We start from the raw sequence: 576716 nt of genomic DNA, 5'->3' as shown, positions 1-576716 counted from the left end.
AGACCTGCTCTTGGATAAACAGTAAATATTATTTTGTGCTGTAATGCTGTTCTCCTTCTGTAGCTTATACACATACTGTCTTCGAGTACCACAGAATCCCCCACCTTAAACTGTTATAGGCCTTTTGTAAAAATAAAAAATAAATCTAGTTGCCATCACTACTTTTGTCCTATGTCTAAACGCTGAGACAAAAAAAAAACACTGATTCACTTCAGGCGTTGGCGTGTCAGTAATCCGAAACAACAGGTTACAAACATTGATATACCTGCATACTCGAAGCAGGCTATTCTTTTAGTAGTAAACACCGGTGTTATTTGTTTCCTATTGTTCCAAAATATCTACTTTCAAAACGAATATCAATAAGAACACATTTTCTGTGTAAGGTTCAGCGTCACACAGAATATACCGAATTATACGGGGAAACATTAACAGAAGCATCCATTTAACCAACCAAATACTACTGAACCTACTTGCGCGCTCAATATAAGCTACTGCCACAATAATAAATGAGAAAGGCAGCCACCGTTCTCATTAGACATGGTGCTGCCTATCGGTTAGCTACAAATTTCGAATGACGGTCGACACAACTACCTATCAGGAAACTATACTTTAATCATATTTCCAAACCTGTTCGAGATGTAATTTACTTTGCGACCAGCTAATGATAATTATTGTTCCCCAACATAGTAATTCGTTGCTCTGGTTAATTTTTTGTACTGTAAATCATAGTTTCGTTTCATATCCCCCAAACTTGGAGAAACTAGGAAACTGAAAACGATATTAATTGGAACTCAACCACAGAAGGCAGGAGAAGATAGCAGATTTATCCCAAAGATAATTATTCCTGTTACCAAGTAGAATACAACCAGTAAATCATCGATTTTAATTCTGTAAGAAACGTAACCCACATACATAAAACGGCTTGAAACTTCTAATTACAATATGTCAACATGAAGCATGCAAGCGAGAAAAACTTTAGAAAAAGTTTGAAATTATGCTTTACGTTTGCTGGAATTTGCTAAGTGCTCTCATTATGAAACACCGGATATATTCTAGGTAATTTGGGTTCCATCTAAGCAAAAGCAAATATTTCACGCGTCTCAATGTTTATGACGTCATGTCTCCTCAAGTCTGCCTCATGGTAACACAATTTTGTTGGTACGTTCAGTGATACAAGTAGATACTGCGTGCAAGATATGTTGCAAATAGTATTAGTAATGAAGAATTAATATATTAAAAATCCCGCCTGGTTGGCCGTGCGGTCTAACGCACGGCTTTCCGGGCGGGAAGGAGCGCCTGGTGCCCTGCACGAATCCGCCCGGCGGATTTGTGTCGAGGTCCGGCGAACCGGCCAGTCTGTGGATGATTTTTAGGCGGTTTTCCATCTGCCTCGGCGAATGCGGGCTGGTTCCCCTTATTCCGCCTCAGTTACACTATGTCGGCGATTGCTGCGCAAACAAGTTCTCCACGTACGCGTACACCACCATTACTCTATCACGCCAACATTGGGGTTACACTCGTCTGGTGTGAGACGTTCCCTGGGGTGTCCACCGGGGGCCGAACCGCACAGTAGCCCTGGGCTCGGTGTGGGGCGGCGGAGGTGTGAAGTGGACTGCAGTAGTCGTCGTGGGGTTGTGGACCACTGTGGCTGCGGCGGGGACGGAGTCTCTCCGTCGTTACTAGGTCCCCGATTAACATACAATATAATACAATACAATATATTAAAACGTCGTATTTGATGCCGAAGTTTTAATCCTGAAAAGGGAAAATGTAGTAAGCAATAATTTTTTTCCTTTCGTCATTTTGTAGAGTTTGGCTGCGAGAAAATGTTTCGTGGAGGTTTGTTGGAAGTTGGTCATTGCTCACATTCTCAAATACTGGATTAATAAATTCCGGGCATTTGCGCGCCGTCAAATACATTGCCTCAAGATAAAGCCGCAGGTATTAATTGTAATACTTGTCATATGACAGTATTTTAAAGTTTTGAATTCGACCAATAATTAGGTGAAATATTGAAAAAAAAATTTGTTGCAAGTGGAAACCGTTAGACAGGTAATCTGAAACTCGTACCGGGTACTAGGGTAGTTGCTTAATGGCATAGGTACTCCATCGACCAAAACAGTCCTATTGAAACGTCCCCTTTTTGGAACATTTCTACACGACTGTTCAAAAAAATGGTTCAAATGGCTCTGAGCACTATGGGACTCAACTGCTGTGGTTATCAGTCCGCTAGAACTTAGAACTACTTAAACCTAACTAACCTAAGGACATCACACACATCCATGCCCGTGGCAGGATTCGAACCTGCGACCGTAGCAGTCCCACGGTTCCGGACTGCGCGCCTAGAACCGCGAGACCACCGCGGCCGGCCGACTGTCCTTAACCTGACACACAATATTTTTTTTTTTTAGCGCAACGCAATCTGACTTTCAATAATCCCTACAAAAGAATGGGCCCTGACTAACATTAAACTATACCTTTCACAAATCACTTACCTCACAAAAATCTTGGTTACTCCCACTACTGCAATATAGCAAGCGCCACTACTGCCAGCTAAATAAAAGATTCAAACTATGGAAGGCACTAACTACTGATAGAGATCGTTAGCAAATGAAAGATATTAATAGAGAACAAACATTTTATTTACCTTGATATCATCATTTATAAATATAGCAGTTCATGACAAATTTCAAAACTCCGCCATCTCTCTCCCCACATCCACCACTGCTGGCGGCTCACCTCCCACTGCGCAATGCTACGCGCTGTTCACAGCCAGCTGCCTAGCACTACAATGGCGAGTATTACAACAATGCAAAGCAGCCACAGACTGCACACAGCACAGCCAGTGATTTTCATACAGAGGTGGCGTTACCAATAAAAAAACCTAAACAGCCTACTTACATAGCCCCCATGCTCCCCACAAAAAAATTTTACAAATTGGTTTGGGCAGTGGCCAATACAGATTTGAAAAAATTTTTCATAATTACAATAACAAAGAAATCAAATGCACACACTTATTGATACAATGTTGGTCAAAAGCTAAAATTTTCTCACAGTCCATAAAGACAGTCCTGATCATTCATCACATTGCAGTGTTTTTCTCAAAGTCTGAGCAGTAAAAGAAAATGCACACGGAAGTAGTGGATTTCCATGCAATCTTGAAGAAGTAGCGTTGTCCTTCCAACGGAAAGACAGTACTGACTCTCGACATGCAGACAGGTCATGGGCCACAACAGAGCAAACCCACAGCGGAGTCAATCGAAGTTTTGAAAAATATCGTTTGGTAGGTCATCACAGAGCAGACCCACTGTAGTCCTGGTAGAGATTACGGTATTGGTGGGCCACCAGAGGCGCAGACCCACAGCAGTCCTTGCAGAAATAATGGTACTGGTGAGTCATCAAAGATGCAGACCCACTGTACTCCTTGTAGAGATAATGGTACTGGTGGGCCACCAGAGGTGCAGACTCACTGCAGTCCTTGTAGAGATGGCCAGCAGTCATCTGTTGTGACTGTGCAGGTGCACAATCACCATTGAAGAGTCTTGCGGATAATATAGCAAGTCCATAACCACAACTTGTGCACTCACAGAGTTTTTGGAATTGTCCTAAGAACCAGCAATGCTGTTATCCAGTCCCTTGCTGAATTATTAACACACGTGCAAACACTAACAGTCCCTACCTCTCACATATTGTCCATATACTATGACCAACAGAAACGTGTGCAGTGAAATGGAACTTACAAGTTAATAATATGATGAACTGGTGTCAATTACAATTTTATAACATAAGAATACAATTACAAAGGTACAAAATACATCATTAAAGAACATAACAATACAGATAACATTTGTAGTACAGGTTTTACAAAAGAATCGAACTAACATATACATCAGTGTTACAGGAATTATGACATAAGTAAATACATAAAAGATCAGAATAACTTTTGAAACATCAACTTTACACATGAGCATTAAAACAAAACAGAATAAATAATGTCTAAACATCTTTACAAAGAAAATAACATATTATCAGAAAAATTCTACAACATAACTCTTATTAGCTAAACACATTAAGACAGGAAAAACACAAATACACATAGTGTAATAACACAAAAATACAGGACAGGGTTTGTTTTCAGTGTGATATTTGGTGCTGCAGTCCAACCCAAAACTTCATTCCATAGATCTTTCGTCTTATTTCCACATTTGTTTCCACCAAAAAAATCCTATTCAAGCATGCTTTCTGTATATATATGTTCACATATTTCTTACCTCATTATTTATTTTCCATTATCTTACTTCATCATTTATTTCCAAGAAAATCCTACCTAAACCTGTTGTACCTAAACCCTACTTTTTTTTGTTCATATCCTCTTTCAAAATACTGTTTTGGCCAAACCATTTTCTTATAGATTTTCAATATATTTCTTCCAATTCATCACAACTTGTTCTCTTATATAGTCTACCCCCTCTTAAGCTAACTTAAATCTACTGAGCTCAGATGCTGAACTAAGGAACGAGGCAATGCAGCAGCAGAAAACAATTAACACAAACAGCAATGATAAAAAATACAAAAGGCAAAGCAAGCAGCATAAATTACAACTAATATAAGGCAATGAGCAGCAAACAAGAAAAATAAATCAGTAGTAAAACTAGCTTAACAGAATAATACAAAGTGAAATTTAGTAGCACTATGCATGGCAAACAGCAGCAGCAAATGCTATAATTAATACCTAAGCATGGCAAAGATCAAGCAGAAAAAAATAGTACACTAAAGACAACAATGCATATAAGGGAAATGTCTATTCACATCTTAATGACTATGTAATTAAAGTGGTGCACCACAACAACTTATTGTAAAAAAATATTACCATATACTTGAAAAGAAAATTATGTGTGCAGTTACTGTTACTAGTCCCTTCTTATTGTTCTTTCCTTTCCAAGTGCTCCTTTTTTTTAAGAATGTGGATTACAAAATTATTATTTAATAGATCTGTTGACAGAAAGTGTTCACATTAGCAAATGCATATTATTTTATAAAAGCAATGCTGCAACACAGCTCGAAACTAGATATCAAATGAAATAAGCAACTATGAAAAGCGAAGCATAAAAATATCATTCAATAGTCATGTGACATTTCATAAGTTAGTAGAAATTCTCTCAATTCTCGTAGAAAGATGCTTGTCATAATCAGGTGTGCAGATGTAAAATATTTCTCGTCATTTCATTAGGCATTTCAGTAAATATCGTAAATTAAGAGCTCCACAGTGTAATCATATGTTTTCAAGTTCGACCGTGTCGTTTTTGCGATGCTTTCTACAAAGGAATGTCAGAAGCGAGGTTAATGGCCTCCTTTTTTTTCTACCTGTGCCGCTGAAAAGGGCTCGCAGTAATGGCTTTTTCTCCAGGCGTCTGGCACACCTGGCCACTCAGCTGGGTGCCCACGATGCATTACGTGCAGGTGGTCACTGAACTTTCTTACCAAAATATTTACGACACCAGTTTCCGCTACAGTGACAGTCTCATATAAAAATATTTCACAGGTCAAGAATTTGGGTTGCAAATATGTAGAAATCCTATAAATATAACAGCGTCCAAAAAATTTTCGCCAGCATTGTGATACATTCACGCATATACACACATTTCATAACTCTTAAAGTACGATTCTTGATTTCCAACAACCTTCTTCACAAACCTTAGTCCCTAACTTCTATTCATTATTCATATACATATAAACACGTAATCACATTCCTTATATAGCATCAGCTTATTGATCATAAACATACCTCAATAGCATAATACACATCGTCGTCGTAATAATAACATCATAACACCTCAGTCAAATCTTGAAAACATCGTAGCTTTCTGCAATAATTAAGAAACCAAAAAAAATTCTCTGCTGATTTCAATAGTGTCATCTACCTCAAACGTACTTTAAAAATCATGATCCCATACCAAATACATCATTCAAAGCTCTCATAGTATCACAATGGTTCCGAAAAAATATGAACAGTTCACAAAGTACAGACAAAATACAATTTCATAAGTGTGAAATTACCCAACTGTGAAATTGCGTAAACATGTGTCACTGATGTAGTAAAAAAAATGTTTATCTCTCAGTTAAATGATCAGATAGCTGTGTAATTATGTGTTAGAGAAATATGGTACCGATGTGTAAAGTTGTGTAAGCAAATACCACTACTGCCAGCTAAATAAAAGATTCAAACTATGGAAGGCACTAACTACTGATAGAGATAGTTAGCAAATGAAAGATATTAATAGAGAACAAACATTTTATTTACCTTGATATCATCATTTATAAATATAGCAGTTCATGACAAATTTCAAAACTCCGCCATCTCTCTCCCCACATCCACCACTGCTGGCGGCTCACCTCCCACTGCGCAACGCTACGCGCTGTTCACAGCCAGCTGCCTAGCACTACAATGGCGAGTATTACAACAATGCAAAGCAGCCACAGACTGCACACAGCACAGCCAGTGATTTTCATACAGAGGTGGCGTTACCAATAAAAAAACCTAAAGAGCCTACTTACACTATCAACTCCGAAACTTAATTGTCCTAACCAAAAACAACAATAATAATAACAATTCTGATCCTCAGTTCGAACTACAGAAAAACTATGAAACAACGTTTTTGCACTTTTGAATAATGGTGTGATTAATCTATAGTATCTATGGGAAGTCCCACAGCATTTCTCAGATCACACAAGTTGGGTGCTCCTACCTCCTCCATAAATTTCTATACCGAGTAGTCGACATAGCTCCTTATTCCAAGTTTGCAGTAGTCCATCTCCTCAATCTCTCTGACCATCTCCTTCTCCCCCTCACTCTGTCAACCTCCTACACCATCCCCCAAATCGGTGTCCAACGCCTGCTGCCCTTTTGCTATCCATCTGCTCCTCGCCCTTCTCTCATTACATTTCCTCCTCTCCCTCCCTCGTTGGATCTGCTGCTCCCTCCATCTCTATCTGCTCCTTCTCATCTGTGTGTCTCGTGCTTCTCCCCTATACCTCCTCCTCCATCCTCCTCCCCCCTCTCTGTACATCTCTTCGAGCCTCATCTCGCTGTCGATCTCCTCCTCTCCCTCCCTCCATCCATCTCCTCCCCTCTTGGCCTTCCACCTCCTACAACCCACACTCTCCGCCTACCTCCTCCTACCACTGTCCCTTTCCATATCCTCCTCCCTATGTACGTCTGCTCCCCCCCCCCCCCCTCTCCAACACCAATGGGCTCCCTCTCTGTTCCTCTGCTCTCCCTACCTGTCTACTGAATTGCCCTCTCTGTTTATTGATTGGATAGCTACTGAATTGCTATTTATTTATTTAATGGGATAATAATAATTATTAAAAGATGGCAATTTTATTTAAGCACTGTTTTTACTCTTTCGATTGTTGTGAGTCAGCGATAGTGCAATGCTGCTCGCTTTGGAGAATACACATTTTATAAGAATTTGCGATCACGGTTGCGATTTAGACGGTATTCGCGTAATTGTACTGATTAAAAGTTATCGTTTCCGAAAGACACAGGTTCGATTAAAGCTGTGTGCACTTTTGCGCGTATAATGAAAATATTCATAACACGTCGCGTAACAAAAAGAAACATGCGAATCACAACCGTGATCAAACGAAGAAAATATATGATAACATAAATGTTCTTCGCTGTTATTCAGGACAGGCTCAGATTAGACATTGCAATTTTTAGTTATAGGAAATCACAAGACGTTACACTTTAGAGATATTTGTTTTGAATAACTTGTATTTACCTTCTCTCTCTCTCCTTTTTACAGCCTTTATACCTTCACATCGATTAAGGAACTTTTCCTTCTCTACCGACCAGTACGAGAACAAAATTCAGACTCAACAAAATGTCTTACATCGAATTATTACATGCTTAACCCTTAACAATCATATATAGTTTCGTAGTACAAACAATGCTAATTTATTCTGTGCACTAGAAAGTCTTTGATACACTGAGCAGAAAAATGAAAATAATAAAATTATGATTACATTTTTAATATCATGAATACTTCTTTAAATCATGAAAATAAGGTTTGACATCGTCGTAATATTAATTTTTATCGTTGTAGTACTACACTATCTGCTCCTCCTTGCCGCCGCTGTGGTTGAGCGGTTCTAGGCGCTTCAGTTCGGAACCGCGCTGCTGCTACGGTCGCAGGTTCGAATCCTGCCTCGGTCATGGTTGTGGGTGATGTCCTTAGGTTAGTAAGGTTTAAGTAGTTCTAAGTCTAGGGCACTGATGACGTCAGATGTTAAGTCTCATAGTGCTTAGAGCCATTTGAACCATTTTTTCCTTCTCCTTCTCATCCCCTCTACAACCTCCTTCCTTCTCATCGCCTTCTCACCCCTCAAAGTCTCTTTTCCTCCTGTCCCCTCTCTCTATCTCCTCCACTCGCTCCATGTTTCCTTTCTCTGTCTGTCTTTTCGTCCCCCTCTCTCTGTCTATTTACTCTGCTCACCTTTCTCTGTCCATTTCTCCCTCCCCCTCTCTGTGTACTTCTCCTCCTTCCCCCTCTCTGTCCATCTCCTGCTTCTGCTTCTGTCTCCACATTATCACACCCATCCAAGTTGAAGGTTTCTCGTTTTAACGCCCACAGTATTTCCATATAGTAATATGTGTACGCCGGCCGCGGTGGTCTAGCGGTTCTAGGCGCTCAGTCCGGAGCCGCGCGACTGCTACGGTCGCAGGTTCGAATCCTGCCTCGGGCATGGATGTGTGTGATGTCCTTAGGTTAGTTAGGTTTAAGTAGTTCTAAGTTCTAGGGGACTGATGACCATAGATGTTAAGTCCCATAGTGCTCAGAGCCATTTGAACCATTTTTTTTAATATGTGTACCAAGTTTGGTTGAAATCGATCCGGGGGTTTAAGGAGGAGCTTTTTGCCGTCGACTTTGAACATGTAAGCAGTTTTCACATATTTTGCACATACACTGAACATATTTCTATCACATTTGTACACATTCATGTACGTTGATGTTGCGATGGGTTCCGTAGTGGCGCCGTGGCCAATACAGTGTAGCTGCTTACCGATTAGTATTCTTCTGTGTAACTGAAGTGCTTAAATAAATGATGAATTCGATTTCCGTAATTTTCGTTGCAGCATTCGCGTAGTAAATTCGGTCATGTACAACGAAATCGGTACACTGTTAAATCCTATGCAGCATGCGCCTGGAAGTGGAAGTATTTATGAATTGTTTGACTGTGGTTACTCTTCCGTCGAATGTTGGAAGTATTGTATAGAATCCGTACGTTTTGCTATCTACAGCAAGATTTGTTTCTTGCAGGTACCAGCAAGCCGACATCACCGTGGTTTGCGGTGAATGTAGCGTTTGTTTGTTTCCCTACTCTGTCACGAATTACGTGTTCCGAAATGCATTGGCTCCACTGGGAGTTTCCTAGCAAACGTGGTTAGTGGTTAGCAGCGCGTGTTGTTCTTGCTTGTCATGCGAACCACGTCGTGGGTTTTGTGTCGGTCTTTTTTTCCGCACCAGTGAGCGTGCATGTGTGTTTTGCCGGCAAGTTTTGGCACCACGTCTTGTGAAATCGTTTTGATCGCTTGGCGAATTATTGAGCTTGACAGGCCTTCGTAATGTGATGTTTACATTTACCATGTGTGTGGAATCTTTGGAGGTGTAGTCCTTGGAAGTTAATTCCCTATGCTTGGTACTGCCAGCGTAAATAGAGATCTAAGTGGCGCAATCCGCTTGAAATCCTGATGTCGATTTCCATAACAGTGGTGTCTGCGTTCGGGCAATGAGTTCGGCAAAGAAATTGGCCCAGTGCTAAATTTTATGCAGTATGCGCCTGGAAGTGAAGTATTTTCGAACTGTTTTTCTCTCGGTAGCGTATTTTGAAATGTTAAAGTACTGGCCAGTCTGCGCTATGCATCTTGAGCACTAGGCTAGGATCAGATTCCTGCGTGAGATACCGACAAACGGTAGTCAGAGGGGGTTCGTAGTGAGTCCAGCTGGCGTATGTGTACGTCATCTATCACGCTTCACATATTGGTGAATCGGTTGTAGCGCCATTGTGAGTGGTTCCACTGTGTCGTGTGGTGGGTGACGAGGCAAACATGTGCAGTGTGTGGTTTGGTAGTCCAGCTACGTGAAAGGTTAATGTCTTAATGTTTGTTTGCCTGGTGTTTTACATTAGCTGATGTGTCTTGAGATCCTTGTGGCATCCGTTTGAAATGTAATTCCGTATCTCAGGGGTGTGATAAGAGAAAAAAGTTTATTGACAAGGAAATAAGTTGCATGTCATGCGAAAGGAACGACCAGAAAGTCTCACGAGTGTAATATGAGGCAACCTGAACAACAACATTAAGACTGGGGCAGTACTGTGCATTAGATGATCACTTTGTGGTGTTGTCTGATGACACGCGGTTCGCGACAGCCGTGTTCCACAGAGTATTAAATGTAAGTATTTGAAGTTTGTAATTTGTTATGGTCTTGTTGACTGTTTGGTTGTTGGACGAACATGGGCATGCTTGGTTGCGCCCTTGTCTTTTGTTGCTCTGTGTTACCTTTGAGTATTCTCGTAGCGATTTTTTATATTTCTTGTGTGATGAACACACGTCCGTGCATTTACGATATCTTTCTTATGCGACACACTATTCTCAGTTTAACCCATCACATGGTAATGAAGTAGGAATTATCATATCGAAAAAATAAAGTTACATAATTTTTGTTTCTTTGTAGATATATGACTGCAGTCCTGGTAAAATCTTGACATTTTTGCGCCATAGTAACGTAACAAATCACTAGAGGTGTCAAAGGAAAATGGTGTAGTTTGATGAGAAATTGGACATGGGTGGGGTATACCGTAGGAGAGTAGAGCGAAATTGTGGCGAGGAGAAATCCCCATGCAAATTGAAAGTTAAAAAAGACGGTATGTTGCAGAACTCGTGAAATCAGCACGCCCAAAACCCTTAAAAAATTACTCTTATCATGCAAAACATATAGAAAACCTTAAAAAATTCTGACTGGAAACTGAAATGTTACATCCACAACATAAAAACAGAGAAAGAAAGGATGTTCATAATTATAGAGGGATTGATTTTCTTCTTATCCCATACAAAACTGAATGCGGAACTGGTGAGTGTCAACTTGTTTCTCACCACATAAATCTCGCCCAGAACAAATGTTATATCGAAACCGATCCTTAAACATCGAAAAATTTACAGTACGAGAGTAGGTGGTGTCTTCATAGATTTTAAAAAGGCCTTTGGCTCAGAGGGCTGTAGGTCTCTCACCTAAATTCTGTAAGAAAATGGTAGGCACTCCAAAACCACTGCAGTTATTAGTGAAATCTAAATGGTGCAGAATCCAAACATATTAAAAAAATTAATGTTCTTATATATGTGTCTATGCATGTATCTTTCTTCCTCATCTGCTCCTGAACCACTGGAACAATTTCTACCAAACTTGGTACACATATCGCATGCTGCCTGGAAAGAATCGTTGTGGCGGTAAGAGGAGTGGGAATGGGGTGAAAAAGCAGTGTAGCCCATGGCACGCGGATAGCCATACTGTAATCATCCTATATAGGAGAATGAAGCACTATACGTTTTAGTTTAAGTAATAGGTTAAAAAGCCGGCCGGGGTGGCCAAGCGGTTCTAGGCGCTACAGTCTGGAACAGCACGACCGCTACGGTCGCAGGTTCGAATCCTGCCTCGGGCATTTATGTGTGTGATGTCCTTATGTTAGTTAGGTTTAAGTAGTTCTAAGTTCTAGGGAGCTGATGACCTCAGAAGTAAAGTCCCATAGTGCTCAGAGCCATTTGAACCATTTGAATAGGTTAAAAGAATTTTCTTGTGAAATTTTTATTTGGAAAGTTGGTGGAACCTTAGCTTATCTAATAACATGTGAAGGAAACATCGATGTTACGTGATGCGGTACGTTTGTTATTTTGGTAAGTATATAGTTTGTGTTGAAGTGGTCGTGCAGCCTTGCGACAAGAAGTACGTTACAGTAAAGGAAAGTGAGTATGCGTATGTTTGACACACTTTTGTTTAAGATTAAAGACTCTTTACAACAGATGCTTACTTGGTCTGTTCAGCCATTTAACATAATAGGGGGTTGAGTGAGTACTGCTTACCACTGCAGAATAGCTGCAGTGCCGAATAAGGAAAGTCACCGTTTGTCCCAAAAAGCGAATACACATAGTCCTTGAGTCATGCGAGTACACTCTGTTTCGCTCCAAGAAGTCTGTAATAAGTGCCCCACGGAGGTCGTTACAGAGATGCCGAATTCTTTTAAAAGATATGACCACATATCTACTTTCAGTACCAAAACGGATAGTCATCATTAATACCAGCTACGAGCAACGTCATTTTGATGGTGCACACTAAAGCAGCGACAATGGCTGTTGTTAAACGGTGCATGATGTGATATTTCAGGACCTTCTTTCTTGTAACATACCACCATCACCAGGACCACAGTCCTAATCACAAGTTACTCGTTAATCTGCCCGCCAGACTTAGTCTTCGAGATCCTGCCCAGGGAATCGTAACATACCTAAATGACACATTAGACCCAGCCCTTCTTACTTTCCTGGATCAGATGATAATCGCACAAAATAGTTGCATGCCGATGGAATCCCTGTTCTATGGCTCAGTCGAACCGAACATCGCCAGTGACTCATTACCATAGGAATTCCCCACCAGCTACCTGCACAATTCTTAAAATAAAGAGTATTGTGTAGTGTCAACTCGGACACGGAGTTACCCTAATCTCACCCTTGTTTTATTTTAACCTGATGGTCTATAGCAGTTTTGTTGACACCACTCAAGAATCGACTTATCCTCAGTAAATGAAGTAAATTTGTGAGAAAGAAAAAAAGGGCGCCCTAGTAATTAGGTGTGCGAGCAACACAAGGGTGACATATTGTAAATCCCAACCACAGTTCAGATATGTTACAAGGTCGCCGTCACCATCAGCAGCCATGGACGAAGATCTGTCAATGTAGCAACCCTTTGTTGGTGAGCTACTTTCTCAGCAGCTTCCTTAGGAGTGACGAAACCCACACAAAAACACTTGCCCGCTCAAGACATTTTTACGTGACACAGATACCCAGCTTCTTCCGCACTTGTTTGCGCCAGATAATGGTTTAAGCCCCGCAGATCCATCCTGTTATCACTTGGAATGGGTGGGTCACGTAATAATGCTCAGCCAGCGCCAGTCGATGTTGTACTTGTGATGTAGCCGCCTTTGCCAACTGCGGGATGCGAACCACCAACCGCTGATGCCTGGGCTCCTCACAGCCAGCCCTCCACTGCTGATCCATAATCTGAAGAAGTGATATGCAGCGAGCCTGGCGCTCCTGCCCCTGCCTGTGAGGTCCATATTCGACATGTGGGACACACCTGCTTGTGACCCTGCCTGTTCCTAGCCATCAGTCGCCACTGCGCAGTCACGCTGTTCTGACGTAGTTATTAAACATCCGTAAGATTGGAGAGGTAACAGAAGCAGTGTAAGGCATCCATACCAGCGCACTCGGGTATAAAAGTCACTATACGCTGCCTGATGTGTGGCTGCTGCAGACACACTGCTGTACATTTTTATAATGATTAATAAAGAGTTTTGGAGACTAGTTGGCTACCTGCACCTCCACCCACCTTTGGCAAGCAGCCACTCGCCCACATCTTCCTGTCGACGACCCATTACACAGAGTAAGCACACACATACAATGAAGTGCAAAAGAAACTGGTATAGGCAGGCGTATTCAAATAAAGACATATTTAAAGAGGCGGAATACAGAGCTGCGGTCGGCAACGCCTATATAAGACAACAAGTGTCTCGCGCAGTTGTTAGACTCGTTACTGCTGCTACAATGGCAGGTTATCAAGTTTTAAATAAGTTTGAACGTGGTGTTAGAGTCGACCCACGAGCCATTGGATACGGCATCTCGTATATGCCAATGAAATGGGATTCCAGTACGACAATTTCGCGAGTGTACCGTGAATATCAGAAATCCGGTAAAACATCGAATCTCCGACATCGCTACGGCCGAAAAAAAGAACCTGCAACAACGAGACCAACGACGGCTGAAGAGAATCTTTCAACGTGACAGAAGTGAAACCCTTCCACAAATTGTTGCAAATTGCAATGCTGGGCTGTCAACAAGTGTCAGTGTGCGAAACATTCAAAGAAACATAACCGATGACTGCACGACACAAAGCTTTTCGCCTCGCCTGGGCCCGTCGACACTGACATTGGACTGTTGATGACTCGAGACATGTTGCCTGGTCGGACGAGTCACGTTTCAAATTGTGTGGATGGACTTGTGTGGGTATGAAGACAAGCTCACGAATCTATGAATCCTGCATGTCAGCAGGGGACTGCTCAGCCTGGTGCAGGCTCTGTAATGGTGTAGGGCGTGTGCAGTTGGACTGATATGGGACTCCCGTCTGGATACGACTCTGACAGGTGACATGTACTTTAGCATCCTATCCATTTATGTCCATTGTACATTCCGACGGATTTGGGCAATTTCAGCAAGACAATGCGACACCTCACAGGTCCTTAATTGCTACAGGCTGGCTCCAGGAACACTCTTCTGAGTTTAACCACTTCAGCTGTGCACCAAACTTCCCAGACATGAACATTATTGAGCGTATCCAGAATGCCTTGAAATGTGCTAGATCTCCACCCCCTCCTACTCTTACTGATTTATGGACAGCCCTGCAGGATTCATGGTATCAGTTCCCTCCATCACTACTTCAGGCATTAGTCGACTCCATGTCACGTCCTGTTGCGGCACTTCTGAGCGTTCGCGGGGCCCTACACGACATTAGAAAGGTGTACCAGTTTCTTTGGCTCTTCAGTGTAAATAGACAGTCTGAATTCCTGTCAGCTAGCGGAATGTAATTAATTCCTTTTTAGGCCTACACATGGTGTAATGCGCAATGGAAACACTAACTAAATACGTCTGCATCCAAACTGTTCCATGATGCTATTAAGGGTTACAATAGTATCTCCAAATTTAAAATACAGCACGTAAAGGCTGTTGATATTTCAATCTGAGGCTGTCTTGCTGGCGTTTCGTAGAATGAAAGGTCATCAACTGACGTTTTTAGTGTTTCTCAGTAATATTTCACATAAGCAAGCACCATTTTAGGGGTGAAGAAGATATTGTAACAAGTTCTACACTACAAAAATGAAATTGATGCTATTAAGAGGCTAATATTGCTTTTTATTGTAATCTGAACTAAGCTCACTAGACAGTTTATAACAAACAGAACTTTCAACTAATGATGCAGTATTTACCGACCGGAACTGTAGTACCAAGGCTCTACATCTACATCTACATATACATCCATACTCCGCAAACCATCTGACGGTGTGTGGCGGAGGGTACCTTGAGTACCTCTATCGGTTTTCCCTTCTATTCTAGTCTTCCAGTCTCGTATTGATCGTGGAAAGAAGAATGTCGGTATGCCTCTGTGTGGGCTCTAATCTCTCTGATTTTATCCTCATGGTCTCTTCGCGAGATATACGTAGGAGGGAGCAATATACTGCTTGACTCCTCGGTGAAGGTATGTTCTCGAAACTTCAACAAAAGCCCGTACCGATCAACTGAGCGTCTCTCCTGCAGAGTCTGCCACTGGAGTTTATCATCTCCGTAACGCTTTCGCGATTATTAAATGATCCTGTAACGAAGCGCGCTGCTCTCCGTTGGATCTTCTCTATCTCTTCTATCGACCCTATCTGGTACGGATCCCACACTGCTGAGCAGTATTCAAGCAGTGGGCGAACAAGCGTACTGTAACCTACTTCCTTTGTTTTCGGATTGCATTTCCTTGGGATTCTTCCAATGAATCTCAGTCTGGCATCTGCTTTACCGATGATCAACTTTATATGATCATTCCATTTTAAATCACTCCTAATGCGTACTCCCAGATAATTTTTGGAATTAACTGCTTCCAGTTGCTGACCTGCTATATTGTAGCTAAATGATAAGGGATCTTTCTTTCTATGTATTCGCAGCACATTACACTAGTCTACATTGAGATCAATTGCCATTCACTGCACCATGCGTCAATTCGCCGTACAGTACAATTTTCCATTGTTACAACCTCTCGATATACCACAGCATCATCCGCAAAAAACCTCAGTGATCTTCCGATGTCACCCACAAGGTCATTTATGTATATTGTGAATAGCAACGGTCCTACGACACTCCCCTGCGGCACACTTGAAATCACTCTTACTTCGGAAGACTTCTCTCCATTGGGAATGACATGCTGCGTTCTGTTATCTAGGAACTCTTCAATCCAATCACACAATTGGTCTGATAGTCCATATGCTCTTACTTTGTTCATTAAACGACTGTGGGGAACTGTATCGAACGCCTTGCGGAAGTCAAGAAACACGGCATCTACCTGGGAACCCGTGTCTAAGGCCGTCTGAGTCTCGTGGACGAATAGCGCGAGCTGGGTTTCACACGATCATATTTTTCGAAACCCATGCTGCTTCCTACAGAGTAGATTTCTAGTCTCCAGAAAAGTCATTATACTCGAACATAATACGTGTTCCAAAATTCTACAACTGATAGACGTTAGAGATATAGGTCTATAGTTCTGCACATTTGTTCGACGTCCCTTCTTGAAAACGGGGATGACCTGTGCCCTTTTCCAATCCTTTGGAACGCTACGCTCTTCTAGAGACCTACGGTACACCGCTGCAAGAAGGAGGGCAAGTTCCTTCGCGTACTCTGTGTAAAATCGAACTGGTATCCCATCAGGTCCAGCGGCCTTTCCTTTTTTGAGCCATTTTAATTGTTTCCCTATCCCTCTGTCGTCTATTTCGATATCTACCATTTTGTCATCTGTGTGACAATCTAGAGATGGAACTACAGTGCAGTCTTCCTCTGTGAAACAGCTTTGGTAAAAGACATTTAGTATTTCGGCCTTTAGTCTGTCATCCTCTGTTTCAGTACCATTTTGGTCATAGAGTGTCTGGACATTTTGTTTTGATCCACCTACCGCTTTGACATAAGACCAAAATTTCTTAGGATTTTCTGCCAAGTCAGTACACAGAACTTTACTTTCGAATTCCCTGAACGCCTCTCGCATAGCCCTCCTCACACTACATTTCGCTTCGCGTAATTTTTGTTTGTCTGCAAGGCTTTGGCTATGTTTATGTTTGCTGTGAAGTTCCCTTTGCTTCCGCAGCAGTTTTCTAAATCGTTTTTTGTACCACGGTGGCTCTTTTCCATCTCTTACGATCTTGCTTGGCACATACTCATCTAATGCATATTGTACGATGGTTTTGAACTTTGTCCACTGATCCTCAACACTGTCTGTACTTGAGACAAAACTTTTGTGATGAGCCGTCAAGTACTCTGAAATCCGCTTTTTGTCACTTTTGCTAAACAGAAAAATCTTACTACCTTTTTTAATATTTCTATTTACGGCTGAAATCATCGATGCAGTAACCGCTTTATGATCGCTGATTCCCTGTTCTGCGTTAACTGTTTAAAATAGTTCGGGTCTGTTTCTCACCAGAAGGTCTAATATGTTATCGCCACGAGTCGTTTCTCTGTTTAACTGCTCAAGGTAGTTTTCAGGAAAAGCACTTAAAAAAATTTCACTGGATTCTTTGTCCTTGCCACCCGTTATGAACGTTTGAGTCTCCCAGTCTACATCCGGCAAATTAAAATCTCCACCCAGAACTATAGCATGGTGGGGAAATCTACTCGAAATATTTTCCAAATTATCAAAAAAATGGCTCTGAGCATTATGGGACTTAACATCTGAGGTCATCAGTCCCCTAGAATTAGAACTACTTAAACCTAACCAACCCAAGGACATCACACACATCCATGCCCGAGGCAGGATTCGAACCTGCGACCGTAGCGGTCGCGCGGTTCCAGACTGAAGCGCCACACCGGCCGGCTCCAAATTATCCTTCAGGTGCTCAGCCCCAACAGCTGCTGAGCCACGGGGCGTATAGAGACATCCAATTACCATGTCTGAGCCTGCTTTAACCGTGACCTTCACCCAAATTGTTTCACATTTCGGGTCTCCGTCAATTTCCTTCGATACTATTGCACTTCTTATCGCTATAAACACGCCTCCTCCTTCACTGTCCAGCCTGTCTGAAGCGTTTTAAACTGTATTTCTATTAATCATCTCCTAAGTACTCAATATATGAATTTTAGAGCCTAGGTTTACCAGACAATATTTTCTTGTTTTGGTCTGTGCTACCTCCTTCCAAAATATGAAAATCAGAAGACTTGCAGTAGAAGACTTGTGATTCACAGTATAGAAGATGAGGAAGTGCTCATAGTCGTGAGGTATGCATTCCAAAGTGCGTGATTACTAGACATTTTGCTTCGAATAACCGCTCCTGTCATATCCCCGAGTACTGAACAAGCCTCGTAGGACACCCTGTATGTACAACGGTACGAATTTATCGTCAGTTACGTCACAAACAGTGTATGTTTATTTGATCTGAGACCCACTGAGCCACCATGGACAAGGAGCGGTGGGGTTACGACAGCGAACATTGTTGACATTTCCGCCTGGCGGTCCGTTCTGGCGGTGACAAAACCTAAGGACAAACACAGCTGCGCCCGGCAGAGGGCCCTACAGGGTCCTCTAGCCTCACTCTGCTCTTCCTCCCACGGCGGCTGGATTGGCCGCCAGTCAGCAAAGTGAGTGTGATTGCCACAGAACAAAGCTTCACGTTCTCCCACACTTTTTTTGTCACTAGTTACACACTTTGAAACAGTTTTCCGTCCACGGCTATAAGAACACTTGAGAATTACTACAGTCACCAAGTTGCAACGGAAGTAGATGACAAAAAGCGCTGATGACCCTAAAGGTTTTTCACATTTGTTGCCACAGAGAAAAAGGATACTTCAAAAACGACTGGCAGAAAAGTATCGTAGATATTCTTATTTCGACGTCTTCTTCAGTTCTGCAGCGCAAGAGACCGCGCCAATAGACAATCGTCGAACATATGGAGAGATGAAGTGCTTTTAGAGTTAGACCCACTGTGTCAGCTATTTATTTTGAAAACATTTCTTCTTGACGTTTCGAGTGGAATGGGTTTTTGGTAGACCTTAGAGGACAAAATTGATGGAAAAATTCATTTGGACTGTTGTCTACTGAAAACTGACGAAAATAAAGTCCAATATATAATTTCAAGTAGAAAAATGATACAAAATTAGTATATATTTCAGTACAGCTCTAAAAGGCAGATATATGTTACGTCTGAAGTTTTTCTTTTTGTTTCAACTTTAATAAAAGAAACACTCCTTCTACAGGCCATAAGTGGCCCATCGGGTCCATCCGACCGCCGTGTCATCCTCACAGGGGGGAGGTGGATAGCAGGGACATGGGCTCAGCACACCGCTCTCCCGGTCGTCATGATGGTATTCTTGACCGAAGCCGCTACTATTCGGTCGAGTAGCTCCTCAATTGTCATCACGAGGCTGAGTGCACCCCCAAAAATGGCAACAGCGCATGTCGGCCAGGATGGTCACCCATCTAGGTGCCGACCACGCCCGACAGCGCTTAACTTCCGTGATCGCACGGGAACCGGTGTACCCACTTTTTTTTTTAACGACCGTAGCGGTCTTGCGGTTCCAGACTGCAGTGCCTTTTTTTTTTTTAGACGCTACCCCTTTTTTTTTTATTTGCTTACAGGCGTTGACATACGTCAACGGGGACAGATGAAAATGTGTGCCCCGACCGGGACTCGAACCCGGGATCTCCTGCTTACATGGCAGACGCTCTATCCATCTTTTTTTTTTTTTTTTTTTTTTTTTTTTTTTTTTTTTTTTTTTTAAATCGAATGTCAGGCTTACCACCTTTGCTGACATACATTTTGTGGTACTATCGCATAAATAGTGTCTACAAAGTCCCTATGTTGACAAATAGTGGCTAATGAGAAAATTAATTAATCAACGAAATGAATAAAACTGAAAATGTCCAAATGAAAGACATGAAGACATTGCGGATAGTACAAATACAAAAGAAACATGCTCCTGTAGCAATGAAATGAAATTCGTGTCGGGGGCGACATCTGCTCACGACCCGACGTTCGATAAAGCAAGAGAGCCATCTATCGACTCGTTCTCCAGACGTTGATGTAAGACTGGGTCGTCTTCTCGAAGTTAACTAAGGGTCCGTAAGTGTGATCGATGTCTATCTCGGCTTCTTCGTCTATCTCATCTCTCACCCGTCACACCCCATCTGGCCGGCGGGTCGGTAAATGTAAGTCGCAAGTAATTAGCGAAGTCCTGCCTATATTTCGTATGCTGTTGCAGCTTCGTGCGTCCATCCAGGAGAAAATGCCAAAAATCAATTTTGTCCTTCTCCGATTCGTTATATACGTAGCCCACCACCATTCCCCGCACCCATGTCACCGCATTGGTTTTTTGGACCGGGAAATAAGATTCTTGGGGGAAAAAAAGTGTGTCTGATGAAATTGTGTGAGGGGCGGAGCGTGACAGGAACGCCAATATCTGTTGTGCCAAGTGCCACACTGGAGCCGTCCCACTACATACTAAACGATGTTCATCAGTGTCCACTGTTGCGCAGCCTAAACATAGTGGAGTGTCTGCCAAATGAATCGCGTGCCGCCGTTGATTCGTTGCGTACTTCCTATTTATCACCACATACCATGTTGAGCGTACCGACGTTGGGAGGTAAACGTTCCGTATAACGCGCCATATTTGTCGCCAGTTCTTGTCTGGGTACTTCTTTTCCAGGGTATTCCTGGGGCACCGGCGCAGTAAGAGTTGGTATACGTCTCGCGTCGTCGGTAGTCGTGTTGTTGGGAAGGAATCTCTGACATAGCTAAGCTCCAAAAAAAAAAGACTTGAAATGTGACAGCTTCGGTGAAATATGGCCCACATTGACTGGGGGCAGCATTGAAGTGGGCGCTAGTACATCGGCCAACGCACCCGAGATATTGCGAAATTGACCGCGCCACTGTCGGAAAATCGTACTTACGAATAACGCCCGTGCCTTTTCATACACGTTCACTAGACCAAGTCCACCCTCTCCAGGTGGTAGCGTAAGCGTTGTGTATCGGATCTTAAACAGGTGTCCCACACTCACGTAGGTTCCGAAAGTTGCTTGTATCCGTGATGCCATTGTGCGCGTTAAAGGCAGGACATGCGCTACGTGAGTGAGTCTCGGTGCTAGGTATACGTTAACATAGGTCACCCTCTGAATCATATCCAACGCTCTTAATTTCTGTAACAGCACCATTGTCCGCATCAGCTTCAATATGCGTCGGTAGTTATCCGCTGCTGTCCGCTGCACATCCGTGTGGAACGTAATACCTAGGCATTTGATGGTCGGAACTAAGATGAGCGGGCCTTCCTCCCCCGGTTGTAATCCTCGACCGACGTTCATGCAGCGTGATTTTTGTAGATTAAGCACGCTTCCTGCCGCCATCCCATATCGCTGTATCCATGCCAACGCCGTACGTACTTCTTCGCCTGTCCGTGCCACCAGCATCACATCGTCAGCATAAGCGCGGCAATGAAAGGTCAGTTGTGGCAACGGCACTCCCTCCAACCGTCTTCGGAGACCATATAGACAGGGTTCCAATGCCATTGCATACAAAAATATCGAAAGGGGGCAACCTTGACGAACTGACCTTGAAATAACAATGTAGTCAGTGCCCCGCCCATTCACCGAGACCTTTGATCGTACGCCGTGTAACAGTCGCATGATCACTAGGATGAAGGCCTGCGGGATTCCCAATCTGCCCATCACCGCATGCAAAAAGGTATGATCCACTCTGTCGAACGCATGATCGAAGTCAATAGCGACGAGTGCCCCACGCACTCGGCATGCCGCTGCTAATGCGATGATATCTCGGTAGTCACCGAGCGCCGTATGTACGTTACTCTTGCCGCCGAGGCAAGTTTGATCTCTGAGGAGTCTATCAGAAAGTGTAGACCGCAGGCGAGCCCCAAGGATGCGCGCGAAAATCTTATAGTCGCAGTTCAAGAGAGTGAGTGGTCTATAATCTCCTGGATTTCTGCCACCGCGTGGTTTGGGTATTGGGATGATGATACCCTCCGTGAATTCGACAGGTATCTCAGTCTGCGGTAACAGGAGTTCGTTGTACATCTGAATCCAGGTCCGTCCCATGAGGTATGCAAAGGCGCGGTAAAATTCAATTGGGAAGCCGTCCTGTCCTGGGGACTTGTTCGGTGCCCCCCTGGCAATTGCGTCTGTCAGCTCGTCCTCTGTTATCGCTGTGATGAAAGTCTCTGCATCCAGTGGTGGTCCTCTATCTGGCATTTCCGAGATGATATCATGTAGTGTCTCGTGGTTCACATGTACAGGTCCATATAGCTGGCGGAAATAGTCGGTAAACACATGCGCAATATCACGCTGGTGCACAACTTGCTGGCCAGTTTCAGAGATTAGTTCCCTGATCAATGTCCTGCGTCGTCGTTGACGTTCACGTACCACGTGGTGCATGGAGGGGGTTTCGGCAGCAACTGTGTCCGCCAATCTCGCCCGGACCATTATACCTTCCATTCTTAGTCTCGTCAGCTGTAATAACTTGGCTTTTATCCTGCGCATGGCCGTGTGCCTTTCCGGCGATGGTTGTTGGGTCATCAGCTCCCTCAGGGCTGTAAAATAAAAATCAGCCGTCGTGCGGTTCCACTGCGATTTGTCCTGCCCGTATCGTATCAACGTTCTCCGTAACGTTGGTTTTGCGCATTTAATCCACCACTGGAGAACCGAGGTGTAGGCTCGTTGTCGGCGAACGCAGGTCTCCCAGGCCGCCTCTATCGACCGGTGACATTCAGTGTCACGTAGAAGTGCACAATTCATTTTCCAGTGACCTTTACTCCGCCGTATCTTCTGACGCGTTAGTGAAATCGTACAAACGTACGCCATATGATCCGTAAAAGCCGCTGGCCAGATTTCGGCATCCAGTATCGCCGTCCGTAGTGCTCGTGTCACATACACCCTATCAAGTCTACTCGCCGAGTGTCCCGTGACAAACGTATAACCCGGTCTGTCACCATGCTGCAGTTCCCAGGTATCCAGGAGCGCCATTTCGGTAATCAACGCACGCAGTTCCATACATGGCACATAATGAGGTACTTGGTCCTTTTTGTCGACGACACAATTAAAGTCGCCGCCCACTATATAGTTATCAAAGCGTCCAGCGAACAACGGTGCTATCTCTTCGGTGTAAAAAGTCGCCCTTTCTCTTCGTTTTGTGGAGCCAGATGGTGCGTATAAATTGATGAAACGAACGCCGTCGACAGTGATCGCTATGCCGCGTGCCGAAGGGAGAGACCTGACGTCCTCCACTCCTATTCCTTCCCTGGTGAGAATCGCCACACCGCATCCACTTTCATCGTGCACTGAATAATGTGCCTCGTAACCGTAGAACTCTGGCGGCGATGTGAAACGCACTTCTTGTAGGAGTACAATGTCCACGTCCGCAGCGCGTAACATATCTTTCAACATTTGAATTTTAAGCGGTGTCCGTATGCCATTAATGTTTATCGTGGCAATGCGGTACGCCTGGCTTTTGTTCATCAGTTGTAGGACGGTGTCATTAAGCGGCCATCTGCACCCCCGGCGCTCCTCAACACACTAAGTTGGTCAACATTTCCCGACCCCTCCCGGCCTTTGGCCAGGACTATCCTCAATCGTCGCGTTCGTATTTTCATCCTGTTCCTGTTGGTCCATTTCTTGCGCCCAGTCCCCCAGCATATTTCCGGAACAGGTCGAAGGATGGGAGGTAACGTTGCCATCGCTCTGATTTTGGACAGTTGTCATCTCCACTTCCGTCTTCCGGTCACCAGAAGGAGAGTTCAAGTTATCATCGCTGTGTAGTTCCTGCATCGTCATCTCGGTATCTGTTGAATCCACTGGTCTCAGGTCGATACTGTCGTTGTCGTCCACTGTCCCCTCGGGACTATGGCTATCGTCAGCAGAAGTCAGTCGACGCTTCTTTCTTCTCTTCGGCGAACGCTGTTTCCGTTGCCTTGCTTCCGCATCTGCTGTCTGGGTTGCGTATCCTCCGTCTTGGGCCTGGCCTATCACGCTCTCTGTGGAAGCACTGGCAGCCACCACGGATGAGCCTGGAGCGGCCGTCAGCTGCATCTCTTGTGTGGTGTCCTGTGTCTGTTGTGGTGGAACCGATGGTCGGAGTTCCAGTCCGTTGGTGTCCATGTTCTCTATAGGGGGCAGCTGCTGGTGCCCATCGGAAATCTCCCTCACGTCGCCTCTCAGGGCTTCCACAAAGGTCAACGGTAAGACAGTCGTCTGTTGTGGCGCCTGAACGTCATCCCGTGGAGTTTGCACTAAACGTCGCTGGAGGCATTCCGAGCGGACGTGACCTTCTTTCCCGCACCCCGAGCAAGTGCGAGGTTGCCCATCATAGATTATAATCGCTCGACAACCTCCTATGTACAAATAAGAGGGGACGTGCTTTCGCAGTTCTATCCGTATTTGTCTCACCCCATTTAAAACGGGATACGTGGTAAAACTCGTCCATTTTTCGGCCACATGGGATAGAACTGTACCGTACGGTCGAAAGGCGTCGGTAACAAGTTCAGACGGGACCTCAAACGGAAGTTCGAAGACTCGTATAGTGCGGATCCCCATTCCCGCGTGATCGACTGTAACCGCACCAACATTCCCGTCGGCATGACAGAAACGGTACCCGTTCGGTGATCGTTGTAGAAGTCTGTCGCAAGCAGCCTCGTCAACAAGCTTGACATAGACGACGCTTGAAACGAGCGATAAATTGATTCCCACGATTTCCTGTGGATCGATTTTTACCTCTTCTCTGAAGAAACGTTCAATCTCGTGTGCCTTTGGTCGTGTATAGTCGTTCGCAAAACTGAACTTCAAAGTCGTTTTTCTGTACGAGTGTGCCATCTCGTTCTAGACTCACAACACCGCACACGCGAAGCTGCTCCGGCGTAAACAAACAGGCGCGCGCACCACAGCGCGGCCGGCTGGCAACACGGTCCGCACTGTGTCACTGCCGAAGGCAGACGCTGGGCAAGGCCGTTGCCTTAAACTTCAATAACTCGAACAAAATTATAAAAATTAAGAATTTTGAAGAAAATTACTGATGTTCTAAATGTCGTCCAACGGCAGCAATATAGAACCTGCAACGCTGCGGAACATATCCACACACAGGAGTTAAGGTCGCAATCCGAATGGATTCACAGGCAGTCACAGTCGTCCCTCTTGTATCGATTAGCGTTCATGTCTCTGTGGCGTAGACGGCTTCCTTCAAAGTTACAAAGAAAAAAAAGTTTAACGGCGGTAGATCGGGAGATCCGAGTGACTTTAAACATTTAATCGTTGGCGTGTTGACCTCTCAACAAATGTTTCACCCAGGAATTGTCACACGTGACGATGGTAACGTGACAGTGCGCTGCCTTGTTGGAAAGAAAGGCTCGACATCAGTTAACTGTTCAGCATCGCAAATCTATTCACAAAATTCGAGGCGCCTATCCGGCATTCTGCATTCATCGGGTGAAGCAAGCTGGGAGTGTAGAGTTTCCACTTCGCTTATTAAAATGCGGTGAACAATTCATTCGCTTATATCTAATTCACGCGCTGCTTGCGTGTGGTCTTCTGAAGGGGTTTTGTGAAAGCCTGTACCACTGCTCCCACCCCTCTTCTGTCCCTGGCTAATTTCATCCCGTCACACCGTCTCTTCTTCGTATCATCCATTGTATTGTGTATTGAGCTGGAGACCTAGAAACAACAGAGAGGCTTCGTTCTCGCTGTAGTCCTCAGTGGGTCACAACCCCACAACAGGCTACAGGAGTCCACTCACCCCACCGCCATCCCGCACCGAACCCAGCGTTATTCTGTGGTTCGGCCCCCAGTGAACCCCCCCACCTTTCCGTCTCATACTAGACGAGTGTAACCCCAAATGTTTGCGTTGTAGAGTAATTATGGTGCACCGTACATGGAGACAGTGTTTTCGCAGCAATCGCCGTCATAGTGTAACTGAGGAGAAATAAGAGGAACCAGCCAGCATTCGCCGAGGCAGATGGAAAACTGCCTTAAAAACCATCCACAGGCTGGCTGGCCGACACACCGGACCTCGACACTAATCCAGCACTCCTTCCCGCTCGGGAAGTAGCGATAGACCGCGCGGCTAGCCAGGTGGGCTATGTCAGCCATACTTCATTCCCTCTCAAATTTGTCACGTATTTTTGTTACTGTCACGCGCGACGGTGGACCAGTATCAAACTCTACCGGCCATCGTCCCTGCACAACTTTCATGGTTTCATATTTCCCGTAACGATTTAAAATCAACTTTCTTTGTTCCAAGGATAAGTTTACGTGTAATTACTGGCAATTGAAAATAAACAAAATAAAACCAAATGACTGGCTACAGACACTAGTCGTGAGAGCACCATGCAATCACGAAGCTGTGGCGGCTTTCTCTTCATGTATCGATATCACTGTTCTTATGATCTTTGATTAACATGGTGCCGTTGGTGTGGCGTCTCGGGGAATGGTGGTCGGTTTGGCGTGCAGTATGAGCTCAGGGACGAAGCTGTAATAAGCTTTCCTTGAGGCCTCTTCCTTGTGATGTTAGCTGCTGGCAGGCGACCAATATTGGGGTCACGTTCCCCGTGCGAGTTACTGAGTACCGACGTGACTTGTGATTTATTAAAAGGGCGCTGAGCTGTCAGGGCAATATTCACTGTCACTTTGATCCGACTTTCTTCTGTTTGTCGGGTTCTGACACTAGTGTCTCCATAGTATTCGAAGGGAAATGTGATTGCAAGTTCTGGTAGACATTTTAGACTGATTCACTGGCGATATCTCATTATAATTTGTTTTATGTGTTAACCTTATGTGTCCATGGTGCTTGTGAATCTTTAGCCAGTGTAAAGCGCTGCGTTTCAGAAGAGATTAGTACATGCTTGCCTGTTCTTGTCAACCTCCACTTAATTCTTCTGATTTTTTAAGTAAATGACTGGTCATGTAGTTTTCAATTGGAGGTACAGTGAAATGTTCAGTATTAGCAGTTACCACTGCTGATTAATATTTCATGTCAGAATGTGTGTCTGTTTTGATAATTTACTGGCCTATTTATAATTTTCTTTTCTTTTTCTGGTTTCTTTGAAGCTTATGCTAAATATCTATGCTGTCTAAGTGTTTATATAGTGCATCTGTTCTATTTGCTTTGCTAACTGCACGTTATCGCCTGCAGGGCCCCTCCTGGGTTCATGACCACATCGCTTGGACCCTACACGACTGGAAAACCGTAGCGTGGTCATATGAGTCTAGATTTCAGTTGGTAGGAGCTGTTGGTGGGGTTAGAGTGTGGTGGCGGCCCCACGAAGCCATGGATCCACGTTATCAACAAGGAAGGCACTGTGAAAGCTGGTGTTGGCTTCAAAATGGCGTGGGTTGTGTTTACATTGGACTGGGTCCTCTGATCCAACGGAACCGATCATTGATTGGAAATGTTTATGTTCTGTTACTTGGAGTCCATATAAAGCCATTTATGGACTTAATGTTCCCAAAAGATGGTGAAATTTTTGTGGATGATAATGCGCCATGTCTCTTGGCCACAAATATTCGCAATTGGTTTGAAGAACATTCTGGACATTCTGATCGCTTGTGCATTGAGGTACCTCTGGTCTTTCCAAAATCCGTTACTGTTGCCATCTGGCGACTTTTTTTGCGACCAAAATTACTGGTGGCCACCGGCGACTATCATTATACTCAATGATATTGTCAGCTTGCTGCTGGTTGATAAATTCTTTATCGGTTGCATACACTTAGGAACACGATGTTGGTTCTTGTACTCTGGAGCATTATACCCTTCTGGTATTCTCTGTTTCGTGATTGGTGCTGCTGGTAACAGACCATTAATTGCAGTAACAAAGCTTCAATTGGTACTCTGTCATTTCCCTGTGAATGTTGCGCTTTCACACATAGTGCAGATGGGTTGATGGTCTGCTTGCAGCAGAGATCATCACTAGACCTACCCATGTCATCATGCTCCAAAACATTCAAATTAGCAACCCTTGGCAAACTCACCTCATCCTGCCAAAATTATCAATCCTGACGAAAACCATAAAATCTCTGTACATGTCACTCACACATACTATACTTCTGCACGAAAAAGTGTGACTTCTCCAATCCTTCGTTGCTTACCAATGGCTCTACAACACACATTAAATCCTTGGGTTGGTCCATATCTATGCTGCGCTACATCAACTTCCCTGTACCTTGTGCTATCGTATCACATGAACTAATCTTTAGTGCCTCTGTTTGCAGTTCACTGGATACGACCTTTATGATACCCGAAGCTGTTGCCACTTGCGGAAACAATGTCCCACTATGTTCAAATTCATACTGCAAAGGGTCAAGTGTTGCGTGGTGTTTAGCAAGAAAGTCGAGTGCTAGTGGTCCACAATACCGCTCATCAACACCTGGCATTACTTCTACATATTCTTGAAAACACTTATTTCCCACATCAAAACTGAACAGCGTTGTTCTTAATGACTTCACGTGATAATTACGTACTCCGCGTAAGGTATATCGTAATGACTGCAGTCTTTTACGGCCCAAGAGATCCAGACTGACTGCTGAGATGCGAGCCCCTATGACCACCACAAATTTACGTTCCATACCATTAACGTTGCCTAGCAAAGAACACTCCTTCCCTGCATACGTTTCTGCAGTCTCGTGTTCTGCTGGGGTTGCCTTCTGAAGGATGAGGCACCGCCGTTCCTTTTGAAACACCGATTATTAGTACATTGCTTGTCTCATGCTTTCTTCCGACAGCCACGCACTTTATGGCCCACCTCCCCACATTATAATAATCAGGCGGACGACTTCGGTAACTGGTGTGGTCCGTGCGCCCATATCTAAGACACGCCACTTCAGAAGAAGAAACACTGCCATCGGTGTGCGTGTAGCGATGTCGATCTCCTCCAACTGCGTAAATCCTAATGGCAGTAGATAAGTCAATTGGGTTGTCCATTCTGACTCTCCTTGACGTATCACAGAAATATCCCTTAGAAACACATCTAGACTCCCATTCTCTCCCTCACACGTAATCGTTCCATCAGCTTCCACATTCTGCATTAGTTCATACATTTAGGTGTTCGGTTTCCTAATCCTGTGACAGAAAGATTCAACTCTTTTCCCTTGTTTCTGTGATAGTCCATTGAGTTTTTCCTAAAGAATCTTGCGCTGCTCTGTTTTCGAAAGCGCTGAATTAGACCGTTAGCAAGTTCATCAAATGTTTGGACCTTTGTGAGGGTCTCGTGACACGTAACTTACGATTTCCCATCATCCGCTAACCTTAGTCGACCCATGTTAAGGACGCTCCTTCCGACCATTTTCCCAATTTTGGCGGTAGGGTTTACATCACTAATAAAAACAGATACATCCTCGGTTGATTTCGCCGGAAATGGCACGGGATCGATGCAATGGATGAGTACACCTAACACAACTCTATTTGCTCCTGAATCAAGGAGTCCTTGGCCTCCAACGGCATCCCATTGCTCTATTCTCTTAAGCAATGCTTCATTGTCTTACCCCTGCTGCGTTTTAGTTTGTAACAACGCAGCTATTTTCCCCTTCAAAGCTTCCACCGTTTCATTTAGAGTCACTGTTCATGTCTTTGGCATTTGCATAAACCCCATCTGCCATTATACTAGAAAAGGAGAAAACTGCACTCACGATAAGCAAAAAAAAAAGGACTTCAGTCTTTACGCCATACTCCGTGCACTGATGTGATATGTGGCCAACCCTACGTGTACTGTCGGTAGCTCACACGTCTTGAATACATGTCAAGCAATGTCCAGAAAAATTACCCTACAGACACCTCACTGGCTGCAAGTGAACTTCTCTAGTATTCCTACTAACTGAAACAAGTCTGTAAGTTCATGCAGTCCAACAAACGACACTTTTAACCTACTGTGAAGGTCCCTACAGCTCAAAATGGCCATAAGAGAGTACAGAAGAACAAATCGAATAAATATCAGTCACCACACAATATTCTTACGAACTTCGACTCAGGGCTGGTTGACCTCATGTTAGAGCTGTGTAGACGGTCGGCTGCTGTTTTCCTACATGTGTGGATGTGTCACCAGACGTAGACGTCCCTTCCTTTAGCAACCACTTGCTGACACCAGATGCAGGAGAATGGTCCCAGACTCCTACAATCATCAGGCGAGATCCGGACAAGATGAGTTGGTGAGGACCTATTTAGGCTTGAGAGAGTCAAGAAAACATCATTTAAAATAATAAATTTACTAGGTAGCAATAAATGATAGTCTTCAAAAGAGCCACTTCACAGTTGGGCTGGCGGAGCTGAGTCTCGTCATCAGCGCAGGACCAGCATATGCTCGTCTTGCAAGACCACCAGGCCAGCAAAGAATTGGGTGGCTGCTGCTATGTCTTGGGGTGGCCATCAGCCCATGGACTCTGGCAGTCTGCAGTTCTATGTATCGATCTGCAAAGTGCACTCACTGACATCTAAGATTTGCACTCAGGAGTGGGGCTCCAGGTCCACCTGAAGCATTCGTTGGCCACATGGGTTGGTACTCAGTCCCAGTTTAGCATACAGGAGCCGGCATCATCAGTGTCTGGCGTAGAAACGGGATGAGCAGGAGCAGTGACCCAAGTGACCAGTCTTGAGGGTGGATGACAAATAGCGCCCATGTCACGCACCTCAAGCCTCCAGCAGATCTGCAGGTGATTGGAAGGGGGGGGGGGGGTTGTGTCTCCACATCCCATCAGTGTTGCCTCGGAAGTTGGCAATGCAGCTTTCAGCAGCAGCGTCCTTGCTGGTGGACTCGTGGTTCCATATTTCCATAGAACTATCGATGACAGCTAGGAGTGCCGAGGGTCGATCTCCATCGAGTCCCCTTTCAGTGGATAGCTACACATGGGCTGAGACTACGCAGAGGGTAGTTGACAATCAGCACTCACCAATCAGACATTTGTTAAGAATGGAGGCATATTCGTGTTGGAGTTTTCAGTGCGCTCTGCGGTGATGGGATGGCTATGACATCGTGTGTCCTGGTTTTCCCTCGCTGTCAGCTCTCCTAGTGGTTTCAGACTTTCACGACTTTACTTTTCAGAGACTTCCTTACTAAACTCTTCTTTGTCAATAGTATGACGGTATCTCTCAGTTTTCATGATGTCATTAACGCTTCGCTTGCAGACTTTGTCGCTCGATAATTCCCCCATGCTGCGATAGCTACCGTGATTGTTGCAACTCGCTCAGAATTTCCCTCTACCTGGCAGTCTACTGGTCATTGACGAAGATGGTTTATCTTACGGGAGTTGCCAAGATAGAACTTGGACGAATTTTTAGTGTCCCCCGGGGATATTATCCTGTGGTGTAACAGTAGGAATTTCTAAGAATATTTGACAGTTATGTATATTACAGTCGACATCACTCCTGAATCGGTGTTAGACGTGGTAAAACTGCTATTTATATGTTCAACTGAACCAAGTGCCTGTAAAATCAAACTATTAACCACAAATTATTGTCGCCGAAAGACTGCGCCGAGCTGCAAGGGAAAGTAGAACTTGTAACGGGATCATATTTCTTGCTACTGGCTGGCTTTGGATGGTTGGGTACCAAAGCCTGGCGTGCACTCGCTACAGCAGCGCCCAGCGGAGCACTTGCGCTATAAATCTGACACCATTTCAATTTAATTCCTACTATCGCTTCTAGCTACAGACATTATTTTGAAAACTGCCTATTGGCTTCTGTCTCGGGTTCTTCGGCCGACGTTCATATAATGATTTTTCTGACGTTTCGCCAGCACGAGTGGCTGCGCCCGCTGCGCCCGCGAGCTCGGCTCCAGTTCACCACCGGCAGTGGAGGGTGAAGCTTTGACAATGCCAGCCACTCGTGCTGGCGAAACGTCAGAAAAATCATTATATGAACGTCGGCCGAAGAACCCGAGACAGAAGCCAATAGGCAGTTTGTCAACAAGTGGCCACGAAAGCCTTCACAATTTTGTATTATTTTGGAACATCAACAGTTCTCAATATTGTGCTATTTCCTCATTTAAGGAAAGCTACTCTTGTCTGCCTCAATCTCCAGTGATGAAATAACGTCCGCATAAAGTATGTGATCGGTGTCTAGAGGGACTAATGATATAAAGCTCTAAATCGTGAAAATCACATCATTACTCGATATATTACTTCAGTCTGGGAGGAGTGACTTAATAAATCATCTCCCACATCGCGCCCCATTCCAGAAGAACTGCTGTGTCACGACTTAGCACAGATAGCACCCTTGTTTTCTCTTGTAAGATTCTCTGATCTGTTTAAAACTGTTAAAGCATTTGAAACCAGTTATCCAAGATCACAGCTTATGTCCCAGAACACTGAATGTGGAATGACAACTGTACGTAAACCAGGACGAAAGTTCTCCATTTTCTCAGGATCTTGGTGATATGGAGAGTCGAAATGTAATCCTTTCAACCAACCGCGACATTCCCTTATAACGTGATGTGAATTCTTAACTAAAAATAATCAGAACTTTATTGCATGTGATCTATTTCGCATTTGTTACATACCAGCAGTATCCTGAGTCCTCTGATACGGCGGTCACGAATTCCTCTCCAGTACCAAATTCTTCAACCCAGGGTACCACTTGAAACCTACGTCTTCAATTATTTGCTGTAGGTATTCCAGTATCTGTCTTCCTCTACAGTTTTTTTATCGTCCCTGTAGTACGATGGAAGTGATTCCCTCGTGTCTTAACAGATTTCCTATCATCCTATTACTTTTCCTTGTCAGTGTTTCCATACATTCCTTTCCGAGACGATACTGCGGAGAACCTCCTCATTCATTACCTTATCAGTCCAAACAATTTTCATCATTCCTCTGCAGCACCACATATCAAATGCTTTGACTCTCTTCTGTTCCAGTTTTCCTATTCTACGTGTTTCACTACCACACAATGCTGTGCTCCAAACGTACATTCTCAGAACGTTCGTCCTCAATTTAAGGCCTATGTTTGACAGTAAAATAACTTCTGGCCAGATTAGCATAGGGTAATATCAACAGCCGGCCGAAGTGGCCGTGCGGTTAAAGGCGCTGCAGTCTGGAACCGCAAGACCGCTACGGTCGCAGGTTCGAATCCTGCCTCGGGCATGGATGTTTGTGATGTCCTTCGGTTAGTTAGGTTTAACTAGTTCTAAGTTCTAGGGGACTAATGACCTCAGCAGTTGAGTCCCATAGTGCTCAGAGCCATTTTTTTAATATCAACAGCTGCAGAATCGTGTGACTGGAATAGGATTCATTATGAACGGGAAGGTAGGGCAGAGGGTCAATTACTGCAAACAGTTACGGGATAGGCGTGTTCTCATCAAAATCGACAGCACACCAACTCCGACGACAATAGTTCAGTTATACATGCCGATGTCGCAAGCAGAAGATGAAGAGAGAGAGTAAGTTTATGAGGATACTGAAAGGGTATTACAGTACGTAAAGGAAGATGAACATCTAATAGTCACGGTAGATTGGAACGCGGCTCTGTGGGAAGGAATAGAAGAAACAGTTGTAGAAGGCTAAGAGCTTGGTAATAGAAATGAGAGAAGAGAAAGATTAATAGAGTTGTGCAATAAATTCCAGTTAGTAATAACGAATACTGTGTTCAAGAATCAGAAGAGGAGGGCGTATACTTGGAAGAGGATAGGAGGAACAGGCAGATTCCAGTTAGATTGCGTCATGATCAGGTAGAGATTCCGAACTTCGGTATTGGATTGTAAGGCGTATCCATGAGCAGACATAGACTCAGACCAAAATTTAGAAATGGTGAAAAGTCGGTTAACGTTTAAGAGATTGATCAGGAAGAATCAGTGCGCAAAGAAGTGATACGGAAGTTCTACGGAATGAAGTGATACGTTTGGAGTTCTCTGATGCTACAGATACTGCGATAATTAGTAGCTCAATAGGCATTTCAGTTGAAGAGAAACAGATATCCCTAAAAAGGGCAATCACAGAAGTTGGAGAGAAAAATGTAGGCATAAGGAAGGTAACTGCGTGGAAACCATAGGTAAGAGAAGAAATACTTCAGCTGATCGACGAAGGAAGGAAGTACCACAGCTCAGGGATGCAGAAATACGAGTTACTTTCGAACGAAATACACGAGAAGTGCAGGGAAGCTTGGGCGCAATGGCTGCATGAAAAATCTGAAGAAATCGAAAAAGAAATGATTGCTGGAAGTACAGATTCAGCATATAGAAAGGCAAAACAACCTTCACTGAAGTTAACAGCAAGGGAAGGTAACATTAGTAGTGCAATGGGAATTCCATTTAAAATGCGGAGGGGAGAGCAGATAGGTGGAAAGAATTCGTTGAAGGTCTCTGCGAAGGGTAGGTATTCTCTCAAGACGTGATAGGAGAAGTCACAGGAGTCGACAGGGAAAAGATAGTGAATCCAGTATTAGAGTCAGAATTTAGAAGATCTTTGGATGAGTTAAGATCAAATAAAGCAGGACAGATTGATAACAGTCCACCAGAATTGCTAAAATTATTGGGGGAAATGACAGAAAACGACTGTTCAGGTTGGTGTGTAGAATGTGTGAGACTGGTGACATACCTTAATCTATACCAGCTGACAAGTGCGAGAATTATCACAAGATCAGCTTAACAGCTCTTGCATCCAAGTTGCTGACAAGAATTGTGTACAGAAGAATGGAAAAGGAAACTGAGTAACTGTCGGATGACGATCAGTGTGGTTTTCGGAAAGGTAACGTCGCCAGAAACGCAGTTCTGACGTTGCGGTAGATAATGGAAACAATACTGAAGAAAACTCAATGAAAGTTCATTGTATTGGTCGACCTGGAAAAAGCATTCGACAATGTAAAATGGTGAAAGGTATTCGAAATTCTGAGATAGATAATGGTAATCTATAGGGAAAGACGGATAATATACTATACTCACAAGAACCAAAAAGGAACAATAACACGCCAAGACCAAAAACGTAGTACCCAGATTAAAAATGGTGTAGGTAGGTATGTAGTACTTCGACCCTACTGCTCAATCCATTCACCTAAGAAGTAATGATGGAAATAAAAAAAAAGTTTCAAGATTGGGATTAACATTAAAGGGGAAAGGATATCAGATATGCTGATGACATTGCTGTCGTCAGTGAAAGTGAAGAAGTATTATAGGCTCCGTAGGATGACAAGAACAAAGTAATACGTAAATAATACGGACTGAGAGAAACTCAAAGAAAGACGAACGGAATGAGAAGTAGCAGAAATGTGAGCGGTGAAAAACTTAACATCTGTAGCATTCTACCTTATCGATACTCCCGGAATCGGTGCCCCAAAGATACCAGCAGGGGCCACGAGTAGTGCTTTTTGAGCATCGCCAGGATGATGTCACAAGCTGCGTGCATCTGGGCACCAAGCTTCTAGTAAAAGATGATTTCCTTGTCGCTAGTTTGTGCCGATAGGTAAGTGGAGTGGAGGGTAGTGTACTGTTTTCCTAAATAAAGAGACCTGACAATTTGTACTGTCACGGTCACCACTTTATAATATAATAAAAAATAATGTTAAATGATTAGATACATGGAAATAATGAGATTAATTTTTCAGCATATCGGACAAGCGCAATAAGCTGAGGTATGCCTGTCAATGTGTAAAGAATCTTTTCGTGTTAATTCCACATAAACGAAATAGTCATTCTCTTGTTGTAGATTTATGCTTACCAATTAATAATACTACGTCCAATCGCTGTATCCACCTACAAAATCTTGACCATGTCAATCATTCCATTTGTAATCGGATCTTCGTAATAACTCTGAAGTACACAGGTGGGCTTCTTGGATTTTTATACATTACAGTACTATTAGGAATAATAACTCAATTTTTCACTGATGAAATACTACTACATTATTTCTTCTACACACATAAAAAATACAGACGTTATACTTATTCCCACAACCGAAATGGCTACCGGCGATTTCGCTCTAAAATAACGTGGGTCAACCTTCTTTCATTAAGAGAGAGCGAGTCCTTCCTCTTACCGAAGAACAGGGAATACATCTTATGATTTTTAACAGTTGAAAATCAAAAACATATGACGGTAGGCGCAGACTCTACTCTGGGCTACTGCTTCCCCTTTTCTCTTTGCCTTTGAAGAAAACGAAAAGATAAAAGCAAGAAATGGAAAAGGTACATCATAGTAGCCAACATAATGGGCAAAAACTTAGTGCAATTAGATGCACGCCTTTGACTGGGATCTGCTTACAGCTATCCACAGCTGCCACAGTTTGTCAACAGTGTAGCATTTACGGTAGTGATGTTGGATGAAGCAATGAATTAAAATTTCTACCAATGCGAGGTTTGGAAAGGAGCTCTGCTGCTTATTAGACATACCCGCTATCCACTGCGCCACCCTGGTACTGCGACGACCAGCGCTGCACGGACGACGCCGACACGGCTGAGGCGTGAACTGAAATTTGTATCGAGGAGGGAGACAGACTAGGGTAGTCCGCGCAGGTGACCTGGTTGGAGTGCCAGTGTGGCACAACGCAACAGCTTATTGCGGGTTCTCTTCCGCGTAGTCAGCTGACGCAGACAGCTTCGGACGCTGCGATGCCTGCTTCTTCTTTATCTGATGATGATGTTCATCACTCCCGGTTGTGTTTCTCGCATTCCACTGAGTGGAATGGGGACGCCTCCCACCCTGCAGCGGACCTTGATGAACCCCACACCATTCCACATCAAGAAGTTACACTACTGGCCATTAAAATTGATACACCACGAAGATGACGTGCTACAGACGCAAAATTTAACCGACAGGAAGAAGGTGCTGTGGTATGCAAATGATTAGCTTTTCAGACCATTCACACGAGGTTGACGCCGGTGGCGATACCTACAACGTGCTGACATGAGGAAAGTTTCCAACCGATTTCTCTTACACAAACAGCAACCATCCCAACGGCCTCGTATCACTAGCAGTCGAGATGACAGGCATCTTATCCGCATGGCTGTAACGGATCGTGCAGCCACGTCTCGATCCCTGAGTCAACAGATGGGGACGTTTGCAAGACAACAACCATCTGCACGAACAGTTCGACGACGTTTGCAGCAGCATGGACTATCAGCTCGGAGACCATGGCTGCGGTTACCCTTGACGCTGCATCACAGACAGGAGCGCCTGCGATGATGTACTCAACGACGAACCTGGGTGCACGAATGGCAAAACGTCATTTTTTCGGATGAATCCCGGTTCTGTCTACAGCATCATGATGGTCGCATCCGTGTTTGGCGACATCGCGGTGAACGCACATTGGAAGCGTGTATTCGTTATCGCCATACTGGCGTTCACCCGGCACGACGGTATGGGGTGCCATTGGTTACACGTCTCGGTCACCTCTTGTTCGCATTGACGGCACTTTGAACAATGGACGTTACATTTCAGATGTTTTACGACCCGTGGCTCTAACCTTCATTCGATCCCTGCGAAACCCAACATTTCAGCAGGATAATGCACGACCGCATGTTGCAGGTCCTGTACGGGCCTTTCTGGATACAGAAAATGTTCCAGATCTCTCACCAATTGAAAACGTCTGCTCAGTGGTGGCCGAGCAACTGGCTCGTCACAATACGCCAGTCACTACTCTTGATGAACTGTGGTATCGTGTTGAAGCTGCATGGGCAGCTGTACCTGTACACGCCATCCAAGCTCTGTTTGACTCAATGCCCATGCGTATCTAGGCCGTTATTACGGCCAGAGGTGTTTGTTCTGGGTACTGATTTCTCAGGGTCTATGCACCCAAACTGCGTGAAAATGTAATCACATGTCAGTGCTAGTATAATATATTTGTCCAATGAATACTCGTTTATAATCTGCATTTCTTCTTGGTGTAGCAATTTTAATGGCCAGTAGTGTATTTTGATCTGCTCGTGCAGCGTCATGAGCAAAAAAAAAAGAAGCACCGTAATTCGGAATAACATAGGCAATGATATATCGTATTTATTTATGATTCCCAAGCTGATGTCGTCGTTTGCCACAAGTGTTATTTGATATGTTTTGTGTGCCTGCGTATTCTTCGCTTTTTAATGTTGCACAAGAAATTTCTACTGTCATGGCAGCGATTTACATGGACGACATCCACTGACAGACTCTGAAACGGTGCACACTGGTCGTTTTTACGACCTAGCCTTAATTTTTCTTTATGGTCCATCTGTATCTCGTCGTACATATGGCCACTCAACTTTTTATAATGAAGATGCCTTTTACTTACTTCGTCAAAATCCGCGAAAAATTTTGATTTTGGGGGGTGGGAGGAGTGGGAGGAGATTTCAACTGTGTCTTACGTCTTGTTGACCAGATTCCCAATTATAGCTGTTGCCACGGACCTGATGGTATCGGCGTCGTTCCAGCTACAGGATGCTTAGATCTGCAGATATTCCACATTAGTGTGATTTACGTATTTTACAGTTACTTGTGGTAATTGACTGGACAGCTTTTACTGGTCTACTTCCCTACATAACCAGATTTCGTCAGTTGATATTATGCCTGTCAGCTTCACTGCACTCTTTCATTGACTCTTAATCACGTCCCGCAGCGGGTACACCTTTCTCGCCCTGTTTCGAAGCTAAATATTTTACGACTGGTGGACCCCTCTCTGGTTGATTCGTTGCTGAGATTTGGGAGCTGGTAAGTTGTTCCCAAGACCGTTATCCCACTGTTGTGTAATGGTGGCTTACCATTGCCAAACCTCGGATTCGCACTGCACTGCACTCATCTAATTCCGACTAAATCACAAAGGACGTTCAAAAATGGCTCTGAGCAGTATGGGACTTAACATCTTAGGTCATCAGTCCCCTAGAATTTAGAACTACTTAAACCTAACTAACATAAGGACATCACACACATCCATGCCCGAGGCAGGATTCGAACCTGCGACCGTAGCGGTCGCGCGGTTCCTGACTGTAGCGCCTAGAACCGCTTGGCCACTCCGGCCGTCTCAAAGGACGTTCGTCACTAGCGTAGATGGGCATGAGTGGTCACCTCAATGTGATACAACACGTGAACTTTCCCGGTATTTTTCCGATCTTTACACTGGAGTGGATTTAGGCAATGTACCGTCGATTGAATTTACTTCCTTCCTTGGTAGTGTTGTTAAACCAACTCTCCGTGAGGAGCTTTTGGCAGCTATTTACCGTGATGAGATATTTAACACTGTGGTTCGCTCTCCTCCCCGAAGATAACTCGGTTTAGATGGTCTTCCCAAAGAATTTTGTGTTAGGTTTTGGACTCTGAGAGGAGATATGAAAACATTTATTGTGATTGAAGTGATGCAAAGGTACACATCCCGTTTTCCTTTAAGGTCGAAGAAATTGTTTTAATTCACTAAAAGATGGGACGTCTGCCCATGGATCAAGTCAAACCTATGACGGCACTCAATTTTCATTGCAAAATCGTAGTGCAGGCGATAAACAGCAGTTTCTCGATTTTAAGTGCTGACTATCGCTCGTTATCGAAGTTGTTTCCCGGGTCCTATCCTCCTGGATCCCAATGCCGAATAATGTGATCCCACATCGATTGTTCCACAGTTACTGTGTCGAGAAGTTTACTTTTTACTGGTTTTCGTCATTCGTTTGACCGAGTTAGTAACGATTATCTCTTGCGAGTTTTGACGGCTGTTTGTATTAATTACGCAGCACGACAGATGTTTACCTCTCTAATCACTGGTACTGAGGCGTCCACTGACTTGAATAGTCGTCTTGACCCTCCCCAATAGAAGCGTGACCAGTGTCCTGCATGGCAGCGCTCTACCTATGTCGTTGTTTGTGCCACTTCTGGCACCGTTATTGCTTCCCATGGCTGCTCGATTGGTTGGTTAATAGGTCTAGTTATTGCGAGAAAGATTTGTTATCCGCGTACAAGGCTTTGACGTTCTGGACCTTCTTCGTTCTCGGCTCGGGACAGTCGGTGTTGGACTCGTTACGAGGCGCAAGGACGTGCTTGCGTGGACGAAAGAGGAAAACACGAGGATTCGGCCAGCAGCGGCACGGCGGGTCGACCTCGTAAGACGTCAACCCCGGACGCTGTTCGTCGCATTGCTTCGGTGCCTGTTTTCTCGGAGAGACCCATCCCTGGAGACCATCTCAAACAACGCTCTCCATCGAAGGTGTAAGTGATTTTGGTGCCTTCGTTTGCTTTGCAGCGAGTGTACTTGTTGCTTGGTTGCTTTAATGTACATGTTGTTGAAGTAAGAGCAGCCGGCAGAGTGTGTAACCGCATGGAGACCAGCAGTTACTATTTCTATTTAAAAATCCGCTGGTTGGATTACTATTAGGAAGCTCATTAGCTCGAAGGTGTGTGTGTTGTTTTTTGGGATGGCAGTATCCAGAAGTTTATATATTGTCTGTAGGAGATTTTCAGTGTATTTTGTTTGCCATCAGATCGAAGTCCCTTGTATATTGCTGTAAAATTTGGGTCACTTCTACTGAAAGCACTTATTCAGTTACTAGCAAAGACTCGTATCCTGTAAAGCGAGTCATTTGTACGTAGTTCCTTTAGATAGGTGGCTCTGTTGTATCGTATTTACCTTGTCCCATGACAGAACGTGCTATGAATCAAGGACAGATCCATTTATTACTCACTGCTATTAAGACACGTACGGTACAATAGGATGGAGTGGGACCGGTACAGCATTTCCTGGTCGCTGAATTGGAAGCGGAGGCCCTACTCCGTGGCCTGCGAGGTCACCTGACCTGAATCTCCTTGATAATTCCCTGTGGGGCTATCTAAAGTCACTTGTGTGTGAGACCACAGTGGATACTGAGATGGAGTTAGTTGTCAGAATTCTAGCTGCCTGTGGTGTGATTCGAAACACTCCAGGGATACTTGCCTGGATGCATCAGATTCTTGTTCGCCGATGTCATGTTTGGATTGAGGTTGATGGCCGTCAGTTTCAGCACATTTCGTAAAATACAGTACAAGTGGTATGTTCATTGTGTCAATGATGGTATTTGCAGTTAACTAAAGTAAATAAAAAAGTACACAATAATGTGATTTTATTCTTATTATCTCCCTAAATTGGCTTCTCCGACCTCAAGCTCCCAACCTCATATTGTTCAGTGACGCATTCTCTACGTCCCGTTAAATTTTTTTACGTTCTTAAGGAAACACCCTGTATGTAGGAAAGCGTCTTGTGGCACAGTTCAGGCGAAGTTACACTGCATGCGACCTAAGCTGGTTGCATTCAGCTGCGGCTCTGCTTCGCCTTGCCGCCTGTACGCTGGAGTTGCACGACGCCCGGAATTTCATCTCGCTGCAACACAATGACCTCGCTCTGGGCTTCCGCAGGAACCTCGCCCCGGCCTTAGCGAAATAGAGGGAGCCGCGAGCGACTTCCCACGCCAGTTGCCATTCGCCACTCACCCGGCGCCGGGCTGAGGAACCTCTTTGTGAGGACACGGGAGCTACCCGCGGCACGTCCTGCCCTGCTTGCGGCAACTGTTCGTATCTCGCTTCCGATCAAACTTTCTCGGGAGGAGGAAGCTAAGCTAACTACCTGTGTCTTTTCATTACGTGATTCTCAGCATTTAGTATTGGAGCTGGATAGGGGAGGGGGGGGGGAGGGGGGGACAATGCAGTTTAGTTGGCTATTCTGTTAGTATCGACGTCGTGATGTTCATAAAAATGGATGAGGAGTTACTTTTCCACAGTTGGCGACTCTGTCGGTTCCTCTTTCTGCCTTTGAAGAATTCCCAAGCTGCATCAGTGTTGGAGAGAGGTGGACTAAAAGGTTATTTTGGAGTAACAGTTATCGTAGTTACGGTTATTTTTTGTGCTAGTTACTTCTTACAATCATTTATAGTTGTCAGCTATTTTTACTGCCCAGTTTCCTAGACACCGATGCCGTTAACTCTGAGCGTCCAGTCTTTTAAGGCAGTCATCCGGTTGTGCATCGTCGCATGCCAGTAGTGTGACGTCACAGTCAGTTTTGAAATTTTTTGGAAATTAATATTTGTCAGTTTTTTGTATTTTGGCCAGTGTCATTGTGAACGCAGCCTTACGCTTACTTATTCTTGTTTGCGGCCACAGTTAACGAGACATGAAATGGAGGTGACTGTAGAAAGACGTATGCACTTCTGCCGTCGTCTTCGTTTCATTGAGTTGATTTTATTCTTCGTACTTACACGAGACGACTTGCTGACTATTTGCAACAGACTCCAGGGACAGTAGTCATATACTCCTACCACACTGCAAGCCACCTTGAGGCGTGTGGTGGAGGATACTTCTAGCAGTCCTCTATTTTTTGTTCCATTCACCAGTGACGTACGGGCAGAATGTCTGTCGTTAAAGCTCCATATAAGCTCTTCTTTCTCTATCGCCCTCGTCTTGGTCATTTCGGGAGACGTTTGTGGGAGAAAGTAATGCTACCGGACTCTTCCCGGGACGTATTCTCGGAATAAATATAGTAATCCTCTTACTGATGCACAACGCTTCTCCTGTAACGTCTGCTGCTGGAGTTTGTTGAAAATCTCCGTAATGCTCTCACGCAGATTAGACGATTCCGTGACGAAAAACGTCGCTCTTTCTCAGATGTTGTCCATCTCTTCTATAATCCTGCTCTGTAAAGGTCCCAGATCGAGAAGGACTAAAGAAGTGATCGAACAAGCGGCTTGTTAGCCCATTCTTTCGTGTATGACATGTTCGCACGATTCTTCCTTCTGATTTTCCTATTATTTGTTTTATTTGGTGATTCCACTTAAGGTCGCTCTGGATAGTTACTCCTAGATATTTTACGTCAGATATTGTTATAAAACTCATCGATAGTTGTACTTGTACAGTAACGGACTTCTTTTTCTATGTATGTGCGGTATGTTAACATATTTAGGTTAAGGGCCAACTTTCAGTCCCTGCACTATTCATCGATCTTCTGTGGGTCATTTTGCAAATCGATACTGTCTTGTGGTGTTGTTAGTCTGCGTCATCTACGAACAGTCTTAATGAGCTTTCCACGCTTTCTGCTAGATCGTTTATACTTGTTGTAAACAGTAACGGTTGTGTCACACTTCCTACGGGTACTTCGGAAATTACCTTTACATCTGTGTATTTAGTTCCGTCAAGAGCGGCATGTTGAGTTCTGTCTGGAAGGAAGTCCTGAACCCAGTCACAAATCTGGTCCAATACTTGGTAAGCTCGTATTTTTTTCACTAAACGGTAGCGCGGGAAATGCCTTCCCGAAGTCAAGGAACGCGGCTTCAACCTGAACGCCGTTGTCTACAGCGCTTTGTATCTCACGGAGAAACAAAGCAAGCTGAGTTTCTCAAGACCTTTGTTTGCGAATGGAGATTGTCGTTCTCCAAAACGTCATAATTATTGAGCTTATAGTCCGTGAGACGAGTGATTGGTACTGACAGTTCCGGCGGGCAGACGGCGCTGTTGCCGAGCGTGGCTCACAGCACGCGGCGCCCTGTCTGCTACACGCATTCTCTAGCAGCAGAAATAAAATTGAGACAAAATACAAGTCGTATTGGTACGCATGAATTTATTTAAAGTTGATGCTTGAAATATATTAACTCGAAAACTGATAAGAGCTATTTAGTACAAGTAACTAAGATGCTGAAACATAATAAAGTTATTTGTTAAACTTCACAACTGAAATGAAAACTGTTTTCGCAAGTTGTTGAACATTAGCAGTTTTGGTTTCCATTGTTAAGTATTAGCATTATTAATTTGTTCTACTACAAGCTACAGAATAATTGGTCAGTGTATTAAGAGTTATAATCTGAAGAAAGTACTCACAATATGATGATCTGGTTGTAGATCGATAGCAAACTCCCTCCTTACATTCCTGAATACGTTGTAGTTACTGTAATGGAAAAACACCACTCACATCACTGTCAGAATCTAATTTGACATTGTCTTCCTCAGCACTACTCGAACTATCACTGCTCTCTCCCAGATGTATAATTAAATTTTCGATGCATTCTTCCACAATCCCTTTGGTTTTGGCCGCCTCTCTGATGGCACTTGCAGTGCTGTTTACAATTTTAGCCCACGTCTCGCTTGTCACTTTATTGATAGCTGCTGGAAGGAGAGTTTTCACTTCACAGATCGTGAATTTTTTATTGTTTGCAGCAATGTAATTTTTTATCTGCGCCCACACTCCTTCAATTGCATTGAAGTGACAGTGGTATGGAGGAAGCCGAACGATTTCATGCCCGTGCCTTTTAGCAATCTCGTCAATTACATATGTTGGAAATTGGGGTTTCTTTTGTGCCACAATTTCGAGCAGTTCCGCCTTCCTTAAATCTTCTGTGAAATCTACTTTTCGCCGTTTCAACCACTGAATGATATCGTCGTTTTTTGTTGCCAAGGTTGGTGCCTTATCGTGAACAACGGAATGATACGGCGCGTTGTCCATAACAATCACTGATGGACTTGTCAGATTCGTCATAAGCGATGTCTCGAACCATTCTTGAAATACTACACTGTTCATTTCTTCATGGTAATCTCCCGTCTTTTTTGACCGAAACATTTTCAAGCAGTTTGGCACAAAACCTTTCGATGTTCCTGAATGTAAGATAATAATACGCCCTCCTTTGCCAACAGGCACTGCCATTGTCCCCTCGGGCGTTCCATCATTGCAGCCTCTACGTAAAGAATGGCTGGCATTGACCCAAGTTTCATCTAACCAAACTATACTTTCGAATTCTACACCCATGATCCTGCGCAGAAATCTGCACCGCCATGCAACTACATCTGTCCTTTCCATTAATATTTTGCGTCCGTTAAACAGTGAATAGCTGAAGCCTATGTCTTTCAACACCGTACGCAATGAAAATTTGCTCCCTTTCAAAAGATCGTCTTTCTGAAGCTACACCTGTAATTTAGACAGAGTGGGATGTTCTCTTCTCTTATAAAAGCTGTATATATAACGACGAATAGCGTCTTTCTGAAAATCATCCAATGCTGTCACCTGCTTATTTCTCGGTCGCTTCTTTCCTGGTGTGTGCAGCTTTGTTGTGCCACTCTCGTCACAATCTACACTATACTGTTCTTTCCCTATCTTTACAACAGTGTTCTTACTTATTTTCAATGCTGCTGCAGTTCTCTTCACAACCTGAACAACAGGAATTAAGGGCCCACCTTTGTCCTTTTCTTTCTCAAAGTAATCCCTCACAGAGCACACGAATTCACGGGCCTGGGTGTGTAGCACACTTTTCTTCCTCCGTTTCACTTCTTGTGTTGGGCTGGTACTACCCGCCGCACTGGACATTGTTTACAACGAAACATAAACAAAGAAACACTAAAAACAACAAAAACGAAATAAACTGCGAATTCAACTTACGACGAACGACCGCACCGCCTGCACGCGAGACACTGGTAAGTTTCATAAGCGCGCGCGACCGGGTTTCAGAGCGGCAACGTGGCCCTTGCTACCCGCTTAAAGTCAGGCCGTCATTGACTGCCTGCCTGCGGTCGCTAGGCAACGGAAAGACGCTACCGAGCTGTCAATACCAAAGACTCGTCTCCCAGACTATAAAATATGTTCCATAATTCTAAAACAGATTATCGTCAACGATATCGGTCTATTATTGTGTACTTCTGTCATATGACCTTCTTGAAACAGGAAGTGAACTAAGCTTTTTGTAGTCACTTGGTACCCTTCGTTTCTCCAGAGATCTACGATAAACTACCGCTAGAAGGTGAGAAAGTCCTCTCACATAACCTTTGTAGACCTGCTATTTCATCTGTTTCAGCTGCTTTTCCACTTTGGAGTAGTCTTAGCTTATTTTCTGTTCCGCGATCGCTTATTTCAATATTTACTATTTCGGTATTCGTGTGAGTGTTGAAAAGAGGAACCATGATGTGATCGTCCATGATGAAATAATTTTGGGAGGTTAAATTCAGTATTTTGCCCTTTTCTCTGATGTCTTCTGTTTCGTTGCAGTTATGGTCACTGAACGAATAATAGATGACTTTTGATCCCCCTACTTACTTTACGTAGGACCAAAATTTTCCTACATTTTCGGCAAGAGTTTATTTTCAAATTCGTTAAACAGTTCTATTGCTCCTCTCACGGTCATTTTCTCTTCGTTCGGCTTGCGTTTGTCTACTAGGTTTTCTCTCCGCTTAAATCTATCTCTACTTTCGCTGCAGCTTTCTGACACCTCTACTGAACCACGGTGGATCCTTTCTATCTCTCAGAACCTTGTTCGGCACATACTTGTCTAGGGTATATTGGTCAATACTTTCGAATATTACACATCTATGCTCTACATCTTCACGCACAGTGGTGAGTATTTGATATTGAATATTTAGTAATTTTTATCCTGTCACGCTTGCTAAGCAAAAAAGTTTGCTATCTTTTATAACATTCCTTGGAGTACTCGTAGTCATTGATACTATCACAGCCTAATGTTCATAGATACCCTTTTCAACGTTAACTAATTGGAAAAGTTCGTGTCTGTCTGTGCAAGGATAGTTTTTCATCCATCTGCTCGAATTAATTTTCAGAGAAGACGTATTGAACCATTTCACACAAATCTCTTTCTCCAGCACTAGTTTTAATTTCACAACTTTCCTATTCCATACGAGGGTGCCGTCTTCATCACTTCTTATTTATTTCTTGGGTGCGCATCAAGTGGTGTTATATATATATATATATATATATATATATATATATATATATATATATATATATATATATATATATAAAAGTGTGACTGTATTCGCGCTGCAGTCACCATCTCATATGCCTTTCTTTCTTAAGTTCAGTCCCAATAACCACAATGTCAGGAATAAAATAAGAGGCACAATTCAGCTTCAATAGCTTACTCATCTTTTTCTTTCCATTCAGAAGAGAGATGAGTTATTGTAAGGAGAGCAGTGTTGCACTTATTTTCAGTTTAACGGCTTTTGGGAAGTTCCCATACAGCCATCTCGACACTGGAAATGGTACATTACAATCTATTGTGAAAATTCAGAGAAGACGTAAGTCTAAGTTACATCGGCTTAACAAAGGCACGAGTCCGACGTAAAACAAGTCTTATAACGACAGTATACCGAAATGCGAAAACAAAGACGAAAATGTGACACAGGTTACACAGAGGCAGTATGCTACTAATAACTAAATGAGAAATGATAAATCTCCGTTGGCAGACATTAGGGCTATTCCTAAAACAATCCACGTTAATGACTATGTATCTAAATTAATAATAAAATGTTCTTTTTTATGTCCGTTAAGAACTGTTTCAAAAGCTGCGGATGGAGAATTGAATGTCTGTACTGGTCTATAAGTACCCTGTTACCGTGTAGAGAGAATATAAAACAGTGTACAAGAAACAGATTTGGTTAACTGAGATGTGGTCTTCCCCTGGCATTCCAGTCACCAAGAAGATTCGATTAGCGACGCATGGAGATATATCTTGATGCTGGCACTGTTGACGATCTCGTACAGAAGTTTACATGTTGCTATGTCGTTGGGTACCAACAAGGTTTGGAGGCTGCTTGAGAACTAATGATCAAGTGAACGCAGGTTACTTGCAAGGACCTTTACGTGATACTGTAGGAATATATGGCTTGGAAATTCCTCTCCGCAAGAAAATGGAGCGCTGGCGCTGAGGTTGAGCCAATAGTGGTGTTTGTTGAACTTCCAACGATGAGATTTCATCCGTGGGACAACTCTCGTGAAGCTCCTCGATATTGTGTCCTTACCATGACGCTCTTGGAATCGTGGGTATGAATTAGTGTGTAGTGATTGCCTTTAATTTTAGATGTCGTCGACTATTCCTCTTGCCAGTTCGACGACAACCGCTCCCTGATAATATCATATATGTGAGGGAATTTATCATATTTAAAAACTCCATAGTATTCCACTTTGCGATCTCTTTGCTGGTTTTAAGGACTTTTCTATTCTTACTTCTGAATGTAGAAAGGTAAACTTGCTCTAAAGTATTATCTTGTCTTTCAATTGCACCAACAGCTTGTACCCCTTATCAGCTTGAAACTATATGTACATCAACTAATGGCACAAATTGTACATCCATCTGCATATTTTAAAGCATTAACCAATGTATTACCCCAATGTAATACCCCAATCTTTAGGCAGCTAATATATGCAACAGATGTAATCTTAAGACCCCTTGCCATGTAAAGTTTGCTCTCATACAGTCACTCTTTCCACCCTCTCTCTCCCTCTCACTTTCTCTTTCTCTTCCTCTCCTTCTGCCTCCAACCTTTCATATCTATCTATTAATCCCAATCAAAATTGTTATTTACGGATAATTTTACCGCTGTAGCCAATATAATTATTGTACTTAAAGTCTGGAACATTTCACCTGATTGTTATAAACAAGTATGAAGTTTAAGCCATTATAACATTTCACCTGACTGTATAAACGAGTATGAAGTTTAAGCTGTTTTACGAGTAACTTGTCAAAATCGGATTTATATGCCACATGAAGTATTTATTGCAACACGTGTATTCGACACCTCAAAACAAACACCTCCAAATCCTTTAAAAAACTATTCTGTAATAATGTTGTTACGATGTATATTCTTTGTACTTTACGATAATGTCTTCCCTTGCACCCAGCAGTTTCCAGACGCCATATTTGTTTACAAATGGTTCAAATGGCTCTGAGCACTATGGGACTTAACTGCTGTGGTCATGAGTCACCTAGAACTTAGAACTACTTAAACATAACTAACCCAAGGACATCACACACATACATGCCCGAGGCAGGATTCGAACCTGCGACCGTAGCGGTCGCGCGGTTCCAGACTGTAGTGCCTAGAACCGCTCGGCCACTCCGGCCGGCTATTTGTTAACAAATATGATAGTACACATGTGATGTGTTAGACAGAGAAAGGAACCTGTGACCACTGAAGGTACTCTGTTTTACTTATTTTATGTTTACCGTTAGAATAAGTTTAATTTTTTGTCAGAAGAAACCCAAAACTATGTTCTGAAACAGTGTCTTGTTTCTCCACTAGACAGTGCCATAAGTTCCTCCAAAATATCGTTACACAACACACAAGCAGAGGTCACACTAACTAATGTAAATCCTCCTGATGATGGAGGCTTAAACCTTTGAAAAGCGTCGTGGAGATAAATAAAACAGTGACTGGTAATAGTAAACTTGTTGTTTCATTTAAAGGAATGGTTACATTCAATTGTGTCTGCCCTTATGACGTCTTCATCTTACAGCTCAGGCCTCAAGTCCAGTCACTTCTTTATGATTGTGAAATGGAATGATGTAATTCTCCTTGCAAGCGACATGGTTCTAAAGCAGTAATTAGATGACAAAGGCACCTTATTGTAAATGGTAATATATTGAAATACTTTCAACTCTCCGCATCAAACCATGCTTCCGAAGGTTACGTTGGGTTATCAGGCGGATGCCATAACTGGAAAGCCTCTCCAAAATATTTCCAATTGGCAAACACTCTGACCTACTTACAATCTAATGGGATATTCGGCTGAGGACAATGCTGTACAACAGCCTACCCATCCTTCATGAGAGGGATGTGAAAGTTGCAATAGAAATAAATGAAAAATGTTCCCTCCCATTTATTCCCAATTGGAAACCCCTCTGTGCTACTACCAGCAAGTCTATTTAGAAGAAGGAAAAAAAAGAAGATAAGACTTTCAGAACATTTTAATGCAAAAATCTGCAGCCATATAACAAGACTCAATTCTACTAATGATGATTTGTGGAAAATATAAATTAATTTGATACAGAATTACAGCCTTTCAGAAATATTGTTTTATTCTTGTGTCTCTTCATTCTAGACATCACTGGTCCATTCCTGCCAAATGAGCAACCACACAACCGAAACCCGACCCTCAACCTGACATCAGTATTGGAAAGTCACCCGCAGAGAAAGAATAAGAACTCCTCTTCGATTGACACGTAAATCTAGTGAGTAAGAAAATGTGTAAATAAAAAGAAGAGACCGCCAGTGAGGGTGAAGGTCTACAGTGTGTCGCCATGCTTCTTACAAGTATTCACTAGGAAATATGAACAAGTTATTCCACCGTTATGAGAACTTCTCTTTCTTTTTGCCCTGCATGAATACTCCATCGAGCCCATCAGTGTGCCTGAGGGATTTCCCAGGTTCATAAAATTCTCATTCCTCGACTGTTCTTCCGGTCACACAAAGGATGGGGCCCCTCCACGCCCACACCAAAGTGGTGACCAAACCAAAAGTTCTACTGTCACCTCACATGTTAGTTTTTGAATCAGGAGTCACAGGATGCGGGCTGTGATGTTATCCATGCGTCTGGGTAAGATTACTCACTAACATGGTCCATCAGGAGATAGAGAGTGGACGAAAGCGATCGAAGGGTAGCGGTTGTAAGGGCAGAGGAAAAAAGGTGCCAAGGCAAGAGCCAAGGGAAAAAAACCTCTGCGACAGTAGGACGGGTAGTAAGGGCAGTAGCGGCTTGCTATCTGCGACAGTGCATGCAAGGTGTGGTTGTGTTAGTTCGAGGTATCGTGCATCGTTACCTTTGTCGTTGTTGGAGCTCGTTGCGGCGCTTGCTGCAGTTGCTGCGTCCCTGCAACAGTTCAAGATCGTTGTAGATTAGTGGGCGATCGGTCATATATCGGCTCACAGGTGGTGTAGGGGGTGTGCGTGGCTGGTTTGCGTGCTGTGTACAGTACGGTTTCCCTGCGGTTGCCTGTTTTTCGGCTGGTCGAACATCTGGGGTTTCCAGTAATAACTGTGTTGCAGGGGCTCGCCAGTACTGTCGTGTTAGCGTTCCATGGACCATAGATGTTTAGTTCCTAGCCAGTAATGTCTTTGGTCTGTTATGCTTCCATCTATGGTTGTGGTCGTAGTTACCCAGAGAAAGGATAAACGGGTTGCGCGAGTGTCTCGTGTTATTGTACAGTCGTGTGGAGAGTTTTTGGAATACCTGCAAGATAGTATCTAGCCGGTATTCCCGGTGAAGGTCCGCGATGCGTGTGTAGCGCGGAGCGTTGCTTATGATTTTGAGTACTTTGTTCTGTATGAGCTGCAGACGGCGCAGGCGAGTTGGCGCAGGCGAGTTGGCGCAGCGTATCCCCAGATAGGGGCAGCGTACGTCATCAGGGGTCGAATAAGTGTCATGTACATGGACCTAGACACCCTCCTGTTCAGTGTGCTACGCCTGTTAAGCATAGGGTAGAGTTGTTTGAGCCTCGCGTTAGTTTTGTTGGTCACGTGTTGAATGTGGTCCCCCCAGAGTAGTTTGCTGTCCAGCCAGACACCGAGGTATTTGACCTCCTCGCGGAAACGTATTGGGCGTGTGTGTAGTGTTATTGGGTCGCCGTGCTGATGCTTGCGCAGTTGCTTCGGTCTTCTAGTGAACAGAACGGCCTAGCACTTGTCGACGTTTACTCTAACACGTCATTTCACCAGCCAAGGCTCCGCCGTTCTGAGTGCAGTCTGTAGTCGTGAGTTAATGTTAGACGGCTTCCAATCTTGCGCAAGGATGGCGGTGTCATCCGCGTAGATTGCTACCGTCGTGTTGTGTGTAGCTGGAGGGTCGTTAATGTAGAGGTTAAACAGTAAGGGCCCTAGGATACTTCCTTGGGGTACTCCTGCCTGTATACCATGTCGTGTCGATTGTTTGCCCTGCACGTCGGTGTTGAAACTCCTGTCCGAGAGATATGAGTGTATGAGACGTACGAGCCCGTCGGGGAACCCTGCGTCAATAAGTTTGCGTATTAGGCTGTTGTGCCATAGACGATTGAAAGCCTTTTCGATGTCCAGCAACACCGCCCCAGTTGCTTTGTTTGTGTTGTATCCGTGTGTTATGTATTCAACGACGCGGAGGAGTTGTTGTGTTGTTGAGTGGTGATTCCTGAAACCGAATCGCTCCGTGCTCAGGGTGTCGTTTGTGATACAGTGCCTGGTGAGTCGTTTCAATATTACCTTCTCAACGATCTTGCTGAGCGCGCTCAGCAGACTGATGGGTCGGTAATTTTGTGGGAGGGAGTGGTCTTTTCCCGGCTTCCTGAACATCAGGACCTTGGCCGTCTTCCAAAAGGCGAGGAAGTGTTGGTGCTTGAGCATGGCATTCGTGATGTGTGTTAGGTAGTCTACAACTTTGTCCGTGAACTCCTGGAGGACACGGGTTTGAATGCCATCGTGACCAGAGGCCTTCCTAGCGGTGGTATGCATGATGGCCCATTTGACTTCAGCTGTACTAGCTTGTCGGATGGTGTTGCGCGCTGGTTGGGCCAAGATGCGTGTGACCTCCTGGTCCGTAGCAAGTGTGAACGCTGGGTCTGAGGGACCCAGGTTCGGTGTGAATGACGCTGCGAGTGTGAGGGCCATCAGTTCCGCGTTTTCTTCCGCAGAATATGCTGGTCCGTCGGGCCCTTGTAACGTGGGGGTGTACAGTTTCTTCCTGGCGAAGTGTCGGGCTAGCTGCCACACGCCAGGTCGCGTGGTGTCCAGCCCTTCGAGTTTCTGGTCCCACTGTTGTGTCTTAAATGTTTGTATTTTTTCCCGGATTATACCCTGGAGCCTGTTAATGTGCTGTTTGAAGTGCTGGCGCCTGGTACGCTGCCAATGTCTCCTGAGGCGGTTCCTCATTGACATTAGGCACAGATCTCCTAGGGCAGAGCAGCACTGTGTTGTTGTGGCGTGCGGATTGGAATGGTGTCGGCTATTGCGTCCTGGACGGCGCCGGTGAGGGTTTCAACTGCCTCGTCAATTTGGGCTGTCTCGTTAATCGCGTGGGTGGGTGAGATGCGACTGTCAAGCGTTTCCTTGAACTGGTCCAATTCGCGCGGCTGTAGTCTAACATCCTGCGTTGTTCCATGTGCTGCAGTGTTTCTTCAATTACAGTATAACGGGTTGGTGATTTGAGGGCAGGTCGTTTTCAATGGCAACGTTGAGTGTCGTTGTTATGCCCTTGATGAGGGCCATGTCTAACACGTCTGGCCTGTGTCCCCTCCGGTAGGGAATGTGCGTCGGTTTGGTCGGCGCTAGTGTGATGTAGTTTAGTCCTAGTGCGTGTTCGTATAGTTTCTTGCCGTTGGAGTTTCGTAATCGTGAGTTCCAGTCCGGGTGTTTTGCGTTAAGATCTCCAGCGGCTATTACGCGCGGTGATATGTTGAGTAATGTGCTGATGTCGCGTGTTTTAATGTTTTTAGGGCTGTTGTATACTGACACCAGTGTAGTGTAGGCTCCGTTGAACATGACCCTGACGGCGGTTGCCTCTACTTTTTCAAGTTCAGGGAGCACTATGTTTGTGTGTTCTACGTCTTTGTGTATGATGATGGCTGTTCCGCCGTGACCGGAGCCGTCCGGTCGGTCGGTACGATAGACGCAGTAGCCGGTGAAGTTTAGTTGGTTGCGTGGTTTGAGCTTAGTTTCGCTCAGTAGTGCGATAAGGATACCCTTACGCTCCATGAGCGCTTTTGTTGTTGATCCCGTCTGCATTCCAGAACAGGATTTGTGTCAGTGTCTGGTTGTTTGCGATGGGGGCGGGGTGTGGCATGTTATCCATGTATGGGTGTAAACAGTGTGGTGAGCGCTGTTTGTATGGCGGCCCAGTACTGTCCAGGTTGAGCAGTCAAGAGCCGTGCGACGAGTGTGGTGACGGCCGCCGCGAACTTGTTAAAGATCTGAGTGGTCGTGTGATGGGGGAATATTGTTTCCAATAAACCCTCAAGCGTTCTGTTGGTGTTGTGTGTGTCGGCCTGTGGCTCGGTTGTGGTGTTGGCGGCCGCTGGTGCGGGTGTTGGCGTTATGTGTGGGCTGGCGCTTGTGTTGTTGTTATGTGGAACATTTTGAGGTGCCTGTGTGTCAGACGTGGTGAGGGATGGAGTAGTGTGTGTGCTGGTATCACTGGCTTGCTGACTGTGTGTCTGTGTGTCAGTGTTTCGTTGTTGTTGGGTACTTTGTTGTGGTGCACGTGTGTTCCCGCTCCTGTTTCCGCGTGGTCGCCTACGCCTTCTCTGGGTTTTTGGTTCTGGGGTTCCTTGTGTAAGTGTGTCTTCCTGTGTGTCGTGTGTAGGTTCGCAGGCAGTGGCTTCAGGGGGTGGGGTTGTGTTGTTTTTGGGGGCTGGCGTTGGTACTGGTGTGGTTGTAGCGTTGTGTGTTGGCTGAGACGACTGTGTTGTTGTCGCAGCGGTTGTGTTAGGTGCGTGTGCTGGGCGCAGAGGTTCCGCGGCCTGCTCCGCTCCTCCAGGGCGTGTAGCCATGGCGAAGGACACTCCGTTCCTGACAGGGTTTGGTGCGGGCCTTGGACGTGTTATGACGTTGGGTGGCTTCGACTTTTGATTTTTGCGCCTCTGCGCCTCTTTGTACACGTCGCAGCCCCTGTAGTTGGCCGCATTGCCTTGGCCACAGTTGGCGCAACGGCGTATGTTTTCGTGGATTAGTGTACATACGTTGGATGCGTGTTTGCCAGCGCATCCGCGGGGTGCCAGGCAGCAGCGGAGGGCCGAATGACCGAACCGCTGGCAGTTGTTACATTGTTGGGGGACCTGTGGCGGTTCGTATATCTCTACCCTTACGTCCATCCGCAGAAGGCTTTTTATGTGCAGAAGGCCGCGGGAGGCGACCGTGTCGGCCATCTCGACCAGGTAGTGTGGTAGACGGTGGTGGGAGCGGAAGCCCGTCATCCTGGAAGCACTAGGAAGTTGAGCGCTCTTGTACTGTAGTGTTTGGGGTACTGGGGTCCACTCCCTTTACCACGTGCTGCTGTGTCCGTTCTTCAGCAGTCCTGTACGTATAAGTTCGATCCCCTTTTCTTTGAGGAAGATAAGGAGACCTTTATATTCATTGTTAGTTGATACGTACAGTGAGGCCCTATCCCCAGAGTACGTAGTGTGTAGCGTGCAAGGTGTGTGCCTTTCCGCGAAGGTTGTGTTGAGGACACTAGGGTCCCCGTAGTTTTGTATTACGACTGGGGGAACACCAGTCTTCTGTTGTGCGGGCGTAGCTGCGGTTGGTGCTTGTGTGGTGTTGCTGACCGCAGGTCGCGTCGTGTTTGTTGTTGTGTTGGTGTTCCTAACCGGAAGTGCGGGTTTTGGTGTAGGCAGCAGCGCCTTTCGGCTACCTTGCGAGTGTGGTTGCTCGCTTGTTTGCGTGGTGTTTCTCTGTTTGCGTCGTGGGCCCTCCACCTGCCAGGGCCCAGTGTAGTGTTGTTCTGTGTCCGCATCTGCAGCTGCTGGTTCCGCCGTTGGAGTCAGCTGCCGCAGTGGGACGGTAGTGCATGAGTCACCAGTTGCAGGTGAATGTAGCGTGATGTGGAGGGTACTTGTCCGCGTGGGGGACTCACTTGGGCCGCAGAGGTCGGTTATCAATCGACGACGCTGGCTCAGCAGTTCCTGCGCTTGCGCAGCGATCTGCCGATCCTTGTCGGCCAACACCTCCTCAACGGCGGCAAGCGGGACGTTGACGTCGACGGGAACAGCCGACTCATGCGCCTCTTTAGCTGCAGCCTTGCTGCGGGTTAGGGCGGGGGAAACACCGGCGGAATCTGCCATCTTGGTGCTTTCAGGAGCTTTATTAGGTGTGGGTGGGCACGACAATTATGCTTTCTCTGAAAATCAACCAAATAGGTCCTACAGAAGAGGTGGAATGCCCTACGGCCTAGCGTGCGCCGTTGGTGCAGTGGCGCGGCACCTAAAGGCGGTGCGGAGGAAGAAAAGTGGCCTACAGGACGAGGGGTGGCCCGAAGTGAACGGGCCCCTGTCACTGGTCAACCCTAACACAGAACGAGATAGATTCGCTAAGGGAGTTTGTAACCGAAGTTACGGGTTACTGCGAGTCAGTAACTCTTCCGACAATTGAGCTTCTCCGCGAGCTACGCGGCTTTTCGACGAAAGGGAGCAAGCTCAACGTTCCGCCGATCCACCGAGCGCTACTGGCGCCTCGAAAGGGAACTCTCTGTAAAGCAGAGCGGTCAGCGAGGCCTAAACCCCAATAGCTACCGTTGCACCGGCCGTCACCAGCTGAGAGCTCCTTCCGCTGCGACGGCAGGAGCGCGTCTGTTCTCTCATAGTTCTACTGGCTACATCATGGATGCTTCACTTCTTCCCAACAACAGGGGATGACAGGATATGAACGAGCAAGAATACGAGTACAGAGAATATTTTATGGAGTGTCGTTACGAAAGATATCCTTCGCATATGACTCTCCCTCCCCCTCTCCCTCAGACCGATAGGGTAATTTGTCTTGAATCTCCGTGATTTAGTATAAACAAAAAGGTACTTAATTAAGAATATTTTTTATAACGGAGCGCTTGTCGAAAAGCTGTTCCATTCAGATGCCATGGGCGACCCATGTAGAGTAATTGTCAGTAGCCGCAGATAGTAATTAATAACAGGTCGAAAAATCAGGTATGTGTAGCAACAGAATTGCCTCCGAACTGAATAACAAAACATGTTGTTGTTGTGGTCTTCACGCCTGAGACTGGTTTGATGCAGCTCTCCATGCTACCCTATCCTGTGCAAGCCTCTTCATCTCCCAGTACTTACTGCAACCTACATCTTTCTGAATCCGCTTAGTGTATTCATCGCTTGGTCTCCTACAATTTTTACCCTCCACGCTGCCCTCCCATGCTAAATTTGTGATCCCTTGATGCCTCAGAACATGTCATTCCAACCGGTCCCTTCTTCTTGTCAAGTTGTCCCCAATTCTATTCAATACCTCCTCATTAGTTATGTGATCTACCAATCTAATCTTCAGCATTCTTCTGTGGCGCCACATTTCGAAAGCTTCTATTCTCTCCTTGTCCAAACTATTTATCGTCCATGTTTCACTTCCATACATGGCCACACTCCATATAAATACTTTCAGAAACGATTTCCTGACACTTAAATCTATACTCGATGTTAACAAATTTCTCTTCTCCAGAAACGCTTTCCTTTCCATTGCCAGTCTACATTTTATATCCTCTCTACTTCGAACATCATCAGTTATTTTGCTCCCCAACAAGCAAAACTCCTTTACTACTTTAAGTATCTCATTTCCTACACTAATCCCCTCAGTATCAGCCGTCTTAATTGGACTACATTCCATTACCCTCGTTTTGCTTTTGTTGATGTTCATCTTATATCCTCCTTCCAAAACACTGTCAATTCCGTTCAACTGCTCTTCCAAGTCCTTTGCTGTCTCTGACAGAATTACAATGTCATCGGTGAACCTCAAAGTTTTTATTTCTTCTCCATAGATTTTAATACCTACTCCGAATTTTTGTTTCCTTTACCGCTTGCTCAATATACAGATTGAATAACATCGGGGAGAGGCTACAACCCTGTCTCACTCCCTTCACAACCACTGCTTCCCTTTCATGCCCCTCGACTCTTATAACTGCCGTCTGGTTTATGTACAAATTGTAAATAGCCTTTCGCTCCCTGTATTTTACCCCTGCCACCTTTAGAATTTGAAAGGGAGTATTCCAGTCAACATTGTCAAAAGCTTTCTCTAAGTCTACAAATTCTAGAAACGTAGGTTTGCAAAAAAATGGTTCAAATGTCTCTGAGGACTATGGGACTTAACATCTCAGGTCATCAGTCCCCCAGAAATTAGAACTACCTAAACCTAACTATCCTAAGGACATCACACACATCCATGCACGAGGCAGAATTCGAACCTGCGACCGTATCGGTCGCGCGGTTCCAGTCTGAAGCGCCTAGAACCGCTCGGCCACCACGGCCGGCTAGGTTTGCCTTTCCTTGATCTTTCTTCTAAGATAAGTCGTAAGGTCAGTATTGCCTCACGCGTTCTAACATTTCTACCGAATCCAAACTGATCATCTGTTTAATAAAATTTAATAGAAACTAACACATTTCAGTTGACCAGGCGACACGTATAAAACAAAACACCCAAGAAATCATTCACTGAGTAACTTTCCAAGACACAGTCTCAAACACCTCGCCTACGGTACCAAATGGCTTCCGCTGGAGCCCTGATTGCCCAGGTGCGCCTCCAGCACCGCCGAAACGACTTGTAATAACCACTCTCCCACTCGGCCTGCTGTTAGGCTCGGTCGAGGAGCAAAGGAAATAAATCTGTTTTTCTGAAGTTTGTGAATATACTCGAAGGTTTCCAGCAGAAATGAAAGTCGCGACTACACAACATCCAGAACATACTTTCACGAAAGAAACTTACCTGCTAATTACTTAAACACAACTCATTACCTAAAACACAGGTACCAACATAGAGTGCCGCTGCATCAGAATAGACGTCGGTGAATATGAATGTTTGTATATACGGGGTGATACAGCGCTGATGTTTCTAGAATGGTGAAGATGGATAAATGTATCAATTTAAGGTGAGACTCCCTGTACCGGAAACGAACGATTTGAAAGTTACAAGTGAAAATCTTTCTGATACATTTGACAGTGGAATACAAGTACTGGTACTGTCATTGCTTAGGCTGTAGTGTAGGAAAATTTCAGAGATGATAGTATGGACAAAACAAGAAAAGATGTCTAGTAAACATGGGCTCTAAAACGCATACTTTAAGAGCTATGAGCACTTGTTCATTAGAGGTGATAGATTTCACACTAGGGAAGATGAACAACTGCTCCCAGCTCCTCGAGTACGCATTTTAAATCCCATGTTTACCAGACATTTTTTCTTGTCTTGATCCATAATACTACATCTGAAAGTTGCATATCCTATATTCTTAGCAACAACTGTACTGGTAAATGTATTCCTCTGTCAGAAGCGTCAGAATGATTTTTGCTTTTAACTTTCGACTCGTTCGTTCCCTCAACCAGGGACTCAGACCTCAGATTCAAACATTTATCCGTCTCCATCATCCTTGGAAGTCTGTAACATCATCACGGAATACATTTACAGGTGCTCGCGCCCATAATTTTAACGCTCTGTAACGTTGTTGGATCACGTTTCCGGACATGCTTTCCAATGTAAAACTTGATCTACTAAGTCCTCTCTACAACCTTCAGAGTGTGTAACATGAATTGTGACACTCCCTGTACATGTCAGGCAATACTCGATGGATTCTTACTTGCCTCAGCAGAGAGAGATCTTAAGATCTGACAGCCCTCCAATGGGGAATATTGCAAATACCATTTTTGTTTGAACGTCCAGTCGTCTGTACAGCTAATCAAAATGTATTCTCTGTGATTAAAACAGAAGACGGCACACAGGTGTAAGTGTACTTTCCTAAATCAGGGTAATTGTTAGCGGTAGTCAACTCAAAACGAGACACATGGAAGAAAATTAAATGAGCTCAGCTCCTTATTATTTCAAAAGTGATTGTCATATCTGTCATAGATCAATACCACTGTGAGACAAGTTGGTCAATGCCATCATGGGAAAATGTTGTGGTTGCCTACGGAAACATGATTGTGCGGAGGCAAACACGTCTTCATTTGAAGCAAATCGGCGGCTATGAATGTCTTCCCTCACTGCTCCAAAAATATTGTAATCGCATGGGGAGAGATCGGCACTGCACGCAGGATGTGTAAGGGCTTCCCAGCGACACTTCTGTAGCGTAGTCGAAACGACCTTGGCAACAAACCTTCCTCTATGAACTATGTGCGTGAGCTTGAACTACTCGGGCGGTAAGCAACATTCCAAGATTTATCACGAATAGAATATTTCTGGGATCTGCTCGAACGTGACCTTTGTCCCAGTGCCGGTAGCCAGGGTACCAAGTACCAGTTACAACAGTTTGTGGACCATCTTGCGTCACGAGAGGTTCCTAAGGCTTCATGACACCATTCCCAGTCGAATCAATGTATGCGTACAGGCCATAGAGGGTGCACGTCCTGCTGATACGAGGGCTCATACTGCTAAGTTCTTTGTAAATCTGACTCGATTTTGTAATTTTTTCGGGAAGCATGTTTTCTGTAACCAGTGGGTCACAACTTCAGTGTACTTGAAGAACAGCGTCACGAAACTACAAAAACCTGCTACAATGAGTATTCTTTTATCGACAACGTTTCGACAAAGCGATGATCTTCAGATCACGGATATCATTAAATCAGATGAAAGGACATTCCTTGACGTCAAGTACATAATTATTATCAATTGCAGCATGTGATTTGTACGTGCCCCCAGTTTCATATATACTTTAATACTTTTTTATTGACTAATACAAAAATATATCAGATAGTGGATGCATATATCAGTGATAGATTCTGCAGCTGATAATAATTACCTAATTGACGCCAAGGAATCTTCTTTTAATCTGCTGTGGTGGTCTTAGTGAGCTGATGATCGGTCGCATGAGCGAAACTGGTTCTCGAGAGAAAAAACTACCTATTATAGCAGATTCTGATTGTTTCATGATGCTGTTCTTCAACGAGTTAGTACCCTCTTGTTTTTGCCTGCTTCTTTATTACATAAGGACATAGGAGCATGTTGTCCGCTATGTAGAATGACTATAACTTCCTTTGCAGTTCTGTTTGCACAACTTTTGCAGTTCCAATTGGAGCTTCACTCTGACGATGAACTGAGATTCGCAGTAATTATGTAAAATTTGCTTTAATGTTTCATTTTTGTCTGTAAACTTCCTCTTTATGCATTTCTATCTTCTCTTGCGATTAGCTATGCGCTATCGTTCCACTTTTGCTATTTCATTTCATTTGGATATCGAGATGAAAGAGGTTGAAATAAAATAAAATGATTCAGACTGTGCCAGTCTTGAAATATATACGATGAACAACTACGACAATTACTCCCCCCGTCCTTCACGACATCTCGTGACACATTCACCGAGCCTCTCGGCGCCTTTGTGAACGAAAAGGTGTGTTACCCATCACTCGAAGCAACCTCTCGACGCCGACAATAGAGAGTATAACATGAGGTGATCACCTGGTGATGCTGCGCAGTCTTTAATCATGAAATGTGCTGTACCAGATGGATGTCTTAGAACACTTAGAACAAGATAACCATCTTACTTGGTTGTAGCAGTCGCACGACTTCGCCCGTAATGCCATTAACTGTTTCCTCCCTGCTTCAATGGTTACTAGGGTTGTGACGAAACAGGCGACATTCAACTTCCAAGCTAACTCGAACTGCCGCTATCGACAGTCACAAACCACATTTGATGTCTTACAAGCTGATCGCTACGCCATTTTGCATCAATTCTGTTTGAAAACTAAATACTGTTAACTAGATATGTTTGTCTTTTGTAGAAGCAGGGCAATACATTAGTTTTAGCGAGGCTGGCTGGATTTTCACAATTTAACCTTGTAAACGGAAATGACCCTGAAGCCTGAATGTGTGGCATAAAAATGAGTTATAAGACTGCCCAAAGAGCTGGAGAAATCTCGAAATATTTCTAGTACAAGTGCTTTGCAGTGGACCGCTGTAAACTATCCTACAGAAAAAAGTATCAAGCAAGTGACTGTGACTACAACACAAAACGGGCTGAATGGTATGTGTAAATAATAAGTTCTGCGTCTATTTCGAAACGTCAATGAGCAGCAGTGCAGATAATTCAGTTCATGTGCAGTAGTAACGATATTGTAAGCTGAGGCGATTTTGCAAGTAATAATCCGAATGATGGCCGCAGAAAGACGAGACATTTTGCCAAATGCCAGTTTTGTCGCATACTGACTCAGATACCTAATCAGCTTCCATACAGAAGCTGCCGCTGATCACAGAGGAACACTAAGCTAACAGATGCCAACAGAAAAGAATTAATACGTGCTAAGTATTCAAAAGTTATCTCTTTGAATTAATGATAATCGTCATTATACATATTCAATCAGTTCAACTGTTAATCTGTAATATTTCCGGAGCTACAGAAGACATCGACACAAAGTTTTTAGAGATTAATTAAACAAAAGGGGACAAGCACCTTATTGTACTGACAATGATCACAACATTTTCATCCAACGAGAAAAGCAACTATTACTTACTGGTACTTTAAGAATAGATCTGTGGACATTTTTAACGATATTAGAGAGAAACCACAGAGTGAGAAAAACTGTGCACACAAACGGTTCTGTATAGACTGAGTACCTGACTGTTTGTCCAACTGTTAAAACTTTAAAATACTAAAACTCCTTCACTACTCAATGAATTTTTACATTTATTGGTGATGATTCATTTCGGGATCATAATCAAAGATGCCCTACGTCTGCGAAACAGGTCATGACTATTAAACGTAATTTTTGAATGGGTGTTTTTGTTGTTAAGTTTTTGGAAAATTACTTCTGATTCTGTGCGTAACCAGAAGTATCTACAATAAATGTGAACATGGTTGTGTAACAGTACAATACCATCAGATAACATAATAACTACTGCTCTGCATAGTAACTGTTTCTTTTTTTCTACCACCTTAAGTACGGTAACTGACGATTCAAACACCTTGAAAAGTATAGAGGAATATTAAATTAGTTGCGACTAATTGTAAGAGGATGGTAGAAAGTTATTTGTTATAAATCTGACTCAACAAATATGTTGTGAGCATTTCCCCTGTAGTCAAAGTCTCGACATGAGCGTACTGTCAGTCTACAGACAACGAAAATATCTGACCACTTAGACAACGTACCACATATTTTCGCTAAACTGGAATCCATCGGACACCGGCGGCGCACGGCGACCTTTGAACATTGAAATTTGTAGAAGGAGAGCTGTCAGTCTGTGATTGATTGCATATCTGGATTTCGACTGTAACACAGTCTCATCGATGTATTACCAGGTTACTCATATAAGCCCAACCACGTCAGCACATAAAGACAGGACAACTGACGCTAGCATTGCCACACCATGTAGCGTCAATTCTCACATTTTCATGCTCTGAGACGGTGAAGTCTATACGACTCTTCTGGTAATTTACCGATGATGACCATGTAATTACTGATTCTGCGACTGACTGCTGTCCTTCTTTACATTTAAATGTGTTCTACCTAACTAACTGAATTACATGTAAAAAATGTGTAAGAAGATTAGTTAAGTGTGATTTATGTTGAGGATGTTAACATTGGCAATAGTTCATGTAATTTACATCATTTCACGATATACTGAGCTTCGCGCTAATTCAATGCTGCTGTATTTTTACAGCGACAGGCTCAGTTCTGATGAAGAAATGTATGCAGGGTGAATGTTAATAAACCCGACAAACTGCAGAGACCTATTCCTGACTGGAAATAGAGGAAAAAAGGTCCTATGAACATGTGTCCGGAAACGCTTCATTGTCACGGTAGATGGCGCTGACAAATTAAAGTACCCCTGACCACTCGCGGTGTGTTCCTTGTGTGTTGCAGGTTGTGTGTTCGACGCAGCGTACTGTAAGTAGCAGAATAGTCCAGTATTCATTCCGGGAAGAAGCCTAGATGTTGTTCGTGTACGGCCAAGCAGATGGAAACGGTCAAGAGACAGCACTGCTATACTAAAACAAGTACCCTCACAGACACCAACCACATCACACAACATTTCAAGACCTTTTCGGACGTCTGTTTGAAAGGAACCGTTATCACACAATTGCGCAAAAACGGCTTGAAATGTTGTACGAGGGTCAGTCAAAAAGTAATGCCTCCTATTTTTTTTCTACATTTAATTGTCAGGAAATTTAAATGCAATTACATAGGTTGAAAACCACAACATTGAGGATCATTTTGTCATTTTTCAATGTAATCTCCGCCCATCTCTACAGTTTTGGTCGATCTTTGAACAAGGGCATGTATCCCAGCACGGTAAAAATCACAGCTCTGCTTCCTAAGCCATTGACGCACGGATGTTTTGACGGCCTCCTCATCTTCAAAATGAATCCCACGATGAGCTTCTTTTAGTGGCCCGAACAGATGGAAGTCTGATGGTGCCAGGTCAGGGCTGTATGGGGGATCAGGCAAAACTTCCCATCCAATTTTGACAATCTCGTCAGAGGTGTGACGACTGGTGTGTGGTCTTGCATTGTCATGCAAAAGAAGAACATCTGCCATTGATTTTGTTGGGCGAACTCGCTGAAGACGTGCTTTAAGTTTTTTGAGGGTTGTGACGTATTGAACAGAATTTATTGTGCATCCCTGCTCCAAAAAATCAACCAGAATCACACCCTCTGTATCCCAGAAAACTGTTGCCATAACTTTCCCTGCCGATCGCACAGTTTTGAATTTTTTCTTCCTCGGCGAGCTTGTGTGACGCCACTCCATTGACTGCCTCTTTGATTCGGGTTCAAAAAAATGCACCCATGTTTCGTCCCCGGTCACAATTTTTTTCAGAAACTCATCTCCCTCCAAACGGAAGCGCTGCAAGTGTTGGGAGGCTATTGTTTTCCTTGCCTCTTTATTCTGATCGGTTAACATTCTTGGAACCCACCGTGCACAAACTTTTGAGTACCCCAATTGTTTAATAATCGTGATCACACTGCCTTTACTAAGAGAAATAATGCGACACACTTCATCTGCAGTCACCCGACGGTCACCACGAATGATGTCATCAACTTGCTGAATGTTGTGTGGAGTCACTGCACTCACCGGCCTGCCGCTCCGCTTTTCGTCAGTCAACGGTGTTTGCCCTTCAGCTTCCTTACAACGACGAACCCATCGTCTAACAGTGCTGACATCCACTGTCACAACACCATACACCTTCTTCAGTCTTTCATGAATGCGTATGGGCGTTTCACCTTCTGCATTCAAGAATTCAATCACACAACGCTGTCTCAAACGAACATCGATGTCGGCCATCTTACAAACTTCTGCTGTGCTGCCACCTGTTGACACAGAAAGTTACTACTGCAGTGGATTGCAGAAGAAGGTTTGAGGAATGGCGCCAAATTCAAATTTTTCACTTAACTTAATTTCTTTAAGTAGAAAAAAAATGGGAGGCATTACTTTTTGACCGACCCTCGTATGATGTAGTTGGTATCTGTAAGTTTACTTTTTCAGTATAACCATTTGCTTGTACATAAACACAATCTCGGTTTGCTCCCGATATGAATACCAGATGATTCTGTTGCTTTGCTGCGTCAGTTGCATATCCTACAACACACAAGAAGCACCTGGCACGTGGTCAGAGGAACTTTTAATCGTCAGCGCCATCTACCGTGACAACGGTGTATTTCCAGATACGTGTTCATAGGACTTTATTTCTTCATTTCTAGTCAGGAATCCGTCCCTGCAGTTTGCCCTGTACACGTAAGAGAAATTTAAGAATTTGACATGTGGAAGCAAAATCTTTTGCGGTAACACTTGATAATGACCTTAAGGCTGAAACAGCAATTACAACATAAACGATCTCTATAGTCAACGACGCATATAACGCACTTTAAAAATTCCACAAAGTATGAAGCATTACCATAATAAATTAAATGTTACTTCGTTTTACCTCTCCTTTTAATTTTTTGTAGAGTGATAAACTTAAATCTCTATAATAGCATATTGGGAGTTGACCAGACCCTTCGACCCTTTTAAATGAAAACGTCTTGGCAATTTCAGGTCATACGCTCTGTTTCCCTTGATACAACGGAGAATTGAAGCTTTGCGGTCGGCATCGACCTTCGCAGACAACTTGACATAGCACATGATGACAGATAAGAAGCACATACCAAATATTGAAGTATTGTATCGCACCACACATTCAGCAGGGTACTTACTACATAAATACAGTGGTCATACCATTTAAAGGTAGGAGATGTTACTTTTATTTGCTGAACTTCGTGCCCGGCGGTCAAATGACATAGTATTTGATTTCGGAGAGAAAGTCCTCGTTCAATTCCGACAGTGAGCTGGCGTTTCCGCTACATCCAGACACGACTTTCGCCTAACCTTGTATACGTGAGGCAGCAGCATCGCACTTTCTCTGTACTTCGAATCGCCCCCTAAACGGTCATAAACCCATAACATTTCAGCCTTCCGGAAGCAACTGCCAGATCAAACTACAGACTTTTATTGCAGCAGATACTATCCAGCGTTATTCTCATTCTGCACAGATATGCAGTGACTGACAATAGAAAGCTCTAAAACTAACAAGCAATTCGGAAATTGTAGGAGTAGGAGACAGTTAAGATTCATATTACTACGTAGACTTTTTACGGCAGTAACGGCTACATAGACTGAAGTGCCAAAGAAACTGGTATAGGCATGTGTATTCAAATATAGAGATATGAAAATAGGCAGAATACGGCGCTGCAGTCGGCAACGCCTATTTAAGAAAACTAGCGTGGGACGCAGTTATCAGACTGGTTACTGCTGCTGCAATGGCAGGTTATCAAGATTTAAATGAGTTTGAGTGTGGCGTTATAGTCGTCGCACGAGCAATGGGACACAGCATCTCCGAGGTAGCGAAGAAGCTGAGATTTTCCCGTACGACCATTTCACGAGTGTATCGTGAATATCAGGAATCCGGTAAAACTTGATATCTTCGACATCGCTGGGGCCGGAAAAAGCTGTAAGAATGGAACCAATGGCGACTGAAGAGAATCGTTAAACGGGGCAGAAGTGCAACCCTTCCGTATATTGCAGCAGATTTCAATGCTGGGCCATCAACAAGTGTGAGCGTGCGAACCATTCAACGAAACATCATCGATATGGGCTTTCGGAGCCGAGGGCTCACTTATGTAGCCTTGATAACTGCACGACACAAAGTCTTACGTCTCACCTGGACCCGTCAATACCGCATTTGACTGTTGATGACTGGAGACATGTTGCCTGGTCGGACTTGTCTCGTTTCAAATTGTATCGAGCAGATGGACGCGTACGGGTATGGAGACAACCTCATGAATCCATGGGTCCTGCATGTCAGCAGGCAGGAACTCTTCAGGCCGTGAGGGCTCTGTAGTGGTGGAGAGGGGGAGGGGGGGGGGGGGGGCGGCGTGCGCAGTTGGAATGGTATGGGACCCCTCATACCTCTAGTTACGACTTCAGCAGGTGACTCGTACGTAAGCACTCCGAAGGACTTGGGCAATTCCAGCAGGGCTATTCGACACCCCACACGTCCAGAATTGCAACAGCGAGGCTCCAGAAAATCTCTTCGAATTTAAACACTTCCGCTGACCACCAAACTCCCCAGACATGGACATTATTCAGCATAGCGGGGAGGCCTTTAACGTGCCGTTCAGAAGAGATCCCACCCTGTCGTATTCTTACGGATCTATGAACAGCCATGCAGGTTTCATGGTATCAGCTCCCTCCAACACTGCTTCAGACATTGGTCGAGACCATGCCACATCGTGTTGCGGTACTTCTGCGTGGTCGCGGGGGTCCTACACGATATTCGACAGGTGTACCAGTTTCTTTGGCTCTCCAGTGTAAATTGTTGTTGTTGTGGTCTTCAGTCCTGAGACTGGTTTGATGCAGCTCTCCATGCTACTCTATCCTGTGCAAGCTTCTTCATCTCCCAGTACTTACTGCAACCTACGTCCTTCTGAATCTGCTTAGTGTATTCATCTCTTGGTCTCCCTCTACGAGTTTTACCCTCCACACTGCCATCCAATGCTAAATTTGTGATCCCTTGATGCCCCAGAACATGTCCTGCCCATTCTTCTTCTACGGTATTTCTTTCCCCCATTCCTGTCAATTGCTCCCTTATGCTCTCCCTGAAACTCTGTACAACCTCTGTTTAAATCAGCTTGTCCAGATCCCACCTCCTTAAATTCCCACCTTTTTTTCAGTTTCTTCAGTTTTAATCTACAGCTCATAACCAATAGATTGTGGTCAGAGTCCACATCTGCCCCTGGAAATGTCTTACAATTTAATACCTGGTTCCTAAATCTCTGTCTTACCATTATATAATCTATCTGATACCTTCTAGTATTTCCAGGATTCTTCCATGTGTACAACCTTCTTTTATGATTCTTGAACCAAGTGTTAGCTATGATTAAGTTATGCTCTGTGCAAAATTCTACCAGACGGCTTCCTCTTTCATTTCTTTCCCCCAGTCCATATTCACCTACTATGTTTCCTTCTCTCCCTTTTCCTACTCTCGAATTCCAGTCTCCCATGACTATTAAATTTTCGTCTCCCTTTACTACCTGAATAATTTCTTTTATCTCATCATACATTTCATCAATTTCTTCATCATCTGCAGAGCTAGTTGGCATATAAACTTGTGCTATTGTAGTAGGTGTGGGCTTCGTGTCTATCTTGGCCACAATAATACGTTCACTATGCTGTTTGTAGTAGCTTACCCGCACTCCTATTTTTTTATTCATTATTAAACCTACTCCTGCATTACCCCTATTTGATTTTGTACTTATAACCCTGTATTCACCTGACCAAAAGTCTTGTTCCTCCTGTCACCGAACTTCACTAATTTCCACTATATCTAACTTTAACCTATCCATTTCCCTTTTTAAGTTTTCTAACCTACCTGCCCGATTAAGGGATCTGATATTCCACGCTCCGATCCGCAGAATGCCACTTTTCTTTCTCCTGATAACGACGTCCTCTAGAGTAGTCCCCGCCCGGAGATTCGAATGGGGGACTATTTTACCTCCGGAGTATTTTACCCAAGAGGACGCCATCATCGTTTAACCATACAGTAAAGCTGCATGCCCTCGGGGCAAATTACGGCTGTAGTTTCCCCTTGCTTTCAGCCGTTCGCAGTACCAGCACAGCAAGGCCGTTTTGGTTAGGGTTACAAGGCCAGATAAGTCAATCATCCAGACTGTTGCCCCTGCAACTACTGAAAAGGCTGCTGCCCCTCTTCAGGAACCACACGTTTGTCTGGCTTCTCAACAGATACCCGTCCGTTGTGGTTGCACTTACGGTACAGCCATCTGTATCGCTGAGGAACACAAGCCTCCCCACCAACGGCAAGGTCCAAGGTTCATGGGGGGGGGGGGGGGGGTCCAGTGTAAATAGTTAAGTAATAAAGTGAGTAATGGGGGTTGGGGTTTCTGTACTGTGTCATTCTTAATGCGATCATTGCGGAACGTCAGGAAGTAATCCATCACGAAATCGTGGAAAACAATATATTTTTATTTTTTTCATTTCTTATTCATTTACTTTTTTTCTACTTTGAGCCATCATTATTCTGGCGGGTTCATTCAGGACACCAAGATTTCCTGCTCTATGCCAGTCTCTTCGAGTAGCAGCTGAACCCAAAGTCCTCAATCATTTGTTCCGTGAATATTTCCTAAACTGTATTCTCCCACAACCTTTTCCCTCCAAGGTTCCCCCTAGTCAAAGGAAGTCTTTCCCTGATATCGCAACACATGTCCAATAATCATGTCCATTATTACAGTCCATGTTTTCAACACATTTCTTTCTTCAGTTATATTGTAAGAAGTTCCTCATTTCGTATCTTATCAGTCCTCATAATTTACAGCATCCTTCTGTATCTCTCTTCCGGCTTTCTCACAGTCCATACATTCTCAGAAATTTCTTTGTCAAATAAAGACCTATGTTTGATACTAATAGGCCGGTTTTTATTAATATGCTCTCTTTTACCCGTGTCAGTCTGCGTCTTATATCTGATTAGCAGCCACGCGTTATCTTGCTTCCAAGGTGGCAGTTGTGAGAGGACTCAGTACGCCTCTAAAAGGAACGATAAGGAATGCCTGGCCCAATGGGGACTGAACATCTTTCGTTAACGCACATTTTAACTACAGTTTATTAAAATTATAAAAACTCACATAATTCACCAAATCAGCAAACTTGAAAGACTGGCCCGCAAAACCAAAGGTTATAGTTAACAATTTCCAAATTGAGATAACTTGATGAGAAAGACTTAGATATGATGAAATTTACCAAATATTTTTTACATTACTGAGCATTTGAGTGTAGAATTACATGCACCCCTTTAAATAAAAGCAGACAACACTTAAAAGCTTTACATAGTCTCACACTAATACCCAACTGAACTTTAACTGGGCGCATCCACTAACATTTAAATCAATCTAAGAATTTTTTTTAAAAAGATATATACAACAACTGTGATAAGAAATTTGAAGGTGAAACTTTTACAAAATACTCTGAGCAACCTCCTGATTTTGCAAACGGTTGGCGGCGGCGACAGAACCTGTGACAGTCCGCAATAAAACGTCCAAGTTCGCCAAATAACTGGTTCTAGAACGTACACAAGACTATTATTACAAACACATTAAAATTAACACACGAATTATAGCCTGGCAACAAATAATACGTGAATCTCAAATTCCGGGGATTATATTTAGAGATTAACTGGGTCCCTTCCTTCAATACCACTCTGTTTTACAGTACAATAAAGGAAAAATAAAAATTCCTGGTACTAAATGACATAACAGAAATCTACAATAAGTTCAGGAAATTTATGGTCGCAAAACCCGCACTACCGGGCTTAATAACATAATCCCATTAATAGCTCAAAGAGGCCAGGCTGGGCCAATTCCATAAGGAGCGGCCGTAAAATAAGGCAGATGGAGCATTAAAACTCACACCAAATCTTTTCGCTGTTCACAAGAGCAAAATTTGCTAAATATAAGGTCATATGCCCTTATTCACTTCTGTCACCAAAGGATCTACGCAAAAAACAGCAAACATGTAATCAGAAGGAAGCTTTACCACAGGAGGAAGAGCTTTGTCAAGCAACTCAAGTTACTCAAATAGCGAGCAACACACTCGGCTGGTATAGTGTGTCGTAATCGCAGTTAGAAGAGCGCTGCTGCACTGCTAAATGTAAGCAACCACTTCAAAAGCTTCTCACGATATATTAGTGGAGAGACGTAAAGGTGCAACTTGCGGTCTCATGGTGGCACATAGAGTAGAACTCTAGGGAAAGACGGCGGTTTCCAGCACCAGCCCCTAGACGGCGCTGGAAAAGGCCACCCCTCCCACCAGCTACGGCACAGCACGGCCCGCACGCCCGTCGTCAAAAGCAGAGCCGCGAACCCGGGACTCCAGGTGCCCCGCACACACCACGAGCATTCCCACCAGGCCACGCCCGCCATCTCGGCGGACAGTCTGCGAGAGCTAGAGCTCGCCAGAGACCTCTTAGAAGCCGCTCGTGGATGTCCACGAAAGCCTGGTGCGCCGCGCGGGGTAGCCGTGCGGTCTCCGAGGTCACGGTTCACGCGGCTCCCGCAGTCGAAGGTTCGAGTCCTCTCTCGGACATGAATGTGTGTGTTGTCCTTAGCGTAAGTTAGTTTCAGTTAGATTAAGTAGTGCGTAAGCCTAGGGACCGATGACCACAGCAGTTTGGTCCCATAGTCTTTACCACAAATTTCCAATTTCCAAAGACTGCTGCGGTAGATCGATTCGCGGCATATTTCATGCTATTTATTAATCTCACTTTCACCGCTCATCATTACTTTGGTCTGTCGTAGGTTTAACCTATGCTGAAATGACAAAGATCGTGGGATAGCGATGTACATATATACAGATGGTGGTAGTATCGGATACACAAGTATAAAAGGGCAGTACATTTGCGCAGCTGTCATCTGCACTCTGATGTTTCATGTGGAAAGGTTTCCAATGGGACTTAACAGACTTTGAATGCAGAATGGTAGTTGCTTCTAGACGCATGGGACATTCTGTGTAGGAAATCAGTAGGGAATTCAGTACTCCCGGGTCCACAGTGTCAAGGGCATGCCGAGATTACCACTTTTCACGCAGTACCTCTCATCACGGACAACGCATTTGCTGACTGCCTTCACTTAACGACCAAGAGCAGCAGCGTTTGCTTAGAGCTGTCAGTGCTAACAGACAAGCATCCCCGCGCCAAATAATCGCAAAAATTAATATGGGACGTATGAAGAGCATATCTCAGGGATAGTGTAGTGAAATTTTGCTTTGGAGGCTGTGTAAGCAGACGACTGACTAACTAACAGCACGACATCGCCTGCAGCGCCGCTCCTGGGATCGTGGCCCTCGATGACTGGGAAATCGTGACCTGTTCAGATGAGCCTCGATTTCACTGGGTAATAATTGATGATAGGGTTCTACTGTGGTGCAGACGCCACGAAGCCGTGGACATTAGTTGTCAGTTGTCAACAAGGCACTGTGCGAGATGGTGATAGCTCCATAATCGTGTGGGCTGTGTATACATGGGTTAGGCTGGGTCCTCTGGTTCAATTGAACCGATCATTGACCGGAAATGGATGTTTTCGGCTACGTGGAAACCATTTCCCGTCAGCCATGGACTTCATGTTGCCAAACAACGATTGAATTCCTGCACGAAATCCTGTACTGGCAACACTTTCGCAATTATGGACGGCTATAGAAGCAGCATTGCTCAATATTTAATGGGGTCTTCCAACGACTTGGTGAGTCCATGCTGAACAAACCCGGGAAAAAGACGGTCCGACACAATATTATGAGTTATCTCATGACTTTTGTCACCTCAGTGTACGTGACTACTATGCAGTTCACACTTAAGAATTCGGCAGAGGGATCATACAAACAATTTATCCGTAACTATAATCGCTGGGTATCTAGTAGAAGCGACAACCTCTAAATTTTTGTGGTTAAACTATTAATTTTTTTCGAAGGAGTGGAACATTTTACATAAAAATGGTTCAAATGGCTCTGAGCACTATGGGACTTAACATCTGAGGTCATCAGTCCCTTAGAACTTAGAACTACTAACTAACCTAAGGACATCACACACATCCATGCCCGAGGCAGGATTCGAACCTGCGACAGTAGCAGTTGCACGGTTCCGGACTGAAGCGCCTGGAACCGCTCGACCACAGCGGCCGGCCGAACATTTTACATCGTTTTACATCATGGAATACTTTTTCTAGGTTGGAAAATCCTATGAAATTGCCTTCATATTTCGAAAAATCGCTTCCAACATCATGCGTGCCTCTGGTTCAATTGAACTGATCATTGACGGGCCAAACTGATTGTCACCTAGCACATTCTCAGTTCTTTCACATTCTTCCATATTTTGCTCTTGTTAACAATTTGAATTCATGAGCTGTCCAGCCAGTTGTGGGATTATCTGATTTATCTGCTCTTGCCCTCTACTGGATAGTGTGGATGGTATTTTCCCGAAAGCCCCATAAATTCCACACACTAAATTAAACAACCGTTTGTTTGTCTCCTCCAAATCTTTTATCATAATGTCAAAAAGTTCCTTCCCATAACAGAGAAGTTCAGTGCAGCTACTCTTGCCACCGATCCGCCCTCTCGTCTGCGTTTCACAGTGGAATTCCTTTTGCAAGTTTGATGTTGAAGACTTTTTTTTAAGTACTCGCTTAGATATTTTGACTTTTCTGAATTTTGATTCTGTCCTTCCTATGCTCACTTCTTTTTCGATTTCTTTTATCAGCCTTTTCTTGCATTTCTTATTGATTTTATTTTTAGGGCCTGTACAGCCGCAAATCCTTTTTTTTTTTTTTAATGAATGGTTTTGTACTTGCTTCTTCCATCCATAAACTGACATCTACTGTTACTCACAATCTCTTCGCAGTCTGTCAGTCTCACTTCTGTCATTGCACTTTTCAAAAATGTCCATTACTCCTCAGACTGACTAATTACTGCTCAATCCAGTGTTGCTGTATCTGCGTTCTCAGGTAAGTTTAAACAGAACTCGTTGTTTTGCAGTACACACTGCAGCCTTCTTTGCTCGTTGATCCTTTGTGGCGATTACCTTAATCTGCAGCATATTGTTCATGAGTGCTATTGATCTGAATCTATATTCTTTTCAGGGTTAGGCTCGAAGTCCATTATCTAATTTTATAATCTCTGCCTCACCATAAAGTAATGCGATTGGTATTTTCATGTGTCTCCACGTCTCTACAAATTATACCTTCTCCTCTTACTATTCTTGAAGAGTGCATTTCTGCTATAACTTTAAATTTACCCCAGAGCTCAAGGTGTTTTTCTCCTTTCATTGTTTCTATCGCCAAACAATATTTTCTCATATCTCTCGCTTCCAATCCTTCCCCTTCTATGATCTTCCATTCCCCATGATTTTTAGATTTTCAGCCGCAATTCACATTTTAAATTTCTGGTTCGAATCCTGCATATAATCTCCCTCTTTGGTACACTTCTGCTTGTGCTGAACCGTAGTTCTTGTCGGTTTGGACTCCAATGACATTGTCTCTGAATTATTTACGTACTATCTCTCCCCTATTTTCCTGCTCATTTTATTATTTTGTGATGTTGCCCTACGTTCGTCTGACCTGCTGTCTTTATCTTCTTCCAATTTCACGTCACTGACCCTCATTACAATTAGTTTAACCTTTTTTAATTCCCTTTTCCATACCGCATTTCAGGCTTCTGACATTCCAGGCTGCAACACTTTGAATGTTAGATTTTGGTTGGTTTTCCAATCTTTTGTCACGGTCATCACATCCATTGTAGTCCCCTCCCGGAAATCCCAGCGGTTGCCTAATCTGAGACCTTTCTCCAATGAGGTATAATAACACTTTTCCAAATTACATACCACTTTTCTTGCAGATATTTTCATGTGTCTCTAACGCACTATTTTTCATTGCCTTCTGTATCTCCCTGCCAGTCATCATTGTCGACTGTTCTGGCTAATTGGGAGTTTCCATTGTAGAGGCTAAGAGGGTAGCATGAACATTTGTCATGTAGTGCATATTCTTTTGACAAGACCATTGACAGAATGACAGGTGGACTTCTCTGACCGACGTAGCTAAAGATTTTGATTCAAAATCGAAGCAGTGTCTGGTAAAGAATGCGGAACGCTAGAATTTTTGATTTTTTTATCGAAGACTGTGCCGCTACAAATCACAGGATTGCACAAAATTAACCTCGCAACCGGAAGGTGTGATGATGTACACTGCCATTACATCACTACATGTCAAAATATGAGGTACCGTTAACGGTTTAAGCGAAGGCGGGAAGAAATCTCCAAAACTTACTGAACATTTTTGATACATTTTACACGATATTGTTCGGAAATTGCAATTACGGCTACAGAGTCTTCAAAGATAGTAATCACCATTATAACGCCATACTTCAGACAAAAATTTTGTTTGAGCAACGCATAACAAACGAACTACTTGGAAGTGCTATTGTAGAATGTCTCATCAGTTCTGAGCACATGATAAATTTATACACGATTCACCAATACTGTATTTACCTATGATATACAAGACGTTACGTCTCCTCCCTTTTCAAGGGACCATATCAGCATTCATACTCAAAATGTTCCTGACAGAAAGCACAGAAAAAAACCAAAACTGGATAGTCGGTTCGAGTTCTGTACTTATTTCTCTAGAATACGAGTACAGCCATGTCACGTAAGACGTGTTGTATAAATACGTATATAATCACGATTTGATTGTACTTTAAAAAATGTATTTCCGCAGCACAGAAACAGAATGTCTTATAGGAAGACTTCAGAGAACACGCTCTGTTTTGTAGAGATGATAATTTCTTTATCATAGTTTACTAAGAGGGAGAAGTTTTTCCTTGCAATATGCTAATATATCGGTATCCGTGTACAGGATATTTGTATTGTAAATTCGGATTGAAGATCCCTACGAATTTCAGAGGCACTATAAATAACATGTGTGGACAGGAACCGGTTCCCTGCTTCAGAACCAAAAATACAATACCAAGTTTTCCGCTCTCATGAGTTAATTACGTCGAACATTCATAGTATTTTACTGTATCTCAGTTAATTATTACATCTGTAACGAACAAACAAAATAATGATAATCTCTGTTGTGGCAGTTAAACAGCACGCATATCATCAGGAGGATAAAAAACCGCGACATTGTAGCGTGACACGGATTTACTTTACGTTTCTTATTTATCTAAGTATTGGGGACTGTCACCACACCAGTTATTACATCACATAATTTTTAATTAACAGAGACACAGTCAGTTATTGGGTTGTTGCATAAGTTCGTAGCGTTTTTCCCATAAGAGTAACAAACATAACATATACACATAACAGAAACTCTTATCGTCAGTAATATATTCTCCTTCACTATTTACGACAGTCTGACAGTGCTGAGTTTTTGATTCTGCTACTGTAAAAATCACGTGTTTTTAGACGAAGAACTCGTCGAGCCTTGCTCGGAGAACATTTTCATCTGGAAAGAAATTACCTTGAAAGTTGTTCGTTAGACAGCGGAAATATCGAAAATCTTAAGGTGCAAGATCAGGCGAATAAGGTGGTTGCGAAATGACTTCCCAGTCCAACTCTCCTCTCCTCCAGAACAGGCCATGAAGGCCCAACAGTACTGACCGGCCGCAGTGTCATGCTCAGCTCACAGGCGTCACTGGATGCGGATACGGAGGGGCGTGTGGACAGCACACCGCTCTTCCGGCCGTATGTCAGTTTCCGAGACCGGAGCCGCTACTTTTCAATCAAGTAGCTCCTCAGTTTTGCCTCACAAGGGCTGAGTGCACCCCGCATGCCAACAGCGCTCGGCACACCGAATGGTCACCCATCCAAGTGCTAGCCCAGCCCAACAGCGCTTAACTTCGGTGATCTGAAGGGAATCGCTGTTAACCACTGCGGCAAGGCCGTTGGCCAGTCCAACTCTGGTATAGCGTTTCTTGTCAGTCCAGAAGAATGCGGGACAGCACTACCGTGGAGTTGCATCACTTCACACAGTCTTGCTGATCGTTGTTATTGAATTGCGCCTGCACGATGTCTCAGTTGTTCACAATAAATGTCAGCAGTGAGGGTTAAACCTTGGGTAGCCCTTCGTAGTACACCACACGGTCGCTGTTCCACCTTCTTTTGCGCATGCGTGCAAGTTTTTGTGCGGGGAGTTACTGCTTTGTTTGGGCTCAAGCATTCCTTTCTTTTCTTTGTGTTAGCATAAAGACACCATTCCTTGCGACCAGTGACGATACAAAACAGGAATGGTCAGTGTTGTTCACGTGTCAATTTATGACGAGCAAGCAGAGATGAACATATGGCCACCCTATTATTTTTGTGATTTTGGCTTAGAGCATGTGATGTCCGTTTTTTTTTTTTTTTTTTTTTTGTACCCTCCCCAATGAATGCAAATGTCGCTCGATGGTGGAATGATCACAGTTCATCAAATTTGCCAGTTATAGAGTAGACTGACGTGGACCATTTTGGATTAATGCGTTTAAACGATCTTCATGAAACTCCGAAGGTGCTCCTGAACGTGGAAAGTCACTAATGTTAAAACGATCCTCCTTAAAGCGAGAAAAGACGCGCTCTGTCCAGTGGCCTTACACTTTAGACGGCGGAAATGTTTCTGGCTGCCTTCACTGTTCTCATCCCTGTATAGAACTCATACAGAAAACTATGTCGGTAGTGTACCGATTTCTCTACTTGGCACTCCATTTTCTAGCGTCCACAGCTTCACTCATTATTTCCACATGACAATATGTAAACTCAAATAGCAAGGGTGAAATACAAATAAAAAATGACAGTCGGCAATTAAATCCATAGCAACCGGAATACCAACATGTAAAACAAAAACTATATGAACTTTCACACCAATCTAGTACTTTCGCTCACTTAACAAGCAGGCATGTGCGAACGGAAGAAATTCTTTTACAAGTTTTTTATTCATTCCAAATATTTTTGTCTCCGGACATCCTGTTAAAACTATTACTAGCTCTCCTGGCCATTAACAATGCGATATCATGAGGACGATATACAACAAACGACAAACTGGCATCATGTGTCGTACCTGCTTGGATATGCAAATGACTAGCACTTCAGTACGATTGCACAAGGAGTAACGCCGTAAGAATACTGCATATACGGACAGATTACGAAGCTGGCTTTTTCTCTTGAAATCCCTGTTGACTGTTGAACAAAGTTTATGAGAAGACTGTGTTACGTATCGTGTAAGAAGGACGACATGCCAATATTCGAGAGTGACAGATGCATAACCTATCCAGATTATGGTTTCTCATTCTGTGTTGTATTGCTGCTCGGGTCGTCGAAATCACAAGACTATTATGCGAATAGGGTATCGATGCTTCCAGAAAGAACAAACATAACGCCTTACAGCATTTAAGCGGCCTCATGCAACTAGCGCCAGAGAGGACAGACACATTGTTCGCTTGGCCTTGCAGGACCGTACAGTCGCGTCACGTGCCTTTACTCAGTGAATGGGCCTGTTTGCTGTAAGGTGAGCGACGACGTCTGAAGTACCCCAGGCTGTCCTCACAGTGGGCAGTAGCGGAGAGAGAGGCGCCGTGACCGTTGTACACCCAACGACAGCTCTCGACACGGAAGTGGCGCCATGTCTTTTATTCATACGTGTTCCGCTCTGCACAGAGCCTCCCAATGGATGTATCCGTGTTTCGGGACTCCCGGGAGGACGCACGTTGGTAAAATGCATTCGTCATCATGTCCCCGCAACTGATGTGACTGTATGGAGTGTCACTGGATATACGACACGGTCATCTCTAGCATAACCCTAATTTGCTGCGTAGGAGTGTTTAGACCAGTAGCTGTTCCGCAAAGCTTCCGTGGCGCTTTCTTTCAACAAGATAACTCAAGACCAACTGTTGTCCATATTATCCTGCACACTATCGATATAAAGAGTGTTCGACAGTTGCTCTGGACAGTACGTTCTCCTGGCCTCAGTCATTGAAAACATCTGGCCATGAACTGCACGCCACTGCTCACCAGCCACTACAGCTGATGAACTGTGCTATAGAGCTGATGCAATGTGAGAAGACCGTGTTATACCCCTTGTAAGAAGGAGAACATACCATTATTCGACAGTGGAAAAATCGTAACCTATCTCGGTTGTGGAATAACTATATCCGTATGCATCATGCAAGTTCAAATCGACTTGATGTCCAGTCGAGTTGCATGCTTTGCTGCTGTCAGAGTTGGCACCTCTATATAATCAACTTCGCTCCTTGTACAGACTTAAACCATAAACAAATTTAATACTGTACTTTTCCTACAATACTGTAAGTGCACAATGCATAAAAGCTGCCTATTCTTCTCTACTCCATGGATTAGGCAATGTTGCCTGTTCCGGGTTCAAAACATATCTGACCGTCCTATGCTTGGTCTTCTCGGATTTCTTGTTCCCTCAGGCCTATGGCACAACACCCTACTTCAGCTTTCTATCAGCATGCTTTCTCCAATCATTTCTAGAATCTACAATTTTTTCTTACAAAGAATTTGTCCCTAGTTCTTGTCTTACTTTTTATATAGTATTTTATCTGAAAGAGTACTTCCTTTTACCTGTTTTTCTTTGAGTCATCAGTCTTCCGACTGATTTGACGCGGCCCGCCACGAATTCCTCTCTTGTGCCAACTGTTTCATCTCAGAGAAGCAACTGCAACCTATGACCTCAATTACTCCATAATCTCTTAACAAGTGTCGTATCGTCCTGTCCCTTCTTCTTGTCAGTCTTTCCCACATATTCCTTTCCTTGTCGATTCTGCAGAGAACTTCCTCATTCCTTACCTTATCAGTTCAACTAATTTTCAACCGTTCTTAAGAATCTCATTTCGGCAACGAGTATCTTGTTTTTATTACCTTTTGTCAACGTCCATGTTTCAGATCCATAGAGAAAAGCAGGCAGGCATTATTTAGTAGGACTTAACTTGTGTTTCTTTTCTGGCTTTAGATTTTAGGTTTCTATTTATTACACCACATATTTACTGGAAAATGAATAATTTGTTTTTAAAATCCTTTTCATTTGTTCCTGAGTAATTAAAACACATTCATTACTTGTTCTGATATATATGATTACAGTTTTGATACTAACAATACGTTCATCTTTGAAGGCCATTGATTATTTATGAAAATTTTAAAATTATAATTCTCACACAAATTCTGTAACATATATACTGTAACTCTTCAGGCTTTCCCGGCGATCTAATGACATCTTGGGTTGTCGGGTGTTCTGCCGGATATCAGCGTCGTACTTGCACGATATTTCGGTCACGTAGCTCGTAACCTTCATCAGGTGCGACCTGAGACTGCTCCTCGAGTGGACCTGGTCCAGTATTTATGCCTATGGCCTTCCCCCTCCACCAACGGCTGCAGGCGCTTCCTCTGTGGTCCGCGCCCATTCCCTGCGACCTGCTGGAGCGTTGCTGCTCCGTTTTCCGTCCGCTGCGGTTCTAGGTGTTCCCTCTGCGGTCCGCGCCCACCAACCCCGCTCCTGGGGGTTTCATCTACGGTCTGGGGTACCAAGCGTTCCCCCTGCGGTCCGTGCCCGCTCACCACGACCTGTTGGAGCGTTGCCGCTCCGTTTTTCGTCCACTGCGGCTCTGGATGTTCCCTCTGCGGTCCGCGCCCACCAGTCCCACTTCTGGGTGTTCCATCTTCGGTCTGGTGCTCCTGGCAGTCCGTCAGGGGCTCGTTTTCCATCTCCATGTCTCTGGTTCTTCTGTTTGTGCAGTGTTGCAGCTGGCCCCGTTGCTCCTTTAACAATTCCAGAGCCGGATCCCAGGCTCTGCTTAGCTGGTACCCTGTGTCACGGTTCATAAGATCGTCAGCCATTTTAATTTCTATCGATTCTCTTATAACACTGTCCCAAAATCTGGGTGTTTGTGCTAGAATCCTGGTATCCTCATACTTCATGGCATGATCTAGTTCTAGACAGTGTTCAGCAATGGCTGACTTAGTCACCTGTCTCAATCTAGTGTGCCTCTGATGTTCTTTGCACCTGATCTCCACAGTTTTTGTCGTCTGGCCAATGTAGGACCTGCCACATTGACAAGGTATATTGTAAATCCGTGGTTTTCGTAACCCCAGGTCGTCTTTGACACTCCCCAGCGGTCCCCCAATCTTGTTGGATGGACAGAAAACACACTTGATATTGTGTTTACGGAGGATCCTACTGATTCTGGCAGAAATAGAGCCAGCATAGGGCAGATATGCCACCTTCTTTGTGGGCGCGGACCGCAGAGGGAACATCCAGAGCCGCAGTGGACGAAAAACGGAGCGGCAACGCTCCAACAGGTCGTGGTGAGCGGGCGCGGACCGCAGGGGGAACGCTTGGTACCCCAGACCGTAGATGAAACCCCCAGGAGCGGGGTTGGTGGGCGCGGACCGCAGAGGGAACACCTAGAACCGCAGCGGACGGAAAACGGAGCAGCAACGCTCCAGCAGGTCGCAGGGAATGGGCGCGGACCACAGAGGAAGCGCCTGCAGCCGTTGGTGGAGGGGGAAGGCCATAGGCATAAATACTGGACCAGGTCCACTCGAGGAGCAGTCTCAGGTCGCACCTGATGAAGGTTACGAGCTACGTGACCGAAATATCGTGCAAGTACGACGCTGATATCCGGCAGAACACCCGACAACCCAAGATGTCAACATATATACTGCTATTTTCAGCTTGTCTTCAGTTTTATGTATAATAATCTGATCGTCAGCAAATATTAACGTCTTAAGCGTAAAATTTTGTACAAGACATATGTCTCCGTTAATTTTATATATTCATTCTCTAATCAACTCGCCTACATAATTTCTAAACAAAATAAGAGACAAGCTACAACCCAGACTCACACTTGGGTTTATATGTACCTCTTTACTGTACCTTCCGTTTCCGACATGTACGCCCATTAATGTATCTTTACATACACATATTAGTACATTAATTAGTAGATTTCGATAACATTTTTGAGTCATGCTTCCCCATAATTTTCCCTGCCTACTTAGTCGAATGCTTTTTCGTAACCGGTACTAGCTATATGCGTTTCAACATTACGTTTCCATCTAGATTGTCATCTTTGTACAATTTTCGCTTTCTAAAGCCTTATTAGTTCTTCTACTAATAAATCACCTGTGACGGTTCTTATTCTCTTATTTAATATCCTTACCTATATTCTACACTGAAGATCCAAAGAAACTGCTACACCTGCCTAATATCGTGTAGGAACCCAGCGAGCACGCAGAAGTGCCGCAATACGACCTAGCATGGGCTCGACTAATGTCTGAAGTAGTGCTAGAGGCAATTGACACCATTAATCCTGCAGGGCTGCTGATAAATCCGTAAGAGTACGAAGGGGTGGAGATGTCTTCTGAACAGCAAATTGCAAGGCATCCCAGATACGCTAAATAATGGTCATGTCTGGGGAGTTTGGTGTCCAGCACAACTGTTTAAACTCAGAAGAGTGCTCCTGGAGCCATTCTGTAGCAATTCCTGACATATGGGGTGTCACATTGTCCTGCTGGAATTGCACAACTCATTCGGAATGCACAATGGACATGAATGGATGCAGGTGATCAGACAAGATGCCTACGTACGTGTCGCCTGTCAGAGTCGTAGCAACGTATCAGGTGTCCCATACCACTCCAACTGCACACGCCCACACCATTACAGAATCTCCACCAGCTTGAACAGTCCCTTGCTGATACGCAGGGTCCATGGATTCTTGAAGGATGTCTCAGACCCCTACACGTGCATCCGCTCCATACAATTTGAAACGAGACTCGTCCGACCAAGCAACATGTTTCCAGTCATCAACAGTCCAATGTCGATGTTGATGATCCCAGGCAAGGCGTAAATCTTTGTGTCGTGCAGTCATCAAGGGTACAAGAGAGGACCTTCGGCACCGAAAGCCCATACCGATGATGGTTCGTTGAATGGTTCGCTCGCTGACACTTGTTGCTGGCCTAGCACTGAAATCTGCTGCAATTTACGGAAGGGTTGCACTTTTGCCACGTTGAACGATTCTCTTCGGTCAACATTGGTCCAGTTCTTGCAGTATTTTTTTCCGGATGTATCGATGTCAGAAGTTTGATGTTTTACCGGATTCCTGATATTCACGGTACACTCGTGTAATTGTCGTACGGGAAAATCCCCACTTCTTCGCTACCTCGGACATGCTGAGTCCTATTGCTCGTGCGCCGACTGTACGCCACGTTCAGACTCGCTTGAATCTTGATAACATGCCATTGTAGCAGCTGTAAAAGAACTAACAACTGTGCCAGACCCTTGTTGTCTTATATAGGCGTTGCCGACCCATCGCCGTATTCTGCTTGTTTCATATCTCTGTATTTGAATACACATGCCTGTACCAGTTTCTTTGGCGCTTCAGGTGTATCCTGTGTTCAAAATACTTATTCCCCTATAATTTTCACAGTAGTTTCTGTGTCCTTTTTTAAATACAGGCACAACTTGGGAATGCGACCAGGATTTTGGTATCTGACATTCATTAAAACATCTGTTGACTGGATTAAGATATCTCAGACTTCGTACTGTGCGCTCAAATCGCTATAATTCAGCATTTATTACATCCTCTCCTGTAGTCTTCCTATTATACGTTTCTCTTAATGCTGTTTCCTATTCCTCTAAAGTGGTGAGAGCTACATTTCTATAAAAGTGCCCATCGTTCTTTTTCGATGGAGTCGCTAGACCACAAATCTCTGTAATGCTGTACGTATTGTTCTTGTTCCATTACATTTATATCCTCTACGTCTCTTTCACCACTATCTAGATGCTAAAGCACTTTATAAGCCATCAGTTTCTCCCACGTATATAATTTTCAATGGTGCTTATAAATTTGTCCCAGGACTTTTGGTGAGTTTTCTTCACAATATTTTTCCGTTTCATTTCATTTTCCCCATATATCTCTTTAACTTCGTCCGTTTGTTGTTCCAAATCTTGCACATGACATACTTATTGTCTTTGCAGTTTCTTCATTCCACCGGCCGCTGTGGCCAAGAAATTCTAGGCTCTTCAGTCCAGAACCGCGCTGCTGCTATGGCCGCAGGTTCGAATCCTGCCTCGGACGTGGATATGTGTGATGTCGTTAGGTTTAAGAAGTTCTAAATCTAGGGGACTGATGATGGCTCAATGTTACAATGGCTCTGAGCACTATGGGACTCAACTGCTGAGGTCATAAGTCCCCTAGAACTTAGAACTACTTAAACCTAACTAACCTAAGGACAACACACACATCCATGCCCGAGGCAGGATTCGAACCTGTGACCGTAGTGGTCGCGCGGTTCCAGACTGTAGCGCCAGAACCGCTCGGCCACCAGCGGCCGGCAGGGGACTGATGACCTCAGATGTTACGTCCCATAGTGCTTAGAGCCATTTGAACCATTTTTTCATTCCATATCCTTAATTGTTTTTTCTTCTACTACTTTCTTTTTTTACCTGACAGTTCGTTAGCTGTAGTTCTTAGAGTCTATACAATGCTATCCCACTCCACTATCTTGGCTTATTTCCTTTTCTTGTAGGTAGGGGGTAACCGTCTTTGACGAAATATTTTTGTACTCTCTACTAGTAATAAATATATTTTAAACAGTTCCCCATACGTTCTTTTCATTTTTTTTCACCTTGTTAAGAAATACATCTTTGATACCTGAAAATAGTGATCCGTTGATATGTCACTTTCCCGATAAACTCTAGTCAATTAGCGATCTACGTTCCATTGAGCACCAAGTAAACTCGTGGGTGTCTTTTTTCTTCTAGGAAAGTGTTTGTTACTGTTGTGGCGTAACAAGCTCGCTACGCCACGCTGAGAAGGAAGCCGAAAGGCACGCGCTAAGCTACAGCAGGATGGCTTGAAGTCTGGAACAGGATACGTATTGAATACTATAAAGAAAATACGTAGCTTTGGAATATACTTAACTTTTAATGCTTCCTTTGGTACATCTCTCTTGACTATACAAATGAGACTCGTAAGATACATGCACTGATACAATTGGCGCCTTGCTAAGTCGTAGCCATTAACTTAGCTGAAAGGCTATTCTAACGGTCTCTCGGCAAATGAGAGAAAGGCTTCGTCAGTATAGTCGCTAGCAACGTCGTCGTACAACTGGGGCGAGTTCTCGTACGTCTCTCGAGACCTGCCGTGTGGAGGCGCTCGGTCTGCGATCACACAGTGGCGACACGCGGGTCCGACATGTACTAATGGACCGCGGCCGATTTAAGCTACCACCTAGCAAGTGTGGTGTCTGGCAGTGACACCACAGTTACCCTTAATGTTTAAATGCTATAAACTGTATCAGCAGTTACCTGTTACATCTTTAATTGCTATTTTAACACTCGGGCATTCATATCTCCTGATATTATAAGTTAATAACATTTTACATATTTACAAACTTTTTACTTACTTCTTCATAGACTATTTCCATATTTTCGTTTTTGCCTTCTTTAGGGGTATGCAATCCATTTACGACCAAGTGACCTCTAGATATTTTAAATCTAACGGTTATTATTTTGTCATTAACAAAAATGTAAGTTTCTCACCGATTACCCCACTTCTTATCAATAATCAGTGCAACTCCAACAGCTGTTCTTCGTTGCTTACTAACTCGACTGTAAGTCAAGCTGTATTATCCTATACATTGAACACCTTTTAGTTGCTTTTTCGTTTTTTTAAGAACTATATTACGTCTGATTTCCTTTAATCCTTTAATAAGTTCTATTTCCTTATTAGCCAAACTACATACAGCCTATGTTCCCAAGAGTGCTTTGTCCAATATTCCAATGTCTTTATCCTTTTTCTTGTCTTGTCGCCTTATTTGTTATCAATTGGCTTATTTTTATGAAGCTTTTTAGTAAGGAAATCTTGCTTGATAGAATAACGAGTCCTATTCAAGCACGAGGCTGCCACCTTACTGCCTCCAGACTTGAAGAATTTTTAATCGAAATTTCATTCCCTAGATAAGTTCCCTCCACTGAGCTAGCGAATCTTCTCAATCCGTTTAGAGTAAAAATAAAACAATGAAAGACAACGTCAGGCCTCGAAACCTAATACCGGCTGACAGAAGTGGAAGCGGTGTGAGAATATTAGGTAGTTAACGGTGTACGTGCTTCCCACTACATACTCCCAAGATAGGAGTTTCCTAGAGGGGTGTTGGCATGTGATCAGGATCATTTAAATGGAGATACAGGACGTTGCTACTCTTTGTCTGGCTGCTCTGCAAGACGTCTGCACAGTGTGGGAGCTACGCTACCGCCGGTATGTGCCTTTGCTACATCGAAACACGCAAATCCTCTCGCCCACACGGAGAGTGCTGCTTTAAGGCGCTATCTCCTCGAGAGAGACAATACATAAAATGTTATTATTAAATATCGTTCACGGTGTTGCAATTCTTAAGGACAGTAGTGTTCTTTATCTACATGCCCAAACAGTTACTAAGGGTAATAGCGAAACAACCTACATATATCATATTCTATTGGTACTACATCTTGTACGGTGTCTACAGTGAATTTTTTGATTGTATTTTAAATTGCACCAGTGGTTGTGATTAAGTCCAAAATAAAGGTTCCCCTTTCTGCAAAACTGAATAGACCGCCCCCCCCCACTAATACGACACAATCTGACTACTCTCATATGTGGTTCTTCAGAAATCGACATTCAGTTTTTCTCTAATTTACAAGATATAGACCCATACTTCATCATTCATACATAAAGTGACTATACTTAGCCTTCGCGATCTTGTAATTGCATTGAAAACATGTGATCATAATGTGAAGCAGTAGCCCTCTCAAAGCTCTCGAGGCGAACTTACATTCTGTGGCCCTAAAGTAACTTAATAGTGCAGTGAGTGACTTACTTCTGACTGTTCGTTAAGAGCAAAAGTAATATTGAGTGAAACATTAATTGAATTAGCCACGAAAATGTGTAGTTTAGTTACTTCCACATCAGGCATTCGTGCAAGGCGTTACAGTTGGTCACATATATTATCTCAGATAAACCGCATTACATTTAACACAATATGTGAATGGTATGAATTTGAAATAAAAGTGTATGATCTGCGTTAATTTTGGATTATTGTTGTCCCTCAAGCAATTAAAAGCTTACACAGCTCACATTGATTAAGATTACATGAAAGATGTGTCGTCTTTATCAAACCAATACAAAGTTCAGTGTTTCAACGTACACTCGAAAATCATGTAAGACACACAACCCATTTGGTGAGTGAAATACCGACAGACTAAATCCGATCGCGAGATAACTGCTGTTCGTAAGCAGAATGGAAACTCCCCACTGAGTTGGGTTCGAGAGAGCCACTCTTCCACACTATTAATTCTTTTTTACAAATAAATCTCGAAAACCAACGTGGGTCACCATGTGTTTAGTAGTGCAAAAATGTTACCTGTTTTGTGAAGAGTCATCATATAAGAGGAGCTTTGTTTCTGTAAAATATCGCACACATACAGATCATTGCTGCTTACACACACACACACGCACACACACACACACACACACACACACAGAGCATGTATAAATGCAGTCACTTTCAATGGCACACCATTTCCCAGCAGGAGACAGTAGAACGTACCTCCATCGCAGCTACAGACGGATAAGGTAGAAGAAACAGTTATTGATCTTCTTAGAAATTTACATATCATGGGCGACTACTGAGCGCCTAACTACCTCATTGGTCAGGCCACTTATGCGCCAAGGAACCTTATTACATACACTGCCGTGGCAGAAGCCAAAGCGGAACTCGAACAGTGGGTTCAGATATTAGCACAAAGGTTGCTCGCGGATAATCGATACTGTACAAACTGTGTCTATGGAAGTTAGCAAATGTGTAAATAAAACAGGCATCTTTCAGTCTGATGAGCTTCTGCAGTTTCCACACGGACAATTGGAGCACAATGAGTAAGTGTTGATGCCACGGCCAGCAGTGATTGCTACGATTATATCGCTGAGTACGTTACAGACTTTACACAGCCAGGGGAACCCCTTAGTGAAACAGAATGAAAGTGGTTACGTAAGCGGACGAGGCAGCGGAAGTGTGGAAGCCCTCTCAACAACCCAGCAAGCGGAGAGGAGCATCGACGGAGGCAGAACCGCCTGCCCGCCTTACGAAACCTCTGTCACGGAAGAGTCGCGGTCGTACGCGCTGAGCTGGCGCTAATGTCCGTAATCTGCGGCCGGAAAATTGCCGATTTGTACCGAGACAGCAGCTCACCCATCGGTTCCCTGGCTGACGACCGCTCAGCGTTTGGTAAGTAATGGATCCTAATAATCTGGTTGGGTTGACGAAAGAGCGGATTGCACTCAGTGAAGTGGATCCATGTCCTATAATCGACAACAAATCTGAAATCGCAGCAAACTGACATCTCCTACGTCACTCTCATATCTGCTCTTTTTAATGAATGAATTACTGGCAATATGTAGGATGAGACAGTATGCAGGATACATTGGAAAAAATGCTTTTACGTGCGAATGGCCGTCTTTTAAATTCGTTCTGGCAGCGTCAGTCCTAGATTTTCAACAATAAATCATATATCCCAACCTTTAAAGCGTTTTCCAATAGGTCTTGCACGCACGTAGCTCGAGTGATTTTTTGCACTGAAGCCAGCAAATTATATTCATTTCTCCGGAAATTTGAGTTGTTCTTTTTTTGTGGAAGCTGTTAGGAACCGAAATTAGGTAGCGTGTGAACTGTTAGCGACACACATACTCCATTCCAAAGGTCGGAGCTCTTAATCTCCCTGAAAGGAGTTAGATAGCTGTAGGACTTTTAATAATTGACTTTGCAATAGTGAGAAGTTTACTCCTGTCGTGTGGTTCAAAGCGAGGCTGGAAATCTTTATTTACATTAATTTTACAGTTGTATCAGAATAGTGTGTCCGCTAGTAATTAATCTTCGCACCGGTGTGTCCCGTATTTCCTCTCTCGTGCCGCGTATCGCCAAGAGTGCGTAGATTTCGGCCGTAGCCACCAGTGGAAGCTTAATACACTCCTGGAAATGGAAAAAAGAACACATTGACACCGGTGTGTCAGACCCACCATACTTGCTCCGGACACTGCGAGAGGGCTGTACAAGCAATGATCACACGCACGGCACAGCGGACACACCAGGAACCGCGGTGTTGGCCGTCGAATGGCGCTAGCTGCGCAGCATTTGTGCACCGCCGCCGTCAGTGTCAGCCAGTTTGCCGTGGCATACGGAGCTCCATCGCAGTCTTTAACACAGGTAGCATGCCGCGACAGCGTGGACGTGAACCGTATGTGCAGTTGACGGACTTTGAGCGAGGGCGTATAGTGGGCATGCGGGAGGCCGGGTGGACGTACCGCCGAATTGCTCAACACGTGGGGCGTGAGGTCTCCACAGTACATCGATGTTGTCGCCAGTGGTCGGCGGAAGGTGCACGTGCCCGTCGACCTGTGACCGGACCGCAGCGACGCACGGATGCACGCCAAGACCGTAGGATCCTACGCAGTGCCGTAGGGGACCGCACCGCCACTTCCCAGCAAATTAGGGACACTGTTGCTCCTTGGGTATCGGCGAGGACCATTCGCAACCGTCTCCATGAAGCTGGGCTACGGTCCCGCACACCGTTAGGCCGTCTTCCGCTCACGCCCCAACATCGTGCAGCCCGCCTCCAGTGGTGTCGCGACAGGCGTGAATGGAGGGACGAATGGAGACGTGTCGTCTTCAGCGATGAGAGTCGCTTCTGCCTTGGTGCCAATGATGGTCGTATGCGTGTTTGGCGCCGTGCAGGTGAGCGCCACAATCAGGACTGCATACGACCGAGGCACACAGGGCCAACACCCGGCATCATGGTGTGGGGAGCGATCTCCTACACTGGCCGTACACCACTGGTGATCGTCGAGGGGACACTGAATAGTGCACGGTACATCCAAACCGTCATCGAACCCATCGTTCTACCATTCCTAGACCGGCAAGGGAACTTGCTGTTCCAACAGGACAATGCACGTCCGCATGTATCCCGTGCCACCCAACGTGCTGTAGAAGGTGTAAGTCAACTACCCTGGCCAGCAAGATCTCCGGATCTGTCCCCCATTGAGCATGTTTGGGACTGGATGAAGCGTCGTCTCACGCGGTCTGCACGTCCAGCACGAACGGTGGTCCAACTGAGGCGCCAGGTGGAAATGGCATGGCAAGCCGTTCCACAGGACTACATCCAGCATCTCTACGATCGTCTCCATGGGAGAATAGCAGCCTGCATTGCTGCGAAAGGTGGATATACACTGTACTAGTGCCGACATTGTGCATGCTCTGTTGCCTGTGTCTATGTGCCTGTGGTTCTGTCAGTGTGATCATGTGATGTATCTGACCCCAGGAATGTGTCAATAAAGTTTCCCCTTCCTGGGACAATGAATTCATGGTGTTCTTATTTCAATTTCCAGGAGTGTATATAAATGCTGGCAGATTCAAGGAACTGGGCACAAATATATATTCCCGTTCCATCTCACTTTCACTACAGGAAACAATTTAATACACTAAAATACTGAGTGTTAGGGGCATAAGTGCAAATACTTTTACTGGTGACTGCAGACAATCTACTGGACAATATTATATCAGTATTCACTGCATTTTCACACTAATAACTATAGCGATCAGGAGTAATATGTTTATAGGTTGGGTAGTAACAGCCAAGTACATGTGGCCAGAGCAAGCCATTAATGCTCGTTATTCCCTCGACAGTGTGGTCGTGTGGTTCTAGGCGCTTCAGTCTGGAACCCCGCGACCGCTACGGTCGCAGGTTCGAATCCTGCCTCGGGCATGGATGTGTGTGATGTCCTTAGGTTAGTTAGGTTTAGGTAGTTCTAAGTTCTAGGGGACTGATGACCACAGACGTTAAGTCCCATAGTGCTCAGAGCCATTCCCTCGACAGCAGTGAGGTATTGAAGTGTGGGGGCATGGACGCAAAATGTTATAACATATAGGCTTTCACGGCAGGTGTCATCATCAATTAAAACTTCCGGGCTAATTCTTACTCCTGACGTTTCGTTCCCAACTGCGAGCAACATCTTCCGAGGTGAGCCAATGACCGGCTGCTGGGCCGTGGAGGTCCCATTAATATAAAGCGCACAGGGTGCTACACCACTTGTCTAAATGAATATATGAAGTGGTATCTGTTCTTTCGGACCCATCGGTGACCATGCAGCTCTCTTACAATGAAGTGATAATTAAATCAAAACCCTAAGCTGTCGACAGGCGTTGATATACATCAACGGGGACAGTTGAAAATGCAGGAAATCCCGGGTTCGAGTCCCGATCTGGGCAAACATTTTCAACTGTCCCCGTTGATGTATACCAACGCCTGTCGACAGCTTAGGGTCTTGATTTAATTATCATTGCATCTCTGACTAACGTCATTACTCTCTGTCTACCTTATCTAACTTTAAGCCTTCTTCTTTCCTTTTAAAGTTGTTGTGGTGTTTATAAATCTCTATGGCTTCTCTGTATATACTTGTATAATAATGAGATGTTGGAAAAACCGACTTTTGTCTAGGGAGTGCGTGATGGATTATTTTGTAAATTTTTTTGTTTATTTATGGACGCAATCACATGTTTATGACACAGTTATAACCGATTTCGGTCATACAATGACCATCTTCAGATTCTAAAGGCGGCATACACTGAACACAGGTTAATGCGTTCTCAAACTACATAATGAGATGTCTTAGCAGGCCCGTTTCACTAAATTTTATTCCATGATCACCGCTACAGCCGATTTTTTGGAGTGACCCAGACGGCAGTACCTTTAGTGTTCGATTAGACCGGTGTTAACACTTCTTTTCGTTGTTCCAATTTGAACCTTCCCACAACTACAACTACTTGTATACACCCCAGGTGTTGCAAAAGGGTATTGTTCATCTTTCGTCGATCTTACACATTCGCTAATCTTGTTGGTGGATCTAAAGATTGTTTTAGCTCGAAACTTGGCCAGACCATTTCCAATACGAGCCGTAATATTGTGGATAAATGCAAGAAAAACTTTCCCAACCGACGGCTGCTGTTGTTGCATGTTTTCGGATACTTTTCTTCCGGGATGGAGTGCTCAAGCTATCTCATTACCAGCATATCCGATTTTCTTAAAAGCTGTTCGCTAATGATTTAGTTCCTCTTGCAAACAAACTGGCTCACAGATTTAGTAGCCCCGTCTACCCATATTTTAATGACACCTCTCTTCTGCCTGCAATGATGGTTCGAATTCTTGCGGAGGCAACGATCGGTATGTGTATCTTTCCTATACGCCTATACCTTATCACCTAAAGTCCCATTTGTCAGTTTAGTTACTGAAACATCGAAAGAACTAAGCTGTCAATTACTCTCTGTCTCCACAGTGAATTGTACCTTTGGACTAATACTATTTAAATGAACCAAAAAACCATTCAACATGATTCCATATCACAAAAGCGTCATCTACATACCAGTACAACTTCAAAGGCCTTTTATTGGCTGACTGCAGCACCTGCTGGCCAAGTTTCGAGTTGAAACAATCTTTAGACCCGCTAAGAAGATTAGCGAATGTTTAATGTTGGCAGCATGCACGACATCCTTTTGCAACCCCTGGGTGTATAAAATTCCGTGCAGTTGTGGGAAGGTTTGTATTGGAACAACAAAAAGAAGCGTTAACAGAAAAGGAACTGCCGTCTGGGTCACACCGGCAAATCGACTGTAGCGGAACATGTTTTTGAAGACGGTGATCATGAAATAAAATTTAGTAAGGCTAGCGTGCTAACTAATACATCACTTTATTATGCACGTATATACAGGGAAGCCATAGAGATTTATGAGCAACACAATAATTTTAACATGAAAGAAGAAGGCTTAAAGTTAAATAAGATATAGCGGTTGGCAACAAAACGAAAGGAGGAAGAATTTCTACTGTTCGACTACGGCCTCAGAGCCCGGAATATTTAATTAATGAGGATGCAAGACGGTTAATTTATACTGTCAGGTGAGTCCACTTAGTGGTGCAGTTACAACAGTGCAAAAACATCTGACAGCAAATTATGTGACGTGTTGTGGGAAGACTGTTCGATGTAGACAAAAATTAATTAACACCCTGAAGTGCGTAAGTATTAAGGTGCCAGTGGTCAACTTACCTGAACTTATACCCCTAACACCCTACGCTGTTCACTGTCTCATAGCTGTACCTTGCAGCCTACTCACGCAAAGTACCCACGGAGAAAATCTATCACAGGAAATGTTTCTTAGTTCCAGCCTCGTCTTGAGAGATTATCTCTCGTAATATAGTTTAACGTTCAATTCAGTGCAGCCGATACGACACCCACAGAAAAAATAGTTCGGCATGAATCTACACGAACAGATAGGGATCCTACCCGGCCGATTGATGAGCTGCAACAGATCACGAGAGACCCGTTGCTCGCACTTACAGCCCCTGACAAAAGAAGTAAATCGTCCAGAAAAGGGCGAAGAAACTAAATGGAAACCCCACAGGTTAGCGGTCTATGTCATGGTCTTTCAGCAGTTGCAAATTTGAGCCAAATTTACAAGGAATTTGGCACAGTGAGTCCGCTTTTCAGTATGACGTTGCATCTCTCTGACGTGGATACATTCCCTGACTCGGATGGGAAGGGGGTCGTAAAGCCGTTCGAGCTGTGCGGCTCGCTTCGTCCTCACGATTGCACGGTCGTGCTTGCGTCTTTGCCGGAGTGCGGCTCGGCGGCGGGACGATAGCAGTCGGAGGAGAGCGCTCCGAACAGCAAGGGCTGACGGGAGTAGCAGTATGAGGAGGGAACTTTCCTGCAGTGCTTTTAATACTTTTGAGTGTTACATGAGAACTTACTGCCGTTAATTTGTGCACAATTATTGTGTTTCTGGCCGCAACGCGTCCTACCAGAATTTGTCAGAAGTACATAGAATGAAGGCTGTCACGACCGAATGACATAGCTGCCGGTAAACCTTTCGGGATGTGAAGTCGTGGTCCAAGAAACTGTTCTGTTCCTGACGTTTCGTCCAGTCTTGCCGACTCAGCGGAGGAGTGCCTCTGAAGAAGCCCAGCGCAGTTCTGGACGAAACGTCAGGAACAGGACAGTTTCTTGGACCACGACCTCACATCCCGAAAGGTTTCCCAGCGCCTTTGCCAGAAGTTGTTTGAACTGTTACTCATATTAAAAAAAAAAGGCGAACGTTAGATAAAGCTTAAGGCTAAAACCAACTAGTAATGAAATCGCCGAATGAGATCGTGAGCTTAAATTTCTATTGTCTTCTATTTGGGTCGGTACACCGATAATGGCCATGGTTAACGTATTATAGTAAACTGTCCTTAATACACTACTGGCCATTAAAACTGCTACACCAAGAAGAAATACAGATGATAAACGTGTATTCATGGGACAAATGTATTATATTAGAACTGACATGTGATTATATTTTCACGCAATTTAGGTGCATAGATCCTGAGAAATCAGTACCCAGAACAACCACCTCTGGCCGTAATAACAGCCTTGATACGGCTAGGCATTGGGTCAAACAGAGCTTAAATGGCTTGTACAGGTACAGCTGCCCATGCAGCTTCAACACGATACCACAGAAGAGTAGTGACTGGCGTATTGTCATGAGCCAGTTGCTCGGTCACCATTGACCAGACATTTTCAATTGGTGATAGATCTGGAGAATGTGCTGGCCAGGGCAGCAGTCGAACATTTTCTGTATCCAGAAAGGCCTGTACAGGACCTGCAACATGCGGTCGTGCATTATCCTGCTGAAATGTAGGGTTTCGCAGGGATCGAATGAAGGGTAGCGCTACGGGTTGTAACACATCTGAAATGTAACGTCCACTGTTCAAAGTGCCGTCAGTGCAAACAAGAGGTTACCGAGACGTGTAACCAATGGCACCCCATACCATCACGCCCGGTGATACGCCAGTATGGCGAAGACGAATACACGCTTCCAATGTGCGTTCACCGCGACGTCGCCAAACACGGGTGCGACCATCATGATGCTGTAAACAGAACCTGGATTCATCCGAAAAAATGACGTTTTGCCATTCGTGCACCCAGGTTCGTCGTTGAGTACACCATCGCAGGCGCTCCTGGCTGTGATGCAGCGTCAAGGGTAACTGCAGCCATGGTCTCCGAGCTGATAGTCCATGCTGCTGCAAACGTCGTCGAACTGTTCGTGCAGATGGTTGTTGTCTTGCAAACGTCCCCATCTGTTGACTCAGGGATCGAGACGTGGCTGCACGATCCGTTACAGCCATGAGGATAAGATGCCTGTTATCTCGACTGCTAATGATTCGAGGCCGTTAGGATCCAGCACGGCGTTCCGTATTACCCTCCTGAAACCACCGATTCCATATTCTACTAACAGTCATTGGATCTCGACCAACGCGAGCAGCAACGTCGCGATACGATAAACCGCAATCGCAATAGGCTACAATCTGACCTTTATCAAAGTCGGAAACGTGATGGTACGCATTTCTCCTCCTTACACGAGGCATCACAACAGCGTTTCACCAGGCAACGCCGGTGAACTGCTGTTTGTGTATGAGAAATCGGTTGGAAACTTTCCTCATGTCAGCACGTTGTAGGTGTCGCCATCGGCGCCAACCTTGTGTGAATGGTGTAAAAAGCTAATCATTTGCATATCACAGCATCTTCTTCCCGTCGGTTAAATTTCGCGTCTGTATCACGTCTTCTTCGTGGTGCAGCAATTTTAATGGCCCGTAGTGTAATTTCGAGTATCTTGAAATTGTATTTAGAGCTTCTTATATGGCTAATTTTGCAAGTTGCCTTAAGTAGTCATAGTGATTAAGCTCTATGTACGTTTGTTACATCGTGAGCTTATGGGTGTCAGGGCATTGGCACCTTAATTGTAAGCATGATCGGGAGTTGAAGTTCTTGCTCTCTGCTATTTCTATTGCCGTAACGACCATTACTTAGCAGGCCGGATTATTCTAAACTATTTCCCTTAGTAGTAGCGCATTCCTGAAATTTCACCTAAGCCTTAATTATAGTCTTGGCGCTATCTGTAAAGCGTTTAAAATGTCTATTTAAGCTTACGATAGCCTGGCCTGTTATAAAGTACTGCATGAGTTTTGCATAATGAATTAAATGTGAACTGAAGATTTTTTTTATTTTCAGTAATACTTAAGGAACTTGTGCGCATTTGGTATTGAGAAGTGCCAAGCAAATTCACTGTTAGAATTGGCCCTTGCTCAATCGAGCCTGATTTCTTTTACTACTTAGCAACTCTTGCTTGGCGTTTATTTCTGGTTGTTTTTTTTTTCGTTTGTGCGTTATTCGGCCAGTAATTGTGTAATCTAATTTTAGTTTTACTTTGTTACAGATTTCTGTAATGCCCTGTGTGACAAGAGAGGATGTCAGCTTGCTTTGCCGGGCGGCCTCGGCCATTGCACCTCGAGCCATTGTGTCGGCGTCGGGCCTGGCGGCAAAGTTACTGCTGAACTTAGTACAATTTAGCCTGCTGATTAAAACGTTGCATGAGTCTATTCATCTCCGATTTTGGAGTTTTGTGTTTGAGTAATTCCTTCACCAATTCATTTAATTCCAGTGTTTGAAGATGTTAAATTTTTAATTTGTCGATGCTTCTACCAAGTTATTTAATTCCGAGGTTTTTATATTAGTTTTTTAATTTTGTGTTATCAATTAACTTAACGGTTCTGGAATAACATGCTGATCTCGAAATTAAGACAAGCCCGTCTGCCTCAATTAGCGTGAAATGGTTGAAATGGCTTTTAAGCACTATGGGACTTAACATCGATGTGATCAGTCCGCTAGACATAGAACTACTTAAACCTAACGACATCACAAACATCGATGCCCGACGCAGGATTCGAACCTGCGACCGTAGCAGGCTCGCAGTTCCAGACTGAAGTGCTTAGAACCGCTCGTCCACAGCGGCCGGCGAATTAGTACAAGTATTGAACGTTATGGTGTAAAAGTATTGAACGTTTTGGTAATGATTTCTTCTGTTGTTTTAACTGTCTCGATAAGTTAATTGCTGTATTTCTTAATTCAAAAAGGAGTTTGTGTATTGTTGTATTAAATGAATTGTTATGATTGTTCTTGTACTGTGAGTGATGCTGTTGTCGTTTTCATCTTGGGTCGGACACCCTACTCCATAGCCGAGTGTGCTGAATCTTAGTATCAGCTGTGAAAAGAATACACTAACATCTCACTATTATGTCCTCACCAGAAGGAAACTGATTCACGAGTGTTGTAACTGGTCCTTAAAAGCGTGGTTACTGTCTCTGGCAAGCAGTTTACGACCCAGCTCGTCCCATACATGTTCCACCTCGGACAGATCTCCGGAGCTTGCTGGCCATAGGAGTACCTCAACATCGCACATAGAGTTCGTAGAGACACATGTGCAGACGAGCATTGTCCTTTAGAAAAACGACACAACAATACTGTCTCCTGATAGGTAGCACATGACAAACCAGGATGTCAATGTCGTGCCTTTGTGACTCCAGAGGTCCTTCAGTCAATACCTGACGTGACCTGAACTCACACAAAACTTCTCCCCACATCACGACGTCGGGAATACGACCACTATGTCTCTCCAAAACACTGATATTGAGTGAATGGGAGCTCTCCCAAATTCTCCGTCATACTAGCCGACTATTAGCATCCGAGGTACTGCAGAATCGCCATTCATTGCTTAACACAGTGCGACGCAATCCATGGTTCCCAGTCACATCATCACTCCAAACAGAGTCGTTTGTGTTGTGTTAACGGCAGTCTACGGGTGGGACGATAATTCCCTAGTACCTTTGCTGCTAGTCTCCGACCAATCGACACAGAATGTCGGTGGGAGTCCGCTACTAGAGACTGGATAGCATGTGCAGATGTGCAAAGGTTGCGATGTCCCTTGTGATCGTCAGCCGTGGCAGACCGGACACTGGGGACGAGCATGTCTGTTCTCACGCCCCAGTGGAGTCCAACATCGGGCGACTGCCACAAATGAATTGCCCACGTACCTCTATATTGCACGAGTCGACCAACCACCCAAATGCAAACTAACAAAGAGACCTCTTTCAAACTCTGTCAGTTGTTGATAAGGTTGTGTTACGCCAATATTTGGTATCTCCATGTCGTGCATAGTGATCACTGACTACTTGACGCTGTTCATGTTCCTCATTTGCAAGGTACTTATAAACAGTCTGAAAGGCTTTTAAAGGGTGAGTTGTGCTGAGAAATAATTGTTAAGAAAAAAAGGCCGTTGTGCACGCAAATTCGAGAGGTCGTCCAGATACAGTTAGTGTCAGTTGTTCTCAAAGCGTAGATGATAGCACACGAGACAGTTCCAATTTTGGCTCGGGTTCGATCTTTACTGCTGTTTCATGTCCAATTTTTGTATCACTCTTTTGTTCGGTTTTAGGAAACCAAACGAAGAACACGTTTGACAACACATTCTTTATCGGGCCACTTGAATTTGCGCGAGCAGCAGCCCGACTGACTATCTTCAGTGTTAATTAACTGGGAAAGTGCGCAACATGTCGGAGTTTTTCTTAAGAATTATTTCTCACCACAACCTAACCTGCATGCCTCTACAAGCTTTTGAGACTGTTTCTGGCTATCCTGTATACCTAGCAGAACTGGTAACAATACTCAACACTAGTGCACAGTGGTAGTCGTTCTACCTGTCACAAAGAATTGCAACTTTAATCATTTAAACGTTTTCTGATTATGTGTACATGTACGAAGCTACACTGCCGTCTGATCGTGTCATATGGGTGCTTCACATTTTGTGTCAGGCAATGTGTGTACCCTCACATCATACCACGCTCCAATGAAACCAGCCCAACATTAAGAAAATGCAACGCTATTAAAACGTGGTGAACGGTGGAGCACCTTCCCTCAATCCTCTCGTTACGCATCGTTCCATGTCGACCAGCTCATTAAGAAATTGTTTTAATCCACGTTTGAATGTGTCCATCAGCGACATCGCCATACTCCGGTTTGCAAGAGGTGTCCACACAGGTCCCATAACAGACAGACCGGATCTAAATCTCATCCCTGAACGAAAGCATCAGGTGGCGACAACCCTTTGACCTTGATACCCAAAACTTTCCTGTCAAAATATGTGATCTCCCTCTCTCTCTCTTTATCCTCCTGCAGTGTCCCACTGCCGGTCATGCATGCACCGTCAGTCATAGTTGAATCAAACCGCAAACAAACCAGTGTTTATCCAGTAAACCCCTGTATAATACTGATACACGCGAATACTCCTTACAATGCAAATGCCTTACTGAGAATAGATTCCGCTATGGGCTCCAACTGCCATCTGTGCTGGAGAGGAAGCATCTCAAGACAGGAATTTCAATTATATTTAGCATAGGATATAAAGGACATACGGTTCATTTATAAAACTCAATTCATAGGAGCTGGACCTCACTGTCATTTGCTGGGAACGGCTCATATCCAGCAACTGTGTGTCATAAATATGTAATTACACTGCTGCAGATTGGAGGTGCCATCTTGTAGGGAAAATTTTCATGTGTGCGCTCACCTTGACAGGAAGGGACCGACTGAGCTAGTGCACAGTGCCATTGCCAACGAAGGACAGGGTTCCCCCACTTGGGTAGATCTCATGAGTGCACCCCCCCCCTCCCACCCTTGCTCTCCACGATATAATAACTCTAATCTCCAGGGAACGTTGGGGTCTCCCGCATGTGCGTGTATAGTCATTGCGCCGCCAGGAACCTCAAAACAGCCCAATAGCCTAGTTACAGATTACGTTACTAAATAACACTGACTATGCATCGCATATCAGCCTCCTTTGATCTATTGGCCCCAAAACAAAGCATCGAGTAGCAGCATTCTGCTGATCGACAAATTCCAGACTCACTTCCTGTCCCTGTATCTCTCAAGAGGTCACTCCCTGCTTGTGTGTGTGAACCAACGTCTCCAAACACGAAGATGGAGGTTTTCACCTCTCCTCAGGTTACTGCATTCCTATTGGCTAATGATGGAGACAAATGGAAAACTGACGCAATTTCGATATCAAAAATGGAGTAAAACAAATCCATTTGCACTACCCTGTCAAATTAATTTTTAACAGTTTACTTCCACCTTACAATGATCCTTCTTCATAATAAACCATTCAGTATATTATGCAGACATTATGAAAATCAAGTAATGAAATTTCCATCACAAATAGATCATAATGTTAAATATATCAAAGGTCTCGTACACATTGACATTTCGGAGCATAAACAGCCTCCTCCACTACAACGTATCCGCTAAACGTATCTAGTGAAGAAAAAATCTGGCGATCACACAAACTCGTGTTCACGAAGCACACCATCCACCGACTGCAACGTAGCCCCGTCTGCCCTGGCTAGGAGAGATACAGGGACCCACACACATGCCAGCCATGCCCCCCACACTGACTGCATGCGCGCACACAATACGACTATCGGAGACAATAAATTCATCACTCGTGAATTTGACATCACGATTGTTTCTCTATGCTACATTCGGAAGAAGGAGGAGGAGTAAGGTTCTACTGCGCGATAGGATAGAGGAAATGGCAAATACCATTGCAAGACAGAGTCCACTGCGATATATTAAGAAGCGCTAAACATGACACACTTAACCCACGACCCAGTCTGTAAGAGTAGCTGATGCGGGTAGATGTCGGAGACCGATGGAACAATCGTATATCCTGCACACTCACCTCCCAGATGCCCACAAATGGTGTGCCCATCCACAAATACACTGCCAGCGCTGATGTTTAGGGGCCAGAGGGAACTATAGCCCTGGCTGCAGCCGCCATCGTGGATGCACATGTATGCAAGGGAGCATCACGTCCAGCCATGGAGGGCATCCAGGGACGATTGGAGTGGTAGAAATTCGAATGTTAATACCTCCAGTGCAAACATCTATCTTTTTGAATCTTCTCTCGTGCAGCACACACACAAACAACCACCTATGTTTCTCTCACCCAGTCCATTGGTCAGTTCGTCAGCACATGATGCCGTAGGCAAGATGAAACAGGTCGGCGTATTCTTTGTACCCGGTCCAGACTGAGCTACTCCATTACTTCCTGTCCTCTACTCCTCCTGACTGCTGCTGCAGCCTGCCATGGTGCATTGCAAAACAAGCAGCTACAGCTTGGATGTATACAGTAGTTCTAAAAAATTCCACTTAGACACAAACCCACCAGTTCACAAAATCTACTTTACCCAAACCGAGGCAGCGATATTGTTCACACACCTTGAGTTTTTCAAGTGAGATGTAGGCTTCTCCGTTTTATACGAGTTATTTTCGAAGATAGAGCAAATCGGACCAAACACGCGTATTCATATCGCTAAACTATTGTTACCTGTTGTGAAAATCCTGTACAGGTGTATGGCATAGGCTATATTTCCTCTAAGTACTCTCTCATCAGGCAGAAAAATATTTTTTTCTTATCTGCCACGTCCTGTATCACACGGCTAGAATATTAAACTCATTTTTGGCTCATAACTGAGTGCTAAGATCTACTACTGTCATGGAATGCCTCCTCACTTTCAGAATCTCTCTGAAGTTAGCAGCACAGAGTTGTCAATATAAGATTTATACTATGTATCAGTTTATAAATTCGTAATACATCTGGTTTTATTACGATGGTCGTCTCACCCTGTGTAGGTGAGAGATTCAAATATTGTTAAAGGATGTCGCCGCAATAAAAAAATCCAATTCAAGAATCATATCCATGGTGCTCTAGCCATCACCTCCACCTGCCAGGTGGGATGTCTTTGATATCAAGCTGATAGGCTAATTAATTAAATTTATCAAGAAAGTCGCTTTGTACGGCGAATAATTTTTTTTTCAGTAGTCGGATTACACTCAGCTGGTAGTTGAAATGGGAATCCCTGGAGTGAAGACGATGTTCTTTTCGAGGAACACTATTCAGAACTGACATTTGAAACTGACATTTGAAACTGACTGCAGAATGATACTATCGGCGACAACATACATTTCGCATGACTTCACCATTAAAAACACGATCACAAGGACTATGTTACTGTCACCCTGTATAAAATGTTGTCTTGGTTCTACAGGCGTACACAAGAGCCACTGATAACATTAAGCTTACTGGTAGGAAGTTGTCTACAATTTTGAATCAAGCCGGCCGAAGTGGCCGCGCGGTTCTGGCGCTGCAGTCTGGAACCGCGAGACCGCTACGGTCGCAGGTTCGAATCCTGCCTCGGGCATGGATGTGTGTGATGTCCTTAGGTTAGTTAGATTTAACTAGTTCTAAGTTCTAGGGGACTAATGACCTCAGCAGTTGAGTCCCATAGTGCTCAGAGCCATTTTTTTTTAATCAAGTTTTCTCCATTCAACCACAAACTTGCATTGTATCCTAAGGAGATGTCTTTTAATGATTACACCCGCTAGTGAATCATATTCATTAACTCTCATATCTCGAAACGAGTCACCTTATTGCAACCTATCTGCTAATGTAAAATTCCAACGTGGTTTTTTAGGCAGCCCCTATGCATCTCGTGATTGTTCTTCAGTCTCCTCCCAGCGCTCCTTGCAGCTTTGTGCATGTGATCGTTCCAGTTTATGCAGAACTCAGCAGAAGTCAGTGAGCGCTATATCTGTCACCTTCTTCAACTCGTGTAGAAACGGGTTGATCTGAGTTAATGCAACAGGACCATGTTTTGACTGTCTGGAAGAAATGGGAACATGTTGTTGTAGCTCTGCCAACAGTGTATGAAGTATAAGGCCAACGCCAACGAAGCTTTCTCCTGCAATATGACGTAGTAATAGAAAAATATATCCTCACAACACATTTATATCTATTGCACACCGATAAGGGATGCTAACCTGCTCGATATGCGCATATGGAGAGATCTTGTGCACTTGGTTGGGTTCCACGAGTAGGTTAGTGCGGAACACCAGTTACAGACTCGGCTCGCTCTGCTTCACAAGATGCAAAATGTAGCAGTCTACTTCAGGTCAGCTGCAAATTAAATTGGCGATTATCCTAAGAATTCTAGAATGCTCTGTGACTCCCATACACATAGGGAAAGATATGCAATCGTAACTGTAGATTGTGCACTATGATCGAAGTGCTAGAAAATATGTAGATTGTTGTCTGGTATGCTCTGATGTATATGTTCAAGAATTAACAATGAATGGACATTTTGCACAGTCATCTACCTACAAGCGCAATCTAGCATATGGTACTAGCAAAGTAGTAAAGGGCAGTTTAGAGATGACACTGAAAGTGGGAAGCATGCTCCAGTGTTATTGGTCGGTGTTGAAATTACAGAAAAACCGGTAAAATTGGACGTGCTATCAACTCTGATACTTATTACAGAACCTCAACAGTGCCTTTTCTTTCCCACCCATCTACTGGTACACTGTTGATTACCACATAGTGACTGACTGACATTGCTTGTTTCAGATGGAGGAAGAGTCTTGACAGAGGGGCAACACCACTTCTGGGGAATGCTAGGACTGAAACAGTGTTCGAGTAGATGACTGCTATATGAGGATTCAATTGAAATGGAACACCAAGCCATCTGGCAGCCCATCACTGTGAAAGATGAGTTTAATTTGAGAGGTCATCAGTGACCTTTGGACAGCTATTTGGAAATCTCCATAATGCTACAAAACTCTTCTGGTTTCCATATGTTATGACTATCTTTTACTTAAAATCATCTCTGTGTGTTGTGGGAGCATCAGCATAATTTACACTGTGCTATGTCCAGCTTTTACTCAGAGTCAGTGGATCGAAATGTGTTAGTGGCAGTTTAGAACCTGACATACACTTTGAAGCCGTGGTGGAGAAAACAAATTCTACAGCGATGTGCAAAGCTGTGTATTACACTGCTTGGATGTGTTACAGCAGAAATAAACAATGTATCAAACAACAAAGTAGGGACCCTCTATTATGACTGATAATCTGTGGGATATGGTCCTCCGACAGTACAGGCGATGACACTTTACAGTGATCTGTGCAGGTGACTTCGATCACTCAATGACCAATACCTGTATATTTAATGGGGCTCAGCGCATATGCTCAGTGTCAGCACAGAGACGATATTTGTTTTTGATAGATATATCCGAAGCGAGGGACATGGTTAAATCTTATCGAGTTCTCTACTGGATGACATTAGCAGAGTTTTTTGTATTTTGTAGCTTTTATTCTCTTTTGGATGGAACAAAATAATGATGATAGAGAGAATGTTTGGGTGACAGACGTGAATGCATACGGAGGGACACAGATTTTTTTGGACTGTAGTACCTGTATGATGTTTGGAGATGCATTGCAATACAGTAGCTAACTCCTCATCCTTCTTGCACTTCCCATACTGTCTTTTTCTACTACTCCTCGTGTTGCAAGAGATAGCTTCTTTGGCAATGATCCACAAAGCTGCAGCGAGTGTGAGACAAAGAATGAGGAAGAGTTAGAATGTGATTAACTAGTGGCTGTAATCATTAGAAACTATCTACATAATGATTCGTAGCTCTGTACCATCGTGGGGGTAACTGAACAGACCTCAGAGTCACGAAGAAGCCACATAGCAACAATTTCCATTAACGGGTTGCATAGGACCAGTGGTGTTCAAGTGAAACTTGAAACTTTAACTGGTGAGGAGCGTTTCAGTAGGGACAAGTAATGACCAGGATAATGGAATGAGGCAAGTGATTCTGCAATCGTTGTGACCCAAATTGTGTAAACTGAGTTAGCAGGTGGGCGGCCGTCACGGCTAATGATGTGTACTTGCGTTAATGATTCAGGAGAGTGGAATTCGGTGCGTGACGCCACCGCCGCACCGCGTCTCTCATTACTCTCCATTTCGCGTTAATGACTTCTGCTCCGCTTAACAAAGTGAGCGTCCCCACATGTGATACGAATTATGAGTTTTTCCTCATCCGGATCGAATTACAGTAGCGTTTGACGCACAGACGGGGGAAGACGATGTAAAATAGAAAAAAAAAAATAGGTTCGTGCACGTGCCTTTATTGTGCGTTGCCCTCTTGGCATCATTTGTCCCTACATCGAATAAATGAAAAGAATCTTTATAGCTCTGAACCACATTTCCAGGTAACTGCATGAGATACAATTTGGTGTAACGCTGATACCGTCCTTTAAAGTTTCGTTGAAAATTAAGTTAATGGGCTGTTATTCCTAGACATCCAGAAAGCGTTTGATTTACTGCTAAAATGCACCCATTCAACGATTGTCCGAGCATGGAGATAGCTTGAACATTGAGGAAGATCATAGGCTTCTTTGGGAAGTAAGAACATCAACAAACAAACAAAAAATAAATAAATAAAAAGTCGAGCCTTAAGACGAACCATTTTTAGCATCAGAAAACATTAATTCAGTTTATAAATTTATTAATATTTTCATAATATTCTGGTTATATAATGCAGTCTATACGAGTAGCACACTCATATACACGCACTGCTTGGCAGTGATGCTGCACTGCACATTCAGCCATGTCATGTGTTGGGTTGTTGATGGAAGGAGAGGGTTGTCTGAGGGGGGGGGGGGAGGGGGAGGGAGCATATCACGATATCATGAGCTGTGCTTACATGAACAGGCAGCCATGTGAAGGCAGCTGACGTTATTCCTTGAATGCACAATAACTTCTTTATGTGTCACCCCCCTCATAACAAAACGACTGATATGGGAGTGCACACATGTAGTCAACCACATCACTCATAACAAGGAATCCAGAAACGGATTGCTGCTTTCATTAACAGTGCAGTTAGTGTTACATGGAAACTTACTGGCTATGTGAAATTGCATGTCAGAGCGCAACCTCAGGACGGACGTATTCACTGTGAATGGCAGAATTTCGGGTGCGAATCTCAGCCCAACACACAGCACCCAACTGTCCGGAAGTGTCAAACTGTTTTCAAAAGTTATTTTCTGTGCATTATTCAGACAAGGATTTAGAAGTGTAATCTTCAGTAAATTTTTATTGTGCACAACAGAGTGAACTATTAACAGCTCCGTACTGTGTTTTTATTAACAGATTCAATATATTCCAATATATTCCATTACATTTCGGCATTCCTGTTGATCCTGCCACAAGCAATATATTCCATCAATTAAGACAACTGATGATGTAACTATCAAGGAGAATTGCACAGTTAGAAATACTTTCTGAACACCTTGTAGTGTACCCAATCCAAATGAAAAACACCAGCAATTCTCAATAAAATGGGGGCGAGTAAAAACAAAAAATTGCGTAACGTGAGTAAAAAAGCAGGTAGAGATTATCGAGTTAATGGTAGTCTTTCCTGTTCACATCAAAGACAGATTAGCAATATTTTCTTTCTGTATATGTTCTATAACTGCCGTCAAAGGAATTACTATTCCGTGCTAGGCAGGACATCGCATTATTATGCACGCATTTGCAGAGAAGCTATAGAGATTCAAAAACACCAGTATAATTTTAACAGAAAAGGGGAAGTCTTAAAGTTAGATAAGATATGGCAGTCGACTTTGCACTAACGATGAGACAATCGATTACTTTCAATCGACAATAATCTCGTTAGTCAGAGATAGACTTACAGTCGACCCGGCGTGTCGTATGCACCCTATATAAACGGGACCTCCACGGCCTGGCAGCCGACCTACTGCGAGAGTAATCTTCTCTTGCAGCCCGATGTAGAAACGAAGGGCGTCCCAATAAACGACGCCCAGTGAGGACAGCTCAACCCGTAAGGTCCCACTGCACCCCACAGAGGTCACCGCAGGAACAGCAGCTCCGCTGCTTAAACTGCCCCCACACCTGGCATATGTAGCCAGAGTTTTAGAGCGAGCGAGCCTGGCAGCCGGTCGTTGACCCACATCGGAAGATGTTAGCCGCAGTTGGTAAGGAAGCGACAGGAAGAAGTAGTTTTATAGTTCGACCACGGCCTCTCAGCCCGGAAGTTTTAACTAATGAAGACGCCCGCCGTGAAAGCCTTCGCGTTATGAACATATCTTCAGTAAATAAAAAGAAATGTAACCTAATATGCTATGTTAAATTAGCGCCTGACGATTTTTGACCATTATTTGGACTTTGGAATAAGCTTCTGTTGAGTATGTTTTATCGTGCAACTGATTTGTTACATGATTGAGGATTATGAAGGTGTGCGCACCTAGTGACGTGGAAACTGGGAGGAGACTTTTTCGTTCTCCAGGAAGACATGTCCGAGATCGACCTCACACCATGGATACCTTTCTTAATGGGACCAGCTACACAAATAGTATTTTTGTCACTTTGTTGGTCCCCAGCTTCGCTGCACTTTTACTTCAGTATTAGTAGTTCCGGGAGTTCATTGACATGAAATCTTTCTTTACTAATGAGCTACGCGTTATTCACAAATACTAAAATCCCGGATATTCCTGCTGTAGAAATGTGAATTAATTTTGCACTTTTCGTCACATATCTAGGTACTGTCCTTAATCCTATCACTGTTGACTGCGCCGTAACACCTACTGAAATTCCTAAAGTTAGATAACATTAGAAAGAAGCACTTTGTGAAAGCTTTTTGTATGATACAAAAAAAAAGGAATTACCAGAATAGGACGGAAATCGGTAGACGTGACGGACATGTACAGACAAACAAATGATTACAATTTCAGAAAAGTGGCTGATTTGCTCAACAGAACGAGCTTCACAAATTGAGCAAGTCAGTGAGGTGTGTGTGCGCGCGCCTTTGGCACATATGAAAGCAGTTATTCGGCCTGGCACTGATCGATAGAGTTGATGAATGTCCTCCTGAGCAATACCGTGACAAATTATCTCAGTTGGCCCGTCAGACTGTCAAAAATCCCGAAATTGTTGGAGGGCCCTGCCCGTAAGGCTCGAAACGCTCTCAGTTGAGGAAAGATCCAGCTACCTTGGTGCACAAAGTAGGGTTTGACAAGCAGGAAGGCGCAGTTTTGGCAAGCAGCAAGACAAGCAATAGAATCCCTCGCCGTGTGCGGGAAGGCATTATCTTGATGAAATGTAAACGCTGGATGACTTTCCATGAAGGCCAACAAAACGAGGCGTAGAATATCGTCGACGTACCGCTGCGCTGTAAGGCTGCCGCAGATCACAACCAAGGGGACCTGCTTTCAAATGAAATGGCACCTCAGAATATCAGTCCTGGTTGTCGGGCCCTACGGTGCGTCGCAATCACGTTGGCATGCCGCCGCTATCTTGGGCGTCTCCAGACACATATTTGCTGGTATTCGGCGTTCAGTTCGAAGCGGGACCCATTACTGAAGACAATTCTAGTTCAGTCAATGGGATTCCAGGCCGAAAATGCATCTGAGGACGTTTCGGACAACGGTGGGACGCCAACCTTACTGCCACCAGCACACAGCCAGGTGTGATAGTATGGAGTGCCATTTCATTTCATTTCATTGCAAGTCCTCTTAGGTTGTCATCTGCGACACCCACCCTTACAGCAGATCGGTACGTCGGTATTTTGCAACCTGTTTTGCTGCGCATCATCGGAAGTCATCCTCGGCTTACCTTTCAGCAAATAGGTCAAATACTCGCCTAAATTAACGTGGGTTAGATAGGCAGAGTGTGGTCCACCTAAAGGAACGTTACGATATATCCCCCTTGCAAGCACAGTTGTTTCGTTGTCAGAAGTTCAGATTGAAGTAATTGTTTATTTTATGCTGTTAAAATTAACAAAATTGCTGGGTAAAATCACACAAACGTCAATTTTACGCTTTTAAGTGCTCGGCTAAGCCAGTGGCGTAATGAGGCCAGTCACTGAAGACCAAGAAACATCTAATGTGCGAAATAATTAGTGCAGCAGCAAATTTTTGTACAGTAGTAGGAGGGAATTGCATGAACAACATACTAGAAATCCTGACTGGTGAGGGATGCATCTGCTGTTGGAGTTGTATATGAAGATCAATTTTGTACGGTTTCCTTGAATAACTCGATAACTACGGCCTCTAGCAGAACCGCATCCCAGTACAAAATCTTACGCATTAAATTTCCTGAACAGAGCCTTTTTCATTTTTCCTCTAGGGTAATAGTTTGCACGTAGATGACTGAGAGAATAAGAAAATTTCGTGCGTGGTTTTAGAAGATCTGATATTTCATTGAGAGTTGCATAAAACGACATTGGTAGGAGCAGCTGAACCACTCAATATACGTCGCAGTTAAAGGGTTAATTTTTCAAGGATGATGTCATTTTTAATATTTTACTTCATTTTTGCCTTTTTGTGTTTAACGTCCATCTACAATACTTCAATTCGTTCTTTTAATGTTGGCAAGAACGAACAAGCATGTGCCTCTTGCAAAAAGCACAACAGTTTTGCTCAAGAACGTGTTAGTACAAGTTGGAAATAATTTGATTGTTCTTCTAATTACTGTTATTAATACGTTGCTTCCTGTTGTTAACTTGCATTTCTACCAGGAAGCAAAAATAGCCATTTTTTGTATTGTTAATGCACAAGACGTAATCCATTTGCGAAATATGGATATTGGTTTGTTGATTTTTTTTGGACTTGTATTTGAAGCTCAAGGAAGATATCAAAGTGGCCCTCCAGCTGTTTTAATAAATGGCAAAAGATTTTGTAATTACAAGCACGTGTGGTACCACAACAGACGTTCCATCACTTTCGGTAACTACTGCATGTTGACTCACTGAAATTTGGTATTCTCGGCACGCTCTTGATTCTGTGGCTATCGGAATATTGAATTATCCAACGATTTCCGAATTGGAATTTCCCATCAGTCTAGTCCCAACTACCACTCCGAATTCCAAGTCTGATAATTCCCGTCGTGCGGTCCTAATCACGTCGGAAACCGTTTCACATGAATAACCTGAGTTCAAGTAACAGATCCGCCAATGCAGTAATCTTTTGTATCTGGCGTACGTGATACTGCCGTCATTTGTGTATGTGCATATCGCAATCCCATGACTTTGCATTACCTCAGTGTAATGAAAGAGCGTTGATACAATAAGTGAAAGATTAGTGTGACACTTGCTAAGCTAGACAGGTGTAATTAACTTGGCACTCGAACAAGTGGTAGAGGGAAAAATACAGTAGTGAAGAACAAGTCTAGAACGTACAGAAAAACACACCAATGAGAAGCGGAGTGTGGGATGGAGCGCTGTCGTGATGAAGTAGATGTTGGCTCACTTTTCTGATCTCTATCTTCGTACATCATTTCACAAACATACAGTGTGCCATTGTAAAATTCGGCGTTTGTAGCTGTTCCCCTTGAAGTTAACATTGACAGCACAGTGCCGTGAATATTACAACAACAAAAAAAAAAAAAAAAAAAAAAAAAAACAGGAGCATGGCTATGATATTTGATTTGGACTGATGTACCTTTTTAGGGCGAGGGGATTCACTGGTTTTCGGTTGGGAACGTCGAATTTTCGTCTCGGGGTCATCCCATGGAACAAAGTTTAATTTCCAGTGACAATTTTGTACATGAAGACTGGATCTGAATGAAGACGATCCTTCAACTCCTTGCAAACCGACACATGATTTTCCTCCTCTTCATCACTTAAAAGTCTGTGGACAGATTTCGCACTCACTCATCTCATTTACCGATTATCAGTTAAAACACTTTGCACGGACTCGCATGAGATACTAAGTGCTTCGGTAAGCTCTCGAATAGTTACTCGTATGTTTGAACGAACAGTATGTACCACTTTTTATGCGTTTTCTTCTGTTTTTGAGGTTAATGAACGTCCCGAACATTACTCATCTTCTGCCGAGTCTTTAAAATCGCTCACCACGTGTAACCACTCTTCAGAGTTACGGAATTGTCGACATACAACAATTTCAAAGTTTCATGACTTTCTTTGGCACTTTTTTCTCAACTTAAAACGTAACTTGATGAGCAACAGACATGGTAAACACATCACTCTAACGTTTCTGAATACTGACTGACAAGACAGAACGAGTTCCAACATGCCACTGCCTGTCTCACTGGATCAGACTATCGGAAAAATTACAACAAATGGTTGTAGCATTAGCAGTTGCTGCTTTAAAAACTCCTTGACCTCATTTTGTATCACAACTCATATATGTGCTTGAGGTCGACATAATTTTGTAGCGGCACCACCGTTTAGGATAGGGAAAGCTGGTTTTGTGCAATATTCTGAGCACAAGTTACAGCCAGGTGCAGGCTGTATTGCAGTCAGTTACACATACCAACAGTTGCAAAGTAGAACAGAGGCCACAGGGCCGTCAAATTGCTGAAAAGGTATACATTGCAGTTTTGCATGTCGCAAATCACAGGCAGAAGGGGCCCACTGGCCAACCTATGAGTAGGTGACACGAAGCAGTGCGTATGGCAAAACAGAGGCACACAGCACGTATAAATAGATGCATGTTTATAACGAGATTCATTCAAGTGTAGCAGCTTTCCTGGATGACGGGGCGTATCACACCACCAGCTATACGCAGCAACAGATGGGCTGCCAACGTTCCAGTCCGTGGAGAGTCACTAGTTCGACCCTCTGAGGCCAATGCAGGGTCTGTAACTAGCCAGCGGCGGGCCACTCCAGGGATCGCTACCACGTGCATGTGTCCTGGCTTCCAACACACACTGGAGGCATCCCGAGGTGAGGGCCGCAGATTCGGTCGCCGGATCACGTGCGTTTGTTGTCGCCGCGATCTCAGCCACACCGGCGAGAAGCACGCAGCTGGCTGCCTGCAGCTCACACTGAACAGCACTGAGTCGGAAGGGACGCAGACCGCCGAATCAACTGCTGGTATCCAGACGACGCCACAACTCCGCTGGGATCCAAGGCCAAGACACAGTGCGTGCATGGGTCGCTGAGGCAGCCATTCCGCGCCAAGCCGTTTTGCAGACAGTGAAGTAGTGACCTCAGCATTACGGGACCCAGTGACAGAGACCGAGATGAACGGGGGCACTGTATTTCTAAACAAAAAATCACTTGGAAAGCTCGGACGAGTTTTAATATGGTGCATTCTACTTCTTTCCGCTCCATTTGGTCATCCTGATACATTCAGCGACAGAACTTGGCACTACAATTTGTACTGATATTAAAACTTCCTGGCAGATTATAACTGTGTGCCAGACCGAGACTCGAACTTGGGACCTTTGCTTTCGTGGGCAAGTGCTCTATCATCTGAGCTACCCAAGCATGACTCACGCCCCGTCCTCACAGCTTCACTTCTGCCAGTACCTCGTCACCTACCTTCCAAACTTTACAGAAGCTCTTCTGCGAACCTTGCAGAACTAGCACTCCTCAAAGAAAGGATATTGGGGAGACATGGCTTAGCTACAGCCTAGGGGATGTTTCCAGAATGAGATTTTCACTCTGCAGTGAAGTGTGCGCTGATATGAAACTTCCTGGCAAATTAAAACTGTGTGCCAGATCGAGACTCGAACTCAGACCTTTGCCTTTCGCGGGCAAGTGCTGTACCATTTAAGCTACCCAAGCACGACTCACACCCCGTCCTCACAGCTGAACTTCTGCCAGTACCTCGTCTCCTACCTTCAAAACTTTACAGAAGCTTTGTAGAACTAGCACTCCTGAAAGAAAGGATATGAGGGAGACATGGCTTAGCCACAGCCGGGGGATGTTTCCAGCATGAGTATTTCACTCTGCAGCTAAGTTAAGCTGTGCGGACAGGGCGTGATTCGTGCTTGTGTAGCTCAGATGGTAGAGCACTTGCCCGTGAAATGCAAAGTTCGAGTCTGGGTCCGGAACACAGTTTTAATCTGCCAGGAAGTTTCGTAACAGCGAACACTCCGCTGCAGAGTGAATATCTCTTTCTGTACTGATATTACTTACCTCTCTTTCTCACGAAATAGCTTGTGTTCTGGAGGAAGATTGTAGATGTGATCCCTCCACCATCCGCAAGCCATACCTTAAGATCTCGCCAATATAAGGATCCTGTCTGTCACACGTATGAGTAGTGCTTCATGCTCGGGCATTAAGTGGAGTGGACAGAGTGAGAAACAACTGGTGTGCGCAAATGTTTAAAAGCTGTCACCACAAAGTCCGGTTATCCATTACGTGACCAGAAAACCCTAAACTTAAATAAATAAAATGAACTACCGCTCTTTAGATTGGTTTTCTTGACATAGGAATCATCACTTGTCTAAAGGATTAGTCTGTACACCGTCATTCATATGGCAAGAGATCACACGCCGCCAGGTTGTGTGCGACATGTGATATTAGCTATCGAGATTCGTGGAGGGTATCGTTTCAGTAAACTGCTTGTGACCTGAAAGATACTCTACGACAAGCTTTCATTCGATTCACACCATCAGTGCCCTGGTAGATGTCGCACACAACATGGCGGCGTTTTATCCTTTGCCATCTGAATGACGGTGCACAGACGATTCCTTTGGACAAGAAATGGTTCATAAGTTAATAAAACTCATCTACAGAAGAGTTTTTCATATTATTTATATACTTTCAGGGTATTATGTTGGTTATTATAGGAGTTATCGGTACTATGTGGTCCCCATTTAATTTCAGAAAATCATAAATGCTTACTATCAGAATTACGGACCAAATTTTTGCGCGGAAGCTATTGCTAGAATTGATATCGTGCAAGCGTTCTTTTTTCTCTTTAGTATATGAAGTGATGTTGGTGATGTTCCTTTGCCTGTCGGCCACCTCTACAGTCAACACAGTGACTATTTTATTTGCCAAAGCGAGAATAGCTGTACCCCTTCTACATTAAACCTGTCTATAATTGATATCTGAGCTCAATTCTGTTCTCTTCGTATCATGTTAAATATTAGGAACCAACTACCAAGAAATTATTTTTATATGCTACAGGATTACTAGCTGGATGCTATACCCAAAAACTGAACAGTAACTGTGGGATGTGTAATATACGTGGTAGAACATGGATTGGTTCCCAGTTCAGCTGTCCGTAGCACTTCCAACATCTCTGAACAATTCTCGGCTCTCGCCAAAGAGGAGGGCAAAGCATTGTTTTCAAAATTTCAAGAGGCTCTAAAATTCGATTGGAATAAAAGCAGGAGCAACCATTTCTCATGAATGTCACTTACACAAATCTTTTACTGAAAAACTGTGAAACGTCATTTATATTTCGCATGGAGACCCGACGTCTGGAACAATAATTTTTAAGACATCCGGTCTTACAACTCGTTAGATGATGCCCTCTGTCTGTTCCTAGCTGGTGCCAATCTTTTCATCTGCCCACATCCACTTTTCTCACCAGATATAGCACCATGCGACTTCTGGCTCTCCACAGAAATTTAAGTCGTGCTTATAGGAAAACGTTTTGACAACATTCTTACGCTGACAGGGCAACGACACTGGAAAAGCTGAACTTAAGTGTGTTCTTCATGTAACAGTTGGCCATGACGGTTTGTTCGACTTAGAAGCATAGTGACGTGGAAGTAAACAAAAACTTCACGCATGCAGCAGTGGGGACGGCTGAGTGCTGTCTCCACTGTCTACCTGTCAAGAGCTGACTAGCCTCTGCCATCCACAGAAGCTTTCCGTCAGATTCAAATTCCCAACTTCCCACTTGCTGCCCCACAATGATCCATGCTCATTAACCCTTATCTAACACACTCCTACTGAACACCGTGGTCTAGGGGTAGCGTCTTTGATTCATAATCAAAAACGTCTTCGGTCCCGGGTTCGATCTCCACCACTACCTAAATTTTGATAAATAATCAGCATTGGCGGCCGAAGACTTCCGGCATAAGAAGCCAGCCTCATTATGCTAACGGCCTTGTCAAAGAGGGCGGAGGAGCGGATAGAGGTTCAGGGCCCTCTCTTGTCCTAGGGGTGGGAAATTGCCCCTAAAGGAGGAAGAATCAGCAATGATCAACGACATGAGGACGCAGAAGGCAATGGAAACCACTGCATTAAAGACACGTAACGTGTATCCACAGGACATGTGGCCTGTAATTGAAGAAGTGTCATGATGATCTCTTCATTGGCAAAAGATTCCGGAATAGTCCCCCATTCTGATCTCCGGGAGGGGACTGCCAGCGGGGAGGTTACCATGAGAAAAAGATTGAATAATCAACGAAAGGATAACGTTCTACGAGTCGGGCGTGGAATGTCAGAAGCTTGAACGCGGTAGGGAAACTAGAAAATCTGAAAAGGGAAATGCAAAGGCTCAATCTAGATATAGTAGGGGTCAGTGAAGTGAAGTGGAAGGAAGACAAGGATTTCTGGTCAGATGAGTATCGGCTAATATCAACAGCAGCAGAAAATGGTATAACAGGTGTAAGATTCGTTATGAATAGGAAGGTAGGGCAGAGGGTGTGTTACTGTGAACAGTTCAGTGACCGGGTTGTTCTAATCAGAATCGACAGCAGACCAACACCGACAACGATAGTTCAGGTATACATGCCGACGTCGCAAGCTGAAGATGAACAGATAGAGAAAGTGTATTAGGATATTGAAAGGGTAATGCAGTATGTAAAGGGGGACGAAAATCTAATAGTCATGGGCGACTGGAATGCAGTTGTAGGGGAAGGAGTAGAAGAAAAGGTTACAGGAGAATATGGGCTTGGGACAGGAATGAAAAAGGAGAAAGACTAATTGAGTTCTGTAACAAGTTTCAGCTAGTAATAGCGAATACCCTGTTCAAGAATCACAAGAGGAGGAGGTATACTTGGAAAAGGCCGGGAGATACGGGAAGATTTCAATTAGATTACATCATGGTCAGACAGAGATTCCGAAATCAGATTGTAAGGCGTACCCAGGAGCAGATATAGACTCAGATCACAATATAGTAGTGATGAAGAGTAGGTTGAAGTTCGAGACATTAGTCAGGAAGAATCAATACGCAAAGAAGTGGGAAACGGAAGTACTAAGGAATGACGACATACGTTTGAAGTTCTCTAACGCTATTGATACAGCAATAAGGAATAGTGCAGTAGGCAGTACAGTTGAAGAGGAATGGACATCTCTAAAACGGGCCATCACAGAAGTTGGGAAGGAAAACATAGGTACAAAGAAGGTAGCTGCGAAGAAACCATGGGTAACGGAAGAAATACTTCAGTTGATTGATGAAAGGAGGAAGTACAAACATGTTCCGGGAAAATCAGGAATACAGAAATACAAATCGCTGAGGAATGAATTAATAGGCCGGCCGAAGTGGCCGTGCGGTTAAAGGCGCTGCAGTCTGGAATCGCAAGACCGCTACGGTCGCAGGTTCGAATCCTGCCTCGGGCATGGATGTTTGTGATGTCCTTAGGTTAGTTAGGTTTAACTAGTTCTAAGTTCTAGGGGACTAATGACCTCAGCAGTTGAGTCCCATAGTGCTCAGAGCCATTTGAACAATTTTTTGAAATAAATAGGAAGTGCAGGGAAGCTAAGACGAAATGGCTGCAGGAAAAATGTGAAGACATCGAAAAAGATATGATTATCGGAAGGACAGACTCAGCATCCAGGAAAGTCAAAACAACCTTTGGTGACATTAAAAGCAACGGTGGTAACATTAAGAGTGCCACGGGAATTCCACTGTTAAATGCAGAGGAGAGAGCAGATAGGTGGAAAGAATACATTGAAAGCCTCTATGAGGGTGAAGATTTGTCTGATGTGATAGAAGAAGAAACAGGAGTCGATTTAGAAGAGATAGGGGATCCAGTATTAGAATCGGAATTGGAATTTAAAAGAGCTTTGGAGGACTTACGGTCAAATAAGGCAGAAGGGATAGATAACATTCCATCAGAATTTCTAAAATCATTGGGGGAAGTGGCAACAAAACGACTATTCACGTTGGTGTGTAGAATATATGAGTCTGGCGATATAGCATCTGACTTTCGGAAAAGCATCATCCACACAATTCCGAAGACGGCAAGAGCTGACAAGTGCGAGAATTATCGCACAATCAGCTTAACAGCTCGTGCATCGAAGCTGCTTACAAGAATAATATACAGAATAATGGAAGAAAATTGAGAATGCGCTAGGTGACGATCAGTTTGGTTTTAGGAAAAGTAAAGGGACGAGAGAGGCAATTCTGACGTTACGGCTAATAATGGAAGCAAGGCTAAAGAAAAATCAAGACACTTTCATAGCATTTGTCGACCTGGAAAAAGCGTTCGACAATATAAAATGGTGCAAGCTGTTCGAGATTCTGATAAAAGTAGGGGTAAGCTATAGGGAGAGACGGGTCATATACAATATGTACAACAACCAAGAGGGAATAATAAGAGTGGACGATCAGGAACGAAGTGCTCGTATTAAGAAGGGTGTAAGTCAAGGCTGTAGCCTTTCGCCCCTACTCTTCAATCTGTACATCGAGGAAGCAATGATGGAAATAAAAGAAAGGTTCAGGAGTGGAATTAAAATACAAGGTGAAAGGATATCAATGATACTATTCGCTGATGACATTGCTATCCTGAGTGAATGTGAAGAAGAATTAAATGATCTGCTGAACGGAATGAACATTCTAATGAGTACACAGTATGGTTTGAGAGTAAATCGGAGAAAGAGGAAGGTAATGAGAAGTAGTAGAAATGAGAACAGCGAGAAACTTAACATCAGGTTTGATGGTCACGAAGTCAATGAAGTTAAGGAATTCTGCTACCTAGGCAGTAAAATAACCAATGACGGACGGAGCAAGGAGGACATCAAAAGCAGACTCGCTATGGCAAAAAAGGCATTTCTAGCCAAAAGAAGTCTACTAATAACAAATACCGGATCTTAATTTGAGGAAGAAATTTCTGAGGATGTACGTCTGGAGTACAGCATTGTACGGCATTGAAACATGGACCGTGGGAAAACCGGAACAGAAGAGAATCGAAGGATTTGAGATGTGGTGCTATAGACGAATGTTGATAATTAGGTGGACTGATAAGGTAAGGAATGAGGAGGTTCTACGCAGAATCGGAGAGGAAAGGAATCTGTGGAAAACGCTGATAAGGAGAAGGGACAGGATGATAGGACATCTGCTAAGACATGAGGGAATGACTTCCATGGTACTAGGGGGAGCTGTAGAGGACAAAAACTGTGGAGGAAGACAGAGATTGGAACACGTCAAGCAAATAATTGAGGACGTAGGTTGCAAGTGCTACTCTGAGATGAAGAGGTTAGCATAGGAGAAGAATTCGTATTTATTATTATATTTGCAACCGGTCTAGGTATGTAATATTATTTGCAGCCCTATGAACCATGGACTTTGCCATTGGTGGAGAGGATTGCATTCTTCAGTGGTAAAGATAGCAATACCGTAGGTGCAACCACAATGGAGGTGTATCTGTAGAGAGGCCAGACAATTGTCTGATTCCTGAAGAGGGGCAACAGGGGCAACAGCCTGGATGATGGACGACTGATCTGGCCTTGCAACATCAACCAAAATGGCCTTGATGTGTTGGTACTGTGAACAGCTGAAAGCATGGGGAAACTGCAGCCATAATTTTTGGCTGGTTCAAATGGCTCTGAGAACTATGGGACTTAACATCTATGGTCATCAGTCCCCTAGAACTTAGAACTACTTAAACCTAACTAACCTAAGGACAGCACACAACACCCAGCCATCACGAGGCAGAGAAAATCCCTGACCCCGCCGGGAATCGAACCCGGGAACCCGGGCGTGGGAAGCGAGAACGCTACCGCACGACCACGAGATGCGGGCATAATTTTTCCCAAGGACATGCAGCTCTATTATAGGGTTAAATGATGATGGCATCCCCTTGGGTAAAATATTCTGGAGGTAAAATAGTCCTCCATTCGGATAGTGTGGGAACTACTCAGGAAGATGTTGCCGTCAGGAGAAACAAAACTGGCTCTCTACGGATCGGAGCATGGAATTTCAGATCCCTTAATCGGGCAGGCAGGTTAGAAAATTTAAAAACGGTAATGGATAGATAAAAGTTAGATATAGTGGGAGTTAGAGGAGTTCAGTGGCACAAGGAACAGGCCTTCTGGTCAGGTGAATACAGGGTTATAAATACAAAATAAAATAGGGGTAAGGCAGGAGTAGGTTTAATAATGGGTAAAAAAAATAGGATCACGGATAAGATACTATGAACAGCATAGTGAACGCATTACTCTAGCCAAGATAGACACAACGCCCACACCCATCATGTACAAGTTTATATGCCAACTAGCTCTGCAGAAGAGGACGAGATTGAGGAAATTTGTGATGAGGTAAAAGAAATTACTCAGATAATTAACGGAGTCGATAATTTAATAGTCATGGAGGAACGGAATTCAATAGCACGAAAAGGAAGTGAACGAAAAGTAGTAGGTGTATATTCACTGGGAAAGGAATGAAATAGATGCCGCCTGGTAGAATTTTCAACAGAGCATAATTTAATCATAGCTAACACTTGGTTTATGAATCATGAGAGAAGGTTATATACATGGAAGAGGCCTGGGGACACTGGAAGTTTTCAGATTTATTACGTAATGACCAGACCGACATTTAGGAAACTGATTTTAAATTGAAACTTCCTGGCAGATTAAAACTGTGTGCCCGACCGAGACTCGAACTCGGGACCTTTGCCTTTCGCGGGCAAGTGCTCTACCAACTGAGCTACCGAAGCACGACTCACGCCCGGCCCTCACAGCTTTACTTCTGCCAGTATCTCGTCTCCTACCTTCCAAACTTTACAGAAGCTCTCCTGCGAACCATGCAGAAATAGCACTCCTGAAAGAAAGGATATTGCGGAGACATGGCTTAGCCACAGCCTGGGGGATGTTTCCAGAATGAGATTTTCACTCTGCAGCGGAGTGTGTGCTGATATGAAACTTCCTGGCAGATTAAAACAGTTTTAATCTGCCAGGAAGTTTCATATCAGCGCACACTCCGCTGCAGAGTGAAAATCTCATTCTGATTTTAAATTGTAAGACATTTCCAGGGCCAGATGTGGACTCTGACCACAATTTATTGGTTATGTACTGTAGATTAAAACTGAAGAAATTGCAAAAAGGCAGTAATTTCAGGAAATGGGACGTGGATAAACTGAAAGAACCAAAGGTTGTGGAGGGTTTCAAGCAGAGTATTAGGGAACGATTGGAAAGAGCAGGGAAAAGGAATACAGGAAGAATGGGTAGCTTTGAGAGATGAAATAGTGAAGGCAGCAGAGGATAAGTAGGTAAAAAGGCGAAGGCTAGTAGAAGTCCTTGGATAACACAAGGGATATTGAATTTAATCGGTGAAAGGAGAAAATATAAAATGCTATAAATGAAGCGAGCGAAAGGGAATTCAAACGTCTAAAAAATGAGATTGACAGTAATTGCAAATAGCTAAACAGGAGTGGGTAGAGGACATATGTAAGGATGTAGAAGCCTATATTACTAGGGATAGGATAGACACTGCCTACAGGAAAAATAAAGAGACCTTTTGAGCAAAGAGAATCACCTGTATTAATATCAAGAGCTCAGATAGAAAACAGTCCTAAGCAAAGAAGGGAAAGCAGAAAGGTGAAAGAAGTATATAGAGGGTCTATACAAGGGCGATACACTTGAGGGTAATATTATGAGAGCGGAAGAGAACGAAGAGGAAAAAGAGGAGGGAGACATGATGCTGCGTGAAGAATTTGATAACGCACTGAAACACCTAAGTCCAAACAAGGCCCTGGGAGTAGACAACATTCCGTTAGAGCTATTGATAGCCTTGGGAGAGCCAGCCATGACAAAATTCTTCCATCTAGTGATCAAGATGTATGAAATAGGCGAAATAACCTCAGACTTCAGAGGAATGTAATAATCCCAATTCCAAAGAAAGAAGGTGCTGACAGATGTGAAAATTACCGAACTATCAGTTTATAAAGTCACGGCAGCAAAATACTAATACGAATGCTTTACATAAGAATGGAAAGACTCATGGGTGCCGAAGTCGGGGAAGATCGGTTTAGATTCCGGATAAATGTAGGAACATGCGAGGCAATACTGACCCTATGACTTCTCATAGAAGACATGTTAAGGAAACGCAAAGCCTCGTTTACAGCATTTGTAGACTTAGAGAAAGCTGTTGACAATCTTGACTGTAATACTCTCTTTAAAATTCTAAAGGAGATAGGGGAAAAATACAGCGAGTGAAAGGGTATTTACAATTTGTACAGAAGCCAGATGGGAGCTATAAGAGTCGAGCGACATGAAAGGGAAGCAATAATTGAGAAGGGAATGAGGCAGGGCTGTAGCCTATCCCCGATGTTATTCAATCTGCAATATTGAGCAAGCAGTAAAGGAAACAAAAGAAAAATTTGGAATAGGAATTAAACTTGGGAGAGAAGGAATAAAACCTTTGTGGTTTGCTGATGACATTGCAATTTTGTCCGAGACAGCAAAGGACTTGGAAGAGCAGTTGAACGGAATGGCCAGTGTCGCAAAAGGAGGATGTAAGATGAACGTCAACAAAGGCAAAACGAGAATAAAGGAATGTAGTCGAATTAAATCAGGTGATACTGAGGGAATTAGATTAGGAAATGAGACACTTGAAGTAGTAAATGAGTTTTGTTATTTGGGAAGCAAAATAACTGATGATCGTCGAAATAGGGACGATATAAAATGTAGACACTGGCAAAAGCAAGAAAAGCGTTTCTCAAGAAGAGAAATTTGTTAACATCGAGTATAGATTTATGAGTCAGGGAGTACTTTCTGAAAGTATTTGTATGGAATCTATACATGTATGGAAGTGAAACATGGACGACAAATAGTTTAGACAAGAAGAGAATAGAAGCTGTTGAAATGTGGTGCTACAGAAGAATGCTGATGATTAGACGGGTAGATCACGTAAATAATGAGGAGGTACTGAACAGAATTGGGAAGAAGGCAAATTTGGTACAACGTGACTAGAAGGAGGGATCGGTTGGTAGAAAACTTTCTGAGGCATCAAGGAAGCACCAATTAAGTACTGGAAGGAAGCGTATGGGGTAAAAATCATAGAGGGAGACCAACAGATAAATACAGTAAGCAGATTCAGAGAAATGTAGGTTGCAGTAGTTACTCGGAGATGAAGACGCTTGCACATGATATAATGGCATGGACAGCTACATCAAACCAGTCTTTGGACTGAAGACCACAACAACAACAGTTTCCTTCATATATATACGTATGTCTGAAGAAATGGACTCTGCTACGTTCTGCAGCTGTGTGAAATAGAAAAAATATATTCGCAATTGCGAATTCGATTAGACTTCAGCTGCACAGTCTATCAGTGAGAAATCCTGTTTCAATTCCCGATTCAGAAAAATTTTCATTTGTAACTAATAGACTGTGCAGCTGAAGTCAAATCGTATTTTGCGAATACATTTTCCATCTTGCTAATGACTTTAACCATGTCAGCTTCTTTATTATCCGAAGAAAATAACGCACATCAGAGAAGTTAATAATTAAATAGCGCTGCGCTAATTCTTCAGTTACATATTAATTTCATGCGATTGCATTGCACTTGTGAATCGTAAGATAAAAATGTTCAAAGCAAACAGATCTGTAGTACTAACTGTAGGTTAAAAACGTACTCTTTGACATATGAACAACGTCAAAACAGTATCTCACTGGATGTTCAAAGTGATCTAGCGGGTCAGTGGTGCAGGAGTTTCGATACAAAGCATTCTGGAAGACCTTTCGTTTTACTGGTGCACGTAACTGCCTGTAAAGGAGAGACCGCACTTGAATGATGTTACACTGGCCTAAGATCACAGCGCGCACAGAAGACGTGCCGAGTTGGTAAAAACCCTTGAATACGCAGAAGCCAAACACACCCCGCGGCTGACAATAGTGTTCCACGTGATCGGATCCTGAATACAGAAACAGGAGCGTCTTTCCGAGTCCATGATTAAAAAGGTTCTGCTGTTTTCTTTTGTACCATTTCAGAAAATACCTGCTGTCGCCACAACCGTAGATGCTTCTTGCTGACTTTTCCCGATACTGAGTCGGCTGTTAATATATTGTCTGCATGAAACACACTTTGTTTGACTAGCGACCCAAACGTCACCGTCGGCCCTTTTAAATCTTCAGAGGTGACAGCAAGTGTAAAACGGTAGAAGCTATTGGCACTGTAGTGTGACTGTGAGTCGTGTTACTGATGGCCTGCCAGAAAGGGCCGACGTCTTTCGTTCCTTTTTGGCAGGAGATTGACAGGATGTGATTTCTAAATTAAAGCTGTCGTGATACATATTGCATACATTCTCTCTACGACCGTTTCCCTAATAGCTCTTGTGCCCATGAAAATCACTTAACATGCAATAAGTAATTCTGTGTGGGTAGTAACATGGTTTATCCTTAGGGACATAATACCATGTTTCTTCCTGAAAGCATACATCCACACATAAGACACTTTTTAAACTTTCTAGTGACGCCTCCATTGCAGCTTAAATGCCCCAATGTTGTACATTAACTTCGTGACTCGTCACCATTTCTCCTACACATTCGAAAAGTTTTGTTGCTGTGAAACCTGTTTTTGTTTTAATAATTTAAAGTTCCTCTTAACGGTGCTGAGAGACAAATTTCTCTTGTCTCCACATCTCCGAAAGGAGTCGGCGCGTTTCGTACGCTCCACGGTTACAAAATCAAAGTAGTATCCGATGATATTACGAGTACATTTTCAAAGTAGACATCACCATCACTTACTTCATCATTTTTACATCCCTGCCCTGATGTACCAATCAAACTGTTCGACGATTGTAACTGGTGAAACAGTGGATCATTATCGTCACTGTCACCCTCTCATAAAGAAGCATCGATCGTGAATTGACTATTTTGCGTTACACTGAGATGACAGAAGGTCGTGGGATAGCGATAACCACATGTATAGGTGACGGTAGCATCGTGCACACAACGTACAATAGGGCAGTGCATTGGCGGAGCTGACGTTTGTACTCAGGTGATTCATATGAAACGGTTTCCGGCGTGATTGAGGCGGCACGACAGGAATTAACTGACTTTGAATTCGGAGGGATAGTTGGAGCTATATGAATGGAACATTCCATTTCTTTAAGGATTTCAATACTCTGAGATCCATCGTGTCAAGAGTGTGCGGAGGAAAACAAATTTCAGGCATTACCTCTCATCAGAGGCAATACAGGGGCCAACGACCTTCACTCAACGACCGACAACAGCAGCGTTTTCGTCGAGTTGACAGTGATGGCAGGCAAACAACATTGCGTCAAATAAGCGCGGAAATAAATATGAGATATGAGACGAACGTATCCATGCAGTATGATGAAACACGGCGTTAATGGGTAATGGCAGCAGACGACCAACGCGAGCGCAAGACATCACCTGCAGCGCCTCTTCTGGGCTCGCAATCGCATAGATTGGACCCTAGACGACTGCAAACCCGTGACCTGGTCGGATGAGCCCCGATTTCACTTAGTAAGATTTGACGGTAGAGTTCGAGTGAGACGAACACGCCATGAAACCATGGGCCCAAGTTGTCGACAAAGCACTGTGCAAGCTGGTGGTGGCTCCACAATGGTGTGGACTGTGTTTACATGGAATTTTCTGGATTCTCTGGTTCAGCTGAATCGATCATTGACTGGAAGTGGTAATTTTCGGCTACCTCGAGACCATTTACAGCCGTTATGTTAATTAACATTACTTGAGGAGCGAGGGGATGGGCCTGCACGCCATTAGCTGATACTACAGTACCCAAGGATACTACAGCGATTGGTTGCAGACATCATGACGATGTCGTTGAATACACACGGCGCCATTGGCCACATGGGGTGAAGAAGGTGGAGAATGGGGGGGGGGGAGGGAATGTTATGGGGGGAGGGAATTCCAGGAAAAAATATCGCTGACGTTGCAATTCAAGGAAATCTGACGCCAATTACCTCTAAGAAGGGGTTAAGGTTGGCCAAAACTCTCCTTGATACCCTACTAAAGTTTCCTTGTGAGTGACAACTGCGCAAGGCTTGGGCATAACGAGAAATCGTAGTCAATTTTTTCGTGGGCAGATCACTGCAGCAACAGGGATGACACGCTCCAACTACGAATCCATGCAGCAACTGAGGATTCCAGCACCATTCAGATTCTATCTAGTGAATGTCGAGAGTCCGTCAATACTGTTGGATGGATTCCAGGTGGTGGAGGAAGAAAGGTGATTTTGGGAGTCATGAGCCATCTCTGCCCCCCCCCCCCCCCCTCTCTCTCTCTCCCCGAAAAAAAACCTTTTCCCTAAAAGCGCTTACATTTTCATGCACATTAATTCACAAATTGTTCAGCCAAGTTTTAGGAGAATACCGTATCTCGAAATGGTAAGACAATCTGCGAGGTGCCGGGGCTAGTAGTGTATTTATCACTAAATTCTACTAGAATCCACATGTGTAAATCATGCTCTAAGCCCCCCCTATTCTAACTCCGACTTTTGCTGTTGCACAAGGATAAAACAAACACGCGAACTGACTCTAATCAACCCTGCTAGTGGAGTAGAAGAGAGTTTGGCACCTGCAATAATTTAATTTGATAAATAAGTTAAATAAACAAAGGTTTCATTAGCATAGTGAGGAATGATAGGGTTGCTCTATTGATTAACAGAAAGAAAGTTCTGTCCAAAATAACAATATGATTTATTAAGATTAAACGCAGAATAGTAAAAGAGACACAGGAAATATAAAACATCAAATTGGCTAAAATTGGAGATTCATACAAACACAGTAAAGGTGAAGTTGTCCCTAACTTAGATCGTGAGGTTTAAGACGAAGTGGTATGTGGAGCCAATTCCTTTCCACTCAAATCTCAAGAGAGACACACAGCTAACCCAATAGTAATTGCTGCTACTCGAAACTGAACAAAGTTAGAAAAGGATGAACAGGCGCGCTCTGCTGAGCTCTGATTATCACCTAGGAAAATCCCTATCTGCCGGTGCTGCGGACGTACATTACCAACAGTCTTCTTATCTCCCAGAACACGATCTGGCGTACCGCAGGCGAGGGCTGGTTGCTCCGACGACCTCGACCGAAAGGCGACTGCCGACTACCCAGAGCACCCGTACAGGCCGAACACCGAACATTCCCGCCCCCACGACAGTGGCCGTGGTTACGTTCCAATCAGCAACTCGAAAACCGGCGGAAATTCCACTCCATTGCCGGAGCACTACCATTCCACCAATGGAGATTCTTGGCGCCAATTTCTGTGCTGATTTTGCAGAAAGTGCGGGAATTTTCCCGCCACAACTGCGTGGGTACACAAGTCATTCCCACGCCTCGCTGGTAGCCCGCCAGAAAGTGTTTTCGCAAAGTTTCTCTGAAGTAACGGAACCTCTAGCCCAGCCGCTACTTCACACCCCAGCGGGCGTGTCTCTTGACAATGTCGGCGTCTGAAAAGCATTCACTCGACTGCCTCACACACGTCGGCTTAACTCTCTCCAGTTCACAGAGCCCGCCTGTCACCGGCCCACCCGGGTGACGAGAGACGCTGCGTGGGAAGTACGCGTGTTAAGGAAAAGCAACCCTCCACCGCATGCAACTAGAGAGGAGAATCGTAAGATAGAAATATGAGAGGGGGCTCATGCCACCTCTCATTGCCCCTACGCCATTTTAGATTGTAATTGGTGAGCGGTTGGCTCACTTAGGAGCAAGGTAGTGAGTCAATCGCCCAAGAACAATCTTACAAAGTGACTCCACATACCGCACTCTATAAAAAGGATCATTGCAACTGAAAAATGCAACTCATAGAGGGAGGATTATTTATGATGTAGCCAACTTCACCTTCTTAATATGGAACACTAACACTCACATCACACATCCATACCCAGGGAGCCCCTTCCAAACACCGATTCACGCAGACATTCACGCTCTAAACATGGCCCGGGCATCTGAGCCAAATATGGAGCAGTTTATTCTTTACAATCAGAGTTGGAGTGCTCCGCAATTAAATGCCCAAGATGTTACAACAATTTTAATCATTAAACTAACCTGACCTCACTCACACATGATAATATTTAAGTTAACAATCTCTTTGTGAGTTTTCAGAATCTAGTTACAACCTCCGATTCATTCTGTCTCCCTGCAGCAAGAATAACCTTTACAAAATGTTCCCTGAACTGATGGTCCATTCACAATGACAGTGGTGGTATCTGCTTCAGTTTATGGGGACTTCAGGCACACTGTTAGCATACACACAACAATAAACACAAAATACAAAAAAAACATGATGTGGAGAACAATACAGTAATCTGTAATAAGAATTACAGTGTAAAACACAAACGCATACAAGGTATAACATACATTACAGAAACAACATAAGAGAAAGAAATTTAAGAAAAACAAAAAAAAGCCAGGTTCATGGGGCATCAAATTGTGCGTGCACATTGCACAAAGTTCACGACTGTGCTGAGAATGAGGCAATAAATCACATTGTTAGAAATATCCGTGGCACTTCACTGATTCCACTGTACTGACATCACATAAGGCTAAACGTCGGTTGTAGTTGCTACGTTGTGGCAACAGCAATAGGGAGTTCTGGAGTGTCTGCAGTACGCTGTTGAGATTGTAGTCAGACCCACGCATATGATCACGGCCGTATGGTAGGAAGACACAGTGATAGGCTCTCCTCACGTCGATTAATTGTCTCTGAGGTCTACTCGTTGGGATACATCACTAGTCTAGGTCTCTTCTCTCGCTGGACAGAACTTTATGTTTCCCAATATTGCAGTTCGACGAGGGATGATGGCACGTGGAGTGACTCCACAAGTGTGTGAGGTCATCCATACAGGATCGAACTAGGAGCGACTATTGTTAAAAACTGCTCTCTAATAGAGAGGAGAAGTAAGACATGAGACCATACATTTGTTAGTGTGGCACAATACTGCTTTGTGTATGCAGATCGGCCAATGCTAGTGAGTTGTAAAAACCCAAACAGGTGAGTATAGAGCGTCCCTTTCTGTCCTGGGGCACATGAGGCGCAGGTTCTGACACGATATGTGATGTTCTTCGTGTACTCACGACAACGTGGTCTGCCGCAGGGAATCCCTCCAAGCGGCTGCCGCGTCCGGAGAGCTAGCAGGCTGTCGCGTGTCAGGGTCAACGGCCAGCCCCACTTTCGCTTGTGGCGGGGCGAGGGTCCCGTGTAATCCCTCAGGTAGGCAGCCGGGTGACTGTCAGCGTGTAGGACGGGACGCTCGCCCTCTAGCAGGTAGCCGAAGACCTCTCGTTTTTGCGCTGGCTGGCCTCTGCATTGCCACGTTCCTCGTCATCTGTACAATTCTTACAAAAGTCTTATGCCTAACTTTTTCCCATGACCTTCTATGTTATAATAAATTTACATAATGAAACATTGATGGTCTGTCATTTCAGACACTCTTATTTTACTTTTATAGTTATTAATCTATGGCAATCATTATAACATCTAATCTAGACATGGAAATAATTTATTTTGATATATGTGTAGAGACCGATCTCAGTATGTACATGGTGTGTGATAACTGATGCTTTGTAATGGATGAACAACTAAATGTGCGGGCCCGCACTAATATTACTATTAATTATATAGATCGACAGTAGACATGCTCAAGAATTAACTACCATATGCCAACGATCTACATTCTAAATAAATTATATTATTATGCAGGCTGAAGTTTTACTGAGCTATAAAGAACATGCAACTTCGCTCGCCGGTCGTCCCTCCATCTCGGGTCTGTGGTTTGGTGACCTGAAAAATAGCATCTCAACAGGCGCGCGCCAAACACAACACTTGTGGTAGAGAACCCCCACAATATTAATCTAGTTATTGTTAAATCCTACAGTTTAAATTTATCCTAGTGTATCGTACCTTTTTTTTTTTTTTTTTTTACATAATTCCTGTTACGTTGAGATGTCTCGCCGCTCGCCGCTATTGCCGACAGTGATGTGCGCGCCGTACGACATGACCTCCGAGTTTTCATTACGCCTCACTGAAACTCCAGAGACTGGGTTAGCCATGGCTATACACGACAATAAATTTATAGTTGCAACTTCCTTCTCTATGTGATGCGGTTTTCACGATCAAAGCACACCTTTCCAGAAGCAATGTAATATGACCAAGCCAGGACTGGTTCCTGTTGAGGATTCAGACACCCAACACACGCCAGCTACACAGTATGTCACGAATATCCAAGTACAATTCCTTGGTGATTCATCTGTGACAAAAACGAGCAGCACGCTAAATCCCCAACCAGCACATTAGCATGGTAGGCTTTTATGCCCTCATTTCTCTCGTCTAGGGCACCATTAGAGTCAAATGCTCACAGGTTCACCCCGACTTGCAAGACAACGATACCGGCGCAGCTCTGCAAAAACTATACTGCCCATATTCACCCTCGAAATCACGCAATATACCACAATCGTGCAGTGCACTGACGCGTGCCTGCAAGCATTGGTATGAACGTCTCACGAACTGGTTGTGGCCGCTATGGAGCGTATCACGACCTCTCAGAACGCTTCTAAGAGCACGTTCTTGTATGCGCCCGTTTGTGCGACGTCTCGTCACTCATCCTTATCCCTTAACATGGACACCAGATAGGAAAGGACAAAAACATTGCTCATGAAAAGGTAGTGTCTCCTACTCCATCGACATTGGAGATCGCAAACATAAACAAAAAGAGGATAGCAGCAGTAAATTCTTATGCAAGACAACGCAGCGTGTTAATACTTTAGCAATCTTAATCTATTAATGTAACAATTATTGTTCCCCACAGAAAGGTTCATATATTTGCTTATTCTACTATGTACACCACTTAAACTACTATTATTCCACGAACTTCTTTGTGTGAGAGATGTGGTGGAATCCTATGGACTAGCGCCAATCCCTTGTTAGACTCCCCCTCCTCTGACGTGCATTAGGATTTGCAGGTCTAATTTCAATCTCCTGGTTCTCCTGTTGTCCTTGATTTCGCTCTCTCCAATTACGGTCGCTTTGCCGTACGTTATTTCTCCTGTCCCAGATTCCTTGTCTAGATTGACCCTGTTTCCTGACGTTCTGGTTTCCGTGTCTCTGGTTTCCATAACCTTGAGTAGCGTAACCTTGATTTCCGTAACCCTGGTTTCCTAACTGACGAGTGCGATTTTGCGATCTGTTGTCGTCTTCCCTTGCTGGCCCGTGGTATTTGTTATTTTGCGCCTTCTTCCTGTCCTTTGCGTCTTGTTTATCGAAGACTACTTCGAGTTCGCGCAATAGACTCTTGAATGCTTCTATGTCCGATCCACACTTCCCGACAAGTGTCTGTTGATACCTAATAGGCAATTTGGAAAAGCAAAATTTAATGATTTCTCCGTTGCTATATGGACTATCTAAAAACTGATTCTTCTTGAGTAAATCATCAAAAAATTTGGTTGCGTTCTTATGCCCGGACACTTCCAGTTCAGGACAAAATATTATTTCCTCTTTAATCCTGTCTTGCGTTTCCTTTGACCAGTAGGTCCGCAGGAATGCATCAACAAATTCCTGATAGGTCCGACACGTCGCTGCCACACCCCGCATCTTTTCCGCGGCTTGGCCCTCGATGTGTCCACACATGAATTCTAATTTTGCGTGGGTTGGCCATGATGACGGTAATGAATTAGTAAACTGCGTCACCCAGCTCTTCGGATGCATCGACCCTCCATTATCTCTGAACTTTTGGAATTTTAGTATCGACAGGAAGTGATTGTGATCAAAATCCTGTCCGATCCTCGCACTGGTGTTGTCACTCGTTTCCGATACTTGCACGTCTGCTGAGTGTCCTGATCTATCTTGCTGATAACTGTGATGTGCTACCTCTGTATCACAGTGGCGGTGACACTCAGAATTCACTCTCCTAAGTGGGCTACAATTATTGGAGCTATTACTAGGTGTTTCTGCGTGTGCATTGTTAGTTCCGCCCTCTGTCACTGGGCTAGAGCACGGCGGGCTTTTCCTCGGAGACACACTTCTGTGTACTCCATCATTGGTATCCGAACGCGCAGTGCTCGTGTGCCCGTTTCGCTCTAGTTTCGCTATCCGACTCTCTACTTCTTTCATTCGTTTCGTGATGTTGGTAACCGCAATACTACCTTGGGTTTTTAAGAACGCTAGGGATTTTGAGTGGGCTTGTGTCGCACGTCGCAAGCGACCTACAAGTTGAGAAGTTACTTTTGCGATTTTCATTGCCCCTGTTGCTGCCGTTTGGGCTAGGCCTGCTACTTTTTGTGCTACCATTGACAATTGTTTTGCTTCTCCACATTCTTTCTTTATTGTTAGTAATTCCCCACGAATTTCCCCTATATGCGAAATTATAGTCTGAGTGTCCTTCTTACGCTGTTTCTCATCTTCTTCTTTCATGGATCGTAGGAAGCTCAGTATTGGGTTTACGTCATCTTTTTGATCCTCTTCAAACGTGGGAGATGTAACTCTGGACACCTGGGCGCTAGAGCTCTGACGTGGCCGAGCTAGCCCCTGTCTGCTCTCGTTCGTTTGATTATAAATTTCTGCTACCGTCTCGACCTGTGTGCCTGTCTCTGTTTCATCCTCTACTTCACTATCATAATCACGGCCGCAACGCTGCTCTGAGATCGCGTCCAAATCACCTTTCTCATCAATGACCCTGGCGTCCTGCCCTGCTAAAAATGTGCCCATCTCATCTCCGAACCTATTCCCGTCAGTAAGCTGCCCCTTATCCATTATGCTATCCTCTTTTGTTTTAGCTGCGCTCGATAATAGTCGTGCCTTACTTCTCGTTATCATTCATGAAAAACAAATTTATCTAAAATGCACAATAAAATTAATCTACTCCATATATTTTTACACATAAACATAAAATTTCAACAACGCCGCTCCAACGCTGTAATTATACGCACGATTTGTTGTGGTACAGAAACCGCACACAAATTCGACAAAGTGTGAAGTGGTACGGACACCACATCAAAGAAACATATAAAACAATGAACAAACAAACAAATATATACGCTGAAAACAAAAACAGTAAACATGCGCCGCTACTTAAAACTAAACGCGGAACTACCAAAAAAAACTTGGGTATTAATCATTAAAAAAAATAGAGAGAAAAAAAATTGAATGTTCCTACTAAGAATCCTGTTTGTTTATCAGAGATTCACAGGAAAGATCCTGGCAGGGTCGCCATATTATGCGAGGTGCCGGGGCTAGTAGTGTATTTATCACTAAATTCTACTAGAATCCACATGTGTAAATCATGCTCTAAGCCCCCCCTATTCTAACTCCGACTTTTGCTGTTGCACAAGGATAAAACAAACACGCGAACTGACTCTAATCAACCCTGCTAGTGGAGTAGAAGAGAGTTTGGCACCTGCAATAATTTAATTTGATAAATAAGTTAAATAAACAAAGGTTTCATTAGCATAGTGAGGAATGATAGGGTTGCTCTATTGATTAACAGAAAGAAAGTTCTGTCCAAAATAACAATATGATTTATTAAGATTAAACGCAGAATAGTAAAAGAGACACAGGAAATATAAAACATCAAATTGGCTAAAATTGGAGATTCATACAAACACAGTAAAGGTGAAGTTGTCCCTAACTTAGATCGTGAGGTTTAAGACGAAGTGGTATGTGGAGCCAATTCCTTTCCACTCAAATCTCAAGAGAGACACACAGCTAACCCAATAGTAATTGCTGCTACTCGAAACTGAACAAAGTTAGAAAAGGATGAACAGGCGCGCTCTGCTGAGCTCTGATTATCACCTAGGAAAATCCCTATCTGCCGGTGCTGCGGACGTACATTACCAACAGTCTTCTTATCTCCCAGAACACGATCTGGCGTACCGCAGGCGAGGGCTGGTTGCTCCGACGACCTCGACCGAAAGGCGACTGCCGACTACCCAGAGCACCCGTACAGGCCGAACACCGAACATTCCCGCCCCCACGACAGTGGCCGTGGTTACGTTCCAATCAGCAACTCGAAAACCGGCGGAAATTCCACTCCATTGCCGGAGCACTACCATTCCACCAATGGAGATTCTTGGCGCCAATTTCTGTGCTGATTTTGCAGAAAGTGCGGGAATTTTCCCGCCACAACTGCGTGGGTACACAAGTCATTCCCACGCCTCGCTGGTAGCCCGCCAGAAAGTGTTTTCGCAAAGTTTCTCTGAAGTAACGGAACCTCTAGCCCAGCCGCTACTTCACACCCCAGCGGGCGTGTCTCTTGACAATGTCGGCGTCTGAAAAGCATTCACTCGACTGCCTCACACACGTCGGCTTAACTCTCTCCAGTTCACAGAGCCCGCCTGTCACCGGCCCACCCGGGTGACGAGAGACGCTGCGTGGGAAGTACGCGTGTTAAGGAAAAGCAACCCTCCACCGCATGCAACTAGAGAGGAGAATCGTAAGATAGAAATATGAGAGGGGGCTCATGCCACCTCTCAAATCTAAAAAGTTACGAGCCCTCTTTAACAAATGACACTTCTAGTTGTACTCTGAGGGTTAGAACACGTGTATTAGTTTGCGGCCTGGCTGTATAAAGCAATTCAGTAAGAAAAAGTGGCCATAAACAGTAACAAATGTGACACAGTTCATGAGTTCACAGATGGAACTAGCAAGCCACGGGAATTTGAGAGAAGGCAAGTCAGAAAGGGAAGATTCTCCACTAAGGAGACAAAATAAATACTGACGTTACGGAATGTAGGTGGAAACAACGGAAAGATACAGCACCTTGTCCCCATCCCTTCCTCCACCCAACAGTTTATTTCCTGTAAAGCCTTAGTCAACAGATCAGCATTAATTATCTTAGAGCTATGTGAAACAGTGAGCATGGCAATTTAACACTTCGATTTTGTCCGTACAAATTATGAAGCTGTCAAATTTATGAAAGTTTGTTGTCGTTATACGATAATTGCTTAGTTAATTGACCAATTTTTGGGCAAATGCTTTTCAGAAGGTATTTTGATCTAAATTACAATTTCTTGCGAACAGTATAGTCTACAGCATACTGATGTAAACTAATTACATAAAACGTTTAATTCAATGATGATAAAGTCTCGATCAGCATATCAGTTGCTGTACATGATTTAGTGCATCATCCAAAGATACGCCAAAAGTTTATCTAATCTAATTTTTTTCTTACATTTAAACAAATGTAGAGTTTAGGGCTATAGGAAAAACAATAGTCATCTATAGAGCTATGACAACACTGAGGCGTTACCATAGAGACGTTTACAAAATCGCTCTCCTACAATCTTCCGTTCTCGAAATTTTGTCATTCTAAGGAAGCTAGTTTGACAGTTAAGATCACAACAATGCAACTTTTTACTTGCCGAATGGGTAGGTTTCGAAGAAATGAACTTTTTTTTACACTTCGTTTACATAGGTATCAGTAACTGTAACCAAAGGAAATCCAAGTAAGACAGCAGCAGCTCAAACGGCGCGTGACAGCTGCAAACTAGTTATCGGCCGTCGATGCTGATAGTCTGTGATTTAATACGTTCTACACCGCTATTATCGATATCGTGTTCCAATGGAGTTACAATACATAAAATGTTAATTGCCCCTGATGCATTAAAGAGCCAGGTTGGTTGCTACTCCAGGCTCCATTACAGCGTATTGAATATTACTGAACTGCATAGCCACGGGAGACACTGGGGTGACATAAATTCGTTACAGGTTGGCAGGATAGAAACGTTTTGCTTCAAATTTAATTATTCACTGTATCTCTTAAGTCTAAGCAGATAACAAGTAGACACTACTAAGCGGATAAAACATTGTCAGAACCTGATCCTCTTGAGCTAAGAATAGGTATGACCAACAGTTGGAGTTTACTGACAAATTTATTAACACATTAGGCGATTGCTACCACGAAATTGAATATTAAACAGATATTGTGCATGATGGAGAAATTCTAGATGAAGAAATGACGGTAAGTGTCTGAATTCAAATGACATTGAAGGGTGAGTATGGAACTTCTAAACTCTACAAGCGTCTTGCATGCAGCTTCGCTCGCACGAACAGCCGCCACATGTCTTTCCTACACGTATTTTAAAGATCTTTCGCACACATTTCATCTGTGTCTACAGTAGATTTCGCCTTTCGCTTTCATCCAAATATAGCTCCGTCTTTAGGCCACAAGTGGCCCTTCCGGGACCGTCCGGCCGCCGTGTCATCTTCCGAGGAGGATGCGGATAAGGAGGGGCGTGTGGTCAGCACACCGCACTCCCGACCGTTAGGACGGTATTCTTTGACCGAAGCCGCTACTAATCGGTCGAGTAGCTCCTCAATTGGCATCACGAGGCTGAGTGCACCCCGAAAAATGGCAACAGCACATGGCGGCAGGATGGTGACCCATCCAAGCGCCGGCCACGCCCGACAGCGCTTCGGTGATCTCACGGGAACCGGTGTAGCCACTGCGGCAAGGCCGTTGCCTGCTTTCATCCAAACCCTGAGCAAATTTTTTTTTTCAATGCAAGTGTCTCGGTTTGATGGAAAGTTGAGGAGCTGAGAGAGAAACATTTATTTCAACTTACAAAACTGCAAAAATGAGCTCGTTCGGTTCATAACGTGCTTCATGTACTCCTAGAACATACCACATCTTTGTTCTACCTCCAATGGTTCATTTACCATTAAGTTCATTTCTAAATACTTTGCATTTCAGTTGTTAGGGGGAGAAGGGATTCCGCCCTGTGATACTTGTACAGTTGGCGCTAAACCCTGGACGTTGTTGTAAAGCCGCTTTGTTCTGCAACAGACAAAACTCCGAATGACGTCGTTGTAAAGCATGAATTATATCGCTTTTTGTTCCTGCCAAAATGCTTCGATTCTGAGATAGTCCCAGAATTAAGACAGTGGCGGTTCTGGAGGCGTTGAGGGTGTTTGTAGACCCAGTGAGGCAGTACATACCAAAAGCTTCAACTTTATATTTCTTATCAATAGAATACTTAAAGATCGTTTATATGAATACGTGGTGTATGTTCTTTCGGACATGTCCGAAAGAAGACACAACGCAGAATCCGCAGCTATGATGCATTATGTGTAAATTGAAGGTGGAGGGATGAGCAAGGAAGGGAAAGAGAAGGGATTACTGATGTCAGCTGCATCGGGACAATACGCGGAATCAGCGGCGACGACTGAAAAGTGTACGGGACCGGGATTCGAACGGGGGATCTCCTGTTAAGTAGGCAGTTGCGTTAACTATTGCATCATCCGGGACACAACCTTATCTCGGCACATCTCAGCCGATCCACATTCCTACCGAGTGCCACCTGTGTGCAGTCCCTATTCATTTCCTCCATGCTCGCTACTCTGCGATTCCCGCCTAGATGGGCAATGGATCCACCTTCTTCAGTGTGGATGCACACACAGGTCCGACCTCCTGTGGGAATCTCAGAGTAGCGAGCTAGGAGGAAATGAAAAGGGACTGCTCACAGGTGGCACTCGGTAGGAATGTGGATCGGCCGTGAAGCGTGCGAGATAGTCCGTGCAGATGCGGTAGCACCGTGTCCTGGATGCCGCAGCGGTTAACGCGCCTACTGAGGAAGCACGAGATCCCGCGTTTTAATACCAGTTCGGTACACATTTTAACTCGTCGCCGCTTATTCCGCGTAATGTCCTGACACAGCTGGGATCAATAATTCCTTTTCTTTCCTTTCCTTTCTCCCCCCTCCACCTTCAACTTACATACACTACTGGCCATTAAAATTGCTACACCAAGAAGAAATGCAGATGATAAACGGGTATTCATTGGACAAATATATTATACTAGAACTGACATGTGATTACATTTTCACGCAATTTGGGTGCGTAGATCCTGAGAAATCAGTACCCAGAACAACCACCTCTGGCCATAATAACGGCCTTGATACGCCTGGGCATTGAGTCAAACAGAGCTTGGAAGGCGTGTACAGGTACAGCTGCCCATGCAGCTTCAACACGATACCACAGTTCATCAAGAGTAGTGACTGGCGTATTGTGACGAGCCAGTTGCTCCGTCACCATTGACCAGACGTTTTCAGTTGGTGAGAGATCTGGAGAATGTGCTGGCCAGGGCAGCAGTCGAACATTTTCTGTATCCAGGAAGGCCCGTACAGGACCTGCAACATGCTGTCGTGCATTATCCTTTTGAAATGTAGGGTTTCGCAGGGATCGAATGAAGAGTAGAACCAAGGGTCGTAACACATCTGAATTGTAACGTCCACTGTTCAAAGTGCCGTCAATGAGAACAAGAGGTGACCGAGACGTGTAACCAATGGCACCCCATACCATCACGCCGGATGATACGCCAGTATGGCGATGACGAATACACGCTTCCAATGTGCGATCACCGCGATGTCGCCAAACACGGATGCGACCATCATGATCCTGTAAACAGAATCTGGATTCATCCGAATAAATGACGTTTTGCCATTCGTGCACCCAGGTTCGTCGTTGAGTACACCATCGCAGGCGCTCCTGTCTGTGATGCAGCGTCAATGGTAACCGCAACCAGTCCATGCTGCTGAAAAAGTCGTCGAACTGTTCGTGCAGATGGTTGTTCTCTTGCAAACGTCCCCATCTGTTGACTCAGGGATCGAGATGTGGCTGTACGATCCGTTACTGCCATGCGGAAAAGATGCCTTTCATCTCGACTGCTAGTGATACCAGGCCGTTGCGATCCAGCACGGCGTTTCGTATTACCCTCCTGAACCCACCGATTCCATATTCAGCTAACAGTCATTGGATCTCAACCAACACGAGCAGCAATGTCCCGATACGATAAACCGCAATCGCGATAGGCTACAGTCCGACCTTTATCAAAGTCGGAAACGTGATGGTACGCATTTCTCCTCCTTACACGAGGTATCACAACAACGTTTCACCAGGCAACGCCGGTCAACTGCAGTTTGTGCATGAGAAATCGGTTGGAAAGTTTCCTCATGTCAGCACGTTGTAGGTGTCGCCTCCGGCGCCAACCTTGTGTGAATGCTCTGAAAAGCTAATCATTTGCATATCACAGCATCCTCTTCCTGTCGGTTAAATGCCGCGTCTGTAGCACGTCATCTTCGTGGTATAGCAATTTTAATGGCCAGTAGTGTAAAACCTATACATCGTTTCCGAAAATTTTCACATGTCACCCTGTCTCAGCCCCACCTCCATCCCAAGGGGCAAGTGAGTATATCCTATTCACGCAGGATCTTTAAACAAATAATGAATCATGTTTACGCCAAATTCAGTTGAAATTGCTCCTGGCATTCCTGAATTATGGTTTTATGTTACCGCTATCCACCTCTATTTTCAGCTGTGGAACTCTTAAGGGTATATTAGTGCCACAGCAATTTTTTTTACAGATAGAAGTCTATAAGTGAGTCAAATTTCGTATACATTACTTCAGGCGATACAGAGATGTTCTAATATGCCACTATCTCTTCACCAACATTGCTATCCCTCCCACGTTTCCCTCATCGGGTCTGTCAGTAGTCACTAACGAGCCTATTGTCTGCAACTCGCGGTCTAGTGGATTCCGGCACGGTAGCTCAGCGTGTTCGGTCAGAGAGCTGGTTGGCCTCTGTAATAAAAAACTGAGTGGAAGGATCAACAAACGAAGTTGAACGGATGTCATGTGACGTCCGCAACGACCAAACACAACGATCAACAACGAACAAAATGCAAAAAAAGAAAAGTGGCTATCGTTGCTGCCTCTGGATCACGAGGTCCCGGGTTCTATTCCCAGCCGGGTTGGGGATTTTCTCTGCCCGGGAACTGGGTGCTTGTGCTGTCCTCACATACTTCAACACGGTACGTGATATATGTACCGACCTTCGTTGAGTCTGATCAAGAGGTTTACGAGGAGATGTTCAACGTATATGGTTCAAATGGCTCTGAGCACTATGGGACTTAACATCTGAGGTCATCAGTCCCCTAGAACTTAGAACTACTTAAATCTAACTAACCTAAGGACATCACATACATCCATGCCCGAGGCAGGATTAGAACCTGCAACGTATATACATAAAACAATTGTTATAAATATATATCTGAAAATAAGTGGATGGAAGGGATACTTAGCGAGTTCGTGACTTTTTACAGAGAAATGCCTCTTGGTGGCTGAGAGCCTCAATTCTTGACTGACTCTTGAGGAAACTACAGCACAGTTCTTGTTTCGGCGCCTCTGCGATGCGTGCTCATTATACTGAAAGAGTTACTACCATTTTCGTTAATTTTACGCTTTCATCCGAATTAACGTTCGCAGTGGCATTCTGATGAGTGCTGTAATAATCATGCTAATTATTATCACACGGCATTAGATCAGGGTCGTTTTCTTTTATAAAGAACTACTCCTAAAGGTGATTACGATATACAGGGCGTTTGGGGAGGAAAGGTCAATACTTTAAACAGTGATAGTATAAGTAATTCTGAACAGAAAAATGTTATATGAACCTAGGTCCACAAATGCTTCGTTTAGGGAGGTATGGGTATTGAAAGGAACTTTAATTCTGCAAAATTGATGTGCACAACGTGAACGTATATGCAATGCAACTGGACTGTAACATGATTTTCTTGCAAACAATGCACAGGTACATGCCATGTTTACGCTACCAAGTATTACGGTCATGTGACGTATGTAGTAGGTAATACAATCACCTGTTGTTTGCGCAGTTGTGCCATGTAAGCCGCATTGTGCAGTGTACCAACGACGAATCGGTTAACTGTGTAGTGTTTGGTTTTAACTGCGTTCGTACAAGCGCTGGTAACAATGCCACACGTCTACAGTAATCAGGAATACGCAGATATGGTGTATGTTTATGACTTCTGCTACGGTAGCGCTACCGCTGCAGAAGAAGAATACCACAGGCGCTATCCGACTCGGCGATTACCTGATCGCAGTGTATTTACCAAAGTGTTTATCACTTAGCTTGCAACAGGCTCTCTTCCAAGTATACATTTTTCTTCTGAGCGTGCACGTCTACAGACTTTGCTAGAACAGGAAGAAATTATCGCAAGTGTTGATCGAAATCCCAGTACGAGCATACGAAGAATGTCCCTGTGTATGAATGTCCCACAGACACGTGTATGGGAAACATTATATGCGGAAAACCTGTATCCATTTCACATACAGCATGTCCAAAATCTGCACGTATGCGACAATGCCCAACGACTTCAATTCTGTCACTGGGTAATTGAGAATAGTCATTTGCTTCCATGTATACTATTCACTGACGATGCCCAGTTTTCACGTCATGAAATAAACAACACACCCAATAATCATCGATGGTCACGGGAAAACACACACGCTTCAGTAGACAGCAATTTCCAAGCTCGTCTTGCCATAAATGTTTGGTGCGGCATGATCGGTAACCTTTTGATAGGTCCATTTGTTATCAACCATCGATTGACGGGAGAGAGGTACCCGCAATTTTTGGAAAATTTCTTTGTGGAACTATTGGAATCGTTCCTTAAGCCAAGCGAACTGGAATGTACTTTCAACATGACGGTGCCCCTCCACATGTCACCTTGCGCGTGAGGGACCATCTCAACCGCAGTTACCCTAATGGCTGGATTGGCCGTGGCTGTGTTATTAACTGGCCTCCAAGGTCACCTGACCTTACACCTTTAGATTTCTGTTTATGGGGTTGGATGAAATCAGAGGTGGACAAAGTGAAGGTAAATACACGAGATGAACTCCTTCGTCGCATCATGGACGCTGCTGAATTGATTAGGAACCAGTCACAGGCAACTGAACAAGCAGCACAACATGTTACCGCTAGAGCGCAAAAGTGCATTGATATTCATGGTGGGGTATTCGAATCTGTACTGTGAACTGTACGATAATTGTTAAAGCCGTCTGTAAAAGACGTGGTACGTCTTTTTCAACTGAATACATGTATCATGCCTGTTGTAATGCATTATGTACTAAATGCAAACCAAATAAACATTATGTTATGTGTAACATAACTGTATGTCTCTGTAACATTTTTTTTTTCAAGATAATCACGTTACGGTCCAGTTGTACTACGTATACGTTCGCGTTGTGAACATCAATTTTGCAGACTTAAAGTTCCTTTCAACACCCATACCACCCTTACGAAGCGTTGAGGACCTATGTTCATATAACATTTTTCGTTCAGAATTACTTATACTATCACTGTAAAATATTGATTTCTCCTCCCCGAACACCCTGCATATGATGATCGATGACTCGGTTTTCAGTGAATATACTGTCACTATCCGCCTCTTCAAGTTAATCCGTAATAATCAGTGTTCGCTATCAAGCGGAGATATTCCTTCCATGTCAGTGAGCAGATTACAAACACATATCAATAAACAAGTACGTCTGATAATTATCAGTCCCTCGGCTGGTTTGACGCTGTGCTGATATTTTCATAACTACGTCACTGCCACATAGAACATTGTCTATAATCTATTACAAGTAGACTATTTCGGCCTGTTCTGCTGCTCCTTCCAGCGACAGCTTAACTATTGCAAGGCAACTTGCAAGGTGACTTTACGAATTTCCCACTAACCTGCGTCTTCTTCAACTAGAAGACTTCCATAGATTTTTACCCTCACCTATTTGTTTTAGTGAGAGTGCCTTCTACAGACTTCTCTCCTCTCTTATCTTTTATAGTACTTTTTGATTTAGTAGTTCATCCTGTATTTGATATTTAATATTCTTAAGTGGCACCATATTTCAAATGCTTGCATTTTCTTCTTGCTCTTCGGATTTCAGAAGGTCGACGTTTTCCTTTCATTCAATTTTGTATTCAGACGTACACTACCTACAATTTGTTCTTCAGTTCAGTACAACATGCCATCGACTGCTGTTGCCAATTTGGAGCTCTGTTGAATCATTCAACGCTCTGTCAAACTCTAACCGCATTATATTGTCATCTATTTCTTCCATATGAACTTACACCTCTTCTTCCGACATACTTCGGGATAATTCCTCTCCATTGTACGTGTCTTACACAATCCTGACTTCTGGCTACCTTTTCTTCTTTATTTCATAAAGATTTTCCGATTAAATCTCATAGGTTAACACCTTTACAGTTTACTTTTACAAAGCAACATTTGCTCTTCCTGTACTCTGTGTCGACTCTTCCTAGTATCATATACAGCGTAGTTATACTTAATTTTAGACCCCTGACTGAGTGAAAAAGTTGCATTGCTAATTATCATCATTATCATACGATAATAGTTGGTGGTGACTTTCGTAAAACGTTTACGTTTCAGGTTACAAACGCTGCTCAATGTGACCACCGTTTGGCTGTTGATATACTTTCCGGGATGTGAGGTCGTGGTCCAAGATCTTTTCTGCTCCTTACGTTTCGTCCAGGACTGCGCTGGACTTCCTCAGAGGCGCTGCTCCGTTGAGTCTTGCCGACTGACTGTCGGCAAGACTCAACGGAGCAGCGCCTCTGAGGAAGTCCAGCGCAGTCCTGGACGAAACGTAAGGAGCAGAAAAGTTCTTGGACCACGACCTCACATCCCGGAAAGTATATGAACAGCCATGTCACCCGGTCGTGAAAGCCTTCATTCTATGACCACCGTTTGTATTCACGACCGCCTGGAACCGCACTAGACATTGTTCTAATGCTTCCAGAAACAACTGTTCGCAGCATTTTTCGACCGGTGGACCGTGGAATGTTTCAGCTGTCGTGACACAACCCGTGTACTGCTTGAAGATCGCACATTGTGTCCAGCATTTTCAAGCATGGCAACAACTTCTTCAGCAATATGTGTCGTAACTGTTCGTCGGTCTCTCCGAGGAGCCACTTCCCACTTTCGAATCGTGTTGACAGTACTCGCGAAGGGAGGCAGCGCAGTTGCTGTTGTTTGATAAAACAGCTTTATGAGTAAAGCTGTTTGATAAAACAGCTTTATGAGTAAAGCCCTGATCACCTTGTACAGACTCATGTTGATTATGTGCAACTGTAATGCACACTGATGCGTGTGTTTCCACCATGCGTCATCGTACAAGTAGCGGCACCTAACGGCAAGTCACGACACTAAAACTACCAGCAATGCAAATCCTGCAGCACACAGTCTGAGGACCATTGCTATAAAGTTAAGTATCCATACAGCACATAGTTGTCCGTCTACTCTGGCTAGAGTAGCGAAAAATTATATCCATGCTGTACACTCAGTACCTCCGTGTTTCTTTCATCCATTCCAATTTAACCTTTCTACACTTTGTGTTAATGTCATAACTATGCATATTGTACTGCTGTGTCCCTAACTCTGTCTTAAGGTTCTTACATTTTCTTCTTTCATTCGTAAGGTGAACTATGTCCTTAGTCACGCGTGGCTTCCTCGCCTCTACTTTTGCTATTGTGTCTTGTCCTGCCTTGATTATTTTAGTTATTTTTATATTCTGCACCTCTTCTACTAGGCTGCTCGCGAAGCTTTTACTTAGGCAATTGGTCGTCCTTAATTTCCAGTACTGCGTTTCACCATGTACTCTTTTTTTCATGATTTGTTCATTTCGTCCGACTCTTCAGCGCTACTGTGTTATCATGATAGTATATGCATGCACATAGTGATAGTTTGCTCACAGTTTTATGCATATCTGATTTCTGAGGGTTTGTCAAAGCATGTGGTCCACCTGATACACCTCAGGGTTGAAGAACAAAACAAAAGGCGACAGTACACCGAAAAACCAGCCAAAATTGCAAATGTCACTTTTTTATTCTCTACATGACTAGTTTCGGGACTGAATCCATTTTCAAATCGTAACACATATACAAAATATTATTTCCGAAAATGCAAAATCCATGTCAAAAATGTGCAAACGAACAGTTACAACGCATACTGTTATCTGTGTGCGTGATTAAAAAAAGTGAGATTTGCAACTTCGGTTGGTTTTTCGTTGTACTGAAGCTGCTGACCTGTAATTATTCCAGCATGCTGGAAGTTCGTAAAAGGCAGTGGTTCTGGCAACACATACTAACATTGGAATTGCTCCAGCAACGCTTCCTACAGTCGGATCCGATCTCGTTGTATTGCTTTAAGGTAATTATAATGATGGAAGTAAGTACCTTCAAAATGTATAAAATTAGTGTTTTTGCATTGTGAGTACTTCATTCTATTGTCTCTCTTGCTACTGTATAACGTAGCACAGAGTCAATATTATAAGAGCCGAGAAAGGAATGTGATAACCATCATAAAGCGTATAGACTGCTTTGGACTGTTTTACTTTCGCAGCCTCACCAGTGGTCCAGCGAAAGATGCTCAATACTCATCAGTATGGTCACTGATCGGGAAAAAGAATCATGTTCAGATATAATGAAAATGGAACATTATTTGCAATTCATTAGTACTTAGGGTTTTATAGATGGTAAAATACTACACAAGAAAAATAACCAATTAGTCGCAGTACTGCTGTATACGGACTCGGTGAAACTTCTCTCGCAGCTATAGTGCTGATCCGCTTCTGGAGAAAAACTGAATGAAACTGTAGACGGAGCGACAGGATACACATTGCTTTAGACCGGTTCCTGGAAGTCATGTTGCCTGAAAAATCCTACCGTGACGGGCGCGAAGTGTTAATCACAGAGCATCAGAATTCACGACTAGCCACTGTAAAGTTTGACACGCTTTCTCCCACCAAAAGTGGAGAAATTAACCGCGCATGTGATCACCGCCTCGTTCTTCATTAAGAGAAGGAAAAGCATAGCAAATATCGTCATTTATTGACATTCAACAGTATACACGCTAATTTTGTGAATCACACTGCAACTTTCGTCTTTCATACTGCCTCATAAATTGTCTGAGCCAGTCGTGTTGAATACTCCTTTAGCATTCTCCAGAAAGCTTTGCAAGTTTCCCATAACCGGAGAGATTATTTTCATTCGACTATGGTTTCTCAACTTCAGTAAGATCCAATTAATAATCTCTTAGTCTAAAATGTTAAGTAGGACTTAGTACGGGAAGAGCGGCGATTATTCGTGACTCACGCACCAACTCAGACTCTTAATTGGTTCGAAGGAGAAACGTGAACAACCTCTTCTGAGACCGAACACAAGTTAACAGCGTAGACGAATGAGTAATAAAAATAAAAATAAAATAAAAAAGGCCTGGATTTCATAACAAACCGGAGAACAATATAACAACTAGAGGACAACAAATGTAATACTAAGTTGGAGTTTAGAAGACGTTGTACTCGTATCTATAAAAGTAAAGTTATCGCCAGTACTTCGAACGACGTAGAAGAGAGAGAAACTTAAAGTCCTACATTTAGATTTTTTAGTTAGCAGCACTTCCGTAATGGGGACATATGCTTCAGGAGCTTCCAAAAGCCATCTTAGGCGAATATACACTCCTGGAAATTGAAATAAGAACACCGTGAATTCATTGTCCCAGGATGGGGAAACTTTATTGACACATTCCTGGGGTCAGATACATCACATGATCACACTGACAGAACCACAGGCACATAGACACAGGCAACAGAGCATGCACAATGTCGGCACTAGTACAGTGTATATCCACCTTTCGCAGCAATGCAGGCTGCTATTCTCCCATGGAGACGATCGTAGAGATGCTGGATGTAGTCCTGTGGAACGGCTTGCCATGCCATTTCCACCTGGCGCCTCAGTTGGACCACCGTTCGTGCTGGACGTGCAGACCGCGTGAGACGACGCTTCATCCAGTCCCAAACATGCTCAATGGGGGACAGATCCGGAGATCTTGCTGGCCAGGGTAGTTGACTTACACCTTCTACAGCACGTTGGGTGGCACGGGATACATGCGGACGTGCATTGTCCTGTTGGAACAGCAAGTTCCCTTGCCGGTCTAGGAATGGTAGAACGATGGGTTCGATGACGGTTTGGATGTACCGTGCACTATTCAGTGTCCCCTCGACGATCACCAGTGGTGTACGGCCAGTGTAGGAGATCGCTCCCCACACCATGATGCCAGGTGTTGGCCCTGTGTGCCTCGGTCATATGCAGTGCTGATTGTGGCGCTCACCTGCACGGCGCCAAACACGCATACGACCATCATTGGCACCAAGGCAGAAGCGACTCTCATCGCTGAAGACGACACGTCTCCATTCGTCCCTCCATTCACGCCTGTCGCGACACCACTGGAGGCGGGCTGCACGATGTTGGGGCGTGAGCGGAAGACGGCCTAACGGTGTGCGGGACCGTAGCCCAGCTTCATGGAGACGGTTGCGAATGGTCCTCGCCGATACCCCAGGAGCAACAGTGTCCCTAATTTGCTGGGAAGTGGCGGTGCGGTCCCCTACGGCACTGCGTAGGATCCTACGGTCTTGGCGTGCATCCGTGCGTCGCTGCGGTCCGGTCCCAGGTCGACGGGCACGTGCACCTTCCGCCGACCACTGGCGACAACATCGATGTACTGTGGAGACCTCACGCCCCACGTGTTGAGCAATTCGGCGGTACGTCCACCCGGCCTCCCGCATGCCCACTATACGCCCTCGCTCAAAGTCCGTCAACTGCACATACGGTTCACATCCACGCTGTCGCGGCATGCTACCAGTGTTAAAGACTGCGATGGAGCTCCGTATGCCACGGCAAACTGGCTGACACTGACGGCGGCGGTGCACAAATGCTGCGCAGCTAGCGCCATTCGACGGCCAACACCGCGGTTCCTGGTGTGTCCGCTGTGCCGTGCGTGTGATCATTGCTTGTACAGCCCTCTCGCAGTGTCCGGAGCAAGTATGGTGGGTCTGACACACCGGTGTCAATGTGTTCTTTTTTCCATTTCCAGGAGTGTATATAAAAGTAATCTCCGTTTGATAACTTTTTCTTCGCTATATTCTTCTCCGATGAAACCTTATTAAGTGAGTCTATTCTTTTAGGTGAACGAGCATCACACTATTTTTTTACCTATGTTTCTAAAATGTGATTTCCGGATTTCGTTATGCGGCCAGATTTAAACAACCGATGATTGGTTCAAATGGCTCTGAGCACTATGGGACTTAACATCTGAGGTCATCAGTCCCCTAGAACTTAGAACTACTTAAACCTAACTAACCTAAGGACATCACACAACCGACGATTGAATCCAATCTATTCCAATAATTATATTCTAAAGTATTTGGAGGGCACAGCATGTTATTTTCTAATCTAATGTCCAATGTCGATGTACTTAGCTCTTTACTGAACAAAGAAGGGAAGGTTGAAGGGTAGAGGTAATATCTGGAAGGACTACATAAAAGCAAGAATCTTGAGAATATTGCAATGTACGGGGAAGAGAAAGTATATGAAGGTGAAACTGAAGATATGATGAAGAGAGAAGAGTTTGATGGAGCCCTGAAAGACCTTATTCGAGACGCCTTTAGTAGATGGCAATTCCTCACGTTTATTAAGACCTTTGGGAGTACGACATACCACGAAACTATCACTCCTTGTTTTTGGATGGAACCGGCTTTGAACAAAACACAACTTTTCTTCTTTCATTCATGCGTTTCGCTGAAGTTACAGCATCATCAGTGGGTTTTGATTTTCTTTCCTGTTACCACATATTGTGGTTTTTACTGGTTATACGCTTTGCATTACAATGGTTTCCTTTTACAGTTTGTAATTTTTTTCATGTGTCCCCATTGTCTTTCTCGTGCAAAGTTACAATTTTTAAACTTCCAGTGTCACTGTTTAAACACTGTCCTCTTTCAAATTCTGAACCAAACAAAATACAGAGTGCGAAAGGTAACCCAGAAATTTTGCAGAACCAGACGGTAGTTATAGGAGACGAAAAACAAGATTGGGAAGCAGATGTTTAAAAGAGAGTGAGTCAAGGTTGTGGCCTATCCCCGAAGTTACTCAGCCCTTACGTTGTCCAAAACAGTAAATAAAACTACGGAGGCTCTGGTAAGGGAATTAAAGTTGAGGGAAAAGACACATAAAGTTAAAAATATGCCAGTGATATCGTAATTCAATTAGAAACAGCAAAAAACACTAGGGCGAAGATTGCTTCAAAATTATAAACATCTTGAAAATAGGTTATCGGATGAACATCGCCAAGAAGAAAGCTAAAGGAATGGGACGTACTCGATTTAAATCAGGCGATTCTGAGGGAACAGTGCTAAGAGCGAGTCAACTATGAGAAAAGAAGTTGTCACAGTTCAAAGATTCTTTGTGTTGAAACTATGCCTCAATGGGCACGGGGCTGCCGAAGTTATTATTAGTTAGACGACTGTCGATGTTATGACAGCCTATTTATACAGTTGACTCACAATGCGCGCTTTTCTCGTTTCAGCTACAACTGTTTAACCGTTTTTATAAAAATTGTACACTAACTTCCTCTCCGCCGCCGACTTCTACCTCACTATTTACAACCGTCCTATCGAGCTAACTAATACACTAAAATATCTTGGACTAACCCTGGACAGCGACTTATATGGAAATATCAACTACTTATCATCCATCAAAAAGCCCACTATAGAGTAAAACTAGTAACTAGCCGAAAAAATGGAAATTTGTGATAAGGTCTTAACGGACCAAACTGCTGAGGTCATCGGTCCCTAAGCTTACACACTACTTAATCTAACTTCAACCAACTTACGAGAAGGACAACACACAAACACTCGTGCCCGAGAGATGACTCGACCCTCCGACGGAGGGAGCCGCGCGGACCGTGACAAGGTGCCTCAGACCGCTCGGCTACCCTTCGCGGCTTACTAGCCGAACTTGCGGATTAAGCCCTCCAATATCGTCCACACAATCAGTACCTTGATTCGACATAGCCTGTCTTATGTAAATGTTGTGTGGATTTCTGCTACACCTCCCTTCAATGCCTTATTTTCTGTATCCATTTACCTTGCCCGACATGGATTCCTTACCACCTGTTCTCACTCACATTGGACACCTTCGTAAGACTACACCAGCTGAAAACTCTCCTCCAATAATCATACAGTCTCCCCTCTAATTTTCTATACTGCTACTCTAAACCGACACATTCCATCAGGTCTACACTTGCACACCCTCCACATTCTCTCCCAACGAAATTTCAACCATCTCCCTCTCCAGGACAATGAAATCCGTCCTGTCATTTACCCATCCTACCAAATACTGATTCACCCCACGTGTCCCATCTCATCAGAGCTCCCTTTTTCTTCCGCTCTCCATCTTTCACTACCATTTTCCCTTTCCTTCCCATTTTTATTACTATTTTTTCCCTTTCATTTTATGGCCTTACTACAACCGCAACTACTTCTCTCTTCATGTCTCACCAACAACCACGCTTACCCCATCGACACCACCCATCAGTCCTCCATCCTAGTATCAGCACCCTCCTTCCCGATTAAACGTCTTTTACCTCTCCAACAACAGTTCATCTTACCCAGGGCTGGTAGAGCCTTGAACTTCAAGTGACAGAGCAGAGTTTCATTTTAGAGTTCAAAGTTTTACATAGTGTTACCAATGTATTCCTGTTGCTCTTCGTTTTACCTTTTCCTCTTCCTCTTTCAGATTCAAAACGAAAAACCTTTTAAATGTCAGCCCTGACTAGTTGGGGCTTGACAGGAACCACAGCTGGTGGCGGAGTTAGATAACCACGGTATGGACCTTATCTGTCGAAATATACTGGGTGGCGCACGGAAAGCCGGTCCCGAGTGCTAGACTACGCATTATCGCCTGCCAGTTATCATATATTCTACATCTAAATTTACATCCATACTCCGCAAGCCACCTGACGGTGTGTGGCGGAGGGTACCCTGAGTACCTCTATCGGTTCTCCCTTCTATTCCAGTCTCGTATTGTTCGTGGAAAGAAGGATTGTCGGTATGCTTCTGTGTGGGCTCTAATCTCTGATTTTATCCTCATGGTCTCTTCGCGAGATATACGTAGGAGGGAGCAATATACTGCTTGACTTCTCGGTGAAGGTATTTTCTCGAAACTTTAACAAAAGCCCGTACCGGGCTACTGACCGTCTCTCCTGCAGAGTCTTCCACTGCAGTTTATCTATCATCTCCGTAACGCTTTCGCGATTACTAAGTGATCCTGTAACGAAGCGCGCTGCTCTCCGTTGGATCTTCTCTATCTCTTCTATCAACCCTATCTGGTACGGATCCCACACTGTTGAGCAGTATTCAAGCAGTGAGCGAACAAGCGTACTGTAACCTACTTCCTTTGTTTTCGGATTGCATTTCCTTAGGATTCTTCCAATGAATCTCAGTCTGGCATCTGCTTTACCGGCGATCAACTTTATATGATCATTCCATTTTAAATCACTCCTAATGCGTACACCCAGATAATTTATGGAATTAACTGCTTCCAGTTGCTGACCTGCTATTTTGTAGCTAAATGATAAGGGAACTATCTTTCTATGTATTCGCAGCACATTCCACTTGTCTACATTGAGATTCAATTGCCATTCCCTGCACCATGCGTCTATTCGTTGCAGATCCTCCTGCATTTCAGTACAATTTTCCATTGTTACAACATCTCGATACACCACAGCATTATCTGCCAAAAGCCTCAGTGAACTTCCGATCTCATCCACAAGGTCATTTATGTATATTGTGAATAGCAACGGTCCTATGACACTTCCCTGCGGCACACCTGAAATCACTCTTACTTCGGAAGACTTCTTTCCATTGAGAATGACATGCTGCGTTCTGTTATCTAGGAACTCTTCAATCCAATCACACAATTGGTCTGATAGTCCATATGCTCTTACTTTGTTCATTAAACGACTGTGGGGAACTGTATCGAACGCCTTGCGGAAGTCAAGAAACACGGCGCCTACCTGTGAACCCGTGTCTATGGCTCTCTGAGTCTCGTGGACGAATAGCGCGAGCTGGGTTTCACACGATCGTCTTTTTCGAAACCCATGCTGATTCCTACAGAGTAGATTTCTAGTCTCCAGAAAAGTTCATTATACTCGAACATAATACGTGTTCCAAAATTCTACAACTGATCGACGTTAGAGATATAGGTCTATAGTTCTGCACATCTGTTCGACGTCCCTTCTTGAAAACGGGGATGACCTGTGCCCTTTTCCAATCCTTTGGAACGCTACGCTCTTCTAGAGACCTACGGTACACCGCTGCAAGAAGAGGGGCAAGTTCCTTCACGTACTCTGTGTAAAACCGAACTGGTATCCCATCAGGTCCAGCGGCCTTTCCTCTTTTGAGCCATTTTAATTGTTTCTCTATCCCTCTGTTGTCTATTTCGATATCTACCATTTTGTCATCTGTGCGACAATCTAGAGAAGGAACTACAGTGCAGTCTTCCTCTGTGAAACAGCTTTGGAAAAAGACATTTAGTATTTCGGCCTTTAGTCTGTCATTCTCTGTTTCAGTACCATTTTGGTCACAGAGTGTCTGGACATTTTGTTTTGATCCACCTACTGTTTTGACATAAGACCAAAATTTCTTAGGATTTTCTGCCAAGTCAGTACATAGAACTTTACTTTCGAATTCATTGAACGCCCCTCTCATAGCCCTCCTCACACTACATTTCGCTTCGCGTATATTTTGTTTGTCTGCAAGGCTTTGGCTATGTTTATATTTGCTGTGAAGTTCCCTTTGCTTCCGCAGCAGTTTCCTAAATCGTTTTTTGTACCACGGTGGCTCTTTTCCATCTCTTACGATCTTGCTTGGCACATACTCATCTAATGCATATTGTACGATGGTTTTGAACTTTGTCCACTGATCCTCAACACTATCTGTACTTGAGACAAAACTTTTGTGTTGAGCCGTCAGGTACTCTGTAATCCGCTTTTTGTCACTTTTGCTAAACAGAAAAATCTTCCTACCTTTTTTAATATTTCTATTTATGGCTGAAATCATCGATGCAGTAACAGCTTTATGATCGCTGATTCCCTGTTCTGCGTTAACTGTTTCAAATAGTTCGGGTCTAATATGTTGTCGCCACGAGTCGGTTCTCTGTTTAACTGCTGAAGGTAGTTTTCAGGAAAAGCACTTAAAAAAATTTCACTGGATTCTTTGTCCCTTCCACCCGTTATGAACGTTTGAGTCTCCCAGTCTATACCCGGCAAATTAAAATCTCCACCCAGAACTATAACATGGTGGGGAAATCTACTCGAAATATTATCCAAATTATCCTTCAGGTGCTCAACCACAACAGCTGCTGAGACATGGGGCCTATAGAGACATTCAATTACCATGTCTGAGCCTGCTTTAACCGTGACCTTCACCCAAATTATTTCACATTTCGGATCTTCGTCAATTTCCTTCGATACTATTGCACTTCTTATCGCTATAAACACGCCTCCCCCTTCACTGTCCAGCCTGTCTCTGCGGTATACATTCCAATCTGAGTTTAGGAAACTGTTGCGATTACGTTTTGTATTGTCAGTACTGAAGCCGTTATGACATGGTTAAGACATGTGAAGTAAATATCTCAGCGAGATGTATCCTGTTCAAGAAATGATCGCTACAGTGGAGAAGTAAGTGTCTACCGGTGCATTTAAGAAAACGCGAGACACTTTCGCGAAGATGTTTCGTGGCGTTTCTATGCCAGTAAAGATCAGTTTACAGGATTTCGTGACAAAGTGACATGCTACATGGCCAGCTGCAAACTAAAAAGGAATCGAGCTCCGTCCGTTAGTACACCTGCTGTGATTGCGGATATTCGAGCACGAACGACACAGAGTCCAAAGAAGTCGGCACATAAATTGTCACAAGAAGTGAACTTTTCGTGGAGGATTTGTTAACGCACAGGCACCCGTGGTCTGGGGGCAGCGTCACTGAATGCTAATCAAAACGCCTTCGGTCCCGGGTTCGAAACCCCACCCCCTCTCGGCTTGAATTTCGATTAATAGCATTGGTGGCCGAAAATTTCCGGCATAAGCAGTAACGCTCATTCTGCCAACGGTCTTGTCAAAGAGGGAAGAGGAACCAGCAGAGGTTCAGGCCACTCTTTTGTCCTTGGGTGGAAAACTACCTATAAAGGCAGAAGTATCAGCAATGATTAACGGCATGAAGATGCAGAAGGCAATGGAAACCTCTGCAGTAAAGACACACAATGTGTATCCACAAGACATGTGGCCTGTAACTGAAAAAGTGCCATGATGACCTCTTCATTGGCAAAAGATTCCGAGAGGGGGCGCAAACGGAGGGTTGACCACGAGAAAAAGATGAATAACCAACGAAACGATAATGTTCTACGAGTCGGGGGGTGGAATGTCAGAAACTTAAACGTGGTAGCGAAGCTAGAAAATTTCAAAAGGGAAATGCAGAGTTCAATATAAATACAGTAGGGTTCAATGAAGTGAAATGGAAAGAAGACCAGAATTTATTATCAGATGAGTATAGCAGTAAAAATGGTGGCAGTAAAAATGGCACAACGGTAGTGGAATTCGTTATGAATAAGAACGTAGGGCAGAAAGTGTGTTACTGCCAACAGTCCAGTGATTGGGTTGCTCTTATCAGAATCGACAACAAACCAACACTGACAACGATAGGACAGGCATACATGTTGGCATCGCAAGCTGAAGATGAATAGATAGAGAAAGTACGTGTAAGAGGATATTGAAAGTATAATATAGTACCTAATTGGAGATGAAAATCTAATAGTCATGGGGCACTGGAATGCTGTTGTGGGGAAGGAGCAGAAGAAAAGGTTCCAGGAGAATATGGGCTTCGGACAAGGAATGAGAGGAGAAAGACTTATTGAGTCCGTAAAAATTTCAACTAGTAACAGCGAGTACTCTGTTCAAGAATCACAAGAGGAGGAGGTATATTTGGAAAAGACCGGGTGATATTGCAAAATTTCAGTTACATTCCATCATGGTCAGAAAGAGATTCCGCAATCAGATACTGGATTGTAAGGCGTACTCAGGAGTAGGTACAGGCTCAGATCACAATGTAGCGGTGATAAAGAGTAGGCTGAAGTTTAAAAGATTAGCCAGGAGTAATCAATATGCAAGGAAGTGGGATGCTGAAGCACTAAGGAATGACAAGATCCACTTGAAGTTCTCTAAGACATAGATACAACAATAAGGATTAGCTCAGTAGGCAGTACAGTTGAAGGGTAATGGACACCTCTAAAAAGGGCAGTCACTGAAGTTGGAAAGAAACACATAGGTACAGAGAAGGTAACTGCGAGGAGACCATGGATAACAGAAGAAGTACTTCAGCTGATTGATGGAAGAAGGAAGTACAAAAATGTTTAGGGAAATTCAGGAATACAGAAATACAAGTTGCTGAGGAATGAAATAAATACGAAATACAGGGAAACTAAGACCAAATGGCTGCAGAAGAGAGAGCGAATAGATGGAAAGAGTACTTTGAAGGCCTCTATGAGGGGAAGATATGTCCGATGTCATAGAAGAAGAAACAGGAGTCGGTTTATAAGAGATAGGGGATCCAGTATTAGAATCAGAATTTAAGAGAGCTTTGGAGGACTTACGATTAAATAACGTAGAAGGGATAGATAAGATTCCAACAGAATTTTTAAAATCATTGGGGAAAGAGGCAACAAAAAGGCTATTCATATTAGGGTGTAGAATGTATGAGTGTGGCGTCATATCATCTATTTCGGAAAAGTATCATCCACAGCAGCCGGCTGCTGTGGCCGAGCGGTTCTAGGCGCTTCAGTCCGGAACCGCGCTGCTGCTACGGTCGCAGGTTCGAATCCTGCCTCGGGCATGGATGTATGTGATGTTCTTAGGTTAGTTAGGTTTAAGTAGTTCTAAATCTAGGGGACTGATGACCTCAGATATTAAGTCCCATAGTGCTTAGAGCCATCCACAGCTTTCAGAAGACTGCAAGAGCTATCAAATGCAAGAACTACCACACAGTCAGCTTAATAGCTCATGTATCCAAGTTTCTGACAAGAATAATATACAGAAGAATGTAAAAGACAACTGAGGATGTGTTAGATGACGATCAGTTTAGCTTTGGGAAAGGTAAAGGCACCAAGAGGCAATTCTGACGTTGCGGTTGAGAATGGAAGCAATACTAAAGAAAAATCAAGACACGTTCATAGGAAAAAGCGTGCGACAATGGAAAATGGTGGAAGGGTTTCGAAATTCCGAGAAAAGTGGCTGAAAGCTATAGTTAGAGACGGGTAATATACAATATATACAAAAGCCAAGAGAGAATAATAATAGTAGACGACCATAATGTAGTGGTCGGATTACAAATGGTTTAAGATAGGGATGTAATCTTTTCCCATACTGTTTACTCTGTGCATCGAAGAAGCAACGTTGGAAACAAAAGAAAGGTGAAAGGTGAAAGGATATCAATGATATGATTCGCTGATGACATTGATATCCTAAGTAAAAGTGAAGAAGAATTACATGATCTATCGAATGGAATGTACAGTCTAATGAGTTCAGAATATGGACTGAGAGTAAATCGAAGAAAGTCTGAAAGAACTGAGAAGTAGCACAAATGAGACCAGCGAGAAATTTAACATCAGCATTGATGGTCACGAAGCAGCTGAAGTTAAGGAATTTTCCTACCTAAGTAGCAAAAGTTAAGGAATTCTCCTACCCAAGTAGCAAAATAAGGAATGATGGACGGAGCAAGGAGGAAATAAAAGCAGACTAGCACTGGCAAAAAGGACAAAAAAATGGTTCAAATGGCTCTGAGCACTATGGGACTTAACATCTGTGGTCATCAGTCCCCTAGAACTTAGAACTACTTAAACCTAACTAACCTAAGGACATCACACACATCCATGCCCGAGGCAGGATTCGAACCTGCGACCGTAGCGGTCATGCGGTTCCAGACTGAAGCGCCTAGAACCCACGGCCACACGGGCCGGCGCAAAAAGGACATTCCTGGCCAAGATAAGCCGGCTAGTGTCAAACATAGGCCTTAATTTGAGGAAGAAATTTCTGAGAATGTACGTTTGGAGAACAGCGTTGTTGGTAGTGAAACATGGACTGTGGGAAAACTGGAACAAAATAGATTCAAAGCATTTGAGATGGTGTGCTACAGACGTGTGAAAGAGTACGTGCCGGGAAGGGGGGATACAATTGTTACATCCCACTTCTGAAATCAATTGTAAAAGAGTACGTGGTTTGGGGATGGGTAGAGAAACTTCTGACACCAATGTTGATTTATAAAATGGCACGGAAGGGGGAAGAACGTTGGTAAATATGCCTCGTGGCGGCAGGGTGCAGGAGGTCGAGCGGTCAGAATTTGATAGTGGGCATCCAGGGCTGCCGTTAAATGACGAAACAGAGAATTAAGTACAATAAAGATGATATATTTCAATACACGGAGTAAAAAAGGCGCGCCTAGGATCGGAAGTTAGCAGGTTTAGGCCAGCCGAGGAAGTCGAACAATTAATTAAAATGGGCAACGGAAGAGGAAGCGGTTCATGTTAACTTAGGTTGGTGGCCGGTCGTGAAAAGCAGAGCCAGAGGCTCTGCCTTCCAAAAAGACGTCTGCTCTGCTGGAGGTCTGGATTACAAGAGAGAGAAGCAACTGTGTTCTGGCCCGCAGAACGCTCCGGCGTCCGCACACGATCGGTATCCCGCGCACGCTATTGGCTAAAATCAATGGCGTGAATTCGCTAGCAGTTTCAGCAGAGATCTCGGGGCGTCATCTGTCAGCAGCTTTAACTGGACAGAACTGCCTCGGTTTTGAAAGACAAGCGACTTGTGTCTGGGAGAAAACTTGTAAAGACTCCACTGGGTCTCTGAAAAACATTTTTTTAAACCAATTCCCTAAAATATTCCTTGACCGGCTGCCATCCTGTACAGACGAGAAGGTAAGGAATGAAGAGGTGCTGCGCAGAATCGGAGAGGAAAGGAATATGTGAAAAACACAGAATGATAGGACATCTGTTAAGACAACAGGGAATGATTTTCATGGTACTAGAGGGTCCTGTGGAGGGTAAAAACTATAGAGGAAGACAGAAATTCGAATACATCCAGCAAATAATTCTGGAAGTAGATTGCAAGAGATACTCTGAGATAAAGAGGTCGGGAGAGGAGAGGAAATCGTGGCGATCCGCATCATACCAGTCACAAGACAGATGACAAAAAAAAATTGTTAACGTGTTTTACACCATATAGGGATGAAGCCCTACAAAATGACATATCTCCAAGAACTGAAGAAGGAAGATAAGGTAAAACGTGTGAATTACTGTACGCGGCTATGTCAAGCAATATAAAGTGGAAAGTTGGATCCGCTGCTGTATTTCATGGGTGTTGAAGCCTGGTTCCATCCGACAGGACATGTGAACTCCCAGAACATCAGATACTGGTCAACAAACAAATCTATATTATTCAAAGTGAAAAAAATCGGCATGTGGAGCGCTGTGTCAGCACTTCAGACTGTGGGACCCATATTTTTTTAAACAACAGTAAACACAGCTGTTAGTACGCGAATCTTCGCGGAATTTTACGTAGTGTTAACCCCCTCCCGCCTTATGAATGTACGTATGCTCTCTTTCAACAAGTTGGGGTGACCTATATCACGCCACGCTAGTCAGTCTCACGAATTCATGAAAGATTCACAGAAGAAAGGACTGTCAGAATAGGACTGAGACTGCCGCCTTTGCCGGACCTAACCATTTGTGACTTTTGTCTGTGGCGCAGTCTAAGGTGAAAAGTGTACAGAAAAAAGCCAAACGCGTTATAAGACTTGAAGAACAATATTCGTAATCAAACTTTTGAGAACCGATGCGGCAGAGTTGCGCAAATTGTGTATAAACATGTTAGGGCGCACGCAAACGTTCATTGGACTTTGCATTAGCTTATTTGTTATTTATTTACTGTCTAATTATTACATTTTTATCTATTTCTTGTTGTATCTGCTCGTGGCACGCAACAACTCTTGCGTAATTAGCTAGCAATCTGTACTCTGTGCCGATTTTTCGTGGACGACCCTTTACAATCAAAGTTGTAACTCAGCATTCACAAGTGATGTGAGCCGCAAAATGTGGTACAGCTCCTCGTGCAACGGGAAGAATTCACATGGCATCGCGTTCGCCGCCGCCCTCGTCTTTTGCTGTCGGCCCGCCCAAGCGCCCCGGACACCATCTCCTGTGACTTAAAAAGTCTATACTTTCCCATTGCCTGCTCTAACTGTCTCAACAAGGAACAATCCCATTCGCGAACCACCTTACCTCAGTCCTCCTCTACCTATGATTTTCTTTCTCACCATATCTACCTTCAGAATCTCTCTATCAGTTCCCATTCAGCCAAAAATCGCCAGCAACCATATCTGCTATTGCCGCATGAATTACTATTCGCTGACCAAAAATAGCCATACTTAATGCCCTGAGCATCCCATCAACAAGACACAACTCCTCAAATAACGCTGTTGAAGTATCTACACAACCCACAGCTACATCATATATCTCCACCCTCATATCTTCGCGCCCTCAGCGGTCACTAAGAATCCACCAAAACAACACGCAGTCCCACACCCAGAAACTTAAACAGGCAAGACCGTGTACAGGGACACAACTCATCCTGCTGCAACATACTCCCTTGCCCTCGTATCTTCGTACTCTCTTACTCAAATTCAAATTCCTCAAATCCAAATCGCTAACACTACACCTTTAAAAATAGCCCCTAACTATCCAAACGTAACAGATAATGCAGAAGAATGACTCATTCCTAAAAAAGTCCCAAATCCCAACTTCCAAACTGACCTCCTCTGCAAAATTTCTCGCCTTATCTTACGTTCAAAAGCCTCCTTAGCACCTCTCACCTCCAACCACTATGCCAAGCAAACCCAATCTCCCCACCGTCTTCTCATCCTCACAGCTGCCAACACAAACGTCGACCTTGACTTGACTCTGAAGTACATTTCGATACAGATGTCCTTAAAACTCTCCACATCAACAATTATCTTGGCCCCCAATTACCTCGTCTATGTTTTTTTTTAGACTCTGCCTTCACAGTACGTCTACATCTACATGGATGCTCTGCAAATCACATTTAAGTACCTGGCAGAGGGTTCGTCGAACCACCTTCACAATCTACATTATTCCAATTTTCGTATAGAACGAACACCTACATCTTACCGTGCGATCCCTAATTTCCCTTATTTTATCAAGTGGATAGTTTCTCCACATGTAGGTCGGCGTCAAAAAAAATATATTCGCATTAAGAGAAGAAAGTTGGTGATTGGAATTTCATGAGAAGATTCCTCCACAACGAAAAACCACCGTTGTTTTTAATGATGTCCATCCCAAATCCTGTATCATTTCAGGGACACTCTCTCCTATTTCGCGATAATATGAAACGTGCTCCCCTTATCTGAACTTTTTGTATGCACTCCGTCAATCTGGTAAGGATCCCACACCGCGCAGCAGTATTCTAGGAGAGGACGGACAAGCGTAGTGTAGGCAGTCTCTTTAGTAGATCTTTTACATTTTCTAAGCGTCCCGCCAATAAAACGCAGTCTTTGGTTAGCCTCCCCCACAACATTTTCTATGCGTTCCTTTCAATATAAGTAATTGTAATTCCTAGGTACTTAAATGAATTTACGGCCTTTAGATTTGACTGATTTATTGTGTAACCGCAGTTTATCCGATTCCTTTTAGCACTCATGTGGATGACCTCAAGCTTTTCGTTATTTAGGGTCAACTGCCAATTTTCGCACCATACAGATATTTTTTCTAAATCGTTTTGCAGTTTGTTTTAATCTTCTTGTTGTATCCTGCCTACTCGTCAAATATGGGGTGCCTAGGAACCCTGCTTTCTCGGATCGCTACACAACAATTCAAGCAAATCTTATTAATAAGTTTTATTACAAAAATTAAATGACAGAACTAGTAAGATGGTTGTGGGATCGGTAAATTAAATGTGTAGATGCATTATGTTGGTGGATGTGACGTCGTTGGTATAGGTGGACGTTTTGGAGTACTGTCGTCATGAATTTTATAGTAACTAGTGGTCGCAAGCAAAGGCCGACAGGCAAATAAGAAATCTCTTCAGTATATACAGTTCGTAATACAAGTGAAGTAGTACAGTGAATGCCTCTATCCAGATCTCTGGACTTGACGCTTCTCTAGAACTGGGCCGCGACCAGTCGGGAGCGGTGCTTATGTTCTCTTCGCCAGAGGCCGCTGCTATCGCGTTGTCGTTCTAGAGAGTGGTCGGTCCGCGTGCTATTGGCTGACGTCTTCTTGTCACAGCCCTCTCTGCTCTAACGTTCCCGACTGGCGTGCCGCCGCTTGACTTCACGCCGGAACGCTTCTGATAACTTTACTAGTCGATAAACGACAGCGTCATCTGCAAACGGCAAACAACCTAAGACGACTGCTCAGATGTTCTCCCAGATCGTTTATATATGTAGATAAGAAAAAGAGCCTATAACACTACATCGGGGGACGCCAGAAATCACTTCTCTTGTACTCAATGACTTTCCGTCAATTACTATTAACTGTGACCTCTCTGACAGGAAAGCACGAATCCATTCACGTAACTGAGACAATACTCCGTAAGCCGCTTGTGTGGTACAGTGTCAAAAGTCTTCCGGAAATCCAGAAATACGTAATCAATTTTAAATCTCTTGTCAGTAGCACTCAATACTTCGTGCGAGTAAAGAGCTAGTTGTGTTTCACAAAAACGATGTTTTCTAAATTCGTGTTGACTGTGTGTCAATAGTCCGTACGTTATCTCCTTAATAAGAGAGCAATGATACACCAACACAGCATCAAAGCTGAACCTTTCGAGTCCCATCCTCAGTCCTAGAAAAGCATCTGTTAACAATGATCACCTCGTAGACAGTGAAACAACACCCTAAATTCGCTTGCGCTTCTATCTTCAACTTCTTTAGCGATGCCTACACCATTCTTTCCACGAAAAACGAAACCAAGCCCCAACCTACCAAACCTGAAATAACTGTCGCAATCTAGCCCATCGATAATACTATTCATTCTAAAAATTTCTTCTACTCACCTCCCATGAACAAAGTTACTATAAAATACACAACGACAGTACTCCAAAACGTCCACCTATACCAACGACGTCGCTTCCACCGACATATTGCATCTAAACATTTAAGCTACCGATCCCACAACCACCTTACTAGATCTCACGTGTACACATCACTCCCAAGCCCTTACCATGATGTGACAACACTGCAATATCCCGTCCCACAACATCATTCTGTTCCCGCCCAACAAATAAACCCCTATTTTAGTATACCATGTCCCAACGTAAAATCCATGACTTAATTTTAAATTAGATCTTCCTCCAAACATGTCACACTATCTAAATCGCTCCCTTTATCCAACATTGTACAGATGATCTCATCCCCTGCAGCAGAGTTGTAGTTGGTCACCAAATTAACATCCCTATTCGGTCACAATCTTTATACAAATATCCCACCGAGAACCTCATCCAGACCCACTGCATAAAAACCTTGCCTTTGCCCCCGTATACATCTGGCCTCATCGCCCAGTGCCCCATGACTTTCTCGCCTACGTAGACTGTACATTCCCCACTTATATTATTTCCGCTGACCTCAACATTCACAATAGATCCACAGTAGAACTTCAGCGATGGTATCAGTTTACTCACTCTCTCCACACCCGTCCTTAAAGTAATACATCCCCATATGTCATCCTAGCATCTCCTAAGCTCCTTGGATGTATCCTTGATCTATCTGAAAGTGGCAATCTACTCATCCTACTCACTAATCATTTCCTCCCTGTGTACCCCAGCACAATATCTACTCCATAATTAGCCCAGACTACTCTTGTACCAACTGGAATGCTTATCATGAATCCATACACATGCCAGAAGTCAGCCACAATTCGTTGCAAACCCTGTTGATATACTTTTTTTCCAATTCATTCACTTATAAGACCTCGTTAGGCCCTACATCTACCCACATCTCTACTAAAACTGTTTATCCTAATCTTTCTGCCCTCCCTCCATAGGCTGTACCCCTCCTAAGTGAGTCTCATCGCTTGTACCACTCATTCCTGAAGACTCGGGATCGGGATACAATCACACACCACCGCTACTTACAAAGTCATAATAGTTACTGAATGTGAGGAAACGTCGGTATTGACGCCAAACATGCAGCAGACTCAACCCTACATTCCCCGCTAACTCCTCAAAATATTGGAAAGCTATCCATCTCTTGTTTATTATCCACTACTTCACAATAATCAACCCCTAATGGACGCTCTGAGCAAAGCTAGACAGTTGGCATCCTATCTCTCCGAATCTTCACAATTCCTAATGACCCTCATTTTGATTACTCACTATTCCTTACAGTCCATGATCATACAGATACCCCAACTTCACCGATTACTCCCAGCTTAAATTATTTGGATAACAGAGTTGGACACACCCACCACAGCACATTACGAAGTATTACACGAAGAACGCAACTATGCCCTTGGGCACGATTACATTACCTGTAGCCATCTACGTAAATGGCTCTATTCCTTCCTAAGAACCGTTGTACTCCTTTACAATACGATTTTCTCCACAGGCTACTCTCCTGAGCTGTGTAAATCTCCGAACTCCTACATTATCTCAAACCGACCAAACCTCCTGCTATCAAAGGTCTTCGAATCCACCTATTCACAAACACATAATTCAATACTTACCCGTTCTTGTGAACCTGTGTGACTTCCGTCCCATCTTAACAAAAAAAAAAAACTGCAATTTCCGTATTCCTCGACCTCGAAAAAGCCAATGAACGTGTATGGCCTTCCGGTCTCCTCTTCAGACTCCAGACATTTGCACTTCTGAATAACTGTGGTTCCTTTCTACCTATCCGCCCAACCTCTCTTACTATTACTAATACCAGTTCCAGTATCTTCTGTTCCACTGCAGTTGTGCTCTGTCTTGTCCGTTATCTCCCTGTACTGCTGATAAACCAAAACCACCCTACCTCCTTCAGTAAGCCGATGACACCGCATTCCTAGCCCTCTAAGCTCCATAAATCCAAGACGATACGTCCATCTTAGCCAGTTTTGCTCCTGGTATAACCACTGGCTCCTGAAGATCAACCCCCCCAAAACACAGGGAATTATTGTAGGCCGCGTGGGGTAGCCGCGTGGTAGGGGCGCCTTGTCACGGTCCGTCCGGCTCCCTCCCGTCGGAAGTTCGAGTCCTCTCTCGGGCATAGCTGTGTGTGTTGGCCATAGCGTAAGTTAGTTTCAGTTAAATTCAGTAGTGTATAGGCTTAGGGACCGATGACGTCAGTAGTTTGGTCCCGTAAGACCTTACCACAAATTTGCAAAAAAATACTGTAGGACGAACCACCGTAGCACCATTTACAACCGTCCTAATCAAGTAATCAACACACTGAAATATCTTGGACTAATTCTCGACTGGCAACTAACATAGAAGCCTTACCTAATAACAATCCCAGGAAGTCCACAACAAACCAAAACTACTAACTGGGGATTGCGACCCATTATTATTCCCCACGTTTACGTCTTGATTCGTCTCATCCTCTCCTATGCAAATGTTGCATGAATAATCACCTTATGAAACGTCCCCTTAGAAAAATTATAAATGACTGTGCTTAAACTGACACACAATATTCTTAGCGCAACGCAATCTGACTTTCAAAAATCCCTACAAAAGAATGGCCCTGATTAACAATAACCTATACCTTTCATGAATCACTTATCTCACAAAAATCTTCTTTAGCCAAACTACTGCAAAACAGCGTGCGACAATACTGCCAGCTGAATAAAAGATTCTAACTACTGAAGGCACTAACTACTGATAGGCATAGTTAGCAAATGAAAGATTTTGATAGAGAACAAACAATGTATTTACCTTAATAGTGCTGAAAAGTCATAATATATATATATATATATCAGTTTATGACATCCAGTCTTACAAATTTACTGTCTCTGATGGACACACGTCCAGATCATCCGCTCTCAAAACTCCGCCATCTCACTCCCCACATCCACCACTGCTGGCGGCTCACCTCCAACTGCGCAACGCTACGCGCTGTTAACAACCAACTGCCCAACACTACAATAGCAAATTCCAACAATGCAAACCAGCCACAGACTGCACACAGCACAGTCAGTGATTTTCATATAGAGCGCTACATGGCGTTACCAACATAAAAAACTAAACAGCCTACTTACAACCTTTCCATCGTTCCCTCTAAATCCTTGAATGTCACGCATTCCATCTTACTTTCTGTATCCGGTACCCTCCTCCACACAGATTCTCTGTCGGCTCGTCCAATTCCTACCCTTCTTCACCCACGGTGAACGCCTCCACACATACTACAATTTCCCCTCTTGCCACAAATCCTGATACGCTGTCGCGTTGTTACGACACACATCCCCGTCCGTACACCTACACGCTCTCCATAACCTATCTTAATGCAACTTCAATAGAGTCCCTTTTGATGAAATCCGATCCGATATTTATCCATCGTATCGACTACAGGGTTTTCCTAGAAGGAACGGTCAGTATTCGTGGATATGACGGGACCGATCATTCGAAGCAAAAAATACTAGTTAACATGGGCTCTAACATGCATATCGAAAGAGCTATGGACACTTCCTCGCCTTCCATACTGTCAAAAAAATCTCTTCTGCTGCAAGCTATTTGCTTTCCATATTTTGAGAGGTGGACTGAAACAAGAAAAAAGCGTCCAGTAAATATGGGGCGAAATGGATCTCTGCTTCTGAATAAGTGTTAGTAGCTCTTAAGCTATGTACTTTACTGCTCATGTTCAATGCACTTTTTTTGTGGTCCATACTACGCCCTCCAAAAATATGAACATTAGAAGAGATTCGTTTCACATTATCGAAGATGAGGAAGCGATCTCGGTTCATAATGTATGCATTTTAGAGCCTATATTTAGTAGAATTTTTTTCTGTTTACTTCGAATGATCGTTCCCGTCATATCGCTGAATAATGACGATTCCTCCTGGGACGTCATGTATAACTCCTCCCTACCTGTTCCATGGCACATCAGGTCTCCCTCTTCCTTGTTTCCTCTCAATGTTTCTCTGTCCCTCCTTCTCCTTGTACTTGGCCCTGCCCATAAATAAACTCCTCTATGGATACCATCCAACGGCTCCTATAATTGTGCCCAGATCCTTCAACTCAACAGAACACCAAACGATGTTCGGCTTCCCGGAATCATGACTGCACAGTGCAGGTCCTTCATCTCTTTCGTTAAAATGCAGGGTGTTTTATGATGAACGTCACCGTCGTTTTGACATATTCTAAATATCATTTTTCTATCTTTACCGTTTAGACTTTTTTACTTTAAGGGAGGAGGAAACAAAGAAATGCAACAGTGTAAATTTTAGCGTTGAACATCCACCTTCTTACACATTTTAAAAACGGTTGTGAATTTCCATCCTTTAATCGTATTTGTAACGTCTTAAAATATTTTTTAAAGCTCTTGGCTGAAGAGCGGGATGATGTTGTAGCGCTGGCAGCTCAACTCGAACCCATATAAGAAAAACTACCCGTCATAAGATTTACCTTTAAGCGCCATGTGCTGCTGGTTGGACAGTTTGGTGGCCGGTCCTCATCTACATAAGGACCGCCTGAAAATGGCATCACATCCGAAATTGGCCAATAGTGGAAAATCTGTGTTAATTACCTTTAAGTTACGACATAAGGTCGGTCAGGAAACCTACAACCATGCTATAGGAATCAGAGCACTTCTACTAACGCTCTCAAATATGAATTTTAAAATTTTCCCAGCGAACTAAATGTTCAAACAAATTTCGTGTTTTTAGCCGGTTGCCGTTCAGTACATTCTGCGATATTTCCACTGGGCATCTGCCAGTCACCCTCAGGTGAGCCATCGAAGACTGATGAAGACGTCACCCGTTCCGCAATATATTGCGCGCTTTCAGTATTCCACGTCTGCGCCAAAATCAAGATGATAGACAGACCACACTATCCGGCGGCAGCGCCCTCACTAGTGGCGATGTGGAACTCAGCTGTCCTGAGTCCTGTCCGTAGGCCGTCGGCGCACTCTGTCGTCTGCGATTAGAGCAAAACGTGTCCGCCTGCTTAGCTGAGTGGTAACGTGTTTGCCTCCCATGCAGCGGGCACGGGTTCGATTCCCAGCCGCGTTCGACATTTTCTCCGCTCGTGGACTGGGTGTTCTGCTGTCCTCTTCATCTTTTCATCCTCGTCACCAGCACACAAGTCGTCCAACGCGCCATCGACTGAAATAAGGCTCGCACTTGCCGGCCGAACTTCCCAGAACAGGGCCTCCCAGCCCATGATGCCACACGACCGTTTCATTTTACAGCAAAACGTGGATATGGTATGGTCCCACGCACTCTCCATCTGCTAGCCGCTACCATGGTTTGTCAGATTATGCTTTATTCTCGTGTCGCCTGGAAGCAGAAATTTTAATACGAGCTGTGTAAGGTAAGAACCTCTCTTGTTACACAACTCGTATTAAAATGCTGCGCCATGTCTAGAAAAGTAACGAAGATGTCCAGAAGGATGACGGGCCAGGAGGAGATCAGCACGAAACAACCACTAGAACTTAAACAGCTGCACAAAACGCGTGTTTACCGAAACACGAAAGAAAATGGTTCAAATGACTCTGAGCACTATGGCGCTTAACATCTGACGTCATCAGTCCCCTAGAACTTAGAGCTACTTAAACCTAACTAACCTAAGGACATCACACACATCCATGCCCGAGGCAGGATTCTAACCTGCGACCGTAGCAGTCACGCGGTTCCGGACTGAAGCGCCTAGAAGCACTCTGCTACCGAGGCCGGCTCACGAAAGAGAGAGAGAGAACAAATCTGTAATAATACAAACACGAAAAATCAGCAGCGTGTAAGTACATTGCCACTCTTTGGCTGTCATTAACTATACTCCTGGAAATTGAAATAAGAACACCGTGAATTCATTGTCCCAGGAAGGGGAAACTTTATTGACACATTCCTGGGGTCAGATACATCACATGATCACACTGACAGAACCACAGGCACATAGACACAGGCAACAGAGCATGCACAATGTCGGCACTAGTACAGTGTATATCCACCTTTCGCAGCAATGCAGGCTGCTATTCTCCCATGGAGACGATCGTAGAGATGCTGGATGTAGTCCTGTGGAACGGCTTGCCATGCCATTTCCACCTGGCGCCTCAGTTGGACCACCGTTCGTGCTGGACGTGCAGACCGCGTGAGACGACGCTTCATCCAGTCCCAAACATGCTCAATGGGGGACAGATCCGGAGATCTTGCTGGCCAGGGTAGTTGACTTACACCTTCTAGAGCACGTTGGGTGGCACGGGATACATGCGGACGTGCATTGTCCTGTTGGAACAGCAAGTTCCCTTGCCGGTCTAGGAATGGTAGAACGATGGGTTCGATGACGGTTTGGATGTACCGTGCACTATTCAGTGTCCCCTCGACGATCACCAGTGGTGTACGGCCAGTGTAGGAGATCGCTCCCCACACCATGATGCCGGGTGTTGGCCCTGTGTGCCTCGGTCGTATGCAGTCCTGATTGTGGCGCTCACCTGCACGGCGCCAAACACGCATACGACCATCATTGGCACCAAGGCAGAAGCGACTCTCATCGCTGAAGACGACACGTCTCCATTCGTCCCTCCATTCACGCCTGTCGCGACACCACTGGAGGCGGGCTGCACGATGTTGGGGCGTGAGCGGAAGACGGCCTAACGGTGTGCGGGACCGTAGCCCAGCTTCATGGAGACGGTTGCGAATGGTCCTCGCCGATACCCCAGGAGCAACAGTGTCCCTAATTTGCTGGGAAGTGGCGGTGCGGTCCCCTACGGCACTGCGTAGGATCCTACGGTCTTGGCGTGCATCCGTGCGTCGCTGCGGTCCGGTCCCAGGTCGACGGGCACGTGCACCTTCCGCCGACCACTGGCGACAACTTCGATGTACTGTGGAGACCTCACGCCCCACGTGTTGAGCAATTCGGAGGTACGTCCACCCGGCCTCCCGCATGCCCACTATACGCCCTCGCTCAAAGTCCGTCAACTGCACATACGGTTCACGTCCACGCTGTCGCGGCATGCTACCAGTGTTAAAGACTGCGATGGAGCTCCGTATGCCACGGCAAACTGGCTGACACTGACGGCGGCGGTGCACAAATGCTGCGCAGCTAGCGCCATTCGACGGCCAACACCGCGGTTCCTGGTGTGTCCGCTGTGCCGTGCGTGTGATCATTGCTTGTACAGCCCTCTCGCAGTGTCCGGAGCAAGTATGGTGGGTCTGACACACCGGTGTCAATGTGTTCTTTTTTACATTTCCAGGAGTGTATAAAACATACATCTTATAACTCCCTCGTTGAGGTAATCTGATTAGTGCCATCACTATTAGCAATGATAATATTGAAAGTGTGCGTCGTCCTAGGTATTATTTTGGTATTGTTTGTTTTCGTTTTGTCAATTTTTGTTTTGATTTGTCTCCTTTGAAAGATTTTGGTAATTTTAGTTCCTTTCTCCGATCTTTGAAGTGATTTACCCAGTCATTACAGAGACCTAGAGTTCACTGTGGACTCCGAATCACGGTTCAGCTTGACACTGGCTACACACATAAATCAAATCAAGGACTGAAAGCAGCAAAAACGTTAGGGATAAACACTGAACCTTTGTATTTGTAGTCCGTCAGTACCCTCTTAGTCACATTTTTATGCAGTAATGGCAGATAATACACCAAAACAGTAATACTAACTGCTGCAGCCTTACTTTAGTGCCACAAGCCTAATAGTACGGTTAAGCCCAGATTCCGCAGTACTTCACCGGCGTCAGCGTCGACTACAAACAGCAGGCCGACATCCCGTCGGTTGGTTGGCAACATTCGTGTCGGACGACCGCTCGTGGCCTGGCTGCCCTCTTCTGCCTGGCTTTCATCGGCACCACTCAGTAACCGCCGGAACGCAACGTGGATCCATGGAACTGCTTGCTCATGAAGGGGAGTAACATTCTGTAATCCTCGTGGTGATTTGTGTCACTGTCTACCTGACTCCTAATTATTTTATGGTTTGTACCCGACCCTCAGAGTTTTACTCGGTCGGCTCTGTGGTCGTAAATATAGGCCGTAGTACTGTACTAGACACTAATTATCGTTTGGAAATTTGTTCCGATACTATATGGCCTCTCCTTTCTGGGCTATACCCGATCATTAATGTTCTAATTAATCAGCTCCTGATCGTAAATATAGTCGTAACAATTGTATTTAGGCACAGGATGCCTTTATTCAAATAGGGGTCTTGTGATTAGATTTACATGTTAACCGGTTCAGCCGGCCATAGTGGCCGAGCGGTTCTAGGCGCTACAGTCTGGCACCGTGCGACCGCTGCGGTCGCAGGTTCGAATCCTGCCTCGGGCATGGATGTGTGTGATGTCCTTAGGTTAGTTAGGTTTAAGTAGTTCTAAATTCTAGGGGACTGATGACCTCAGAAGTTAAGTCCCATAGTGCTCAGAGCCATTTGAACCATTTTTTAAACGGTTCAATTTTTTGATTGTAATTGCATTAACTATAATCTGAACAACCTGTTGTACTAAGCTGTGCGTTGCTGTCTTTGAAAAACTGGGTCATTATTGGTGTATTTTTAACTAGAACTTGTGGTTCCACCAGTGAATTCTCTTGTACCAAGTGCTCACAAGTAATGTTTTAAACCGTTCCTTGAGAGCGGTCTTCATAACTTACAATCAGTTTAACTTTTAAATCTGTCACCAGACCTTTAGTCACAATAAAATTGTCAAAAGGGACGTGTCGGGATCCAGTCGCACCTTGGTTGCCGATTGAAATTAAGAGGTTTCTTGCTTTGAAGTAAGCCTTATCATTGTCATAATTGTTTCCTAATCTGCTTAACCTCTCAGCTCAGGTGCGCATATTAATCCCAAACCTTGCGACATACAGTTTTTAAATTAAATGTTACGTCATCTCTTTGAATAATTGAAATACTCTTGTCATCAATCGTGCTTATATAGTTTTCATGTGTTGCAGAAGGGCATTTAATAAGAGAAAGTGTGTCCAGCGCGGTAGTAAACACCACTGTTTCACCCGGTAACGGAGGGGCTGCAGGTCCAATCGTCTTGTAATTATTGTCATGTTGTTCTTGTTTTGATTTTCCTTACAAAATCTTATTCATTTCACAAATTTGTTAATTTGTAAAACAAAAATTATTATTATATCTTGTTAAATAAACAGGTTGTGGAAAAAGAAAGTTGTATTGGTGGGTCCTTCCTTCGACGTTCTCCTTAATTCCAGTACATATCTTGTCTCACCAAATTTCAGGCATTAACTTTCACCACAATGCAGTGGCTGACGGCTTTCACTTAACGACCGAAAGCAGCGGCGTTTACGTAGAGTTGTCAGTGCTAACAGACAAGCAACACATTTTGAATTAACCACAGAAATCAGTATGGGATCTAAGACTAACGTATTCTTTAGGACAGTGCGACGAAATTTTTCGTTAATGTGCTTTGGCAGCGAATGAACGACTCAAGTGCTTTTGCTAACGGCACGTCGTCGCCTGCAGCGCCACTCCTGGTCTCTTGACCATACATGTTGAATCCTAGATGATCGAAAAACAGTTGCCTGGTCAGATGAGTCACGATTTCAGTTGGTAAGAGCTATTGTGGGATTCTGCTGTGGCGTAGAAGCAATGGACCCAAGTTGTCAAGAAGGCACTCTGCAACCTGGCGGTGGCTGTATGATGGTGTGAAACGTTTTTACACGGAATTGACTGGTTCCTCTGGTCCAACTGAAGTAATGAGACCATTTTCAGCCACTCATGGACTCCTTGTTCCAAAAATAGAATAGATTTTTTTATGTATGACAGTGTACCATGCCAACTGTCATATTTTTTTGCGACTGATTTGAAGAATTTTCTGGACCATTCGAGCCAATAATTTGGCCATCCAGGTCGCCAGAGATGAATACCATAGAATATTTGTGAGGTGTGATCCAGAGGTTATTTAGTGCACATACTGCACTGGAAATACTTTCGCAGTTATGGACGGCTATAGAGGCAGCATGGCTCGATATCTCTGCAGGGGTATCCAAAGACCTATTGAGTCCATGCCACGTCCAGTTGCTGCACTATGCCTGGCTAAAGGAGGTCCGACACGATATTAGCGTGTATTGCATGACTTCTGTTGCCTCAGTGTATATGCAGTGTGTATGCAGGCCATGAGAAAGAACTCGATGTTGATCACTACATCATTTTTCAGGTTTATTTCACTCGACTGGGAGTTCAGTTGCATCATCCTAATTTATATGAGAAAGCGAATGTTGGTTTTGCGTATGATATTGGGCTGTGCTCCGATTTTGTAAGATTGTGTTGTATGTGAACCTTCCTGGAAGTTTAAAACTGTGTGCCGGACCCAGACTCGAACTCGGGACCTTTACCTTTTGCGTGCAAGTGCTCTACCAACTGAGCTACCCAATCACGACTCATGACCCCTCCTCACATCTTTAAGCCCGCCAGTACCTCATCCCATCCCTTCCAAATTTCACACAAGCTCTCCTCCATACCTTGCAGAACTAGCATTCCCGGAAGAAACGATATTGTTGAGACATGGCTTAGCCACAGCCTGGGAGATGTTCCAGAATGAAATTTTCACTCTGTAGCGGTGTATGCGCTGATATGAAACTTCCTGGCAGATTAAAACCGTGTGGCGGACAGAGACTCGAACTCGGGACCTTTGCCTTTCGCAGTCAAGTGCTCTACCAATTTTTTTCTTTTTTTTTTTTTTTTTTTTTTTACGCAGAACGTAGCATAAAGGTATTCAACTGAAACATAGCCATGACCAAGATTGTAACTGGGGTCAACAGCATCGTCGTCTACCACCTTGACATTTTTTTTTTATTTTTAGTTGCCTTTCGCGGGCAAGTGCTCTACCAATTGAGCTACCCAAGCACGCCTCAACGACCTGTCCTCAATGAGTAGAGCACTTGGACGCGAAAGGCAAAGGTCCGGAGTTCGCGTCTCGGTCCGGCACACACTTTTAATCTCCCAGGAAGTTTCATAGCAGCGCACACTCTGCTGGAGAATGAAAATTTCATTGTATTGTATGTCATCAAGATTCTCACTGTGAAATTGTAAATCTGTTTCGTTGAAGATCAATGTATTCACTTTAGCCATATGTGGTGAACAATTCCAGTCAAAATGGTTCAAATGGCTCTGAGCACTATGGGACTCAACTTCTGAGGTCATTAGTCCCCTAGAACCTAGAACTAGTTAAACCTAACTAACCTAAAGACATCACAAACATTCATGCCCGAGGCAGGATTCGAACCTGCGACCGTAGCGGTCTTGCGGTTCCAGACTGCAGCGCCTTTAACCGCACGGCCACTTCGGCCGGCAATTCCAGTCAGTCACTTCCTTTATGTCATAAAGCTAAGAGTTGTTTGAGTCATGGCTAGGACCTTATTCAGCATTACTGACCTCTTCTCTCTCTTGAAAACAAAACGTCGAGGCTACGCCGCATTCTTCTACTTTGTTGTAGCGACTGCTTGTGTCAGCCAGCGAGTCCTTTGTCCACATACACAATGGAGGTATAATAATGGAGTTAGGTCGTATATCTTATGTCAACGTCTGCAGTGTTAGTTACCCCATACATTTGTTTCTAGTGGAAATGTTTGAAGCAAAAATACCAGGCGGCGTCATTCACAGGTTTACTAATTATTCTGATTATAGTGTAAAGTGTAAAGGAATCATTTCATTGATAAGCAGACTCATTTAATCGATATTTTCCTTTACGGACCCGACTTTTGGTTATGCTGTTTTTTTTATTTCTTTTTCTTATTTTACTATGTCACTTTATATTCTCTATTACTTCAACTCTAAAAGCTCTCTGGGTGAAAACAGTGAGAAGGAAAGACTGGAAACCGACCAAACATGGCGAAATATGTTCTCAGCATTTTCGGGAAGAGGATATAGACCGAACACCTGTGTCGTCAATCCGTATCAAGGAAAATGTTGGATTACGAATGCAGCCGTTTTATGTTACAAACTTCTTTTCTTCCTTATTCGGAAAGTGTAACAAATAGGTTATATTAACGTGATGAAATACCTCATATTAATGGATCAAATATGCATTTAAGGCCAGGAAAATTCTGAAAATGTCTTTCTTAACGGAAGCAGTATAACATTCTCTGTTTAAAACAACTGTTACGTTCATACGACAGAGATTAAAAGCAAGACGCAAACGTGCACAGTAGTGAGCTGTTTTGGGTCATGTAATATGGTAGCGCCGGCTTCAAAGCAACGTGCAGCCTAAGTCTTTGGCGCCATCTCCTTTTATTAGACCACCGTGGTTGTACAGACACTGATATTCAAAGTAGCTGACACGAGTAATGATCTTCGGTTACAAACACAGAGAGGGAAAAATTATGGAGTGAGCTTAGCACACTGTCACCATCTAAATGAAATAGTCACGTGAAGGTGGTATGACGCTGTCGTTCACAAGCCACTACAGCTGCAAATCGAAAACCGTCAGAGGAGGAAAGCTACTTTTCGTTGCGCAAAGGTCTAATTATAGTTCTTCTATCAGTATGTGACACTTCACGTGTTCATTAGTATCTAGTTTCGTGGAGGAACTTCTGATTATACCTGGCAGATTAAAATTGTGTGCTGGACCGAGACTCGAACTGAGGATCTTTGCCTTCCGCAGGCAAGTGCTCTAGCAACGCAGAACTTCTGCGAAGTTTGGACGGTAGGGCATGAGGTACTGGCAAAATTACAGCTGTGTGGAGAAGTCATGAGTCGTTCTTGGGTAGTTCGGTTGGTACAGCACTTGCATACAAAAGGCAAAGGTCTCGAGTTGGAGTCTCGATCCAGCACGTATGTCCTTGTCCAATAGACAGAACATGTTGAAGTAGTTCCACATATGCAGCATTGATTTTGAATGAAATGGCAGCACCAGTAGCACGTTACTTAATATTTCAAGAAACTACAACCAGTTTCCGTCTACAATGGTATACGCCAGGTGTTCTTAGAGAACACAAAATGACTAATAATTCTGTGACCTCTGAGGATAGCTGAAGTATACGTAGCAATGGATGATGGCATTTTTACATTAGAAAGAAAAGTGCCACTGTTGTTAGTATTTTACTCAAAATTAAAATTATGGGACTAATTTATGTGACTGTATAGCCATACATTTACGAGACAAGTGCTGGATAAATTCTGAATTGCGGAAGTGTACTGTCGGTCAATCCATGGAGTCTGTATACGTTCAGTTTGGAGAAATTAAAGGTGCTCAGAGAATAATAGAACATCTTTTTGAAACTATAATTGGTAACGATAATAACGAACCAATTAATTATGGACCGTGTGAACACAGAAAATAAGATAGCATTTGAGATAGTGAAAGGGTCCTGCTAATTGCCAGCTGGGTAATTGCATTGAGAGCAACCTCTACTTATGCTGTGTGTTTAATTTCCGTCTCCTGTTACCTGAAGCGAATGGGCAACAAAATGAAAACTATCAGAAGCAATTGCAGAAGATCATTGTGTGAGATTTCCCCCATCTATTCCTCTGTTTAAATCCCTATCTAGGCAGAGAATGAGCAGTATTTGTTACTTGACATAAGAGAATATGCTTTTAATTTAAAGTTGGCTTTCGGCTTCAGCCATGAATTAGGTCACAGCTTGGGAGAGTCCTTGTGAATGGAACTTACTGTTCGTGGGGACACCGCTCTGGGGGTGGCTGTGCTATGAAACGTCACTCCCTCACAATAGAAGACAGTTACGTGTCCCTGTGGTGGTCTGAGGGGACTTCAGAGGCGTCTTGCAGGCGCCGAAGTATATGTTAAATCTTAGATTTTCCTTTTTCACTTATCTTATAACATATCCTTGAGGACAGGCCGACCTGGCGACACCTGAAGACGCGGGGCTGGAAGAATGAGTCTTCGCGATAGATTTTCGGACACGTCTCGAGTTAGATAGTGCAAAGAGAAATACTCTTTATAGTTCCGACACAAGGGAATTACCGAAAAAGATCCAAATTCCGCAACAATCTGGTGGAAGGGGATTGGGTTGCAGAAGCATCATCGTCTCTCTCTTCTTACTTGTCTTTTTTCTCTCTCCAGTAATCGTTCCTAGATCTCAATGAGATGGGATGATAGAAAATCGGCTTTTCTCTGACCCGTTGGCTAGTCTGCAAAATTTAACATAGACGGATAAGAACTGAAAACAGCCACTCGCCTGATGGATTGTTGTTTCTACATAGTTGGCTAGCAAGCAAGCTTTCACAGTTTCTTCCGCAGACCCTAAGCGGAGCTCTGAAAGGAAGCAACTGGAAGGTTACAGAACTGGAAGTTGCTGAACTATGAAGGCATGAGACGCAGAACTCTTATGTTATCAACATCAACACCACTGCTAATGAACTTGGAGAAAATCAGCTCCTTACGGATGAAAGCACTAACATCCTCAAGAAGTTGCGTGTTATGTTCGATCAATTCTTGTTCATTTTGAGATGCAAGATTTTATTCAGGTCAATTTCAGTACCCTCATTAAATTCTAGTTTCTTAACTAACGAATGATTTACGAACTAACTACTCGTATCCGACTGTTTAATTTTCAAGAACTGCTCATACAAATGCCTCATTGGTGGCTTTGGTTCCCTGTGGATACATGACTAGCCCTCGTGAATGCGTAATGTGACAATCCGTGCACTAGTTCCAGGTTCTGGAGGGCAATACGAGCATTATGCCGGTTATCAGAGAGGATGTGCTTCACAGTCCTCTTGACTCCACAGCTTTCCCTGTAGCCTACGCATACGAGTGTTTTGTATGTGGTATTAGAGATCCCATACTTTTGTGGTCTACGTCACTAAAGATGGAGCTGTATCATAGCCGCGTAACTATGGGGTAGGGCCTGTTTAACATCTATTTTGTGATCAAGGGACTGGTAAATGGGGGTGCATCGTGAAGGGCCGCATCAAATCAGTCAGAGGACGACTGGTCGTAAAAACAGAACTTGGAATTACCATTAATTTAAATTTGAGCCTATTTTTTTCTTTTTATGACATGTTTTCGTCTTTTACAGCGTATTTAAATGCCATAAAAAATGGTAAGCTTTCAACGTGGGCGTGGAAGTCTGCGGCTTGTTACTAACAGCTTGCAAATCTTGTGGAAGTATACTGAAAACGTACGTTCTGGTGAATATTTTGTAGCAGTGGTTAAGAACGTGTGGATTCTTACATAAAATGACGGCAGCAACCAGTCACTGTCAATTTTCCTATGTGTTCTACGTGTTGGAAGGGAGTGCCGCTATCGGTTTCATGCAACAGGTTCAACTCTAGACGGTTATTGACATTGATTTCATGACATTTACGTAGTACTGGCCACAAGACATTGCCACTTTCCTGCACTGTTGAAAGTTCTTGGGGTGACAATGACCTAAATGTTCTTCGCACAGCCAAAAATAGCAGATTTCTTTCTCGCAGCTGTTTATTTTTGGAACACAACCTACGACCAGCTTACAGATAGAAGTGATGACACTTTCTGCAGGACCTGACCATCGTTTTGCAGGACAATGCTCAAGCACGTACAGTGCAAGCTGTTACTGATTTGATTGACTGATAAAAGGGGCTGCTAAGTGCTATACCACCTACTGCACTCCCCTGACTTAAGCCCTCGTGAGTTCAACTCTAATTCTAAACTGAAGGAAACAGTTCACGGCATTCGCTTCAGAACTACTACAAATCCGTCGGGCAACAGACTGCGCCGCTCTAACTGTCAACACAACTGGCACTGCTAAGAGTATTCTACGAATTCCACATCGCTGGCGACGGGTTATACACAATGCTGATGACTACATTGAAGGTCAGTAAAACTTTGAAACATGTATCTATTTTGTACGAGCTGTAAATAAATAGTTGCAACTATTAAGGTTCCAACCCTCGTAACACCGCGTTTACGAATCTCCTTGCTGTCTTTTATATGGTACCGTTTCTTCACTGAAAAATGAATAGTCAACTTTTAGGCATCGATAGTACACAGGTGCAGAGTTTTACAGCTAAATGATCTTGATGTGTTGTAGAGGAAACATATCTCCGTATTTTAAAGTCATTTTTGTTCGGTTGCTGCCGGGCTACTTCACTTGTGAGCCGTTGCAAATTTTAGTTGTAATAAATACTCACTCAATGAATATGCATTAACAAAAATATTTATGCCTAGAGAAATTTTTGTTGCGACATTTATGCAAATATTGTATCGTCCCTGACAAACACATTCCTTGGATTTGTTTTCTGTTTGTACATCACCATATTTGTGCACAAAGACCCGTATGGTCGATATACTTGGATATGTGAGCCTATGGTGTTCTCAGTTGCCTGTACTTCCAGATTACAGAAACGTGTTGAATCTTGCTTATTATTCCACGAAATATTAACTTCTCAAAAGCGATCAACAGTGTCATAAGACAAAATTCTTACTTTCAGGAAGCCTATTGCGTTATTTCTAGTTTGTTGTTACATCTGATTAGGGTGTAAAGGTCCTATAATGTAATGGCGGTCTTTGGTTTTAAGAAATGTAGTGCTTGCTGGTTTGTTGTAATATTTTGTGGGATTTAACCTTATAATGAATTCTTTGTTGACAGTGTCGGTTCATTAACAATCTGTCATATGATAGGTTTCCTGAAAGAAAAAGATTACAGACTAAATACAGTGATGGCCATTAAAACTGCATCATGAAGGTAACATGTAACGTACTTCCATCCCACCAAGCGGTTGACTATACAATCGATTAGCGTTTTAGAGCAACCAGCCAAAGCAGATAGGAGTGACGCCATCTGCATTCTGTATACAAAGAAAGCTTCTCTTCCAGAAATCACATTTGAATGTTAATGCTTTTTAACAAGACTGTGTTGTGCCTCTTGTACGAAGCAAAAATGTATCGCAATTCGACAGCAGAAAGCACTTACGTGTGCAATTGCAGTATATCGTTCTGCGGTACTGTTGCTCTTGTTGATCCGTGTCCCACGGATGTCAAGTGAATATGGAGTAGGTAGGATCAGGAGGCCCATACTGAATGTAATGAGGGATTTAACCGCTCTACACGACTATCGCCTGACAGACCAGACATTTTCTCCGCTCGACTGTGCACTATGGTAAAACCACTGCACGCACGTTGGGTTGTCAAGTATCTATACGGGTAGTGTGAGCATACGGAAAATAGCGAACTGTAACATGACGACGAGTACTGTGATCTGTCTACACTGCAGCGTAGAGAGACACGCCGCCAGTGGTACCTCCAACAATACCTCTTGGCACAAGAGTGGGACCACGTTGTCTCATTGGACGAGCCTAGATTCTATGTAAGCATCCCGACGAAAGTACCCTTGTGTAGAGGCACCGAGTAGAGCGAACGGCATAGACTGCATTCGCTATCGTCATACGAGCGCCGCACATGGCGTTATGGCACCGACTCCATTGGGTACACAACACGATCAACTCCCGTTTGCATGATCAGTAATTTGGTCAGCAAGTGTTACTTTGCCAGGGGTTTAAACCGCTAACTGTGGCCTGTCTTCGAGCTCTCTGGGATGCCTTCCAACAAGACTGCATAATCCAAGTGCTGTTCTGACTTAACTCAATACACAAGGTACTCAACCCTTGACCTAGACAGGAATTTCTCTAGATCTCTCACCAAATGGAAACATCTCCGCAGTCATAGATGAATTCCTGCATGGATCTGAAACAGCACGGAATGACGTACCTGTATATGTCATCCAAAGTGACTTCGACCATGAAAATAAAATTAGAGAGATTCTAGCCTAAACTTAGGCTTACCAGCAATCGTTATTCCCGAAAACCGTTGGCGACTGTATAAGGAAAGGGGGGAAAAGACACTGCTACAGAAGTACTCTCAGCCACGCATCATAAGGTGGCTTACGGAGTAGATGTATATTTCCATGTAGGTGTACGCTCCTCATCTATATACACCGGGTGGTTATAATTAAAGTGTAGCTACTCTCGGTCGTCTAGTGTAGGCTGTAATTATCATACGGTAGTGAAACTTGATAGATACACTGATGAGCCAAAACCTGCTTACAACTCGTTTGTCCGTCTTTGGAATGAAATACGTCACTAATTCTGTATATCAGTGATCCGCCAGTTTGTTTGTAGGTTTGTGGATATACGATGTCTACGCACAGCTCATGTACTTCGATTAAATAACGGGTCGCTGATTTGCGTACGCGATGATGGCTCCCGATAGCGACCCAGATGGGTTCCATACGATTTACTATAGGCGAATCTGGTAGCCAAGGCATCACGGTGTGGTAACTACAATGCTCCTCAGTCCACTGTGGAAGAATCCTTGAACATATTCTCCATTTGAATATTACTTTCTTGAGACTCAGAAGCTTGTGTCCATGAATCGGCATGGTTTTATAAAGCACCGCTCATGCGAAACTCAGCTAACCATCTTCTTACACGATATGCTGCGATCTATAGACAAAGGACAAGAGGCAGTGCCAGATTTCTAGGCGTTTGACCTTGTGCCCCACTGCAGGCTGTTAACGAAGGTTCAAGGACTCTACAGAAAACCGAATTAAGGATATTGGTCTGTAATTTTGTGGGTCCGTTCTTCTTCCCTTCGCACGTACTGTGCTCACCTGCGCTTTCTTTCAATCGCTTGTGACTTTGTGCTGGGCGACCTAGCGGTGGACAATGCTCATAATGTTCTGACTTATCAGTGTATACCAACGCGTTAGTGCGAAACCGATTGACGGTGCAAAAAAATTAGTCTCAATTTTGACCACCTGCTGCACAACTTGCGCTGTACACTATCGGTATGGCATCCACGCTGTTATTCGACAAATCATAACTTGAGTGAACAGTGTGGCTACCGGGAAGGGGGACCGAGCGCTGTTAGTGAAATATTTTTTTACATTGCTGCAGTAAGATAGTATCGCAAACTGAAGGGTCTGAGGAGAGCCCTGATGTCATTAAATAGTTTAAATAATACAACAATGAAATTCGAAAATACGGGTGAGCCTGTTGTGGCACCTGGAAGAGGAGGTCGTCCTATCCCCTATCCCGCTGGAAGTTATTGGCGAGGTTGCTACTGCTGTAACTGAACATATAGCCCGTGCCCCGGGTGAAGCTAGTGCTCCTGCAGTGTCACGAGAAATGTCCATCCTATGGTCAACAGTATGGAATGTTTTTCGGTCAATTTTACACTGGCAACTGTACAAGATCATGACGATGCAGTGACTGAAACCTCATGATCCGTAACAACGTACTGAATTTGATCTTCAGTTTCTGGCACAGCTGGTGACATGTGGCCGGGCAATATTCTGTGGGGTAACGAGACACATTTACACTGCAGGTTGCAGTGAATAAACAGAAGTACCGAATTTGGGGTACTGTCAAACTGCGAGTTGAACACCAAGAGCCACTGCACTCTTCGCATGTGACTACGTATGGAAATGCTGCGAGCAACTGTTGATCAAGTTGTTTTATGGATCCATCATCTCGTCATCATTTCTGGTGCTCATATTCAAAAGATTGCGTAAGCAGTGGTTAATAATAAAATCAACATTATGCCTCTTTCGCTTGTTTGACCTTTTCTGCATATTTACGGTTCCCAATCCATTACATATACAAACGTTTCTAAGCGTCTCTTTTGCATTCACAGCGCAGGATTTGCATCTGCTGCCAAAAATTGAAACTACATTTCTTTCTGCATATATCGAGTCCGCATTAACGCTCTAGGATATTTGCCAAATTTCGTTGCCATACGTTTATTACATCCCGCACCAGATCTCTCTCAGTAGCTGCACTTTAATTATAACCACTTGATACATCTGGATGGATACTACAGAGGCCACTGTGCATAGCTGGGAGAGGGGGGGGGGGGGGATAATGTACTTTATACTAATGTCAGTCAGTATCTTTCCTGTAACATTCGCAAATGGGGCTAGGGAAGAACGACTGTCTATGTACTTCCGTACAAACCCTTATTTCTCTTATGCGTTTTCGTGGATAGCCATGTGGTCAGCGAGTCAGACTCTTATGCAGGGAACCCGGGTGCGATTCCTGGCACTGTCAGGGATTTTCCTTGGTGGGAGGACTGGACCTGGGATGCACTCAGCCTCGTGATGCCAATTGAGGAGCTACCTGACAGAGAGGCAACGGCTCCAAGGTTGGAACGTCGCCAACGCCTTGAAGTGCAGTGTGCTGGTCCCATGCCGCTCCATACCGGATCCGATGATGAATGACCGGATGACACGGCGGTCTGTCGACTATCGCTTGGTCTTCAGTGCCTAATCGCTACGTTTTTGTTTCCGTGGTCCTTGAGAGAGGTGAAAGGTGATCCCAGTAAGATAAATCTGCAGTCTATACCAAATGCCGAAACTTCATCAACAGATGGAGAAAGCAGTAATAATTGATATAACTGATTTATCTATATATGAAAAGAACGTCTTCTTCCCTCCACACTACGGCGTCATCAGCGAACAGTCGTAGATTGCTACTCACCCTATCGGTCAGATTATGTACTTGGTGTAGGGGACAAGAGTGGTCTTGTCATAGTTCCCTGGATATTGCTTGTTCAATGCCCAGCCGAGCCGCCCTCTGCAACATATAATCTGGTAAGTCGCCAGATGCCGTATCAGTCCTGGAGCAGTTGGAGGGCAGCAGCGATGAGGCGCGTGGGTGCGTTACGCGGAGGGATCCCAGGCTTTGACCAAAGAGGTCAGCGCGGCGGTGGCCCCCGTGAGAGGCGTGTATCGCATCGCGGGCTGCCTGCTGGCGGGAGATGTGCGCCGCCCGACACTTTCTCCGGCCGCTATATAAGCGCGCGGAGCGGGGCTCTCGGCAGTCGGTGAGCAACCGCGCCACACCAGCAGCAGCTGCACCGCACCAGCCAGAGCAGAAACGCGTTCTCCTGCTCACAGACATGGCCGCGCCGCGCACGGTGAGTCCGACCTCTAAGTTCTGACCCCTAAACTCCACTCTGCTGCAGGGCTGAGGTCCACCTTCTGACATGGACACACTAGAAACCAGGAATCTACATGGGGGGCCGTGCGTATCGGCCAGAGCGCCACTCACTACTTACACCCAGTGATCCAATTACTTTCTTACTTACTTTGCGCAATGATGCCCAGAGGACTGCGCGTAACTTCACTGCTCTTCTTCCACTGGATTCTTTCTCCTGCGTTCTGTCGCCAATCACCCTCCTTGTCTCTCAGCAGCAACTCCTCGTGGATTCCATCTCTCCACCATTTCGTTGGCGTGCCTCGAGGTCTCCTGGCAGAAAGTAAAATCCCTGCGATTCTAAGGCCGTCCATTTTTGTCCGCACTAGCGACCTGCCCATTTTACAAGCCGTCTGTATTTCATCAGGGCTGCAATGTTCTTATAATTACTTTAGCATGCAACCATTGATGATAGGAATATAATACTCTTTCTACCACATGGGATATGGTTTACAAGCGACACGTTTTGGGAATAGATTCTTCCTACACATCCAGTGACACCTAGTCGCGAGTTATTTTGTAGTTTCAGTCACACAACTATAAACATACACATCCTGAGGCGTCAAGGAATCGTCAGTTTAGTAATGGAGAGAAATTTGGAGTGTAAACATTGGTGAGGGAGAGCAGGGCTTGAATACAGTAATGCAGGTTCAAATGGATAGGATAGGATATGACAGAGCCGGCCGCGGTGGTCTAGCGGTTCTAGGCGCTCAGTCCGGAACCGCGCGACCGCTACGGTCGCAGGTTCGAATCCTGCCTCGGGCATGGATGTGTGTGATGTCCTTAGGTTAGTTAGGTTTAAGTAGTTCTAAGTTCTAGGGGACTTATGACCACGGATGTTGAGTCCCATAGTGCTCAGAGCCATTTGAACCATTTGATAGGATATGACAGAACAGCGTGGAGAACTGCGACAGACCATCCTTCCATTGAAGACCACAATAACAAACAACACACTACAACGCATAGGCGCCCTGTAAACTCTCGATAAAACCTGGACCTGTTGTCTCATGTGGACATCCTTCAGAGTAGGAATCGACATGTGCTCAACCACGGAGCTGCTGGAGTCAGAACTGTGCCAGGATGGTCGTCAACTTGTAGTACTTACTTAATGCACAGTACATATTTCCACTCTTTTTTCCAGAATATATCATGTGGACTACATTTTTTCGGAACATGAAATATGACCTACCGGCTACGCTTCTCGAAATCGATTCTTCACATACATCCCGCGAGACTCAGTTACCAGCTTGACTTTTGTAGACGACAATTCAAAAGTTACGGTGTATATCCAGTCACACAACTGAAGTATGTACACTACTAAGTAGACAGAGAAGATGCAATGGAGAATGGTACGTTCCATCTTGAGATCGTTTAGCTTTACGGATCTGCTCCGGTGGCAGACGCTAGAAGAGAGGCTTTACAGCTGAAATTTCGAGAGTCGGGAAATGTATTGTTTTCTCTAACTGTGTCTTCCTAAATGACCACGACGAGATAATAATTGGAATTACATCTCATAAGTGTACCTACGCAGACACGTTCTCACGGTTGCGAATGGAATCTGATAATGGCACCTCAAATACCGTTTGCCATACATTATTAGGTGGATTGCGGTGTATAGTTGTAGATTTGGACTATACTGGAGCTATAATTGTCCACTGGCGTCGCTAACGATACGGTCGTAGGCATAACGCAGCTCTGAACGCAGATGGTAATCATGACCCATCTTTCTGACGGAGGCTGTCCATTGTTTCCCCAAATCAGCCTACAGGCGGTAGAGATAGACCTTTCAACAAGACCATCACGAGCTCATTCTCCAAACCTTAAACAAGTCGAACATATTCGTAGTCTGTTGGTTCAAATGGCTCTGAGCACTATGGGACTCAACTGCTGAGGTCATTAGTCCCCTAGAACTTAGAACTAGTTAAACCTAACTAACCTAAGCACATCACAAACATCCATGCCCGAGGCAGGATTCGAACCTGCGACCGTAGCGGTCTTGCGGTTCCAGACTGCAGCGCCTTTAACCGCACGGCCACTTCGGCCGGCGTAGTCTGTTGAATAAGAGGACCTCTCAGACAGCGATTTTTCAACATTAAAATTCTGTAGTGTATGCTTTACGCAGGACAGGAAGTGGCAGAGTAGTGTCTGTCTAGTACTTCGCAGTCTGCGATGGAAGCGCAAATAGAGCTTTAAGTCCTGTCGACGATGGGGTGGTTGGAAACGGAGAGCAAGTTCGGTTGGGGAAGAAAATGGGTTGTGTCATTTTTTTTTTTTTTTTTTGAGGCATCATTCCAACGTTTGTCTTACTTTCGAAAACACGGAAAATCTATGTCTGTACGAACGGTTGTAGATTTGAACCGCTGTCCTCGCCAGTACGAGCCCAGAGTCTTAATAGAGCATTATCTCTCTCGTTTCCACAAGTACTTTAGCAGAACGCGGAACACTTTGGTGAACGTTTCAGTATATTCCTACCTCGTTTTCATGTGTTAGCTGTTTTGCAAGGCTACGTTAAATACTGGTTGCCGAGATACCCCAAGTTACCGTCTGAGAACCTGTGTGCACCTCAGTGCCTAGAATCAGGCATACGTATCAGTCGAAGGTCCCGCCTGTAATACATGTCACTGATAAGTACCATTACCGTTACCAACCTCAACAGCTACTAATTGAAATTTAGGTCTCGAAATCAAACGATACTACTGGTTTATTATATGGTTTAGTACCATGTGTCTAAAAATTATCGTTAAATCAGGGAAAAATCATAAATTATTCCTATAAATAGTTATAAACTGCTGCTAGCTAGCTACTGCACAAGCTGAGGAACATACGATTGTTAGGATAAGACTTAGCAGGTAATCTATTGACACTTCCAGTTCGCAGCATTTTCGTTCATGTGCATGTTGTAAAAAACTTTCATTCGGATTATGGGGTACGCCATTAACATCGCTCGATAGCAACCCAAGCAACTAACGAGTCAGAAATACAAAGACTTCACTTTCTAATGATGTCTCAACTTAAGCATCTCACTGTTCAGCAACAATCTTAATACAAACCTTGATGTAGCCTACAAGAGGTCTCTCATAGGTAACTACGTGTAACAAGCTCGTGAAATGCTTTCCCGAATCTCAGTGTTAACCCATCATAAGAGAAGCTGGTGCTCCTACAGCTTCACTGTGTCGGGGTTAGCGACCGCAAGCAGGCGACTCCGGTCGTAAACAGAGGCTCGCGGTTTGCTGCGTTGCGGGTCTGCCTAGCCGCAGGTGCGAGCACTGTCACTCTTGTCGGTCAGTGGGTCACTGAGAGCGCGAGTTGCAGTGGCAGGAACGAGCCGGAAAGATTTACGTACCTGCGGTTAGTGCGAAATCTCCAAAGTCACGTTGCTATACGTGTGACAAATTTACTAGACCCACAATGTCGTTGCACGCATGAGCAGCATGTACAGCAAAGTTAAACTGTCAAAACTGGCGTAAAACTCCTTAGAGAGCAGGTGCTGTCCATCTTACCACATTTATAGCTGAGGCACTTCTGCCGAAATCGAATTGCGATGACAAATCAAATTCGACTCACTTCGTTATATTTTTGAAATGTCGCTAAAAACTTCTCCCCTAAAGAGAGGTGTGTGGCACACACGACAGTTTAACATGTGCGAAAGCCGACGTTGTTCTTCAGTTATACTTATCCTATAAATTAATAACTATATCGTTCGACTAGGCATTTACTTGTTACAGAAGCGTTTTGTTTGTTCCGAGCTATACCTAGGGATCGAGGGAAGTGGCACAGTTGCTGAAACTCCTAAGTGTTTGAAATACACTTACGGTCATTCAGTGTTAATTTTCCGCTGATTTTCTTAGATTTCTACAGAAGTATGTCACGATGATTCTTTCGAATTGCTTTCCTCATCCTCCCCCAGTATGAGCTCGTATTTTGTCTCTAATGACGTTACGAGCTGGCCAGACAAAACATTCGTCACCCCACCTAAGAGAGAACACCAGAGACCTGTAGAAGGTGTGTTACTGATAACAAGCGGTCCTGGGACGGTCCAACATTGAAGTAAAAGTGGTAGACCCCAAACGGTGTTTCGAATGCGTGGAACCAGTGCAATAAGATGTGTCTGCGTGAAGACATGGAAGAATAGAAGAAAGATGGTAGCATGTTTGATCGTGCCCATGAACCAAGGGTAAATGAAGTTCTCCGATTTATTTGGGTAGCAATGGAATCTGTGCGACTCGTCTACAAGGAGTGGAGTACTAGTCGAAGGCATGTAACATGGCGCAGAACTGTCCTAACCGACAGAGAACGGAAACGAGTGTTACCCCTCGTCAATGACGTTTCACAGCCGACAAAAATTTTGCTCTAAGTGAATGCAAGTCCATCTCAACCAGTTTGCCAAAGAACATTGCGACAGGAACTGTATACAACGGACATTTGGAGTCGAGTACCTCGCAAAAGGATACTGCTCGCAGTGGCATATAAGGTTACAATTTTCAGTAGTTCAAAAAAACACAGAAATTGTACTGCAGCTGACTGGACGCGTGAATTGTGGTGAGGCATCATAGTTTTTCCTCTCGTCAAATTATGTAAGGAGCTGAGTGCACCGCCGGCCCAAGAAGGCGTTTAAACCGCCGCGTGTGGGTGGTGGCTGGAGGTGATTTGTTCTATTCATTCAGGTTACAGTGAATATAAACCACCATATTTTTTCAATGTTCTCGGTGAGCACTGATCCTTTTCTTCTACACCTTCACGAAGACTCTTCCAAGATGGCAACAACAGTAAGACGATCACTCAGACACCATATCGCATCTCCACTAATTCACTATTTCAGCCGATTCCAACCATAGAGAAACTGTCTGAGCAACGTGTGAAAGGCATCAAGCCGGCTGCTGTGGCCGAGTGGTTCTAGGCGCTTCAGTCCGGAACCAGGCGGCTGCCACGGTCGCAATTTCGTATGCTGCTTCGGGCATGGATGTGGGTGACGTCCTTAGGATAGTTAGGTTTAAGTAGTTCTAAGACTGATGACCTCAGATGTTAAGTCCCTTAATGCTTAGAGCCATTTCTGAAAGGCATCAATCAATACCTCCCCAATTTAGTAGCTCTACGGGATCTAATCATCAATCAGTGGCTTCATCTGGATATGGCAAACCTGAAGAAATTTGTAAACCCCCGTGGTGGCCGAAATGTGGCCATTTTCAAGACCTGAGCTATTGTTTTATCAGTCTCCGGTCCATCAGTCTCTCGGTGGACCTACACTGACCAAAAAAACTGTAACACCAAAACATAATTAAAGTAGAGTGATGAAATTTCGGGAATTCATTTGTCTAGGTAACATATTTAAGTGATTAACATTGCAAGATCACAGGTTAATGCAAGCGTGAGATAAGCCGTTGCAAATGTGAAATGCTGGTGCATTAATAACCGGCGTGACCGCCAGAATTGATAAAAACGTACAAGCATTGTGTTTTAGAGGTGGCGGTTGTCAGTTTGTGGGATGGAGTTCGAAGCCTGTTAGACTTGATCTGTCAATACAGGTATGGTTAATGCTGTTTGCGGATGACACTGGAGTTGTCGTACGATGATGTCCTATATGTGCTCGATTGGAGAGACATCTCGTGACCGAGAAGTGCATGTCAACATGTTGACACTCTGTAGAGCATGTTGGGTTATAACAGCAGTATGGGGGCGAACGTTATCCTGTTGGAAAACACCCCTGGAACGCTGGTCGTGATTGGCAACACAACAGGTTGAATCACCAGACTGATGTTCAAATTTTCAGTCAGGGTGCGTGGAACAAACACGAGAGAGCTCCTGCTGTCATACGAAATCGTACCGCAGACCCTTACTCCAGGTGTCGGTCCAGTGTGTAGCACGCAGACAGGTTGGTTGTACGCCTTCAAGTAGCCTCCTTTTAACCAACACAGGGCCATCACTGGCATGGAAGATGAACGGACATTCATCAGAAAACATAACAGGCCTCCATTCTTCTCTCCAATGAGCTCTCGCTCGACACCACTGAAGTCGCAAACGACGGTGGTTTAGGACCAATAGAACTCACGCTATAAGCCGTCTGACCAGGAACTGTCTTTGAAGTAATCTATTTCTACTACTTCCTTGTGTCACTTTGGTTCCAACTGCTGCTGAAATGGCTGCTGCAGATGTAGTACGATATGCCAGAGCCATACGGTGAACACGATGGTCTGCCCTTTTGGTAGTGCCAAGTGGCCCTCCTGAGGGGGTGTCACGTTGAAACATACGTCTAGTTGCTGGTGATCCACGGTCCGAACAAAACAGACGAACCGTCCTCGAGTCGACAATACTTCAGTTTGTCAGGAAATTCACACTAGAAGCTGTGTTTTACTGGTGCGTTTCCTGACTCCCTTCGAGTCGCCACCTAGGAACATTAAGAGTTAAATCTACAGAACGTCTGCCGGCCGAAGTGGCCGTGCGGTTAAAGGCGCTGCAGTCTGGAACCGCAAGACCGCTACGGTCGCAGGTTCGAATCCTGCCTCGGGCATGGATGTTTGTGATGTCCTTAGGTTAGTTAGGTTTAACTAGTTCTAAGTTCTAGGGGACTAATGACCTCAGCAGTTGAGTCCCATAGTGCTCAGAACCATTTTTGTACAGTACGTCTCTGTGAGTGTACCCCTGTTCGGAACATGAGCCTAAGAAGATCGTCCAGCGAAACCACGACGGAAAATGCTGAACGCAATGTCGTTAGTTTTAAGTGAAAGTCGAGGGCTATGGTGGAAAGTTGTGACACATGCAGCGCCACTGTGTTTTAATAAAATGAGTAATGAACTGACAAGTGTCCAAGACTTGTCACTAGTTCGGAGTACTTTAGGAAAGTCTTATATAACATAAATTCTGAAACGAACTCAACAGCATTAGGGTTTTTCTTTTTAAGCTGAAGGTTCAGTAAACATGCTGCTCGTTTCGCTCTTTCAGTGTAAAATTTAACGCCTTTCGTTAAGAGCAGGTACAAACTTTTTCAAATATAACTTTCGTCAAAATATTCCACAAGGAATATCACTTGTTATGCGAATATATATTCTATGTTTCAGACTGGGATAGGTCTAAATATCTTTGGAACATTTTCATATTTTGAAACTTCGTGGCAGATTAAAACTGTGTGCCCGACCGAGACTCGAACTCGGGACCTTTGCCTTTCGCAGTCGAGTTCGAGTCTCGGTCGGGCACACAGTTTTAATCTGCCAGGAAGTTTCATATCAGCGCACACTCCGCTGCAGAGTGAAAATCTCATTCGGGATTTTCATATTTTAATTTTAACTCTGTCTGTATCAATGATTCAGCACTCTTATACACGGCACAATGTTGTGTATATGCTTTTGACCCAAAGTAGATGGCCTTTGTTGATGACTGCTTAATCGACTCCCTTATCCGTATATAAAACACGGATCTGACAATCTCACGGGTGTCAACTCACGCTAAATTCTACAGACTTCTTTCTGGTAAAGATCTAATCTTTAGTTAACAGAAAATAGTAACTAGTTGTCAAATACGTGTATTCCTAAACATCTGTACCCAACTACTTCTATACGGCCTACACCAAACACTTTCTTCACACATTAATCATTGGCAGCGTCTGAAAAAAAAAAGCTTTTAGAAACACTAACAGCTTGTTTTTCTGTTTTAACAAACGAAATTATGAAATAAATATTTTTGATTCTCGACTTTCTTAAATTTACACTTCGTAGCATTTACTTTCTTTAAGAACATCTAAATTTACGTGAACCCCTATTCGAAGTCTTCGTCGACTCGGAGGCAGTGCATTAGAACCCTGTTAACGGAAAATATTTATATGTCTCAGGTGGAAACGGACCGTATTCCGCTGCATAATTTCTTATGGGGTGAAGATATATGACACGTTACGGTCAGCTGTCCCTGTGGTGCCACACTAAAGAAATGATTGAAATGAGTGGGCTATCTTCCAGCACCGGGACTCCACGTTCACAAGCCTTTCATCTCACGAATCATACACACCACAATGAATTTCACAATCTCATACCACTATCATCCACATGACACTGGCATCCACTGACTTGCTGGGTAAAGCACACGGAGTCTCCGATGCGTTGAGTGCTTTCGGAAAAAGGAATTCATACTAGGAAGAGTGCTTAGGTAGACCAATAGGAAAACAAAAATGAAGCAGCAAAATGAAACCACACAGAACACCTACTGACGAAGGCACGTGATGACTGTTTCAGACGCTGCTGGCCTTGTGCTGCCTCCTGGCGTCGTCCGCTGAAGTCTTCGGGTACGGCAGCAGACGCCTAGTACGCAGAGATGGTGAGTACATACAGAATATAAGTCTGCAGGTTCCCGTCGCCGTTGTCATTTACGGTAAAACTTTGTGCGTTGTTAGACAACGTCACATTCTTCTTCAAATAGTTCTGGCCATTGACTGAACAATACTTGTTGCATGCATGAACAAACATGACGACTAAGCCTGCGAATAGAAATACGAAAAGTAAAGGTTCAAGCTATATTCATTAGATTATCAGATGGATTGTTCTTATGGTCCACAGAAGCACAAAAAAATGTCGATAGGTGTGTATGTTCTACAGTGCTGTTTTACTGATTCTTCTGCATAGCTAGAGATCAATCCGCGAACTGTTACAGAAACTCTGCCTGCCTAACGTTATCTGTCTAAACCGTCAAACTATGATGAGAACTGTAAGAGTTTGTCGTGAACTGTAGATCTTATAGATCATATTAGTGAAGTTCGCGTTGAAAACTGTGGCGTCGTTAGAGAGGAAACGACAACTGTAAAGAGTATTCATATGGGAAAAACTCTGATATAGGTACACTAAAAGCCACCATTGGTACCTACAGTTAAACGAAACGTGGGTGTTTCTAAATTGGAAGTGTCCATGTTGCAGAAAGGCATCAGGATTCTCAGTATCACGGTTCTGTAGGTAAAAAATGTCAGAAATAATCTAAAACGCCTTACTCTCAGAAGTTGAAAGGTTTCAGACGAACACTGTCAAATGTAACAGCGTCTCGTTAAGATGTACCTGCTCTGTACTGGTTTTCTTTTCCCACTGGCTTTCTCGTTTAGTAAGGTATCGCTGGTATCGACATCGTCATTGTGTACCAGCTATAGTATTGAACTTCTGTTTGAATACATATGTGGAGACATTGTTCCGTTAGGGTCTCGTAGTTAAGTTAAAATTTGAATATGTCATTTTAGGAAATTTGTAGTAAACACTGCTGAAGGAGCGGTGACGGTGGACGACGAAGTATTTCAAGTTTGGGGGACATGGAATGGCGAGAAACTTCTTCATGACGGTCCAAACATTCTTTCCAGAGTGAAACTTTCACTCCACTTCGGAACGTATGCTTTGGATGACAGACTAGAAAGGTACTCTGATGAGCCAAAACATTGTGACCACTTGTTTAATAACTTGCTGGTCCACTTTTAAAACACAGTACAGCAGCGATTGTGCTTGGAAGGAATTCTACAAGTCCCTGGTGGGTTTCCTGTAGTGTATGCCACCAGATTTCTATTCACAGGTCACTAAACTACGTGGCGGTGGTTTGTGAGCACGCCGTTGGCGTACAGATCAGGGGCATTTTCTGGCTAAGACATCAGTATGAGTTCACTATCATGTTTCTCAAACCATTACAGCACGATTCTGGCCTTTTGTTGCGGAATTTTACCCTCCTGGAAGACACCATCGTCATCAGAAAAGATGTTCCCAATAATGTTCACGTAGTTGACTGCTGTCACGGTGTAGTCGAGTACAAGCATAGGTCACATAGAAGCTCAACTCAATGTTCCCCATAGAAAAATTCTGCTCATACAGGCCTGCATCTATGACATGGTGCACGTTTCAAGCATGCCATTCGCCTGGATGACGGCGTGTAAGGAGCCAACCAATGACCTGGTGTAACAAGAAATGGGATTCGCTCGACAAGCGACACGTTTCTACATGTATAGATTCACGGTGAAAACTCAGTGATGCCGTCCCCACTGCATTTGTAACTGACGATGTCGTTGGATTAACACAGGTACACGAAGAGGTCGTGTGATGTGCAGCTCCGTGTTCAACAATGAACTTCGAACTAAATGCTCCGAAACACTTGTGCCTGTACCAGCATTGTACGCTGTCCTCATATCTGTCTCAGATCACTGCCTATTCTGGACTACACAGCGGGGGATGCTCCGACCGCTACGATTTGTGATGGGACCTGTACGTCAAATACCACAAGACCTGCTCGTTATTTCGCCATCTATCGACCACTCTCCATGGGTGCTCACGACAGTAGTATGCGAAAAACCGACCAGCTAAGCAGTTTCAGAGATTCTCTTTTCCACCTGCAGCGTCACAATAATGCGCCCTTTGTCAAAAACGCTTGTATCAGAGGGTTTCAGCATTTATGGCCCGTCCCCTCGGTATAATGACTGCCCGTTTGTCTCTCTCCGCTTACATTCTTTCCTAGTCATATGTCCGCAACACTGCCAGGAGGCACTCATCCTCGAGGTGGGCATAATGTTTTGGCTCATCATTGTATCTCTGTGAAGTTTAGAACGCTGGGAAGACGTACTGGCTGACTGAATCTGTGATCTGTCTCGTATGTCCCGCCTGGGAAGCAGCACTGCCAACCAGAGATGTCGATTCGATGCCAAGTACGCAGTTTTATCCAGTGATGAATTTCCTAATCCACCTTAGCTTCCAGTGTGAAAAGGAGGCAGATCTCAATATTGTTATCTTAAATTTCAGCTTGAACACTGGATGCTGAAGTAATTTCGTCGAGGGACAAACTTTTTCCCGTAATTGTGACCAACTGAAGTCGTAGGTTCCCTTATTTCTCTTTCGGAAGTATAGCTCTACAGCCGAGAATTTCCAATAACGCACTTACTCGCATTTCATATTGCCCTTACTTTGTTCAAGATAAAACTCAGCACATTATCACAGTGAAATTCCTCTGTAGACAATTCCCGAAAGGAAGTGCCTGGCACTTACGCAGTGCCACGCAGCTGTCTGCGATCGCTATCAGCAAAGAAAGCAAGTGCGTAACTACGCCAGTCAGCGAGCTGTGCAGGCGCTGCCGATAACGCGAGAGAAAGCAACGAGAAAGTACCCGCATGTGTCGTCTCCATGGCGTCGCGCGCTGGTGCGCCTGCAAACTCCAGTAGCGGCGGCTGTAGTTGCAAACAGTACATCTATGTATTCACGTAGACGTTGGAAAACATCTACAAATGATATCAGGACGCAGACACCAAAAATACATTTTATTTTCAAACAAGTTCATAGCTTACTCGATAAAATTATATACAGGTAGTAATAACAATCTTAAACGTGTCTGCAGAAGATTTGAACTTCTAGAAATATGTATATTACTGTCTTGAAGATCTTAATACAGTATGTGAGTTTTGTGTAGCCAAGAAAGAAAATCTTTAGCCACAGTCACGTCACTCCATTTACTCTTTTCGAGCTACAAAGTGATACTAGTACCGGGGTTCCAACATAAACACAAGGAAGTTGGTGTTGTCGACTAAGCTGATTAACACAGTTTGTGAATTACCTCTGTTCGATTTACAACCCAAATTTAGGTGAGAGACATGTGAGGAAATAAGGCTTTTGCTGACATAACAAACAAAGACGGCAGTCACAGAATACCTGCTTACACGTATTTCCGTAGAATTATCGCGCCTTTGAAGCCAACTCGTGTATTGAATCTGCAAGCATATGCAGCCTCCTTTCCTTGCTGCTGTGGATAATATCTTCCATAAATATTTGAAGCTCTTATGAAGCCTTGTAGTCGTGCATTGAAGTATGAAGATTAGCTTGTAACCAATCACATTACAATTTCATAATTTGTTTTCGATGACTCTGCCTCAGTGCTAGAACACACCTTCAGTTTTTCGATTAGGTGTCTTCTTTATGTGCGTCTTTGTGTGCCCAACCGCACGGCTCCCGTCTCCACACGCACACACACACACACACACACTCACACACAAACACACACACACACACATTATTTCACTTTATTACCATTACAGAGCACGAAATCGGTCGAACAAGCTATTGGACGGCATTCTTTTGGTTTACGCTTTTCTACTTCTATTGCTCTTTTTCACAAAGGTTTGCATTTTATTTCACTGGTTCCATAAACAGCTGCAAAGTTTCACTTTGGATGATGATATTTGGATTTTGTCCTTATCATGTGATGATCAAGTTACCGTGCAGTATTCCTGCAACATTGGCTTTCTTCGTGTCATGTAGGAGAGGCAGTCAAATGAAAATGAGACAGATGTAAAAAGTAAGTAAACTGTTTGTTATTTCGAAAGTAATAGCAATAACCATTAATATCTTAATCCCACTTGGTTGTCTACGGAAACATAATTGTACACAGGCGTGCCCTCTTCGTACGAACCTAATCGACGGCCACGAAAGTCTTTCTTCAGGATTCCAAAGATATGGAAATCGCGTGGGAAGGGACTGGGACTGAATGGAGGTAACGGCTTCGCGGTGAAGCTTCTCTAGCGTACTCGAAACAACGTTGGCAATATGTGGGCGGGCCCACAATGCGCAGAATTTTCATTGGGAAGCCTTATACATCCTGCATATAGTCCTGATCCCTCCCTATGCGATTTACACATTCTTGGAGCCCTAAGGAAAGACGTTCGTGGCTGCTGATTTGCTTCGAACGATGACGTGCACGCCTTGTTGCAATTATGGTTCCGTAGACAAGCGCAAACATTTTTCCATGAAGGCACTGATTTCCTTGCCTCCAGTGGTATAAATGTATATATTAACATTTATGGTCATTACTTCTGAGATAGTAAACAATTTACTTACTTTTCTCCATTTTTCTTGTTTTCGTTTTACTGTCCATTGTGTTTTGAAATAATGTGAACAGGTTTCCAAGATAATGTTTCAGTTAATTTGTTGCGTAAGAGTCCGACTTGCGAAATACACACCCTAGATTAATACAAAAAGTGTCTTACTGTAATTGTAATTAATAGGTTACAACATTGGTTCATTTTTTTAACATTATTCTGTACGCGCAAATTGTATTGGACTTAAGTGTAGCCACGCGGGATAGCCACGCGGACTCAGGCGACTTGCCACGGTTCGCGCGGCTCCCCCTGTCGGGGGTTCGATGGGTGTATGTGTTGTCCTTAGCGTAGGTTAGTTTAAGTTAGGTTAAGTGGTGTGTAAGCCTAGGGACCGATGACCTCAGCATTTTTGTACCACAGGAACTTATCACCACTACCACTACTTAAGTGTAGTGTGTTACGTGAGCCTGGAGCAAGACACTTGAATATTTCGGATAAATCCTCCTCTAGCCATCATAATGAGATTTCCCTAGTTTTTCGCAAACAGCTTCAAGTGAATTCCTTTCGGTTTCTTTAGAGACGAGAGAGCTTGATTAGTTTCTCAGTATCTTCCATCTTCCATATTGTCTTCTCTTAATGTAAAGCTTGCAATTTTTGCATAATCTTAATGTGAAGCTTGCAATTTTTGCATAAAGCTAAACGTGCACAAAAAAGAAATCACCTTCTGGCGATATTTATGTTGTGGGACCAGTCGGAATGATTTATGCACGTTTGCCATTGCCAGTTTTCATCCATTGCTCTTCTGTCCACAGCGCCACTGACGAGCTACGGAGCACCTTCCCGGCCGTCTTCCATGTACGGAGCGCCTTCTTCAGGTGGTGGCGGCGGCGGCGGCTTCGGCGGAGGTGGCGGTGGTTTTGGAGGCGGAGGATTTGGGGGCGGTGGCTTCGGAGGTGGTGGATTTGGTGGAGGAGGCGGGAAACCGTCGAGCAGCTATGGAGCACCCGCCGGGCCTTCCCGGCCATCCAGCATGTACGGTGCACCATCATTTGGAGGAGGAGGAGGAGGAGGCTTTGGCAACGGTGGTGGACGCGGGAAAAGCCACGGGGGATTCGGCGGTGGAGGCGGAGGCGGAGGTGGAGGCGGAAAGTCTCGCCCGTCGAGCAGCTACGGTGCTCCGTCTTCTGGCGGCGGTTCCTTCGGCGGCGGATCCTTTGGAGGTGGATCTTTCGGAGGTGGTTCTTTTGGCGGTGGATCGATAGCTTCAGCTCCCTCATCTAGCTATGGTGCACCCTCGTCGGGTGGTGGCTCCTTCGGGGGCGCATCCTTTGGTGGTGGCGGTGGATCATTCGGCGGTGGTAGCGGCGGCGGATTTGCTTCTGCGCCATCGTCTAGCTATGGAGCACCATCATCGGGAGGTGGATCATTTGGCGGCGGTGGAGGAGGAGGCAGCCTATCATCCAGCTATGGAGCACCCTCAGCTGGTGGCGGATCTTTTGGAGGTGGATCTTTCGGAGGTGGATCTTTCGGAGGCGGTGGAGGAGGAGGCAGCCTATCATCCAGCTATGGAGCACCCTCAGCTGGTGGCGGATCATTCGGCGGCGGTGGGTCTTTTGGAGGCGGTGGTGCATCCTTTGGATCGTCGGTATCGTCTAGCTACAGTGCTCCTGCCAAGACCCCGTCATCAAGCTATGGAGCTCCTTCATCTGGAGGTGGATCATTTGGCGGCGGTGGTGGATCGTTTGGCGGAGGTGGTGGATCATTTGGCGGTGGTAGTTTTGGATCTGCTCCATCATCCAGTTATGGTGCACCATCTTCCAGTTTCTCGTCGTCATTCTCTAGTAGTGGTGGTGGCGGCGGAGGCGGCCTTTCTTCTAGTTATGGTGCACCTTCCTTTGGCAGTGGAGGTGGAGGCGCTGGTGGGTACAGTGGTGGTGGAGGAGGGTACAGCGGAGGTAATGGTGGTGGCGGCGGGTACAGTAGCGGTGGTGGCGGAGGACACGGAGGTGGAGGCGGAGGATACAGCAACGGAGGAGGTGGAGGATACAGCAGTGGTGGCGGCGGAGGATACAGCAATGGTGGTGGCGGAGGATACAGTGGAGGTGGCGGCGGAGGTTACAGCGGAGGCGGCGGTGGAGGCGGACACGGTGGAGGAAGTGGAGGTGGAGGCCAGGCGTATGCCAGCAATGGAGGATATGTCTACTAGAATCCAGTCTCAACTGGTAGCCGCCTCTTTGCCATTCCGATTGCGCTTCTTTGAAGAGTGTTCAACATCCATCTTTGCCATAACAGGAAGCTGCCTTATTATCATGAGCGTTCAGAAATGATTGTTGATCTAATCGCCATTTCTTAAGCAATGCGTTTCCTGACAATATTCATGGTACCTGTATGCTCCTCATTACATATAAGAATTCGGCTATGTTTCCTTTAAAAAAGCTTACACTTTACTCCTCGTAATTTCTGCGAAGGTATCATTTTCACATTCAGCTGGGCCAAAAACGAAACAGCTGGAATTTTGCTTATTTTTTTCTCTCAAATAATAAAATATCATTTTATTACAGTCTTCTACCATCCTGCACGGAAGTGAGACAAGTACAAAGGAGGGAGACTGGCAACTGTTTAAGTGTTATTTATATATCTCCAAAGATTTTTCAGAGTGTAGTGTTCTGAAGACAACAGAAGCTTAGCTTCGTGTCTGTAGCAATCCAAACCGATGTTTTCTCAGTTGAAATTGTCTTGCGTAGGCTCCAATACGAGACGTAGTTCTGAAAACAGAATAGCGTACTGTTCACCAACCAGCTCTCTGGACTGCTTCAGTCTCATGACTTTGAGCATTTGTAGTCCGAAGCACGAATAAGTTATTGGAAGTATGGCGCTAAATAATCGGTTGTTACCTTAGAGAAACGACAGCAAGTCATTACAGCCTGAGGTAGTGCTACGTGTTTTCTCTTTAAAAAATAGAAACAAAGTTTTTGTCAGCTGGAATTTTCAAAATCGTTTCAGCTAAAGGTAAAGAGCTGCTCGTTTCTCCAAGTAACAACTGAGCGATAAACAGAAAAAAGTTAGTGTAGCCATGACTGTTATTTTATGTATTTTGTACTTTTTATATAAACACATCCATTTTTATGAGAAAAATAAAAAGATAAATATTTTGTACAATGCTGTGTTTTTCAACATTAATATAATACGACAGTATCCGAGAATACGTGGGCAGTTTTTTAATTCTTTTTGAGAAGACTATCACAAAAGTAAAAACAGGAAGAAGAGGAGAATTCTTATTTCACATTATCTGCTAATGTCATTATACCAACAACAGAATTCGGTGCTTGCACATGTTATGGCCATATCTGTACCTCCTACTTGCTACTGGACGCCTGGCAGCACGTATCCCGCAACGTGAAGTAGGATGCCACGACCTACGAACGCCACCTCAGCCCTATCGGCCGTTTGCGGGTCACCTGCTGCCCTGTGCAATTGCTCGTGTGCGGCGGTTGTGCTAGCTACTGCACACCTATGTCGCTTGCTTTAGTCCCGGACTCAATTCTGCAGTTATGAGGCAGGCTTCTACCGCGACTGCTACTCGCAATATGGCTACTGCTGTCTCCTCACACAGTTCCCTTATGCTGGATTTCGTGTTACAGAGCTACGAATATAATGTATCCATTAGGTTTCATTCTGGTGTACTACAAAGTCCTACGACAGTGGACACTGCAAAACCACTGTTTACAAACATCAAGCTCTTATATCTATCACGCTTCCGTTCCTTTGCATCATAACGGTTTCTCAAATTTTGCCGTTTAATTTGTTCTGCGTTCATCCTATCTTCCATTGTGTTCTAAAAATAACAAAATAATAAGACGTTTCTCTCTCTACATTACTTTCGCTCTTTCAAATAACGGGAAATGACAAGCAGTGATGATGTTATGACGTTCTCCTTGCACGTACTGTTGTTTTGATTACTAAGGTGCCTATGAGGGCAGTAACATCACACAGAGTGTAAGGTGAAACATGTGCTTAGGGGCAGCCATTTAATTACAAGGAGATTATCGCGTGGCTGTAGCCTACACAGGCGTTCAATCTGCATTACATGCACGAAGTTGTCGCTATTGCTATCTCCAAGCTATTCCCGGGAAATTACGTTTCTTGTTACGACTGCCAGCACCTGTGTATCAGGCCAAATTCTTGTGCGTACCGTAAGACGTTGCTCTTCGGTAACAGACAAACACACTCGTGCACTCTAACTAAACCAACACTCTGTCTAAATAGTCATGTTCTCCTAAGCTCTAACAACTCATAAATCTTCAGCAACAAACCGCCTGCAGCAGAAATAACATGTAACAGTAAATAGAAAACTCTTTACAGAAACTCCATCTGGCGCAGCCAGATTCGTCTTTAGGCAAACTATATGCAACAAAACATATGGCATACGCATTATCTCTTATAAACCTCTCAACCTGAACACTGATATATTCCTGAACATTATTTTACTTTATAACAGAACCACAGTCAAGTGAAAATCTACACACTTTAATTGCTCGGAGAGTAACAACATTGACAAAACACATCGAGAGATCGTAAAACGTCAAGGCTTTTTTAAATAACCTGTGATATTTGATAATATTGCTGTATGAATCGATTGTCGCTGTCGTGGGCTGCACCATCATTTTTGGACCCGGAAATGCTGCACCCTAATGTCCCGTAATGGATAGTCTCTTTCTAAAACTGCATTTCACAGAGTAATGGTTCTAATAAGTGTCTGGGCCTTTAATCAAAGTTAATGAGCTGTCTTTTATTCTCTATCATTAATTGTCGATTCAGAACCTTTCGTAGTACTTGAAAAATGGCAATCTGATACAGTGAAATCCTTCAAGGCAGCCCACGAAGCACAGTTAATACGTGTACAAATATCTTTTTCCCTTAAAGAGCACTGTAACTAACAAGACAACATTATTATATCAGGCAATAGATACAGTTGACACACCATATTAAATTTCTTTTTTTTAACAACTACTCCACATACAATAATTCTAGAATACACAGAAGCTCGTAAAGACATCCATATTCACAACAGCAAATCAAATATAAACGTTCGTATTATTAATTATAGCCTTTAACAACACTCAGCCTAGTATTCAGAATAGACATCCAATGTTTACAACAAAAATAAAACATCCACATTAACAAGTCGAATGCCGGCCGCAGCAGACACGCGTGGACTCCGGGGCGCTACAGTCAGGCATAGCATTTCTCAGCTGTGGGCTGCACGCTGCACAGCCGACCGCTCTGCTCTCGGGAATGTCGTGTCAAGAACTCCATAACTGCTGTTTATCGGTCAAGGAAATGACAGAAAAGTTTTGTATAGGTTGGGAATTGTGGCAGGAAACAACAGACAAAGTTAATTAGGAAATGCGTTTTGGAGGTTATCAAGCCATTGAATAATTCTCGACGAAACCGTTTACGAAACCTTTACACTATAACACCGTCCTTACTGCACCTTTCAGTTCGGCGACAGTTGTGCATCATCAGCTAATAGTAAGGGCCCAGATTTTTTGTACGTATTTATTAGTTTCTTCATTTCCAAGTTCTTCTTCTTGCGTCTTAGCAATTACTGTTAACTTTCACTGCTTTAACATTTTCACTTTATGCGTACGAGAGTGACAAGGGCATGCAGCTGAATATCTCACCAGGTACAGAATACATTCTTATCGCTTTATTTCGTCCATCTTATACTTGAAAGCTACTTAAATTTCAATAGAGCTTTTCAGTTGAGAAGCAGCACATTTCTAAAATATGATAACGAAAATATTAAAAACTTTTTATTTGACTGGTTTGATGCTGTCCTCAAACTCCACATGTATAATACTAATCTTTTAATATTTAAGCACCGACTATAACATCCTCAATAATCTCTTTGACATATTCCATTCTTTGCTTGTCCCCATTACTCTGCTTGCAGTATTATGGTGTCTATTTATGGAGATCGTAGCAAACTTTCCATTAACCTATAACTCCTGACAAGACTTCTTATGCGTTTCTTTAGTCTGTTATCCATTCAAGCACGTCTTCATTTCAAGTATTACCTGAGCGTTGAACTATCGTGTTCAAAATAATAACTCTATGAATACTGTCAGACCCGTACGTGAAAGCATACTCAGCAACGAATAAACTTACAACATATGAATAACATCACTATGAATTATTATAATTTGAATATTCGACATAAGAGGTGCATATAGGTGTATTTCTGACAAAAAGTTGCTTGATCTTCATGACCGATCGATGTTTAGCCATTCGTTACAGGTAAAAGGATCCTTAACATACTCCATGTGGCAGTAGGAGTAGAAGAATTAATATTGCCAAAATGATGTGAACCACTCTCAGAAAGGAAAGAAATTCATTTTTAGCTATAAGCACAAACAGGTTTTACAGCTATTACCAGTTTCACGTTTATGTCAGCAAAAACGACAGGGGACAGCTTTTCAAGCAGTCTTCCACAGCTGAACGTACGTGAGTTGTATGACTCCAGACGGATCCAAAGCCACAGTAGGGCTGCCTTTCTGCCGATAATCGTGAAAATTGGTAAGAGCTCTAATTTTTTGATGAGACGGCAATTAAAAATAAAATTTATTCTTAATGAGTGGCAGTCACTGATTCACTTGCAGTTTAAGTAGTCAGAGAGATTGTAGTTTAATACTCTGAGACCCGGCACTCTCTCATGACAATCTCTGTATTTTCCTGAAAGGTAGCCTCCTTTAATTCTGACAACCGCACTTTAACGAACTTTTCCTGTACGTGTTAAATATGGTACGAACAAATTTCACGTCACACTGTTAGCAAGACTGGAACGAGAGAGAATCACTGGACCACACGGAGGAGACATTATTTGATTCGCGATATCGCCGGGAGACCGTAAAACAGCAGTCGATGCCTAAGTAGTTATTCTTTCTTTCAGCGAAGCAATTACGCCATGCACCGCTTTCAGTAGTTGGAGCCCGAGAGCAGGTGAGTCTGTACGAGTGACACAAGCAAGTGCCACGACGTGGTAGCTGGCTGCACTAAGTGGAGACTGAGTCAACGCCACTGCGCTGCCCCGTAGTTAGCTGTCTGCTGCGGCGCAAAGCACACAGAGTCCCTGCCACTATGTGCAGCTCACTACTACAATTATGTATATATATATATATAATTCCTTTGTAATATCACACACAAAATATACGTTGTACACGGCTACACCGCGTTGTTACTGTAACAACACTAATACTGATGCTCCAGTATGAGGGTGGGTCGTATTGGTCGTCGCAAAATCATACTGATGGCGCTTACACGACGAACTACGCATCACAGCGCTGTACACGCTACGCGCTTCTTTTGCCTAATGGTGATGGTGTTTGCAGATAAACGCTGAAAAACTACTCTCAGCACCAGTAGATTTCCTAGGAGTTGTGAATAGCCGCGGGGCACTATGCTTCTGGCGTTGTGGTGCCTCGAATAAATATGGGACACAGGATACAACGAGTGATGCTCGTGGCTGTCAGATATCGGGAATAATTGGTACGAGAGTAAATGTAACACGCTAGCAGCCAAGTAAAGCCTGTTGTCGGGTACTGTACACATTGCACGTCATTTGCGTGAGAGAGTCCTAACCTTTCACTAGAAACACGTCCAATTAGTCCTTGTGCTGTAAACAAGAAAGGGTAAAGCAGACTTAACGCCGTTCATTACATTCTTAACGGAAAAGGGTGGGGTGAAGCAGAGGATTACTGGAAGAGGGCACAGAAGAGCATTCGGCGGCGTTCATCAAAGTGCGGAGGCAGAGAACGGGCTGCGGCGTGTCTGGAGGAGACAGCTTTTGTGCTTCAGATCTGCAAAAACTTACCCGCTTCCTCACAGTTCCGACTGAAAATGCTGGCTCGATTTATGTAAACATTTAACGTTCTGTATTGCTCTTGTTAAGTGTGTAAAAGAAGTGTGGCAGCACAGGGCACAATGTTTCAGGACACTTAGCCGATTGGGTATAGTGAAAGTGGACACTTAACCCTGCAACTTAAATGTTATAAGTCTGCCGACTACTGAAATTATTCTGCGCTTAGTTCCATGATGTGAATAAATAGTTCATAGATTCATATCGTTTTCTCGTTTTCTAATGAAATTCAGTTCTTCTTATTTTTCGTAAAAGTAATGTATCCAACAAAACTGGTCAGTGACGCCTCAGTTCTTCAAGGCTACAAAAGGAACACAGTTACTTTAAGTTCCCTTGGAGAAGCGCCAAGTGTCCTTTTCCGTTATAGCTTTCTGATTAACGAAACACGCTTTCTCCTCTATCATTCATCCCTCACAACTCCCACGTAAATATTGAAGAGAAGCTTTTCAACCTAGATGGCCCTATTTCTGGAATTGAATCAAATACTGCTGACAATGTATAACTTCGGGAAAATTTAGAAAACAAAGTACTTCAGAAATAATATATGATCGATCTGCAGTGCTTCTCAAAGCAGAACATTTTCAGTGCTAAGTGACACTGTGTTTGCTGTTTAAACTACCACACATCTCTGGGTTTTGGTACTAAATAGAATTATAGTACTGAGAACCAAAAATATTCATACGGGCAAAGCTGAAAGGAAATTCCATTGATAATAGGTTCCTTTATATGGAAGAGGAAGATGACAGTCTCATGAATCAAGAGCAAGGACAGGAAAAGTTGTGCCTTTGGACGAGTAGATTAGATTTAATAATAGGTTGGTAGGTTCAGGTAATTCAGTAAAAGGGGCCTAGCGCAGTGCAGGAACACCCAAAAAGTTACCTGCAATGAGAAATCATTTGGAAGATACATCGTGTTCATACGCTACTTGTAAACAAAAGAAAAAAGTCCGGTAGTTATCTACTGGTACTTGCAAATGTAATTCCCACTTAATAGTTACAATGATGTGAGATTACTGTCGCAAGACAAAACTGACGAACTGGGGACATGGGCTGCTAGTGAAGAGAAAAGTGGAACATTTAAAAGCGGTGCTTGTTGCTGAGCATATGTGCCTATCAAGCGAATAATAATGTAATGAGACGTTTGTTTCGTTCGGCAAAAAAACTGCGCTGCCAAAAAGGCAGACGGCTACCACGGAAACTTCCAAGGCTACTGTGACTCTTCACTTTATGTCAGATGGTATTCTTGTATGGAGTGGATCCAGACATGAGTCACTGTCTTGTTTCAGCAGTAAGTAGAGACAGCTCAGCGATGGGGTACGTTTCTGCAGCAAATGGTATAGTTTCTAGTCGTTTATAGAACGCTGTTTTGCTCGGTGTAGCGATATGAGATCTTCTAAAGGATGACGCTAGCGTTGACGTGAGTAGTCCCGTATAGCAGGGAGTGACACGAAGAGCAGTGTTGTGCCTCCAGCCGAGCCGCCAGCGCGCCGCGCAGCGTCGGCCGCCTCCGCCGCCTCCAGAGCTCCGCCTCCAGAGCGCCACCCGCGGAGTTCCGTCCCCTTACAGCGTGGTCTGGCGCTGTTTGGTTGTGTCGGGCGCCCCAGCGCCCACGCCGCCTCCGCCCCCGCTGCCGACGGCTGCCCGCAGTCGCTCCACCTGTCAACATACCAATTCCGTCAGGCGTTCTCGGCCTGCTAAGCTCCAGTGAAATGAAAGGAAACGTGGTTTACAATGAAGTAGAATTAATCGTCAGGTATAAATATCAGGAAGCTAGCTCATTTGTTGCTTTCATGCAGTGGTATAGCCTGCTGGCCATTACAGTTGTAACACAGGAAAAGACACCACATAACGAAAATTTACATATTGTGTGTATCGAGTACAGTAGGAGCAATAGGTGATTAAACCTGTAGGTGGTTTAGGGGAGCACAGGATGCAAAATGTAGTAGACAGATCTGCGACGTTGGGCTGCGACAATTGTGCTATCCTGGATACGCACCAAACAGAATTACAGTATGATGCCAAATACGAGTACATCACTGCATGCTTCTTCAGCTCTTCTGCAAGAGGTCATCAATCTTTGTGGCTGGGGAGTGGTGGCATACCACTCCCCCGGCAACGGTTAATGTAGGTTAATCAGACGCTTAGGAAAAGGTCTTGTAACGTTAGAATATAGTATTAGTGATGAGCTGCTTAACATTGTCACATCGATTAAATATCTAGGCGAAAAGTTGAAAAGCTATATGAAAAGGAACGAGCACATGAGGTCGGTAGTGAGAGAAGGCAAATTGGTGTCTTCGATTAATTGGGAGAATTTTAGGAAAATAAAGGTCATCTTTAAAGGATACCACGTATACAACACTAGCGCGATCCATTCTAGAGTGCTGCTCGAGTGAATCCTCAGCAGCTAGCATTAGAGAGAGACATATAACGTGCTGCCAGATTTGTAACCCGTTGGTTCATCAACAGGCGACTATTACGGAGATGGTTCCTGAACTCAAGTGGGAATCCATTAATGGGAGACGTCGTTAATTTCGCGAAACACTATTGGGGAACGTAATTTACATGTGTTGTTCAGGCGATCTAATGTTGCAGTTTATAATGTTTAAGGCAAAATCCGATGTGAAATAGTTTATTTCATGACCAGTTTCGAAAGTAACTAGGTGTCATCCTCAGGTACTCAGATCTACAATATACGGATAGAATATCAGTAATATAGTGATCTGCATGATCACACAGTAATTATACACAAGGTACAAAATTATCTGAATAATAAAAATTTCATATCTTCCAGAAATACTATTACACATCAGTCTCGTCAACATACTGAGGAAGCCCTCCAATTATAATGAGACAGCTCCACACTGGTTTGTCAGATATGTAAAACTTGCTAAATGAAATATTCATAGCACCAATAAGGAAGCCGACCGGAGTGGCCTAGCGGTTCTAGGCGCTACAGTCTGGAGCCGCGCGACCGCTATGGTCACAGGTTCGAATCCCGCCTCGGGCATGGATGTGTGTGTTGTCCTTAGGTTAATTAGGTTTAAGTAGTTCTAAGTTCTAGGGGACTGATGACCTGAGCAGTTAAGTCCCATAGTGCTCAGAGCCATTTAAACCATTTTCAACCAATACGAGCAAAAACAGGCGCATCAGTAAAGATTATGCGCCGATTTCAACTGAGGATGACTGCTTTAGATCCCATATTAAGAGCCCATGGCGACCAAGCTTGAAACCACGTATCATGGGCTCTAAAACGCATCGATTCAGTCTTTCTAAGATGTCGTCGACGTATCATCGTTACTGATGTATCTTCTTTTGCTCCTTTTCTCCTTATTGATGCTACGGATACTTTATTTTGCAAATTTTAGATACTTAGCAAACGAGTGTGGAGCTGTATTATTATAATTGGAGCGCGGCCTCATTATGTCGATGAGACTGATGTGTAATTATATTTCTAGGACGTATGTACTTTTTATTATTCAGATAATATGGTCCTTACGTATAACTGTCCTTCTGTCACGCAGGTCACTAGATTAACGCCATTCTATCCATACCTTATAGATTTGAGAATCTGAGGATGACAGCAAGTTACTATCGTAACTGTTCACGAAATACACTGTTTCACATCAAGCAATCTTGGCGCCTAATATTGTAAATTACCATGCTTCATCTGCGGATGACTACAAAACTTGTCTGCCTCTGCCAACGTACATTTTGCGCAAGACATGGTGAGAGAAATTAGAGACCATGTGGACTCATAAAGACAAGTCTTTTTTCCTTCCTCCAATTTAGAGTAAAACATGTACCTTTTGCATTTCTTGCTTTTATGTTCCCGTTTTCTTTAAAGGCAAAAAGAAAAGGTGAAACGGTAGCCCTGCGTGGAGCCTGTGCCTACCGTCATGTATTTTTGATTTTCAAATGTTAAAAAATGTAAGATGTTTTTCCTGTTCCTTGGTAAGAGGAAGGCCTCGCTCTCTGCTAATGAACGAAGGTAGATGCACGTAATTTTAGAGCGTAATCAGTCGTAGCCAATTTCGGTTAAGAGAATAATTAAAAATATCTGTATTTTTTATGCGTGTAAAAGAAATAATACACTTGTATTTCATTAGTGAAAAATTGAGTTATTATTCCAAGTAGTACTGCAATATAGAAGAATTCAAGAAACCCACCTGTGCACTTCTGAGCTAATACGAAGGTCCGGATATAAAAGGAATTATGGACACGGTCAAGATTTTGTTGGTGGATACGACGATCGGACATAGTATTATTAATTGGTAAGCATAAATCTACAGCAAGAGAAAGACTATTTCGTCGATGCAGAACTAATATGAACTAATATGAGCCTATTTTCAGGCATAGCACAGCTTATTGTTCTTGTCCGAGCGCCGAAATATTGATCTCATTATTTCCATATATCTAAACATTTATTATATATATTTTTATTATATTATAAACAAGAGTAGTTGTGGTAAGAGGTACGCTCCGCCATGCATCGTATCATAGCTTGCGGAAAATGTTTGTCGACGTGGATGTAGATGAATCCCTAACTACCTACTTTCAGTGGTTAAGAGATTTGTAGAAGTTGGTAGCCTGAATGACAGTCGAATGCTCCTTGCATCGACATGGGTCATGACAGAACGGGCAACATGTGCTCTCGTCTTTCTGAAAGACAATCTTACGGGCCTCGAAGCTAGGCCGCTCCCAAAAACGTTAACCCACAGATGACTGTGCTTTGTACGCAATGCCACACGATACTATTACGCAAGCTGCTGGACTCGAATGAAGATGGTGAATGCAACCCGGCAACGTTCCTCTTCTTCGGAGCATCCACACATGTATATTTCCATCAGACTACTGGAATAGAACCGGGACTCATTTGAAATGACGATAAAGTACCATTCTTATATCCAGTATTGTTGGGCGCGCACTACTGTAGGGCCTTCAACTAGTTCAAAGAGATGTCGTCGCACGGCATGTGTGGTATCTTAGACCACACCGGGAGTTCAACTTCCCAACTGGAAAAACGCAAACGATTCCTCTCAGGCATACATTTCCAGTTCATTCAAAAAAAATAACCGTGAAATAGTGGCAGAAAATGAAGCAATGTCATATCACTATACGCGGCAGTCATGTCACACAACTACAATTAAAAGAAAACACATGAAGTAACCTCGGTCATTCAAGATGAAGGATTTTCACGCAGGGTGAAATGGTAGCGTATTTAAGACACAGAACTCTTATCCACGGGTAGAGTTACCTGACGTTCCTGTAAATCGCAAGAGGCTAATGTAGAGGCAGTTCCAATGAAAAGCATATAGCTATTTTCAAGTTCATGTTTGTCTTCAGGAGACAGTCAGTAAGTCACATTAAGAGGGGGAGCATGCTTGGGGAGTTGGACAGTTGTCACAGAAGTTGGGCTGTGGCATGTTTCGTGCTCGCTGAGGGCAAAAAATGCCGTGCCAAGAGAACAATTGAGCATGACACTTTTGCCATTTTTGTATGTACATCAAAGGATGGGAAACAGTGACGGTGCCCGACCAGTGTGGGAATGTTGCCTGCTTGCGCTCCAAAATTTTGGTCTACCCAATTGAATGAGTCGCCTCCGCCGTTGTACTTCGTGCGAAGAGGCTGACCAATCGATGAGATACTCCCCCAACCTCGTATTTGTTAATATGCGATTTGTATACAAAGAGTGGGAAGTTTCAGCTGTGTTTCCCTAGTTTTTTAGTTTTTTTTCATAAAATAAGCGATATTCTCTTTCGCCACATTCGCAATAACGTTGAGTGGTCCTCTCCATGGCAAGCTATTTTTACAGTGAAGGGTTGGAAGTTCTGAATTACGATTCTGGGCTATTCGTCACCCGGCGGCCGTAGTGCCGATCGGTGCACACTAGCTAATGTTTGGAGATATGTAAGTGTCGCCCTTGCGGTAGCTCGCTCCACGTAACTTATGTCGCTTGACTGGTTATAATTTGTGGCATCCTTTTGTCTCCTTAACTTTGAATTCACGGACTGGCCAGATGAGGAGATCTTGTTTTGTTTCCTCCACATATTCTTCCAAATAATCTTATTATCCCCCCGCAGTGATAGCGTTATTATAAAATTTCGTTTGAGCTTTTAGAGAACTTTTGAGTTGTGCGTTTGTTGAATTATGTCAGTCATTATGAGCTAATAAATATCTGTTACTCGTCGTCTTGACTTAGATATCAAGATCCCTTACTGTTCTACAAATTTACATGATTAGCTAACCCACAAATAATAAATGTAATGTATTTCTAAGCTGTTGATCTAACTGTGGCGGTGTTTTGTTGTGTACAGGTGCCAGATTTAACTACCATTAACCTAGAAATTCAGAGAAGGGAACGAGCGTTTCCCTCGGTCGCCTTTTATGTTTACAGTTTTATTTATTGACCAGAGAAAGTGATTTCGATTTCCCCTTTATCTGAAACTAGGTTTTCTGTTGTTCCGTAATGCTACGACTAACGAACTAAAAGACAGAGGTCACAACTTTCATTCGTTTCTTACGAACAGAAAGATCACTGTTATGGGTTCTGTATTGTTATTGACCCTGTTAAGCTTGCTACGTTTGTTAGTAACACGTAAATCATGAGACAGATCTTTTTAATAAAAGTACCCTGAAAATCTAAAAGTTTTCTAGGTGTTATTCCTCGTCCTGAAATGAATAAAACACGAGTCGAAATCATAAGAGCAACACAGGCAACAGAAAGGCGGTGTTTTGCCAAAGTAGAAGACCACTGGATTATGAGCAGAAATGCCTTTGAAATGAGTGACCGACGCCGATCACACTGTAAGAAATGCACGAATTAATATTATGCTGCATTTCTCAAGCAGATAAACAAGCTGACGATGTAACTAAAGACTGTTGTTAACTTATGTTTGGGTAGCGATCGCTCCACGTGTTGTAAACTAGGTTGCATACGAAGTCCAGGTTTCTCCAGCTTAATTTTCGGCAAATTAAACCCACTAATCACTCACAGACAACGTAACACCGCAAGTGGAACTCTCATCCTATGAAGCCAACGTATCGTTATACTACACCAGGATAAACTCTGCATAACACGTACTAAAACACTTTGAAATTTACCAATAGTAATATTCATGCAAGTCGAAAATTACACTGATTGGTCTCCGAAAATCAATCTTTTCTTAAAAGATAACTATTCCACGCAAGCAGCTACAACAATAAAATAATAAGAAAGAAGAAAGTTTGAAAAAACTTACGTTTTTTTATGAACGGAGGAGATGTTATTACAGCTAAACCACATCTTAAAATGGGATGGTATACAAGCAAAAAATGGTGCGCATTCTCACTCGCACAGAAAAAACACAGTCCGGTATAACCAGATATTATCTTTTCTGCTATTTATGGTTTTTTTGTCGTACAGATAATATTTGTCCCGATATTCAATTGGTAGTATTCTTTTACTGTCGTATCGACTGACCTTTCTATGCGAAAACAATTGCAATTAGTTTCTGGTTGACTGCATCGGTGAAAGCGAAGGAACCTTTTGGGATAGGATTTGGTTGTAAGTCCATGAAAGTACATGTAAACCACTAGATCCTTGTGGAGTTGGCGATTTCTTGGGAAACTAGCCAGAATTTTTTCCTCGGGTCTTCTGGGAATGTTGTTCAATTTTTCAAGGTTTTTGCGCTTCATATAAACAGAATATTAGGCTGTTTTTTTCTGATGACTTAGAAAAGTATTTGACAAGTTCCGTACTGCCGAAATTAGAAGTTATTATTCAAGTGAATCGTAAAGTACGGAACAGTTCCTTGGGAAGAGATTTGTGTGAAAGAAAGACTTTAATAAACCAGCTGAGAAACGACGTATACTATTGAAAATACGTACGAAAATGTGGCAAATTAGTGATGAAGACGATAACATTAAATATCCACCTCCACCTAGGAAAATTGTTCGGAAAGAACAGCACAAGAAAATCTATCCGTTGCATTTTTGGAAGGGAAGTAGAAACTTGACCATAACCATCTGTAATTGTAAAAATTTTTGTAGTATGCTGAGACTGTTGGGAAAATACCCTATAAGTCCGTAATTTGAAGTACGTGAATAAACCTGTCAAGAAGATGTTGAGCGTCCGACAGAGCTTGAGCGGTGAAAACCAGTTCTAATGTAATGTCAGTCTACTGTTTCCCGCAGCAGCTACGTTCGAGAGGTGGTTATTCAGCGCCGCATGGAAGGGAATGAAGAATGCGTTAGATGAGCTCATGGACAGCTGTAGACTTATTTCTGTTAATACAGAAGCGATAAACTTGTAAACACGCAAATTTTTAAACTTGTTCACCACTCTGAACACATCTACGGTAAATGACTAAGTGGTTTCGTCACGTGGAGACAGCTTACTGAATTTCACTCTACATCCAAAGCGTAGTTAAATGTCCTAGTTACCATCCTCAATCTCTGGATCAGTCGACACGAGAAAGACGGAAAAAGAAAATTTATGTGCCCTTGTTCAAATATCTGACAACATTGATTTAATTAAACTACATGAAATATAACTGAGAATGGAAGCAACTGAAATTTGAAGTAGGTTCTTCCTCATGTTTTTCCACAGCTCAGTGATATCTCTGGGTTATTAATCGCTATACTGTCAGTATCTCGTACAATAGGCAGTGTTGGTGTTGCTCTAGACTTCTACCTTAATCTTGTAACAACATATCTCATGCTCGGAAGACTTTTCTGCTGATCTGTGCCAGAATTACACACTGAGAACTGTAACATAGTGTTCTTCAATCAAGATATTTGCCCCCTTTCAGTGCAATGCACTTTGCAACACGCTGTTGATGTGTTTAATATTTTCCATGTACGGAGTGTCTCATCTAACTGGAATCTGCAAGCACTATGCTAATTTTGATGCAATAAGGTAATAATTCGGCCAAGATTGATTGATTACAAAAGCCCTATCTTCCCTTGCTACCAAAAATCACTTAAATGGGTTTTTTTAAAAAATACAAGGATCTCTATCATTTATAATGGTACTGCGTTTTTTGTGCCAGAATAGCTGATCCGTATGAGAGAGATTTAGTCATATAACTATTTGATATATCTGAAAAGAATTACGGAGTAAAAATATATTGAATACGGAAGTTCCATAAAAACACGGGAGAACTGCCGGATATCAGGAACAATCAGTAAGCCGGGAAAGCTTTAAACATCACAATACGGAAGTTGTTTTACTGTTGTTACGGCCGTTGAATGGCGCGTCACTTTTTCACTTTTTACGGTAATTCGGGTCGAAAAGGCGAGTCTTACGTGATGTTTACGCCGTTCTCGGCCGAGACTAAAAACTGGAATACACTTCCAGGTGACGTATTGTTCCAACAGCTGGAACAACAGTATAAAAATCTCTATATTCAGAGTGTTTTTACTCCATAATTTCATGTCACATATACCAAAGAATGATATCACTTAACTTGTCTCATATAGATCTATTACTCTGGCGCAATGTACAATAGTCCTTTTTTTAGTGACCACGCTAATTTTTTACAGTATAATATTCAGTTTATTATCGGTAGCACAAGCAGATACGACTTTTGGGATCGAACAATGTCTGACTGTACCACTTTCCTGTCACAGAAAAATTAATACAGTTCTTACAGACGCTAATGTTGGATGAAATGCTCTATGCATACGCAAATAAGCATGTAAATATATCTAATTAGTTATTTTTTCTCGTTGTTTCGTGTACATGTAAAGTAGATGATTTTCGTGTAGCTCTGGTCCGTAATAAAACATATTCCAAGTGCGAAATGCTTGATCAGGCTTGCACTATTTCCCTAGCAGCATTGATAAAACGCAGTTACCAACAATTTTTTACGTTGTTTATCCAATCTGTAGATGAAAATTGAGTTTTCACTGGTATCTGACTTTCCTCGTGAGATACTTTTCTAGTAATATTTTACTCTCATTATACTTCCACGTGTAATAATTTAATAACAATGTACTTAGCTTAAATTAATATTCTTTGAGAAAGCAAATGGTTGCTATAAAGACAAATATGTCCATTATAATTCTGAAGCAATATTACAGTAACAATCATTTTCTCCTGTGCCGACCATTCCTGAAATAATGCCCTGTTTCCGGAGAGTGAAAATTTTTCATTGTCAAGCTGAATATTTTACAGTTTCGTTGTTTCGACTTCCACTGAAATTTTCTTATGTAGCACCGTCTTATTCCTTGTTCCTACTTTGGAGGAAGCAAAATAATCCTTTGTTATTCTGATTTATATCTCTGCCTCTGCATCATCCTTGAAATCTGTTTCACGCACTTTAATCATAAGTTTGGTACTACACTTTCTCCATCTACTGTACGTTTCGAAGTTATAGATTTCCTTTCACACATTCCACACGTTTCGAAGTTATAGATTTCCTTACACACATTCCACATTCTCTTCATCTAGTGCCTATTTCCCTTTCTCTCATCTGTTCCTTGTACCTCTTCATTTCGTACTTTATCTGACTGTATTTTTCGATAGCAGAACATTTCCAATCACTGGCCTTGCTAACGTGCAAAATCGTATTTCAGATTGCATAAACAGTTCATAATTCTATTAAACATGTGGAAATGTGTTGGTATTTCATCTGTACCGGAGACTCTTAAATGATTTTCTTTAATTAATATTATGTTCTACTATACTAATTTACAAACATACATCTATTGGTAATTAACGTTTATACTCACATTTTTAAATTATTTACTTTAGTATGTCTTTTACTGGTGAAGATTTAGCTGGCTACATAATTTTCTCTTGTTCTGTAAAGACAAGAGCTTTTCAAGAACTGTCGTTTACCTGTTCAGTTTAACTAGTTACGGACATAACGTATTTCTCTTTGCAAGTGTCAACAATTACTTCCGCATTTAGAAAGTCTTTTTGTGGAGCTATCTTTACTGCGACTTCCTTCTGGTATCGCGTACTTTCAACTGTACGCGTTTACGCCGATAATTATCATACGGTGTGTACATGTCCAGTCTCAAGACTCTTCGCCCTGTGACCTTTCTCGTAAACAGCTCCCTTCATCGTTTCTATACATTAAATGGCAGTTTAACTTATCGCTTTCTGACACAGTCTCACAGTATTATGCTTCAGATATAATCTTTATTTTTTTAGCTATTTCTTTATTTTCACACTGCAAGAGAGAAGTTTACCAGAATAATGGGTCGGATTCGTGTTTGCCCTTACATAGTTATAGGAGAACATTGCAAAATCTTCCCTAGGAAAGACCTTCCGTTCGTATGTAGGATTTCTAACACTCTTTGATCAAGTTTGTGACTTTAGATCGCAAATATTAGATTTTCTGCGCTTCAATCAATTTAGTTAAAGCTAGCGAAACTGAAGTGGACGAATTGTGCTCACAAGTCGATATACTCATCTTTTCAGCACTTGCCGTCGGTTGCTTATTCTCTTTACGGTGAAGGAGATTGAAATTGTATAAATAATTCGTTGTTTGGGACAACAGGGAGGAAGCCAGTAATGAAACACATATTAGAAGAAAATATTCTTTACTTCCAGTAGTCAACGTATCGATAATAGGAAGAACAATATCACGTTATATTCTTCAGGTGGGTCAGGAATTCTCATTTGGCAGGATGTGAAGAGTGTGTTCAGGTCTCTCAGTTAGGCCACTGTGGGATGCTACAATAGGAAAATACTCTACCACAAAACATTTTACTCAGGGTAAGGCACTTATATCAAATCTAGTAAAATATTATTACCTTAGGCATTTCTATACATTTAGAATTTATCCCATTATTTCGTAATTCGCGATTGACAAACATCCTGATTGCTTTGTCTGTCACTTCGTGTGTCGAAGTGCGTTTCATCACGATTAGGGTATTATCCTAAATTGTACAGGGTGGTGCACGAAATATGTTACCATTTTGTTTCTGAATATAAACTTTATTGTCAATACAACTGAAAGGAACATATACTACAATGAAGAGCCGTCCATGGAGATTTGTTCTAACTCAGCACATGCTCAATATGTCCACCATTTCGTTTCCTAACTTCCTTCAAACGAACACTGAAGTTAGTGATTACCCTACGGTACATGTCTTCCGTAATTTCACTGCAAGCTTGAAGAATAAGTCTTCTGAGCTCCATTAATTCACTTGGACGTTTCGGGAAAGTTTTTTCCTATATGTACCCCCAAAGAAAAAAGTCACATGGATTGAGGTCTGGACTACTAGAGTTTTTACACGAGCATTTCGACAGGCGGATCATTTCACTCAGGTTTCCAGGTCACTTCAATAACAGACAAAATTGGCCCCCCAGTAGTCTAGACCTCAATCCATGTGACTTTTTTCTTTGGGGGTACATAAAGGAAAAATTTTTCCCGAAACGTCCACGTGATTTAATGGAGCTCAGAAGACTTATTCTTCAAGCTTGCAGTGAAATTACGGAAGACATGTGCCATAGGGTAATCACTAACGTCAGTGTTCGTTTGAAGGAAATTAGGAAACGAAATGGTGGACATACTGAGCATGTGCTGAGTTAGAACAAATCCCCATGGACGGCTCTTCATTGTAGTATATGTTCCTTTCAGATTGTATTGACAATAAAGTTTATATTCAAAAACAAAATGATAACACATTTCGTGCGCCACCCTGTATATGCATTAGCATGTATTTGCAATCTTTTTATGCTTCTTTGACCTTCATAAAGCATTTTCTCCGTTGCTTCTCGTTTTGAAGTTTGTCATTATCTCTTGAGATTTATAAGTTACGTGTTTGTATAGTATAAAAATAGTAGGAAAATTTCAAACTTTCATCTCATTTCAAGTCCTTCCCCTATCATAAATTATTTAGTTATCACATCATCAGCAAACACATTCCATTTTGTAATAAATAACAAACTTTCATCCCCTTTAGATGTTAATGTAAATTTTCAACTTTCTCATATATTTCTTGTGTAACCTCTGACGATAAATATTTTGTGTTGATGAATGAGGCCTATTTCTTTCCTGTTAGTAAGAATTCTGAAATTATATCCTCTTATATCATTATAAAGCAATATTTTATTATATATTTCTGCGTATAACGTGGGTGTTAAAAATTCAAAAATTATGAAACTACTTTTTTGAGAGTCTCTAAAATCTTGATAAATGTAAAAACCATAGTGCCACTCTAATTCGACGGTTTATTTGAATACGTAGTTATAAAATCATAAGTCATAGTCAAGAAATGAATATCATTCCCAGCAGTGACTGTTTAAGGTGTATTAAGTATTTCATTATTATACACAATGCATTCAATGTATGCCGCGTATTTTTATGAAATAAAAGTTTTCTTACGTACAACATATTTCTCAGCGTTTATCCAATCAGGAATATACGGGTTTCGTCGTCCGCGAGAGGCCTGTTTCTTATAGTTTCCCAAGTTTCCAACTCCAGAAAATGAAACTGATGATAATTACGACATTTCTTCGTCTTCTCCAGCTCTGCTTGTTATGAATGTCACCCGTGACTGTTAACTGCTTTTTAACTTCCTCATTATAACAAATGGCCATTTTTCGTACAATGTGGGTAATAGCATAAGCATATAATTACAGTAGGCAGCGTCACAGATAACCGACGTTTACTAGTCTTGTTCTCATTCGGAGATCTCTATGACATTTCACAGCTGTACGAAGTCTTTCTTTTTATTTAGTTTCTGTTGCAATTTTTCTCCTTTTTATCTCCGCCCAGGCACAATAGCCCCTTTCCATGTGGTGTATACGAGTTGAGTTAGGTGTATCCGTTGAGTGTAGGTGAATGTAGTGGGCGTGTTTATAATGTGTGGACATGTTTGAGCAGTATGATTATGAGAGAAAGCTAACGATGAAAACCGGTGGTGGCACGTAGGCTACACCTCTCATATGGCATCAAGGTGTCGTTGAGCTTCGGAATTGTCCATTACTCCAACATATTATGATTCCTCATGAAACGCCTTGTTCGGTCATGAATCATGATTCTACCAGTAAAAATTGAATTAAAACCCATCTGGGTGTACTGCTGTACCACAGTGTGAGATACATGGAGTGTACACGAAACGTTCCTGATTCCCAAATGGAATTAAAACAAAACTGTGAGATACAGATAGCAGTTCAAAATTTTTTGTTTCGATTAATGCCTAATCGATTCCTTCTCTTTTATTTCAGGAGTTAATTAATTACCAGAAATGGCTACGCCTCAACAGAGAACCCAATCCGTAGTGTGGTGTGCGAAAACTAAATCTTCCATTGCTGTGGAAAGAAATTTCCAACGTGTATTTCAAACGGAGCCAGCAGAAGTTAAGATGAACAGGGTTGATGAATTCTTAGCCAATGGGAGTATAGACGGTCAGTCTGGTTATGGCGGAAAACGCACAACTGAAGAAATGGTAGAGAGGTTCAGAGAGAGCTTCCGAAGACAGATCGCTGAGCATCACGAGAGCTAAACATCAGCCACTCAACAGTACAGTTCACAAACTACAGAATAAATGACTTTGCTTGAACGCATACGAAGTCTGAATTATGCAAGCACTGAAGCGAAACGGCTTGGGGCTTCGCCACGGACTTGCTACTGCGATTTTTGACCGGATCAGATAAAACCTGAACTACATAGGAAATGTCTACATGAAAGATTTTTGAATAGTTTTACTTTATACCTACGTCTCATAGGAACTTTTAATTTCATTTCGAAATGGTTCATATGAACATCCTGTACGTAAGATGCTAAAATACTAAAATAACTTATGTTTATGTCAAGTTGCAGGGGTCATCTTCAGGGTGTAGTCTCTATGCACTGACTCAACTGCAGAAACTCGGCCAATATATTGGTTATTTTAGTACTTTTAGTATCTCATGAGATGATGCGGCAGCACAGATAGAAGGATTTTAATGAGACTGATACCGGCAGCGAAACGGTGCGTATATTGACGAAAAAGAGTAACTGCAGCAAGAAGGAATTGTGCGACATAAATGAAAATTGGTAGACGTGTTTCGATATCCAAAAGATGACGTCTATTCAGATTTCTGTCCAGTCGCAAAAGAGCGACGCTAATACCGTCTATCAGGATGCAAATCACGTTTGCTCCAAATACGTTCTGTAGCAGTCGTGAGAATTAGTTACCTTTGAGATTGGACGTAGTGAGTTGATGTTAGTCAAGAATTTCTTTAATTCAACGAAGATGCCATTATCAACAACTCACTGAGTTTGAACTAAGTAGTGTAATAAGGCCACGAAAAACTCAATGTTCCTTCTGAGATATTGCCGAAAGACTTGGCAGGGCAGTAGCCAGAGTACATGAGTGCGGACAGCAGTGACACGGGAAGAACGATAGCGAGAATACCAGACTCCTGGTGGCAAATAGGCACTACCGAGAGGGTAGACCGTCGTGTTCTGCATATAGCTGTGGTCAATCGTACTGTATCTCCTGCAGCAATTCGGTCAGCAGTTGGTATCACAGAGAAACACCTACCTGTCACACATCAGTTGCCTCAAGGACAGCTCCGATCGAGAAACTCTGTAGCGGGCATTCTATTGATCCCCAAACCATCGGTGTTTGCCATTTCATTGGTGTTAAGCGAGGGCTCATTGGAGAGAAGAATAGAGGTCTGTTGTGTTTCCTGATGAAAGTGTTCTGCCTCGGCCCCAGTGATGGCCGTGTGTGACTAGTGGGAGACCAGGTGAGCACCTGCAACCAACGTGTCTGCGGCCTAGACACACTATACTTACACCTGGATTTATGATCTGGGTTGAGATTTCGTATGGCGGGAGGAGCACTCTCTTGGCTATCCCACACGCCCAGACAGCAAATTTGAATGTCAGTCAGGTGATTCGACCTGTTGTGCTGCCACTGTTAAACAGTAAAGCAGAGAGTGTTTTCCAACAGGATGACGCTCGCCCATGTACTGCTGTTTTAAGCAAACATTGTCTGTGTAGTGTCTACCTTTTGCCTTGATCTGCTCGATCACGACATCTATCTCCAATCGAGCATGTATGGGACATCATTGGACGACAAGTCCAGTGTTATTCACAACCACCATTAACCGTTCCAGTATTGACCGACCAAGTGAAAGAGGCATGGGAATGCAACCCCCTAACTAACAATTTTTCCCGGCAGTGTACTTTTACCCATAAAAATTTTATATGGAAGCCAGTTTTCAAACCTTTATCGGGGAGGGGGGGGGGGGGGGTCACGATAGGCAAAGAGTCTGGAGGAACTTAATCGTTGTGAAGCAGCTTTATATTGTCTTTATTATTACTTATGTGCGTCGTTGCTCCCTACTTATCAACAATGCTGGACACACTGACGTTGTTCGAGTGTGCGTAAGATCTTCCGATGAATAGCGATACTCTGTAAACCTGTGTAAGAGCTTGTCGATCCTACGAACACGTAGTAGCGAAACAAACGCGAGGAGTGGGGTGGGCTAGAAGAGCGCCGACAGGTATCTGAGTAGCGAGGAGACGCAGTCGACGACTGCGCGCAGCACCTGCTGCAGGGCCGACGAGCATACGCTGAGGTACCGGGACAGGGTGGGGCCGGATGTGGCTGTGGGCGCGCATGTCGGTGCGGTCGCGGGTGCGGGGGCGTGCTCGAGGACAGGTGCGGGGGCGGGGGCGGGGGCGGGCTCTGGGATGGGCAGGTCGTAGTGCAGGAAGAGCAGCTCCAGCGAGAAGGAGCACGCGGCGGAGGGTCGGCGGCGCACCTCGGCGGGCGAGACGTCGTCGTCGGGCTCGAGCGCCGGGTTGACGCGGCCGTTCATCTCGTCCTTGCCGACGAGCGTGGCGGCGCCGTAGACGCGGCCCAGCTGGCCCGCCGCCATCACCGCCAGCTGCTCGCCCTCGGCCGGCTCGCCCACACGCTCGACGTCCTCCGGGATGTTCACCACACAGCGGAACACGTCGTAGCCGGGCGCCAGGTGGCCCGACTCGAAGATCCACCTGCCGAATACAAACATACGCACTCTCTCACTTAACGAATAACCGACAAGAACGTTTCGGTCACCCTTAGTGCTGCAGTTTTAGGTGTGCAGCGAAATCGCAAATAAAGTGGCGCACGGTGCCGGTTTCGGCTCGCCCAGTACGGATGGAAACAACTGACCGATTGAAACCGATACCGGCATTTTAGTTCTGAATAACCGGTATTTTTTGGTATATGTTTGGTCTCGGTTATAACAGGTGTTTTTATGTTTTGCTAATAACCTAGTTAAAAAGCCGAGATTCCAACTAGCAATAATAGCAGCAGTGCTACAATTTTTCGTTTCTAAACAAATCTCTTTTAAAGAGCAAGTAATTTTAATTCGTAAAATTAACACTGCTCCGAAATATTGCTTTATCATAGAAAATGGGAAAACAAAACTGTTAAGGTTTCGTGGCCACTTGTTGACAAACTGCCTATTGGCTTCTGTCTCGGGTTCTTCGGCCGACGTTGGTCTAATTATTTTACTGACGTTTCGCCAGCACGAATGGCTGGCATTGTCAAAGTTTCACCCTCCATTGCCTGTGGTGAACTGGAGCCGAGCTCGCAGCCGCAGGCTATATGTACATGGCGCGCCGACGTCCGAGGGCTTCTCCTCGCTCATTTCCGGTGCGGTTCTCCTCTTGCTACCTGCGACGGTCGTTCGCTGCAGTACTGGAAGCCAGTACGGCGCTTAGTTTTCGGTACATTGTCGGATCTAATAGGTCTCGGATCTTTTCTCACAATCTTCGGCCTTCATTACGACGGTAGCATTCCTCTTATCTGTAGGCAGTACCAATATACTCTTGTCGGTGTTGAGATTCTTAATGGCTTGTACCTCTTCTTGCAAGCTGGTGGTTTTGCTCGGCGCAGTATCCTGACTGTGCGTATTTCCTCTGCCTTTCAGAAAAAGAAATGTCGAGTACGATCTTTCTGCCATATATTCCCAGAGTGACGGACAGAATCGGCCGTATATTGCGCAAACATGGCGTAAAGACGATTTTCAAACCGACAACGAAGATCAAAGAGTGTCTCAGATCGGCAAAGGAGAAAAGGAAGCCACTTGCAATGTCGGGAATATACCGTACACCATGCACATGCGGAAAAGTTAATGTCGGAATGACTGGTCGATCAATCGACACCAGGATCAAAGAACATAAGCGACAGTGCAGGTTCGGGCAAGTGGAGAAATCGGCTGTGGCAGAGCACGCACTGAGTGAGACCGACCACGTAATAAAATCCGCCGACACGGAAGTTCTGGCTGTGGAGAAGCATTAGCACATGCGCTTGTTCAGAGAAGCTGTATAAATGCAAAAACACACCAACAGTTTCAACAAGAAACAGGAAAGCCTTAAGGTAAACGGATCCTGGCTTCCAGTACTGCAGCGAACGACCGTCACAGGTAGCAAGAGGAGAACCACACCGTAAATGACCGAGGAGAAGCCCTCGGACGTTGGCGCGCCTGGTGCATATGGTCTGCGGCTGCTAGCTCGGCTCCAGTTCGCCACCGGCAATGGAAGGTGAAACTTTGACAATGCCAGCCACTCATGCTGGCGAAACGTCAGTAAAATCATTAGATCAACGTAGGCCGAAGAACCCGAGACAGAAGCCAATAGGCAGTTTGTCAAAGTGGGAAAAGCAGTTGGTACTCTTTTAATAACAAAGCTGCCAGAAACGAGCAACAAACACGTGGCATAAGAACTGGTACAGCTCTGCTGAGACAATAATGTACCTTGTGGCAATACTGGCGATTTAAGAAGGGAAAAATGGGTTGTAGTGAATTGAAGTTTGGGAGGCCATTGGACTAGGGTGGCCATTGCAGTTGTGTTAGCTGTACTGCTACGGTGGTGTAATTTCTAGCACATCTTGCTAGTAAACAGGGGACCTGGCTTCATGTCCCGGCCGTGGCACAAATTCATTTCTTCAGCTTCTACCGTTATCGAAAACAATTTACCGGTTACCATCTGGCGTGGCCTCTTAGATAGTACGCCTGTACACACAGTGCTGGAGACCTGCCCCTCTGGTCTATGTTGTAGTTTCTCACCGTCGTCGTCGTCCATCACTTGCATTACAGAACGGTACCATACCTAGTCTGTAATCATTTTATGAACTGTGGTACCTGTGGAGTGTGATATTGTATTTGCTTTAAAAGATTATAAACGGCCCGGCCGGTGTGGCCGAGCGGTTCTACGCGCTTCAGTCTGGAACCGCTCGATCGCTATGTGTGATGTCCTTAGGTTAGTTAGGTTCAAGTAGTTCTAAGTTCTAGGGGACTGATGACCTCAGCTGTGCTCAGAGCCATTTGAACCATTTTGATTATAAACGGCAGGAGCCACAACAGAAACGCGACGTCATATGAGGAGAAAACTTAAAACTTACCAGTTCATTCATAGTTTACAATAACAACAGAAAACAGCACATCTGCTACCTATACCTGCATAATATAGCTTTATCTGATGGAGCACTGGAAAACGGACAAACGAGAATAGAGTTCTGCGGCCTCAGTTTTCCTCTTTATCACTGAATATTCGTTATGTAAAAGCAGTGGCGTGATCGTCGACTACAACATAGTTTTCGAGCAGAGTTTCAGAAAATTAGAATCAATAGGAGAATACGGGTGGTTTTCGTTCTAGTCAGCCACTTACCACTTTTCGAGAAAATCAGCGGCGGACGAACTATGATTTCTTCTATTTGCGTATATAAATTAATATTTTGATCCTGCATATTTTGAAACTGAGGGAGACAAAATTTTTCAGTCTTCGATTCTTACGTTTATTATAAGAAATAACTGGAATAAAAAAACCGAAGAATCGGTTATTTCAGAAACCGGTTTTTTTCTCGGTTTTAACAGTCCGATTAACTTGCCACTGAAGAAACGAAAACATGTCGTTTCAGCGATAACCACCCACCCCTCACTGTTCAGTCGCCCGCACGCGCACTGGCCAACCCGGCTACGCAGCTGGTCGCGGTCCACCGTGCGTGCCCGCCCACGATGACGCGCCGCGCCCGCCGGGCAGCGCGCCATGGCTGGCTACTCAGCATGCCGGTCTGTCGCTCTGACAGGGGGACCGCATGTAGTCGTCCTCACCGATTTCGTCCGAATTTATGGTATATACAGCGCTTGAACATAAATGAAAGGGAGAGCTTCAGATGACAGAGCGTTTAGAAAAAGACAGCATTTTAGGAGCGAGTCGGACGGCGTATGAGCCATTTATGTTAGCGTAGCTTCCAGGCAGAGGCTGGCGCAGCGGAAGGAGTACAGATCGATAATCGGAGGCTCACCGGTATGTGGAAACAAATTTTTGCCTTTTTTTTTGTTGTTTTCAGATTCACCTTCCTTGCACTGCAAATAAACCGAGGTAATAATATGTATATTGTACGCATGAAAAGCAAAGGCAAAGGCAAAATGTAGGATTCTCGTTAATACTTCGTCAAATTCTGGAAAACATAGTCTTATATAAAATATTTTTATTTATGTAATAAAGCCATACCGACACGAGAACAAGTTTCTCCTGTGGACTGACTCGTGGAAAGGGCTATCATTCACAGTTATACGACGAGATGTATCAAGATGAAGAAGGATTGTCATCGAACAGTATTATAGTCAGTAGTAATGCAATCCGCTGGAGTAAGGTGCGATGGCTATTTTACGTCGTCAGGTGAAGAATTTCATCAGTAAGATTCGAACCTGCCCGTATCTCACCGAGAGAAAATGTTTAAATGTGTGTCACATCCTAAGGGACCAAACTGTTGAGGTCATGGGCCCCTAGTCTTACACACTACTTAAACTAACTTAAACTAAATTATGATAAGAACAACACACACACCCATGCTCGAGGGAGGACTCGAACCTCCGGCGCGAGGTCACCGAGAGAGAAAAATAAATCACATCTCGAGGAGATTACATCAAAATACATTCCACTGTATATCACGAGCTATCCTCGTTAATATTTTTCGACATGATGACTTAACCGTGATTCTCTGCCAGACTGTGGAATGAGACAGAACCTTTAATGAATATAACAAAATTTTGTCTTTCTATAGAAATTTTAAAAGAACCATTTAACTGCAAAGACACGGTGTTTATCACGTGTGCAGCATGCAGAGATAATTACTTCTTTCCGATACTTCTTTACGATAAATAACATCCCAGCAAGTGTAAATCGTCAGCTGTAAAACAATAAATATGTCTAATTTACGACGTTCTTGTGTACGGCTTACGATCATTTCCTAGAAATCTACACTCCTGGAAATTGAAATAAGAACACCGTGAATTCATTGTCCCAGGAAGGGGAAACTTTATTGACACATTTCTGGGGTCAGATACATCACATGATCACACTGACAGAACCACAGGCACATAGACACAGGCAACAGAGCATGCACAATGTCGGCACTAGTACAGTGTATATCCACCTTTCGCAGCAATGCAGGCTGCTATTCTCCCATGGAGACGATCGTAGAGATGCTGGATGTAGTCCTGTGGAACGGCTTGCCATGCCATTTCCACCTGGCGCCTCAGTTGGACCAGCGTTCGTGCTGGACGTGCAGACCGCGTGAGACGACGCTTCATCCAGTCCCAAACATGCTCAATGGGGGACAGATCCGGAGATCTTGCTGGCCAGGGTAGTTGACTTACACCTTCTAGAGCACGTTGGGTGGCACGGGATACATGCGGACGTGCATTGTCCTGTTGGAACAGCAAGTTCCCTTGCCGGTCTAGGAATGGTAGAACGATGGGTTCGATGACGGCTTGGATGTACCGTGCACTATTCAGTGTCCCCTCGACGATCACCAGTGGTGTACGGCCAGTGTAGGAGATCGCTCCCCACACCATGATGCCGGGTGTTGGCCCTGTGTGCCTCGGTCGTATGCAGTCCTGATTGTGGCGCTCACCTGCACGGCGCCAAACACGCATACGACCATCATTGGCACCAAGGCAGAAGCGACTCTCATCGCTGAAGACGACACGTCTCCATTCGTCCCTCCATTCACGCCTGTCGCGACACCACTGGAGGCGGGCTGCACGATGTTGGGGCGTGAGCGGAAGACGGCCTAACGGTGTGCGGGACCGTAGCCCACCTTCATGGAGACGGTTGCGAATGGTCCTCGCCGATACCCCAGGAGCAACAGTGTCCCTAATGTGCTGGGAAGTGGCGGTGCGGTCCCCTACGGCACTGCGTAGGATCCTACGGTCTTGGCGTGCATCCGTGCGTCGCTGCGGTCCGGTCCCAGGTCGACGGGCACGTGCACCTTCCGCCGACCACTGGCGACAACATCGATGTACTGTGGAGACCTCACGCCCCACGTGTTGAGCAATTCGGCGGTACGTCCACCCGGCGTCCCGCATGCCCACTATACGCCCTCGCTCAAAGTCCGTCAACTGCACATACGGTTCACGTCCACGCTGTCGCGGCATGCTACCAGTGTTAAAGACTGCGATGGAGCTCCGTATGCCACGGCAAACTGGCTGACACTGACGGCGGCGGTGCACAAATGCTGCGCAGCTAGCGCCATTCGACGGCCAACACCGCGGTTCCTGGTGTGTCCGCTGTGCCGTGCGTGTGATCATTGCTTGTACAGCCCTCTCGCAGTGTCCGGAGCAAGTATGGTGGGTCTGACACACCGGTGTCAATGTGTTCTTTTTTCCATTTCCAGGAGTGTATTTTCAATCCCAAATTTTCCTTACACTCAGACCCGACCGGGAATCGAACCTGGGTCCACTACAGGACAGTTGGAGGGGATTGCCACTCAGCTAAGAAGGCAGACACTTTTATGAAAATATAAGTAAATACAATACATTGAGCATTACTTAAACTGAAAAAGTTTGCGTATATGGACTAGACCCGGACACCCTTCGATTTCCGTCTTCTAACCATTCCGGTGTGCCAAAATCTCCTAGTAACTACGCAAACATAAAAAGTTCACGTTTCACCCGACCGTGCCATGAATGCTACTTTTCTCTAAACGCTTGACCATATGGAGTCCACACATCGCTCACTTTCATTTTTGGCCAAGCCTTGTATAAATCATAAATTCGGAAGAATCGTCGATGTCAAATGTCGGCTTGCCACTTGAGACTAAAAGTTTGACGACCACTTTTCTAAACTATTAGTCTTCGCGCTAATTAAGTTCTCCTGTAGCGTCTGAATGAAAGTGGAATGCTTTGCTCTCATCTGCAGTTTTTTTAGACTTCCGATTAAAGAAGAGCCTGCAGAGGACGGTGAAGCAAGCACCGCGCCCAGCGGGAGATCTATGTAGCTCACAGCCCGGCTCGCGCCCGGGCACTCGGCTAGAAAGGTCAGAGTGCAGCGGGCTGCGTCCTGGTGGACGGCAGGGGCTTCGGTCCCCGGGTTGGCTGGGGCAGCCGCACACCCTCCGGCGGTCTGTGCGCCTGCCGTCATCCCCAGCTCAATCTATGTTCCGTGTACAGCTACTCGACCAAGAAAAATCACTAGGTCACCTTTTTGTGTCATCACACTGGTTTCAATCGGTCGATTACGATCTCCTATCCTTTCCGAAATGGATAAGAGAGACTGCAGCTTGCCTCTTCTCTTTGAAAAGAAATAACGTAAATTAATTAGTAGGATACCCGCAAAGCCTCCACCCCCGATTACTCAGATCATCGAACTCCCTGTGTAAACAGCTTCAACTGTCTGATTACTTTTAAAGAAAGTTAGTGTTTATACACTGAAGAGCCAAAGAAACTGGTACATCTGACTAATCGTGTACTGCCCCCGCGAGCACGCAGAAGTGCTGCAATACGACGTGGCATGGACTCGACTAATGTCTGAAGTAGTACTGGAGGGCTGTTAATAAATCATACGAGTAGGAGGGGGTGGAGATCTTTTCTGAACAGCACGCTGAAAAGCATTCTACATATGCTCAATAACGTTCATGTCTGAGGAGTTTGGTGGCCAGTAGAAGTGTTTAAACTCAGAAAAGTGTTCCTGGAGTCACTCTGTAGCAGTTCTGGAGCCAATGTCGCACTGTCCTCCTGGAATTACCCAAGTCCGGTGGGGTTCTTAAATTTATCTGTTTCATTGTATTTAAATTGTGCAAGGTAATAAGCATTGTTTAATACAAGCTATAAATGTTTGGTGATTACGGCCCTGCTGCTGGGCGCAAATAGCACGTTCCAAATGGTAGCAGAGCCTTTGATTCCTTTAAACGGGAGGGGGGGGGGGGAGTACATACATAGCTTTTGTTGTTGATGGTTTGTGATATCGATAGTAACCTTGAATATCGTCATCTATACTAATTCTATTGTGTTTTGCAGTTACCATGGTCACGGTTAATGCACTCGCCGTTCTCTGCATTGCTCATTTACGCAAGGAACATTTGATATACGAACTCCAAATCACAGGACTATCTACCGAAGGAGGAGTGTCTGATCTTGCCGTCCGTCTGCGTGCTGCAATACTAACATCAATTACCTTCCCTCCGGAACTTTTCGCTGCTCTTGGTGAGTGCCTTTCCCGTGTCTCAGTAGCAGCTCAGGAACTAACACAAACAGTAGAACTTTTAGGATCGTCTGAACCTAACCAGCGAGAGGTGTTTCGACTTCAGGCACTTTTGGCGCATTACAGTAACTATTTGTCTGATATAATAATCGTTAATCCTATGGGATTGGATACCTGTCTTCATCAGAAACTATGTGATAAAGTATGCTCGTTGCAGATTCGCCTGCTGGCTGTTGGTTTAGAGGGGGGAGGTTATGGGTCTGGCTCAGAAGCCGAGGTACAACCTTTGACTGAACAGTCTGCACCAGTTAGTTTAACTGATCAATTTGCTCGTTTGCGTCACCCGATATTGTTGCTTATTAAGGCTATTAAGGAACTGTCCTTGGATTCTATAAGTTCGGCAGGTGTTGTGGTTGCTTGTACACCTTCAGGTTCATGCGGATTCCTTACAGATACGTCACGCCGTTTCGCTAGCCTTACTTTATCCTGTAACTAAAGGTGAGTTGAGTATACTTTGGGTGGAAGTCTTGCAGGAACGTAGGTCGTTAGGGCAGCTTAGGCAACGCGTGATCAAGCAAAAACTGTCAGCGCGTATGCGCGTTCATTTAGAGCAAGAATATAATTGGAAAGTTCAGGCGCAGCAGGAAAACTTGGGACACTATCTTGACCGAGTACGCATCACTGTCGACGCATTAGACATGCGTATCCCGGAACCACAGAGCATTGACAACCTCATTGAGGGGATGCGGCCGCAGGACCGATCACATTTCACCTTTGCACGTTCCAACATCGATGATGTTTCGTTGACTGGTTTTCAGGCCGACACTTGTTGATGGCGCGGCATTGAAATCTGCAGCAATTTGCGGAAGGTTTGCACTTCTGTCAGTTGCACGATTCTCTTCAGTCATCGTTGGTCCCGTTCTTGCAGGATCTTTCTTCCGGCCGCAGCGATGTCTGAGATTTGATGTTTTACCGAATTCCTGATGTTCACGGTACACTCGTGAAATGGTCGTAAGGGAAAATCCCAACTAATAGCTACATCGAGGATGCGGTCTACCATCGCTCGTGCTTTGACTATAAAACCACGTTCAAACTCACTTAAATCTTGATAACTTGCAATTGTAGCGGCTGTAACCGATCTAACAACTGCGCCAGACTCTTGTCTTATATAGGTGTTGCCGACCGCAGCTCCTTATTCTGTCTGTTTACATATCTCTGTATTTGAATAAACGTGCCTATACCAATTTCTTTGGCGCTTCATTGTATATTTGAGTTAAGGGCGTAAGCGAGAAGACGCTTATTGATTTCATTATCAAATACTAGGTAATTTGTTCTCCGTTTATACGCAAGCTGTTTTTTTTTTTTTTTTTTTTTTTTTTTTTGCGCTTCAAAATATTTATGATGTCATAGCTCCTGAACTATATGCTGCACAGCACAGTGATTTAATTTTGTAAGCACGTAGCCCAATATTTTTCTTTCCCTACAATTCTTGCCCTCGATCTAGTGCAGTGTCAATTATTCTTTGTTCTTGATACACATCCGATCGTGCTGTCTCTTCTAACTACAGCTTCCCACACATTTCTTTCCTCGCCGATTCTGCAAAGAAACATCCTAATTTCTTATCGTTCCACCAAATTGTCTGCATCCTTCTGTAGCACTACATCTCCAACGCAATGAGTATCTTCTTTTCCTGTTTTCATGGTTCATGATTTACTTCCATCCAATACTGTGCTCCAGACGTATATCCTCTTAAATTTTTTTATCAAGTTAATGCCTGGCTTCGACACTAGAAGCATTCTTTTGGTGCTGAATGCACTTTTTCTTTGCATAATCATTCTTCTTGTGTTCTCTTTTCTGCGCCCATCACGTGAAATTTGACTTCCGTCTAGCAAAATTCCTTAACTTTGCCTACTATTAAGTCCTAAATTTTTATTTTAAGTTTGTCGCTACTCTCTTTCCTCCTCTAACTCTAAAGTTTTGTCTTAGTTTAGTTTGTTCTGACTCCACATTTTGTGAACAGAAGTCTACTTATTCCATTCGACAAGTCCTGTAGTATTTCCTTAGTTTCACACAGGAGAAGCGTCATCAGTAATTCTATCAGTGGTTTCTTCTACGCTAAAATGTAACGCCATTTATGATCCTTTACTTTTATTTTCTTAATTCCATTTTCGATTAACTTTATGTGGAACGAACAGCATCAAAGTCCCGGTGTGACTTTGCATTTTTGGGTTTTGCATTCTTCCTCCAAGTCACTCTGTCGTATCTGATCAACATAGTGGCAACTTCATATGGACTTCATATTAACTTGGGGCCTAACAAGACAAGCAGATCATTGGGCTATTACTGTTTCCGTCGAAGCTTCGATCTCTCCAATACATTGGTTATGTTAGAAACAAAGATACACGGTAGATAGTCAGAGTGAAAGAATGAAGTATAGTATATTCATCAAACATTATTTAGAGTTGAACTATGATTCATGGCGTGCACTTAAAGGTGAGCTTTAATATTCTGGTATATGAGCAGTTGGTATACACAGAGACATTAAACGTTCACTTCAGTTGAAATGTGAAGTGCGCCTTGACTGTGCTTGTACGGCATGTGGTATTTGTAAGATTTCCCTGCAGAATAAACTGCGGTATTCTCACCGGGGTTGCCGGATCGTATGTAGTGTACGCTCAACGGAACAGTTTGTTTGTATGATTGGTTACAACTAGTCTAATAACGTTTTCGCTCTTAAAATGTTCTTTCTAATGGTGACTGCTAAAAACGCTGTATTTGCTTGAAATGTTCCTGTCGTCCGTACTTTGGAATTTCCGTGTTATCGCGTCAAGTCCCACTGGTGGTATTGCCCTGAATCCACGCACTCTCGGCGATGTGTGGCTTCCGAGACTAACTACACGACGTACTTCTTCTCGGATTTAATTGGACAGACCTAGATTAATTATCTGTAATCCTACACATGTGAAATAAGTTAAAACAAGGGTCATCCGTCTCGCTTTGACCCTGGAGACAGGGTTAAAATTGAGCGAGATGGCGCAGTGGTTAGCACACTTAACTCGCATTCTGGAGGACGACAGTTCAAACCCGCGTCCGCGTCAAGTCATCCTGATTTAGGTTTTCCGTGATTCGCTAAATCGCTTCAGGCAAATGTCGGGATGATTCCTTTGAAATGGCTTGGCCGACTTCCTTCCCCATCCTTCCCTAATCAGATGGGACCGATGACCTGCCTGTTTGGTCTCCTCTCCCGAATCAAACAAACAACTCACCAACAGGGTCAAATTTCTCACTATTCCAAAGTCAATAATTAATGCCATGTAGCAAACGAAATACTTTCCGATTACTGAATTGGAATACGTGCATCTTGTTCCTAGCCTCTCCTGCCAAGGTTCGCTACGACAACGCAGGGGAAATATTATTTAAAGTCAGTGGTAAGTCACACAAAAAACGCTGCACCCAAATTTCCATCGAAACGAATATAGTTTATTAGTTTCAGCAAAATGGTTGCCAAATCAGTCTCGTTCATTACACACCACGGTTCAGCTAGTTACTTGCCTCCACAACCTAATTTCAAGTCTTCGCCTACTGAACTTCAGAGAGAAAAAAAAATAGATAATTCGACCCGAAATCCACGTTCGCTTGCGGGAGCCCACTTTCAGATGCTCACAGATTACTCGGTTGATCAGCATCCCCTTCTCCTAACTTCTAAAGTTTCTCCGCCGGAGAGGGCGCACGACTTCTACACCTTACGGGGGTCGCCAGGAGAGTCCTCGATTTCGGCAGCGCCAAAACATCTCCACGAAATTATTTAACAATCAGGTCCTCCAGCCAGTCGGAATCAGCAGCAAAATATTACCATTTTTATCGGACATTTCCTGGCCGAGCAAATGAAGTTTTTGTGCGCTGCTGCTTCCTGGGGGGACTTTTAGTTTCTCTACTATGGATGTTGGGAACGGTCGTCGTGAGAAAGCTACTCTCCCTACAATCCTGAGGCTTTGGCTCCGCTCACAACCCATTTAGGAGGATTAGGTGAAGAGCGAACAAAATGTAAACACGGAACTCGGCCGAGACGACTACAATACCGACTGACACACATAGACTGCTAGGAAATCATACTCGTATGGTACTTCAGGCATAGACGTTTCATGCCTTGATTCTTAAAAACAATTTCCTCAATTAACGATTATAAAATTAACTCTCTCTCTTGGTTTTCCAGTCAGTAGGTAACGACCGTCGTCGAATTATGTCGTTTTTCCGCTGACCCACTGCTCCATTTCTCTTTTAACGCGCGGTGTAAAGACGAGTATTAGACGCGTGACGCGGAGAACGGAGGACATTTCCAATAAACGGAGGTGGCGGTGAGCTGTGAAGGAGCAGGCAGACATTTTGGTGGCGGGGGTGGCTATTGAAAGGGAGTGAAGGGCGGGAGGGGGAGAGGCCTAGTCGCGAGTCTGGCTGTGGAGGGGCCCTCACGCAGATGGCCAGATTGGGCGCCTTTGTACGCGGCCAGGCGGTGCTGAGTCCGCACCTCTCCCAGGCCTGGCTCACGACTAGCGAGAGCGGACCTCCACCACCGATGCGTCAGCTGCAGGCTTCTCACCCTGCAATAATTGTCACCAAACCTGCACACAACGTTATCTCGCTGTGACGAGACGTTTACAGTGGCTGAGGAAATGATTCAAACACACTGGTCGTTGTCACTTATTCTCCTTTATACTTTTTCTACCATCCCTGGGAATGCTCTGAACTGCCAATACGTCATCGTTGTGGCTTTATGTAGCAATCTTATTACGTCACATCTTAGTGATTTCCAGCGATCACGTACATCTCAGTCGGTAGAAGGAATAACTTGGTCTTCTGTTGTTGTCCTAATAATCTGTGCTACTTCCCCGTATTCCAACATCTCTACTGTTAACGTAAGGATTCCAGTTCCTCTTTACCTACATCGTTTTTGTTTTTATAACCTGCAAATCGATTTTATAGTTAAATTTCACTACACTCCAACAAAACACTCGCGACATTCTTTATCGTTACCCACTGTTATTGCAGCGCATCAAGCGGCCAGCAATCTACGCTTCTGAATACGACATCGGATGAGTGTGAATAGTATCGTTTATATTTATTTTTTACAACAGGGAGCGTAAGGAGCGCCGCAAAAATCGACAATAACTAAAACATGACACCGTGTTTGTCTCGCTTTACTTTCATATGCACGGTGGGGAGTATGGACCGGTACATTACACGACGGGATTCTCTTGTAACCTACGGGTACTTTCCGAAGAATGTCGTTTTCTTTGAAAATAAAGAATGGTGAATAAACTGCAGAAGACACGAGCTTTTACAGAAAGACGTCGCATATGCTACCTAGTGAACAGTGTGAAGTGTATTTTCAGTTCACTTCCAGTCAAATCAGTGAATGTGGAACAAGGGCAGACTTGCACGGAATGCAACAACTACATCATTTAACGCACCAGATAATCCACCACAACTCATGTTGAAGGGAAAACCACACAAACATAATAATGCAAAGCCAAAAGCAATAACAATGTCTGCCAGCACAGGAGAAACCAGTTCCACACTTGTTGCTACATACTTGTATGAGGCAGAAACGGTAAGACTCTTCAGCACATTTGCTTTTGAAGCAAAACCACAGATATACTGTATATGTTTCTCGTTCATGATATATATGTTTATATTCAGTTCCTGTCAGCGGAATAAGCTTCAGTTTTACACAAGTTGTAAAGAATTTCTTCATGAATAAGTTGTAGCTTACATCACTGAATCATTGAGATTCGGCTGTTTTAAAATTATCTATTGGTAATTTACTAATGAGAACGTAAAAATATTATAACTATTTCATTAATTAAATGGAAAAATAGTCAAAAACAAATATTATCCTTAAGAACCATGTCACTGTTTGCTATCTTATCGCTCGGAGCGCTAATGACGCTACAGCTGCCGACGGTAGCTTTTTCAGCAGAGCGTGTCGCGACTGTAGTGGGCCTACTTATTAGACTGTGGTGTCACTTTCTAATCTGCTAAATCTGCTTTGCTTTTATTTACATGTGTCCAATATTGAAAAACTGTTAATTTCTTCATATTTATACAATATTAGCTTCTTTAACGATGAAGTAATAATGTATTTGATACGAGATTCTCTGTCTCTTTTACCCCAAAGTGTGATGATGCGAAACATAACTGATTCAGAATTATCGAATCATTAAGTTGTGAACTGATAGGCTAATACGCAACAGTTCATATTAATCAGTTATTAGGAGAATACTGAGTGGGGACACTAAGACATTTTTAGCTTTTATGCTTCCGTTATGCATGATACTGGGGACAATACTTGTTACATATTTTATTATGCAGAATGAAGACCTGTCAGCTGTGTTTTTTTTCCTTTTTTCTATTGACCATCGAATTCAAAGTTCTGCTGCGATACCAGCACATCCGTAGTGTGTTTATTAACTGCCGGAGATCACTACGATGGTAATTCTCAGTGAATTGTCGATTGTCGTCACTGTGATGGGCGCTGTTTCAGCAGGCTGCTTCTGGAGCTGACGAACCTGCTTGCCATGAAGTGGCAATGCGCGCAAAGGGTAGGCTTGAATGATTGTGAGAGGCATTCACTGACATACCGAACAGTGTACATAAGCTGAATTCTACCCTACACGAATCTGGACGTACCGTCGTGTGTACCGAATATGTCATGAACTGATATGTATACACGTAAGTAGGTACTATCGAGATAGTGTTTACTAAACTGTTTTGGATATTACGTAATATGTTTGCCTATACTCTTGTATAGTCTAACGTTTTTATGCACTAATACTTTCACAGGCTTTACAGTTTGTAATCATTGATAATTTTTCTTAATTTAATTCTATTTTTAAAACAAATATCATTAAGCTTTATGCCCATATGCCTGTACCTATAGATTTTCGTATAGTACATGCTCATATCTAACTTTGAATGGGTTCCTATATTAAACTTTTCCAGTTTTTCGTTGGTCAGAGATGCATTTTGTATGACTGTTGATTTATCCATAGAACACATCATTGGGATTACTTCCACAACCTTTGAGGCAAATATTGTTGCAGCAGCTTACTCTCGCAATTAGAATTATGGACAGCATAATATGATTTACTTCTTTTATTAGGCATTTACTAGCCACATAACTTTCTTCCTTGCTTCATCTGAATACTATCCTGTTTTCAAGCTCCTTCAAATACAGTACCATTTTACTGTTATTTTTATATGCAAACAGGAAACGAAATGCTGTTTTGCAAGCCACTCCGTAAATCTTTGTTGATTCTAATAACCAAATAATTTTATGTAATACGTAAGATTTTTTAAACATCTTTGACTCTCAGCTTTCGTTAAAAACAACCATAAATGTTTACAGGCCTATATCGACACACATCGTATGAGAAATCTTATTGCAGATTTGTTGAAATGCAACAGGAGTTTCTACAGTGGTATTCTCCTTGTTTCAAAAAATTGTCACATTTTAAGCAGAGCTGCATCTTGTTTTTGTGGCCTTCCTCTCTCTCTCTCTTTTTCCCGAGTCATCAGTCTTCTGACTGGTTTGATGCGGCCCGCCACCAGTTCCTGTCCTACGCCAACCTACGTCCTCTATTATTTGCCGTATGTATTCCAATCTCTTTTTCCTCTACAGTTTTTGCCCTCTACAACTTCCTCTAGTACCACGGAAGTCATTCCCTGATTTCTGAACAGATGTCCGATAATCCTGCCCCTTCTTCTTATCATTGTTTTTTCTTTGCTCTCCGATTCTGCACAGAACCTCCTCATTCCTTACCTTATCAATCCACCTAATTTTCAACATTCATCTGAACCAACACATCTCAAATTCTTCGCTTTTCTTCTGATTTTCCAACAATCCATGTTTCACTATCATACAATGCTATGCTACAAACTTACATTTTCAGAAATTTCTTCCTCAAATTAAGGCCTATGTTTGATACTAGTAGACTTCTCTTGGCCAGGAATGCCCTCTGGTGCGAATGCTAGTCTGCTTTTGTTCCGGCTAGTTCAGTTGCTCGCACATCACGTTCTCTCACTTCTAGTGATTCAAATTTCAGTTGATTGTTTTGGCAGTGCAGTTGGTGTGATGAATGGCAGCTTTCTCTAAAAGCAGAAAAATGGAAGTTAATTGGAAGATCAGGAAAGACAAGCTAGTAACACAGCGTTAGTAGTGTGCTTGTTGACGCAGTCAAGTCTGTTAAACGTCAAGGTATAATCTTGCAGGGCCATATGAAGTGGAACGACCACATAAGGACGGTAGTGCGAAAGACGAGCGGTTCACTTCGGTTTATTGGGAGAGTTTTAGTGAAGCGTAGTTAATCGATAAACACGACCGCGAATAGAAAATAGGTGCAACCCATTCCTCAGTACTGTTTCTGTCTTTCGGATCTGCACCATGTCGGGGTCGACACGTTACTAGTACGGGACGCTTTCTGATCTCTGGTGGGAATTCCTGGATGAAAGTGAATGTCTTTCCGCGGAAAACCACTGAGAAAATGCAGAGAACCAGAATTCGAAGCTGAATGCAGGACGATTCTCCTGCCGCCAAAGTAAATTTCGGGTATGTATTGCGAAAAGGCCCATGCGGAGCCATATAATTAATTGTTTTCCGTCGCTCTGTTTGTGAGTGCAACAGGAAATGAATAATGGTGGTTTAAGCTAGACTCCACCACGCACGATTTGCAGAGTATATGTGTAGATGTAGACACAGACCTTTTACGTCAATAAAGGAAGCGGTTTTCGTGATAAAAAGACGCTCGTCCTTGTTGTTACACACACAGATTTAAAATACGTTCAATAATTTATGAAGCAACTACGGAAACTATGGCAACACAAATGAGGGAAGTAAAACAAAATATGCAAGTCGTGAGGTTGGTGGAAAACATTTTATGGGCTGTTATCTTGATCAGCGAGTGAAGCTGTTGAAGAATATAGGTGGGCACTCGCCTGGTGAGCCAGGAGACGAAGACGAGCGTGATGAGCGAGAGCAGCATGGAGAAGGTACGGAAGGGGAACAGCTGGCGCTGGTTCTCCTCGTCCCAGCCGGGGAAGTGGATGGCCGCGGGCAGCCCCATCAGCTGCTCACCGCCGCTGATGCGCACGAAGAACGCCACCAAGTAGGCGGTGAGGCTGCCGTATGTGTTGCAGTGGTGCTTGAAGTGCACCACCATCAGCAGCTGCGGGAACAGGATCACGTACACCAGGTCCGAGCACATGGACCTGCGCACGCCACACCACAGAGCTGCAGTCGCACGTCGCAAGTAGGTCTGCACAACTTGTTACTAAACACACTGTCATTTCATTGCCAAAGAAACGTTTATACGAATATGGATGTATTGCATGTACCTATTATGGAATATTCTTCCTTACCATCAGTAAGCAAACTGGCTCACATCACATACCGTGTTAAAATCTAATCACGAGGCGGTGTAAAACACAACATCATACGCCGGATTAGAAACCTCTGTGACATATAAATTCTTAATCCTAAATAATTTGTAAACTTTTCCTATGTATGCTACATAATTTAGGTGATACGATAACTACACTACTGTCCATTAAAATTGCTACACCACGAAGGTGTGCTACAGACGCGAAATTCAACCGACAGAAAGAAGATGCTGTGATATGCAAATGATTAGCTTTTCACGGCATTCACACAAGGTTGGCGCCGGTGGCGACACCTACAACGTGCTGACATGAGGAGAGTTTCTAACCGATTTCTCATACACAAACAGCAGTTGACCGGCGTTGCCTGGTAAAACATTGTTGTGATGCCTCGTGTAAGGAGAAGAAATGCGTACCATCACGTTTCCGACTTTGATAAAGGTCGGATTGTAGCCTATCGCGATTGCGGTTTATCGTATCGAGACATTGCTGCTCGCGTTGATCCAGATCCAATGACTGTTAGCAGAATATGGAATCGGTGGGTTCAGAAGGGTAATACGGAACGCCGTGTTGGATCCCAACGGCCTCCTATCACTAGCAGTCGAGATGACAGGCATCTTATCCGCATGGCTGCAACGGATCGTGCAGCCACGTCTCGATCCCTGAGTAAACAGATGGGGACGTTTGCAAGACAACAACCATCTGCACGAACAGTTCGACGACGTTTGCAGCAGCATGGACTATCAGCTCGGAGACCATGGCTGCGGTTACCCTTGACTCTGCATCACAGACAGGAGCGTCTGCGATGGTGTACTCGACGACGAACCTGGGTGCACGAATGACAAAACGTCATTTTTTCGGATGAATCCAGGTTCTGTTTTTCAGCATCATGATGGTCGCATCCGTGTTTGGCGACATCGCGGTGAACGCACATTGGAAACGTGTATTCGTCATCGCCATACTGGCATATCACACGGCGTGATGGTATGGGGTGCCATTGGTTACACGTCTCGGTCATCTCTGTTCGCACTGACGGGACTTTGAACAGTGGACTTTACATTTCAGATGCGTTACGACCCGTGGCTCTACCCTTCATTCGATCCCTGCGAAACGCTACATTTCAGCAGGATAGTGCACGACCACATGTTGCAGGTCCTGTACGTGCCTTTCTGAGTACAGAAAATGTTCGACTGCTACGCTGGCCAGCACATTCTCGAGATCTCTCACCAACTGAAAATGTCTGGTCAATGGTGGCCGAGTAACTGCCTCATCACAATACGCCAATCACTACTCTTGATGAACTGTGGTATCGTGTTGAAACTGCATGGGCGTACCTGTACACGCCATCCAAGCGCCCAGGCGTATCAAGGCCGTTATTACGGCCAGAGGTGGTTCTTCTGGGTAGCAATTTTAATGCAATTTTAATGGCCAGTAGTGCAATATATTTTGTGATATGTTCATAGATGTAAAGGGTGGTCAAAAACGTTTGATACTCTTGTAGGGATCTTGCGGCGCGGGTTGTACTGGAACACAAATGTCAAGAAAAAATTCGCTGCGTTGCGCCGTTTCCGAGTTATTTAGCACTAAAGTTAGGCAATCAGCGCGTCGCACACGCAGTTTCAAGTTTTAGTCAACCAAGCAAAGCACTCGCTGAGCAACACCGCCTCTGGCAGGCCGCTTGAATGCGAACGCGCGACGCCCTGATTGGCTGATTTCAATACTAAATAACTTGGAAACGGCGCAGTGTATCGTATTTCTTCTTAACATTTACGTCTTACTAGAAACTGCCCTCAGACATCCTTACAAGCCTTCCATACGTTTTCTGACTACCCTGTACTCGTATGAACCTATACAGTCGTGTAACTAATAACGGTAACAAAATTTATAGGTACAGTTCTTTATCGTGACACCAAACCTTACAGTGCAGAAATTTTAGTAAGGAGGAAAAAGGAACTTTCATTAACGTAAAATGTAATGTTAATATAGTATTTACACATTTTGATAAATTATGACACCCACATGCGTTCAATTAATTTTAGAGTTGCGTTGCAGTGGTTCACATTGCACATGTTACCTCACACGTTCTTTCTTATAAGTTGTTACAATAAATGAGCCTGTTCCCTTCATAAGTTGTAATAAATACAAATTCTCGTAATAATCGTTCTTCGTCCTTCCTTACTAAAATTGCTATTCTTGAAGTTTTGTTGTCACGATAAACAACTGTATGGTGATGGTATAAAGTGAAACGCATTATAAAAAGTGAAAAATAAAGAAATATTGGCAATCAACACAATAATAAATTTATTTGACTCGAACATGGTCGCAGACCGTTCAATGACTTAATGTCTAAAAAAAGGCGGTAAGTTATGCCACGCGACCACCGGCCATGTAAGTCGGCCACCTGGCGAGCCACAGAGTTGAGGGAAGGCCCCTCTCTTCGGCAAGTCTCTCAATCACGTCATCGCCGTCTACTCACCGCCACTGCCGCCGGACCCTGTTTAGGTTACCGGACCGCTCCGCTGGCCCTGCAGAATTCCTCGTCTCGTCCTGCTGTACTGACGTGCTCGACCACATCTCATAGAAACATTCCCTCTGGATATATGTTCTACCTTGACCTATGTCTTTTGGAACACACTTAACTGGCACACCTGCGCACACCTGCAAGTGCTCATGACTGAATTCTGAGTCTACACCGTTTATCAGTTCTGTAACATGTTTTTGAATTATACTTTGAATAGTTTCGAAACGTCATCTGCTTGTTATAATTTTCGCCATTTTAAATTCTTCATTAGAATTTTTCATGATGCTTGTCGCTTGCTGATATCCCAGTTTTGCTTTTATTCCTAAGACGGGTTTATTCTCTTGTAAAGAAAGTTTCGTGATTTGAACTACAGTCTGAGGGTTTGAATTGCACTGTCAATAGTGAGGGTTGTGGTGATGGTGAATTGAGGTGACACGTCGTTAGCACACCGCATTCCCGGCCATTACTGCCGGTTTTTGCCGCTGTATTCCATACTTTCTCCTGGAGTAATTCTTCGAGTGTCGTCAAGGAGAATACTTGGCAGAGGGGGCGGAACGTGGGTTGTCCATGTGACAGACGATTTATGATGTCAGACCTTCAGATTTTCCGAGAGGTGGCAAGAGGAGACAGAGAAAAGAAAGAGGCAGAGGTACTACATGAACTTACCAGAGGCCGTAAATGGAGGGAATGGTGAGCGCCATGATGGTGGACAGGACGCCCACCACCAGTATGGAGACCCGCATCACCCAGATGATCTCCATCTCGGAGGCCTGCAACACGAGCAAGCCTCGCTGACCGTCCGATTTTCACCCAGTTCGATCTTTTTCGGCGACTCATTTTCAATGGCCTCTCAAAGTACACCAAAAAGAATTTATGCATTTTGCTGCAGTATAACCCGAAAGTAAGCGTAGCTCACAAGAAGAAAATATATTTTTCAAACGCATACCAACGGAACGCAAATTGGATTTTGTGATAAATTATATTAGTGAGCCACCTTCTTCTAAGAATGTAGTGGCTCAAGGTTTTTGTCTAATTAGCAGACGCACTGCTTCACTTTCATTTCTCAGTGGTTGACCCTTGTCCGGAAGCCAAAATCGCCAAGTGAGGCAACTGTAAACAGACTCGAAAAATTCTTCGAAACTGTTTGAGCACAGGAACCTAGTTTGCACATATTTTTCGTTACACACAATGCAGTGAAAGATAAATCCTCTAATGTGGGCGGAACATCACAAGCTACAAATAACGGAGATTGTTAAAGGTTACATTATTCCGAAACATAAGATGGGAGAGGGATGGTTTTTACAATGAACGTAACAGAAGCTAGTCACGTATTTCATTTTTTTTAAGAAATAACGGTTGGTGTTGCTCACACTGACTGTCGCATTCGTCCAGTATATTAAAATAAACCACTATTTCATCGAGATACGTCGAATGTCGTACAAATGAGAGCCACAATTCCCTTAAATCTAGTTTCTAAATGTATGAAGCTCTACAGCGAACATAGTACCTAAAAACTGGACAGGGCACATTTGTCTAAAAAAATAAAACGAGTAATTAGTTTACACAGAGGTTATATGAGTTTTGTAAACATCAGTCATCGATAAAGATCACATCGCAAAGGAAATGTTACAGTATGCTTTAGCCAATTCAGTACCAATGCTGTGTTATCTTTTTAAATCTATTGCATTGAGTTTACGCGCTTGTTTCGCAAAGAATGCTGGACTAAGGTTAACATTCAGTTACTCAGAGCCCTCCTAAACTGAAGCTCCCTGAGGGTCCGCACAAAAGTAGATGGTCAATACAAGTAAAGATTTAAATCCACAACAGAATTATAAATATACGAAGTTTTAAGTTTTTTAGAAATTTAAACATAAAACTTATCTGCGTAACTGTAGCATTACATGCTTTCTGTAGCATGAACAGTAATTATGCAAGCGTTTCAGAATAAAGGGGAATGTATCATTTCAAGCTATTTGTACACGCCGTTGGGCTTGATTCCAGGCCTTGATCATTCCTGTAGTTTATCATTTTTTCTTCAGATGTCTTGTTTGCTTATGGTGAAAAACTACATCTAATCCTGAACTCACTTAAGCTGATGAGATGTTAGTAATTACAGGTAGGCCACCGCAAATTTATCACGTTGAGAAACAAATAGACCCTGGAGAAAAAAACAGTACTATTAGCATGACTACAAAGCAAATGGAATGAGGTGAAATTTCTGGGCATAGCTGGATCAAAGGTTGATTGACTGGTTGGTGTATTTGAGGCAGGAGACCAAACAGCGGGGTCATCGGTCCCAGGAATGAAAGGAAAAGTATGATGACATAACAATTCAAGATGTTTGTATTAAAAGGCGTATCTAAGGCGTTGTATTTTGTTACTACACTCAGTTATCTTTTGAAGAGACTAGTAATGTGTAAGTGAGAAAAGACGTGCATCCTTTTTCGAAGGAACATTGCATCGAACTTAACAGACACCTTCAAATACAGACACCACACTGATGTAACACACTGAAATGGGTACATATTAAGGTACCAATTATCAGAATATTTTTACCTGCACCCCTAACATGCTGACTGTCATATATAGATTAAGTTCAGATTTCGATCTCGTCAGCTTCATAGTAAAATCATTGTTTAAGCTGTTTTGCGTTGCGTCGATTAACAATGACTTTAGTTCCCTGCTTGAGCTGACAGTGACACGTCTCTCATCAAGTCTCATCCCACGCCTCCTCTTCACGTTATTATGAATCAGCAAATCTCCACCAAAGAAGTGAGAGCTAGATGAAAAAAAGCAAACCAAAAATTGTCCAAAGAGAAAGACCGCTAGTTTCATAAGTAACACTTTTTTAGATACAGTAGTCGCTAAGAACTCAGCAGAGGCAAGTGCTCTCATCCTGGCTCCAAGTTGCCTGGTTGGCTGCAGGACTTATTGCATGTAAAGTTGAAGCATAGTAACTTCCTATATCTTCAGCAAAAATATCTGCTTGCTTCTGGAGAAAGGACTGTCCCTTAATTTTTGGAACACATTATATGCAGTTCCGTTCTAGGAAGAGAGCCATGCCAACAACTGCCACGGCGCTTGAACAGCAGCCAGTAAGCCAGGAAGCTTGCTTCAAATTTTTGGGTGAACATACTGATGAATACTTGAGCTCGAAGAAATATATTACTGAGGCTGCTGATACATTTAAGTTCAGCTACTTTTATACTCCGTAAAATTCTTAGTTTTGGAATTAAACGAAAGAACCTCCTGACACATTTTGTATAACAGCACTCAGAATAGCTCATAGAAGAATTTCCTGCGGTAACACACCACTTAGAAGATACTGATTGCTCAAAAGCGAGCAGTAAGTTATATTTTTGTTTCTCGAGTGTAGCTGCATGAAGAGGACTGAAAAACATTACTTCATTAACAGTAGAAAAAAAATGTAAATAAATCTTTCAAACTGACTCATTCCATGTCACTTTCATACAAAAAATTATTCGGAAGATCTATGTAAATGCAACTAATTCAAAAGAAATACGTACACGTTGCCTGAAGATAAGCTTATAAACATTCCTGGCGAACATCGAGGACGCTGACAGTACGCTGGAGTCAGCCGAAGACATGACAGCCGCAGAGACAGCGCCCAGCCCGAAGAAGGACACGTAGTCGGGGGTGAGGTACTGCAGCACCATCGGCAGGATCATCGACGTCTCGTCCTCCGTCAGCGGCCAAGGCCCATGGTACGCCGTCTCATTCCACGCTGCAACGTATCAGTGAGTGCGCCATCTGCTGAAGTGGCTGCTTTGCACGAGGAGCTTAAAACTAGGGTCGAGCACGGGCGGGTTCAGACCGCCAAACCTGTATATCGTCCAGGCCAGCCCATCTGACGAAGTACAGCCCGCTGTGCACAGGTCCCAGTCATTACACACACACACATATCAAAAATAGTTTAGCACCACCTTTTTGTTTCGAAGTTCACGGCACAGGCCACAAAAATTGGCTCTGAGGCTTGCGAATATTTATTTCCACTGCGTCCAGATCACTAATTCAGAGTAACAAACATTTATGGAACAACAATACCGTCTGTTTCCCGACGGAAATACTTCCACCATTCCTAGGTAAAGTGAATATATGGTGGAACGTTCTCTTGCTCAAGCATCATCTGCAAACAACCGAAGACGGCTGCTCAGATTGTCTCTCAAATCGTTAATATAGATAAAGAACAGCAAAGGGCCTATAACACTACCTTGTGGAACGCCAGAAATCACTCCTGTTGTACTCGATGACTTTCCGTCAGCTACTACGAACTGTGACCTCTCTGACAGGAAATCACAAATCCAGTCACATAACTAAGACGATATTCCGTAAGTACGCAATTTCACTACGAGCCGCTTGTGTGGTACAGTGTTAAAAGCCTTCCGGAAATCCATAAATACGGAATCGATCTTAAATCCCTTGTCAATAGCACTCAACACTTTATGTGAGTAAAGAGCTTTTGCGTCTGTTTAAATTTGGCATGGTTGTTTCGTTGTTTCTGCAACAGTGTTCTAACCCGGTTTGTGTACCGAGGAGGATCAGCTCTGTCATTTGTTAATTTTTTGGTATAAATCTCTCAATTGCTGCCGGTACTATTTCTTTGAATTTAAGCCACATCTGGTCTACACTTCTATTACTAATTTGGAATGAGTGGAGATTGTCTCTCAGGAAGGCGTCAAGTGAATTTTTATCTGCTTTTTTGAATACGTATATTTTTCGCTTATTTTTCGAGGATTTGGGGATTACAGTATTCAATCTCGCTACGACATTAATTCTATTTGATGTGAAGACTGCTTTACAGTTCACAAGACCATGATTATAAAACGATTTAAATAATCAAAGGTGATGGGACGTTGATGAACTGACTTGAAAACATATTTTTCGGTTGAAAGGTGTACTGCACAAGCAAAACAATAAAAATCGGTATAACTAAGCACTAAAAGCAGAAGTAATGAAGTAATGTGCACGTGTTCACTGCTCCATTTCCTTTTACTCCAAGGTTCTTGATAGTCATTTAGTCCCTCCATTTTTTATATCCCGATATGCTCTAAATGTTTTATTCTGCATTAAAAACTATTTTTTTTTCTCTTTTTACTTCGCTGTGATATATCGGCTGGTTATAATCAACGTGCAGCTACTTACAGAGATCCAGGATAGGCTATAATTATCGTATGGCAGCGAAACTTGGTAGACGTTTTAACAAGTTGATACGGAACAGATTTACGCTGGAAGAAAATTACTGTCAATTTTGGGTACAAGGTGCAAAACTAGAGCTGTGGATCCAAGGAAGTGATATAGGAATGTTTCCATATGTAATGGATTAGGAACTGGACGCTGATAGAATAGGTCAAATAAGTGATAAAGGCAGTTGGAAGTAACTTTTTTCCAGTTTAAATCGGTTCCGCATCAACGCATTACCATATCTATCAAGTATCGCTGCCATCCTATAATTACAGCCCACACTGGACGTCCGTGAGTAGCCGCACTTTCACTATAACCACCCGATATTTTGGCGTCGCGTCTTGCTTTTAAACTCTTCGAATTAGTTCTGAGAGCTAAGAGTGACGCTTTAGTCATGATATGTTAGAAGCTGCACGAGGCGAGTTACTCACGTGTCGCCTTGGCAATGGCGCCGATGATGACGGGCGGGATGGCCATGAGGACGCAGCCGAAGGCGGCCACGTATGACAGCATCTGGGCGCGGCCCGCGGACTTGCTGGACAGCACGCGCTGGAAGTACACCTGCAACAGCGCGAGCCCGGACCTGTACCACTAGCGTCCCCATTCACAGCGCCACAGCTTTCAAATCTCAAGGCCTGTCAGACTGACTGTTCCTGTACGTTCTCCTACACAAACATCTTCAATAAAAGTGAGTTCACTAGGCAGAATATGAGCTACCTTCTTAACATATCACACTGGTCATTTCAGTGCGCTGTAAATATTCGTAGTTTAGAACTGATACCAAGCTGTTAAGTGACACTACACCGCTGACGTCATGCCAGTGAACTGGTGTATGTCACAGTCGGTTGTATGGAATCAATACAGTGGGATGGGTCGATGTGTATGCAATGAGAGAGAAAAACTATCGTGTTTCGAAGTCCCCGTGGCCACATTGTGAATGAAACGGCCAAATTTGTTGGTGTATCAACGCATACCGCGCAATATGTCTTCAAGGAAACGTGTACTACTCACAAGAAATAAGAACAGTAGTCGTTATCAGATCCTGGACAGTAGACAAATCTCACGCCTTATCGATGACTAGGGGGTTTCAGACCACCCCATAAGTGAACTCGGGACTATCTAAATCACTTTCCGAGCGAACCTTGCGCAAGCAGTTTCCAAGCGAATATTTGCGAAGGTAGTGTACTTTTCCATGTGCCAACTCGTAAACCAGTGTACCTAGCCGTTTTCGACTTATGGCCGCGTTACAGGCGCTGCGCAGTGTTAGCCCAGTAGTCGGACTGCCACTGTTCTGCCCTGAGCTGGCAGGATTTCTTTTCAGGGTTTACTCCCTTAGGAAAGCTGGATTCGCCACGCCTCTAGCGCCTTCCCTGCCCTCTTGGTTGGAGATAAAAAAGAAAAGTGAAAGACATCCTCGGGCCTCGAAACCTAAACCGTTGAGGTCGAAAAAATAAGAGTTGGCCAAGGGAGGCCGATAGCAACGAAAACAGAAGAAGCCTGACACAGGTAAGTGGAAGTAATGTCAGACTTAGCAAAGGGCCCATGTGGTTGCCACCCACATACTCCTAAGGCGGGAGCCCCCTTTGGGGACTACTCTTTGTCTGGAATCTCATCAACTGACATGTCTGGCATGAGTGACTCTACTAGGAGCATAGCTCCCGCCAGCATAGCTCAGTGGATCACTGAGACACGCAAACCTCGCCACCAACGTTAAGGTTGTAGCCCTTGAGGAGGCCATCTACAGAGGAGCATTGTGAGGTCGGCGCATGATCTACAGGGTCCTCGATCGCCGATTTGATGATTTGATAATGAAGATGATGATAGTTTGATTTTATCCGTAATGGACATTAGCTCAGGGTTATTACGAAGTTAAAATGTCAGCTGAAGCACCTATTTAAAGTTAAAAAGAGCAAAGACTAAAATTTACCCTTTTCGACAGTCAAACCATCATCATCAGATTGCTTACACAAGAACCGCTAAATGCAATCGAGCTAAAATGTAAATATGAGCAGTACAACAATGTGGTCACTTCCCTTGCAACCACGTCTTAGTTTATCAGTTGACGGTGATGTGGGTGGACATCTCAAGAAGACATGATTACGAGGGAAGTGACGACGCTATTTTACTGTCCTTATTTGTATTTTATTTTTATCTCTTTTAGAGATTTCTGTATAATCATTCCGATGGCGAAGGTTTGACGTTCGAAACGGCTAACTTTTAATGATTATCACACTGAAAATTGATGGTTGAAGCGACATTTTAAGTTTGATTGCGAAGGTTGCTTCAAGCAATGGACTCTTCAAGTCAAATACTTTCTTGGACCAAAGAATACAGAAAGTGGACAGTAACTGACTGAAAGTATGTACCGTGAAATGCGATTTCTGCTTATTTTCAAAAGATGCAAGCGGTCAGAGCTGTGAAGGCCCAATAAAACCTCTAAGCCGCAGTGTGTGGATGGTGCTTTTGAAGCCGGCAGTTGTTCAGTTAGGTTTTTGAGGTAATTTTATGTACTGACTTGGGCCAGTCATCAAGATTACAAGGAGAACTAAGCAGGAAGCTTACTTTAACATTTCCGGTCACCGAGTGTTGTGCTTTCCTCTTCATATACATTATGAGTCTGCTGTGGAAACTCCAGTCTTCACAGACCTACAGGCATAAGTTCTTGGTTTGACGAACATCAGCTACAATCTTGTATCTTGTCAGGCCCACTAAATCGCTCGATCTTAATGCCTTAGGTAAAGTCTGAGACCGCAGGAAAGAGCGGATGAAACGAAACTATCAACATCTCCACAATTTGGCTCCAGTCACCCATTAATTGCTTCAGCTGGATCTGAGGATGCATGTGACAGCATGCGCTATCTAATACGTTCCAGACGCCACGTATAAAACAGGATTTTTCCCGCACTTATACCTCGGGTTCTATTGGTGATAAATAAGTAGGGTCAAGTGTTTTGGTCAGCTTTTGAGCTAGGGACTACTTGTGCACCCAGCAGAATGATTCTCTCACTGTAACTATGTCTAAGTTTGGATATTACACACTTTCTCCTGTTTAGGCAAACGGAGCAAACAGGATGATTAATTTTGTACTAGATGTGGTCTATGGTACGGTTAAAGGGGCTTATGGAGGGACCATTAATTCGTGGGTGGTTCCTGAGAAAACTCGAAAACATTTTTTTGAGTGCCAAAACCGAGTCGCGGAATCCAAAACACCCACGCTCTGCAAATAGCTGAAATTTTGACTACCTTCCTAAAATCCTGATCTCGAATGACCCTGAAACTTTTCTTAATATCTTTATTCGTTTCCTAAATACAAATGTTCAAGGCTACCCTACTTCCACATGTAAATTACGCGCGTAAAATCCGTTGTGAGGCGGCAATGTACTTCATAACGTGACGTAGCACAGAGAAATTTGCCGTTACGTACACTATGTGATCAAAAGTATCCTGACACCTGGCTGAAAATTACTTACAAGTTCATGACGCCCTCCATCGGTAACGCTGGAATACAATACGGTGTTGGCCTACCCTGATGACAGCTTCCACGCTCGCAGGCATACTGTCAATCAGGTGCTGGAAGGTTTCTTGGGGAATGGCACCACATTCTTCACGGAGTGCTTCACTGAGCAGAGGTATCGATGTCGTTCGTTGAGGCCTGGAACGAATTCGGCGTTCCAAAACAACCCAAAGGTGTTCTATAGGATTCAGGTCAGGTCTCTCTGCAGGCGAGTCCATTACACAGATGTTATTGTCGTGTAACCACTCCGTCGTCCATTGTGAACAGGTACTCGAGAGTGTTGAAACATGAAATCGCCAACCCCGAATCGCTCTTCAACAGCGGGAAGCAAGAAGGTGCTTAAAACATCAATTTATGCCTGTGCTGTGAGAGTGCCACGCAAAACAACAAGGGGTGCAAGCCTCATCCATGAAAAACACGACGCAACCGTATCACCACCGCCTCCGAATTTTACTGATGGCACCATACACGCTGGCAGATGATGTTCACCGGGCATTCGCCATACCCACACGATGCCATCGGATCGCCACATTGTGTACCGTGATTCGTCACTCCACACAACGTTTCTCCACTGTTCAATCGTCCAATGTTTACGCTCCTTACACCAAGCGAGGCGTAGTTTGGCATTTACGAGCGTGATGTGTGGCTTATGAGCAGCTCCTCGACCATGAAAACCAAGTTTTCTCACCCACTGCCTAACTCTAATAGTACTTGCAGTGGATCCTGATGCAGTTTTGAATTTCTGTGTGATGGTCTGGATACATGTGTGCCCATTACACATTACGACCCTCTTCAACTGTCGGCGGTCTCCGTCAGTCAACAGACGAGGTCGACCTGTACGCTTTTGTGCTGTACGTGTCACTTCACGTTTCCACTTCACTATGCCATAGAAAACAGTGGACCTATGGATGTTTAAGGGTGTGGAAATCTCGCGTACAGACGTATGACCCAAGTGGCACCCAATCTCCTGACCACGTTCGAAGTCCGTGAGTTCCTCGAAGCGCCCCATTCTGCCCTCTCACAATGTCTGATGACTGCTGAGGTCGCTGATATTGAGTACCTGACGGTAGGTGGCAGCACAATGCACCTAATATGAGAAATGTATGTTTTTGGGCATGTCCGGATAGTTTTGATCACATAGTGTATCTCCATTATCAGTAGAAGGGTTCTTGGAGCCCTGTGTTGTAGTACTGAAGCACTATCAAAATTGTCTACACATAAAATCGGGTCTGAGTTGCATAATTAGTTTAACTTTATCTCAAATCCACAATTGTAAAGTATCAAAATGTTACAGACCCATAAAGTTCTTTTCACATAAGCGACATTCTCCGCAGTAGCAGGGAAAAGAAGGGAACGAGAACCCTTTCGGAACATGAAGAAAGAGAATATGGTCCTGTTTATTAAAAATCTTTGAGAGAAAAGTTAGGAGCAATTTCTTCATTCTACCTTCCTCAGCACATTTAAAAACTTTCCCAAAAATGTTGGCATGCGTACATATTCGCGCTTTTTTATGCTGAGAGACGAGACAGTGGCAGTGGGAAAGAGACGGAAAAGTAATACATACTGGAAGATAGTAGAGACTGGTTGTGACATAGAAAGAGCAAAGGAGATAGTGACAGTGTGAGAGAGCGTGGCATTGGAACGTGGTTGACAGTGACAGAATGGTATTAGGAAAATAGTGAAGGAGACAGCGCCATTCGGACAGGAATAATGACTTCACGCTCCGCCTCTACCCTTGCTAACTGTCTTAATTCTGCGAAGGTGAGTCCACAGCTTTCTTCAAATATTCCGCCAACGGAAAAAAAGGAAAAAGTGGAAATGAGAGCCAGTGATAAAGTGAGAATGATCTATGATAATGACAACTAAGAACAGAGAGATAATGACTCTGTGAAGAGACAACAGTAATTGGAATGTATGAATCAGATAGCGACAGTAAGAGGGAGCAAGAGGGAGACAGTGACAGTAAGAGGAGAGAGAACGAAAGAGTCTATGATCGTCAGGCTGCGGACATTAACAAAGAGATATAAAGAGATAATGACAATAAGTTGGACTGAATGATTGAGTGAGAATGGACAAGTGGGAATGGATGGGTGTGAGCGACTTACAGCGATGGACTTGTGGGTGTGAGTGAGTTATAGTCGGGGGTGCCAGTGCGAGTGAGCGATGAGCTGCGAGCTAAAAGAGCGCGAATATGTTGGCATGTTTTCAATCAGTGTTTTAATAGGAGCATATTCACCTTTTTCGTGCTCCGACAGGAGCATTTTTCCGTTGGTCGAATATCTGAAGAAAGTCGTGGACTCACCGTCACAGAATTAAGACAATTAGCAAGGGTAGAGGCTAACCATGATGTCATCTGGAAGTGAATTATGTTTGCCCAGCGTGCTGAGTCACAACCTGTGACCGTTAGGATGTAAACCAGCAATAAAATGTGATGGACGACTTCTGCTGTATGTGGCAACAAGAGTGAAAGGGACACCAGCTACAGACCTACACCGAGAGTGGCGTCCCAGACAGCAGCCATACCTCCAGCTCCACTCAGTGTCACTTGGCGCCACCCCTTGATATACGATGGGGCATCAGCAGCCCCACATGTCTAAGCATAATGATGTTTACAGAAAAGATGATATTATATGTCATAAGCAGTATGCTACGATGCGGACTCCTGGTAACTGAATACATATTATACAACTGGTGTCCTGTGAGTTTTGGTAGGATAAACAACAACTTCCAAATTACGTCTAACAAAAATAGTTGCGCTACATATTTGTGTTATAATGAAACACTTGAAGTGTTCATCTTCCGCATTTGTATTATCAGTTTTCTTGCAATGAAATACAGTCTCCATTATCTTTGTATTTACACAGTCAAAAACGTTGCATTGAATTGTAAACCACTTTTGTTCACTTACAAAACGAATTTTCTCTGTGCACCACATGTTATGATTTACAGACAGTGGAAACAAATACAGTTTGCAAAGTACATGAGTATCAAAACTGCAACAATGCAATCATACAAAGATGTGGTATATGGGTGAAGAAAACATAAATTACTGTTATATTGAAATAGTGTTTTACATTAAATCTAATGCATTAAATGCAGACAGATTTTGTGAATAACAGCACTACAAACTTATTTCATACAAAAATAGAGATAAAAGTCTCAGCAAAAAGTGATAACAATACATTACAATTTATTAGTGTTTAGTGACGTATATAATAGTGACTATTGTAGGTACATTCAAAATTATAAGGAAAAAATGAGAACCTGAACAATCCCATGTACAACTTGCATCTGTAGATAGGAAACAGCCTCTCGCCTTTACAGTTCTCACACTTCCTCCAATACACACATGATTAAATAAAGAAAAACAAATAATCTCATGTAACTAGAAGAAGGAATTAGAAGCCTTTAAATCGATTAATAATTCTAGTTGGGTTAAAAATAAGCGAGCAGGCCAACATAAATTCTTTGATGGGGTAGTTAACACCACTGACATCCATTTCAGTGACAGTGAATTTACTCTATTAAGTAAGGGTCTCAAATATAATCTTACAACAAAACACAACAGTCAGTGTCAAATATCTTACTGCCTGTACAAAACTTGCATGTAACACAGCTAAACTACATACTTGTGAGGAAAATGCAATATCTTTTAAGTCAAATAAATTGATAATGATACATCTAAAAGCAAATAGTACCCACAGAAACACTGAACTAAAATATTATCAACAATTTCAAAATCAAATTATATGCAAATTGTCTGAAAATGAAGTACTCATAGTAAAAAGTGATAAAGAAAGGTTTATTGTCATATAATATGAAAAGGAATATATAGAGAATACATTACAATTTTTCCATAGCAACAACATTACTGAAATAAAGTATGCTACCACCATAAAATTCCCAACTTAACTCCAAAATCTTCTAAATAACTGTCACTTTTTATTGAATGAGCAGCTGTATAACAATGTATCCCTTAGAACCAAAACTACATGAACAGTCGAAGAAATGTAAATTTAACATGAGAAACACGTCTGCATACTTTATAAGACGTAAGCTGAGAGAACTCATTGCCAAATAGTATACCTTTGAATATAAATATACCATAGACAACACACATGAACTCATAACCTATATTGAAAAGACCCACATCCCACCCACTGCTAAATTTGCATCACTCAACATAGTCAATCTCTGCACAAATATCCACGTTAAAGAAACTAGTAACATTATAAGAAAAATCTGCTTAGGTATTAGAAAATTAGTCCTGCAGACACATATGAATCCACAGAAGTACTCACACTCATCCTGGAGCACAATTACTTTAGCTTCAATAGTAAGTTTTACCAACAACATAGTTTGGCAATGAGCAGTGGCTTAGCTTGAATATTAGTAGACATTTACATCAGCCACATAAAATAAAAATACTTCTCAACTCTCAACAAGCCACAAACAAAATAACATAATACAAAACATACACTGGTGATGCAATCCTGCTTGTTGATGGTACAAACAGTGAAACTGAAATATTGGCAACATGCCACAGCAAAAGGCAAAAAAATATTAAATTAACAGTTGAGCATGAAACAAATAAGAGCATAAATTTTCTTGACCTTAAAATCTTTAATGATAGCCACAAACATCAATTTAGCATCTAAAGGAAATCCGTCAAAACAGATGTCAACATTGACAGCTCCTCATGTCATCCCAGCCAACACAAAATGTCATACTTCAGAGCCACCGTACACTGAATGCAAAAAGTACCTATGAATCACACATATCAATAACATGAAATCATTATAATTAAAAGAGTTGCCCAGAATAATGGCTATGGTCCTATAATAATAGACAAACACGACAACAAAATTAAAAAAAAGTCCCCAACTGCACAGCACCACAGTTTACACAGAATTAATCAAAAACAAATCAACTTCCTGCAGAAGCCAAACATAAATATATGGTTATCATGTATATAGGTTCAAAAAAGAAGGAAAATAACAGCAGCTTATCTGGTAACAATAAATTAGGAATACACAAGCTCTAATGTGATTCACGCCCAAAAGTTTTGAGATTAGGTAGAAAGAGCTCCTCAATGTCTTAAGGATTGGAAACTTGATTAAATCTACGTTTTTAGCCCACATTGCGGAAGAAAACCATTCAGTGACAAACACTGAAAGCAATATGAAAATATTACATTTAGCAGAAAAAGGAGTCAGTTTGAATGTATTAGAGGAAATAGATATACATACACACAAAAGCAGTTCCACTGACTACATCCTTAATGAGCAAACTGAATTGGCTAACACACCTTTCCTGGTAAACTTACAGAAAGTACTTACTGTGCTCCAATATAAATAATATTTGTGCACCTATCTGCAGAACAAGTAAGAAATTTTATAATATTGTATGTACCTAGAATAGTCGGTGCTATATATGGTAGTAAATACTAATAATAAAATTGTATGTACCTAAAACAGTCAGTTTTACATCTGGCACTAAACACTAATAAATGTTAATGTATTCTCATCACTGATGTTCAAATAGCACACAAGAATTCACACGCTTCTTGCCCAGACTTATATCTCTATTGTTATATAAAATATTTTTCTAATGCTGTAATTCACAAAATCCCATGTATTAATCCTTTCTGTCTGCATTTAATGCACTAGATTTTATGTAAAACGCTATTTCAATATAGAATTAAAGTAATTTACGTTTCCTTCCCCCTCAAAGATGCCATATCTTTGTGTGATTACATTGTAGCATATTTGATACTCACGTGCATTGCAAAATGTGTATCTGTTTTTGTATGCTGTAATTCAAAATATGTGGTGCACAGTGAAAATTCGTTTTGTAACACAACGAAAGTGGTTTACAATGCAATGCGATGTTTTTGACTGTGAAAATACAAACATAATTGAGAATGTATTTCACAGCAAGGAAACTGTTAATACAAATGTGCCAGGTCAATATTTCACATGTTTCATTATAACACACATATGTAGAGCAACTATTTTTGTTACTTGTTTGTAATTTGAAAAATATTGTTTATCTTAGGAAAACAGGAAACCAATGTATTATATGTATTGATAAAAGCATGAAAAAACCATCTGATAAAATGTAAAAAATTCGATTTCTGAGAGTGTACTCCAGCCGAAATATCGGCGATTGCTGTAAATATTACCTGCCTGAATTCCTGTAAATTTGTTTGAAAATTTTATACACCAAGAGAAATTCAGGTCTCACAGGAATTTAATATTCTGGAGGACTTGTAATATTTTCAGATGTTTCAAAAGAAGAAGCATCATTTATGCTGGGTACTTCTTCATATTTAATAATTATCATTTTATTACTAATTGCTTGGAATCTTTCTGATTGAAGATAAACTACGCCGCCCCTTTAATTCCCATCAGAAATTAATTTTTGTATTATGATATACAGTGTAGTAAGAAGAACTGACCAGGTAAGAACTGGATTTGCAGTTATGATCAAAAATACCGATAGAAATGGCTGCAATCATATACGTTCATAAATGAAAGACACTTCATTTAAGGTTGAAGATAGTGGTTAAGCTCGTAAATATAATTGGTGCGCTAGAGGAAGGAAAGAGAGAAGAAACACATGCATTCTACGAATGCATGCAGACAATGATTAAAGCAGAAGTAGAATATTTAATAGTTGCTGGATATTTTAGTGTAAGTATAGGTAAAACCATTAAAGGAATAGTAGGGCCACATGGAGAACATACTAACAACTATAATATAAATCGGTTAAGAAGTTTTTGTCTTCAGTCACTTAAGGATAACAAATAGTTTTTCCATCTACAAAGATAAGGATAAGTTTAAATAGAGTGCTATGGGTACAATGTTGTAATAGACTACGTTATCACAAATGAGAATACCACATAATATAAAGCATAATATAAAGCATAGTATAAAGAATACACGAAGAAGCCTACAGAATACAATTACTACAAGACTCAAACATTATATAGTTACACAGAAAACGTTTAGCTGAAGTACAAAAACATGAGAAACAAAAGCATATCGTTAATGAATAGTGGACAGAAATAGTAAGAAGGATACACACAGCTTCTGGTGAAGCTTTAGAAACAGCATAAAATATAAAAACAAAAGACGACTCCCAACCTGGAATCAAGAACCAGCAAACATCATAAAATGTATAACACGGGCCTACCTGAAATATCTGCAATCATAGAAGCAAGAAGACTATATCAAGTACAAGCGACACGCAGCAGTTGTCAAAAGAGAGACTAGAAAAATAAAACAACGAAGCTGGGGATGTTATTTGAGTGAAATGGTGCGTGATGTACATGGGAAACAATCTAAAGCCTATAGGATGCTGGAACAACGTAATAAAGATGAATGAGATGGAGTTCAAGTTAACCTCATTTCAGCAATTGAGTTGTTAGATTATTTCCCAAATCCGCAGATAGATGATGAGGAAAATGTGAAGACTGCAGTTAGCGACTAGCATATTGATCTTATATCAACTGAAGAACTAAAGGGTGTGTTAAAAACATCTTAAACCAGAATATATCCAGGGGAAGGTAACATTAATGTGGAAGTACTTAAATTTGCATCAGAATCGTTACTCCTAAATACTTGGTGAAAATACAATAGCATACAAGAGGGTTGGTAAACAGCAACGTTATCACATTTTTAACAAAAAGGGGATCGCAGAAATGTGACAATTATTGAGGTATTAGCCTTCTGAACTGTAGATACAAGATATATGCAAAACTAATAACAAATAGACTAAAGATACTTTCGAAAACGAAAGATCAGAGTGGGTTCCAGATTGGAATATATTGCTTAGACAGTGTTTCTCTAGTCTGTCAAATTATTCAGAAACAGAGAGAACACTACCACCCAACAAACAGAGCTTATATTGACTATTATAAAGCTTTTGATAAAGCTAGCAGAGCAAATTATGGGAAATTTTAGAAACGAATGGTATCCCACTGCGTCTAATAAATGTAATTCAAAGTCTGTATCTATACTACAAAAGCAAAGTAAAAGAAAGAAGTTTGTTTGCAAGAAACATTCCTCATGGAGTGATACAGGGGTGTCCTTTATCATCCACATTATTTAATACACCGAAGAGCCAAAGAAACTGGAACACCTACCTAATATAGTGTACGGCCCCCGAGATCACGCACAAGTGCCGCAACACGACGTGGAATGGAATGAACTTGTATCTGAAGTAGTGCTGGACGGAACTGACACCATTAATCCTGCAAGGCTGTACATAAATGCGTAAGAGTACGAGGGGTGGAGATCTCTTCTGAACCGTGTGTTACAAGATAGCCCACATAGCCTCAATAATGTTCATGTTTGGGGAGTTTGATGGCCATCGGAAGTGTTTAAACTTAGAATAGTGTTGTTGGAGCCACTCTGTAGCAATTCTGGAAGAATGGATAGTCGCTTGTCCTGGTGGAGTTGTCCAAGTCCGTCGGAATCAGCGATGGACTTAAATGGATGCAGGTGGTCAGATAGGATGCTTATGTACGCGTGATCTGTCAGAGTCGTATCTAGACGTATCAGGGGTCCCATATCACTCCAACTGCACACGCCCCACACAATTACAGAGCCTCCACCTGCTTGAACAGTCCCCTGCTGACATTAATGGTCCAGGAATTCCTGAGGTTGTCTCCATACCCGTACACGTCCATCAGCTCGATAAAATATGAAAGAAAACTTCTCCGACCAAGCAACAAATTTCCAGTCATCAACAGTCCAATGTCGGAGATGATGGGCCCAGGTGAGGAGTAAAGCTTTGTCGTGCAGTCATCAATGGTACACGTGTGGGCCTTCGGCTTCGAAAGCCCATATCGACGATATTTCGTTGAATGATTCGCATGCTGACACTTGCTGATGGCCCAGCACTGAAATCTGTAGCAGTTTGCGGAAGGGTAGCATTTCTGTGACGTTGAACGATTCTCTTCAGTCGTCGTTCGTCCCTTTCTTGCAGGATATTTTTCTGGCCGCAGTAATGTCAGAGATTTGATATTTTACCCGATTCCTGATATTCACGGTATACTCGCGAAATGGTTGTACGGGAAAATCCTGACTTCATCGCTACCTCGGAAATGCTGTGTCGCCGGCCGCTGTGACCGAACGGTTCTTGGCGCTTCAGGCCGGAACCGCGCTGCTGCTACGGTCGCAGGTTCGAATGCTGCCTCGGGCATGGATCTGTGTGATGTCCTTAGGTTAGTTAGGTTTAAGTAGTTCTAAATCTACGGGACTGATGACCTCAGATGTTAAGTCCCAAAGTGCTTAGAGCCATTTGAGCCATTTGAATGCTGCATCGTATCGTTCGTGCTCCGACTATAATACCACATTCAAACTCACTTAAATCTTGATAACTCACCATTGTAGCAACAGTAACCGATCTAACAACCGTGCCAGATATTTGTCTTATATAGGCGTTGCCGACTGCAGCGCCGTATTCTGCCTGGTTTATACGTCTCTGTATTTGAATACGCATGCCTATACTACTTTCTTTGGCGCTTGAGTGTATATACATAGATGGCGTCATAAGTATATGGTAGAGGATAGTACCACCATTATAAGCTTAATAATAATACTGCAAATACATTCCTGTTTGCAGATGATCAAATAATCTCAGCGGAATCAGAAGATAAAATACAAAGAGCAGTTTGGTCCCTGCACAAGGTAGCAAACGATTATGACATGACAATATCTAAATACAAAATTATGACCATGGTTTTTATGTTGAGAAACATTTAAGAGCAAAAACAATAATTGATGATAAACCGCTAGAACAAATAAATACTTTTTAAATATCTGGGACATGAGGTCTCATATCACACACAATGATCAAAAATACAAAGTGCAAAATTCCAACAGTTGATAGGTACTATAAATCGCACTCTCCTCAAAAAAATTGAAAAGAGACAGTACTAAAAAATTATAATGTGGTGTCGGTAGTAAGAGCTCTCATGTATGGGTGAGAGACTTGAACTGTAGCCGCCAGTCAGAGAAGGATAACTGAGGCAGCAGAGATGTCTCAGTTCATTATGGCCTACTCAAGTTCATTACGGCCTACTCTAGTTTTCTCAGATAAAAGGCTGTATGTATGAAGAATAAATAAGTAAGATCTCTATCTGGTTACAAACTCATTGATCGGAAAACAAATAGTGAAATAGGAAATGAACTGGATGTCAAAAGCATACTTAAGAAAATAGAGAAGTACAGGAAGAACTGACATCAACACATTCCAAGGACGTCATAAGAACGAATATCTAAATTAATATACAGATATACACATACACCTCAAGGGAAAAGAAATTTTTGATATCCTGAGAAGAGATAGAAGGATCAGCTGCACTGTATTTGAAATTGGAACGCGCAAGGATGTGTAAAAGAAAACTGGACATGATGACGATGAATTGTGATGTAGTCTACAACAATATTTATGGAGTAAAGAGAACGAATATCAAGCATCGAAATCGGGAGGCACTAGTGCTCAATCTGAAGTTCACATATTATCATGGATCAATTTAAAAAGAAAGTTATAAAATATAATCAAGAAAGATTCTATAACGCTTAGCGTGTGAGAGATGGAAGTGCTAGGAATGAAGAGCAACAATAAAGCATAATGGCGCGTTACCTAGCCTGCAGGCCGCAGCATTCCGCACTGTTGAATAGACGGCGGATGGCGTGTGTCCACGAGAACTTCTGTGATGCTCGCGGACAGCCGAATTTCAGGGTGTACACTACTTTCAGTTGCCGCTGTTCCTACAAAAACCTATGTCTGTCCTAGCACTAAGTTCTTTGGGAACAGTCCAGATCTGTCAGATTACCATTACTTAATGGTACTAACAGCCAACTACCTACCAGAAATGCATCCCGGTGCTCCCGGAGTTCTTCTTCAAAGCGAGAGGCTTCTATAACGATATCACCATCTTCGAGACCACGAATAGCAACGGTTAGCAAGGCTTTACCTTAACATTAACATGAATAAAAATTACTCCTACTCACAGGGAATACCGTTAAGCACTTTGTCCCACTCTCATCTCGGGAACGTCAGAAATTCGTCAGACAGTGTTTTTTATTTTAAATTACAGTTTAATTTCCTAGTAGAATAAATGTAGTATCACACCCTGATGATAAATTTCCAAGAAGGTTACGTCAGTTATTGTATCCAGCTGACAGGACGGTTGCTGTTGGGCATCTCCCATGTCGTGCATTTCGTGAGGGTTCTGTATCAGCTGCAGGACAGGGAATCGGGAACCAGGCACGAAAATACCTACCTCCATTTGTGTCCCAGCGAAAGTGTGGTGGTCTCGAGTCCTAAAGCTTACCACATGAATAAGAGTAGCTCTGCGTCATTGTATAGCACATGAAATGCGCATTTATATCTTTAATCTGCGCAGCACTTGTCTCAAGGTTTTATAGTAGTTCTTTATTACGAGAATGCAATGGATACACGTAACTGTATCGTCAACGGGTATTGCTGTTTATTTTTCCTTGTGGAAAAATCACCTGTTCAGCAGTCCGTCAGCAACATTGGCGAATTTTTCATTCGTTACGACTGTAAGGGCAATTTTCCAATTTGTATTACTTGTTTCTAATTAATATAAAGGGCGTTCAGTAAGTAACGCAACATATATTCCTCCTGAACAGATTCGATAAAAAAATGCAGAAGTTGTTGTGGGACGTCGAGGAGTATTTTCGTTTCTGCTGCTACAGCATCATGAAGTTTCGATAGCAGTCGGTGCTATATGTAGCCTTCAAATTGGAGTCTGTAACGTAGGTGCATTCCAGGCAGAGAGCTGTCATTGAGTTCCCTTTGGCGCAAAACCAGAGCACCGCGGATATTTACAAGTGCTTGCAGAATCTCTACGGAGACCTGACAGTGAACAAAAGCACAGAGAGTTGTTTGGTGAGGCATCTGGCATCACTGCATCAAGGTCCGAAAACCTGGCCGATCTCCCGCGTGCTGGCCAGCCGCACACAGCTGTGATTCCTGCAATGTTGGAACGTGCGGACACTCTCATTCGAGGAGACCGATGGTAGTGCCGACACGCTCGTCCAACAGTAGGAGTACACAAAAGTGTGTCCCGCTGGGTTCCTCGCCTCCAAATAGAAGACAATAAAGAGCGACGGAGGAACATCTGCACAGAGTTGCTTGTGCGTTACGAGGCTGTTAGTGTCACTTTTTTGTCGAGCATCGTCACAGACGATGAAACATGGGTTCATTACATCGAACCGGGAAGATATGGTCATCCAAAAGCTCGAAGCTGCACCCTCAACCGGTAAAGTCAAGGCGACGTTCTTCTGGAATTGTGTTTTATGTTCTCCCTCATCGTGCAACTATCAACTCTGAAGTGTATTGTGCTAATCTCAGGAAATTGAAGAAACGACTTCGGCTTGTTCGTCGTCACAAAAATGCAAACGAACTTCTCTTTCTCCATGACAACGCTAGGCTTCATACAAGTCTGCACACCCGAGGGCAGTTGACACAACTTCATTAGACCGTTCTTCCTCGTCCACCCTGCAGCCCGGATCTCGCATCTTCCGACTTCCATCTGTTTGGCCAGTGAACGACGGATGGCACGAGATGATGAGGAGGTTACTGTAGCAGTTAGACGTTGGCTCCGTCGTGGACCAGTAGAGTGGACCATGCGAGAGTAAGGTGGTGTAAGGCTGTCGCATTCAAAAGAGATTACGTTGAACAGTCGGATTTTGCAGCCAAAAGAGTGCGGAACAATATGACGTATCGGAATCCTGAATACAACAAACCTGCCTTCTTAAAAAAAATATGTTGCATTACTTATTGAACGCCCCTCGTAATTTAGTTATAGCGTTGATTAGTGTGTCTTATGATCTAATTTTTGTATTTCTTTTCTTAATTTTATTTCCAAACAAAAACTCAGTGCGAGTGATTGCCTGTTGCTGCAGTACGTACCTGCCAAGGGATGCCCCCGAAGACGAGCAGCAGCCCGTAGTCGATGTAGGAGGCGATCTCCTCCTTGGCGACGCTGCCCACCCAGTCCACGTTCTCCGGCGACAACGAGCCCACCTGCTCGTTCAGCCACGCAAACGGGATGCACAGCCACTGTGACAACACAAGCACGTGTCAAGTCTCCTGTTTTCGCCGGGTAGCCTCCCTGTATGCCAACCTTGCATGCGAATACACCTCAGAAAGCGCAGTGAATTTTTGTGCGTCTTCTTGTACCATCGGAAACCACTACAGCAGCAATTGTTGGCACTGTCAGGGAACATGAAAACTACAAATCTGTGTACGTATTGAAACGGATCCGCCAGATGTTTGTGTTTCGTTGCCACTAGTTTCCTGTATGCGACGGTAGCAAATCTCTAGAAAGGAAGTCGTACATCTGTATTTTATTTACCTATATTTCTCCTCTGTCCTAATCCAGAGAACCACATCACAACGTATGATTATGAATGAATTGAACGTTTATTTCCCGCAAGTGACAGGAACCTGTAGTCTGCTACAACAGTTCTGCCAACTTGAGTTGGTGTAGGCAGGGTGGCAGAGGGGTCTAGCTGCATCGACAGGACAGGCTCGTCTGTCAGGGGATTCCCCTTAGATTGGCAAGGGGTGTCTCGTCCTCTCTCTGGTTAGTTTCCCCCACCACACTTTCAAACCAGGACCGCTGGTCAACATCCAGTGCCCGGCACTCTGATGGCGATACTAAGTCAAGGAAGTGCAGTCTTCCAGGCAACCTGTCATGTTTTGGCTTCAACTGTTAGTGTTTCATAAATGAGCTACGATTGTGTTCAATAATTTTCTACATCTACATCTACATTTATACTCCGCAAGCCGCCCAACGGTGTGTGGCGGAGGGCACTTTACGTGCCACTGTCATTACCTCCCTTTCCTGTTCCAGTCGCGTATGGTTCGCGGGAAGAACGACTGTCTGAAAGCCTCCGTGCGCGCTCTAATCTCTCTGATTTTACATTCGTGATCTCCTCTGGAGGTATAAGTAGGGGGAAGCAATATATTCGATACCTCATCCAGAAACGCACCCTCTCGAAACCTGGCGAGCAAGCTACACCGCGATGCAGAGCGCCTCTCTTGCAGAGTCTGCCACTTGAGTTTATTAAACATCTCCGTAACGCTATCACGGTTACCAAATAACCCTGTGACGAAATGCGCCGCTCTTCTTTGGGTCTTCTCTATCTCCTCCGTCAACCCGATCTGGTACGGATCCCACACTGATGAGCAATACTCAAGTATAGGTCGAACGAGTGTTTTGTAAGCCACCTGCTTTGTTGATGGACTACATTTTCTAAGCACTCTCCCAATGAATCTCAACCTGGTACCCGCCCTACCAACAATTAATTTTATACGATCATTCCACTTCAAATCGTTCCGCACGCATACTCCCAGATATTTTACAGAAGTAACTGCTACCAGTGTTTGTTCCGCTATCATATAATCATACAATAAAGGATCCTTCTTTCTATGTATTCGCAATACATTACATTTGTCTATGTTAAGGGACAGTTGCCACTCCCTGCACCAAGTGCCTATCCGCTGCAGATCTTCCTGCATTTCGCTACAATTTTCTAATGCTGCAACTTCTCTGTATACTACAGCATCATCCGCGAAAAGCCGCATGGAACTTGCGACACTATCTACTAGGTCATTTATATATATTGTGAAAAGCAGTGGTCCCATAACACTCCCCTGTGGCACGCCAGAGGTTACTTTAACGTCTGTAGACGTCTCTCCATTGATAACAACATGCTGTGTTCTGTTTGCTAAAAACTCTTCAATCCAGCCACACAGCTGGTCTGATATTCCGTAGGCTCTTACTTTGTTTATCAGGCGACAGTGCGGAACTGTATCGAACGCCTTCCGGAAGTCAAGAAAAATAGCATCTACCTGGGAGCCTGTATCTAATATTTTCTGGGTCTCATGAACAAATAAAGCGAGTTGGGTCTCACACGATCGCTGTTTCCGGAATCCATGTTGATTCCTACATAGAGATTCTGGGTTTCCAAAGACGACATGATACTCGAGCAAAAAACATGTTCTAAAATTCTACAACAGATCGACGTCAGAGATATAGGTCTATAGTTTTGCGCATCTGCTCGATGAACCTTCTTGAAGACTGGGACTACCTGTGCTCTTTTCCAATCATTTGGAACCCTCCGTTCCTCTAGAGACTTGCGGTACACGGCTGTTAGAAGGGGCGCAAGTTCTTTCGCGAATTCTGTGTAGAATCGAATTGGTATCCCGTCAGGTCCAGTGGACTTTCCTCTGTTGAGTGATTCCAGTTGCTTTTCTATTCCTTGGACACTTATTTCGATGTCAGCCATTTTTTCGTTTGTGCGAGGATTTAGAGAAGGAACTGCAGTGCGGTCTTCCTCTGTGAAATAGCTTTGGAAAAAGGTGTTTAGTATTTCAGCTTTACGCGTGTCATCCTCTGTTTCAATGCCATCATCATCCCGGAGTGTCTGGATATGCTGTTTCGAGCCACTTACTGATTTAACGTAAGACCAGAACTTCCTAGGATTTTCTGTCAAGTCGGTACATAGAATTTTATTTTCGAATTCACTGAACGCTTCACGCATAGCCTTCCTTACGCCAACTTTGACATAGTTTAGCTTCTGTTTGTCTGAGAGGTTTTGGCTGCGTTTAAACTTGGAGTGAAGCTCTCTTTGCTTTCGCAGTAGTTTCCTAACTTTGTTGTTGTACCACGGTGGGTTTTTCCCGTCCCTCACAATTTTACTCGGCACGTACCTGTCTAAAACGCATTTTACGATTGCCTTGAACTTTTTCCATAAACACTCAACATTGTCAGTGTCGGAACAGAAATTTTCGTTTTGATCTGTTAGGTAGTCTGAAATCTGCCTTCTATTACTCTTGCTAAACAGATAAACCTTCCTCCCTTTTTTTATATTCCCATTAACTTCCATATTCAAGGATGCTGCAACGGCCTTATGATCACTGATTCCCTGTTCTGCACATACAGAGTCGAAAAGTTCGGGTCTGTTTGTTATCAGCAGGTCCAAGATGTTATCTCCACGAGTCGGTTCTCTGTTTAATTGCTCGAGGTAATTTTCGGATAGTGCACTCAGTATAATGTCACTCGATGCTCTGTTCCTACCACCCGTCCTTAACATCTGAGTGTCCCAGTCTATATCTGGTAAATTGAAATCTCCACCTAAGACTATAACATGGTGAGAAAATTTATGTGAAATGTATTCCAAATTTTCTCTCAGTTGTTCTGCCACTAATGCTGCTGAGTCGGGAGGTCGGTAAAAGGAGCCAATTATTAACCTAGCTCGGTTGTTGAGTGTAACCTCCACCCATAATAATTCACAGGAACTATCCACTTCTACTTCACTACAGGATAAACTACTACTAACAGCGACAAACACTCCACCACCGGTTGCATGCAATCTATCCTTTCTAAACACCGTCTGTACCTTTGTAAAAATTTCGGCAGAATTTATCTCTAGCTTCAGCCAGCTTTCTGTACCTATAACGATTTCAGCTTCGGTGCTTTCTATCAGCGCTTGAAGTTCCGGTACTTTACCAACGCAGCTTCGACAGTTGACAATTACAATACCGATTGCTGCTTGGTCCCCGCATGTCCTGACTTTGCCCCGCACCCGTTGAGGCTGTTGCCCTTTCTGTACTTGCCCAAGGCCATCTAACCTAAAAAACCGCCCAGCCCACGCCACACAACCCCTGCTACCCGTGTAACCGCTTGTTGCGTGTAGTGTACTCCTGACCTATCCAGCGGAACCCGAAACCCCACCACCCTATGGCACAAGTCGAGGAATCTGCAGCCCACATTGTCGCAGAACCGTCTCAGCCTCTGATTCAGATCCTCCACTCGGCTCTGTACCAAAGGTCCGCAGTCAGTCTTGTCGACGATGCTGCAGATGGTGAGCTCTGCTTTCATCCCGCTAGCGAGACTGGCAGTCTTCACCAAATCAGATAGCCGCCGGAAGCCAGAGAGGATTTCCTCCGATCCATAGCGACACACATCATTGGTGCCGACATGAGCGACCACCTGCAGATGGGTGCACCCTATACCCTTCATGGCATCCGGAAGGACCCTTTCCACTTCTGGAATGACTCCCCCCGGTATGCACACGGAGTGCACATTGGTTTTCTTCCCCCCTCTTGCTGCCATTTCCCTAAGGGGCCCCATTACGCGCCTGACGTTGGAGCTCCCAACTACCAGTAAGCCCATCCTTCTTTCAGTTTTTGGAAGTTAGCTGAAAATTATGGTAGTTATTTCGGTTGTAATTTTACATGTGAGAGAACGATTGCGCTTTCTATTGGAAGTACTTTGTGTTCAAATGGAATTGCTACCCCGAGCGGCGCTAATACAAGGAATCTTTGTTCTTATAGAAGAATTAATAAAGTAAATTCATATCCAACTTAGTCTGTCAAGCAAATTCATGGGAAATAACTGTGCTTCACCTTCTGTTAGTGGTGCGTACCTCCCAACGCTCTAGCAGTCAGAAGTCAGCACTCCTGCGGTACAAATCATTTACTGATTCACTTTCAAATGTAATAAAGTTTATTTTTTGCATAAAATTTGTTGTTTCCTACTACTCATGCGTTTACCAAGAGCCCAGACCCCTATAATTCTTTTTTTTATTTTGCTGTTAAAAATTGATAAGGCATCCCACAGGTGCAGCGCGACTATGGATGTGGGACCAAGGGGCACAACTATCGGGGTGCTAAGACGCTGTTAAATTTCTTGTTTTTAATAGTTTGTGGCCTTTTTTCAGCCACATTTTCAGGGCTGGTAGTAGGAATTAACGCCTGTGTTCAACCAGTCTGTAAATAATGTGCGCACCCTGAGAGCCTATTGGTTATACGTGAGGATTTCCGAGTTAAAGTTTCTCTTTCTTGTGAAATACAAGATATTTTCTTTGTCCACGCAAATGCTATGTACATCCAAGTGCTTCCAAAGTTGTAGATGAGCTCATATTCTTACTAGTTTATTGACAGTAATTAATTTCCTACGTCGAAAGAATATCTATGCATGCGGACACATTTTATCCGCTTTCTACAAATTTAATTTAGTGCGTTTTTCGTGGTTTGTTATCCGCCCACAATTGGCATCTCACTTCTCTGCCGATTACGCAATAGTTCTTGTAGACGTTGCTTGTAGTGGAGAATAGCATTTGTTGTTACTATTTAATGAAAAAACGTTAATGTTATTGTTTTTCTTCGTAATTTACGGTCCTGGGAATACTCATGGGTGCCTAGAAGGTTGTAGCTTCCCTGTATTAATGTACAGTTCATTTACTTTACAACTGTGAACCACTTTTAGTTAGTGTGTATGCGTTTTGTGTTCACCAACATCTGCTTTTTCTTGATAATAAATCTGTTTAATACAAGATTTAAGAAACCCGAATCTCCTATCTGACGAGCCTCAACCAGATCCTTATTCATATTCATAAATTTATCTGTTGCTCAATTTAAATGTTGATTCAATTTTATCATGTCTGTTGCCTGACTTAAATACTGATTCCTTATTTCCGACCAGGATATCATTCACGAAAAGCAAAACAAGTATCGCAAAATAAACCCTCAGTGCGAACAAGTAATAGGCAGCTTTCAAGATCAAACAGTTAACTTCTTTACAGTTCCCGAGTTATTGATATTTCAAAATCAGGATTTATTTTTATAAAGTCTCATCCATAACGGTGGTCAAGAAACTGAGTGGGACTTCATCGGCGTGGCCACTTATGCCTCCACCCTCACAACCGCCGCCAGACAGGGACCGAAACAAGAGCGCCTTATTGGTCTGCTGCCAGCACCAATGCCCTCCTAGTGCGGACGGCCGAACGCAGGCATCGCGGTCCGCTCTCTCTTACATCGTTCGCGCTCCGCGAAGCTTCTGCTTGCTGGTTAGGACTGTTGCGTGAAGTGTTATGACAAACTAGCTTGTTACCGGACTTGTACAGGACTGTTTCCCTACTGTTTCCTGATCACGAGAATGCGTATACTCTTGTGCTCCGTCACTGCAGCCTTTGTTAGTACGTACTTTGCTGTTCGTCGTAAAATTGTAGATACTATAGGGACATACAAGGTTTCAGTTTTGCTTTGTGCACGGCTCTGCAAGTAGATGCCACTGACACATCAATCTGAAATGCTCGTCAATTTCGGTCAAAAGCAAAACACCGCTTGCCACAGTCCGAACAACGTGCCGGAGCACATACAGTGCTCTAATTGTGAGGGTATAGGTTCCCGTGTGAACCATATTGCAGCACTTGCTTCGCACGTAATACACCCTGTACTATACAATATTAATATCGCTCAAATATTTCCTATTTTATTAAAAAGTGCGTAGTTAATTAAGTGCGTAACTGTGAGTCTTGATCAGTTCCACAATAGATGTGCCAATGGTGTCCCGAGAAAGGTTGCACTGCTTTCCGTTCGTTCAAACTAATTGTAAGACACTCTGTCTGTCTATAAGAATTCAACACTAGGCACTAAATCTATGGTCAACATGGAGATTACAGCAGATCCTCGGATATATCGCAAGTAAATTTTGTTTGTTGTCTTCAATAGAAGTTAAATCTGAAATACGACATGCGATTTCGCATGCCTTTTTCGTTTAATTTTAGGATGATTCAGTAACTGGAGAGTGATAACGGAGTGGAATCCAATAGCAACGTTTTATTTAATGTAGGTTGGATCACTGAGCTTCATATCCTTTCATTTACACGATGCTGGACTGTCGTGCGTGGGAATGCACAAAGGGCTGGATGTATCGAAAAAAACGGCCTTTTCTGCTGTCATCTCTGGCTGACTGATGGGCTTACTAGACCATAGTGCGTCTTACAACCGGGGCCTATCCAGCGATCGAACTAAGGGCGGGAGGCGATTCTAGCAGCAAGAGAGTAGCACTTTCTCATATTTTGCTGACAGCGTTTTTAAAGCAAGCACCTTACGGTTTTCAAAAGAATCACCGTTTGCCGAAAACAACCTCCTAACCTCGTAAGACCTTCTAATTTCAGAGGACCTGTGATGCGAGTCTAGTTTCTGCCCGCGAAAAGGTGCCATTGGCAAATTTGTCGCTGACGTCACGAAGACGGAGCATTTTCCGAAACTGGCGGCCATGGACGGTCTAGCGGGAAGAAACAGCCGCATGTGCTATTCTATGAAAATAGCAACGTGGCGGTGGCTGGATACGAAAGCGATCGGATTGGAGTCCGCTGCCAGACATGCTAGTGAGTGCATCTTTAGAGGCCATTCGAAGACGTGGAGATGTGCGCGTCGTGAGCATATCAGCAGCGGACAGCAGCGCGCATCTTAGCAGACGACGGTGAGCACAATTAACTGCTATTGCGTGATTGGACATTTTCTTGCTTCGCACTTGCGGAAATCAGAACGATCAACTGTCTTAGCGCCAGCGTTGCTGTAGTGAATGAGTTTCTCAATAACTATCTGATCAACAGCACCTCTTTTTTGTTTGGGGATATCAAGTTTCGAGAGTAAATTTCAGACCGCCATTAGCGTCAGAGGGCGATTTTTTTTGTTGGTTCAAGTATCGCTGCAAATCAAGATATCCATTAGTAGAATTTGCATAAAGAATTTGTAAGGTATTTCACATTTAATTCATTATCTCTGAGAATAATTAAGTATTTATTGAATAAATTACTATGTGAACTGAGAGATTGTTTCTGTTAACCACCTACTATTCATGATAAAAAATTTATCTGTGGAAACATCCACTTTATGATCTGTAGCTAGGTCATTAATAATTTTCGTTATCCACTAAAGTTGTGCACACTAATTGGTAACTTACAACATAAAGGCGTGTGTGACTCTCAAGTAGTTTTCTGGGTCAGTGTAACATTACACACTCAGGAGGTTTACAAATCTGCAGAATGGTCGTGTTCTCAAATAGTGGTTTGCTAGAGAGTTCAGTTGTGCAGAACCTCTTTTCTGACTTTACGAACAAGTTTTTGATTAAATGAGCGCGTCGCACATGGCAGAAACTGCTAAAACTATTACAGTTCCCACGTGTTTTTTTCATTAGATAATGATAAAACGGTAACATGTGATAATTCTTGGTTTATACTGAAGATATCAGAGATAAGTGGCGATCAGAATGCTATAACGAAGTATTCCTGGTAATTATTTAAGAAATTATCCTGGATGAGGGAAGAAAGGATAGACCATGTAGAAGTTTGAAAGGGAAGAAGATAGTACTGAAGAGAGTAATATTGCGAAAACTTGAAAGAATAAAGTCAGGGTGTCAAGCGATGAAACTAATGCAGAGAACGATAACTCAGAACTGTTTAGCTGACTTGTCTCTTAGAAAGATTAATTTGGGCCACAAAAGAATACTTTTGCTCCATTACTCCATAATTTAATGAAATGACAAGACAATGTCATGGCAAAATGAAGTAAAATGTTTCGCTATCTTCTGGCACAAAAGAAGGCTTTTCTGTTACATTTTAGTAAATCGCATAACGAATAGAGAAGAAAGATAGCATTACGTCAAAACGTACGAAAAAACAAACAGCCTGTTGTCACAACAGAATGAATGAATATATCATGCTGAATCAAGACCTAGACATGATTTATTGCAGATCATATTTGAGGGCTATGAGGTTATGTAATGATAAAAAAGAATCTTTTAGCCATACTGTTACCAGGTAGACTGGAACACTAGCTAAATTTACGTAAATTCACAATAATCATACATTACAACAAAGTCAACCAGAAAATTTTTAAGAATCCTAGAGGCATGGAAAGATTAGACACCATAATCTATAAAAAAAGGATGCCGATTTCAGTAGGTACGTAGCATAAAGGATGAGGAGTGTCAGTACAAAATCAGTTAAAGTAATTAGAGAGACAACCAGAAAAAGAGAAGAACTTAAGTGGAGTTACATTTTTATCTATGTGAAATGCAGAACTAATTTTGGTCGCATGTTATTAGCAATATCAGATTTGCTGAGCACACCGTGCTTTTTAGCCGGCAGAAAAGATGAACTTGCTGAGTGAAGTACATAGGACTATCATATGGATCAGACATCAACCTCACGAATTCCAAACTCAAGATAGTTGATAGAGGAATTCAGGTTCAACTCACAAGTCGAATGAAGGAACTGGAAATTGTGCACTCATTCATCTGTCTTCGGTCAACCATCTGCGACACGGGAAACTGTGAAGGCGAGGTAAGAAGGAGAATCACCCTATGCCGGATGACTGTGAAGAACTCACCAGTCTGGCAGAACACAACGATAATCAACACCACTAAACGTCCTACTTGTTAAATCACTCGTGATTTCTGACTTCTTTTGTGGTTTCGAAACATGGACCCTTATTACCAGAGACAAGCGCCTATTAATGTCTTTGAGCTTTGGTATAATAATGGCGTGTGACGAGGGCCTCCCGTCGAGTAGACCGCTCACCTGGTGCAAGTCTTTCGATTTGACGCCACTTCGGCGACTTGCGCGTCGATGAGGATGAAATGATGATGATTAGGAGAACACAACACCCAGTCCCTGAGCGGAGAAAATCTCCGACCCAGCCGGGAATCTAACCCGGGCCCGGATGATTGACATTCTGTCGCGCTGACCACTCAGCTACCGGGGGCGGACTGAGCTTTGGTGATGGCGTAAGATGCTGCGCATAAAAGGGACCGAATGAAGAATAGATTTGTTCATTATAGAGCAATTCAGTATTTCCAAGCGTCGTTCTTCTCTTGTCAGCCAAAAATGTCTCCGGTTCTTTGCCCACATCTTCAGAAGAGATGGAAGAAATCTAGAGAAAATAAAGATGGAAGGGGAGAGACCAGGAGGAAGAGCAGCGAGCAGGTGACTAGAACAAATCAAGATTTGTGGTCAGCCTCTTCAGCAGACTCTAAGAGGATCTGGAGACGTTTGCTCCGTTGGGTCACGACGCTCAGCAACGAGCACGACCACTTGTGATGATAATGAACGGAGGGTAAAGATAATAATTTCGATATCTAAGGCAACGAGAGTAACAGAAGTCTGTTACAAGAGACTACGCAATTTTGATAACTGGAGTGCAAAAAAAGATAAATTAAGGTTCTAGGTCTCAGACTTGGACTGGACGTAGATGGGGCAAGTAATGGACCATGGACTGCTTGAAGGAACTATCCCGTCATTGGCTTGAAGTGATTTAGAGAAACAACGGAAAATCTGAATGATAGTGGCCGGATGGACTTTCAAAACCTACTCCTCGGAAATGTAAATTTTGTGCTAGAGAAAACCCAAAGCTGCCTAGAACTGAAGCGTAAGTTTAGTGATAAAAATCATGTCAGTATATGAGAGGCAGTCAAATGAAAACCGAACACTCACTGCAATAAGACACTGAAGCGGTTCCATGGAAAAGTAATCACTACAAGCGTTAAAACATTTATCTGACTGGTAGACGAGACGATCAATTCCTGTTTCGCAGAACGCGGTCAGCCACCGATGAATCCACAACGGCACCCACTCAAACCGACTTCCGTGTCTGTCTTTCTTCAGGTCACCTAAGATGTGAAACTAAGATGGTAAAAGATCCAACATTCGGGTTGTACGGAGGATGTTCCTGTGTATCCCAACCGAATACTTGGCAGTGTGGGGGCGGACGTTATCATGCAACAGGATGATTCCGTTCGACAGCATTCAGCATTCCTGGACGTTTTGACTTTACGGTGCGTCTCAGTTTCTGTAGAGTGCCTTCATGGCGCTGCGCATTGATTGGGGTTCCATGCTCGAGGAAATCAACGAGCAGAAAAATCATCCTGTTGCACGATACGTCCGCCCCCACACTGACAATAGGACACAGGCCCCGTTTCAGTGATTTGATTGGGAAACACTGCAACATCCTTCGTGTGGCACGGATCTTTCGTCTTTCACTGCTTGTTTTCTTATATCTTCGGTGACCTGAAGAAATCCATGCGTGAACGTCGGTTTCAGTCCGATGAGGAAGTAAAGAGTGGGTGCGGCTGTGGATACGTCAGCGGCCGACCACGCCCTACGAAACAGGAATTGATCGTCTCGTCTCCCAGAGGGATAAATGTTGTACAGCGTGTGGTCCCCTTGTGGCGGGTGTTCGGTTTTCATTTGGCTGGCCCTTACACAATAGTTATCATTTTAGTAGAATAAAAATGAGCACAGCTTTGAAATGGGTTCAAAGTGAGATTGAGGACAACGACATGCATCCATACTCAGTACATCAGCGAGATACTGTGATCAGAGATCATTCACAGAGATGTTGTACTACAATAAAAGAGTCCTTTGCGTATGATGCGTCGCTTAGCTTTGTATAATTGTGGGTAAGTGTCAGTGTTCGAGTTCAACGGTCCTAAGATCTTCACTTATCACTTCTCTCACCTTTGATACTACTTTGTACACTGATGAGCCAAAACATCACGACCAACGCCCACCCTGGGGCTCAATGCCGCCCATCTGACGCTGCGGTCACGTGACGCCGGAAGGAAAGTAAATAAGCGAAATAGGGACGAATGGAGAATCATTCTAACGACGATGCGGCCCGCAAATGCGGAAATCGAATGACGTAATGTACTTTGACAAAGAGCAGATTGTTACGGCGTGGTAACTGGGAAGAAGCATTTCGGAAACTGCGCAGCTGGTCTGCTGTTCGCGAGCAACTATCGTGAACATCTTGGGAAAGCAGTTGTAGGACGGTGGAACCCCATCTAGGCGACGAGTTGTTGGACGTCCACGGCTCACCACAGAACGTGGGGTTCAGATGCTTCCCCGCGCTGTAAAGCAGAACAGGCGGTTATCTGTGCCACATCTGACGCCAGAGCGCAGTGCAGGTGGAGGCACAAGTGCTTCGAAGCACAGCGTTCAGCCCAGTTTGGTGAACACAGAACTCCGCAGACCACACGTACGTAACTGCATGTTGACCTAACAACATCGTCTGTTACTACTGTAGTGGGCACGGGATAATCGATATGGGACCGAAGGTCAGCGGGACCATGATACCTGATGGGATGAATTACGTTACAGGTCAATCGTCGTCATCCAGATGAACGGCTGCTCGAAACATCTACATTTACATACACACTCGCAAGCCACCGTATTCACTACTAGTCATTTCCTTTCCTGTTCCGCTCGAAAACAGAGCGAAGAAAAGCCGGCTGACTATATGCAACCGCCTTTTTTTCCCCTTTGAGTCATCAGTCTTCTCATTGGTTTGATATGGCTTTCCACGCATTCGTCTCCTGCGCATCTCAGAGTAGCATTCGCAACCTACGTCCTCAACTATTTGCTGGATGTATTCCGATCTCTGTCTTCTTCCACAGTTTTTACCCTCGGTAAATCCCTCTAATATCACGGAAGTTATTCCCTGATGTCTTAGCAAATGTCCTAGCAACCTGTCTCTTCTTCTTGTCAAAGTTTTCCATATATTCCTTTCCTCGCCGATTCCCCGGACAACCTCTTCATTCCTTACCTTATCAGTCCATAGTTTCAACATTCTTCTGTAGCACCACACCTCAAATGCTTAGATTCTCTTCTGTTCCGGTTTTCCCTCAGTCCATGTTTCAGCACCAGACAGTGCCGCGCTACAAACGTGCGTTCTCAGAAATTTCTTCCTCAAATTAAGGCCTATGTTTGATATTGCTTGACTTCTCTTGTGCAGGAACGCCATTTTTGCCAGTGCTAGTCTGCTTTTTATGTCCTCCTTGCCCCGTCCGTCATGGGTTATTTTGCTGCCTACGTAGCAGATTTGCTTAGCTTCACATCTACTTCGTGACCATCAATCTTGAAGTTAAGTTTATCGTTGTTCTCATTTCTGCTGCTTCTCATTACTTTTGTCTTTCTTCGATTTACTCTCAATCCATATTCTGTACTCATTAGACATACTCATTCAACAAGTCCTGTAATTCCTCACTTTCAATGAGGATAGCCTTGTCACCAGCAAACTTATCATTGATATCCTTCCACCTTGGATTTTAATTCCGCTCTTAAACTTTTCTTTTATTTCCATCACTGTTCTTCAATGTATAGATTGAACAGTAGGGACGAAAGACTACATCCCTGTCTTACACCCTTTCTAATCCGACAGTTCGTTCTTGGTCCTCCATTTACAGCGTTCTCTCTTCGTTTTTGTACATATTTTATATTAATCGTGTGGTGTCACAGCCAGACACCACACGTCCTAGGTGGTAGCTTAAATCGGCCGCGGTCCTGTAGTACATGTCGGACCCGCGTGTCGCCACTGTGTGATCGCAAACCTAGCGCCACCACAAGGCAGGTCCCGAGAGACTGACTCGAACTCAGCCCCAGTTGTACGGACGACAGAGCTAGCGACTAGACGTACGAAGCCTTTCTCTCTCATTAGCCGAGAGACAGAATAGCCTTCAGCTAAGTTAATGGCTACGAACTAGCAAGGCGCCATTAGCCTTACAGTGATTGTAATTAGAGTCTCACTTGTGTTCACCATAGAGATGTACAAGAAGACATTAAAGATAAGTATATGAGAAGCTCCGTTCTTTTCTTCATAGCATTAATTACGTATCCTGTTCCAGTACTTCACGCCCGTCTGCGTTAGTCTAGCGTGCTTTCTAAGCCACCTCTATCTACAAGGTGTTGGCCCAGCTGCCGACACATCAAATCGTCGTTTCCTACAGCTTACTCCCATTTTTTCCAGAATTTTTGAACAGCTTGCACCATTTCACATTGTCAAACAGTTGTTCTAGGCCGCCAAAACCCAGTAACGTGCCTTGATTTATCTCCAGTCTTGCTTTCATTATCAACCACAACATCATAACTGTGTCTCTAGCGCCTTCATCTTTTCTAAATCCAAACTGATTTTCATCTAACAGACCCACAATTTTGTTTTCAGTTATTCTGTATATTATTTTTCTCAGCAACTTGGATGCGTAAGCTGTTAAACTCACTGTGCAATAATTCTCGCACTTGTCGGCTCTTCCAGTCTTCGGAATTGTGTGGATGACGTTTTTCCTTCCGAAAGCGAGATGGTACACCAGTAGCCTCATACATTCTACACACGAACGTGAATAGTTGTTTTGTTGCCACTTCCCCCAGTGACTTTAGAAATTCTAATGGAACGCTATCTATCCTTTTTGCCTTCTTTGATCTTAAGTCTTTCAAAGCTCTTTTGTAATCTGATTCTAATACTGGATCCCCTATCTCTTCTAAAACCACTTCTGTTTCTTCTTCTATCACATCAGACAAATCTTCCCCTCATAGAGGCCTTCAATGTTCTGTTTCCATCTATCCGCTCTCTCCTCTGCATTTAACAGTGAGATCCCCATAGCACTCTTAATATTACCATCCTAGGTTTTAATTTCACCGACGGTTATTTTGACTCTTGTAGATGCTGTGCCAGTTCCTCCGACAATCACTTCTTTTTCGATGTCTTCACATTTTTCATGCAGCCATTTCGCCTTAGCTTCCTTGAACTTCCTATATCCTCCGTACGAGCACTGATTACGCTCATCTTATCTTCGTGGCTCTCATGCGAAATGTACGTTGGCAGCAGTGAAGTCAGGGGAAGAGTATTGTATGTCATTTTGATGATGTAATGATATACACTCCTGGAAATGGAAAAAAGAACACATTGACACCGGTGTGTCAGACCAACCATACTTGCTCCGGACACTGCGAGAGGGCTGTACAAGCAATGATCACACGCACGGCACAGCGGACACACCAGGAACCGCGGTGTTGGCCGTCGAATGGCGCTAGCTGCGCAGCATTTGTGCACCGCCGCCGTCAGTGTCAGCCAGTTTGCCGTGGCATACGGAGCTCCATCGCAGTCTTTAACACCGGTAGCATGCCGCGACAGCGTGGACGTGAACCGTATGTGCAGTTGACGGACTTTGAGCGAGGGCGTATAGTGGGCATGCGGGACGCCGGGTGGACGTACCGCCGAATTGCTCAACACGTGGGGCGTGAGGTCTCCACAGTACATCGATGTTGTCGCCAGTGGTCGGCGGAAGGTGCACGTGCCCGTCGACCTGGGACCGGACCGCAGCGACGCACGGATGCACGCCAAGACCGTAGGATCCTACGCAGTGCCGTAGGGGACCGCACCGCCACTTCCCAGCAAATTAGGGACACTGTTGCTCCTGGGGTATCGGCGAGGACCATTCGCAACCGTCTCCATGAAGCTGGGCTACGGTCCCGCACACCGTTAGGCCGTCTTCCGCTCACGCCCCAACATCGTGCAGCCCGCCTCCAGTGGTGTCGCGACAGGCGTAAATGGAGGGACGAATGGAGACGTGTCGTCTTCAGCGATGAGAGTCGCTTCTGCCTTGGTGCCAATGATGGTCGTATGCGTGTTTGGCGCCGTGCAGGTGAGCGCCACAATCAGGACTGCATACGACCGAGGCACACAGGGCCAACACCCGGCATCATGGTGTGGGGAGCGATCTCCTACACTGGCCGTACACCACTGGTGATCGTCGAGGGGACACTGAATAGTGCACGGTACATCCAAACCGTCATCGAACCCATCGTTCTACCATTCCTAGACCGGCAAGGGAACTTGCTGTTCCAACAGGACAATGCACGTCCGCGTGTATCCCGTGCCACCCAACGTGCTCTAGAAGGTGTAAGTCAACTACCCTGGCCAGCAAGATCTCCGGATCTGTCCCCCATTGAGCATGTTTGGGACTGGATGAAGCGTCGTCTCACGCGGTCTGCACGTCCGGCACGAACGCTGGTCCAACTGAGGCGCCAGGTGGAAATGGCATGGCAAGCCGTTCCACAGGACTACATCCAGCATCTCTACGATCGTCTCCATGGGAGAATAGCAGCCGGCATTGCTGCGAAAGGTGGATATACACTGTACTAGTGCCGACATTGTGCATGCTCTGTTGCCTGTGTCTATGTGCCTGTGGTTCTGTCAGTGTGATCATGTGATGTATCTGACCCCAGGAATGTGTCAATAAAGTTTCCCCTTCCTGGGACAATGAATTCACGGTGTTCTTATTTCAATTTCCAGGAGTGTAGTTCGACAGTTTCAGTGTCGACAGTACGTAATAATTATTGTCCCGCCCGTCTGTTGGTGTAGAATAAATAAATTAGTTTGATCGGTAGAAAGTGTATAAGTAATGACAGAACCAACGTCTGCTCCACCTGGCCACCGAGAGCAGCATAGCACCAGTAGGGTTACATATGGGATCCATTGCGAGGAAAGGAAAGAGGGAGTTAATGTTCTTCACTTTAGTCAGAAATCTAATAAATTTATAAAAGTGAAAAATGCTACATGTAACAAAAAGAAGTTGTCAAAATAAGAACTTTACAAAATACGCCGAGTATTGGAGGTTTAGAATGTTGACAAGGAACTACTCAAACTATGAACACCGATATCAAGTTTGTTGCCATTCTTGAGTTAGGCGCACTATTTAAAAGCATTAAAAGTACTTTACACTGAAAGTTATTGCAATCGCATGTCAACACCTCTAGCGTGGAGGCGGAGAACATTTTATTATTATTTTTCTGTTGTCCGTGCTGGCCGCGCGGAGTGGCCGCGCGGTTTTAGGTGCAATGTCCTTGATTGTGTGGCACCTCTCGCCTGAGGTTCGAGTCCTCCCTCGGGCATGGGTGTGTGTGTTGTTCTTAGCATAAGTTAGTTTAAGTAGTCTAGGGACCGATGACCTCAGCAGTTTGGTCCCTTAGAAATTCACACACATCTGAACATTTTGTCCGTGCTCTTGATTATCGCATATTTTGTGTTCTACTTGCAACATTAGTCGTTTACTTTTCGTGTGGTAGCACTTAGTGGGTAGCTAAAGTGACTATTCGCAAATACTTCAACCGTAAGGGTGATATAGTGACAACGTTCCAATGCTATTAAAAAAATTGGGCCAACAGCTTACAGAGACTGTGTGGCGAACATTCCCATCACGTTAATGGCTTCCGCCTGACAGGCACAGAAGCTGAACCAGCTCTCTAAACGACTATGGAAGCTTCTCGAAATTGATTTGCGAACCGCAATCGCAATTTCCAATAACTGTGTCGGCCAAGAGCGTTGCTTGGTAATGACAAGCGATACGACTGCCGTAAATGGCATCTATAGCATCTGCTTTTCTACCCTATTACAGTGAAAGCCTGAACTTTTCTCGTGAAAAATTGATTATATCTTGGATAGAGGAGAAAACATGAAAGAATCCAGCACAGGCACAAATATATCTAAAAACATAGATAACGCCGTTACTTCCCGAGAAAGGAACGAAATACAAGCTCATGACTTTCGGAGACTGTAAGATGAAACTAAAGATTCGGCTTTGAAATTCGTTGTTAGATACATATATATTTCGGCAGATTACTATTATTCGGTTAATTTATATATAATGGTGACGGATATGTGATCAAAAATGCATGTGTTTAAAAAAACAATAATGTTGTTGAAATAATTATATGAGGTGAAAGACGTGATTTTGAATATTCCAATAAAAAGTAAACACTCGCATACTGATTATCGTCATGTCTAATGTTCATAACCGGGGTTTGGCGGATACATATCAGATATACACAAATTCATTCTGTTTTAAAGGGTGTGATCACTTGTGTTGAGATCTCTGTGCGTATATTTTCAAGCGCGTTGATGGATGGTCAGTTGCGATAAATGAAAATCGGATTTGAAAATTGTGTATGTGATCTAGTATATTAGTTTCGAATTAGTGTTTAATTCCTCTAGATTCAAATGCATGCAACATCTCTTGAAATTCGGTACTAAATGTAATCTTAGACTTCTACATTAAGCCTTGTTCTCCAAAATATCTCTTACTGGCATCTTTATGTACATTTAAACGTTGAGTTCGTAAATTAAACTTGTAAATTACAGTACATGCTCCACTGATTATAACATTTACTCTACTAATTACAACATTTGAATATTTATTCCCAATAATCCTAAATTCATCACTAATATCATAAAAATAGTAAAACTAGACAACTTTTCAGTTTATGAGTTAATAAGCTTATTCCCATAATTAAATTTCACTTCAGTTGTATTGGAGGATGAAGGTCTCCATCGAGCCGTAGCCAAAAAGCTCAGAATGGAAGTTACACGAGATGCCGTGCAATATACCGTCGGCAACTACGTGCCCACATGTGAAATAGCTGTCCGCATAGTTAATGAACTCACAAAAGCTGTTACGTTAGCCTCCTTTACCAACAAATCAGTAGCGGGTATGGAATCAACCGATTTATAGTCAGAAATATGTGGAAACGCAAAGTAAAGTAAAAATAAATACATAGTTAAAGTATGATTGACATTTCATTAAGCACATGAAACTTTTAGGTATGACGTACCTTGGTGCAGTAATATTCATGATGGAAAGAAAGTGTAGGTACAAAACGTACGTATATTTGGTTCGTGGTTTTTTTTTTTTTTTTTTTTATTTTGAGAACCGTGTAAGTTCTCATCATTGACAATGGGAAATAAAGGAAATCGGTATGGTTCAGCATGGCTTCGAACTGTAATCCCAGTAAATAAGTTCATCATTTTGCTGGCTCACAACGTAATCACCTGAACATAGTGAATTCTTTCACAGGATCTGTGAAATATAACTGAACAGTACCGATGTTTATCTCTTGCTTGTGAGGCAATACATTTCTTACCTACAGATATTCTGGAGGAGTAGAACATGTCGTAAATAAATAATGCATGACAGAATTCAAGAGGGTGAAACGATATACAGTCATTTATAAAGTCAAATAACATTGTCTACTTTTATCTATGTATATACTGTAATTACATGCATGGTCCTGGGTGGCGTATCGCATGGCACGCATATTCACTAAGCTAATATACTAACAGATATCGAGATACCTATTTGTTCCAGATTTGCTAACAACTGCCACGTTTATTTGCCCTGCTGCATTCACAAAACAATTCCTACTGCGAAAGAAACGCCAGTCCACATGTCCTACACCATTGTTAGATTGGCGTGCGACACCTAGTACTATTTTTTGTCTGTCACTTCACTTGCCGTTTAAACTAAGTAATTCATGACATTACGAATATCGGGTAAGGAACAATGACTGATTTGGGTGTATGGCCATCAGAAAACAGTAAAAGAAAAACAAGGACAAAAAGGATCGTCTTTGTAGTTACAGATGTATACAGATTTAATTTACAACGCAGGCGGACTGAAAAGTAATGCATCTGAAGTTTCTTAAATGAGAACTGTTAAGGCTTTTTAAATAAAACGGACGTTGTTAACATTCTTCATCTTCATTCTTCATGTCTCATATTTGCAGCGTTCTGCCGCTATGGGGTACCAAATTGTAGCGTGTAATGGAGTCTATATATACAGAGAGAGAATGTCCACAGATGAAATTGCACGTGATTAGCTGATGAGCTGCGACGCTATCTTTTTGCCTCAAGTGTCTCTCTGTTCGTATGCTCGCAGTGATTTCTGAAGATGGATTATTGTTTTGAAGGTTTTTGGAAAACTGTTTCAGTCTGTTGCGTATAACGTTCACAGATTTATTGCCTTTGCAAGAAAAACATCAACTTCGAAAACTTCTGAGCATTAGTATCCGCAAGTCATTCCGCATACCTCTCGTATCTCACTCAGTAGCATTTAAGAACGTAAACAATGGTGCCGGTTACTCGATTCACGCTGTCCGCGAGAGGCAAAGGTCCTGAGTTCGAATCTCGGTCCGGCACACAATTTTAATCTGCAAGGAAGTTTTCAGAGTGAAAACCTCATTGTGGCATTTTATGTTTAATTACTTACGCATGAAAATGCGAGTATCCGTAACAGAAATTCCTTCTTCGAAAATCAGTTGCAGTGACATTGCTTTACCAGGCTTTCATTCTTTTGCGTTTCTAAATATCATTACATTAGTATGTCTCCTGGAAATTTACGGGGTAAGTAACAGTTCCCAGATCCGCAAAGATCTCATCTAAGATTTATTAAACTTAGAGGCCGCTAACAACAACGAATATTCAAGCAGGAAACTCTGAAATCGCTTCAGAGCGTCTGAAATAATACAAGTGAAACTCTTTTCCTCCTGACAGATATCAGTTTTTTTCCGGGACGTTGCAATAAATCGCCAATACACTGCAGCATGTCTCATTTGAATTTACTCCACGTTAAATGTGAAGCAGCTGTATACTAAATAACAAGTTAGAATTTCTGCTATAAGTTGAGTGTCAGATCCGTCTTGCAATAGTCAATAGGCGACAGTATTATCTTCAAGAATTCGGCAAAAAAATGGCGGCCATCTGTTCATATTATCTATGGTCTAAAGAACATTGGTCACACTCTCTGTGTACATAGCATCTCTAACGTGTAAGATGGCCGTGAGTAACGTAACTATGCTGGTGCGTGATAAATAGTGTGCTGTAATAAAGTTTCTAATTCGAAGAGTTCGTCCAAACATGGAGCACCCTATCCTTCAGCATGACAACGCCGGATCACACGCGAGCGCAGCAACATCTGCAACAATCCGATACCTTGTATTCACTGTCATCGATCATCCTCCATACGGTCCCAGCTTGGTCCCATCCGCTCTTCATCTGTTTCCAACACTTAAAGGACAGGTTCGAGGACTTCACTCTGATAAGTGATGAAGTGATTGATGCAAGCAGAGGTGAGGTTGTGGCTCCATCAACAGAGTCAAACATTCTATAGTGACGGTGTCAACAAACTGCTCTCTCGATGACGGAAATATATTCGTTGCCAGGATGACCAGGGTGAGAAATAAATATGTAGACATGACGAATAAATATGTAGAACATTAATAAAGTTTGTTTTGTTTAAAAAGCTTTGAGATTTTCACAGTAAAAACACACAGGCGTTGCTTTTTAGAGCGCCCTCGTATTTAGTTTGCAGGCCACAGTTCAAGGCTTAGATGCCTTCTACCACTGTTATCCACTCCCTTTACGATAACACTCGGGATGTGTTTAGATCTCTCTTACCTTAATATTGTGATCCTCACACGAAATATCCAATGGAGGAGGCAGTAGAATCGTTTTACGATTTGTGTCAAATAGCGATTTTTACGCATTAGCGTACTGCAAATAGAGCTGCGTCTATAAAACAAATGTTTTCGGGGAACCATCGTTACATTAGCATACTGGGCGAACTAGCCGATTACAGCTTTAACAGCCGGTTTTTAAATGCTTTCTATACCCGTTCCCATGAGGATCCCAAATACTCTAGCAGTCAAGGAGTATTCATTAAGTTTTATTTACCTCCCCGAAAAAATGAAATTACTTTTTTCATGTAGGCATCTGCAGTTCTGCTACACATTATAATCCCTGCGCTGCAATGTGACAACTCTAGAGAACCCAAAACAAACCGGTGCAGCTATCTTAACGCTGTCTCAATATTGTTTTTGTCTCTATCTGATCTGTGATCCAGCTACGTTCAGCGCAGCGCTTGTATAGAGATTCAGAATTTTTCCCTGCCAAAAAAAATCCACAGTTGCACTCCACATACTTACGCCTTCCGAGCCAGAGCCTATGGTGAGTAGCTCATCAGGGAAATCCTACAATCGTCACAAAATTGGCGAAACGTCTGATCCAAGCCTTCGTCTCGACTCCACACCTGAGGAAACTGAATAACCTTGGGGACGGTATATCTCAGCCATGGGCAATTTTCGATGACCTACGGGCCTGGCTGACATACTTCCGGAAGCTCGCGGTCCGCCTCGTCACATACGCGACTGCAGCGCTCCTAGAGCACAAAATCATAACTATAGCTTCCACGACGTTAATGTTTATGGGGTAACGCAGTGATATGTATGCACACCTTTCTCGACATGCCGCACCATTAAATTATACTTCAAAACGCTCTTCTTTGAGGACTGCATTCAATTTATATTCAACCCATCTTCAGAAGTTTACATTTTTTATGCGTCGTGAACGTTGTCTTCATACTTATGACGTTTTACAATAACTGTCTTAAAATGTTCCGTTACGGAACTCTGCAACGCCGTTAGTAAAGAAACAATATTCACCGCACTTAAATAAATGCATACATCTAAAAATGGGAAGGCTGATATCTTGAAATTTCGACATGTATAAATAACGACTGTAAAAAGGAGTGGTTGTAGCTAATTCATTACAAATTACCTTCAGTTTTAAAAGTTGTAGTGTTCTAAAACGTTCGTAATAGACAAGACTTACTTATTAATATTGGTACGAGAAAGGACAGAAAAACAAAATACGGCAGTGAGGTAGGTATTTCCAGTCAAGAATCGATAAGGAGTAACACTATTAGGAAGCAATTTTAAAATATTCAATCAAAAAACTTTACAGAGAGACCGATTGTTCACGACTTCAGCCACTCTTCAATTATTTCAGAAACTTGGAGAGGTCATGGGTTCAACGTGGACATTCATCTACAGCAGAAAGCTCCTTGTGCTGTTGCTGCTCTTTGAACCTGTCAGAATGGTCACAGAGTACAGGAGCAGAGACAGGTTTTCTTTCACTCCTACTAATGTGTCTAAGATGTTCTACAACAGCTCAAACTACAATCGTTCTTAAGGGAATGTGGCAAATTGCAAATCCTTCAGCGCAGCTATAGAATGTTATTTAAGTGCCTCCTGGGTTTCAGAAGACGGCTGAGCAAAAACTAGAAGACGTACAGTAAAATGACACATATCTGTGAATAGAGCATGTCTCCAGTTCCGATTCGTAATCGCACCATGTCGTAGTTGCACTAGAGGACAGGTGTATCATAAATGCAGGCAAATCACCCGCTCCACATTGCCTCGTCGAATTAGTTCGCATCTGCAGATAGGAAACCCAATGAAATGGCTGCAAGTAATTGCCGGCGCGTATTGCCGTCTGTCGCTTCACAAAAGTTGTCCATACTGATTTCCTGTAATGTGAGGTAATAACTTGCGGAGATGATCTATCCACCAATATATGTTCATTTTCTGTATGTATTTTAGATCCGAAAGACCAGAGACAGAAATGAATAACACTGTGTTATAGTGTTTCTACGTTTCCTCTGGCCAGGAATTACTGGCTCTTGTTTTAGGGTCATTTTAATTCGCGGCGAAACCTTAAAACAGTACTTACAAGGCCGATGAAGATGCAGAAGAGCTGTATGACGTCTGTGTAGGCGACGCTGTAGAGGCCCCCGAAGAGCGTGTAGAAGACGGCGATGCAGGAGCTCAGGATGACGCTGGTGCGGTGGTCCATGTCGATGATGACGCTAAGCGTAGCTCCTGTCAATGGAAAAGGTCTCTTGTTATTTAACATGTCGTTTTACTACATGGAAGTCGAAGTAAATTGTGCCTCTCGAATTCAAAAGGGAACGAATGAGAATAAGGGGAAATGAGATGCCATCGGGGTGTTTGTAGACTCCTGCTGTTTTGAAAACATTCCCAGGAACTCGTAGGGAATATTGACTAGATTATTGATGCTCCAACCGCCTTAATGTAGTGTATAATGATTCCTGGGAGTTCTAACTTAGTCACAGGTAACCTCAACAACAAGCCTCCACAAGAAGACGAATTTCCTCGATATCGAAAAAAGAGTCGAAAAAACTTAAACAAGGATACTGTGAAGTCTATAGCAAACTATCTTACAAAAGGAGAACATGAGCCAAGTTTTTTCATCACTCCATTAGTGTACTCACTGGTTTGGGGCAACCCGCCACGAATTCCCCTCTTGTGCCCGTGTGCGAACCTTGTCATCTCCGAGTAGCACTTACACCCAAAATCTCCATTATTTGCTTCCGCTACATTTTTTATCCTCTACAGCTCCCTTCAACACCGTGGAGGTTACTCGTTGATGTCTTAATGCATGTCCTTTCAACCCTCCCCACATTCCTGTCAGTTTCTTCCATGTATTCCACTTCCTCGCCTATTCTACAGAGAATCTCCTCACTCCTTAGCTTATCCTTCACCTAATTTTATACATTATTTTATAGCATCACATCTCGAACGCTTCGATTCTCTTTTGTGATCCGATACTTTGCTTCCACCAGAGCAGAACTCCTTCACTTCGTCTACTACTTGGTCACCAACTTTCATGTTATGTCATTTCGGTAACTCCTTACTACTTTCGTCCTTCTTTCGCTTACTCTCAGTCCATTACTCACTGGAATGTTCGCTCCAGTCAATAGGTCTCGTAATTTTTCTTTATCAAAGGCCTTGCCGCAATAGTAACACTAATCGTCAAATCACAGAAGTTAAACGCCGACGGGCTTGGCTAGCACTTGGATGGGTGACCGTCCAGGTCTGCCGAAAGGTGTTGGCAAGTGGGGTGCACTCAGCCCTTGTGACCCCAATTGTGGAGCTACCTGACCGAGAAGTACCGGCTCCGGACACGATAACTGACAATGGGCAGGAGAGCGGTGTTCTGACCACATTCCCCTCCATATCCCCATCCAGTGATGCCCATCGGCTAAGGATGACACGGTGGTCGGTCGGTACCGTTGGGCCTTTAGAGGCCTGTTAGGACAAAGTTTAGTTTAGTTTAGTTTAGTTTAGTTCAGTTTTAACAATTCCTCTTCACTTTCACTGAGGAAGGCAACTCATCTGAGATCTGATCATAGACATCCTTTCAACCCTGATTTTTAATCCCACACTGAATCTTTTCTTTATTCCGACAGTGCTTCTTCGACGTGCATATTGAATAGTAAGTGCACAAGAAAGCATTCCCTGTCTTACACTCTTTATAGCCCGAGTGCTTCGTTCCTGGTCTTCCATTCTTATTTTTTTCCTCTTACTTTTTCTAGATGTGGTATATTCATTCCCTATAGCTTACTCCCATTTTTCTAAAAATTTCAAACATCTCACACCATTCTACGCTGGGCGCACGACATTCCATATCGACAAATCCTATAAACATGTCTTGATTTTTCTTAAGTCTTGTTTTCGTTATCAATCCCAGCGTCGTAACTGCGTTTCTCATGGCTTTACCTTTTCGAACGCCAAACTCATCGTCATCTATCAGATCCTTAATTTTTTCCTGTTCGTATGTATATTGTGCTTCTCAGAAACTTGCAGTAGTTAAGTTGATTGCGGGATAGTTCTCGTACTTACTTGCCTTTTCTATCTTCAGGATTGTAAGGGCGATATTCTTCCTAATTCCGAAGATATGTCCCTAGTGTCATAGACTCTATGTACCAATTTAAGTAGCTGTTTGTTGCCTCTCCCACTAATGTTATCCATTATTTCTGCCTTATTTGATTCAAAGTCGTCCAAAGCACTTTTGAATTGACTCTAACACTCGATCCCCTCTCTCTTCCCACTGACTTCTGTTTTTTCTTCTATCAAGTCATCTGACAAGTCTTCCTCTTCGTAGAGGCCTCCAAAGTACTCTTTCCACCTACCTGCTGTCTCCTGTAATTTTATCAGTGGAATTTCCATTGCGTTGTTTACGCTAACGCCTTTGCCTTTAATTTCACCGAAGGTAGTTCCGTCTTTTCAGTACTCTGAATCAGTCCTGACGAGTCCCATTTCTCTGCAGCCATTTCGATTTGACAAATCTGCACTTCGTATTTATTTCAGTAGTAAATTGATTTCTATTACTGTACTAGCTGACAAACTCAGCAGTGCCTGCGTATTCATTTTTCCAGTCTGACTGTAACCAAGACGAATATCTTCTTTTCGTTTATTATTACCTCATATGTACTCCTGCAGTGGACTCGGTATAAGATGTACTTCCTATTCAGAATACTATGTATTCACTCCCTTCTACACGTCCTAGAAGTTTGTAACTGGAATTTCCGAACACCCTGTATATGCAACTAAGGAATCACGGAAAACATAAAAATGACGATGAACCTGAATATTTATCAGAAGATTCGAGGAACACTCAGCCGCCCTGTTGTATCACGAGTGTCTCGCTGAACCGCCCCATCTCATAGAAAACGTTCTTGATCACTTGGGAGAGTGGGTGAATCGTAGCAACCAAAATCTCCGAAACCTGTTTACTCTATGGAGTCTAATCGGCAATGATAGGCTTCTTTTGGATAATGTATATGTGACCATCTTTGTGGGCTCCGTTCCCAGTCAAATTCAGGCCAATACTAAAGTTTGAGGCTGTGGTAGTCGGTATTAGCGTGACCTTTCCTGGGTTGTCTCAGTTTTGTCCGGTGCGATTAGGTTTCACAGCGTCTGCTAGATCTACCTTCATCCTCTTCTGAAATAAACGGCTCAAACGATGTGGAGCAACAGTAAGGACTCTGGAATCGAAAATTATTGTTGAAATCAAAATAATATAAGGTTGCAGTGTTTTTGGAAAATCATTCAAAGCACAAGTCTGAATCTTTCCATCGAAAAGGCGGTGGTAGGTGATCTGACCAAGCTAAGGACGTCATAAATTTTATTTTCTTTGGAGAAATTCGAGAAATTTTCTCTGTTCTCCAGTTCACTGCTTTATGTAAATGAGTATAAAGAAATCAAACGTGATGCCATATTATAGAATATTCTTTTCTATGTGCTATGAAGTCCCATCAGCTTCATGTGACCTTCACTTCTGGTTTGCGTATAACGTGAAGGTTTGTTTGCACTTTAATTATTGCAATTTATGGGGACACGTGGTCTAGAGATGACCAGCTGGGGAGCTGTCGGCTTCGGTTCGATTGCCACTCCTGCCAACACTCTTTTTCATTTTATTTTATTCCTCATGTTATTAAACAGTTAACTACAAAATTAAAATATATATAAACAATAATCTTGATTAATAATCAAAACTTCCTCGATCCCGGGTTCGAATCCTACCACTGCTTGAATTTTGATTAATAATGAGCATTGGCGGCCGAAGACTTCCAGCATAAGAAGTCTCCCTCGTTCTACTAAAGGCCTTGTCAAAAAGGACGGCGGAGCGGACAGAGGTTCAGGGCACTCTCCTGTCCTAGGGGGGAGAAACTGCCCCTAAAGGCGGAAGAATCAGCAGTGATCAACGGCATGAGGATGCAGAAGGCAATGGAAACCACTGCATTAAAGACACGAAACGTGTATCCACTGGGTCATGATGATCTTTCCAATGGCAAAAGATTCCGGAATAGTCCCCCATTCGGATCTCCGGGAGGGGACTGCCAACGGGGAGGTAACCACGAGAAAAAGATTGAAAAATCAACGAAAGGATAACGTTCTACGAATCGGGGCGTGGAATATAATAAGGTTGAACGTAGTAGGGAAACTAGAAAATCTGAAAAGGGAAATGCAAAGACTTAATCTAGATATAGTAGGGGCCAGTGAAGTGAAATGGAAAGAAGATACGGATTTCTGATCAGATGAGTACAGGATAATATCAACAGCAGCAGAAAACGGTATAAAAGGAGCAGGATTCCTTAAGAATCGGAAGGTTGGGCAGAGAGCGTCTTACTGTGACAGTTCAGTGATAGGGGTTTTCTTATTAGAATCGACAGCAAACAATCACCAACAACGGTAGTTCAGGTGTTTATGCCGACGACGCAAGCTGAACATGAAGAGATTCAGAAAATATATCAGGATATTGAAACGGTAATACAGTACGTAAAGGGAGACGAAAATCTTATACTCATGGGAGACTGGAATGCAGTTGTAGAAGAACGAGTAGAAGAAGAGGTTACAGGAGAATACGGGTTTGGGACAAGGAATGAGAAAGACTAAGTGACTTTTGTAACAAGTATCTGCTAGTAATAACGAATGCTCTATTCAAGAAACACAAGAGGAGGAGGTATAATTGGAAAAGTCTGGGTGATACGGCAAGATTTCCGTCAGATTACATCATGGTCAGGCAGAGATTCCGAAATCAGATACTGGATTGTAAGGCGTACCCAGGAGCAGATATAGACTCAGATCACAATATACACTCCTGGAAATGGAAAAAAGAACACATTGACACCGGTGTGTCAGACCCACCATACTTGCTCCGGACACTGCGTTAGGGCTGTACAAGCAATGATCACACGCACGGCACAGCGGACACACCAGGAACCGCGGTGTTGGCCGTCGAATGGCGCTAGCTGCGCAGCATTTGTGCACCGCCGCCGTCAGTGTCAGCCAGTTTGCCGTGGCATACGGAGCTCCATCGCAGTCTTTAACACTGGTAGCATGCCGCGACAGCGTGGACGTGAACCGTATGTGCAGTTGACGGACTTTGAGCGAGGGCGTATAGTGGGCATGCGGGACGCCGGGTGGACGTACCGCCGAATTGCTCAACAACGGGGGGGCGTGAGGTCTCCACAGTACATCGATGTTGTCGCCAGTGGTCGGCGGAAGGTGCACGTGCCCGTCGACCTGGGACCGGACCGCAGCGACGCACGGATGCACGCCAAGACCGTAGGATCCTACGCAGTGCCATAGGGGACCGCACCGCCACTTCCCAGCAAATTAGGGACACTGTTGCTCCTGGGGTATCGGCGAGGACCATTCGCAACCGTCTCCATGAAGCTGGGCTACGGTCCCGCACACCGTTAGGCCGTCTTCCGCTCACGCCCCAACATCGTGCAGCCCGCCTCCAGTGGTGTCGCGACAGGCGTGAATGGAGGGACGAATGGAGACGTGTCGTCTTCAGCGATGAGAGTCGCTTCTGCCTTGGTGCCAATGATGGTCGTATGCGTGTTTGGCGCCGTGTAGGTGAGCGCCACAATCAGGACTGCATACGACCGAGGCACGCAGGGCCAACACCCGGCATCATGGTGTAGGGAGCGATCTCCTACACTGGCCGTACACCACTGGTGATCGTCGAGGGGACACTGAATAGTGCACGGTACATCCAAACCGTCATCGAACCCATCGTTCTACCATTCCTAGACCGGCAAGGGAACTTGCTGTTCCAACAGGACAATGCACGTCCGCATGTATCCCGTGCCACCCAACGTGCTCTAGAAGGTGTAAGTCAACTACCCTGGCCAGCAAGATCTCCGGATCTGTCCCCCATTGAGCATGTTTGGGACTGGATGAAGCGTCGTCTCACGCGGTCTGCACGTCCAGCACGAACGCTGGTCCAACTGAGGCGCCAGGTGGAAATGGCATGGCAAGCCGTTCCACAGGACTACATCCAGCATCTCTACGATCGTCTCCATGGGAGAACAGCAGCCTGCATTGCTGCGAAAGGTGGATATACACTGTACTAGTGCCGACATTGTGCATGCTCTGTTGCCTGTGTCTATGTGCCTGTGGTTCTGTCTTTGTGATCATGTGATGTATCTGACCCCAGGAATGTGTCAATAAAGTTTCCCCTTCCTGGGACAATGAATTCACGGTGTTCTTATTTCAATTTCCAGGAGTGTAGTAGTCATGAAAAGTAGGCTGAAGTTTAAGACATTAGTCAGGAAGAATCGATATGCAAAGAAGTGGGATACAGAAGTACTAAGGAACTACGAGACACGGTTGAAGTTCTCTAAGGCTATAGATACAGCAATAAAGAATAGTTCAGTGGGCAGTACAGTTGAAGAGGAATGGACATCTCTAAAAAAGGGCCATCACAGAAGCTGGAAAGAAAAACATAGGAACAAAGAAACCATGGTTAACAGAAGACATACTTCATTTGATCGATGAAAGGAGGAAGTATACAAATATTCAGGGAAACTCAGGAATACAGAAAGACAAGTCGATGACGAATGAAATAAATAGGAAATACAGGGAAGCTAAGATGAAATGGCTGCATGAAAAATGTAAAGAACTTGAAGGACAGACTCAGCATACAGGAAAGTCAAAACAACCTTCGGTGACATTAAAAACAAGTGTGGTAACATTAAGAGTGCAACGGGAATTCCACTGCTAAATGTAGAGGAGAGAGCGGATAGGTGGAAAGAATACATTGAACGCCTGTATGAGGAGGATGATTTGTACGATGTGTAGAAAAGGAAACAGAAGTCAATTTTGAAGAGATAGGGGTCCCACTATTAGATTCAGAATTTAAAAGAGCTTTGGAGAACTTGAGATAAAATAAGACAGAACGGATAGATAACATTCAATCAGAATTTGTAAAATCATTAGGGGAAGTGGCAACAAAACAACTATTCACGCTGGTGTGTAGAATGTATGAGTCTGGCGACATATCATCTGAATTTCGGAAAAATATCATCCACACGATTCCGAAGTCTGCAAGAAGTGACAAGTGCGAGAATTACCGGACAATTAGCTTAACAGCTCATGCATCCAAGTTCCTGACAAGAATAATATACAGAAGAATGGAAAAGAAAATTGAGAATGTGCTAGATTACGATCAGTTTGGATTTAGAAAAGGTTAAGGAACGATAGAGGCAATTCTGACGTTGCAGTTCATACTGGAAGCAAGACTAAAGAAAAATCAAGACTCGTTCATAGGATCTGTCGACCTGGAAAAAGGCTTCGACAATGTAAAATGGTGCAAGATGTTCGAAATTCTGAGAAAAATAGGGGTAAGCTATAGGGAGAGACGGGTAATATACAATATGTACAAGAGCCAAGAGGCAATAATAAGAGTGGATTACCAAGTGCTCGTATTAAGAATGGTGTAAGACAGGGATGTAGTCTTTCTCCCCTACTGTTCAATCTGTACATCGACGAAGCAATGACGGAAATAAAATAAAGGTTGAGGAGTGAAATTAAAATTCAAGGTGAAAGGATATTAATGATGCGATTCGCCGATGACATTGTGAAAATGAGGAAGAACACATGATCTGCTGAACAGAATGAACAATCTAATGAGTACAGAATATGGACTGAGAGTAAATCGAAGAAAGACGAAAGTAATTAAATGCAGCAAAAATGAGAACAGCGAGAAACTTAACATCAGGATTGATTTTCACGAAGTAGATGAAGTTAAGGAATTCTGCTACCTAGGCAGTAAAATAACCAATGACGGACGGAGCAAGGAGGACATCAAAAGCAGATTAGCAATGGCAAAAAGGGCATTCTTGGCAAAGAGAAATCTATTAGTATCTAACATAGGTCTTAATTTGAGGAAGAAATTTCTAAGAACGTACGTCTGGAGTACAGCATTGTACGATAGTGAAACCTGGACTGTGGAAAAACTGGAACAGAAGAGAATCGAAGCATTTGAGATGTGGTGCTACAGACGAATGTTGAAATTAGGTGGACTGATAACGTAAGGAATGAGGAGGTTCTGCGCAGAAGTGAAGAAGAGAGGAATATGTGGAAAACACTTGTAAGGAGGACAGGATGATAGGACATCTGTTAAGACACGAGGGAATGACTTCCAGAGGGAACTGTAGAGGGCAAAAACTGTAGAGGAAGACAGATACTGGAATACATAAATTAAATAACTGAGGATGGGGGTTGCAAGTCTTACTCTGAGATGAAGATGTTGGCACAGGAGAGGAATTCGTGGCGGGCCGCATCAAACCAGTCAGAAGACTGATGACTCAAAACAAAAGGAGTGGAAGAGTCACAGAGGGATTCTTAAGCGTACCTCCTACTGTCTTATAGTTATATTATTACTATAGAATGGGAGGTGGCAGTTATGATAGTGCCAGAGAATTTGACTAATCACTGAAAGACTTAAGATGAATCTAGGGATCTAGAATTGAAGACATTTCCGCAGAATTATTGAGGCCGTTTGGAGAACATATCAGGATCAAACTGCTTCACCTGGTATGTAAGATATATGAAACTGACGAAATACCCTCAAACTTCAGGAAGCATGTAATAATTCCATCTTCAAAATGGAAGGTGCTGACGAGTCTAAATATCACCTTTTCATAATTCATGATTACAAAATACTGACACGATCTATTTCCTGAAGAATGGAGCGCTTCGTAGAAGCAGACCTTGCAGCAGATCACTTTGGAATTCGAAAAACATTCGAATCAAAATTGACACACCACTTATCGGAGAATATAGACTAAATAAAGTCAGATCTACGTTTGTAGCATTTGTTTTGAGAAAGCTTTTGGCAATGTTCACTGGAACACATTATTTGAAATTCTAGACGTGTTGTTGTTGTTGTGGTCTTCAGTCCTGAGACTGGTTTGATGCAGCTCTCCATGCTACTCTATCCTGTGCAAGCTTCTTCATCTCCCAGTACCTACTGCAACCTACATCCTTCTGAATCTGCTTAGTGTATGCATCTCTTGGTCTCCCCCCACGATTTTTACCCTCCACGCTGCCCTCCAATACTAAATTGGTGATCCCTTGATGCCTCAGAACATGTCCTACCAACCGATCCCTTCTTCTGGTCAAGTTGTGCCACAAACTCCTCTTCTCCCCAATCCTATTCAGTACCTCCTCATTAGTTATGTGATCTACCCATCTAATCTTCAGCATTCTTCTGTAGCACCACATTTCGAAAGCTTCTATTCTCTTCTTGTCCAAACTATTTATCGTCCATGTTTCACTTCCATACATGGCTACACTCCATACAAATACTTTCAGAAAAGACTTCCTGACACTTAAATCTATACTCGATGTTAACAAATTTCTCTTCTTCAGAAACGCTTTCCTTGCCATTGCCAGTCTACATTTTATATCCTCTCTACTTCGACCATCATCAGTTATTTTGCTCCCCAAATAGCAAAACTCCTTTACTACTTTAAGTGTCTCATTTCCTAATCTAATACCTTCAACATCACCCGACTTAATTCGACTACATTCCATTATCCTCGTTTTGCTTTTGTTGATGTTCATCTTATACCCTCCTTTCAAGACACTGTCCATTCCGTTCAACTGCTCTTCCAAGTCCTTTGCTGTCTCTGACAGAATTACAATGTCATCGGCGAACCTCAAAGTTTTTATTTCTTCTCCATGGATTTTAATACCTACTCCGAATTTTTCTTTTGTTTCCTTTACTGCTTGCTCAATATACAGATTGAATAACATCGGGGAGAGGCTACAACCCTGTCTTACTCCCTTCCCAACCACTGCTTCCCTTTCATGCCCCTCGACTCTTATAACTGCCATCTGGTTTCTGTACAAATTGTAAATAGCCTTTCGCTCCCTGTATTTTACCCCTGCCACCTTTAGAATTTGAAAGAGAGTATTCCAGTCAACATTGTCAAAAGCTTTCTCTAAGTCTACAAATGCTAGAAACGTAGGTTTGCCTTTCCTTAATCTTTCTTCTAAGGTAAGTCGTAAGGTCAGTATTGCCTCACGTGTTCCAATATTTCTACGGAATCCAAACTGATCTTCCCCGAGGTCGGCTTCTACTAGTTTTTCCATTCGTCTGTAAAGAATTCGTGTTAGTATTTTGCAGCTGTGGCTTATTAAACTGATTGTCCGGTAATTCTCACATCTGTCAACACCTGCTTTCTTTGGAATTGGAATTATTATATTCTTCTTGAAGTCTGAGGGTATTTCGCCTGTTTCATACATCTTGCTTACCAGATGGTAGAGTTTCGTCAGGGCTGGCTCTCCCAAAGCCGTCAGTAGTTCCAATGGAATGTTGTCTACTCCGGGGGCCTTGTTTCGACTCAGGTCTTTCAGTGCTCTGTCAAATTCTTCACGCAGTATCGTATCTCCCATTTCATCTTCATCTACATCCTCTTCCATTTCCATAATATTGTCCTCAAGTACATCGCCCTTGTATAGACCCTCTATATACTCCTTCCACCTTTCTGCTTTCCCTTCTTTGCTTAGAACTGGGTTGCCATCTGAGCTCTTGATGTTCATACAAGTGGTTCTCTTATCTCCAAAGGTCTCTTTAATTTTCCTGTAGGCAGTATCTATCTTACCCCTAGTGAGATGAGCCTCTACATCCTTACATTTGTCCTCTAGCCATCCCTGCTTAGCCATTTTGCACTTTCTGTCGATCTCATTTTTGAGACGTTTGTATTCCTTTTTGCCTGCTTCATTTACTGCATTTTTATATTTTCTCCTTTCATCAATTAAATTCAATATTTCTTCTGTTACCCAAGGATTTCTACTAGCCCTCGTCTTTTTACCTACTTGATCCTCTGCTGCCTTCACTACTTCATCCCTCAAAGCTACCCATTCTTCTTCTACTGTATTTCTTTCCCCCATTCCCGTCAATTGTTCCCTTATGCTCTCCCTGAAACTCTGTACAACCTCTGGTTCTTTCAGTTTATCCAGGTCCCATCTCCTTAAATTCCCACCTTTTTGCAGTTTCTTCAGTTTTAATCTACAGGTCATAACCAGTAGATTGTGGTCAGAGTCCACATCTGCCCCTGGAAATGTCTTACAATTTACAACCTGGTTCCTAAATCTCTGTCTTACCATTATATAATCTATCTGATACCTTTTAGTATCTCCAGGGTTCTTCCATGTATACAACCTTCTATCATGATTCTTAAACCAAGTATTAGCTATGATTAAGTTGTACTCTGTGCAAAATTCTACCAGGCGGCTTCCTCTTTCATTTCTTAGCCCCAATCCATATTCACCTACTACGTTTCCTTCTCTCCCTTTCCCTACACTCGAATTCCAGTCACCCATGACTATTAAATTTTCGTCTCCCTTCACTATCTGAATAATTTCTTTTATTTCATCATACATTTCTTCAATTTCTTCGTCATCTGCAGAGCTAGTTGGCATATAAACTTGTACTACTGTAGTAGGTGTGGGCTTCGTATCTATCTTTGCCACAATAATGCGTTCACTAAGCTGTTTGTAGTAGCTTACCCGCGTTCCTATTTTCCTATTCATTATTAAACCTACTCCTGCATTACCCCTATTTGACTTTGTGTTTATAACCCTGTAGTCACCTGACCAGAAGTCTTGTTCCTCCTGCCACCGAACTTCACTAATTCCCACTATATCTAACTGTAACCTATCCATTTCCCTTTTCAAATTTTCTAACCTACCTGCCCGATTAAGGGACCTGACATTCCACGCTCCGATCCGTAGAACGCCAGTTTTCTTTCTCCTGATAATGACATCCTCTTGAGTAGTCCCCGCCCGGAGATCCGAATGGGGGACTATTTTACCTCCGGAATATTTTACCCAAGAGGACGCCATCATCATTTAATCATACAGTAAAGCTGCATGCCCTCGGGAAAAATTACGGCCGTAGTTTCCCCTTGCTTTCAGCCGTTCGCAGTACCAGCACAGCAAGGCCGTTTTGGTTATTGTTACAAGGCCAGATCAGTCAATCATCCAGACTGTTGCCCTTGCAACTACTGAAAAGGCTGCTGCCCCTCTTCAGGAACCACACGTTTGTCTGGCCTCTCAACAGATACCCCTCCGTTGTGGTTGTACCTACGGTGCGGCTATCTGTATCGCTGAGGCACGCAAGCCTCCCCACCAACGGCAAGGTCCATGGTTCATGGGGGGGGATTCTAGACGTAATAAGGATAAAATACAGGGAGAAAAAGGTTATCTACCACTTGTACAGAAACCAGACGTTAATTATAAGAATGGAAGATCATTATAATGGAGCAGTAGTTAGAACAGGAGTGAGAAAAGTTGGTAGCCTGTCCGTGACGTAATTCAAATCTATACCATTACAAATAGTAAACGAATGCAAAGAGAAATTTGGAAAGTGAACTGAAGTTAAGTGAGAAGAAAGTAAAACTTCCTGGTAGATTAAAAGTAAGTGCTGGCGCATAGGTCTACGCACAATATCACCTTTCTCGTACACTTCTCCTACGGTTCAGCTCTTCAGGCATGACCGATGATCTTCCTTAAAGTTTTGCACCCCCGTTATTAATTCATTTTGTTAGCAGTAAAAACTTTGAGGTTTCCTGATGAAATTATAATTCTTCCACACACGGAGAAGGTCTTGGAAGAGCTGTTGCACAGGATCAATAGAGTCTTAAAAGAAAAGAGGTTTTAATATAAAATAAAAGTAAAACAGTCGTAATGGAATGTAGTCAGATTGAACCAGCTGATGGAAATTAGACATTAAGGTTCGTTATTTGGGCAGTTAAGCAACTGACGATGGCAGAATTAGTGAGTATAAAAAATGCAAACTATCAATAGCAAGGAAGGCTTTCCTAAAAGAGAAATTTGTTAACATCAAATATAAATTTAAATGTTGGGAAGTATTTACTGAAGGTACTTGTCCGTAGCGTAGCCTCGTACAGAAGTGAAACCTAGAAGATAAAAAGTGCATAAAGTCATCTTTTTAAAGCAGAAGATTATTAAATCGATACATCTGATTCTAATCAGGAGTATTGTATTATCGAATTGAAGGGAAATTAAATTTCTTTCACAGCGTGAGTAAAATATGAGATTTATTGTGAGAGAGGACAAGTTACTCTCTCACCTATTTTCCGCATACGGAAAATTATTAAAGATTTTATTACAACCTGATGCACCTTGAGCGAGTCTCTAGAAAGTTAACGGCCTGAGCATACGTTGATGGAGTCTGGTAGGGCGCTAAAAGCATTAAGTATTTTTATGGTTCTTAGCTCGTAGAAACGGCATGTTGGGAGTTGAAAGCAATTGGCGGCGTGCCCATCCCTCAGTAAATCTTGCCAGACAGGGCAGACATGGCAGACAGGCAGCCCCTTGTTGAGACAGGTCTCCAGCAGGACAGTGCCGAGCTACGTGCCGCAGCGCCAGCGGAAGGCTGGGCTGGGGGCAAAGGACTGAAGGAATGCATCTACGCAGTGGAGTCGTAAACTGGACATTGTGTACGGAGCCACGCGTATTAAAAATTCACCTGTTTTCGTGTTCGCCAATAGTGCAAGTAGGCCAGTGAACCACTTCCCCAGCCACCTCGGTTGTATAAGAAAAGTTCGGCGTTTGAGAAACGTTTGGAGATAGAATCTTTATTACACCTCATACCTAGGACTAACAAGCTAAAAGGCACAGGCGATTTAGACAAAGATCTTTAAGATTGCATCCGTTCGCTTGCTGCCGTGGGAAGCGAAATGACTTCGGAGAGAATCATCTTCCCCCTCCGCAAAAACTTAAAAAAAGCCAGTAATTGGCGGTTTCCTTTTTTTTCCAGAGACGCAGGTTTTTTCACTCTTGCCCTGATTCGACATGAGTTTGTGCTGTAGTGTGGGAGGGGATATTTAGCGCCTGTAGAGCCCTGTGATTGGCTCGAGGCAGCGTGAAGGCGGCGTCATGCACTTTGCGGGAGAACGGGAAGCACTTGGGTGCTGGACTTTGATCTGGTTTAGGCCTTCTAGTCAAAGCTCTGGAATGCGTGGTTGGTGCTTGGGACCTGTCCTGACACTGACTTCACTTGCGAGTAGTTTAGACTGGGGAACCTATGGTGAAGTTCTTACTGTACCAATAGTGTGACTTCAAACGTCTCGGACTACTCGTTTTCTGAGCACACGCTTATTCGTTTTTGGTTTACCAGTCTTGACGTTTGGTATCCTTGTACGCTCTGTTGTATAAGTGAGCCAAATTGGTCCTTGGAGTGACCAGCGAACAGGTATGTCACACACTGAAATCTACCGTAAATGTAGGATTCTGGTACAGAGTAAATTGCAATCCGCCTGCCTGATCGCTAGACCGTGAGACTTTTGCATTTATTTCGTGGCCGCGATCGATTCACAGGTGCCGCATCACGTCTGACCTCCGCCGCACCCATCTCGCCTGCTCAGTGTCCGATCAATTCAGATTGCGTCATGCACATTTTTAGGGCCAGAGTAATTGAATCACTTCTGCCACCCAGGATCATTGTTCATTGTACTCTTAAACCAACTGTTAGTGTTTATGGTATTCAATCAATAACTTGTTTACCATAATTTATATCTGGTTTAGTAAAATATATGTTGATAGTAAATTTTGCTTCATTCTCAATTGAAAGAGGATACCTAAATCAAGGAGTCGTTAATTTGGTAATGCAGCGAAATGTGTCTTTGTGTTTGCGGGGGGGATTGTACATAATAGCTGGTTCAATAAAATGTAGGTTGCAATAATGATGTAGAGATGAGAGCCTTGCAGACAGCAGATTAGCGTGAAGAGCTGCAAAAACCCGTCCTCGTATGTGAATCGAAGACCAAAACAAAACGTGGATGACAAAGAGAGTCCAACCGTTACACTAAATACTCGTAGGGAGAAATGTTGTGATGCTTTAGAGTTATGTTCGAATGCATGTGCACTCTCCGATCGGTGCAGACGTTATCTGAGTAGTAAAATTCTATAGCGCTACCGCGCCACTTGAATCAGTATTCAACGATCCGTTTCCCGTTTTCTGTTTATATTTCGCGGCTCTATCGGAGTTACGACTAGCTAATGGTTGCTGACATAAAGGAGACGCGTCACAAATTCGTCGTCTAGTCTTCTAACTTGTCAAGCCGGAAAGTCGTTTGACTAAATTTCATGCGCCGTATCGCGTTGACATCCCCTTAAATTCATCACCCTACTAGATCCTTACATAAACAGTCCGCAAAAACATTTATATCTGATGTAATGTTATTATGTCATTGTGTAATCATTTACGACGAGTCGTTGAGTTGTATATCCTAGGACAATTGGTGTGAGAATTTCCTTTTACGACTAACATACATACGTGGCTTTGTCTGCTGTTAAGAAGCTCATCTGCGTGGCTCGATAAGAAAACTGCTTTGTCTGCCGACGACAGTATTTGCCATCGCGTCGGCGTCTGAGCACCGCTCTGGTAGCTCAGCTGAAAGTGGCGCCCCAGGCGTTATAGATCGAGTGTTGATCGAATTTTGGGACGAGTATAAATTAGAGATCAAGGCGCCGCTGTAGCGCCAGAGCCACACCGGGATCTTTCCCTTCCGATACCGCTCCGCGAGTATCTACATCTACATCATACTCCGCAAGCCACCTAATGGCGTGTAGTGAAGGGTACTTTCGGTACCACTATCTGATTCCTCCAACCCTGATCCACTCGCGAATAGTGCGTGGGAAGAATGATGTCGGTAAGCCTCTGTATTGGCTCTAATTTCTCGAATTTTCTTCTCTTGGTCAATACGTGAGATGTATGTAGGGGAAGTAATATGTTGTCTGACTCCTCCTGAAAATTGCTGTCCCGAAATTTCAGCAGTAAATCTCTCCGTGATGCACAACGTCTCTCTTATAACGCCTGCCAGTGAAGTTTGTTTAGCATCTCTGTAACGCTGTCTCGCCAGCTGAACGATCCCGTAACGACACGCTCCGCTCTTCATTGGATGTTCTCTATCTCCTCTATCAGTCCTGCCTGATAGGGTTGTGATAAAAATTGCGACTTTGTAAGGACGCTGATGACCGTGCAGTTGAGCGCGCCATAAACCAAACATCATCATCATCTCTGACTGTGAGGGCGGTGGCGCTATGGCCGCTTCCTACTCGCTGACTCGTTCCCCCTCACAAAAGTGTGCTCGAGTGTGAGGTTAGACGTGACTTAGTACAGAAGTCAAGTGCACGCTCTTGCAGTTGTGAAGTAGCACTAATAGTGCGAAAATATCCTACTCCTGGGATCAGGTGGTTCTGGAGAAGCTGGGTTTTGTTCAGGAAATAACGTTCAAATGTGTGTGAATTCCTAAGGGACCAAATTGCTGAGGTCGTCGGTTCCTAGACTTACACACTACTTAAACTAAGTGATGCTAGGAACAACACACACACCCATGCCCGTGGGAGAAGTCGAACCTCCGGCGGGAGGGGCCGCGCAAACCATGACATGGTGCCTCAAACTACGCGGCCACTCCACGCGGCTGTGTTTGTGACACGGTGTAGGGTTAAGACGAAAGTTGAGTGATGCAGTGTGTACAATTGCAAACGTGCTCCATTAGAAGATGAGTGATGTTTGAAGAAAATTCGATGCTATAGTTTTTTCATAGCAACTTGCATTTTGGTTTAATAGCGAGTTGTGTAGCTTATCATTCATTTCTGTACCTTCTTCAAAGAGTGCTGTGAATTTGTTTCAATAATTAATCACAATTTAGAAAATACACTATCTTCTGGTTTCCTGTTTTCTCGTACTGTCGTCACAGACTCGTTACCATGTCGAAAGTGCGTGTATTTATATACGGTGGTGAAAATCAGTATAAAGACAGGGATATTTGTAGAAAAATTAACATTATTGGTTGGAATAGTTGTGCAGTAGTATGGAATAGTTGTGCAGTAGTATGAGATCCAGTATATTGACAAACGCAGTCAAACGGTACCGCATTTGATGTCAGTAGTACAGTATACAACAAGATATCAATGATTCAGTTGGTAGAGGGTGGCACTCACTGTAAAGGCAGACGGTTCTGTGCGGTGTTAGTGTGAGTGTGCATGCCTTTCCTGCTGATAGGAAACAGATGCCATTATTGACAGTGCATATTGTGTACATAAAGTACAATTGTGACATAGCAATTTGGGAAACAGACATCATGGGATGAAAAACCAAAAGTCTGTGCGTAGAACGAAATGGGAGTCTGTAATAGTCAAATTGCCAACATATTGAACCGTTCGATAACAGCGATTTATAATTTCGTTAGATTCGGAGTACGATTTGGACAGACTGGAAAATATGGGCAAAGTGGACAGTTATCTAAGAGACCGAAACGGTCACTTCTGCGCAAAGCAAGGGCCACAAACCTTTATTCTCCTCAACTTATTTCTCGTTTACAGTTGTCACTAACTGCTAGACATGTTCGACAAATTTTGTCAAATTAAAACATCTTACATTCATAAAAAGACTGCAGAAATGTGCTCTAACATCCAAACATAAATAGGAGACATTGGAGTTCGTTGAAAAACATTGTTCATGACTTGAGGGTGTTATAAAGTGATCTTCAGTGATGAGAAGAGGTTTAATTTAGATGCTCTGAATGGACTAAGACGGCCGAGGTGGCGGAGCGGTTCTAGGCGCTACATTCTGGAACCGCGCGACCGCTACGGTCGCAGGTTAGAGTCCTGCCTCGGGCATGGATGTGTGTGATGTCTTTAGGTTAGTTAGGTTTAAGTAGTTCTAAGTTCTAGGGGACTAATGGCCTCTGAAGTTAAGTCCCATAGTGCTCAGAGCCATTTTTTTATGGACTTCAGTAAGGCACGATTTGAGAACAGAGCAGCAGGTTGGAATGAATAGAAATTTGGTGGTGGAAGTGTTATGATTTGGGCAACATTCTGCACTAATGTAAATCAAACATTGCTTGAGTGAACACTAGCATGAACTCTAGATGTACACTGAGATGATAGTGACAGAATGCATTAGAATGTATGAGGATCTAGGGGACGACGGTCTGTTCAAATGTGTGTGAAATCTTATGGGACTTAACTGCTAAGGTCATCAGTCCCTAAGCTTACACACTACTTAAGCTAAATTACCCTAAGGACAAACACACACACCCATGCCCGAGGGAGGACTCGAGTATCCGCCGGAACCAGCCGCACAGTCAATGACTGCAGCGCCTTAGACCACTCGGGACGACGGTCTAATGTTTCAACAAGATAATACGTAAGTGCATATTTATACACAACATAAAAATGGTTTGAACATAAAGATATCGATCCTGGCCTGCACGTAGCCTGGATTTGAACTCCGTGGAAAACCTTTGAGGAATACTTGGAAGGCGTGTGATCGTAATGGGAGACAAAGAGAATGATTGGAGGAGATGGACTCTTTCAGTTTATCCAGGTGCCATCTCCTTAAATTCCTGCCTTTTTGCCGTTGCTTCAATTTTAATTTACAGTTCATAACCAATAAATTGTGGTCAGAGTCCATATCTATCCAAGAAAATGTCTTACAATTTAAAATCTGGTTCCTAAATGTCGGTCTTATCTTTGATTCATAAGCCAAGTATTAGCTATGATTGAATTATTCTCTGTGCAAAATTCTACCAGGCGGCTTGCTCTTTCATTCCTTTCCACCAGTCCATGTTCACCTACTACTTTTCGTTCCCTTCCTTTTCGAACTATTGAAGTCCGGTCCCCCATGACTATTAAATTTTTGGCTCCCTTAGTCATCTGAATAAATTTTTTTGTCTCGTTGTACATTTCCTCATTCTCGTCCTCATCTGTAGAGCTAGTTGGTATATGAACTTGTACTACTGTGGTAGGCGTGGGCTTCGTGTTTATCTTGGTTACAATAATGCGTTCACTATGCTGTTCGTAGTAACTTAATCGCTCGCCTATTTTTTTATTCATTATTAAAACTAGCCTTGCATTACCCCTATTTGATTTTGTATCTATAACCCCGTATTCACTTGACCAGAAGTCTTGTTCCTCCTGCCACCGAGTTTTAGTAATTTCCTCTGTATCTGACTTTAACCTATCCATTCCCTGTTTTAAATTTTCTAACCTATCTGCCCGATTAGGGGATCTGACATTGCACGCCCCAATCAGTAGTACGCCAGTTTTGTTTCTCCTGCTAACGATGTCTTCCTGAGTAGTCCCCGCCGGAGATCCGAGTAGGAGACTATTTTAACTTTACCCAAGACGACGCCATCATCTTTTAACCATACAGTAAAGCTGCAAGCCCTCGGGAAAAATTACGGCTGTAGTTTCCCCTTGCTTTCAGCCGTTCGCAGTACCAGCACAGCAAGGCCGTTTTGCTTAATGTTACAAGGCCATATCAGTCAATCATCCAGACTGTTGCCTGTTGCCGGCCGGTGTGGCCGTGCGGTTCTGGGCGCTTCAGTCTGGAACCGCGTGACCGCTACGGTCGGAGGTTCGAATCCTACCTCAGGCATGGATGTGTGTGATGTCCTAGGTTAGTTAGGTTTAAGTAGTTCTAAGTTCTAGGGGACTGATGACCACAGATGTTAAGTCCCATAGTACTCAGAGCCACTTGAACCACTTGTGGCCTGTTGCCCCTGCAACTATTGAAAAGGATGCTGCCCCTCTTCAGGAACCACAAGTTTGTCTGGCCTCTCAACAGATACCCCTTCGTTGTGGTTGCACCTACGGTACGGCCATCTGTATCGTGGCAGCACGCAAGCCTCCCCATGAACGGCAAGGTCCATTGTTCATGGGGGGTCGGGGGTGATACTGGTGCAGCGTGAAATCGCCATGCGTCGTGCGGTGTCTTGCGGAGCGCAGGTCTGGCGCATGTGGAGGTTTGTGACTTTACCGAAGACCGCGGCACACACTGTTGTAATTAGGAATCCTTTTCCATTGTCACCCAAGCAGGAATAATGAACAAGTTTCTGACGGTAGGAGCAGACTCTTGTACGTTCGGATAGTGAGCCATGGGTTTGTAATGCCGACAACGGATGTATTATTTGGTATTGGGTTGGTGCATAAGATTGTAGCATTGTCCCATAAATGTAAAAAAACACAACAAATACACATAACAGAGACTTTAGTTATCAATGATAAATTCTTATTCATTATTTACAACAGTTTGCGAACGCTGTGACAACCTCTCGGTTGCGCGACTATAGAAATCACGTGGTTTTGACGTGAAGAACTCGTCGAACCGTGTTCGGAGCGCATTTTCATCCGGAAAAGAAGTTCCCTGAAGGCTGTTCGATAGAGAGTGGAAAAGGTGAAAATCTGAGGGTGCAAGAAAAGATGAATAAGATGGGCGCGTAATAACATCCAACGCAACTCCTGTACAGTTTTCTTTGTTAGTCTCACAGAATGCAGGCAGGCATTACCGTCGAGTATCATCACTTGACGCAGTCTTCCTGGTCTTTGTTCTCGAACTGCGTCTGCAAGACGTCTCATTTGTTGACAATAAAAATCAGTAGTAATGGTTACGCCTCGGAGAAGGAACAAACCACAACGTTGGTATTCCACCAGATGCATAACATTTTCTTTGGTGGATGCGGGCAGGTCTTTGTACGGGGTTTCGCTATTTTGTTTGGGAGCAACTATTTCTTTCTTTTACTTGTGAAAGCGTAACGACACCATCTCTCGTCACCAGTAACGATACAGGAGAGAAATGCTGGGTGTTGTTCACGAGATGCACATAGAAGCCGCATACTGATTTTTGTGATTTTGGCTTAGAGGATGCAGAACACACACACCCGATTTTTGAACTTTTCCCCGCTATTTGCAAATGTCGCACGATACTGGAATTGTCACAGTTCATCACATCTGGCAGCTCTCGAGTAAACTGACTTGGATCGTTGTGGATTAACGCTTTATCACACACCGAAATTCTTTCTGAACTTAGAGTCACTGATGTCCAAACCATCTTCCTTAAAACGATAAAACCATTTTCGTGTCATGTTCTGTCCAATAGCATTATCCGCATATAGACGCAAATGTTTGTTTCTACCTCCGCTGTTGCCATCAAAAGTGGTTGAAATGGCTCTGAGGACTATGGGACTTAACATCTGAGGTCATCAGTCCCCTAGAACTTAGAACTACTTAAACCTAACTAACCTAAGCACATCACACACATCCATGCCCGAGGCAGGATTCGAACCTGCGACCGTAGCAGTCGCACGGTTCCGGACTGGAGCGCCTAGAACCACTCGGCCACCTCGTCCGGCGCTGTTGCCATCCTTCTATTGAAATCAAAGATAAGATACGTAAATTGGAAGGGAATGACTGCCATCAGCTGCAGCGGGACATTAAGCGGAATCAGCGGTGACGAGCGAAAATGTGTACCGGGTAGGAATTCGAACCGGGGATCTCCTGCTTACTAGGCAGGTGCTGTGGCCACTGCACCATCCGGGACGCAGTGTTACCACAACTGCACGGTCTACCTCGGTACGCCTTAAGGCCGATCCAGAGTGTCACCTAGCACCACCTATCCGCAGCCCTTGTCCATTATACTCCTGTTCGCTGCTTAGAGATTCCTACAGGAGGTCGGACGTATCTGTGCATTCACACTGAAAGAAAAATGAATTATGTGAATGGATGGTGTCTGTTCTTTCGAAGGAAGAGACACCACGCTGATCGTGCAGCTGTGAAACACTACATGTAAATTGAAGGCGATAACTTGTATCATGTGCAGTGGGACATTAAGCGGAATCAGCGGTGACGAGCAAAAATATGTACCGGACAAGGATTCGAACCCGTGATCTCCTGGATACCAGGCAGGTGCGGTAACCACTGCGCAATCCGGGACACAGCTTTATGGCATCTGCACAGACTATCTCGGTGCGCCTCATGACCGATCCACACTCCCACCGCACAGCCGATAGCAGTCAGCCCTTTTACATTTACGTATAGTGTTTCACAGCTGCGGGATCAGCACGGTGTCTGTTCTTTCAAACTAACAGACACCACGCATTCACATCAAGCAGAAGAATATGTCGGAAATGTTCCGGCTTTTCCAGGTGGCACTCGATTTTCTTGCGTCTACAGCTCCACTCACTGTCTCCAAATGACAAAATGTCAGTATGTAAACTAAACTAGCAACAGTGAACTACAGCTAAAAGTGATAATCGATAAGTAAACCCGTAGCAACCTCAATACTAATTCAAAACGGAAACGCTACAAACTTACGCACCAATCGAATACTACACTAGTCACTATTAAAAATCAAATAGCAAGAGGTAGACAAAACGAAGAAATTTTCCTTATTATGCGTATACTTGATTACATTTGTAGGCGATTGGTGGGTGCGCAGCGGAGCCGACTCACCCAGCGCTGCGAGGATGCCGGCGGCCCAGAAGACCTCTCCACAGAGCGCCGGCAGGAAGAGCAGGCCGCCCATCCGCTCGCCGAACGAGTCCTGCAGCGGGTCCAGCATCGTGATGTAGCCCTGCTGCCGCATCTTGTTCGCGAAGAAGATGCCGCCTGCAGCACACACACACACATAACGCTCGTCTGTAATGTATTTTATAGTCGACGCAATAGTACAATACAGGTCAGCTACACTACGAATGACTTGCATTCAGGTTTCTTTCATTTTTAGAAAACATGGCTTTCATTAATCATTACAAATTTTACTTTTGAAGTGTCTTGTCTGTCTTTTAGATTGTCCTTCTTTCATTTAACTGGGTTATTTAACGGAATTTTACTGTTTGAAATTAAAATTATAGTAGACGTCCGGAACCGAATATAAAGACATTGGCTTGTACAAGGGAGTGCTGAAAAGTAATGCCTCCGAATCTTTTCTGTAAAAGCTCTTCAAGCTTTTTTTTAAATAAACCATATGTTTATTTCTCAACATAGTTACCCTTTCGACGACTACTTTTCTCCCAACGACAGACAAGTTTGCTGACATCGTCACTGCAGAATGTTTGATTCTGTTGATGGAGCCACAGCCTCGCCCTTGATTGCACCGTTTTATCGCTGTACAACTGAGGTCCTCTAAGGAGTTCTTTAAGTTTTGGAAACAGATGAAAATCGTAGCGAGCCAAATTGGGACTGTATGGAGGATGATCGATGACAGTGAACCCCAGGCGTCGGATTGTTGCAGATATCGCTGCGCTCGTGTGTGGTCTGGCAGTGTCATGCTGAAGAAGGGAGTGCTCCATGTGTGTACAAACTCTTCGCAATCGAAACTCAATTACAGCGGGCGTTTCTCATGCACCGACCGGAGCTCACGAGAAATACAGGTCTCGTAACATGTGACGTCACAGTAGTCGGCTTGTCTGGCACACTTTGCCAACCCTGGACTCCGTGTAGGACCTACGGGAAATCAACAAGCAGCTGAAAAGGCACCCACTAAAGGTCTGAAATTTTTTGGGTGCTATCGAGAGCTTGCGTGCATTTAAACGCGCAGTCAAGAATTATTAAACTCGTCTCAAACAGTTACTCGCTACTGCCACTCACGTTCTGTGACGTACGCCCCACGGCCTGTCTTTCTCGTGGGCCTCGCGCACCGATATAGCTACGTTACACACCGCCATGTCAAACGCTAGAATTCGGAGTCCTCTAGCGGCAGAGGGCTTTAACTAGGTAGCCATGAAGAATGAAGATAAAAAGCTTTAAGAGTTTTGACATAAGAAATTCGGAGCCATTACTTTTTAGCACGGCATATATAAAAAGTTTTCATTTATATATATATATATATATATATATATATATATATATATATATATATATATATATACTACCAAATATCACAAAACTTGCTATACCGTAGGCTGAAAATTATATTTTAGGAAAACGTGCGAAGTAAGAAATAACCGCTGACAACGAGAGATTCTGAGTGAATACGTAAGATGGCAGAGCCAACTAAGGAACTGCATTACATGAACATAATCTCAAGTTAGTTGCAGGAAGATACAAGTCGGCACAATGAAGTACAAATACACTGCCGGAAAAATCAGAACACCCTTTTAGAGGTTTCCAGTTCACTCAAGATTTATTGTTGCAACACTGCATATGGCGTACATGAAATTATAACATTTACAGATCAACAAACAAGCGGTTCTGAGAAACTAGATATAGACCCATGCTGAAACACCCGTATTAGTACGTAGTGTAGCCTCAACGGGTGACAATTCAGGCGCTGACTCTGGCATCCAATCGATAGAATGGATGGCGAACTCTGTCCTGGGATACGCTATGCCACGTCTGCACTAGCTGTTCACGTAGTTCAGTGAGAGTTGTTGGCCGACGAGTCGTACGAGTCACTTCCCGTCCAGTCATATCCCACACGTGCCGGGTTGAAGACGTGTCTGCGGATCGTGCTGGCCAGGGATGTCGCTGCGCGTATTGCAGAGCACGTTGAGATTCACGGGCATTGTGTGGGCGAACATTATCCTGTTGAAGAAACACATCACCTTCCTGTTCCATGGATGGCAAAAGAATGTGTCTAACAACTTCTTTCAAGTACCAAGCGCTGGCAAGCGTCACCTCCAGAAATATCAAAGGTGAACGAGAGTTGTGGCTTAGCGCTCTTCGGACCACAAGACCTGTGTTGGGACAGTGTGTCTAAGACAAAGCACTCTACGACAAATCGCTCTCCATGCCCACTTCACACCTGCGAACGACCATCATCTGCGTGCAGGCACAATCTGCTTTCATCGCTAAAGACCACAGCGTGCTATTCTACTTCCAAGTGATCCTCTAACAGCACAAGTCAAGCCATGCACGTCGATGATATGGCGTAAGCGGAAGACGGACTACACGTATCCGTGCCCCCAGTCCTCCTGCTAATAACCGGTTCGCAACATTTCGTGTTGACACGTCCGCTCTCACAGTCTCTCTTATCTGTGCTGTTGTAGCTGAACGATCTGCCACAACTGCCACAACGCTCCTGGCTTACGTATGTGGTGCGTGGACGTCCAAAACCTCGTCTACGCATGTGAGAGCGTTCACGTGATCACTGATACCAGCATCATGGCACAACTGAAACAGCACGTCCAACTTGTATGTCAGTTCTCTGAAAGTACCATCCCTTTCAGACTCGCTCAGTTGGCTGAAGGGAGCACGTGTTCATCTTCGTGGTATGGTTGCCTGCTTGTTCCACACGCTTTCCCCACACTTTTGGCTGAGAACATTTCCTATTAAAGGGAACACAGAAGACGCTCTGGTAGCTATGCCGGTACACTGTCTGTTGTCAGAAGACGTTAAAACCATGGTCAGTACGTCTACTGTCCCCCAGGTGGCCTATGCTGTCATCGGATCAAAATGGACGTCGTCTTTCCAGATGTACTAATTTTTTTCTTTTCCAGGTGCGTATGTACGACATGACAAAAATTTTATCTTGGAATTCTTCCATTTGGTCCGAGTTTGCATAGAAAAACAACAATATCAGAAATTGAGTCCGCCTTGACGCAAAACACCTTGTCAATCGTTTATTTCTTTATTTTCCCAAACTAGTTTCGGCGACAAATATCACCATCATCAGTGTTTTTTTTTTTAATCGAAAACAAGAGGGAAATAGCATGGTTATACAAAAACAGTGGCACATTATTACATTATTACTATTGGTTTTTTGAAATATAGTTTTCTGTGGCTACTTTCTTACTACCTTATTTATTGTGTATTACAGCATGTTTTCGTGAATTATTGTCGCTGTTTGCGACATATTTCCTGTGCGCAAACATCGACAATAATTCACAAAAACATGCTGTAATATACAATACAGTACATAAGGTAGTATGAAAGTATCCATAAAAAACTATATTTTAACAAACCAATAGTAATAATGTAATAATGTGCCACTGTGTCTGTATAACCATGCTACTTTCCGCATGTTTTAGATTTTAAAAAAAAATCGCTGATGATGGTGATATTTGTTGGCGAAACTTGTTTGGGAAGATAAAGAAATGAACGAATGTACGACATGATATGAAACGGAATGTCAAAATAAATTTAACTTATTCTCTCAGTTCCCAACCTAAGAAACATCTAGGAAACTACGACGTTGTCCCAAGAAAATGATAAACGAGTCGCTAATGATGATTGAAAAGTCATTGTTGCCACTGCTTAGGTCTTCGGCTACAACGTAACGACTACCCTGGGAATCGCAAGACATTTCGAAAGAAGCACGAAATATGTGTTACAGTGATAACTTTCAAACGAGCTGCTGCTCGTTTCACTCGCACGATTTTACGCTGCACTCTTAGGTACCACAATCAGCACCACCTCGTAAATCATTACACGAGAAAAAGCAGCCAGATTATAACAATCACTTATGCTGGTTTCACGCCCAGCAATTTAAGCTTTGGTATTAGATTCCAAACTAAGCACTGAAAGCCGTCTCGTGTAAACGACTTTAATGTCATGTATTCGTACACGAATACACGCACTCCTAAGACTCGAAGACGCCATATACAGTATTTCCGTCTGCGTGAGCAGCTTTAGCTTTGGTTGGAAACTGCAACGTGTCTGTATCAAATACTTTGAATGCTGAGTCCAGCCAGGCAGTCATACTCCTTGACGTAGTAACCCGAGTTCCGTAGGGCGGCATGGTCTGCCGGACACACTGACTATTGACTTCTGTCTGAAACTGCGGACGTCTTCCTCATCAGCCAGCTTGCATAACTGTTTGTCTTGTGATACTGAGATGGACATATTGAAACTACATATTAAGGAGTATTGGTGAAATGGTGGTTTGACCGCAGTGCAGGTTACGTGATTTTTCAAGATTATTTTTCGGACTACTTTGCACTGTTGTTTAAGGTCGCAGGGTCATCCGAGAATACCTCTTTCTTATATCAATTTCCTTCCACTCATTAAATAATATTACGGGGATTATTATGAATATGGGGTTGTTTTTCTGTCGTTTCTAAATGTGTAGTTCTCTAAGAATATGTGGTCAGAGGGACGTGTATATATTTCTCCCGAGCTTTTGTAGCTGTATTTGAAGTTTCATTTCTCTCACGAATTCCTTACCTCTTGCAGATGTCTTTCAAAACTTCTGATTTTGTATGCGCTTCCTACTGTGTACTCACTCAATATTTTTTCATGGAAGTATCACGTTCGAATACGATATTTTTAAAGGTGACCTACCTTCAGCAGAAGACATATTTCTTGGACCGCCTTCACCAGCATCATATTTTCCGATCTTATATACTTCTTCAGTTAAAAGTGCGAGTTACAGTGGATCTTTATGACAAATGCTGAGCGCCGAAGATTTAGAGACTTTCCATTTCCCATACGTTAAATATTGTAGAATACAGTGTGCAGGAACATCTACGTTGCACGTATCATTACTACAAAGGAAAAAATACACGAACACTGATAGGTTGCATTGGAACACTTAAAGATTTTCCTTGCAATGTACCTCGATTTGACTGTTAAGAGCCCCTTTATTACTCCTTTAAGCTTTGAAAGTTGGCTCTCTACAGCACATTTTCCTAAAAGTAATTAGATGGCGTTGTTAATTCACAGGTCAAATTTTATACAACCAGCAATATTTTCAGGACTTTGGAAACTGGAGACATAACATGCTATGTATTTACAAATTAAAGTTTTTATTGTAGTAGCCACTTTAACCACTTCTCAGAAATCTGAAGAATTATGTACACCGTACACCATGTAATAACGTTTGTTTATATATTTTCCATAAGAAGCCCTATATCTGCGACGATTCTGAACTAGTTCCGCGATTATCCAGAACTACCACTACCCCTCTTTATCGTTGCCAACATTCTTTCTTTCTGGACTACCACTGAAATGTAGGCTATATGGATGTATGATAAGTGTAATTTAAGATTGTGTGCCACGTTTCTTGCTTTGAACAACAGTTGAGAATGGTTCAAAAAAAATGGTTCAAATGGCTCTGAGCACTATGGGACTCAACTGCTGTGGTCATAAGTCCCCTAGAACTTAGAACTACTTAAACCTAACTAACCTAAGGACAGCACACAACACCCAGCCATCACGAGGCAGAGAAAATCCCTGACCCCGCCGGGAATCGAACCCGGGAACCCGGGCGTGGGATGCGAGAACGCTACCGCACGACCACGAGATGCGGGCAGTTGAGAATGGTGTCGGTGGAAGTGTGGGCTCTGTAAACACCATTGCTCTAATAGGTTACTTCAGTTCTTCGGTTCCAGAATTTTAACTATCCCTTTTAGGAATAATTTCATCTGTAGCTGAAAAATATGGGGCTGTGGAACTTATCATTTCCTGGCCGCACATGGCTGTTTGGCTAGTTCGATATAGTTTTGTGGTTGCCGTGGCCAGATTTTAGTAGCCAGAGGAAGGAGAGTTTATGAAATGGACAGCATTGTTCCTTCCATCAGAGCTGATAGGAAGAGAAGTTTTGTAGAGTTGTTGGTCATTAGAAAGGACAGCATTAATACTTCAGAGGGTAAGGGGCCAGTCTTTCCCTAATCATCCCAAACAGGTGGTGGTTTGGGCAAATTGGGCTGATCGAAAGCTCGAGTAATTGTGCGACGAAGTCCACCGCTTTCCAGCAGCTGGTGGAAATAAACCCGGAGAGTCTTGGAAGGAAGCAGCATTAGGCAAAGCAGTGCTAGTACGGGCGACCGGGAAGCAGACAGCCGAATTGACTGCATTCAGTACCTGGACCTGATTGGGAGAAAAGCCTCCATGTAAAATAATTTCATGGAGCAGTGTAGAGGTCGTGTAATCGAGAAGTCTGCCAACGACCCGACACGGCGTCCGATGAGAAGTCTCAAGAAGTCTAGAGTAGAGGTAAAAAGTCAGTTGCGATACTTACTGATCAACCAAATTATTTTCAAATAAGGAAAGCCTACCAGTAGTCGGAGGTGTGTTCCCACGTGGGCAAATGGAATCCAGCTTGGACACTACTGGTTTGCACTTCGAAAAGATCGAGATGGGTTGTGCCACTATGTTTTGTCTCCGCTAGCGTCGTGCTGTGGTACTGTCGTGCGGAGATTTCAGTGTGTATCAGGACTCCAGACATGTACAGTAGCTGTAAACGAACAAATTTGTAATTAATAACCTAACTTTACTTTTTGGAGGTGATAACTAAAACTTTATGATTGCCTCTCGTTCCTGTCGAAATTTTAAGACTAGTATTTCGAACGTTTTTGTGGCTCAATATCTGCGGCAGCAAGGCAGATTCACATTTAAAAGCCGCCGTTCGTGAAGCACCAGGAGAGTAGATCGTCTGCTTGTGCATTATATTACGAGATTCTATTAGAACCGAGTTACTTATTTACCTTTGTCTCTGTGCTTCTGCAGTTTAATGTTAAATTTCTCACGTGTTCGTGTAATGTAGATTCCCATCATCTTTATTGTGGATAGGGACTATGAATATAGTGTCGGATGGGAGCTGAGTTGGATACCCTCTGCTCACAGCTCCTGAAGGTGCTGCCTTCAGTATCATAGCTTGGGGCATCACTGAAGGATGAGGGGATCGAACGTGGTCGTTATGGATGTGGCTGCCTAGGAGGGGGAGAAATCCTGTGTGTGTGTGTGTGTGTGTGTGTGTGTGTGTGTGTGTGTACCGTGAGGAGTCACCCCATATGTGGAACAGGTCCTTTCGAACCCCACGAAAAGCATAAATGCAGATAACTGCAGGTGGTGGCGTAATACGGTAAAATGACGTGTGTCTCTTTGGAACGGTAGAGATTTTCTTCGGCTTCCGACGGCTGTCTGAAGTGGTAAAGACCGCCGGTCTTGCCTGAAGGTGAAGAGGGGTCTTACTCTGTAGAAAGGTCCAGAACACACTGACCGGGGGCCTTCAACACAGTCCCAAGAGGAGGGTCTGACCCAGAGGATCAGACCGTTCTGCTACCGTGTAGGCTACTGATTCCCTAAGTTGCGCCATAAGGTAGGAGTGTCAGGACCAGGTTAATATATCAAGTGTCAGTTACACACAGGAGTTGGCTACACGGGAAGCAGGGGCTTCGAGGATTGGGAAACTTTTGAGATCAGCGGGTCTTTGACACATACAAACCGGGGCTCAATTTCAAGAGATCAAACACACGACAGGAAAAGGCCTAGGAAACATGGTATTATAACTGCAAAACGTCAGAGCTGTGTCGGGAAAAAGCAGAGTTCGAAACCATCACAGAAAGCACCGAAGCAGAAATCGTTACATGTGCTATATAGCTGGCTAAACCTTGATGTAAATTCAACCAAAAATTTTACCAAGGACATAACGGTGCTTGAGAGGATATATTAAATTCAGTTGGTGGTGAGCGTGCTTCTAACTATTAGAAATAGTTTATCTTCTAGTGAAACTGAAGTAGCTCCTGTGATTTAGTGTGGGTAAAGGCTATACTCCACAACTCGCATAAATCAGTGCTTCCTTTTATCAGCCCAGTGACTATAACCTCTATCCCATTTTACCATGCGCACTCTGTCAGCAATGTCTCCAATAAAAAGCCAGTGCAAAATTAGAGCTGCTGTATTGCGAAGAAGAGCTGATGCTGTGCTATATTCTGATATGGAAGATAGCGGCAGAAGCGTTTTGAAAGAACCTCTGCAGCCCTTTGAGCGTAGCGCCTGTAGAGAGCGTATGCGCATCAAAGCAGATGGCGCTGCAGCTGGGTCCAGTACCCCCCCCCCCCCCCCCAGAACGGCTTTTCACAACGCGACGTACTAGAGTCAGTGCTTACGGCAGTAACGTCTGACTTGACGTGCACATGGCCCTCATTACACGCCACATTCAAACGTGACTCGTTTAAAAATGTTTCTTTTTGTCATCCGCACACCACTAGCCATATCTACGGACCCAGTGGTGGCAACAGCAAAATTATACCAGTGTCCTACTATGTTGTGGCCTATAGCTTTTAACTTACAAGGTTAGCAACATAAATACATCAGCTATAACCCAACATCAGTAGGCGAGTTGCCAGTCTGGGCCTTGGAGCAATTTCTTTTTACCGGGAACAGGAGAAGTGAAACAAAATATCTTTATTTGTACAATCACAAATACGACAGAAATGCCATAAATGCCATCCTTACGGCGGAATCAACATGAGACATTACACTCGAAGGAGTCGAGCAGAAATCTTTATTAACAAGGCGTCGAAAAAAATAATAAGAATAATACTGAATTAAGCTAAGAGGTGTGCGGCAAGAGACAAAAAAGGGAAGAAGGTGCGGGGGTACGATAAGACTTGCAGGCAACTGCCCGGCAGATGGAGCGTCGAGGCAGAGGCAACATGCGAGGCCTGACCACTGTGTCCCCGGCACCACTACCGGGAAGAAGAGACCGAAAGTAGGGGAGGGGACAGTAGGGTTGGGGGAATGACCAGCGTGCACCTGCTATGGTGCATAAAAGAAGGAGGCACATATCCATGCGTCCGCTCCACTGTGGTTTACGATATAGAAACTAGCGCGGAGAGTCTCAGATGTCAAGGGGGGAGGAGGGGGGGTGGTCGTGAGTGTCGTCCGCGTGTGGCACCATCCAGCTGAGCGGGCGTGACGTAAGGATCGCGTGTAGGTAATTGACGAAGCAGGCGCGGTAGCGCGGTCGGTGCTCGACTTCACTGTGGGCGGTTTTTAAGTACTGCCAGAAGTCGAGGCGTGATTTGTCGCCATCATTATACATGTAGGTGATCGTCCATCCCTTGACCCATACAATCTGGGTGGCGGGGAAATAAACATCCTCAGGATGGATAAAATCGGATGGGTCAATCGAATCCGGCGGAACGAGGAGTTAACAGGCAACGAACTGTCGCTCAAGTTTCAGACGTCACTGTTGGCAGCACAAGTCAGTTGGTCGACATCGTCGTCCATGAGGTGGCAAATTGAACAAAGCGGGGAGTCTGTTAGTCCTATGATGTGAAGACTTTGATTTGTGGCGAATTTTCCACATGCGACATGGTAATGTTGCCCGGACGTTGGAGGTAAGGAAAAGCTGGTGATAATGCGCCAAACCGTGGGCCACCGCGTCGATGGATGTCTGAGTTCGATGTTGTTGCTGCATATATAACGAAGCAGTGGGGTGTAAAAATCTTTAGCTCGAGGAGAACGCGTGTTCGGTAAGTGTGCGTGAGCATAATTGAAGTCGACGATGAAATCATATATGTGCGTTAGATGGTGTTTGATGTGTCCGACTGGTACTGATGGCGTTATGGTCGAGGACATAAGAATTTCAAACAATCTGTGCGTAAGGGAGGTGCCCCCGTGCCACTGCTTGTGCGTGGTGGACATGTACAAGGACGCCGCTTGGAGTCGCACATTGACAAGATCGAGACCTCCCGCTCGCGGGCGGAGGGTGATCGTTTCGTAACGGATCTTAAAGAGCGTACCGGCCGTAAGAATGTATCCGAAAGCAGCCTGGAGGCTGCGTCCAATAGCTGATGGCAGCGGGGGTACCTGTGCGATGTGGACCATTCTAGACGCCACATGTTGATTGAGGTATTGGACACGGTGTAAAGAATCGAGTCGGCGGAGGAGATTTTGTCGCAAAGCCGTGCGGATAATATAGAGTGCACGCCGAGAATTGATGATAGTAGTGCGGCGCACGGTGGAGGTGAAAATTATACCAATGTATCGTAGTTTCTGTACACACGGAAGAGGTGCTGTGTCGTCGTGTGAGAGGACGCGTCCAATGAACATTTCCATGGATTTAGTCACATTCATGTTACTGCCCGCTGCAGTTGCGTACGTTGATATCAAATCAAGCACCGTTTTTGTTTCATTCCGTGAGCTGACTAAGAGGAGGAGGTCGTCTGCATACGCACCACACCAAAAACTGTGCTGTCGCAGAGTGAGACCTAAAAGGTGGCCCGTCAGACTCCCGATGAGTGGCTCCAGGTTTATGGAATAGAGTCGAAAGTGGGCAACCTTGCCTTATCGAACGCCGGATGGCCACTGGTCCCGCCACACTGCCAGTGATCTCAATCAGCGATTATGCGCTGTCGTACAAGCGCCGGATGACATCGACAAAGGGGGTGGAAACCCATTCGGTTTATTACTGAAAACAGAAAACGATCCCGCACCTTGTCGGATGTGCTGCCAAAATCAATGGCAACCAACGCGGCGCGGTGTCTGCACCCACGACATTCTCCTGTGGCCGTTTGTATATTAACTGAGCAGCCCAGAGTTGTCTGTTCCGTGGATAGCATGCTTGGCAGGATCTTTCGGCATCGCGTCACCAGGAGTCGTGTAAATATTTTATAGTCTGCGTTAAGCAGAGTCAGGCGACCGTAATGTGCTGTCGTCACTATCAGTGTCGGTTTGTGGATGGGTATAATAATTCCTGTGACAAAGGACGTGGGTACGGCGTTCCCCATCGTCATCAGTTCATGAAACATCGTCGTCCACCGTGACGCCATTGGCGCGAGGAAAGAGCGATAAAAGTCTATCGGCAATACGCTGACACCAGGTGACTTATTCAGAGCACCTTTGTTGATTGCATCGTGGACTTCGTCGTGCGTAACTGGCTCCATCAGCTCGTCCGCTTCGTCGCTGGCGAGGGTGACAGTTTCGTATGGTAACGCAAATTCCTCAGCGTGGTTGTTGGTAGTCTCCTCCTGGTACATTGTGCGCTTGTGCTCTACAAAGGCATTGAGGATTTCGGCCTGGCAAGTGACTTGATGGGCACGGCAGGTGGAGATCTCGGTGATGAGTGGTTGTCGTCGGTGTTTCCTATCGGCGGTGATATGATGCATGGTGGGATGTTCTTGTTCCGCCGAATCTCGACGTCGGGTCCGCACCATCGCCCCCTGCAGTCTACGGTGTGTCAACGTTACAATTTGTGCCTTACCCGCTGCGTTCCCTTTGGGTTTCAGGGGTGGGCGGCTGGCCGTCCAGGCTGCGGAGAACGGCGTAGAGATAGTCGGTAGTGCGCCGGTGCCACGCAGCTACTTCCTTGTCATACTGAATCAAGGTATGTCGAATGGCAGGTTTTTCACATTCTAGCCACCAAGCCAAGGTTTTGCAGTACTTAGGTAATCGACGTTCACAGATGGCCCATGTCTCGGTAACACGTTGAAGACATTCGGGATCATGAAGATGGGAGGTGTTTAGCTTCCAAGGTGCACGACTGCGCCAGACCACCTTTTGTGGAAGAAGAATGGTGAATGCTGCAGATTTAGGCCCAGTGGTCCGAAAAGGCCAAGAGCCAAAGTTCTGCACCATGGACTGCAGGCGTGAGATCCCAAGAGACGTAAATCGTATCAAGGTGGCTCGCGGAGTGACTTGTCTGGTAAGTATGTCCAGGTGCGATGCCGTGCCGAACTTCCCAAGTGTCGCGGAGCAACAGATCACGGACAACGAGGTGCAGTTATTGACACGTGTTGCAGTGGGGCATTTGATCCTTAGGGTGCAGGACACAATTAAAATCACCCCAAAGCAAGTAATGGTCTCAGCGCCCAAGAAACAAAGGGGAGATTTCTTCCGAATAGAAGTATGCCCTGTTGCGTCTGCAGGTGGAGCTGGACGGAGCGCAAAAGTTGACAATACGGGCCGGCCGAAGTGGCCGTGCGGTTAAAGGCGCTGCAGTCTGGAACCGCAAGACCGCTACGGTCGCAGGTTCGAATCCTGCCTCGGGCATGGATGTTTGTGATGTCCTTAGGTTAGTTAGGTTTAACTAGTTCTAAGTTCTAGGGGACTAATGACCTCAGCAGTTGAGTCCCATAGTGCTCAGAGCCATTTGAACAATTTTTTGACAATACGGTCCCCATGACGGTGACGGCCATACCTCTAGCGGACGGAAAGTATTTGATATCAGCCACCGGAATGCGTTCTGGGGCATAGATGGCTACGCCACGTCCCAGGTGGTCACCAGGAGAAGGATAAGTTTTATATCCCGCGGCGTCTGGAAGTGTGGCCAAGTGTACTTCCTGCAGTAGTGCGATGTCGACGTTCGATGCCCATAGCATCTCTCGCAGCAGCTTTTTTCACGGGGGAGCTAATGGCATTAGTGTTAATCGTCGCTACTCGGTAGGTTTTGAGTCTTACCCCGCCGTGAAGGGGAACTCCATCAGCGGAGGGTGGAGAGGGGGGTGGCAACGACGAATCATGCAGTAAGCCGCCTAACGGCGTTATCGGCGGCGTAATCAGGCTTCCGTCTGGGGTAACTCCGTCCCCTGAGTGTGGTTCGGGCCTTCGTCGACGTCGTCACTCCACGCTACTGAAGGCGCTGTCGTTGTGATGTTCTTACGTTCCACTTCATTCGTAGCAGCGGAGGACGTCTCGGCGGCAGTCGCAACGCCAGAGTCCATTGGTTCAGAGTAGGCACCGGCACAGCCACAGCTTGCGTCATGTTGTCGTCATTCGTGTCGTCGTGCAGGTTCTCCGAGGCCTCGGAATACATACCACTACAGCACTGAAGGCGGCGTTGACTCGGTCGACGTTACCAGCGAATGCCCTTAATGTCACCAAATTTAAGTAACAGACCCTTAAGATATTCAGGTGGCAAGTTGAAAATCCGCACAGCAATCAACATTAGCATTGGCAAGGAGGACAGCAATAACTGAGCTATACCTATGGCGGACAGAAACCTAACTGCCGTGTTTACGTAGCAATCTGTCTACTTGGAGAGAGTTCATGAATTGTGCAATGAAGACACATAAAACTCACTGTCAAAATATGCGGTGTGATCCGCGTCTGATTTAATACCTTACGTTTCCACTAACCAATCACGAATTTCGAGGGAACCTGGCTGCACATTATGGGTGGACTAATCAAACGCAAAACTGACTGTACCTTTAAGAGGGATCATCCTGGACGCCACAGACAGGGAAAAGTGGACGAATATGCCACCAAACAAAACATTACAAAAGGAGAGACAAGGACTACTCTTTGACTTAAGCGGAATAAATAGATCCGACCGCTGTCTCTGCTTATCAAAACACGGTCTAGCTCAAGCCTGACAGATGCAATGAAATAAACGTATGGCATCGTTGGCCGGGAGGAAGCATTCGGAGAAGTTCGGCCGCCAAGTGCAAGTCTTATTTCAGTCGACGCCACACTGGGCCACTTGCGCGCCGATGATGAGGATGAAATGATGATGAGCGCAACACAGTACAACACCTGGTCCATCAGCGGAGAAAATCTCCAACCTAGCCGGGAATCGGACCCAGGCCCGCTTGCATGGGAGGCAAGCACGTTAACACCCACCTAAGCAGGCGGACAGCCCGACAGATATTCGTTACAGTTAAGGTTTGTGATAATCTAATTAACTTGGTGGTAGTTTCACAATCTTGTTTTATATGTCTTTTAGTAATTTTGAGTTTAAGCATAGCATTTCTTATAGAACAAGTTTGTCCACCGAGTTTCAACGCATTTCTATGCGGTTTTCATGTATGCTTTAATGTTTAACCCATTCAGATACGTGTGTTTATTATCTCCCAACGAATGTTGCACCATTATTATCTGGAAACTACAACTTGGCACACAGACTTCGTAGTTCTGATCGGTGGCGGTCGGTAGACTTCGTGCCACAGTGATTTTCAGATGTTCGTTGTCAACTATGCAGCTGCTGGTGACTGCACTGTAGCCTGCTTTGTCGATCAGCTGTGCTGTCACCGTCTGTGTTTTGTTCCACTATTTTCATTGTGATTTCTTCGAAAATGAGTGTTAATACGGTCGCTGGCCCGTCGCGGGAGTTGCTTTCTACTCCTAAGCGGAAAAGGAAGTCAGTTATCAGACGTTAGCGCCGCAAAATGAAGCTGAATGTAGCGAAGTGCTCCGATCCTGAGAAAACTCAAAAAGGACTGTTACATCTGATTAATCAGTCTTCACACAGAGGTGAGACGTACGGTGGCAAGAGTCTGCGTAGCATTGCTAGAATTAGGGAGTTTGCCACTGATTACCTATACGCATTCCCAGGGACACCTCGCAAGAAGGGGTTACTTTTGATTTTTAACTGCAGTTTCCATTCGCAAAAAAATATTTTTATTTTCCTCAATTTCAGAGAAGCGGAGATATCGATGACGTTTTTGATGGATTATGAGTGCAAAAACGTAACACAGATCTTCAACAGAAGATTGACTGGAGAAGGATACTATCCCCGTAAGAAAAGTGTAGAGATCAGTTGGTTTCGTATGGAGAAAAGTTGGAAAGAAGAGAACTTTATTATTGGAACCTCATGACATCGTGCACTGGCATTCCCAGCTCTTTGTGGAGATGGCACAGAAACGTTTCATTCACACAAATCCAGGCTGGTCAGACACTTAATTTTTGGTAAACTCTGACAAAACAGAGTTGTTGTAGCTGTTACTGCGTGGGGAAGCGTCACCAGAAGACTACTAGTTGAAAGTGTGGGTCAAAAGCGGGTCCGTTAGGACAGTGCAGCTAAAAATTTGGGGCAGATCAACCCAGGACGACTACCATGAGCAGATGAATTAAGCAAATTTTTGAAAAATGATTCGAAGAACATGCGCTCCCAATCATTGCTCCCTACTCTATAATAATCATAGACAATGCAAGTCAACAAACCGCCAATGGAGCACTAGAGGAAACTGTATGTGACAGAGGCTGCTGAACAGAAAAGTCCGATGCGGAAAGAGCTTTTCAGAGGAGGCTCTGTATTCCCTGATTAGGGAGAATGGGTCTGCTGCGAAGTCGTATGCAGTTGATTTACTCGCCAGAAGCAAGGGCACAACGTAATTCGTTTGGCACCATTCAACTGCGATTTAAATGCTATAGAACTAGAATGGGCAAAGAAAAGAAAATATTCTTTAGGGGTAGTTGCTTTCATACTTTTATTGACAAAGACAGGGAAGAATGTTGCAGCTCGCGAAGCAGTATTGGACGCACGACTGCGTAATGGAAATAGTAATTGACAATCGCTACTGCAGATATTAGTGAAAAGTTTGACAAAGAACCACATGAGTGCGTGACCACAAAAGGCCAAAGATGTTTACGGCATTCGACATCCGACATATTGTCTATCATGCAAGTACAGTATTGGCTGCTTATGGCAACAGGCAGCGGGGCTGTAGCTATCCCATGGTGAGCACGGCATCAGGCTACGGAGCGTAGGTGAACTGCTTACTCGACGAGTAACACACAACAGTGCTAGTGATTTTGATACGAACCAGAGCAAATTAACGATAAACAAAGCAAACATTGCATTACATCTACAACAACAGTTACCGAAGTTGTCATTTCGTCGGAAAGGAATGTAAAGAGTTTGCAAATGCAAATGGCTCTGAGCACTATGGGACTTAACTGCTGTGGTTATCAGTCCCCTAGAACTTAGAACTACTTAAACCTAACTAACCTAAGGACATCACACACATCCATGCCCGAGGCAGGATTCGAACCTGCGACCGTAGCGGTCACGCGGTTCCAGACTGTAGCGCCTAGAAACGCACGGCCACTCCGGTCGGCTGTAAAAAGTTTGACGGAGTGAGAAAGAAGTGGTATTTCTGCAAGATTAGTCATCGGAATATGAGGTGTAATATACGGTCGACTGTGTGGACAATGTGTATGAGGAGTGTAATGATGACAATATGTACTTAGCGACTGGAATACTCTCTTTCAAATTCTGAAGGTGACAGGGGTAAAATACAGGGAGCTAAAGGCTATTTACAATTTGTACAGAAACCAGATGGCAGTTATAAGAGTCCAGGGGCATGAAAGGAAAGCAGTGGTTGGGAAGGGAGTGAGACAGGGTTGTAGCCTATCCCCGATGTTATTCAATCTGTATATTGAGCAAGCAGTAAAGGAAACAAAAGAAAAATTTGGAGTAGGAATTAAAATCCATGGAGAAGAAATTAAAACTTTGAGGTTTTACATTGTAATTCTGTCAGATGCAGCAAAGGACCTGGAAGAGCATCTGAACGGAATGGACAGTGTCTCGAAAGGAGAATATAAGATGAACATCAACAAAAGCAAAACGAGGATAACAGAATGTAGTCGAATTAAATCGATTGATGTTGAGGGTATTATATTAGGAAATGAGACGCTTGAAGTAGTAAATGAGTTTCGCTATTTGGGAAGCAAAATAACTGATGATGGTCGAAGTAGAGAGGATATAAAATGTAGATTATCAATGGCAAGGAAAGCGTTTCTGAAGAAGATAAATTTGTTAACATCGAATATAGATTTAAGTGTCAGGAAGTCTTTTTCTGAAAGTATTTGTATGGAGTGTAGCCATGTAGGAAGTGAAACGTGGACGATAAATAGTTTAGACAAAAAGAAAATTGAAGCTTTGGTAATGTGGTGCTGCAGAAGAATGCTGAAGATTAGATGGGTAGATCACATAACTAATGAGGGGACATTGAATAGAATTAGGGAGAAGAGGAGTTTGTGGCACAACTTGACTAGAAGAAGGGATCGGTTTGTAGGACAGATTCTGAGGCATCAAGGGACCACCAGTTATTGGAGGGTAGTGCGGAGGGTAAAAATCGTAGAGGGACACCACGAGATGAATACACTAAACAGATTCAGAAGGATGTAGGTTGCAGTAGGTACTGGGAGATGAAGAAGCTTGCACAGGATAGAGTAGCATGGAGAGCTGCATCACACCAGTCTCATGACTGAAGACCACAACAACAACAACAACAACATGTGCTTAGCAAGTGAAAGTTCTAACAACCCTACCACAACAAAGGTCAAAATTTTAATAACGATTGTGGTGTTGCTCACGCTGCTAAATACTGCATTTTCTGGCAACATCAATCATATTATGTGGCACGTGTCATTAGAGCACAGTTAATAGTCATTTCATGTAATAATGAAAAAACTAGGCACTCATCTTTTTGTGTTTCCCACGCTGGTCTCGTATTATCATGGCTCAATCGTTGAAAATCTAGGTGATTATGATTCCAAGCTCGGATGCAAAGAGGCCTAGGTTTTATTCTGCTATATTCAAAAGCTTTGTAGATGCGCTTCTCAAACCATTCTTGGAGATTAACCCTTTCAAAGTTAGCACAATAGTGATGTAAAAACAATAATCAGCACTCCGAATTTAAGTTACACTTCCTTTTAATTGCCTTTATTGCAATATCACGTAACACACAAAACATCACTTCACAATACAAAACATACTTGAAAACATCTTCCTCACAGTCACTGTTAAAGTTCACATTTTATAAGCTGACGACAATATTCGTCTTTCCAACATGACGTCCACGACTTGACTTTCTCAAGGTCCGACTCTCTAACAAGTTAACAACTAACTAACTAATAATCGCTTACGCGCCTAAAAATCAGAGCTACAAGTACGTCAAAGATCATAGTGACAAAAGAAAGAATACACATAAGAATAATATCATTGCAATACAAACATATCGATGTATCACAAATGAAATCAAATCTGAATGTTGTCTCAGAAATATGTTAAGTAGTTAACAGAAACACAGTAGAGTATTACTGGTATCGAGAGGTTCAGATTAGGTGCCATAATGGTTACGTAATTCAAGTACCATTACAAAGTGATACTGAAACACGTGTCAAGCCATGTAGTTGATCATCTTGTTGGACACGGAGCCACAAATCCCGTCTCCAGTGAAACGGAGTGAAGGTCGGCCGTTATCTAAAGAGCAGTTACCGTACATAATTACGTACACGGAATATCATCTGCAGCATAGACTAGGGTTCGCGCGTTTCAAGGATGCTCGATAAAATTTATAGAATGTGCGTGATAGTGAGCTACTACGTTATCCACATCAAACTGCGCGTGACATAGGTTACAGTGGTTTCAAGGAAAGCAGTGGATGGTTGCATAGCTTCAAACAGTTCAGTAGAATTGGGAGCCATAAGATAACGAAATTTGAAGCAAAGCGGCAACTTGACGAAACACAGCAAACTGCAGAATCGGTCCGAAAATTTGTAGATAAGGTAAACAAACATATCCCATCGCTCAGTAAAGAATTTGTTTTCAACTCCGACCGGCCGGGATTTGAAGCGGAAATGCCAATGAAAAGAACCCTGGAAATTAGAGGTACTAGATGTGTGTATGATCTTGCAAGGGCGGTAGGGAATATTTACGTCACAGAAATCAAGAGAGGGAAAACGGTCATAAGAGAACCACGACTGTGGTGTGATGATGATGTTTGGTTTGTGGGACGCTCAACTGCGCGGTTATCAGTACCCGAACAAATTACCAAACTTTGCTCAGTCCAGACTCGCCACTTTCATGAATGATGATGAAATGATAAAGACAACACAAGCGCCCAGTCATCTGGAGGTAGGTGAAAATCCCTGACCCCGCCGGGAATCGAACCTGGGATACCGTGCTCGGGAAGCGAGAACGCGACCGCGAGACTACGAGCTGCGGATGACTGTGGTATGAGCACTGCTTTTGGCCAATAGCTGGTCAAAGTAACTTGCTTTTACTTGATTCCTACTCTGCTTACAAAAATCATACTCCTTTATAGCAAACTATCCCTCCTGAACAAGGTGTCACATTGCAGTTGATACCACCTGGAACCACTGGACAAATTCAGCCTCTGAATGTTATTTTTTTTCCGTACCTATAAAACATATTATCGAACTATCTGCAGCTACGCTTTAAAGATAGCCACTTTCACGATAAGCTCTACGACAGACCGTTTCACATTCAGTTTCATGCCATAACATTTCATCAGTTCTCATCAGCCGTTTACACCAATATGATTTTATATGCATTATTTAGAAGTGGATACCTATGTGAACGTCCTGCACTGTCTGTAACTCCCACGAAGTTCTCTTTCGAGCTTGATGATGCGAACCTTTGTGATCATTGTGGAGTAACGTTTTTCGTTCAGTGTTCAGGTGCAAGTTAATTATTTGTTTTGAGCATTTCTTCAATACTACCGTTGTCCATTTTTTGAAGTGTAATATGAGTACATACATCCCGTAGAAGGTTGCTGTCTGCACCTCTCGTACATTCATTTTCTGGCGCTCTCATGATGCACATGGTCAGTTACTAGCAGCTAATACGTTTCCTATCATAACTGTTAGCACAACACTTTCAGATGAGCCCTGATAGAGATCGAACCTGTGATTTCGCACTCAAGGGGTTCCTTGTGAGAACACACTTGCATGCGATAGTGATACTGTTAGCGCAACAGAGGCTTCAGAGAACTAGACTGTTTCCTTCTTCTTTTAGTTCTTCATTCTTGTTTTATGCTACTGTAGTTTTCTTAAAATGTGTGACACGCAGTAAATTACAAAAATCAGGAACTGTTCTTCCATTACCTGTGGACGGGTGGATGTTTAGAGGTGGCGCTTTCCATGTGTTGTAAGGTACTTTTACCTATTTCTAATTTCGTATTTATTTTTATAGCTGACTCGAAACTTTCGGCACTTAATGTCTTTATTTAACGTGTCATTAATAACAGTGACCTTAATTTCGATAAGACAAAGAATTTATCTGACGATTACCTCCACCGTGCACATTGCTGCTTTCGTAGAAGCTCATAATACAGGACTGCGTTGCCCCCACTGCCTAGATGTGGCACATGGAAGCGGAATTTGTTCTCCCCTTCCAACTTCCTCCCCCCTCCCCCGCACTCCATTTCAACCCTGTAATTGTACTTAGTTGACCTGCTTACACCGGGAAGTACTTTTCTGGGATATTTCGAACACATTTCAATTGAACATTTCACTTTCATTATGTGCCGATGTACGTGTTTACTATAAACAGTGTTGCTATCTTCCGGTGTGCCTCTCGTTCGTCTTTTGTTAGTGTTCTGATTTCTGTCTGTAGTGTGATATAAGCTAGCTAAGCATGAGCGTGTATCTTTATGTGTGGTGGTCTAGGGAAATGGGGAATTCTGAGTGGAGGAAATCGCAAATAGTGTTTTTCTTCTTTTACTCCTTTTAGTGTTGTGGTGAGAGATTAAGTTATTATTAGCCTGGTTTTGTTCATAATTTATGTTTGTTGTTGTCTTACTGGTTAACAGGATCATTGAGTTGTTATATTGATTTCGCCATTTATTACTTTCTTGTTCATTTGAAAGTGCTCATTGTAGGTGTAATGTTAGGGGTTTTGTTTTGTAATTGTTCAATCTACCGATGTTCATATCCCTTTCCACTTTAGACGGTTCATGGTCATTTTTGTTAGGCGTTCAGCAAAGGCAGAACGACTATTTCCATACTTCCAGCTTCCAATGTGTTCTTTGTACCTAGTTTTAAAATTTCTGCTCGTCATTCCAGATTCACTGATTTGCAATCTTGACATTCTAATTGGTATCTACTAACTCTTTTGCGTTTCTCTGGTTTTTCCACTCGTCGTGTGCGGACAAGGTTCGCTCTGTCCCTGATTTGCTCGTTCCTACCCGGAGGTACTCGATACAGCTGACGTCTCTTTTAGTACTGCGGCGTAGCGTTTTTCGGTCGGCACAACTCTCTTCAGCTCGGCAGAATGATGGTGTCAGCGCCGGTTACCCTTCGCTATTTGTTCGTGGTATGAAGGAAGTTCGCAGGCCCAGTGGCTGTTTCTACAAAAAGAGGAAGTCCAGCAGTGTATCGTCATAGTCCTTTAAAAATGAATAGAAATGACAGAAGAGAGGAATGAGAATTCTCAACATACATTATGCAGTCGCATAAGCGTTTGCTACTAAAATTTTGCTATGAAACGATATTAAGTACCATGCAGAGAATTTAAATATTTAGTTGGAAATGAAAGAACAAAGCATTACAACGATCGACAGACGTCTGAACATCAAGAACAACTTTGTGCTAAATTTGCAGGTATGCAGCACGTGAAGAAACTGGTGTAACGAATAATAAAATTTGTGAAGTCGCATACGTTATTCTACTGTCAGTAGGAACAATTTGCGATGGAATTGAACGAACAGTGTGGAGACTTTATATATTACTGCAAAGCACGTTGGTTAAGTCAAGGTGCATGTCTGGAACGATTTTTCGGTTTAAAACTCGCTATTGTTGAATTTATGTTCAAAAAATGTTCAAATGTGTGTGAAATCTTATAGGACTTAACTGCTAAGGTCATCAGTCCCTAAGCTTACACACTACTTAACCTAAATTATTCTAAGGAGAAACACACCCACCCATGCCCGAAGGAGGACTCGAACCTCCGCCGGGACCAGCCGCACAGTCCATGACTGCATTAAATTTATGAAGAAAAAAAGAGTACAGGAACTAAAATGAGGACATGCGCACTGGGTTGCATCTTTAGTGTACTTGACTGCATACTGCCCATATTAAGACACTGGAAAATCAAAAACAAATTCTTTCTGATCTGATTGGGATGCATTTAAAAAGAAAATAACGTTGTACAAGGGATACATTATGATAAACACCGTCCAGTTCCGGAAGATCACCGCAGTTAAACAAAACACGAGGTTTGATGAATCCATTGTTGCCTTGAAAGAAATACAAGAGTAGTTTCCTAAACGTTTTGAGGATATTACCAATCTTAAATCAGTTTTCGATCTGTTTTCGGGACCTTTTTATTGTTTCAGTTGAAAGCGCCCCTGCGCATGTACAGATGTAACTGATTGGCATACAAAGTACTTCCCGTTTTAATGACAAATTGTTTTACGTCAAAATTGTCCAGGCCGCTCACATTGCTTTCCTCCGGAAGAGTTCCTGTGCCTCCATAATAACGTTGCAGAAGTGCTACAATATGTCGAGCGGCATACTGGCGTGAAAAACCTTTTTTCTATTACCGGTACGAAACTAAACAAGTCACGATTACATGGCAAACACAGTGCGAAAATCTGTGAAATTGCCTGCGTCTGTCCGTAAGCAATTGTTTGTACCAGATAAAAATCCTTCATCGCACCAATAATAATTAAATAATACTGAAATTTTTTGTGATCTATGTTGTTGCGAAATGTGAAGTATAAAACAAAGTCGCATGCAGTGTGACTGGAATGTCATTTAAATGCGGCGCCTTCGCAGTTTCTCCCTCTTTCCTCTCCTCGTTCTCAGACAGCGTGCCGTGAAATAGAATTTTAAGCAATAAATGTCTTGGTGATTCATCGTGACATGATTTGGAAGGCTGCTGAGAGCTAACTGTCAGTGCGTTCGTAATTCCAGTGACAAAATTACCTCTGACACAGTGGTAAGACATTGGTCTCACATTCTGGAGCACGGCGACTCAAATCCCCGTCTAGCCACATATATTTAGGTTTTCCGTGGATTCCCTAAATAATTTACCTCAATTTCCGAGATATCTTCTTTGGAACGACGTGGCTGATTTCCTTTCCGAATCTGAAATTGTGCTCCGCCTCTAATGACCTCGTTTTGGACAGGGGGTTAAGCCCGAGTATTTCTTCCTCCTTTCCGACATAGTAGATTTCCTCTTTCTGCTCTCCACTTATGGCAAACTTAAAGGACTCTCACTGATATATTTTTAATTGTATAGTGTGTGTAGGGATGCAGAACAGACACAACAGCATTATATATCGGGTCGCCCCCTATTTCGAAGAAAAATGAGCACGAAATCAAAGGGGACAGCAGCGAACGCCAGTCACCGAAATACCTAAGCACATCAAAGTACTTTTTGATCGTTAAGGGTTCTCTTTTATCGTGGTTAAATATTTATAACTCCGCTCACTTCGTCTTCCGCACTTTGACACACAAATTTACGGCGTGTGCCGCAAGAAAAGTTGCCGAAAAGTCGCTGAAGCATATGAATTATTCAGCGTCAAAACTTGAAGAGCACCCGTAGCTATTTTCCGCTGACTCGATGCAGTTCGCACTGTAAAAGTTAGTTGCTCTTGAAAAGAGGCACCGTACACGGAGAATTTTACAGTGATGTTGACACATTTTGCTCATTGTCTACTTTCCTCTCCCTCGTGATTTTTTAATCATGTGCCTCTGTTAAACAAGGGAACAACTAACGAAATGGCCGGTACAATTTTTCCGTTTCTTGGTAACCACTTATTAGTGTCAATTTTTGAATTATCGCGATATTTTTCTGGATACAATGACAACAATATCACGGCATCAGTTCACTATAGTTTTATTAGGATATTTCCTAGGCACTCCTACTTCTCGTAGCCATTGTTGCGTCAATTATTCTTCTCGCTTACTGTTGTTGCCTTTCACAGTGTCTACGTTAGCATATTACTGATTTTCTTAGATTCTGCTTAATTCTGTCACTTTAAAAACTTAGATATAATTTTGCCAAATGAAGGACCGAGCGAGGTGGCGTACTGGTTATCATACTGGACTCTCATTCGGAAGGACAACGGTTCAAACGCGCGTCCGGCCATCCTCATTTGGGGTTTCCGTGGTCTCCTCAAATCTCTTGAGGTAAATGCCGGGATTGGTGCTTTGAAAGAGGACGGACGATTTCCTTCCCCAATACGATGGGACCGATGACCTCGCTGTTTGGTCCCCTCCCACAAATCAATCAATCAATCAATCTTTCAAATGAACCATAACAAAATGGTTACACAAAATATCAGAGCCGCAGAAATAATGTATGTCCGCTATATTAGTCTGTGTCTTATTCTGACTTTACTGTATTAAACTTCCTTGTAAGAGAATAATTGTTATCATCTAAAGTACAGCAAGGATTTACGAAACATTTATAACACGTGAAATCGAGATATGGTTGCCCATCTTCACAACCTATACCGTGTGTATTGGCAGTAGTACAGATATATGTACATGATGCATCTTTTCTCTTGGGCAGAAACAGAAAAAAGAGAACGAAGGTTTCAAGGTCATACAGTTAATGAACGAATTGAGTGGTTTGGTGTGCGCTTTGGTGTCCACAGTTTGCCTCACACTTCTTTAGAATCGACATCAACTGTCACTGCAAGGTTATAATATTCTGTTTTGAAAATTGAGAACGCATTTCTCTAGGAAAGATACGGTTATGCGCGTAACTTAATTTCAGCAGAGATAAGACTGACAATAACGCTTCGTTATCTGTACACCGATGATTCATATCCAGAGTTCAACCGCTAACCTTATGTCTCAAGATAGTACTTTAATGTGGTTTTCACTGATACTCAAAGCTACTGGGATAAATTGTAACTGACGCATAGGACCGCAAACTTTTTATTTTCAAGACGATCATCCGATTTAACAATGATACATCGTGCATGCACCGTGGAATGATTTTTACAATTACATCTAGGATCAAAGTTTTCATGTTTGTTTCATAGATGTACTGTGTACCCTACACATGACACACAGTAAACAGCTGCATGATAGTCAAGCTCATCTGAAACTACTGCGAGCTTGCTTGGAATTAGTATATTACCTGCCATTCTTCATGACGTTGCATTCGACATACATTGTTGGGAGAGGAGAGACATAGACGAAATTTTTCACAAATTTCCGCAAAAAAAGTTTCAGATCACAAGACTTTGGACGCCAATGGTGCAAAGAGAGACCTGTCAATCCCTCACAGTCGGTCCATGTTTGAGGCAGCTCACTGTTGCGAAGTTTTCTTACATGCAGCTGTCAGTGTTGGACGTGCACTGATCCGTTGATAAAATATTTTCAGCGTGTTCTCCACTTGACACATATTGTGTAATTGTAGCGGCACCACCATTTAAGATGGGAAAAGGTTCGCTTTTGTGCAAAATTTCTGAGCGCAGAAGTTACAGACAGGCGCAGGCCTGTAGACAGTAAGTTACGCTTACCAGCGGTTGCGAAGTAGAATTGAGTCCACAAGGACATAGACCTGCTGAAAAGAGTAAACGCAGCAGTTTGCATGGCGCAAGTTACAGGCAGAAGGGGCCCACTGGCCCAACCCAGGTGTTATGAGTACATGACTTGGAGTGACGCATTAGCAAAACATAGGCGCACAGCCGCTTATAAATAGGCGCCCGTTCACTAACAAGGGACTCAAGTGTGACAGCTCTCCTGGACGGCAGGGCATGTCACACCACCAGCTACATTCAGCAGCAGATGGGGCGCCAGCGTTCCAGTCCACAGTAGGTCGCTGGTTCGACCCTCTGAGGCCAACGCAAGGTCTGCAGCCAGTGGCGGCCCACACCATGGCTCGCTACTGTGGGCAGTCTTGTTGGCTCCCAACACATGCCGGAGGCATCCCGAGGCGAGGGCTGCAGATTCGGATGCTGGATCGTGGGCGCTCGTTGTCGCCACAATCTTAGCCACGCCGGCGGGGAAGCACGCCACGGACTGTCTTGCAGCTCCCAGTGGGTGGCACTGAGGCAGCAGGGACAGAGACCACTGAGTCGACTGCCGGTGCATCCTGACATTGTCATAACTCTGCGACCGTACAAGGCCGACACACAAGGGAGAATTGCACGGGTCGCTGAGGCAGCCATTCCATGCCAAGCTGTTTCGTAGACAGCGAAGTGGCGTCCTCGGCATTGCGGGATCCAGTGACACAGATCAAGAGGAATGGGTCCACTTTAGCTGGAAATAATAAATCATTAAACTTAGACGACTTTTAATACGGTGCATCCTGACAGTTTCCATCCTCATCTAACATCCCACTACATTTTAGCACTGTAGACGCGAATTTGAGAAAAGGAGTTTTAGTAGCGAATTTGGATGTACCAGATGATGAAGACTAGAGTTCGAGAGGTAGGCATAGCGATCAACCACTGACTGTCGATAGAACTGCATTGCGTAACAAAGTTAAGCATTTGAAACGAGGAGAAAAAGAGCATGTGGAAGAATTGTTGTGGGAATTTAAGGATTTGTTTTTTCCACAAGGGACATTACGAGCAACTCCATTAGTTCAACATAGAATACCAACAGGTATCGAAGCACCTGTTTACCGTAAACCATACAGAATACCGAGGTATTTGCAGGCGATTGTGGAGGATTTCATTGATCAACAGCTTGTGGGCGGTATTATAGAGCATAGTAATAGTTGCTGGGAAGTGGTGATTGTCATTGTGCCTAACAATTCTATGGATGGAACTAAGAAATACAGGTTCTGTTGTGACTACCGATACCTCAATAATAAGACAGTAACAGATGCACACCCCATTCCAAAAATATCAGAGACTTTGAATCACTTAGAACAGTGCCAGTACTTTTCGACGATGGATTTGACAAGTGGTTATCATCAGTTAGAGGTGGCTCCAGAGGATCGTCCAAGAACTTCTTTCGATACTCTTGGAGGCCATTACCAGTACACCAGAATGCCATTCGGTGTGAAAAACGCTCCAGCAACATTTCAGTGGTTGCTAGACAGTGTGTTATGGGGTTTGAAACTACGGCAGTGTCTTGTCTATTTGGGTGACATTGTAGTGTTTTCAAGTAGTATGGAGCAACATAGACAGTGGTTAAGAGAAGTCTTTATGAGGTTAAGAGCACCTTGTTTGACGTTAAGCCAGGAGAAGTGTCATTTTTCATTGGAAGAAGTGAAATATTTAGGTAATATTATCAATAAGGACAGAGTGCGAATAGATCCGAGGTTGGTACAGGCTGTAAGGAATTTTCAGGAGCCAAAAACAGTTAAGGAAGTGCAATCATTCGTCGGAATTTGCAATTTCTATCGAAAGTTCGTGAAGGGTTTTACAGATTCAGCACAGCGATTCACGCAATTGTTACGGAAGGGTGTGAAATTTGAGTGGACAGAAGAGTGTCCGAAAGCGTCTGACAAATTGAAGGGAGTGTTAACGTCACGTCTGGTTTTTTTGTTTCCAGATTTTGAAAAGGAATTTATACTAGCATACGATGCATCGTATCAAGCATTAGGGTGTGTTCTTAGGCAGGAAATTGATAGGAAATAACATCTTGTAGCTTATGGGTCTAGGCAGTTGAATGCAGCAGAGAGTAATTACTCAACAACAGAGAGGGAGATGCTTAGTATAATCTATGGAATCACATATTTTAAATGTAATTTATATGGGAGAAGATTTCGGGTAGTGACAGATCATGCTGCGTTGAAGTGGTTGCTGTGGTTTAAGGATCCATCCACTGGACTCGCTAGATGGGCTGTGAGGCTTAGTGAATTGGACTACGAGGTGGTGCACAAGCCTGGGAAGAATCACGGTAATGCAGATGCACTGAGTAGAAAGGTGGCAAAAGTAGAAGTCATAGGCTGTGACCTAGCAGTATGGCAAGAATTACAGGACGCTGACAACGATTGTAAATTGTATCGGACACAGCCATAATTTAATATATACGATGGTCTTCTGTGCAGGGAAACGAAATTAGGGACAGAGGTAGTAATGACAGCGAAACTGAGAGATGAGTTTTTAAAGGAAGCACATGATCACATGTTATCTGGTCATGGCGGGTGTAAAGCGCCGAATACGAGAGTGGCACAGAGGTACTGGTGGAGAGGTAGGAAAGTGGATGTGGATCAGTATGTCAAGAATGAGTGCAGAGAGCCAATTTGTGTCGGAAACAGATACAGCTACAACGATTGCCATAAGCGACATGTCCATTTTCTATGTTGGGAATTGATGTCCTAGGACCTTTCAATCGAACATCGTCAGGGACAGAACGGGTACACAGAACGATCGGGAAGATGCTGAGTTTTTATGTGGATTCTCATCACCGTCAGTGGGACGAGTATTTGAAGCACATTGTATGCGCGTACAATGCAAAAGTCCATACCAATACCAGATTGTCTACATTTGAGGTAGTGTATGGGTGAAAAATGCCGCCACTGTTCGATTTAGTGAAGCTTCAGAAAGGAAAGACTGGTATCTGCACGTCAATTTGTGAGGAGAATTCAGAATGTTTGGAAACAGGTACAAAAAGCGAATACAAAGGCAGGAAGACGCAGTGAAGTGGAAAGGAAGTTTACCACAGTATAGAGTAGGGCAATGGGTAATGCTATCCAGCCCCTGTACGCCAAAAGCGAAAACGAAGAAGTTCATCACCAGGTATCAAGGGCCATACCCCCATAATGTTAAGCGTCAGCTGCCAACTAGAACAACGATAGTGCACACTGGGCGGTTGTGGCCATTCAAGAGTTGTCTGGGTGCGATTCCAGGTATGTCACAGAAAGGGAAGAGGAAGAAAGAGAGAGTGAAGAGAGGTATTCAGCGCAGAGAGAACCAAGAAGATAGAGTATAGCATGATATACCGTACGCTCTGCGATCCAGAAAGTCATGTACTGCTGGGTAGTTTTGCTTTAAATATTTAATCTGATTAATTCTGTAAGGGTCACTTACGGCCACTGCTGGTTTAAGAATATTTGCTTAGTAGCTGATAGTTAATAGCGCCCGCTTACTTAATTCTGTGTTATTTGCTTTAAATATTAAACTGAAGTGTTTAATTGGTCAGCCAAGGCCGCTTACGTATTGCTATGAGGCTTGCTATCGAGATATAATTAACTGTTTCACTGGTGAATGACTACCGCTTCGCACACAAAATTCAAATAATACAATTTGTAATGATACTTGGAGATATAATTGAGATGGCTCAGTGGAATTAGTGGACTAGATTTTTTTTTAAATAAGTGTGATTGCCTAGAACTTACTGGATGCTACAGACTTAATACATGTCATTTAATTGAAACTGTTTTTCCTTACGCAAGAGACTCTGTAAAAGGTTCCTTTTACGAACACTATACTGACCCTCGTTACACGGCTGAGAGTGATACACTGTTCAATGTAGACACTTTGGACAAATCGGGCAACTTCGTTCACGGTGTGTTCATGGAAACGTGCGAACACTATAGTTCCTTTGTGACATTCATTCACATCTCGAAGTCGACCCATCTTAATACGTTGGATCCCTACAACCTAATGGCTCATGCCCACCGCATTACTGCTATGGCTTACGTCAGCGATGGTGGGCCACGTGCCCGCCAGGTATGTGTTCTACACCTCTGAAGCTGCTCAGAAGATGGGCACTAATATTTTGTCAGCTAAGCTTAGTTATAAGACCAAGATATATGCAAGCAGAGACTTACCGAAGACGAGGCTGAGGGCGTAGCCAAAGGGCGCCTGGCACCACACGAGCCCATACCGGTAGATGGCCTCGGCGGTGCCGTTGATGTAGCCGCCGCCCACCCACGTCGCTGAAACACAACAAGCGCCCTCCTATGAAACCTGCGTCTACCTCTCAACGTTATATACTGCTGATGTCGTCAACAAAAAAAAAATGTTTATTGAAGTGAGACCCTCCAGTGCTCAAGCAAGTACCAGTTTTCTTTAGGCAACGGATCTTACTCAACTGCATGTATTTTAATTGTTTATGCCGAGGACAGTACGATCAAGAAATAACATGCATAAAATTAGAAGACACGAGACGATGTCGGTATTGTTAGAAACTAGTACTGAGAATTAAACTACAATTATTATTATTATTTTCGATTATTCCCATTTAAGAGAGCGTTTGAACTTGAATTCCTTTATGATGATTGTTTATGTTTTTTCTGAGCCCAAATTTTCTTCATGTGTTCACTGTGTTGTTTCTTTCGCTCCGCTGTCCATTTGCATCCTGGTCTCTTCTGTGTTGTGGTGTCAAATTTATGTTTTTTGATGATGTTCCTGAATTCAGTTCTATTTTCTGCATCGTTTACTGTTATGTGTGCTTGTCTGAGGTCCTCTTCAACTTCTTTTATCCATTTTGTTTTTCCCCTGCCTGAGTTGATGACTTTAAGAATTCGCTTTGAAATTCTGTTTTCATTCATCCTGTGGATATGTCCATAGAACTGCATTCTTCTTTTCCTTATTGTATCCGTAATCTTGTCTGTGTATTTATATAATTCTGATGTTGGTCTCTTCTTCCAGATTCCTTGCTCTTGTATCGGGCCAAAAATTTTCCTGAGAATTTTCCTTTCTTGTTTCTCTATTTCTTTGATTTTAGTTTGCCCACCTATTTGTGTTGTTTCAGATGCATACAGTGCCTCCGGAAGTACGACAGTGTTGTAGTGCCTCAATTTTGCGTTAATGGATATGGACTTTTTGTTATAATAGTTCCACGTGAGTTTATATGCTTTCTGTAGTTTTTTTATTCTTTCTTCATTGGCCTTTAGGTTGATCCCTGATAGCTGGATGAACACAATCTTTCTCTTGTGAGCAAAACAATATACATATGAAATAGCCAATATATATTCAGTTCTTGTCGTACCAGCAGAACAAGAATATCTGCTTCCTATTTCGGATTGTATCTCTCTCACTCACTGAAGAAATGATGAAACTCTGACAAGGGAAACAACTGAAAATCGTATGACTGCGGAAAAAACATATACTTCGTTACACATCATATCACTTACTATGGAAGGTGGTAAATTACTTACCAGGGGAGAAATTATACAAGTATCCGAGGATTTCATGAAATCTTTGCATTTCGAGAGGTAGATCAGAATTAATAACGAAAATAATTAAGTTCTGGAACCAACGTCAAGTTTACATCTTCTTTTACACTTACATCTGTACTCTATAAGCCACCTTACGTTGTAATGCAGAAAGCCTCTGTTGCACAGTCTGCCACTGGAGGTGGTTGAACCTCTCCGTGGCGCTTTCGCGCTTCCTAAATGAACCTGTAACGAAACATGCTGCTCTTCTTTAGATGTTCAAAGCCTACATCTGCCAGAAAGTTTCATACCAGTGGACATTCCGCTGCAGAGTGAAAATTTCGTTATGTTGTGGATAGCTGCTGTATTATAGCTTTTTATTTCATCCTATTTCGTATGTATGATTTGTTTGTGAAGTAAGTCTCCAAACGATGCACCTGTGCTTTTACGTTATGTTTATTCACTTACATGCGTGCATCGACTCCTAAAATCTCATATCTAATCTCTGCACTATTTTTGTACTTCGGATGGTTTTTCATCTCTTGTGAATTTTGTCTTTCGTTGTCTCGCTCTCGTTAGGTACGGACGCCATTCTGCTGTTCTCATTGTAAACATTATTACGTAAATGATAACCAGGTTCCCTTAACATAGTGCCCGCATCTCGTGGTCGTGCGGTAGCGTTCTCGCTTCCCACGCCCGGGTTCCCGGGTTCGATTCCCGGCGGGGTCAGGGATTTTCTCTGCCTCGTGATGGCTGGGTGTTGTGTGCTGTCCTTAGGTTAGTTAGGTTTAAGTAGTTCCAAGTTCTAGGGGACTTATGACCACAGCAGTTGAGTCCCATAGTGCTCAGAGCCATTTTGAACCCTTAACATAGTATGAAGTTAAATTTATTCAGCCTCTTTTTATTTCTAACAAAAATCATGTTACTTTTATATGATTTTTAATTTGTATGATGTGTTTTCAGAGGATGGCGGCTGGAACGGAAGCGTAGACGGCACATTGTTAGCAGACGTTAATGACTGAACGCTTTTCGTGTTGAGTCATTACTTTTAACTGCGTCTTCCGCTACACGTCTCTGAGATACTTAGACCGGTTATTTTATTTGTATCTTGCAGTAATTTCACGCAAGTTAAGCAAAGAATGATTCGGTCATTTGTCTACTGACAACGACGTCGTTGTGTGGCCTATACCAGTGCTACAAATTTTTGATCTTGGTTAATTTTCGTTACATGTTGCGTTCTCAGCTTCACGCCGAAATCGATATGGAGCAATGTTTGTTTACCGCGCCGATCCGTCCGTATGGCAGACGACAATACGCGCAACCACCATCTGGTGACACCTACACTTTTCCTTTAATTTAAGTTAAGTCATTGCAATTACTTTATTTGAAACTATTTAAGGGCAGTAACGTGTCACTGCTATTGAACCAGATATGGAATGCAAGTATTACATTCTGACTGTTGTCCACGTATGTCTTTTTAATATTGTTGGGCGAATTTCTGGCGTGCCCCCACTTTTCGACTTCACCTAGGTTTGTTTCCATGCTGTTGGTGTTATCTGTACAAGGGTCTTAGAATGATGTTCGCACGCGGTGCGTTCCGGGACTGGCTATATTTACTGGGGTCATTGTGGCTGTTATGAGTCAATGACACACTGTCTATTTGTCAATTTGTAAACTGTTGTACACTGGGCAAGAGCGAACCCTGGCGGTTCCTGGGTTAAACGTACTTGAAATTTTGGATCACAACGTTGGGTGGGAAGTGTTGACAGACGTACTATAAACAGTTATTATAAGCAAGATTTTTGTTGTTCAAAGATGGCTCTGAGCACTATGGGACTAAACTTCTGAGGTCATCAGTCCCCTAGAACTTAGAACTACTTAAACCTAACTAACCTTAGGACATCACACAGATCCATGCCCGAGGCAGGATTCGAACCTGCGACCGTAGCGGTCGCGCGGTTCCAGATTGTAGTGCCTAGAACCGCTCGGTCACTCCGGCCGGCTTTTGTTGTTCTTAATTGCTTTAATGTTATCTGGGGTTATCTCGGAGTTTGAAAGGTTAAGTAATGCCACTCATGCTAGTTATTTAATGCACATTACTTTAAGCTTGTTCAATAACATGGCTCTTAGTTTTACCTCCGCGCTGGGAGTAACTTACTAAAATACTGTGTACATTAAACGCTTAGTTAGCGTGGCAGGGATGAGGAGAGACTCCTCTGTGTATAATAATTTAGTGTCAGCAAGCACCGCATGTATTTTAACACCTTAACCTAAAACAACCAAAAATGTACAAACGAGTGTCTTTTATAAATAAAAGCGAAACCCGTCTGGTGTAATTCTTTTTAGTTAAATCGCAGTCAGCTCAAGACGGATAACCTATAGTAACAGAAGGTTGTACTCGTTTACGTTGATGAGATCTAGAGTCTCTGGAAGGTTTGATATAGATTATATCATGATAAGATACACACTTAAAAAACGAGGTTATAAACTGGAAATCATTTCCAGGGGCTGATGTGGTGTCCGACCATAATTTATTGCTTATGAACTGCAGATTAAGACTTGAAAAACTGCGTAAGGGTAGGAAATCATGTACATGGGAGAAAGATAAGTTGAAAGAACCATAGTTTGTTGTGTGATGATGATGATGTTTGGTTTGTAGGACGCTCAACTACGCGGTCATCAGCACCCGTACATATTCCCAAATTTTACGCAGTCCAATTTTTTTACACAGACGAATCGAGCCAATGTCACGGATGATGATGATGAAACGATGAGACCCAGGGTTTGTTGCTCGTTTCAAAGGCATCGTTGACCAACGATTCAATTACGCAGACAGAATGTAATGTAGGCGTCTAAAATTGAGACTGGCAGAAAGTAAAAACTGCCTAAGCAGATACAGCTAGAGGAAAGAGGCAAAGCTGTAAAAGAATACATGCCATGCGAAATATAGATTCCGCCCATCAGAATATTAAAGAAACTTTTGGACAAAAGACAAGCACCTGTATGAATGTTAAGAACTCAGGTGACTATGAAAGGTCAGTACTAAACAAGAACGGAAGGATGAAAAGCAAAAGGAATATGTGCAAGTTCTGTACGATGTCAATTAGCTTGAAGACACATTAAACAAATGGAAGAGGAGTCAGATGAAGATGAAATGGGAGATGTGATAGTGTGAGAATAATTTTACACAGTACTGGAAACAAGGCCCCAGGAACAGAGGACACTCCGAATTATTCAGATATTTGGGAGACAGCATACAAGATATATGAGACTTGCGAAGCACCCTCAGACTTCGCGATGTTTCTGGTTTTGGAGTAATAAACTTCCTTTCATTCCATAGTTTGGCTGCGATTACGGTAAATGCGGCCTTGCATAAGAAATGTGGTAAGAGGTAGACAACATATGGTACGGTGAGTACCAGTTCACTGAGAAATTGGGCTAGTTTAAGAGGATAATCTGATTAGCTGCCGAAACAGGAGCCAACGCGATAAACTTTTAGTTTCATTCTTTTAATATTTGATAAAGTGTTATTCATATGTTATGGTGTGACAAGCTGAATACAAATAAAAGAGCAATCTTTAATCCACTTATTTCGGATCTTATTTTTTATGACAATTTTCATTAACATCCGAATAACGACATTCAGACGAATCACTTGGTGAGGCTTCGGCTACCGGCAAAAGGGCGCTACGAAGCGGAGTGATTCGGGCTGTCTGGTCAGTCTGAAGCGAGGGGAATGAAAGGAACGGTTAACATTACTGGCCGCACAAATAAGATCTCGAATGCGCGCCACATAATATTGTGTTCAGATAAAGCGAATCTGCGTATAAATCAGAGAGGAGTAGAGAAACATTGTATACAATTTTTGTGAACATGGTTTCTACAAGACTTAATGAAATAGGATTGTGATCGTTTCTAATGTGAACTGTGATACGTGTGACTTTGTATACCGAACATATTCCGTACGTCTTATTAGCAGTTTATAGCTTTATCTTCTTTGTGTTTTGTCAGTACAAAATCCGTTGGCATCTTCAGTTTCGAGCTTATATCTTTTAGTAGATTTGAGAGCGTTACCCACCTCACCAGTTATTTTACAACGCACTTCAAGGACAACAAACTTGCGGCTTGCGCAGGTTTGCGCAGTGTAAGAGAATCTCTGCGTATTACCTTCAAGCGGCAAAACACGGCCAACCCCTTATATGTCCAGCATTTCCAATACAAGTGGAGAGTGGTATATCTCTCATTCGTGGTTACACGGAGGAGAGTAAGTGAAAGAAAAAGTAATGCGAGGAAGGACTGTCGATTTGGACACAGACTAAAATCGTCAAATTCAATACTCAGTTCAGTTAACATTTTGCTGCATACAAACTCCGTAAACTCCTCATTTATATCTATACTCATTTCTCACCACCACTACTTCTCTTTTTTTCCTGTCGTGCTGCCATAACTTGAAGAAGAATGTAATAACTCATACTCCAAAGAAAGCAAGTGTGAATATTTTCGAACATGATCACAAAATACTGACATGAATATTTACAGAAGAATGGAGCAATCGGTATTGCCGACCTCGGCGAAGACCAGTTTGGAATCTGGAGAAGTGTAGAAATATGCGAGGCAATACTGATCCTATGACTTTCCTGCGACTTATGTTAGAAGATAGACTAAAGAAAGGCAAACGTACGCTTATCGCACGTCTAGATTTGGGAAAACGTTTTTGAATACGTTTACTGGAAAATACTCTTCAAAATGTTGAAAGCAGTAGGGTTAAAACACAGGGAGCGAAATGCTATTTACAACTTACAGAAAGTAGACGGCAGTTGTAATGTTCAAGGGGCATGAAAGAGTAGCAGTGATTGAGCAGGGAGTGAGACATGGTAGTTGCCTAACATCAATGTTATTCAATCTGTAGATTGAGCGAGCAGTAAAACAAACCAGGGAGATATCTGGGAAGGTGATTTAATTTCACGGAGAAGAAGTAAAAGCTTTGAGGCTTGCTGATGACTCTGTGGTTTTGTCAGAGACAGCCAGAAACTTCGAAGAATGTTGAATGGAACACACAGTATCTTGAAAAAAGATTATAAGATGAACATAAACAAGAGTAATATAATAAGTCGGATTACATCAGAAGACACTGAGGGAATTAGATTAGAGAATGAGACAGGGAAGGCAGTATATGACATCCTACATTTGGTCAGCAGAATGAGTGACGATAGTCGAAATGGAAAGTATATGAAGTGCAGACTTGGCAACAAAAGAAAGAGCTTCATCAATACAGTCTACGCACTGAAAGCCGCAACAACAACATCACATCTAATAGCATAATAGCACATTGGTGTCATTGTAAGGTTTTCAAAAGACCGAGACGGCGTTCTGATAGTAGGCGACTGGACTGGAGGACCAAGAAATAAGGGCCCGGATTAAAAAGTTTGTAGGAAGGGTTTAGTGTCTGTGGGCGAGTAGTACGACGGACGACAACTGAAATTCTCAATAATAACTTTTCATTATTCAACTAAGAAACAGAACTCAAAATACAGTTACTGGGGATGAATGTCCGTAACGCTCAGTCACAAATAGAAAAGTCAATGCTTGACATTTGACGAAATGCATAAAAGCCTAGTGGGCGGCGAAGCAGAAGGGTACCGATGGTGATCGATGATAAGACCCTGCATTGCCTCGCTTGTTCCAACATTTCTACAGAATCCAAATTGATCTGTCCCGAGGTCGGCTTCTACCAGTTTTTTCATTCGTCAGTAGAGAATTCGTGTCAGTGTTTTGCAACCGTGACTTATTATTATTATTATTATTATTATTATTATTATTAGTCGTAAAGCTCCCAACATGGAACACGCTAAGTAAAGATGGTTCACTTCTGGGGCTTCTTATTCTTCTTGTTTGCCCACCAGGTCTTCATTCTTTGCGAGAATTCAGCTTTTCTTTCTTCGCTCCATTTTGTTCCAGTTCTCGGCGCTTTTGTCTCTGGTTTGACCTCCCATTTGTCAACTTTAAGTTTGAAATTGTTTCTTTTGTTCATGTCTTCAGTAGTAATGTTGGCTAATTCCAGATCTTTCTTTACATTTTTGATCCATTCTCCTCCATTAACAAGGGATGCTACGTATCTTACTATTTTTTTTGTAAGTCTGTGATCGGGAAGTCTCATTATGTGGCCATAGAATTTTAGACGCCTCTTCCTCATGTCTATCTCTATGTTAGAATATTCTTCAATTTTAGAATTTTTCTGTAATCTATACCCCTCTTTGGTCCATCTTGGTCCCAGAATTTTCCTAATGATTTTCCTTTCCTCTTTCTTCAGGTTTTCCATATCTGTTTTCCTTTTAAGTGTCAAGGTTTCGCTGGCATTTAGCATTATTGGTTTAATTACCGACTTATAATGTTTAATTTTTGTATTTATAGATAGACATTTTTTATTGTAAATGTTTTGGACCAGCCCTAGACCCCTACGAGCTTTTAATATTCTTTCTTGTTGTGAGTATTTTTCAGAAATTATCTCTCCTGAATATTTAAAGTATGGTACCCTCTTAATTTCTCCATATTTGGTTTGTAACTTAGAAATTTCTAGATTTGTTGTTGTAAACACCGTTTTCTCAAAAGATATTTGTAGGCCAACTTTTCCTGCACACTCTTTTAAGGTTTCTATCTGTTTGACTGCCATTTCACTAGAATCTGCCATTATTGCAAGATCGTCTGCGTAGGCTAAGTAGGGGATTTGTAGGTCATCTTTTTTGGTTCCCAGTGATATTGGTTTCCAGTACTTTTCTTTTTTGAGTTCTTTTTCCCATTCTGCCATGACTCTATCCAGAACTAAGTTAAATAACAGAGGTGATAATCCATCACCTTGTCTAACCCCAGTTTTTATCTCAAATGATTTTGAAAGTTTTCCCATGAATTTCACTTTGCATTTTGTATTTGTTAATGTCTGCTCTATGATGTTCCGTGTCTTCTTATCCAGTCCTTGTTCTTCAAGAATTTTAAATAGTGTGGGTCTGTGAATTGAATCATATGCCTTTTTAAAGTAGACAAAGACATATACTGTAGGCTTCCTTCGCATTTGTCTCATCCTTGTAATCAATTTCAAGTTTAAAATTTGTTCTGGACATGATCTGTTTGGTCTGAAACCAGCTTGGAAATCTGAGATTTTGGGTTCTAGCAGTTTTTGTGTTCTTTCAAGAAGACAAGCTGATAATTTCTTGTATGTGACGGCAAGTAAGGAGATTCCTCTATAGTTGTTCACATCCGATTTATCCCCTTTTTTATGTAACGGATGTATTAGGGCACATTTCCAATCTTCTGGTATTTCTTCAGTAACCCATATGTGACTTATTAAACTGATAGTTCGGTAATTTTCACACCTGTGAACACCTGCTTTCTTTGGGATTGGAATTATTATATTCTTCTTGAAATCTGAGGGTATTTCGCCTGTCTCATATATCTTGCTCACCACATGGTAGAGTTTTGTCATGGCTGTCTCTCCCAAGGCGTCAGTAGTTCTAATGGAATGTTGTCTACTCCCGGGGCCTTGTTTCGACTTAAATCTTTCAGGGCTCTGTCAAATTCTTCACGCAGTATCATATCTCCCATTTCATCTTCATCTACGTCCTCTTCCATTTCCCCAATATTACCCTCAAGTACATCGGCTTTGTGTAGACCCTCTATATACTCCTTCCACCTTTCTGCTTTTCCTTCTTTGCTTAGAACCGGTTTTCCACATGAGCTCTTGATATTAATACAGGTAGTTGTCTTTTTCTCCAGAGGTCTCTTTACTTTTCCTGTAGGCTGTATCTATTTTATCCCTAATGATATATGCCTCTACGTCCTTACATTTGTCCTCTAGCCATACCTACTTAGCCCTTTTGCACTTCCTGTCGATCTCATTTTCGAGACGTTTGTATTCCTTTGCGCCTGCTTCACTTACTGCATTTTTATATTTTCTCCTTTCATGAATTAAATTCAGTATCTCTTCAGTTATGTTTATCAGTTGTAAAACGAAAAGAGCTGCTGACGATGCTGTCGCTTCTTCTCCAACAGCTCAGTGAGTTTTAAGGGAAACTTTGCTGCGTCTGATGAAAACAGTGGATTTGTGTAAGAATCAGATTTTTTTCTTGACTTTAATTTTCATATTCTCTTGTAAAAAAATTTAAATGATGTGCGGAATGGTTTGTGTTGGTTATAGTTCTAATAGCTGAAACATTACTACTATGTTCTGTGCTTGTATTAACACAGATATTGTCCCTCAGTATTAATGGAAGTAGAGAGGAAAACTTTCTCATGGCACTTAGAACCAGTAGCCTCCCCGGTATTGCACCTAGAATGTTCTTAGTAAAATATTTATTTCCTAATTTGTGTCACCATTGTGTTGAGGTGACGAACATAATTCTGTGAAACCAAAATACTTTCTCAACATTTTGGATATAAGTAACTCATGGAAAAATTGATATATTGTACATTGTTTTTTTTTATTTTTCTGACAAATGTGGGATGGGCGCTTTGACAGTCCATTCTTCACATACGGAACAACAAATAGGTCTGAAACTTCGAATAAATGGAAAAGTTCTCCAACTTCACAAATATGTTAGTATTTTTAAGCAGTAAAAGCGAACTGTTTCGGTTTATCAAAGCAAGGAGCGAAAAATAGTTTCATCTTCAAAGGCATAATTAAACGTGCCTAAGCGAAAGTTCGCATCAGATTTCTTATTTATCTTTAAAATGAGGTAAGCGGGCGATTAAGTGACAAGTCTAGGAGCTCTCACTAGTTTAGCGTACGGAAAGTGAATCGGTTACGAGGCAGGTCAGGAGAGAGGGGCGTGGGAGCCTTCGCATCTAGATCGGCATTTCCCCCTAGCCGGCGACCCGCCGGTCGCGGACATAAATATTCAGGTAGAAAGTTCCGCACACATCCGCACGAGCGGGGAAATATGTGATCGTGCAGCCCAGTGGCGCCCACACGAGCGGCGGGTCGGGCCGCCGAAGCGTGCGATGTGCGGGATAGCGGGATAGCGCAGCGAGAGCGACGCCGCGCGAAGGGGCAGCCGAGCTTCCCAGGCCGCGGCGTGACTGCAGACGCCGGCCGAGTGCAGGCAATCAAGACCCACTTATCTGACCGACCAACTACACTAATGACACTTCAGTTACACCCTTATATGATGTCTCGGCCATTCTACACCTCCCACTGATCTTCATGTTAAGATTACGAATTTTTAGACCAACTGTATTTAATGAGTTAAATATGTCCTAATGAAGTCTAGCAATTATATGGCCAGAGGTTAAAAATGGTATCAGCTGGGTTTAAAACGTTTAGCTGATGGACCGACAGCTAAATGGGAAAGTGTGCCAGAAAACCATAAATGCCCATGCACAAGTAGAGTCACGTCGAGCACAGCTGCAACATACTTACTGCGACTAGCCGTGAGTGAAAACGTGTCACTGTGTAATGGAGCATCGTAGAAAAGTTAAGGTTTGACACTTATTCCGACATTCGGAAGTGAGTAAGTGTGCAGAACTGAAATCAAGAGCAGAAGTTGTGTTTATGACTAGTACAATGCCATGCTGATGGGACGTCTGGTTGGGGCCGACCATAAGCAAGCGTAACAATCAACAACATCAAAGTGTGGTGTCACTGCCAGACACCACACTTGCTAGGTGGTAGCTTAAATCGGCCGCGGTCCATTAGTACATGTCGGACCCGCGTGTCGCCACTGTGTGATCGCAGACCGAGCGCCACCACACGGCAGGTCTCGAGAGACGTACGAGAACTCGCCCCAGTTGTACGACGACGTTGCTAGCGACTATACTGACGAAGCCTTTGCTCTCATTTGCCGAGAGACAGTTAGAATAGCCTTCAGCTAAGTTAATGGCTACGACTTAGCAAGGCGCCAATTGTCACAGTGCATGTATCTTACGAGTCTCATTTGTATAGTCAGGAGAGATGTATCACAAGGATTGATTAAAAGTTAAGTATATTCCAAAGATACGTAATTTCTTTATAGTATTCAATACGTATCCTGTTCCAGACTTGACGCCAGTCGGCGTGTGTGTACGCGTGCCTTTCGGCTTCCTTCTCAGTGTGGCGTGACTAGCTTGTTACGCCATAACAGATTGGCGACGAGGATGGGATCGGGTTCTTTCTACTTGCTTTGCTCTGAATTATTTGTGTCATGGCTTCGCCACATTCTCCAGATGTACTGTCCGAATTTTATCGCTTGCAGAATCAGCAGACGCAGGCGTTATTGGATGCCCTTGGACAGCTCGTCCAGGGTCAACATGCGCTGCAACCCGATGCGGCCGCCGCCGCTTCATCGCTACCACAGCCACAACACGCCGTTGCACCATCCTTCCGTAATTTTGATTCAACGCAAGAAACGTGGCCAGAATGGTCACGCCAGTTTGGATTCCATCTAGCCGCCTACAGAATTCAAGGTAATGAGCGGCAGCCGTTTTTGCTTTCTTGTGTCGGTGTGTCCACCTACCGTGTGATAGTGAAATTGTTTCCCCGACGCGACGTAGCAACTCTGTCCTACGAAGAAATTTTGTCTGCTTTAGATGCCTATTTCAAAGAAACAGTTAATGTAGTTGCAAAAAGGTATACGTTCTTTCGTACCAAACGTACGGCCGGTCAAACTAATAGGGAGTGGGTTGCAACATTGCAAGGACTTACTAGGGATTGTGATTTTGCATGTGAATGTGGACTCCCGTATTCAGATACTATGGTGCGTGATGCAATTGCACAGAACGTTTCTGATGTTCGCATACGGGAACAGATTTTGAAACTAGTTAATCCCTCCCTTCAACAAGTGATAGACATTTTAGATAGGCAGGACACACTTGACTTTGCTCAGGAATCATTTGAAACTTCGCCAGCAGTGTGTCACATTAGCCGGCCCGCCGGGCGCGCAGCACGGGACGTTAAACGGCCCTCGCGCACGTCCGAGCAGCTGCAGCCTAGCTCGCAAACATGTGTGCCGCGTAAGCAGGCCAATGCCATGCTCAAATCATGCCCGCGGTGTGCAACTAGACATTCGCGTGACAATTGCCCGTCACGCCAAGCTATTTGCTTTTACTGTCATAAGAAAGGACATGTTCAAAGTGTTTGCCAGAAAAAGCTAAGATCAGACAATCAAAACCATTCCAGGCCCTTTGCTTCGCGCCGGAATCGAACCAGGGACAATCAGGCTCGTGGACCTTCGCCCATGGACATTCATGTCGTTAATTCCACCCCGTCCAGTGCCACTTTATCTCACAGTGACTGTGTTCGTCCCGCGCAAAGTGTGCGTCGCCGTCGCCGGAACTCCCGTAAAGTCGCAAGTGCTTCTGTACCTGTATCAGTTCAAATTGCACGTGAAAGTCGCTCTTGTCGTCAGCAGGACCATAAACTTTTTGTAGACTTAGACTTTGGAGGCAAAGTGATACAATTCCAGCTCGATACCGGAGCTGCAGTTTCATTGCTCAATCAAGACACGTACAAACAACTGGGCAAACCTCCTTTGCGTGCCGCAAATGTTCAGCTCAATAGTTATTTAGGACCGCAGATACCTGTGTTAGGACAGTGCAGCCTTCTTGCCACATACAAGGGACAAACAAAACTTGTGTCATTTTACGTTCTTCGTTCTTCTACGGCAGTGAACTTGTTTGGTTTAGATTTATTTCAATCGTTTAACTTGTCTATCGTAAATCAGGTCCTATCAGTGAATCAGACTGTGCCTTCAGCCAGTGTTTCTAGTCTATGTGACGAATTTGCAGACATTTTTGCACCGGGCCTTGGTTGCGCTAAGAATTATGAAGCACATTTGGAACTGAAAGTGAACGCGCAACCGAAATTTTTCAGAGCGCGCAATGTTCCCCACGCATTGCGTGATGAGGTCGCAAGAACATTCAACGATTTAGAATCTCAAGGTGTAATTGAACGTGTGCAGGCTTCTCTCTGGGCCTCACCCTTAGTAATTTTGCCAAAACCTTCCGGAAAATTGAGACTTTGCGTGGACTTCAAGGCAACTGTGAATCCACAACTTGTGACTGCTACTTTTCCTTTGCCACGCCCGGAAGATCTTTTTGACAAACTGTGCCCGGGAACGTATTTTTCGAAATTGGACCTAGCAGATGCGTACTTGCAAATACCGGTGGACGCAGAATCCCAGCGCGTATTGGTGGTTAACACGCATCTTGGATTGTACCGATTCAAAAGACTGCCATTCGGGTGTGCATCCGCCCCTGCTTTGTTTCAGCAATATGTACAAACTGTTTGTGCGTCGGTCCCTACTGCTGCGAACTATCTGGACGATATTGTGATCTCCGGAAAGACAGAAGCCGAACATTTAGCAAACCTACGGACATTATTTCAGGTCTTGCGACACAATGGTCTTCGCTTGAGGAAGGACAAATGTGTGTTTTTTGCTCGTGACTTACCATATCTGGGCCATGTCATAAATGCACAGGGCATACATCCGAGTCCAGAGCACCTCCGTGCCATACAGGAGTTGCCTTCGCCACAGAACTTGAAACAGCTCCAGAGTGTGTTGGGAAAAATTAATTACTATGCCAGGTTTGTGCCGCGCGCTTCTTCCATTTCGGCTCCGCTTCATCGCTTACGCCGTAAAGGTGTTCCGTTCGTCTGGACGACGGAATGCGAACGCGCCTTTCGCCAGTTGAAATCGGCGTTGCTTTCAAATACTTGCCTTACGCCATTCGATCCCCAGAAACCCCTTTTGTTGATGGTCGATGCATCGGAATTCGGGATCGGTGCTGTGCTTGCGCACAAAGATGGATCGCATGATCGTCCTATTGCCTTTGCTTCAAAATTACTCTCGTCTGCGCAACGCAATTATTCCCAGATAGAGAAAGAAGCTTTAGCTCTCGTGTTTGGTGTTACTAAGTTCCATGATTTCTTGTATGGTCGTCACTTTACCATCATCACAGACCACAAACCTTTGACATCGCTTTTTCATCCGAACAAGCCTGTACCTCCACGTACAGCGCAGAAATTCATTCGCTGGTCTCTTTTCCTCTCGCAGTATCGCTACGATATCTTGTATCGGTCCACTGCTAAGCACGGAAACGCTGATGCGTTGTCCCGTTTGCCTGTTGCTGAGGATAAAGCATTCGATTCTTCCGAACTTGCTTGCATGTTCATTGATTCGGAAACCGATGACGTGGTCGACTCGTTTCCGATTGCTTTTCATCGTGTCGCTACAGCCACAGCTGCTGACCCTGTCCTTGCTACTGTTTTGCGTTTTGTTGCTACGCAATGGCCCTTGTCAAAGTCACAGATCGAGGATCCGTTGGTTCGCCGCTTTTTTGCTCACAAGGAGAGACTTTTTGTACGACGTGGTGTTTTGTTGTTGCGTTCTGATAATGACCAGTCCAGAGTCGTGGTCCCACGTTCGTTACAGTCCTCTGTCTTACGGCTTCTTCACCAGGGACATTGGGGTATAGTGCAAACGAAACAACTTGCTCGTCAGCACTGTACTTGGTTCGGAATCGATGCTGCGATTACGAATATGTGCTCTTCTTGCGTGGCATGTACCGAACAACAATCCGCCCCGCCGCGGAAATTCTTTGCATGGCCGACAGCCACTTCCCCTTGGCAACGCTTGCACATAGATTTTGCTGGTCCATTCTGGAATGCTCGATGGTTGGTTGTTGTCGATTCCTTCAGTAATTTTCCTTTTGTTGTCCGGATGTCTTCCACGACGTCATCTGCCACCATCCAAGCGTTGTCCGCTATTTTTTGCATTGAAGGTCTTCCCCAGACTATTGTTTCCGACAATGGCCCACAATTCATGTCCGCAGAATTTCAGTCATTCTGCAAGGCCAATGGTATTCAACATCTGACATCCGTGCCGTTTTCGCCTCAGTCAAACGGTGCCGCTGAACGGTTGGTCTGGACTTTCAAGTCACAGATGTTGAAGTTGAAAGAGTCGCATTCTAGGGAGGACGCATTGTTGCTCTTTTTGTCTTCGTATCGCTCTCAGCCCCGCGATGGTCGCTCGCCGGCTGAGTTGCTCCATGGTCGTCCTCATCGAACCTTGATGTCTTTGCTGCATCCGCCGCATCAGGTTCCAGTGCAGCGGCAGACTACTGCTGTTGCTCCTGGCGACGTTGTTTTCTATCGCAACTATCGCGGTTCACGGCGTTGGCTCGCAGGGCGCATTCTTCGCTGCCTCGGACGCGCGATGTATTTGGTTTTGGGGGCCTCTGGTGAGGTGCGTCGGCATCTCAATCAGCTGCGCCTCTGTCGTCGCCTGGGTTCTGCCGCTCCCCGTCTGCTTTCAGCGACGGTGCCGTCCGGTCAGCGCCCTGGGGACCCATCTACTGGCTCGCCTCATCCCCAGGTGTTACCGACGCTGCCTTCCGTTTTGCCTCATGGCGACGAGCCGCCGCCGCCTGTTCTCCCGCCGGCGCCGCCCGCAGTGGACGCGTCACTGCAACCGCATGGCGCCTCCCTGGGTCACGCGCCGCCGATCGCTTCCCGTGACCAGATGTCCTCCGCCATGGAACTCTTGCCCGCTCCGGACCAGATGTCGTCTTCGCCCGTCGGGTGCCCCGACCACATGGAGGTCGACCCTTCGGCCCCTCCTGTCTCTCTACGGGCGCATACACCGCATGTTGACGTGCACCCTGGACTAGGTTTTCAGGCGTTTCCTAGCTCCCCTCGGACCGAATGGCTGGGTGCGGGTGGCACAGCCTCCCCACCTCATCGCATACGTCAACATGGGGTCCTCCCCACGGCGGGCTGAAGCCTTGTAACACAACCGTTCGCCGATTTGCGGGGGAGGAATGTGGTGTCACTGCCAGACACCACACTTGCTAGGTGGTAGCTTAAATCGGCCGCGGTCCATTAGTACATGTCGGACCCGCGTGTCGCCACTGTGTGATCGCAGACCGAGCGCCACCACACGGCAGGTCTCGAGAGACGTACGAGAACTCGCCCCAGTTGTACGACGACGTTGCTAGCGACTATACTGACGAAGCCTTTGCTCTCATTTGCCGAGAGACAGTTAGAATAGCCTTCAGCTAAGTTAATGCCTTCGACTTAGCAAGGCGCCAATTGTCACAGTGCATGTATCTTACGAGTCTCATTTGTATAGTCAAGAGAGATGTATCACAAGGATTGATTAAAAGTTAAGTATATTCCAAAGATACGTATTTTCTTTATAGTATTCAATACGTATCCTGTTCCAGACTTGACGCCAGTCGGCGTGTGTGTACGCGTGCCTTTCGGCTTCCTCCTCAGTGTGGCGTGACTAGCTTGTTACGCCACGACACAAAGAAACTTCTTAATAAAATGAAATTGTCATCTGGAGCAGCACTCTAGCAAGAACAAGTTCATTGACTTCCGTGGGGATTTTTTATGAGACATCAAACTTCTGACTGATTTCATTCGACCCGCCATGAATTCCTCTATTGCGCCAATCCGAGTAGCACTCGCACCCCACGTTCTCAGTTATTTTCTGAATGTATTTGTAGAATATGAGAGCCTTAAAGAGAACACCAATCAGTTTTGGCTCTTATATAGAATTTCTCTAAATCTCAATGTGTTTATCAGCCTTATGACGTTATGAACACAACGCGAAGTAGACAAAATGAGTAAGTCCTAATCACTGCTTTAGTGAGAAATATTCCTACCGACTGAGTTATCTCGACCTGACACACAACTTTTTTATTTGTATCTCTCTCTTCTGTCTCACCTACCTGTCAAACGGCACAGAAGCCGTACTGCATACTATACTCCTGGGAGAATGAATGTAGAAAAATACAGTACCCGCTAAGAGCATGTTCACCATTTTTATGCCGGCCGGAATGGCCCAGTGTTTCTAGGCGCTGCAGTCTGGAACCGAGCGACCGCTACGGTCGCAGGTTCGAATCCTGCCTCGGGCATGAATGTGTGTGATGTCCTTAGGTTAGTTATGTTTAAGTAGTTCTAAGTTCTAGGGAACTGATGACCACAGCAGTTAAGTCCCATAGTGCTCAGAGCCATTTGAACCATTTTTATGCACTGGTCTCACCTACCTGACATATTAACAGAATGGCTTTGACCTTAGCTGGAACTAAACGAAAAAAGATCAAATTTGAACGTTACCTCAAATACGAAGTCATTTTAAAAGCATGCTCGAAATGGACCAGTACTGGAAACAAAATTGGCCATACCTTTTCTGATGAACCTTATTTGTTTCAACAAAATCACAGAAAACTTAAATATCTGGTAAGGTATTTAATCCACGCCCATCCAGTAAATTACTCCGTTGCTTTCCTGATCCCCATGGTACACAAAACAGGTCATAACACAATTGCAGAATCAACGAAAGAAACATGCAAAATTTAAAAGAACGCAAAATCCCCAAGATTGGCCAAGTTTTACAGAAGCTACAAATTTAGCTCGAATTTCAATGCGAGATGATTTTAAAAGGTAACGCAACGTAACTCTGTCTAGAAATCTGACAAAAAACCCAAAGACACTCTGGTTGTACGTAAAGTACACTGGTCGCAGGACTGTGCGACAACTGTGGTGATGTTGTTGACGACAGTGCCACTAAGCAGATTTCCGAAATTTCTTCACAAAAGAAGACAAAGTGAAGATTCCATTATTAGGATCTAGAACAATAACTAACATGAATAACTTAAAAACATATTTCTTAGATGTAGCGAAGCAGTTTAAAATACTTAAGAAAGGCTAGGCTTCCGGTCCAGATCGTATGCTAGTCAGGCTCCTTTCAAAGTGTGCTAATACAATAGCTTCACACTTAGCTACCATATATAGCCGCCCGCTCATAGAAAGATCCGTACCCAAAGACTGGAAAGTTGTGCAAGCCACACCAACACACAAGAAAGGAAACAGAAGTAATTTGCTGAATTACAGACCAATATCACCATCGTTTGTTTGCAGTAGAGTTTTAGAAAATATACTGTTCTCGAAAAAAACGATTTATTGACAAATAGCCATCACGGATTCGGAAAATATCATTCTTGTGAAACACAACTAGCTCTTTATTCTCATGAAATAATGAGTGCTATCGACAATCGACGCCGAGTTGGTTACATATTTTTAGATTTCCAGAAGGTTTTTGACATCATTCCTCACAAGCGACTTCTGGTTACATTGCGTACCTATGGAGTATCGTCTTAGTTGTGTAACTGGGTTCGCGATTTCCTTTCAGACAGGTCGTATTTCGAAATAATTGACGGAGAATCTCCGAGTAAAACGGAAGTAATGTCAGGCGTTCGCAAGGAACTGTTATATGCTCTGTGTTGTTCCTCATCTACATAAATGATATAGGAGACAATCTGAGCAGCCCTCTTACGTTGTTTGCAGATTAGGATGTGATTTAGCGTAATCTAAAGTCATCAAATGATCAAGATTAATTGCAAAATGATTTAGACATAATGTCTGTATGTTGCAAGAAGCGGCAATTAATTCTAAATCATGAAAAGTGTGAAGTTACCCACAATAGCGCTAAAATAATCCACTAAATTTCAGTTACACAGTAACTCACACAAATCTAAAGACTGTAAGCACAACTAAATTCTTAAGGATAACAATTAGGAATAATTTAAATTGGAACGATGACATAGATAACGTAGTGAAGAAAGCAAAGACTCCGATTTATTTACAGAACACTTAGGAAATGTAAAAGGCCTACTAAAGAGACAGCTTACGCTACGTTTGTCCGCCCTCTTCTGGATTACAGTTCTGCAGTGTTGGATGCGCATTAAACAGGGTGGACGGAGGACATCGGAGAAGTTCAAAGAGGGGCAGCTCGTTTTGTACTGTTGCGAAATAAGGGAGAGAGTGCCACGGATATGATACACGAATTCGGGTGGCGGTCATTAAAACAAAGGCGTTTTCTCTGCGGGAGAACCTTCTTCAAAATTCAAGCACCAACTTTCCCCTTATAGTGTGAAAACAAAGGGTATTTCGAAAAGAATATACGTATTTCGAGTGCTATATTCATTAAACTTTAAGACATACGAATATGAAACTTCACACACATATTTACGAACCTCTCACGTTCAGATTACAGATGTTCAAAATGTCCTCCATCAGCTACACGAACAATATCACATCGATACTCAAATTCCTCCCATACTCGGGCAAGCATGTCCTTCGGCAGTGCGGATCCGATCTTCAACTCATCCGTGGGAGTGGTGACACATAAACGTTGTCTTTAACGAAACCCCATAGGAAGAAGTCAGAGGGTGTCAAATCCGATGACCCTGGAGCCCAGCTGAGTCATGCTAAGTCGCCAGATTCTTGACGATCAATCCAGCGGTTCGGTAGAGTCTCGTTCAGATATTCACGCACATGGCGACTCCGGTGAGGGTATGCCTCGTCTTGTTGAAAAATGAAGTTATCTTCGTGCAGCGTCAGAGACAACTAGTTTTGTGACAAAGAAGAATGGGCTGTAAACAGATGATGGGGATATCTCACAAAACACCTTGACTTTGGGCGAATCTCGTACATGTTCAATGGCTGCACGTGGTTTCTGTAGGCCCCGAATTCGAACATTGTGTTTGTTTACCTGACCACTAACATGGAAAGTCGCTGCATCACTGAACACGATGCGCTGTGCGAAAGTGTTATCATTGTCAATAGCATCAAGAATCTCGTTGCAAGATGCCATACGCTTGCGTTTGTCATCAGGACGCAGAGCTTGTAACAGCTGTAACTTGTACGGCGTCATAACCAACTGACGTCTCAAAACACGCCAAATTGTTGTTGTAGGTAGTTGTAAATCACGGCTGGCACGACAAGTCGATTTTGAAGGACTATGTTGGAGAGCAGTCTGAATTCGTGCAACATTTTCTTCAGGAACACGAGAGCGGCCAGGACTCTTTCCTTTACATACATATGCTGTGTCGATACCATCTGCGAATGTCCCACCCATTCGGAGGATTAATTTGGTACTTCAACCTGAGATGTCTTTGCACTGTGATGACGGAATTGCACTTCGCAAACTTGAGAACACAAAGTGATTTATGCTGCGGAGTAGCCATTTTAAACATATGTCAGTTACCAAGCAAAACAGGAGACAACTGACATCTAGCGGCTATTAATATAAAGTAGACTATGTATTCGTTTCTCCAATAGCCTAACCGAGGCGCAGCGATCGATAGTTTGCACAAAATAATACTTTGTAATCAGTATATTCTTTTTGAAAGATCCTGAATGTTGGTGGCGGCTACTTTCATAGGAAAAAAATTATCATCATAATAAAAGAGATCTTCTACGGAAAGACTTAAGTGTTCGTTTTTCGCGCACGCTCATCGAGACTGGAACGGTAGTGAAGTAGCTTAAAGGTTGTGAATTTCACAGTAATCATGTAGATGTATATGTAGACGAATCATCGTTCGGTTATATTTTTCTGTTTTACACTCATTTTTTTCTGTTCCACTCATTTCCACATGAAAGTTTGTGACTAATGGAATGGCACTCCGTCGAATGTTAGATTGTGCTGCAAGTAGTAATACATGGGTTTCTCTGTAGCCTGAGTGACTTCTTGATTTACTTATTAGCTTTTTGTGCGGGTATGTCAAGTAACATCACACATATTTCACATTAACAAAACGTTTTGTGGAGTGATATTTCACTTGCATTAGAACAAATAACCGACGGTATTTTGGTGTAAAGTGGAACATTCGTTATTTGCCTTGTCGTCCCGAATCCTCGTATGCCTCACACGTATGTCACTAGATATATTGTGGATCTTGGATATCATTTACACAAAGGATAAATCAGCTTAGCGCCCAACCTGCTTTTAGTTAGTCTTTATGAAGCGGGAGTACGTATTTGTGGGGATATTTTCCTTTCTGTCTCGATAATTAGGGCTTGCGAAAGCCGTTGCGTGTGGTGGATCGCGTGCCGCGCCAACTGTATTTACTAGCCGTCTCTTCAAGTCGTCCTTGCCAAATCAGAACTCTGTCTTTACGCGTATATCGAACGACGCAAGCATTAATGAATGGTGTGTTTGTTTCATCTCTGCTTTCCAGGTCAGCTTCTCGGGGTCTGGCCGTAAGATGTCGTGGCTGCCGTCAAAGCAACACCACCGACAAATAATCATGTGTGCGGGGTGTAATTCTGAAGCGCTTACAAACAACGCAGGGTAATTTTTCTTTCGATAACGCCTGTTAGGAGAGTGGAAGATTCAGCTGTTATAAGAAAGTAATGGCTCGCGCCTCTCATATCAGAACCGTTCAATGCTTTGACATTGGTATGTCATTATTCGTTCCCATAAAAAAATTCACAAGCTTAATGAGTATCGTTACCTTGTCGAAAATGGAGGCGGTGAGAAAATGGCTGTGTGTGAAAAGACAGGAACAAATAGAATCGATAACGCTTTCGGCAGGTTAATCTTCAGAAAGCTGCTCACATTTAAAAATTTCAGTATTGATTCACGACAAGGAAGTAATATCTGTAGATATACTTTCTGTAAAAAACCACCGAGTGTAAGCAACAGCTGCTGCCGAAAATTTCTCGATTTACCTACAACAAGAAGCCGGTGGTATACAAATAGTACGTAACGATTCTAGATGTACATCTACATCCAAATTCCGCAAGCCACCTGTGACGGTGTGTTGCGGAGGGTACTTCTGGTACCACAAATTCTCCTTCCCTCCTGCACTCACGAATGGTGCGTAGGAAGAATGACTGCCGTAAGTCTCTGTATTAACTCTAAATTCTTAACTTTTCTCGTCGTGGTCATTTGCTATTGTGGAGGAAGTAATATGTTCCCAACTCTTCCCGGAAAGGACGGATCCGAAATTTCGATAGCAAACCTCCCCGCGATTCATAAGGCCTCTATTGTAACGAAGCAGTAACGAAAAGATTATGATGGAGACGAAGAGGATGATAAAGGTGAGAAAGATCATATTTACGATGGAAAGACAGTGTCAAAAAATCAGAATCAGATGTGGTCTATAGGCACTGAAATGACACGAATAACTTGTTAGCGCTATTAGTTTTCGTCCTAACTTTGAAAATGATAGGCAACAATTCACATGATGATGAAATACCATCTGAAGAGGAACTTCAAGAATCATCTATTATTGCTTGAAGTTTATGGTGTCTTTCGAAGATAAAACGCGTCTCATTATTAAAAGTGTAATATATAGAATGCAGATTCCCCACAACAGTGTTTACCCAGAGATAAAGGAGTTAGGCGTCAGCAAATTTGAACTTGCTGACTATGCATTTTGCAAGCACCAGCTTGTCTTGGCTTGACAAGAGAGTGAAATACGACATACCTGGAGATTACTAAACGTATTGACGTGCTGACAAAGTACTTTTGCTCGTTGTAACTTGTCGGAGCAAGTGGGCAACTGCTTCCTCAGCAGGAAAGTATGTATAAATACAACTACCGGTAGATATAAGTCATTAGTGTAGTTGTTGCTGTTGAGGCTCTTTATGCATGCATCATAGAATTAGAAAAATTGTAAGTGTAACCGGCACTACAACCACTAATAAAATTTGTATTTTACTTATCAGTTACTTCTTATCATTCAAGAAAGCAGGGTTTCTTCTGCTTCCATGTTACAGAACTCGAAAGACCAGTGCGCTGGTGGAAGTGCAGTAAGCATCGAAAAACGTTCGGCATTGGAGAATTGGAGTGGGGGGGGGGGGGGGCACCTGATCTTGAGCGCAAGGCACGACAACACCAAATCTGAATCGGCAGTGTCGGTTTATCTGAAGCGCTGCAACATATATCTTCAATTTACATTTGCAACTATCAGCGATGGTGCACTTGACTTTCTCAATAGAGACATTATTTGCATGTATAAAGTGAGCAACATGGAAACAGTTGATTTCGAGTATATTGATATGAACTAACGTATGTTTTCAAATGTGCCAATTAGAAAAACTGTCTCATTCAAAATATTATTTCCTATTCATAATGTGTTACGCAGTGGAACTATAAGAGACATTAATGTTTATTCTCTAAAAGAGGATTGTTGTGCCTCTGTGTCTAATTCATATGCGTGTCTAGTTCTCAAATAAAGAGTCTCTGGTATCCCGGTCCGACAACTTGGAGGGCCCGCCAAAAGGCATGGACGCAGACGACAGCCGCTAGGCAGCTCCCTGTAACCTGCGAGCGCTGCCGTCGCGCCACGGCGGTGTCCGCGGGCCACCTCCGCCGCGCCAGCCTGTCGGCACTCCCGGGGGTCCTACAAAGCCGTCAGGGCAGGGGCTTACAAGTCCCCATCTACAGTGACGTCAGGTGTAGTGGTCTCAACCGTATGCTTGACTTGTATGTAGTTTTGCTGTCCGTGATTGTTCTGTGCTACGCCGCCCATCCCGTGTCTGTTTTAATCATTCTGCAACATTTATGCTGCGGTCGTACTTCGCCTTGTGTTCATTTAATCCTTACAGTGTGTGGTTTCTCGTGTAATTACTTTTTTAGATTTTTATCTCCATTTTTACAGTCACCCCCTTTTGTACGCTATCTTCTATTATGCTCCCCCTTTTCAAATCTATGTTCCGCCATGTTTTCTCCTTTATCTTGTTTTAAATGTCCTCCTGTTATATACGTAATGTCTCTGGCTGCAGAGCAGCGCCTGTGCTGCCCGCCCCTAATGGGTAATTCAAATACAATTAAGAAAAAAAGGCCTAGAAGCCAGTCGTGTTCCGAATGCTCTGTGGTACTGTACGTAGTATCCATCGTTATTCGGTTCCCGATCTTGCTACGTCTAAGTTCTCGATTTGATTCTCTCTTCGGACTTGCCGTTCTGTCGTATCTGTCCATAGTTGTTGCTGTCGTCTTCGTTTGTCGTCTTGGTTTTGGCTACTCATCGTCGACGCCCTCGGCCTGTCGGCCTGCGTCTCTTGGTCGTGTCGGACTCCGGTTACTAGAGAGTCATTGGTTACTAGAGAGTCAATGGTTACTAGAGAGTCAATGGATTTAGTTCTGATCCAAACACATTTTTAGAAGTGAGTATTAAAATAATACAGTCGCCCATGAAGGAGTGCTTTACATATTCTGTGCACTTCGTTGCTTCTGTGATAAGTATGAACGTATTTAGTGAACTTAAGTGACTCTGTTTCATTATAAAAAAAATGGTTTAAATGGCTCTGAGCACTGTGCGACTTAACATCTGAGGTCATTAGTCCCCTAGAACTTAGAACTACTTAAACCTACCTAACCTAAGGACATCACACACATCCATGCCCGAAGCAGGATTCGAACCTGCGACCGTAGCGGTCGCGCGGTTCCAGACTGTAGCGCCTAGAACCGTATGGCCACCCCGGCCGGCGTTTCATTATAACTTTGAGTGCTAAATTAAGGATATATTATTCATATTGTGTAAAATTTGTCCACAAAATGCAATGAAGTATAATTTCGATTTTATTAAGGCAGATATAGCTGACAAAACGTGTTTAGCTGGTAGGGATATCTTAAGTATTTACCCAAATTTTAATAGCCTACTGTTTATGATAGATGATATTCTGAGAAGTCTTGAAGTGAAGTAGAATACATATAAAATTTGTATTTTTTCACTGCATAGGACAACATAAGAGCGAATTCTGTTTCAGTATAAGAAACTGGTCAATTGTTACAACGAGGATACTAGAGTATTTTTGTAGTGCAAAAAATGTAAAAATAATAATGTAAATGTAAAGTTGTTAAACTACTAATATCCCTTGTCATAGATAGAACGTAAGTGAATGTGCAGTCAACTAAGCGTGCATCCAACTTTCTTGGCAATGTAATCCTTTTCTTTTTTTAACTTTTATGTCTGGATTATTTTTCTGATTGTTTTTCTTTACCTTCCCTCTGCAATACACGAGTATTAATCAGACAGAAATCAAATTTATTGATAATTAAATAGTACAGTATTTGACATGAACAAAGACATGTGATAGGTACTGATGATGAGTAGTACAATATTTTGATAAACAATAGGAAAATATGGAATCCCAATAAGAGATGAAATTTACTGATCAGGCAGATGTGAGATTAATTTATTGAGAAGACAGCACAATATTTGACATAAAGTATTAAAATAAGTAAAGCATAAAATCAAGGCAATTTACTGATGAGACTACAATATTTGACATATACATTTGTGATCTATGTGTATGTGTGTGTGTGTGTGTGTGTGAGAGAGAGAGAGAGAGAGAGAGAAAGAAATTATCGAGAATTTTGGAATATTGCACCAATTCAAGTGAAGATGCTAGTTGAAATACTGTAATATAATTGGACACTTTTGAGAATGACCCAAAACCAAAAAAAAAAAAAAAAACACATGTCAAAAATTTTTTTTGATAATCGAAAATTGCCACCTTGCTCTGTGAATGGCTGAAAGATATTCCCTCCAGCACCATCTTATATTTCTTTTAAATTTACCACCTTTAACTTTTAAACGGCTCAGTTTTCACCATTTTGATGTCATCATGCATTCACACTCACTGAGACGTTTTTGCCCCTGGCATGTGTGCAAATCTCACTAACAGCTGCACTTTTCAAGGTCAAGTGGCCGCAGAACTTAGAACTACTTAAACCTAACTAACCTAAGGACATCACACACATCCATGCCCGAGGCAGGATTCGAACCTGCGACCGTAGCAGTCCCACGGTTCCGGACTGCAGCGCCTAGAACCGCAAGACCACCGCGGCCGGCCGAGACGACTGGAAGCTGCTTTGGATGCCAATGGTTTTCCTACACGAAAACGGTTATGAACTGCGTTTTTCGTGTTTGCATGTACTTTTCCACTACCTGTACGCGGTTTTCTACATCCGTTCCTTTTTTTTACTGTGTGTTCCAAAAAAGTCTCCATTCATATACAGTAGCACACAAAAAACCTTGTACTTGTCGTGAGATCGCTATTTTCTAAACTGTATCAACTGCGATTTTGGCTGAGATAAGCAGAACACGATCTGATGAAATTTATCGAGAATGAATTTACTTACGATGTCTGTCACTACATATTGCTGTGGATCGTGTATGCCGTTTCGGTAAGAACAGAACTCTGAAGGTTTTCTGTCACTGTAGACTGATTATATTATTTCGATGAGGAAGAAACCAATTACTAATTTCTCAATAATTTTTCGCAAAGAACTTCGCCATTCCTCCAGGGAATTTCAGTTCACAGTGAACACATAGTGCGTAGTGGGGCGATCACTCTGTTGTAGAAATAACTGAAAAGCCAAGACCACTTAAATACTCTTTACTGGATAACCGCTTTCAACACACTAAAGATGCAATCATAGGATCTGAATGTAGATTAATATTTATAAACCATTTGGATATAACGATACATGAGGCAGACCAGCTGATATAAAATCATTGTCACAAAAACAACAACTGCTCTCATGGTCATTCTTTTCCATAAGATACGTAAAACCGAAGTCAGAAGATAAAACTATTTGATACATGAGCGCTGCTCGACTCTTGTGACTTCGGGTTTACATATCTTATGGAAAAGAATGACCCTGAGAGCAGGAAAGGCAGCCCAATCTTCCTCTAGAGCCAAAACCACAGAATATAGAGTTGTTGGAGGCTCATGTCTAGAGCGAAGTTGACTTTCTAACTGATCCCAAACGTGATCAGTTGCCTTCATGTAGGGTCTCTGGGCTCAGTAATTCACTTCAGAAATGCTATTGCCCGCAAAAAGTTCCCTCATTGTTGCTGCTTTATGACAGCATGCAGTGTCATTTTGAGTCATCGTCTCCAAATTCCTTCTCCGCTGTACGCAGTAGACAAAGGTATAAAATGTTTTCATATCCTTCCACATTCAAATTATCCTTAAGTGGAATAGAATCTCATACCGTAACACCTTCTCTCCCCTATTGGTACTGTGCATAATGGCAGGTAACATTGTCCACCTATTCGCCTTCTATCGGATTGCCACAGGGTATAGTGTGATTTATCACTCCAAATCATTCGTCTCCAATCATCCAATGTCCAGTGGCATCGCCGTTTGTAGTACATCAAGGCTAGCTTAGCGCTGAGTATAGAAACGTGTGGGTTATTATGAGCTGCTCGTACACTGTACGTCTTTCCTTTTGACTCCCCACGGACAGCCGTCGCGCTACCTGGACTGCTGGTAGCGCTTTGGAACACACGAGTCACTCCTTTTGATGATTTCATGCGGTTTTTACAGCCATCCTCCGCTCAGCGGCCCTTGTCCGCCTAGCCTTTGTTTAGCTGTCGTTGTTTCTTCGCGTTTCCACTTCACAGTCACATCACCGATAGTCGACTCTGGCAGCATTTGAAGGTTTGAAATGGCCCTCTCGAATCTTTTACTCAGGTGAAATCTAATGACTGATCCACATTAGAAGTTGCTGAGCTCTTCTGACTGACCACTTCTGCAGTTGCTGCTTCTCTGCAGATAACGCAGCACTCCCAGCCCTCTTTTATACCGGCGGGTCCGCTGCTCTTGATGTCTATTCGTCAGTTCCGCATTAGATAACGGTGCCCGAATGCTTTTGATTAGGTAGTTAGTATAGATGTAGACTGTTTAGGAATAACCATCTGTTATGAAAGTGTTCCACAAGAAACAGTTTCCTTAACATGACTTAGTAAGAGTCTAATTATTGAACAACTAGCCACGGTAGGCGCGGCCCCTTCCCGCCGGACGTTCGACTCCTCTTTCGGGCAAGGGTGTGTGTGTTGTTCTTAGCGCAACATTGTTTTAGTAGTGCGTAAGTCTAGGGACCGATGACCTCAGCAGTTTGGTTCCTTAGGAATTCACACACATTTGATCTTTTTGAGCAACTGCTTGAATGGGATCACTGTAAGCGACGTATTTCCTGGCTGAACTTCTTTAGGATTGGAAGAAACATCAGCAGTGTAATAAGTGAGAGAATTCTGCAATCCAGGAAGAAAATCAGACAGGTTGTCTTAAGCAAGATATCAGAAGTAGATTGTAGCGGAAAAATGAAGTCTTCTTCATTAGAGAAGCTCTACAGGTAACAGATTTTGATACTGAAACTAGGAAGAGTACGTCTGATCACACGATTACATAGAAGTGAGACGTGAATTGTGGGAAATCCGAGAAAGAAGAAAACGAAAGTATTTGAAATTTAGTGCAATAGAAAAATGTTAAAAATTAACTTTTAAATTATATAATGATACTATCTTCGTATGGCTCAGAGCCGGAGTGCAATTCTTTCAGTTGGACGCCACTTCTACTTGCTTGTCCCTAATCTACAGCAGTTATCCAACGACTAAAAGCAATGAATTCGAATCATGTGTCGTTTCTTGCGACTCCTCACACCGTCGACAGGTGAAGGCTAAATTAAAGGTGGACTGAAAATTTCGGTAGTTCGATTAGGTTTAGATCCCGCAACCATTCTGTTGCCAGGCATGCGGTATACCATAGCGCCACGAGACCCCACTCTACGCAAATAGTCCTATGTATTTTGAATATTTCATTGACTACCGTGACTAATCGCCAATCGTGAAGTTAAATGATGTTGTCTCTCTTCACCCATGCAAGTGTTTTACATTACTTTTACTTATGTCTGGGTCAACTACCAGCCTTTGGAACAAGCGCTCTTCATCTGCAAGCATTCGCGCACTTTGCAACAATTTTCTAAAGACGTGCACAAAAATTTCGTATGCAGACAGCCTCCCAAACTTTATTTGTCGGGTCATTTATAGCTGAAATAAAATTACCTTACTGAGAGACAAATGTCATTGGCGGGGCCGCCGTTGCAGCTAAAATGAAGCATGTTACATTTTCGTATGATCCATATATAGCGTCACAACTATTTGTGGACGTTACTGTAGAAAGAAACAAGTAGGTCGGTCATAGCAGATGAAAGAGCTATAGGCAGCCAGCGGGCAACAAGTTTTGAACATGCCGATTGCAGCAAATGGGCTGTTTGGATATTGCGAGGCGGACTAGATCAAGCATCGCAGTCCTGACAACGCAGCGGTAGAACTGGGCTCTCCCACGTCGAGCCAAGCAGTTTCTACACTGCCAAGCCACATGTTGTTCCGAATGTTGCTGGAAGTAGCATATTGACACGAGTGGGCTAGCGGCTGTGAATTTTGGCAGAGTTAAGAGCAGACGGGCAGCGCCTGCCACGACTAGAGGGCTACGTGAGACGCTGGATCAATGTGGGACAGCAAACAGTCGCCACGAGTTCGAGCCTGCACTGCAGCACCATCTTCTGGCACTGGCTACTCCTTCCTGGACTTGGTGCCTCTTCACTGGTGGGCCGCCTCCAGGTTCCTTCCAGCAACAGCCAGAATCCTGCTGTGAATGGCAGCAGATTAAGTCTGGGGCAATACAGGCTCTCACCCTCCTTGTACTGACACGGGCACATCGGCACCACGTTCTCCACTTGCAGGTGCTAAGTGCAGCGAAGGAGGCTGAAGTCGCCTGCAAATGGTCTGGCAGTCTTCTGCGCCGCTGGCACCATTCGCAAGCCACTGGGCCACATCTGATAGCGAGCTTTGCTGTCTGCACTCGTAGGCGGATATGTGACAGCCCACAAGCAGTCAGGTAGCCTGTACCCTGTACCATTGTGTGCCTTCCTCACCACGTGCTGAGAGGGAGAATGTCTACTGCACTATGACCCTATGAATGTAGAGCTAACAGTTTTAATAAAGTATTTGACTTCCATGTTATTAATCTGAGCTGTCATCAGCCTGCATTCTTGCTGTGACCCACTGCTGCGAACCAACGCAGTACAGAAGTGGCTCTACATTTCTGATCCACTTCAGATATAAATCTGTGTTTCACTGAATGTTCCGTCCGCCCCTGGTAGCTGAGTGGTCAGCTCGACGGATTGTCCTACCTAACGGCCCGGGTTCGATTCCCGGCTGGGTCGGAGATTTCCTCCGCTCACGGACTGGATGTTGTGTTGTCCTTATCATAATCATTTCATCCCCATCGACACGCAAGTCGCCGAAGTGGCGTCATCTCGAAAGACTTGCACCCGGCGAACGGTTTACCCGACGGGAGGCCCTAGTCACACGGCATTTCCCTCTCCATTGACTTTTCTCATTTTGAGAGTACCGGAAGAGGGTACCCGTTTTACTTGCTAAAAGCATTCAGTACCCTAGATCGCATAAATCTGTGTTTGGCCCTACATCCCCCTCCCCACCACATCTCTCTACTCCAGTGATATGGAATCCCACTCAGAGTATGGCGCTAATATACTGAACCGCCAAAGGAACTGGTATAGGCATGGGTATTCAATTATAGAGATATACAAACAGGCGGAATACGGCGCTACGGTCGGCAACGCCTATGTAAGACAAGTGTCTGGCACAGTTGTCAGATCTGTTACTGCTGCTGCAATAGCAAGTTATCGAGATTTAAGTGAACTTGAACGTGGTGCTATATTTGACCCACGAGAGATGGGACACAGCATCTCTTAGGTAGCGATGAACTGGGAATTTCCCAGTACGATCATTTCAAGTGTGTACCATGAATATCAAATGTCCGACATCGCTGCGGCCGGAAGAAGATCCTGCGAGAATGGGACCAGTGACGACTGAAAAGAATCGTTCAACGTGACAGAAGTGCAACCCTTCCGCAAATTGCTGCAGATTTCAAAGCTGGGCCATCAACAAGTGTCAGCGTGCGAACCATTCAACAAACATCATCGATATGGGCTTTCGGAGCCGGAGGCCCGCTCTTGTACTCTTGATGACTGCACGACACAAAGCTTTACGGCTCGCCTGGGCCCGTCAACAATGACATTGGACTGTTGATAACTGGAAAAATGTTTCCTGGTCAGACGATTCTCGTTTCAAATTGTATCGAACGAATGAACATGTACGGGTAAGGAGACAACCTCTGAATCCGTGAACCCCGCATGTCAGCAGGGGACTGTTCAACCTGGTGGAGGGTCTGTAATGGGGTGAGGCGTTTGTATTTGGAGTGGAATGTGACCCCTGATACGTCTAGATACGATTCTGTGGGGATCGCTGTGGCCGAGCGGTTCTAGACGCTTCAGTCCGGAACCGCGGTGCTGCTACAGTCGCAGGCAGGTTCGAATCCTGCATCGGACATGGCTGTGTGTGATGTCCTTAGGTTAGTTAGGGTTAAGTAGTTCTAAGTTTAGGGCACTGATGACCTCAGCTGTTAAGTCCCACAGTGCTTAGAGCCATTTGAATCATTTCTGACTCGGACAGGTGGCATGTATGTAAGCATCCTGTCTGACCACCTGCATCCATTCACGTCCATTGAGCATTCCGACGGACTTTGGCAATTCCAGCAGGACAATGCGACACCCCCACACATCCAGATAGCTACAGAGTGTCTCCAGGAACACTCTTTGAGTTTAAACGTTTACGCTGGTCACAAAACTCCCCAGATATGAACATTATTGAGCATATCTCGGATGTCTAGTAACGCGCTGTTCAGAAGAGATATCCACCCCCTCGTGCTCTTACGGATTTATAGACTGCCCTGCAGGACTGATGGCGTCAGTTCCTTCCAGAACTGCTTCAGACGTTAGTCGAGTCCATGCCACTTCGTGCTGCAGCACTTCTGAGTGGTCACGGGAGCCCTGCATGATATTAGGCAGGTGTGCCAGTTCCTTTGACTCTTGATTATCAAAAGGGTACGGCCAAACTTTCAGGAAACATTCCTCACACACAAAGAAAGAAAATATGTTATGTGGACATGTGTCCGGAAACGCTTAATTTCCGTGTTAGAGCTCATTTTATTACTTCTCTTCAAATCACATTAATCATGGAATGGAAACACACAGGAACAGAACGTACCAACGTGACTTCAAACACTTTGTTACAGGAAATGTTGAAAATGTCCTCCGTTAGAGAGGATACATGCATCCACCCTCCGTCGCATGGAATCCCTGATGCGCTGATGCAGCCCTGGAGAATGGGGTATTGTATCACAGCTGTCCACAATACGAGCACGAAGAGTCTCTACATTTGGTACCGGGGTTACGTAGACAAGACCTTTCAAATGTCCCCATAAATGAACGTCAAGAGGGTTGAGGTCAGGAGAGCGTGGAGGCCATGGAATTGGTCCGCCTCTACCAATCCCTCGGTCAGCGAATCTGTTGTTGAGAAGCGTACGAACACTGCGACTGAAATGTGCCGGAGCTCCATCGTGCATGAACCACATGTTGTGTCGTACTTGTAAAGGCACATGTTCTAGCAGCACAGGTAGAGTATCCCGTATGAAATCATGATAACGTGCTCCATTGAGCGTAGGTGGAAGAACAAACTGAAATGAGCTCTAACATGGAAATTAAGCGTTTCCGGACACATGTCCACATAACATCTTTTCTTTATTTGTGTGTGAGGAATGTTTCCTGAAAGTTTGGCCGTACCTTTTTGTAACACCCTGTATATGGTAGAAGTTTGAAGATGACTGTTGGTTTTTCACAGGAAATAAATAACATGCCTAGGGGCTGGATTGGGAGTTCGTATCTCGTTGTAGCCTCTGAACACTGATCATCATATTCAACAGTTATCTCGCCTTCTAGACCAGGCCTTTGAACTAGAACTCTGAATGTCAGTGATGTGTTTAAGACAGCCTTGTATGTGTTCTTTGGTAGTGATCTGAGCTCACGTTACTTGCTGTTGTAATATTTGCTCACTATTACGCACATACCTTCATAATGGACAACACAGCTTGTCTGGGAATGGCCTGTACTTGGCTGACGCCTGGCCTCCGCCACTCGTCTCACTGAAACTTTAACCACGATGTTATTTTTACAGAAGTGTAGCAGAGTCCACGTTGTATTTGTCAAACACATAGACCCAAAGACGCGCACTCCAATTGTCATTCCTCTCCCTTGACAAACAGGCTGGACGCATCTGCCTGGGACGAGTGGTACTGTGACAGCACGTGCGCGTCGCCTCTGCCACGAGCGCCTTTGTTGGGCAAGAGCCTTCGGCGGTCGTGGGTCAAGCGGTGTCCCGTAGCGTCGTGGCGTGGCGTGGCGCGGCACGGCGTGCACGCTGACCCAGCACGACCTGGCGTGCGGCGTGCCGCTAAATATAGAGCGGTCGATGCAGCAGCCAGCGGCCAGCAGCCGGTGGCCAGGTCGCGGCCTCGCAGGACTCGGCGGGGCTGACCGTCCCTCGCCAAGGCGCCTGGCTCCTCCCGGAAGCTGTCGCGCCTCGCCGGCCTGTCCATGCAAACTGAGGCCTCCACAGTGGTGACTCTTTAGGGAGACCCCAGCAGACGCGCTGCTGGCATTCCTACACGAAAACGCAGTTGTAGGATCAGCCAGATTATTCTTCCGTTGTGCTATCTGCAGACTAGAGTCACCGAATTTTATCTTGATTATAATCACTTTAGAAGAGATTTTGACGCTTTATACAGGGTGTTCCAGAAATGCTGCGACACACTCCGAGGGGTTGGTGTCTTAAGAACCATATCGAGGACAGGAACCGGTGTCCGGGAATGTCATCCAACGATCCTACAGAGTGTCGAAGTAGGCACAACTTCAGCAGCAAACGTGACTTTCTGAGCTGACGAGCCTTAGGTGGAAGCTCTTGCAATGTTGTTTCTGATGGCCACGATCCCCAGTGGAAAAGAATGAACTAGCTGGTGCGTAGAAAGGGCTTGTCCCCTCTGAATGCAATTCTCTGTTGCTGTTGGTGGATGAAATTTCGGACACGGGTTCCCACTTGCTGTTGATTTTTCTGCTGTATACCGAAAATCATTGGTTTCTTTGCAGTGCTTGGGTTTGGATGTTTTCATGCAGCCTCGCGTAGTATAGCAGCTGGTACCTCGGAGCCGCTTTGCCTGCTCATCGTGTCTTTGTAATGGATGTTCACTTCGCGGGCGGAACCGTCGCCACCTGAGGAGCTGTAACTTTACTCCGTGCGGTCACGTGACGTATTCTGGGGCTGGACAAAGAGCGTATTCTTCCAGCCTTGGCTGGTGGACGTGGCCATATGCGCTGTCCGTGATGTGCTTCAGCCTGATACGGGAACGACAGTGAGCAACATTTTGTGGGTGGTATGTATTGCTCAGATTTCGAGAGAGAAGAACCTATCCCTATGCAGTCACTTCTGAGTGTGTTGGTTTTTTTGGCAGCAAACTGATTCGGATAGATCTACTGACCGTGTTTGCCGATGCCTTTGCGTGGATCACCGTCCTGGCAATAAGAATCTGTTTAAACCAAATACTAATTTCATTGTAAGAGAGTATCAGCTTCAGGAGGTGTATATCTTCTCTAAATTAAAATTTAAGTGTCCTATATTTAAGTCTCTATTTATATACATTTTCTTATCTGAATATTAGCGGGATAAATGAACTGTTGTGTGTCCTCAAGTTACTGTAATGATTGGATTCCCACATACTGCCTGTCAGCCGCTTTAACTTGAACCCTGTGTGAACGTTTTAGAATTTGTCGAGCAACTGGCTGGGAAGTCGGCCGAAATCGAACCATTACTCAATTTGACTCATTTTTATGCTTGAGACCTTCGCTTGTCTAGGATTTCGTTGCTCATAAAAATGCTTGGTAAAACCCTCAGTCTGCTTCACAGACGTGTACATTTAAAATTTTCTGCTTTTTATGATTATGAAATTTATTCATCCAAATGTCTGTGACTCAGATGTGAAAATTTTCTTAAACTTTTCTTTTTTGTGACTGATGTTTATTGATTCTCAAGTGTGCTTATCATACGCACACTTATCCTAAAGTTTCTGGTTTCTATGAATATGCACATTAGTGAAATAACAATTCGTTTTGGTTGCTTCACAGCCATGTACGTACAACTTTAAAATTTTAACATTAATTTTCTCATCTCGCGATTCAAATTTACTGGTGCATAAGTCCGCTGCAGGGACGAAGTCATTATTTCAAATATCTGCTTTCCCCAATTGTGCGCAGTAGTGAGATAACAATTTTTTTGATTACGTTTCAGTTATGTATGTATTTTTTTTTTAAATTTTTGGCATTTACTGTCGCACTCTCTATCCTGTATTCTATCTGCTTCACAGACGTTTATGCATTATTTCCTATGTCAGTTATTTGCCTATATGTATTACAGAATCTGTAATTTTGATAAATTTTTGGGTATTTCTTAGAACCTAACGATTTGTTTTGAAATAGTCTCTGTAGAGAAAAAATATTAGCAGATTTTCTACTTTAAAAGAAATTGCACTCTGATATAAAACAATAAATAATTGTACTTCAAACATTATTTTATTTTCGCTCAGCACCATGCTACACCCAGATCCTAGCTCATAATTAGTTCCTCCAAATAATCTACTTCGAAGAAAGGATGATTACCATTTAACACCACGTAGAACATGAGTTCATAATAGACGGATTATGAGCTCTTTCTGGAACAAAATGAACCATGAAATTTGTTCTTATCCATATTAAGGAACTACCTAGCATTCGCAGGAAAGGCTGTAGCGGAACCAATGTGAATTTTGAAGTACAAGCATTGTTGTATGTACAGTACAAGAAAAGAAGAAAACAGGACAGGAATAATATCCTCCAATTGCAATGTCGCTTTGTCTGCAGATCCACGTTTCAGACGTTCTCATAACGTCCAGTACTTAAATTTTCCTCATTATTTTGTGAAGAAAAGATAGCCTAAGAATCATGTTTATTTTTATTTTGTTTTTCAATGTCAATTTTTATAATAAAAAAATCCTAAAATGTTGATAGTATCATATCATGGTGCATCGGAAGCTACATTCCCACACAAATTCTCAAAAAAAATGGATGCCTAAACGTTTTTTTTGTTTTTCTACAGTATGGCATAGGTGGTTCATAGTAAGTCATTGAACCACCGGCTGTCACCTTTAATAAGCTCAGAAAAACGTGCCCGTGGAAGGGTTTGAACACGGCAAGCATATGTTAGAAAAAGCATCGTCTTGGAGTTCTCCGTTTCTTTTGGCTGCTCATGGGGTTTAGTGCCTTCTGGTCGAAATGCACTGCCAATCCGCTTATAAGAAGTACCCTTTCTGACCACGCACATTTGCCTTTTGCGGGCAAGTGTTCTATCAACTGAGCTATCCAAACACGACTTATGACCCCTCCTCAAAGCTTTATTTCCGCCAGCACCTCGCCTCCTACCTTCCAAACTTAACAAAACTTTTCCTGTGAAACTTGTAGGACTAGCACTCCTGGAAGAAAGGTTATTGCACAGACATGGCTCAGCTACATCCTGGGGATTTTCCCAGAGTGAAATTTTCACTCTGCAGCATTGCCCTCGCAAGGCAAAGGTGCCGAGTTCGAGTTCCACGTCGGCACAGTATTAATCTGCCGGGAAGTTTCATATCAGTGCGCTCTCCGCAACAGAGTGAAAAATTTATTCTGGAAACATCTCCCACGCTGTGGTTAAGCCACGTCTGCCCAGTATTCTTTGCCGCGCGAAGTAGCCGTACGGTTAGAGGCGCCATGCCACGGACTGCGCGGCCCCTCACGCCGGAGGTTCGAGTCCTCCCTCGGACATGGGTGTGTGTGTTGTTCTTAGCATAAGTTAGTTTAAGTAGTGCGTACGTCTTGGGACCGATGACGTCAGCAGTTTAGCCCCTTAGGAATTCACACACTTGTATTCTTTCCTCCAGGAGTGCCAGGCCCTCAAGTTTCGCAGGAGAACTTCTGTGAAGTCTGAAAGGTAGGAGACGTGATACTGACGGAAGTAAAGCTGTCTTGCTTGGGTAATTCAACTGGCATAACATTTGCTCGCGAAAGGCAAAAGTCCGATTTCGAGTCTCGGATAACACAGCTTTAATCTGACAGGAAGTTTTCTACGGAACAGTTTAGAAGTGCTGTCTTGCGCAGTTACAGTAGACTGTCGAGGTGCCTTATGGGAAGTATGTTTCATACTGGTGGCTCAGTGTCCCACGCGTAGAAAACAGACGCACGTAAGGTGTTGGCTGGACTGAAGGTATGTGCTGATGAAGAGCAGCTATCAGTTGTTATTTTTATTTCAGGGGAAAGAGTTAACCTATTGGTGTGCACTCCTCAAATGATAATACTTCTATTGTTCCTAATAACGATCAGAACAAGTAATCGAGAGGAACAAGCTGTGCGGCAATACTGGGTCACTTGGTTTCTCCTTCTTCCTGTGTTGCACCACCATCAGCAACCCGATTCTACACAATAGGCCATACCCCGACGTACTCACAACATTCACCTACACTTAAAAGTTACATGAAAGAAACATTCACGTTTCGCAAAATAGCAGTGCCCAGTGGGTGAGAATCAAGAAAACCTTTCCAAACTATTCGATACTACATTTACATTAACGAGGTCCCTCGAAAAAAAATAATCTTTTTTTTTTTTTCAAGATTCTCAACTTATGTTCTACATCTTGCCAATAAATTATGTCATCGAAACAATCTTTCTTCCTGTATTCAAATTTATTTCCACCTGTCTCCACGAGTCATGCTGTCGTAGCACTCTGTAATAATGACTGATGCACTTGATTTTCGTCTAAAGCAACGCCCTGTTACATAGTTGTAGTGTTGTGAGAACGAGACGGTGCCAAGCATTCACAAAAGACTGATGAAGCTGTATGGGGACGACGCTGCTAATCACAGAAGACTTAGTCGTCAGGCGAGCAGATTATCTGGTGCAAGTGGCCACGGTGCTACTCGGGACATCCTGCGCAGCGGTAGGCGGCTCACCATACAAACTCCTAATAATGTACGGCGCATTCATAATCTGATTTTGGCTGACATACCCATGGTTAGTCGGAGTGGGAGTACGATAATCCATTGTGTGCAGAGTATTCAGACAGTCAGACAGTTGAAGTTGATAATACGCGGCCACAGGTCACGGAGAAAACCACAGCCAAGATCGCAAAGCTTGAGTGGACAACAATGAAATATGCACCCTCTGTTACTAAACTGACAATTCCTTGATGCTTTAGGTTGTGTCCTATCAAGGATCCCTTCTTTTGGTCAATTTGTGACATAAATCTCTTTTTTTCCCAATTCGAGTCATTATTTCTTCCGTAGTTCAAATGGTTCAAATGGCTCTGAGTACTATGGGACTTAACATCTTAGGTCATCAGTCCCCTAGAACTTAGAACTACTTAAACCTAACTAACCTAAGGACATCACACACATCCATGCCTGAGGCAGGATTCGAACCTGCGACCGTAGCAGCCCCGCGGTTCCGGACTGCAGCGCTAGGACCGCACGGCCACCGCGGCCGGCGCTTCCGTAGTTACTCGATCTACCCATCAAATCTTCAAGGCTTATCTGTAGCGCCAAATATCAGAAGCTATTACTCTCTTCTTATCTGACCTTATTATCGCCTATGTTTCACTTCCGTGCAAGGCTAAAATGCATACTAGTACCTTCACAGAAGTCTTTCTAATACTTAAATTTATATTCTGTGTTGAGAAATATCTCCTTTTTTTATGCTTTCCTTACTTTTGTTGGTCTGCATGATATGTTACTTCTTTCGGCCAACATTAATTATTTTGCTGCCCATATACTGAAGATCATTTACTTCTTTAAGCGTCCGATTTCCTAATTTAATTCCCTCAGATTGTTGGGTTTAATTCAACTACATTGCCTTACCCTCTTTAATGTTGCTAATATTCATCTTATATTCTCTTTTCAGGACAATATCTATTCCCTGTAACTGCTCCGTAAGTCATTTTTCTTCTCAAGGAGAATTACAGTGTCATCAGTAAACTGCAAAATTTTTATCTCTTCTCCCAGAATCCTTGATTCACTTTCCAAATTTATCCGTGGATTCCATTGTTGCTTTCTAAGTGTGTATATTAAATAACATCGGGGGTAGGCTACAACCGTGTATTACTGCTTCCCTTATAGGTTATTCGACCCTCATAACAGCAGTCCGGTTTCGTACAAATTGTAATGAGCCTTTCGCTCCCTGTATTTTATGTCACTCAATATTGTCAAAAGCTTCTCAAAATATACAAATGCTATAAACGTAACTTTCTTCAGCCTGTCTTCTAACATACGTTGCAGGGTCAGTGTTGCCTCCAATGGTCTAAATTTCCCCGAATCTAAATTGATCTTCTCTGTCAGCTTTCGCCAAATGTTTCATTCTTCTGTAAATAATTTCTCTCAGTATTTTGCAACCATGACTTATTAAACTGATACTTTAGTAAGAATCACATCTGTCAACATCTTCTGCCTTTGGAATTGTGTTTGTTACGATCTTCTTGAAATGTGAGATTATTTCATCTGTCCAATACCTCGTGTACTCGTGGATTAGATTTGTCGTGGCATGTTCTCCAAAGGATCTCAATAACTGCGAGTTAATGTCGTCTACTGTGGGGGATTTCGTTTTACTTCGTTCAGTGCACTGTCAAATTCTTCTTGCAGTATCTCGTCTCCAGTCTCATCTTTATATATTTTCTCTCATTTCATGTATGATCAACATTCGAAAGCATGCAGTTGTAGTTGTCTCACCACGCACTTATACGGCTCTGGTGGACCAGCCGGCCGGGGTGGCAGTGAGGTACTAGGCACAACAGTCTGGAACCGGGCGACCGCTACGGCCGCAGGTTCGAATCCTGCCTCGCTCATGGATGTGTGTGATGTCCTTAGATTAGTTAGGTTTACTTAGTTCTAAGTTCTAGGCGACTGATGACCTCAGAAGTTAAGTCGCATAGTGCTCAGAGCGATTTGAACCAATCTGGTGGACCAGTTAGAACGCCGTCAATTCTTCATTTGATGCTCAGATGTATCGAAAGGCTAGCTGATTTTGTTAGGCTTTGCTGGTGAGCTTCCATACGAGGTGTAAGTGAAGTGAAATGTCATACGCTAATGTTTCCAAAAAATGTTACGCAAGTTATCGATCGCAGTGAGCCACCCATCGATCTGCAGTGTCTCACGGAAAACGAAACTACCCGGCACTTAGCTGTATGAGCTACGACGGTAGCGCTGCGACACCGGCACCAACGCAACGACGGGGAGCCATGACTGCTGAATGAAAATAACTGATGCCACCAAATATTGTGCATTCAGTCCTTTATACCACTATGTTCATGAAAAACGTAATCTTATATGCGCCAGGCCGCGGTTTGTGGGCTACTGATTTGAATTGAAGACTTAATATTCGTCCGGAAATATTACAGCGCATTGCTTGTAGCGTAGTTTTGGGAGAATATACTTGGACTTGCCTTACAGCAGATATTCTTGACTTTTGATATGTAGCTGGCGTTTCTTTGAAATTAAAGCCTTTCATTGTGATTGCCGAAGTATAATCTACAGCGATGCATTTTAATTCAATTGACAATACGACGGCATGCTGAAATGTAATTCCTGCCAATTTTTATGCGAAAACCCTTACAACTTTTTAGATAAAACAAAAGTTATTATCATTCTACAAGTTTATTTTTTATGTCTACATATTTTCAGTTGTAAAGGGTAGTGTGTGTAACGTAACTATGTCTGTGCGTGAGAAACAGCGTGCTGTAACCCGAGTTTCGAATTCGTAGAGTTCGTTCCCACATGGCACATCCTCTCCTTCAGCACGAGAATGCTGGACCGCACGCGAGCGCTGCGACATCTGCAGCAATCCGACGCCTTGAGTTCACTGTTCATCCTCCGCACGACTTCCGATTTAGCCCCAACCGATTTTCATTTGTTTCGGAACCTTAGTGATGAAGCGGTGCAAATAGAGGTGAGATTGAAGCTCCGTCAACGAAGTCAAACACTCTACAGTGACAGTATCAGCAAACTGATCTCCAATTTTCGCAGCCAGTGTGACTAGGTTGAGAAACAATTTTGTAGTCAAAAAGAATAAAGATATGTTTCATTTAAAAACCTCTAAGAGTTTGCCCATAAAGAGTTCGGGGGCATTACTTTTCAGCACGCTCTCGTAGTTATGCGAATTAGTGGTGAACGTTTATTTCTTTGAAACGATGCACGTTCTTGAGATCGTGTGCTCTGATGCAGGTTAATCTATAATTTGCAGTCAGATTATGGTTTTAATCGGTTACAACAGCTTAACTGAACTGAAGGTTTTGCTTTTGCTGGGGATATACACTACTGGCCATTAAAATTGCTATACCAAGAAGAAATGCAGATGATAAACGGGTATTTATTCGACAAATATATTATACTACAACTGACATGTGACTACATTTGCACTCAATTTGGGTGCATAGATCCTGAGAAATCAGTTCCCAGAACAACTACCTCTGGCCGTAATAACGGCCTTGATACGCCTGGGCATTGAGTCAAACACAGCTTGGATGGCGTGTACAGGTACAGCTGCACATCCAGCTTCAACACGATACCACAGTTCATCAAGAGTAGTGACTGGCGTATAGCGACGAGCCAGTTGCTCGGCCACCATTGACCAGACGTTTTCAATTGGTGAGAGATCTGGAGAATGTGCTGTCCAGGGCAGCAGTCGAACATTTTCTGTATCCAGAAAGGCCTGTACAGGACCTGCAAACATGCGGTCGTGCATTATCCTTTTGAAATGTAGGGTTTCGCAGGGATCGAATGAAGAGTAGAGCCACGGGTCGTAACACATCTGAAATGTAACGTCCACTGTTCAAAGTGCCGTCAATGCGAACAAGAGGTGACCGAGACGTGTAACCAATGGCACCCCATACCATCACGCCGGGTGATACACCAATATGGCGATGACGACTAAACGCTTCCAATGTGCGTTCACCGCGATGTCGCCAAACACGGATGCTGCAAACAGAACCTGGATTCATCTGAAAAAATTACGTTTTGCCATTCGTGCACCCAGGTTAGTCGTTGAACTGTTCGTGCAGATGGTTGTTCTCTTGCAAACGTCCCCATCTGTTGACTCAGGGATTGAGACGTGGCTGCACGATCCGTTACTGCCATGCGGATAAGATGCCTGTCATCTTGACTGCTAGTGATACGAGGCAGTTGGGATCCAGCACGGCGTTTCGTATTACCCTCCTGAACCCACCGATTTCATATTCTGCTAACAGTCACTGGACCTCGACCAACGCGAGCAGCGATGTCGCGATACGATAAACCGCAATCGCGATAGGCTACAATCCGACCTTTATCAAAGTCGGAAACTTGATAGTACGCATTTCTCCTCCTTACACGAGGCATCACAACAACGTTTCACCAGGCAACGCCGGTCAACTGCTGTTTGTGTATAAGAAATCGGTTGGAAATTTTCCTCATGTCAGCACGTTGTAGGTGTCGCCACCGGCGCCAACCTTGTGTGAATGCTCTGAAAAGCTAATCATTTGCATATCACAGCATCTTCTTCCCGTCGGTTAAATTTCGCGTCTGTAGCACGTCATCTTAGTGGTGTAGCAATTTTAATGGCCAGTAGTGTATTTTATCTCCTTATGCTCGTGATCGCACCTAGCTCGAACGTAAACGTTCTTGTTCGACCAGGGTTGGCAAGATGTTAAGTTTGGTCTTCAATCTAAGAACCTTTTAACATTCACCTCCAGGCAGTCAAACTGCCGCACAGTTCTCTTACTTGCGGTAGACAGTAGTATCGCACAACGAGTCGAATCTTTTTGTTTACTGAGAGAAATGGGACACGTGTCGTAGAGTCGTTGCCAGCAGCGGTCCTGCTCGGTGTTTTTGGCAGGTGTAGACTCAGCGGCCGCGGCCTGCCCTCCGTATCGACGCGCGCCGCTCCTGTGGCTTCCCATCCAGCGGCAGACACGTGTCTGCTACCCGTGCGCTTATCCGCGGATGTCTATCGACTGCGCGCGAAAAGGTTTACTGTTTGCGCGACTGTGCGAGTGGAGGTTCAGAGTTACCTCAGCAGACAGATCGATTGCGCATGATGAGGTATGTTATAAAAAGGTCGACTGCGCGCGAGTGTTTTATTTGCAACTCAGTAACGTTTGCACACAAATGTTGGTAACACTGTTGTCGTTAATCACCTTCTCCTAGAGCTATGCTGTGTGGGCCAGTTCCTACTGGCCGGCCGAAGTGGCCGTGCGGTTAAAGGCGCTTCAGTCTGGAACCGCAAGACCGCTACGGTCGCAGGTTCGAATCCTGCCTCGGGCATGGATGTTTGTGATGTACTTAGGTTAGTTAGGTTTAACTAGTTCTAAGTTCTAGGGGACTAATGACCTCAGCAGTTGAGTCCCATAGTGCTCAGAGCCATTTGAACCATTAGCCAGTTCCTACTCCTCGTACGCGACTAGTATATTACAAATGGAGCATATGACAAGTGAAAGAGGCCTTAACTTGTTAGGTGAATTAAATTTCGGAAACACAGAGAAACACAACGTGGAGTAGCGTGGAGGTGCACAGTACAAAATGTATTTACTAAAATGATTCTTCAACCCACATTGTGTTTACTGTGAAGTCGGTCATACCCATGAAGCCACTGATAACTTAAACAGACAAACAACTTCCAATAGTGTAAATCTGAATGCTATTACCGAATTATGTGAATCACTCTTAAAATTAAGTCGTTTCACTAACATTAAAAAATGTACGCTGAGATGACAAAAGATATAGCGTGTCGGACCTCCTTTTGCACGGCGCAGTGCATGAACTCTACGTGGCATGGACTCAAAGTCCCCTGCAGAAATATTGAGCCATGCTCCCTCTATTGATGTCCACAATTGCGAAAATGTGCAGGATTTTGTGCTCCAACTGACCTCTCGATTATGTCCCATAAATGTTCGATGGGATTCAGCTCGGGCGATCTGGTTGGCTAAGTCATTCGTTCGAGCTGTTCAGAATGTTCTTGAAACCAACCGCGAACACTTGTGGCTCGGTGACCTGGCGCATTGTCATCCGTAAAAACACTATGGTTCTTTGGGAACTTGAAGTCCACGAATGGCTGAAATGGTATCCAGGTAGCCGAACAGAACCATTTCCAGTCAACAGTCGCTTCCCCTGAACCAGAGGACCCAGTCTATTCCTTATAAACACAGTCTACGCCATTACGGTACCGCCACCATCTTGCACAGTGCCTTGTTGACAACGGGTCCATGGCTTCGTGGGCTCTGCGCCATTCTCGAAACCTACCATCAGCTGTTACCAACTGAAATCGGGACTCATCTGACCAGACCACGGTTTTCCAGTAGTCTAGGGTCCAACCGGTAGGTCACGGGCCCAGGAGAGGCGCTGCAGGCGATGTCGCCCTGTTAGCATAGGCACTCGCGTCGGTCGTCTGCTTCCAAATTTCGATGCACTGTCCTAGCGGATCGTTCGTCCTACATTGATTTCTGTGGCTATTTCACGCAGTGTTTCTTTTCTGTTAGCAGTGACAACAATACACAAACGCCGCTGCTCTCGGTTGTTAAGTGAACACCATCGTCCACTGCGTTGTCCGTGGTGAGACATAATGCCGGAAATTTGGTATTCTCGCCAAACTCTTGACACTGAGGGCCTCAGAATATTGAATTCCCTGACGATTTCCAAAATGGAATGCCCCACGCGTCTAGCACCAAGTACCTTCCGCGTTCAAAGTCTGTTCATTCCCGTCGTGCGATCGTAAACAAAAAAATGGTTCAAATGGCTCTGAGCACTATGCGACTTAACATCTGAGGTCATCAGTCCCCTATAACTTAGAACTACTTAAACCTAACTAACCTAAGGACAGCACACAACACCCAGTCATCACGAGGCAGAGAAAATCCCTGACCCCGCCGGGAATCGAACCCGGGAACCCAGGCGTGGGAAGCGAGAACGCTACCGCACGACCACGAGCTGCGGACGATCGTAAACGAGTCGGAAACTTTTTCAAATGAATTACCTGAGTACAAATGACTTCTCCGCCAATGCACTGCCCTGTGTAGGCGATACTACCAGCATCTGTATGTGCGCACATCCCTATCCCATGATTTTTGTCACCTTTGTGTGATTATCATGTCACAGTGTCTGTTTTGATAACATTGCCGAAAATGTTAAATGAAGTTCATAGTGTTAGTATTTTGTTTGTTGCCTAACAAAACAGACGCTACGTACAAAAATGTATTGACTGGAATCGTAAGGCCTTCTGACTATTATTAAGTTTCAACCGTCAATCATTGTGCCTGATTTCTAAGTGGCTATACGCAAAGTAGTTAGTCAGGTACGGCTATTTTCAACGATAGTAGGGTGTAGATTTCATTTTACACAGGCCTGGCTTAAATTTAGGGGTAAGGGCTATCTTCTGATTATAAACAAAGCAATGCTGATAAAGGTAATTCGTTGCACTGGTTGTTTGGTTTGGCTTTTCTCCCTCTCGACGAAGTTGGTGGTGCCTGTGTTGAAGATTTAATGATCATTAAACCCGAAAGAGAAAATGTTACATGTTTTGCTGATTATTTGACTACGAACTTTATAGACTCACAATGTGAGTTTTCTCACGAAATTTGGGCTTCCAACTTCTGCAAGGACAACTAACTCTTGTGACGCATTTCACAGCGCTTTTGGCCTTAATTTTCAGAGCGCACATCCGCAAATACATATTTTTGTTGATGCTATCGTTCAGAGTCAGAGCCACGCAGGGTAGCCGCGCGGTCTAGGGCTGCTTGTCATGGCTCACGCGGCTCCCCCCGTCGGAGGTTCGAGTCCTCCCTCGGGCATTGGTGTGTGTGTTGACCTTAGCGTAAGTTAGTTTAAGTTAGTTTAATTAGTGTGTAAGCGTTGGGGCCGATGACCTCAGCAGTTTCGTTCCATAGAACCTTGCCACAAATTTCAAAATTTTCAGAGTCAAACAACCACCTGCAATCAGATGAATGATACAGACAAACCTCACCAATTCGCAGCAAACGTGAAAACCCAGTGCAGTATATACAGGAATGATTTTAAATTGCAGAAATGGAGCTGTAGCAAGACTGAATTTTTTTAAACGCTGTTTTTATTATTCCACGACTTTTTAAATAGGCCTACATTGACGAGAGTCCCATTAAGGGAATGAGTATTTTATCAAGAATTTTTTAACATCCTCCTGATCTAGCTTACAGCCATAGAAATTCCCTGAAAATGTGAAGGAAAATGTTGTATCACTAACTTAACTTGTGTTTTCCCCCGCAGGCTGTTGACTTGACTCAAAAATTGACCTCCACGTGCAGTTAACCTGTTTGGAACATAGACCATGCTTGCAGTTGACCACTTCGACAACAGGTCAAATTTTGGGTCTGCGTCTAGTTTGGATGACTCGTCACACACGCCACTCACTCCTATGGCCTGTCGCTAGCTGTATCTGGTCTCTCTGTTTCTGAATCTAACAAATTCGAACTTTGTAGACGAAGTCCACCTACCGTCACATTACACCATCTGGCTTATCTCGTAGTGAAAAAACCACAAGCTGCGTCTACATCGAAATCAAAACTCATCAAACCAACGTAAGCTGTGTGGCTGCGGGCGCTTTTCGTGCCGCTGTCGCTCCCGTCCCCTCGCCACCCCTTACATGTTCAAGGCAAGTGCACGGCAAGGACGATTGATGGTGAGCCTCCATGCGAGCTCGAAAATCTCTCATTTTGGATTCATGGTCTTTTCGCGAAATACATTAAATAGGAAGCAGTGTATTGTTTGATTCACGTAGGGACGTATGCTCTCGGAATTTTGACAGTAACCACAGCGTCTCTCTTCTGGCGTCTCCCATTCCAGTTGGACGAGCGTCTTCATGATGCTTTCGCGCTTACTGCATGAAACAGTGACAAAACACGCTGCACTCCCTGTGTCCTGTGATCTCTGTTTTTTCTTCTCTCTATCAATCCTATTTAATATGTCACCGCTACTGACAATCAATACTCAAATATAGACCGAACGTTGGTTGTATAAGGTACCCCCTTCGCGGGTGGACTACAACTGAGCATTCTTCCAAAGAATCAGTCTGCAAAAGGTCCCTCCCTTTCTTTAGCTTAGTTTTATGTGGTCGGTCATCTAAATCGTCCTGAACGCATTGTCCCAGATTTTTGAAGTGTAAGGGCGATCAGGAAGTTCCCATTTGAGGGAGTTTCTGCAAGTTATACGCAACATAGCGCCACTCCGATGTGGGTATATAAGCATCGACATCCAAGGGAGGGTTTAGTGTGGTATTCGTGTCGTTCCGAAGTGCGTGCGGTAAATGCATAACCGTGAACTATTGTGACTTTATTACCAAATGCGTCCAAACAGGACCACGTGCTCTTATTGTTTTATTGGCTGCCGAAGGGCAACACAGGTATATATCCTTTGGAGAGTGAATATTGTGTGTGGGGAAGCATGTCTTTCGAATGCCACGTCCCGGGAATCAGCGATATGGCGCGCTGCTGCTTCATAATAATACACGTTCCCATGTCGCAAATACTGTAACGCAGAAGTTACACCAACTCGAATGGAAGAGACTCGATCATTCGCGCTGTAGTTCCGATATCACCCCAAGCTAGTACCACGCCTTCTCTCTCTTAAAAAAGGCCTTGATGGGTCGAAGATTCCTGTCGGAAGAGGCAGTTACGGATTTCTTGCGCAGAATGACACGATATTTTACAAAAAAAATGTTCAAATGTGTGTGAAATCTTATGGGACTTAACTGCTAAGGTCATCAGTCCCTAAGCTTACACACTACTTAACCTAAATTATCCTAAGGACAAACACACACACCCTTGCCCGAGGGAGGACTCGAACCTCCACCGGGACCAGCCGCACAGTCCATGACTGCAGCGCCCAAGACCGCTCAGCTAATCCCGCGCGGCGATATTTTACAAAACGGGTATTTTCTATGTAGCGTGTCCGAGCGATGATTGTCTCAGTGTTCAAGACGATTTTGTCTGATTGGCATACAGATTCTGGCCTTCGAATGGAAACTTTGTTATCGCCCTTGTATTTCACTAGTTGCACAGCAATCATGTAATCGTACAATGACGGTTGTTTTCGTTTCTTTGCACTCATTACGTTTATGTATGTTGGGTATCAAATACCAATCGCTTTTAACGGCGTAGATTCTCTGTAGATCATGTCCGCAGCTCGTGGTCTAGTGGCTAGCGCTGCTGCCTCTGGATCACAGGGCTCCGGGTTCGATTCCCGGCCGGATTGGAGATTTTCTCTGCCTGGGATTGGGTGTTTGTGTTGTCCTCATCATTTCATCATCATAATCATTCCTGACTGTGGCTAGCTTGGACTGCGTAAAAAAATGGACTGTATGACAATTGGAACTTTGTACGGACGCTGATGAACGCGCAGTTGAGCGCCCCACAAACCAAACATCTGTAGGTCTTCTTGCAATTCGTTACAATTCTCGAACGTTGCAACTTCTTTATGCCGTATAATCAGAATCATCGGCGAAAAGCCTCAAGAAGTTTCCGACGTCGACAGCTGACCCTCAACAAATGTGACGTAAGAGATTTCACAGGCTGGCGATAGAAGGTATAAAACACAGGGCGCGAAAGATAATGTACAGTTTCTGCACAAATTAGATTCCAGTTGTAGGAGACGAAGGATATTAAAGGCAATCAATAGCTGATAAGGTAGTGAGGTAGATATTATAGCCTATCCCCGTTGTTATTGATTCTGTACACTGAGCAATCAGTTACGGAAACCAAGATGACGTTTGGATAGGGAATTAAATTGCAGGGACAAGCAATAAAACTTTATGGTTTGCAGATGACGTTGTAATCCTGTCAAAGGCATCAAAGTAATTGGAATAGCATCTGAAAGGTATGGACGTCTTGAAAAGAGCAACAAATTAAAACAAGGGTAATGGAATGTAATCGAATTAAATCGGACGATTCAGAGAGAATTAAATTAGTAAATGAGATAGTAAAAGTAAGAAATGAGTTTTGATATTTTGGCAGCATAATAACGTATTATGTCCGAAGTAGATAGGATACAAAATGCAGGTTGCCCAGAAAAGCGTTTGTGGAAAAAAAGTTTACTTCGAATACTGATATAAATTTTAGGAAGTCTTTTCTGAAAAGCTTTTCTGGAATGTGTCGTTGTACGGAAGTGAAGCATGTGCGATAGGCAGTTCAGTCAACAAAGGAATCCGCGTTTTGCCGGCCGGTGTGGCCAAGCGGTTCTAAGCGCTTCAGTCTGGAACCGCGCGACCGCTACTGTCGCAGGTTCGAATCCTGCCTCGGGCATGGATGTGTGTGATATCCTTAGGTTAGTTAGGTCTAAGTAGTTCTAAGTTCTAGGGGACTGATGACCTCGGATGTTAAGTCCCATAGTGCTCACAGCCATTTGAACCATTTTTGAATCCGCGTTTTCGATATGTGGTGAAACGGAACAAAGCTGTATATTAGATACGTGGATCCGATAAATAGTGGGAATATACTAGATCTAATTAAAACAGGATAATCACCATCGAGAGATACACCAAATCACTCTTTGGTCCACAACACCAAAGACAACAAAATAAAATGAAACGTAAACCAAATGTGTAAGACTAAATTAAAAATGTAGGCTTTGTTTTTCGAATTAATATTAAAAAACAAAGAACAATGTAACAGATATGTTTCAGGCGCCTTCCTTCAGCGTGACACCAATTAATGACACATACTTGTCGTAGTATGAACAGTTTTAAGTGTTACTTGTATCCAACATTTCCTGACTTCGTTTGAAAGATTTTTGATAGCAACTATTACACTCCAAGCCGGTAAACAGCATGCGACGTTGGATTAGGATTCCGAAAAAGAGCGTCCTTGAGATATTTACTTCAATGCATCGAATTTCTTGAAACCAAGTCTCGTTGGATTCTACAGTAGCCTAACATTGTCAGCCCCTTGATATTATCGCACTAGAAGATATCGTTTCCCCGCATCGACGCACCGCACAGTTGTGGGCAGCCTGCTGAGCCACACGTGTTGGAGCGGCAGCTGTGTTCAGTGCGCACCTGTCATGGTGAAGATGCCGACGAAGAGGCCGATGTTGCGGCCCGCCAGCATCACCTCCTCCTCGGAGTCGTTGCCCGCCTCCTTCTTGCGGCCGGCCCATATGCCCACCGCTAGGATCAGCACGTAGAACAGAACGATGGACACCACGCCCGCGATGTTGATCATTTTGAGACCTGCCAACATAAATGTCGTGATATTAGATGCTGTTCTGGTATTGCTAGAGAGAATGAGAATGTAATGTAATGTCTTCACGTCAGGTGATTAACGACATCTTTAGGCTACAGGTGTACCAAAATATCAGTCTCCCATACGAAGGTTTAGAAAAACTTGCTGCATCCTGTGATTCCTCCTGAAGTCTTGCTCAAATCTGTTAAGAATGTTCTTGTTATTGAGTTAGCTGATTCCGTTGTCTTCAAACAAATTCATTGTTTTATAAATGTAATCATAAAATTGCTATTATCCATATCTGTTTTCGTTACAATTGCATTATTTTCCTGAAATTTTTCATTCTTCTTCTTAATTGTTTTCATTTCGTTTGGATTTTTATTTTTATTTTCATTAATTACCTTTTTAAACTTTAACATTCGTGACCATTTGTTGGTATTTATTCATTAGAGCTACTATTGCATTTTTATGTTCTGCTAAATTCTGTTTAATTTTGAAAATTAAAATTCTACATGCTTTTGTACCACTTCACTGTATAAAATATTTTAATTTAGCATTATATATCAGACCCTTGTTAAGATTAAGATATAAGTTATGTTCACTGTTCTGTCATTGATCTGAAACTGTTCGTCATCGACGGAAAACTAATCACATTTCAATAGAAACTAAAACTGCTTCATAACTGCCTCAGATGTGTAAATACCAACAAGTCGACACCAATGCTTAAGTTATAAAAGCGTTAGCTAATGAAACGAAAAATGAAAATCGGAATCTAAACGAAATTAAAACAGTTAAAAAGCTGAACCGAAAGCAGTAAAGGCTGATACGGCAGTTATTGTTAAAGATGACGATTACATTTATAAAACAGTGACGTATTTTGAATACAATGGAACCGTCGAAGTCATGCAGTTGTTATCAATATCAGATACCAAGCTAAAAATATGATACTCAATGACAGGCTCAAGAAGACGTATAGCTTTCAGCAGTCTTAACAGCATAATAACGCCCTGAATTCGTAAACGTTATTAGAGGTGTTACAATACCCCACGAATCACATTCGCTTCGATTGATGTAACACAAATGTCCCAATCAAAGAACCTACTGAAAATATTAAGAAGGACCCAAACAGGTACGGAAAATTAAGCTTTGCTGAATAGATTTTTTATAATTGTGCAGGATTTCATTCATTTCAAATTTCAAGGCAAAATGTAACAGCAAAGTGACGGCTTTGCAATGGGAGACAGCTTATCTGGAACACTCGCAGATATATTTATAAAAGACTTGGAATGCAGAGTCTTCAGTAGTTTCCCACAAATAACAGAAAAAAATCGTGTACCACAAACAGTATCTTGACGACCTTATCATATTAGTCGAAGCTAATGAAGCTGAACTAAACGCAGATATAACATTCACAGCTAAGATGGAAGCATATGACAAACTCAGTTCCTTAGGTTTGACAGCAACCAAACTTGGAGGTAAACATGAAATGTCCTTTTTAACAAAGTCTTCGGCCACCGATGTCATTATTAACGTGCAGTTCTGCCTTCCACAGCAACATAAAAATGTATACTTCCATGCTATGGTCACTGGAATCCTCAAAGTGTCACAGACTGTAAATGAAATGATAAAGGAAATTAAAACTTTAAAACATATAGCAACAAACAATGGTTGTAGAAGCAATCATGTGACGTCACTGAACAAGAAGATAAAAGAAAAAGTGAAACTACAGCATAGGGCAAACCACTAGTGAGAAGCAGGACAAACTCTGCACTAAGAACGAAAACTGACATATGTGCCTATGACTTATGTCGTAAAAAATGGTTCAAATGGCTCTGAGCACTATGGGACTCAACTGCTGAGGTCATTAGTCCCCTAGAACTTAGAACTAGTTAAACCTAACTAACCTAAGGACATCACAAACATCCATGCCCGAGGCAGGATTCGAACCTACGACCGTAGCGGTCTTGCGGTTCCAGACTGCAGCGCCTTTAACCGCACGGCCACTTCGGCCGGCTATTTATGTCGTAACATTAAGAATAAAAAGAAGGCCAAATCTTTTAACATGTGCCGATATGTACATTCACTGAGACGTTAAAAGACTATAATGTTAAAAGCGCCTAGCTATTTGTTCGTCTGTACGAAGATTTTTTTGGATTAGTCCTCGAATGGGCACATACATTCTACTTACGTTAGCGGGCGCGTGGCGTACTTTATACACCATACGGATTGACACAATTCCATCACTTCATTAGAACCTTATTTTAGGAATATTATTCTATTATTATTATTTCAAGTTGTTTAAGTGACATTCTTTGCTAAAGATGTCATGCATCTAGTAGAATTATGCGTATGGGCCAGTAATACATAACAGGCAGCTATCTTCATGAGATAAATCATTTTTGTTTTATGATTTAAGTTAAATGGTGTCTTTTGTTAAGATTCACAATTTCTAACATTAATGATAAACAAAAATGTTTTCGGGATTTTCTTTTTGTTTCGTCTTGCTTTTACTTTCACCGCAGATTTTCTTCCATTTACTCTGTCTCTTCCTATGAAATATATCTCACTTACAACCCCGCTATTACCTTCCAAACAATCATCTTCAGGATCATATTCCTGCTCACTTTGTGAATAATGCTTGGAGTAGACAAGGGCTTGATCTTCATCAGAACTGTCGTCATCCACTTCTTCAATTTCAGAATCGTAGTTAGGCAATTCATAAAGTTTGTCAGCTGTGACGTTTTTTTACGCGATCTGAACAAGAAGAACTCTTTTTTTACGTAATCAAGCGTGCGGTGTATTTTGAACGCCAAATGTGGCGGATTCACTGTTAACCTTCTTACAGACGCGCTGCAGGTGTTCGGCAATGGAAAAAACCTATCAGGACGGTAGCCGAAGGAACAATGAAGAAATACCTGTTTTCCTTGACCGCACAAAGGATCTAAATTCGCGAAACTGTACTTAATTTGCGTTTGACGTACTTTATACTTTAGAGCGCCCGAAGGAGGGTAAGCACATCTGAAGATGGCAGTTATTTGACGTAACGGATAATGTGAATATTTTTTATACATCTAAGCGATCCTGGATGTAATAAATTATTACACGAACATTACCAAGGTCGCATGCTTTCAGTTGTCAATATGTCAGTTGTTAAATTGCTTGTATTATCATATACTTTCACGTGTGTTATATTTTTGGTGAAAGTTGCTTTAATTTATTTTCTGGACGGCAGTACTTTTTTGTGCTCGATTTCTGTTAAAATTTTTCGTAGAACCACTTATTCAAAGCCTGTGCTACAGGCATTCACCTACGGCTTTCAGTGCTCAATGAGTACACACTCGTAATTAGTCAATTTTGGGCAGCATTCTGCAAGCTTCTTCATTGAATGTCAGTAAGAATGGCGTGGAATTTAATGGCAAATGTTATTACAGTGTAACAAAAATCTTGCACTAGAGAAAAACACTCTCGTCGAGCAGAAGAATTAAAGGAATTTCGACTGAGAATGTAAGGAAAAATGATTTACACGATAAGAGTGGGACAGATGCTCAAACGGAGTACGACAATACGCATGTTGCCCGCGCCTTCTTATTGCCAGACGTTGAGCGCAGATTCGCAGCGCCTCTGCCTGCTCCGGCTGGTGTTCAGGCGGCAGACAGGTGTCGACCTTGACCTCGGGCTGCCGCCTGCGAGCTACGAGGCGTGTGCGCTGACGCGCCACACCACGGCACAGTAGCTCAAAGGACGCCTACTCAAGCCGCCCACGCTGTGTGCGATTCTGGGCCGGTCAGCGACACCTCACATCCCAGCCCCTCAACATACAGACACTGTGCATCTACAAAGTGTTTCGTCCACAGCCTGAGTACCTGAAACTGCATCTTCTGCGATGTATACCTTCTACATTTATTTTACTCCACATTACACTGTAAAATCAACAAGGATTCGGACTTAAATAGTGGAAACAATGCCGTACAACAGAAATAGCGTCGATTACAAATCACGTCAGTTACAGACCTCACTGCAAGTAGATTCTCCCTTTTCATCATGGGCGTGAACACTTACCAGAAAAAGAGAGTCGCATGTATCGGACGGTCTGTTGAAGTCTGTCACGAAGTTTTCGAGACATGGATAACAGAGCTGGAATTGAATGTGCCAGAGGACGTAGAGCAGGATGGAGTAATCACGGTATTCAAGAGACTTTCAGGGAATCCGCATTGCCTTGTAGAACAGTGGCAACGTGGGTAAAAGCCTTCAGCGAGGCCAGGTGGATCCCTATCAAAGAAAAGCCATCTGCTCTAGCCTCGTTTTTCGACACCGATCAATGCCAAACGTTTCGTGAGTGGGCCTCGAGAGACAGGAGTAGAGCGTAAGACTGAGTTCCACTTTCTGAACAATGCTTGGACATAAGAAAGTGCGTCCTGATGATTTCGCATGATTCGACGGAAATGCGGAAACAGCTATGATACGACAGTACTCGTACCCACATGGAACGCTGTGAGCGCGAAGGAAAGGCTTTCTTGCACCCTATCATTACACTGGATGAGACATAGGCCAAACCTTACGAGCTCCATCTGAAATTCCAGTCAACTCGATAATCCGAAGCGCGTCAAAATACCACTAATATGAATGAACAACATCACTTGGAGCGGTAAAAATAACTCTACCATTGGCCTGTGATGCAGTGAATCCAGATCTGATTGCAATAGGAATCAGTGTACACTAGGTGGCACTCAGACGCCGACAATGCGTCAAGGATGTTATGTGGCGCAGAGAAATTCGGTTGGGAAGGTGAGATACTTTGAGCCTGTTTTCTTGTGTTTTGGGCAGTTTCGGCGTTATCGTGATTTCCACACTGCATAAACAATTTTGTTTCGAATATTTTTCTCCATCAGTAATCTGGTGATAACGTACTGAACAGAAAAGGTTGCTAAATTGAAGAAGTATCAGGTAGATATTTTTGACTTAGTTGCTTAAAGTTTTGACAGTTACCCAAAAGTACATCTTTGGAGTGACCCGGTGTGTCGCAGAAGGGCCTGAAGATTTTGAAAAAAAAAGCCAACAATAATTGTTCCCCACGCTATGGGAAGAACAAAATAAATTCCATTTCCAGTTTACCGGTAGGGCCTAAGTGGTGAAATGGATTCCTGAAAGTTCAATGCTGTAATTGTTGCGAAACGAGGTTTATGATGTTTTTAGTTACATCGTTGCAAGGTAAATGTTCAGGATTCTTATCAACGTTCTTTTCTCATTACCTATCATTTTCCTTGCACCATGCGACAGGGTCATCAACCATGTGTTTATCATACCGCGTGCGCATTTACTTTTCCTTCCTATGAGACATCTACGTTTAGAGCTCATCCTCTACGCTTTCCTTCTCTGTCTGTCACCTGCAATTACAGTTCTTAGAATGATTCAGTGCCTTGCTTGCTGCAAGCACTCCTAGGCGGTCATGGACACGGACGTAGTTTTGTAGGCGGGATGGACTCATTGTCTGAATATCGAGGAACTCTGTTACCATATGACAAATGGCTTTGTGTCTTTAAATAGTGACGGAGCAGCAACTACTCCTAAGAAGATTCGGATCTCACACATGAAATGAATCTGGGCGGATGGCGCAGAAAACACGGCCACTCCGGTGTTTGGTATAGATATACGAGAATAATGTCATTTTAAAGTAACCAAATGCATGGTTGCCAGTAGGAAAAAAAATGAATACGCGAACAAAAAAAAGGGCATTTAATAATACAGCTGGCTATCAGAGCGACAAGATGCGTAATAACCACAGTAATTAGTGCTAAAAATGCATGGCAAGCGATAGAAGTTTCATTTAGGTTCTTCCAATAATTTGTTTAATGTCTCTTGAGATCTGATTCCATGAACACACTGAACTACCTCTGTAGATCTAGATGAAAAATGAGGTGTAGCTAATTAAGGAAACCTGTTAGTTAATGCCATTCTAGAAGTTACCCACTTCGGCAGCTTTCAAGATAAAGACTCCTCACACTGAAGCAATGCGTCACAATTGACTTACACTACTGGCAATTAAAACTACTACAGCAAGAAGAAATGCAGATGATAAACGAGTATTCATTGGACAAATATATTATACTAGAACTGACATGTGATTACATTTTCAGACAATTTGGGTGCATAGATCCTGAGAAATCAGTACCCAGAACTACCACCTCTGGACGTAATAACGGCCTTGATACGCCTGGGCATTGAGTCAAACAGTGCTTGGATGGCGTGTACAGGTACAGCTGCCCATGCAGCTTCAACACGATACCACAGTTCATCAAGAGTAGTGACCTGCGTATTGTGACGACCCAGTTGCTCGGCCACCATTAACCAAACGTTTTCAGTTGGTGAGATATCTTGAGAATGTGATGGCCAGGGAAGCAGTCGAACATTTTCTGTATCCAGAATGCCCGTACAGTACCTGCAACATGCGGTCGAGCATTATCCTGCTGAAATGTAGGGTTCACAAGGATCAAATGAAGGGTAGAGCCACGGGTTGTTTTACATCTGAAATGAAACGTCCACTGTTCAAAGAGCCGTCAATGCGAACAAGAGGTAATCGAGACGTATAACCAATGGCACCCCATACCATCACGCCGGCTGATACTCCAGTATGGCGATGAAGAATACACGCTTCCAATGTGCGTTCACCGCGTTGTCGCCAAACACGAATGTGACCATCATGATGCAGTAAACTGAACCTGGATTCCGAAAAAATGACGTTAGGCCATTCGTGCACCCAGATTCGTCGTTGTGTACACCATCACAGGCGATCCTGTCTGTGATGCAGCGTCAAGGGTAACCGCAGCCATGGTCTCCGAGCTGATAGTCCATGTTGCTGTATAAGGTGTCAGGCAAATCCAACACCTTCCATGAAAACCCTGACATGATAAGCAAATCCAGTAGTATGTCACATAGCTCCGAATAAATCGTGACAATAAATTAACCAAAGTAATACGAGTAACGAGTGAGCAAATGGAATACCACAGACTAACACAAGAATGCCTAAATGCATGTCATACCTTCCCACCATGGGACAGACGCAGTTCCGAGGGGAGAAACGAGAACAGAAGCCGAGAGCAGAACTGTGTTAAGCTGGAAGGCCCTACGATAAGGGACGGACGGACACTCACGTCGCCAGCTAACTGCTAGGACCACACCACCCCCAAGTTTTAGCGTGAGACTTTTTCGCGTCTCTGTTACGTTAGGACCACCCCCCAGCCCATGTTAAAAGATAGAGCCCTCCAGAAGAACAGTATAGATCTTACGATAACGCTAAAAGGACCACACCAGCTGCAAGTTTTAGCGTGAGACTTTTTCGCGTCTCTGTTACGTTGCAAACTTTAAAAACATTGCCCCACCACGAAAAGTATAACGTTTCTCATTGCATAGACAGAATTTTTGTAGGCGGAGCTTAAGGTTAACATTGAGACCCTGATTGGCCAGATGAAAACACAGCCAGATAGTTTTTTTTAAACCAACTTCGGTAAATTGTAGTAAGGAGAAGTTAGTAACAGAGTTGCTTCCGAGAGGGCGAGCTGGACGGAGCTGTGCTGCCCGCCGCCCCCTGACGAACACCGACAAGGTAACGAATGCACGCGATGCCGCATAACAGCGCATAAAGCTTCACTCGGAACTGCAGAAGTCTCATCTGTTACACCCCCTTTTTGCATAATACTAGTGTCGATCGTCAATTGAAGCTCATGGTGTTCACATTTGCCACTTGAAGTAAAAACTGAAACGCGATGATTTTTCTGTTATATAGTTATTGAGAAGCCACATCAGCCACTGTAATTTACGACAAGTTAGATAAGTAATTAAAGATAATTGAGGGTCACTGTAGACCATTCTGATAGTTTTCTCTTTTGTGAAACTTAATTTAAACCTAGATTATAGATGTGATATGGCATAGGTCATCCTTCGATCCATTGTAGAACTTGGGAAACCCATTCAGGGAATATTCGTTCACATTTTTGTTGAACGCAGTTGGTTTTTACCATCCTGTATTAAAACATTTCCTTTTATCAATAGTGCAATTTATAAACGATGTTTTGTGAGTAGAATAAAATTTCCAATGGTAAACTTAACTGCTTTTTCGAAGTTATTTTACCAGCTAACTAAAAATAGGAAAGCCTTGAACCCCTTCCACTAAATTTAGTTAGTATTAAGATTCTTTTACAGGGAGTGCAGTGGAGCTGACGCTGAAATCATTAAGTATTTGGTTATATCATCGCTAGTCTCACTGAACTCTTCTGAATTCTACATTTCATGTGTGGTCTGGCGTCTCCTTACCAGCAACAGGTCCCAGGTTCAAACTAGTCAATTCCCTAAAAAACACGCTCAGAGCGTCGTTGCGCGAAAGTGGTAGGGAGACACGATATAGAACAAACAGACACATCGTTGAGATGTAAGTGAATGGATTGTCAGTCTTGGTAGTGTCAAGTCGTGTGAACAAAAAGTTTATGAAACGCGCGAGATCGAATGAGCGTATGTTGACGCGAAGTAGGGCGCGTGAATTGCTTTTACAACAGAAAATAAGGGATTCGGAAAGATTAGCAATGGCAGATCGAGACCTTGACCGAACTGAGGTAGAGACCCAGCATGAAAATGGACAGAGAATAGAGGACAGTACAACAGACGATGCAGTATCGCGAGAAATAGGATATATAACGCACCATAACGAGGATAATGTACGTCAAGGCACAGAAAACCTAGGTCAGCATACGACAGAGGAGCAGGAAAGTAGAGAGACAGTCGATGAGGATTCTAACTTGCGTCTTGAATACGTAGAACCCATAGTACAAGTAATCAGATCTCCCTCACCACAGAGTACAAGGAATGCGAGCAGAAACGCGTCACCGCACAGTTCAATGCAATCGGTTGCGAACCAACACTTGGGCGAAAACACAGAGCGTAGGACGTCGGATGAAAACGAAATAGGACCCACCAATCTGGCAGAATTATTACAATTAATGACGGAAACCATGACAAGACAAAATAAAGAAATTGAGAACCAAATTAAAATTCAGAATGCAGAAATGACGAAACAAAATGCAGAAACCACGAGACAAATGTTTGCGATTAAAGAACAAAACAAAAAAATTCAGTTACACCTAAGTCATATTGAAAACGAGGCAAAAGAATCTCGAGAAGTGATAGGAAACTTAATAACAGGTCACAATCAATTGAGAACAGACATTGACAAGGTACAAGCGGACGTACAAACATTGCGTAATGACACTCAGGACGAGATCAAAACATTACGTAACAACAGCCAGGGAGAAATCAAGAAACTAGAGAAACAGATAAACGTAATTACTAGACAAGCAGCAGGTACAGTGCGTGAAGTTGTTGAAAACAGTTTGTTACAGAAAAGTATCACAAAAGCAGCGCTGAAAAGATATGATAACCGCATGGTCAAAATAGAAGCGCAAACGAAGCGACAATTTCAGAAATTGCAAACAGAGTTGTTGCAAACCATTGAAGAGCGTAGTGAACAGGATCGAACAAGCACAGAGTCTGCAACCACATCCGTATCTGTAACAGCACCGGAAAAACAAGCAATTAACGAAGATATTACGCATTTGCGATTCCAATCACAAGCGGAAAGTAACATAAGTGACAATGGAAAGCCAGGTCGCGAAGAGTACAGTGCAATGCATTCAGCTACACGTTTACAACCGATGGAAGAAAATTATTGCGTACCACTCCAACGATACTACGCAAGGGTAGGCGAAAGTAACAGTGAACAATATCCAATGGATCTACCACAACCGCAAAGAACGACGGGAGAAATGATCAGAAACAAAAGTGGCGTGGAATCGCGAATTTCATATGGAACTATGACGAAGTACGACAATGATCATTTTCTCACAGTCAGAAAATTTCAACACTTTCGAGAAGGAAACTCATTACATACGAGGTGCGGCTAGAAATAAACCGGACTGATGCTGGAAAAAACATTTATTTACAATTATTTACAATTTCATGTTATCTCCTTCAATGTACTCTCCTCCTCGGTCTCTACACCGCTCCATACGAATTTTCCACTGTTCATAGCAATGCTGCAGATCATTTTCGGTAAGTCCATACAGTACTTCCGTCGCTTTTTCTTTTACTGCTTCAACAAATCTAGTTCCTTTCAAAGCTGACTTGACTTTAGGGAAAAGAAAAAAGTCACAGGGGGCCAAATCAGGTAAGTAGGGTGGATGATCTAAGATGGGAATGTTGTGTTTTGCCAAAAACGTCTTCACTGACAACGCACTGTGAGCTGGGGCATTGTCTTGGCGAAGGATCCATGACTTTTTTCTCCACAAATCGTTCCGTTTTCTCCGTACTCGCTCACGTAGGGTAGCCAGAACGCTAATGTAGTAATGCTGATTCACTGTTTGTCCCCCTGGTACCCAATCAATGTGCACAATCCCTTTTATGTCAAAAAAAAAAAAAACAATCATCATTGCCTTGAATTTCGATTTTGACATTCGTGCTTTTTTTTTTGTCGTGGAGAACCAGGAGTTTTCCAATGCATCGATTGGCGTTTAGTTTCGGGATCGTAAGTAAAAAACCACGATTCATCGCAAGTAATAACATTTTGTAAGAAGGTGGGATCACTTTCAATGTTTTCCAGGATGTCAGAACAAATCATTCTTCGGCGTTCTTTCTGTTCAATTGTGAGACACTTTGGAACCATTTTTGAACACACTTTGTTCATGTTGAAACTTTCATGAAGAATCTGCCTAACACTTTCCTTGTCAACTCCTGTTAACTCAGACACTGCTCTGATTGTTAAACGGCGACCTTGTCGAACAAGTTTACCGATTTTTTCAATGTTTGCATCAGTTTTTGCTGACAATGGTCTGCCAGTGCGAGTGTCATCACTGGTGTCTTCGCGGCCATCTTTAAATCGTTTAAACCACTCAAACACTTGTGTTCGCGATAAACAATCATCGCCGTACACTTGTTGTAACATTACAAACGTTTCACTTGCAGATTTTCCTAGTTTGAAACAAAATTTGATGTTAACACGCTGTTCTTTCTGTACACTCAACATTTTCCGACGCACAGACAAAACGTCAACTACTTAAAACAGACGCCACGGGCAGACTGAGTGCAGGAGGCAGATGAAACTCGAGCAGTAGGCGGAGCGAGAGTCACGTGACAGGCCACGCGACTTTCAGCCTTATTGCATTCGTTTTATTGTTTCACCAGTACTAGTCCGGTTTTTTTCTAGCCACACCTCGTACACGAACTTTTATTGATCAACTCCGAGTAAGATTACCAGAACACTGGACGCTAGCACACAAATTAGACTTTATATGTGCACACATGTCAGGAACAGTCGCAGAAACCATGCAGAATGTTGCAGTGACCTGCCGATCGTACGAAGATTTCAGAGAGAAGTTTCTCTCACGATATTGGTCCAGCGAAGCACAGAACAGAGTGAAGTACGAATTATTACAGAACCCATATTTTGAAAATTCAGGAGAGAAGAGTCCCGTGATATTTTTCGAATTAATGGCAAAGAAAAATCAATGCTTAGATGTACCATACAGTGACGGAGAGTTGATTAAATTATGCGCGATGAAGCTACCATTGAATTACCAGCAGTCATCAGTAGGTCACGGAGGCAATGACGTCGAAACATTTAAAGGTATTCTAAGGGAACTAGAGTTCATATTTTCGGAAGATGACGCAAGAAAAAGGCGAAGCGCACGTGAAAACGAAAGCAAAAAGCAGTGGAATCCACAAGACACAGTACGAAGAAACAATAATTACGAACCATGTGATAACTTCGCACCAAGAAACGACAATAGATTTCAACAAAGAACCGGTTATGGATTTAGAACAGAATATGGCAATAACTATAATTCACCCAGGAACGGCAACAACTATTACAGAGGGAATAACGACAACTGGAACGGGTACTGGAGAACCAATAGACCGACAAATTATCAACAAAGAAACCAATATCAACAAGCTGAACAAGAAAAGAGAATACAGATAGAAGATGTGGAGGTAAGACCACCTAACCCCGATAAACGTTCGAATTGACAACTAAGCGCCCATGCCAAAGAGAATGACGCACCGACCCAGGACAATTGCAACACCTTGAACAGAGAAGTAAAAATCTTATCACGAGAAGAGAAGGAGGAAGAAACAAATCCGCAGGGACCAGATGAAAACGAAGACAAGAAAATAACAATATCGTGTTGGGACGAAATTAATTGGGAGAATACTGACGAGGAAGATGAATTACCAGATGCATGCACAACGAATGTAGGAGGAAAGGACGAAGTAATGAGTATTGCAGAGCTATTTGAGATGGAAACCAGGGAAAGCGAATTCAATGAGGATAATGCGCAATCGACAGAAGTTGAAAATAAGTTACGAGTGGGCACACAACCCAACGTATATAATGAAGGAAGTTATGAAGCGATAATTAGAGCATTTAGATGCGATTATGTGGAAGTAGCGATGAAGAAGGAGAAGATAGACGAGGATGAGGAAAAAGTAGACGATGTTGAAGAAAGCGTAAATGAAGGAAGAAATAGAGAAGAGGAAATAAAAGAGAGAGAAGTAGCAGTCGAAGCTTATCCTACAGAAAGTTCGAATTCACAAGGGAAATTCCTAAAAAGACTCATGTATGATTCAGTGGAGGATTCGTTGATGCAAGAAGAAGAAGAACAGAACCAACCCTTTCAAATTCAACCAATTGTGAAGGCCATGGTAAAGCATATCCCAGTCAATATTGTAATTGATAGCGGAAGTGAATTGACTGCGATCTCAGAAAATTTATTTATGCAGTGTAATGCCAATGAGGAATTGCCAGTTCTGAAAACATGTAAGATTAAAGTAAGAGGTCCTATAAGAAACAATGCTGCGGAAGTTACGAGACAAACAAGGTTAACTCTTTCGTGCCAAGGTCAAAAGATTGAAGCCAACTTCGTGATTATACCTAAACTAACTGTAGATTTGATTATAGGTGCAGATTTTTTAAATGAGAGACGAGCGATATTAGATATGGGGAAAGGTAGCGTAACATTCGGGAATGTCACACTTCTCTTTGAGCAAAAGCTAAAATTAGAAGAAATACTAGTTATAAACAAACAATTAAAAAAAATGGTTCAAATGGCTCTGAGCACTATGGGACTCAACATCTGAGGTCATCAGTCCCCTAGAACTTAGAACTACTTAAACCTAACTAACCTAAGGACATCACACACATCCATGCCCGAGGCAGGATTCGAACCTGCGACCGTAGTAGTCACGCGGTTCCGGACTGAAGTGCCTAGAACCGCACGGCCACCGCGGCCGGCCAAACCATTAAGAATGATGCGAGATAAAGAGGATGAAGGATTAGAATGGTATGCACAAAAGGGGGAATCGCCTCAACTCATGTTAGAAGTCCATAAAGAAATCGACGAAAAATTGCAAGAAGTTCAAGGTATTTCAGAACACAGTGAAAGAGAATTGGAGGGTATTTTACGAGATAAAGCAGAGGTATTTTTACCTAAGACTGGCAGTATTAAACACTTTCAGTACAAGTTTGAAGATTAATTTTATTAGTGCTAAATAATCAGCACAATATTTCAAGATTATGTTGCAGATAAGATCGTCAGGAGAAAGAAGAATGAAGAGTGAGGAAGGTGGGGAAAAGAAAGTAGTTTCAATAAAAACAAAAACAAAAATAACACCAATAGTACCATAGATTAAGGTGAAGGGATAAAGTGTAGATAGTCTAACAGCATGAAATACTAAAATGCTATACACCACGACACTACACAAAAAATAAAAATAAAACGAATTTGAGGATTTTTGTAGAAGTTAAGATTCAAAATATCTTAGAATTGTAACATGGAAAGGGCGCCGAAATTTGTAAAGCTTTTTAAGAAGGCGCAAAATAATGTAGGTACTAGACATATGTTAGATGAACATAAGTAAAACTTTTTGTAAGAACCATTGTAAAAACTCCAGCAAAGACCAGATGCAACGACCCACAAGTTGCAACGCAAGAAGAATCAAGAAAGAAAAGGATGTAATTAGCAACACACGATTCCTACAAGGCAGAAGCGTCAAGAGAAGGGAAAGGACAGCGAGACCAACAGAAGGCCCTTGTAACTGAAGTGGGCAATAAATTTAACCGCTAGGCGGAACCCTGCTGGAACGGAACACCCTGCAGTGACGCAATGCAACGCCGAACGCCGGAAGGGTCTCCGAGCGCCCCCACTCAGCGGAGCGAGCAAAAACGGCCCAACTAGAAGACCACTTGGGCAAGCCACCACTGGCAAAAAATATGTGTAAAAGTCACACTACCGCTATTAAACAACACGCTGATGCACGAAACTGAAGAAAACGTCCACAAAGTAGAAATGACATGTCCAAACCATTTATCAACCTGTTACTGGGAGGAGAACTTCAAAACGACTAGTTATCAATAAATATTTCCATATCCTGCCCAGAGAAGAACCAAGAATCAAGTAAGAAGCAGAGAAAAAGCAGGAAGAACAGAAGTTGAAGATTCGCAAGATTGAGACCAAGAAAGAGGATGGGTGAAGAATAGACGACATACCTTCCCAAATCCCTATCCTATTGTAAACTAGTCGTCTGTGAAGTATTACAACGAAAAACGACAGCTTTCAGCGACACATAACGATGACTTTCACGCATACAAAGCCAGTAAACCACGAGATTCTGCACTCACAGCTCCATTCCATTATGGGACCTCCACAACAGCAACACACACTTGCAAAGCCAACAAGGAACGACGAACGAAGCTGTACATCAAATACTTGCCCGCATCCATCTCGCTCAAGTCCATCACCTTCGTGCAAAAACATTCGTCAACCTCATGCTTAAACATTCATAGGATTGTGTGAATGTGTAAAATCAAATTATGTGGTGTAGGAATTGTGCAAAAGAAACGTGTAAAAAACTAAATAAGTTAAGCACACCAGACAGCTAATAAACTACAAAATAACAGTCACTGACTATGGACTTAAATAAAAATAGACTATCGATAAAAATAAGTCATTAGATCTGAAATGGACAGTATATAAAGAACAAAAGTAAGGCATAATAAACACTAAAACCATATGCCACTTATTTTCTCCTCATAAAAATAAAAGAATAACTATATCTTACTTATATTCTCCTTATAAAAACAAAGAATAAAAAATTATCTTATTGGATGTTTTCCCTTTTTTTAACATTTGTACCATTTATTAGGATAATATCTCAATACTTGTGTATGTATATTTCTTGGTCAAGGCAATTCTTGGAAATAATTCTTATTTGTTAGTGTAACAATGTTTAAATGAGTGTCTAGAAACAAAAACATTTTACTTGTACATGGTATTTAGAAAATGTGTTAGGCATAGATTTTACTTAATTACTACATTTATAAAAAAATATATATTTCTAAGAAAATCGATGTGAAAGACTCCTCACTTTCGATAACAAAATTCTTAAAAAACAAACTTCACACTTAAATAAAGAAAGAAAATAATTAAAAATTAATAATAGCATAAAAATATTCTTCTCATGTCATTTTTAAGAATAATGTGGAAGAATATAAAAATATAAATTAGTAATACAAACTAGCATAGAACCAGAATAACGTGGCTGAACAGTAGGCAACAAAATTTAGATAAAGCAATAATTTTGGACTGACTTAGACAACGATTCAATCATTGCCTAACTTCAGTGCAAAAATTAAGTTCGAAGGGTGGTGATATGTAAGGTGTCAGGCAAATCCAGCAACTTCCATGAAAACCCTGACATGATAAGCAAATCCAGAAGGATGTCACATAGCTCCGAATAAATCGTGACAATAAATTAACCAAAGTAATACGAGTAACGAGTGAGCAAATGAAATACCACAGACTAACACAAGAATGCCTAAATGCATGTCATACCTTCCCACCATGGGACAGACGCAGTTCCGAGGGGAGAAACGAGAACAGAAGCTGAGAGCAGAACTGTGTTAAGCTGGAAGGCCCTACGATAAGGAACGGACGGACACTCACGTCGCCAGCTAACTGCTAGGACCACACCACCCGCAAGTTTTAGCGTGAGACTTTTTCGCGTCTCTGTTACGTCAAGACCACCCCCCAGCCCATGTTAAAAGATAGAGCCCTCCAGAAGAACAGTATAGATCTTACAATAACACAAAAAGGGCTACACCACCCGCAAGTTTTAGCGTGAGACTTTTTCGCGTCTCTGTTACGTCAAGACCACCCCCCAGCCCATGTTAAAAGATAGAGCCCTCCAGAAGAACAGTATAGATCTTACGATAACGCTAAAAGGACCACACCAGCTGCAAGTTTTAGCGTGAGACTTTTTCGCGTCTCTGTTACATTGCAAACTTTAAAAACATTGCCCCACCACGAAAAGTATAACGTTTCTCATTGCATAGACAGAATTTTTGTAGGCGGAGCTTAAGGTTAACATTGAGACCCTGATTGGTCAGATGAAAACACAGCCGGATAGTTTTTTTTTAAACCAACTTCGGTAAATTGTAGTAAGGAGAAGTTAGTAACAGAGTTGCTTCCGAGAGGGCGAGCTGGACGGAGCTGTGCTGCCCGCCGCCCCCTTACGAACACCAACAAGGTAACGAATGCACTCAATGCCGCATAACAGCGCATAAAGCTTCACTCAGAACTGCAGAAGTCTCATCTGTTACACCCCCTTTTTGCATAATACTAGTGTCGATCGTCAATTAAAGCTCATGGTGTTCACATTTGCCACTTGAAGTAAAAATCTGAAACGCGATGATTTTTCTGTTATATAGTTATTGAGAAGCCACATCAGCCACTGTAATTTACGACAAGTTAGATAAGTAATTAAAGATAATTGAGGGTCAATGTAGACCATTCTGATAGTTTTCTCTTTTGTGAAAATTTAAACCTAGATTATAGATGTGATATGGCATAGGTCATCCTTCGATCCATTGTAGAACTTGGGAAACCCATTCAGGGAATATTCGTTCACATTTTTGTTGAACGCAGTTGGTTTTTACCATCCTGTATTAAAACATTTCCTTTTATCAATAGTGCAATTTATAAACGATGTTTTGTGAGTAGAATAAAATTTCCAATGGTAAACTTAACTGCTTTTTCGACGTTATTTTACCAGCTAACTAAAAATAGGAAAGCCTTGAACCCCTTCCACTAAATTTAGTTAGTATTAAGATTCTTTTACAGGGAGTGCAGTGGAGCTGACGCTGAAATCATTAAGTATTTGGTTATATCATCGCTAGTCTCACTGAACTCTTCTGAATTCTACATTTCATGTGTGGTCTGGCGTCTCCTTACCAGCAACAGGTCCCAGGTTCAAACTAGTCAATTCCCTAAAAAACACGCTCAGAGCGTCGTTGCGCGAAAGTGGTAGGGAGACACGATATAGAACAAACAGACACCACCCATAATGTTTAGAGCTGCAAACGTCGTCGAACTATTCGTGCAAATGGTTGTTGTCTTGCAAACGCCCCAATCTGTTGAATAAGGGATCGAGACGTGGCTGCACGATCCGTTACAGCCATGCGGATAAGATGCCTGTCATCTCGACTGCTAGTGATACGAGGCCGTTGGGATCCAGCACGGCGTTCCGTATTACCCTCCTGAACCCACCGATTCCACATTCTGCTAACAGTCATTGGATCTCGACCAATGCGAGCAGCAATGTCGCGATACGATAAACTGCAATCGCGATAGGTTACAAACCGACCACTTATCAAAGTCGGAAGCGTGATGGTACGTATTTCTCCTCCTTACACGAGGCATCACAACAACGTTTCACCAGGCAACGCCGGTCAACTGCTGGTTGTGTATGAGAAATCGGTAGGAAACTTTCCTCATGTCAGCACGTTGTAGATGTCGCCACCAGCGCCAACCTTGTGTGAATGCTCTGAAAAGCTAATCATTTGCATATCACAGCATCTTCTTCCTGTCTGTTAAATTTCCCGTCTGTAGCACGTCCTCTTCGTGGTGTAGCAATTTTAATGGCCAGAAGTGTATATGCGGTTCCCTTGCAAGACACACAGCGCTTTCCCAGATCCCACTTGTCAAATCTTCCATTCGCCTTCCTACTACTGACTCCAGAACGCTTTGCAATGTTATTTCTTGGAGTGGGAACGAACTGATCGACTCCATAAATTTACCAGCTATATTACAATCGCGTTCTTGTAACTTTCTTAAATACTCTAATTTTTAATAACTGGTTGTTTTTGAATATTTTCAAATTTTTGACTTCTTATACAACTAAATAGCGCAAACAGGCTATTATTTGACCTTTCTATATCTTAGTTTTTCTGTAACATATCGTATCCATATGGACACGTTGGGCACTTAGATGCGTGTTTTAAATTTTTCCCGCGACATTGATATTCTATTACTGATAGTATTTTAACAGAAATAAAGCAATATTTGAACAAAATAATTCTTTTAAACCGATTCATAACAACAAACACAAATTAATAAACAATTTTCGGTTTAGTGATATTTGTGGTATGTTTCGAAACATTGTAGACACAATCTTGCGTCACATTTCATACATTCTGTGCGAAGTGCTGATGACCTCTGATTGCAGTAAAACTTACACACCTCCTCCTTTTCACAGTTTATTTGGTGTCGTGTTTTATACCATTGTACCTTACATCACTTGGAACACGTGCTTATACAGGACTGATAGAAGCCCTGCATGTTCCTTTTACAGGATATATATACACATATAATGTTTCGTGAACCCACACTGAACATTTGAAAATATAATTTTTTCATCAAGGAATGTCATTTCATCGATCTTAGGATACACCCTAGAACCTTCGAAAAGCCTGACGTTAAGGTGTTTATAGTCTGTAATTGTGTGTCCAAGTTGCTGATATGAGTAATACACACAAAAAAAATAGAAAATTATGCAATTCTTAGATAACGATAAATTTAGGTTTGGGAAAAATATAGGTACCAGAAAAGCAATTATGACGAGACTGATAATGGAATCTAGACTTACGAAAAATTAGTATATGTTCACAGGATTTATCGACCTGGACCAAGTGTTCGACAACATGCAGTTATATAAGACGTTCGAAATGCTTAGGAGAATAGGTGTAAGATATAGAAGAAAACGGGTGCTATACACTGAACAGCCAGAACATTATGACCACCGACCTACTATCGATATAAACGTGGACAGACGATAGTATTGTCACCTGGCGAGGAATGAGTGCTAGTGTGTCCCACAGGGTTCAGTCTTGGGTCCATTATTGTTCTTAATATATATTAATGACTTCTCACTCTATATTCATGAAGATGCAAAGATAATTCTTTTTGCTGATGCTACGAGTACAGTAGTCACACCCAAAAAACTGGAATCAGCTGAGGAAATCGTAAAAAATGACTTTCAGAAAATTATAAAGTGATTCTCTGCAAATGGACTCTCACTTAATTTTGAGAAAACACAGTATATACAATTCTGTACAATAAATGACGTAACACCGTTGATAGACTACGAACAGAAGTCTGTTGCTAAGGCAGCACATTCAAAATTTCTGGGTGTACACACTGACGAGAAATTGAATTGGAAGAAACACATCAATGATCTTCTGAAACGGTTAGGTTCAGCTACTTATAATATTAGGGTTATTGCAAATTTTGGTGATAAACGTATCAGTAAATTATGCCTATTTTTATTCACTGTTTGCATATGGCGTCATATTTTGGGGTAATTCATCATTAAGAGAAAAAGTATTCAATGCACGAAAGCGTGCAATCAGAATTATAGCTGGAGCCCACCCAAGATCACCTCGCAGACATTTATTTAAGGAACTCGGGATAATCGCAGTACCTTCGCAATACATTTATTCACTTATGAAATTTGTTATTAATAATCTATCCCAGTTCAAAACTAACACCAAAGTGCATAGCTACAACACGAGAAGAAAAGATGATCTCCACTATTGCGGGTTAAATCTGACTTTGGCACAGAAAGGGGTGAATTATGCTGCCACAGAAATCTTTGTTCATTTGCCAAATAGCATTAAACGTCTGACGACAGCCAACCAACATTTAAAAACAAATTAAAAGAATATCTGAATGGTAACTCCTTCTACTCAATAGATGAATGGTTAGATATGAAGTGATAACAGTAAAAAAAATAATTATTTTGTGTAAAGAAAACTTATGTTAAAGTGATACGTTCCACATAATTACGAAATGTCGTATTCATGAGCTATGTAACAAGTATTAATGTGTGTATGTGTCAGACACACGCACGGTGCATGCAGCATCAGTGAGCGTGCTATCCGTGCACAGGCTGAAGAAAGCGCGCGATCTGTGTGAGTCTGACGGCGGGCATATTGTCATCGCCCGAAGGCTCGGCTCGGGTATTTCGGAAACTGCACTATTTGTCGGGGAAACTTCATGTGCGCATTCGTTGCTCTAGTGGAGCTCGTGCTGGGCACCACGATGGCCAAGGAGTATCGTACACTGGTTGCAGACCACGTACACCTCTTCATGACGATCATATTTCCCAACGGCAATGGCATTTTTCAGCAAGATATCACAAGGCCATGAGTGGGTTGGAGTGGTTCGAGGAACACAGTGGCGGGTTCCAGTTGAGGTGTTGGCCTCCTAACTTGCCATATCTGAACCCGGTCGATCTGCAATGTGGCGTCAGAGATCATGGCTCCCCGGAATTTACGGGAACTGGGTGACTACCTGTATGTGCATATGTGGCTCCAGTTCCCTCCAGCGACTACCATGGCCTCATAGCTTCCATGTCGCGACTCGTGCCCGCATCTCGTGGTCGTGCGGTAGCGTTCTCGCTTCCCACGCCCGGGTTCCCGGGTTCGATTCCCGGCGGGGTCAGGGATTTTCTCTGCCTCGTGATGGCTGGGTGTTGTGTGCTGTCCTTAGGTTAGTTAGGTTTAAGTAGTTCTAAGTTCTAGGGGACTGATGACCACAGCAGTTGAGTCCCATAGTGCTCAGAGCCATTTTTTTCACGACTCGTCACCACTCTTATCCGTTCCAAAGGTGGACACAGGGTATTAAATAGTTTCTCAAAATGTTCTCGCTGATCAGTATATGAAATGTACAAGAACCAAGAGGGAAAATTAAGTATTGAACACCAAGGAAGAAGTGACCGGGTTGAGGAGGCAAGGATGCAGTCTTTCGCAACTACTGCTCAATCTGTGCCGCGAACCAACAACGACTCAATTAACAGAAATGTTCAGGAGTGGGAAAAATACTTCATGGTAAAAGGATACCAGTGATAACATTCGATGATGACATTGCTATCCTCAGTGAAAGGGAAGAAAATTACAGGATTTGTTGAATGGAATGAACAGCCTAATGGACACACGATATAGACTGCTAGTAAATTGAAGAGAGGTGAAATAATGAGGGGTGACATAAATTAGATTAACGATAAACTTAACATCAAATTTGGCTCCATGAAATACACTCCTGGAAATTGAAATAAGAACACCGTGAATTCATTGTCCCAGGAAGGGGAAACTTTATTGACACATTCCTGGGGTCAGATACATCACATGATCACACTGACAGAACCACAGGCACATAGACACAGGCAACAGAGCATGCACAATGTCGGCACTAGTACAGTGTATATCCACCTTTCGCAGCAATGCAGGCTGCTATTCTCCCATGGAGACGATCGTAGAGATGCTGGATGTAGTCCTGTGGAATGGCTTGCCATGCCATTTCCGCCTGGCGCCTCAGTTGGACCAGCGTTCGTGCTGGACGTGCAGACCGCGTGAGACGACGCTTCATCCAGTCCCAAACATGCTCAATGGGGGACAGATCCGGAGATCTTGCTGGCCAGGGTAGTTGACTTACACCTTCTAGAGCACGTTGGGTGACACGGGATACACGCGGACGTACATTGTCCTGTTGGAACAGCAAGTTCCCTTGCTGGTCTAGGAATGGTAGAACGATGGGTTCGATGACGGTTTGGATGTACCGTGCACTATTCAGTGTCCCCTCGACGATCACCAGTGGTGTACGGCCAGTGTAGGAGATCGCTCCCCACACCATGATACCGGGTGTTGGCCCTGTGTGCCTCGGTCGTATGCAGTCCTGATTGTGGCGCTCACCTGCACGGCGCCAAACATGCATACGACCATCATTGGCACCAAGGCAGAAGCGACTCTCATCGCTGAAGACGACACGTCTCCATTCGTCCCTCCAGTCACGCCTGTCGCGACACCACTGGAGGCGGGCTGCACGATGTTGGGGCGTGAGCGGAAGACGGCCTAACGGTGTGCGGGACCGTAGCCCAGCTTCATGGAGACGGTTGCGAATGGTCCTCGCCGATACCCCAGGAGCAACAGTGTCCCTAATTTGCTGGGAAGTGGCGGTGCGGTCCCCTACGGCACTGCGTAGGATCCTACGGTCTTGGCGTGCATCCGTGCGTCGCTGCGGTCCGGTCCCAGGTCGACGGGCACGTGCACCTTCCGCTGACCACTGGCGACAACATCGATGTACTGTGGAGACCTCACGCCCCACGTGTTGAGCAATTCGGCGGTACGTCCACCTGGCCTCCCGCATGCCCACTATACGCCCTCGCTCAAAGTCCGTCAACTGCACATACGGTTCACGTCCACGCTGTCGCGGCATGCTACCAGTGTTAAAGACTGCGATGGAGCTCCGTATGCCACGGCAAACTGGCTGACACTGACGGCGGCGGTGCACAAATGCTGCGCAGCTAGCGCCATTCGACGGCCAACACCGCGGTTCCTGGTGTGTCCGCTGTGCCGTGCGTGTGATCATTGCTTGTACAGCCCTCTCGCAGTGTCCGGAGCAAGTATGGTGGGTCTGACACACCGGTGTCAATGTGTTCTTTTTTCCATTTCCAGGAGTGTAGATGAGGTGTAGAAGTTGTGCTACCTTGGAAGTAAGGTGACACAAGGCAGACGAAACAAGGATGATATAAAATGCATTCTAGTACTTGCAAAGAGAATATTCGTAACCAAAAGAAGTCTGCTGGTATCAAACATAGGCCTTAATTTCAGGACGAAATTTTGAGAACTTACGTCTGTATTGAAGCTTGGTATAGTAGTGAATGACGAAATGGAGGAAAAGAAGATAGTCGAAACGTTTGAGATGTACTGATAAGTTGAAAATTAGGTGGACTGATAAGGTAAGGAATGAGGAAGTTCTCCACAGAATGGGCGAAGAAAGGGTGGGAAACACTGACAAGAAAAAGGGACCAGCTCACGAGTCGCATGTTACATCAAGGAATAACTTCCATGGTACAAGACGGAACTGTGAAGGATAAAAGCTGCATTCGGAGGCACAGATTTTAGTATATCCAACAAACAATAGAGTACGTTAGGTGCAAGACCTTCTCTGAGATGAAGACGTTGGTACAGCAGGGAAAAAGAAAAGAAAAAAAAGGACTCAGTGTATGGATCTCCTTACATGCAGAGGATTCAAAGTAACACCTAATAAGAATTTCGTTGGGTTCCAGCGACTTGTCTTCTGAAAATAAAGTTCTGAAATAAGCAAAGTGCTTGTGTCAACACCATCAGTTTGAAGAGAGGAAGACCGGATGAGTTCATAAGAGGCGGAGCACCAGCGCGGATCGGACAAGTGTGTAGAAGGAAATAGCCTGTGAATTTCCAAATTAATTTTGCCGTATGAGATTTACGGTAAATACGGAAAACCTAAATTAGATGCCAGATGGTGGTTTGACCTGCTTCCTTCTATAATACGAGGAAGTATGTTGACCACTACGCCACCTCGCTCGTTCTTACTGGCTTGTGAGTTTTACTTAAAGATGATTTTTTTTATTATTATCTAATAACAAATAAGTAGGAATACAGTGGACGTTCTGGACGAAATATAAACTTGACCTATGATCTTCAATTTTGATTTTCGTCTTCCACATTGGAACGGACTCGGCATTGTGCACCACATTTTACATTTGTCATTTGTGCTTAACTTTAGGCCCCTCCCCTTCCTCCCCTCTACTCTGTTGATACTTTCTTAGCTGCCTGCTCTGCTTTATCTGTCATGTGTCATATTACTGTAGGTGTGTTCTGGCAAGTTGCTATCTGAAGGTGCACATTGTATAATTTTTTGTTTAGTTGAAGTTTCTTTCACACTATTGTCTAACTTCAAATTCAGCCAAGAACTGTGTGCTCCTATTTTAGTTTTGTTTGCTGCTTGAAGATAACTGCTTAACTTAACATAAATTTAATTTGGAATACCATGATATTGATTATATTTTCATTGACTTACAAGTTGTTTCTTCTCCCGTGGAGTTGGCTAAGTGTCTTCTTGTAGTGTCGTAGGTCTACAATGGAAATGGTTGACAGGCAGTAAGAGTATTGTTAATATTTGCAGCCATACTTCCGCATGCCTACTTTACTTAAGTTCGTCGTGCCGATAAGAACAAATGCTGTCTGTCCCAATGGTTCAAACCCTCAACTAAGCATAAAACCGAAACTTATAAAAAGCAGTATTTGTCAGTCAACAATGCCAATTATATTATTCCAGTGTAGAACGTTATGCATTTCACTTCTCCCCTGAAATGGTGCTCGATGAAGTGAAACATTCCTGAAAAATTTCTAAAAACATCAGATCCTCAAAGTTTCCTTTTCTACCCTGCAATTCTTGAACAATATTTGCAATAACAGACGTCGCCACGTACACCACAGACCACACTATGATCAAAATTCAGAGAGTTTTACATGGACTAGAGTGACTTAATAGCGTAGAACTATAGTATAGAGGGTAAATCACCTAAGCCTTGCCCCTCAAATATCGCGGAAAAGAAAAGTGCTATTGTTGTGCGGTTTTCACAAAATGGATTGGTAATCAAGAGCTCCTATTGTTAGCCAATAAACAGATTGTAATAGTACTTAATGGGATTTAGCAATGGAGAAAAAGCTGACATGCTTCAAGTATATGAGGAGTGTTGGAAGAATGCAGCTCATTCTTGTATATGATGAAAGATACCAATATAAACATGAACCATCTAGGCAGTTATTAATCAACTTCTTCAACCAATTACGCGATGAAACATCTAGAAACGTAATAGAAGGAAACAATTGACAGCAGTAGAGGGGGAAACTAATATTCTTGCTGCTGTTGCAATTTATCCCGCCGTTAGCCCCGGCGCAATCGCGCGAACAAGTGGCGTGACTCAGACAAGTGTGCTATGCATTCTCCATCGACATAGGTTCCATCCCTATCACATTTTTCTTCATTAAGAGCTGCATGGAAAAGCTTATGAGAATCGTGCTAACTTCTGTACATAGGCATTAAGACAAGATACTCCAGATGTGTCATGTATTGATGAATCCACATTTACCAATCACGGCCAAGTAAACTTTGTATGAAACATGTAGTATTGGTCTCTTGACAAATCCTGTTGGCTTCGTCAGTTGGAACGTCATTGTTCACGGAGTGTAAAAGTGTGGTGTGGAATAGCGAACCGTCAGCTCATAGGCCCGTTTTTCATAAACGGAAGGCTGAAGCCGCATAAGTGTCGCAGCCTCCTAACAGACCACCTTCCACGGATGCTAGAAGACATTCCTCTGCATGCTAGGGGGAACCTGTGGTGCCAGCATGATGTCTGTCCAGCCCGTGGTGCACGAAGTACTACACCATGTCTTTGCGATTTTTTTTTTTCGAAGTCGTTGGACTGGACGCAGAGGACCTGCACTTTGGTCGGCTTGTTCCCCGGAATTGACGATTGCAGACATTTTTTCTTCGGGGAAAGCTGAAAGGCGTTGTGTACAAGGATATACCAACTACACCCGATGATATTCTACGACGTGTTACTACAGGTTGCTCGGACATCTCCACTGAAATGCTAGCACGTGTGTAGCAGTCGATCCATACCAGACTAGAAGCGTATATTGTTGCTGCTTGTGCTCATTCTGAAAACAACCTCTGATGATCAATTATCTCGATACTGGTCATAATCCATATAACTAGTGTATGAACTTGTGTTGTTCTTCAGTGTTTCTTACAACAGGTATTGCGCCATTGTCGGTGTGGTAATTTTTCAAAATACGAAATCATGTAGACGACTCGCACTAGAATACTGCAACAAACACCACTGAAATTCTAATTTACCCCACTTTTAGTTTGTTAATCTCAATAAGCAATGTTCCATTTAAAAATGTCTGTTTGCACAAAAAAATACACTTTCTAAGTACTATTACAGTCTATTTATTGGCTAACAATACGAGTTCCTGACTACCAATCCATTCTGTGAAAACCGCACACCAATAGCACTTTCCATTTCCACAATATTTGAGGGGCAAGGCTTAGGTGGTTCACCTTGCCTAGAATGAAAACAAACCGTTTTAGATTTTTGCCCACAAATACCTAAGAATCACTTTGGAATATCGAAGTACAAAATGTATTTGTTGATTTAACGGAGGAAATGAATGTAACGTCAAATTTTTTCCCAAAATCCGCCAAAATACGAAATGAAGCCAACTAGAGCATTACGCTAGCACCCATTTGCGACGTCCACAAGGTCGATACTCATATATTTAGGCACGCACTACTCACAATAGCTATTTCTAAAACATAAAATCCCAGAATAACAAGCCATAATATCCTTTCAAACTGCTCATAGTATAATGTGTCGCTGTTTTAGGTCCAGAGATATGAAAGATGAACTAATATTGGCAGTGGTATGAACATGTCGGATGCCAGACAAACATTGCCAACACCACTGGATAAGAATGATGTTATGCTCCACGCATCCTTGCCCTATGAAGATCTTTAATTGGGATGTACCCAGGAACGGGAAGTGGCTTAACAAGGAGTTGAAAAAAATGATTGGAAGAGCTGATTTGGCAGCAAAATAGTGAACTGTAGTTGAAGAGCTAATCAAGAGTGTTGAATTAGAAGCTCTGATTGGCCTATTTCATAAAAAGAAACATGGCTTGGTAAAGGGAGGAGCGGAAGTGGCCTAGCTCAGAAATGGTAAGAGAGGTTGAAGGAAGGAGGAGGGGGAGGGGGAGGGGAGGGAAGGGAAGGGGAGGGCAGGAGAGGGAGCAGGGGGAGGGGGAACGATGGGAGGTCATGGGAGGGGAGTTAATGGTAAAAAGTCAATTTAGCCCAGAACACCCAGTTCATTTCTACTGAAGGCTTCAATATTTCGTATTTATGTCTATTGTCTTCTGTTTCAATAACCAAAATGAATATTTAGAACCTTTTACTACTTTACTTGATAATTATTGATTTACATAAAGATATACAGTGTGGTGGATTTCTCAGATTTGATTAATTTTTCTCAGTTCGCGATTTAAGAGTAATACTAGTGATTGTAAATCGTTATAAATGCACATGTTCTCCAAACAAAATCTGTCTTCTGACCGAAAAGATAGTTAGAATTTGTTCGAGCGTTGCAAGTGATAACACTGTGGATGATGGGAAACACATAAAGACATGGAGTATCCGTTCTAAATTAGATCTGAACCAGACTATTGGGTCGCTCAGTTGCCAGTATCACGCACGTTTTCATCTGTCATTGTAAATGACTGCACAAGCAGTGCATCAAATTTATGTTTAGGGTAAACTAGTGTGTAATTGTAGCTGGTAGTTAGCTTTTATTTTCATATACCTTGTGACGGACCATTCTGCTGCACGAGATAGTTCAATTGTATACATTAACATACAGATGTATCATGAGAAATTGTCTCCTGTGATGGGTCTAAGTTCAAACCTGTCATATCTAACGTATCTTAGGCCTCGCCGTTAAAAGCTAGAAACATAGGCTAAAGGAGCCTTCATACCCAGTATGCGGCCGCAGAGTGTTCCAAATATCTCCCCCAGCAAGAATTTAACAGTTTAAACTAGCGGCGACATTCCCGTTGGAGCTTTGATGATATGAGGTGCGATGAGACTGTTGCTACTGTGACAGAGTTCGTGATGACCATACGGTAAATAAATGTTTTCAGTTCATCAACACGTGCCTCAGTTTGTACCCCTGCAATACCACAATGGTTTCTTTTTAAATAACTCACTGATTCCGCTTTGTCTACTGTCCCTGTCCTATATGAAACTGTTACTTCTACACTGATATCATCAACTACTGGGCATTAAGCCCTAATTCCTAGCTTTTTACATTTATACCAGGAAGACACAACAGGAGCAGTTGTGTAGAATGTTTCGCTGAACGATCCGCACAAACACATTCTGTTCAACCGATCTTTGAAATTTTTGGAAGGGAATGGGCTTTCGATACGCCTGCCATGATTTTTGAGCGTCTCGTGTGTACTTGGGAATCATTATTTCTAAATTCTCCTGTTTTATTAGCCACTATGGGGATAAAAAAAATTCTTCCAGATTAAAATTAATGTTAGTGTAATAGTAGTTATATCAAATATCTTAGTAAATGAAAAGTACTCTACTACTAAGCCTGCTGCCGGCCGGAGTGGCCGAGCGGTTCTAGGCGCTACAGTTTGGAACCGCGCGACCGCTCCGGTCACAGGTTCGAATCCTGCCTCGGGCATGGATGTGTGTGATGTCCTTAGGTTAGTTAGGTTTAAGTAGTTCTAAGATCTAGGGGACTGATGACCAAAGTAGTTAAGTCCCATAGTGCTCAGAGCCATTTGAACTAAGCCCGGCCGGCTAGCCGTGCGGTCAAACGCACTGCTTCCCTAGCGGGAAGGCGTGCCGGTCCCCGGCACGAACCCGCCCGGCGGATTAGTGTCGAGGTCCGGAGTGCCGGCCAGTCTGTGGATGTGTTTTGAGGTGGTTTTGCAACTGCCTCGGCGAATGCGGGCTGGTTCCCCTTATTCCGCCTCAGTTACACTATGTCGGCGATTGCTGCGCAAACACTGTCTCCACGTCCGCGTACACCATAATTACTCTACCACGCAAACATTGGGGTTACACTCGTCTGGAATGAGACACTCCCAGGGGGCTCCACTGGGGTCCGAACCACACAATAACCCTATGTTCGGCGTGGGGTGGCGGTGGGGTGGGTGAACAGCAGTATCCTGATGTATACCACTGAGGCTCCGGCGGGGACGGAGCCTCTCCATCGTTTCTAGGCCCCCAGTTCAATACACACATACATACATACTATACTGATTATGTTCTAATGCAATAATTTATTCCGGTTAACCAGTTTTCGTCTTACATGTGATCACCATTGCCTTTTAAGCAAAAACCGGTTAAGCTGAATAAATTATTTCTTTTAGAACGTAATCAAAATAGCCCTTTTCATTTATTATTATGTTGTTCTACCAAAAAGCTACGGGAGAATCAATTAACATCAGATAAATTAATTTTAACTCATTTCTTTTCCTAAGTTATCATTTAGGGTGGCACATTTGGATGCTATGTTTTTGGCAACGCTCGATTATTTTTAGCGTATTCACTGCATCGTGAAGTGGCCGTCACCTTGATTAGTGTGAAGACCACAGAGCATTTATTAAGCACGGGACTTTTGCCTTGGCTTTCTATATCTGGCGAACTGACTCACAGCAACGTACTGCTGAACACAAGCTACACCATAGCTACGTATTTCCAGTAATGAAACTAACGATTAATCACAGGAAACTTAGCTAGACCGCACCGGGGATAGAACCCTGCACATTTGGAGTTCTAGTCCGTCATTTAATCGCTCGACCACAAACTTTCAAGAGGTGTACCGAGGATTCATCGAGATAAACGAGTAACCTTTGGAATAAGTCGTAGACCTCCCTTATCCGTATAGGAAGTAGTAGTTAAACCCCAGATAATAAATGATACATAATTGCACTATACGAGATCAACACATTAACAAAAGTTCTACTTAGCATATACAGCACCGAAACACCCATCATCTTGATGTAAGCGATGTGCGACATTCAGACCCTAAGTCATACTTGGTCATCTGTTTCTTCCAGAAACAAGTGCCGAAGGAAAATGTAAACTTCTACAGCGGCGTAGGGTGTATTCGCTTCAAGTCTTGCACGGGGCGATGGCGTGAGAATGAGTTGAATCTGGCCTAGAGGCGTGGACCCGCCCCTGGAGGCTGTCCACTCCATCCGCCTCAGCCACGCCCCCAGAGCGCCCCGCCCCCTGCTGCTGGCACAATGCCCGAGGTTTCAGAGCGCTGCCCTCGCACTGATTTTCCTTCATTACCCACTCACTACCACTTCACTCTGACAACGGCTTTTTCTGGCTGCGGTGACACACTTCCCTATGAACTCACTCCATTGCAAGATCGTTGTGATCCTCTGCGCTAACCCTTTGGAGTTATCACTTTTAACACCTGCTAACATTACTTTACATCACATTAAATTCAGTAAAACCAGAATATTGATAAATGATAAACTTCCGTTTGCGCGTGTTCCAGTGTTTTATGTAAGAGCCAATGCAAGATCCGCCACTCTTCCTTTTACACTGATAGGAAAAAAATCGCTCACCAAGAAGGAGTTTTCCGACACAATCGAAAGTTGGTCAGCGTGTTTATACATCTGAACGATAATGTATATTCAAATTTCACGCCAGTCACATAAGAGCGGCGCTTGTAGCGTCACTGTGAGGATGCAAATAGGGTTTGCTTGAAATACTTCCTGTAACGGTCGTAAGCAATGGTTAACTTTGAGATTGGACGTAGTGAGCTCGGGGTAGTCAAGAATGCTTTTAAGGCGACAAAGACGCCATTATCAACATCTCACGAGGTCGTGTAATAGGGCTACGAGAAGTGGTATTGCAGAATGGCTTGGCAGGAATGAGTCACTGTACAGACTGCTGGAAGAGGTACGGTCTCAAGAAGATCGTGCGCTGGACAGCCACGCGGTGCTACCAAGAGGGAAGACCATCGTGTTCGGCATGTGGCTCTGGCACAGAGTACTGCATCTGCAGCAGCAACTTGAGCAGCAGTTGGCGCCACAGTGACACAACGAACTGTTACAAATCGGCTGCTTCAAGGAGAATTGTGACCCAGACGTCCTGTAGTGCGCATTCAACTGACCCAAAACCACCGCCATTTGCGACTTCAGTGGTGCCAAGCGGGAGCGCATTGGAGAGCAGGGTGAAAGTCTGTTGCGTTTTCTGATAAAAGCTGGTGCCTGTTACGTAGAGTGAGGCCAGTTGAGGGCCCGCAAGCAATCTGTCTGCGTGCTACACGCACTAGACCTACATCTGGAGTTACGGTCTGGGATGTGATTTCGTATGACAGCAGAAGCGCTCCCGTGGTTCTCCCACGCGCCCTGACTGCAAATTTGTACGTCAGTCTTGTGATTCGATCTGTTGTGCTGCCATTCATGAACAGCAATCCAGGGGGTTTTTCCAACTGGATAACGCTCGCCAACAAACCGCTCTTGTAGCCCAACATGCCCTACAGACATTTTGCTTGGCCTGCTCGGTCACCAGACCTGTCTCCAGTCGAGCACGTATGGGACATCATCGAACGACAGCTCTAGTATCATCCACAAATACCCTTACCAGTCTCTATACCAACCGACCACGTGCAACGCGCAAGTAACTGTGGCCCACAAATTTACATCCTGCATCTGTACAGCGCAATGCATCCATTCAACATTTTGGCGGTCACACCGGTTATTGATGAGCTGTGGTGCCATTGAATTAGTGGGCAGTTCTGTCTGGCATCACTGAATCAGGTGTAGTATCTACTATTCCTCTCGCGGCCCCAATTACAATACCTGTGAGCAAAACTTGGTATCTGTGGGTTGAGTCCTTAGAAGGTTTTCGCTTGCCGATATATATACGGGATTCGCTGGCCCGAGAGAAAGGCACGAAGTTTGGGGATTGGCGGGAGCGTCGCGACAAGAGGTGGTCACGAGGTCCGAGCGGAGCGAACATACCAGATTACTTCACCGGGGTCAGCATCGACTACAAGCATATTATTTTCTGGTTTGTACCCGACCCTCAAGTTTTACTCGGTCGGCTCTTTGGTCGTAGATACAGGCTGTAGTATTGTTCTAAGGCACAAGTTGTCCTTTGAAAATTTGTCCCGCCATTATATGGCCTTTTCCTTTCTGGTTTGTACCCGATCATTAATAGCCGCGCGATCCCGTAGGAACTTACCACAAATTTCCAAATTTCCGATCATTAATGTTCTAATTACTCAGCTCTTGGTCATAAATACAGCCGGAACAATTGTACTAAGGCACAGGTTCCCATTAAAAAAAAGAGGGACCTTGTGGATAGATTTAGATGTTAACCGGTTCAATTGTTTGATTGTAATTGCATTTCTCAGTCATTAGTTAAAAACTGAATAACCTGTTGTACTAAGCTGCTTGTCCCTGTGTTGGAAAGATCCGGTCATTGTTTGTGTATTTTAGCTGTATCTTGTGGTTCCGTCGAGTGAGTTATCTTGTAATATGTGTTCACAACTTACGTTTTAAGAGATTCGTTCAGAGCGATCTTAATAACTGACAATCAGTTTAACATTGAAAATATTAACAGCCAACTGTCACCAGGGCTTTAGTCAATTGTCACAAGGGACGGTTTGGGATCTAGTCGCACCTTGGTTCCCGATTGAAATTAAGAGGTTGGTTGCTTTGAAGTAAGCCTTATCATTATATTGTTTGCTAATCTGTTTAACCTTTAAGCACAGGTGCGCATCTTAACCCCGAACTTTTCAACATTCAGCTTTCAAATTAAAAGTTAAGTCAATTATTTTTTTAGTAATTGAATCACTCTTGACATCAATGGTGCTTATATAATTTTCATGTGTTGCAGCAGGGCATTTAATAAGACAGACTGTGTCCAGCGCGGCAGTAAACATCGCTGTTTCACCCACAACGGGCAGGTTGCAGGTTCAAATGGTTCAAATGGTTCGGAGCACAATGGGACTTAACTGCTGAGGCCATCAGTCCCCTAGAACTTAGAACTACTGAAACCTAACTAACCTAAGGACATCCCACACATCCATGCCCGAGGTAGGATTCGAACCTGCGACCGTAGCGGTCGCGCGGTTCAAGAGCAGGCTGCAGGTCCGGCCGTGTTGTAATCATTGCCATATTTTGCAATACAGCACTTCAGATTTCTTTAGCAAAGATTGAAAGCTTATTCAACTTAACGTTTAAGGTCAAAAGAATTTTGCAAATTTGTTCACTTTGTAAAAGAAAATTTTGTGGTTAAATACTTCGATTATCTGTAAAACACAGTTTACATATTGTTAAATAAACAGGTTGCGTGAAAAGAAAGTTATATTTGTGGGTCCTCCCTTCCACGTTTTCCATAATTCCAGTAAGTGCCACGTGTAAGTTGATGCACTAGTATTGGTGCCATTTCCAATGGTTTATCTCGCATTTACTTCAGCCTGTGATCTTGCAATGTTAATCACTTACATATGTTACGTAGACAAATGTATTCCCGAAATTTCATTACTCTAAATTAACTACCTATTGGTGCGGCGATTTTTTTCTGTCAGTTTATATGTAACATATGTGTGCCATGTATTGTGACCCATAGTAACAGGCATACGGAATAAGAATAAATCATAAAAGAAACAGCTTTACCGCCCAGCTAGTGTAATGGGTAGAGGTCTGCGTTAGAATACTCGAGTTCGCGTGTTTCACTCCGAGTCTAGGTGTAATTTATTTTTTTAATTTCGTACAGTTTCACAATGTAATCTGGTGTCTGGCATCTTAATCGGTACATAACAATTACAGGCACTGTACAAAGTATACGCAATTATTTAGCATTAACACAGAAATAAGAGTACAGCGTTTTCCTCATGTCACTTTTAAATATGTATTTTGACTTTCATCGTTTTCTCTGTTCTCTTCCATGCTCTACGCTCGTACGTGCCTTTCGTCCCATTGTCAGCATTGTTCCCCTTTTTTTTCATTATACTCCATGCCCCGAAAGGAAAAAAGGAAAAACAAGGACTACACTTCTCCTTGGTCTGTGTTTGCTTGTTTAATACTAGGTGGTTCCCATGCAATTTTGCAAATCACTAGCCACATCGCCTACGTTGCACTATTTCGCTCTACTTCAACAAACTACGTTCGCAGTCAGTTTCCGATACAGCAAGTGCCATTGATTCTATCGCTTAGTATCATTATCGTGCTTGCAGCTTTCATGTCCATTATATTTCTTTAGGACTTTATGTCACCAGCATGGATAAAAACCCGCTTCACACGTATGAGGAGACTACAAAAAATAAATTACACAATATTTTTGCAGACCAATCAAGTTTTATTAGATCCTGCACACTCCTTCACAGTGACACAGATGCATGACACCGTTTGTCAGCATATTTACCAAGTCTCTGCAAACAAATGTTCAATTCCTCGACGATAGAAACATACGCCTTGGGCACGGAGACAGTCGAGAATAGCTCTGTAAACGTCCTTATCGTTGGAAAATCCCTTCTCTCCATATGGTCTTTCTCATGGTACAAGACCTGCAGTGCATGGTGGATCACTATCATCCACGTCCATGCGTTACGATTTCTCTACAGTTGTATGCGACACTACATTTGATTCATACACCGCTAGAATTTTACTGTGAATCTGCTTACGATTTAGACGTTTTGTCCAAAAGAGTCATACTGTCCCGTCTGCGAAGGACATTCTGAAACTAAGTGGCCGGCCGAAGTGGCCGTGCGGTTAAAGGCGCTGCAGTCTGGAACCGCAAGACCGCTACGGTCGCAGGTTCGAATCCTGCCTCGGGCATGGATGTTTGTGATGTCCTTAGGTTAGTTAGGTTTAACTAGTTCTAAGTTCTAGGGGACTAATGACCTCAGCAGTTGAGTCCCATAGTGCTCAGAGCCATTTGAACCATTTTTTTGAAAATAAGTGTGGTCATTGTTTTTCAGGCGGAAGCTTTGTTTCCAAAACCAAATACACCATGGCATCATGAATTATACACCTAGCACTACTTCCGACACCGTCGCCAGCGAAATTGAACCTTTTGTCGTAGAGTTCCATCAGTTTGAAGAAACCAGTTTGGTAAAACTCGGTGTGCTGCGATGCAAGGGATTGTCGCAAAGCCTGCTCTACCTCAGCATTGATTTGGAAGTGACGTCGTGAGAGTGTGGCTTTCCATGCAGGTAACAGGTGAAATTTCGATGGAGCGATATCGGTGTGCTAGGTTGTGTGACCCAGCCTCTCTCGCCCGAAGCGACGAATCTGATACTGTGTGAGCCTTGCTGTGTGTGGTTTTGCGTTGTCGTCCAATAGCACAACACCTTCGCTCAACAGTTCTGGCCTCTTTCTTCGAATGGCAAACCAAATTTTGATGAGGATGTTGCAGTACCGTGTCGCACTGATGGTCTCTTACTGAAGGATATCAAGGAGAATCACACCTTTCGCCGCCCAGAACACTGTGATCAGAACCATTCTTGCAGAGGGTGACCCTTTGATTTTTTTTTCTCTCTGGTAAACTGGTATGCTTCCAAGTCACTGAGGTAGCCTTGGGTTCTGAACGGGAACTGATTTTTCTCTCGCACGTAGCGCATCAAGCGATCAAGGTTTATTCCCATTCTTGCACTTTTGTGATCCCGGATCAGGTTTCTCGGCACCCATCTTGCAGGCACTGTGGACATCATTTCCAGCTTCGTATTTCTAGGACTAAAAGAAATTAAGGGTAAACGCAACACATTAGGAGGAAACGAGAACCGCAGTGGCCCGGGATGCCACGCGAGACCAATGGCAGTGCGGCCTGCGAGTAGAAAGCGCAGCGCTATCTGCCGTGGCTGGGCGCCAGACACTGGTAGTGCGGCGCTAATGGCGTGGCCCTGTCTCCAATGTGGCTGATACCGCGACACCGACCGTTGTCGAGGCGAGCCGCTCTTATCTCGCCTGTGTACGCTCTCCTCGCTGTCTCAAGGGAAACGCTAGGAAACCACTACATTAGTCATTTGAATACTGTCGGATGTGGCTAACAAACTGTTCACTAATCAAGCTTTTACCAAAGAACGTGACCATTTCTGATCATCTATAGCGGTCGCATAAATTTCAGAACCGTCTTCCGAAGAAAGGTGAAAAGATAAACATTTATACAAAAATTTTCCTTCAAGCCCTGTACAATGGTTCCACTCATACCTTACATCTCACCAACAGTGTGTAATGGTACGAACAAAAAGATCACAATGGAAGGATGTAATATCAGGGGTTCCACAAGGATCAGTATTGTGCCCATTACTCTTTTCATTCTATGTTAGTGATGCATCAACTATTACCTCTCACTGAAAATGTCACCGATACGCTGACGACATCGTGTTATATGTAAGTCTAGATCCAACAAGCCCGTGCGCAGCCATCCAGCACGTACATGTCAATTTACGTGCCCAGTCAAAGTGAGCACAGAGCATAGGTTTGGAACTTGACCCATCTAAAATGCAAGCGATCTTAGTCACTCACAAAAGACTTTTTACCACTTAGTTCTTAGAGTCTCTTGCACCATTAATCCTAAATGGTACACAAACAACCTTTTCTCATTCTTCCGCAAAGAACTTGGGATAATTCTGGGTCATCACTTTGACTGGACTGAACACACAACTGTAGTCTGTAAGAATATGTTAGCTACACTTCAGTCACCACAGAAATATAAAAAAGTATTTCTTCTCGAGCTTAAAAAGAAACTTGCAGAGACGCTTATACTCTCCATACTTGACGATTCTGACGCCATTCTCCAATAAATTTTGTACTACAGCTCACTCACACTGGAACTGACGATGAATGCTTGTTTACGCTACATTTATGACGCACGCGTTTTCAACCATATCGCACCAGCCTACGAACAATTGTCATGGCCACCTGCCGATAAGCGTAGAGACTGTCGTACGTTATGTTTGCTCTATCGTATTCTCAATCAATGCACTCCCTCTTATTTGTCTTCAACTCTTACTCTACTACCACAATAGCACAGCAGAAATACTCGTCCTCAATAAAATAAAATTCTCTCTGTACCATCACATAACACGGCCGTATTCTCTAGATCATTTTCTGTACCAGAAATCCGATTTGGGACAATTTTTTCTCAGAATCCTCAAAATATCGGAGAAATTAAATCCCTTCCAAACTTCGAAAGACAGCTAATGGTCCACCTTCTATCACAATAGCCATCACATCCACTTTCTGTGCAGGTCATTCTCGTCAGCCCCTCCCGCCATAACAGTTCCCTACCCCTTGTCGGCAGAGTTCTGTACTTATATCAGTTTCTTCCTAACAGTCACTGTCACTGCCATTTCAGTCTTCTCCTCTTTCTTTGTCCATTCCGCTTCTGATAAGACTAAAAGTGGTTTCAAATGTGATGAGCTAATGTATATCATCGTAAATGTCCCTTACCATTATCATTATTAGCGTCAGTTAATATTTTTAGTATTATTGTTGTTATTATTGGGAGTGCTTTGTAATATCTTTGGTATGTTTTATACCTGGTCAGACGTAAGAGGGAGTGATTTCTGGTCAGGTTAAGTAAGCAATAAACAAACAAATAAAAGCCCTATTTTGAGATGACAGTCCTTCGCACGCCTATGAGATGATAATGAGATGCATGACGAACATCTTAGGAAGAAGGGCCACTTCCGATCATGAAGTTAGGCTTATGTGGAAACCTGAAAAGTCGATGTACACGATTTCACCATTACTGCTGTACCACCCTGAGACATAATGAACCGCACAAGGAATTATCATCGACAAGACAGCTATTGTAATCAGCAAATGTCATTCGCGTCATCTGCTCACAAAATCGCACAGTACAGACACTTTGATGGGGTGTATATGGTATACGTTTACCGTTTGGCTGGTGATAACAGACGAGCAGGCTGCTAACCCAACAGGAAAGATTTCTGTTACGTACTCTACACCACTATATGTTTGCAAAACTCTGTCACCATCAGATGAATTAAAAAGTTTTGCTACGAAGTAATCCGCCCAGACCGTACAGTATGAGTACTCACGAGCTCTAAATACTTTTCTTCCGAAACAGTTACAGTAGCGTAGCCATCAGACAACTACTCTATACATGTGTTCCGTGAGTGGTTGCCCACAGATTCTACACTCAACTATGGATTTCCAACGAATACCCCATCTACCGGCGAAGCACAATACAATAGTGAAGACGCTAACAGCCATTTTGGTAGGATGCAAACAAGCGCTGTATCACTCAAGAATTCCATCAGTCTCGGGTTTGTGTTAACGTGTGAAGAACGATTCCTGGTATCAACTGATAGTTTCACGCTCCATTTTAAACCACAGGTCAAGTATTCCTAAACATCTTATGCAACGTACCACATTTGGTTGAAACAGACTGAAAGCCATCAAGTAAAACACTTCCCTAAGGAAGTGTTGTAGTACCTCTGCCGTTTCTAATCAATATAAACGATTTAGGAGACAATTTGAGCAGGCCTCTTCCGTTTCTTGGAGATGATGCTGTCATTTACCGTCTAGTAAATTCTTCAGAAGATCAAAAACAACTTCAAAATGATTTAGACAAGTTAACTGTATAGTGCAAAAAGTGGCAATTGATCCTAAATCCCTTAAATTTCGGTTACATGATAAATCACACGAATCTAAAGGCTGTCAGTTCAACTAAATATCTATGAATTACAATTACAGACAACTTAAATTGTAAAACTGTCGCAGATAACGTTGTGGGGAAAGCAAACCAGAGACTGCGGTTTATTTATTTATTTATTTATTTATTGTTGATAGAACAGTTACAGGATACAACTGATGTACTGAAGAGACTGCCTACACTACGCTTTCTCATCCTCTGCTAAGAAAGGGCAGCTCGTTTTGTATATTGACAAATAAGGAAAAAAGTGTCATGGATCTGATAAGTGAATTGGGGGTGGCACATATTAAAACAAAGGCGTTTTTTGTTGCAGCGAGATCTTTTCCCGAAATTTCAATTTCCAACTTTCGCTTCTGCAAGCAAAAAAGTTTTGTTGACACAGTGAAATGATCATTGCAATAAAATAAGAGAAATCAGAGCTCGCACGGTAAGATTGGTGTTCGTTTTTACTACGCGTTGTTAAAAATTGGAACGGTCGAGAAATAGTCTGGAAGTGATTCGATGAACCCACTGCCAGGCTCTTTAAGCGCCTACCAGCGATACGGGCCGCAGATTGTGAAATCAGCTGGCGTAAGCCACTCTGAAAATGAGCAGACTGCTATGGTGCGGCCCTTCGGAACGAGCATCGAGAACGTCGTTACTCTGCTGTTCTCATGCTTCCGTCAAAAGTGGCTGAAGGACGCTGGGATCACAGTGACCGGAAGTGAGTTGGACTTCCACGCCTCGTTACAGAACACGGAGATCAGAGGCTCAGCCGCTCTGTAAACTAGGACAAGCGGTCAGTGGCAGATCTGACGACGCAGTACAACGCTGAAACGAGAACACAATGTCAAACCCTGTATTCACCAACTGAATTAACGTCTTGTAAACACATTACTTACCATAATTATTGTTAACAAAATCATGCCATTGTGCATGTAATAGCCTTGCGCCCATCAGGTGTGACAACTAATCCATAGCTGTCATGGGGCCTTCGATTACCACCACAGATATCCCAGCTGAAAGTAAACCAGAGTATAATACTGCTCCCACCTGCCTGTGTTCCTGGCACGGTGCATGTTTCGAACAATCGTTCACCTAGATGATGACATATCCGGACGAGCATCGACTCCGTGTAACAAGAAATGTGATACATTAAACCGAGCGGTATGTTCCATTGATCAATGGTACAATCTCGATGATCCCGCTGTCATTGCAGTCGTAATTGACGATGTTGTTGGGTCAACATGGGAACACGCGGGGGGTCATCTGCTGTGGAGCCCCGTGTTCAACACAGTGCATTCAAAGGTGTGCTTCAAAACATTTGTACTTACACCAGCATTGTACTGTGTGTCTCATCTGTCACAGATCGCCATCAGTCCTCCACTTTAACATGTTCATGCCGGCGTCTACTAACGGTGGCTCACGTTAAATCCTCGCATCGAGCAGCGCGTACCGTAAGTGGTTCACGCTCGAATCTACAAATTAGGCCACCAGCAGAACACTAACGTATAATGTAGTACCTTCCAGCCAGAAGTGGCAACAGCTGTGAATACAACGATAGAGATTTCCATGCAAATGAGATTTCACTAGTTTGTGATTAATCTAGTGTAACATTATTTTACCTGAATGAGATTTTCACTCTGCAGCGGAGTGTGCGCTGATATGAAACTTCCTGGCAGATTAAAACTGTATGCACCGACCGAGACTCGAACTCGGGACCTTTGCCTTTCGCGGGCAAGTGCTCTACCATCTGAGCTACCGAAGCACGATTCACGCCCGGTCCTCACAGCTTTACTTCTGCCAGTATCTCGCCTCCTACCTTCCAAACTTTACAGAAGCTCTCCTGCGAACCTTGCAGAACTAGCACTCCTGAAAGAAAGGATATTGCGGAGACACGGCTTAGCCACAGCCTGGGGGATGTTTCCAGGTTCGCAGGAGAGCTTCTGTAAAGTTTGGAAGGTAGGAGACGAGATACTGGGAGAAGTAAAGCTGTGAGGACCGGGCGTGAGTCGTGCTTCGGTAGCTTAGTTGGTAGAGCACTTGCCCGCGAAAGGCAAAGGTCCCGAGTTCGAGTCTCGGTCGAGAACACAGTTTTAATCTGCCAGGAAGTTTCATTATTTTACCTGACCTCCCGCTTCTCTAAAAGACTTTTCTTAATCCGCTTTCAAAATAAAAGGTCAGTATATCAAAATAGCAACATACAGCCTTTCAATACAACCACCACCGGTGCACGGCGAGAAATGGGAAAAGCAGCGCCTCCAGACAAAGGGAAGCACGAATATGCGTGCCGCCCCACAGCAATAACACAATTCTCAGCACCAGCGTGAATGTACCAAAGAGCTGGAAAGGCTCCTCTGACCCACCACTTTGAAAGTAGCACAGATGTCTACAATTTTAATAAGAACAGCTAAATTTGTATTTTTGGCAGATAAACCTGAAGATGCGTCTATACTGACGTGAAACCGCTAGTTGCGAGTAAAGCACCTTCATACAGCTATACGGCTTTTGGAAACACCTCATCATTCTTGACTTTATGATTGTTGTAATTTTTATGATAATTTGAACGGTTATTAGGTGTTAAGTGTTGTTATTGTTATTCATATTCAAAGTGTTTTAGCATAATAATTATCATAAAATACATCATATATTCTGTTGTAATAATAGTAATAGTTTGTTTATAACAGTGAGCTTCACATTGCTTTAGCATTACGTCCAAAAATTGCAATTCAAAAAAATCCTTTAAAAAGTATAAAGAAGCACTTGTGTCATGAAATTAATTTAAGAACCACAACAGCAACAAACTCCCACAATTTTGATAACGTCATAATTTAACAATATAAAACTGATGTCTGCTTCCTCAATTATCAGTATTTAACTAAGGATTCAGACCGTGAACACCGGACTGCAAACTATGTTCGAATGTGTAAATGAGAGGAATGTCGTTTCTTTCTGTAGGTTCTGGCTACTTTAGGTAAGTCAGCCTTTCGGTGACTTATCTTAGGTAATAGCATTTCCCATTCTGTCTTGCTTTACTCAATTATCTGTGGTATGCCGATTCTACCAATGGACTCATGAATCGTGTCGGATCTGTTGTTAAGAGCAGATACAGTCCATCTGTGAACGCTTGCCTTTATCTGGCTGGAATGTTACCAGTCAAGCACATCCACAAGAGCAAGAATCATTGAAGCAACTGCACAGTATCTCGTGTTTAACGTAGCTTGTAAGTTCTAAGTTCTAGAAATTTCTAAACGTTCTGTGAAGTTTTGAGATTAATATGTGTCAAAATATAAACACTTTTGTGGCACTCATTTGCGGCACGTATTCTCGATAGAATGACCCTCCCAATGACCCGTCGCTTATTTACTTCCCTTACTGCGAAACATGTGCGCCTACTCAGGCAGCAACCAACAACAAAGGCGGGTTATGTGGGCAACGACCTCGCAGGGGACAGCTCTTCAGACAACAGACAACCGATGGCAGCACTTTGCCCGGCCATCCAGGTAGCAACACAAGTGTCACCGGTGATCCTGGAGCCATGGTGTTTTTCTCCGTTTAAATCTTGTGACCGAAAGTAGTACCTAATATCCTGGCACCCAGCCTAGATTTAGGCCAGCAGCTGGGCTATGCTCGAACAGTTCACTCAGAGTGAGTTTCCTGGGGCAGGCACCGATTACGAAAGCATTCTCGCTGTGACGACGATGCTGTGCACGTCGGCCTTCACCTCCAGGAACTGTCAGCGGTGGACTTACTTCATTCATACTCTATACCGGGAAGACGTGGTCACTGACACTGTGACCAGCAATTGGACTTTGCCGTAAATGACCTTGTTTTTCATCAGCACTTAACCTTTTGTACATCTCTTCAGGAATTTTGTTTTTCGACAGCGGCCCCAACGTTCCAGCAGTTCGACAAGGAGGTCGAGCCTTGTGCAAACTATATCGCGCACATAGAACAACGCTTCTTAGCCCACAGTATCACAAGTGATACCTGGCAGCATACCTTCTTTCTGGCATACACAGGTCCAGACATTTAGCACCCACTGCAACAACTTAACCTTGGAGTGTAACTCCACACTCTGCCTTATGATACATTGAAGCCCAGTCTGTTACAATAGTTTGATTCCTAGGCGCTAATGGACAGGTTTACCTTGAATGGATCGCCTGAATCCAAGGGATTTTTCGATATGCTGTTCCTAGTGTAGTAATCCTCAGTTAAGCAATCATATGCGGCGTCCTTGGTCTGGGATATATTTCTAGTACGCACCCCCTATGAAGGACTGTGCATGAATCTCCTCAAATTGAAAGACCCTTCCTTAGAAACAGGTCTCCCCATTATCAGACCATTTGTACAGTCCGTCCTACGCCCTACCCTCAGCCCCAATCACGCCACCATCCAGGTCGGATTCACACAATGCAGCTAAAGACTTAGCACCCGGAAACCACTCTCAACAGCTCCCTTTCTGCAGGCAACGTTTTATTAGTCAACAGAGACACCAGTGCCACTACCAGCCCAATAAGTTCACTTGTGTGTGTCCTACATCCAATCTTCATAGTAGCACTCAAGAACGTGGCTATCGAGCTGCAGACAGGCATGATTTCCTCTGTGATTGTCATAGACTGGAAATCTTATTATCGTATCTTTCGATACTCCACTGCAGAGTTACAGCAATATCATCATTAATGTAAACGGCCAATTTACAGTTCACTTTCAGTACCATTGCATGGCCTCACAGCCAGGATTTTGGTCGTCGAAGCTCCTGAAGCCATCAGTCTCCTTAGCCTTGATATGTTCAAGGATCTTGGCTTAGTAATCCACGACTCTGCCACCACCGTCAAATCGTTGGGCGCCAACCCCTACCTAAAAGATCTCTTTTCCAAGTCCTCAGTGTTCATACAATCCCACTGAGCTGTCAAAGATTTAGAGCCGCCAGTGACACCAATGTTCTTCGAAGACAGATATTCCCTTCGTGCTCACAGAAAAACTTTGGCTAAAGATACAGTCGTCACAAGGTGAGAGTATTCTCACTCCCATTCCCAGCTGGCAACTGGCCACCCCAGTCGTCATCGCAGGAAAACCAAATGGCACATTCTGAGTCTGCAGGGACTTCAAGACGACCGTTAATGTCTACTCTGTCATAGATGCTGATCCTATTCCTAAGGTAGGGCATTATGACCCACCTCACAGGTGGCAAAGTTTTAGCCAAGACTGATTCCTGTGATGTGTATCTGCTGCTTCCATTGGCCAAGGATTCCTGGTGCTCCTTAGTGATTAATACTGTTTTTGCACTGTTTCAGTGTAATAGACTTCTGTTTGGCCTTGCTAGTGTCCTGAGCATTTTTCAGCACTACCATGGGCAGTTCATTCACAATGTGCCAGGCATGGCAGGCTATCTGTATGACATGCTCGTCACAGGCAAAAACACACAGGACTTGGCTAACAATCTGCAGTGTTCTATGTTCCCAAACAGACCAACCTCAAATGCTATAAAGACAAGTGCTGTTTGTTTCTCAGCAGGTGAAATACTTCGCTCAAATTTTTAGTGTGTCAGGCATCTGCTCTACCCCACAGTGTCACATCTGCTGTGCAGCGAGCTACTTTAATTTTAAGAATTAACTGTATTTTTCTTACTTGTCACTTCTTCATCCGTGTGTTTTTGCTTTTAGGAAGCTTTAATTGTCGAGTGCTAGTAACAGTGTTCCATAGATTTCGTGTTTGTTTTGAATGCAGTCAGAGAGAGTCCCTTTAGTCAACCACAGTGCCAGTAGTGCTAGTGTTTGTTTTAAATACAGTCCAGAGACAGGTAGTGCTATTTTCATTGTTTTCTACAAGAAGTGTCCAGTAACCGCAGTTTAGTCAACTATCAGCCGTCTTTAGTGAATTAGCAGTCTAGTTAAAAGTTGATTAACTCTCTACAGTAAATTGATTTCTTAGGATGGATAGAATGTGTGACTGCTGTGTACGGACGCAGGAGGAGCTGGCCACTGTTCGCGAACAGTTGATCGTGTTGATGGCCGCGGTCAGCCGTCTTCAGGCTACTGCCTCGGAGTGTAGCGGCAGTGGGGAGTCTGGTGCGTCGCAAAGTACACCCCAGGTGTTACATGCTTCACCCACTGTCCCTGCTGTCGAAATATCTCCGCGGGTACCGGGCGCGGTTGGGCCACCCTCTCCCCAAGGGGAGTGGCGGGTTCAGCGGCGTTCGCGGCGCACGAGGCGGAGGGTCAATGTCGAGGCTGGCCGTGTGGCATCGCCCGCTCTGCCTGTGAGTGGACATGTGGCCGCCCCTTCAGCAAGGTCCGAGCAGGCACACGGGGGGAGGGGTTTACTAGTGATTGGGAGCTCCAACGTTAGGCGGGTGATGGAGCCCCTTAGGGAAATAGCAGAAAGGTCGGGGAAGAAGGCCAGTGTTCACTCTGTCTGCTTGCCGAAGGGTCTCATCCGAGATGTGGAGGAGGCCCTGCCGGCGGCGATAGAGAGCACTGGGTGCACCCACTGCAAATTGTTGCTCATGTCGGCACCAATGACTCCTGCCGTTTGGGTTCAGAGGTCATCCTCAGTTCATACAGGCGGTTGACGGAGTTGATATAGGCGGAAAGCCTCGCTCGCGGGGTGGAATCTGAGCTAACTATTTGTAGTATCGTTCCCAGAACCGATCGCGGTCCTCTGGTTTGGAGCCGAGTGGAAGGCTTAAACCAGAGGCTCAGACGATTCTGCGGAGATCTGGGGTGCAAATTTCTCGACCTCCGCTACCGGGTGGAGAAATGTAGGGTCCCCCTGAATAGGTCAGGCGTGCACTACACGCAGGAAGCGGCTACAAGGGTAGCGGAGTACGTGTGGAGTGCACATGTGGGCATTTTAGGTTAGAGAATTCCCTCCCTAGGCCCGACAAAACGCCTCCTGAGACGCGGCAAGGTAGGAGAAGGCAAAATGCAACAGGGAATAACTATATTAATCTACTAATAGTAAACTGCAGGAGCGTCTATAGAAAGGTGCCAGTACTGCTGTCATTAATAAACGGTCACAATGCCCACATAGTACTAGGGACAGAAAGTTGGCTGAAACCAGATGCAAACAGTAATGAAATTCTAAACTCAGATTGGAATGTATACCGCAGAGACAGGCTGGACAGTGAAGGGGGAGGCGTGTTTATAGCGATAAGAAGCGCAATAGTATCGAAGGAAATTGACGGAGATCCGTAATGTGAAATAATTTGGGTGAAGGTCACGGTTAAAGCAGGCTCAGACATAGTAATTGGATGTCTCTATAGGCCCCCTGGCTCGGCAGCTGTTGTGGCTGAGCACCTGAAGGATAACTTGGAAAATATTTCGAGTAGATTTCCCCACCATGTTATAGTTCTGGGTGGAGATTTTAATTTGCCGGATATAGGCTGGGAGACTCAAACGTTCATAACGGGTGGCAGGGACAAAGAATCCAGTGAATTTTTTAAAGTGATTTATCTGAAAACTACCTTGAGCAGTTTAACAGAGAACCGACTCGTGGCGATAATGTATTTGACCTTCTGGTGACAAACAGACCCGAACTATTTGAAACAGTTAACGCAGAACAGGGAATCAGCGATCATAAAGCGGTTACTACATCGATGATTTCAGCCGTAAACAGAAATATTAAAAAAGGTAGGAAGATTTTTCTGTTTAGAACAAGTGACAAAAAGCAGATTTCAGAGTACCTAATGGCTCAACACAAAAGTTTTGTCTCAAGTACAGATAGTGTTGAGCATCAGTGGACAAAGTTCAAAACCATCGTACAATATGTGTTAGATGAGTATGTGCCAAGCAAGATCGTAAGAGATGGAAAAGAGCCACCGTGGTACAACAACCGAGTTAGAAAACTGCTGCGGAAGCAAAGGGAACTTCACAGCAAACATAAACATAGCCTAAGCCTTGCAGACAAACAAAAATTACGCGAAGCGAAATGTAGTGTGACGAGGGCTATGTGAGAGGCGTTCAATGAATTCGAAAGTAAAGTTCTGTGTACTGACTTGGCAGAAAATCCTAAGAAATTTTGGTCTTATGTCAAAGCGGTAGGTGGATCAAAACAAAATGTCCAGACACTCTGTGACCAAAATGGTACTGAAACAGAGGATAACAGACTGAAGGCCGAAATACTAAATGTCTTTCTCCAAAGCTGTTTCACAGAGGAAGACTGCACTGTAGTTCCTTCTCTAGATTGTCGCACAGATGACAAAATGGTAGATATCGAAATAGACGACAGAGGATAGAGAAACAATTAAAATCGCTCAAAAGAGGAAAGGCCTCTGGACCTGATGGGATAGCAGTTCGATTTTACACAGAGTACGCGAAGGAACTTGCACCCTTCTTGCAGCGGTGTACCGTAGGTCTCTAGAAGAGCGTAGCGTTCCAAAGGATTGGAAAAGGGCACAGGTCATCCCCGTTTTCAAGAAGGGACGTCGAACAGATGTGCAGAACTATAGACCTATATCTCTAACGTCGATCAGTTGTAGAATTTTGGAACACGTATTATGTTCGAGTATAATGACTTTTCTGGAGACTAGAAATCTACTCTGTAGGAATCAGCATGGGTTTCGAAAAAGACGATCGTGTGAAACCCAGCTCGCGCTATTCGTCCACGAGACTCAGAGGGCCATAGACACGGGTTCCCAGGTAGATGCCGTGTTTCTTGACTTACGCAAGGCGTTCGTTACAGTTCCCCACAGTCGTTTAATGAACAAAGTAAGAGCATATGGACTATCAGACCAATTGTGTGATTGGATTGAAGAGTTCCTAGATAACAGAACGCAGCATGTCATTCTCAATGGAGAGAAGTCTTCCGAAGTAAGAGTGATTTCAGGTGTGCCGCAGGAGAGTGTCGTAGGACCGTTGCTATTCACATTATACATAAATGACCTTGTGGATGACATCGGAAGTTAAGTGAGTCTTTTTGCGGATGATGCTGTGGTATATCGAGAGGTTGTAACAATGGAAAATTTTACTGAAATGCTGGAGGATCTGCAGCGAATTGACGCATGGCGCAGGGAATTGCAATTCAATCTCAATGTAGACAAGTGTAATGTGCTGCGAATACATACGTAGAAAGAAAGATCCCTTATTTTTTTAGCTACAATATAGCAGGTCAGCAACTGGAAGCAGTTAATTCCATAAATTATCTGGGAGTACGCATTAGGAGTGATTTAAAATGGAATGATCATATAAAGTTGATCGTCGGTAAAGCAGATGCCAGACTGAGATTCATTGGAAGAATCCTAAGGAAATGCAATCCGAAAACAAAGGAAGTAGGTTACAGTACGCTTGTTCGCCCACTGCTTGAATACTGCTCAGCAGTGTGGGATCCGTACCAGATAGGGTTGATAGAAGAGATAGAGAAGATCCAACGGAGAGCAGCGGGCTTCGTTACAGGATCATTTAGTAATCGCGAAAGCGTTACGGAGATGATAGATCAACTCCAGTGGAAGACGCTGCAGGAGAGACGTTCAATAGCTCGGTACGGGCTTTCGTTGAAGTTTCGAGAACATACCTTCACCGAGAAGTCAAGCAGTATATTGCTTCCTCCTACGTATATCTCGCGAAGAGACCATGAGGGTAAAATCAGAGAGATTAGAGCCCACACAGCGGCATACCGACAATCCTTCTTTCCACGAACAATACGAGACTGGAATAGAAGGGAGAACCGATAGAGGTACTCAATGTACCCTCCGCCACACACCGTCAGGTGGCTTGCAGAGTATGGATGTAGATGTAAATGTAGAGACAGTGCAAAAAATTTCCGCCCTCACCAACACCAGCCAGCTGAAATCAACGTATTGGCAGTTTAGTTGTCACCATAAATTTATTCCACATGAGGCAGCCGTAACAGGACCATTGTACGACGTGAAAACGTTCGCTGTCAGTGAACCCCAGCATTAGATAAAGCCTTCCAGGACTTAAAACAATCATTCTGTTCCCCACATGCCTCACAATATACAACACCATCAGGCTCCTAATATTAGCAACTGATGCATCGGACTATGGTTTGTGAGCAATCCTTTCACATGTGATTGATGGTATGGAGCGAATGATTGTATTTGTGTCTAAGACTCTCTCTGCTCCACGGTGAAGTCGCAATCAGAGAGGAAAAGAATCCTATAGCAATCATATTTGGCATAAAAATGTTTTATGACTATGTCTACGAGCGTCATTGCCCACTGTTCATGGACGACAAGCCCTTAGTCCCTCTCTTGAATGTGCCAGCAAGTATTCCAATCCAAGTAGCACGCTGCCTTCAGTGCTGTGCTCTGTTTATTTCAAGATACAATTATAACATTCAGTACTGCTGAGCAAGCCAACATACTAATGCTGACCTCCTCTCGCATCTGCCCCTAGACTAGGACCCTACCTGGAGTCTGTTGCCATCTGGACGTAGCCACCAAGGTAGTCATTGTCAGTCCTCCATTGAACACCAAGGTCATCGTGTTGCACACCCCCTTGGACCCATGCTCCTCAAGCTGCTCTGTCAAGTGCACTGTGGTTGTCCACCAGACTGCAAGCAGTTGGGATACCAAGAGGGCCAGGAATACTGGTACCACTGGAAGATCTCTTCAGCCTCAACAATGTACTCCTGCTCCAGAGGGAAAATGGCCCGCCAAGGTCGTGATCCTGGTGGCCCTCCACTAGTGGATCTTGCCTCTCTTGCACATCAGGCACTGGGGCATTCTGCTCAATAAGTGTCTGTTACCCTTCCTCCAACAGGTCTACTGGTAGGGCACAGACATGGTGATCACCCAGATGGTTACCTCCTGCTCTACCTGCCATACAAGCAGGCCACCCCTCCATATGTTTTCCTTGGCCAGACTGTTCTGATCACTGGTCCCCATTGCACCTGGATTTTGTGAGTATCTCCCTGGGATACTCCTGGTTAACTGCTTCCAGAAATAATGCCCTCAGATAATGGCCCTCAATTCATTTCTGCAAATGTTTCCATGATTTGAGAATTAAATGGCATAGCACTGATACATACTGCACCCTTCTACCCTTTTTCTAATGGTCTATCCAAACGTTTCGTCTATACCTTTTAATTCAGCTGTCCAAACTCCAGCGTCATCACCCTTTGGACGAGGCCCTTACGCTCTTTCTGGCTTCTTATCGTTTCACTCTCCAGGACAAGTCAATCTCAGCAGAAAAACTCCACAGCCGACCACATCAGTTGTAATTATCTACCATACGCTGACCCATCCCCTCAAAGTCCATATTTTACCGTTTCTCTCTCCAAGATCTGATGTGGACCCTTTTCTTCTCCAAAGGCCACCAGCATTGGTTTCCTGTGGTTGTTTCGAATCTTATGGTCTGGGCCATGGCCAGTATGGCACTTCAGTATGGTACAGTGTGCTGGAAGCACATTAATCAATTGCTGTCTTGCCATGGTCTGCTTCCTGGGTCAATTAGTCTACCATCATCCGTTGTTCCAATGGCAACGTCCTCCACAATACCCATCTCGGACACCAACAGCCCATTTTAGCTCCACTCTGCAGCCAGCTCTGTGGAGGCGCCCTCAGTTGCTCCACACTACAACAGCACAAATGCTGATGAAGGTAGAGACCTCAGTCCCTCTCCAGCCAGCTTCCCTGGCCACCAGCTGGGACCCAGCCCCTTCTACAGATGGCAAGACATGCTACATCTGTTCACAGGAGGAGGGGAGGAGGAAGGAATGCTATGTTGAAACTTTCCACCCAACGGGACAGCCCGGGACAACCGTTCAGCTGACAGACCTTCGTCTGGTCACCTAGTGGCAACACAAGTATCGCCAGAGGTCACTGGTCCCATGGACCATTTCTCCTCTGTCGCAGCATGACTGAAAGTAGAACCTGCAGTATCGTGGTGGATTTTGGAACTGTCAAGTTACTCTGATGTTTTCAGGCCTTCAGCCTTCAGATATAAAGTTTCGATATTCAGGAAGTATCTTGTTTTCAGTTGTTGTATTCAAAACTAATTCCCATCAGAGAAGACCGTTTATCGGCGTTACAATAACTTCACACGAGTTTCATATCTGCGTGTTTTTCCTGTGCCATCTTTAGTGGGTACTTCATCGAGCCTGAAGCGCCACCATGTAGAGAACGAGAGAAAATGAAAAATGGGGAGAGAGTTTTCTGTTCATTCTGCACAAACTTTCTTGATAAATGATTTTTCTTAATACCAGCTACACGAAACGTAATATAGACCTTTTTGAAGAAAAGTGTCACACATTTCTCCAGGATGTAGTATTGGTCAGTACTAGAAGGGAGAGTTCCTATAATAATACGTACAGAAACCAGTATCTATTGTTATACTGGTCGTTTTATTTGTGGCAAGTAACGTGTAGTATGCGCTGGTACAAAAAGGGATCTCTGTAAACAGCATAGTAAATTATCACAATGAACACTTGTGGACAAATGCAAATTCGCGAGAATTCGTGGGGACGACAGATTAGGATCACTTCAGCATCAGTGTATGGGCAAGAATTGTCGGTGGCAGACTCATGAGAGCTTACACTTTACGGAACAGATTAACATGTGCTGTATATCATCGATTTACCAGCTCTATCGGAGAACGTTAATCTTTCAGAAAGCCAACGACTGTGGTTTATGCTCAACGGCCAATTGGCCTATTTCCTTCTCATCAGGCGCTTGTATTTCACCGCAAAGTTTCATGAGCGTTTAAATGGTCGAGATATTCCGGTATCATGAGCTCCCTGTTCACCGGATCTCAATCCGTTGGGTTCCTGGCTATGAAGACATTTAAAGGCACTAGGGTATGCGTAACCTATAGACATTGTGAATACGTCACGAGAGTATGTGACCAACACATGTGTCGCCATCTGAATGGAGCTACGAGTGCTTAAAAGAATGCGTCATTCAGTGTGAGGAAGAGTTGAAAGATGTGTAAGGATGTGCGGAAGAAACAAGCAGCACTATCCGTAGTGACTACTTCTACGTAACACTCAGATGGGAACGTGAGGACAGATTGACCCGTATCTCGGTGTTGGTTTCCAGTCATACCGTAACAGCAACATTCATGCAGCACAGGATTGAACAATACTGCGCATTCAGTTACTGTAATGCCTTGCCTGCAGTTATGACAAATCATTTCAATCTTCTTCCGTCTAGCCTTTTTTGCTGACACATAAGTTTATACGAAAGACAGTTATTTGCGTGTTCTATGCGCAAAGTTCTCATACTTTTTTCTGACCTTACCACAGGGGTTTCAGCACGCTATTTCCAACTGTTAGTATTTAGACAAAATATCGTACAAAGGAACTGACGCTAACTTCGAGGATCAGTTCTTTCAAGACAACGCTCTAATAAGACGTGAAGGAGTAACATTGGATTTAACTATAAACGGGCGAATCCTATTTGAGAAACGAAATGTATTTAGTTATGTAATAACCGAATGTTGACATGTGAAAATAACCGAACAACCTCAAGAAAAGATTGTTTGCTGGATCTATAAAGGAAAATAAAGAATTCAGATGGCTCACAACTTTAGGCAGAAGATCGTTTCACACATACGTATGGCGGTTTGCCTACGAAGCGGACGGCATGGGCGTTCGTATCAGATGCCTCTAAAACATTTCAGAGACGGGACTAAAGGTTAGAGCTTAACTTTGGACCCTTTAGCGATGGGAGCTCGGTTGAACAAGGAAAGGGGCAGCAAACCATGTGGAACGAATAATATCGACATTTGGTTAACTGATTTACGTGGAGTGAAGAACACCCAGCTTCGGAGGATAAGGTGTACGGTCGAAACCGATGCTTCCCACACACTGTTCTAATGACTCAATTACTCCGCAGCTTTTCTCGGTAACACCATTACCGTTAATTTGCCTTTGCCCTTCCCAGTTCTGAGTAAAAGCATGTGCATCGAGAAATGGTCGATACACCACACTCCAAACCTAAAGAAAAAAAAGTAGGAAAAGAATCTAGACAGAATGAGACTGCGGTAACGTTCTACCTGATTGCAACAGTTTGGATCACAAACGATGACGGTGGAGCTCAGGTTTCTTCTACCCGAATACGTCATGCTCTATTCGATAGCCAATGAGAGGTTAGTAGTGTTCTGAGCGATGTACTATGAATGTGGTAGACAATGCGAGAATTAAATGCGATCGTAGAAAGTAATTTGGTGAAATTTTATTCCGTATGTTGTAAGTTCTCATGGCTAATGGTGGTAGCAAGCGACAAATTCTAAACAAGCGAGTGAGAGAGACAATTTGCGGGGTACAGGCTTTCTTCAAGCGCAAAGCACGAGTATGCTGGAACCGGCAACAATGCAATCTCCGTCCTTTCTCGAATTGCCCGAACCTCCATCGCTTCTGGATCGGACCATAGCAGCAGTTTAATGCTTAGTGCCAGAACAACAAAAGGTACCAATCGACTGGAAAACACGCGAGTAATATCATTTTCAAGACTGGTATGGGCCGATGGAGCCACATCGCGTACGTCAACCAGTCGCTGATATAACGAAGAGCGGCGTGTTTCGTCATTTAAAAGGACGGAATATTATGGTTTAACAATGTTTTTCCACATAAGGTGCCACGCCCACAAATTTATTAGAAGATATTTCCATTTTCTGCCTTGGATGTTTTACAAACACATTAATTTATTTTACACAGTTAGATGATTTCGGCCGTGTGCCATTTCCAAGCGCTTGCTAGTAACACCTAAGTATGTGTGACTTTCAATATTTAACAGTTGCCATTGTATGCTCGAACGAGAACAACGTTATTCTCATTCATCTCTACTACGCCAACAGCTCTCTTTTAGAAACCCCTTCGTAATTTAACAGATGTTAGTTCTTATAATTCGATCATCTTCGATAGGGTGTTTGCAGTTTCCTCCAGAAAAGAGGACATTACCGGCCGACTACAACAAAAGGAACATTGCCGTACCCAGCGATTGAAGAATAGAGGTAGACTAGTTTAAAAGCCGAAACAGACCTGTAGCATCTACAAATATTTAATGTTAATAAATAGTTAACAGCCCGCTGAAGGCATAGTTTTGAGGATCAACAGTGATTTAAAAATATAGTAACAATTCTGACGTATACGTCGGAGCGGCTACCACTGCTGCTCACAACGCAGTCATCACTACGGCCCTTCTCACTACTAAACGAAGACGACGACGATACAGTGTGCAAGTGAGTGTTTCGTTTCATTCCTGGTTATCGATCGCATCAACACCCGGTGGAAACACAGACTCCTACCACTGCCTTCTGTCAACACATAGTTATTTTATTAGTGGTACATATTGCATTGGAAGCTCTGGTTAATATTGGCACACCATACACACATTCACCGCGGTCACTTAAGCTCAGCAGACACAATCAGCCACAACTCCCTCACACCACGTGGAAAAGGACAGCTGTGCCTATTGGGCAATTCAACTTGGGATCTCCGGGTAAGGGCACCATACTATATTTCCATTTTTTAGTCCACTATCAGTCCACTATCAAATGCATGCAGAGAGATACTGCATAACTTCGTTCCGTCAGCGATGATGGAACCGGGAATATTGCAAGATATTCCCTATTCTGAGGCCAAATTACCGATAGCGTTCACTTCCCATTTTGTTCGTCAGGTGCATATCGATGGCAACGGCCTTGCCGCAGTGGATACACCGGTTCCCGTGAGATCACTGAAGTTAAGCGCTTCGGGCGTGGTCGGCACTTGGATGGGTGATCATCCAGGCCGCCATGCGCTGTTGCCATTTTTCAGGGTGCACTCAGCCTCGAGATGCCAATTGAGGAGCTACTCGACCGCATAGTAGCGGCTTCGGTCAAGAATACCATCATAACGACCGGGAGAGCGGTGTGCTGACCTCATGCCCCTCCTACCCACATCCTCCTCTGAGGATGACACGGCGGTCGGATGGTCCCGATGGGCCACTTGTGGCCTGTAGACGGAGTGGTTTTAGGTGCATATCGATATTTGGCACCAGCAGCGCTAATTTATGGTTGAAAGTTCTCTTCGCTTTCACAAAGAGACTTCTGATCTGTTCACTGGTTCGGGCATCTCATGATGCCAACTAGACAGAGTTCTTTCACTTCTTCTGCAACTCTATCATTCGAAATTTTTATGTTAACCACATTATTGTATTCTTTTCAGTTAATGAACATCGCCTTCACCTCTTTTTTATTTGTCCGTAAAGGATATTTTCTGCAGATAATAACTATGAAAAAGGCACTATCGGATCAAAAGTATCCATACATCTATTACGGGACACTACTAATGCGTATTCGCCTTTTTTGTGAGTCATCAGCCTTCTGACTGGTTTGCTGCGGTCCGCCATTAATTCCGTTCTGTACCAATCTCTTCATCACAGAGTACTACTTTCAACATACGTTCTTGATTATTTGCTGGATGTATTCCAATCTCTGTTTTCTTACAGGTTTTACTCTCTATAGCTCCCTCTAGTTCCGTGGAAGTCACCCCTCGATGTCTTAACAGATGACATACCATTCTCTCCCTTCTTCGTATCAGTGATTTCCATGTATTCGTTTCCTCGCCGATTCTGCAGAGAATCTCCTCATTCCTTACCTTATCAATCCACCTACTTTTCAACTTTCTTATTAGCACCACATTCCAAATTCTTCGGTTCTCTTCTGCATTTATTTCCACAATTGCTTCTTTGATGTAGAGATTAAACATTAGGGGCAAAAGACTACACGCCTATCTTACAAGAGCTCTTCGTTCATGATCTTCCACTGTTATTGTTCGCTGTTGGCTCTTGTACATGTTGTGTATTACCCGTCTTTCCCTACAGCGGACCCCTATTTTCTCAGAGTTTCGAACATACTGAACCACTTAACATTATCGAACGCTTTTTCCAGGTCCACAATTCCTATAAACATGTCTTGATCCTTCTTCAGTCTTCTTTTCATTAGCAGTCGCAACGTCAGAACTGTCTGTCTGGTGCCTTTACCCCTTCTAAAGCCAAACTGTTTATCTAATACATCCTCAACATTCTTTTCCATTCTTCTGTGTATATTCTGGCTAGAAACTTGGGTGCATCAGCGGTTAAGTTGATTGTGCGGCAATTGTCGCACTTGTAGGCTGTTGTAATCTTCGAAATTGTGTGGACGATGTTTTTCCGAAAGTCAGATGGAATATCTCCAGTTTCATACATCATACACACCAACGTGAATATTTGTTTGATGGCACTTCCTCCAATTTTTTTTTTTTTTTTTTTTTTTTTTTTTTTTTTGAAATCTGGTTGAATGTTAGCTGTTCCTTCGACCTTATTCGATATCAAATCTCTGAAAGCTCTTTTAAATTCTGATTCTAATACTGAAACTCCTATCTCCTCTATAAAGAATCCTGTTTCCTCTTCGATCATATCAGACAAATCTCCCGCTTCATAGAGGCCTTCAGTGTACTCTTTCACCTCTCCGATTTGTTCTCCTGCATTTAACATTGAAATTCCCATTTCACTCTTAACGTTCTCACTCTTGCGTTTGATTTTACCAAAGGTTGTTTTGAGTTTTCCGTATGCTGAGCCAGTCCACCCGACAAACATTTCTTTTTCGGTTTCTTCAGATTTTTCGCCTTAACTTTCGTGCAATTCCTATTCATTTCATTCCTAAGCATCTGTCTTTCTGTATTCCTGAATTTCATACTTTTATACCTCCCTCTTTTATCGATAAACTGAAGTATTGCTTCTGTTACCCATGGTTTCTTCGTCTTACGTTCTTAGTACCTTTGTTTTTCTTTCCGCCTTCTGTGATTACCCTTCTTAGAGATGTCCATCCCTCTTCAACTGAACTACCTAGTGAGCTATTTCTTACGGTAGTATCTATAGCCACACAGAACTTCAAGCTTACTTCTTCATTCCTTAGTACTTCCGCATTCGACTTCTTTGAGCACAGATTTTTTTCTGAACAGTCTGTTAAATTTCAGCTTATTTTTCAGCACTACTCAGTTTTGATGCTATTATACATCTTCTCCTGGGTACGCCTTACAACCCAGTATCTGATCTCGAAATCACTGCCTGGTCTTGATGTAATCTAACTGAAAACTGCCCTTATCTTCCGGCCTTTTCGAGTATACCTTTTCCTCTTCCGATCCTTGAATATAGTATTCGCTATTGCTATTTGAAATTTATTGCAGTACCTAACTAGTTTTTTCCTTCCCCTACAACAGCCTTCCAACCTCCTACGACTATTAGATTTTCATCTCCCTTTAAATACTGAATTACACTTTCAATATCCTCATACACTATCTCTATCTCTTCATCTTCTGCTTGTAGCGTCGGCATGTACACCTGGTCTGTATTTGCCAGTGTTGTTTTGCTGCCGATTCTGATAACAACATCACTATCACTAAACTGTTCACAGTAACTTTTTCTCTGTCCCGGTTCCTACTCATAACGAATCCTACTCCCATTATACCATTTTCTGCTCCTTTGATATTACCAGATATTTAACTTACCCGAATCCTTGTCTTTCTTGTACATTTCACTTCACTGACGCCCATTATATGTGGACTGAGCCTTAGAATTTCACTTTTCACATTTTATACCTTCCCTACCACGTTCAAACTTGTGATATTCCATGCCACGACTAGTAGAGCGTTAGCCTTTCGTTGGTTATTCAGTCATTTTCAAATGGGCACCTCCCTCTGACAGTCCCCTCCCAGAGATACAAACGGGGCGCTAGTCCGGAATGTTTTGCCAACAGAAAAGTTACAGGCCACATATCCTGTGGATGCAAATTATATGACTTCTGCATCCTCATGCTGTTGATCATTGCTGATTCTTCCGCCTTCAGGGACAGTTTCCCATCCCGAAGGAAAGAGAGTGCCTTGAACTCCGCTCCTCCTCCCTCTTTGAAAAGGCCGTTTTCTGGTTGAGGGTGACTTTTTCCGCAGCAAGTCTTCGGCCGCCATTGCTGATGACTTTTATTCAATATTTAGAGCGTGGTGGGCTTTGAACCCCGGACCGAGGACTTTTCAATTACTAATCAAAGACGCTACCCCTAGACCACCGGTGCTCTCTTCATCTTTATGACGGGATGAATTCCGCTGGAGACACTTTGAATAAGGTGACTGCCCGCGGAGGAATGGCAGCCCATTCTTCCTCCAGAGCCAAAAATCCAGGAAAAGTAACGATGTTGGAAGCTGAGGTTTCCAGAGAAGTCTATGTTCTAACTCATCCAAAGGTATTTCCTTTGTGTTCATGTCGGGACTCTGAGCGGGCCAGTCCGTTTCAGCAAGGTTATTGTACACAAAACATCGCCTCACAGGTGCTACTTTACGACAGGGTGCTTTGTCATGCTGGTACAATTTAGGTCTACATGATTACATCTACATGACTACTCTACAGCTCACACTTAGGTGCATGGCAGAGGATTCATCGAGCCACTTCCACACTCTTTTTCTACCGTTCCACTCTCTAACAGCGCACGTGAAAAACGAAGAGTAAATCTTTCCGTGTGAGCGTGTGAGCTATGACTTCTCTCGTTTTATTACAGCGCTCGTTTCTCCCTATGTAGGTGGGTGTCAACAAAATACTTTCGCATTCGGAGGGGAACGTTGGAGATTTCGTGAAAATATCCTGCCGCAACGACAGACGCTTTTGCTTTAATGATCGCCACCCCATTATGCGTATCATATTCGTGGCACTCTCTCCCCTTATTTCACAATAATAAAAAAGAAGCTGTTCTTCTTTGAACTTTTTCGATGTCGCCCGTCAATCCGATCTGGTAAGGAGGCCACACTGCACAGTAGTACTCTAGCAGAGGACGGACAAGCGTGGTATAGCCAGTCTCTCTAGGAGACCAGGAGCATCTTCTAAATGTTTTGCCAGTAAAACGTAGTCTCTGATTTCCCATCCCCATAACATTATCTATGAAATCGTTTCACTTTAAGTTGTTCGTAATCGTAATTCCTAAATTTTTAGTTGCGCTGATAGCCTTTAGATTTGCGTGATTTATTGTGCAACCGAAATTTACTGAATTCATTTTATTACTCATGTGGATGACCTCACACTTTTCATTATTTACGGTCAACTGCCACTTTTTACAACACACAGATATCCTGTCTAAATCATTTTTCAATTGATTTTGGTCTTCTGATGACTGTACTACACGGTAAATCGGTAAATGACAGTATCATCCGCAAACAATCTAAGACGGCTGCTCAGATCGTGTCCTAAATCGTTTACATGGACTAGGAACAGCAGAGGGCTTATCAAAATTCCTCGGTGAAAGCCAGCTATCACTTCAATTTAACTCAATGTTTTCCCGGCAGTTATAAATTTTGTAAACCCTCTTTGCCACTTTTGTAAAGTCTCGTCGCGCCAGTTTTGTAAAGGCCTCGTCGCTATTGCTGTGGAGGTCGCGTTGCCACTGTTACGGTAGGGCGAGTTAGTGAGTTCGTGAAACGGATTACGCTGCAGTATACCGCTAAGACAATTTCTCCCTGCCACCATTACACAGCTATGCCCCAGGGTCAGGTAAAAGGACAGGAGAACGAAGGATCTGCATTACTGCAACAAAGTCTCACAAATGAGTTACAATGTTTACTTACCTTTATGATTTGTTGAATTGTTAAGTCTACAACACTGCTTGCAATATAAAACAAAAAAGCCTTCAATGGCTAACTGCAAATAATAGTAGGTAAATTTCACACTACATAGCAAATGCAATTTTACAACTGTCTCTTCACTTCTGAGAGTTCACTAAACGACGTTCCCTGTCTAAGTCAGCCTTGGACAATGATCTATAACCAAGTGGGCGAGAGTTGTTCGCCTATATTCCGAGTCGACTTCTGTTTGTTGTCGTCCGGTCCGATTGGGTATTGGCCGAGGCGAAGTCGACATCTTCATCCTCAGCGGCGCCCGTGGCGCTGGTGGAACTCGCGCAAATGGCGAGTCTCTATTGCACTGGCACCAACTCGCATCTTTGATATTGTGGTGCTTTTTCCCTGGCTATGTATTGTTCGGACGACACAGCAATAACTAACTGTGACCTTTCCGGCAGTTAATCACGAATTCAGTCGCACAACTGAGACGATGCTCCACAGCACGCAATTTGACTGTTAGCCGCTTGTAAAGCGTACATTGACTCAACAATACTTTTTACGCTTGTTTGTTTTTGAAATTGCGCCAGTGCAGTAGTCGTTATAGAGGACTACGTAAATGTGATCAGCCCTGAGTAATTGGTCGGAGGAACTGTTGACATAGCAGGAAGGTCAATAAACAATAATTTGTTAGTAGGGGATGTCCTCAGGATTCGAATACTCATAGAAGTTAATGAAGTGAATCCAACCGATCATCAAATAATACTAATTGGAAAGGAATAATTACAACTCAGTGAGGAAGAGGACAGCTCACAAACGCGATAATGAAATACTAATGAAGACTTTGAATAATTGAGTAGCATGAGACAATAGCCTACATTGCCGTCTCCATAGCTCCATGTTTCACAGTAAAATGTTGTCATTGGAACGTAAAAGGACTTTCTGCATTTGATACACATAATTCGAAAAATGGCTCTGAGCACCATGGGACTTAACATCTATGGTCATCAGTCCCCTAGAACTTAGAACTACTTAAACCTAACTAACCTAAGGACATCACACAACACCCAGTCATCACGAGGCAGAGAAAACCCCTGACCCCGCCGGGAATCGAACCCGGGAACCCGGGCGTGGGAAGCGAGAACGCTACCGCACGACCACGAGCTGCGGACACATATAATTCGTATCTCGTGGTTGATACAAGGCTGAAGATCCGCTTAAGTATTACATTTTTACCTTCCAATCATCGTTGGTCCACGATCCATGGTAGTGTTTGTGTTTTTGGTGATTCTCATATTTTTGTTGATGTTCAGTTCTTTTCTTATAGCTTTCGAATGAGATCGGAAAGATTGGCTGATTGAAACAGTAGCTGAATTTTACGTCATTGCTTAACGGATCATGACAACACAATTAAACAGGAAACAGTTCTGTGATGTTATACAATATCTCAATATCTTACACGCTACGTCGGGAAAGTATACCCTAATTCATATAACAGATTGATTGAATTCAACCGTTTCTTGCGTCACGTTAACTCTCAGGCCGACCACTGCATGTTGTCTTTCTTTTCTCGTGTATGTTATCCTGGCGAATCTTGTATAACGTCAACACTTTATACACAGGTAACCTTCGTAAGCCAGTATACGGCAATTACTTGATTTATTTCCAACAATAAATCATGTTCCTATAACCAGCTCTTATTGAAGTGAGAGATATGCCCCATTTTGCATCACACATTCGTGAACGATTGGACAGTCTCAAATACGTTTCATACTCCTTAGCTACCATCACCGTTCCTTCCCAAAATACGACGGTCATAAAGTATAATGTGTATTTACAATCAGTGTCATCACCAAACGAGCGTCCTGTGTTCTGAAACATAAAAAGTAAAAAGGGAACTCAAAACTTGGTATGAACACAGCAGTGCTCTTTCAACTACTTTCAGTTCAGCGATCAGCCAGCCACGTGGATACGAGATTTAATTTTTATTCTTGAGTTATTTTTAATGAGTTTAGTAATTTTAATCTTATTTGACTGAGAAAACTTCAGTTTTGGTGCTAAAGACCTAGGTGGCACATGCCGAAACAATTCTGTCATTACGGTAAAAGCTCTTTGGCGCCGATGGTGTTAGTGGGATGCATTAAACCTATTTCCTCGCCTCCCTCCGACCTGAGAATCGACTAATAAGGCCAGTTATTGGCCGGCCAGGGTGGCCGAGCGGTTCTAGGCGCTACAGTCTGGAACCCCGCGACCGCTACGGTCGCAGGTTCGAATCCTGCCTCGGCCATGGATGTGTGTGATGTCCTTAGGTTAGTTAGGTTTAAGTAGTTCCAAGTTCTAGGGGACTGATGACCTCAGAAGTTAAATCCCATAGTGCTCAGAGCCATTTGAACCATTTGAACCCAGTTATTGCCGGATCTACGTCTTAAATCAGAAACATGAAAACTAGGCAAGCTGACAAGTTTTCATTACATGATGCCTTTCCATGATGAAAGGCATCATGTTCCATGATGAAAGGAACTTTTCGTGACAGGAAGAAACAAATATCGGGACTGCATGACGACCGGAGCTTGTATCGCTGTATCTGACAACCAGCCACTGACAACCAAGCCATTTCCAAGACGTTGGTGTTTCCGTTCTTTTCGTATTCGCCCTCCTCCGCCTCGTCACGTCACGTCATGCGACCCCCGTGGTCTCCGACGCGGGATGAAGCTGCCTGCACGGCGACAAGGCAGTGTCGTACTCAGTCTACGGAAAACAGCATTATTAGTTTGTCGTTGAACGATAGGTGTGAAGTGCCCCAACGCGGAAGAAAAATTTTATGGAATTTACTGCGAACAACATTTGCTAGAAATTTAAAGAAAACTGATACTATTTCAATATAATTTTCTCAAGTATTCCTTTTTTCAGTTGTGTCACTGTTCCCGCCGGGGTGCGATTCGCCCTCGCTGCCCAGTTGTTGACAGTTTGTACTGTGTGCTTGGACTATGTCTGATACTTGACTCTCACTGGATTTCTCGTATCAGTACGGCGGACTTGTACTCTTTTCGGCAAACCTTACAACATGTATTCTTCCACGTTTGCTTGAATCTCATTGGATATAGTTTCATGTGTAGCGGAAGCCAAGCCGTGTCCAGTACAGTCCAGTACGATCATAAGGATACGTTTTGTGCTTCGTTACATGCACATAGACTGAGCGATAATGGATGACAACAACTTTAGCGGCGCATGCAATGATGTGAGCAGTTGCAGTTAAGACGTAAAAAGCTCCGAGAAAAGAAAATGTAGCTTCGAATGTCATCTAATTTTTCAAGCGAATGAAATAATATTCGGCAAAACCCCAGCACTACCGGAGTATTCGCAGGTGACCAGACGGAAAGCATAAAATGCTCTCGTTCTCGTTCTCACCTACCACAAGAGTGATGAAAATTCGTAACTTAAACACAGGGTAAGTTTTCAGAGCGATCTATATGTGATGCAAAAGCATGCTGCAGGGATTCCACCGAATTTTTTAATACTGAAGCCACTGAAAGTTTCATTTACAGTCAGTCGTCTGGTAATCTCTTAGTTCCTTCCTTATCCGAATCCGAGAAATACATTTCACTTCCGGAACTGCCATCTGCTGCGCTGGTCACAAATCAATCAACAACAGAATCCACGAAGCACCCAGGCACCGCATTTTCTCCTTTTCTTCTATGACGTGCCGTTCTATACCCCACCAGCGTTCGGCAGTGACATGTGAAAAAGCTGTGTGCATTAGTTACAGTACCCCGGCAGCTTTACAATCGTGTTATTTCTCGCAAAAAATCCCTTTACTTAGCTCCAGATCAGTTCTGTTGGGTTTATATTGTAGTGGCACAGTGGCAAACGTAAAAATGCAGCATTTTTATGGTGTGCTCGATGCTATGAAAAGATTCTCTCTCATGTTTCTACGACATTTATCACTCTGGTTCGTGTGAAACTATATCGGTAGTGTAAAATGATGGACATAGTCTAAATAAAGAGTATTTGGTTTATCACTTTTTTTCTTAAAATTAAGTTTTTATGTTTTCTTAATTTAAGCAACCTTTATTAACAATTTTTCATAAAATATCGATGATTGAGAATTTATATTTGAAATGAAAACAGGAATTTCACGTGAACATGTAATTAGAAACAAGAAGACGTGCATTAGTCACAAAAATGACGATGAATTATACAATTAACGACATGTAGGTATTACAAATCGAACGAAAATAAATGATGACTAAGGCGAGACTTGAACCAGCGATCCATAAACTGTACCATTTTATGTATTTACTATGTTACCAATTGCCCTATACATCCAGTGTGCATTTGTATCTCACCTGTATCACATACAGTCCCCCGAAAAACTTCAAAGCCGACTTTTTCTGTAAATTTATGAAAAACATTAAGAACAATCTATTTCTCGGCACTTTTTAACTGTGTTCCACACGAGTGTTTCACTACGGAGGAGGAAGCAGCTCCGGCCGAGCGGTTCTAGGCGCTACAGTCTGGAACCACGCGACCGCTACGGTCGTAGGTTCGAATCCTGCCTCGGGCATGGATGTGTGTGATGTCCTTAGGTTAGTTAGGTTTAAGTAGTTCTAAGTTCTAGGGGACTGATGAACTTAGAAGTTAAGTCCCATAGTGCTCAGAGCCATTTGAACCATTTTTTTGAGGATGCAGCATCAGCCATTTTCACGCTGCGTAGTATCAGCGTGACAATCGGAGTACAACAATACAGACTGTGATTGTGATTTTTTTTATAGGACTGACAGGGAGGTGCTGAAAAGTAACTCATCCGAATTTTTTTGTCTGATCCACTGTCAAAGATCTTTGGGCGCGCTCGAGGCCGTGCTACCTTGCCGTCTTGCTAGGCCACCACGGAGTTGCGACTCTGCAAAACAGGGGAGCAAGCACGTCATGCCAAAGACGCTTAGGTCCCGCCTGCGGGCAGTGCTGTATGTGGCGCTGGACGAGTAGCTGGTGTTTGGTGGAAGTCCTGTGGACGTTGTGCAGTGGCGCCCTTGCAGTTGGGTGCGTAGTGTCCTTTCTTTCTGACGTCGTGGAACTAGCAATGGAGAAACCATGACAGCCTTAGTGAATGGTTACCGGATAAGGTCTTTCAATAGTGGTGCTGCACATCGGCGACCAGAAACACCAGACAGAGTTGTCAGCCACTTCCCATATTAGTCGTCTACTGTGGATTCTGATGGAGAACAAAGGAACACTTACGTGAATGGCCAGCGTCACATATGGATGCAAATAGTTTTTTCACTGGAATTAAGATAAGAGGCTCATTTGTGCTCTGAACGATTGGGTGTGTCTGGGCTTTGAAGTTGCTGAATTTAACTGGGGCGTAAGGCTTTTGTTGGTTTAAGAATTGTTGATTAATGAACATAAGTTAAACAATATACATTTTATTACGTTTTTGTTGACACAATACCTTTTAAATGGTCTTATTGTGGGGTCCACTTACTTTAGGGCTGTAAACCTTCCGACTTTTTTTTAATTTATAGGGTAATGATGCTTGAACCGGGTTACGAAAGATTACAGCTAGTTCTCTGTGAGGTGGTCATCCTGAGCCGAAATTGAGTTTACACAAGTTGCAAGAGTTAAATTCTACCTTATCACAAAGTGTATTTTCTGTTAAAATTTTTATTTGGCGTTTCTGGCCGTAACCCTTATGGTGAATATTAAGTTTTGCTACTGGTTTTAAACGCATTGAATCCAAGATTGACAACATACGTTTCAAGCACGTTTCCTTTATGTTAAAGAATTATTTGCTAGTGTACGTTCTGTAATGTTTTAATATTGTATTTGTGTTTTTTAGATTTTGCCTGTATCCGACAAGTATTAATGTATTCTGTGAAGGCAATTATCAGCAAGATACAGGCTGTTTCTTTGGAGGCTACACCATTCATTGTGTGCCACCACCACTATCACTTGAATTCTTTTTTAGTTATTCACCTTTTTATTTGTTGGTAATTTACTGTTGAAGAAATGTATATAATTTATGTGGTTCAAATGGTTCAAATGGCTCTGAACACTATGGGACTCAACTGCTGTGGTCATCAGTCCCCTAGAATTTAGAACTACTTAAACCTAACTAACCTAAGGACATCACACAACACCCAGCCATCACGAGGCAGAGAAAATCCCTGACCCCGCCGGGAATCGAACCCGGGAACCCGGGCGTGGGAAGCGAGAACGCTACCGCACGACCACGAGATGCGGGCTAATTTATGTGGGATTGTGCCAACAGTCCCTCCATGACAGAATTGATCGTGCTTAAATTCTTGTCCAGGATTACTCGAAAATTACGAAGGCTTTTCAAATAAAACAAGCGTTATTATCATTATACATCCTTATTCTTTTATGTCTATATACATGCAGCCCTCAGCCACTAGAGAGCTCCGAATTGTAGCGTGTGTAACGTAACTATGTCGGTGCTTCAGAAACAACGTGACGTAACAGAGATTCGAATTCGAAGAGTCTGTCAACATGTGGAGCACCGTCTCTTTCAGGTTGACAACGTCAGATCATACAACGAGCCCTGAGACATCTGCAACAACCCAATGCCATGGGTTAACTGTCAGCAGTCATCCTCCATACAGTCCCATCTTAGCACCATACGATTTTCACCTGTTTCCAAACTTTAAAGAACGTCTTCAAGGACTTCACTTCGATTATGATGAAACGATGCAATGAGAAGTGAGGTTCTTGCTCCATCAACAGAGTCAAACATTCTGCAGTGGCGGTACCACTGAACTGCTCTCCCGTTGGGAGAAATATATTCATCACCAGGGTATCTATGTTGAGAAATAAACATGAAGACATGAAGAATAAAGTTTTACAATGTTAATAATGTTCCTTTTATTTAAAAATCTTTGTGCACTTTAACATAAGAAATTCCGAGGCATTACTTTTCAGCATGCAATCACATTTGCAGTGTTTCACAGTATTCATTGTTTGCATAACAACTGTCAGCACAACGTTTGTGTTGTTCCCCGCACTCTTAACTTGTAATACACTTGTAACTGCTCTTTTGTGATACCCCTTTTTTTCTAAATTAATTGGACAATAGACCGCTCCACAGATGGGATGCAGCAAATTCTGTAAAAATAATCTGTCAAACAAATGACTGTAGCTTCTTTAGCGAGGGATCTTGTCTCTCTCTCTCTCTCTCTCTCTCTCTTTCTTTCTCTTTTTTCTCTGTTCTTTTTTTTTAAAAAAAAAAAGCCTCCTGCACAGACACACGCTGCGAAAGGAGCGTGTTTGTATCTTTTTCTTTTATCATGACATATGCGTTAAACTTCGAAATGTTCTTATTTGAAAATGGTTATTATATCTACCTTGTTCTAACTCATATTTTTCTGTTCCAGAATGTCAGACGAGAGAACCAGGTAGTCTTCGTAAGGTGATAGTAGTATGTCTAAGAGAGTTCTAGCTCAAAGAGCATTGCCAAGTTAAATTTCCAGGATACCGACCAAGAATCCAATTTCTCAGTCCCACCGCCCCCCCCCCCCACCAAAAAAATCTCATTTTGGAAAATATTTCAAAAGGAACTGAAAACAACAAGTTAAAAGATATTTAAACAATTCTAACTTTTCGTTCATTGAATTAATATTAAATTTTCAGTAAGCATTCTATTTTGGGAATCATTAGCTACATTTTTTAGCATACTTAATAACATATGGAATAGTATCATTTGTTATATTCTCGTTATAGAATACTTATAACCTTATTGTTGTTTTTTGAATAGTTAAAACACTCATTCTTCTAATCAACTTAATTGCAGCAACTGGATAATTTTGAATAAAATTGTAAAGACTTACATTTACATCATTATTTAATTGAGTTATTCTCATAAAATCTCTGAAAGAATCTTAAGCTTTTAAGAAGTTCTTGAGAAAAAAAACTTCATTTCTTCCGTTTTTTACATAGATATTTTGTAATACAACACGATCAAATAAAAAATAATCAAGTAAGTGATTATTATTTCGATTACTTTCGAAAATAAGAAAAATAAAGTAAGGTATAAGGGACATTCAAAAAGAAATGAGCTGGAGACGTAATTACAGAAACCAGTATCTGTATGTTAGAAGTATTGACCCTGGCTGTTGAGACACTTGTCCCACTGTGACACAGGGTGATGAATGGCTGTCTCATAAAATTCCCAGGGCTGCGATGTTAGCCAATCCCCCGCTTCAGCTGGACAGTCTTCAGTTGTTCTGTTTTAGCAATCGATCAAAATTCTTTTAAAGTGTTACATTTTAGTTCTGTCTTCTATATTTCCTTAATATATCTTTCCTATTAAAATAATTAATAAATTCAAACAGATCTTCTCTAGCCACATTTGAGTTCCATTTTCCTTTGATTAATTTTCTAAATCTTTTAAACTCAATCCATACTTTCCTTTTCAATAATTTTCTAAGTGTTTAAAGAGTTCAGCTTTTCTCAACATTTTTCCCATTGTATTTATAGATGAGGAAGTTATATTTTTTATTAAAACTTTTACTATTATAATGTAGCTTTGAGAGTTTAGATTTTGAGGGCCTGATTTATAAAGAATAAAATTTATTAGATGTGAAATTTTTAAATTAGAAAATGAACATTTGGATTTATCAATATGGGCAAATGAGATTTTTTGGTTCATATTTATAAAGAATAAAATTTATTAGATTTGAAATTTTTTTAATGAAAAATGAGAATTTGATTATTTAATATAGGCAAATGAGGTTCGATGGTTTTTATTTATAAAGCATAAAATTTATTACATTTGAATTTTTTTTAAATGAGAAGATGGAAATGTGGCTTTTCGATATAAGCAAATGAGACTTCAAATATGTTGATTTTTTCTTTTGAATTGAGATTTCCTTTGCTATAATTATCTACATTTATTAAATAGCTCAACTTTGTTCATCGATTTTGTTTCCATTGTATTTATTTGGAATTTAATTTTTCGAAATAGGGAAATGAGATTTTTTGGTGGGGAAAACTGAAAAAATTGGATTCTTGGTCGGCATCGTGGAAATTTGACTCGGGAATGCTCTTTGAACTAAAACTCTCTGACATACTTCTGGTGATGCAACTGATCTGCCGCCTTTGCAGCAACCTATACGCCGATTGGCATAATCAATCACAGAACCTGCCTTCAGTATCTTTTCGTGTCACGAATTCCGATTGCAATTTGTTGTACGAATTTTACGCATGCCATCATTGGCGACACAAATCTTTATTACCGATGCATGATCTAGCATCATCCTATTAATGACTGACCACGAAAACCAATTATGCCGATCACCTCTTTTTCTTTATCAGAATGTCTTGTCTTTCTTGTAATAATAATAATAATATTTCTATGTTCATTAAACCTATTGCAAAACCATTATTATTATTAAATTTTTTGATCAAATAAAGGGAAGAGAAATGCAGTTACACCAATTTACGTTCCTGTTACGAAAGCGTTTCAGCAAGACACGCTGGTGTAGTTACCTTGTTACGTGGTGGGTGCAGAGAAGAAATGAGGCGCCGTGTGGCTGGCAGTGGCGCGACTGCTAGTGGTCGTTGGCTGGTGAGTGTCGCCTCAGAGGCGTGCGGCGCCCGCGGCGCTGCAGGAGTCGCCCCAGCGGAGGGAGGTCTTCTGCGAGGGGCTGTTGCGCGTCCTAAAGGCCGGCCCGCAGGAGCTCATATCGCCGGCACCCGCGCCGCCGCATCCAAGACCGCCGCCGCGCCGATCTGTGGACGACAGTTTCACTGTAGCGCGTAGTCTCACCTTCCTGCATTGAATTACGACTGTAACGCATAGAGGAAGACGTACTTCCACCTCTTGACGCAAGTAATCAAAGTGCCATCATCTGCCGACATTTTCCTTGTCTGTTATGCTGTGCAACAGTGGGGCTTTGCAAATACTGCATGATGAAAAGTTGAAGGGTCCCTCTGATTCTGTCCCTGTATGTAACTACACTCCTGGAAATTGAAATAAGAACACCGTGAATTCATTGTCCCAGGAAGGGGAAACTTTATTGACACATTCCTGGGGTCAGATACATCACATGATCACACTGACAGAACCACAGGCACATAGACACAGGCAACAGAGCATGCACAATGTCGGCACTAGTACAGTGTATATCCACCTTTCGCAGCAATGCAGGCTGCTATTCTCCCATGGAGACGATCTTAGAGATGCTGGATGTAGTCCTGTGGAACGGCTTGCCATGCCATTTCCACCTGGCGCCTCAGTTGGACCAGCGTTCGTGCTGGACGTGCAGACCGCGTGAGACGACGCTTCATCCAGTCCCAAACATGCTCAATGGGGGACAGATCCGGAGATCTTACTGGCCAGGGTAGTTGACTTACACCTTCTAGAGCACGTTGGGTGGCACGGGATACATGCGGACGTGCATTGTCCTGTTGGAACAGCAAGTTCCCTTGCCGGTCTAGGAATGGTAGAACGATGGGTTCGATGACGGTTTGGATGTACCGTGCACTATTCAGTGTCCCCTCGACGATCACCAGTGGTGTACGGCCAGTGTAGGAGATCGCTTCGCACACCATGATGCCGGGTGTTGGCCCTGTGTGCCTCGGTCGTATGCAGTCCTGATTGTGGCGCTCACCTGCACGGCGCCAAACACGCATACGACCATCATTGGCACCAAGGCAGAAGCGACTCTCATCGCTGAAGACGACACGTCTCCATTCGTCCCTCCATTCACGCCTGTCGCGACACCACTGGAGGCGGGCTGCACGATGTTGGGGCGTGAGCGGAAGACGGCCTAACGGTGTGCGGGACCGTAGCCCAGCTTCATGGAGACGGTTGCGAATGGTCCTCGCCGATACCCCAGGAGCAACAGTGTCCCTAATTTGCTGGGAAGTGGCGGTGCGGTCCCCTACGGCACTGCGTAGGATCCTACGGTCTTGGCGTGCATCCGTGCGTCGCTGCGGTCCGGTCCCAGGTCGACGGGCACGTGCACCTTCCGCCGACCACTGGCGACAACATCGATGTACTGTGGAGACCTCACGCCCCACATGTTGAGCAATTCGGCGGTACGTCCACCCGGCCTCCCGCATGCCCACTATACGCCCTCGCTCAAAGTCCGTCAACTGCACATACGGTTCACGTCCACGCTGTCGCGGCATGCTACCAGTGTTAAAGACTGCGATGGAGCTCCGTATGCCACGGCAAACTGGCTGACACCGACGGGGGAGGTGCACAAATGCTGCGCAGCTAGCGCCATTCGACGGCCAACACCGCGGTTCCTGGTGTGTCCGCTGTGCCGTGCGTGTGATCATTGCTTGTACAGCCCTCTCGCAGTGTCCGGAGCAAGTATGGTGGGTCTGACACACCGGTGTCAATGTGTTCTTTTTTCCATTTCCAGGAGTGTATAAAGCAAACAAGTAAAACTTGCTCAAAACGGAGTCGCCTGGAACTACAGGAGAATATGGGCTTGGGACAAGGAATGAGAGAGGAGAAAGACTAATTGAGTTCTGTAACAAGTTGTGGGGCGGCGGATAATTGTAAATAATCGTTGTTGCTGTATAAAAGTTTGAATGTCAAATCAGTTCCTATTCTTTAGAATGTTATTAATGCTGTCTTTCGCCGTTCTCAACACTGGCTCTCTAATTACTTTTAGCATCCAGAAAGTGATTTAACAAAACGTGAAGCCTGTAATTAGAATTCCTAGTGCCCACTTCATCTGAGAATACAATTATAGCTGCAGCTTATAGCTCTGAGGAATTAGGAGATTGTCCGGGATTTATATCAAAAACGATATTCCAAAATAGTTGAGTATATCCTGAAAGTCACTGATAAAAAAAACACAAGTATCCCTACAACCTAACTAACAGAGCAGTTCAGAGTCTAATGCGCTGATGCAACTATAAATGTCCGAATTAAATGTTAAAATGAATGCTCGCCATAATTTGATGAGAATATTTCATCAAACGCCACGCTAAATAATTGGTAGAATGTCTGTCCCGCGATGGCACGTGAAATTACGACAATACGCAAACTGAAGCTAGATAATGAAAGTCAACCCATAATTAACGCTTCACTTGAAATGATTTCATGGCTACGCGTATCTCTAGTAACTTAATACGGCACCCGAGGCTGTTTGTCGCAGTGATACCGATGCGACGCGACTCCCGACACAGATGGCGTGTTATTCAGCGTCTGGAGAGAACTGGGGCCTTGCTTCCTCGCGCAGCGTTCTTATATATAAAGCCGCGGTGCGGACGGCTAAGGGAACGCCTGATCAAATCGGCTCTCCCGACTAGCCGCTAGGCTAGTAACGCACCACTTCAAGTTACATAATAAATTATAGCTTTTTTTGCTGATGGCCGATGAAGCTCTTAATTTAAATGTGCATTCAGCACGCAGGTAAGTATTGATAATAAATTTTTGACGTGGCTAAGTTAAATATTTTGGGCGAGAGAATTAATTAAATTACACTGCACGCAGTAGATGAGCTCTGAACTGGCCCTTTTGAGATCCGCTATCGCTATAATTTTATAGGTATTCAAAAGAAACTTTTCACATCTTCATAGTCATAGCGGACCTCCAACCTATTTAAATCTAAACATCCTAGCCTTATTTATTAGCCTATTTAATCTATCTTGCTTCCTTCAGTTTTGAGACAAAAACCAGAAAATCATGAATTTCCACTAAAATCTTAATTTGTGAAATCCAAAGTACTCTTTTTATTAAATCATTATGAAAGATGAATCTAAATATAAATTTTGAAGTCTCTAGCTCTTTTCTGTTGCGCCAACGATTTTTACAGAAAAACGTCCAAATCTCGAAAATGGCTAAAGTTATCGAACTGATATTTAACACACATTAATTTAGTATTACTTCTGACATGCCAGAAAAGGTTTAGGTTATTTGCTTGATTTTTAAAGTATTGCGCAACATTTATGACGTCAGAGCTAGTTACAACGGACTGGCTGGCACACAGAATGGAAAGACTGATGTGAGTTTATTACGGCGTGAGTAGACTGCTTCCCTACAAAGTTTCAGCTAGTAATAGCGAATACCCTGTTCAAGAATCCAAGAGGAGGAGGTATACTTGGAAAAGGCCGGGAGATACGGGAAGATTTCAATTAGATTACATCATGGTCAGACAGAGATTCCGAAATCAGATACTGGATTGTAACGCGTACCCAGGAGCAGATATAGACTCAGATCACAATGTAGTAGTGATGAAGAGTAGGCTGAAGTTCAAGACATTAGTCAGGAAGAAACAATACGCAAAGAAGTGGGATACGGAAATACTAAGGAATGACGAGATACGTTTGAAGTTCTCTAACGCTATAGATACAGCAATAAGGAATAGCGCAGTAGGCAGTACAGTTGAAGAGGAATGGACATCTCTAAAAAAGGGCCATCTCAGAAGTTGGGAAGGAAAACATAGGTACAAAGAAGGTAGCTGCGAAGAAACCATGGGTAACAGAAGAAATACTTCAGTTGATTGATGAAAGGAGGAAGTACAAACATGTTCCGGGAAAATCAGGAATACAGAAATACAAGTCGCTGAGGAATGAAATAAATAGGAGGTGCAGGGAAGCTAAGACGAAATGGATGCAGGAAAAATGTGAAGACATTGAAAAAGATATGATTGTCGGAAGGACAGACTCAGCATACAGGAAAGTCAAAACAACCTTTGGTGACATTAAAAGCAACGGTGGTAGCATTAAGAGTGCAACGGGAATTCCACTGTTAAATGCAGAGGAGAGAACAGATAGGTGGAAAGAATACATTGAAAGCCTCTATGAGGGGAAGATTTGGCGGATGTGATAGAAGAAGAAATAGGAGTCGATTTAGAAGAGATAGGGGATCCTGTATTAGAATCGTAATTTAAAAGAGCTTTGGAGGACTTACGGTCAAATAAGGCAGAAGGAATAGATAACATTCCATCAGAATTCCTAAAATCATTGGGGAAGTGGCAACAAAACGACTATTCGCGTTGGTGTGTAGAATATATGAGTCTGGCGACATACCATCTGACTTTCGGAAAAGCATCATCCACACAATTCCGAAGACGGCAAGAGCTGACAAGTGCGAGAATTATCGCACAATCAGCTTAACAGCTCATGCATCGAAGCTGCTTACAAGAATAATATACAGAAGAATGGAAAAGAAAATTGAAAATGCGCTAGGTGACGATCAGTTTGGCTTTAGGAAAAGTAAAGGGACTAGAGAGGCAATTCTGACGTTACGGCTAATAATGGAAGCAAGGCTAAAGAAAAATCAAGACACTTTCATAGGATTTGTCGACCTGGAAAAAGCGTTAGACAATATAAAATGGTGCAAGCTGTTCGAGATTCTGAAAAAAGTAGGGGTAGATTCTGAAAAAAGTAGGGGTAAGCTATAGGGAGAAACGGGTCATATACAATATGTACAACAACCAAGAGGGAATAATAAGAGTGGACGATCAAGAACGAAGTGCTCGTATTAAGAAGGGTGTAAGACAAGGCTGTAGCCTTTCGCCCCTACTCTTCAATCTGTACATCGAGGAAGCAATGATAGAAATAAAAGAAAGGTTCAGGAGTGGAATTAAAATACAACGTGAAAGGATATCAGTGATACGATTCGCTGATGACATTGCTATCCTGAGTGAAAGTGAAGAAGAATTGAATGATCTGCTGAACGGAATGAACAGTCTAATGAGTACACAGTATGGTTTGAGAGTAAATCGGAGAAAGACGAAGGTAATGAGAAGTAGTAGAAATGAGAACAGCGAGAAACTTAACAACAGGATTGATGGTCACGAAGTCAATAAAGTTAAGGAATTCTGCTACCTAGGCAGTAAAATAACCAATGACGGACGGAGCAAGGAGGACATCAAAAGCAGACTCGCTATGGCAAAAAAGGCATTTCTGGCCAAGAGAAGTCTACTAATGTCAAATATCGGCCTTAATTTGAGGAAGAAATTTCTGAGGATGTACGTCTGGAGTACAGCATTGCATGCTAGTGAAACATGGACTGTGGGAAAACCGGAACAGAAGAGAATCGAAGCTAAAAAATGGTTCAAATGGCTCTGAGCACTATGGGACTTAACATCTATGATCATCAGTCCCCTAGAACTTAGAACTACTTAAACCTAACTAACCTAAGGACATCACACAACACCCAGTCATCACGAGGCAGAGAAAATCCCTGACCCCGCCAGGAATCGAACCCGGGAATCCGGGCGTGGGAAGCGAGAACGCTACCGCACGACCACGAGCTGCGGACAGAATCGAAGCATTTGAGATGTGGTGCTATAGACGAATTTTGAAAATTAGGTGGACTGATAAGGTAAGGAATGAGGAGGCTCTACGCAGAATCGGAGAGGAAAGGAATATGTGGAAAACACTGATAAGGAGAAGGGACAGGATGATAGGACATCTGCTAAGACATGAGGGAATGACTTCCATGGTACTAGAGGGAGCTGTAGAGGGCAAAAACTGTAGAGGAAGACAGAGATTGGAATACGTCAAGCAAATAATTGAGGACGTAGGTTGCAAGTGCTACTCTGAGATGAAGAGGTTAGCACAGGAAAGGAATTCGTGGCGGGCCGCATCAAACCAGTCAGTAGACTGATGACCAAAAAAAAAACCGGTTTCGGTTATTGCAACCATACCCACAGGAGAAAAACAGTGTACGAGTACATCAATGGATGAAAAATACGTGTTCGTCAAATATGATCCAGTCAAATGTAGAGCATAAGACAATAGTCAGTCTTAACACAGTCCACACTAACGTGATGTGCCTTGCCACAATTAATGTAAGAAACAACTTTTTGGAGCGCAAGTTTAGTAAAGTTAAATTAGTGTTTGGTTCTACTTATGGTTTTTGGATCAAATTTTCCAGTGCAATGAAAACATGATTGCGTATAAATTAAACTAAGGATTCTTCTCAGTATTTTCAAAGCCAAATGAAGGACAAATGTGGTATCAAATATACTAGCGTGAGGTTCAGTTTTCCAAAAACTTATTCAGTTATTTCAAAGAAATCAGGAAATTTGAGAAAAAGTTAATTCGTGATTTATGGAGAAAACTGAAATATTTCACGAGCAGCTGCTGCCGCCTATCTAAACGAAGCAGCATACAGTTCATCTCTTCAAGGTTTGGCCATTTTGCAGATAAAAGTTGGATTGTTGTGATATTTAATTGCGAAAAACGCTGTCTCCAAATCAAGCACTAAATTTAGGACATTCCGTGAAGAGAAGGCGCTAGGAGGGCAAATAAGGTGTCGGAAAGTTTTTCTATTCGTGAATTTTGCATTCGTGACATACTTCACTGTCAAAACGATTTCCTTCGATGCAAACGCTAAATTTAGGATATTTTAAGAACAAAAGACGCTTGACAGCGATTTTATAAACGTATCTATGGTAATGCCTCAGTACTGTCGCAGATGTACAGATCACTATTGCTTCTACTGTAGCCCTCAGCGCTTTACCACTGTTCGCTATCAAGGATATTATTACACTGACTCGACTACAGAATGTCTCAAACATCACCTGAGTTGCGCAAGGATGGCCGACCACCAAAGACGCCTGGTAACCATGGAAGAACTTCCAGCAACATTGAAGGCAGAGAAGTGTGTGAGAAGCACCAAGAAGGAGAAACATCGTCCTGGTAGTGAGAAAATTATTTCCAGGCATTGACACTTTCCCCACCAAGTCTTGACATGTTGGTGATCGTCAAATGTTTCCACATATTTTCGTATGGTGTTCAGCTAACAAAAAAATTAGTAAGCTGGTACTAGATAACAATATTGAAATAACAGGATACCAACTGGTATGTAAGTGTATTGTATTTCATACACTCTAAACAAAACTTGAAATTTAAAAAGAAACTGAGAAAAACGATCCACTGTTTTGTGAAATCATTTGTCTAATAGTAAGAAATGAAATAGATTAGAAAAACATTTGATGTGCCTGTGAATGATGCTAGAAATCATGAATAGAAAATGAGGCACCGACTGAGAATGTAAATTTACCGTTGTAATTTACAATGTTAGAACCTTACACAGTAGTAGATAACATTGGTCTTGTGGATTAGGTGGTTCGTACAGTCTGCTATTGTCTGACGTTGACGTATTTGTATCCATGATGTCCGAAGGTATAAAACACATCCAACAATTTTTCAATCTTAAAAATGATTCAGTAGAGAACCCCCAACTATCAGGAGAGAGAATGTGTACGGCGCAAGAAGCAGTGCCTCCCTCACGAGTTGCTGCCGACGTCACTGTTCTCGCTGATCTCATTTGTCCGATCAGAAACTACATGATTTCAAGCACCATTTGCTTTTAGACAAATGACTTCACAAAACGTTTTACTGTTTTCTTTTCCATTTTTTTATTTTCAAGTTGTAGTTGAGATCTTGTCACTACATAGGTGTCCACCTGGAATTCTACCTTGTAGTCCTGTGAACACCAGGATGACCGATTTTCGGCGTTTGGCAGCGCTTAACTTTCACTGAGTACTTTTATTTAAAATGTGTGTCAGTAATGATTAGTTACTGCTTTTTGTTCTGCCAACTGTCGCTGAGTACTTTTATTTAAAATGTGTGTTAGTAATGATTAGTTACTGCTTTTTGTTCTGCCAACTGTCGCTGTGTATTTTTCTAAAATGTGTGTTAGTAATGATTAGTTACTGCTTTTTGTTCTGCCAACTGTCGCGGAGTACTTTTATTTAAAATGTGTGTTAGTAATGATTAGTTACTGCTTTTTGTTCTGCCAACTGTCGCTGTGTATTTTTCAAAAATGTGTGTTAGTAATGATTAGTTACTGCTTTTTGTTCTGCCAACTGTCGCTGTGTATTTTTCGGTCGTCTTTTACTAGCGCTATAGTGTCTATATGCAGTTTTATATTCGTTCCTTTGCTCTGTAGCTGCGAGTGTCACTGTATGTCAAAGAGCCCTGGCAATAAACAAGAAAGTAAGAAGCAAACAAATTAATAGAACCAATTACTCATCATGATAGTCACTAAAAATAACAAATCGAGATGCAGAATATAACCGGACTAAATAGTAACTTACTCAGTCTCCCAACCACTGACACTCTCATCCGTAGTGGGGAAAAAAAACGAAATACATCAAATAAACAGCAAATAACAAATTTATACAAAAATGCACAGTGAATGTGAAGTTAAAATTAAAATTAGATTTCCCGTGGTGTGCAGGACAACGAGGTACAGCGCCAGAACGATACACTATCATAATAAGATCTCAGGAACAATTAACAGAACCAAACAGTAACCTAATTTTATGAAATCTGCCCACCAAACTAACAAAAAGACAATAATGACAAAACTGTAATACAATTGTGGACATTGAATTACCCGTTACATTTTATACTTGCAGTATAAGCTCTCCAATTTTTTGTGTTGCCTCTAAATTACAAACGAATGATAGATGCAGATTTTCCTTGCACTCTTACGATTAAGCTTTGTAATACATCGCTTATGTTAAATTGAACAAGTAAGTTGTATTTACGCACGACATTTAGTGACTACGAATTTCCTAATCACGAGCTGGATCGATCGCATCGCACGCTAGACGAACTGAATTTCGCGTCTGGACGTAAAACGCATCTTACGTAAGGTTTCATGTCAACGCCTACCACGAGAAGAATACAGACTCCTGAAATCATGGATCTGCCAGCGGCAAAAGTGATCCTTAGTACGACTGCAATGAAACTCTCAGCTTTTTGGTCGGATAATCCAGAATTGTGGTTCGCCAAACTTGAAAGCCAATTATTCTAGGCCCAGATCACCTCAGATGAAACCAAATATACTCGTAGTAATGTGGTAGTTGCATATGGCTACAAAAATACAAGCCATGCTATTTTCACCACCAAGCACTGAAAAATACACCTCTATCCAGTATGGGCTTGTAACGCGCTTCTCGAGAACAGAAACTATTCGACTTGAAAAATTGCTATACAATGCAGAACTCGGTAATCGCACACCATGTCACCTACTTCATCTTCGCACACTCGCAGGCAATGCAGTTAACGATATTCTACGCAATGTATAGCTGTCGCGTTCGCCTGCAGATGCACACAAAATACGGTTTGCACTGGTGACTTCGGTCTCTCTCAAACTGTTGACCGTATAGTAGAGATGTATCCACCGACGGGCGTCGCAGCAGTCTCCGGTCTCCGGCAGAACAGAGATTTCTCTGAAAGTACTGGAAGCACAAATAACTCAGCTATTTAAGCAATTCGCGTCCCTGCGAATTCTGCGCACCACACGTATGTCGTGACGGCGACGCTCTACCAGCGGAAACAGGCGTTCGCCCACCGCGGAGAATATCTGCTGGTGACAGAAAATATTTGGAGTTGCAGCTCAACAGTGTCAACCACCCAGTGACAAGGGAACTGCCGCCGGGAATCAGTAGTGGCGGTGACTGATTTCAAGCCGGACCGCCGTCGACTGCTTTTAACGGAGAACTGTACGAAGCTACAATTTCTCATTGATACAGGTGCTGATCTCTCAGTTTACCCTTCTCATCGTCTTTCATGGCGAACACCAATGGCAACTACCTGTATACTGCGAACTTCAATAAAGACTTCCAAGTAAACCCGCTTACGTCTAATTTCAATCTTCAAAGTAAATTCGTATGGAATCTCCTCCTAGAGTTTCGCAATCGACGCTTGCTTTACGGTACAACACAGCTGACTAGTCATGGACACCTATCCCAAGCCAGCCATGCTGTGATCCAAGCGACTGCAGGTGATTCACCATACGACGACCTGCTTCGTCATTTCCCTGAAGTTCCTGTCCATTTCCTACTCCGGTACCGGTAAGACACTCAGCAGTACATCACACTGTCAGCTCGGAAGGGCCGCCAGTTCGTGCACAGCCTCGTCATCTGCATCCAGAAAAACTAAAGGCTAAAATGCAGGAGTTCTCTTTCATGTTAGCACAAAATATCTGTCGTTCTTCAAGCAGTATCTGGGTCCTCCACTCCATATTGTCCCTAAAAAGAGTAACAGGTGGGGCCCTTATGGCAACTATCGTCATCTTAACTCCAGAATGATACATAAACGTTATCCCGTGCCACATACTGAAGACTTTGCTATGCACATTCATGGTAAGACGATTTTTCTTCATGATAGATTTCGTTCGTGCTTTTTATCATATCGGAAGATATACGTGAAACCTGTACATGCACTCGATCTAAAGCACACGAATTTTTGCACATGCTATTCGAACTGTACAATCCAACCCAGACTTCCCAGCACATCATGGACGAATTAACTAGAGCTTAGAGTTCCGTCGCTTGTACATTGATGATCTACTTGTAATATCGTCCAGCGAGGCAGCATAGGACACTTACAGCAACTTCTCACTTGAAGACGAGAACATGGTTTAATGATTAACCTGCAAAAATGTGTTTTCGAAGCGACGGATGTTAAATTCCTTGGGTACCTTATGGACGCACAACGAACCCTGCCGTCTCAAGACAGAGTGGAAGCTATTTTCAGTTTCCTGACCTGTTACAATACAAAAATAACACAACTTCTTGGGCTTAAGAAACTTTTGTCGAAGTTTTTTCTGCAACCTCCCAACAAATATTCGCCTAAACCTGGAGACAAGCTGCAGTGGACTGAGAAAAGAAAGCATCCTTGGCCAATGTGAAAGCTGCTACTTTTGGGGTTGCGTTATTAACTCATTCTCTTCCTGGTGTATATCTAGCAGTTCTGGTGGACACTTCATCAACTGCAAGTGCAGCTGTGCTGCAACGTGTGCAATATGACTGACACCCTCTACCTTTCTTCAGGAAGAAATTATCACCTCTCAAGAAAACTGGTCAATGTACGACCGCCAGTTCTATGGGGAATATGCCTCAATCAACGGATCTAGGCACATGCTTAAAGAAAAACGTTTTACTTTCCTCACAGACCATAAACCACTTGTATTCTCTCTCCGTCAGAAGCCAGACAAGGTATCATAGCATCAACTGCAGTATTTGGACTTCAATGGATATTTACGACAGACGTTCAGTATGGTGTGGGTGAGCAGAGTGGATCAGCAGGTGCATTATCTTGCACTGACGCCATCGTGAAGTAACTTGGCTTCATAGTACTAGCAAACGCCCAGGAAGGAGACAACGAACTAAAACCATGACTTGAAACATTGTCAGGCCTACACTTCGAGTTCGAATACCGAGCTCGAACGGAGCGCTACACTGCGGCCTATCAAACCTCGCAAGGGCGACTATTCGTATGGCACATTTTCGAGAACAGGAAAATTCATCTCGTTACAGCCTCTTTCATCCAGGACTAAGGACTAGTTTACAAGTTGTGAATAAGACATTTGTTTGGCCAAACGTCGAATAAGGCTCCTGTTCAGCTCAGATCCAGTCTTGGCTGTCGCTGCTTGCTTCATGTCTACATGACAACTTTATTCCGTTGGTATGACTATATAACACATTTAATTTCACCTTTCCCCAGACCTTCTTCTAACTCGATGGCATTTTATCCAGACTTGACCATCGTTGCCTATCGTTAAATTACGCAGGCTCTGTTTTTGACATTTGTTTTACCGTACCAAATTAACGCAGGTTTTCATCTTCCACACATATAAACTGTTTTATACTTTCACATCAATCTGGTTTACCGCTTTTTCCTTATTCTAGGTTTCCTTTATCGGAAAGATGTTTCTTGCATTCTGCAGTCTTTCAGCTCGATTACCTGCCTCTTGATGGTTGAACATCTTTATTACAATTGGACAGAGAATTTTGGGTCGTCCACTGGTTATCACTTGAACTACATTATGAAATAAATGTGAGTACACAATTTTCCTATATAGTTTCATGTAAAGTTCAAATACGTTTTAACTAAAGCATTGCCTTTACACGTTTTGTTCTGGTTTATATACAGATGTATCCCTAAAGATGTGACTCTAACTCCATGAAGCTAAATGTATCATAAATAAATATTTATCGTACTACTCAAGCGGTCTTTTTCAGCATGACGACAATTAAGGCCTCCCTCAGATGCTACGCCACAGAGCATTAGACCGACAGACTTCTGTTGTCTTATTAGGCCTCCAGGCAGCTTTCAAATGCGATCTCAACGCAACAACGACAAGATTAGTGTGTGGACTAACACTTCGACTACCAGTAGAGTTCTTTACTGACTCTTCGGCTGGGTAACGAGTTTCTTGTATGGCAATTAATGCAGTTTTGTTTTTCGTGTAGGGTTCTAGTGAAAATTTTGATTTTGCCACTTTGTGTAAGGGAGCTTACAATATTCGTAGAAAAAAATCTGACGCTTCCTGGCAACGCTAGGCGTCGTTGAAGATCGGCAACGCAGCCGAGAGGCAACAGGGATTAGGCTGTCTGTGGCGTTCCTATGCAATGTGTGTTGCCTATCGTCCAGTACTTGCTCCGTGTGAAAGGCGGTTCGCCGAGCAAAACTGGAGTTCCTGACTCGCCTTTAAAATATAAGAGGCGACACTGCGACCAGCAGGGGATTTGGCGCACTATTCCACTTCCGTGGTTTTCGACAGATATACACATTCTTCATTCCCCAAAGAGAGGCTACGGGTTTGTCCTTCGGCAGCCAAGAAAGAAATAACAGCACGTTGGTTTTTCTTTGGACGCATTTGGTAACAACAACGTCACAGCTCACGTTTCCGCATTTACTGGACGCACATCGGAAAGACACGAACGCCATACTAATCCCTTCCCAACATGTCGGTGAATCGTGATCGTACTACGTTGCATATAAGATACAGCTACGTCTTCAAACGCAAATTTTTTGTTCGTCCCTCGTATTTTCCTCCACTTAGAGACACTCATTCTTATGCTTTTCTTGTAGAAAATCACTCTATCAGTTTACTAGGGTAGGTAGTACGCAGCACAGTTCGTTTGCAGGCCATGCTGGAGAGATGAAATTTCTATGTCAAAGGGCCGGCAGAAATTCAAGAACACCAAGCGACAACGAACATTTCGTCCGTAACAAAGGAGCTTTTCCATGACCTGTTGTATTACCCGCAGACATTTGTCGCAAAGATAGTTAGTTAGCAACATGTTCCATAGGTCATCTGAATGATCTTTTATCGAAATGATATGGAAATAGTCGGCTTACAATATATGTATGCATGATTAGTGTTAACATTATTGAACACGTTATTGTTTTTAGTCTTCATCATGTAACTACATCTTTCTTTTTTGGCTACTAGGGTTTAAGTAGATTGAGTCAATGAAATAGAAGCAGTTGTCCAGGAGAAATGATTTTAAATTAGATTTAAAACTTGCTTCGTTCTCTGTCAGACATTTTATGTTATTGGGAAAATTATCAAGTATTTTTGTTGTCGCATATTTAACTTCTTCCTGAGACACTGACAGCTTTAACAATGGATAATAAAGGTCATTTTCCCTCTAATGTTGTAAATATGTACATTGCTGTTCTTCTCAAATTATGATGGACTATTTATGATGAATTTCACTTCCTAGCTCTTTGGACAGGTACTTACATGACGCCCATGTGTAAACATTTCTTTTTCTTTTTTTTGCGATAAATACCTTCCTTCTAAGTAATGAGTGACCCCAGAAAACTATTTCACACGACATTATTTAATGGAAATATGGAAAATATCAGGAGGTTCATACTTTTGTTTCCAAGATTAGCTATTACAGAAATGAAAATAGTAGCTGAACTAAATTGTTTGAGAAGATCAGTAATATATTCCCTCCAGTTCAAATTTCATGAATATGTACAACCAAAAATTTGGAGCACTATACACTACTGACTGCTGCTCATGTCCTACATCAATTTTTGGTATGACTCTATCTGTTTTACAGAACTGAATATAGGTTGTTTTTTTTTTTCAAAATTTAGGAAGAGTCCAGTTTCAGAGAAGAACTTAATAATTCTTTGGAAAACATCCTTTACGAACTTTTCTGTAGTTTTCTCTGTAATGGGTTGTATTATAGCGTTAATATTCTCTGCAAATAGGACCAATTTTGCTTGTTCAGCGTTAAGTAGAACGTCACTCATATACAGGGTGCCAATTATTGAACTATATGAAATAAAGCCGTCATAACATCTGAACGGTTTGCGTTAGGACGTTGAAACTGCTCTGTTGACCGCAGGGCATGATGGGAATTAGTATTATGTGAATATGGCTTGAATTAGCGACGAAACCCACTTTCATTTGGATTGGTTCGTCAGTAAGGAATATTGGTGCATTTGGGGGACTGAGAATCCGCATTTCGCGATCGAGAAGTCTCTTCACCGTCAACTGTGTGGTACGCAGTGTCGAGTCACGCATTAATCGGTGCGATATTCCTTGATGGCCCGGTGACTACCGAACAGAATGTGAAAATTTTGGAAGATGATTTCATCCTCAATACCCAAAGAGACCCTGATTTCGACAAGATGGGGTTCATGCAGGGAGGAGCTCGACCCTATCGAAGTAGGAGAGCGTCGTGGAGAAGCACTATGGGGACCGCATTCTGGCTCTGGAATACCCAGAGGCCACTGCATTGGTCTCGATTGGCCGCCATATTCTGCGGATCTGAACACATGCGACTTCTTTTTTGAGGGGTTGTATTAAGGATAAGCTGTACAACAATAATCTCAAAATCATTGCTGAGCTGAAAACAGCCATTCAGCAGGTCATCGACAGCATCGATATTCCGACACTTCAGTGGGTCATGCAGAATTTCGCTATTCGTCGGCGCCACATCATCGCCAATGATGGCAGGCATATCGGTCATGTTATAACCTAAATCCAAATATCTGTAGTGACGTTTATATGTTGAATAAAGTGTGTGCACTCTTTAATTTGTAACAAATTTACGTTTTTTTTATATAGTTCAATAACTGTCACCCTGCATAGCAGTGGCCCCAGTTTGAACCCTGTGGGACTTCCCTTCGCGATTTTTCTACACTCACTATAATTTTTTACCTTTCCTACCCTGTATGAAGATCTCATAACTAATGAGGAGGTCTTGAATAGAATCGGGGAGAAGAGAAGTTTGTGGCACAACTTGACTAGAAGAAGGGATCGGTTGGTAGGACATGTTCTGAGGCATCAAGGGATCACCAATTTAGTACTGGAGGGCAGCGTGGAGGGTAAAAATCATAGAGGGAGACCTAGAGATGAATATACTAAGCAGATTCAGAGGGATGTAGGCTGTAGTACATACTGGGAGATGAAGCAGCTTGCACAGAATAGAGTAGCATGGAGAGCTGCATCAAACCAATCTCAGGACTGAAGACCACAACAACAACCCTGTATGAATTATTCAGCACACCTTTGAAGCACCATGCATACATACAACAAAATTATATTACGGGCCACTGAGGGTATTTCACAAATAAAAGTGAATGAAAGGCATATAGCATAAAAAAATTATTTAGCTGTTAAGACGGTTCACAACTCCGAGAAGATAATAATAACAATAATAATAATAATAATATGGAAGCAAGTAAGGAACGACAGAAGACATAAAAATAACGAAAAATTAATTCATTCTTCGAGCATTCGCCTGGGGAGTCAGCCATCGACTCATCTTGAGAGTGGCTGTAAGGTCCACAGCCGAAACATCGCAGGAGGAAGCGTTACTATGTGGCATGCACGCCGGAAGAACGATGTCATATTCAGTCTCCCCGGAAAACCTCAAGAATGTCCGCGGCTCGTGGTCTTGCGGTAGCGTTCACGCTTCCCGCGCACGGGATCCCGGGTTCGATTCCCGGCGGGGTCAGGGATTTTCGCTGCCTCGAGCTGACTCGGTGTTGTGTGTCTTTCATCATCATTTCATCCTCATTCACTCGCAAGTCGCCGTAGTGGCGTTAAAGAACTTGTGGAGCGGTGGCTAGGGGTCTCCCGGCCACCAATGCCATACGCTCACTATTATTATTATTACCTCAAGAATGATAATCCAAAAACTGATAATGGTTACTTTTGCAGATGTAACAATTTAGAACGTGCGTGTGTAGTGTGTGTAACACGTGAATGACAAAGAGGAACCATCGGTCCGAACTGTTTCTCCTTCTGCGGTCCGCCCGTCAGCATTCCCAGCGGGTGGGCGCGGGGTCGCGTTTTCTGGTCAGCCGGCGCCGCGGCCACAAAGAAAGGTCAGCCGTCACGAGGCGTCGCGACGCTTTGTGGGCAGCGGCGCAGAACTGCAGGGGCCACGGACGCTGCAAAGGCCGCGCAGTCGCTGCACTTCACTCCTCACATCCCCCACTGACAGGTCACGCAGAAACGTGGCTCAAAGCCCGCGATCCTGCTGCCATGACATCTCCTCAGGCTTAGTGGTACCCGCAGCTTCGACAGGCAGATTTCAGCTTGAGCTGTTACCTCCGACATGGTCAATACGCAAAGTATTTGTATCATATGCCACATGTGACGTCCGTTACATGCGGCTCACGACGTAAACACTGACAAGACAAAAGCAAATGGATAGCGCCATGCACATGGCGGTATTATAGTGCTCACAAGGTATAAAGGGGCAGAGCATTGGCGGAGCTGTCATCTGCACGCAGGTGATTCAGGTGAAAAGGTTTCCATAGTGTTCATGGCTGTAGTACGGGAATTAACAGACTTTTCAACGCGGAATAGTAATTGGAACTAGACATTTAATTTCGGAAATCGTTAAGGAATTTAGTTTTCCGAGATCCACAGTGACAAAAAAAGAGCCGAGAATACCACATTACCTCTCACCACGGACAACGCAGCGGCCTACGGCCTTCACTTAACGATGGAGAGCAATGGCATTTGTGTAGACTTTTCTGCACAAAAAGACAACCAATGCTGCGTGAAATAATCGCGGAAATCAATGTGCGATGTGCGACAAACGTATCCATTACAACAGTGTGACGGTATTTGCCGTTAACGGGTATGGTAGTAGACGAACGACACGAGCGCCTGTGCTAACAGCACGACATCCCCTGCAGCGCTTCCCTTTGGCTCGTAACTCTATCGGTTGGACCCGAGACCACTGGAAAACTGTGGCCGTGTCAGATGAGTCCCAATTTCAATTGATGAGAGTTGATGGTAGGGTTCGAGTGTGGTGAAGACGCCACGGAGCCATGGACCCAAGTAATCATCAGGGTGATGGCTCCACAATGGTGTGGGCTATGTTTACGTGGAATAGACTGGCTTCTCTGGAAGTTCAGCTACTTGGAGACCATTTGCAGCCATTCATGGACGTCGTGTTCCCATACAACGACGCAATTTTTACGGATGACAATGCGCCATGTCAGTGGTTCAAATGGCTCTGAGCACTATGAGACTTAACTTCTGAGGTCATCAGTCCCCTAGAACTTAGAACTACTTAAACCTAACTAGCCTAAGGACATCACACACATCCATGCCCGAGGCAGGATTCGAACCTGCGACCGTAGCGGTCGCTCGGTTCCAGACTGTAGCGCCTAGAACCACTCGGCTACCACGGCCGGTCATGTCAGTGGATCACAGTTGTTCGTCATTTGTTTCAAGAACATTCCTGACAATTCGAGAGAGTGGTTTTTACCACCCAGATGCCCAGACATGAATCCTATCGAATATTTATGGGACATAATAGAGAAGTCAGCTCGTGCACTAAATCCTGCGCCGACAACACTTTCGGCTATAGAGGCAGCATGGTTCAATATTTCTGTAGGGGACCTACAACGATTTGTTGAGTCTACGCCACGTCGAGTTGCTGCACTTGCACTACGCCGAGTAAAACAGATCCGACACGATATTAGGAGGTGTCTCTAGACTTCTGTTACCTCAGTGTAGTCACGCTTGTAGAAATCTGAGGAAGTAGATGACTCTCCAAAAATTACCAAGGCGAACGTTCTCGAAACGAGATATGTAACTGTCAATGCTGTTTCCACAGAAATGAACACACTGCAGATGAATATATTAAACTATGTACATTTCGTAACTACAACAATTATTTTTACTGCGAGACTAAGAGCAAGAGATTGACAGTTAAGTGTGTAGTAATGTTCTAATGCATCTACATCTACGTGATTACTCTGCTATTCACAATAAAGTGCCTGGCAGTGGGTTCAATGAACCACCTTCAAGCTGTCTCTCTACCGTTCCACTCTCGAATGCCACGAGGGGAAAACGAGCACTTAAATTTTTCCGCGCGAGCCCTGATTTCTCTTATTTTCTCGTAATGATCATTTCTCCCTATATAGGTGGGTGCCAACAAAATGTTTTCGCAATCGGAGGAGAAAACTGGTGATTGAAATTCCATGAGAAGGCCCAGTCGCAACGACAAACACCTTTGTTTTAATGACTGCCACTCCAATTCACGTATCATGTCTGTGGCACAATCTCCACTATTTCGCGATAGTACAAAACGAGCCCTTCTTTGACCTTTTTCGATGTCATGAGCCAGTCCCACCTGATGCGGATCTCACACCGCACAGCCATACTCCACAATAGGGTGGACAAGCCTGGTGTAAGCAGACTCTTTAGTACACCTGTCGCATCTTCTAAGTGCTCTGAGAATGAATCGCAGTCTTTGGTTTGCTCTACCCACAGCATTATCTATGTGATCGTCCCAATTTAGGTTATTTGTAATTGTAGTCCCCTAGTATTTTGTTGAATATTTGTAATTTTAATCCCTAACTATTTAGTTGAATTTACAGCTTTAAGATTTGTGTGACTTATCGCGTAATCGAAATTTAGCTGATTTCTTTTAATATTCATGTGAATAACTTCACACTTTTCTTCATTCAGGGTCAATTGCCACCTTCGCACCATACAGATGTCTTATCTAAATCATTTTGCAATTTTTTTTGGTCATCGGATGACTTTGCAAGACGATAAATGACGGAATCATCTGCAAACAATCTAATAGGGCTACTCAGATTGTCTCCTATGTTGTACACATAGACCAGGAGCAATAGAGGGCCTATAACACTTCCTTGGGCAGCGCCGGATATTATTTCTGTTTTACTCGAAGACTTTCCATCTGTTACTACGAACTGTGACCTTTCTGACAGGAAATCACGAATCCAGTCGCACAACTGACGCCGTATTCCATAGGGACGCAGTTTGGTTAGAAGACGCTTGTGAGGAGCGGTGTCGAAAGCCTTCTGTATATCTTAAAATATGGAATCAATTTGACATCCCCTGTCGATAGCACTCATTACTTCATGAGTATAAAGAGCTAGTTGTATTTCACAAGAACGATATTTTCTGAATCCGTGCTATGTGTCAATAAATCGTTTTCTTCGAGGTAATCCATAATGTTCGAACACAGCATATGTTCCAAAACCCTACTACAAATCGACGTTAGCGATATGGGCCTGTAATTCAGCAGATTACTCCTATTTCCCTGTTTGGCTATTGGTGTGACTTGAGCAATTTTCCAGTCTTTAGGTGCGGAACTTCCTATGAGCGAGCGGTTGTATATAACTGCTAAATATGGAGCTACTGTATCAGCATACTCTGAGAGGAACCTGACTAGTATACGATCTGGACCGGAGGCCTTGCCTTTATTAAGTGATTTAAGCTGCTTTGGTACACCGAGGATATCTTCTTCTATGTTTCTCATCTTGGTCGTTGTTCTTGATTGAAATTCAGACATATTTACTTCTTCTTCTTTGTAGAAGCAGTTTCGGAAAACCTTGTTTAATAACTCTGCTTTAGTGGCACTGTCATCAGTGACATCGCCCGTTGTTATGGCGCAGTGAATGTATTGATTGCGTCTTGCCACTGTTGTGCTTTATGTATGACCAGAATCTCTTTGGGTTTTCTGCCAGATTCCCAGACAGAGTTTCGCTGTGTAAATTATTAAAAGCATCTCGCTTTGAAGTTCGCGCTATATTTCGAACTTCCGCAAAACTTTGCCAATCTTGCTAATTTTCCGTTCTTTCAAAATTTGGCATTCTTTTTTTGTTGCTTCTGCAACAGCGATTTCACCCGTTTTGTGTACCATGGGGAATCAGTACCATCACTTGGCATATACCTCTAAATTGCCGTCCATACTATCTCTTTGAAATCATTCGACATCTTTTCTACGCTTACGTGATCAGATCGGAAGGAGTGGAGACTGTCTCTTAAAAAGGTGTTAAGAGCATTTTTACCAGCTTTTTTAAACAGATGTACTTTGCGTTTCTTTTTAATGGTTGTAGGTGTTACGGTATTCAGCCTAGCAGCAACTGCCTTGTGGTCGCTAATCCCTGTATTCGTCATGATACTTCCTATTTGTCCAGGATTATTTGTTGCTAAGAGTTCAAGTACGCTTTTGCTACCATTTCAACTTCAACGCCTCGCTTGGTATAAGGAGCGCAAACACTGGAAACAGTGGAAAAATGTTGTGTGGAGCGCCGAATCACGGTACACAATGTGGCGATCAGATGGCGGGGTGTGGGTGTGGCGAATCCCCGGTGAACGTCATCTGCCAGAGTGTGTAGTGCCAACAGTAAAATTCGGAGACGGTGGTGTTATGGTGTGGTCGTGTTTTTCATGAAGGGGGCTGCACCCCTTGTTGTTTAGCGTGGCACTATCACAGCACCAGCCCACATTGGTGTTTTAAGCACATTCTTTCTTCCCGCTGTTGAAGAACAATTCGAGGATGGTGACTGCTTCTTCCAACACGACCGAGCACCTATTCATAATGCACGGCCTGTGGCGGAGTGGTTTCACAATAGCATCCCTGTAATGGACTGGCCTGCACGAAGTCCTGACCTGAATTCTACAGAACACCTTTGGGATGTTTTGCAACGCCGACTTCGTGCCAGCCTCACCGCCGACATCGATACCTCTCTTCAGTGCAGCACTCCGTGAAGAATGGGCTGCCATTCCCCAAGAAACCTTCCAGCACCTGTTTGAGCCTATGCCTGCGAGAGTGGAAGCTGTCATCAAGGCTAAGGATGGGCCAACACCATACTGAACTCCAGCATTACCGATGGAGGGCGCCACGAACTTGTAAATCATTTTCAGCCAAGTGTTCGGATACTTTTGATCACATAGTGTATATTATGCTTTTAGTATCCTCCGAATATCCGTTGTCTAAATATTTAGATCATGCAGCCTCCCACGTTGTCCGCGTGGGTCAAGTCTGGAACAACACAGATGAGTAAATAATTCAGGGCACTAAATTCCATGATCCCGTAACTGCACCGTATGAAACGCATACAATAGCTGCAGGAATTGAGTAAGTGCTATTTTCAGCTGTCTCAAGCAAACGTCTGAGTCATTTCCAGGTCACTTAGCTACAATCCTTACCACTACGAATATGTTCACGAAATACTAACAGGTGGGCTTAGTAATGTGAGACATTATAGCATTGCTTTTTTTTAGATGAGATATTCACATCTTTGAACAGTATGGAGGTGCGAAACAGCAACGGCTCTATAGTGCCTCTAGTCGTGCGACAGGTACTTGTAAACGAAACAACATATTACCTTCCAACAGAAATAAGGCAAGAAAACATCACGACCTGTTTAAGAAATATCTATATCTTACTTTAGCTGACATAACGCGTCTTTAATCCGGAGGAACCATTCAATCACTCGAATATTAATCCAGGTTCAAATGGCTCTGAGCACTATGGGACTTAACAGCTGTGGTCATCAGTCCCCTAGAACTTAGAACTACTTAAACCTAACTAACCTAAGGACATCACACACATCCATGCCCGAGGCAGGATTCGAACCTGCGACCGTAGCAGTCGCGCGGTTCCGGACTGCGCGCCTAGAACCGCGAGACCACCGCGGCCGGCTATAAATCCAGGAAGCCAGCAGAATGAAGTAACTTCTTATGAGTCTTGCAGTGTATTACTTGTTTTTACATACGCAAAAGCAAGAACAAATTCCAATTGTAGGCTTCTTAGTATATGATAAGTTTTTTCGGACATCCAAAGAGCATCCTTTTGGTTCACGTTGCATGTAGACAATGTTTTATTATTTTAAGAAATATTCATCCTTGCTGACAAGGTCAGCCAAACTTGAAAACTTATTTTTCTTCTCAAGTTTTACATTTAGTAATTTATTTATGTTTACATTACTTTGCGCTCCGTTACAATTCATTTTCAAGGACGCCCTTAGTTTCTGTTAGACATGCCTTAAGCATTGTTGAGACAGATTTAAGATTGCTCCCACGAGGACACTTCAAGACAAGCTAAATTAGCTTGAATCGATGAAGGTTTAAAGAATCTAAGTGTTTAGGTTGTCTGAATGTCATCTGAAGGCCTGGGATCAAATCTGTATATTAACATGGATTTTTTCGCTGTGGAAGGGTGAGGAGAGTGGGGAGGGGGGCTGATGGGCGGGAGGGGAGGGGTGTATCCGAGTGCACTTAGTTTCGTGAGTAGCTACTGAATAGCAAGTAGCAGATCCATCGCGCGAGACTCAGTTCTTTATCGAGAAGTTTAGCTTTTTATTAATATCTGAAGGCTATCCGAAACGATACTTGTTGACTGAACAGTGGACGTCACAAGTCAAAAAAAAGTTAAAGGCTTATGGTATGAATGTTTGGAAGACCATTGGAACTCTTTCCCTATCCTACGCGCCGGCAGGCACCTTTCCGTCGTAAAGTATGAGCTGCGTATGTCAGTGTAGCTGTTCTGTGTGTCTGTGTGTGTGTGTGTGTGTGTGTGTGTGTGTGTGTGTGTGTGTGTGTGTGTGTGTGTGTTTGTGTGTGTTTGTGTGTAGCAATGTGTTTTGTTTGTGTTGAAGAAAATAAGAGAAAGGAGAAGGTGAGACTTGGTGCCAACACATAGCCTACTTCTCTCCATCTGACGGATGGATTGCCATCAACCCTGTCATATGCCCACACTTCATGAGACACTGCGGAGTGGTTTGGAATTTAATCCATGGCACTGGCGCAAAGACTGGTGATCAGGAACTTTATGCCATGTCCTCTCCTCCCCAAATAGTTCAAATGGCTCTGAGTACTATGGGACTTAGCATCTGAGGTCATCAGTCCCCTAGAACTTAGAACTACGTGAACCTAACTAACCTAATGACATCACACACATTCATGCCCGAGGCAGGATTCGAACCTGCGACCGTAGCGGTCGCGCGGTTCCAGACTGAAGCGCCTAGAACGGCTCGGCCACACCTGCCGGCTCTCTTCCGCCTTCTGGTCAAATACTAGCAGTGAAAATAACATCCTTCAACAGGATTCGAACGGCCTTACTTCAGAATGGAGCGCCACCGCACAGGTGTTCGTTAGCGACCTATTTTTATGGATAGGAATGGTCCGGAGTGGCCTTGGGGGCAGAGTTTTCAGGGGCAAATCCCGAGACCTGACCACACTACCCCTTCACCGGCATCGAGCCATTGCGGCTTAGGAAGTTGGAGACATGGAAATCAACTGAAGTGTATGGCTTTTATTATTATTATTATGAAATTATGGTTATCATACGTAACCTACATAAAAAACAAAACTGAATCCTCATTGGAAATGAAAAGGACAAGGAACCGAAAAGGACAAGGAACCGAAAAGTATAAGTGTCGCTGTGCCCGAGGTGCCCAGGGAGATAACACGGATGGGCTTCCATGTGCCAAAGCCCGAATCACGGAAGAAGGAGAAAAGATGAAAGAGAGGGCAGGGGGGGGGGGGAGGGGAAGAACACTTTACCATGTGGCAGGCCTACGTCTGTCATGCATAGGAGCCGGGATGGGGTTAGTACTGGGCGATAGAAGAGGGATGAAGCTAAACGAAAAGCAAAACAAACAACCGCGCATTTACTGCACGCTCTTCCATCTGTGGCGGTCAGGTGTGGAATAGATCATATACGGATAACCCTCAGCCACCACCGAGGGGTAGGTGCCATCAGCTACCAATACCTCCCAAACGAAGTGGGGATTTAAGAAAGATACATTGAAGATAGTTGGTAATTTGGCTTGTGTTCGAGCACTCTATTGGCTGCTTGTAAATAGTTCCTAAAGTCGAGGCGAGATTTTGCTCACTCACGGAAAAGGTAACTGACTGCCCACCACTTGACCCACGTAAGGGAGTGATATTTGGCGGTGGGAAAGTACGTGTGCTCTGAGTATAGAAACATTCGCGGTTCGATCGCATCCCGTGGCACCCGGATGTAGCACGCAGTCACTTGTTTGCATTAATCGCCAGACGTCGTCTGAAGAGGTGCAGGTCAGACAGCGGTGGTCATTGTCGAGATACCAGAAAAGCACACAAAGAAGAGAATCCAAGAAGCTGATACTGTGCAGTTGCTGTTTCGTGGCAAATTTCCTGTTGGCTATGTGGAAACACATTGCCCAGACGTCTACAGATGAACGGATATTTGATCTCCAGTATGTTATGGGGAATGCCGTGCAATAGCAATTTATAAAAATCTTTAAACCTGTATGGACTGGTGTCTGGAAGACCGGTATGTGCATAACTGTGGTCAATGAAGGAAGCCATAATGTGTGACAGGTGTGGTGCGACGTGGCTGACAGACCTACATCGTGAAGAGACGCAGACACAAGAACGTGCATGAGTTTTCTCGTAGGACGCATATACAATGCTGCGGCTTGCATTTAGACGTTGACGAGACCGAGGCCGCCATCTTGAGGAAGGAGCGTAAGAGTCTCATAAAGGATTCAAACATGGAACCAACCATAAGACAGTGTCTAAGGGCCGTTAAAGTTGCGCCCAATCGGTAGAGGGAGCACTTGCGTAACGTGGACCAATTTAGACGCCACTCAACGCATTGATGGGTTTCCCGGTGGCGCAGGAGGCTCTGGCGGACGTCGTTGCGAATGACGTGTAACAGACGGCGGAAATTCGTCGCGTCTTTGCGTGTGACAATGAGGGTACCGGAAAGTCCACACTTGGGGCAGGGCTGCTACTTCACCTTCCTGGATGCCCTGTCTGAAGTACATCGCAGAAGATTTAGCCATGTTCATGGTACTGCCTGCAGCAACCGTGTAGCATGTAATCAGTTTGAGGACTGCTCGAAACTCAGATCCAGAGCGGAGGAGGAGTAAGAGGTCGTCAGCGTATGCCTGGCAACGAAAAGTGTGATAGCAAAGGGTGAGTCTGGAGAGCTCAGTAGACAGTCCCTAATCAGAGGCTTTAGGCCAACAGCGTATTGGAGGGTAGAGAGTGGGCACCCTTGTCGTTGATTTGGATTCAGGTACTGGCAACACTGTAAAAGGGCTGAGGACGTCAATGAAGGGAGCCGTGACGCCCACGCGGTCGATAGCATGTGAACATCGAACTACAGGATGGTTTGTGGACTGGAATGATGATGCCAGCAACAAATGCAGGTGGCACTGCTTGGTCAGCTGTCACCAGCTCCTGGAAGGTAGTCCTCCACCGCAGCACGCTGAGCCCCTGAAAGGCACGGTAAAACTCAAAAAGTAAACCGTCGATGCCAGGCAATCCGTTGACAGTAGGTTTGTCGATTGCGTCATCAACTTCATTTCATGTGACCACCACCGTTTAAATATCCACCTCCGTGTGGGTGAGGGCACGTATGACGTATTGCAAGAGGCGTCTTCGCACCGGCATTGGCATCCTCTTTCCTGTAAGTACATCGGTAGTTTTCCATGAATGCATTAACGATGTCATTCTGATAGTTCACCTGAAAATCATGTGGCGTGACCAGAGTGTAGATGAGCAGTCGACGACGCCGTCGTTTTTCAGACACTTTAAGATGTGTGAATGGAATTTTCAATTCCGCCTGGTCGTGGCGTAGCATCCGTATCATTTTCCCCTGCAATTTGTGGCGTGCCAGTGCAATTACCCCTGCTTTCGTTTTGTGCTATTCCATCTAGTCGCCTTGTGATCATGGCTGGGAGTTCAGATCTCAGAGGATTGCATAGTAGACGTTGACGGTGTTGTGATGCCATTTGGTCAAGACCTTCCGATATTGCATCAGTGCCCTCCAGATCGCTGGTTTGCAGCAGTCCCTCTACCATGTCATCGTCAAGCGGTAGCTGGAAAGGCATCGCTATCAGGCCACCCGTGACGCAGCAATATGCTACCGACAAGCTGGAGCGTTCAGATGAGATCTATTCAGTTTCCTTTCGATTGCGCCATACAGATTGGGACGGAAGGAGGACAGTACTAATACAAGAGTAATTGTTGGAAAAGGCCAGCTGCCAGCATTTGGCGTTCCATATCAGATACACGATTCCACGAGATATATATCCCGTCAAGATAACATGCCGAATGGTTTCTAAGATATGTATGGGCAGAACGGTCGCCATGTTGGATTTCCTTGGCATCGTGGAGCAGGAGGCCACCACTGAATGTAGCTCGTGGCACACAGTAGAGGTAGAGCCTGATACTGGGTGCAGAACACAGTTAAAATCGCCTCCTAACAGGCGTGATCATATAGTCCTTAAAAGAGCAGTGTCATGTCTTCAGAATGAAACTGGACGCTTTTGTGCCATCGAGTGGTGTTCAACGGGACATAGATATTAATTAAGAACGCCCAAATAATTTCCGAACTCCTATCTCGTGAGAAGAAAGTGACGTTAGTGGCAGGAAGCCCTTTGCGAATGTAGATGGCTATTCCGCAGCCAATGGGGACCCCTGTGGATATGTAGGCAGTATAGCCGTTTGTATTCGGAAGACTGGCTGCAGGAGGGCGAAATCAATATCAGAAGCCCAGAACATCTGCCTCATAAGGTATATTTTCATCCATGAACTGACGCTGTTGGTGTTGATCTTAGTTAACAATGTGATTAGTGGAACGGCGCCAACGATGCAAGCTCCTTTGGTGCGTCCTGCTCTCGACCTCCTCTTTGCCCATACCGTGGAGGTGGACACTGATGTATCATCCGTTTGGTCAACCGAAGATGGTGTGAGGGTATTGGCAGAACTAAATCCATGTTAGTTCGCCATTTTCACGGTGTTGTGGGGGGCAGGCGCAGGCACGCCGGTAGATGTCACCACAGTGTTGTCCCCTTCATCGATGGCGATTCCATGGGTGTCGTTCAGGTCGACAGTGACCTCAACCTTGGCCTGCAACATATCGTCCTGCTTGGAGACGGTTCAGCACCTTCTCTTTCGACATTTTGGACAACGTTGTTTCCTCACGCAACCTCCTGTGTTCGATGATGCCAGGGTGTCGCGTCGCTCTGGTAGGAAGACTGCTGTAGGAACAATGAGCGACTTGAGGTTCATCTTGTTGCCAAGGAGTGGGTCAGTGGTCAGCAGCATTGGCTTCGTCGGAGCGGGGTCAAATGATGGCCGAGGCGGAGGGCCGCCTGAGGCACCCTCTATAAAAGTATGATCTTGCTCAGTGATGGCGTCCGGGAGTTGTTGTGAGGCGGCTGGAAAAAAAAAGAGTTCCAGCGTAGGTCTTAAGCAGCACCGAGCTTTGCAATGGGGGTGGCCTGTCGCCGGCAAGAAACTGCGTAATGCGTCATTGTAGGCATTCCGATCTAAGGTGGTCTTCATTCCGCCACCTAGAACTCATTCTAGGTTGACCGTCATGCGCGATTATGGCATGGCATCCCCCAATCTGTAGATAGGATGCGACATGGTATTAGGGATCAATTATATTTGTCAGACGCCGTTAAGGACATAATACGCCCGAAATTGAGTCCGTTTCTGTGCATTACGGCCATGGACTGTGACATATGGTCGGAGCGCCAGAACAAATTCCTCTGCTAGAAGTTTGAAAAGCAATTCGAAATCGAATTTTATACGAAAGCCTAAGTTGGAATGATCGCTGATCACTACTACGACATTGCCATTGGCATGACAGAAGCAGAGTACCTGTTTGATCTCATTTAGGATGCGTTCACACGCCACGTCGTTGACGGCTTTAACATAGACCGTGCTGTTCACAATCAACAAGCGTGTGCCTGTCATGTCGGCTGCCATAATCTTGACTTCATCTCTCAGAAAACACTCCAGGGGAATAGTCACCGCAAAAAGTAAATCGGAGAGTAGATTTATGGTAGCGATTCGCCATGTATCGTAGACGCTAAGCCGGCCATTAAGTAACGGTCATTAGGATGTAAACAAGGCGAGCTCTCGCTCCGCATACTAAAACACAATAGCATGACTGCCCCATTGCACTGCCAAAGACAGTCTGACCTCGGCTACGAAGACGGGTATTGTCCCAAGTATAATGGCTATATAGAGTGCCTTGACTCATCAGACTAAATGATCAGCACATAATCTAAAAATGATGAGTCTCTTACGTTTCTCAAAGTTTAATCGTGTTGATACATGTTGTCTGCAGTCAACATATGTCTCGTCTTTTGGTCTCAACACGAATACAATAATAGATATTTACGTTATCACATCACTATCACGAGTGGTAGCCTATGGTGCCACCCTTAAGTAGATCTTTGACTTCCAATATCGGTGATGATAATCGCGTAATAAATTTATGAGGGTTTCTTCAGTTCTGTCAGACATACCCCTTCAGTTCTTACTGATTTCATACGTGATGTGCAATAGTGTCTTAATATCCATAGACCAAAAACAGTCCATGAGAGCCGGCCAGAGTGGCCGAGCGCTTCTAGGCGCTAGTCTGGAACCGCGCGACCGCTTTGGTCGCAGGTTCGAATCTTGCCTCGGGCATGGGTGTGTGTGTGATGTCCTTAGGTTAGTTAGGTTTAAGTAGTTCTAAGCTCTAGGGGACTGATGATCTCAGAAGTTAAGTCCGACAGTGCTCAGAGCCACATCAACCAGTCCATGAGAACGACATTTCGAACCACAGGTACCATCAAGCATTGGAAAAATTTTACTGACAAACTTCAAAATTCTATTTCCACTGTCAAAACTGACAGTTAGCACCTGGCTTGTATTTCCCTTCCCGATATGTACGTAAACTCGATTTCCCTAAGCACAACGAATAAACACTGCGGAATAGTCAAGCAGCATACTGAGACGTGATGAGCGGCACATATCATACAGCTCTGTCTTCCTTCTCCGGAAGCCTGCGGCTATGGACAACATCTCTTCAATAGCATACCGCAGTTCACATTATTAACACTACTGTTATTGTTATTTGCGACCACTGGAGAGAGAGCACAATTTTCGACCGCATGAATGTGTTTTAGGACGATTAGCAGCAAATTCGGTGATATAGTCGTTCTATCACACTCAACGCAAGTAAATTTGAAGGATCCAGTCGATAATCTGTCTCTTCCTCTCAGGATTTCTCGTAGTATTCATTCAGTTGGATGCTCGACTGTAATCCGTGTCTCTCTAATTCGGAAAACGTAAGATTGGCTTTTCTGTGAAATCTGGGCATTCGAGGGGTCATATTTCCCGATGATATTTCATTTCCTTAAGTTAGCTTTGAGACTTTCTTTGAATCTCCTCTTCGGACTTCCAACTATGTGACTAACAGCGGTTAGCTCAGCATCTACATGGACGAACCGATTACTGCGGGGCACGTTCATCCCTTCATGTCTGACATCTTCCTCGATGGAGACAGTATCTTACAGCTAGATAACTATTCATATCACTAGGCCATAAATGAGCCACAGTACTTTGAGGAGCATTAGAATTAACCTACGTAATGTTTTGGCCACCGATTTGCCTCCGTCTGAACACTGTGGAAAACATATGGGAAGCTATCCGGCGCCAGCTCCGTAGCCAAAAGTCACCAACCTGTTCACGGAATAATTAACACAACAACACAGTGCCTCACGATGTTACAGTTAATTAATTCTGTAATTTTAAATTAGTTTCTTGTATATGTATGGACTTTATTTGTCATTATTCACTGCCTAAAGAATTGTAATATAGTCATGTTAATACTGTTGGAGAATAATGCTCTGAAAAAGTGATTCGCCTTGAGTATTTGTTTCATCGAATCTGACAACAAAAGGCCTTACAATGAGTAACGTACTTCAGTAAATTTCGACTGACATCTTGATAGTTAGAAACCATTACTAGTTTGTATAAATTGCAAATATTTGGAATATACCACCAACACTTGACGTTCAACGCAGCTTTACAATACAAACTCGCGCGTGTGCAATTTTGGCCAGCTATTTTCTTCCTTTACAGTTATAATTATTACATAATTTCACTGTAAATTCAGTCAATCAATTTTATCTTTCATTCGTTTTTGGTCAGGCGACCGTAGTTAATTATCTTCAATTATGTGCATTTAGATTTTCATCCGGTTCCGCTTGAGTATTCAGAATTATTGCTAGCTGAAATAATTCATTTAACTTATTACAAAATTTTCTTTTGGGATCGTTATTGCGCGTGACGAGTATCTGTGCATTAGAGATCAGGTTAGAACTGTCTGCATTCTTCCGTTTAGCATTGTTCTTCGGAATCTATGCCTCTTGCCAGTAAATAAGGAACATTAGGTCATTAAAACCATTAATAAACTGCAGAGTGTAGGTACTTATACGTTGAGTAACCTGTGCGTACATATCTGGAGCCACAGGCCCCCGGAAATTTATCAGGCACTTGTCAAATCGATGTCATGCAGAATCGGTGCTGTATAGCGTTCTAGAAGTGTGCCAACAAGCTATTAAGCAGATTTCGTCGTGTTTTTGCTATCAGTATCTATTCACTAAACCACTGTGAAGTACGGCCAGGTGATACTGTTCCCCTCATTCAGGTTTCTCTCCCTTCCATTCACTTACGGCGAGCGATATGCCTCTGCTCGTTGTAACTAGTCTAGTCTGCGTGGTCCCCAAGATTCTAGTATGTGCTTAGATTCCTCAATGGTAGTTCTTGAAAAATTTTAATTTCACGGTATAGTCGATGTCTATGTTGAAGCGTCTGTCAATATAGAATTTTGAGCATCTACATGGCACTCTCTCTGCTATCAAACAAACCTGAGCCAATTTTTTAAATGCGGTCAGTATTCCCTGATTATTCTATTTAGTATGAGTCGCACTAGAATTTTCTGTCTCCTAGAGTGCATTTTTACAGTGTTCTAGGCAGTACAGAGTACATGCTTTGGAGTGCAATGATCGCATCTGCTGCTACCATGCACAACGGACAAGACTTGCTGACTATGCATGCGTTGGCTCTGTGCAAGTACCTCCAACACATTTGTCAGTAATTCGTTCATTCATTTAAATGCGGAACCCGTTAGTTGTCCACATCTACAACTACATCTACATCGACGTACATACTCCATAAGCCACTGTATGGTGCGTGGCGGAGGACTTCCTGTACCACTATTAGTCATTTCTTTTCCTTAGAGCGAGGTAAAAGAGACTGTCTACATGCCTCCGTTTGAGCCCTAATTTCTCGTATCTTGTCTTCGTTGTGCATACACGAAATGTATGTTCGCGAAGGGAAATCGTTCTGCAGGCGGCTTCAAATGTCGCTTCTCTGGGGTGCCATATTAAATGCTTTTCGGAAATACGGAAATGTAGGAATATAGAACTGTCTGTTGTCATTCATCCACAGTTCGCAGTACATTATGTGAGAAAAGGACAAGCTGCGTTTCACGCGAGTGATACTTTATAAAATCGTGCTGATTCGTGTGCATAAGCTTTTCCGTCGCTAGGAAATTGGTTATGTTAGAACTGAGAATATGTTCAAGACTTCTGCAGCAATGCCATGTTAAAGACAGTGGTCTGTAATTTTGCGGGTCCGTTTTTTTGCCCTTCTTATGCACAGGAGTTTTCTGCGCATTTTTCCAGTCTCTTCTGACTTTGCCCTCGATGACAGATTCGCAATAAGTGCACGCTAGATAAGGGGGCCAGTTCCGTAGAGTACTCTTGTAAAACCGAACTGGGATTCCATGACGATCTGGCGACTTACTTGTTTTACTTGTTTCTGTTGTTTATCTCCCCGAGATATGCCTATTACTGTGTGGTCCGTTCAATAGCCACACTACGATATGTTTGTATGATTCTTCTGCGTGAACTATTTCTTAAAAGCGAAATTTAAAACTTCTGAGTTCGTTTTCCTAGCTTGAGCAGCAGTCTAGTCAACGAATAACTGGATGGAAGCCTTAGACCCGCTGAGTGATTTCATTAATGTACTTGTAACAAGGAAATACTAATCAGTGTCTATTATTTTGATATGAAGGTGGGTTGTATATAAGCCGAAACTAGTTATCAAATAACTAGACAATCAAGAGTTTTCCTGAATCCACAGCTTCAATAAAAATTACTTTGAAGGAGAATTAAGATGTAATATTTTTGTATTTTTTATCTTATTATAGCATTTACCTTTTTTATTTTTTATCTATAATAAGATTTACCAAAAATTTCAAAGAACTCTTATAAAATCTAGTCCTTGGCGCCAGAAATATTAGAGAGAACTATTGCGTGTCTAGCTTACCGTCCAGCCGAAGGCGGTATTGGGCGGTCGACCACATTTAATTAAGCAAATGCTTGTCTGCTTTACGGTTTGAGCCTCAGGTAACAGACACGCAACCACATAAACCTACTAGGACAGGTACTTAACAGTTAGTAGCTTTACGCTACTTCGGTAGCGCCTCGCGTTCTGCATGAGGTTACTGTGATGTCAAAGTGAAACATGAAGCAACAAGGATATAAGAAGCAGACTAGTACAAGAAAAGAGGGCTTTCTTTATCCAGAGAACTACATAGTATCGAATATAGACAAGAGAAAGAAATGTTTGAATATGTACGTCTTGATTTCAGCTCTGTATGAAACTGAATCACAGGCATCAGAAAAAGTGGAAAAATTGAAAATCGGAGTCACTGACATTTGGTGTTTCAGAAGGAAGTTAAAAATTACATGGACTGATAACGTATGATATGACGAGGATGTCTACACAATCAGCGAAGAAAAAAACTTTCGGAAAACACCAATTAGACGAGGGTACAGGAAGATATGAGCGAATAACATCTATGGTACCAGAGAGCAAAAATTGTAATGACAGACAGAGATTAGAATATTTGTTGTCTGTATCTGCTTACACTGGGCATAAGTGCTACTCTGAGATGAGAAGTCCGAGCGAGGTGGCGGAGTGGTTACGACACTGGACTCGGATTCGGGAGGACGACGGTTCAATTCACGTCCAGCCTATCGATATGCATCTATACAGATGACGTTAATATCGTTTACACAAGGTATAAAATGGGAGTGCATTGGCGGAGCTGTCATTTGTATCCATGTGAGTCACGTGAAAAGACTTCCGACGAGATTATGGCCACCCGATGGGAATTAACCGTTCCAGACATGAATTTGTCCCAAGGAAGGAAAATTTTTCTTTATGTGACAGTGCTCTTACGTGATTTTTTAAAGATTTTAGATGCAAGATTTGTACAAAAATATGTACTAATTTTCAAAAAAAATGTACACTTGGCCTCATGCTATGGACTAAAATAACTAATTATGAAATTTTCTCTATTGAAGTAAATAAAATGATCAATCAATAATTTCCATTCCAAATAAAAATTATAATATTCAACTGTACAGTGCATCCAAGCATATCTTAATATTCTGGTGGTCAAGAGCTGCTTCACGCTGCTACACTGACTCGCTAATATTTTCATAGTGATGTCCAACAGTTGGCAGCGCTTGAGCGCGATGAAATGGTTGAACTTCACAAACATGTGCCTCAGTTTGCCATTGGGAAAAAAATACTTATATTGCAGGTAAGACACAGTAAAAATTACTGTACGCAATTGTAGCCAGAAGGACTGAAAGGATCAACAGACAAAGAGCGCCGATTGGTAGCTGGAGTTAGACGCACGAGGCATTCCATTTCTGAAGTCGTCAGGGAATTCAATATTCCGAAATTCACAGTCTCATGAGTGCGTCGAGAATACCAAATTTCAGGCACTACTTCTCACCACGAATAACGCACTGGCCGATGGCCTTCACTTAACGACCCAAACGAGCGGCGTTTGCGTAGAGTTTTCACTGTTAACAGATAAGCAACACTGCGTGAAAAAACCGCAGAAAACAATGTGGGCCATAGGGCTAACGTATTCGTCAGGGGAGTGTGGCGAAACTTTGTGATAATGGGCTATGGCAGCAGACGATCGACGTTAGGGTCTTTGCTAAGAGCACCACGTCAAGAAGGCACTGTGGGAGCCGGTGGTGACTCAATAATGGTGTGGACTGTGTTTACATGCAATGGACTGTATCCTTATGTCTATCTGAAACGATTATTGACAAGAAATGGTAACTTTCGGCTACTTGGTTACCATTTGCAGCTAGGGTCAGTGTCGTCCTAACCGCCGTCTGCTTCACATCTGCTGTGCAGCGAGCTACCTTAATTTGAGTATTAACTGTATTTTTCTTACTTGTCACTTCTTCTTCCGTGTGTTTTTGCTTTTAGGAAGCTTTAATTGTCGAGTGCTATTAATAGTGTTCCATAGATTTCGTGTTTGTTTTGAATACAGTCAGAGAGAGTCCCTTTAGTCAACCATAGTGCCAGTAGTGCTAGTGTTTGTTTTCAATACAGTCCAGAGACAGGTAGTGCTATTTTCATTGCTTTCTACAAGAAGTTGCTAGCAATCACAGTTTAGTCAATAATCAGCCGCCTTTAGTGAATTAGCAGTCTAGTTAAAAGTTGATTAACTCTCTTCAGTAAATAGATTCCTTAGGATGGATAGGATGTGTGACTGCTGTGTACGGACGCAGGAGGAGCTGGCCACTGTTCGCGAACAGCTGAACGTGTTGATGGCCGCGGTCAGCCGTCTTCAGGCTGCTACCTCGGAGTGTAGCGGCAGTGGGGAGTCTGGTGCGTCGCAAAGTACACCCCAGGTGTTACATGCTTCACCCACTGTCCCTGCTGTCGAGACATCTTCGCGGGTACCGGGCGCGGTTTGGCCACCCTCTCCCCAAGGGGAGTGGCGGGTTCAGCGGCGTTCGCGGCGCACGAGGCGGAGGGTAACTGTGGAGGCTGGCCGTGTGGCGTCGCCTGCTCTGCCTGTGAGTGGACATGTGGCTGCTCCTTCAGCAAGGTCCGAGCAGGCACACGGGGGGAGGGGTTTATTAGTTATTGGGAGCTCCAACGTTAGGCGGGTGATGGAGCCCCTTAGGGAAATAGCGGAAAGGTCGGGGAAGAAGGCCAGTGTTCACTCTGTCTGCTTGCCGGATGGTCTCATCCGAGATGTGGAGGAGGCCCTACCGGCGGCGATAGAGAGCACTGGGTGCACCCGACTGCAAATTGTTGCTCATGTCGGCACCAATGACTCCTGCCGTCTGGGTTCAGAGGTCATCCTCAGTTCGTACAGGCGGTTGGCGGAATTGGTGAAGGCGGAAAGCCTCGCTCGCGGGGTGGAATCAGAGCTAACTATTTGTAGTATCGTTCCCAGAACCGATCGCGGTCCTCTGGTTTGGAGCCGAGTGGAAAGCTTAAACCAGAGGCTCAGACGATTCTGCGGAGATCTGGGGTGCAAATTTCTCGACCTCCGCTATCGGGTGGAGAAATGTAGGGTCCCCCTGAATAGGTCAGGCGTGCACTACACGCCGGAAGCGGCTACAAGGGTAGCGGAGTACGTGTGGAGTGCACATGGGGTTTTTTTAGGTTAGAGAATTCCCTCCCTAGGCCCGACAAGACGCCTCCTGAGACGCGGCAAGGTAGGAGTAGGCAAAATGCAACAATGAATAACAATATTAATGTGCTAATAGTAAACTGCAGGAGCGTCTATAGAAAGGTCCCAGAACTGCTCTCATTAATAAACGGTCACAACGCCCATATAGTACTAGGGACAGAAAGTTGGCTGAAACCAGATGTAAACAGTAATGAAATCCTAAACTCAGATTGTAATGTATACCGCAGAGACAGGCTGGACAGTGAAGGGGGAGGCGTGTTTATAGCGATAAGAAGTGCAATAGTATCGAAGGAAATTGACGGAGATCCGAAATGTGAAATGATTTGGGTGAAGGTCACGGTTAAAGCAGGCTCAGACATGGTAATTGGATGTCTCTATAGGCCCCCTGGCTCAGCAGCTGTTGTGGCTGAGCACCTGAAGGATAATTTGGAAAATATTTCGAGTAGATTTCCCCACCATGTTATAGTTCTGGGTGGAGATTTTAATTTTCCGTATATAGACTGGGAGGCTCAAACGTTCATAACGGTTGGCAGGGACAAAGAATCCAGTAAAATTTTTTTAAGTGCTTTATGTGAAAACTACCTTGAGCAGTTAAACAGAGAAGCGACTCGTGGCGATAACATATTAGACCTTCTGGTGACAAACAGACCCGAACTATTTGAAACAGTTAACGCAGAACAGGGAATCAGCGATCATAAAGCGGTTACGGCATCGATGATTTCAGCCGTAAATAGAAATATTAAAAAAGGTAGGAAGATTTTTCTGTTTAGCAAAAGTGACAAAAAGCAGATTACAAACTACCTGACGGCTCAACACAAAAGTTTTGTCTCAAGTATAGATACTGTTGAGGATCAGTGGACAAAGTTCAAAACCATCGTACAATATGCGTTTGATGAGTATGTGCCAAGCAAGATCGTAAGAGATGGAAAAGAGCCACCGTGGTACAACAACCGAGTTAGAAAACTGCTGCGGAAGCAAAGGGAACTTCACAGCAAACATAAACATAGCCTAAGCCTTGCAGACAAACAAAAATTACGCGAAGCGAAATGTAGTGTGAGGAGGGCTATGCGAGAGGCGTTCAATGACTTCGAAAGTAAAGTTCTATGTACTGACTTGGCAGAAAATCCTAAGAAATTTTGGTCTTATGTCAAAGCGGTAGGTGGATCAAAACAAAATGTCCAGACACTCTGTGACCAAAATGGTACTGAAACAAAGGATGACAGACTAAAGGCCGAAATACTAAATGTCTTTTTCCAAAGCTGTTTCACAGAGGAAGAGTGCACTGTAGTTCCTTCTCTAGATTGTCGCACAGATGACAAAATGGTAGATATCGGAATAGACGACAGAGGGATAGAGAAACAATTAAAATCGCTCAAAAGAGGAAAGGCCTCTGGACCTGATGGGATACCAGTTCGATTTTACACAGAGTAGGCGAAGGAACTTGCCCCCCTTCTTGCAGCGGTGTACCGTAGGTCTCTAGAAGAGCGTAGCGTTCCAAAGGATTGGAAAAGGGCACAGGTCATCCCAGTTTTCAAGAAGGGACGTCGAACAGATGTGCAGAACTATAGACCTATATCTCTAACGTCGATCAGTTGTAGAATTTTGGAACACGTATTATGTTCGAGTATAATGACTTTTCTGGAGACTAGAAATCTACTCTGTAGGAATCAGCATGGGTTTCGAAAAAGACGGTCGTGCGAAACCCAGCTCGCGCTATTCGTCCACGAGACTCAGAGGGCCATTGACACGGGTTCACAGGAAGATGCTGTGTTTCTTGACTTCCGCAAGGCGTTCGATACAGTTCCCCACAGTCGTTTAATGAACAAAGTAAGAGCATATGGACTATCAGACCAATTGTGTGATTGGATTGAAGAGTTCCTAGATAACAGAACGCAGCATCTCATTCTCAATGGAGAGAAGTGATTTCAGGTGTGCCGCAGGGTAGTGTCATAGGACCGTTGCTATTCACAATATACATAAATGACCTTGTGGATGACATCGGAAGTTCACTGAGGCTTTTTGCAGATGATGCTGTGGTGTATCGAGAGGTTGTAACAATGGAAAATTGTACTGAAATGCAGGAGGATCTGCAGCGAATTGACGCATGGTGCAGGGAATGGTTCAAAATGGCTCTGAGCACTATGGGACTCAACTGCTGAGGTCATTAGTCCCCTAGAACTTAGAACTAGTTAAACCTAACTAACCTAAGGACATCACAAACATCCATGCCCGAGGCAGGATTCGAACCTGCGACCGTAGCGGTCTGGCGGTTCCAGACTGCAGCGCCTTTAACCGCACGGCCACTTCGGCCGGCTGCAGGGAATGGCAATTGAATCTCAATGTAGACAAGTGTAATGTGCTGCGGATACATAGAAAGATAGATCCCTTATCATTTAGCTACAAAATAGCAGGTCAGCAACTGGAAGCAGTTAATTCCATAAATTATCTGGGAGTACGCATTAGGAGTGATTTAAAATGGAATGATCATATAAAGTTGATCGTCGGTAAAGCAGATGCCAGACTGAGATTCATTGGAAGAATCCTAAGGAAATGCAATCCGAAAACAAAGGAAGTAGGTTACAGTACGCTTGTTCGCCCACTGCTTGAATACTGCTCAGCAGTGTGGGATCCATACCAGATAGGGTTGATAGAAGAGATAGAGAAGATCCAACGGAGAGCAGCGCGCTTCGTTACAGGATCATTTAGTAATCGCGAAAGCGTTACGGAGATGATAGATAAACTCCAGTGGAAGACTCTGCGGGAGAGACGCTCAGTAGCTCGGTACGGGCTTTTGTTAAAATTTCGAGAACATACCTTCACCGAAGAGTCAAGCAGTATATTTCTCCCTCCTACGTATATCTTGCGAAGAGACCATGAGGATAAAATGAGAGAGATTAGAGCCCACACAGAAGCATACCGACAATCCTTCTTTCCACGAACGATACGAGACTGGAATAGAAGGGAGAACCGATAGAGGTACTCAGGGTACCCTCCGCCACACACCGTCAGGTGGCTTGCGGAGTATGGATGTAGATGTAGATGTAGATGTATTCATGGATATCATGTTATGGATGGGAATGCGCCATGTCACCTACAAACAATTGTTCGCGATCGGTTTGAATAACATTTTGGACAGTCTGAGCGAATGATTTCGACACCCAGTTCGCCCAACATGAATCCCATCGAACATTTATGGGACATAATCGAGAGATCATTTTGTGCACAGTATCCTGCTTCAGAAACACTGTTCCAATTATGGATGGCTATAGAGGCATCATGGCTCGATGTTTCTGCAGGGGACTACCAACGACTTGTTGAGTCCATGGCACGTCGAATTGTTGCACTACACGTGTCAAAGGAAGTCCGACATAATATTAGGAGGAATCCCAACCCTTTTGTCAAGTCTATATAAAACTCTAAAGCACTTCGTCTTCAGGCCACAAGTAGCCCATCGGGACCAGCCGACCACCGTGTCATCCTCAGATGAGGATCCTGATAGGAGAGGCGTGTGGTCAGCACACTGCTCTCCCTGTCGCTGTGATCTGTGACCGACGCAACTACTATTCGGTCAAGCAGTCCTTCAATTGGCATCACGAGGCTGAGTGCATCCCGAAAAACGGCCACAGCGCATGGCGGCTCGGATGGTCACCCATCCAAGTGCAGGCCACACCCGACAGCGCTTAACTTCGGTGATCTGACGGGAACCGGTGTATCCACTGCGGCAAGGCCGTTTCTATGTCTACGTAAATGAGTACTTTATTGAGCATCACTAGCTATTTTCGAGTATGTTCTGAATATGAAGTGTACAAGAATGATGTGTCTAAGTTCAGTGTGCACTTGGGAGTGGTTTTTGATTAATAAAGTACTCATCTAAACAACCAGTCTGCTGCGAACGGTATCAGTCTTAGTAGCTTTAGTGTAACATGAAACATCTCACTATTGTGATTGTATGCAGTAAACCCGCATTCCCCTCGCGTGTTTGGTGCTGCACTCTGGCTTAAAATCCGTGTTGGTATTTCTCATTTGTTGCTGTGGTACATCGATGATACCGTGGTCTAGGGGCAGCGTCTATAAATAGTAATCAAAACGTCCTCGGTACCGGTTTGGAACCCCACCACTTTTTAAATAAAAGTCATTAGCATTGGTGGCCGAAGAATATCGGCATAAGAATCCATTCTCATTCTGCCAATGGACTCGTCAAAGCGGACAGAGTTTCAGTGCACTCTCTTGCCCTTGGAGTGGGAAACTGCCTTAAGGGTGGCAGAATCAGCAATGATCAACGCCATGATGATACAGAAGGCAATAGAAACAACTGAATTAAAGACAAGTAATGTGTATCGACACGGCATGTGGACAGTAACTGAAAATGTGTAATGATGATCTCTTCATTGGAACCCGCCAGGATAGCCGAGAGCGCTAATGCGCTGCTTCGTGGACTCGGGTAGGCGCGCTGGCCCCGGATCGAATCCGCCCGGCGGATTAACGACGAGGGCCGATGTTCCGGCTAGCCTGGATGTGGTCTTTAGGCGGTTTTCCACATCACGCTAGGTGAACACCGGTCTGGTCCCCACGTTCCGCCTCAGTTACACGACTCCAGGCAGCTGAAAACTTTTGCAATACTTCACGGTTTCCACCTGACACATACATCTGGGGTACACTACTTTCGTCCTGTGGGGTTTGGGGTGGCGTCAGGAAGGGCATCCGGCTACCCTCTGCAACTAACACTGCCAAATCCGTATTAACAAGGCCGATCCCGCGTTGGTGCGGGACAAAAGCCCAAAGAGGGAAGGAAAGAATGATCTCTTCATTGGCGTAAGATTCATGAATAGTTCCCCATTTGGATCTCTGTGAGGTGATTGCCAAGGGGGGGTGGGGGGGGGGGGGGAGACCACGAGAAAAAGACTGAATAATCAACGATAGGATAACGTTCTAAGACTCAGGACGTGGAATGTCAGAAGTTTAAACGTGGTAGGGTAGCTAGAAAATCTGAAAAAGGAAATGCAATGGCCCTCTCTAGATATAGTGGACGTCACTCAAGTGAAGTGGAAAGAAGACAAGGATTTCTGGTCAGTCGAGTATAGACTGATAGCAGCAAAAAATGGTATGACGGGAGAGGAATTCGCTCGAACAGGAAGTAGGGCACAGATTAAGTTACTGTGAAGAGTTCAGTGACAGGATGCCCTCATCAGACGAGAGAGAGAGAGAGAGAGAGACTAGCGTGGGGAGCTGCATCAAACCAGTCTTTGGACAGAAGACCACAACAACTAAGGCAGCTGAGTATTTGTAAAACCTTATCTTCTAACAGTTGTTTAAAACTTGCTTTGGTATCTGTGTCTGAACGCAAGCAGTATAAGAGTACAAAGACACTTTTCAGTTCCGTGATCTACTCGGCGAATTTCACCTGCATGAGTTTGGGCGTTAGGTGGCATAATTCAGTAAGTTCATCGTTCCGAAAAGTCGCTTGAAATGTCCATCATTATTTTTTAATTCCTTCTAGTTTTTCAGTGTCGCAGCTTTACAAGCAATAGGATTTAGCTTAGACTGGTACTTTTTCTCTACCCACCAAAGTGGTGCAGTGGTTAGAACAGTGGACTCGCAATCGGGAGTGCGACGGTTCAAACCCGCGTCCGGCCATCCTGATTTAGGGAATCCTTACTTTGGTCCAGAGTGTATAGCAATTAGGTTCCTTTCAGAGTATGCTGAAGCATTAGCTCGATACTTAACAATCATATACAACCGTTCGCTCGACGAAAGATCCGTACCCAAAGACTGGAAAGTTGCACAGGTCACACCAATATTCAAGAAAGGTACTAGGAGTAATCTACTTAATTACAGGCCCATATCATTAACGTCGATATGCAGCAGGATTTGGAACATACATTGTGTTCGAACATTACAAATTACCTCGAAGAAAACGGTCTATTGACGCACAGTCGACATGGGTTTAGAAAAAATCGTTCTTGTGAAACACAACTAGCTTTTTATTCACATGAAGTATTGAGTGCTACTGACAAGGGATTTCAGATCGATTCCGTATTTCTGGTTTTCCGGAAGGTTTTTGACACTGCACAACACAAGAGGCTTGTAGTGAAATTGCGTTATGTGACTGGATTTGTGACTTTCTGTAACAGAGTTCACAGTTCGCAGTAATTGACGGAAAGTCATCGAGTAAAACAGAAGTGATTTCTGGCGTTCCCCAAGGTGGTGTTATAGGCTCTTTACCTTACCTTATCTACATAAACGAATTGGGAGACAATCTGAGCAGCCGTATTAGGTCGTTTGCAGATGACGCTGTCGTTTATCGACTAGTAAAGTCATCAGAAGATCAAAACAAATTGCAAACCGATTTAGAAAACATATCTGAATGGTGCGAAAATTGGCAGTTGACCCTAAATAACGAAATGTGTGAGGTCATCGACATGAGTGCTAAAAGGCATTCGTTAAACATCGGTTACACGATTAATCAATCAAATATTAAGCCCATAAATTCAACTAAATACCTAGGAATTACAATTACGACCAACTTAAATTGGAAGGAACGCATAGCAAATGTTGTGGGGAAGGCTAACCAAAGACTGTGTTTCACTGGCAGGACACTTGGAAAATGTAACAGAACTAGTAAGGAGACTGCCTACACTACGCTTGTCCGTCCTCTTTTAGAATACTGCTGCGTGGTATGGGATCGTTAGCAGATAGGACTGACGGGGTACATTGAAAAAGTTCAAAGAAGGGCAGCACGTTTTGTATTATCGCGAAATATGGGAGAGAGTGTCACAGAAATGGTACAGGATTTGGACTGGAAATCATTAAAAGAAAGGCGTTTTTCGTTGCGACGGAATCTTCTCACGAAATTCCAATCACTAACTTTCTCCTCCGAATGCGAAAATATTTTGTTGACACCAACCTACATAGGGTGAAACGGTCACCACGATAGAATAAGGGAAATCAGAGCTCGTACGGAAAGATATGTGTTCATTCTTTCCGCGCGCTATACGAGATTGGAATAATAAAGAATTGTGAAGGTGGCTCGTTGAACCCTCTGCCAGGCACTTAAATGTGATTTGCAGAGTATCCACGTAGATGTAGATATAGTTGTAGAGTCTGTGAGGTTCTGGAAGGTACCGATAGCGCTGTGAAGCGATGCCAGCTTCAGCCCTGTGGCCGGCTGCGCTACGCTTCTTGCTTGACGATCCACGGCGCGAACAGCACCATCGAGATGGTCCCACCAGTTCTCAATTGGATTGAGATCCGGCGAGTTTGGTTACCAGAATGACGAGATCACCTCAGTAATGGCACGAAAACTTTCCCCAGACCATATCGCTCCCTCTTCCGGCATAGATCATTCCACAGATTGTTGTAGGGTGTTTACTTTCAGACGTTTCCGCTGATGGAACATAGGACTTGATTCATCTGAAAATACATTCTGCCGCCATTCAGTGGACGTCCAGTTGCGGTATTGGCGTGCAAATTCCAGCCTACGTTGTCGATGACCGCAGTCAGAACGGGTGGATGAACGAGGCGCCTACTGCAGAGGCCCATACGCAGAAACGTTCGATCATTGAGTAGACGCTGTTGGTAGCCTTTGTTTCACCCGGACTTCAGTTGCTCAACAGCTGAGCGTCTATTCGTCCGTGCATATCTCCGGAGCCGTCGTCCATCCCTGTCATCTTATTTTTTTTTTTTTTCTTTATTGTGATTTCATTCCCCTGCCCCATATGGGCAGGGGAGGGCTGTCAGCGGCACAATATGCCCCTCTTCAGCCGAGTGACATGACAACTAAAATAAGAATAAAATGTTACATACATAAGGCGATAAAAAAGGGGAACATAAAACAGAGTAATTGGAGAAAATGGAGGTAAAAATAGACTGACATGGAGACGTTCATGGGGGACAGTTAAAAAAGTCACCAGAAAGTTAAAAAACACAGTTGACGATTCTTAAAACACAGAGAAGACACTGAATGGACATGTAAAGGTAAAAAGTCGGCCACAGTATTAAAAACACTCCAGAACAACACACTTAAAACCCACTTGTAGCACACAAGACGAAGAATAAAATTGCCAGGTGGGACCTGCCGAGGGAAAGGTCAGAGAGGGTGGAGAAAGAGGGCAGAGCAAGGGGCAGCAGGGGAAGCGGCGTGATGAAGAGAGTAAGCTGGTACACGAAGAGGCAGGAGACACATGGGGCGGGAGATGAAGAGGGAAGACAGGGCATGAGGGAGTGCAGAGACACTGAAAGGGGGCACAAGAGAGGGAGGGGGAATAGGAGGGGGAAGCCACTCAGGAGGAGGGAGGGGGGGAGAGGGAGCCCTGAGGAGGAGGCAGGAAGATGGGGTTAGAGTTGGTAGGAAGGGTAGATGTCAGGGCGAAGCTCATCATCCGTGAGATCCCTGTCATCTATGGCCCGTGATGCCCACAGTTGCCTCGACGCCGGTTTTGGATAGCGCGATTTTGCTATGCACAGTATACTTCAACCACGGTGACATGAGAACAATTTAAAAACTTAGCTGTTTCGGAAATGCTTCTACTTTTGGCCCGAAAGCCAATGGTCTGGCCATTTTGGACGTCAGATAAATCTCTCCGTTTCCGTATTGCGACAACGTCTGCACTGTTTTCCGCACCCCTCGGACACGCTTTATATGTTCTCCACTGCTAGTGCTGCCATCTGTTGTCTGTGGATGGTTATTGCATAATGACGTTCAACACAGGCGGTAGTCACAGTAATGTGACCGGGCCGTGTATATTCCTTCCACCTTTCAGCTTTCTCGTTTTTGGTTGTACTCGCTTACAATCCGAACTCTTGACATTCGCACAGCTGCTTCTCTTATCTGAAGAGCTCTCTTTAATTTTCCTACAGACGGCATCTCTCTTTCCCCTAATCATGCATGTTTCTACAGCTTTGCATTTTCCTCTAGAAATTCTTGCTTAGCCATTTCATTCTTTTGTAATTGTTATTATGTAGATTCCTATATTCCCTTTCGAATCATTCATTTGTTGCTTTTGATATTTTATCCTTTCGTCAGTTAAACTCAGTGTCTCCTACCTTATCGAAGATTTCTACTACGTCATGACATTTTACCCATTTGATCCTCTTTTACTTACCCTATTTCTCAAAGCTACCCATTCGTCATCTGTTATATTTCTCTCTCCTGTTTCAGTCCAATGTTCCCTAATTCGCCGCGCGACAGTCTCAACTACCTTAGGTTCCTTCATTTCATTAAGGTTCTGTCTTCTCAAATTCCCACCTTTTCGCAATTTCTTCAGTTTTAATCTGCAGTTCATACACCACAAATTATGTGCAGAGTCCATAGCTGATCCTGGAAATGTCGATTTTGAAATCTTTGTCTTCCCATTATACAATCTGTCTGAAACTTTCCAGTGTCCCAGTCATCTACCCTATAAGTAACATTCTTTCATGATTCTTAAGCCAACTGTCACATATGATCAAATTACGCTCTGTGCGAAATGCTTTATCCTATGGACTCTATCAAAATTATCACCTGACGTAGTCTAGTCCTCTTGAATAGATGAGAGGCTACATCCCTCATTGAAGCATGACTTACCCACCCATACCACAGCGGAGCATTTATTCAAGCATCGCTTTGCGGCGCGCAAAATGCAAAGGATGAATTGTTTCACACAGATCTTACCTTCTTACCACAATACATTGGTTTAGTACTTTCTAATCTTCCCAGCGTTCTTAGCTGCTTGAAATAATCGGTTTCATTAGGATAGGCAGAATTAAAACAATTCCTAATAGACAAATCGCAATCCGATGACTCTTATCACAGCAACATCTCTCTTCACAATGATCTCAGCAATTACGCTCTTTTATTCATCTGCCAATATTCTGGCGCGGTCTTCTTGGCTGTCCTTTACAATCATACTCCTCATCCTCCCCCCCCCCCCCCACCACACACACACAAACTCTCACAAATTCGCTCCATTATCAAGCAGACTAATCCTTGATGTTTCAGATTGTGTCCTATCAACCGATACCTTCTTTTTTAGTCAAGCTGTGCCATGAACGTCTTTTGTCCCAGTTTAGATTCAGTATCTGTTCATTATTTATCCGATCTACTCAGCTAATCATCGGCATTCTTCTGTACGTAATCCATTCTCTTCTTGCCTTAATAGTCAATCGTCCACATTTCGTTTCTGTACAAGTCTACACTCCAGACACGCACCATCAGATAAGAATTCCTAACAGTTAAAAGTATATTCGTTATTAACAAAATTCCCTTTTTCGAAAAAGGTTTTCTTAAGGCTGCCGTTCTGCATTTTATATTCTCTCTAGTCGTCATTAATTGATTTTCTGTTCAGAAAGGAAGACACCTGTACTACTTTTTGTGAGAAGTTCGGCATGTGCATAGAGTATTTAGAGTTGATTTTCACATTTGTTTAGATATTGTGAAGGCTCTTAGCCATTGTAATTATACAGCAAACAGGACAAGCACTATGTTAGGAGTCGACAGCGGTGGTTTTCGTAGCATACAAATGTTGCTAGCGAGTGTCAGAAGCGGAAACAGTGTTCAAATGTGGTGCTTGCCCCAACGTTGCCGTTACCGGTGACGTATCGTAACAACAGATTCCCTTGTGAAAGATGGTCTCCAAATTCACTTCTTTAGTAGTACCTGAAAAAATGACCTAATTTATAAACTAGTTTTTGTGTACAACCGGAAAAACGTCAGTGCTCCTTAAACGACTTCTTGGCTAGTAAGACAAGATATTTGATGAGGGTGAGGCTTAATTTCTGACCAGTAGGTAGTCAGCTAGAAAGTGTGGTGAAGTTGTGCAGCAGCTAGCACCGTTTCTTTCCACCTGCCAATAGTGTACTTTAGTTAAGCTATTTCCATGTTTCATACTTCATTTTTGCGACTTCTCACTGTGATGCGGAACGAAACAGTGTTACAATTATGATACACTTTCTCAGCGAAGAATATAGCTATTTTCTGATCAATTCCATTTCAAATTTTAACATTTTCAATGCAAAAATTACATATTATCTTTAACTCAGACAATAGTTCCATCGTAAGCAGTAAGAACTATTTTTGCTAGTCAGATGTACGGAAGCAGATAATTTATTTATATAAGAAGAACAATATCGATGGTTATGGTATACCTGTAGCCTTTCTAAAGTTGTTGTTTCGTCGTCTATACCACTTGGGTTTCATAATTAATCATTCTGCTTCCTTTTAGTTAGATATGTAGCAGTTTAGTGAACAATAAAAGAAGTTATTTGAAGACAATACGATACACGACTTTGTCGTGCAGTCATACACTAAGTAGCCTACGTGTCTTCCGTGTCATTTAGGTGCGCGAACGTAACAATGCCTCAGTGCAGTGTGAAAGTGACCAGACAGCTGAGAAAAGGCACGCCATTCACAGAAGCAGAAAGGAGGAGGCGCAAGGTGACCTGCTCGGCAAAGGCGATGGTGGCGAGGGCGCAGGTGGGGGTGGAGGCAGAGCTGGAGGTGGAGGTGCCTGCGGCAGCTGGAGGGGCGGCGGTGGGCGGCGATTTCCACCCCCGTTCAGTCGATGGCCAGCGCTCCCGTGGCCGCAGCTCACCTATCGACCGGCGTCGCCCAAAAGTCGGCCGCGCAGACCTCGATTTCGCACGGTAGGCTACGAGCTGGTTGGCGGCACACTTCTCCTACTTGTGTAAAAGCGGTCCGCAAGCCGTAAGATCTGACACGCAAGGATCACATCGGCAATCGGCACATAATGTGTAATCAACAAGCTCTGGTCACTCGCTGATATTCGTAGAAAAGTAACAGCGCACATGACATTTTTTGCTGCCACTGCAGCAAATACACACATCAAAAAAAGTTTTGCATCACCTCGGTTCCGGAACCTGTACAGGAAATTGGAATAGAGATCAACATAAACATCATTTCTACCCTTTTTACTGCTCATGAAAACCACACATTGCATGTTGTACCACCATAAAGCGAGACCAGATTTCTGTACACACCGGTACCTCTAATACCCAATAGCACGTCCCCTTGCATTGATGCATGCCTGTATTCGTCGTGGCATACTATCCGCAAGTTCATCAAGGCACTGTTAGTCCAGATTGTTCCACCCCTCAACGGCGATTCGGCGTAGATCCCTCAGAGTAGTTGGTGGGTCACTTCGTCCTTAAACATCCCTTTTCAATCTATGCCAGACATGTTCGATCGGATTCATGTCTGGGGAACATGTTCGATCGGATTCATGTCTGGGGAACATGCTGGCCACTGTATTCGAGCGATGTCGTTATCCTGAAGGAAGTCATTCACGAGACGTGCACGATGGGGGCGCGAACTGTCGTCCAAGAAGACGAACGCCTCGCCAATATACTGCCGATATTGTTGCACTATCGGTCGGAGGATGGCGTTCACGTATCGTACAGCCGTTACAGCGCCTTCCACGACCACCAGCGGCGTCCGTCGGCCCCCACATAATGCCACCCCAAAACAACAGGAAACCTCCATCTTGCTGCACTCGCTGGACAGTATGTCTAAGGCGTTCAGCGTAACCGGGTGGCCTCCAAACACGTCTCTGACTATTGTGCAGTTGAAGGTATATGCTACACTCAGCCGGCCGGAGTGGCTGAGCGGTTCTAGGCGCTACGGTCTAGAACCGCGCGACCGCTACGGTCGCAGGTTCGAATCCTGCCTCGGGCATGGATGAGTGTGATGTCCTTAGGTTAGTTAGTTTTAAGTAGTTCTAAGTTGTAGGGGACTGATGACCTCAGAAGTTAAGTCCCATAGTGCTCAGAGCCATTTGAACCATTTTTTCGACACTCATCGGTGAAGAAAACGTGATGCCAATCCTGAGCGGTCCATTCGGCATGTTGTTGGGATCATCTGTACCGTCCTGCATGATGTCGTGGTTGCAAAGATGAACCTCACCTTGGACGTCGGTAGTGAAGTTACGCGAAGATGCATCCTATTGCGCACAGTTTGAGTCGTAACACGACGTCCTGTGGCTGCACGAAAAGCATTATTCAACATGGTGGCGTTGCTGTCAGGGTTCCTCTGAGCCATAATCCGTAGGTAGCGGTCATCCACCGCAGCCTGAGCGAGGCATGTCATCGACAGTCCCTGTTTCTCTGTATCTCATCCACATCCGAACAACATCGCTTTGGTTCACTCCGAGACGCAACAATGCGGACGCGATAGAACAGCGGTATTGACCGTCTAGGCATGGTAGAACTACAGACAACACTAGCCGTGTACCTCCTTCCTGGAGGAATGACTGGAACTGATTGGCTGTAGGACCCTCTCCGTCTAATAGGTGCTGCTCATGCATGGTTGTTTACATCTTTGAGCGGGTTTAGTGACAACTCTGAACGGTCAAAGGGACTGTGTCTGTGATACAATATCCACAGCCAACGTCTATTTTTAGGAGTTCTGGGAACTGGGGTGATGCAAAACTTTTTTTGACATATGTAATATCTACAGAAGTTGGTAGACGATGTTTTGATACACTAAAGGCGGTATTTGTTGCCTTTATTCCTGAAGCATGGTCAGTAATTGTCTTGTATGTATTCAGTTGGCATGAGATTTATGCCACAGGTTCATCCCAAATATGTTCACTAGGACTTGGGTTAGAGTTTCGATCAGACCACTGCAGGTGGCCATGGTCTGTGCTTTATTTGAAGGTTTTGTAGAAAAGAAGTGGAAATTACATTAAAGTACTTGACTTAATTCCTTTGGCCCCTATGGGGGCATAGGGCATCCAGGAGAACTCGCCATTCGTCTCTGTCTTTGGACATTTGCCTCAGTTCTGCCCAGGTCTTGCCAACTCTTTTTGCTTCCCCTTCCACTGTCCTCTTCCATGTGCCCCTTGGTCTTCCTCTCTTCCTTGTTCCCTGGGGATTCCATTCCAATTAAAGTACAGGGTGTCCATAATCAAAGTTCCAGTTTCAAAACGTTGTAGATAGAGAACCACTGCTCCGAATGACGTCAAATTTGAAAATGGTTCAAATGGCTCTGAGCAGTATGGGACTTAACATCTGAGATCATCAGTCCCCTAGAACTTAGAACTACTTAAATCTAACTAACCTAAGGACATCACACACATCCATGCCCGAGGCAGGACTCGAACCTGCGACCGTAGCAGTCACGCGGTTCCAGACTGTAGCGCCTAGAACCGTTCGGCCACTCCGGCCGCCCTGTGTGCTGAACCGGGACTCGAATCCAGAACCTCGAATTGTTCGGATCTCGGCTCAGCACATAGTTTCGAACTACCAGGAAGTCTCAAAGCAGCGTTCAAGCTGCTGCAGAATAGAAAATTCATTCGGACACCATAGTTTTTGCTGTCGATGATCCTTGTCTAATTGAGAAAGAATTGGCTTGCATAAAATGTAGCTCAGTGCACTGATGTGCAAACTATGCCTAGACTTACAGTATCTTCACTGAAAAGTATGGTACGAATATGGTAAAGATCTCTCAAACAAGACAGTCGTGAAGCGGCTGAACGACAAGTTCCAGAAGACAGTAATGTTGCAGATGTAGCCAAAAATTAGCCGACCAAAGGTGTCAACAGCAAAGAAATTTCACGCACACGCTGCATAATCTTCGAGTACTAGCAAGTCCGAACGAAGCCTGTCTCTCCGGTCTGGCCGTACCCTCATGGTACTGCGTAAGCGTTTAAAGATGTACACAATTCGTGGTCGTTGTGAACTTCGTCGAACATAATCATTTTTCGTGGTCCTTCTGTCATCGTGTGGGCAGGTATAATGTTGTTTGGGTGTAATTACACCCAAATCTTCGAACACGATACACTCACCGATCAACGTTATTATGACGCTGTACTCTCTTCCCACGTGCGTCTTTCCAGGTATGCATTCGGCCCTGACTTCATTTTCGGGGATGACAATGCGCGACCTCTGACTTAAGTCGCATCGAACACTTGTGGGATGCCTTGAGATGATGTAATGCAGCACGTTCACATGCACCAACGACCATCCAGCAGCTGTAAACTTGTGACCACCGTCGGAGTACGTTGTAGAGGACGTATTGCTGTCTGTGGTGATAAAACACCCTAATAATGATAATGTACCACTTTTTGTAATGTCCAAGGGACCATGTAAATAGTGGTGGCTTCGCCGTAATTAATGCCTTTGGATAAAAGTGTCATTTCTGTTCGTTTCATTGCATATTTCTTTCACTTACTTTCTGTACTGTACTGTACTGTATTCTACTATTCTCTAGCAGCTTTTTCTACGTATAGTCCAAGTTTCACCGAAGTATGTTAGGTACATTACTTGGCAGTGTATAGCGCGGAAGTTACTTTTGTCCTTACGTTCTATACACCAGTGCACAAGTTACTATAACCAGTCCCGATTAATTTATATCTGCACTAAGCGTTTTGGAAGATTAAACTTCCGTCATCAGGTCGATTTACGTCAGTTAATAACAGTGTGAATGCTTTGTATGCACACTGGTGGGTAAGTTATGGCCTCGTCTTTCAGTGATCACAGACTGCTTTTCATGTGCTGAAAAACCGTCCACAGGTTATCAAAACATCATACATACAACATATACATGTCTTGTTAATTGATTTAAATCCACCTGATGATGGAAGTTCAGCCCTCTGAAACAGTGCAAATAAAAATAAATTGTGACTAGTTAAGGCACTGGCATCTGGCGTCTACTGACAAAAGGTTGAGCGTAATGACCTGATGGTTGCCAATCCCGACAACACTGGAAGACTTCATCATTGTTCACCTTCACCTACCGTCAGCATGGGTCGTAAGAGTACGAACATCAGTGAGAACAAGACATTGGGCAATTAGCGTTTGAAACTTGGTCCTCCTCACGGCGGTACAGGTGACATTCTGTGTCCTTGCTGACATCACAGGTCAAGCTTGTGAAAAGTACAAGTATTTAGGTACACACCGTTCAAATTCATTACTCTAAATGTATCAGCACATGAAAAAATGTGTTCATATGTGTGTGAAATCTTATGGGACTTAACTGCTAATGTCATAAGTCCCTAAGCTTACACACTACTTAACCTAAATTGTCCTAAGGACAAACACACACATCCATGCCCGAGGGAGGACTGGAACCTCCACCGGGACCAGCCGCACAGTCCATGGCTGCTGCGCCTGAGACCGCTCGGCTAATCCCGCGCGGCGATCGGCACATGAACGCCCCGTGCCTATTACCTTGCAGACTTAATTCCCTCTGCTGTTACTATCGAAGTGGGGACAGAGCATCATGCGCCGATCTCCAAACAATGGAAGTTAGTTGTCTGGTCGGATTTTTACGTGGAGGTCGTTTGAGGACTCACCACCGTGCAGACTAACTCCTGCCCTATACGGGCTCCCTGACTAGTGGTGGCATTGTAGGTGCTGTTCAGTTATGTGGATCGTTTAATGGACGCTACTTTCAGTCTGGGAAACGAGCAAGGTGGGTTACAACCGTCTGCAAGAAGGACAGTAGAAGTGATCCACAGAATTACCATAAAATCTCATTGACGTTGCTCTGTAAGAGAAATATACCTCAAATTCTAGGATGAAATATAATGACGTATCTGAGAATGACCTCCTCCATGCAAACCAGGATGGATTCCGAAAGCGTCGGCCATGCGAAGCGCATCTTGAGCCTCTCGCACATGACATCCTGAGAGCCACGTAAAAAGAAAATCAGATGGATGCAGTATTTTTTGTCTTCCGAGAAACCATTACCCGGTGCCACAGTAAGGTTTATTAACAAAAATACGCAAGTGTGGGGTATCAAATGAAACTTGGAACTGAACTGGGGATTTCTCCCTAGAGAGGACGTAGAATGTTATCTAGGATGGAGATTTATCGACAGAAGCTGAGGTAACTTCAAGCGTACACCAGGATAGTGTGTTGGGAGCCTCGCCGTTCGTAATGTATGAGAATGGCTGACAGGCAACATCAATAGTAACTTCAGAACTTTTGTAGATGGTGCACGTTTCTATAATGAAGTACTTCCAGAAAAAAGCTGCGCAAATATCATTCAGATTATGATAAAATTTCCAAGTTAAGTAAGGATTGGCAACTACATACACCGATCTGCAAAACTTAGGGAAGAGACAGATAAGGTAATATACAACATGGTGAAAAATTATAGGATAACGACAAGCACATGTATAGACGGCGCTAGTGTCACCGGACTGCGTTGGCGGATCTGTTATTTGTACTCAGGTGATTCATGTGAAAAGGTTTCCGACGTGATTATGGTCGGGCAACGGGAATTGACAGACTTTGATAGAGGAAAATTGTCGGAGCTAGACACAGAGAACATTCCATTTCGGAAATGGTTAGGAAATTCAATATTCCGAGATCCACAGCGTCAAGAGTGTGCCGAGAATATCAAATTTCAAATATTGCCTCTCACCATGGACAAAGCAGTGGGCGACGACCTTCATTTAACGACCGAGAGCAGCTGCGTTTGTGTAGTGTTGTCAGTGTTAACAGAACAGCAGCACTGCGTGAAATAACCGCAGAAATCAATGTGGAACATACGACGAAGATATTCGTTAAGATTATCCGGCTGAATTTGGTGTTAATGGGCTACGGCAGCAGACGACCGACCTGTGTGCCTTTGCTAACAGCTCGACATAGCATGCAGCGCCTCTCCTGGGCTCTTGACCACATCACTTGCACCCTAGACTACTAGGAGACAGTGGCCTGAGTTCAGCTGGTAAGAGTTGACGGTAGTTTCGAGTACGGCGGGGTCTCCACGAAGCCTTGGACCCAAGTTGTGAACAAGGAACTGTGTAAGCTAGTGGCTGCTCCGTAATGGTATGGGCTTTGTTTACATGGAACACTGAGCGGAAATGGTTATGTTCGGATACGTAGAGACTATTTGCTGCCATTTATGGACTTCAAGTTCGGAAACAACGGTACAATTTTTGTGGACGACTTGCGCCATATCACCGGATCACAATCGTTCGCTATTGGTTCGAAGAACATTCTGGACAATTCGAGCGAATAATTTAGCCCCCCTGACAGCGCGACATGAATCGCATCGAACATTTATCAGACATAATCTAAAGGTTATTTTGGGCACAAAACCTTACATGGGCAACACTTCCGCAATTATGGACGGTTATAGAGGAAGCATGGCTCACTGTCCCTCCAGGGGACTTCCAACGCCTTGTTGAGTTCATACCACGTAAACTTGCTGCAGTACGCAGGGCAAAAGGAGATCCGACGCGACATAAGGAGGCATCCCATAACTTTTGTCACTGAAGTGTAACACATCAGCTACTCTGTGAAAATGAATTAAAGGGAAGAGAATATTGCCAGAGGCGTCCCAGTCCTGAGTAGACAGATGGATGTCACACAGCATGAGCTCAACGTTACTACATCGCGAAATAGTGGTGACCCCGCAATACTAAGCATTTGAAGCAAGCGGAAAAGACCGTGTTTGATGTGAGTGTGTATGTGTGTGTAGGTTCTTTTTTTAAAAAAGAAAAAAGAAGTCAGTTATCAGTTACGGTGCACTATGGTGGCGCTCTTCATTACAGCCTTGTAAGAACCTTGTCCCTAAATCGCGGTGTCTTCAGTGTAATTATTGTCTTTGAATAAAAATGACATTTATGTTCGTCTCACTGCATATTTCTTTCAGTTACCTTCTGTAGTGCACTGTAGAAGTTCTTTCTATTTATGGTCCAAGTTCCATCGAGCTACTTGGCTATGAAACATTATGGAAAAGTTACTGTCGTCTTTAAGTTTTGCAACCCAGCGGTGGCGCCACCAGCGCAGATATTGATACCGTCTGCGACAGCAGTACGTAACCGCCGACCAATCACAAGCTGACCAATCACAAGCCGTCCGTAAGCTATGTAAAGCCACCACAGCAGCAGTGAAGATAGTTACTCTGATGGAGGCTATCGTCGAAAGCTCGGGATTTTATCCCGAATTGACGTGGCAAGAAAACCAAGAGTGTTTTACATAAAATAAGCTTATTGGACAAAACACCAGTCACTCCGTTATATGAGCACAGTGGTCGTTCTGGAGCGCTGTGAGTGATGGGGATGTGGTCCAAGCAACTGATGTGAACCTTTTCCAGTGACGTAAGTGATGGCAGTGAGGTGGTGTGTATCAGCCCGTTTTGTGGCGTCAGCGCTTTAAGATGAGTCGACCTGGAGACCTGACAGAATGGCAGAAACGAGATATCGAAACACACTGTGAATGAAGCTACGCGATTTGTTTGTTATCAATGCGGACTGTGCAGCTCGTTGCGAGGTGGAGTGGTTGTGGTTGTCTGAATGCAAAATTAAAGTCCCCATGATCGGAAGATGGAGTGAAGCTCCCTACGCAATCATGCGGATTTACTTTTAAACGGCAATGAAACAAGTCGCGCAATAGATAACGTCTTGTTCGGAAATGTAACTCATCCGCGAAAGAAGTGCATAAAAAGCGCTTGTTCGCCCGATTCTTGAGGACTGTTCATCTATCTGGGATCCCTATCAGTTAGGACTGATAGAAGAGATAGAGAAGATCCAACGAAGAGCGGCGCGTTTCGTCGCGGGATGCTTTAGCTGGCGAGAGAGCGCTAAGGAGATGATAAGCAAACTCCATTGGCAGACGTTACAAGAGAGGCGTTGTGCAACAGGGAGAGATTCACTATTGAAATTTCGGGACAACACTTTTCAGGAGGAGTCAGACAACATATTACTTCACCCCGCATACATCTCGCGTACTGACTCTGATGAAATTGAGTCTGGTATCTCCCTTCCCCACTATCAATTTTATGTGATCATTCTACTTAAGGTCGCTCTGGATAGTTACGCCTGGATATTTTACGGCAGACACTGTCTCCATCTGTTTGTCGTCAATAGTGTAGCTGTACAGAAGTGAATTTCTTTTTTTCTATGTAAGCGCAGTATGTTACGTTTATTTACGTTCAGGGTCAACTGCCAGAGCCTGCACCATTCATCAGTTCTCTACAGATCGTTCAACAAATCCTTACTATCTTCTGGCATTGCTACTTTGGTATAGATAACTGTGCATAGCCCTAAAGAGCATCCGGCGCTTTCTACTAGATCATTTATATACGAGTGCGTATATTGTAAACAGCAACGGTCCTATCACACTTCCCTGTGGTACACTGGATATTACCTTTACATCTGTCGATTTAGTTCCGTTAAGAGCGACAAGTTGAGTTCTATCTGCAAGAAATTCTTGAACCCGATCCCAGGTCTGCTCCGATACTCCGTAAGCTAGTATTTTTTTCATTAAATGGCAAAGCGGAACGGTGTCAAGTGCCTTACTGAAATCAAGGAACACGGTACCAACCTGAGCGCCGTTGTCCACTGCGCTGTGGGTCTCAGACGAACAGAGCGAGCTGAGTTTCCCATGTTGATTTTTATAGAGGAGATGTTCATTTTCGAAAAACGTCATAATACTTGACCATAAAACATGTTTCATAATTCTGAAACAGATTGACGTCAACGATATAGGTCTATAATTGTGTGGATCTGTCTTACGGCCTTTCTTAAAAACGGGAATGACCTGCGTTTTTCCCAGTCGTTATATGCCTTTCGTTGCTCAAGCTATCTACGATAAATTACTGCTAGAAGGAGAGCAAGTTCTTTCGCATAATCTTTATAGAATTTTACAGGTACTGCCGCCTTTCCACTACTAAGCAATTGTAGCTGCTTTCCAGTTCCGCAATATGTTATATCAATATCTGCCATTTCGACGTTCGTACGACGATTGAAATAAGGGACAGTGATACGATCTTCTACGCTGAAAGAACTTCGGAAGACCGAATTCAGTATTTCAGTCTTCTCTCTGTTATTTCCCTTTTTGGTGCCGGTGTCCTCGCTGAGAGAATGAATAGATGATTTTGACCCACTTACTGATTTTACATACAACCAAAGTCTCTTAGCGTTTTTACTCAGGTCGGCTGACAACGTTTTACTTTCAAAATCATTGAACGGTTTTCTCATTGCTCTCCTTATGCTCATTTTTACTTCATTCAGCTTTTGTTTGTCAGCTAGGTTTTTAGTGCTCTTGAATCTGAGACGAAGTGCTCTTTGTTTACGTAACGTTTTTCTAACACTGCAATTAAACCATGGTGGATCTTTCCCATCCCTTAAAACATTACTCGGAACATACTTGTCTAGGTCATATTGAACGATGCCTTTTAATTTTTTCCATTTGTTCTCCACATCTTCCTCCTCATCACCGAATATTTGATGCTGACTGCTGAGATATTGTGAAATTTGTATCCTGTCACCCTTGCTGAGCAAATACACTCCTGGAAATTGAAATAAGAACAGCGTGAATTCATTGTCCCAGGAAGGGGAAACTTTATTGACACATTCCTGGGGTCAGATACATCACATGATCACACTGACAGAACCACAGGCACATAGACACAGGCAACAGAGCATGCACAATGTCGGCACTAGTACAGTGTATATCCACCTTTCGCAGCAATGCAGGCTGCTATTCTCCCATGGAGACGATCGTAGAGATGCTGGATGTAGTCCTGTGGAACGGCTTGCCATGCCATTTCCACCTGGCGCCTCAGTTGGACCAGCGTTCGTGCTGGACGTGCAGACCGCGTGAGACGACGCTTCATCCAGTCCCAAACATGCTCAATGGGGGACAGATCCGGAGATCTTGCTGGCCAGGGTAGTTGACTTACACCTTCTAGAGCACGTTGGGTGGCACGGGATACATGCGGACGTGCATTGTCCTGTTGGAACAGCAAGTTCCCTTGCCGGTCTAGGAATGGTAGAACGATGGGTTCGATGACGGTTTGGATGTACCGTGCACTATTCAGTGTCCCCTCGACGATCACCAGTGGTGTACGGCCAGTGTAGGAGATCGCTCCCCACACCATGATGCCGGGTGTTGGCCCTGTGTGCCTCGGTCGTATGCAGTCCTGATTGTGGCGCTCACCTGCACGGCGCCAAACACGCATACGACCATCATTGGCACCAAGGCAGAAGCGACTCTCATCGCTGAAGACGACACGTCTCCATTCGTCCCTCCATTCACGCCTGTCGCGACACCACTGGAGGCGGGCTGCACGATGTTGGGGCGTGAGCGGAAGACGGCCTAACGGTGTGCGGGACCGTAGCCCAGCTTCATGGAGACGGTTGCGAATGGTCCTCGCCGATACCCAGGAGCAACAGTGTCCCTAATTTGCTGGGAAGTGGCGGTGCGGTCCCCTACGGCACTGCGTAGGATCCTACGGTCTTGGCGTGCATCCGTGCGTCGCTGCGGTCCAGTCCCAGGTCGACGGGCACGTGCACCTTCCGCCGACCACTGGCGACAACATCGATGTACTGTGGAGACCTCACGCCCCACGTGTTGAGCAATTCGGTGGTACGTCCACCCGGCCTCCCGCATGCCCACTATACGCCCTCGCTCAAAGTCCGTCAACTGCACATACGGTTCACGTCCACGCTGTCGCGGCATGCTACCAGTGTTAAAGACTGCGATGGAGCTCCGTATGCCACGGCAAACTGGCTGACACTGACGGCGGCGGTGCACAAATGCTGCGCAGCTAGCGCCATTCGACGGCCAACACCGCGGTTCCTGGTGTGTCCACTGTGCCGTGCGTGTGATCATTGCTTGTACAGCCCTCTCGCAGTGTCCGGAGCAAGTATGGTGGGTCTGACACACCGGTGTCAATGTGTTCTTTTTTCCATTTCCAGGAGTGTATATATTCCTACCTTTCTTAACATTCCTTGTAGGACTCGTCGTCATAGATGCTGTCACAGCCTTATGATCACTGATACCTTTTTCTACGTTAACTGATCCGATAAGTTCAGGTCTGTTTGTGTCCGCCCCCGGTAGCTGAGTGGTGCCGGCACGGTAGCTCAGCGTGTTCGGTCAGAGGGTTTAGCTACCCTCTGTAACAAAAAACTGAGTGAACGGATCAACGAACAATCTGAACGAGTGTCATCGAACGTCCGCCATGAACAAATTCAACGTACAATAAAGAAAAAAATGAGATAAAAAAAATGGGTAGCGTTCAAGACCCGTAATCGGTGGATCGAGTCCCGCCGGCACGGTAGCTCAGCGTGTTCGGTCAGAGGGGTGACTGCCCTCTGTAATAAAAAAAACTGAGTTAATGGATCAACGAGGAACTGAAACGGATGTCTTGTGACATCCGCCCCGAGCAGATGCAACGAACGAAAACGAACAAAACGAGATTACAAAAAAAAAAAGAGTGGTCATCGCGACAGAATGTCAATCCTAAGGGATCGGGTTCGATTCCCGGCTGGGTCGGAAATTTTCTCCGCTCAGGGACTGGGTGTTGTGTTGTCCTAAGCACCATCATTTCATCCCCATCGACGTGCAAGTTGCCGAAGTGGCGTCAAATCGAAAGACTCGCACCTGGCGAACGGTCTACCCGACGGGAGGCCCTAGTCACACGACATTATTAGGTCTGTTTGTTGCCAGGAGGTCTAAGACGTTACCCTCACGAGTTGGTTCTCTGACTATCTGCTCAAGGTAATTTTCGGACAAGACATCCAGAACAATGTCACACGATTCCCTTTCTCTGGCACCATTTTTGATGGCATAACACTCCCAATCTATACCTAGCAATTTGAAGTCACTCCCTATTAGGAAAATTACTAATTATATTCTGCAAGCTCTGTTTGAAGCGCTCTACAACTCCAGATCCTGACCCAGGTGGTCTATAAAGGCATAGTCTTTGATACTCAATTTCACCGATATTAATTCACATTCGGAATCCGTGACAACTTCGCTAGATTTTATCGATTTTTTTTTTTTTTACTGCAATAAACGCGCCGCCACCCTTGGCGACTAACCTATTCTTACGGTAAACATTCCAGTTTCAGCTTAGGATTTCGTTGTCATTGACGTCTGTTTTCAACGCTCTTAACGACATACACTGTTCTAGTAGGTCAAATTCATTACGTATCGACAAAAGACGGCTCTCCATTCACGACCTTAGTAACTGTAGAGAGTCATTGATTACTGAAGGTATGACGCGCTGGAAGGCAGAGGAAGCACGCAGGATGCACAAGGTCAGGGGGGCGCCGCCCAGAATAGCGGAGCTGGCATGAGGAATTCATGGGGCGGCAGCGGGCGGGAGGACGAGCGCCATTCTACCGCACTTCGCTCAGTGCGCTGCTCGATATTTAACGTGGACAGCGGCCACGGCCACGGAAGCGATGTTTGAAGCTCTATCCCTTTCGCAAATAAGTAAATAAGGAAATAAACGTTCTACCTGCTGCATCGACTGCTTTCGCAGAGATTTAAGTACAATCAAACCAGAAATTTAACATCAGTCGATATACAGGGTGTTACAAGAAGGTACGGCCAAACTTTCAGGAAACATTCCTCACACACAAATAAAGAAAAGATGTTATGTGGACATGTGTCCGGAAACGCTTAATTTCCATGTTAGAGCTCATTTTAGTTTCGTCAGTATGTACTGTACTTTCTCGATTCACCGCCAGTTGGCCCAATTGAAGAAAGGTAATGTTGACTTCGGTGCTTGCGTTGACATGCGACTCATTGCTCTACAGTGCTAGCATCAAGCACATCAGTACGTAGCATCAATAGGTTAGTGTTCATCACGAACGTGGTTTTGCAGTCAGTGCAATGTTTACAAATGCGGAGTTGGCAGATGCCCATTTGATGTATGGTTTAGCACGGGGCAATAGCCGTGGCGCGGTACGTTTGTATCGAGACAGATTTCCAGAACGAAGGTGTCCCGACAAGAAGACGTTCGAAGCAATTGATCGGCGTCTTAGGGAGCACGGAACATTCCAGCCTATGACTCGCGACTGGGGAAGACCTTGAACGACGAGGACACTTGCAATGGACGAGGCAATTCTTCGTGCAGTTGAGGATAACCCTAATGTCAGCGTGAGAGAAGTTGCTGCTGTAAAAGGTAACGTTGACCACGTCACTGTATGGAAAGTGCTACGGGAGAACCAGTTGTTTCCGTACCATGTACAGCGTGTGCAGGCACTATCAGCAGCTGATTGGCCTCCACGGGTACACTTCTGCGAATGGTTCATCCAACAATGTGTCAATCCTCATTTCAGTGCAAATGTTCTCTGTACGGATGAGGCTTCATTCCAACGTGATCAAATTGTAAATTTTCACAATCAACATGTGTGGGCTGACGAGAATCCGCACGCAATTGTGCAATCACGTCATCAACACAGATTTTCTGTGAACGTTTGGGCAGGCATTGTTGGTGATGTCTTGATTGGGCCCCATGTTCTTCCACCTACGCTCAATGGAGCACGTTGTCATGATTTCATATGGGATACTCTACCTGTGCTGCTAGAACATGTGCCTTTACAAGTACGACACAACATGTGGTTCATGCACGATGGAGCTCCTGCACATTTCAGTCGAAGTGTTCGTACGCTTCTCAACAACAGATTCGGTGACCGATGTATTGGTAGAGGCGGACCAATTCCATGGCCTCCACGCTCTCCTGACCTCAACCCTCTTGACTTTCATTTATGGGGGCATTTGAAACCTCTTGTCTACGCAACCCCGGTACCAAATGTAGAGACTCTTCGTGCTCGTATTGTGGACGGCTGTGATACAATACGCCATTCTCCAGGGCTGCATCAGCGCATCAGGGATTCCATACGACGGAGGGTGGATGCATGTATCCTCGCTAACGGAGGCCATTTTGAACATTTCCTGTAACAAAATGTTTGAAGTCACGCTGGTACGTTCAGTTGCTGTGTGTTTCCATTCCATGACTAATGTGATTTGAAGAGAAGTAATAAAATGAGCTCTAACATGGAAAGTAAGCGTTTCCGGGCACATGTCCACATAACATATTTTCTTTCTTTGTGTGTGAGGAATGTTTCCTGAAAGTTTGGCCGTACCTTTTTATAACACCCTGTATAAGAATAAACACTTGCAGCTAACTGTACTAAAACTAAGGACCAAAAAAATGTACAAATTAAATTGGCAAGAACAACCAGGTGAGTGCAAACAGATATCCTAGACACTCGCACACATTTCCTAGTGCACTCAACAGCTGAGTATTGTGCACCAGTATGGTGCAGGAGCAGCTCCGACGATGCATCAGGTTGTCTAATTTATTATCTGGCATGAATTAATTACACAGTCTCCAAAACAATGAATTAGGAATTCCATTGAAGTCTCTCATATTGATAAATGAGAATCAGTGATCGGAATATACTTTAACGATATTTTTTATAGACAAGAGCTGTTGGAGTATGTATTTTGAGTGAGAAGGTGCCAAGATGTGTTTTACTTGTCATGTAAACGTAAACATTGACATAAATCTGCACTTTTACTATTTATTGTAGATTTTAACAACTGACATGTATCAAACGAGTGTTACATAGATGTACATGCCAAGTTCCACAAGGTGCATTTTAGTTGTGTATATTTTTTCTTGTGACAGACATAATTTTATTTTTGAGAAACCTGCGTGGAATGTGAAGTATACTCTCCATTAAAATCTTAATGTGGCATGAGTAATGAACGCATAATGGAACATGACGCACAACCAACAAAGATTTTGAAGTTGTGAATAAGACACTCGTACCTGTCGAAACCGGCGAATAAAAAACAGTTTTGATCACGACCATGGCTTTAGAAATTATTTAAATTTCGAATTCAATAACTACTAAATGAAACGAGAATAACAATTAATTCGCTTTATTACCTTAAATTTACTTACAAGCAATAATAATTTCAAAATAAAACCTCGGCACATCTGACTGAAGGGTCAGGGGTAAGCCGCGCTGGATTAGCCTAGCGGTCTGAGGCGCTGCAGTCATGGACTGTGCGGCTGGTCCCGGCGGAGGTTCGAGTCTTCCCTCGGGCATGGGTGAGTGTGTTTGTCCTTAGGGTAATTTAGGTTAAGTAGTGTGTAAGCTTAGGAACTGATGACCTTAGCAGTTAAGTCCCATAAGATATCACACACATTTGAACATTTGAACATTTTTGGTTATGGGTAAATTCGAATAATCTTGTATTAAAATGAAGCAGCTGTGGTTGCGAATTTGTACCGTGATTGGCGTGATGTTAGTATAAAAGACAGATAGTACTGTAGAACGGAATGTGTTGCATTTGTGGACTCAGGTAGAAGTAAATGGGCCATTCGAATATGAAAGTAATTCTTCAGAGAGAAGCTTGAAGTTACTGAAATTTTACAAAAACGACTTTGCTGTTGCTGCAGGCCACCTCGTTGTCGCAGTTGCATCTCACCATTTCTATCTGTAAGTAGAGCTTGGAGCGACTGCAGAATCAGTCACTGGCGGCGCACCGCCGAGCCTCGCCTGGAGCTAAGTTCGAGTCAGCCCGAAATCTTTCCTAGTCTCTCAGCTCATCTTCTTGGAGACGGTGGCATCGCAGGGTGCGCATGAGAAGTCTGAATGTGGAAGTTCCCACTTCTTAACAAGTCTAAGGGACGAATGCCGAGCCGGCCACTGTGGCCGAGCGGTTCTAGGCGCTTCAGTCCGGAACTGCGCTGCTGCTATGGTCGCAGGTTCGAATCCTGCCTCGGACATAGATGTGTGTGATGTCCTTAGGTTAGTTAGGTTTAAGTAGTTCAAAGTCTAGGGGACTGATGACCTCAGATGTTAAGTCCCATAGTGCTTAGAGCCATTTGAACCATTTTTGAACGAATGCCGAAAATACAATGAATTTGTAAGGACCAGTTCTTAAAAGAATAACTAGTGTTTCTGCGTTTTGCAGTCTTTGCTCCGTTACAATTTTCTGGGCTACGGATATTTCGAGAGCCGACCAGTTAAAAGATTCCTTAAAAGATTCTGGTCCCCTTCCCTAAGTTTGTCTCCAGATTGTTAACCAGTAACGCACTTCCTACGTTTAGTGCTGAAAAAGGCATCTCACTCTCTTTGTATCTCTTTCTTTGGTCAGTGAAATGGGACATTTCAATGGGACGGCAGCAAAGTCAAGTATCCCTCTCTAACATCCAGTTTATTTATATTAGCCAGTCTTGGCAGTTCTTACCTTACATAAACATTTCGTTGTGCAGCGGCCTACGCTTACGAAGAGGCCCCAAACCGTGGGCTCTCACTCCATTTTATAGATGTTATCTGTGTCATCCGATGCATCCCAAAGAAACACTGCTCTCTACGTTTTGTTCAAAATGTCGTTTCCAGAAACTTGCTAAAAACAACATTTCAACTGTTTCCACCTTCAAAACATAAAACAGTCGCAACAGGAGATCTAACGCGACGGGAGATCGTAACTAAGTAGCCTATGGGGTACCGGCATCCAGTCGTGGCGACTCAAAAGGAAAGTCTGGTCGAGCGAGTGGCACTGACGTGCAGTTCGTCTCCGACGACGAGCTGAAAGAAGAGGTTCATAACTTTCTGAACAGCATGGCGGCGAGCTGGTATGACATGGGCATACAAAAACTGCCACAGCGTCTACAAAAATGCATCGACAGAAATGGTGATTACGTCGAAAAATAGCTAAATGTTCAAGCTGTAAACCGATGCAAACCATTGTAGAAGAAATAAACAAGTCTATGTACTTATGAAAAAATAGGAGACCTTACTTTTGGGATTACCGTCGTAAAAATGCAGATTAAGACAGTTAACTTCCAACAGTCAATAGTATTAATATGCATTTCCTTGTGTCTGAAGATTAATTATTCTGATATAATCGGTCTTTATATTCTGATAATATATTAGTTACCGGACAGTTTTGAAAAAAAAACGGTTGTTAACTCAGTCACTGCAGCAAAATACACTGCCTGACAAAAATACTGAAGCATTCGGGAGGGGACAAGAAATGTAATGAAACTACGAGAGTTGAGGGGGCATGTTACATTATTACAATGACTTCAAAACTGTGTCAAATTTACAAGGTAATTGACAGTATCGGCCACTTTATCAGTATGACGTTGCAGCCCTTGGAGCCTGGATGCGTGCAGTGATGCAGCTGCGAAGAGTGTCATAAAGTTCATGTGCCAGCCGTCACGTCCCCAAGCAGCCCAACACAGGGATACTGGCATACATGAATGCCACACAAATGTCTATGTTGCAGCTTAAATGGACACCCATAAAGAGGCACCTTTCAAAATCTGTCAGGTGCTCATAATTCTGTCTCACACGAGTACGTGTCATCTCCGTATCTTTCACAGTGATCACTCCACATCTGACACTATTCATGCCGTCTGTGTAGCCTACAGGCTCGCTGACAACACTAGACGAACAACACAAAGCAGTCTGATTCTCGCTCCACCTGCCACAGGGAGTAGTCACTCTTATCACGCAGTCTATAAATTTACTCGTATGCTTTGCAGTTTCTTTCTTAGTAATTTAAGTGATTGTAATGTTTTTTTATATGCTACGTTCAGAAGTGTTTACGTTTTCCTGTATCATGTACGGTTCTTTCACGGAATAATGATGAACATCCAGAAAATTTATTCAATACACATGCATTCAAAAACATGATAAAATAAGGAATCCTGACATTACAATCAAGTACTACGTTCTTCAGGCCTGGTATGGAGGCATAAATATTAATATCTCTTTCTTTCCCTTAATCTCCGTTGTGTTTCCGTTTGTGCACTGATTTAGGACACTCCATGTGCAGGATCCACCAGTAGTCAGCTATCACGCTGACGCTCCATTCGTCCTGATACACCAATTCTATTTCTGTAGTGGTTTGGTAGAACCTTTTCCCTGGCTCGACACTCACAGCACTTAGATTTTCTAGAAAATATCTGTTATTGGAGTCTAGAAAGTGCAGCTTCAAGCTCATTGAGGTGTCCAATACTCTAAATATAATAAGAATGTATACAACTAATTCTCATAATCAATGTCTTTACAGTTCTCAAGAAACTTATTGACAACTTGTTTAAGGGATATCCAAGATGATCCTAAAATTTCATTAATTTTGTGTTCAAATGTTTCGCCTTTCATTAGCTGCCGAATGTCAGGGATGACGAAAATCCCCTTCTTTTATTTTAGCTTCTGATAGTCTCGGTAACATACTTGCCACATACTTGAAAGTGGCACCACTGATACCCAACCTGAACGCCAAAGTACGCAAAATATACTTATCTCAGAAAGTCTGACATTGTCCCCTGCTGATTTTTCACTTCGCGTTTGCCACAGATGTATCTGAAGTGTTTAGGAGAATTCATAGAATCTCTTGAAACCACTAAACTCCCAAAAGCTGGCATCAGTCGATTTATCACTCATTGCTGAAGTTTTTGGGACAAACGACATCTAAAACAAACATGTGGGACTCAAAACTACAGTATTACTGTATATATATCGCTCTATTATAAACCGCACATAGCATGTTAGTTGAAATAAGACAGTCTCGTTCGCAAAATCTTTTTTATTTACAGGAAATGATGCGTTTCGCCTTTTTGGGGCTCATCGGACTGTCCTATGATTGAAATATAGCAATAGTGAGGCATGTGCAGATTAAATGGGGAAATAGATTGTTCCATTGTTATCCTTCAGAAAACAATATCAGTGTTATTATAACGGTTAAATAGGTACATTTTACATACCTCAAAAATTCTAAATTTGTGTAAAAACTGCAAGTTTTTTATCATTCTAAGTACTTTGACGGAAATCAGCACCCAAAGATACACCAGAAGAACCCACTACCTTCAAGAAAAAAAATTCACTTTCAACCAAGGTGGTCTATACATCGCCGATGGTGTGTACATGAACTAATTTAATTTGACATCCGACCATGTCTTCTGTGTGTTTCTCTTTACTTGCCAGGCAGTGTATGTCTGGCATCTAAATTAGTCACCGCCCACTGTAACAGGAACGCTGCAGCCCACACCAACATCTTCTCTCCACGCCCTTGTAGACATCACTCCAGCAGACCTGACACAACACGCCACAATTAGACAATGGAGCAAGCTTCATGCTCCCATATCTACAAAACCACTTTCATCCACACTGTACTCAGTAACACTCGATGCCCCCGCCAGAAACCCCGCGGATCAGTGTGATAAGATGATGTCTAGTTGCAGTGTCAGCACTTTCTGTTGGAGGAAGAGTAGATTGAGAGGTGGACTCTAACGAAGGTTCCTCTCATAAAGGCAATTAAAACCCAGCTGTATCAACCGTTACGCCATTGAACGTAAAGTATACTGTACAAACTATTTATTATTATCATCACAATTTTCTTTGGGCCTTTGTCCGACTACAGCACGGGGTCGGCCTTGTCAGGGGGCGGCTATATGTCCTTCCAGTCATTGCCTGTGTCTAGTGTAAGCCATGAAATAGCTCGAACGTTTTCAAATAGCTGCGAGTCGTGTAAATGAGGCGTGACGTGGGGACCAGCTCGGTATTCACCTAGTGGAATGTGGAAAACCGCCTAAAAACCACATCCAGTCTAGCCGGCACACCGGCCGGCGTCAATCCGCGGGGCGGATTAGATCCGGGGCCAGTATGCTAGCGAGTCTAGGAAGCAGTGCATTAGCGCCCTCGGCTAACTTGGCGGGACTATACCAGCTACATATAATACCAATACAAAATACACGAGACCAGTACCATGGTCCGATCTGCCCAGGAAGATTTTCTGCCACCTAAACAGTATCAAAATAGGCCGTAATGACAGTAGGGCTAATCTGCACAGATGGGGCGTTGTCGACAGCCCTGCATGTGACTGCGCAGCAGCAGAGAAGGCTGTGGATCACATCGTCCGACAGTGCTCCAATACAGGATGTTCTGAGAAATGGGTTAATGTCCTGGAAACTACAGTTTAAGATGCTAATAGGATATTAAATGCTCACATAGATATGTGAATGTTGAATGTTGTGTCAGAGCTATTTTTTCATAGAATTTGTGAATTACATTAGTGTCTTTGTTGCTATAGTGGTTCATTGTTCTTCTTTGTAAACTCTGAGGTCTACCATTTTTTCATTTGCATTTTTAATGAACTTGTAGGTCTTAGTTTCCCAAACATCAAATAAATAAACTTCTCCCAACAGCCTTCATTTCAATTAAACCTGGTCGAGCGGTTCTAGGACTTCAATCCGGAACCGCGCTGCTGCTACGGTTGCAGGTTCGAATCCTGCCTCGGGCATGGATGTGTGTGATGTCTTTAGGTTAGTTAGGTTTAAGAAGTTCTAAGTCTAGGGGACTGATGACCTCAGATGTTAAGTCCCATAGTGCTTAGAGCCATTTGAATTTGAATCAACTAAACCCTTGCTATTTAAAGATATATTAGTTCTAGTTACATGCACGCTAAAGGCACGATTTTATACATAAAGCAGAGTGCAAATGTGTATGTCTGAGATCTCCCCCCTCCTCTCTCGCAACCCCCAAAACCCATAGATCGATTTCAACCAAATTTGCCGCAGAAGCAGCAGCCCTCGTGAGTAGGAGCAATGTGGGGTTTTAAACCTCCTAGCTACAACAGGAGCGGAGATACAGGCAAAAACGTGTATTTTTTCAGCCCCTGGCATACAGGATGCTTTGCAAGTCAGATGGTATGCGTGGGAATAGTATCAGCCTGCCACACCGCACCACTTTGCGGTGTGCCCTGCCATAAGGGATTCTCAACGGTTTCCCAGCCCCTTCCATATAGAGAGAGGAGAAGGCACTGAGAGAGGAAGAGGGGGAGGAGGAGATGGACTGGGAGAAGGGGGACAAGGAGATGGACAGTGATGGGAGTAGAAGATATCGTTAGAGAGAGGGGTACTAAGGAGATGGTCAGAGAGGGGGGAGGGGGGGGAGGTGGTGCTAGACATTGACAGTGTGGGGGTAGGAGATAGACAGACAGAGGAGGAGGAGAGGGAGGGGGGATTAAGATATGGTCAGAGAGAGGGTATAGAGGAGATGCGGAAAGAGAAGCGTGAGGACGGGATAGAGAGAGAAAGAGAGAGGGGAGGAGGAGCTGGACAGATAGAGGTGAGAGGATAAGGTGAACGGACAGAGAGGAGAGGAACGAGTGGACATAAAGAGTGAGGAGTAGAATATATATACTGAATGTGTACTTGTGTGAAGCCTCAGGGAGATGGTTAGTATAATAATAATAATAATAATAATAATAATAATGATAAGCGTTTTAACTTATTTATAAGGGAGTGAAAAATACATGCGAGCCGTAAACATAGCATATTCCAGTTGAAAAATAACTTTTAAATACTTACGTTACGCTGACGATTTGGCAGTTATCATCAGCACTGAAGAAGTACATAAATACAAGTAGAAAAACTACGCAAGATAGTGGCAAAGGCAGACCTCCAGCCCGTTACATGTAAAATCTCTATCAAGACAGCGTAAAAATTCCAGTAAAGATGGAAAATGAGAAGATTTTGCAGGTATACCCCTTCAAGTACCCTGCCTGACAAAATATGAAGCACTGAGAAGGTGATCAGGACACGTAATGAACGTGGTAATGGTTGCGATGGTATGTGATGTTATTTCATGATTACAGTATCGAGTCAAATTGAAAAGAACTTTACATTATGAGCCCTCTTATTGGTATAACGTAGCACTGCCTCTGACCCCGACGCATAGTCTGATTTAGTGGGAACTGCGTCATAAGGCCAGCGTATTCTCTCCGGAGGCAAACTAGCCCAGAACTATTATATCTGGCATCTGGTCCTTGACATCCTGAAAATTGACACTGGTACTCAGTTGATCTTCGAGCTGGTCCCACACATGCTCTGTGGGGAACGGCCTGGATGTCTTGGTGGCTATAACAGTATTCAGCACATGAGGGTGCGAGATGTCCGTGACGCACTGTTGTGTCGTCAGAGTTCCCTCAATCACTACCAGCCGTGACGTGGAATCTTAGCAGATGCCTCCTCATATCATGATGCTAGGAGTAACACCGCTGTGCCTCTACAAAACATTGTAAGAGTTGTGTGTCTCTTCAGGTCACCGCCAAACTCGCCAAGGATGCTCACCATGGGTAGCGAAGAATTTCAGTTCATCGTTGAACAAAATGCGACTCCATACATCAGAATTACATGCTTACCGGTCATGGCGCCATTCCAAATGCAGAAGTTTTTATTGCGGTTTTAATGGCAGCCTAAACTTGGGACGGTAATTCTGTAGTACAGCTGCTGCTAGTCTTCGGTCAATGGTGCAGGTTGACATAGGATGTTGCACGGAGTCTATAGCTTGTTCTCTGGTGGAAGGCGCAGGTGCACAGGGGTACGACGAGTTTTGTAAACCATCCTCCCTTATGATGATCAGATGTGGTTGACCGGAACCTTGAAGACGAGTATTCCTGCCATCACTCCCCCTTCTCACGTAGTGCAACATAGGGCCACAGTCACATACATGTGCTCTACAAATTTGGATATTTCACGATTCGACCAGCCATCCAAATGGAGACCTGTTGTGCGGCCCCTTACAGATTTTGTCAGATACTGGCAACGCCGTCTCGCACGTATACGAGGCATCGCCACACACTGCGCAGTGATATAACACTGTTCGTGCCCCTTATATACTAACAACACTAATCACACGAATGCACTCTTGTAGCCGTTCTAGCACTCACAGGGAAGTGCAAGGCTGTTCATTTACATAGCCGGCGATAGTGTATTCGGGTACGAAACTGTATGTCAATGAGACTGCACAATTATTAAACACAGAGTGGTTATAATTAAACGTTCGTGACTTGAGCCAATGTAGACTTAAAACTATTTACCGTATGGATATCCAACTTTGTAGGAATGATGTTCAGGCTGTGTGGTGTAGGTTGTTAGTAGTGTTAGTGTCATGAGTTGCCGTTAGTCGCCGTTACTGGTAGCGTGATGTAGGGTTGAAATACAAGCATCAGTGAGCAATACAGTTGCAGTCAATAAGGGTCTGGACCAAGTGAGCAGGGCTTTACTCGTAAACTCGTTTTATCAAAAAACAAAGACAGTGCTGTTGCTCTTCGCAAGTATCGACGCATTACAGAGAGCTTCTCTTTCCGCACAGGGTTGAAGAATGTGATTCGGAAGTTCGAATAAATTGCCGATTTCAGAATTACTCCTGGGAGAGGCCGACGGCCAGGTGCGCCCCAAATTGTTGAAAAACTTACTGTTGCCACTGTTGAAAATTATGGACGCAATATGCGATCTTCAAGCAGTGCACGACCTGTGTCACGTTAGCTGAACATTCCATGGTCCACCTTTCGAAAAGTGCTGCGAACAGCTGTGAAATGCGATTCCAGGCTCTTGCGGATTTAAATGCTCGTCTCATTGAGCAATTTTTATAAACTGGAACGTAAACATGGTACGCTATTAACAAATGTTATCCTCTCATGTGGAAATTAAAATGTGTTTCATTCAATGGTTTATTGTTCATTTCTCTTCCGAACGTCTTCAAAAATGTTTCCACAAAGTTCAATTGTTCTATGATCACACGTTTTTCATGGGGGCCCTCTCAAGTAACGAAAGTTTAATTATAACCCCCAGTATAGTTCTTGTAACCTTTATATATTTACCCCGTTTTATAGCTAAAATTTTTTATATTCAGCGAGGTGGCTAATATGATTTACTCTTGACGCAACTTCATAATCTAGGTTTTATAGATGTGAGAATATACTATCGTATATAATGCAAATCGTTTATTAAGAGGTGATCTTTACGATGTAAAGAATCTATGTATCCCACCCATCCAAAACTGTGATGGACTCGTAGGCTATCAACAGATGTCAATATTTGTGCTGTCTTATACAGTAAATTAAACGTCAGATGGTATCAAGTTCTTCACATGAAGTTTTCTATAGCTAGGTCTTATCAGCAAACGTCAATTGAAATGTTTCTATGACCAATGGCCTACGTCATTCTCGACTTCAGGCGGCTGTATTCTTACATTTTGTCTCTATGTAAGGTAATTAGACTATTCTGCGTTTTAAAACTTTTGGAACGAAGTTTTATGACTGTAAGGTAATATTTAAAGTAAACTCATTACCTTTGGGTTATTCAAACATTTTCGGGAATACTTCTCTAAGAAACTAAAAAACTTCATTTACCAGCACAAATATAGCCCCTCAAAATTATAGCACTGCAACAATGAACGATAAAGCTTCCCGCCTGATTGCCAGATAGATGTTGCAGGGGTGACCAAGTACTGTATCTTGCTAAAATAAAATTTCCCTTGCTTGCAATAAAATCATACTCTGTGGAACTAAGTTTTAAATGGAAAATGAGTTTACTTGATTTGTGAAAACACTGTACGTGATAGAAACATCCTGATAACAGATCTGAAATCACAGCAGAATAGTAATTCAGGAACAGAGAAAATTGCGCAAACATCAAAAATTATTAAAAAACTAGAAACCCACCTCGATTTACGCAATCGAAGCGGGTTTCTAGTTTTTTAATATATTAACTAACGATTGCTGACGCGCTGCGATGTTGAAGGTTCTTAAATCAAAAATTATGTTGCGTAGTGTTCCATATACTAGGTGATCTTTATTAAATACCTTTCATCGTAAGTTTTCTTACGGTTATGTCTTCAGACTGTTGACAACACAGATGTAATGGAAATATTATGCTCTTTCAGAGAAGATCTTTATAGCCTTCGTGTTATTGATACTTGATAACATATATATTGGTATATAAAACAAACCGATTACTAAAAGATGATCTTTGCATTGTAAGGTTTCTAGATTTCTCATATTTGTGTAAGTTCTTTTATGTACACATATCATCAGAGATCATTCCTGGTGTTACCACCTCAACGAAGTTTAATCATACTGAAGTTAATATTGAGTGGGAATCGAAATCATTGCCTGTTATACGTGTCTCTTAAATATTTTATGACTTTATCCAATGCAAAGCTGAACTGCCTCTGCATCTAACGTACAGCTTTTTTGTAAGTACTTCCGTATGTTTACCTTGATCAACTTGACAACTTGTTTGTTTTATCCTAAGTGTAACGATAGAAACCAATAAAAAATAATTAAATAATTTCTACAGCTGAAGGCAAACATACATTCAAATCCCAACTGAGGTTTTTCTGCAGGGTGTTTTTTCCTCAGGCGTAAGACGAATTTCGAGATTAAGTATTACGAGTACACGAACATCTTCCTCCTATCCATCAGCATTACATCCTATGTCCCAATCAAATTCAAGATTAAAAATAAACAGTATCACAACAGATTTAGGCACAACTGGCTGAAAACGGTTCGGTCCTAACCCAGCCCGCAATTTCTTCTAGAGATGAAAAGTGTAAAAAAGTCTAATTGGAGTGAAGGCAGCGAGTATGCGACTGGGTCGGTCGTCGAAACACAGAGTGAATCAGGAAGAAAAAATACATGCTTAGAGGGGTGATGCTATTAATTATTCTGAACAAAAACTTCAAATGAAAATATGCCCTTTTCTTAACTATATGTGATACACAGTTGTTTTAAAATGACGCTTGTCAGTCATATGACCTTCACCAGCATTCACATGCGAATACAACCAAAGCGACATTAGGCTACGTACTGTTTCCTTTAGCGACCATTTAAGTGTGGTATTATTGATAACCAACTCCTGTTGGTTTAAATAATCATCTTAATTGAGTAATGTATGTTGATTTCCTTCAAAATGTGTTGCCAGAATACTTGGATATGCCTTTGAAACACGTCTTCGTATATACATTCAACAACGTAGTTCCTGCACATTCCGTAAGGCCAGTGACACGTTACCTCACTTAAACGTATCCTGGGAGTTGGATTTCTCGGCGTGTACTTAGTCACCGAGGTCACCCGATCTTACTCCACTGGAAGACTGTTTGTGGGAGTGGCTTAAGAGCGACGTCTACAAGCGACTAGTTGACGCAAGTAAGGAACTAGTCGCTTGTATTTTACATGCATGTGCTCAAGCGAAGGACCGTACGAATGAACTTACATCAGCAACTTAGCTGCGCTCTACAAGAGCTGCAAAATGTATTGCAGTGGACGGTGGACTTTTTCAATATCTTTTGCGAGAAAATGTACACAATTAAACAAAACATTTGATCATAATGTTTTATTTACTATCAACTGCATTTGTCCTGTTCCCCACTGTTTTTATTAGTTTCCTCGGAAACTGTTAAGAAGAGCACATACGTTCATATGACTCTTTTTGTTCGGAATCAACACTATTAGATTGGTGTCTAAATTCGTAGCGTTTTCGTTTTGCATGTTGGTATTCTGATTGCGATGGGTTTATTTATCGAGTCTCATTTTTTACTTGTCGTTCACTGTTGCTATTTGATGTTGCATACTGTCATTTTGTCATCTGAGTGGTGCTGTGGAGACCAGAAATGGAGTCCCAAGTGGAGAAGTCGGAATATTTAAGACATATTCTTCTGTTTGAGATCAGTAGAGGGGTGACAGTAGCAGGAGCAGCCAGGAACACTTCCGCTGTGTATAACATGAGGAACAAAGTGGAAGGGCTGAGTCCAAACAAAACAGCAATTCTCCGTTCACAAACCTTCTCGTATCCACAGTAGATAATGTTATGCATCTGGCGGAACAGTGACGGTGTGGTATCCTACGAATTGTCTCCCCGAGGTGTAACCGTCACTACTGTTATTTATTGTCACCAACTGAGACGTCTTTCATACGCAGTCCAAAAACAACGACCAGGAAGAGTGCGTGAAGTGAAGCTACTCCACGATAACGCCTGCCCTAATTCTTCTAGGCTGACAAAAAACACTATACAGGAGTTTGGTTGGGAAGTCATTTCGCATCCACCTTACTCACCCGACCTTGCGCTCTCAGATTTGCACCTTTTTCGGTCTCTATCGAACAACCTTCAAGGAACTTCCTTTCCGGATAAAAGTGCGCTCCGAACTTGGCTCGACGAGTTCTTCGCCTAAAAACCACGTGATCTCCACAGTCTCGAAATCAAAACGTTACCTCAGCGTTGGCAGACTGTTGTAGATAGTGAAGGAGAATTTATTATTAATGAATAAAGTCTCTGTTATGTGTATCTATTGTGTTTATTAAGCGTACGGAGAAACGCTGCGAACTTATGCACCAACGCAATACTATCACCCCTCAAAGCGTGTATATTTCCTCCTGACTTATTATCTGTTGTGCGTAGAATGAAATCAACAACTAGTATGTACTCCCGAGAGCTTACCATTAACTACAGTCGACTAATGCTCTTTGCAACAGAGAGGTGTGTTTACGCACCCTCCGCCAGGAGCTCTCCAGCAGCAGTTAAGAAGCCTCGCAGGCGGAGTGGCCCGTGCAGCCGCCCCACAGGTCGCTTAACTCTGTGTAGAGGCAGGCAGTGAGCGACCTCGCCCTGCCCTACTTGTGAGGCCACACTGGCTGGACTACTTGCTGTATACCGCCGCCCACGCAGCGGCGACGCGTTCGCGCATAGGGCTTCCCGCGCTGACAGGGCCAGCTCAGGGCCCGCAGGGTCACCGCCCCCACCACGCACTCTCATTCCCCGACCGCGGCTCTAATAGGGAGCCTCCACGTCGCGCTTTTACCCGTGGCCCGTGGCTATAACATGAGTATCATATTTCTTCTTCTTATGTGCCTCGTTTGCCATATCTCTTGGGTTGGCCCTCCTAGTTGTGTTACTTCTGCATTAAGGGAGGACTCCAGAGACAAAATAAGTTATACCAACATGCCGCGACAGCTGGAGACCGACAGGTCAGACATGTGCAGTTTAAATCACAAATGAGGAAACTACTCCGAGATAAAAGTAACACATGGGGGGGGGGGGGGGGGGATTACGTGGACAGACGATTGAAAAACTATCACTAGGATGGACCATATGAACACTTTGCCGAGAGAATAAAAACGCCATTACTACTGTCAACATTGAGACAGTATAACGGTGAAATGACCCAAGGATGGAGGCACACGACTGAATTTTTGCTGCCTAAGCTCCTCCGTGACGGCGATCCACAGAGTGACAAACTGAACACACGCGAAACTGAACACACGCGATTACGACCATAGCCGAAAACAATAGAAAACAGTACACGACGGACACCGGAGGCTAAAGATGAGAAGGCATCCGGCAGTGATGGGATTCATTCATAAGTGCAACAACAGATCGCTCCACAAATCACGCCAGAGGAAACTTCTTCACGGCGCTCTCCAGCTCGGAGAAGTGCCTGTAGCCTTGAAGGCGGCAAACTCAGTTATCATTAAAAATTCCGTAGACAACATTCCGTCAAAACCCAAATCTTATCGACCGATCTGTCTTCTAAATTCACTGATTCTTTCCGATCGTCTTCAGGCAGACAGGTCGCTCTGAGGTATTAACCCACATCATTTAATATTTCCACCCGGAACGATAGACGACGCGTTTAATCAGGCTATACGAATGGTAAGCAGAACGGTAAACAAATACGCAATAGCAGTGCTAATAGGTATAGAAGGGGTTTCGACAATTTATGGTGGCTGCCATGTTTGCACGCCTCCTAAACCTGCGACATCCGGCGAGTCCGTTCTTGACTACTGCAAAAATAGAGTCGCTTACTGACGAGCAACTCTAAAGATCACTAAGTGATACCTGTTTTCTAGGAAATTACTGTTGAACCCCTTCTAATATTAATGGCGGCAGACGATCCACAGAAAAAGTAGGCGCAAATGCTGACGAACTAGAGTATCACCACCGTGTCTCACCGAAACATTGCTACATTGGAACTCTCCCGAGGTCGCCACCATACTCACCGATGAGGATCATTCGGGGTAGTGCAGAGCTGCGATTCATCGCTCGAGACAACGCGGCTCTATTCATCAGCGGTACATACTTCCTGGTCACAGCATTGCACCAAACGCAGCCGTTTGTGTTGTGATGTTAACGGCAGCCTACCCATAGGACAGTAATTCCCTAGCCCGGTTGTTGCTAGTCTTCGACCAATGATGCGGAATGACACAGGATGTTGCAGGGAGACCGCAACTTATTCTTGGATGGCTGGCGCAGATGAGAAGGGGTTACGATGTACTTTCCGCACAATGCGGAGATTGTCCGTTGTGGCGGTGAGACGCGGTCGACCGGATCCTTGACCAGTATGCCTGCTCTCAAGTTCCCATGCAGCCCAACATCGTGCCACTGTCACATACGGATGCCCAACAAATACGCGATATTGCATGATTCCACCAGTTGGCCAAATGGAGACCCTCAATGTTGGTCAAATGGAGACCCTCAATGCTGCCCCTTTCGTACTCCTTCAGGTACTGTCTCATGAGCACGACGATGAATCGAATTAGTTTCAGCTGTCCATTTGAAAGAAACATGCACCACTATACAGGTGTATAAACAAAACAACCCCGTAAGTCACGTTGAAACTAGTCTTAGATTACTGCAAACGTGTATAGGTGTAACAGGAACAATTTTTATTGTGTTCAACACAGTCTTTGTGTTACGCAGACGGCCTTTCATCTTATGTTTGTAAGATGTACAGACAGACTGTCATTGGTAATTGTTTTATGTAGTACGACGTATTTGTCGTTTGCAGACGGCACTGTTGGGTGTATTTTTTAAACTCAAGTTTATCACCAGACATAACCACATTTATTTTTTTAGATATATTTAAAGACAAAAATGTGATTATGACTGGTAGTACAATTATTTTAAAAAAATAGGAGCAAGTTTGTTTTGACGGTAGAGCGTTTTCATCTCTTGTGCACATTTACGAGAATATTATGATCAGCCTCAACTGAATCTTGTGTGCAAGGGTGGGACAGTGACGCTCTTAGTGTATTCGCCATGAGGTACGCGGCTGTCAGATTCACGAGCTTTATGCAGTGTCACGCCAGACTAACACATTCCTGTCGATTGCTTCGACAGCATTCTGCTGGCAACTTCCTTCTTCCTGAGTACTGGTCGTGCAATCCTTACGCAAAGATCTAGCATAACTCCAAATTTCTCATTTCGTTATCAAGGCAGCAATCATGTCAGTAGTTCATGAGTGAAGATCTTACCTGAAGAGAATTAATTGAGTCTGAAATTAGAACATAAACACGTATATACTAATAAAAAATAAGGTGTGTCAATGGAATTATACTGCTATTTTTATTACGTGAAGGGCGTTCAGTATGTAATGCTACACATTTTTTTCTCTGCCACTTTGGGCTGAAAAAATTAGGTATTTGTTGTGGAACATCGTGGAATATTCTCGTTTCACCCTCTATTGTTTCATTATGTACCGATATGTCGCGGCGCTAAACGATGCCTTCAAAAATGGCTTCTGTAAAGGAGATGTGTTCCAAGCAGAAGGCTGTCATTGAGTTTCTTTTGCTGGAAAACCAGAGCTTCGCAGATTTTCATAGACGCCTACGGAATATCTATGGAGATCTTTCAGTGAACAAAAGTACGATGAGTCGTTGGGCGAAGTGTCCATCATCATCGCGAAAATGTCGTGCAAACCTGTCCGATCTCCCGCGTGCTGGCCATCCGCACACAGCTCTGACTCTGCAATGTGGGGACGTGTGGACACTCTCATTCGAGGTGATCAACGGATCACAATCAGACATTTCGTCGCTCAACTGGACGCTTCTGTTGGTAGTGCTGACACGCTCGTCCACCAATTGGGATACTCAAAGGTGTGTGTCCGCTGGATTCGTCGCCGCCTAACAGACGACCATAAAGAGCAACGAAAGACCATCTGTGCGGAATTTCTTGCACGTTACGAGGCTGATCGTGACAATTTTTTTGTCGAATACCGTACAGGCAATGAAATATGGGTTCATCATTTCGAATCGGAAACAAAGCCCCAATCCATAGAGTGGCACCCCACCACCTCTCCTCAAAAAGAAAAAGTTCAAAGCCACACCCTCATCCGGTCTTCTAGGACTCTGAAGGGGTTATTCTGTTTGATGTCCTCCTCTTGGTGCAACCATAAGCTCTGAGATGCATTGTGATATTCTCAGAGAATTGAAGAAAAGACTTCAGCGTTTTCGTCGCCACTAAGACGCAAACGAAGTCATCCTTCTCCATGACAACGCAAGGCCAACAAGTCTGCGGATCCGAGAGGTCACAGAACTCCTTGGACGGTTCTTCCTCGTTCAAGCTACAGCCTGGATCTCGCAACTTCCGACTTCCATCTCTTTGGGCCAGTGAAGGATGCACTCCGCAGGAAGCTGTACGTGGGTGATGGGGAGATTATTGATGCAGCAAGACGTTGGCTCCAACGTCGATCGGTAGAGGGTTACCACGAGGGCATACAGGCCTCCCCAGTAAAGGGCACAAGTCCGTTGCATTGAACGGAGATTATATTGAAAAATACGGGTTTCTAGGTCAGAAGAGTGACGACAAATATGGTGTATTGGAATCCTGAATAAAACCAACCTAGTTTCAGAAAAAAAACCTGTTGCATTTCTTGAACGTCTACGTCAATTTGAAATACGAGGGTAATACCAAAAGTAAGGTCGCCTATTTTTTTTAAGTACAGAACTCTGTTTTTGTGGCAGTTGGTCACACTGTTATGAAAAATGCTTCATGCGCTGTTGTAAACATGCGCACGCCGCGCTGAGTTGCTCAGCCTTGACTTGGCAGCTATTGAGAGTGGAGCTCCCGTTGGATGTTACCGGCAAGTGCGAACTGCGAGCAGTTATTCGGTTTCTGAACGCAAAGGGCATTGCGCCGATTGAAATCCATCGCCAATTGACGGAAGTGTATGGTGAGTCGTGCCTGGATGTCAAAAATGTGGTGTAGAGAGTTTGCATGTGGTCGGGCCGAAATTCACGACGAACAAAGGAGCGGGAGACCGTCAATTTCTGAGGAGACAGTGTTGAAGGTTGAGCAAAGCATGGGTCAAGATCTGCGGATCACCCTGGATGATCTCTGCACGTTGGTTCCTGAAGCTTCCCGAAGCACCGCTCACAGAATTTTAACGGAAACATTGAACTACCGGAAGACGTGCGCAAGATGGGTGCCACGCATGCTGACTGAGGACCAAATGCGGCAACCAGTTGATGCTTCCCGCGCATTTCTTCACCGCCTTGCAGCCGAACAGGACAGCTTTCTGGACTCAATTGTCACGGGTGACGAAACGTGGGCATAATACTTTACACCTGAGACGAAGCAAGAATCACGCCAGTTCATAACTTTCTGAACAGCATGGGGGCGAGCTGGTATGACATGGGCATGCAAAAACTTCCACAGCGTCTACAAAAATGCATCGACAGAAATGGTGATTACGTCGAAAAATAGCTAAATGTTCGAGCTGAAAACTGATGTAAACCATTGTAGAAATAAATTAGGTATGTGTAGTTATAAAAAGTAGGAGACCTTACTTTTGGGATTACCCTCAAATGGCTCTGAGCACTATGGGACTCAACTGCTGTGGTCATAAGTCCTCTAGAACTTAGAACTACTTAAACCTAACTAACCTAAGGACAGCACACAACACCCAGCCATCACGAGGCAGAGAAAATCCCTGACCCCGCCGGGAATCGAACCCGGGAACCCGGGCGTGGGAAGCGAGAACGCTACCGCACGACCACGAGATGCGGGGGCGGATTACCCTCGTATGTTGAAGAGGGCTAACGTGATGAAATACGTATTCTACCAGCCATTTGCTGATGTATGTACTGATGGAAACCTTTATATAGATACATGATGCAGAAATAAATATTGAACTTACTAGATAAAGAATTGGACTAAAAATCGACTTCATAGATGCAAAATTCACAGTTTTATTGTCATAGTGAGTAAATATGGGGAGCCTTATTCCCATAAATATAGATTTCTACTGCAGGTTGGTTGCGCAAGACAGGAGATGTTTACTGTCAGCTCGACGCATCCAAGCTCGCGCCGCCTGGCAGCAACGCGTGGCTGACCTCGAATAACCACCTGACGATCCATAAACAACACTTGATTCAGAACGTACGTGGCCACTGAACAGCAGTAGGCAGAGCGCATTCGGCCATCGCCAACAGCGAACGCAGGAAGGGGCCAACTAGGGGAAGGCTTGAGTCACTGTCGCTGCTTACGCAAGCCTCCGACGTCACCGGTACTAACCACGTGCCATCCACTGGCAACTTAATATTCGCAAATTCACTACAGTGGTAAAGCCTCCCTCGCTGGCGAGTTACACCGACATTTCAACGTAGTTTTCAGCACCTCGTAATCAGGACAGATATCCACAACTGCTTTCTCACGTTTTTACGTTTATGCAACATCGATTGATGGAAGTTTTCTTCATTCATTTTTACGGTTTTAGAGTTTTCCTCCTTCTGTCTCCTGTGGTGGCAGCACTTCATATCATGCCATTCGGTAATTTCCTTGAGAGACATGGAGCTGACTGAAATGCCGATCAAGGACTGAGAGTAGCTGGAAAAAGTAGGCTTTTTAAGCATTTTACCACACTTTTCCAGGAAAATCACTTGCCGGTTCACCCGTATCGACTGAGAAAAACAACAGCCAAATAGTTAAGCACAAAACCGGCTGACGAAAGTTCACATGACTTTCAGCTCTCAGGGCGACAAGGGTGTACGGGCAAGAAAGGTGTCCTTTCGTAGAAAATACAACAAAATTAGCGCATTATGGTTTTCTAATTTCCTGTCATTGGAAGACTCTACCACAGGCAGAATAAGGTCAGAAGAATACATAAACATTCTTCTGGTTTTGCATGCATTTATTCTGTACGAATTCATGCACAGTATTAACATTCAGTTCTCATTTCTGAAATATTTGTTATTACAGTTTCAGTTACAAATTTATCACAGTTTAAAACTAACATACATTTTTATTTATGAGATATCCACAAATGCTCTGCAACATGTTCATGGCAAGCAAATCCGCCACAGTTGTAAAATGCTTTTATTGACCGAAGTCTAACACGACAGAAGTCGCTATGCACTACCACGATTTCGGGGTCTTAGCGCTAACATCAGATGTATCTGGAATCTAGCAGTAGTAGGACATCATGTTGATGCCCAGACAATTAGTAGGCAAAAACGTACCGTAGGTGAACCGTCATAATAGCACCCCAACTTCCAATCGCGGCCTTGAAAAATGTCTCCTGTCCCAAAATTGCATCAGGAATGCATGCAGTCGAACGCTGATACAGCCAAAACTGTATGAAATTCTGCTTAACAGGATTTTGTCTCATCTTTGAAACTAACAGCAGCGATTCTGTGAGGCACGGGTTCAACAGGCCCTTTGTAGGTTTCCAGAGGAATGCGGCAACAGATGCACAAGCTCAGAGCACGCAATTCCTGCAAATTGCTGCCCCTTGGTACGTGAGTGCGGAGCTGGCGCTCTATAGCGTCCCAAACGTGTCCCGTCAGGTTCAGAAAGGGCGAATTATGGTGGCCGAGATATCAACTTGGGTACATTATCATACTCCCCAAACCATTGCAACACGGTTCCGGGCTTGTGAGACCGACAGTTAACCATGTGTAAAATGCAGTCACTGTCGGGGAAGACAAGAGTGAAGGGATGCAGATCATCATCAAGACTAAGTGTGCCTTTCAGCGTTCAGTCTGGAGCATAGCCCCCTTATAAAATTCCTCCATGATCCCCTATTCAGTGCTAACATTGGTGCCTCTTCTGATGTCAAACCTATTACTTCAAAATCATTCTTAACCGAATCCAGGTACCTTCTCCTTGGTCTGCCCCGACTCCTCCTACCCTCTACTGCTGAACCCATGAGTCTCTTGGGTAACATTGCTTCTCCCATACGTGTAACATGACCCCACCATCTAAGCCTGTTCGCCCTGACTACTACATCTATATAGTTCATTCCCAGTTTTTCTTTATTTCCTCATTGTGGACACCCTCCTGCCATTGTTCCCATCTACTAGTACCTGCAATCATCCTAGCTACTTTCATATCCGTAGCCTCAACCTTGTTGATAAGGTAACCTGAATCCACCCAGTTTTCGCTCCCATACAACAAAGTTGGTCGAAAGATTGAACGGTGCACAGATAACTTAGTCTTGGTACTGACTTCCTTCTTGCAGAAGAGAGTAGATCGTAGCTGAGCGCTCACTGCATTAGATTTGCTACACCTCGCTTCCAGTTCTTTCACTATGTTGCCATCCTGTGAGAATATGCATCCTAAGTACTTGAAACCGTCCACCTGTTCTAATTTTGTTCCTCCTATTTGGCACTCAATCCATTTATATTTCTTTCCCACTGACATTACTTTCGTTTTGGAGATGCTAATCTTCATACCATAGTCCTTACATTTCTGATCTAGCTCTGAAATATTACTTTGCAAACTTTCAATCGAATCTTCCATCACAACTAAGTCATCCGCATATGCAAGATTGCTCAAATGTGATCCTATTTCCATCATCATTCCTATCCCATTCTACCTCGAAATCTGAAACATTGCTGATCGTATTTTCACCTATATTGAGCAACTCTTCAAAATATTCCCTCCATCTGCCCAAGGCATCCACAGGATTCACAAGCAGTTTTCCTGACCTGTCCAAAATACTTGTCATTTCCTTCTTACCTCCCTTTCGAAGACTGCTAATTACACTCCAAAATGGTTTTCCAGCAGCTTGACCCATAGTCTCCAACCTGTTTCCAAAGTCTTCCCAAGATTTCTTCTTGGATGCTGCAATTATCTGTTTGGCTTTGTTTCTTTCTTTAACATAATTTTCTCTGTCTACCTGAGTTCTAGTATGTAGCCATTTTTGATACGCCTTCTTTTTCCTTTTACAGGCTGCCTTGACTGTGTTATTCCACCAAGCTGTTTGTTTCATCCTACTTTTACACACTACTGTTCCAAGACATTCTTTAGCCACTTCTAGTACTGTGTCCCTGTACCTTGTCCATTCCTTTTCCAATGACTGTAATTGACTACATTCAACTAACTGGTACCTTTCTGAGATCGCTGATATGTACTTGTGCCTGATTTCCTTATCCTGAAGTTTCTCCACTCTTATCCTCCTACATATGGACCTGACCTCCTGCACTTTCGGCCTCACAATCCCAATTTCACTGCAGATTAAATAATTATCAGTGTCATCAAAGAATCCCCTGAATACACGTGTATCCCTCACAGCCTTCCTGAATTCCTGATCTGTTATTATAAAGTCAATGACAGATCTGGTTCCCCTGCCTTCCCAAGTATACCGGTGAATGTTGTTATGTTTAAAAAGGAGTTTGTGATTACTAAGCCCATACTGGCACAGAAATTCAAGAGTTGTTTCCCGTTCCTGTTGGCCTCCATATCCTCTCCAAATTTACCCATAACCTTTTCATACCCTTCTGTTCGATTTCCAATCCTGGCATTAAAATCACCCATGAGCAGAACACTGTCCTTGTCCTTTACTCTAACAACTACATCACTGAGTGCCTCATAAAAACTATCCATCTTATCTTAATCTGTCCCTTCACAATTCGAATATACTGACACAATCCTAATTTTCTTGCTAGACACTGTCAAATCTATCCACATCAGTCGTTCGTTTACATACCTTACTGCAACTACGCTGGGTTCCATTTCTTTCTTGATGTAAAGCCCTACACCCCATTGTGCTATTCCTGCTTTGACTCCTGACAGGTAGACCTTGTATTCTCCCACTTCCTCTTCTTTCTCACCCCTTACCTGAATGTCACTATCAGCTAAAACGTCCAGCCCCATCTTACTTTCAGCCTCTGCCAGCTCTACCTTCTTCCCAGAGTAGCCCCCATTGATATTAATGGCTCCCCAACTCATTACCATTTGTTTGCCAAGTCGTATCTTAGGAGTCCCTGGTTTGTCAGTTAGAGGTGGGACTCCGTCACCTCCAAAGGTCCGAGGCATTTTGCTCTGATAGTTGCCAGCATCATATTTAAAGTACCAAGGAAGCAGGTTGCTAGCCTTACTTGCCCCGAGTCCCATTGTGTTTTACCCCTAACGGTTGAGGGACTAACCGATGGATTTGGTAGTCTTTGCCGTATGAGCACAAAGGTGACCACGACTCAGAATATGTCCGAGATGCCCAGCCTTATTCCAAAGTAGCTGGTATCCCGACTGTCGGGACCACTTACTTGGCCACATGGTCTACAATAATTTTCACGTGGTCCACTACAGTCACGGTGCCTTCAGTAATTGTCACAGGTTCCTTGGATGTCGAAGTGAATGTCTGTCATAGTACAATAATGTCAGTGATGCGGCGCATGACTGGACCCGCCGTTGACCTATATCCGAACATAACGGTTGAACTCGTGTAACATGAAACGTCATTCTTTAAACGAGGCGAAACGTTTGCACTGAGGATGGCCCAATCATAAGTTCACGTGCCCATCTGCAATCGTAATTAACAATGTCGTTGGCTCAACATGAGAACACGCGGAGATCATCGTTGCAGAGCCTGGAGTTCAAAACAGTGTGCTGGAAGATCTGCTCCGAAACACTTGCGTCTGCACCAGCATTACACTGCCACAGATGTCCACTTGTTCTGCTTTACATCTTAGACAAGCTACCGACCTCCACTTTCTCTTATGAGGCGTGTGCGTCCAACATCTTATCCCTACTTGTTGTCTCACTTACCTTCAACCACTTTCCGTAGATGCTCACGACAGTAGCAGCCGGACAGACATCCAGCTTCGCCGTTTCGAAAATACTCCTTCCCAGACGCCGGTACAAACCAATATTGCCTTTGTCAAAGTCAATTGTCTCAGTGGATTTGTCCATTTCCTGCTCGTATCTTCTCCCGAATGAGTCCCCATTCCTGTCTGCTCCGCTTGTACGTGATACAGTCACAATACCTTTTTTTTATTTACACGTCTAGTTCAGTAAGACCAAATCGAGGAGCAAATCTCCAAGGTCATGGAACGTCTCAGTGCATGAAATTACAACATAAAAGTAGTGAAAGATAAAATATAATGTTTATGAAACCAAAAAAGGCAAGCTATAAGTTTAAGTAAACGCAATCAACAATATAACATAAGAATGAGCTTAATTTTTCAAGAAACTCATCAACAGAATATAAGGGGGGGGGGGGCTGAGGAAACTCCTTAGTTTCTATTTGAAAGCGCGTGAATTACTGTTAAGGTTTTTGTATTCTTGTGGTAGCTTATTGAAAATGGATGCAGCATTATACTGGAAACCTTTCTGCACAAGAGTTAAGGAAGTGCGATCCAAACGCAGATTGGAAAATTTTGGAAATTTGTGGTAAGTTCCTATGGAACCAAACTGCTAAGATCGTCGGTCCCTAGGCTTACACACTACTTAATCTAACTTAAAGTAACTTACGCTAAGGACAACATACACATCCATACCCGAGGGAGGACTCGACCCTCCGACGGGGATAGCCGCGCGAACCGTGGCAAGGCGCCTTACACCGCACGGCTACCCTGCGTGGTTGCAGGTTGTATTTCTGCCGAGTATCAACTGAGTAAAAGCTGTTAATTCTTGGGAATAAGCTGATATTGTTAACAAGAAACGACGGTAAAGAATATATATATATTAAGAAGGCAATGTCAAAATACCCAGACTAGTGTACAGAGGTCGACAAGAAGTTCGCTAACTTACACCACTTATTGCGCGTACTGCCGGTTTCTGAGTCAAAAATATCCTTTTAGAATGGGAACAGTTACCCCAAAACATAATACCGTACGACATAAGCGAAAGAAAATAGGCAAAGTAGACTAATTTTCGTGTCGAACGATCACTTATTTCAGATACCGTTCGAAGCGTAAAAATGGCAGCATTAAGTCTTTGAACAAGATCCTGATCGTGGGCATTCCACGACAGTTTACTATCGATCTGAACACCCAGAAATTTGAAATGTTCAGTTTCGCTAATCATATGCCCCTTCTGTGAAATTAAAACGTCGGGTTTTCTTGAATTGCGTGTTAGAAACTGTAAAAACTGACGGTGATTTAGCGTTAGTTTATTTTCTACAGGCTATGCACCTGTGTCATGAACTGCACTATTTGAAACAGTGCCAATGTTGCACACAGCATCCTTTACCACCAAGCTAGTATCATCAGAAAACGTAAATATTTTAGAGTTACCCGCAATACTAGACAGCCTATCATTTATATAAACAAGGAACAGGAGATGTCTCAACACTGTTCTCTGGGACACCCACCATTTGACTATACCCCACTCAGACCCACATCACAGCCATTCTCAACATTGTGAATAATGACCTTTTGCTGTCTGTTGCTAAAGTAAGAGGTGAACCAATTGTGAACTACTCCCCGTATTCCATAATGGTCCAACTTCTGGAGAAATATTTTGTGATCAACACAATCAAACGCCTTAGTTAAATCAAAAAACATGTCTAACGTTCGAAACCTTTTGCTTAACCCATCCAGTACCTAATAGAGAACAGAGAATAAAGCATTTTCAGTTGTTAGACGACTTCTAAAGCCGAACTGTACATTTCATGTGATATAAAATGGTCAGTTATCCTTACACACACAGCCTTCCCAATAACTTTAGCAAACACTGATGGCATATAAATAGGTCTAAAATTGTCTACATTATCCCTTTCTCCCTTTTTGTAAAGCGGCTTTACTACTGAGTACTTTAATCGTTCAAGAAACTGACCCTTCTTAAAGGAAAAATTACAAATATGGCTAAGTACAGGGCTAACATGTGCAGTACAGTACTTTAATATTCTGCTAGGCACTCCATCGTATCCATGAGAGTCCTTAGTCTTCAGTGATTTAATTATTGACTCAATCTCCCTCTTGTCAATATCACAGAGGAGTATTTCAGACATCAGTCTCCGACAGGCATTTTCCAAGAGAGTTATAAGAGTCCGTGTAGAAACTAAGTTTGTATTTAACTCACCAGCAATGCTCAGAAAATGATTGTTAAATGCTGTACATATATCTGTCTTACCAGTAACACAAATATTTTACTACGAACTGACTAAACATATGGTTTTAATTTTATCCTGTGAATTAGCTGTTCTGTTTGCGCACCACATACTCTTTGCATTCCTAATATCATTTTTAAACACCTTACAATATTGTTTGTAATGGGCTACTGCAGTTTGATTGTAATTACTTCTACCATTTTGATATAATTCCCGCTTTGTTCTACATGATATCCTCATCCCACTAGCCAGCCACCTAGGCTGCCTTTTACTGCAAATACTCCGTTTAGAACGTTCTAATGGAAAGCAACTCTGAAAGAACATAATAAATGTGTTAAGGAAAGCATTATATTTGTCATCTATGTTATCGTCAATATAAAGATCCTACCACTCTTGTTCCTTTATGATTTTTAAAAAACTCTCTATTGCCGTTGGATTAGCTTTCCTACATAGTTTGTAATTGTATGTGACATCTGTTTGAGTCCAAAAGCCTTTTAGTCTTAAAATTTGTGCTTCATGTACTGAAAGGCCATCCACCATTTTACTAACAGAATGCCCATCTGGTAAAGAAGAATGAATAAAAATATTGCCTATGGCTGTGGTACTGTTCTCCTGCACCCTAGTTGAAAAAATACAGTCTGCATCAGATTGTATGAGTTTATGAGATCTACTTACATCCTTTTTCTTGCACAGTCATATACAAAGTTAATATTGAAGTCATCACAGATAACTAATTTCTGGTGCTTCCTATAAAGTGAATCAAGAACCCTATCTCGCTTGAGCAGAAATGCTCTGAAGTCAGCGTTAGGGGACCTATAAACAACAACAATTAGAAGAAGTTTAGTTTCACTAAATTCAACTGCCCCTGCACAACTTTCAAATATCTGTTCAGTGCAGTGTCGTGATACGTCTAGGGACTCAAACGGAATACAGTTTCTTTACGTACATGGCCAACCCCCCCCCCCCCCACTCCGCAAGGAACTCCTTGAAAAACAGCCAGCTAATGTGTATCCTGATAAATGAATCCTCTGAAATGTCAAATTATTTAAGTCATGCTCCAATGTACCAATAATGTCAGACTCAACATCTGTAAGCAGTTCACTAACTTTATTTCTAATAGTCTTATAATTTGAGTAATATGCTGATTCCTTCTCTACTTGGATACCTGACCTCCTCTGAAGGTGATTCCTTAGTTAGAGGGACTTCCTTTAAGCATATATACCCATCAGCTGACTTCAGTCTAAAAAACGTGCAGCTCTAACACCAACTACTACAGGAATTTTTCCGTGAGTGAACCCACCACCACCCTCTACACTGTCACCTACAAGCTGTCTCAGCCTCCTGATCCCATAGCTATTGAGGTGCAGGCCATGCCTAGTGAAACCCGATCTATTGATAGACTCAACTGTCACCAGTGCAATGTGACCCATTCCCTCTGCCATCAGTGCCTTCTCCAGCCCCATCTTAACACGCCTAACAGCTGCATTATGGCGCCGATCATGGCGCTGAAACAGCTGCACAAAATGCACATTAGTGCTACCAGTTTGAGTAGCTATCTTTACCAGGTCACCACCTACATAACATTCCCCGTCCCTATCAAAACTATTCCCTGCTCCACCCACAATCACTACCTGATCCTGGTTCGTAAAATTCCTACACAACTCCCCTATGCTGTCAGTCACCTGAGCCAACTCTGCACTAGGCTTCACAATGCTGGTGACCTGGCACTCACTCCCCAACACTTCTTGCAACTGCTGGCCCACACCTCTGCCGTGCGAACTACCTACCAGTAGAATTTTCTTCCTGTTAGACATGCAACTAGACTTGCTAACTGCTGAGGACTGCTAACATTTTTCCTACACCTACAGCTACAAGAGGCTCCTCTCCACTCAACTCTGACAGTTGGCCACATCTATTGCATACACGCAAGGTAAAACTGTCTAAATACCTCCTCCTTTTAGCTGCCTTCTTGTCAACTGCCAGTTCCCATTCCCCAGCACCCTTCACCCTCCTCAACCCACCTTGTTCCTCCTCTGCGTATTGTAACTGCACCTGAAGGGCACATTTCTTACGCTCCTATTTCTCTGTCAACTTATTTCTAGTACAGATTCTGTATTCCCAGGAGAGGATCTCGCTAGAATGCCCACTGACTTCCCCACTGCATTCCGCTCCCCCCCCCCCCCCCCCCCCCCCGCGCAATGAAAATACTTTGAACAAATCCCTCACCGTAACCTGCTACTCACAAACCTACGACAAAGCCCACACTTCTCACTCATGGTAAAATTTTACAGTTACTGAAAAAACTAAAGGTCTACGTTACCTAAGTTCAGTTACACCAACAGAACTATAGTGGTCTTGAAATTCTCTCTCTACTAAGAAAGCAACAGCTTTTATTAATGATACTAAAAAACAACTAATACCAATACCAACAAAACTTCACACGATTTGTTAGCTAAAACCGAAAATTCAAGCAGCACTGGAACGCTCGACGAAGTTAAAACAGTGAATGAAAATTTTGCTGAAATATTTCGCTAGAAACAATAAGAAACGTCAGCTGAAAACAACCGCATGAAATTTGCTAAACGACTTCAATCCACAGAAAACTCTAAAAAACACAGTGAGCGAACGTTTCAAAAAGTTTATTAAACTCTTATTTCACCACAAAAAGCACGAGACACCGTTGCAAACTACTGAATTTAATAACTGTATAATAGTGTATAAACAACTTTGTCAGTAACGTGACGACCGCCGATGATCAACGTCAACGTCCAGTAATCACTCGGCAGGTGGCAGCACTGGCAGTGTCAGGGGACGCAGTAAACAGTGCTTGGTGTGGACACGGAGGAATTTACGTATCTGACGTCAAAGAAGGGATGACATTAGGCTTTCGGGTCAAGGGTGCAGGTATTTCCGAAACGATTAAGTTCGTAAACTGTTCTTGTGGCGCTGTGGTTAAAGTATGCCCTGTGTGGCAAACTGGTGCCGTCCCAATCTGGCGTCGAGCAGCTGTGGTGACAGGGTTGAACGACGGTTACGGAGGTGTGTACGGGCGAACAGACGTGCAGTTGTTGAGCAGCTGGCCACCCAGGTGAACCAAGGGATTACCATCAATGTCTCCTCAACGACCGTTCAGCAGAAGTTACCGCCTATTGGCCTGCACTGCAGGCGCCTATTTCATGCACCTCTTCTGACTGCTCTTCATCGGCGACAAAGGCTGGAGTTTGCACGTCAGTATCGCAACTGGACGTCTACTGAACGACGACAGGTTGGTCTTATCAGATGAATTACGTTTTGTGGTCCATAGGAAGGATGGCCGTGGTGTGTACGGTGTGAAACGTCTGAAAGCAAATAACCTGTGTCAATCAGCCGGATGAGGCAACGTTACCGTCTGAAGAATGTTTTCGTGGCTTTCCATGAGTGTTCTCATTATTCTATAAGCCACAATGCATCATCACAAATACGCATCCATCCTAGTGGGCCATGTCCCCACCCCTACATACCGTTTGTTTTTCGTAGACACGATGGCATCTACAATCAGGACAATGCAAAGTGTCGCACAGCTTGCAGTATACATGCTACGCGCATGGTTCTAAGAATACCAGGATGAGTACACTGTACACCCCTGGTTACCATACTCCGCGGATCTACACCCAATGGAGAATCTGTGGGACCACATAAATCGTCCTGTTCGCGCTGTGAGAAAACTAACGCAGCTGGCCACGACACTACAGTCGGTATAGTTTCACATCTCTGTCGCTACCTCCAAAAACCTCACTGACTCTTTCCCTGCAAAAAGTGGTTATTTAAGCTTTTCACAGGTGGTAACACTATTGCGACTGGACAGTGTACACACGATGTTTGTAATTTAACTTTCGCTACGCGAGAGGACCGCCATGAGAAACGAGTAATCGTAGAACAATGAAATTTGCTGGAAACATTTGTAATGACAGGCGGAAGAGAAATAGCAAATTAATCATTGAAAGACATCCATTTTAATTTCCACATGAGAGGGCGATATTTGTTATTTGCGTACAATGTTTACCTAGCAGGTTACAAGCATTGCTCAGTACGACGACCATCTACATCCATGAAAGCCTGGAGACGACTTCACAATTGTCCGCCGACTTTTCGAACGATGGAATGTTCAGCTGTCGAGACACAGCTCGTGCAGTGCTTAAGTTCGCACTACATGGCGGCAGTAACTTCAACAATGTGTAGATCAGTTGACCGTCGGCCTCTGCCAGGAGCTGTTCCGAAGTCACCAGTTAATTCGAACTCCCGAATCATGCACTTGAAACCTGGCGAGGAGAGAGGACCTTCCATACTCCTTTAATGCGCCGATATTCGCAAACAGCAGCAACACTATTGCTGCTGATTTGATGAAACGGGTTTACGAGTAATGCCCTGCTCACTTTTTGTAGACCCACGTTGACTGCCTGCAACTGTAATGCAATCTGCCGCTTGTGTTTCCGCCCTAAGTCACCGTAGCAGTACCTGCGCCTAACGGAAAGTCATGACACTAACACTTCTAATGCACAAATCCTACTGCGCACAGTCTCAACATCATTCCTGTGCATACGGTAAACAGTTTTCAGCCTATACTGGCTCAAGTAGCGGAAGCTTAGTTAGGACCGCCCTGTACTTCCCTCACACACATCCCCTCCAGGCGGCATTCAGCCGCACTGTGACCAGCAGTCAAAGAGTTTCGGCTCATAAGTGTTTGTGCATATCCTCAGCTTACAAAAAAAAAAAAAATGGTTCAAATGGCTCTAAGCATTATGGGACTTAACATCTGAGGTCATCAGTCCCCTAGACTTAGAACTACTTAAATCTAACTAACCTAAGGACATCACACACATCCATGCCCGAGGCAGGATTCGAAGCTGCGATCGTAGCAGCCGCATGGTTCCGGACTGAAGGGCTTAGAACCGCTCGGCCACCGCGGCCGGCCTCAGCTTACAATCAAGTATTACTATTCGTTATTAATGCAAATAAGAACATGCGCATTCGAAAAATTTCAGTCAGCTCGAAATCGAATGCAACTGCAAAGGCACAAGTTCTTCAATACCACGCAGGAAAACTCAGTTAGGTCAGCCCTTGTATTGGACTTGGTGAATAACTTTGTCATTTCTAGTGAAGATGCTTTGACAAACTCCTCAGTTCACTATAGGCGCGAGAGAATCAGTAAGACGAAGTCGTACGAAGTTCGAACTCAGCAGCAAACAGATGTGGCAAGGAATAAGTAAATTATTGTCACGTGGTGTGGGTTGCGCATTCGTGTACACAAAATCTGAATAAAAGCCTAGGGTGCAGGTCCGTCAATCAAACGAATGCTGTCTTCCTGGGCAATAAAAATTGTGTAAATAGTTGTGGAGTGCAAGTGGCGTATAGGAAGCTGCAATTTCTTTCTGTTGCGAGTATCAGAGAAGGAGAATTACTTGTCTGTTTCATCAGAGATACTTTGACTGAATCACACCGAAACTATCAGCTGCAATCAAAAAGTTTCCGTTCGAAGGAGGCCACACTATCTAGAATCGGTAAGCCAATCTGGCAAAATCACCGTGAACATTGAGGCGCCGGCCGCTGTGGCTGAGCGGTTCTAGTTCCTTCAGTCCGGAACCGCGCTGCTGCTACGGTTGCAGGTTCGAATCCTGCCTCGGGCATGGATGTGTGTGATGTCCTTAGGTTAGTTAGGTTTCAGTAGTTCTAAGTCTAGGGGACTGATGACCTCAGATGTTAAGTCCCATAGTGCTCAGAGCCATTTGAACCATTTTTGAACATCGTGGCAATCATCCTACCGACGCATGAGGTTGAAAATACTCGTTTGGTAGAACACCGCGTCCGATGCACATCCCCGTCCGACAGGAATCGTCGAACCTGCAAGGCCATTTTAAAGGATCGATGGCGTGATAGTCGCATGAGGAGAGGTCAGGACCATAGGGCGGATGATCGAGTGTCTTTCTCTTGAGTTGGCGTAACTTCTTCGTTACGACATTTGCAATATGGAATATGCGTTACCATGATCTTGGCGCACCTTTCCACAACGGTGGTTTTTGCTCCCCCATATTCAGAGTGACAATTATTGAACTGTAAAAAAAAAGGTAAATTAGCTACAAACTACGGCTTGCACACACTTTACACAACATTTAAACGTCACTACAGATATTCGGATTTAGATTATGACATGTTCGACTTGCCTGTCATCATTTGCCGATGATGTGGTGGAGACGAATAGCTAATTCTTCATGACCCGCTGAAGTGTCGGAATATCGATGCTTTCGATGACCTCCTGAATGGCTGTTTTCAGCTCACCAATGGTTTTGGGATTGTTGCTGTAGAACTTCTCTTTAACATAGCCCTACAAAAAGGAGTCGCATGTGCGGAGATCCGGAGAATATGACGGCCAATCGAGGCCGATGCCAGTGGCCTCTGGGTATCCCAGATTCAGACTGCGGTCCCCAAAGTGCTCCTCCAGGACATCAAATACTCTCCTGCTTCGATGAAGCCGAGCTCCGTCTTGCATGAACCATATCTTGTCGAAATCAGGGTCACTTTGGATAATGGGGATGAAATCATCTTCCAAAATCGTCACGTAGCGTTATCCATGCCATCGAGGAATATCGCACCGATTATTCCGTGACTGGACGTTGCACACACACACACAGTCACGCGTTGAGGGTGAATAGGCTTCTCGATCGCGAAATGTGGGTTCTCAGTCCCTCAAATGCACCTTTTTGCTTATTGACGAACCCATCCAAATGAAATTGCTCTTGGTGGCTAACCAAACCATATTCGCATCAAAGTCCTGTTCGTCAATCCTATGGACAGTAGTTCTGGCGAAACACGACCGCTATTCCATGACCCTGGGGCTAAGGCCCTGGTGGGTTTGAATTTTGTTTGGGAAGCAATGCAAGCCTTCAACAATAATTTGTCGCATTGACTCCTGGTTGATTCCCATCTATCGTGCAGCACGTCCGATCGATTTCCTGGGGGTGGTTTGAAACACAGCGCGTGTCTTGTCGGTGCTCCCAGGCGTTTTCACCCTTTTTGGGCGACCGACATTGCCAACCGACACTATCATCACGAACAAACTTGCGAATCAAATTCTTGATTGTTAGCACACTTGTACCGATTGTCTTCAGCTTGAAATCGTTCGCAAACTTCCTTCGAGAGGCAGTTGGGCTATTATTGCTCACATAGTAGGCCTTCGTAAGCGCTCTACGCTGAGCCACGCTGCACCGTGACATTTTCACGTGCAAATGGCTGACAACGACAAGGTGCGTGAGTATGCGTATACTAATTCCCATCATGCCCCTCGGCCAACTGTGCAGTTTGAACGTCCTAACCCAAATCGTTCAGAAGTTGTGACGATTTTATTTCATATAGTTCAATAATTGTTACCCATTATATTCCTCATTCTCTGATGGACATTAGGGGTGTTTGATCTTCAGCAGCCAAGAAAATAAAAACAGCACGTTGGTCTTGTTTGGACGCATTCGATCACAACGTCGTCATAGTTCCATTTCCGTATTTACCGCACTTACGTCGAAAAGACACGAATACCACGCTAATACCTTGCCTACATGTCGGTGCTGTTATAGCCGTATCCAAGCCGCACTAACTGCACATTCGCAGCACCAACATCCTCAAACGGAGGCATTTCCATAGCCTTTTATAGATCAAGATAACTAGATCGGAACCAACACATTTTTTTGTAAATAAGACACTGGCATTGTTCCCTATCGTCCTCGATAATACACACTGTCAACAGATGAAGAACTTCCAGCAGGAAATTAAAGTTATTTTATCAACACACGATGGAAATAGGATGTGTCATTGATTCTATACACCGTTTAGATGACTTGGAGAAATAAGAATCGTGCGAATATGCGATGCTGATTGAAGTGAGTTGTCACTCAGCGCTAACAAATGACTCAAAAATGATCCTGACAAAACTACATCGGCAATGAATTCGAAAAGACAATGCTTTCAACGGCCTGGAAACTCATATCAGCTAGCTGCTTCAGACAGCTCGGAATAAAATGGAAAAGGAAGTTTTGCTAGTGTAATTCAGACAAAGAAAGTCAGAATCGTTTTGTATTCTCAGGTGGGACACCCCGAGAGGACTTTGCAACTGCCTAATTGCAAATATAATCCTTCCCCAGCTCATAATGGGACCTTAACTCGCGGTATGTGAGAGTTTAATCTCAGGTGTGTCTGTTGAGTGTAGGTGACCGTAATACATGTGTATATGAGTAACTTGTGGTGTCAAGTTTCCGTTGCATAATGATGAGAAATGAAAGTGAGTAAAAGCATGTGTCTGCACATGGCTTAGCCCTCTCTAATAGCACCATAGCGCCCATCCGACTGACGGATCACCATCAGTAGTTTCACGTGCCCCCAGTTTAATCTGCGATGTTTTCGGGCAGTCTGGTGATCAAGGAGATTACGTCACTATCTCTCCACCCCTTCAAGCTCAAATACCGGCGCTGAGAAATTCATCACCAGCAGGATTCAGACATGCTATATTCGGGTCATCCGCCACCTCACAAATGTTCGTTAGTGACATCGGTTATCTGATTTATTTTATTCTACGTTACTGCCAACTGTCAGTTTTTGGAAGGTGCTGATTATTCTCAGTTAAAATTAAATTTAATATACATTGAAAGCATTTGTAAAATGATTCAAAATCTTGATAAGGACTAACAGTTTTTCATCAAGAAGAAAATTGTAATAAAAATCGTTTCTCTATAAGCACTAATACAGTATTTGTGGTATCACAGTATCTTCACCATCCAGTTGATCCTGACGTAGTTTTATTTGTCCTATCTCCTCACGCAGGGCCGTCATCAATTTTTGCAAACATTTCTTTTCTCCATAAATGATGAAAAATTCTGTTTCGGTTTGCATGAAGCAATCGATCGACCTAAACATTCATTATTTTACACTATAGTTCTCATTTGTCACAGAGAAGTTGCCAATCTCCATTCTATACTGCATTTTCGTGCCCGTTGACACCGCTGTTGCCCATACTGAACCCAGCCACTACTTAAGCTACCAATTCGCCATATACTGTTCAAGAGAGATCGCTGTTGTGATTTTAGGAAACTATGGAACACCTGAATCTGAATTGCTGGACGGGGATTTGAGTAGTTGTCCTCCCAAGTCCGAGTTCAGCGTCTATCATCATCACAATGGGTGGAAAGATGTGAAGTGTCATGAGAAGTAAGATCGAGAACGTGAGGTGTAAAAAGTAGTATAATTGTCCTCGGGCATAACAAAGGTCATTCTGTCAAGGATGCGTCTAAATAGCAGGTGTATCGCTACATTTAAGCCTACTGGTTTTGCATCATTTGAAGTCATCTCGTTCTGCAGGGAGTTCAGATTTCAGGTGCAGCCGTAAGATGATCATTACCGTGACCTCCGTCACAACGCCTGCTCGCTATACAGCCCTCAAAAGACGCAAGCCACACGGAACGGCCTAATCTCCAGGCGAAGTGAATCTAGCACTAATTATAGCGGCCTGCTGCAGAGGTCGCTAGCAGAGCGGGACAATGTTCGACGTCACCCATCACGTGGACGAAATAGCGTGGAGGTCAGTATCACTGAGCGCCGGGATATAAGTCACGCTCCAGGGCTTAATTGGCAGACTATGTTCGGGAATGGTTTCCTGCGAGAGTTTCACCGAGAGCCCGTTGGAGTTTCAGTTCCAGCCGCTGTCGCCGGTACCACTACAGTTCATTACAGCTTGCCTGTCCGAAGAAGGATCCGCCGCTATTCGACAACTTACGGCACTGCCACAGCAATGTACACGTCGTGTAGAATACTGTAGTGTGCACCAATTGGACTTAGCCTCAGAGCAGGGCACCCTGGCCAGGAATATTGTACGATTTCTTGAAGTTCAGTATTTGTGTATCACTGAATACATTTGTGGTTTTGAGCAGAGAATTGCAGTTATTTCAGCAGTTATGCTTATAGGTTTGTGAGCCTGATGTGAAGTTGGAATTAGCGCCCCTCTTTACACTGAATCGTATAAAACCTATGACACAGTACGGTCTTTCAATTTCGTATTTCCTCTGATCGGATTCGGTCTTAAGCCATCATACAGTAGAAACTAAATTTAAAAACTCTCACATGTCATACATGATACTTTTGTGCGCAACACAATATCAAAGCATCCAATAAGATGGTGTGACCAACTCAGTGGCAAAAGACAAATTTGAAGGCGTGATGGCAAGAGGGAACTCTGTTCTCTCTCTCTCTCTCCGCCTCTCCGCGCCACCGCCCCCCCCCCCCCTCCCCCCGCCACACTGCTTCCCTGGAACTTGAGTATAGGTATAGAAATTCCACCAAACATATAGTTTAGCCAACTGTAGCATAACGGTGATTGTGGAATGACACCACTCGAAACCAGTCGACCCATTCATGTTAAAATTGACAATTTTAAGGGTCACCCCCGCCCCCGCCCATCTGGACCAATTTCTGCAGGCGCCCATGACTGGGATGAAATTTGGCTGCGTATTTTAGCTCCAATGGCTGTGTCTAGGATTGTATGGCCCAGACAACGGGGGTAGGATAACCGTACTATCCGGTCGACGAGCGAAAAAATTTTGGATCTTCAGTACTACTGGGGGGGGGGGGGGGGGGGGGGGGGGGTTCGGTGGCCGAGCGGTTCTAGGCGCTTCAGTCCGGAACAGCGTGACTGCTACGGTAGCAGGTTCGAATCCTGCCTCGGACATGGATGAGTGTGATGTCCTTCGGTTAGTTACGTTTAAGTAGTTCTAAGTTATAGGGGCTGATGACCTCCGATGTCAAATCCCATAGTGCTCAGAACGATTTGAACCATTTTTGAATTGCGGGGGTGTCACTGGGATGACGTGAGACTATATACTGGCCATCAGTGTGACAGTCGAATGCAGTGTAAGTAAGATACTTGATATCATCACATTTTATATTGGCCATATCGTGAGTTCCCGACTCGTTGGATACTCCATAAATCGTGAGAAAAGTTAAAGAGAACAACATTAGAAAACTTTGTTTGTCAGGAAAGTAATTATGCTGCAAACTGTTGTTCTATGCGGATTTCTCTCCTTTCTTTCTCCTTGTGGTTAATTAGTAATGACGAGATTTGGTGGACTCGGTAGATGGACACACATAGCACAAGGGGGACACAAACTAAGGGCCTGTTATGATCACTGTAGCTAAACGAGGATGATTTACCGAAGAGAAATAAATAAATACGCTGACTTGTGAACTAGCAGAGCAGAAACGTGAGAAAGGGGCTAGGAACGATGGAAGCCGTAGCAATGAGTGGAGACATAGGAGTGATTGAGGCAGCGGTGCTGTCATATCTGATGGTGGCTGCGTCGGTGTAATACCAGTACAGCAGTGGCTGTACCGTTGTCTACTTCCACTGTCCATTCATAAACTTAATTTTATTTTAGATAGTTGTATGTTTTCATAACTATGAACCTGTTGGCGTCATGTTGCCTTAATGAGAAACAGAATGGAAAGTGTAACTATTCTTCATACATCTCGACGAATAGAAAATTTAGCTTAGGCATTAGCACAGCACTTCATACAGGCAGCTGTTTGCCGAGACTCGCGTAAGCGAACATCAAGTAGTCTGCTCCGACGTTTCCCCGTTTGTATTAATAACACAGTGCGTTAAGAACACAGATGAACGCGCATCTCGCACCAAGACGTTCCGTTATTCAAAACATTAGATCGAGAGATAGCTGAAGACACAGGGCCGTCAACTGGTGTGACTGGACCTAGACCCATAATTTTTGTTACTCGGGAACGCTCGGAAGGAACCATCCAGTGACCAGACTTTCGATTTTATTTTTCTTCTTACAGATGGCCTGTTAGCTTACCTTGCAGTGAACATACTAAATAAACTATAGGTCTTGATTTTTAAATATCTTTTTTTCTGCTTTACAATTATTTCAAAGTGTGTGTGTGTGTGTGTGTGTGTGTGTGTGTGTGTGTGTGTGTGTGTGTGTGTGTGTGTGTGCAACTGGAGGGTGGAGTAGGGATTTGGGGGAGGTGGGATTTATTTATTTTCTTTTCATGAAAAGCAGTTACATTCGCGATTGTGTAATGGAGGCACCAATTGAAACATATAGTACAATAAGCTAGCAGTGGTCAGTATTTCCACTTTCCTGAAAATTCGAAATACGCAGTATTATGGCAGAATAAATAGCTTCAATCCACTTAACGTAAATCAAACGATAGACAAGATACTGATATAGCAGCAGATAAATTATTCCTTCAAACTCTGTGATGACTAAGTAGATATTAGGCAGCCTGTGAGATAGTACGTCTTAAGACATTTACAAAAGCATTTCCGTTTTTCACTTCATGTCCACGATACATTAAATATTTATGGTTATTGTTATTCAGTTGCAGCTGATTCATTTTTTATGACATTCGCTAACAGGTTGCTTCGAATCGTTGACGTAAATGCTCTCAGACTAGTGTATTCAAGACCGTAGCTGATACTTACCTCAACTTAGTAGCATTCACTTTCTTGCAGAAACTAAAAGAAAGATTGCTTCTCCGATCTACTGTAACATCGTCCGAGGAGGCCTCCAATATGTATTCATGTTTTAACGAAAGCGAATGTTCGAGAGCAGCTTCTTTTATATTAATGAGAGAGAGAGGGAGAGAAAGATCCAATATCTAAGAGAGAAACAGCATCAACAAACGAATACCTTATGTGTGCGCATGCTGATATAATTATAGGATACCTAGAGTGAGGCAGATGACAGATAAGCACGCGGTATAGTTGAAAAATGTGTTCCCCACTATAAAGAGTGCCCAACTGCCCTTTCCCTATTTTTTATTAATCTCCCAGTTGTAGAGGTTCTAAATTTATACCCTCTCTCACCGCGTTTTTATTCTTAGCAAGATGAAAGTTTAAAATGTGCTCGCGTGAGTATAAGCAGCTGCGAGGAGGCGGAACGCAGTTCCTGTCGGGCACTTCTTTCGCGACGCCGACGAGGTGGAGGCAAAGGCTCGTAAGAGCCTTCTTATCACTACACGACAACAGACTGCAAAAGGAATAGCAGTGCTTACAGAAAGGGCAGTGAGAATGGAGGAGGAGAAGTTCGGGGTTGGTTGGAAGGGGGGGGGGGGGGAAGTGGAGCAGAAGAAACAGCTGGAGAGCATCGTGATTTTGAGTATGCTTGTAGAAAATGTTTGTCGCGTCCCACACCATACAACAGTAAAAGGTACGAAAGAGGTAATGCACGGAGTTACTGTGCGCTCAACAATTATAGGCTGTAGTTACGACTGAAATCTCAGCAAGAATAGTTATATAAATCGCAAGTACATCCACAGACACACATACATACACACACACACGACCACCCCTAAACGTACACAGCTGTTTCGAGGTTTTATCCTGTTGTACAGAAAGACAGCGTAGCTGACGTTGCTGCGAACTGAAAATACCAACTGCTGTAACCGATCACATTTATTACACGTTCCGGAGATGTATGTCAGTTAGTACGGCATGGATGTACGACTTTTGGGTTACGTGTGGCACTTTCACTGAACATTATATAGTGTGTGATGTAAACACTACTTGAAAAGAAGCCCGAAACCTGTGACGACTGAAAACGAGTGCCACTGGTTACCCAAAAATCACACCTACGCATCCAAACCATATTATCTGACTTAAATCCATATGCTGGAAGTACAGTCCTCCAAATCGCCTAGTGTAAACTATAATACAATAGATGTGACTGGTGACAACAATTTGTATTTCAATTGAAATTAATAATGGTTACAGTCATCTCTAAACTAAAATGTTCACATTTAAAGTTTGCGTTACTGTCAACGACAACTGAAGTCACGAAAAATACAACTGCCGAATTATTATAGAAATTAAATTGCTGTTCTCAAAAACGACATGACAACTTGAAAAACCTCACAAAGCCCGTAATTAATTATCTGTGTAGGTCTTCATGGAGAACGAATCGTCAAAGTGTTCATTCTTTTATTAATCTGACAAGTCTCACTTGCGCTGAGCTTCTACACCATGAAAGCAGAAATAATTTGGCGTTTGTGCTCGGAACCCAGAAGTAGCGCAGAATCGAGAGAGACTGTGCCTTACTACATAATGTCAGGTGTTGCCGCTTGGCCCAGTACTTTGGTGTGCTGGGGTCTACCCTTGTGCATGTGTGTGTATGTGCGTGTGTGTGAGTGCGCGCGCTTGCTCGGCGCCGCTCGCCTACCTGCGAGTGTGTCGCTGTCAGCGTCTTGGACAGCAGCCGGCAGCGCGCGACTCCCCTGGCGTGTCGAACCGGCGCTGGGCGGCGCGCTACTGGCCTCGGCGGCGGCGTCGTCGGCAGGTGGCGTCGCGGCGCTGGCTGGGCCGTCCGGTGGAGCGGCCGCGCGCGCGCCCTGCGCCGCCTCCGCCGCCCCCGCCGCCGCGTATTGATCACGGACCGGAGTCCGCTCTGGTGGGGATGCACCGGTGACGTCAAAGCGGTGCGGCCCCTCTATTGGCCACAGGTCCGCTCCGGCGCGCGCCATTGGCTGGTGGCGGCCGGCTGCCCCCTGGCCGGCTAGCACCCCCTGCGCGGCGCGCGGCGTCCTGCGCACCCCTTTCGGTACGCGGAGAGGCGTATGGCCGCTGCCGCTGCTCCTGCTGACGGCTGCGTGGGAGGCCGGCCCGAGGAGTCGCCACCTGTCACTGGGCTATCGGATGCCCTTTGGGTCATGGAAATTCAACACCTCGCCTAGCGATCGTGGGATTTCTGGACGTCCGGAGGTAATCCGCTAACAAATTAGTAACGTGCTGGAACTGCCGTATGAAATGAAAACCGATGGAAGTGTTTCCTTCGAAATTTATGAAGCACGAAGCGCTAATGCAATTGAAAACAGCAATAAACTCTCTAATTCGCAATCTTTAAGGAACAGAAATAGTGGTACTAAATGCACTACTGGCCATGAAGGCGACATGCAATAAACGCCATAATTTGATCTGTGCTCCAAGCTGTGTTATGCAGATGATTAGCACTTCAGCGCAGTTGCACAGACTAGGCAGGAATAACGTCTTCTACATTATGTATGTAAAGAAGTATAATGCAGTGGCATTCTCACATATATGGATCACATTTGAATGTTGGCTGTTTGGGAGAAGATAGTGTTACGCTTCGTGTAAGGAGAAATATCGAGAAATGTCTAAACATCACGTGTCGGAATTTGACAGCAGCAGGACTGTGGTCGCCAGGACTGCGGTCGTGATGTTGTTGCTCGATTTGGACAGGATCGCACGACTGTGATGCGAATAAGATATTAGTGGGTTCAGGCGGGCCATACTCAAAACCATACGTGACTTCAATAGCTCCACCTGACTAGAGCCCAAGAGGAAAGACTCCCTGTTGACTTCGCTGAAAGTACAACCACGATAAGCATCTTCAATTAGGGAAGAGACTCGTTTACAGCTACTCATGGACAGTTGGATCACCATGGACTATCAGCACAGCGACAATTGTTGCAGACACGGCATCACAGAGAGTTTTATCGGCAGTGGAGCGCCCAACTACAACGTTGGATACAGGAGTGGCACTACGCCGTCTTTCCAGAAGAATGACAGTTCTGGGTGCAGCATCACGATGCATGTATCTGTGTTAGAACATTCTGGGAAGATGATTAGTACCACCGGTACTAAAACGTAATGAGACGAGTGTAGAATAAGGTTGCAGAAGTACTGCAAATAAAAGCATAAAGAACGTCCTACACACACACACACACACATGCATAAACACACACACACACACACACACACACACACACACAAATGACGAAAACTACTTTGTCAGATCTGACAGTAAACGGGGAAAATGCAGTGGAATGAATTACAATAAGACAGCAGGTACCTGCAGTTGGCTGATCGTTAGAGCAAAATGGATGAGTCAGGCATTATTAATTTGTTGTCGTCGTACACTACGAGAATCTGGTGCACTGGTGCGAGGTGCTATTGCGTACAGAACACCATCACCTCCGGTTCGCACATGTGGTAATTTTGGCATAAAAATATTACGTTTGTTACGTTCTAAGACCGGTGACTGTACCCTGTCTTGGATGTCTCCGCGACGTTATCTTTTGATACACGCTGTACTGCATGCTGCCCGTGTTGTCCTGAGATACCTCGACACAAAGAGTGTTCAGCTGTGGCCAGCACGTCCTCTCAGCCACCGACTACACCTGGCCGTGGCTTCCCGAGATGCTGTCAAGCCAGCACTCACCAGGCGCTACAGCTCTGACATAAAGTTGAAGCAGCATGGAATGACATACCCTATCTGTCATCCAAGCTCACTTCGTCTTGATGGCCAGTAGCGTTAGGGCAGTGGTTCCTAACCTTCCTGAGTCCCTTACACCTGAACTGAGTCAGGTATCATCCAGTACACTAAACAAAGTTTGGGACCTAATTAAATATTACACTGCAAGAATATTAACACTCCCATTTTAATGAAGTTTAAAAACACTCAACCAGGTGCTTAAATTTTATTGCATTGACTTGGTTTTGATACCAACTAACGGTATCTTCTTCAGAATAAGTTACGGCTACCTATAAAAAGTTTTTAATCAACATGAGAGAATAATAACCAAATTAAAAAGCACAAGTATCACTAGAAGCATTAAAAACAGGAAAATCATTGCTTACATTCACATTGCATGGAGAGGTAATAAAAACGCATGAGATAGAGTGCTCAAGTCGAAATAGGTAAAAGTTATCTTGTAAAGCCAACATTAAAACATGAGTATGGCAATACACTAGGACTGAAAGATTTGTTACCTGATTACGTGGAAACAGCGCAGAGCGCGCCACCTACGGGGAGCGAATAGCTTGCAGTGACACTAATTTAAAAAACAGTTATATTATAAACGAAAACAATTACAACAAGAGACCAAGCTTACTAACAGACGCACAAAAATAGGTAATAAAGGAAATACACAGAAAATGCTGCAGCAGTTGATACACACCATCTGTCCAGTGCATATATCATTAAAGTGCTCAAAGTGAACTGAAATAACACAGTACAAATAACAGCCATGGAGTACAATAAAAACGGCTAAAAGAGGAGGAAATCGATGGTTGAGAAATGTGTGTTAAGATCTTCAGTCGCCCATAACCCCTTGTGGGGTAGCACCATGCTTACTGATCGTGGCAAAGATGTCGAAAATTTACTGTCCCAACTCGACATCTGCCCTTTAAATACTGGGGCCGCGACATATTTCAGTGTGTCTCATGGTAGTTATTAGGCCATTGATTTATCAATTTGCACCCCAGGACTTCTGCCATCTGTCCACTGGAGAGCACATGACGACCTGTGTGGTAGTGACCACTTCCCCATCTTACTGTCACTCCCCTGGCGTCATGCCCACGGACGCCTACCCAGTTGGGCTTTAAACAATATAGATTGGGTAGCCTTCACCCCTGCTGTCGTTAAATCTCCCTCACGTGGTGCCATCGATGTTGTGATTGAGCAGGTCACTACAACGATAATTTCTGCGGCGGAAAACACTATCCCTCATCCTCTAGGGTGCTCCAGCGATAGACAGTCGCTTTGTGGTCGCCGGAACTCGCTGAGGCAATTAAAGAGCGTCGGCGAGCTCTACAGCGACATAAGCGGCACCCTTCCCTAGAGCACCTAACAGCATTTAAGTGGCTCCGTGCCCGCGTTCGTATGCTTATAAAACGATGGAAACAGGAGTGTTGTACGTGTCGACCATTGGGTGCCATACGTCACCATCCCAAATCTTAACGAAGAGCAGACGTCTTTTTGGGTAGTAGACTCCAACAGGTGTCCCTGGCGTTAACATGAATAGCGTGCTCTCTACCGACGCAAAGGCGATTGCCGAACACTTTTCTGGCCACTATGCTCGAGCCTGTACGTCGGAGAACTACCCCACCAGCCTTTCGCACCCCGAAACGGCGGATGGAAGGGAATGTCCTCTCGTTCACTACACGCCACAGTGAATTCTATAACGCCCCATTTACAGAGTGGGAGCTCCTCAGCGGACTTGCACATTGCCCCGACGCAGCTCCTGGGCCGGATCAGATCCACAGTCAGACGATTGAACATCTCTCGTCTGCCTACAAGCGATATCTCCTCGTCATCTTCAACCGGATCTGGTGCGGCGGCGTCTTTCCATCGCAATGGCGGGAGAGCACCATCATTCCGGTGGTAAAACCCGGTAAAAATCCGCTTGATGTAGATAGCTATCTGTCCATCAGCCTCACCAACGTTCTATGTAAGCTGCTGGAATGTATGATGTGTCGGCGGTTGGGTTGGGTCCTGGAGTCATGTGACCTACTGGCTCCATGCCAGGGTCACTCTACCACTGATAATCTTGTGACCCTCGAGTCTGCCATCCGAACAGCCTTTACCAGACGCCAAAACCTGGTTGCCGTCTTTTTTGACTTACGTGAAGCATACGACACGACCTGGCGACATCATACCCTTACCACGTTGTATGAGTGGGGTCTCCGGGGCCCGCTTCCGATATTTATCCAAAACTTGCTGTCACTCCGTACTTTCCATGCCCAAGTTGGTGCCTCCCATAGCTCCCCCCGTATTCAGGAGAATGCCGTTCCGCAGGGCTCAGCATTGAGTGTATCCCTATCTTTATGGCCATTAACGGCCTAGCAGCAGCTGTAGGGCCGTCGGTCTCCACTTCTCTGAATGCGGATTACTTCTGCATTTCGTATTGCTCCTCCAGTTTCGTGTTGCTGAGCGGAGCCTTCAGGGAGCCATTCACAAGGCGCAGTCATGGGCTCTAGCCCACGGCTTCCAGTTTTCAGCCGCAAAGTCGTGTGTCATGCACTTCTGTCGGTGTCGTGCCGTTCATCCGGAACCTGAACTATATCTTAATGACGATCCACTCATTGTAGGACTGGATTTCGACGCCTGATTGACTTAGCTACCTCACCTTCGTCAGCTTAAGTGGGAGTAAAGGCAGCACCTCAATGCTCTCTGCTGCCTGAGCAAACACCAACTAGGGTGCAGATCGTTCTACGCTGCTGCAGCTGTACAGGGCCCTTGTTCAATCCCGCCTTGACTATGAGAGTCTGGTTTACGGTTCGGGGGCGCACTCAGCGTTGCGTTTACTCGATCCAGTGCACCACTGTGGCGTTCGCCTGGCGACGGGTACTTTTAGAAGGAGTCCAGTGACCAGTGTCCTGGTGGTGGCTGGAGTCCCTCCATTGCAGGTCTGACGTACACAACTGCTCGCCAGATACGTTGCACACATTCATAGTCCTCCTGAGCATCCAAATTACCGTCTCCTTTTCCCAACCGCGGCAGTTCATCTTTCGCATCAGCGGCCCAGGTCAGGGCTCACGATTGCGGTTCGTGTGCGATTCCTTCTCTCCGAACTGGAGTCCATCCCTTTACCACCTCTACTTGAGGTCCATTCACGTACACGTGCATGGTGTACACCTCGGCTGAAGCTTCGTCTGGACCTTTTGTATGGCCCTAAGGACTACATTAACCCCGCCTCTCTCCGCCGTCACTTCCTCTCGATTCTTGACGTGTTCCGGAGCTCTGAAGTTGTTTACACCGACGGCTCGATGGCTGATGGTAATGTTGGCTTTGCCTGTGTCCACAGAGGACATATTGAACAGCATTCCTTGCCCGCTGGCTGCAGTGTATTCACCGCAGAGCTTGTGGCCATATCTCGTGCACTTCAGTACATTCGTTCCTGTTCTGGTAAGTAGTTTCTTCTCTGTTCTGACCCCCTGAGCAGCTTACAAGCTATCGACCAGTGCTACCCTCGCCACCCTTTGGTAGCGAACATCCAGGAGTCCATCTCTGCCCTGGAATGGTCTAGGCGTTCAGTGGTGTTTGTGTGGACCCCAGGACGCGTCGGAATCCCAGGGAACGAACTTGCTGACAGGCTGACCAAAAAGGCCCAGCGGAAACCGCTCCTAGGGATGGACATCTCTGAAACTGATCTGCGTTTTGTCTTACGCCGCAAGGTTTTTCGGCTTTGGGAGACGGAGTGGCATAACAGTATGAACAACAAACTGCGTGTTACTAAGGAGACTGCGACTTTGTGGAGGTCTTCCCTGCGGGCTTCTCTCAGAGTATCAGTTGTCCTTTGTCGGCTCCGCATTGATCATACGAGGCTCTCACATGGTTACTTCCTCTGTGTCAAGGACCCACTTCAGAGTCGCTGTGGCTCCCAAATGACAGTCGTCCACATCTTGCTGGACTGCCCACTTTTAGCCGCTCTGCGGCGGACTTTTAACTTCCCCAGCACCCTACAAACGGTGTTGGGCGATAAAGCCTCAACAGCAGCTTTAGTTTTACGTTTTATTCGTGAGGGTGGATTTTATCATTTGATCTGAGCTGTATCGCATGTCCTTTGTCCCTCTGTGTCCTCCACCCTAGGGCTTTTACGGTGGAGGTTTTGATGTGTTACAGAGTGTTTGGCTTCTCCTTTTTTATTTTCATGGTCAGCCAGCCATGGTAATCTGCTTTCTCGTTTTTAGTCTCTTCTACCTGTTTCTTGCTTCTCTCTGTGGTTTTCTTGTCCTGTTTTGTCGATTGTAATGTTTGTTGTCCTTCTGTCGTTCTTGTGGTTCTTCCTTTCTTCTGTTATTGTGCCGTACATTTTCGTTTTCTTCTTTCCCTTGGGTAATTGTTCTACTGGGAACAAGGGACCGGTGACCCAGCAGTTTGGTCCCTCCCCCCGTCCCCCCCCCCCTCCCGTCTTAAACCAACCATACGTGTCTCTCGGTATCATCAGTGATCGTTGTCCACTCAAAATGGCGACGCTCAACTGGAATTCCGTTACGGACAAAATTCAGGGAGCGATACCAGAGCACGAAAGGCGTTCCCTTACTATGCTCCAGAAAGCCCAAATACTGGATACATTTGTTTTATGTAAAGCTTATTCCGTGGCCCAAGTTTATCCGCTTCCCTCGATGATGACGAAGAAACTACAACAATTGTCTGGTCGTTTCTTATGGAAGAGACAATTATTTCGCTTATGGTATGAGGTGATCACGAAGCCTCGTTCCTTTGGGGTAAGACGCAGATGCTCTATGTCGAACTGTTTTGACGGTGACTCGAGAAACTCACACATTCAGGTCTCATTTATTTCTCTGTCTCCGTCCTGCTAGTCTTGAACCCCCTATTGATGTCGGACGCATAAATTATAAGTTAAAACACATTAGTGACTTCTGTCTTGCATTGAGCTATTTAGGGGCTGACATCTTATGGAGACCTGTCCTTACCATGAAATTCCTAAAGACTCGATGGGAAGCAGTCTCCTGCCCGAACCTCGTTGAAAGAGAATCGACACATACAACCTGGACGACAGTTTGGTTCAATATCAGTCTTCCGATTATGCGCGTAGCGTCCTCGTGGTACAAGGTAGTAAATAACTTGATTCCAACCAACGAGCGACTTTTCCGTATTGGTCTTAGTTACACGGATTTATGTAGTCGTTGTAAGTCTCCAGATACGATTCGACATCGCTTTACTTGTGGAGGTCATTTGGCAAACTGGTCTTGGATCAGGACACAATTGGCCTTCCTTACTCGATCTTCTGAGACTGCATATACTACGGACATCATATTGCGCTCAGATGCTTCTTTCTTTCCACAGTCGAAAACCCATACCGTTATGTGGTTGCTGGGACACTTCGTTCATTATGTTGTAGAGGGCGAGGGGGAAGATCGCATGAACTTCATGCAGCACATGATAACTGCCTATTGGACATGCTTGTGAATGCCTCGATATCGAGACATCTTCGCCAAAATATTGAATCTTGTTTTCCGTCGGCATATGTGGTTAATTTAATTTTTCTGATGTTTTTCTGTGTTATGTATGTTCCCATCTCCTCTGCTTCGGCTTGTCCTCTCCTGGTTTCCCTGTTCGTTTTGTTTTGTGTATTGACGCAACATCGCTCCAGTTCTACTGTAAAATATGTATAGATGAAGTATAGGTATACATGAGCGTCGACAATGCTTGCAATCAAATTGAGATTTTTCTTAGTTTGCTATTTCGAATGTAATATGGTTTCGTTTTCCTTCTACTTATAGATTCTATTACGAACTATAAAAATAAATAAAAAACACAAAATAAAAAATTAAATAATTACTGAAAAACCCATATAAAAATAATTGTTGATACATATCATGTGAGCTTGGTGGTGGTTTGTCGCCTATGTTCTCTGTTCTTTTTTTTCTTATCATAATTAATTTTTTCTCCCATTTGTAGCTTACATTACATGATGATTTGACTGTGGTCTACTGAAGTGTCATGATAGTACCAAGTCGTACTGACAAAAACAAAAAAAAGGCTCAGTCGGATAGAGCTTCTGCCACGTAAGCAGGAGATCCCGGGTTCGAGTCCCGGTAGAGACGCACATTTTCAACTGTCCCCGTTGATATTTATCAACGCCTGTAAGCAGCTAATGGTCTGGATTTCATTGTAATTTCATACTTCAGACACTAGTCGAGTCGATGCCATGTCGTGTTGCGGTACTTCTGCGTGCTCGCGGGGGCCCTACACGATATTAGGCAGGTGTACAAGTTTCTTTGGCTCTTCAGTGTATATCTGAGGGTTTTATTCAATGTATTTGTTTATTTGTGTCTGTCTGCCATTCTTAAATATGTAGATATGCAGTCTCCTCACCTGTCCTCTTCTATCAGGAGCTTGATCATAAGCACAATGATAAAGACGCTGTAAGGGTCCTATATCTTCATGAGTCATATTATTCGCTGTTTTATAGCATTTTCTAAAGTTTTTCTTTAGCTTTCCCACCGGTAGTCACACAGTGACAGCTGGTTAAGCTGTATGCAGCAGTAAAATTATTCTTTGGCTACTGACAAAGTTTTGTGTATTATCGGTATCGCTGGTGTTGCGCGCACACTGAGCGTAATATTTGAATCAGTAATAGTTTGTCGGCAACACACTTATGATGCAGATGCGTTGAGGCGTATGCGTTTCCATATAACCGAGATGAAATTGTAACCATCTAGAGATTATTTGATTCTTGAGTTTCTCCCGGCGTATTTGATAATCAAAATATCCACGGGTGTACTGCCGGTCTACAGTGTCCAAGAGTAAATCGAGCAAATGTATAGTTGTGACGACCACGGCGGACAGAGCCATCACACAGTCGTCATCTCAGACGCCGTCGCAATCTGTTCCACCGCGCGACCGTGGCGCGGGGCGCGGACGGCGGAGTGAGCGCGCCGCGGGCGGAGGGTATTTAAATCGGCCGCCGCCGCGACCGAACCCAGTTCCCCCTGAGCAGCCATAGTGTACGGATCTCCGTGCCGGCACGTTCACAGGAGCTCAGTCCGTCAGTTCACCTGATGATGGCGACATGTATGATCGCCGAAATATTGTGCCCGTTGGACACTGTAGACCGGCAGTACACCCGTGGATATTTTGATTATCTAGAGATTAAGTTCAGTTTAATTGTTCTCGCCGCGACTGCAGCAGTATGTCTCAAGTTTCAGTGCAAAGAAATGCATCATGTGCTGTGGCATCCGGGATTTGTCTAAATCACAGAATAGTGTGTGTGTGTGTGTGTGTGTGTGTGTGTGTGTGTTTTATGATCCGCCATTAATTGTTCGCAGTTAACTTCATCATGTGCTGCTGAAAGATCCGAGTGTAATTCACCGACAGGAGAAACGTATGTAGAGAAGAGATAGATAACACTGTCGCTAATATCTTGGTAGCCGTGTCCAAAGGTCAGCGTTAATTATGCCATCAAAATGTGATAGGAAGCTGATACCTGGGTCACCGTCGGAATAGGAAGTTATAAGAGAGTTGCCTAGTATAGCAAGAGCAGATGTCGCTACGAGGGTTATTAGACTGTGACTTCAGATTAAGTGCTTCAGTCTGAGTCTTTGGCTGGCATGGAATCTGAATCTTTCGCTGGCATCGGGGAACATCTCATGATATGAAACTTCCTGGCAGATTAAAACTGTGTGCCCGACCGAGACTCGAACTCGGGACCTTTGCCTTTCGCGGGCAAGTGCTCTACCAACTGAGCTACCGAAGCACGACTCACGCCCGCTCTCGCAGCTTTACTTCTGCCAGTATCTCGTCTCCTACCTTCCAAACTTTACAGAAGCTCTCCTGCGAACAATGCAGAACTGCCAGGAAGTTTCATATCAGCGCACACTCCGCTGCAGAGTGAAAATCTCATTCTGGAAACATCCCCCAGGCTGTGGCTAAGCCATGTCTCCGCAATATCCTTTCTTTCAGGAGTGCTAGTTCTGCATTGTTCGCAGGAGAGCTTCTGTAAAGTTTGGAAGGTAGGAGACGAGATACTGGCAGAAGTAAAGCTGTGAGACCGGGCGTGAGTCGTGCTTCGGTAGCTCAGTTGGTAGAGCACTTGCCCGCGAAAGGCGCAGTCGGCTTTCAGCCGTGTTACCGTGCGGACGGGCTCGGCGCGCCGGGCAGTGCTCCGCAGGTGTTGTTGTTTACCCGCTAGCGCGCGGTCGCGTCGTTGTCTTGCCGTATAGTACCTGTACCGACCCGACATGGCGTTCTCATATCTAAAAGCTACAATCAAACTAACGTTCAACGCATCGTACACGAGACCGAAGGCCCATGAAATTGAACGGTTTCTACGAGACATCATGCACATCGAACCACAAGAACTGATAGGAATTCATCTGTCTATTGTAACCAGCACAGTGTACCTCAAACTGATTGACGAAGCGGCCTGCGACAGGCTACTCCAACGATCTGCAAACGGCTTTCGCTTCTGTCACGCAGACGGTAACGTGAGCGTGGTAGGAGTTGACCATGCTGGTCTGGGGGTGCGTACCGTGCGCATCTTTGAACTACCGTTCGAAGTTCCTGCCAACCTAGTCGTTGATGCGCTGCGGCCATATGGCGCAGTTCTGAGCCACACAGAGGAGAAATGGAACACATTCGAAACGTACCCTGTCCTTAACGGGGTACGACAGGTGCGCATAGAACTTAAGAAGCACGTTCCATCGTATATTTTCGTTGGTGGCTGCCGCGCAATTGTTATATATGATGGACAACCGAGGACCTGCTCGGGCTGCGGCCAGGAGGGCCATGTTAGAACTGAGTGTCTGCAGCGCCGCCTCGTTCAGGTGCCCCGCAATGAACTTCCCCAACGATCCACTATGACCTCTCTCCCGCTAACATATGTGGAGGCGGCACGACATGATGTGATGGATGATCAAAACCTGCTCCCTCCTCAAGACGCTGCCAGCTCCGTTGGAGAGTCAGAGCCGTCGACGACGCCGCAGCCCAACGGTGCAGAGGTTCCTACAGCCTCCACCCACCGCAGCGTCGTGGGCACCCAGCCACCGTCACTGTCGGGATCAGACACAGGGGTTCCTAGCGACCGAGACTGTGTCGAGCCCCGCCCTCCAGTGGATGTCGAATCTCGGACCCGAAAGCAAAAATCACCCAAGCGACACAAGAAGAGGCGATTGTCAGCTGACGAACAGGACAAGAATGTGAAGCCGGCGGAAGACATCGACTTCGTTGACTCACCCACAATTGCGACGGACTCCAGTGGCATCATTCACCAGAAGGTGCCTGAAGACAGGGAACACTCTCCTAAATCTGGTGGCCCAGAAAACGAGGCGCACTGCGTCGACTCCCAAAATGTGGGCTCCTGTGAAAGCGTCCAACCCCCAATGACATCACAATCGTCTCTTGGTGATTGGGCAGACGATATGGAGGCAGATGATGCACAGCAAACATCGATATCTCCACCAGAGCCCATGGCTGATATTGAGCCCGGAGGGCTCTGCCAGTCAGGGACTCCTACGGCACAGTAATGCACAGCATGCAGATGGATGGCTGTGTGGTGTGTGAGATCACTGTGGGATTGCACCGGCACACTTCCTCCGCCACTTGATATGTCTCAGTCATACCGTGTGGGAACAGTCAACGTAAATGGTGTCCACTCCACTGTCAAGACCCGCATGTTGCACGACATGGTCAGAGCGGCAGACTTGGACATTGCCCTTCTCCAGGAGGTCCGTCCCGAGCTGTGTTTAGACCTATATGGCTACACCACGTACAGCCTACCCGTAGGTGATGGCGCAGGAGGAACGGCCATCCTTCTCCGAGATGGCATAGACGCGACGGACGCGACGTACTTGCCGAACGGGCGAGGCATCGCACTCACGCTTGGCGCAGTGCGCCTCATTAACGTCTACGCTCCCTCCGGTAATTCGCACCGTGGTGACAGGCATGTCTTCTATTCGGAGGAGTTGGCCCCACTTTTGCAAGGAAATATGGACCATTACATTGTGGGCGGCGATTTTAACAGTGTTCTGCGGCCCGAGGACTAGATACCGCATTACGTCCCATGCCCGGCTCTACAAGCATTGATACGTGACCTCGCGCTCCACGACACATGGCTCTTACATCATGGGACCCAGAGTGGATATACGCACTTTACCAGCCATTCTGCTAGTCGTCTGGACCGGATATACGTCTCGCGTGCCCTCCGCACAGCAACCCGTGATGCAGAACTCTGGCCGACGGCCTTCACGGACCATCTCGCGTACATCTGCACTGTCACCTTGCCCCGACAACTCACAAGACGCAGCAGGGGCCCGTGGACGCTGAACGTCTCCCTCCTTCGCGAGGAAGCGTGTCGGCGAGCAGTCACTGACACGTGGCGTCGATGTATCAGGCGCCTGCCTATGTATGCTTCCACGTTGCTGTGGTGGCTGGGATGTGTCAAACCTGCCCTCCGAAAGACCTTGATGGCCTACGGGCGTGACAGATCGAACTGGCAAAGGGCAACATCGGAATTTTACTGTACAGCGTTACGTGAGCTGGCGACGCAACCGCCGTCTCCCGAACGTCAGATGTCCGTACAACGCATCAAAGCTCGTCTACTTCGCATCAGGACAGAGCAGCTAGACGGTGTCCGCATCCGTGCGCGAGTGCAAGACTGTATCCCCAACGAAACAGCGTCAAAATGGTTCAAATGGCTCTGAGCACTATGGGACTCAACTGCTGAGGTCATTAGTCCCCTAGAACTTAGAACTAGTTAAACCTAACTAACCTAAGGACATCACAAACATCCATGCCCGAGGCAGGATTCGAACCTGCGACCGTAGCGGTCTTGCGGTTCCAGACTGCAGCGCCTTTAACCGCACGGCCACTTCGGCCGGCGAAACAGCGTCAGTGTATCACATTGTGCGCGAGAGGCGCCACCGCAAACGTCAGCTCATTACGGCGGTAAACACGGAGGACGGCGGGCGCGCAGTGACACAAACGGACATCGCGCACACGTTCGCCAGACGCTATGGGACCTTGTACATGGAAGATCCGCGAAATGTACGTGATTATGACGAGCTGTTGCACGATTTTCCCGCCCCTCGGGACGTGGCACCCGATGATAGTCTGCTGCTGCCCATTACACCCGACGAGCTGACATCGGCCTTGGCACGTGGAGCACCGAACAAGTCGCCTGGACCGGACGGTTTACCCCTGGAATTCTACCGCACTTTTTACCACCTTATGGGTGACAAGTGGCTCCAAATGTTTCCAGACCTGATCCGCCCTGATTTCACTGTCCCCACAGAATTCACAGAAGGCATCTTGATCCCAGTTCCGAAACCGAACGGTGGTTGTAAGTGGCAGGATTTTCGACCACTCACACTCCTCAACAACGACTACAAGATCTTCGCCTGTATCCTCCGCGCGCGTCTCCACACCGCTATCGGGAAAGCCATCCACACCGATCAGACATGTTTAGGTGGTGTCAGCAACATTCATACGGTGTTAGGAGCATACCGCGACGTAATTGCTTTGACGGCGGCCTGCAAAATTCGAGGCGCCCTTGTCGCCGTAGATTTTGACCACGCATTCGACCGCGTCGATCACGGCTTCTTACGCGCAGTTTTGCAACTCATGGGCCTCTCTCCGGAGTCTGCACAGGTGGTCCTTCGACTGGTCCACGGAGCGCGCTCCCGCATGATGGTCAACGGTTATCAGTCTGGTCACATTGTTGTTGGACGGTCAGTGCGAAAAGGGTGCCCCCTGTCGGGCATATTATTTGCTGCAGCGCTTGAACCAGCTTTACATGGTCTACGGCAGCGATTAACTGGTATCTCCTTGCGGGACGTGACCTTTTGTTGTGGTGCATTCGCCGATGACGTGGTGTTCCTGGCCAGATCAGAGGATGAAATGCATATGGCGCTACAGTGGCTACGCCAGTACGGGGCGGTCGCTGGGAGCGTCATCAACGTGAAGAAGACAAAATACATGGATGTCGGAGGGGGGATTTCCCACACAACGGCGGTGCCCTTTGACAAGGTGCCCGTACTCAAGTGTTTAGGAGTGCAATTCTATAGCAATGTCCGCCGCACGGCGGCGGCTACGTACCGCCGGCTCCTACACCAGACACGTGCTCTGCTGCAGGACAACAAACTGCGTCGCTTGGACATGCTCCTCAGAACACGTTATGTCAACACCTATCTTGTCTCAAAACTGAACTATTTTGCGCATATCCTTCCCTTGACAGCTACGATGGCCGACAGATTTCAAGCAGCATATGGCCATTTCGTAAGCACCGGTCTGGTTTTTAAAGTCCGATACGCCACCCTGACACTGCCGCAGCGGGCGGGCGGTATCGGTTTAATTCACGTATATAACCGTGCGCGATCGCTTTATCTCAACACTATGCGTCGCACGTGGACCTCTGACCACGCCACTCTGACGGGCACCCTGATAGCGGAAGTGGCACCACACTCTCTGCATCCCCCGGTTTCTGTAGGACACATTTCACCGGCACTCACCCACATCAGAGACTTCTTTATTGACTTCAGCTACTTACGGTCAGAACTTCCGACGACACGGAAGCCCAGCACAAAAGACTATTATCGCCTCTATCAGCAGCGGCAACCTGTAAATACGGTCACCCACAGACATCCTGAAGTTGCCTGGAATACGGTGTGGCGAGCGGTACACACGCCTTTTCTACCTACGACGGCGCGTTCACTGTGGTACGTGGTTGTGAACGGGAAGTTCGCTACTCGTCAGAGGTTACATTCCATACATCTGACGGACGACCCCTTGTGTCCGACATGCTCAGTCGCTGACTCGGATGCACACCGTCTGACGGGTGCCGCGACCAGCGGGTGCTGGCTACTGACGCAGCGCATGCTGGCATTACTCTTGCGGCGATTGCCGGAGTCTATCTCCCCTGATGACGTATTGCGCCCCGACGTCGTATACTTTCCATCACCAGAACGAACGCCGTTAACTGGCTAAAAGGCATGGCCGTTTACTACATATTTTGCGATGCTCCCAAAGGCACACTCGACTTTTGGTCCCTATTGATGACGACACATGCAGCTTTCAGCCGCCACCCGAAGTACAGAACTCGTTTCGCAAATTATTTAGGTTCATTATTTGCGGATCCTCCTGCTCACTGGGGCGTTCCGGGTATGAGACGCTGAAAATGAAGAAGAATCCTGGAGCATATTGATCCTCTACGGACGGAATAGGGGGGAACCCCTCCCAACAGACGAGACGACGACACGGACGCTCGGCTACGGCAGTTGTAGGATCTTTCTTTGTAATGAAACAAAAATAAATCTATAATACAAAAAAAAATTATAAAAATTAAATAAATAAATAAATAAAAAGAACAACATCGACAAACCCACTCCATCCTCTTCCTGATCCTTCGATCCTCGAACTCGAACACGTTGCTTGGGCGTGGCGGCGGGATGGCCAGGCTTCGGGTGTCGACCCCTGCCCTACCCGTCGTCCTGCTCCTGCAGCGATTCAAAAAAAAAAAAAAAAAAAAAAAAAAAAAAAAAAAAAAAAAAGATGAACAGAGCGTCTGCCATCTAAGCAGGATATCCTGGGTTCGAGTCCCGCTCGGGACACAAAAAAAAAAAAAAAAAAGTTTGTAGAGCACTTGCCCGCGAAAGGCAAAGGTCCCGAGTTCGAGTCTCGGTCGGGCACACAGTTTTTGTGGTGTCACCGCTAGACACCACACTTGCTAGGTGGTAACTTAAATCGGCCGCGGTCCTGTAGTACATGTCGGACCCGCGTGTCGCCACTGTGTAATCGCAAACCTAGCGCCATCACATGGCAGGTCACAAGACACGGACATGACCTCGCCCCAGTTGTACGGACGACATAGCTTGCGACCAGAACTACCAAGTCTTCCTCTCATTTGCCGAGAGACTGATAGAATAGCCTTCAGCTTATTCCATAGCTACTACCTAGCAAGGCGCCATTTGTATCAGTGCTTATAGCTTACTACTATTCAAGAGATGTATTCCAACAAGAGAATAAAGTTAAGTATATTATTCCAGCTACGTACTTTTCTTCTTATTCATTAATAAGTCTCATGTTCCAGTACTTCACGCCCGTCTGCGTTAGTTTAGCGTGCACTTTCAGCCACTTCGAGCTACAAGGTGTTGGCCCAGCTGCCGACACATCAGTTTTAATCTGCCAGGAAGTTTCATATCAGCGCACACTCCGCTGCAGAGTGAAAATCTCATTCTGGAAACATCCCCCAGGCTGTGGCTAAGCCATGTCTCCGCAATATCCTTTCTTTCAGGAGTGCTAGTTCTGCATTGTTCGCAGGAGAGCTTCTGTAAAGTTTGGAAGGTAGGAGACGAGATACTGGCAGAAGTAAAACTGTGAGAGCGGGCGTGAGTCGTGCTTCGGTAGCTCAGTTGGTAGAGCACTTGCCCGCGAAAGGCAAAGGTCCCGAGTTCGAGTCTCGGTCGGGCACACAGTTTTAATCTGCCAGGAAGTTTCATATCAGCGCACACTCCGCTGCAGAGTGAAAATCTCATTCTGGAAACATCCCCCAGGCTGTGGCTAAGCCATGTCCCCGCAATATCCTTTCTTTCAGGAGTGCTACTTCTGCATTGTTCGCAGGAGAGCTTCTGTAAAGTTTGGAAGGTAGGAGACGAGATACTGGCAGAAGTAAAGCTGTGAGAGCGGGCGTGAGTCGTGCTTCGGTAGCTCAGTTGGTAGAGCACTTGCCCGCGAAAGGCAAAGGTCCCGAGTTCGAGTCTCGGTCGGGCACACAGTTTTAATCTTCCAGGAAGTTTCATATCAGCGCACACTCCGCTGCAGAGTGAAAATCTCATTCTGGATCTCATGATATCTTCAAGCTTTTGTTTGTCCCTCTGACCTTGGCACTCAGCTATTTTCCAATTTTTGCATGATTTCGCAACCTAGTCTGTCTTATCGCCGTAAACCATTGCTAAGCAGATAAGCACACTATCTGACCAAAACTAACCAGACACCTACCAGAGGACATTAACACTGGGTTTGTCCACACTTCACCTTCATCACGATTCGAACGCTACTGAAGACACTTAAAATGAGATGTCCGAATGTCTGGGAAAGAACTGGAACAGACTGTGCCTCAAGAACCGAAACTCCAGACGGTAGTGATGTTGGACGCTGCAGAGTGGAGCGAAGTCGACGTTCTAACTGCTGCCACAGATGTTCCATTTACACTACTGGCCATTGAAATTGCTAACGACGAAGATAACGTGCTACAGACGCGAAATTTAGCCGACAGGAAGAAGATGCTGTGATATGCAAATGATGCAGAGCATTCACACAAGGTTGGCGCCGGTGGCGACGCCTACAACGTGCTGACATGAGGAAAGTTTCCAATCGATTTCTCATACACAAACAGCAGTTGGCCGGCGTTGCCTGGTGAAACGTTGTTGTGATGCCTCGTGTAAGGAGGAGAAATGCGTACCATCACGTTCCCGGCTTTCATAAAGTTCGAATTGTAGCCTATCGCGATTGCGGTTTATCGCATCGCTACATTGCTGCTCGCGTTGGTCGAGATCCAATGACTGTTAGCAGAATATGGAATCAGTGGGTTCGGGAGGGTAATACGGAACGCCGTGCTGGATCTCAACGGCCTCGTATCACTAGCAGTCCAACGAAATGACAGGCATCTTATCCGCATGGCTGTAACGGATCATGCAGCCACGTCTCGATCCCTGAGTCAACAGATGGGGACGTTTGAAAGACAACAAACCATTTTCACCAACAGTTCGAAGACGTTTGCAGCAGCATGGACTATCAGCTCGGAGACCATGGCTGCGGTTACCCTTGACGCTGCATCACAGATAGGAGCGCCTGCGATGGTGTACTCAACGACGAACCTGGGTGCACGAATGGCAAAACGTCATTTTTTCGGATGAATCCAGGTTCTGTTTACAGCATCATGATGGTCGCATCCGTGTTTGGCGACATCGCGGTGAACGCACATTGGAAGCGTGTATTCGTCATCGCCATTCTGGCGTATCACCCGGCGTGATGGTATGGGGTTCCACTGGTTACACGTCTCGGTGACCTCTTGTTCGCACTCACGGCACTTTGAACAGTGGACGTTACATTTCAGATGAGTTACGACCCGTGGCTCTACCCTTCACTCGATCCCTGCGAAACCCTACATTTCAGCAGGATAATGCACGACCGCATGTTGCAGGTCCAGTACGGGCCTTTCTGGATGCAGAAAATGTTCGACTGCTGCCCTGGCCAGCACATTCTCCAGATCTCTCACCAACTGAAAACTTCTGGTCAATGGTGGCCGAGCAACTGGCTCGTCACAATACACCAGTCACTACTCTTGATGAACTGTGGTATAGTGTTGAAGCTGAACGGGCAGCTATGCCTATACACGCCATCCAAGCTCTGTTTGACTCAATGCCCAGGCGAATCAAGTCCGTTATTACGGCCAGAGGTGGATGTTCTGGGTACTGATTTCTCAGGATCTATGCACCCAAATTGCGCGAAAATGTAATCACATGTCAGTTCTAGTATAATATATTTGCTAAATGAATACCCGTTTATCATTTGCATTTCTTCTTGGTGTAGCAATTTTAATGGCCAGTAGTGTAGTTCAGCTGGGAAGTCTGGTAAGGGCAGCGCATATCAGGAATGTTGTTGTCCACGAACCAGTTCCACACGGATGCTGTTTTATGACTGCGTGTTCTGCCATACTGACACAATCATCGTCTCCGAATTGTTTGTCTACCTTATCCAATACATAATACTGCAAAATATGTTCGCATCCTTATGTCTTTAGCGTTTGCTTAAACGCTATAAAGCAACCACACCCTAACCGCAGCAAACTTTGCCATACCATAACACCACCTTCTCTGTACTTCACTGTTGACACTACGATGATGGCAGGTAATGTTCTCAGGTTTTTACAAATCTCAGGCCTTTCAATCGGACTGCCAGAGGTGTAGCGTAATTCATTACTCCAAATCGTTCGTTTCCAGTCATCTACTGTCCAGTGACGTCTCTCTTCACACCTCTTCAAGTGTTGCTTGACTACCGAAATGTATGGCTTATGAGGAGCTGCTCGAGCACTGTACTCCATTCTGTTTAATTCCCTATGCCCACTCATTGCGGTAGCTGGACTGATGGTGGCACTGCGGAACTCACGAGTGACTTTTTCCACTTTTTTTTTCCGTGCAACCGCCCTCCACAATGCTCGACGATCCCTTTCCGTCAGCACACGAGGTCTGCAAGCTCTTGGTTTAGCTGCAGTTGTTCCATCGCGCTTCCGCTTTACAGTCACGTCACCAACAGCCGATTCGGGTAACTTTAGACGGGCTATAATTCCCTAATGGATTTGTTACTTAGGTGACATCCAGGACTAGTCCATGTTCGAAGTCACTGAGATCTCCTGAGCAACCCAAACTGTTGTTACGGCTTCTCTACTGTCAATAGTGTATTCTGCGTCTCCTTTCATACTGGCGGGTCGGGTCGACCTCTCGTAACATTACGCAGGGCGTGTTCGGAAAGTATTTATCAGATGGCGTATATGGCCAGGCGTGTTACTAGAAACACAACCAGGGCATCGGCTGGTACAGTCCTACAACAGATGTAAATACAGAATGCACGTAAGGATCGAGATAGCAAAAGAACTGACGCAATCCAATTCTCCGAGTAAAATGGAGTGGGAGTTCATAAACCGCCATGACTGAGAGTCACAGGAGAAATAATGAGCGCGGCGCCCGAGAAAAGACCAGGTGGATACACGGATGTGGGCTCTTGAACGCTGTGACGAGAACGGTCCCCGCTGGCAGAGTAGTTGGGCGGTGATGAGGCGCCGTGGATGGGCGGCAGGAGCACCGCTGGTGTCTCACTGATGGCGCCGAGCTGGCCCTAAAGCGGGCGCCCCCTGCTCAGGCGGCCCTCAAGTTACGGCGGCCGCCGCGCCGCCCGGCCCCTACGTATTAATGTCCACTTAACATTAGCAAGCGGCCCCACCTCATTGTGAATCACGAGGTCTCACGTCAATAACTTCTGCAAAAATAAATAAATAAAAAGATCTACAGTTTTTTTGTTCAGTTCTTCAATGTGGCAACGTATGGAAAACAAAAACCTACTCTCTAGGAATGTGTATGGTTTCTGCAAACAACGATCATGTGAACCCCAGATCGTCTGTACACGAACGAGACCCACATATCGGTGTCCACGTTGTTGTCGTCCTGCTTGACATCCGACAGGCGTTAGATACAACTCCACACTGCGCTCTGACGAAAACCGTACTTATTTAAGGAACTCAGATTAGCTTTCTGATTGGACTAAGTGTGTTCGTTTGTTTATCCTTGTGACTGATACTCTTCGGCCTTTCAATCCCGTAAAAAAAGTATACCTGCGGCCGTCGTTTTAATGATATTTTACTGAATTTCAACCAGTTTCGGTGACTCAGTGCACCATCTTCAGGCCTGTTTGCATAAACAGTAATTATAGAAACATCAACTTATCAACCATGCAAATACAAATACAGAAAAAAACCAGGACAATACCATAAAAGTGAATTACAGTCATCATTTGATAAAACTCAACAGATGCATCCATCGTCACATACCTAAAATAGAATTATATATAGTATACTACCACGAATTTGCACTCTATCCGTTGTACAAATGTACTGTTTACTATTAAAATTATTAGTTAAATGTTTCATGATTAAAAATGATAAACTGAAAAATCCTGAAGTAACCTACCAAACCACAAAAAGAACTGTAGAAAATCATAGATGTATGAAAGAAAGTACAGAAACATCAGAAATAAGTAAATCAAAGAAATTTGCATCGGTGTGAAAGTACGCCTTGCAAGGACAGCATCAACAATATCTAAGTGTCGGTATAGGTAAAGCTCTTAAAATGATAAAATAAATATATCTATAGGTCACGTTGAAATATTAAAATGCCGAATGAAAACGGAATATGGACATACTTACACTAATGAGGCAAAATATTATGACCACCTGCTTAATATCTTATTTGTCCGTCTTTGGAACGAAATACATCACTGATTCTGCATATCAGGGATCCGACAGTTTGTTAGTAGTTTTTTGGAAGTATGTGGCATTAGATGTCTACGCACAAGTCATGTAATTCGCATAAATAACGGGCTGCCGATTTGCGTACATGGGGATGGCGCCCAATACCGATCCAGATGGGTTGCGTAAGAATTTACATAAGGCGAATTTGTTCGCTGTTACATCAACGTGAGTTCACTACAGTGCTCCTCGAACCATTGTAGACGGTTATGACTTCGAGACACGGACAATTATACTACTGAAAGATGACACCGCCGTCGGGGAAGACATCAATCATGATGAGAACCGTTTAGCTCCTACTGGTAGTTTCACTGTTCTTTTACCTGTTTCCGTACACGCTCACGACAGTAGCACGTGAACATTCGACCAGCTTCGCCGGTTTCGAGATACTCGTCCACTGGCTATACATAACAATAATCTGCCCTTTGTCAAAGTCGCTTATCTCAATGGATTGCCCCATTTGCAGCAAATATCTTGGTTAGGTTGATCCCCCATCCACATCTCCTCCGCTTACATACTTTTGCTACGGCGTCACGTGTCCGCAACGGTGACATGCGGCTTCCAACGTCGCGGTGGGCAGTGATCATGATGTTTTGGCTTATCAGTGTATATCATATTCATAAAACGAATGTCCAAGAACGTGCAAAAGATCAAATGTAGAAAACTAGTTATGTCATACCACACACAGAAGACACAAAACCCAAGATAATGTTCAGGATGAACAACATACACGTATCTATGTACAGGTAGCACTTGCAGAAGGACAGCACCAACAAAATCTAAGTGTCAATATACGGAAAGTTATCAAAATGACAATATAAATATATCGATACGTCATGTCAAAGTTGCAACATGCTGAGGTCCAACACGAGGGCTACAGGTGTTTCATTTTTTACGGGACTGAAGTGCTTTTAGCAAATAGGACACAGC

The 576716-nt window shown here is 43.8% G+C and overlaps 2 protein-coding genes, 1 non-coding gene and 2 pseudogenes across 3 annotated transcripts; 1 reads left to right on the top strand and 4 right to left on the bottom strand.

The window, feature by feature from the left end:
* Positions 1-76200: 76200 nt before the first annotated feature.
* On the bottom strand, positions 76201-76319 carry LOC126207923 (5S ribosomal RNA; annotated as a pseudogene).
* A 104420-nt stretch (positions 76320-180739) lies between these two features.
* Positions 180740-196865, top strand: LOC126196092 (loricrin-like). Its single transcript, XM_049934544.1, has 5 exons — positions 180740-180898; positions 189174-189255; positions 194881-195360; positions 195469-195525; positions 195664-196865. The coding sequence occupies exons 1-5, from the start codon at positions 180740-180742 to the stop codon at positions 195960-195962; spliced, it is 1077 nt and encodes a 358-aa protein (XP_049790501.1). The 3' UTR covers positions 195963-196865.
* LOC126259850 (high-affinity choline transporter 1) lies at positions 196819-554735 on the bottom strand. The gene is made up of 13 exons (XM_049956909.1): positions 554666-554735; positions 452963-453205; positions 384305-384478; positions 334350-334457; positions 304973-305128; positions 282774-282922; positions 259713-259862; positions 243673-243802; positions 241567-241784; positions 238706-238809; positions 235078-235350; positions 218373-218607; positions 196819-203329 (listed from the first exon to the last, which is right to left on the bottom strand). The coding sequence occupies exons 3-13, from the start codon at positions 384468-384470 to the stop codon at positions 203234-203236; spliced, it is 1785 nt and encodes a 594-aa protein (XP_049812866.1). The 5' UTR covers positions 384471-384478; positions 452963-453205; positions 554666-554735; the 3' UTR covers positions 196819-203233.
* Positions 424636-424709, bottom strand: Trnas-cga (transfer RNA serine (anticodon CGA)). The gene has a single exon. It is a non-coding gene; the product is annotated as a tRNA-Ser (tRNA).
* LOC126207126 (5S ribosomal RNA) lies at positions 492432-492555 on the bottom strand (annotated as a pseudogene).
* Positions 554736-576716: the final 21981 nt, after the last annotated feature.

This window comes from Schistocerca nitens, chromosome 1, assembly GCF_023898315.1.
Source record: "Schistocerca nitens isolate TAMUIC-IGC-003100 chromosome 1, iqSchNite1.1, whole genome shotgun sequence".
NCBI lineage: Eukaryota > Metazoa > Arthropoda > Insecta > Orthoptera > Acrididae > Schistocerca > Schistocerca nitens.
The sequence above is the reverse complement of the archived record's forward strand: the minus strand, read 5'-3'. Positions and strand labels throughout refer to the sequence as shown.

Coding starts and splice junctions, on each gene's coding strand:
- LOC126259850 (XM_049956909.1), bottom strand. CDS start 384,470: ATGATCAACATCGCGGGCGTGGTGTCCATCGTTCTGTTCTACGTGCTG. Junction 334,458..384,304: donor CGGCATCTTCACCATGACAG/GTGCGCACTGAA, acceptor GTTGTGTTTCAG/CGACGTGGGTGGGCGGCGGC. Junction 305,129..334,349: donor CGCCCTCAGCCTCGTCTTCG/GTAAGTCTCTGC, acceptor TGTGTGCTGCAG/GCGGCATCTTCTTCGCGAAC.
- LOC126196092 (XM_049934544.1), top strand. CDS start 180,740: ATGTGCGCCGCCCGACACTTTCTCCGGCCGCTATATAAGCGCGCGGAG. Junction 180,899..189,173: donor ACATGGCCGCGCCGCGCACG/GTGAGTCCGACC, acceptor TGACTGTTTCAG/ACGCTGCTGGCCTTGTGCTG. Junction 189,256..194,880: donor ACGCCTAGTACGCAGAGATG/GTGAGTACATAC, acceptor TCGGCGGTGGAG/GCGGAGGCGGAGGTGGAGGC.